Genomic DNA, 472,198 nt, shown 5'->3' with positions numbered 1-472,198 from the left:
GTAGGAGTACATTCTCTTAGACTTCAAAAAAAGAGAGAAAAGACAGATTAGCTTGTACACAGCAAATCAGTGTGGCTCTGGCACCTAGGAAAGAAGCCTTATCATCGAAGGAGTAGTAGAATTGATTAGAATTGATGTCCCAGAAAGGGAGGCGTTTATCTCTATCTTCAAAGGGGACTTTTTTTACTTCTGGACAGTGCAGCCTTTCTTCAGTAATTAAAGCAGATGTACAAAGCATGTTTGATGGAGTGCAAGACCTGCTGTTCTAGTTGGCATAAGTGAAGCTAGTAGTGAAAGTGTTAATCGCTCAGTTGGCATGCCCGTACCTCAGTATGTGAAAAGTTCTTCCATCAATAGTTGACTTTTACTGAGTGGTTATTGTGTCCTGCTGTTCTTGTTCAGTCACCCAGTCATGTCTAACTCTGAGACCCCATGAACTGCAGCACGCCAGGCCTCCCTGTCCCTCATCATCTCCTGCAGTTTGTCCAAGTTCATGTTCATTGCATTAGTGATGCCATCTAGCCATCTCATTCTCTAACGCCCTCTTCTTCTTCTGCCCTCAATCTTTCCCAGCATCAGGGACTTTTCCAGTGAGTTATCTGTTCACATCAGATGACCAAAATACTGGAGCATCAGCTTCAGCATCAGTAAAAATTCCAGTGAATATTCAATGAACAGTGCTTTTTAATAGAAGAAAGCAACAAAAGGGGAAAGACTAGAGATCTCTTCAGGAAAATTGGAAACATTAAGGGAGCATTCTGCCCAAGATGTGCAGAATAAAGGATAAAAATGGTAGAGACCTAATAGATGCTAAAGAGATCAAGAAGAGATGGAAAGAATACGTGGAAGAACTGTATAAAGAGGATCTTAATGAACTGGATTACTATGATGTGATTAGTCACCCAGAACCAGACATTCTGGAGAGCAAAGTCAAGTAGGCCTTAAGAAACACTGCTCTTAATAAAGCTAGTGGATTCAATGACATTCCAGCAGAAATATTCAAATCCCTAAAGGATGATGCCATCAAAGTTTTGCATTCATTATTTCACCAAATCCAGAAGACCCAGCAGTGGCCACAAGACTGGAAAAGGTCAATCTTCATCCTAACTCCCAAGAAGGGTACCAAAGAATGTGCTGAATATGTGACAGTTGCACTCATTTCCCAGGCTAGTAAGGTCATACTTAAAATCTTGCATGCTAGGCTTCAGCATTATGCAAACTAAGAACTTCCAGATGTCCAAGCTAGATTTAGAAAAGGAAGAGGAACTAGAGATCAAATTGCCAACATTTGTGGATTCTAGAGAAAGCAAGGGAATTTCATTGATTACGCTAAAGCCTTTGACTGTGTGGATCATTGAAAAACTGTGGAAAGCTCTTAGATGGAAATACCAGACCATCTTACCTGTCTCCTGAGAAACCTGTATGCAGGTCAAGAAGCAAGAGTTAAAACCTTGTATGGAACAACTGATCGGTTCAAGATCAAGAAGGGAGTATGACAGGGCTGTCTGCTGTCACCCTGTTTGTTTAACGTGTATGCTGAGCACATCATGAGAAATGCCAGGCTGGGTGATTACAAGCTGGAATCAAGATAGGTGGGAGAAACATCAACAACCTCAGATATGCAGATGATACCACTCTAATGGCAGAAAGTGAAGAGGAACTAAAGAGCCTCGTGATGAGGATGAAGGAGGAGAGTGAAAGAGCCAGCTTAAAACTAAATATTAAAAAAAAACTAAGATCATGGCATCGAGCCCCATAACTGCATGGCAGATAGAAGGGGGAAAGGTGGAAGCAGTGACAGATTTCCTCCTCTTGGTCTCCAAAATCACTGCGGACAGTGACTGCAGTCATGAAATCAGAAGACCATGGCTTCTTAGCAGGAAAGCGATGACAAATTTAGTGTTTTGAAAAGCAGAGACATTACTCTACCGACAAAGGTCCATATAATCAAGGCTATGGTCTTCCCAGTGGTCACATACAGTTATGAGAACTGGACTATAAAGAAAGCAGAATGCCAAAGAATCGATGCTTCCAGACCGTGGTGCTGGAGAAGACTCTTTGAGACCCCATGGACTGTAGCCTTCCAGGCTCCTCTGACAATGGAATTCTCCAGGCGAGAATACTGGAGTGGGTTGCCATTTCCTTATCCAGGAGACCTTCCCAACTCAGGAATTGAACCCAGGTTTCTTGCACTGCGGGCAGATTCTTTACCATGTGAGCGACCAGGAACGCCCCTATTATGTCCTAAGTGCTGTTAAAAAATAAAACAAAAACAGAATATTCATCTAGTTCTCAAAACATTCTAATAGTCACCATCAGAGTGGTACAAAGAAAGTGTTATAAAGAATGGCTATTCCCCATGTAGGGTTAGGCTTTAGATGGGTAGACAGAGAAAGGGTAGACAGGATGAGAGAAGAGAAAAGGCAGAAAGGTGAGAAAACCTGGATCAGGATTCAACAAACATTCCTTGAGTAGCCCAGTTGTGCCACTGTTAGTCCCTGCCTTCAGAGTACTCACAATCCAGTCATGGGATGGCTGATGAGCAACACCTTGCCATTAGAAAAGGGATAATAGTAACTTATTGAATCCCTTCCTATTTAAGGGACTTAGCCCTTAGTGCTTAAGGTCAGTACAGTTATTTCCAGTGTAAACAAGTCAGCACACAGTGGTTAAGTTACTTGCCCAAGGCTGCACAGCTAATAAATAGAAAAGGGAAAAGTCAAAGTTCTAAGTTATTTTAGTCAGAAATTAGTCTGCATATGGAATAATAATGGGAGCCCTGATAGCTCAGTGGTAAAGAATATGCCTGCAATGCAGGAGACTCAGGTTCAGTCCCTGGGATTGGAGATCCCCTGGAGAGCCCCTGGAGAAGGAAATGGCAACCCACTCCAGTATTCTTGCCTGACAAATCCCACGGACAGAGGAGCCTGGCAGGCTATGGTCCGGGGTGGGGGGGGGAGTCACAAAAAAGTCAGACGTGGCTTAGCAACTAAAACAACAACATATGGGGTAATAATAGACAATGAAAAGTAGATTGAAGGGAAGGTACATGGAACTTTATATACTTCTCTTTGTAGAATTTTTGTTAGAAATGGGAATTGAGTATTATCAATCTTTTTTTTCCCAACAACTCTGGAGATGTTTTCCCCTTTAATTTTTTAAATAAATGATTAATAAACTTCTATGTCAATGAACTATATAAACAATGATATTAATAATTTAATAGGAACTTAATGACTTATATTAACAATACTAATAAATTAATATAAATTTTAATGTGTTATGTTAATAGATTTCTTAAGGTTGAATTATACTTCTGTTCCTGGAATAAACCCATTCTGGCCCTGGTCATGCTTTTTTGTTTGTTTTTTATTTCTAGGTTCAGCTTGCTAATATTTTCTTCAGTATCTTTACAGCCTTATTTAAAGATGACTGACAGTTTTCCTTTCTGTTGTATCCTTTTCAATTTTGTGTCAGGGTAATAGGAGCCTTGTAGAATATATTTAGAAGTTTCCTTCTTTTTCTACATTCTGCAACAGTGTAACAGGGGACTAGAGCAAGCACAAATCTCTTACATGACTGGTGGGAATGTAAATTTCCCAGACTCTACCACTTTGGGGAAATGTTTGGCACTATTTACTAAAGGTGAACATACGCGATTCTGCTTCTATCCAGCAAGAATGTATACGTGCATTCACTGAAAGATGTGTACTAGAACATTCATGGCAGTGCTATTCTTAATCCCTCCAAACTGGAAATTCTCAAATGTCCACCAACAGTAATAAGAATAAACTGTAGTGTGTTTACACAATAGAGTACTATTCAGCAGCAAGAATTAATTAAAGTCAGACACAACACATGAATGAATCTCATAGACATAGTGTAGAATCCAGGAAACCTAGCAACAAAAAGCTCATTCTGTATGTTTCCATTTATCTAAAACTCAAAGTTAGGCAAAATGAATCTTTGATGTTAGAAGTCAGGATAGTGAGTAGTCTTGAAGTTAGTAATTTGAAGGATACACAAAGGGGGCTTCTGGGTGCTGGTGATGTTCTTCTTGAGCGGAATGCTGATGACACAGTGTGTTGACTTTATGAAAATTCACTTAACATTTACGTACTTCTCTGTAAAAGCACTGACATCATATAATGACATCATGTAATGACATCATATCTGAATGAAAAATTCTAAAAAGGAAAAGCCTCTGACACTCAGCAGCTGGTCTAGTATTCACGGTTAAGCCATATTATTCTCCTATTACAATTACAATTACAATATGTAATTCTCCTATTACGTATTAGTCTCCTATCAACCTCAGACAAGGTCCCTCTGAAACCATGATAAAATAAAACAAAGCAAAGCACCTCAGTGGATTTCCCAGTGGCTCAGCAGTAAAGAATCTGCCTGCAATGAAGGAGCCGCAGGTTCAGTCCCTGGGTCAGGAGGATCCCCTGGAGGAGGGCATGGCAACCCACTCCAGTATTCTTGCCTGGAGAATTCCAAGGACAGAGGAGTCTGGCGCGCTACAGTACATAGGATCGCAAAGAGTAGGATATGGCTGAATCAACTTAGCATGCACACAGGCACGAAGCATTTCAGAAGTTTGTCTAAGCACAGACAAACACAGGATCACTCTGCCAGCCACACTCTTGGCCACAGTGAGTGATTATTACTTATTTACAAACTATAGCTTTATTCTTATGGCTAGTCTTAGATAAAATAGATATATAGATTGATTGAGATGTCCAGTCACAGAATTGCCCAGGCTGCCTGACAACATCCAATTGAGAGTAAATCCCTAGTTCCTTAGATTCTCCTTCAAGTCACCAACCAAAGCCCAAATCCTAAAATAGATTCTTTCTTAACAACTTCTTACTGAGACAGCCCTTAGTTCTCCACTTATGTGTTCTTCATTGTAATAAATACAGCTTGGTTAACTACAGGTGCCTGAAGAGCATTAACACCTGAGAATCTTTGATTTCTTGAAGATTCTGATGAGTTTGAGGAAATAGAGCTTTTACTATCACTATTTCCAGTCAAGCGTTCCTTGGGAACTGTAGGGAACCATATATGCTTTTCTGAATCTCAAGAAAAATCAGCTGAGAAATCAGGAAGACAGGAGACATGATTAGAATAAAAGCTTAAACAAAACATTCAGAATTAAAGCTTCACAATCAATATAGAGACGACATTGATTGAAAGGGATCCATTGATAAGTCAAAAGCAACAGCAGGAAATGCTAACACCTGGAGTCCAAAGTGAAACAGGGAAAACAGGAGAGAATCTAATCAAGATCTAATCAGTCTTGTAAAGTTGCCATTTCACACCAGTGTTCATAGCCCCACCTGCTGATAACAGTGAAAATAAGATAAATATTAATGAGGCTATATGCATAGGATACTTCATACAAACTCTGAGTGATGTTCTGAGAAATAAACTCTACAAGCAAAGTAAGTCCTTAAACTGGTAATTTCCTTAACTGATTCTGCGTAATGCTGTTACCTTGCTAAGAGATCTGAATGTTATATTATTCATCAGTGTTTGCCAGCATTTTCCATGTTTGTATCATCAAAAGCTATAGTTCTTTGTACATACTTTCACAGAAAAAGTGCAAAAAGATTTGGGTGTATTTGTGACATACTCCAATACAACATCTGAATGGACCTGAAATCTGAATTAACAGAAGTCACATCTGTTTCAATGGCAAAACCAAAGTCTGGGCAAGCAGAAAAAAATATTTTTGCTAAAAAAAAAAGAAATAGCTGGACTGAATGTAGTACATTTAGTTTTTGTGAAATATTGGCGTTTTTTACTTTGTCATCAAAATAATTATTGATATGTTAATTCCTAACGTGTGTCAGACATAGCACTAGGCCCTAGCGGCGCTGGGATGAATGTGGTTCTTCTCCGCTCTCCCACTCTAGCCAGCTGCCTGGGCCTTCTCGTGGCTTTTCCGCACGTCAGGCATAACCCAGCGTGCCCCCACTGTAGTTGCTTTTCACCTGCTAACCCCTCTTTCTGGAATAGTTTATCCCCAGATATCTACATATACAATTTGCCCTCACCTCATCAGGTCTTTGCTCAAATGTCACATTAGCCAAATCTCTTTGATCACCCTGTTAAAAATCACAACCCCATCCTCACTCTCTATCCCACTTCTTTAGCATTTATTACCATGTAAGCTACAATACATTTTACTCATTTACTACATTATTTCTACATAAGTTCCATGAAGGCAGGGACTTCTGTTTTTGTCACTGCTCTATTCCCCAGACCCGGCACATAGCTAAGTCTTAACTGAATAAGTAAATGAGTATATGTATAAAATACACAGTCATTGTTCTGTATGGGCTGAATAGCAAATGAATAAGGATGTTAAAACATTACAAATGATGTGGGAAAGGGTATTTCCAGCAGTGGGAGTAGCCTGGGCAAAGATACAATGGTCTAAAAACAGCAAGCAATGATGCTATAAGTGAATAGCAAAAATGTAGTTATTTTTCTCTCTTACCCACAATAAGCTAAAAAATTGTAATGTAAATTGACCTACTCCTAAAAGGAAAAACCTTGCTTAACAAAAGCCATGTTATTTTGCAAATATTTAAAAGAATAGCGTTCTTACAGATCAGCAGCTTGCTATTACAACAGTAAATTAAATTGTCCGTATTTATCGAGGAATAATCTTCTAGAAACCCCTGGCCTTTAATCCAACTCTTTAAGTGTATTACTGGAACTCAAGCATATAGACAGATAAGCAGGTAGAGAGAGATATTAGGCTGTATTATCTAATTTGCATAATCTTGAAGTTCATTTGACTGAATTCAATTAGAATAACTACAAGAATTATACTAAATCAGGAATAATGACAGGAAAATCAGAGCCCTGACTTTGGAGTTTTTGTGAAATCTGAATGAGCAAAGTTTAATGAAAAAAATTACACCCTAAAATTCTCAGGAATAGATATTTCTTACTAAAAATTAAGGGGAGAAAGTGACTAATTTTGAGAGGCTGGTGATAATGGAAGCTTAACTCAGCACAAGTAAAAGAAACTCCTGGAGATGGGTTTGTGGGTTCAGTTCAGTTCAGTCACAAACGTGTTGGACTCTTTGCGACCCCATGGACTGCAGCATGCCAGGCTTCCCTTGTCCATCACCAACTCCCATAAGCTCAAACTTATGTCCATTGAGTCACTGATGCCATCCAACCATCTCATCCTCTGCCGTCCCCTTCTCCTCCTGCCTTAATCTTTCCCAGCATCAGGGTCTTTTCCAATTGTGGGTTAGAAACTGACTTTATGATAGAATCTTGTGCAATGCAATCTATCATTATATGGATACTATTATAAGGGCAAATCACATGCCACAAAGCAAATCGGGACGAAATAATAAAAGCTTAGTGTAATACTGTTACATATCAGTCCTAAAAAGTTCCATTGTGTTTGATAAGTCTGGATCACAGAGCAACACAGAAAATCAGTGTACTCAATTGAGTGTGTAGAACTGGCTGACTTCTTCCCCAAATTTGAAACATTCTGGTTGTTGATATAATCAGCACATTAATGATGCTTAGTCAGTATTATTTATTAGTAAATGTAAGTGCTTTTTAAAAATTTCAAATTGTTCTTTGACTAAAAGCAACTCAGGAAATATGAGAAATACGATTATGATACGGCCCAGGACAATATTAAGTTAAGTTAAATGTTGTTGTTCAGTCACTCAGTTCTGTCTGACTCTTTGCAAGCCCATGGACCGCAGCACGCCAGGCTTCCCTGTCCTTACCATCTTCCGCAGCTTACTGAAACTCATGTCCATCGAGTCAGTGACGCCATCCAACCATCTTGACCTCTGTCGTCTCCTTCTCCTTCTGCCTTCAGTCTTTTCCAGCATCAGTCTTTTCTAAGTTAAATAAAATTTAAAAATTAAATTATGGAAAAACCAATGCATTGGGACTTGGGGTAAAAGAGGAAATAAAACAATTTAGTGGGGTTATTATTTACTTTACTTGTAATAATAGAAATATCAGTGTGACAGCTATTTGGGATGGGATGATAATCACGAAAGGAATGGAAAAGCCAAGTACAAATTCAAACTTACTGGGATGGAGTGAGGGAAATGAAGAAAACATTGTGCAAGTCAGCATACATATGAAATAGGGAAGAAAGAAAGATATATGATGAGGTCAAATGGAAGAAATAAAACCAATAATGTCGGTTGTCGCAATAGACATATACAGGCTGAATTTCATTATCAAAAGGCAGAGACTGTCAGATTTTATTTAAAAAAAATCTACCTGCAAACTTGCAACTAATAGGAAAGTAAATCCTGGAGATCTAATGCATGGCAGAGTGAATGTAGAGTGAATGTTGACAGCAATATTATTTTATAATCATTAAACTTGCTAAGAGGTTAGATCTTAGTTGTTCCCACTGCACACACACACATACACACACAAATATCAATAATGTGACATGATAAGTGTGCTAACTGTAGCTACAATGGCAATTATATTACAATATATAAATGTATCAAATCAACATGTTATGTACCTTAAATTAATGCAATGTTATATGTCAAGTATGTTTTATTAAAGAAAAGGAACTTTTTTTAAATTCAACTTTCTTTTTTTTACTTATTTTTATTAGTTGGAGGCTAATTACAATATTGTAGTGGTTTTTGCCATACATTGACATGAATCAGCCATGGATTTACATGTGTTCCCCATCCCGATCCCTCCTCCGACCTCCCTCCCCATCCCATCCCTCTGGGTCTTTCCTAGTGCACCAGCCCTGAGCACTTGTCTCATGCATCCAACCTGGGCTGGTGATCTGTTTCACCCTTGATAGTATACTTGTTTCAATGCTATTCTCTCAGAATATCCCACCCTCGCCTTCTCCCACAGAGTCCAAAAGTCTGTTCTGTACATCTGTGTCTCTTTTTCTGTTTTGCATATAGGGTTATCGTTACCATCTTTTTAAATTCCATATATATGCGTTAGTATACTGTATTGGTCTTTATCTTTCTGGCTTACTTCACTCTGTATAATGGGCTCCAGTTTCATCCATCTCATTAGAGCAGATTCAAATGAATTCTTTTTAATGGCTGAGTAATATTCCATGGTGTATATGTACCACAGCTTCCTCATCCATTCGTCTGCTGATGGGCATCTAGGTTGCTTCCATGTCCTGGCTATTATAAACAGTGCTGCGATGAACATTGGGGTGCACGTGTCTCTTTCAGATCTGGTTTAAAGAAAAGGAACTTTTTTAAAGATAAAAAATTTTAAAATGCATCTTAAGTTACTTGTAAATATATAAATATTAAAAGAATCAAGATATTTAAAATGAAGAGGTGAAAAGAGATACACTGGAGAGATTCAAACAAGGAGGAGAAAGTTTGGAGTACTAGTGTTAAATAAAGCAAAATTCAAGGTCCCAAACCTTATCTCAGGAGGGGTTGGGAGACCAAAAATTGGAGTAAGGGCTGTCAAAGTGGTCAGGATTTCAGGGGTTAAGATTCTGGAGTAAGGGCAGAAAAAAAAAAAAGTAAAGTAATAGTGTGAGCCTCCTTTCCCTTCAAGGTGTTTACCAACTTGTTATATTGAGAGGTTAAGTAAAGGCATGTACACATCAAGCAAAATATATAACAAGGACCTACTGATAGTACAGGGAACTCTACTCAATAATGACCTATATGGGAAAAATTCTTAAAAAGAGTGGCCCCCCTGTTGGCTCAGACGGTAAAGAATCCCTCTGCAATGCAGGAGACCTAAGAGACACAGATTCAAATCCCCGGGTAGGAAGATCCCCCAGAGGAGGGCATGACAACCCACTCCAGTATTCTTGCCTGGAGAATTCTGTGGACAGAGGAGCCCGGCGGGCTACAGTCCACTGGGTCCCAAAGAGTCAGACACGAATAAGCGACTATGGCTTTCACTTCTCATGTATGTATAATTTACTTTACTATACAGCAGAAACTAACACAACTTGTAAATCAATTATACACCAAAAAAAAAAAAGTTAGCAACACCCTTATGGTGCTGAGGAGACAAAAACTGGAGTTGAGAGCTCTTCAAATCAGAGAACACCTCAGTACTTCATCTGAGGTCATGAAGGAGTATACACTAGGTCTAAGGGCAGACTGAAAACACACCAGCGCTTAAAAAAAAATAAGTGCTGACATTAATCTTCCAGATAATATGATAAAGTAAAAAGTATACAAGCTGAAGGGTCTGATATCATCCTTGCCATCAAGTAACTTACATTTTAGTTGGAGAAACAAGATTACAGCTCATGAAACAATTAGAAAATCAAATAAGACAGTAACATCATGTTAAATCTCCTGGCGCAAACTGAAGCGAAATGATAATAGGATTTTTTTTTAGCTGGGTACTCTCCCCATGGAAACCCTCTATAGAGCCCCATTATTTTTCTAGAAGAGGTTCTTTAAACATTAAGTGATTTGTATTAGGTTCTACATTACATGGGTGATGACTGCATCTAACACTCAGGTCTCTGTAAGTAGGCTGAGCCTTTTACAACTACTAAAAGAACACACTGTGTTCAAAATTCGTTAAATGGAAAGGGAGCTATTATTCAATTGTCAGAAGCTAATGTGAATTTTCTGCAGGTGCATCAGAAGTAAAGGTATTTAAGGAGATTTTCCTGGTGGTCTAGGAGTTGGGACTTCACCTTCCAGTGCAGAGGGTGTGGGTTCCAGCCCCAGTCAGGGAGCTACGATCCCATATGCCTTAGGGCTAAAAACCAACAAGCAAAAAACATTAAAAAAAAAAAAAAAAAGCAGAAGCACTATTGTAACAAATTCAATAAAGACTTTAAAAAAATTTTTAAGGAAAGAATTTCTGAACTTGAAACTAAGAAACTGAATATTTTCTTATCTCTGTAAACTTTTTTGTGAATACAATTACTGGTTTGAAGAATAAAGGATCTAGAAAATGAAAACATAACTAAAACATTGTTCCTTCATAAAATATAATTTCTTTGTACAAAAAAAATGAGTTCTATGAATTTAAGTCTCCTCTCAGTGATTAAAGAAAACATCCTTTTCCAAGTGTTATCAGCGGAATGGAAGCATAACATACATATCGACCACATGAGGGCGACAAAGAGCCGTTTGTTTGCCGCCAATGCGGCCGCCCTGCAGGGTTATCTTTGTCCTTTGGTTTTCGTGCTTAGAAAAGACAGACCTTACATGTCCTATGGCACAGTGAATGGAACAATCGTTTATGTAATTATATCTTTATTTTAAACAGCAGTAAAGCCCTAATTCTGTTTCTTCTTTAGACTCAGAACCCAAGAATTAAAAGTGAAGAAGAAAACAGGTTATGTTAAGATGTGCTTGGTTAAAAAAATATTCTGACAAATCCACTTACTATTCTGACTGTTACAGTAAGAAATAGAAGTCATACAGTTTAGAGAGAAATAAATTAGCTCTGAATTTAGTCATTACCTTCTTTTGATTCTTTTTGGTTGTTTTGCTTTTGTTTGGATTTTCTTTTATTGACTATTTGTAAATTAACACTCACACTCCCACATCCTTGGGCCACATCCTCTTCTCCCAAATATTTTGGGAAGTTTAAAATTGACATCTTAAAATACACAGCCAAAGATAAAATGTTTAGCGTGTGTATCATGACTTGTTTATTAAAGTTTAAAAGACTTGGCAAATGAAAATGTACACAAATTTGAATTCCTCATATGCCAAATGTTCTTTAAGTTTTCGTTCATCAAAATATTCCTTCTTTGTTGATATCAATAGTCACCACTGAACATTATCCTGAAGGAAACCATGATGACTTTGATGAATTTTGTGATATTTATGCTTGGAAGTGTTGATCAGACATTAATCATCAAAAACCAGGAATGGTTTTTATCAGCAAGAAAATCTAGTCGGGCAGACACAATCACATATAAACAGTTTTATTTATATTACCTTAAAAGTAGAGGATAACATTCAAGTAGTTTCAAAATTTTTCTAAAAATTTGTACTTTTTCTAAAAATAGGTTATATAGTCTGATTATAATTTTTAATTCACTTTTAGTTGGAGGATAATTACTTTACAATGTTGTGTTGGTCTCTGCTGTACAATAAAGTGAATCAGTCATAAGTATTCATATACCCTTCCCTCTTGGGCCTCCCTCTCACCCCTCATTCTATCCCACCTCTCTAGGCTGTCACGGGGTTCTGGGTTGAGCTCCCTGTGTTACACACCAACTTCCCACTAGCTATCTATTTTACATATGGTAATGTATATGTTTCAATGCTACTCTCTCAATTCATCCCAGCCTCTCCTTTCCCAGGCTGTGTCTACAAGTCTGTTCTCTGTGTCTGCATCTCTATTCCTACCCTGCATATAGGGTCAAGGTCCGATTATAATTTTTAACTTTCATCTCTTGAAATATCAAATGACCATGTATGTTAGGCCATTATTTGGCTGTAGAATTAAACCTCTCCTCCATGAAGCCCTAAATGTGTCAAGAAAATAGTAGCATTTCTTTGTTAGAGTGCATCACATATTGCTCTGAAATCACAGCACTATAAAGCTCACCAATGGACTGCATGCTAATTGCCATTTCTTATTCTCTGGGTATATGGGTACATAGAAACATCACTCACTCATGCATATACATACACATCACTGACTGTTTTAATTGGTCTGAATACTGATGTTCCTGCTTCTGATTTTTTTTTTCATGAAAAGTTTTTTAAAAATCAATTGCTTATAAATGCTGGAGGGGGTGTGGAGAAAAGGGAACCCTCTTACACTGTTGGTGGGAATGCAAACTAGTACAGTCACTATGGAAAACAGTGTGGAGATTTCTTAAAAAGCTGGAAATAGAACTGCCATATGACCCAGAAATCCCACTTCTGGGCATACACACCAAGGAAACCAGATCTGAAAGAGACACGTGCACCCCAATGTTCATCGCAGCTCTGTTTATAATAGCCAGGACATGGAAGCAACCCAGATGCCCATCAGCAGACGAATGGATGAGGAAGCTGTGGTACACATACACCATGGAATATTACTCAGCCATTAAAAAGAATTCATTTGAATCAGTTCTAATGAGATGGATGAAACTGGAGCCCATTATACAGAGCGAAGTAAGCCAGAAAGATAAAGACCATTACAGTATACTAACACATATATATGGACTTTAGAAAGATGGTAATGATAACCCTATATGCAAAACAGAAAAAGAGACTCAGATATATAGAACAGACTTGTGGACTCTGGGAGAAGGCAAAGGTGGGATGTTTCAAGAGAACAGCATTGAAACATGTATATTATCTAGGGTGAAACAGATCACCAGCCCAGATTGGGTGCATGAGACAGGTGCTCGGGCCTGGTGCACTGGGAAGACCCAGAGGGATCGGGTGGAGAGGGAGGTGGGAGGGGGGACTGGGATGGGGAATACATGTAAATCCATGGCTGATTCATTTCAATGTATGACAAAAACTACTGTAATGATGTAAAGTAATTAGCCTATAAAAAAATCGACAAAAAAATAAAAAAATAAAAAAACAAAAAAAAAATAAAGAAAAAAAATAAAATAAAATACTAGGACTTAACTATGGAAAAAAAAATAAATAAAAATCAATTGCTTGGTATTAACATTTGAAAATGCACAGAAAAGTTGAGAGAGTATGAATCACTAAGCTCTAGAATTCAAGAAGTGTTAGTTTCTGGCAGGTCCAACTCTTTGTGGCCCTGTGGACTGTAGCTTATCAGGCTTCTCTGTCTGTGGAATTCTCCAGGCAAGAATACCGGAGTGGGTAGCCATTCCCTTCTCCAAGGTATCTTCCTGAGCCAGGAATCAAACCTGGGTCTCCTTTATTGCAAGCAGACTGTTTATCTGAACCATCAGGGAAGGATTCAATAGTTGCTAATATTTTGCCATATTTGCTTTATCTATTTACCTTGATTTTTTTTTTTTTGATGAACCACTTAAAAATAAGTTACAGACATCATAATACTTTAAAACCTAAAGTATCTGTAGTATTTATCTTTGAAAAATAAATTCTAGTATAAAACTATCATGCCATTATCATACAGACAAATACCATCTAGTATGCAGTCTTCTGTATTTAAATTTCCCCAGTTTTTCCAAAAAGGCTTTTAAATACACACATTCAAATTACATGGTTATAGACATAGAACATAAGTGAAACTTAGCAGAAGAAAGCCAGAGCTCATAAGAAAGCCAGAACTCAGCAAGACTTGGTCAAAAAAATCAGAGTGCTTCATAGAGAAGATGAACAGTTAGCAAGAATTTATTGACAATTGACCACATGTTAATTACCATTTCTGATTCTGTGAATGTATCTGGGTACAGGGGTGCATCAAAGGCATTGAACCTATGTTCATGCTTAGCACAACACAGCACTAGAAAGTTCCCAAAACTTTTTATGTGGCATGTTCTTAAAACGATTCAAAGAGCCATATTTTCACTTAAATACCACAAAGACAAAAATGAAGTTTTTTGTGATATTTTATGCTAAATACGTAGTTTGTCCTTTACTAGCTTTTTTAAAGCTTTCTTAACAGTCTTTCTTAACGTCTTTATTGAATTTGTTACCATGTATTTTGGTTTTTGGGCCATGAGGCATGTGGGATCTTATCCCCTTGACCAGGGATCGAACCTGTACTCAGTGCATTGGAAGGCAAAGTCTTAGCCACTGGACTGTCAGGGAAGCACCCTGTCCTTTTCTAGCTTCTAAACAGTGAAATAACTCTCATGTCATAGTCATCTTACACAGATCACAGTTTCTTGAGAGGGTATGTTATTGATCATGTGTTCTGTGCGTGTGTGCTCAGTCGTGTCTGACTCTGGGACCCCAAGGACTGCAGCCCACCAGTCTGAGTAGAAGCAGGGAGTGGAAAGGAAAGCTGCGGGTGAAATGAGGAAGAATTAGTAGACCAAACCTCGAATGTCCCCAGGATAAAGGAAGAGCCTGTACTTCCCCTCGTACCCTCTTTGTGGCCCCAGAAGTGGTAGCTACAGCAGTCGTGGTCAGAGCCTCAGAGTAGAATTTGGAGATGAAAATAGGTGATGAGATTGGTTTAGTAAAGGGAGCTGAGAATAGGAAAGAGATGGATAAATCTGACGTTAACTTGATGGCTACAATCCACTTACTAAAGTGGCATGTGATTGTCTTGTTTTTCCTTCTTTTTTTTTCTTTTATCCTTTTGTCCATAATATTCTAGGGTCTTCATTGTTGAGTACTGACTAGAATAAAATTCTATTTACCTTATATCATACTGAAGTTTCTCACGGTTATCCAAAGCATCTATTCCAACTGAAAAGTTAAAAAAAAAAGGGAGGGGGGTATTCTAGCAGCTTCTCTGAAAGCCTTCACAATCTGTTTGGAGCCCAACCTTGGCCGCCCTGACTGACCTGCCCTGCTAGGTGCCCAGGTGGCGGTAGCGGTAAAGAACCCACCCTGCAAGGTAGGAGACTAAGAGAAAAGGGCTCGATCCCTGGGTTGGGAAGATCCCCTGGAGAAGGGCATGGCAAGCCACTCCAGAAGTCTCGCCTGGACAGTCCCATGGACAGAGGAGCCTGGCGGGCTGCAGTCCACAGGTCCACAGGGTCGCAGGGGCAGACACAACTGAGTGACTTAGCACGGACACAGGTGCACATCCAAGAGGATGCCCTCTAGCGGCATCGGTCACCCATCAGCGAATTCTGCCCCATTAATACTGAAGGTGTTGATCAGTTGACTGAGAAAAAGAGAAGAATGTACTGCTGATATCAATCAGAACAGGAGAAGTTATGTGGCAGTGACAAAAATTCCAAAACGTCAATGGCTTAACCCCACAGATCTTTGATTCCACTCATACTGTTCCTAAGCTCATCAGACTCATCAGGGACCCATGTTGACAGCACCCATCTCAACACCTGCTTCCACAGAGGCAGCAATAAGGAATAATGTAGCAAATTGTGCGCTGGCTCTTATTTTGGGGTGGGGGGGCTGCATCAGGTCTTAGCTGCAGCATGTGGGACTTTTCGTTGTGATGTACAGGTTCTCTAGTTGTGATGTGTGGGTTCAGCAGTTGTGGCGCATAGGCTTAGTTGCTCTAAGGCATGTGGGATTTTAGTTCCCCGATCTGGGATCGAACCTGTGTCCCCTGCGCTGCAAGGCGAATTTCTATCCACTGGACCACCAGAGAAGTCCCTGTGTGCTGATTCTTAAAGCTTACACTCAAGTGTAACATTAGTCACTTCTGCACACATTTCATCAGCCAAAGTCAGCCACGTGGTCATGCCTAACTTCAAAGAGAGCAGAGAAATACAATCCTGCAGCGGACCTAGAAAGAGAGGCAAGCTGAACTATTCATGAACATCTGTAATAGCATTCATTATCTTACTCTTTTTCTCCTTCCTTCTTCCCGACTGTTTGTGAAAACACATTATATTACTTAATGGAAAACTCCCCGCCAGGGCAAGGTCTCTTGCTGAATGATGAGATGAACTGCCTCACATACATTATTCCTTTGAAAGGTAATTCTGTGCAGTATTTGATAGGACCAGAGTATGATTTCTGCAAATATCGCCCAGTTCAGAGACCGTCTGTAGTTTATGGAAAATATTAACTATAGTGAACATAATTGCACTGAGTCACATGTCAGCCACATCTTCCTCTTTTCCATGGAAACCAGGAGACATTTTACAATTTATCAACAAGTGTGCTGCCAGATCAGAGCTGAAGGCTTGCTTCCAACTCACTGTGCTTGCCCGGGCATGGCCCAATTATCCCTAATGTATGGAAGAAATAGCTGTGTATTTCCTGCTGTGCCTCTCGAACTGACTGAGCACTAGGCATCATGCTGTAGTGTCACCATCCCGCAGGGGCAGTTGAGGATTTTCTGTTTTTATTATTGGAATGATGAGCATGCCTTAGCAGTTTGGAGGAGTCAGTTATCTGATACCTTATGGTATGTCAAGGACATTGGCCTTGACATAGAAAGCGCTTTGCACAGGCTTGCCACCCATCTGGGATTAGTTCACTTGTCTTCTGCTGTTAAAATGACTCCCTGTTTTGTTTTGTATTTTTGCCCCCTGTTTGTTTTTAATTTCTCTAGTTTGGAATTCCTTCCAAACATTGTTACTTGTTGATGAAGAAGGTCATGGCCGAGGACTAGCAAGATCACACTTTGAGTTGTTTTTTCCAGAAGGTCAGAAAAAAGGGCAGAAACAAGCCTGCCTGTTTGCCACTGAGTTTTCATTGCCAAGGATGATTCCTGGAACATGGCACCCAATGAATATCATCAGATTAATAAATGAAGGCCCAGCAGATAGAGCAGACTGACTTACATGGTAGTTCTCTATCTTTCTTTTGACCAGTGGCAAAAAATTGTAAGCTGCTGGCTGGAATGAGAGATGAAAAGAACTATTACACATTTAAACTAAGCTAACAGGACTTTCCTAGTGGTCCAGGGGCTAAGACTCCACGCTCCCAAAGCAGGGAGCCTGGGTTCGATCCCTGATCAGGGAACCAGATCCCACATGCCACAACTGAAGGTCCTGCATGCCACAATAAAGATGGAAGATCCCACACACCATAACTAAGACCTGGCTCAGCCAAACAAATAAAATTTTAAAATAAATAAGTAAACTAAGTGAACAACTCTATAACTTTGCTCTCCAATTAGCTTAGTTGCTACATTATTTTCATATTCCACTACTCTCTAGTCATAACCAAATTTCCAGCCAAACAGAACTACCAGCTGCTCTCAGGATGGTCATGTTCCTTGTTGTGAGCTGAATTGTGTCCCCCTCCAAGAAAAAAGATATGTTGAAGTCCTAAGCCCCACTTCGGGGCTTATTTAGACCTTATTTAGACCTAGGGTCGTTGCAGATGTAATTGGTTAAGATGGAGTCATACTGGGGTAGGGCCCCTGATCTAGTGTGACTGGTATCCTCATAAGATGAGCAGGGAACACAGAGAGACTCGGAGAACACCATGTGACTACAAAGGCAGACACTGGGGATGCAGAGGCAAGCCAAGGATGCCAAATGCTGTTAGCAAACCAGAAGCTGGAAGAGGCAGGAAGGCTGCCCCCTGAAGATTTCAGAGGGGATGTGGCCCTACTCACATCTTTGTACTTAATTTTAATATTTTTGACTGCCCTGGGTCATCATTGTGGCACACAGAACTTCTCTAGTTCTGGTATGAAGGTGTAGTTGCCCCATGGCATGTGGGATCTGAGTTCCCTGACCCAGGGATTGAGCCCATTTCCCCTGCATTGGCAGGTGGATTCTTAACCACTGGACCACCAGCAAAGTCCAGGCTCTACTAACATCTTGATTTTGAACCAACAGCCTTCAGAATTAAGACAATAAATTTCTGCTGTTTTAAGTCACCTACGTTGTGATGCTTTGTTACAGCACCCTTAGGAAACTAATGCATTCCTCATGCCCGTATACTTTGCTCTCTTTATCTGGTCTTCACCCCACTGTCCATCTTGGGAACATCTTTCATATCTCTTTTAGGGTAAAATCTTTAAATGATTTCCAAAATATTAGACTGGCTTGACTTCCCTCACCTCCCATAACACCCGTGTCTCCTACGGCACCACTGTGGAGTGGAGGTAATGAATGGACAGGAGATCTGAAGTGGCTGCTCTAAAGGTGGCAAGGCTGGTTAGAAATAAAATGAGTAAAATTAGGAGGAAAGTGTATTGGTCATTGAGACCTGGGTGGAAAACAAGGGGGTAGGCCAAGAATACAAAAAAAGCTTGTACAAAAAATATCTTTAAAAGGCATGGTTAAAACTCCAGGAAGGACTGCACTGCCTAGGGGCACAGACACAATTCCTGGTTCCCCAGAAAATAGACTTCCTCCCCTTTCTCAGGATACTATCATAAGACAACTATTCACAATCAAAATAACTAAAATTAAAGGCAGAGCCATAAATAGCACAATAGTTCCACTTGATTCAAGGAAGTTCTGAGAAGTTCAGGGAGAGTTATGCCACAAAGAAGGAGGTTATGAGATAGACATTTTGAGTTATATATAAAAAGTAAACCCATGTTTGGATGCACTTTGATTAAAAGAAGAAGAAAAATAGAGAAAGAGAAGCAGAGGTAGGGGTGGTTGGGGGGGGTTAGTCTTCTGGGTCTGCCTGTCATTTCTCTCATGGCCTTTTGGTCAAGTCAATTAGATAATAAATTATGCATAACCAACTCTACTGGCATTAAAACGCTAGGCGTGAGAAATGATGGATGTTTCAGTGACCCCTATAAATTTGCTTAGGGTCAAAACAATTGTCCCAGCCTGTTGCCTGGTTTGCTCCCCTCCTCCCCATTATCCCAGCCTGGCCAGAGGAGGGAGGGGCTGTTCAGTAGAGTGTCAACATTACCTCTCGTGTAGATAAGCAAGCCACTTGGAATTTAGTCATCTTTCTGAAATAGCAATGAATAGCAATCAATGCAGTGGGAGTGAGTCAAAGAGATAAAATAGGTTTACACAGTATCTGGCGTGGATGGGGAGGGAAGAGGAGAGATGACTTTACCGGAAGAAGTAGCTGGAAATGAGGCTTGGGGTGAGCCTACCCACTATGCTAGCCACATCACCCCTCATTCTTCCCTGAACAGGCAAGGCTGGGCAAGGCAGCACAGCTGCGCATCCGTCCTTACCCCGCTTTAGGGTTTAGTAGAGCGTGAGGGTCAGGGTGCGGAGGGAGTCGGATGGGTGTACTGGGCAGGGACTTCAAAGTGATACCTGCCTGCCTCCCCAGTAGGCAAATTGAGTGCAGGCTTTGAACACCAGCAAATCAGGCCTCCAAATACTCAGGCAGCAGGAGCATTTGACAGTTAAAAAAAAAAAGGCAATTAAATGGTTAGCATTTAATTTGTTGGAGTTCATAAAATAAACATTTTTTTGGTTTATAATTTGTAAATGATAGTTTATGTATATGTTTCACTGCTTGGAGTTTTAATGGTTTCAGCACAGCCACAGGCATTTGAGGTCGAGGAAACTCCAGCATTCTGTCCGGAGGAATGTAGAGGTTGTAGCCGGGCAATCAGCTTCAAAGTGAAGAACAGGAGCTGAGGTGGGGAATGGAAACTGGGGAGGAGGATGAAGCAGGTAGGAAGGGAGAGGTCTCTGATGGGAAAGTGAAAGTCACTCAGGCGCGTCTGACTGTTTGCCAGCCCATGGACCTGCCAGGCTGCTCTTTTCTTGGGATTCTCCAGGCAAGAGGACTGGAGTGGGTAGCTGTTCCCTTCTCCAGGGGATCTTCCCAACCCAGGGATCGAACCCAGGTCTCCGGCATTGCAGGCAGACTCTTTAGCATCTGAGCCACCAGGGAAGGGAAAGCTAAGAATAAATGACGAGTGGCCAAGTGAGCAATGGTGGATGGTCGGAAGAAATTCCCGAGACTTAGGAGAGATGCTTGCAAAGGGCTTTGGAGTCACTTGGGTGGGTGAGTGGCGCTTATTTAAAGAGAGAGGAAATGATGGACAGCAGCAGTTTGGCTCTTCCCCTTGGCAAAGCTGCTCCCCGTCGGGAAGACATGGGCAGAGTGGAGAGACACGATGGCACCACGTGAGGAAGGAAGAGCCTGAGAATAGCAGGCGCCCTGTTCCTGCCTGGGTGTGACGAAGGGCCCTGCTCCAGTCCTTGAGCAAAGGGGCAAAGGAAGTGAGTGTAAAGGCGCTGCCCTTGAGGCCAGCCGGTGGTGAGGGGGTGTCCTCAGTGGCGTGTGCATTATCCCAGGGGTCCACGAATCATTTCGTTGGTGGCGTGGACACAACACAGCAGACAGCAGTTGCGATCCAGGTTGTTTTTGTGCGACTGTTAATCCGCATCTTGTCCATACCTGAGATGGTGGCCTGGGGAAGCCGCGGGTCACACAGAGGAGAACGAGGACTTGTGCGGTCACAGCTGACACTCAGAGATGCTGGCTGAGTAAACATAGCGGCTCAGTCTAAGGAGAATGTGCTAGAGCGACTCCGCATGAGTCAGCCTGACCTAACTTAATCAGCGCCTGATAAACGGCCACCGTGGACACAGCAGGAAAGGGTGGGATGAACTGAGAGAGGAACACTGACATATACACTGCCGTGTGTCAGATAGATAGCTGGTGGGTGGCTGCGGCATCACACAGGGAGCTCAGCTTATTGCTCTGTGAAGACCTAGAGGAGCGGGTTGGGGGGTGTGGGGGGCGGGTCCGGAGGGAGGGAATGTGCTGTGCTGCGATTAGTCGCTCAGTCGTGTCTGACTGTTGGCGACCCCACGGACTGTAGCCCGCCAGGCTCCTCTGTTCATGGGATTCTCCAGGCAAGAATACTGGAGTGGGTTGCCATGCCCTCCTCCAGGAAGATCAAGGGATCTTCCCAAGCCAGGGATGGAACCCAGGTCTCCCATATTGTAGGCAGATCTTTACCATCTGAGCCACCGGGAAGCCCAAGGGAGGGGATGTGTGTATACTTACAGCCGATTCACATGGTTGTGCAGCATAAACTAACACAATATTGTAAAGCAATTACCCTCCAATGAAAAAGAAAAAAAGCTGCCATTGGACACAGGGCCCAAGAAAACTTTCAAATCAGTTCTGGGCTCTGGGTTGATCAGTTCAAGAACGAGATATTTCCCAGTTTCTTCCACCTGCGACAGTTGCACGTCTGTTAGTCGAACCTGGATGTTACCAAATCTATTTCCCTTCTGAGACCAGTCTTGCCTTTGATATTCACTATGGAAACAGTAACGCCCTCCTTAATACAGCCACCACCCTGGCTCTGAGATCCTGCCTCCTGATCAGTCCTTGCTGTTCCGCTCTCAACCATCCCGGTGAACGGAGCCTAAGCGCAGACACAGCCTGTCTCCTTTCTGTTGTGAAACATCACTAACACAAAGCAGTTGCACTTAACAGACGTTTCTGAAGATGTTGTGGCTAATGAGAGCAGACAGAGCTATTATAGCTTGGGGCAGGAAATAATTTCAAATGCAACGTCAGATATCATTGTTCCTAGAAGTACATCAGACATTCCCAGCCAGCTCCAACCCCCCCCCACACACACACCAGAGGAAGTTCTCTCTGACTGTGTCCCTCCTTGCCACCCTCAGGAAGACCCAAAGCCAGAATTGCCCCCAAAGAGATCAAGAAATAGCCCATTGTTCTGTTCCATCGGGATGGAACTACCATTTATCAAGCACCAGGGACTTCACTTGCTGCTCACATTATCTCATGAAATCCTCTCAACAACACTGTGGGAAACACACGTGTTTTACAGATAAGGGAACAGAGATTCAAAGATAGTAGCTTGGCTAAAGACACACAGCTGAAATGTGAACTCTATTCCATGTCCTCTAAGCTCAAGCTCGTCACTATGACCTTTGCTGCCTTTCAGCAAAACCTGCTTCTTCACGTACTCCTTAGGTCATCAGAATTCAGATCTATTACTCACCCCTTAACTCAGCAAAGCTTTCTGTACAGTCAGGTGAAAATTTCCCTAACATTTTCTTCCGTGCAGTGGAGTCCTTTCCCCAAGAGCTCTCCCTCAAAGATCGCCCTCTCCTGAGATAATTTTCATATCGGCTCTGATCCCCTTTCGGCTGACTTGTTTCTCCTCTCTTGCTTGTCTGGCTAGCTTGCGGCGCTCTCCTTCCCTCCCCCTTCCTCGTTTCTCTGCTTTGTCAGCTCTTCTATGGAAAGAGCTTCATTTCATACTAGGAACTTGGATCCATTTGCTCCACTTCCTTCTCGAAGCAGGTCACTCAAGTCCCCCAGAAACGGGAACAAAGGCTGTCTGACTCCCGCACTGAGTCCCTCAGAGGAGTTCTCCAGTGGCCGCGGGAGAGAAGGCAGGGCCCTCCTGGTGCTGTGTTTTCTTCCTCTTCTTTCCTTGGCCTTCTTAGAGCTGAGCTTGGCACTCCGCTAAGCCAGAACACTCAGCCCCCTTGAATCTCATACTTCTTAATTATGTCCTTGCCACTGGTTGGCATAACAGCCACAGATGAGAGAGAGCACACATTCAAATAGAGTTATAAAATAAACACTGCGGTTCTCCTCCCCAACCTTGCTCTGAGAGGCTGGAACCACATGAATCCACAGTGCAACAGAACCTTTAAGCCAGGGAATGGTGAGAAATGACAGCTCAGCTTCCCAAAGGCCCTGTGTCCATGTACCAAGAGACTAGGATTTATGAATCAATTGAGAGATTGTTTCGAGTACCAATCCATGGAACGATGCTGGGCAGCACTCAACCCCGGTGCATGTGGATGGACCTGGGATGCTCAGGGGAAGTCCACCCATACCAAGGCGGGAAGCAGGGTGTGGGATGAGTTGGGAGATTGGGATTGGCATGTGTACACTACCATGTATAAAACTGGGCTTCCTAGGTGGTGCAGTAATAAAGAACCCATCTGCCAATGCAGGAAATGTGGGTTCGATCCCTGGGTCCAGAAGATCCCCTGGAGGAGGAAATGGCAACCTGCATTGGTGTTCTTGCCTGGAGAATTCCATGAACATAGGAGCTTTGCGGGCTACAATCCTAGATACAACCGAGCACGCCCTCCTGCACTGCTTCTTCCGTGGTCTGAGGACTGCTAGCAGGGAAATTTGTTTTTGTGACAGAAGAAAGGGAAGAAAGAAAGATTTGCCTGCACTAGGGGAACTTAGAGTCTGTTTGCAGAGATGGGATATAAAAGATAATTATCCCTTCCATAGAGGCTATGCTAAGTTGTCATTGTGTTAGATGACAGCGGAGGCTTCAAGAGTTCAGAGGAGGGAGACAGCACTGACCTGGGAAAGGAAGAAAGACTTCAGGCCCAGGATGGGGCTCCCAGGCACTTAGCCTTCGGGGCAGGCTGAGTGGGGGAGGGGACCAAGTGCACTGTCAGAAGGACTAAGCAAAGGGCAGAGGTGTGGGGGCAGGGATGTGATGAAGCATTCAAGAGCCAATGAGTCATCTCCCAGGGCTTTCTTTACTCTACAGCTTCCACATAATAATGGTCACATAACACGTTATTATTTTTCTTCTTTTTAAAAAAACCGCAAAATGAAAGCGAGACCCAAATTCTCAATATAGAAAATAACCCTGTGATGTCAGTGTCCAGTGACATCGCAGAGGTGAGAATTCCTGAGCCCGGTATGAACTTGAACCCTGTCAAAATTCTCACCCTTGTTTGCTGGAACCTCCATTTATTTAATTCTGTTGTGCAGGAGCCTATTCTTTGGAAAACTTGAAAGCAACCTGGCCAGACCTTCCCTCAATCACTAAGCACAACGTCAGCAATTGTTTGGGCTTTGTCATAATAGATCACAAACTTCTCTGCTGTTTTAAAATACTTGGAAGCTATTTGGAGCCAGGAAATGTCTCTAGGAGGAAACTAATCCTGGTAACATTACCTCCGCAAATCACTATGTCTTAACGATATCACATCAGCAGTTGTTGTGGGGGAGGTGAGGGAGCCTTCAGGTGCATTTCCTGAGGATTAGAGCACTGTTTCTGATGCGTACCATCCTGTGTTTCTGAATTTCCCAGTAGGTTTTAGTGGTGGTGAGCTGTCATGTTGGGCTCCCAGATGGAACTAAGGCACTTCCATCACCAAGATATAAGCAGGAAGATTTTTTGCTTCTCTGATATTTTCTATTGAAGATGTTTTATTGTTCCCGTATTTTCTATTGATGAACATTAGCTGCCTGTAACTCCAAATTTATGAGATGTTCTCCTTTATTTGTCATTTTTTAAAAATCGTTTTTTAACCTACCTCCTTTCCCCCCACTGGTTACTATGCATTGCTAGGGTATTTAGAAAGGAGATGAATTTCTCACTTTATGACTTTAGCAAAGCAAACATTACCCGAGTGTGGAAGGAGCCAGTCAGGGAGACACTGTGTTCTCTTAGTCATAGACACATACTAGGAAAAATTCAACTAAGCCTCACTTGTGTGTATTAAAATAACCCTTTTCCCAGCTCAGAATCACATTTCAAAGGGTGCCTGGTACAAAGTGAAGCCAAATATAACCTAGCCACACAATAGTGCCAAGGGTAATACATGGTTTTCCATCTTGTTTCAAACAGAAGGTTACTCAGAGCTGTGAATATGCAGAGAACTAGCAGTGAGCAAAGCTGAGCAGAGTGACCTTGAACAAGTCACCTCACTTGTCTGGACATCTTCATTTAGAAAATGAGGGGGAAAATGCCCTGGTACTATAGCACATGATGACCAAATGAGAAAATAAGTGCAAAACCACTTTGTAAACTACAGGTTTTTTTCTACAGCACTAAAGGGAATTGGAGAGGTGGCTATTAGGGGAAAATGAGATATGTGCAAAGCTTTTTTAAAATTAATTTTAATATCTACCTTTTTATGTGATTTAACTTTAGCAATTAGAGGTTCATTAATTATTACCCTAAGAAAATACTGTTACACAATTACTATGTCTTCTAAATGAACCATTTCTCTTTTTTACTGTCATTTAGAATTTTCTCTGTGGAAGAAAAGTATTTAGAAGACAAATTACCTGGAAGATAATGGGGTGAGATTTTTTTGAAGTATCTTCTGTCCAGAGACAAAAGGCTTTTTCTGCTGTACTCAGTATACCGGCTGAACACAGTGATTTATTTGATCATAGAATACATTTTCCCCCAAACAACGTAAGGAAAGAGAGGATGTTCCAGCAAGTCATACAGCGGGAGATGTTGAGGGGAGGGTATAGGAGAAGGAGGAGGAAAAATATCAAGGAAAGCCCACCAGAAGTATCAAACCATATTGGCTGTCTTCAGAATTGAAAGTGGATAAATAAGGGCTTCCCAGGTGACACTAGTGGTAAAGAACCCACCTGCCTATTCAGGAGACATAAAACATGTGGGTTCAATCCCAGGGTTGGAAAGATCCCCTGGACAAGGACATGGAAACCCACTCCAATACTCTCCCCTGGAGAATCCCATGGACAGAGGAGCCTGGAAGGCTAAAACTCATAGAGTGTCAAAGTGTTGAACACGACTGGAGTGACTTAGCTCAAACAAGGCTACTCCCGCATGAACGGACCACTTAGGCTAGTCCCCACCTGCCTCTGAAGGTGTCTCGGTTTTGACTGGCCCCACCTCCCTTACCCACCACCCTACTCTGCTCTGAAAGCTGATCAATAAGAATGCGGAGGAGCACTTTTCTACCAGGGCCACAGCCTGTCATTTGGGAGAGAGAGTCCTTCCAGGCAAAGCTATGTACCAATTTTCCTGCTTTACTGCCTGAAGCACCGAAGGGCACTCAACCCCCAATAGCTCACTGTCCTGTCTTGGAAGTTATCCTCCAAGAGCTTGATTTCTAACTCATTTTCATTTGAGGCAAAATCGTTAAGAGAATTGATCCTACGTCGCTAGCAACTGTGACCCCAGTTTTAGTAAATGAAGTATCATTTCTCAGCTACTTTGTGATATGACTTAAAGTTGCCTTTGCCCATTTGCAGGAAACTCAGTGGAAACCAACCCTGACCGCCCCCTACAATAGCTGTTAATGCCTCCTGAGACCATGATGGGATGCCATGTTCTGCACTCCTAACAGATCTAGAGGCAAAGCAATCCCAGAAATCCCCTTTTTATATTGTGAAGGAAATGCCACGTAACAATGGAGGGCGGTGTCTTACCCAAGTACCAATTTCTTTGCCCGCTGCCTTCTCTCTTTAACTGCTGGAATCTTGTATCCACAAGTCTGAAGTCCTGATTCTTTTTCACCATTAGATGAATAAGGACCACAGTGACTGATTTTTTTTTTTTAATTGTTAAAAAATTTTTCTCTACTTGTTAAAAAAGTAGAGAAAAATTTTATTTTAGTGGGATTTTGTCTAACAATGGTATATGGATGAGATGATGACATACATGTTCCTGTATCTTGCTGGTGTCAGTGGGTTCCTCTACTTCATGAGCAAGCTTGAGGAGCAAGGAGAGAGAGTTAACTGATGATGTTAATTGAAATCCTGAAAGGTTGCTTCCTACAGATATACCCTGAGCACTGCCGACTGCCTCTTCTAAAATTAGTCTCTTAAACAAACTAATTAATTCCTCTGCTTCCCAGGTCAGCCAACCAAGACCACAGTGGAAATAACAAGAAAATATCTCTGAGAATAAAGCTTTCATGGTCAAATAAAACAAAAATATTAATTCACAGATGTATTTATTTGTCACACAGTTGTCAACAGTCATGAAGTATAGGTATCTCTGTCCCCTAGGAATTTGCAATTTAATTGGGAGGAAAAACACACAATTGTAATTTACATATGTTCGTTGCAAAAAATAAAAAGGGAAAATAAAAAATAGCATAAAAAAGAAAATTATTAACTTTTTCATTGGGTTTTATAAGTATTTTTCTTCATTTTTATGTGCTTTTAAAAATAAAATGACTACCATACTACATATATATAGTTCTGCTTTTTCCACTTAACTTTACTTACCAGGAGAAGCGGAAAAGGAAGTCTTTAACCTCCCTTCCAACTCTACAACATACATGGTAGATAAAGGATTCATATCACACAGACAAGGGTTCTTACAAATTGAGAGAAAAAAAAAGTGGAACATCTCAGAGAAGTGGGCAAAGAACACATGACAAGAGAGCCACCATAAAAGAAATACATGTGGCCAAAAAACATTTAAAATATTCAAATTCACTAGAAATTCAAGAAGTGAAAATAATGGATGAGATCTCATTCTCACCTATCAAGTTGGCAAACATTTTTATAATATTCATTTCTGTAGTGGGAAATCTAGTACATGAATAAAAGCCTTAAAATATTCATGCTTTTCTCTACTGGAGTTTTTATCCTTAAGGAAAAAGCCTTATAATTTACAATAGTTTAGAAAAAAAACTGAAAGCAATCTAAATATTTAACAGTCTAGCATTGATTAAATTATTGCATATTCATCAATAAAATGTGGGCTGAAATTAAACATCAAATATCACAATGTTCACAACATATTTTGAATGAGACAAAAATGATTATAAAACTGTATATAGTATGAATTCAGTTTTGTTTAAAAATATACACATATATACTTACATATTTAAGTATTGTTGCATATAAAATAATTGACAATGGTTATTTCTGTGCCTTAGCAAAATATCCAAATTTTGTTTTGGTCATGTATGCTATTGTGATTAGTAAGAAAAGTAACTAATTCCATTTTTAAAAAGGGAGCAATGAAGGTCAAACATTCTGAAATACTTTTTGATTTACACCTTTATATAGGTGAGGTTTTTGATGTCCCAGTCTCCCTCAACTTGACTAGTCATCATATCATCTCTGAACTATCAAGGATGAAATCTATTATTATTATAATAGCTACCATTTATTGAGTGCCTACTCTGTGTAGTGGCTTCTCTGATGGCTCAGCGGAATACACCTGCAATGCAGGAGATATAAAGAGACACAGGTTTGATCCCTGGGTTGGGAAGATCCCCTGTAAGAGGAAATGGCAACCCACTCCAGTATTCTTGCCCAAAAAATCCCAAGGACAGAGGAGTTGGCGTGCTACAGTCCATAGTGTCACAAAGAATCAGACACAACGAAATGACTGAGCACACAGTCTGTGCTAGGCAACGTGTTAAACGTTCATGAATCATAGTATTTAATCCTCCCAACTAACTTCTGAGATAGAAATTATTATTATTCCCTGTTTTCAGATGAAGAAACTGAGGCTTAAAGAGACAAAAAGAGGCCACCTAGCAAGTAGGTGGTGGGGCTGGCATTTGAACCCTACACTCTTTACCTCTATTTGTAGGTTCTTACTTTCACCTTAGCAAGGAGAACTAGGAAGACCCATTCAACTCGTAAATTTAGTAAAATTGGATTTGTTGGGTAGAGAATCGGGTATTTGTCTTGCTAACTTGTGGAATTTGATATGGATTATCTGGAATTTTGCTCTCAGGGCTACTGAAGACACCCCTATCTGACTGCCCAAGCACGCGCAGCTAGAGACAGAGCTGGGAGTCAAGTTCAAGAGCTCGCCCCAGAGTTGGCTGCCTTTGCCTGCTCCTGCAGGATGCTTCTTGGGGTGTCTGCCTGTCTCCATTTCTTGAAAGCATGAGGAGGGAAGAGGAGACGTTTCCCACTGTGATCCAGTCAGGTCCCCTGATATCTCCATCACCCAACTGTTAAGTACTTTCTCAGGGACCAGGCCCAAAGTCCCAGTGAATTCCACTGCATTTCTAAATATTCAGGATGCCTACTCATCCCAATTTTCCACTTCCCCACCTCCTTCTGACTCCAATTTTCCTCCCATCAGATACGTCACTTTACTGTTATAAATCCAAGCCACATTTCAGAAGTTGATTGCATTGTCTACTGAGGCGTGGGAAATCTGTTCTGGAGGGTAAAAGTCACTGTAAGAAAATATTCATGTTTAAAATCAGAAGCTCGAGAATCACATGTATTTCCAAAGGAGGAGGTCCTAATGGTTTTCTGAATGTGAAATGACAGCTTGTGAGAAGCTTTTAAAGAGCTTTCCTGCTAACTCTAAAGGCCCAAGATTTAGTTTTTCTGAGGTTTCTTAATGGAATCTAAACACCTCATTGTGTTCACCAGAGCAGCGAACTGAATATAAAGTGGCAGGCCTTAAAAGGGCAGCCAGTGAGCTGGAGAAAATTTGCATGAAATACATTAGCTCTTTGTTTTTCTTTATGGTATTTAGATGCTCTTATGAGGGATGAGCATGACTTCTTAGTTGGTTTCCTTTTTTCACTCCAGATCCAGTTAGAGGGGTCATCTTCCACCACCATCCAGGCTTCATGCCCAAGTTGCCACTTGGGGGCAGTCTAATGCCTCCTTCTCTTCCCATTGCCATCTTCCCTCCCACCTTCTCTACCCAGGATTCCCAGGTGGTTGACCTGGTTTCTGGTCCCTCTTACAAAATAATGGTCATAACCAATCCCAGCAGTTTCTTAAAAAGAAGGCAAGGGCCACATCCTTAATATACTGAAAAATAATATTGATACATTATACAGTTTTTCAAGGAGCATTCAAGAGGACTCTTACAAAGAACCTCCTGAGGCAGGCAGGGCAGACACCTTGCCTTGGGAAGGTAAAGTCAATGGTCTGAACCTTCAGTGGTTCTGATGCAGCAGGTCTGCTGGTTCTTAGGCCAGGGCTCTTTCCTGCAATCATTCTGAAATAAGAGTCAGACTTTATTTTGAAGGAAGATCATCTTTTATTGAACAATAAACAGCAGTAAGAATAATACAATAGAAGAAGAAAATCACATAATCACATTTCTTAGCCAGTATCTACTCATAAAATATTTTCAATCTCAAAGAAGGAAAAAAACTGCCATCCCTTTCCAAAGTATATAATAAATTCACTTAAACCTGGAGTAGACAGCTTGCCCAGATTCTTTCCTTACCCAGATCCTTTCCCTGCCCTTCCGTCCACACAAGGCAATTTAATTAATGGCAAACAGCCCGATGGTAGATTTTTCTAATAGAGTGGCTTGAACGAATAAGCCCCAACCTTGCACAGAGCTCATTGGCACACTACTCTGGCTGCATTACAGAAACAGAACAGTCATATGGTTCCTGGAAAGAAAGGGTTTGGCAGGGCTCTAGCCTCGGGTGAATCCATAAAGAAAAAGTGCTCCGTGGTGCCAGGGCTAGAGTAGATGGCAAGAGGGTGTGCATGAATGTGTGTGTGTGACGGTACGAGATCCTGAGGGGCTGGGCAGAGGACACAGTAAAGGGAATACTCAGAGACCCCTTACGAACAAGGCTACAGATTATTTCTGCTTCCTCTGCTCCTATAATCCACTCACTTAGCCAACAAATGCACACTCAGTATCTACTGCAAGCTCAGCACTGAGCAGAGTTTTGCATAGGTGAGCACAAGAGATGAACTTTCAAGGGATTGGAAAAGAGCTCCCAGTTCAAATGAGGAAGTCATTTTTCAAGAAATGGTTTATCACACCTTTGTTGAGCTTCTATTCAGTGTAGGAGGGATGTCTGACAAGCCTCAAGGCTTCAGGTTGAAATACTGATATGTTATAGTTTAGTGAAGTAGCTTTTAGAGCCTATTTTATTGAGACGGTCAATGTTATACAGAAGTGGAGACGAAAATGGCTTTTAAAACTATCCCAAGATTGTGGTTAAAGTTTGAACCAACTGGAGAATAGGTCAAAGGATTTGCTGGAAACATTTCCAGGATTTTTTTTTTTTTCTTCTAAGGAGCAGGCAGAAGGGCAAACTCCCATCTTGGACTTTAGGCCCATTAGGCATTTGCTTTGTTGCCACCCTAAGACTTGTCTGAAAGAGGCACATCCACTGCCTTCATTTCAATGTCTCTACAAATACGAGCCTCCAGCATATTCAGTGTCGTGACTTGCTTAACAGAAATATTCTCAGCACTGTGGCTGTGGATTCAGTGTTCCTGTTCATTCCCAGCAAAAGGCTGAAGCAAGCCTTCTGGGGACATTTGAAAGGGTCTTAGGATCTCCCTTTTATGTGAAAACATCTTTTGGAAACCAAAGACTTGTGCCTGTGATCTCACAGCCTGCACAAACCAAGACTCTGACCGCAGGTGGGCATGGTCAGCTCTCAGCCATTGTTAAGCTGGACCCTGCCGCCTCCTGGTTCTCTGAGCTGGGATCTTTAGGCGCTGCACAAGTTCCCGCCTTGGCTACTTCTAGCCATCGTTTCTCCACACATGAATTTTATCTGGGTCTGCTCACCATCATGCACTGCATATGACAGCAGGCTACCATTAGGAGGAAAGGGCCAGGCCGTGAAGGGTGCTTCAGCTGCCACCTGACAACCCGAGTGTGCCCATCAGCCTTACGTACAAAGTAGAAACCATGTCCATCCAGTTTGTCACGAAAGCCTTCAGAGAAGCATTTTGTAGAAGCAAGGTCTGCACACAGAGCAAAACACATCTTGGATTTACTTCTGCCCCTAGGTTTCATTTTAAGCAGCTCATTTATCCTCTTTGGACTTAAGTTTTCCTATTTGTGAAACCAAAGTATAAAACACATGACTTCTAGGCCTGTTTTAGCTTTTATTTTCTAGGTATGTAAAAGCCAAAGGAAAGCACACATCAGACAGCAGCCATTAGGAGTCATGCCCTGGGGACTTCTCTGGTGGCCCAGTGGTTAAGACTCCACATTACCAGTGCAGGGGGCAGAGGTTCGATCCCTGTTTGGGGAACTAAGATCCCACACGTCTTGCGGTGTGGCCAAAGAAATAATTTTTTAAAAATGAAATAAAAGCTAAAAAAAAGATTCATGCCCTGTAGCTAAACCAAGAGGACTAGCATTAAATAATTTAATTAATTTAATTTAATTATTTAAAGCTGGTATAAAATGTATTTTTAAAACTAACAATTTAATTAATAATTAGCACAGGGCAGCATAACAGTTACTGGTTGTCATGCACAGAAGAGCCTTGGACGCTGAGTCAAACAAATCTGTGTTATACAGAAACAGAAAAATCATGATTTTGGAGCTGAATTCAAATCCTGACTCCATTACTTGCTAGCTGTGTGACTGTGTGCAAGATATTTAATCTTTTGGAGTTTGTTCTGCATCAGAAAATAATAATAAACAACACATTACAGGAATGTAGTTAAAGACTTAGAGACATAGAGCTTAAGATTTATTAAGCTCTTGGCCCACTGTAGGAACTCAGTAAAATTAGTGTATGTAATTAGCTTTCCTAAGACCTCTTAGAGAAGGGAAACATATTTTGAAACTTCCATGATTTCATTTAATCCTGATGAGGTGGCTTCTGTTATCTGAATTTTAACCTAAATTAAGCTAAATTCACTTTCCCCAGATGTCAAATGAACACACTTATACTTTTATACTTAACCTAAAGAATTCTTATGACAATTAAAAGAATTTAATATGAAAGAACTTTGTAAATTGTTGGCTTTTATTTACTTGTGAATATAACAGCTATTGTTTTATTAAACATTTTTTATAATAATGTTCAATCACCCAACATGCATTTATCAAATCCTATAACTTGGCCATTTGTTCAGAACCCGGTCTCTGTTTTCTGAGGCTTTATAACCAGGATTCACCAAAATAACACCCAGGAAACTAATGAGAATAGTTAGAAACAGCGGAGTTGCCACTGTACTAGAAAGTAGAAAATAGATCTGACTAAAAAGATAAGTAGATTTAAGGTGAAGAGATAGAGAGAAAGAAGACATGTTATACAAACGAAGTAGCAGAAACAGATGCCAAAAAAAGTCTCTTTTGAAGCTTGTGCAGAGATTAGAATTCTTACCCTTGGAATTTACAGGAATATTAGGTATTCAGTCAGTTGTGCAGCAAATATTCACTGAGCCTCTATCATGTGCCAGGCGCTTTCCTAAGCACTGGGCACACAGCTGTGAACAAATTAAAAGGTGACTACCCGAGGAGCTGGTATTAATAAATTACACAGAGTGTTAGAAGGTGATGAGTGCCACAGAACAAGAGTAGACCAGGGTAAGGTGACGGATCATGAGTGACCAGGGTGAGGTAGTAGGCGGTGATATAAAATAGAGTGATCAAGGACTACCCTGGTGGTCCAGTGGCTAAGAACCTGCCTTCCATTGTAGGGGACACAGGTTCGATCCCTGGTCTGGGAAGATCCCACGTGCGGCGGAGGAACTCTGCCCATGCCACAACTACAGAGCATAAGCACAGCAACGAAGACCTAACGAAGCCAAAAGATAAATCTATAAAAAACAGGGTGGTCAGAGTAGGTTTCACGGAAAAGGTAACATGGGAGCAAAGGCTTATAAAAGACGAATGAGTAAATCAAGGACATACACAGGGAAAGAGCTTCTGGCAGAAGCTAGAACAGTGGTCCTCAAAGTCTGGTCTGCACTCAGACCAACTGCATTAACATCTGGGAACTTATTAGGAAGGCAAATTTTCAGGCCCCATCAGAAACTCTGGTGGGCCCAGCAATCCTCCTCCAGAAGAGTCCAATGTTCCCTAAAATGTGAGAGCCCCTGAAGTCGAATCAAGGTCCAGATGGTTTGTGCCAAGCGGTGCCAGCTGGTCCAAGGCCAGCATGGAAGGAGCGGAGTGAGCGGAAGGAGAAGAACAAGCAGAGGCGGTCTGGGGAGATGATGGCGGGAGGAGGAGGGCTGGGGACGGGAGAGATCCTAGGAGGTCTTCGTGAGCTTTGGTTTTCACTCGCAGTGAAATATGGAGATGTTGCAGGGTTGTGACTAGCAGTGGCACAACCTGCTTTGAAAGTATTGCTGACGGCTATTAAGAACAGAAAGTAGAGGGGCGGGAGTGGAAGGGTTTGTGGACACAGGGCAGGAAGGGGCGGGCGGGATGTGTGGGGAGATTATGATTGACATAAATACCGTGTATGAAATAGATAGCTGTGGGAATCTGCTGCATAGCACAGGAAGCTCAGCTTGGTGCTCTGTGATGACCAAGAGGGGTAGGGCAGAAGGGGGTGGGAGGGCGGTCCACGAGGGAGGGTATATATGTGTACATATAGCTGATTCACTTCACTGTACAGCAGAAACTAACACACCATGGTAAATCAATTACATTCCTTTTTAAAAAGGTAAGAATGGAAGGATTTTTTTTCCTCTTTTTTTTTTTTTTTGTAACTCAGGTAAGATATAGTACTGGCTTGGATCCAGACGATAGTAGTAAATGTGAAGAGAAGAAGTGGAATCTGAATATGTTTTGAAGAGAGAGTTCAAGAGCATTTCCCACACAGAGTGGTTGTAGGAAATGAAAGGCATCAAAGATGTTTCTGGGGAAAAAAAAAAGGTTTCTGGTTTGAGGCATGGAAATGTTGAGTTGCTAAAGGTTGAGTTGGGAAAGGTGCAGTGGAAGCTGGTTTGTGGAGAGAGGCAGGGAGGTGGGGTGGCACAGAGATTGGAAGTTCAGTTTGGGATGTGTTTGCAATGTCCCTTCAGCCTCCAAATGAAGATGCTGAGTCCGCAGTTAGGTATATGAGCCTGTACTGAACTGAATCAACTCGTCACCCTTCTGAGTTAGACGGAGAACCAGTTTCCACCAAGAGCAGTAAGAATTGGTTCTATCCATTTCAAATCAGGGGTGATATTAGAGTCCTCAGTTCTACTGCTGTTTCTTTACAATCCACATATCCAAAAGGGAGATTTCTTTTCTCGACCAGTCAAAAGTTCTCTGGCACCAGTCCAGGAGACTTCCACCACAGAAAGCAGCTCCTGTCTTTGGAGAAATGAGGGTAGTGTGGCCCCTAGTTCTCCAGACTTTGGGGGAAAATCAATTGAATGCTTTTATGCTAGACCTTGCCCTTGTATCTGAAGCCCTACCTATGCGGTAATTTAAGGAGATTCTTCTCTTCATGGAAAAAAAAATATGGTAGCATTAGCTAGCCCTGCTCAGGGTACATGACAAGAAGCTCCAATCATAGACTAGAAGAAAGTGTATGTTACAGAGGAGCCAAACACCTCACTATAATTAACTGTTTTATCAGCTGCTTTGAAAACATATCATTGAGAATTTCCAAAAGAAAAAGACTTGGGCTTTCCAGCTGAGACTGTTTGGAACCTGGTCTCTGGGGTTTCCATAAACTAAACTATCATTAAACATTTCTACCACTGAAGGGGGTCATTAGGTGTGCAAGCCCATTTGATTTAAATTCCTATTTATTTTGGTTGTGGAGCTCTATATAGATTTGTTTCCCTAAGGTAGAAAATAAGATAATGACATTTATGGATCTTAAACATTTATTCTCTCAAAGGTTCAAATGGATAGAGTAACTAAGGCTGCAATTAGTGGTAGAAATTTATACCAAATTATTTTGCCTGAACAATGATTTTGTTTTATTTTTCTGTTAATAAAGATGACCAGGGACTGCCCAAGAGAAGCAATTCTTATATTACCTGCCTGCCACACAGCCATGCTCAACTCTGTGTGGATACTTATAACAAGAGGAGGTGGGTTGGGAAAGGTCCAAGACAGACTGCCCAGAAGGGTATCCCTGTGGGGAAAATGGGCTTCCCAGATGGCACTAGTGGTAAAGAACTGCCTGCCAATACAGGAGACATAAGAGATGCAGGTTCAATCCCTGGGTTGGGAAGATCTCCTGGAGGAAAGCATGGCAACCCACTCCAGTATTTGTGCCTGGAGAATTTCGTGGACCAAAGAGCCTGGTGGGCTACAGTCCAAAGAGTCTCAAAGAGTCGGACACAACTGAAGCAACCTAGCATGGTACAGGGGGAAGGCATCAGGTCCAGAGAGCAATGCCATCAAGGCAGATGAAAGCCTGCTGCCATGCCAGGTCCTCTAGCCTTCCACAAAGACCAGATGGAAGATAATTTAACTCAGAGGAACTCTTCTATGCTGATTGGTGTCACCCTGCATTATGTCTCATCTTAACATCTTCTGCCAGCTTAGCTCTGGGATTATAAACCTGGGATTCTGAAGTAAGCCTGATCTTGGACCACCTCCACTCTACTTTGGTTTCATGGAACTAGATGCTAGTGTCCAGCCCCAGCTTTCTCTAGCAGCAAGCTAAGTCTGCTCCTGACCTCACCTTCAGGGTCTCAATTGTCAGTCCCCTATGAACCCCTGACTCTGACTCAGCTCAAGCCCAGAGCTATCCCCATGCTAAGGTCCATCTCCCACAGGGCTTCTGTTGGAGTCTTCATCAGCAACTTCAGTTGCACTGATCCCCAGTTTTCAAAGGGTCAGACTCCGAAGCACCTGAAGGGTAGAAACCAGTGTTTAATACCACATTGGCTGAGTTTTGCCATATGGCCTGTGGTCTCAATTTCAGGGATAAGAAACCAAAATTATTATAGTTGATAAATACTAATCCCACTTACTCACAGGAGCATTGAGAAAGTCTCCCCAGGCTAAGCAATTCCAGCTAGGCTTCTGCTACCACCACTCGGGATGAATCACTGAGTTACCGCCAGAGGTGTGGTGTCTGGGGCCAAGCACATATGACTTACACAGGGTGGGGATGGGGGAGAGAGCCCTGTCTGGGACAAAGGACTAAAGTACTATATTCCCCTTTTGAGACTTCCTGAAAATACTATGTAGCAGTGAAAACATTTCCTTTTGATGTTGTTGTTGCTAAGTCGTGTCTGACTCTTTTGCAACCCTGTCGATTGTAGCCCAGCAGGCTCCTCTGTCCATGGGATTTCCCAGGCAAAAATACTGCAATGGGTTGCCATTTTCTTCTCCAGGGGATCTTTCCAACCCAGGGGTCAAACCCAAGTCTCCTGCATTGCAGGTGAATTCTTTACCACTGAGTGATAAGACATCACTTTACAGTTGGGAATAGAGAAGAAAATTCAGCTAGTGTTCAGAGAATTTTACATCCACCTATGGTCATTCCAATCCCTAAGAAAGGCAGTCCCAAAGAATGCTCAAACTACCACACAATTGCATTCATCTCACACACTAGTAAAGTAATGCTCAAAATTCTCCAAGCCAGGCTTCAGCAATACGTGAACCGTGAACTTCCAGATGTTCAAGCTGGTTTTAGAAAAGGCAGAGGAACCAGAGATCAAATTGCCAACATCCACTGGATCATCGAAAAAGCGAGAGAGGTCCAGAAAAACATCTATTTCTGCTTTATTGACTATGCCAAAGCCTTTGACTGTGTAGATCACAACAACTGTGGAAAATTCTGAAAGAGATGGGAATACCAGACCACTTGACCTGCCTCTTGAGAAACCTGTATGCAGGTCAGGAAGCAACAGTTAGAACTGGACATGGAACAATAGACTGGTTCCAAATAGGAAAAGGAGTACATCAAGGCTGTATATTGTCACCCTGCTTATTTAACTTATATGCAGAGTACATCATGAGAAATACTGGGCTGCAGGAAGGACAAGCTGGAATCAAGATTGCCAGGAGATATATCAATAACCTCAGATAGGCAGATGACATCACACTTATGGCAGAAAGTGAAGAGGAACTAAAAAGCCTCTTGATGAAAGTGAAAGAGGAGAGTGAAAAAGTTGGCTTAAAACTCAACATTCAGAAAATAAAGATCATGGCATCCGGTCCCATCACTTCATGGCAAATAGATGGGGAAACAGTGGAAACAGTGTCAGACTTTTTTTGGGCTCCAAAATCACTGCAGATGGTGATTGCAGCCATGAAATTAAAAGACACTTACTTCTTGGAAGGAGTTATGACCAAGCTAGACAGCATATTAAAAAGCAGAGACATTACTTTGCCAACAGAAGTCGGTCTAGTCAAGGCTATGGTTTTTCCAGTGGTCACGTATGGATGTGAGAGTTGGACTGTGAAGAAAGCTGGGCGCTGAAAAATTGATGCTTCTGAACTATGGTGTTGGAGAAGACTCTTGAGAGTCCCTTGGACTGCAAGGAGATCCAACCAGTCCATCCTAAAGGAGATTAGTCCTGGGTGTTCATTGGAAGGACTGACGCTGAAGCTGAAACTCCAATACTTTGGCCACTGATGTGAAGAGTTGACTCATTGGAAAAGACCCTGATGCTGGGAGGGATTGGGGGCAGGAGGAGAAGGGGACGACAGAAGATGAGATGGCTGGATGGCATCACTGACTTGATGGATTTGAGTAAACTGGGGGAGTTGGTGATGGACAGGGAGGCCTGGCGTGCTGCGATTCATGGGGTCGCAAAGAGCTGGACACGACTGAGCGACTGAACTGAACTGAGCTGATGGTCCCTCACCTGCAACACTCATAAGCTCAGTGACCCATTTAGATAACCTTCCTTCAACCCCAAAAGGCAGCAATTTCTTCCTGTTTCACCTGCACCCTGAAATCCTCTAATGTAGTTATCTTTTAAAAATGAGGTAATTACATGTGAAGCATTTAGAGCAATGGCTGGCATATAGTTAGCCTTCAACACATGCTAGTTATTATTATTATTTTTGCTTTTGGCTTGCATATGAATCAAGTGCCATTTCTCTCCTCAGATGCCAATATCTTAATGTCTCCCCCAACTCCACCACACACACACACCATCAGGTCTCTTATTAATGAAAGAACAGAACAAACCAAAGCAGTAACAGCAAAGAAACTCTAAGCATTGTAATCAGACAAGTCAAGGTGTGCCATTTAGATAGATTTTTAAAATTTAACTAATTTTTTTTGGCCATATGGCACAGCATGTGGAACTTCCCTGACCAGGCGTCAAACCCATGCCTTCTGCAGTGGAGGTACAGAATCTTAACTACTGGACCAACAGGGAAGCTCTAAAGTTAGTTTTTTAAAAGTGCTCAAGGATGGGAAAATAATTTTAAAGACTTAAATGATAACCAAATGTAATATGGGGACCTTGTTTGGGTCCTGATTCAAATAAACCAACTATAAATAAACACGTTAGAGACAATAAGGGAAACTTAATTATGGACTGGGTATTTGTGATACCAAAGTACTGTTGGTAATTTTGGTTGGTGTGATAATGATATTGTGGTTACTGTATTTTAAGTTGATATTTTGAGAGATTCAGAAGTAAAATAATATGATATCCAGAGTTGCTTTAAAGAACTTCAGCAAATAAAAAGAATAAATAACAAAAAAGAGGGGAATAGATCAAGTAAATGTGGAAAAAACTTGATTGAATATGAGTGATAGAAATATGGTAGATTATTATATTATTTTCTCTATTTGACTGGCTTAATCCTTATGCCAAACAAACGAACAAAAAAAGGCAATGCTGGGGGTGGGTTGCAGACCAATAGTCTTTAGGTTTGTTTTCAGCAGTGGAAAGGCTATGGAAAGCAGTGGGAGGCTATGACCAATTGGTTAAACAGCTGATACTAATGGATGCCATGAGAGATGGTTGAAACCTGACCCAGAGGGGAAAGTACTGGGGCCAGGGGGAAGTGCTGGGGTCAGGGGTGGTGAGAGTTTATTTTTGTTGTGTTTTCTATTTTTCTGGCTGCTCCCTACCATGGAAGCACAGTGTCTTAATCACTGGACCACCAGGGAAGTCCCAAGTTGGGGTGAATTTGACTCCTCCATCCCTAGAGTCTGAAGAAGAGAGAAGCATGGTACAACTGAGACCAGTGCCGTGAGAAGGATTGCAGAAAGAGCTCCAACGGTGAGAGTGACTGCTGGTGGGGTGGCAGCCAGACTACTACTTACCCCCATCCAACCTCTTTTTCCAACAGAGCTAGACTAGGCTTTGTTGTTTAGTCGCTAAGCTGTGTCTGACTCTTGCGGCCCCATGGCTAATCCCTGGCTATTTTTTTCTCTAGGGACAGAGAAAACTTGTAGAGTTAAAAAAAAAAAAAAAAGGAATTACTGCTTTCCTTATAGTCCACATGGCATTAAATGATATTATTCTTTTAACACTACTTTTAGAAATAGGCATAGTGTGATTTTGGGAGGTTTGGGAAGGGCTGTCTCTGCTCCTCTTTACCTAACATTCTATTTAAAGGGGGTGAAGTCTTTCACTTAATCTTCAGAGTTGAATTTACAGGGTTAACATGCTTAGATAATGAAAGAACCTGATATGAAAGAACCAAGATCACATTCTCTCCTCCCTTGCTGGTGAAAATCAGCAGACCACAGAGGGCCCTGGGCACCAAGAGGATGAAGATAAACTTAATTTGCCTGCTTTACTGTTTTCCTGAGTGCTGTTTACCTCAATCTACTGTACAAACAGAAGTGAATGGAGAATGCACAGCCTTGCCCACCCTTAGAAAATGCTCTGATGAAATCTAAAGGAGGCGTGCAAGAAGATGTACATTTCATCAGAACTCAAGGCCTCAGTGATGTCTCTTCTCTTCCAGGCCTGATTAGAAAAAATGTTAGCTGCTGAACACATCCATGGTAATCAAGGACACTCCTAGAGTAACACCTTGGCCCAACCACTGTCCTTTACCAAGTCTGTTTTTGAATTTCTGAAATGAACTGAGAGAGAGAAAGAAATATCATGCTTCTATATTTGCCTCTTCCCACTCTGGGGTTTTATAAGAATTAATAATGTGGTGACTACACCTGGTGGCCTGGGGGCGAAAAAACACATTTATGCGTACTGGGAATGATGCCATTTTCTTTACCCATTTTCATCAGATGCCTTTTCTATTAATCGCCTGATTTTGAGAAGTATAAAGGAATTTAGTTTCTATTATATTACTTTCTGACTCAACTCTATTTTTGAAGGGAAGCTAGTTGTGTTCCTACCAGCAGTTTAATAGAGTAATGTTCCAAGTGTGTTGTAGCAAAATGATGTTAATCTTTTGCACAGAGCAAGGGGAAGTGTATCATCTCTTTGTCAGTTTTCCACTTTTGCATGAAGTGGGAATCTTGTAAAAACACTAGACTTGTGTAGGCGGTGAGAGAGCATTGAAAGAATAGGTTTTCACCCAGAAAGCACCATTCCCCTTTTGCTTTGATAATACATGCCTTCATCTCTTTGGAGACTTGCAGCTCCCCACCAACTCAGGCCCCTGTTAGGCTATCAGTCACGGCATCCCATCCCTCTCCTAGCTAGCTTCACTGGGGAATATGCTGACCCAAGTCAACTGATCCAGGTAGTCCATCATTCTAACCACTGCCCTTGACTCAAAGGTAGGCAAATGGCCCAAGGAGGCCAATCAAAGCTGTCAAAAGCTAGTAATGTACAATCCAACAGAGAGGGTCTATTTTGCAGGGGTGTCCTTGCTAGTTTAGATCCATGGTGCAATGGACTCCTGGCTCCGAGGTAAACTTAATCAGGGCGAGGCCTGGGTGTCTACATCCTCAGGGCCTTCCTGCCTGGGCTGTGTACTAACCAGAGCAGAGTTAAGGTCCCAGAAGCTTAAGGTTCCAATGGAAGCCTCTGTGGTTTGTCAAAGCCAGGCCTCAGATAACACTTTTGGACCTGCTGAGGTAAGGATGAACCAATCCACCTGAGGATGGATACCCCCAAAGGGAAACTCACCAGGAGGGTGGGGACTGGGTGACCTGGGCTCTGTGCCAAGACCTATCGGTCCTTAAGGTAAAGTAGCAAGTTGATAGGCATTGGTAGATCACAGAAAGACCCATTTTACCCTTCTTCCTAGGGTAACAGATGCCTGCACACAACTCTACCTGGCTAACCAGGACAGAGACCTTGCAAGGGCCACATAAGACAGAAAAAAGATGCCTCTAGGTGACCTAGGTTATCTTTAAGTAGGGTAGGCTGCCATTGTTTTTTTTAATACCACATTCGAATTTTATTTTATTTTTTAAATTATTTTTATTGGATTGATTTACAATGTTGTCTTAGTTTCAGCTGTATAGTAAAGTGAACCAGTTTTCCATATACACATATCCACTCTTTCTTAGATTCTTTTTTCCATAACTTGTAAGTAACTTCCTTAAGCCCCATCATATTAACTTCTACCACTTACACCTGAATACTCTGGAGAACACTAGTTTCTCCTAAGACAACCTAGAATCCAGAGGTGGAGGCAGGGTATTCTGTCAGTTCAGTTCAGTCGCTCAGTCGTGTCTGACTCTTTGTGACCCCGTGAACTGCAGCACGCCAGGCCTCCCTGTCCATTACCAACACCTGGAGCCTACCCAAACTCATGTCCATTGAGTCAGTGATGTCATCCAACCATCTCATCCTCTGTCGAGCCCTTCTTCTCCTGCCCTCAATCTTTCCCAGCATCAGAGTCTTTTCCAATGAGTCAGTTCTTTGCATCAGGTGGCCAAAGTATTAGAGTTTCAGTTTCAACATCAGTCCTTCCAATGAACACCCAGGACTGATCTCCTTTAGGATGGACTGGTTGGATCTCCTTGCAGTCCAAGGGACTCTCAAGAGTCTTCTCCAACACCATAGTTCAGAAGCATCAATTCTTTAGCACTCAGCTTTCTTCACAGTCCAACTCTCACATCCATACGTGACTACTGGAAAAACCATAGCCTTGACTAGACGGACCTTTGTTAACAAAGTAATGCTTCTGCTTTTTAATATACTGTCTAGTTTGGTCATAACTTTCCTTCCAAGGAGTAAGCATCTTTTAATTTCATGGCTGCAGTCACCATCTGCAGTGATTTTGGAGCCCAAAAAAAGTCTGACACTGTTTCCACTGTTTCCCCATCTATTTGCCATGAAGTGATGGGACTGGATGCCATGATCTTTGTTTTCTGAATGTTGAGTTTTAAGCCAACTTTTTCACTCTCCTCTTTCACTTTCATCAAGAGGCTTTTTAGTTCCTCTTCACTTTCTGCCATAAGTGTGGTGTCATCTGCCTATCTGAGGTTATTGATGTATCTCCTGGCAATCTTGATTCCAGCTTGTCCTTCCTCCAGCCCAGTATTTCTCATGATGTACTCTGCATATAAGTTAAATAAGCAGGGTGACAATATACAGCCTTGATGTACTCCTTTTCCTATTTGGAACCAGTCTATTGTTCCATGTCCAGTTCTAACTGTTGCTTCCTGACCTGCATACAGGTTTCTCAAGAGGCAGGTCAGGTGGTCTGGTATTCCCATCTCTTTCAGAATTTTTCACAGTTTATTGTGATCCACACAGTCAAAGGCTTTGGCATAGTCAATAAAGCAGAAATAGATGTTTTTTTGGAACTCTCTCACTTTTTCAATGATCCAGCGGATGTTGACAATTTGATCTCTGGTTCCTCTGCCTTTTCTAAAACCAGCTTGAACATCTGGAAATTCACGGTTCACATATTGCTGAAGCCTGGCTTGGAGAATTTTGAGCACTACTTTACTAGCGTGTGAAAGAAAGTGAAGTCACTCAGTCGTGTCCGACTCTTTGTGACCCCGTGGACTGTAGCCCACCAGGCTCCTCCCTCCATGGGGTTCTCCAGGCAAAGATACTGGAGTGGGTTGCCATTTCCTTCTCCAGGGGATCTTCCCAACCCAGGGATCGAACCCGGGTCTCCCACATTGGGGGCAGATGCTTTAACCTCTGAGCCACCAGGGAAGCGTGCAATTATGCAGCAGTTTGAGCATTCTTCGGCATTTCCTTTCTTTGGGATTGAAATGAAAACTGACCCTTTCCAGTTCCATGACCACTGCTGAGTTTTCCAAATTTGCTGACATATTGAGTGCAGCACGTGCACAGCATCATCTTTTAGGTATTCTCTGGAGCAACATAAACTTGGCATGAGAAATACATCAGACCTTTCTATAGGGCAGATCAAGAAATACAGGGATCCTAGGTGGGCTAAGACTTTCATGCCTTTCAAAATGACTTCATGCTGGTGGGAGCTGACACTCAAGAATATGGTCGACTTCACTGGAGTAAGGTCATTTTGATATTTTAACCAGTTACATGTGGAGTCTTGGGTTAAACTTACCTGGCACCATATTTCTACTTCATTCTTAAAAGTACTCTTTAGAAATTGTCACCTAAGATAGCTGTCTCTCTGACCTGACCCTCAATCCCGTTCTGTGTCTATCTGATTTCTTCTCTTTGTACCCTCAATGCTTCCCCATCCTTCTTTAAAGAGGTCATACTATCTCCCACCAAGGAGCAATGGAATGTAACAGGAGCAGAACTCTGCAGATAACGGCCAATCTATGTTGCCGCTGTAACCTGCAAGTATTTGGGGCTCACTTTGCCACTGACCTGTCTCCTGAGGCCTTACATCAATAGGTCCTGTCAGTGGTTATATTGCCTTACATAGACCTTTCTGGATTTTTAATCTTGTAATGCTAATGAAAGCTTTATCCAATTTATGACATCCTATGAATAAAAATGTTGGCAGGCGTGGACCTTTCTTATCCTCTTGGCTGGTGATAAAATAGTCTGTGGTGTTAGTTGGGACCAATTTTGACTCAAGGGTTTCTTTGCCAGAGGTAAATTGTTTCTTTATATCTATCCTGGTGGCTATCTGAATTTTATAAGTTTAAATGTTCTTCTGTCAAAGGAAATAGACCAGATATAAAGTGTGACATTTGGGTCTGGGGAGACAGAGAATGGTGTCTGAGTTGGATTACTTATTGGAAAAATAAATCATATTCTCACTTGTGTTTTGCTTTAAGCCACATTTTGGACACCATAATACCAAAAACATTTCCGAGGTCAGCAGTAGGCCTGACTTTCCTAAATGGAGCAACACTGGACAATCACCTAGTAAATACTGTTTTAAGGGATTCTAACATGAGAAGGCAACAAAAATTCAGTTTCAAACTCTATCTTCTAAAACACGGTGAGATGAAACAGATTAGGATAAGCAAAATTAGAGCCACAACCATTTAAGAAATGCAGATAGAAATGGTCAGGAATTAGCAACAACACAGGCAGCATCGTTCAGTGTGTAGAGTGACCAAATGTCTTGGTTTGGCCGAGATTGTCCCAGTTTTAGCACTGAAAATCCCACATCCCAGGAAACCCCTTCATCCCAGGCAAACTGGAACATTTGGCCAACCTAAAGCAGAGCCAAGTCACAGACCACAGGCCACGGCCAACATAAACAGTCCAGCTATTTTTATGGTTGATGCATATATTTGTCTCAATATCTTTGCCTCTAAGTAAGAGAAGGGTTAAAATTCTCAACCTCCCACTCAGAATTGTTAGGAGAAATTGCCTCAATTCATCATATGCAATTTGCAAATGTAAGATGCTATAAAATTACAAACAATAGCTTGGCAGTGATTTTCATGCAGCTAGTAGATCTTACCTGGCTGATGCCAAGGTCTTGCTGTGTAACTATTAGAGCTTTCCCTATGGGGAAAATCTAGCCCATTGTGAGTAATTTCTTTCATTCCCACTAATGCTAGGCCACCTCTCAGGACAATACAGAGCCACCTTGGCTCCGATTTTGTTTAACCCAGCTGGATATGGCCAAATTATGGGCTTCTTTTTGGGTGGAGCATATTTTTGTGGGCTGTGGGAGACCTGTAATTCATCTTTTTTTTCTTTAATGCAAAACCATTTATAGCTTTGGGTGATGTAAAATCCACAGGGTGCCTACAACAGTGTCACGTAACCAAAGGGCTTCCCACATGATCCCTCTGGGGGGACACAGTGGAGCCAGGGCCTCACCCAGGTCTCTGTCCACCCACTCTCCACATCTCCTGTGCCGGCCCATCCCCAGGCAGGGCAGCAGCCTGCAGAGCCTTCTGCTTCTTTCTCCGCTTGTGGTTCAGAGGTTTCAATTATCAGCCAGGTTCTCTTTTCATGGAGAGAGCTATTGTTTGATGCGGTGCATTCATCCATCCATAAGCACCTCAACTCAGACTTGCTAGTTTCAGAACCATGGCAACAGCATAGTTTTGTGCGAAAGAACTAGATAAAAAAGCAAAACCTCATTTTTTAGGCTCCGCTCTGTCTCAGGTATCACAGGCCAATTGCCCGACCTCACAGGACTTCTATTTCCTCATCTGTTAAATGAGAGGGTTGGATTAAATTAGCTGTAAAGCCCTTTTAGCCTCTAAAATTCTATAATTCAATACCAGAGTGCTAACTGGTGGGGAATGGAAGAGAGAGAAGAGGCGACTTCGCTGCTTGTTCAGTGGTTGAGACTTCGCCTTCCTGTGCAGGGGGGGCAGGTTTGATCCCTGGTCAGCGAGCTGAGATCCCATATTCCTCACAGCCACAGCACCAGAACATAAACAACAGAGGCAGTCCTGTAACAGATTCAATGAAAACTTTAAAATGGTCCACACCAAACAAAAAAGTCTTAAAACAAAAAAAGAGAAGGAAGAGATAAAGAGGTATATACAAGGACAGTCTATTCAATAGGAAGGCAGGGCCCCAAAGAGGAGAGGGCAAATCTCCCCAGGGCGAGGACCTCCATCAGAGGGCCATCCAACGACCGCTAGATCACGAAGAGCCGCTGTTCCATCCTCAGGAGTTTGCTGGACTCTGTCATAATTTGACTTCTCTCCCACCATCACCTTAAACCTCTGGTTAAAGTGCTACCCAACTGCCTTCCACTGGGAGTGATGTGGAGGAACGGATTACTGTGAAGTCAGAAAATATAACGTTAAAAAGCTGGTTCTAAGGAAGCAAGAGCAGAAACCTATTAAATTGAAATCCATTTACAAATAGCTCATTTTCTCATCAAAATAACTGCACTTCTATAGATCTCAGTGGGAAACCCTGAATTTAGCAAACAGCTCTTCAAAAGCAAGTTCTTGGGGATTGCCACACAGGGCAGAGCTGAATGGAGAGGAAGCAAGGAAATGGAAATTAGCACTGTTGCCTGCACTGGGCTTCACTCTGAGCTCTTTAGCTCTTCTTTGTTTTAGAGATTGAAGAATTCTACTTTACTGGCATCTGATAACTCCTGTGATTGTGAAAGATAATGTTAATAGAATCAGTCTCCAGAGGATGATCATTTACTATCAGAACCCTTTAGTTCCTTGTATTATTGGTGAGTCTCAATTATTGCTACTCCCTTTACCCAAATTAACTTCTAGGGTATAGTGCACAAAGGAAAATAGCAATACATCATCTAGTCTAGATTCTCTCATCCAGGGGTCCCCAGAATCCCAAGGGATATGCAGTGATAATTAATATCTGACAGCTTTTTTCATGATGTTAAAAGCTGTATTGACAATTATGGATTTCCCTGAGTCTGCTCCAACCCTGAACCTTTGAATGCAGCTACCTTCACACTCATTGTACTTTAGCAGATGTATTAAATGATGATTGTCCAGGAATTTATTCAGGTCCAGTCTCTGTTCACTGTTTCTTCCCAATCTTAACCACCTTTATAGTCCTGATCCTCTAATCCCTCCAGATACAGATAAGTGATATATTCTATTTGGTCTCTGTAATTTTTTAAACTTTTTATGATAGAATGTTTTGACTATGTGTATAGATATTGATGTGTATAGATATAGATATATGGAGAGAGAGAGAGAGAGAGGTGCTCAGCTGGTAAAGAATCTGCAATGCAGGAGAACCAGGTTCAATTCCTGGGTCAGAAAGATCCCCTGGAGAAGGGATAGGCTACCCACTTCTGTATTCTTGGGCTCCCCTGCTGGCTCAGACAGTAAAGAATCTGCCTGCAATGCGGGAGACCTGGGTTCAATCCCTGGGTTGAGAGGATCCTTTGGAGGAGGGCAGGGCAACCCACTCCTGTATTCTTGCCTGGAGAATCCCCATGGACGGAGGAGCCTGGTGGGCTACAGTCGATGGGGTTGCAAAGAGTTGGACACAACAGAGTGACTAAGTGCAGCACAGCACATAGAGACAGAGACGGGCAAAGAAAGACAGAGGAAACCAGAAGCAGAGAGAGGAAGTAGCATGATAAACCCCCACGTATCCATCACTGAGCCTCCATGTTAGCGACTGATGTCCAACTAATATATTTAATGCCAAGATGAGACCATTTTAGACACTCCCCTCCTTCATACAGCGAACAATTTTTGGTAATACTTGTAATGGCCAGAGTAGAATTGCAGACAGTGGAAATGTTCTTTTACTGAACTACATATAAATAATCATTTCAGTTAAAAAGATAAAAATAAAATAAATAGTACAGTACTAAAAAAGAAAAAGGCATAATATTTATTCAATAGTGTATGTATTAACTTAGCAGTTTGAACTTTGATCCTTTGGTTATAGTCTGAGATATTAATGTTTTATGTACATAATTATCCAATAACTAATAGGTAAATATTGATAAAACTGAAATGTTTACAAAAGGTTGAATTTAGGCAACTGATAAATCATAACATGAATGCAATATTTTATTTTCTTGATTCAATCTTTTTTGCTTGTTGGACATTACTTGGACTTTATTTTATGCAAAAAACACCACAAAAACACAGACATACCAAAACTCTCCGGGCTAAGTTTATCACTGCATATCATTTTGTGTGTAAACTTTTAGCCCCCTTTCAAAATATTATCATATATTTTACTTACCTTAATGAAAAGTATAGAGTATTTGAAGAGAGTCATGAGTTTTTGCTTTCTATTTTGCACGAGTGATTTGTTATCTTGGAATCATTCTTCAAATAACAAGAAAGTAAAATAAATTTTAATGTTGAACATAATATTCAAAATGCAGTAAAATGCAGGAGCTGTGGGTTCGAGCCCTGCTATGGGAAGATCCCACATCCCTTGGGGCAACTAAGCCAGTGTGCCACAACTATTGAGCTTGTGCTCTGGAGCCCAAGAACCGCAGCACTGAGCCCTTGAGTCACAACTGAAATCCATGTGCCTCAGAACCCTCGCACTGCAATGAGAACCCCACGCACAACCACAGAGTAGCTCCCACGTGCCGCAACTAGAGAAAAGCCCTCATAGCAACGAAGACCCAGAGCAGTCAAAAAAAAAATCAGTAAAATATTTCATGTATGAACCGAAATGTCTTCTTCCCAATAATAACATACCTTCCAGTTCAGTCTCTGTTTAATTATTTTCAATTTTAAGTACAAATCAACACTCAAAAAACCACATGTATGAATGTATTGCAGTAACTCAGGTTCTCTTTCTTTGACTTTTACAGTCATTATACTATCCTCAGTTCAGTTCAGTTCAGTCACTCAGTTGTATCCGACTCTTTGCGACCCCATGAATCGCAGCACGCCAGGCCTCCCTGTCCATCACCAACTCCCCCAGTTTACTCAAACTCATGTCCATTGAGTCGGTAATGCCATCCATTACCAGAGGATGCCATCTCATCCTCTGTCATCCCCTTCTCCTCCTGCCCCCAGTCCCTCCCAGCATCAGGGTCTTTTCCAATGAGTCAACTCTTCGCATGAGGTGGCCAAAGTATTGGAGTTTCAGCTTCAGTGTCAGTCCTTCCAATACACCCAGGACTGATCTCCTTTAGGATGGACTGGTTGGATCTCTATCCTAGTTCATTTCAAATAAGGAACATGCAGTTCTCTAGTGTTAAAGATGTGATCTTCAGCAGAAGTGAAGGTTCCAAATAATACAGACTTAAATGTTTTAAAATTCTCTACTAAAAATGCATCCCTTTATTGTCTGCACCTGGGCTGAACTGCTCCCACCACTCTTGACCTTGCACACCACTGCTCCACTGGTTTTAACATAGTCTGGGCACTGTGTTATATATTAATAATTGTCCATGCCCACCTATTAATAGCAGTGGCTTGGGGGCACCCTGTTCTTCTTATTACTCTCCTCTATTCAGGCCTCAATCTAAAGGTTTCTCTGTGTCTCTCATCCCTGACCTGTCCACATTAACTTCCAATTGGCCCAGAAAGTCCAGCTTTAACAGTTCTGCAAGGTGCATGATACTTTGGCCTTATAGGTAGGCCCTCTCTTGAATAAAGCTGTCTATTTTTTTTCCTTTATGCTTTCAGATGGGCCAGCTAAAATAGAATTGTGTTTCTATTTTCTCAGTTTTATTAAGGTATAATTAATATACAGCACTGTGTAAGTTTAAGGTGTGCAGCATAATGCCTTCACACATACACACACACACACACACACACAGTGAAATGATGACCTCAAAAAGTTCAGCTAATGTCCATCACCTCATATAGTTACCAGAAAAATTTGTTATTCCTTGTGATGAGAACTTTTAGGATCTACTCTCAATAATTTTAAAATATGCCACACAGCAGTGTTAAATGGAGTCAGCATGCTGTACATTACATCCCCAGTACTTATATGTCTTATTACTGAAAGTTTGTACATTTTGACTGCCGGCATTTAATTCCCCTTCTCATCACCTCCTACCTCTGGTAACCACAAATCTCATCTCTTTTTTTATGAGTTGGGTTTTTCATTTGTTTGTTTAGATTCTTCATATAAATGAGACCATACAATATTTGTCTTTCTCTATCTAACTTATTTCACTTAGCATAATACATAATACCTTAGCATAATCCATATAGTCAAAGCTATGGTTTTTCTAGTAATCATGTAGGATATGAGTGTCAGACCATAAAGAAGGCTGAGTGCCAAAGAATTGATGCTTTTGAACTGTGGTACTGGAGAAGACTCTTAAGATCCCTTGGACTTCAAGGAGATCAAACCAGTCAATACTAAAGGAAATCAACCCTGAATACACATTGGAAGGATTGATGCTGAAGCTGAAGTTCCAATACCTTGGCTACCTGATTCAAAGAGTCGACTCATTGGAAAAAAACCCTGATGCTGGGAAACATTGAAGGCAGGAGGAGAAGAGGACAACAAAAGATGAAATGGTTGGATAGCATCACCAGCTCAATGAACACGAGTTTGAGCAAACTCCAGGAGATAGTGAGGGACAGGGAAGGCCGGTGTGTTGTGGTTCATGGGGTCACAAAGAGGCAGACATGACTTAGCAACTGAATAACAATGATATCCTTGAGGTCCATCCATGTTGTCACAAGTGGCAGGATTTCCTTCTTTTTTTTTTTTTTTTAATTTTTATTCATTTATTTGGCGGCACCAGGTCTTAGTTGCAGCATGTGTGCTCTAGTTCCCTGACCAGGGATCGAACCTGGGCCCCCTGCATTGGGAGCTCAGAGTCTTAACCACTGGGCCAGCAGGGAAGTCCCCAGGATTGCCTTCTTTTTATGACTAAATATAACAGTATTCCATTGTATAGATTAGAAAATTTGTTTCTTTTGAGATATTATCGAAATCTTCAAGATTTAGCCACCAAATTCAAAATCCCATCTGAAGTCTTTTTACAGAATGCTCTAAATCTCTAGCCTCAGCAGAGGTTTTACTACTTCTAAAAGGTTTGCCATCTTCCCTGTGGAGAAAGAAGGGGCCCTTGAAAACTCAACTTAGTCATTCCACCTATTAAGATCTGCTATTTAAATCCTCCATGAGCATTTATCAGGACACCAAATGGAAAAGAAATTAACTCAAAGGGGTTTTGATAATAGCTGAGACATGGAGAAAACCAGTTAAGGACCAAGATATGGACAAAGACAGGCAGGACAGACCAAAATAGGTGGCACCTCAGGAAGGCTAAAAATTCAGTCCCTCTTCAGGTCAATACTCTTTAGATATTTGTTTAGTATTTGTTTATGGGACAAGAATATCTTAAATTTTTCATTTGAGATACTCTCTCATTTGAAGAGGGATGACCAAATTGTGTATTTACCAGTAATATAAAAATTCTCTTGTGGAGGTCTACATTAACTTACACCATATGGCCAATGTATTCTACTGATTTTTAAAAATCATTAATTTATTTGGTTGAATTGGGTCTTAGTTGCAGCATGTGGGCTCCTCTCTCATGGCTCATGGACTCTCTAGTTACAGCTTGCAGACTTAGTTGCCCCATGGCATGTGGAATCCTAGTTCCCCCACCAGGGATTAAACACATGTTCCCTGCATTGCAAGGCAGACTCTTACCACCGAACTACCAGGTAAGTCCCTCGATTGATGTTTTATGTGCGTGCTCAGTCACTCAGTCCGGCTGCCTCTTTTGTGACCCTCCATGGACTATAACCCGCCTGGCTCCTCTGTCCATGGCATTTCCTAGGCAAGAATACTGGAGCAGGTTGCCATATCATACTTCAGGGAATCTTCCCCACCCAGGGATCACGCCTGCACCTCTTGCATCTTCTGCATTGGCAGGCGGATTCTTTACCACTGCGCCACCTGGGAAGCCCCCACTGTTATTTTACTGGTTATTTATTAAGTAAGTACCCCGCTGGCATACTCCTTAATTCATAGTTTGATCAGGATAAAGGAATAAGTAATTAGGAGCGCAGAGTGGGAGAGTATAGATCATGGTTGTAGACTATGGTTGCCTTGCTTTTTGTTTCTGTTGTTTTCCATGGCCTTTCATTGTTGTTTTAGCTATTTTTTTTTCTGACTATATTCTTTAAGTTTCAAAGGAGCTAATTACAAAGACCACTGGAAAATTCTGCAAACTAATGGTTCAGTTCAGTTCAGTCGCTCAGTCATGTCTGACCAAGAATCGTAGCATGCCAGGCCTCCCTGTCCATCACCAACTCCCGAAGTTTACCCAAACTCATGTCCATTGATTCCTTTTAGATTTTTATCTAAAGGGGGCTTTTAGATATATGCAACAGTAATTTAGCATTTGGTTCCTCCAGAATCAACTGATATGCTCTTTCAATTCACCTATCTAAACCAATTCATAGACCCACAGCCCCTTGTGTGAAAGGGAGATTGGATCATTTTGAAGAAGAACACTCCAATACTGCAACAGAAATATACTGTGGATCTCTCCACAAGCCTTCCACAAAGAGTCTATATTCATCTACTAGGCTTGCTGGATACAGAGAAAAGGCAAAAATCCCATATTTTTTGGAATTACTGGACACTAGCTGAACATGAATGATCCCCTGGAACCTCAGAATGTGATCTTATTTGGAAATAGCATCTTTGCAGATAAAATTATAAGGATAATACTGAACCAGGATAGGACTTAAATCAAATTAAAATTCCCTCATGAGAGACAGGAGAAAGGGAAAAAAGGCCATGTGAAGATGGAGGCAGATATTGGAGTTATGCAGCCCCAAGCCAATAAGGCTTCCTAGGCGGTGCTAGTGGTAAAGAACCCACCTGTGAATGCAGGAGACTTAGACTCAGGTCTAATCTGTGGGTGGGGAAGATTCCCTGGAGAAGGAAATGGCACCCCACTCCAGTATTCTTTCCTGGAGAATCCAATGGACAGAGGAGCCTGGTGGGCTGCAGTCCATGGGGTCACAAAGAGTCGGACAGGACTGAAGCAACTTAGCATGCAGCACACAAGCCAACAGGAGCCTCCAGAAGCTGGACAGAAAGGATCTTCATTTGGAGCTTTTAGAAGAAAGTTGCCCTGTCGACCCCTTAATTTCAGACTTCTGGTTTCCAGAGCTATGAGGGAATACGTTTCTGTTCTTTAAAGCCACTAAGTTTGTGGTAATTTATTACAGTAACTCTAGGAAATCAACATAGCCTTCTAAATTGTTACTAATCCCCAAGGACCCATAAAACCCACTATAATCTACCAGTCTACCAAGGACTTATGTAGGTCAGTAAATATGACATTCTGGCCTAAGTCTACACCACAATGAGCCCAATAGGTTCATGGGCCCATTGTATGGTTATTTCCAGAATGTATAATTGGAAGAGGCATGCTAGGCTACTGATAGAATTGCCACATTGGCTTCCTGACCCATGCAGTGATGGCTATTATAGTAAGAAGAGCTAAGAAGAGCAACTGGAGCATCCTCTGCTAATGAGAGTAGTAAACAAAAACCATTACTGCATCCTTGAGGGAACTGTCAAGTTTAGCAACACCAGTGGTTACTGTCACATCCTCCATTTTATTCACCTATTTGGACTGTGCAGAAGGTAGTTAAATTTTGGAGAATGACTGTAGATTATCATAAATCAATTAGGTGTTTTTCTGCAATTGATTTTCCAATTTGGTACACATTCTGAAGCAAATCATCTCAGACCCTGACTCCTAACATATAGCTGTCAATCTGGTAAATGCCTTTTTCTCTCCATCAATTTACAAGTCAGCAGCAGTTTGCTTTCAAGTGGCAAGGGTTTGCCTCAGGGTTACATCAAATTTCTTGCTTTCTGCAATAATCTAGGCCAGAGATATCTCAGTCATCTTAACATTCCACATAAATTATGATGCTCCATTAATTGATGGCATTCTAATTAGACCTGAGAAGCAAAAAGTAGCAAGCACCTTAGATGTCTTACATACACACATGCATGTCATGGAGTAGGAGACAAACATCATGGAAATACAGGAGCTTTGGGGGCTTTAGAGGCAATATGCACCTAATTTTGGTGTGTTACTGCAACCCATTTACAGAATAACCCAAAGGCTGCCAGTTCTGAATTGTGCCCAAAGCCAAAAAAAAAAAAAAGGCTCTACAGCAATTTTAGTCTAATGACCCAACAGATCCAGCCACACTCGAAGTATCAGTGGCAAATAGTGATGCTTGCTTTTGGCAATTCTAAGAGGAGAATCATAGTGCAGACTCCTGGAGTTTAGGTTGTGGGATAAAACTACACTTGCTCCTTCAGACAACAATTCTCTTTTCAAGAAATAATTCCTAGCTTGTTGCTGGCTGTGGTAGAGACATTTGGTACAAGTGACAACACAAAGTAACAATACAAACCGAGCTCCCCATTGTGAACTGGATGATATTTGGTCCAGCACTTTGTAAGTTTAGAGTATGCTCAGGAGCAATCCATCATCAAGTGGAGACAAGGTGTAAGAGACAGGAAGATCATGAAGATTTTCACAGGTCAGGTACATGAGCAGTGCCTTAGACTCCCACAGTCCCTGGTCCTGGGGTATTGCCTCCTCTTCCTCAAGTCACACCTGGTGCTGATGACATCATCATCACGGGAAGTTCATTGTGATCACCTGACCAAGCGAGGAAAACTCAGGTCTGCTTTACAAATGGTTCTACACCACAATATGCCTACATTAACCAGAAGTGGACTGCGGCAACAGTATTGCCCCAATCGGGTGTACGTTAGCAGGAAAGGAGCATCCGTCTAGTGGGAAAAAATGGAAGATGTATATTTGGTTATCTACTCTGTTGGGACTGAAAGTAGGCACTGATTCGCAGACCTTGGATGGATGATCAGAGAATAGGAAAGAACAGGAAAGGAAGACTGGTGACAGGAGGATTGGAAAATGTATGAGGATAGGCATCTTGAAATGGGCACAGAAGGAGGACGCCTGTTTCCCTTGTGTGTGTTCAATGCAGAGAAGGCTATCAAAAAGTCACGAGGATAAACTGACCCATTCTTGGATCTCAGTCAGACACTCCAGTGCTTAATGAATTCACGTCTAAAATAGTCATGGCAACTAGGATAGAAGCTACTCATAGGCTTGACATTACAAACTTCCTCCCACCAAGGCTGATACGGCTACTGCCACTGCTGAGAGCCTAATTTGGCCTCAGTGAAGACCAGTGCAGAGTTCCTAGGGAAGCTCACCAGCCACTTGGTAGCAGACTCATTGCTCTGGACTTTTCCTATTATGAAATAGGCAGAAAAAGAATAGTGAAAAATCATGTCAATATAAAGCAAAAACCACCACAATATTGTAATTAACCTCCAATTAAAATAAATAAATTAATTTTTAAAAAAAGAATAGTGAAAAATTGGTGAAATAGACAAATTGTTGTATCTTGTATCCCCTGCCAAAAAAAGAAGGAAGCACAGCTTCTGGTTCTGCCCCTTTGGATTTTGACCTACATTCCACACCTGGAAATGCTACTCCAGCCAACAGCTCCAGGTGACACCGACAGCTTCCAGCTTTTGAATAGAGCCCAGAGCAGGAAAGGGCTCTGCGGCAAGTCCAGGCCTACTGCAGTCAACACTGCCACCTTTGTTGTTGTTGCTGTCACTCAGCCATGTCCAGCTCTTTGTGACCCCAAGAACTGCAGCACACCAGGCTTTCCTGTCCTTCACCATCTCCTGGAGCTTGCTCAAACTCATGTCTGTTGAGTTGGTGATGCCATCCAACCATCTCATCCTCTGTTGTCCCCTTCTCCTCCTGTCCTCAATCTTTCTCAGCATCAGGGTCTTTTCTAATGAGTCAGCTCACTTTAGCCACATGATTCACCAGATCTTATGTTGTCAGAGATGTCACTGGTAGCTTTCCCTTGATGCAGTGAGGAGTTGTGACAAGCTCCAGAAATAGTCACAGTGCAGATCTCTGAGATTCTGGAGTAACTTGTGCCATCCACATCAGAGAATTGGGTGTCCTTTGAGAAACAGTTCTGGGTATATAATAAGGTCCTGGCAGCAGTGGAACCCTTGACCCTGAGACATCAGGTGACCATGATTCTGGAACTGCTAATGTGCTAGATTCTGTCACATTCACCAGGTCATAAAGTCAGTCTGACCCAGCAAAGTCTACATACATTGACAATGGTACATCTGGGATTGAGCCCAAGCAAGATCTGATGGCATGAGACAGCTTTATGCCTAGGTAGATCCCCATGTCACCCCCTAGTAATTGCATTGGATTGCTCCTATGAGAGATCCCTCGTGACCAGCTGAAAGGCTTGCCTGAGACTGGTTTATGAATGGGTCAGTTTGGACTGTGGATATTTGAAGCAATAGCCTTGAAAGACAGTGGAAAGGGAAAAATCTTCCCAATGGGTCATGCAGTGAGCGGTATACCTGGTCATCCTGTTTGTGTGGAAGAGGAAGTGGCACAAGATGGGAATATATGTGACTTCCCAGGCACTGCTGTCTGTCCAACAGCCTAGAAAGGAAAAAAGTTACACGATCAAAAACAAGGAAAGTGAACGTGTTTGTCTCTCAGTCATATTTGACTCTGCGATCCCATGGATTGTAACCCACCAGGCTCCTTTGTCTATGAAATTCTCTAGGCAAGAATATTGAAGTAGGTAGCCATTCTCTTCTCCAGGGGGTCTTCCAACAAGGGGATCAAACCTGGGTCTCCCCCATTGCAGGCAGATTCTTTACCATCTGAGCTACCAGGGAAGGAGAGACAAGGAGGTCCACAGTAAAGACGCATATATGGATGCAACATATGAAGATTTTAACATCACACATTTGTGCCCATACTGGCACAAACTCAAGAGTGCATGCCTTCTTAAATTTGCACTCATAGACACCTCTTTTGGCTTACCCTATCCCCCACCTGGCTCAAAACTCACCATATTCTGTTGTTGAAGATTCAAGTAAAAAGGATATATTAAATAGATACAACCTCTCAATTGGGTGGAATGTAACAGAATGTACAGTGATACTTTTTAAAATTAAGGTATAGTTGATTAATAATATTGTGTTAGTTTCAAGCATTAGGCAAAACGATTCAAGTTAAACACTTTTCACATTCTTTTCCACTATAGGTTATTATAAGATATTGAATATATTTCCCTGTGCTATACAATGGCTTCTTATAAGTTATCTATTTTATATATAGAAGTGTATATATGTCAATCCCAATCTCCCAATTTATTCCTCCCCCTCCTCCTTTCCTCCTTGGTATCCATAAGTTTGTTTTCTATGTCTGTGAGTCTATTTCTGTTTTGTAATAAATTTATTTGTATTGTTTTTTAGATTCCACATATAAGTGATGTCATGTAATATTTGCCTTTGTCTGATTTACTTCACTTATGATAATAATCTCTAGGTTCATGCATGTTGCTGCTAACGGCAATAGTTCCTCCTTTTATATGGCTGAATACTATTCCATTGCACATACATATACCACTTTTCATTACCCATTTGCCTGTTAGCGCACATTTAGGCTGTTTCCATGGCTTAGCTATTGTGAATAGTGCTATACAGCCAAGTTTTAAAACTGCCACATGAACCCTGCACTTAACACAAGTGCTTTGATGGTCAATGGCAATGTTTTTTTGGAAATAACATGTATAGAGGTTTTCTGCTGCTGCTGCTGTTTAGTTGCTAAGTCACATCTGACTCTGTGACCCCATGGACTGTAGCCCGCCAAGCTCCTCTGTCCATGGGATTTCCCAGGCAAGAATACTGGAGTTGATTGCTATTTCCTTTCCCAGGGGGTCTTCTCGGCCCAGGGACCAAACCCATGTCTCCTGCTTGGCAGGCGGGTTCTTTACTACTGGGCCACCTGGGAAGCAAAGAGGCTTTCATTCTACCCCGAAGTGAGCAAATGGACCCTGAATTAAACCATGCTATTTTCCAAAGAGAAAAATTTGTGAGGGCCCAAACCCAAGGCATAACAAGTTTCCCCCCAAACGCACATAGGACTATGGAATGCATACTGGGTTTTTTATCCAATTCCACTGGTTATTTTTCAGATTTAAATTTCATAAGTGGAATCAACAACCAGCTAAAATCACAGCTGCCTATCAAAGTGTCTTGATGCACCCATTTTGAGAATTTCTTAGATGGTATTCTTGGAAAGATCAAGATTAGATCATCTTCAGTTTGACATTTATGATAAAAGATTCTGAAAATGTGCTTCTTGATTTAACAAAACTTGGCATTTGTGATAATGAGGGGATATTGTAAGACTTGTCTCTGCTGCTTGCTTCCACATGTAGATGAGAACTTCTAGGACATATTCTGATTGTCCCTGTTGCTGTATAGAATCGTGTGTCTGGCCTCACCCACAGAGATAAGATTGGGTATAAAAGTGCATGGAAGATGGGAAGAGAAAGATTAAGTTGCTAGGCTGCCCTGGAAAGGATTCTATCAGAGCAATCCATGAATGTGTCCAGTCAAACAAGAGACTTGAAGAATGGCTCAGCCTTTGGCCATATCACAAAAGCTAGATAGTAGTTACAATGGCTGACATTTATTGAGTTCTTACTATGTTCTGGGCACTTTACTAAGCACTTTCTATGATCTGTCTCCTTTAGCCTTTTTAATAACCATATAAGAAGGTACATTATTATTATTAATGAGAAAAGTAAAGCTCAGAGAGGTTGAACAAGTTGCCAACAATTGGTAAGTGGCAGACTGGAAATCACATGCTATTTTGCCTCCCCAAGAGGAGAGCTGAAGGAGCAAAAACAAAATAGTATTAATATAAGAGCAACCAGGCTAGAAGTGAAAGAGATTGAAAGAAGGGGGTGAGATAGAGGGAAGAAGCAGGTGAGTCAGGTGGCTCAGGAAATTAAACTCACAAACACTGGACTTGTAAGAGCCATGGGTCTCTTCCTAGGGTAGGAGCAGTCCCTGGATGGCCTGGTGGTAGGTGGAATCCAAAGTAATTCAAGATCAAAAAACCAGTGTCACTGAAGATCCAGACTGCACAGGGACCACTATGGCATTACCATAGTGCTTATTAGAGATGCTCCTCCCAGGATGTCTCAGTAACAAAAGAAACACTAGAAGTCACAGCTAGATATAAGTACTTGTCATTTAAATTTTTGGCTGCACATCAAAGTCCCTAAGAAATAAACATTTCTTCTCTGGCCCAGCAACTAATGAGCTCCTTTTATTTTATAGTTCTATATGGTTGATATACGTCAGAAATGACTTTGGATTACCCATGACTTTGCAAGCAAAGTAAACATAGAGAATGTTCATGGACGTCCTGGTAGTCCAGTGGTTAAGACTTCTTCCAATGCAGGGGGTGTGGGTTCAATCCCTGGTCAGGAAGTTAAGATCACACATGCCTTGTGGCCAAAAATCCAAAACATAAAACAGAAACCATATTGTAATAAATTCAATGAAGACTTTAAGAAAATAGTCTACATCAAAAAAAATCTTTAAAAAATATAGAGAATGTTCAGCTCACTAGTGTTCAGTAGCATTTACTTATTTTTATAAGATGTTTAACTTTGCCCTCCAACAAGTTTGGTTAGTATTTAGCTCTATACAGTAGTCAAATTCTTCTTTACGTGTGTAAGTTAAAATTTTTGGTAAATTAAATTATGCTCAATCCAACTTATTTGTTCTTTAGAAATATTGAAGAACACTAAACTTACATTTTTTTAAAGGTTTCCTATTTTAAGTTATCTGAGGATAGGAAAAAATCTGTATTGGCCTTTCTATTTTCAGTTCCACTGTGGGGGTTTGAGTCACCATGTTCCAGCCCCAGTGAATTAGCGATAAGAGAAAAGGGCGCAGAAAGGTTATCAGGAAGCAGGGTTATCGGGTATAATTGCTCTGCTCTCCCCTGGCACCTCTCAGGGCTTGCTGTTGCTGAAAACCCTCCTCGCTTCCATCTGTCTTTTTTTTTTTGGCATGATGTTGGAATGAAAGCTCAGAAGGCCTTTGGCTGAAGGTAATTTGGAAAGGCGAAATCAAAAGAATGGTGGTGCCCAGGTGCTCTGTGGTAGCCCAGCTACAGATACGGCAAGAAGTGGGGCCACATAGGAGAGTCTCTGTGCCCACACAGGCTCGGATGGGCACAAAGGACCAGGCATTCACTGTCAGGACTATCCAGCCAGGGTGGCAGGTGGTATATTAGGAGGTGGGCGGGGTACGCAGCAGGGACTTTGGGAACTGGAGTTCCATGGAGATCCAGACATGAAACAGCTCTCAGCATTGGGCTGTCTGGCAACGTGGAGCAGGGACTTTGCATGGGCCAGACCATATGGAATTAGCTGGGACTCAGCCTGGCTGGGGCTTATCTGGGAGGACCTCCCCTGCCATTGTTCATCCTGGCCTGTGAGAAGTTGTAGGCACCCCAGTGGCTCAGTGGGAGGATGAAAAAATTGGTCCAACAAGTCAAAGAACAGCAAGTGGGTCTAGTCATACAAGTAAAGTGAAAGTGTTAGTTGCTCAGTTGTGTCCGACTCTGCGACCCCATGGGCTAACCCACTAGGCTCCTCTGTCCGTGGACTTCTCCAGACAAGCATCCTAGAGTGGGTTGCCATTTCCTACTCCAGGGGATCTTCCCGACCCAGGGATTGAACCCGGGTCTCCTGCATTTTAGGAAGATTCTTTACCATCTGAGCAAAATGATCATTAAAAATAGGGTTTTTTCTTTTCTTTTGGCCTTCCGGGGCCATCCAGATGTCAGCAGGGAAACCAGCCTTTCACATTAGCTTCCCCTGGTGGGGAGTCTGTGGGTCCAGAGGTCAGCAGGTGTGGAGATCACCTGCAAGCACTCATCAGGGTTGTTATTTCTTTCCAGGAAGCAGCTATAAGGGAGCTGATGTGTGGACCGGGAAAGCAAGCCAAGCGTTCTTGGCAATGTTTGTGGAGAGGTAGACCAAGTGGAGAAAAGCCTGAACTGACTGCCATTCAGGGTGAGAAGAGATGTGACCAAACACGGTACCTCCAGGCTGTTGAGCCTGGAGTGAGGCACCCCCAAGCTGGTGAGCTGGAACACCAGAGTTATGCGGTTGTGCTAGGAGCGCTGTCACTGAGATGGAATTTTGCTCCCCGTGAGGTAACAGGTAGGGAACAGGTTATCCAGGGTCTCAGGTATAATGTCCTGAGGGATCCCAGGTGACCATAGATAGTAGAGAATGTGTACCTAGGCATCCTATAGCTCCAAGAACGCTGTAGCTCACTTGTAAAGCCCTAAGTCAAGCAAATGGACAAATGGGGGCAGGGGCAAGTCTGGTGATCAAAGCAAGGAAGCCAACCTGAGGCTAATAGCAGGAACTGCGAATAAAGCTGCGGCGCTCTGGGAATACGTGCTGTTCTGTAATGGATGGGGGGCACACACAAGGAGGCCGCCTGATAAATATCTGAATCAAGGCCACGGCCCAGGGCTGATTCTTTGGAGCTGCCTTAGTTGTGATGTATGATCAGGCCACTAGAGTTAGAGGGACACAGACAAGGGGACAGAATGAAACAAAAAGCAGTTAGTGTAGTGCTGAGTGCTCTCATCTGGTTAAAGACTAATTTCCTAGTTCCAAAGCTGGAATTGAGAACATGTTCTTTTTCCTCTAGACAAATGGTTCATTACGGGCAGATAAAGACACCAGTTAAAGGTGAAAATAGAAGCAACTTGGGAATTCCCTGGCCATCCAGTGGTTGGGACTCTGCGCTTTCACTGCCGAGGGCCCATGTTTGATCTCTGGTCAGGGAACTAAGATCCTGCAAGCTGTGAGGTGCACCCAAAAATTAAGAATAATAAAATACATTTAAAAATAAATAAAAAAATAAAAGCAGCTTTATGGCTACTTGCCTTAGTCTTCAGACCTGGTGGGCAAGTGAGAGAGGTTTCCCCAGCCCAGGGAAGAGCCAGGTTTGCAGCTCTTACCACTCCTGGCATGGTGCAGGGCATGCTGGTGGCAGTGAGGGAATTTGCCATCTCACCTCCTACAGGCCTCCACATAGTCTGGGTCTTCCTCCTCTACCAGCCATAGAAGAGTATCAGTGAAACAGAAAGGCACAATACGATTTAAAAATAGCTAGTCCAGGCTTCCAGAAAGAAAACCATCTCCTTTATGGGAGAGAGATCATCTCCTTTATGGGACTAATCAAGGAAAATCCTCATTTTCCTGAGTACAGACAGGTATTCTCAGTCTGGGTCACCATGCATAGAATGACCACATAATTCATCATTCAATCTTGACACTTCTTGAGAGTGAAAGGAGGCCTATTACTTACGTTGGCAAAGCAGGTTGTAAACGTGGGCATATCTGGCAGTTTGACACTTGCAATAGCCCAACTCATATACAGCAACCCAATCTTTTCAATTTTACTATAAAAAGTTAGTCATGCTCTTAAATTCAAATATAACATGTGAGTCTGAAGTAGATTTGCCAGATAAAATACAAGACGCCCTGTTAAATTTGCATTTCAGATAAATAATTTTTTAGGATAAATATGTTCTAAATATTGCATGGTGCCTACTTCTACTAAAAAGATTATTCATTGTTTATTTGAAATTAACTCTGGATTCAGTCTCCTGTATTTTAATTTGCGACTGGCAGCTTTAGTCTGAAGTTAAACCAATGTTTCATATGTTAATTCCATCACAATGCTTACGATGCAAAGCTTCAGTTGATTTAGGACATGGTCTGGCTGTCCAAAGGAGAACATGGAGGGGACTGCCCCAATTAACCCACTCACCTGATCTATGGAAATCAGCTTCCTTCAGTTTCTCTGAACTAGGACTAGGCTGGGACAAGGTCACAGTGCCTGGGACGAGCTGGACCAGCAGGCAGGTGAGGGCTGTGGGACAAGAAATTATATGGATAAGCACATTCTTCCTGCTTTTTGTTCAGTTTTGCTTTGTCTGGTGTACATTAGAATAACCTGGGGAGCTTTTAAAACCCACTGAGACTTGAGCCCCACTTCCAACCAAGTAAATCAGGATCTGTGGGGGTGTGCTCAGTGGGATTCTCAAGTGGCACTAGTGGTAAAGAACCCAAGGCAGGAGACATAAGAGATGTGGGTTTGATCCCTGGGTCAAGAAGATCCCCTGGAGGAGGGCATGGCAACCCACTCCAATATTCTTGCCTAAAGCATCCCATGGACAGAGGAGTCTGGCGGGCTACAGTCTATGGGGCCCCAAAGAGTCAGACATGACTGAAGTGACTTAGCATGCAGGGGTGTGATTGACATCCCTGGACTGCAAAAGCTCTCCAGACGATTTTAATGTTCTACTGAGTATCACTGTCCTATGCCCTCATGCTGATCCCAGTGGCCACGTTCTGCTTCCTTGACTTCTCTTCTTTGACTATCCTCCCTGAGTACTGGCAATTTTATAGTCCAGGAAGTACAACTGGAAGACAAGCTTCCTCCTCCATGCAGGACCTGGCCTCTAGCCTGCTCTGACCTCTCTTCAGTTTTGGCATCCTCTGCTCCCAGTGTATCAATTCCCAGTTTGTGGTTGATCCCTTCTCAAGTCCATCCAATGGCTGACCCCTTTGGCATGAATCGAGGACCCCCTCCAGAGAATTGCTGCTGCAGGCCATGCTGATGGCTGCTTTTCAGGGCTCACCTCACCCCCTACCCCACACCCCTGGCTTCTGCCCCAAGGGTGCTAAGCCCAAGATTTTAGCCCAAGAACAAATCCAGATTTTGCATTTCCAGAAAAGGGATTGGTAGACCCTTTGAGGGTGGTATGTCAAAGTGCTAATTTCCTTCCAAAAGACTGGCAGGGTAACCAGTAGTTTGGTTTCCAAATAGTAGCAAGAAGGGCCTGGCAATGGCATACTGCCAATGCATCATTGAAAACTGACTCTCTTGTTTTCTTTGGAATTTGACCCAATGAACTCAGATGAGTTTTGGGTAATGACCAGCTCAGAGTCCAAGCAGGATAGAGCCAAGAGCTTTTGGATTATTCATTCACTGAGTACCTACCAGGTGCCAGATACAATGCTATGTCCTGAGAGGACATGGGTGAGTAAAGCAGGTAGGGTTTCTGGAAACTATGAATCTTACCGCCCTTCTAGTCACAAATAGTTGAGAATAAGAGGAATACAGAGGAAAGCTGGGATGGAAATACTGGTACAGGAGGAGAGTGGAAACCTAAGTGCCTGAACACACAATACTTCCTAAATGCAGCATTTTACCCAGCAAACAATTGGCCACCCTGACCTTCTCAGCTGCACAAGGCCACACACTGAAATTCCTTCATCAAACAAGAGGCTGGTGCAAATGGGGCCATTTCATAAACCCAGCTGTTTACACGGCAGCTACAAATCTGCTCAGAAAGAATCCCCGACATTCACAGCAGATGCTCAAGAGCATTTGTCTCTCACGCCAGGGTTCAGTCAAGGAGGAAGCAGGTTTGAATGTCTGCAGCTCCTGAACTTCACACACTGCTCCATCTTCGTCTGTGCCCAGAGGCTGCTTCTCCTCTCCCCAGCTCCCCTCTTGGAACAATAATGATTTTTAGAGGCATAATAAGGAGGGTTTGCTTTGAATTATTAAACAATGGGCGTCTTCTTTGACCTCCTTACCGCTTGCTTTTACCAGTCAGCGTTCTCTTGCACGGAGGCAAAAATTTCTAAAATATTAAAGCAAATTGTGTTTTCCTTCTTATAGTAATTTTTGCAAACTTATTTAAAATCCCTGCATTAAACAAACAAACAAACATTTTCCCACTTGATGAACTTTAAAACATCGCACGCCCTCCTTTCATTTTCTGAAATTCAGCGTAAGTATCAGGGGAGAAAAAAAAGCACTAGAACAAAGCATTGCTTTGTTTTCAAACCAGATCTACAACTCGGCCCCCCTGAGATGCGAGTGGGCTGGCACGTGGGAGTTTGAGCTCCCATCCCCCCTCCCACATCCAGTTCCTGAGACTCATTGTTCTAAATGGTAAAATTAACATTTACCATCAGCGTCTGTGGGTAACATCCCATTAGCATCCCTTTCGATTGTAAACGTTTTCTTTGTGACAGAAAAACGCGAGCTGTGACAATAAAATAATGGCACAGATTTTAAACAAATAAACTAGAATGTATACAATCAGATGAGCATTGTGCCTTTGAAATGAGCACTTCGGGGATCACCACATGTTTCTAGGGCTAAAATGCCAATTCTCAAAAAAAAGTGGAGTGCTCCTTTAGGTGTATGTGCTTGCATGCCAAGTCGCTTCAGTTGTGTCTGACTATTCTGCAATGTGATGTGCCTGCCAGGCTCCCCTGTCCTTGGGATTCTCCAGGCAAGAATACTGGAGTGGGTTGCCATGTCCTCCTCCAGGGGATCTTCCCGGCCCAGGAATCAAACCTGCATTGGCAGGAGGGTTCTAGTAGCACAGGGCAAAAAGCTTGAGCTTTGTTTAAAAACAGGTGACCTGGGTGCAAATCCAGTTCTGTCATTTTTTAACTATGTAACCTTGACCCAGTTGCTTAATCTCCCCTTGAGCCTCAGTTTCCTCATTGGCAAAATGAGGAAAAAAAGATCAGGTAAAATGTATGTTAAGTATCTGCATATCCCAGGTATCCCAATAAGTAGTTCTTAATATCACACTTATCACTAATGACATGATCTTTTGAATTGTATTAAAAGGTTTTTGAGAGTGATCTCTGAAGAAAATTCCAAGTCTTTTAAAGTCAAATGAGAAGAACGAAAGAGGGTAATAAATGGCTGGAAATTCTAGTTTGGGTGGGAAAAAAATAATCGTTGCTATAGACACAAGCCTAAAATTTTATATGGCTCATTAAATGACTCTGAAGTCAATTCCAGAAGATGATTCCAAAATGTTCTGAAAGATTACAGTCTCCGTAATGTTGCGCATGGGCTCCCTGGGTGGCCACTTTGAAGTGGGAACAACTCCTTTGAATGTTTGAGTAAATTGTGTAGTGTTAAAGAGATTCTGCTGGCTTTATAGTCACACCACAGATCTAGACCTTGTTAAAAAAAAAAAAGAATTATTGCAAAATCTGTCATGTCATTTCCTCTATGTCCTGATGTACATCTTCCTTCTTCTAAAACTGTGGTGTGTCGTCACCAGAGTTTTTTTCCCCCTTTTGAATATCCTCCCTTTAATTTCTGAATATTTCTAACTGAAGGGGAAAATGAAACCCAGTTCCTGCTACCAGAAGTTACTGTCATCATTCCACAATTTCAGGAGGATTTCAGGTTTCCATTTTCCTTGTATCACCCCAGATGCCTGGCATACGCCATAGCAACAAAAACAAAATCTGTTGCATTTTTGGAATGTTATTAATGTTTAAGCAGCCCAGGGACTGAGACAGCTAAGATAGCCACACACATACGCACGTGCACACACGCGTATGCACACACTCACACACTTTTGGCTTGGTTTTGTTTTTTTAATGCGGAGACCAAAGAGACCAAAAATGTACCTGAAGAATTTTGCCTGGAAGAGTCACCCAAATTGGTTCTTATCCACTAATTTCCCTCTGCTTGCATCCCACCACCACCCAGTCTCTGCTTCCCGGTAGGAAAACCACTTTATGTTTTAGACAATGATATTACACAATAGAATTATAACTCCAGTGTTTGTCTAGAATTTAAATGGCACTGCTGAACTCCGCCCTTCCTCCCATTAACAACATCAGAAAGGGAGTTAGTGAGGGGCAAAATCATCTGTTAGTGTGCCTGAGTGGATTTGAAAATTGCTCCCCCCGGGGTCTTCTAGGGTTTTAAAATACAAAGGTGTTCATCCAGCTGAAAACATTTTATGTCTATAAGCAATTTAAGATTCACTGTGTCTGGTAATTCACATTTTTTAAAGGATGTGAAAAATGCAACATTAATGTGAATATGCATGCTGCGTATGGGATCTTCTGAACCCTTCACTGTCATCTTGAAACCTTTAGGATGGAGCTACTTCAGGATGTTGGATTATAAAAATCATTCATTTCTGGGGCTTGAGGACATCTCTCTGCACATAACAAATGTAAGATCACAAATGAAGGTGTTTTGATCTTTCTTAGGGAGGATGGGATTCATCCTCTATAACCAGTGTGCCTGGCAGCAACGCGTTTATGTGGGTTTTGCTGGCATGGTCAGGAGATTGGTTAGAGGGGAACAGATCAAATAATAGGCATATTGAGGATAATGGGAGCCAGGCCTCTCAATGCTGGACAAATCTACAGTCAAGCTCCAAATAGGAAGATGACTGGAATAAACTCTGTATTAGTGGATTGGAATTGAAGGTTTGTGTGTGAGCTCCTGGCTTTCATATGAATAAATTAGATTTATGTGTATTTATGTGTGTGTGTATAGATACATACTCAGATAGGTAGACATATACTGCATAGTTAGGTCACTTAAGATGGTCTCTTGCTCTCTGTCTCACCCTGTACCCTGCACATGACTAACTTTCCTACTACTTGCCCCAGGACCAGCTGGTGATTGTTTTTTCATCAAAGGGGCGGTGAGGGGCATACCCCTCTACTGGTTTCCCTGGTAAATAATGAGCCACCTGATGTCAATTCCCTATAACCCATAATCTCCCCTTTCCTTTGGGAGTGAAGACTGCCACCACGTCCTGCCCACTGTCTGCCACAAACAGTGGGGTGTCGCTGTAGGACCTTGCTTCAGACGTGTAAGCTCCCCCATCCACTAAACCACTGATGCTTCTGTTATGGATTCCAGTCTCTTTCTTCGGGCTTGAAGCCGGGCTTGTAGGCCTGTGGGTGCAGTCCTACATGTGTACAGACATACACAATATCTATCTACCTGCCTGTCTATCTGTAATTTCCTAGTTCTATCTGCATAGAATGTCTGGAAATAAAGGCATCCCAGTAGCAAGAGCATATCGCGCATTCACATCTTGGCTTCTAAATATCTTTCTCCATTACAAAGAACCAGCACTCCTTTGAGAAACGACTGACTCCAAGATGTGGTGGGCTAAAACTAACCCACCAAATGATATCCACATCCTGATCCCTAGAACCTGTAAATGTTACTTTATTTGAAATAAGGGTCTTTGCAGATACGATTAAGTTTCTCTCAAGATGAGATTATTCTGTACTATGTGGGTGGACCCTACATTCCAAGAATTCTTATAAGAGAGAAACAGAAAAAGAAATTATAGACGGAAGAGCGGGAGATCATGCTCAGAGGCAGACACTAGAGGGATATGGCCACAAGCCAAGGAATGCTGGGAAGCAGCAGCAGCTAGAAGAGGCAAAGGAGGGCTTCTTCCCGAGAGTCTCCAAGGGGGAGCATGGTCCTGCTGACATTTAGAGTTCAGCCCAGTGATACACATTTCAAGCTTCTGGCCTCCAGAAGTTTGTGAGAGAATAAATCTCTGTTGTTTGAAGCCACAAGGTCTGTGGTGTTTGCTATAGCAGCTCTATATAACATACAGAGCTAGGACAGTGGGTGTACAAGGTTAACTTGGAACATCTTGTTCCAGTGTATGTGTGTTAGTCGCTCAGTCATGTCCCACTCTTTGTGACCCCATGGACTGTAGCCTGCCAGGTGCCTCTGTCCATAGAATTCTTCAGGCAAACTGGAGTGGGTTGCTATTCCCTTCTCCAGGGAATCTCCCTGGCCTAGGGATCAAACCCAGGTCTGCTGCACTGCAAGCAGATCCTTTACCATCTGAGTTACTAGGGAAGCCCATCTTTTCCCGGAAAGTGAGGTAAAGCTCAGGAATAATGAGGTCATATCAAGAGGACTCAGCTTGAAGAGTCTCCTATTGGCCAAATTGAGAGCAATTCAGAATCAAAATAGATAGCAAGACTAATATGTTACAACCTGTCATAAAAAAAAATAGGAACCATGAATCTAAAATGATACACATAAATAAATAAGAAAGCTCTACCTCACAGTGTAACACCAATTAACAAATATGGAAAGAATGATGGAATTAGAAAATCAGGGGTTATGAGCTTTCCTGGTGGTCTAGTGGTTAAGAATCCACCTGCCAGTGCAGAGGACACAGATTCGATCCCTGATCTGGGAAGATCCCACACACCGAAGAACAACTAAGCCCGTACACCACAACTACTGAGTCTGTGTTCTAGACCCCAGGAACCACAGCCACTGCAGCCCGAGTACCCTAGAGCCCGTGCTCCGCAATAAGAGAAGCCACAGCAATGAGAAGCCCATGTACCACAGCAAAGAGTAGCCCCTGCTCATCACAACTAGAGAAAGCGTGTGTGCAGCGATGAAGACCCAGTGCAGCCATAAATAAACAAATCTTAAAAAAAAAATCATGGGTTAGCCACTACCATAACAATATTTAATTTAGGCAAGAATCACCAGTGGATGGTAAAACCAGCGGGTGAAAATTTGATGAGGAACAGAATATTCACATCATCTCACAGTAGCTCCCAATAAAATACTTATGAGTACAAAATGCTTATTAATTAACTTTACTATGAAGAACCAGCTTAACTAAGTGGCCAGATCTGATGGCACAACTAGGAGAACAACTTGACATCACGTACCCATGATGTGGTACACTGCGAAGATCAAAGCCCTACTCTGCGGTAGCCCTGACAAAAAATGCATGACCTAAAGCTAATCATGAGGAAATATCAGACAAAGGCAAACCGAAGCACATTCTGCAGAATAACTGGCTGTACTCTTAGCAAATGTCAAAGACATAACAGCACAAAAAAAGGCTAAGAAACTATTCCAAACTAAAGGAGACCAAAGAGATAAAACAATTCAACACAACCCATAATCCTGGATTGACGTCTAGACCCATAAAAAATATTACTGGGACAGATGGCAAAATTTGAAGTTGTTTGTGGATTAGACAGTAACATTGTCTCAATGTTTGTACTGTAGTTATATCAGAGAATGTCCTTGTTTTTAGAAATTGCATACTAAAGTATTATGGGAAAATGAGACATTGTGTCTACAACTTCTAAAATCATTGGGGGGAAGTATATAAATATGCAGAGAGAATCGAGACAAATGTGTTAAAATGTTAACAATTGGGGAATCTGGGTGAAGGGCATATGGGAGTTTATAGTATTCTTGCAACATGTTTGTAATTTAGAAATTATTTCTCAAGAAAATAAAGGTCATTATTCTTCCATGGTGCCTTAATCACTTCCATTCAGAGTCCTCATGGAATGCCTATAATGTTATTTAAAAAATTGAAAGGGCATCGAAGGGAATGCCAGGAGACCTGGTTCTGTCACTTCTGTGTCACCTTGGGCAGGTATCTGAATCTCTCTGAACCTCATTGTCCTCAGGCTTGTGATTCTCTGCTCTCTATGCCTAAGGCTTTGGTTTTACTAGTTGGTTTACTTCAGCTCCAACAATGGCTAAATTAAAAATTACTGCGGTGGATATATGTGGAATCTAGAAAAACAGTACAGGTGAACCTATTTGCAGGGCAGGAACAGAGATGCAGATGTAGATAATGGACATGTGCGGGGCGGGGTAGAAGGAGGGGTGGGGGTGGGATGAACTGGGAGACCGGGGTTGACATAGATACACCACCACTTGTAAACAGATAGCTCGTGGGAAGATGCTGTATGGAGCTTGGAGCTCAGCTCCGCGAGGAGGGGAGAGATGGGGGTAGGGGGGTGGGAGGGAGGTCTGGGAAGGAGGAGATGTATGTATACATACAGCTGACTCACTTCATTGTACAGCAGAAACACTCTCAACACTGTAAAGCAACTACACCCCAATACATAAAAAAAAATTTCAAGTTATTGCTGTGGAATGGGGAACAGATGCAAATGGGCATCCAATCCCATTTCTTTTGCAGGCTAAAAATGTCCTGAAATTCAATTGTGGTGATGGTTGACTAACCCTGTGAAAACAGTGAAAAATATTGAGCTGTGCACTTTCATGCTGAATTATATGATACATGAATTATGTCTCAATAGAGCTGTTAAAATCATCGCTGCTGCTTTCCTCGCCCCCGACACAACTGTGAATCTTTATGGTTGGAGTAGGATGTCTGTGATGGAAGGGCAATGGTTGAGTAGAGAAGGCTTATTCTCACCCAGGAGGCAGGGTGAGAAGGAAAAGGACAAATAGCAAAGGAACCTTTCAGCGGTGATGGAGGGAAGAACGCGAGGGGAGCCTTGAAGACTCTTCAAGGCTCTGTTATCCTCTGCACCTCTCCCTGCACACAGCCCCTGGGTGACTGGGTCCATATCTGTGGTTTCAGCTCTCTCCCATAGGTTGGTGACTCCCTGTGTGACTTAATATTGGTGATTTCAAAGTTTAAACAAAAGAGTAGTTTTGGATTTTTTTTCTTTCTCATATTAAAGTCTGAGTACATAGTCCAGAACTATTATGAAGAAGCTCCATAGCATCAAGAGCCCAGGTTCTGGGTCTCCACTTTAGCCTCCCAGGCTGTGCACGGTAAGCCTGGCACCCAAGGTTCTTCCTGATCTGGCCGCTGCCTGCCTCTCTCACCCTCTCTGCTCTCTGTTCCCCCACCCCCCGCCCCCCTTTGCTCCAGTCATGCTGGACCATCAGTACGTGTAGTTCCCTAAACAGTCAGTCGTTTCATGCCACTCTGCCTTCGTACATGTTGACCGCGCTCTCTGGAATGACCTCCTCATTTTCGTCTATGTAATTTATACTTCTTCAAAACTCAGTTTAAGCATTGCCTCTCCCAGGAAGTGTTCCTATGCTCCACAAACTGATTTAGACGTTCTTCTTCTTGTTCCCATAGTGCTCCATCCATACTTCTCTCAGTACTCAAAATACACAAATCTTTCCCTCTAGACTAAGCTCTTCAAGGGATAAAGTCTTATCTTTTTGGTATATCTATCAGTGTGTTGAGTTCTTTAAACAGTCAGTGGTTTCATGCCACCTTGCCTTTGCACATGATGACCATGCCATTTTTGTCTATGTAACTGACATTTCTTCAAAACTCAGCTTAAGCACACAGTACCTGGCACATACATATTTGTTGAATGACCAAATATGTCAGGTTCAGTCTAACACATGTTTATATATAGTGTTTAATTCTCATAAGGCCCCTGTGGGTTATATCCATTTTACAAGCAAGGCAACTGAGGCTCAAGAGAATTGCAAGGCATGTCAGACGCCACTGAGCTCATGAGAAATACAAGCGGAAATTACATCCAATGTTCTTGCCAACTAGTCTGTCCTATTTAGACAATAATGCTTGTAGCTGTCATGAATTGAATATGAAAGTACCTATTTTGAAGCTGATTAACCTCTATTCATTTAAAATTTTAAATTAATTAATTAGTTTTATTATTAATTTATATTTTGGCCGCGCTGGGGCTTTGTTGCTGTTTCTTTAGTTGCAGCGAGTGGGGGCTACTCTTCGTTGCAGCGTGTGGGCTTCTCACTGTAGTGGCTTCTCTTGTTGTGGAGCCCAGTCTCTAGGCCCCCAGGTTTGTCAGTTGCAGCGTGCAGGCTCAACAGTTGTGCATGGGTTTGCCGCTCCTCTTGTGGCGGGCATGTGGAATCTTTCTGGACCAGAGATCGAACCTGTGCCCCTGTATTAGCAGACAGATTTGTATCCACTGTGCCACCAGGGAAGCCAACCTCCATCCTTAATCCACCATCAGAAATGTGCATTTCTTCTCTTTCTCCAAATTCCTGAGTCCTTGAATACAATTCTATGGACTGTGTTTCTTTGCCTCCTCCTGGGGAAATGTCTTTATTAAGCTTTGCTCTCTAACAGCAGAGTCTCTTTCTTTACTCATCCACTCCTTCAATGAATATTTATTAAATGCCAGCCCTGTTAGTGTTAGCCTCATTCACAGGGAAGCATGCAGAAACAAAGATGTTTCAGCCATTATCAGAATCTTTCAGTCTTTTTGTTGGGGTTCTGAGAGTCTGCCTTGTCTAAGGATAGAGTCACAAATGAAGAACAAGCGGCAGAGCCAGTACTGTGTGTTCACAGTTACTTGTTATTATTGCTCCTCTTTAAGCAAGGCGTGTACAATCCTTATGATGGAAACAGGTTTCAGGCACAATAACCCACGTGCTCACTTATCCCAGATGCACTAAAGCAGTTCAGCGAGTTGTTTACCACCCAGGTATTCCTGATTCAGCAGTTTTCATACAATGATTTAATTTCCCTATGCTCTACCCTCCCAAAAGGTACTAAGAAATCGAAACTGTGTGCTGCTTAAATGAATTCATTGGTGTGGAGAACAAAGTCATTTTAATATACTCCTGCAATGTCCATTTGACTAGAAGCCAGAACATTTTACACAAGCAGCAAAATCCATCCTCTGAAATTGATTCAGGTTTTGTCCAGTGGGGGCTGGGCTTGCAGAGAAAGAAAAGCGTGTGCTTACCATGGCAGTTGGAAGCAGTCCCAATCACAAGAGCAGTTCTTAAAGCTGTTCTTTTGGTTTCACCTTTAATTATCTTAATGGAGCAATAAAGTTTAGAAGGAATAAAGAAAAGCAAGGAAAAGAAAGCTGGGAGTTTTTATTTATCCACTTAACAAATATTGAGCACCCACCACATTAGGGACATGTGGAAACATGAAAATTAGTCACACAAGGCTTCTGCCATCAAGAAAGTATGATAGAGCAGGCAAGTTAACAGGCCCACATGGACATGCGCATTCATGCACACAAGGACACAACTGGGTCATCCTATTCAAACTCTTAATCCGAACTTTTACTACCCAAACTCAGGAACTGAATAGATTCAGATTTTTATTTTTTTTTTTAAAGAAAATCAATCTCTATCTAAACTTTTACTACTCATTTTTCAAAACTCAAAAACCTCAGAAAATCAGCACCTCCACTTGCTATTCAGACTGTCAGTCTCCAAACGCAGGAACCTGGTTGATGTGGCTAACAGAATAATTAGCACCATGTAAACCTGACAATTTTACTATGTTGGGGGCTATAAGAGTGGCCTCCTGTGCCATGAAGCTTGGAGGGGTGTGAGATACCTTCCAGTGTGGGTACAGTTTCTTGGAGAACGTATTTTATCTGAGCCTTACGGGATGGATAGAATTTTTTACCTCCAACCTCAGAACCACTGGTAATCCTTTTATTTGTCCCTATGTGCACCCCCACCAAACCTGGTTCTCTATCTCTATTCCCCCTCCCACCCTACTCATTCATTCTCAGGAAATGCTCTTACTTCTTACTTCATAGAGTGAAAGAAGGGCTTGGAGTGAGAGAGAGATATATATTTCCGGTCCCTTCTTATAAGGGCACTAAACCCATCATGAGGACTCCACCCGCATGACTTCCTCTGAAATTAATTCCTCCCCAATGCCTCACCTCCAAATACTATCAAAATGGGGGTTAGAGCTTTAACATATGACTTTGGAGAACACAAACATTCAGGTTATAACAATAGTCTGGTTCTGCATTTCCTAGCATCTTTTGTCTCTTCTTAGCCTTATTCTCAGGCAGGCTCAAAAGAGGGGCTCACAGCTGTGAATGACATCATTTTCCTGACCACATTCCTCTCTCCCCAATAAAAACAACCCACCTTTTCTATATTTCATTCATCCTTACCTCATTCCCATCTGTCTCAAAGAAAGGAATCCCTTTAGCGAAGCAATTTTTTTCACTTGTCCTTTCAATTCTATCCCCTTCCAAGTTTATGGACCTATGATCAACATCTGCCGTGTTTTCATCTCTCTGATCTGTGTTTTTTACATTCCTAATCACCCCTTCCCTTTCCCGTGTGCTTTGGGCAGTTAGAGATGAGATTCTGCTTTCCCGAGCACAAGGTGGGCCCACAACCCAAATAAGGCCACTTAAAATCTGTTTCAAGATTGGACATGAGTACTGCAGGATGGAGTATTTTTGGTTTTGTTTTCTGAGACTGTCAGTTATAAAACCAATGTAAGCCTGGTTGTCTTACTTTAAAAAAAAAAAATTTATTGGGTGGGTCATGTGCTGGTTGCAGCACACAGGATCCAAGGACTCGGTAGTTACAGCGTGGGGCCCCATGGCATGTGGGATTGAACATGCCACATCCCTCCAGGATTGAACCCACATCTGCTGCTTTGAAAGGCAGATTCTTAACTACTGGATAAGGGACGTCCCAAGTCTGGTCATCTTCTTTGAAGTGAGCCTGCCTAAGAACAAGGCTGAGTGAGGGAAAGGCAAAAGATGCCGGGAAATAGAGCTAGAGTTCTGCTATGGACCGAATATGTGTATCTCCCTGAAAATCATATGCTAGAGCCTTAACTCCCAATGTGATGGTATTTGGAGATTGGAGGGGGCGGGTATCTTTGGGAGGTAATTAAGTTTAGATGAGAGTCTTCACCATGGGATAAGTGCCTTTATAAAAAGAGAACAGAGAGTTTCCTGTTTCTCTCTCTCACCATCAGCCATCTGCAAGCCAGAAAGAGGGCTCTCAGCAGAGTCTGACCATGTTGGCACCCTGATCTCAGACTTCCCAGTCTAGAGAACAGTGAGAAACAGCTGTCTTTTGTTTAAGCCACCCAGACTGTGGTATTTTGTTACAGCAGCCTGAGCTAAGACAAGTACTGACAGCATTGTTTTTAAATTTTGGATTTTTCAATTATGTGAGCTCCGAACTTTGCTTTTGGCTTAAGGTAGTTTGAATTGAGTTTATGTTGTTTGACATCCAGAATTCTGATTACAGTAGTCTTTCACTTCATCAGTCAGCCTCCCCCCATCTCCAGTGGCTTTGGTCTCTCTGCTCAAAAACTACCTTCTTCCCTTCGGTCTATACACATGCTCCAATCTCCATCCATCCAGAAAAAGTCTTTTGTGATCCTGTAGCCACTGACTGTTCTCCCTGCTTCCCTTCATACCCACAGGTCAGCATTGGTAGGTGATGAAGTTTTCACTAGTCTGTGGAAAAACCCACAAAAGGTAAGGATAATGCAGTTAAGTTTGGTTTGATGTGTGTTGAATCATAGCAACTGTTGTGTTACCATCACCATAATCAAGACCTAGCATATTTTCATCACACCCCCCAATTCCCTCTTGACTGTTTAAAATAAACCTCTCTCCTAGGCCCTGGCAAACACTGATCTAACTTTTCTCCTGATAGTTTTCTTTTCCCAGAAGTGGAATCATACAGTACAAAGCCTTTGTGTCTGGCTTCCTTTGCTTCATTTAATTGAGATTGATTCACGTTATTGTGTGTATCTTTAATTCATTCTTTTAACTGCTGAGTAGTATTCCATTGTTGGAGAAGGCAATGGCACCCCACTGCCGTCCTCTTGCCTGGAAAATCCCATGGACGGAGGAGCCTGGTAGGCTGGAGTCCATGGGGTCGAGAAGATTTGGACACGACTGAACGACTCACTTTCACTTTTCACTTTCATGCATTAGAGGAGGAAATGGCAACCCACTCCAGTGTTCTTGCCTGGAGAATCCCAGGGACGGGGGAGCCTGGCTGCCGTCTATGGGGTCGCACAGAATCGGACACAACTGAAGCGACTTAGCAGCAGTGGCAGCAGCAGTATTCCATTGTATGGTGGTACAATAATTTATTTATCCATTCAGCTGATGGACATTTAGATTATTTTCTGTTTGGGGGAATTATGAATAAACTGCTATAAACATCTGTATACAGGTCTTTGTGTAAACGTGTTTTATTTCAATAGAGTAAATATCTAGGTGCAGGATAGACGGGTCATACGGTAAATATTTAAAATTATTAAAAAAAAAAATCAAACTGTTTTCCTAAACAGATAACCCATTTTGCACTCCTACCAGCAATGTAGTAAGAGTTCAACTTACTCTGCATCCTTGTCTGCCCTTGGTATTATCAGGGTTTGCTTTTTGGTGTCTCTGTCTTTGCGGATCTGACGGGTGTATAGTGATACTTTGTTGTGGTTTTAATTTGCATTTCCCTAATAGCTAACGATGTTGAACATCTTTTTATGGGCTTATTTGTCATCTGTATCTCTTTTTTGATTAAGAGGTCATTTCACTAAAAAAAACTGAGTTGTTTGTATTTTTATTGCTTTGTGAGAGTACTTTACATGCTCTGGAAAGAAATTCTTTGTCACAAATGTTTTTGGCAAATATTTTTTTCCTAATCTGTGACATTCAAAGAACAGAATTTTAAATTGGTTCAGGCTTATGGTTTGTGTGACATTCAAAGTGCAGAGCTTTAAATTGGTTCAGGCTTATGGTTTCTGTCCTATATAAGAAATCTTTGTTTAACCAGTGGTTTTGTTTTTAATTAAACATTTGATTCAAAGCATTTTTTAATTTATTCTGAGTTGTGCTTCTTTCTTTGTTGGAATGAAAGTATTTTCAAAAAACAACAAAGTGACAATAAGAATAGATAGAAGTGTGTGTGTGTTTGCCTAGAAAAATACAGTTAATTGATGACCCTATGTTACTGTCATAGGTCAGGTTCCCCAGGAAACAGACAGAAATTTACACGTGACAAAGACTCTCCTTGACCGACTGCTGGTTATAGTCTCCTTTAAGGCCTCTTCTTCACTAGGCTTTGACCTTGGGTTTCAGTGTCTGTCCTTGTCAAGCCTGCATCACCCAGTTTTAGCAAGAATCCTATTAAGTCAACTTAGAATCCCCCACCCTTGATATCTGCTCACCTTCAATACCTGATCAAATTCTTCATCCCCTAGCATCCTCCAGGTAATGATATTTGATCTCCCTTGTCTGCCCTCAGCAAAAATCTTGTCAAGTTGATTTAGTCAGAATTCCCCTTAGTTTCCTTTTAGTATTTCCCACCCACTGACCCTACTCTGCTCTTGGCTATAAATTGCCAACTATCCTTCTTATATTTGACATTGAGCCCAATTCTATACAGAGATCTCTTTTCTCCTATTGGAATAAATGTTTCTCCTATTCCTGAATAAAATGTTTTTTACCACTTTGACTGCTGTCCAGCTGCAGTTTTCCTTTGACACATGCAAGGAATTTTACTAGGGAATACTATCAAAACCAACACCTCTAAGAGTGGGAGTGAGACAGGATTGGCAAAGGGAATGGTTGAATTATGATGTTGTTGCCTCAGAGGCCTCAGCTGATCCCAGGGGGAGTTCTGGAGCTGGGGAAGCCCTTCAGAATTGCCCTCAATAGAGGGAAGGGTCTGGACCTTTGCATTCCTCAATTCTTCCTCCCCATCAGATGAGATAATGTGTAAAACTAATATAAAATGTGGTATAGGAGTTAGAGAGATTAAAATTTGAACTATAGTAAGTCCTGGTGAGCCCGAGGCAATCTTTTTATAAAGAGAAATAAATTAAAACTAATTAGTCATTTGTGAAACCCTTTCCATGGTTCTGTGACCTTTGCTCCCCAGCAGCCATGTATCCTGGCAACAGTTTCTGGGCTTTGTGCCTGGTTTGCATCATTCCTCTTGGCTTCCCAGAGTAAAGACATCACTTTACCTGTTCCATTGTTTCTTGCCTTCATGTGAAAAGGAATAACTGGTTTGCCTGAATGAGATGGCTGCTCTTTGCAGCTGGCAGATCTGGAGAGTAAAGAAATTGCAGAAGGAAAGAATTCTATGCCCAGAAGTGAATCCTAAGGGATACGGACAAAGCTTTATATGAAGACTTTCATAAAGGATAAGTCTTGAGGGTGTGTGGGAAATGCTGTTTTGCTGGTTTTGATTTACATGCTTGGGCATCACCCAGGCATCTAGGAACCCCCTGCCCTAGTTCTTGCTCTGCTGGTAACCTAAGCCAGAAAGGCAGACAGAGACTCAAAGTCACCCTCCACCCAGCCCTGCACAAATCAGTCTGAGGTTCCACTAGAGAAAGAGGGCTTTTCCTTCCTCAAGGTGGTCCTTCTGTGTCCTTCTAGTCCTCTCAGCAGAAGTGCTCCTGGGAGTTGGAGCTGCCAAGAGAGATGAGATCAGTCTGCTATCGTATTTTAAATCTGACTTTCCCAAAATGAGAAAGCTAGCCTAGGATCATTCGATCAGCTTGTGACAGAACCAGAGTCAGGTCTCCTGTCTCTCGAGCTTTCCAGGTAGCTCTAGTGGTAAAGAACCTGTCTGCCAATGTAGGAGATGTAAGAGACTGGGGTTCAATCCCTGAATTAGGAAGATCCTCTGATGGAGGGCATGGCCACCCATTCCAGCATTCTTGCCTGGACAATCCCATAGACAGAGGAGCCTGGAGAGCTATACAGTCCATAGGGTCAGACACGACTGAAGCGACTTAGCACATACACACACACTCCTGTCTCTCAAGTCAGTCAAGTCAGAAACTCCGGGCTATCCTTGATTCTCCTGTCTTCGCCACTGCTCACATCCACTTGAAGTTATGTCATTTTGACTTAAAATTATCTTACAGATTTATCCCTTTTCCCCCAATTATTATTGTCACTTCTTTGGCTTAGGTTCTACCTAACCTTTTGGGCAGTTACAGTAGAAATCATAACTGATTTCTCTATCTCGGTTTCTTCCATTTTTAGCCTGTCCTGCTCACAGCACTCAGTCATGGCTTTAAAGCACAAATCTTACAGCTCATTCCCCTGTCTAAACTTCTCCATAGCTCCCATTCCTTTCCATGATAAGGACCAAAACTCCTTAGTCATACATCTAAAATGTCACCCCTAACACAGCAGCAGTTTTGAAAAATTTGACTGCAAGCACAATTAATTCTGGCTTTAACCAGAATATCACGACCGCTTTCTAAGCTAAAAGTGCTAAGGCAGGCAGTCTTACAATTGTTTTGGTGACTCTGATATTGTCGAAGACTCCACAGTTTTCTGTCCTTTCTCTTCCATCCTCGGTATGTGGCTGTCATCCTCAGGCTTCCTATTATGGTCACAAGACAGCTATTGCAACTCAAGATATCACATCCCCCTGTGACAACTTTCAAATCACAAAAGAAGAGAAGGGGGAAACAGGAACTCCTCGTACAGCCTTCTTCTTTTCTTTTTTTAATCAGAGGTGAAACTCTTTGTTCTGTGCCCTCTGCTGCTGCTTCTGCTTAGTCTCTTCAGTCATGTCTGACTCTGTGGGCCCCCATGGACTGTAGCCTGTCAGGCTCCTCTATCTATCGGATTCTCCAGGCAAGAATACTGGAGTGGGTTGCCATGCCCTGCTCCAGGGGATCTTTCCAACCAGGGATCCAACCCAGGCCTCCTGCACTGCAGGCGGATTCCTTACCCCTGAGCCACCGGGGAGCCCGCTGTGCCCTCCCAGTGCAGTTCAGTCCAGTCTCTCAGTTGTGTCCGACTCTGTGCGACCCCATGGACTGCAGCATGCCAGGCCTCCCTGCCCATCACCAACTCCCAGAGTTTACCCAAACTCATGTCCACTGATTCAGTGATGCCATCCAACCATCTCATCCTCTGTCGTCCCCTTCTCCTCCCTCCTTCAATCTTTCCCAGTTCAGGGTCTTTTCCAATGAGTCAGTTCTTCACATCAGGAGGCCAAACTATTGGAGTTTCAGCTTCAGCATCAGTCCTTCCAATGAATATTTTGGACTCATTTCATTTAGGATGGATTGGTTGGATCTCCTTGCAGTCCAAGGGACTCTCAAGAGTCTTCTCCAACACTGCAGTTCAAAAGCATCAATTCTTTGGTGCTCAGCTTTCTTTATAGTTCAACTCTCATATCCATACATGACTACTGGAAAAACCATACCTTTGACTAGACGGACCTTTGTTGGCAAAGGAGTATCTCTGCTTTTTAATATGCTGTCTAGGTTGGTCATAACTTTTCTCCCAAGGAGCAAACATCTTTTAATTTCATGGCTGCAGTCACCATCTGCAGTGATTTTGGAGCTCCAAAAAGTAAAGTCTGTCATGGTTTCCATTGTTTCCCCATCTGTTTGCCATGAAGTGATGGGACCAGATGCCATGATCTTAGTTTCCTGAATGTTAAGTTTTAAGCAAACTTTTTCACTCTCCTCTTTCACTTTCATCAAGAGGCTCTTTAATTCTTCTTTGCTTTCTACCATAAGGGTGGTGTCATCTGCATATCTGTTATTGATATTTCTCCCGGCTTGATTCTAAGCTTGTGCTTCATCCAGCCCAGCGTTTCTCATGATGTACTCTGCATATAAGCTAAATAAGCAGGGTGACAATATACAGCCTTGATGTACTCCTTTCCTGATTTGGAACCAGTCTGTTGCTCATGTCTGGTTCTCACTGTTGCTTCTTGACCTGCATACAGATTTCTCAGAAGGCAGGTCAGGTGGTCTGGTATCCCCATCTCTTTAAGAATTTTCCACAGTTCGTTGTGATCCACACTACCAGACATCTATTTCTCTGGCCAGAACTAAATGTCATACAGTGACTGAACTCAACTCAACTCAATCCTAAACCAAGCATTAACATCAAGATAAAGGGAATTGCTACGAGTGGCTTGACCTAGTGTGATTTATGTCCTGGCCCTGGACCCCTTACCATCTGAACAAATCATAGTCCCATTGGCAAGGACAAGAACTGATTCATGGAATGACCACCGACAGTGTGTGCCCCCAGCTTGTGATAAGGCCGTTGTGAAGTAGCCTCTACCTACCGCTTAAACTTCATCTCCTTCCACTCTCCTTCATAATAACCTTCATAACACCAGCCATGTGGAACCACTCACACTTTCCAAAGTGGTTCTCCATGACTTTGCACATGGTGCTCCCCCTGCCTGGATTATTCTCTCCTTGGTAATTTTATGGATTCTCATTCTTCTTGAAAAGCTCAACTGAAGTGTTAGCATCTTTAAAACATTTTCTGATACTTGAAAGTAGCATCAGTCACACTCGGCCTTTCCTAGATCTTGACTGTGCCTAGTACATTGTAAGTGCTCAATAAATACTTGTTAAGAATTTTTGCATCATTCAAATAATTCAAATCAGGTCATTGCCACTGCTTAGATTTCAACTAAAACCATTATTTTCATCACATGAGCCATCTGATGGTTCATTTTATGTGCTAACTTGATCAGGACATGGGGTGTCCAGATATTTGGTTAAACATTATTTCTGGGGAGTCTGTGATGTTGTTTCTAGATAAGATTAATATTTGAATCAGTAGGCTGAGTAAAACAGATGGCCCTCCCCAATGTAGGTGGGCCTCTTCCACTCCATTGAGCGCCTAAATACAACAAAAACACAGAGGAAAGAAGAATTTACTTGGTCTGACTTCTAAACTGGCACATCGGTCTTCTACACTTTGAACTTAACATCACCGGAACTTACATCACTAACTCTTCTCGTTCACAGGGGTTTAGACTTGAACCAACCATCAGATTTCTATGGGACTTCCCAGCCTCCATAATCACATGAGTCAGTTCCTTATAATAATCTCCCCCACTCTGTGTGTGTATACACACACACAAACACACACAAATAGTTTATCTAAATAATTCTAACCCATACAAGCCAGCTAATGGATTTCTTAGTATATAAGAATGTTTCTAAATTGTGAGATCAAATTGCTGATGTGAAATATGGTTCTGAGGAAGCCAAAATGCACTAATTTGGTGTTTAGCCCCCTAATATTTTATCCAATGGTTAACCACAACAAATAATTTTCTTTCACTCCTGCTTATCTGGCATTTCTTTGGTTTTTTTTTGCTGCCCAGTTATCTAATGCATGTTATGTAGAGATAGGGACACAGAAATGCTCATCTGTATTACGGCTAATACTAGCTGAGGTGTGTGTACAGAAAAATTATTCAAATGCATCAGTGAGACTAAGGGCAGAAGAATGAGTGAATATGAAGTAGAAAATGATAAAATGTCAGAGTGCAATTTATCCTAGAATGTGGGAAGCAAATTCAGAATAATTTCAGGTGCACAAGTACTTTGCCTTAAGTAACATTAATGTATAAGAGCTTATTCTCTTTTTAATTAGTTCTCTCTCATTTCTAGTGAATGGCCTATTTCCATAAGTCACCAGGCTCAGGAAGCCATATTTCACCTTATCTAGAGTCCTGTGTTCTGTCCTGGCTGACAGTGGCTTAGAGCCGATCCAGCAAAGCAGGTGTTGCAAATCTTCAGCATTGTCCTGCCTGCCAGGTATTAGTTTGTGAATAAACAGAAGCCTGAAATGTCAATGCAGCCACAGAATGGGACTCTGAGGAGGGACACTACTCAAATAACAGAATGAGACTTTTGTGGAGTTTATGCATTTAAAAGGAAGGAAACAAGGGCTTTAAGTTAAAGAACGAAAGAAACAAGGAAGGAAAGAGGAAAGGAAGGGAGGAAGGAAGGAGAGAGAGTGAGAGAGGGAGAAAAGGAGGGAGAAAGAAACTGAAGTTTTGAGGGTCAAGCAGGACATCTGAAATTGCTTAGACTGCTGCTTACAAGGACTTCCCTGGTTAAGAGTCGAGTGGTTAAGACTCCGCGTTCCCAATGCAGGGGGCACAGGTTCAGTCCTTGGTCAGGGAACCAAGGTCCTGCATACTGGAAGGCATGGCCAGAAATAAGTAAATGAATACATAGACTGTTTGCTTCCAGGTGTTTCTGCCTAAATTCTTTGAAATATGATGCAGGTTCACATCAGGGTCTTGTCTGGCCTTGTGTTCTCACAGAACTTCATGTGATCTGCACTCAGTCCAGGGGGATCTGCATTTTTTACATTCAGCCACCTCGTCTGCAGGCAAGAGCACAGGTGACTGCTCACACACGCCTGATGGGAGCAAGTTCGGGTTCTCTCGTCACTGTGGCCGTTCCGCAGCCCCACTGCCCTGGGCTGCTTCCGCTGCCTCTTGGCGGCCACTGTTCTTGTGTCCTTGGTCCCGTTGGAACGTCTGCAGCTGACTAGGCTCCGGTGGCTGCGGGGCAGAGAGGAGGACTGGGTTACGTGCAGTGCTTGCTGGTTAATAAAGGTTTGACTGGTCATTTTAGCAGATTATCTTAAGTTCAGAAAAAGTCCATCCCTTGTAAAATGGACTTCTTGGTTAGAGCTTCTTGAGGGGGCCTAGCAAGGAGAGCCCACGCAAAACTTGCAGGTAGACAGTTGGACTCTCATTGCTGCAGTCTCCTTTGGGCATGGCTCCTTCAGGACACCCAGTGGCCTCCGCTGTCTCTATGGGCCACTATCAAAATCTGCCCTCAGGAATGCAGCTACTGGACTGCATTTCCACTGCGTCCAGGCTCAGCCGTGCCCGACTCTTCCTGACTCCATGGACAGCAGCCCGCCAGGCTCCTCTGTCCATGGAATTTTCCAGGCAAGAATATTGGAGTGGGTTGTCATTCCCTCCTCTAGGGTATCTTCCAGACCCAGAGATTGAACCCGGGTCCCCTGAGGCTCCTGCATTGACAAGCGAATTCTTTACCACTGAGCCACCTGGGAAGCCCCCATTCCCACAGCTGCTATGGCTAAATGAGACACTTCTCTCAAAAGGTCTTTTCTTTTTAAAAGTTTATTTATTTATTTGGTTACACTGAGACTTGGTTGCAGCATGCAGGGTCTTTCAGTTCTGCCTTGTGAGCTGTTAGCTGCGGCATATGGGGTCTAGTTCCCTGATCAGGGACCACACTCGGGCTCTCTGCACTGGGAGCACAGAGTCTTAGATACTGGACCACCAGGAAAGTCCATCAAAAGGTCTTAAAACAAAGATATTCATGGCTATTTTTTATATCTATCAGTACCAAGGAATGAGAGATGTTTTGGAGGATAGGCGAGCCTTTTTGGCATATCTGCTGTCACACCTCATGGGATTCAGCCTCTCAATAAGACTGGCTCTTTACCATGCCTGGCAAAATGTGCTCAGGACTCAAAATAAGTTTAAAGTCTCCTCTTTTCTAGTCTAAACTCCAAAAGAAGCACAATCAAGCTAACCATTATCAAGTGCATTCTGTGTACCAGATATTTTGCTAAGCACTTTACAAGACATTGTATTCTCCTCAAATTTAGGGAGAATATCACTGAGGACCCTCTTGACTTATCTGAATTGACCAGCTAGAAATGCAAAGGGCATTGATTAGCTTGTGAGACTCAGAAGTCCAGGAACAGGACTGGGCTCAGACATGACTGGACTCCAACAGTGTTATCGGAACCTTGTCTCTTCTCTCCACTTCTTGGACTGGTTCCATCTGCCTTTATGTATTGGCTTTATTCTCATTTTCCATGTGGGGGCAGGTGATGGAGCTGCTCCAGCCAGACAGTCTTCCAGTGTCTCTCTTTTTGGCAGAAAGTAGACTGCTTCCTCCTGAGAGGCCATGTGTCTGACTCTTTGCAATCCCATGGACTGTAGCCCACTAGGCTCCTCTGTTCATGGGATTCTTCAGGCAAGAATACTGGAGTGGGTAGCCATTCCCTTCTCGAGGGGATCTTCCCAACCCAGGGATCAAACCCAGGCCTCTTGCATTGCAGGCAGATATCTTACCACTTGAGCCACCTGGGAAGCAATGTACTCCAATTATGTGGGATCACGTGTTCATCCTGAACTGGTCTCATGGCCAGGAACCTCAGAGTCTCTTCTGGGTCGGGTCACAGTCTGCATTCCTGGAGTGAGATGGTTGAACCCCCAACCAGGCGGAAGGTTTAGAGGGTAGGGGAGAAGGATCTCCAAATGGAAACTGAGGGAATAAACACTCAGTAGGCACCAAGGAATTTTCAAACCGCCTATCTTAGTATTCCAGTTTAATAGATGAGGAAACGGAGGCTCAGAGCATTTCAATAACTTGCCCAAGGTCACTGCTAGTAATTGGCAGAGCAGAGATGTGAATGTTGTGCTCACTCAGTTGTGTCTGACTCTTTGCAACCCTCTGGGATATAGCCCGCATGGCTCCTCTGTCCATGGGATTTTTCAGGCAAGAATATTGGCGGGGGTTACCATTTCCTCCTTCAGGGGGTCTTCCCGACCCAGGGATCAAACCTGCATCTCCTGTGTCTTCTGCATTGCAGACAGATTCTTTACCCACTGAGCCATCGGGGAAGCCCAGAGTTTGAATGCTGTCTGCTATATTTAGCAAGTTATATTTGTTGTTCCATTTACTCAGAGGAAATGTGTTTGCTCTTTAAATAAATAAACCCAAGAATGCATAACTAGAGTACATGAGCTAATGTCAAATTTTCCATAATGAAAATCATCCTTAACTTGTCCTGCAAATTTATCCCAGGGGACAGGCTAGAAGCCCTCTAAGAGAACATAGCTCTCTTTCCAACATGCCATTGGCCAAGTTCTGCTGTTGAGGGAAAGGGAGTATGGCTATCTATTAAAGATAGGAGACATGCTTCTAATTTCATCGCCAGAATGATTTGAACCAAAGACTGTGCTATCTTCAAGAAAACCAACATGCTAAGTGAATTCCTACTATAATCTTTACTTTTATAGACACTTCAGATGGGTTTCGCTGCCTCTAGGAAGGAATTTGAAACAGTCACCCAGGAGGTTTGGTCACTGTTGATTTTGTTCTGAACTCTCAACCACAAGAGGCTATAATGCCTGTTATTAAAGGCCTTATCACATTGACCCAGGGCTGTGTACTAACCAAGATAGAGAAAACCATGGTGTGCACTACAGGATGGAACACTCAATTTAGAGTTAGCAGAGTCCTGGATCTTGTACTAATGAACTTGTAACCTCAGACAAATCACCTAATTTTTCTGGTTCTCACTTTCTTTATTTATAATATCTTTAAAATGATGTAACTCTTCTTTTATAGATTTTTTGTGTGTGAAATTCAGATGATACAATGTATTTTAAAATTTCAGAACATCTGTAAGCCTTCAAACATTTCATAAAGATGAAGTATTATAAACCTTCCAATGTTAAGGATCTGGGATCCCTCATGCTAATCATGGGTGTCCTATGAATGAGTCACCTCTTTTCCAATGGCCCACCCATTGGAAAGGGCAGCTCCCTGCCAAGGAGTCCTCTCTCTTCATTCTTCTGCAAGGCAGTCTTCTCCAGCCAGCCTTTCACCTTTAGGCTACTTCTGGTGAAAGTCGGTCACCAGTCCCTGTATCCCTTGAATTCCCAGACACAGGTCAAGACCTCCAAATGGTTCTTGTGAAATGCTCTCACTTTGTTTAAGCTGAGAGAGTGTTTCCCAAGGCAGAGTGGGGATGGAACGTGTTGTGGAACACAGCAACAGTACCACTCTCTGTAATGGAGCTCTTGCTCTGGCCTCTTAAATCTCCCCAAAGATGGTTCTAGCTTCTCTTCCATAGCCTGTAGGTGGATACTGACATATACTGGCTTTGCCACTTCACAATGTGTTTATATGTCCTGCATAGCTAGGCAGTTTAGCACTTTGTTTCAGAATGTGCCAAATTAGGACCTACCATCCTATTCTTAGCCTTTGCAGGCTTGAGATAATAGGGGAAGTAATTTTCTGTACAAAATAAAAATCACCTGTAATTCCACTACTTTTTTCTTTTCCTTTGGAAGAGAATTAAGAGTGAAAGTCTTTTTCCTTCCCTTCATCTTTACCAGTTTGGTGTGTACCTTTTAACCCTGTTTCTGCGCTTATTCAACTCTAAAAATAGGCAGACTGGGTGCTTCCCTAGTGGTCCAGTGGTTAAGACTTTGCCTTCCAGTGCAGGAGGTGTGGGTTTGATCCCTGGTTGGGAACTAAGATCCCTCATGCCTCATGGCCAAAAAACTAAAACATAAAACAGAAACAATATTGTAACAAATTCAATAAAGACTTAAAAAAAATCTTTAAAAAATGCAATAAAAAATAGATATCTGATAGATGATAGTTAATAGATACATAGACAGATGATCTTAAAACATAGCTGCAAAATTTTTGATATCATTCCCATCGAGAGGTGGACTTTAGGTTCTCTTCCATTGAAAAGAGGCAGGCTTGTGACTGACCTGAACATTCTGTTTTTTTTAAGACTTTTTTTTTTTTCTATGTGGACCGTTTTTTAAAAGTCTTTATTGAATTCGTTACAATATTGCTTCTGTTTTATATTTTTTGATTTTTGGCCTTGAGGCATGTGGGATCTTAGTTCCCTGACCAGGGATCAAAACTGCATTCCCTGCATTGGAAGGCAAAGTCTTTTTTAAAAAAATTATCTATTTTTATTTTGGCTGTGCCTGATCTTTGTTACCCTGCAGGCTTTTCTCTAGTTGTAGCAAATGGGGGCTACTCGCTAGTGGTGGCCTGCAGGTTTCTCACTGAGATGGCTTCTATTGTTGCCCAGCAGGGATTGTAGGGCAATGGGGCTCAGTAGTTGCGGCTCGCAGACTCTAGAGCACAATTCAGTAACTGAGGCGCATGAACTCAGTTGCTTCATGGAATGTGGGATCTTCCCGGACCAGGGATGGAACCCTTGTCTCCTGCATTGGCAGGCAGATTCTCTACCACTAAGCCTCCAGGGAAGCCTGCAAGTCAAAGTCTTAACTACTGGACTGCCAGACAAGTCCCCAGGTATATGGCTTTCGCAGTAATCCACATGAGAGATAAGGGCTAAACTAAGGAAGTGGTGGAAGTAGGGAGAAGAAGCAGGACCCAACTGGGAAATACTCAGCCTCCACAGTGCAGCCCCACTGGCCAGGATCGAGAGTAATGAAGCATCAAGAGTAAGAAGCGTTAAGAGACAGGAAAAGAAGGTGTAGGGCAGGTCCGCTTGTATGGACTGTGAAGGTATGTCTCCTGGGATATGTTTTGGCTTTTTTCTCTGTGTGCAGAATCAAGCTTTCTTACCGCAGGCAGTGATTACATGATTTAGTTCTGCAAATGGGGGACCCTGAATGTTAGCCTACAGATTACATTAATCAATCTATTTTGTTTCATCTTCCATACTACTTAAAAGCCTCTTAGAAAGAAAATATATGCAAAGTAATGTACAAATTAGCAGAGCCTTGTCATCCTTTTCAGCTGAGCCCTGGTTCTCTGTCAGTGAACAAAGAGGCCCTGGGTGGGCAGGGTCAGTCTATGGCAATCAGTCTCTGTGGGCTCAAGCTCCCTGCAACAGGGCAGTGAGGTGAGCCTACAGAACTACAGAAAGACAGAGAAAAATTGCTCCCTAACACATTTCAGGATATACAAGGTCCAGACTGTAGAACAGTATGTGAGTAGGAATAGTTTACATTCTAAAAAGGATATGCACATGTGTGAATAAGGACACAGACAAAGTCTGGAAGCATAATGCCTAAATGGTAAAGGTTTGTATCTCTGGAGGTGAATTCCTTCTGTTTTTGTTGGTTTATTTGTCTCTGGAGTCATTTGTGCTTTTTTTTTTTTTTAATGTTTTCCAAGTTTTCTGCATACAAATTACTTCAGAAAATTTTAAAAAAAGGAAAAAGTTTTATGTTAAAAGTCAGTAGGCCCTCAGAATTTCATCCATCTTGCCCATCCTTATTAGTCCTTGTGTTTCCTGAAGGTTCCACTTTAGATCAGCCTACTGTTCTTCACCTTATAAACTAGGAGATCACAGATACAAAAACAAACTACAGTACATGCAAAGTTTAGGGATCTTTTGATTCTCCCTTTTCTAAACCTTCCTCTAACACTCACCCCTTTCTCCAAGTGCTCAGGCCTGCCCTTGGGTCCCCCTATCCTCTCTCCAGTGCCAAGTCTGTCGTCTTCAGTCACCATGTCTGTGCCCCAAAATCACTCCTCTCTCTGGCGTCTTCCCTATGCTCCTATTCCCTACTCTCCATCCAAATGCCTACCTCCCAGGTAACTCTCAGGCAGATGCTGGAAACTGTCAACAAATATCAAACTGATTCATAACATTTGAATAGCTAATAGCTTCAGACTCACGGGTTTTAAAAGAGGTTGCCCAGTTAATGTTACCATGTCTCTAATTGGTGATACTAAAGCTTTAATCAGATGTGGATTTTCAAGCTCCCATTAAAGCCATGTGCACGTGGGTCACAACCTCTTTTAGCCAAGCAGGGAAGCTTTCCTGTAGCCAGGCGCTATCACCATTACTATCAGATACAGCAGCAACTAATTCAGTCAGGTTGATGGACGCCGAGACGGTGGCCAGACTCATCTATAGAGCTAGAGTGCGAGAAACTAATTTCCTCCTGGCCTGAAGTTCTCCAGGTCACCCCTGGTTACAGGGAAAATGACATGAGTCACGGTGTCTCCTGAGCCAGCTCATCGGGGTGCTGCGCACAGCTAAGCACAGCTAAGCCACCAATAACAATAGGTGTATGCAGGATGCGTGTCGTTACACCCCATTAGTTCCAAAGCTCTAACTCTAGTTTCCCAGAAGAAAGGTTAGGGAAACTGCAAGATGTGGCAGTTACAAAAGCACTTCAATCCAATACCCAAAGGGGAAAAGTGCCGACTGACTTCTGGAGTCTAGCCAGTGAGCCAGTTCAGAGCAAGGCTGGATCTGCCCAAGAGAATCCCTTCCCTGGGGAAACTTGAAATCGTTGGGAGGGTTTTCTGTGGAGGTAGAGGTGAGGATTTTTTTGTTGTTGTTGTCTTGTTTTTATGCAAAAACAAAACAACAACAACAAAAAACCCACAAGGATAAGTACCTACTAGGTGCCAAGTGTTCTGCCAGGCACCTTTGCTTCCAATCTGAATATGGATCAGTCCTTGCTCGGAAGAAAGCTACAATCCAGTTATGGGCTGGCAGTGGGGACTGATGCTAATGATGAAACCAACAGAAATAAAATAAATTAGCCCCTATAAGAGAGTATAGAACAGAGATGAGAGTAGAGACCAGTAAGCCTTCAGGCCAGGAAAGAAGCAGGTGGGTAATGGGGATCCAGTGAATGGGAGAGAGGCAAGTCAGGGGAGGGGAGTGAGGAGAAACAGGTGAGAGGGGAAGGGGGGAGGGTTGGGGGTGGTGGCAAGGTCCTTCAAGGACCACAGTGGTGGGGCAACCAGCGTGTTGCACTGCACTCCCACTGCAGGGAGCTAGCTGAGTCGAGTTGAGCCACCCTGGCTCAATGGGGTTGGACCCCAGGCCCCAGGCTTGGCTTTGGGGTCAGGGTGGGGTCAGGGGGGGTGGGGTCACAGCTGGTGGGCCTCCTTCAGTTCAGTTCAGTTCAGTTCAGTCATGTCTGACTCTTTGAGACCCAAAGGACTGCAGCACACCAGGCCTCCTTGTCCATTACCAACTCCCGGGGTTTACTCAAAATCATGTCCATTGAGTCGGTGATACCACCCAACCATCTCATCCTCTGCCATCCCCTTCTCCCCCTGCCTTCAATCTTTCCCAGCATCAGGATATTTTCAAATGAGTCAGTTCTTCACATCAGATGGCCAAAGTACTGGAGTTTCAGCTTCAACATCAGTCCTTCCAATGAATATTTATGACTGATTTCCTTTAGGATGGACTGGTTGGATCTCCTTGCAGTCCAAGGGACTCTCAAGAGTCTTCTGCAACACCCAGTTCAAAAGCAAAAATTCTTTGGTGCTCAGCTTTCTTTATAGTCCAACTCTCATATCCATACATGAATACTGGAAAAACCATAGCCTTGACTAGATGGACGTTTGTTGGCAAAGGAATGTCTCTGCTTTTAATATGCTATCTAGGTTGGTCGTAACTTTCCTTCCAAGAAGCAAGCGTCTTTTAATTTCATGACTGCAGTCACCATCCGCAATGATTTTGGAGCCCAAAAAAGTAAAGTCAGCCACTGTTTCCACTGTTTCCCCATCTATTTGCCATGAATTGATGGGCCCAGATGCTATGATCTTAAGTTTTCTGAATGTTGAGTTTCAAGCCAACTTTTTCACTTTCCTCTTTCGCTTCCGTCAAGAGGCTCTTTAGTTCTTCTTCACTTTCTGCCATAAGGGTGGTGTCATCTGCATATCTGAGGTTATTGATATTTCTCCCAGGCAATCTTGATTCCAGCTGTGTTTCATCCAGCCTGGCATTTCTCATGATATACTTTGCATATAAGTTAATTAAGCAGGGTGACAGTATACAGCCTTGACATACTCCTTTTCCTATTTGGAACCAGTCTGTTGTTCCATGTCCAGTTCTAACTGTTGCTTCCTGACCTGTATACGGATTTCTCAAGAGGCAGATCCATGAAATTAAAAGATGCTTGGACTGCAAGTTCTAACTGTTGCTTCCTGACTTGCATACAGATTTCTCCAGAGACAGGTCAGGTGGTCTGGTATTCCCATCTCTTTCAGAATTATTCCAATTTATTGTGAAAAGCTTTGGCATAGTCAATAAAGAAAAAATAGATGTTTTCCTAGAACTCTCTTGCTTTTTTGATGATCCAGAGGATGTTGGTTATTTGATTTCTAGTTCCTTTGCCTTTTCTAAAACCAGCTTGTTCATCTGGAACTTCACAGTTCACGTACTGTTGAAGCCTGGCTTGGAGAATTTTGAACATTACTTCACTAGCACATGAGATGAGTGCAATTGTGTGATAGTTTGAGCATTCTTTGGCATTGCCTTTCTTTGGGATTGGAATGAAACTGATTTTTTCCAGTCCTGTGCCACTGCTGAGTTTTCCAAATTTGCTGGCATATTGAGTGCAGCACTTTCACAGCATCATCTTTCAGGATTTGAAATAGCTCAACTGGAATTCCATCACCTCCACTAGCTTTGTTTGTAGTGATGCTGCCTAAGGCCCACTTGACTTCACATTCCAGGATGTCTGGCTCTAGGTGAGTGATCACACCATCGTGATTATCTGGGTCATGAAAATCTTTTTTGTACAGTTCTTCTGTGTATTCTTGCCACCTCTTCTTAATATCTTCTGCTTCTGTTAGGTGCATACCATTTCTGTCCTTTATTGAGCCCATCTGTGCATGAAATGTTCCCTTGGTATCTCTAATTTTCTTGAAGAGATCTCTAGTCTTTCCCATTCTATTGTTTTCCTCTATTTCTTTGCACTGATCACTGAGGAAGGCTTTCTCATCTCTCCTTGCTATTCTTTGGAACTCTGCATTCAAATGGGTATATCTTTCCTTTTCTCCTTTGCTTTTTGCTTCTCTTCTTTAGGAGGGGCCTACTTTATTTCCTCAGAGAACACCTTCTTCAGGGCCCAGTAGGCCTTGTTCAGGTTGTCATTGCCTCTGCCCATGTCCGTGTCTCTGTGTTCAGCTGCTCCAGGCGGTCCAAGGAGGGCAGCTGCAGGAAGGTACAAGTGGGTCACAGGTCAGTCTCCCTGATGTTGTGCTCAGCCTGCAGGACCACTTCCAACAAGGAGATGCAGTTCACAGCTTGCACCGCCCGGCACAGTGGTCCCATACAGATTTCCTGAGATTTCCATGCTCCATGAAATTCCAATGAAAGACACAGTTCCAGCACTAGATTTTTATATCAGCTTATTTGTCTTTACTTTCATGTTTAACTCTAAAATTAAAACTAATTTTATAACCCTTGAAAATTGAAGTGGTACAATGTGGTCTGTTGGTTTCCCATGGTTGGGCTCCTTCAGATCCTCCTTTCTCTGCTGTGAGCCTCTTTGATTCACACTTGTCTTTAGAAGACACATCAGAGAAATGATGAGAAAAAAGTGCATCTTTAAGTAATGAGGATATGCTTCCTAATCTACTTCCAAAGAGATTCAGAGGAACCAACTAATGTATCATTTAACTGATCCAGTTTAAATGATTATGAAAAAGTTGGAGAGGAAAAGCTACATTTCAACTTTATTTCCTCAATTAGCCTGATAATTGGGAGATAAGTATAGAATATGCCACATCCACTCCAAAGTATATTTATAGGAAAAATGCCAGAGGTCTTGTTCTCTACTCTTTTTCTCTGAGTTTCCAGATGCTCTCTTATTAGATGCACCTAAAATATACAGTTTTATATGGTAAACTATGCTTGTAGTCCTTTTAAATTTATTTTTAAAATTATAAGCAATAAATGCCTGTGAGTTAAAATAAAAGTACAGAAGGGAATAACAGTTACTTCCCACAAGTAATCACAGTCAATAGCTTTGAAAATCTCTTTCCAAAATACATATTAGAACAAGAGGATTATATTGCAGGTTATGGCATCTCCAGCATTTCTGTATTGGAAAGGCTGTTGTGTATGTTGAGGGGACTCTTTGTGACCCCATGGACTGTAGCACGCCAGGCTCTTCTGTTCATAGGGATTCTCCAAGCAAGAATACTGGAGTGGGTAGCCTTCCCACGGGATCTTCCTAATCGAGGGATTGAACCAGATTCTCCCTCACTGCAGGCAGATTCTTTACTAGCTGAGCTACTGGGGAAGCCCGAGAAAACTACGGGATCTGGTTAAGTGGGAATGCTAGAAGAGAAGCTTCATTTGCATAGCAAGGAAGTCATAAGTACTCTGAGATTGGTTTGGCCTGGTTTGGGGATGGGGAATGGAAATTGGAGGAGATATGAAAGAACCTAAAGGTTACTTAGAGTGAGCCATGGCAAGCACTGCCATATATATGTGTGTGTGTATATATATATATATATATATATTTTTTTTTTTTACAACTTGCTTTTTTAATTTAAAAATAAGTCTTGAATATGTCATCATATCATCAATACATTATATATCTACCATCTTCTTTTATAATAATTACATAGGATTCCATTGTATTTAACTTGACGTCTGATGAGCATTTAGATCTTTTCCAGTTTTCACTAAGCATTTTTGTGTCTCTGTATGTGTAAGCATGACTTGTATACAAACACATACGTATATATAGTCTGCTCATAACTTTAGAATTTGTATAAAATAGATTCAAAGAAGAGAAATTTCTAGGATAAAGGAGATGTACACTTTAAATTTTGAAAGAAAACTACTGTTGTGTAATATACAGTTAATATACTGTTCGAAGTATAGTTGTTCTGTGACCCCTCCTCCCATTGTGATAGCAGAATAGTGTCTAATATGATTAAAAGTGATCATGTAATTTAGTGTCCAGATCACTTTTAAAAGAGAAAGTGGATGCTATTAGTTATATGCTTGCACCACAGGCATAAACCAGGTTATTGTGGGCAACCTGGAACATTTAGCTACCCTAATAATTATTAACATGAACATTATTAATGAGCATCAGATTGCTGAAAACTTAAGAAATTTCCATTATCCTCCTTTTATCCCTCCCAAACTTACTTTCTTACTCCCACAGTATTACACAGAAAAGATGGGCCCCCCACCCAGGGTAACCCTGTGGACCAATACTCCAAAATGAGAATAGCAGGTCAACTGAGAGAGGAGACTGGACCCTGCCCAGGTAGAAGACAAGAGACCATATATTACTCATTTGCAAAGTCAAGAGACTTCCCTGACTACACAGGGGCAGAAAGACTCCTTGGAGGTCAAAAGGGGAGTGAGACTGATTGAAGTACACTACCCATAGGCTTCTTCACTAGCATCCATCTTGGTTAAGAGATGAGTGTGCACGCATAGGAAGACCCTCAGATATACCAAATACGGACTCTGAACCAGGCAAATCAAATGATTGCCCAAAGGAAACACAGAAGAAATGCCGCATAAAAATAATTCGAACTACCATGAGGGCTTGACTCAGCGACTCTTTCTCTGAGTTCACCCGTGTGTCTATCTGCACAAACTGTACTCTCTTTTTTTTTCCTCCTCTGGATAAATACTTTGTTTCACTACTTTTCATCTTTGTGGGAATTATTTTTCTGCAAAGCCGAAGGGCCAGGGCCTTGTCATTGAGCACTGGCCTAGCGGCTAGGATTTGATGCTCTCACTTCCAAGAACTGACCTCAGTCTCTGGCTGGGGAACTGAAGCCTTGCTTCAGAAAGGCACCGCAGGCCAAGGTCGTCTAAGACCGAGAGAGTATATGGAACTTGCAGCAACCTGCTCATGAGATCTTGTCCTAATGACAGCAAACCAAAGTTTTAGGGGAAAGGAGAAAGAATTAGCTTCTAAATATTTTGCCCTATTAAACTTTTCATTTGAAAAAACGAAGATTCCCAAACCAGGACTCGGAGTTGGAAAACAAAATATCTCACAGAATAAAGAAATAATACGGAGGGGGGGAAAAAGTTGTTTTGAAAAGTAGTAATAAAACTTTACCACAAAACATTTGCTTCCTATAAATCCAGCCTCAGGATTCCCTGATGAGCCCCAAAGCTATGGAAAAACATGAAAAAGAACATAGTGTATTCAGTTTTCTGAGGCTTATGACTTGGCTACATTTTAGATAATCCCCGGACTAATGTTGATTTTTATGGCTCAGCCTCAGAACATGTCTTCTCTTTGCTGTCTTATAAAATGCTGGCGAATCTTAAGCTACTTCTTTGGTTCTTTATGGACAGTCCAAGACCTGGAATATTAGACATATGGCCTTCTGTGAGTATGGTCTATCACTTATGTCAGTTTCCATTTCCAAGACAGCTGGGGAAAAAAACGTATCTCATTCCCAGGCAAGATCAATCTACGGCAAAACTCTGCGTATGTTCAAGAGATGACAGGCAGGTTGTTCCAGATGGAAAAACCGAGCCCATCACATGCCTTGTACGTGTGTGTTCCCATTCCTCCAGCAGTGACTTTTGTTATTCACTAAGGATTATATTCCTTTTTCTGCCCATTATCCCAGGCTCAGGAAGAAAGTCCTTGACGGGTTAATGAATTGCCCAGCATACTGAATGATTTATCTTGTGTTTCTCACTAAATGAGAGGTTTCAACAGATCGGCGCTGAGGTGTTGGGAGTGTTTCTAGCTAAGGGCAAGCTGCTGAAATGCCTCAGAGCCTTACAATCCACTGCCTGAAGGTGACCCCATGAGAGGGTATTTTCCAAAACGTTCCTTATGTCACCTCTTGTCCATTGACTGCTAATTCAAAATGTGGATGTAACGGTCTAAATTTTTTTTAAGGCTGAATGTTACAACAACACACGGTGTAGTAGGTATAACTATTAAGTGATGCTGATTTTTTTGCAGCATCCAACACTAGCCCCGCTTTCTCACTCAGGCTTTGTTTTGATTAAGGCAGGCACTGGCAAAACATTTGAAATTCATTCTGTTTCTGTGAAATGGATGTTTTCCTTTGTCAAATGCTATCTGAAAGCTGAGATCAATCTATAGATACTGACAAAGGAAGATAGCTAAGATGTTGTTTGTCAAAAACAAACAATGATTGCCAAACAGTATGTAAGGCAGATCCCATTTATGTAAAAATATGTATAAATATAGTATGTGTTGGTATATGAATGGAGGAAATTTGAAAGACTATGTACCACATTATTAATAACTGCTATGTCTGGGGGCGGGATTGCCAGGGCTTTTTACTTCCTGAGACATCTGTATGATTTGCCTTTTATACAATAAGCATCTGTTACTTTTCCAATCCAAAAGAGAAAAAGGATGCCAAAATAAAGTTACTCATGAGGACTGAACTGATTTCTTAGCCCTACAGTCAAATGCACCAAGTTAACCAAAAGCAAACATAAGCAGGAATGACCAGTTCATCATGTGGAAGACATTATTATCATATATTAATAAATGTTATATATATGCTTCTGAGGATGGAAGAAAAGGACAAATGCCAGAGAGAATTTTTTATTATTTGTTAAAAATAAATTTGTTTTTAAAATAAGTAAATTTATTTCTTAACCTGCTTAGAAAACTTTTTCAAACTCTTAGAATTATTTCCAAGAGTACTCATCTTGGTTGTATAATCTGAACTTTCAGTTTAGGAAAATGTTCAGCTAGAATATGTCAGATGTTAGCTCTTAGTGCCTGATGGGAATGTACTGATAGATAGTTCGATTACATCAGCAGATCTAACGCACCATTTTGTGAGTCATCCCAGTATGAAGGAGTGGAAAGTACATAGTTTTTGGAGATTCAATCTGGATTCAAGTCTCCCCTACCCCATTATATTTGTAATTTGATCTTGAACAAGTTACTTAACTGCCAAGAGCCTCAGTTTTCAGAATTAATATGCTTTGTAACAATAATTACTGAGGTAGGGTGGTTATAAGGCTTGAACAAAATAATCTGTAAAGTGCATTTTAAAAACTGCAAAAAAAGATGCTCTAGCTATAGCAAGACTATTGAATAAATGGGAAAATATTTTTCTAGAGTTTGCTAACTGTCCCTACCAAAACGAGAGAAAGAGATTCTTTCTAATTCCTTCAAATGTGGAGTTTTTTTCAGAACAAAAGTGACTCTTGTGGTTTAGAGAATGGAAAAAGTAAATAATAGTTAAATGAAGGCTCTAGATTTAGAATAATGCCGGAAAACTCTGAAATTGTCATATACACATACACACACACATACACATTTACACCTAGCACCTATCATCTTTTTCAGGCTATCTCAAATGTCACAGCCTTTGTGAGGTCTTTGCTGATTCCTCAGGCTAAAGCAGGAACTCCCTCCCAAGGAAGGCCTGGGGTGGAAAGATTAGCTATGCCAATGAGATTCCCTTTCAGAGGAATTAAAGCTAATAGAATCAAAAGGAGTTGGACAGAGAAGCCCACTTTCAGCAAGAGTTTCATTAATGATAGTGCCCCAGAGTGACAGTTCTATGACTCAGGCCTACTCTTGGTCCCCCAGTTAGCAAAAAGGTAAAGTCAGGATATTTTAATTCAGTTATTCTATATGGAAATTTTTGGAGTGTATATGCACCTCAGAGAGAAGTTTAAAATCCCTGTTCTTTTAGAAATATCTTGACCTGACAGCTTGTTAGTAGCCACTCATCATGTTTTCTTTCCCTATCCTGCAGCATTTTCTGCTTCTCCATTTGCCACATGATGCTTCTGACCAGCAATGTGGACACAAGCAATATTTGGGAAATCTCAGAGCGAAATAGTTCAGATGTGAGTCTGGTGACCAGAAGAGAACTAAGGACCAAATGTCTAGATTTGGAAAATAACAGAAAACTGTTATTTAAAATCTACAAGAGTAGAAGAAATGTTTAATGATCATGAGTGTGGCTAGAAGAACCTAAAACAAACTTGATACTGGGTAAGCCGAGGAACAAGAGGAGGAAAATCTCATGAGGGAGCACTCGGAGAAGAGACCAACACAGAGACCATTGGTGATCGCTTCCCAAGAGGTTTTGATGGGAAGGTAAAGATAGAACTCAGATTGTAGTGGCTTTTTATTAGTTTGTTCTGGCTGTGTTGGGTCTTCATTGTTGCACACAGGATTTCTCTAGTTGTGGCAAGTGGGGACTACTCTCTAGTTGCAGTGTGTGGGCTTCTCATTGCAGTGGCTTCTTTTGTTGAGAAGCATGGGTGTGCGGGCTTAGTAGCCGCAGCTCATGGACTTAGTTGCTCTGCAACATGTGGGATCCTCCCGGACTAGGGATTGAACCCGTGTCCCCGGCATTGGCAGATAGATTCCTAACCACTGGCACACCAGGAGAAGTTCCTGCAGTGAGCTTTAAAGTGATGTTGGACTAAAGAAGTAGAGTAATGCTCACTGATAAACCTGCTAAGGAGACTGGCAGAGGAAGAAAATTGTCCAAACAGGCTTGACATCCTTAATTGTTCCCTCTCCACCCAAGGGCAAGAACACAGTTTCCCTATGAATGGAGGCTGGACTAGGTATCTGCACCTTAAGAAACCGTACTGGCTCCCTTCCAATTTCTTGAAACTTTGGGCTCTATCTTCCTATTCCTAATCACGAATCCTTTAACCCCCATTCATTTTTACCCCGTCTCCACCCAGTATATTTTGGATCGATACAGTGTTTGACCATTTCTTTCTTCTCATCCTGTTTCACCCGATGCTGCCCTCTGCTCTGTGTCCTGGGGCTCGACTCTAGCCCCTCCTTGCCTGGGTACCCAGACCCTGACACCTGGCCTCCCTGAGCTGCTCAGTTTGCCTAGTTTGGAGCAACACTGGTTCAGAAGGAGAAAGAAAGGCATGAAATTGAAGAGGATAGAGTCAAGGAAAACAGTATCAGTTGGTTTCACTCTCGGAGAGACTGGGGAAGAAGAAAAAGAGCCCGAAGCAGAGGGCAAAGGTAGGAAAGAGGAGAAAGGTGAGGAGGAGAGGTGACAAGTCACCTGAGTGAGTGGGAGGGGGTTAAGGACTTGGGTGGAGGCCTTGACAGGGGACGGGAGACTTCAGCCAGCCTCAGAGATAAGGTGGAAAAGCTGACTCTAAGGATGGGTGTGGCTACAATTCCTAGGCAGTGAGGATTCTGCTCAGAGGGGTATGGCGGTTGGGCAGCAGGTTTGAACTTGCGAGTCTGGATGCTCACTCAGGGAAAGTGAACTAACCGAGGAGGGGGATTTTAGGTAACTGGGAGACCAGTCGACGCTGGAGACCCAGCACTGGGAGCCGAGCCTGCTGCTCTATTGTGTGAGTTTCTCCAGAAGCCTTTTAGCCAGTGAAGACCGTCTCTTGTGAGCCAGGCTGACCATCAGTTCTGGTGATTAAGGCCAGCATTCCCAGGACCTGACATAGTTCCAGTCCCAGGGTCAGATACATTGGCTTTGGGATGAAAGAAACTGAACGTCCTTGCAACTGACCTCTTGCCTCTAGAAAGGAAGTGAGTGCCCTACAGGCAACATACACAAATTTTAAAAGAAATGGTAGACTCTACAGCGAAATCAGTATTTTGCAGGGTCAAGGCCAGTGCCCCACTTGCTGTACACTGGCCCTTCCCTGACTGAGCCTTGATGGAGCCCCAGCCAGCCTTCCGAGTTTCCTGGAAATTCTCATGACCCTCACTGCCCATTTTCCTGTAGAGACTGAGCACATGGCTTTCCTGGTCTCTTTGCCACAAAGAATAAGGGAGTATCCTGGGTTAAAAATGAGAAAATCTGAAGCTAGCATATTTCATGTATGAAGTCTGATCAAAGGAAGGGTATCTGCTGGGCCACTCACAGGCTCCAGCAGGAGTACCATCTTGTCAGCACATTGTAGCAGGGCTCTGGAGCCTGACCCATGACCTGCCTGGAACAGGACTCCTCTGGATGTCCTTTCCAACAGCCTGGCTAGCCCCACCATGATGAACTGTCTAAGAATGCTTGAGGGCTAAAGACACAGCTGTAGTTCTCTGGAATGAAGAACCACTCTGCACAAGGGTGCTCTGCCAGGAGAACTCCACCTCCATCACTGGGAAATCTTACATGTTCCCTCAGCTGGGAAGGAAGCCAGCCAAGACTGAAGGGATCTCCTCTCCTTTCCTTGCTGGTTCACCTACCTTCCCACAAATGTTCTGACACCCTAGTGGTTTGTTGTTGCTGCTGTTTTTGTTGCTAAGTCATATCTGTCTCTTTTGTGACCCCATGGACTGACTTCTGTCCTTGGGGTTTTCCAGGCAAGAATACCAAAGCAGGCTGCCATTTCCTTCTCCAGTGGATTGAACCTGCATCTCCTGCCATTGCAAACAGATTCTTTACCACTGAGCTACCTGGGAAGCCCCACCCTTGTGGTTACAAGGAGCCAAAGTTCCCTTGCAGCCCAGGCCCTTATAGTCCCAGTGTCAAGATTTCAAATGCAAAGGACAAAATATTAAGTGCCGAGGATCCACACATTCCCAAACCAAGTGCTAAAGCCCCTATACAGAAGCTGCTGGCTTTCCCATCACCCGTCTCTATAAAAGAGGGAAGGGGGAGAAGATGGTGGAGGATTGGTTTAGAGACGGTGGTGTGACCTCTCATCCATGAGGAATGGGAAGTTAAGGTTTCCTCCTCTCCTCAGGCCAAGGGGAGGGGACTCAAGGGAACACAGTGTTTGATACATCCTCAGAGATGGCTAACTAATTTGTGGGTCCCACACAGTGCAAAATAAAGGGGAGACCCTTCTTCAAAAAGTAGGGTACAATGACATTAAAAGTACTAAATTTAAAAAATAAAAGGGTGGATTATATCTTTGCTCTCAGAAACCATCCTATTGAAGCAGTTCTCGAGGTCTGCTTTGGACAAAACTTAAGACCTGAGTTCTTTAAGAATGAAGAGATGAAAAACAATTAATGTTCATTAATTTACCTATTGTGTGCCAGTCACCATGGTAGGCCTTTTACACCTGTTATCTTGCAGAACCTTCATGACAATCCTGTGGTTTTCACGGTTGTCCCAGATTACACAGACAGTCCGTGGCAGAGACAGGATGTGGGTCCAGGTCTTACAGGCTCCAAAGTCTGCAAGTCTGGGTTCTTTCTATTCTCCTTCAATGTCTCCCATGGAAGATGGGAAACGGGAGAATGCTGGTAATTGGAGGGCATCTACTTGAGCCGGCACTGTGCTTGATGAAGTTGGTTCAGCTTTTTGAGTATAAGCTTCTGCTTCTGGAGGGTCCTCTTCCAGGCCCTTCAGATAGGCACATCATCCCCACCATTTGCTGCAGCAGTTTAGCCACCAGGCAGAGGAGCTGAAACACTGATAGAGAAGGAAACAAATTTCTCGTAGGCACCCATTTGTTCACTCATGTATAATGCTTCATTGAGCCATCCTCTTTTGTACCCCTGAATTCTCAGGGCCCTTATGCCTCTCTCTCTTCCTTTTGACCTCCTTTTTTCTATCTAGGACCAACAAAAGTTAATGAAAAGACAACTGAGAGGTTATGTACATGATGAAAGGAAAATAACTTATTTCAGAGTTGCCTGCTTTCTGAAATGAGATTTCCATGTATTACACAACAACAAAAAAATGACCTGTCTGGCAAATTATCTTGTTTGTCCAAGAACTATTCTATTACTTGACTCAGCCATAAGTCCATGAAATTAACTGCTATCAGATCAAATAAAAAAGGTCATAATTAAGCAGAAGCTGGGCAATGGATTTGATTATCCTTTTCATGGAAGGTTATGATCTTGGAATATGTGTCAGTTCATGACTGTATTTCATGCCTTGTCTAAAACATGGTCTGAAAGACTGGAGCTGTGAGTAACCTTGGCAACGGAGCAAGAAGGGAGGATGGCCTATTGTGGGATCCAGATTCTAGAGCTGAAAGTTCCACGGTGGTCATCTAGTCCAGCTGTCTGTTTGAGAAACGAGGAAACTGAGACTCAGAAATGCTAGATAAACTTTTTAATGACCCGAAAGTCATTAAGGCAGAGTTGAATCAGGAATCCAGGCTTTCTGGCTACCAGTCCTGGGCTTTACCATTGTATCCTATTATTTTGTCTATGGTTTATTTCTGGAGATTATTTTTATTTACCAGCTTAGGGCTTCTCTGGTGGCTCAGTGGTAAAGAAACCACCTGCCAATTCAGGAGACGCAGGTTTGATAACTGGTTTTGGGAAGATCTCCTGGAGAAGGAAATGGCAACCCACTCCAGTATTCTTGCCTGGAAATCCCATGGACAGAGGAGCCTGGCGGGCTATAGTCCATGGGGTCACAAAGAGTCAGATATGACTTAGTGACTATGTCAGAAAAACTAATGTTTAAAAGCTTTTATTTTAATTTTATTTTAAAAATTATAAAACTAATATATGATTATTGTAAAGAAATTCAAAACATAAGTATATTCAGTGAAAAGTACATACAGTAAAAAGTTTTCTGGCAGACCAGAAAGTATCTGCCTTTCACTTCTCTCTCCCAATTGTGTTTTCACTCCAGAGGAAGGCTCTGTTAACAGACTAGTCTGTATTCTTGTCGACTTTTTCCTATGCATTTACAAACACATATGTTTCCTTTTCCGTAAATGGAAACACGCTATTCATATTGTTTTGAGGTTTGCTGTTTTCTATTTAACATCTTTCTGCACAAAGATACTTATTCTCTTTTTGAAATTGAGATATAATTCACATAATATAAAAATCCCATAATTTTAAAGTATGTAACTCAGTGGTGTTTATTATATTCACTATGCTGTGCAACCTTTTACCACTATTTAATTCCAGAATGTTTCCATCACCCCAAAAAGGATCCCTGTATCTATTAGCCATTAGTTTCAGTCTCCCTGTCCCCTCATTTCCCTGGAAACCATAATCTATTTTCTGTCTTTAGATTTGCTTATTCTGGACATTTCATATAAATAAAGTCATGAAAAATATGGCCATTTGTATCTTTTATTATTTAGCATGTTTTCAAGCCTCATCCATGTTGCAAATGTGTCAGAGCTTCATTCTCTTTCAGGGCTGAATAATCTTCCATCTTATGCATAGACCACGTTTTGTTTATCTATCCATCAGTTGGTGATGAATGGCCATTTCGGTTATTCCTGCTTTTTGATTATCATGGATAATGTTACTATAAATATTCTACATCTTTTACGTGACTAAATGTTTTTAATTTTCTTGGATTCGTTCTTCTGAATTACTGCATAATATTCTATCATTTGAATTTGCCATGTAACCATCCCTCCTATCATTGAATATTCACCTTTTATTCAGCTCCAGAAAATTACAAGTAATGGTGCAATATACATCTATATGCATATTTCTTTGAGAGAGATAGCATAGTAGTATCTGCAGTGTCACACAGAAGTGAGCACTGTGTCTGGATCCCTGCACTGCCACTTCTTAATTGTTAATTTTTTCTGTTTCCTCACCTGTAAAATGGGGTAAAAATAGAACTTCCTCTCAGATTCTAAGTGACTAATATGAATAAAACAGCTATACAGGGCTTGGAACATAATTTATATTAAGTAAACGTTGTTAATATAATATGCAAATATTTCTGAGTTTACGTCCCTAGAAATGGAATTTTGGTGTCAAAATAATGTTATAATTTTGAAATATATCACTAATTGCCCTCCAATAATATTATACCAGCAGGAATGAGATTGCCTATTTCCCCACACTTGCCAGTTCTGGAAATGATTAAACTTTTCAGTTCAGTTCAGTTCCATTGCTCAGTCTGTCCAGCTCTTTGCGACCCCACGGACTGCAGCATACCAGGCCTCCCTTGTCTATCACCAACTCCTGGAGTTTACTCAAACTCATCTCCATTGAGTTGGTGATGTCATCCAACCATCTCATCCTCTGTCATCCCCTTCTCCTCCTGCCTTCAATCTTTCCCAGCATCAGGGTCTTTTCAAATGAGTCAGCTCTTCGCATCAGGTGGCCAAAGTATTGGAGCTTCAGCTTCAACATCAGTCCTTCCAATGAACACTCAGGAGTGATTTCCTTTAAAGATGGACTGGTTGGATCTCCTTGTGGTCCAAGGGACTCTCAAGAGTCTTCTCCAACACCACAGTTCAAAACTATCAGTTCTTTGGTGCTCAGCTTTCTCTATAGTCCTACTCTCATATCCATACATGAATACTGGAAAAAACCATAGCCTTGACTAGATGGACTTTTGTTGGGAAAGTAGTGTCTCTGCTTTTTAATATGCTGTCTAGGTTGGTCATAACTTTCCTTCCAAGGAGTAAGCGTCTTTTAATTTCATGGCTGCAGTCACCATCTGCAGTGATTTTGGAGTCCCCAAAAATAAAGTCAGCCACTGTTTCCACTGTTTCCACTGTTTCCCCATCTATTTGCCATGAAGTGATGGGACCAGATGCCATGATCTTAGTTTTCTGAATGTTGAGCTTTAAGCCAACTTTTTCACTCTCCCTGTTAAATTTTTGGAATTTTTAATTTGAATTTCATCTATTATTGTGATAATTTGTATTTCCTTAATTCCAACTGAGATTAAATATCTTCTAGTATATGTATTGGCTACTCATATCTCTCCTACTGTGAAATGCCTGTTTATATCTGCCTGTGTATTTTGATTCATAGACTCTCTCTGTATATGGTTACTTGCCTTTTGTTATATATTTCGAAAATATTTTCTCAGTTTGTCTCTTCGTTAATGATATCTTTTGTCATATTGAAGTTCTTAATTTTTATGAGGTCTATTATATCAGTATTTTCCTGTGGAAGCACTCCCATAAATAATTAAAAGCTCAACCTGGAAATAATGCAAATTATTTCTACTCATTGATCAGAACTGGTCACACAGCCCCACCTAAACCACAGAGGGACCAAGCCCAAGCTTAGAAGATGAAGACCTGGAAATATTCGATGAGCAGCATAAATAACTACCACAGTGTTCTAAGTCAGAAAGAGACTGATAGAAAGGAGGGAAGGACAGTGGAGAAGTGAGGAACGTGTTAATATGCCTCTAAGCCCTAGGAGAGAAGACTGTGATCAAGTAATGCACAGAATTAATTCCAGTTGCATTAGGAAGATGTGACTTCAGGAAGCTGTTTCATATGAAGCCTGGAATAGGATTCGAAGAGAGCCACATTTTCTGAAAAAGCTGAGTTCTTAGCATTCAAAGAGTGAGCAGAGGAATACTGTTTTTGCTCATCAGTCATTGATTTAATCCTGATGTGAGGAGTTTATTTAGATCATCCAAATATTAAGTCACCAAGCCAGAGGGTATTTGGAATGCATTTGGGGAATGGCAGAGCTGTCTGTTCTTCAATAAATGCCTGCCCAACCCCCATCCTCTGTAAGCGCTCTTAGTATGTGTGTGTGCACTTCCGTGAGCAGAAAATCAATACCTTCTTGGATAGATGGAAATTGAGCTATGTCAAGGCACACATGCGTGGTCTGATAGCATCTTTCTGCCAGGAATCTAATATATTGATCAAATTTCCCCAGCCAAGCATCTGTGCAATATAGGAGAGCAAGACAGGCTAATGGTAGAAACGTTGACTATACATTTTTCTGAAATGTCGCCTTTAACTGAAAAATCAAAGCTGGAGATTTTCATGCAGGGCACTGCCTCTCCTGATGAGTGTCCTAATCTTTGAATTTTCTGGCAGGGGTCACGAACAACACGCTCCCTTGTTTCTGTGACTCATGGGCTCCTCACTGAGGGTGAGAAATTATTTTCTCGGTTGGAGCCCTTCTGTCAAAGACAGGGTTGTGTCTGCCTCCTACTCAGATTCGCCACCCCCTCTCTCTCTCCTTTCTTTGAGCCAAACCAGCAGTCATTCCCCCCTCCCTGACCCAGGAACAGCAGCAAGCGTGTGGGTGGCTATTTGGTTATTAGCTACAGAAGTTGTACCTTTGCATTGTGCACATGTTGTTTTGATTGTTGTTAATAACTTTCGTTATTACCATTGTTGCTTACAGGTCACAGTGGTGATAGGAAAAAGGAGGACGGGCTCTCTGCCTGGCTTTTTCAGACGTGCTCCTTCCTAGCTTGCCGTGATGACACACAGCACAAGGGGTATCGGCTGCTGACTCTTCATCGTGGATGCACCTGCCTTCAGCCGCTAAAGAGGAAGGGACACGCGGAGGCAGAGACGAGGATGTGCCTGCATTTTTAAACAAACTGCCTTGTGATGCAGAAGGCCTATGAAACATTTCAGATATCGAACCCGAGGTACATGGAAAATTACTCACATGGTTTTCTTTTTTTCCCCCCTGATGACTCTAGTAATCCGAGGGGAAATTATTCTGGTTGAATGACTCATCTAAAACACGTTTTTTTGACTGTATCTTGGCCAAGGAAGAATCTATTCAGAGATAACAATTTATTATTTAACATTTCGACAGGTCCACAGAAGTACAAGTCAATTGAATCCAAATAAAGAAATGTGCTATTTTTAACAAATTCTAGATGTTCTTGGCAGAAGGTAGGTTAGATTTTGTTAGAGGGAAGAAACAGGTTTATGATCTTTTTCCTTCAGGTCTTCAATTAAAACTTGATAATCAAAATAATACTTTAAAAGAGAAGCCAAGAAATAGCCTTAGAAATGTTTATGAAGATATGACAAAAGGTAAACAAGGGTGAAAGAAAGAAAGAGAAAGAGAGAAAAGAAGGAAGGAAAAAGGGAAGGAAGAAGAAGCAAACTGTGCCCTGGAACTAGAAATAGATGTGCTTGAAATAGAGAAATTGGAATATTTCCATTACTTCATTCTTATTATTACATAGATTATGAGAGGAGATCTCATACATTATAATGTGCTTTTATTTCCCTATAATAAAGGTATTTCATCTCCTATAGATGAAAAATACCGTCCTGTTGGAACTCATCCCAATGGTAACAAACCTAAAATGGGATTTCTATATTTTCATAATGTTTTCAAACATTTCATACACTTCATTTAAGCCACCACTTCCCTGGTGGATCGGATGGTAAAGAATCTTCCTGCCAATGCAGGAGATGAGAATTTGATCCCTGGGTCGGGAAGATCCCCTGGAGAAGGGAATGGCAACCCACTCCAGTTTTCTTGCCTGGAGAACTCCAGGGACAGAGGAGCCTGGTAGGCTACAGTCCATGGAGCCGCAAAGAGTGGGACACGACTGATTGACTTTCACTCCACTTCATTTAAGAAGCATGCATTCTCAGGGTAGGACATGCATTATTATTCCTGATTTACTGATGAGGCAATGACAACCAAGGTCATATAGAAACCTAATAAAGTTGGAATACACCTCCTCCATAACAAATCCATTACAACACACTGCCTCTTTAGACCAAAACTTACCTTATTTTGGGCTGTACACTTTCTGTTCTTTTCTTTCTTTCTCCTGAGCAGAGTCCTTGAAAAGTTCTGTTTGATACATAAAATTTTTTATCTTTCTTCTGAGGGGGTGACAAATGACGGTTTTGTTCCCTTTGTAGTGAAAATGGATATTATGTTGCACTTTGAAGGCTCAAAGGAGAATTGGCCAAATTTTACCTTTTAACTTCACCTGTAGTAACTTATACTCTGGTTAATTGCAGCAACATTGGAGAAATTAACATAGGTATGTCATGATAATTGGATATAGATATTCATAAATTAAAAATAAGAGTGATTAATCATACCATTATATAACAATCTGATTCCTATCTCTTTTTCTTTTCTTGTATTTCGTAGTTTAGCTCTTTATTATCATGTGTTTCATGTTTAGGCCTTGGTTTACCAACACATAAATAAATTGAACATAGGACTTCTCATTTCTCTTGTAACCCTAGAGCTGAAGTCTTTAATCTTTTGATCCTCTTGAAACTTTCTTCATTTAAAAATATTCCATGCTCCATTTTTGCTGAATAATATGTATTTATTGCCTGTTTCCATGCTGAATTTATTATACTCCCTAAATATCCTTGACAATTCATTCCTTCATTAAATCCTTCATTTATACATCAGGTACAGCTAACATGTATTGTCCTCCCACAATATTTACCACGTTATGTTGTGCTTACCTGTTTCTCCTTCTAGATTTGAACTGCCTGAAGGCAACGACTGTGTTTGTTATCGTTTCATTTTGGGAGTTACTTGGTACATAATAGGTATACAATGAATTTATTTAGATGAATAGCATCTGGTAAAATGCCACACGCAGTAGTGATTAAATGCTATCATGGTAAAGACAACACTGATTTCTTTTACTTTGCTTTTATCATTTTTCTTATACATGGAAAGTTTGAAATACTTGAAAAAATAAGACTCTATCTTTTGAATGGAGTTTAAAATTTCACTACCATGCAAAATCCTATAAACAAATAAATAACCTATTTTGGGGGGTGGCTGGATATTGAATGCCCCTGAAACTATTAAGCATTTTATCAATATGCATAATTTTTTCAGTAGGTTGATATATGTATTTTATAATGGCTAGAAACCTGAGGTGGGATGAATAGATACCATATTTTAAATCCTGGTAGAATAAATAGGAAATAATGAAAAACATGGATATTTACTTCTTTGTTCATTTGAAATTCTGCCTTGGGCTAAACCAACCAGCCTCTTCAAAATCATTGGAACTGTAATAACATGCCACTAAATGCTTTTGCTTGTTCAATTTTTCATTTGCAAAGGTAATCCATGCTTTAAAACCTGGAAAGCTTTGAAAAATGCATCAGGCAGGAGGCCGTTGTGGAGATTGCCGTGAGGTCAGGGCTTTCAGTTCCTTGGTTGCTGAGTCTGAGGTTTCTGCCCAAGGCCACGAAATATCCCTTCATTAACTGGTTCTTGGCGGCAAATATAATTAAGAGCTTGCCATAGACCCAAATGTTGTAAAGCGAAAGGTGTCTCCTGTGGTGTGAAAACAGGGCCAAAGATGCTGATCCCATGACGAGAGTCCTGTCGTCGCTACCCTGCAGTTGGTGGGGATCTGAATTAACAAAATGATTTGGAATAAAGCAGCCCTGTAATGCAGGTGGTTTCTGACAGCACAGCCTTCCATGGGCCTGGCATGTGCAGAGTGCAGGGGCTTGATTTCACATGTTGGCAATGCCTCTGGTTTACCAAAGCCCTTCCCCAAGGACTCTCATGTCAGGCCAGTTAGGTGCAAGTTTGTACAGGTGGTGGGTCAGCTGTTTTCCCTGGAAGTCATCCCCTTCTTGTTCCAGTTCTCCCGTTGAGGGTCACTCAAGGGTGACAAGAAGTCTACTGCTCCTTGAAGGCTGATCCTGCTGTGGCTGCCAAAACATAGCCTCAAAGAGACGATGATTTGAACCTGGCTGGCTGACTGCTTGTCTCTAGACTCCCTGGCACCACTCAGTTTGGGGAAGAAAAAAAATATATACCTGGTAGCATTCACGTCTACAATTGTAATGAAGTTAGGGTGTCCAGATGTATCCCTTTAAAGGGATTAACCCAGTGTTCCAGGAAGCCTTTTGAGGTTAATAAATTATTTACTTTTTCCAAAGGAGATAGGAATAGGAAATCTTCAATTGTGCTCACAGAGATTAGAATGTGAGATAGACCTTTTTCCAGTAGGGAGGAGGTAGCTGTTTGTGTTACCCAGAACACATGCACAGTGGATCTTTGTTTTTACCAGGGTCATTACTGCACCCTTCTGATCCTGCCCAGGTCCCCTGAGCACACCAATACACTTTGCTGAAGTCTGCTATAAGGAGTCTGGGTGATGTGGTTAAAAGGAAAGTCTAAAGCCATCTTGGGCTGGGAAGGAGGGATTTTGAAATGTGAATATTTGCCTGTGCTGGATTACATGCTGCTGATAACCCCTTCCATCTCCTCCTTTGGCTCCCTAAACAGACTTGAACCATTTGCCAAAACCTCTCTTCACACCCCTGACACTAGTCAAACCAGACTCCTTATGATTTCCTGAACACAATAGCAAATATTTATCAAGTCCATGCTATGTGCCAGGCATTGTGTTACATTTTCCATATACATAGAAGTTCTTCACGGTGACTAGTAACTGTTTATTCTTTTATTCAGTCAAGAAATACTTAATGAGTCCCTGCTACACGTCAGGCAGGTGTTAAGTGGTAAGGGGTTGGCTGTGAACAAAGCAGACGTGTTCCCTGTTGTTGTAGAGCTTATAGTCCAGTAGATGAGAGAGGTATTAAATAATAACGAGAAGGAAAGGCCTGGAAAACGTGAAGGCAGAGCAAGGAGGTCTGACCCTCAGGAAGGGATGTTTGCCATGAGAAATGAAGACGGGCTGTGCTACACTGCATGTGAGATTTTAGTGTACCTACCAGGGATCGAATCCATGCTCCCTGCAGTAGAAGCTCAGAGTCTTAACCACTAGACCACCAAAGAAGTCCCAAGGTACCTCTTAACATCCAAATAACAGGGCAAGTCCAGAATAGCTGTGGATACATGTGGGTTTATAGGTTTGGTGGTGAGAACTGAGGAAAAATGGAGGGTAGTAGAGGTCTGAGGATGTGTGATTTGAAATCCGGGTTGCAGAGAATGAGAGGGAGCCTTAACTAGGAAAACCAAGGCCAGGTAAGGGGCTCTGGTGAGTCTGGTGATGTTTGCTTTTCAGAGGTGCCCGATTGCTTAGGTGTGAGGCTTTCTCGGCAGTTTTTGGCAACTCTCAGATGCAGAGGAGACACGAGCAGTTGAAAGTTCTAGGATCAGGATAATCAGATGATGATAATAATCCTATCTAACATTTATGAAGGTTTACAACGTGCCAGGTGCTGTTTTAAGAGCTTTACATACATTATTTCATTTAATTAGGTGCAGGCATGTCTTAGAGTTGCATGAACTGTACTAAATTGTAGCACATTAACTGACTAAATTCAAGTCAGCAAATAAAAGCTTAGCTTTTTGGCATGCTATTTATATAATTGTCATGTATAAACTGTGTTTCTCTGGCCTCACAAAACTATGGGGAAAATTAGGGTCAAAATGAGAACAATAAAACAATGTCTCTTTGGCTCATTCAGTCTGAGAAACTCCTTTCCTCAAATTCTGTGTTAATTTCCTCCGGCTGCTGTAACAAAGTACCACTCCTGAGCGATTTAAAACAACAGAAATTTTTTTGTCTCATTGTTCTGGAGGTTAGAAGTTCAAAATCAAGGTGTTGGCAGGGCCAGGCTCCCTCTGAAACCTATAGGGGAGAATCCTTCCTTGGCTCTTCCTAGCTTCTGATGGCAGCGTCACTACCTGGCATCCTTTGGTTTGCGTTGCCTCCCTCCAGTTTCTGTTCTATCGTCCCCTGGTGTTCTCCTGGCATGTCTGTGTCTTCGCGTAGCATTTTCCTTTACTTACAGGGACCCCAGTCACATTGGATTACAGCCCCTCCAAAGGTCCATAGCTTGAGAACACCTGCAGTGACCCTATTTCCAATAAGCTCACATTCTGAGGTACTAGGGGGCAGGACTTTATAATATGGTTTTCTAGGGGACACAATCCAACCCATAATAAATTCTTTCAAGTAGCTCTGAAAGTGCCCAGGGGCACCCCTGGGTGATCATGACTTTGTACTCTTTGTTTCCATACATTTTCCTCCTCTCCTGTTTTAGTTTGATTCAGTGGTGTCTCTCATGCTGCCACCAAGGTCAACATGCTTCTGCAAAATACTTCCAAACCTGCAAAGAAGCACCAGAGGGACAGTGCCCACTGAAGGTGCCAGCGTCTCCTTGATGCCATTGCAGCCTGGTGTTCTGGCCTGTGCCCTCTCTGATCCAGCCATAGGTTGGTCTGCTGTGTCCAGTCCAAGTCCTCACGTGTCCCACATTTGTGACCTGACCTATAGTACCTTACACTTTGCTGTGTCCCATTTCTTCAGTCCTACTCCCTAAGCTCAGCTGGGCTGGAGGACAATCACAGTGACAGCTGCTATTTGGGATTAAAACATCCCTCTCATTGACACTGACCTTGAACTAGAATCCTTGAACCAAACTTGTGAGCCTCACCTCTCTTCCACTGGTCTGATGGCTGTTATGACGCCCTTTGGCAAAATAAAACCTCTTCTAACTCACACATGCCTGGAAATATCAACAGGAATCTTGAGTGAATTCAGCTTAGCTTCTCAAGACAAGACTGTGGCTACCTCTGCTATATGTTTAAACTAATTTTATACTAAAATTTATGCACAGCATGATGCTTGTCACCGATACCTATGAGTTTGGGCTGTCTACTGGGTCTGCTACTCAAGATCTGAAATACATCTTCTGCCCTATGAGAGAGGGTTTTCTCCATGCACTCCACATTTAGTTTGTACTCTTCTTTTCAAGCCTACTGAATCCAGTGAGATGGATTTGATTTCAGTCCTCAGCCCCTTGTAACCAATCATAGGCTCTCCCTACAGATAACACAACCAAGCCAGTAATATTCAGCTATAGTACATCTTGATTTCTTTTTTTTTTTGGAGACCCTATCATTAAAGTAATTATAAATGTTTGTACCTAATCTTCACTATAACAGTTTTCACTTTCACCACAGTAAGAAAAGGGTTGACTGTTATTATATTTTGGTGTCTTTGATCTTAACCCATCTCCATATGTGATACCTTTCTTCCCTAGCAAAACATCAGTCTAAAATTAATCAATCAACAAATATTAGTTAGGTTTTTCCTATGTGTCTTCTGTTAGTAGAAAACAGACACAAGGAAATTAGCTTTTTTGTAATTAATATTTTAAACTCTTCAAATCCAAATGATGTAGAATCATTCATTCCAGAAGTTCTGAGCATCTACTACGTGTCAGGTACTGTGCCAGGCACTCCGCGATACAGCAGAAGCAAAACTCACATAATCTCCATCTTCTTAGAATCCACCATCTGTCGGGGGACTGGATTTTAACAGTCTTACAACTATATATTCATATATATATACATACATATGTATATATATAGATATATTCACAAATCTTAATAAGAACTGTAAAGAAAATGTATGGGGTGCTATGTATAGAGGAATAGCCCCAATTAGATTGGGCATGGATGGTTGATGAAATTGAAGCTCATTTCAGTCTTTTAGCTAAAGTTCAAAGGATGAGTGAGAAGGGAAGACAATATCTCCTGCCAAAGAGCACATAGAAAGGCTCTGAGGTAGAAAAGAGCTTGGTGCCTCAGAGAAACTGGAAAAAAAAGACTAGTCAAGCTGCAGCACAGTGAATTAGAAGGAAAGTGAACCCAGCTGAAGGAGAGGAAGGGCAAGACAGATCCTGCATGGCAATGATAAGGATTCTGAATTTTATCATACATGCCATGGGATGGGAAACACTGAAGGGTGTTAAGCAAGTAAAGGAACGGGGACGGCAGAGAATGGGATGGTTAGATAGCATCATCGACTCAATGGACATGAATTTGAGCCAACTTTGGGAGACAGTGGAGACAGAGGAACCTGGCGTGCTCTAGTCCATAGGGTCGCAAAGAGTTGGTCACGATCTAGTGATTAAACAACAACAGGCAAGAAAAAGGCATGATGGGATTATGTTTTAAAAGATTGCTCTGTTGTGTGTACAATGGACTGATGCAAAGAGCTGACTCATTGGAAAAGACCCTGATGCTGGGAAAGATTGAGGGCGGGAGGAAAAGGGGACGACAGAGGATGAGATGGCTGGATGGCATCACCAACTCGATGGACATGAGTTTGAGTAAACTTCGGGAGTTGGTGATGGACGGGGAGGTCTGGCGTGCTGCAATCCATGGGGTTGCAAGGAGTTGGACACGACTGAGTGACTAAACTGAACTGACTGTGGACAATGGAGTAGGGCCGGAAGGGGAGATCACCTAGGGAGGTATTATTACAGATAAGGTGAGAGAAGACAGTCTAGTGCTATGGAGATAGAAAGAAGTGAACTGATTCAGAAGATATTTTGGAGATAGAACTAACAAGTCTCTTTTTAGGGGAGTATGATAAAGCCACATTAATCAATATAGATCAGGAAATTACATTTAGGTGCTAATCCAAACAATCAGAAACTTAATCACCTGCTCAGCACTGGAGTTACCACTGAGAATCTGTCCCAGTGTGTCTCAGGGAATATATCACTTGAACAAGACTCAAACCTCCAATTCACAAGGAGATAAAAAATTGACTTTCATTTTAGTGCATGCTTTGCCTGGGGCTGTATGGTTCATTTCAGGATTTCAGGAAGTGAACAAATGAAAGTGTTTTCTTTTTCTTTTTTTTTAAGCTGTCGTCAGAAACCAGCTTTCAAAGACACACAGGGAGCAGAAGTAGGAAGTGGTGAATGTTTTCCTTAATGCAGTAGGCGGTCTCCTGCTTGGCGTCTCCACCCTCATTTTGCTTTTAGCTTGACTAGCCAGAGCCCATGGACGTTATCTTCAAAATACACCTGTCTGACAGACCTCCAAATCTGTAGTCCTTGCCCACTCCCAACCATATTGACACATAGCTTTCTAGAGATACATCCTGTCTCCTCACATCTAACTGATGCTTCTCATGGCCATCCTTGCCTTCTTACCACCCAGATCTTGGCTCTCAGAAGACAACTGGAAAAACATGAAATGGAATGTACTGTCGACTGGTGGGAAGAACATGCCGGGCTTCCCTAACTGGTTTTTCTTAGTATCAATCTGTCATGCAGAGTAACTCCTTCCATCAGAGTCAAAACAAAACATCTCCTTATTTTAATGGCCAAGTCAGAGACTTTGCGTAGCTAGTGGAGGTGTTTTGGTGAAGTGGGGGATCATGCCTCAAGGATGGGAACCCTGATATTAGGAGCATCAAAGGATTACAAGAGAGATATGTTTCTGCTCTCTAAGCTTCAAGTGTGCTAACTTCAAAAGAAAAAAAGTAGTATAAATGTTGAAAAGTAATGTAAATAGTAGTTTCTCCTGCATGATGAAGTTGGAGGGGGGTGTGTGTGTCTTTTTTTTCTGTTTCTTAATACCTTCCTGTGCTTTCTAAATTCTCTACGATTAGTGTGTATTAATTTGGTAATTAAGAAAAAAACTTACAATTAAAATCAAATTTCCTTGAAGTTGGAAAATTTTTGATTGCAGGTACTGGCGACTGAACAGAATAGCAAAAGATTCTTACGTACTCCAGTAGCTCTTTTGGTATATATGATAACAAGACCCCCCAATCTTGGAATGCTTCAGGCTTCTCACTTTTTTGAGTATATCACCCCTTGCTTACAAATCTCTTACTCTAAGCTTAAGTTTTCAGTCATCCCAAGTGTTGGAGAAAGAGCCTAGATTCTAAGGACATGTTTTTATAACAAGAATGTCTCTGCATGGATCCCCAAATTTTCATGCTTATCACTCCTGGCTGGGAGGGAGGAAGGATATATTAAAGAATCAATTTATATTAATATGTGGAGTCTACTGCATTAAGTGCTGTTACAAGTGAATAGGATAGGAGTGGTTCCTGTCCCTTAGGAACTAGCTGCACTTTGGAAAAGGTTATTTCTCCGACTTTAAAGATGTTAAGTGTTGGCAGAAAACAGCAATTCTTCCTCTTTGATCAAGACATCTGTGAGACTCATAAAAAGACAAAGCCATCTCAAAGTGAGCTACATTGTGGCCTAAAGCAATTTTTATAGCCTGCATAGAAAGGAAAAAGCTCTGTTAAGTAACCAAAACAAATAATCTAAAGCACTATTCCATAATCATTTTGATTCAATAAGAAAATAAACATTGCTTATTTATCTATTTTTTTTCATTCTTTGCAGTGTTGTCTTGCTTGTCTTGCTTTTCAGTTAGGGCTTAAGTACAGATAACAGAAAACCACTGGTGCTGTTTTAGTCAGGATGGACTGAGAACAAGGAACTAGTGTCATTGAAAGGCCTGGAGGAGGGGGCTACTGTCTGAGAAAACGAGAAGGTCCTGGAAGAACTCCTGGCTCCAAGGGGATGTTCATTCCTCTTCTAGTTTGATCACAATACCACTCTCATATCCTCTAACCCACTTATAAAGTTCACCACCTCTAACACAGCCACATGAAATACTAGAGAATAAGAAAAGAGTAAGCAAAGGAAATTGGTTACTGTATGCATTAAAAAGCCAGGAAAAAAACAGGGAGCTAGAACAGACCTTATTTCTCCATCTGGCCCCAAGCCTGTAGCTGGTGTTTATGTTTCTTCCACTCCCTTTCATGTTCTTCATTTTTAAAAATCTTCAGCCAATGCCTCAGCTAGTCATGCTACTTTATCTGATGGGGTCACTTAAATTTTCATTCTGCACAATCTGAACCATATGTAGTTTTGCCAGTAATGGGCTGGTACATCTTCAATTAATTTTTATCACTGGACAGAGCAGCACAAGGGTTTACCCTGAAGGTTACCCTTGGTTTTAGGCCCACTCTTACCCATCCACTTGACTTCACTTGTGGTGGAAACTCTTGTTTCTCCTTAAAAATCATTCCAGCGATAGAAGAAGCCCTGATCTTTTAACATCATGAAGAGCCCACATGGGTCAAATGGCTACCCTAGCTTTCCCTTTAATGGAATTATTGTTGAGTCTTTGGGTGGAAGCAATTTTTCTCAGGGCTTTAAGCCTTCTAAACAAGAAGAAAGCCAAAGGGTTAGTTGCTCAGTCATGTCTGACTCTGTGCAACCCCATGGACTGTACCCCGCCAGGCTTTTCTGTCCATGGGATTCTCTAGGCAAGAATACTGGAGTGGGTTGCCATTTCCTTCTTTAGGGGATCTCACCGACCCAAGGACAAACCTGGGTCTCCTGCATTGCAGGCCAATTATTTACCATCTCAGCCACCAGGGAAGCTCAAAAGAAAGCCAAACATTATGTAAAACTGATATAAAAACTTTGTGATTAGGTCCTTAAATGTAATAAAGAGAAGTGATACTACCATTCCATTTCTTGGAGTCTGGACTCATGTCTGCCTGACAGAAGCAACAACATATATTGGCTACTGGTTAGAGCATTACCTCATTCGACAGCACAGGACTCCAACTACTCAGAGTGGTGTCTTTTAGTTGGTACCATAACTAAGTCTTTAATAGATTATAATATAATTCTGTAAGGGTATGTGCTTATAGGTGATAGGGTACATGGAGAGACCAGTGAAATCTATAGATATCTTTCCTTTCTCTCACTTCTTTCATAGAAGCAATATTAAATGGGACACTGTGATGGTAAATAAAGATGTTCACAGATGATATTGCTAGGAAAAACAAGCTGGCAGAGAAGACAAATCCATATCTAGAGTAATTACTTACTGTGGTGTGGATATATTACTTCCTCTCTCCCCAAGTCCCATGATGGAAAGAGGTCAATGCAGTCAATCTTGAACCAGGTATTTGAGTGGTCTATCCCACCCCAAATATGGGACTTATCCCAAATTATATTAGGGACTCAGCATTGGTCCCTCTAAGCAGTTGATAGATCAGTCTTGGTGAGGGAAAGGCAATATGTTTGAACTCTTGCATATTCTCCATCCCTGCTACTATGACCATTTGATCCATGAGCCCATTAGCCAAGCCCTGTCCATAAAAATCATGTGTATCTGATTATTGAGTACCTCCTCGGCAATAGCTATAGGCAAAGTTCTTAATCCCTATGACTCATCTAGGGTGCTCGGTTATAAACAGGAAAATCTGACTCCATTTAACTTAAACAGAAATAGATTTTATTGGATGGCATTGGGTTGCGCACAGTATCACTGTGAAGTCTTGTAAACAAGTCTTAGAAAAAGGCAGAAGCCAAGAAAAGCTTATAGCCAAGGACAGAACAGAGGTCATGCCAGTGAAACAATCAGGACCTTGCCTTTGACAGTACAGCTCTGGACAATTTGCTGCCATTTTCACTGCTGCAGTTTGAAATCTGCTTTAGCTTCTGAAAATATGCTCTATCATTTCATCTTTTGGTATTTCCACATGAGACAAAATTCCTGGCAGGAGCATCTGACTGGCCAAATCTGGGCCACATACCCCACAGAGCTGGGGTATGAGCTGGGGTATCTGCTCACTTTATACCTAGTGGGCAATGGGGTCTTGCCTCTTATCAAGACCTAAGGGATGGGGGATCCCATCATCTAGGAAGGTCGCTCCCAAACCTCACAAGTGTCTGCCATACCTTCCAAACCACAGTTTTCTCATCTGTACAATGAAAAATATCCTTTTAAATTTGTTATCCTTTGCTATATTTTAACACTTTGCTTTATTTTATACTTTTAATCTTTGTCCTCCCAACCTTTAAGCATTGGAGTACTCCAGGGATCTGTCTTTAGATCTCTTCTCTTTCCTATCTATACTTATTTCCTGGGCAGTTTCACGAATCGCTTTACATATTTTTATATTCTGTTGACTCAAAAACTTATATCTTGACCCAGGGCCTCTCAGATGACGTCCAAACCTTAAATTTCCCATTGCACATTTCCATCTGCATGTCTGACAGGCATAACACACTCCAAACTGAATTCTTGAGTTTCACTTTCCGCCCCAAACCTGCTCCTTCTGCAATGTCCCCCAATCTCATTCTAATTACTCAGGCAAAAGGCTGTGGAGTCATCCTTGATGCTTATTTTTTCTGCTCACAACCTAATCCACCAGTAAATCCTGTTGACTCTATCTTCAAAATACATTCAATTTTCAACCACTTCTCATTACCTCCACTGCTATCCTCCTGATACAAACCACCATCATACCTGCCTTGGGGTATTACAATACCATCTTTACCAGTGTTCCTATGCTGTGGGTTGACTCATCTTTACTGCCAGGACATCCTAGCTTATTCAGGTTCAGTGGAAAGTGTTGTATGAGATTTGATCTCTCTGCAGACCAGTTCTTCACCTTTGAGCATGATCACCAGTCTCATTTGCTCAAGCAACAGTTTGACTTTATATTTATCACACATAATTCTAAGTTTTAGAAGAGTTACTTTGTGGTAAGTATAACTGTTCCCAAACTTAGAATTATGTGTGATAAATATAAAGTGTTCAGACTCAGCACTTATGAATTTCTAGATGAACTGCTGAGTATGCTAGTAAATTCTCACCCCTGATCCTACACCATGCACACAGAATAAAGACAATTTAGGAATGCTGTTCACTGCTCGGCCTCCTGCAGCCCTTCAGGCTATGGAAGTCACTTTCTCTGAGGTCACTAGTGAGTCTTCAATTGCTAAACACAACAGCCTAGAAGTTATCTTCCTTAACCCCTCCGTAACATCTGACAGTGTTGGTCACTGCTTCCTTTATGAAACTTTCATTGTTTTATAGCTTCCTGGACACTGCTCTCTCCTTATTGTCTTGTTACCCACTCTGGCCACACCCCAGCCTCTTTCTTTGTCCCATGTTCTTTATCAGGCTCACACCAGGATAATCCCTTGGGCCCCTTTCCATTTTGGTGTATGCTTTCTCCCTGGGCAGACTTACCAGGACTTAATCATCACCTAAATGTGAATGGCTCCCCAGTCTTCAGCCCAATCTTCTTTTTCCAGAGCTCTAGATCTGTGTTTTCAATTGGAATACTATGTGTCTTATAGATTCTAGCCATTTAACACATCCAACAATGCCTCAAATCTGCTTTTCACTTCATTTCTCAGTTCACGGCAGCAGGGTCTAGCCAGTCACTTGCCCTACCTCCTTCTGTCCATCACTATGACTGGCTTGGGTTGTTGCATCAATAATCAGCATAATATGATGGTCAAGAGTAAGACTCTGGAGCTGGATTGCCAAGGTTCAAATCCAGCTGTGCCACTTACTAGGTGGATAACCTTGAGCAAAGTCCTTAACTGTTCTGTCTCAGCTTACTCATCTCTAAAATGAGGATGATGATAGTAGTTATGTCATGGGGTCCTTGTGAAGATTGTATAAGTTTGTATTTGCTAAGCAGTTAGAACACTGTCTGGCACAGAGTAAATGGTACATGCATGTGTGCTAAGTTGCTTCAGTCATGTTCGACTCTGCAACCGCATGGACTGTAGCCTGCCAGGCTCCTCTATCCATGGAATTTTCCAGGCAAGAACACTGTAGTGAGGTTGCCATTCTCTTCTTCAGGGAATCTTCCCAACCCAGGGGTTGAACCCATGTCTCTTATGCCTCCTGCATTGGCAGGCAGGTTCTTTATGACTAGTACCACCTGGGAACCCTTTAAATGCTACATAGGGGCTTGTTAGTGAATTGGTCACTGGTTTGTTAGTTCATCCTTCATGTCTTTAACAGGTTTTTAAGAGACTGCCAGTTACTGAGTTGTCAACCAGAGGTCAGTTATGCCAAGCGCTTTATATGCAGAATCTCAACCTTCACAACAACCTGTTAGGAAGTGTTATTATTCCCATTTGAGAGATGAGGAAACTGAGGCATTAAGCACTAATGTACTTGGCCCAAAGTCACAAAGACTACAAATGTCAGAGTTGGAGTTTTAATTCAGATCTATTCATTTCTAGAGCCAGAGTTCAAAACCAGGAAGGCATGTTATACTGATTTCCCAAGCCAGAGTTGGTCACTGCACAGACTTTCCCAAAGATTCTGCACTGCCTATGCTGTCATGATCTATTCCTTGACAATTTTCTTCCAACTTAACTTGATTTCCTGCAACTTCCCTCCATATGATTGCCCTTTCCTTCCTCCCTTCCTCTCTCCTGCCCTTCTTTCCTTTCTTCTTTCTTTCCTTTGTTACATCAATATTTTATTGACTGCTTCAATGCCAGGCACCATGATAAACTAGAGAAAATGAGAGAAAAGTGTGTTTTGTCTTCAAGGAGTTCATAGTCTGACACTGTTGATGATACAGTGAGGGGACTGCACCGGGGGATGTAGGAGCCAGAATGGGTAAGGGAGGTAAGGGAATGGGGAAGCGTTTCTTTGAGGCAGGGACATTAAGCTGCCTTAAAGGATATTTGGGTCAGACAACTTCGTGCTATTCTCTGTTGTTGTTGTTTAGTCAATAAGTTGTGACCCATGGACTACTGTGATCTCATGGATCCCACCAATCTCCTCTGGCAATGGGATTTCCCACGTAAGAACACTGGAGTGCATAGCCATTTCCTTCTCCAAGGGATCTTCTTGACCCAGGGATCAAACCCGCCTCTCCTGCATTGGCAGATGGATTCTTTACCGCTATGCCACCAGGGAAGCCTGCCATTCTCTAAGTCCTGAATTCTTTTTGCTTTTTGCCTTTGGAATCTTTGGGGGTGTCTTTCTCCCTGTCAGATTGTTGTTTAAGACTGTATTTGAGTCACATTCTTTGGGATGCCAACATTTCCTTCTTAGTTAGCTGAATGTCTCTTGTAGATACCTCAATTACAGTGCATATCACATGGTAGTCTAGCTATTGGCCTATTTCTCTTCCTAACTGGATTTTGATGTCCTTCGAGGAAAAGACAGAGTCATGTTTATTTTTGAACTGTTCTTCATTCTCAAAGTGGCATGGCTGACATATCATCAGTTCGGTTCAATTCAGTTCAGTTGCACAGTCGTGTCCGACTCTTTGCGACCCCCTGAATTGCAGCACACCAGGCCTCCCTGTCCACCACCAACTCCTGGAGTTTACTCAAACTCATATCCATCGAGTCAGTGATGCCATCCAGCCATCTCATCCTCTGTCGTCCCCTTATCCTCCTGCCCCCAATCTCTCCCAGCATCAGGGTCTTTTCCAATGAGTCAATTCTTCGCATGAGGTGGCCAAAGTATTGGAGTTTCAGACTCAGCATCAGTCCTTCCAATGAACACCCAGGACTGATCTCCTTTAGGATGGACTGGTTGGATCTCCTTGCATCCATAGTACTTAGTAAAATGTTGATAAATGAAGAGTTATCTATTTCCGAAAGAAAATGTAATTAATACTTCTGATTCAGACTAAAACTATTCAGATTATCATTCTTAGTATCTTAGCACAGTGCTCTGTAGAAAGTAGGTGTTCAATAAATGCTAAGTATTTGATGGTTCTGTCAGTGAACTATCTGAAGTAATGTTAGGAATAGGACACTTATCATTAAATCTACTTCTGTAGACAAATTAAGATTTCCATGTCTAACTGAGTGTCAGGGCTCTGAGTGTTGGGGCTCATGTCCAACTGAATGTCATGAAAAAAAATTAAAAATTGTTGGTTATAGAGCTAGTATTGAGGATTTTCTTTCTTCCCTCGGTTGGGTCATGCTTCCAGAATTTTGTGCACAGTTGAGGCACCAAGGTATGGCTGTTGGGAGCAGGCTATAGGAGTTACTGCTATAGGAGTTACTGTCACAAGCTATACAAGTTACTGCCAGCAGTCTACAGTCTTCCATCAACAAAATGTCTACAAACAATAAATGCTAGAGAGGGCTTGGAGAAAAGGGAACCCTCTTACACTGTCGATGGGATTGTAGATTGGTACAGTCACTATGAAGACCAATATGCAGGTTCCTTAAAAAACTAAAAATAGAGCTACCATATGATCCAGCAATCCCACTCCTGGGCATATCTCCAAAGAAAACTTCAACTGAAAAGATGCATCCCAATGTTCAATAGCAGCACTATTTACAATAGCCAAGACATGGAAGCAGCCTAAATGTCCATCAAAAGATGAAGAGGTAAAGATGATGTAAAGAATATTACTCAACCATAAAATGAATGAAATAATACCAGTTGCAGCAACATGAATGGACCTAGAGATGATCATACTAAGTGAAGTAAATCAAACAGAGACCGACAAATATTATATGATATCACTTACATGAGGAATCTAAAAAAATGATTCAAAGAAACTTATTTACAAAACAGAAAGAGACTCACAGACATTGACAGTAAACTTATATTACCAAAGGAGAAAGGGGGGAAGGGATAAATTAGGGATTTGGGGTTAAAAGATACACACTGCTCTACATAAAATAGATAAACAAGGATCTACTGTATTACACAGGGAACTATATTTAATATTGACGTGAGAGTTGGACTATAAAGAAAGATGAACACTGAAGTATTGATGCTTTTGAACTGTGATATTGGAGACGACGCTTGAGAGTCCCTTGGACTGCAAGGAGATCCAACCAGTCCATCCTAAAGGAGATCAGTCCTGAGTGTTCATTGGAAGGACTGATGTTGAAGCTGAAACTCCAATACTTTGGCCACCTGATGTGAAGAGCTGACTCATTTGAAAAGACCCTGTTGCTGGGAAAGATTGAAGGTGGGAGGAGAAGGGGATGACAGAGGATGAGATGGTTGGATGGCATCACCGACTCAATGGACATGAGTTTGGGTAAACTCCGGGAGTTGGTGATGGACAGGGGGGCCTGGCGTGCTGAGGTCCATGGGGTCTCAAAAAGTCAGACACGACTGAGCAACTGAACTGAACTGAACTATATAACCTCTAAAGTAAAAGAATCTGAAAAAAAAAAGAATATATATATATATATCTGAATCACTTAGATACATACCTGAAACATTGTAAATAAACTATACTTCAATTAAACAAAGAGTCAGCCATTCTAGTCCATATCTGGTAAAGACTCAGCATTTCTTTTGCAGCTGCTTCTGGTTTTGTCCTTCTAGGCACACCATGCAATCATTTCTTCTCTGTGGTTGTTCCTCCTTCCTGGCAGCATGGACCTCTCTTGTCTGTCTTTTTCTCCTGGCAACATTTACCTCCATTAGAGGGGAACTGTTATGGGGAGCAGAGGGGTATGGTGCTAAGCTGAGAGGAGTCCTCACTCCTCCTATTCTTCTTTTTTTGACCCCGATTACCCTTTCACCAGAAGTACCTTGGTTATAGTTCAAAATCAAGTCCTCCAGGTCAATCACTCCCACGCTCAAAGTAGTGCCAAGCTGTGTGAGTGATCTAACCTTCACCAGAGGTTGAGGCTTTCTGTACGATGAAAGTCAGAAAGACTCATAGCCCATGACTGTTTCCCATCATGCATCATCCCTGTCCTGAGGAAATAACTGCAGAATCCACACTGGCATGAATTAAGAGGAAGGGGAAAGGGGAAAAATACATGGAGAAAAAAAAAATGCCAATAGTAGATGCTGATATCTTAGAATACTGTCTAACCATTATAGTCCCTTAGTCTTTGGGTCTCATAAAAATTATGAGAATTACAGCACAAAGTACTGCATATGTAAGGTGTTTAGAATAGTATTTGTTACGTAGACAGTGAGCACCTAACAAATGTTAGTTATTATTAATATTATCCAGGGCTCCTCCAGTCGTGGAAGGACCTTGGTTACTGTCCAAAATCAGGTCCTCCAGATTAGTTACTCCCACACTCAAAGTGGTGCCAAGCTGTGTGAGTGATCTGTTCTGCATGCTCCCTGAGGACAGTCAGCCTGCATACTGTATTCATGTCTGGTCACCCTGAGGGTGGAGTTCCAACCTTATCTCTAGAGGATTCTCTTTCTTTCCAACATGGGCTTCCCTCTCAACACCATTTCTAATTTCCAGGAAGCTTAGTCACAAGCCCAGGTGGTAATGCCAGTTCTAGTTTGGGTCCATGTATTGTTGTTGGCCTTTCTGGTATCCTCTGGACTAGATAATTACATTGAAATTCAGAAGCAGCATGTAATTTTTGGCACTGACGTCTTTAATTAAATTCAATAAGCATTTATTGAGCACCTAGAGCGTGTAAAATAGGGTTCCTTGAAATACATTTGGCCCTTAAGTATTTAGTCTGTTTTAGTTACTCAATTTGTATTAATGTTGATCCATCCTTCAGGGTCTTATGAAGAATAAATATTAAAATGGAAAAACATTTGCACAAATCTTTGCAAATATGAACGTATTGTGTGGATTATTGCTGCTACAGTATTAATATTAATTGCAATAACAACACTGTTGCTTCCCAGGCAGGCGGTAGCGAGCAGCTGTAAGGCCAACAGGAGCCAGACGGAAGAGGTCAGGGGAGGTGCCTTCAGCACGTCCGGCCCAGAAGGGGCGGAGCCTTAAGGAATATACCCAAATCCGGCCCCTTACTCCGCCCTTTTCGTCTGGGCGCGTAGGCGGTTACCATGGCGATGACGTATAGAGGGCGGGGCGGGGCGGGGCTATGGAGAGGAGGAGGAAGATGGCGGGAGGGCGGCTCTGAGGAGACCTCGGCGGCGGCGGAGGAGGAGAGAAGCGCAGCGCCGCGCAGCGCCGGGGCCCATGTGGGGAGGAGTCGGAGTCGCTGTTGCCGCCGCCGCCGCCGCCTGTAACTGCTGGACCCGAGAAGGAGTGAAGGGGAGACGGCAGGATGAAGTTCGCCGAGCACCTCTCCGCGCACATCACTCCCGAGTGGAGGAAGCAATATATCCAGTATGAGGTACCGGCGGCGGCCGAGGAGTGGGAGGATTTGGAGGGGCCACCATCTCGCAAGTCCCGACCTCCACCGCCGCCTTCCGCTCTTGCTGCTTCCCCCGTGCCCGGGCGGACTTTGACCCGGTGCGACGGGGAACCACTGCGGCATCCCAGCCGCGGCCGGCCCCCTCCGGGCCCCACTGACCTTCCCCTCCCCCGCAGCCCCGTTGCCGCCGGGGTAACGGATATGCTGGCTGCGGGCCGGGAGGGACTGCACAGCCTGCCGGGGCTGAGGAATGGTGGTGGGAGGGCAAGCCGCAAGTAGCGGAGTTGGGGGTGTGAGGGTAGCCCGGGGTACAGCGGTTCTGTGCTAATTCCCTCCTCCTCCCGCTCACCCTGACCTCTGGTCCCCACCCTGGGCGAGCGCCCCCTCTCCAAGGTTAGGTCTTGTTTCTTTCGGCTCACCTCTCCCCGAGGAATCCTCTTCCTAGATTAGCCCCTCCGGTGATTTCCTTCAATTCACAGAGCCCTTCAGCTTTCCCCCACTTGCCCACTGTTGACAAAGGCTTTGTAACAGGGTCGAAACTTGATTTAAATATGTATCACACGTGCGGTGGTTACAGTAGGCAAACGTATCGTAATCAACTGTTTTGTTTTGATAATAAGACGGTGACTCGTGTTTTCACTGATTTCATGAAGTATATAAAGTAATCATATCTTTGGTTTTGGCTCTTCGGTTTTGGAATGGAGTGAAGGGGAAGAGGAAGAAAGAAAGAGAAGGGAATTATTAACATTTTCAGGTTTTCTTTCCTAAAATTTTTGTTAGCTAGGGAGAAAAGTACTATGTTGTAAACAATGTACTTTTAAAACATTCCTGTGTATACAGAAATCATGGCCCTCCTCACCCTTAATTTCTGTGATAACAGCTCCTGGACGGTATTTAATAGATAGTGATAAGGAAGCTTACGTTAATGAAAGGAAAAGTAAAGATAATGAGCTCATTTATGTATTCAGAAGCCAAGATACCTGGAGGGTTTTAAGCTTTGCAGTACGTTATTCTCAGTGGCTGGCAGTTCAGCTCCTGGATAGAGAGACTTAATCTGTAACCCCCGGTAATTCACATCTGTGTTGTGTGCAGGAACAAAGAGTATAAAATCAATATGAACACAAATATGCTAGCTAGATTTTATGAATTAAGATATTTTGGTTCTCTTTTTCATTTCTATTTTAAGTTCATTGAAAGGATGTTTAGGCAATCCCAGAAGTTTATTTATTCATGTAACAGTTGTAAGAATTGAAGAAGGCAAGGAAAGAGACATAAGTAGGTTAAACAGAACCTTGAAGATTGTAAAATAAATTCACCTGGCAACATACAGTATTTCATTATTGCCAGAAATGAAAGGCCTAGAGTTGTTAATGCTTTCTTTCACTTAATTTTCTTATAGTGTTTTGTGACTACGTTTTGTAAGAATGAAATAAGAGACAAGCTTTTCAGCCTGTAGAGCTCTTGATTTATTGTTGCTAATAACATTTGGTCAGTTTTAAAACCTTGGCTAGAGTCCAGATGATGGTTTTTATTGAAAGGAGGGTATTGGTCTTTCATCTTTCTAGTAGTAATTTTCAGCACCACTGCCAGTTCTTCATAGAACAAGGCATCCTGAAGCAACATCCTATATAGTATGGAATGCTTCATTTGGGGAGAAGTAATAGTGACTGGTTGTATGCTGTGATTCACTTTAAGTATTACAATACTTAACCGTTTCATAAAATTGTATTAATTTTAGAATACAATTTTTAGGGCTGGAAGGAGAAGCATAAGACTTAAAGATGCAATTACCTCTTGATTTATAACATCAGCTTTGTGGCTGGAGTCATTCTGGTACTCAATTCACATACTGCATTTGGACACTAACTAGTCCTAGATGGTTTACTTTAAGTTGGTCAGAGAGGAACACATTTCATATGTATGACTGTGTTATTTTTTCCTAGGCCAATTAAACATTATTTTTTAAAAAATTCGTTAATTGTAGATTATTGACTTTTATTCTACGGAGAGTCCTTATTTTGTGACTTGGATCTTTCATAAGCTTGTTATTTGGTAGGCAAAATTAATAAGGAGCACTTTTCTTTTTGAATTGGAGCCATTTTTTATAGGGTTGCGATCTGTGTGTTGTATATTGTTTCTCAAGAGCTAGTACTGTTCCTTTAAAAATAAAGAGGCATAAATAAGAATCTTTAGAGGAATTTGGCAGCTTAGAAACTTTGGGGGAAAAAAGAGTATCGTGAAAGATGTCAGCATTTGCTCGAGAGAAGAACCTTTTCATATGGCAGTAAAATGTAGTTTCTCACATGTGAAGATGATGCTGTTGAAACACTGTTAGTAGAACAGACACTTGGATTTGTTTTTCAAGTACTGGTGATGAAATTTTGGTATATTACCATGATTTCTGGTGTAGGCTGCTTTCTAGTGCTGTGAACTGTTGTGAACTGTTCAGCTTTTTTGGTTTTCATGTCATTTTGCTGCATTAAATTTTACTTGAAACATCAGAGCATTAGACAGAAGCTGAAAATGTTGTTTTACCTCTATGGTTATATGTATTATTGTGTGCACACAGTCATACAGTAAGTGCTGATTCTTGTATATGTTTGTCATAAAGCCATGGGGACAGGCTTTTTGCCTTTCCAGGCTTCTGTCCTCTTTCATAAAGTAAGAATATAGGGTTAGAGCTTTTTAAGGTCCGTTATAGTTCATAGGTTTTTGATTTAACTTTTAATGGCTTCCATTTTTTGGACTATAAAATTAGTATTAGTGATCCATCAATATCCTGAAAATGATCAGTTTCTAATTTAAAAATGAATTGTAGAGTTCATAGACTCAGTCTTCATAGGCGGAATAATGAAGCATAAAAGAATAGAGCAACATGGAGAGATAATACAAAGAAAATCGGTTTGATTCATTTGTGAATAGTTTTTACAAAGAATAAACACAAACGGAAAGAGGCTATCCCTGTTTCCAATAATCTATTTGAGTATAAATCTTGGCATGTGATGCAGAACATCAATAAATCTTTTCAAGAGCACTTTTTAAAATTTAGAATCAGTGATTGCATACTTTAGAGCTCTGTAATTGATTAATCAAAATTAATTTAGACCAGTTTCTGCCAGACTAGTATGACCATGTTAATATTTTACAGAATATTAGCAAAAGAAGCAAATACATTTGGTGCCTTTGGCTGCTGACTTGTGTTTTCTTCCCTAGGGTCTTGTGCTGCTTTGGTTTCTCAGGAACCAGGAATGGGTTTGTCCGTGTACACTGTAGTTTTGTAAGGTACTAAAATAATGAGATATCTAAATTTCAGGATTTTAGATTAAAAGGGAATTGATGGATTACCTGTCTCCTTGGTTTTTTCAGACAAAGAAATTAAAGTCCAGAAAGGTTAAATTACATGTCCAGTATCGTATATAGTCTTTTGAGCACAGAGGTGTAAGCATTGAGAGTCAGGTCACACTGACTGTGTGACCCTGATGAAATCACTTCCTCTTCTGGGCTTTAGGTTCTTCATCTGTAAAGTGAGAGAACTGGACTTGATTTCTATGCTCACAACCCTCTATTTTCTAAGGACCCATATAGCTCCAAATTTCTGTACATTTTTATGATTTCATTATGCTTGATATATGAAGATAGTAGAACTTAAAGTATAACAATTAAAAGCATTCTTTTAAATTAATAATCTCTTTTCAAAAAAATCTGATATCTTAATCTGTGAATGGAAAACTGACCCAATGAAGCTTTTATTGAACTCAAATAAAAAGTGATGGTAATAGTTTTAATTTTTTTTGTTGCAAGGTTTGGAAAGGATTCTGCATAAACTGCGTACCCCTTTTTTTCAAGTGTAGGGAAATACCATAACATTATTGTGATTTTCATTTATAGAACTCTCCCGTGAGAACACTTGTGTTGCATGCTTCAATTTCCCAAATGTATTATGTTGATTAGTTAGGGTTAACTTGCCTTGCTGGAACTTGTTTGAAATTTCCAGTTTGGCCACCCGATGGGGCACAAGCCACACTTTTCCTTTCAGGCACTTCTGCAAATGAAAGTACAATATAGTGTATGTAAAATAACGTTTGTAAATGAGTATAGCAATAAGATGCCTGGTATTTACAAATGTTTCTTAACTGAGTGAATTGTTGTATAAGATAGGAAGCTATTACTGTTATTTTCATTGTTTAATAAAGTATGTCAGGGTGAGTGTCCTGGAAAGATTATACTTGTCTACCCATCCCTGAATGTTGGGTTTGGATCAGTTTTTGGGTGAAGGCCCATATCAGAAGAACATAGAATCTTACTTGACCTGGGGTGACCATGGAAAACCATTCCTGGCTTCAAATTCAGTCCTAACCTGAAAAGCATTTGAGAGACTGATAAAGTTGTGCTGGCTAGGGGTTTCAAGTATATTTGCATCATAGCCCCTAAGTAGAATACCCAACATTCCCAAGAAGGAAGAGAAGATAGTTTTGTAAGTGTTACTTATGTTCATTTTTATGTGTAAGACAGGAAGAAATGAAATTTTACTAACATTGAATAAATACATTGATGAGATGACCTCATTTTAGGAGGTAGTCTGAAGGAGAGTCAAGAATTGCTAATAGTTTTCTCACTTGTTTGTTCACTTTCAGCAAATAGTTCAGTTTATGGTTGCATATAGTTAGATAAATTTATGGATATTACCTAATTTTGACTAAACTAACCCATATAAAATGGATGTGAATTAAAAAGACTCCTGTAAAGAAACCAATAATGCGAGTACATGTGAACAACAAGAAAATGGCAGAGCTGACAGTTCTAGTACTAGCTTTTTGTCAGCCAAATTACAGAAAAAACAGTGCTACTTTAATAGACCTAACAAGAAGCTTGCCAAAAAGTTTCAAAATAATTAAAATAATTTTTCAAAATAAGATTTTAACGTCCATTGTCATCCATAGTGAACTTCACCCTAAATATATGTTATGTATTAGAGTATTCTGCATTTGTAAGGTCAGTTTTCCAGCTTATAGCCATTATCATCAAGTTTCAAAATTAACTGAATCTTGAAGTTTGAATTAGGCCTTTGAAATACTAAAAACTAGGATTTTAAAAAGCAATGAAACTTTTCTGTTAGATTGTTCTTTAAAAGTATTGTTATTGGTAATTTCTTAAGAGAGATTAAAAATATTTTTGTATTCACAAGTGAAAGTTTAGATTAGTTTATTATTGTCTCATCTTTTAAAACTTCCATTTAAAAATTCTGTGTTTATAATGTACACACTTGTAGAAGGAGATATAAATGTACATATATTGGAGGTGCATGGTAAACTTTTTAAAAATAGTAATGTAACAAAAAAAGTTCGGAAGATTTTGCTCAAGTTGTACAGCTTAACTGGAGGTAGTTTGTGGGTTGCTTGGTATTTATTTAATTGGCCTTTGGGAGATTGTCAAAATTCACTCGGGGTCTTGCCTGGTTGTATTTTTGTTTTCAGGTCTTCCTCTTACCTAGTAAATGGTAAAAGAAGTCAAACAGGCAATGCTAATGAACAAATGCCTAAAAAAATTATTTATTCATTCAACACATATTTATAAGGGCTCTATATGTGCTATAGGCTGATAGATTCGTCATTAAATTCTATCTCTTTTAAAAACAGAAAAAGCCAAAAAACAATTTGTGTGTGTGTGTGTGTGTGTGTGTGTGTTTGGGTTTATATTTCAGTCATATTTCAAGCACATATTTCAACATAGTGCTTTCAAAATTTAAAATTGTGTAGAAAGGGAACATTGTAGATTGAGGACTTGGAACATGGTTGTAAATTTGGATCACTGTGTAAATAATATGGAAGAATTCTCCCTGGCTTTTCAAACTTTTTATATGTTATACACCTTTAAATTGTTTATAGAAGGAAATTTGCTTACCTGTTTCTTCCTATCACTAGGCAGGTGTGGTATCTGGTATCAGAAAATCCTTAAAAAGTTATTTATTATAGATCACGGGAAAGTTTAATTAACTTGCTGTAAGCATAACCTGCAATTTTCTTATTATGTGTAATGAGAGGGACAGTGTGATGATTAAGAAAACAGTCATCTCTTATTGACAATGACCTGCAGAATTTAGAAAGACTGTAGACCATAAATAAGGAGATGTAAGTCCTTAGAACCAGTTCTGTCACTGAATATTCACAGATAATTAGTGAATCAGTCATTTTTTTGAAGATTGAAGGCCTGAAATATAATCATACGGGAAAATGAGAAGCTTTTAGATTATTGTGTGAATTACTTATTTAGACTAAATTGGTAAAATTGTAATTCACAGAGTAATGCATGTGCTTTGTGAGCTTTTTCTGTACCTTAGAGAAGTAATTCTTTAACTTTTTGGTCTTGGTACTATTTGAAACTCTTAAAAATTGTTAAAACGATCCCAATATCTACTGATAATACTCTATATTTGAAATTGAAACTGAGAGATGTGTGAAGCCCAGAGTATACAAGCACACCTACTATCCTTCAGGGACATGACATCACATTTCATGTGGCCTTTGGGAACTTCCACTGTGTATTTGTGAAAGAATGAGTGAAAAAAGCACATGAAGTTGTAGTATTGTAACGGATAATGGGGTCCTGCTCACTGCTCAAAAACCAATAAAGAGGCCAAGTTGGTGGAAAGAAAAGTTTGCTTTATTTTGGATGTCAGCAACAGCGGTGGGGGTGGGGGATGGGAGGAGTGGGGAGATGGTACACTTATCCAAAGACCAGTACCTGCCCCACTTCTTCTATAATCAGTGGACAAGAGTTTTTGTAGGCTTAGGGAGGGAGCTACATGCAGAAACAGCACAGTCAGCTCTGACAGTCATCTTGAAATGATTATCGGTGGTCTGACCAGCGTCATTTCATTTATTTTAAGTACAGATAATCTGTAGTCCCATGGTTGGTTGGTTCCCATTTCCTTGAGGCCAGTTCTCAGAATTTTGACAGCTTATGTTATGGCTACAGTCTGGTCATCATGTAGTTAACTTTTCCTACGTGGTTGCGGTTTTAGTATCTGTAAGACAGCTCACAGGATATGGCTCAGATTATTCCATAGCCCTTGAGAAGAAGCTAAAGGTCTTTGACTATACTTTATAATGACTGGTGGTGATGATTTAGTCGCTCAGTCATGTCCAACTCTTGTGACCCCATAGACTGTAGCCTGCCAGGGTCCTCTGTCCATGGGATTCTCCAGGCGCGAATACTGGAGTGGGTTGCTGTTTCCTTATCTAAAATAAAGCTGCGTGCTAAATTGCTTCAGTCATGTGCACCTCTTTGCAACTCTGTGGACTGTAGCCTACCAGGCTCCAATGTCCATAGGAATTCTCCAGGCAAGTATACTGGAATGGGTTGCCGTGCCCTCCTCCAAGGGATCGTCCCGACACAGGGATCAAACGTGTGTCTCTTATGCCTGCTACATTGACAGGTGGGTTCTTTACCACTAGCTCCACTTGGGAAACCTCAAAATTTAACATGGATTCAATGAAAGTGAAAGTGGCTCAGTAGCATCCTACTCTTTGTGACCCCATGGACTATATAGTCCATGGAATTGTCCAGGCCAGAATACTGGAGTGGGTAGTCATTCCCTGTCCAGGGAATATTCCCAACCCAGTGATTGAACCCAGGTCTCCCATGTTGCAGGCGGATTCTTTCCTGGCATTTTCTCACTTCTCTGATCAAACTTAATCTTTGACTAAAGTTTTTCCACAGATAAAAGGCAGGCTGAGGACAGGGATGGGTGGGTCCTGCTCCATTTCAGTATTATTATGAAAATAGTTTTGATCTTCTGGGTTCCCTGAAAGAGTTTCTAAGAGTTGCTGCCTTTGAACACACAACTCCTTTCAGAACATTTGGAGATGGCCTGAGAAAAAGCTCTCAAGTCTTAGGAAGCACATAAGAGGATAAAGAGAATCCCATGAGTGAGAATTCTCTGGTATATCCCCCTGCACAGAATGATAGAGAAAAGAAAGTTGTTTTCCCTGGGATTCCCACTTCTAATCTCTAGGCCTTGAATTGAATTAGTGGAAATGTGCTCTTTTTGTCATTAAGGAGAAAGGAATTAGTATTTATTGACCAGTTAGGAACCAGGTGTCAGCAGCTTTGTTACCTCATCTAACCTTCACAACAGTTTTGTGAGATAGATGATTTTTTTCTTTTTAACTTATTTTTTTATTGAAGGATAATTGCTTTACAGAATTTTGTTGTTTTCTGTCAGACCTCAACATGAATCAGCTATAGTTACACATATATCCCCTCCTTTTTGAACCTCTCTCCCATCTCCCTCCCCATCTCACCCCTCTAGGTTGATGCAGAGCCCCTGTTTGAGTTTCCTGAGCCATACAGCAAATTCCTGTTGGCTAAGATAAGATATTTTTGGGGGCTCCAGAATCACTGCAGATGGTGACTGCAGCCATGAAATTAAAAGACGCTTACTCCTTGGAAGGAAAGTTATGACCAACCTAGACAGCATATTAAAAAGCAGAGACATTACTTTGCCAACAAAGGTCCGTCTAGTCAGGGCTGTGGTTTTTCCAGTAGTCAGGTGTGGATGTGAGAGTTGGACTGTGAAGAAAGCGGAGCACCAAAGAAATGATGCTTTTGAATTGTGTTGGAGAAGATTCTTGAGAGTCCCTTGGACTGCAAGGAGATCCAACCAGTCCATCCTAAAGGAGATCAGTCCTGGGTGTTCACTGGAAGGACTGATGCTGAAGCTGAAACTCCAATACTTCGGCCACCTGATGCAAAGAACTGACTCATTTGAAAAGACCCTGTTGCTGGGAAAGATTGAAGGCAGGAGGAGAAGGGGATGACAGAGGATGAGATGGTTAGATGGCATCACTGACTCAGTGGAGATGTGTTTGAGTAAACTCCGGGAGTTGGTGGTGGACAGGGAGGCCTGGCGTGCTGCGGTTCATGGGTTCACAAAGAGTCGGACACGACTGAGCGACTGAACTGAACTGAAGATAGATGATTTATTATCTTCATTTTACTGATGAGGAAACTCAGGCTTAGAGAGATTAACCAACTTGTTCATGGTCATATACCTAGTAAGTAGTAGAGCTAGAATTTGAAATAAAACCTGTCATACTTGGGAGCTCTTGCCTTTATATGGGAATTGTAAATAGCAGTGATGCTAACAGGGGCAGTAACAACAGCTGTTATTTTTTGAGTGCTTACTTTGTCAGTCACTATGGCATTGGTAGGTTTTTATGTTTGCTCTATTTGTAGACCGGGAACCTGAGTCTTAGAGCCATTTAGTAACTGATTATGTTGAAACTGCTAATTGTGGTTAGCAGATATGAGATTGAAAGAGCCCCTGCTCTTAATTCCTACATCCTGCTGGCTTATGAAAAATAAATAAATCCATCCATTTGTGCATACATATGTTTAGGCATAGTCTCCAGCACCTGCTGAAGTAATGGCTGGTCTATTTTTAGTCCTAGGTCTTAGTTCTGCATGGTTTGGAGGTAGTAGAGTGTGGTCTGGAGGTTAGAGTTCACCTCTATTAATTAATTTTTTTCTCAAGATTATTAGTGTAATTCTTATGAGATAGGCAGCTGTTAAACAGAGGAACTTATAAAGATGCGCTATAGGAAAGATAATGAGATATAGTGATAAGTGTAAAAGGAGGAAGATAAAGAAGAGTGAGCATAGCTGCTGCTATGCCACAGTTGTGGCTTTTTGCTTTTAAAGCATTCCATAGATCATGGAATGTTAGACCTGTAAGGAATTTCAGAGATCATTTAGTCCAATTCCCTTTTTTACTTGAGTGGGAAATGAAGTCCAAAGAGGTTGTGATTCAAGGACAGGTAACTTGGTTAGTGGTAGAGTCAACCCAATCACTGGGATTCATTTTATTGTTTAACCATTTGCATCATGTACCTGTGTGTCAGTGACGCACGGAGAGAACAAACTGAAGCCAGACTGACTCGGTTCGTATTCCAGCTGCACAATTGCCTAGCTGAGTGAGCTCAGGCAAGTCATTCTATTAATTCCTCTTTGTTCTTCAGTTTCCTCATTTGTAAAATGGGGACAGTAATAGTAGTTACAAGACTTCTGTGAGGATTATATGAGTTAAAATATGAAAAGTGCTAAAATAATGCCTATATTTGCTATTAAAATTATTTCTACTACAGAGTTCAGCGGTATTAGTTAAGGCTAGATTAGCAGTATCTTTGTAAGGAAAACTGAGCCTCAAATTTTGTCCCTCTGGGCTTGTTCAGTTCATGTTTTTGGAAAATGTCTCTATTGATTTTAGATATTATTCTTTTTATCTGTGATATTTATATTAATAAATTGTCCTTTTTATATACAGTAAGAAATTCAGGTGGGAGCAATCATATGGTTTTGAAATAGTTTAGTTCTCCTTGGCTACTTGTAACTTGTATTCATTTCAGTTATAGACTGTGCCTGCATATTCTTTTTTTTTCAGTTGGGGTGACATTTACATGTTTGTTCCTAAGTATGTCTGAATAGCTTAAGTGAATCCTTTGAATTTTTAGTGGCTATCTAATTTTAGTTTGTTTCAGTTTTCTAATGAAAATTTAATTTTTTAATACTAGAATTGGTTTTAGAGCTGAAAAAGACCTTCTCAGGTCCTCTGTTTCACAGATGAATAAATTGAGGGCAGAAAGGCCAAGATATATGTATGGTCAGCCTCACAACTAGCTGATAGCAGAGCCTGGAATTAAAATACTGACCTCTTGCTCACTGATATACCTTACTGAGGCTTATCACTGCTATATAAACATTTCTTTACTTTTAATTTTAAAAATTCATTTTCTTTGTAAGAGACCATATGAATTTAAATGTTCTTGTTAATTATTACTTACTCAGCATTAATACATTTATCTGAATCTAATCCTTTAGTTCACAGTAACAACCTCAAATTGTTCTTGTGTGTCAGTTAAAAGACTAGATAAATAAGAAGCTCAGATTTAAAAATATTGTTTACTCAGTTACAACCATTGCCCTATTTAGGTAGAAACTTATTTTAGGTGAGGAGATAGGACTGAGGAATTTTGGTTAAGGCTTGAGGAGTTAGGTAGAGATGAAAGGAGGATTCAGGAAAGTTGAAAAATCATTTGGGCATTTCTCTGTAGCATACCTGAATGTTAACACAGGTTACATTGTTACCTCTACATGAAGAGCACCTCCCTCTCTACCCCCTATCTCTTATAACATACTGCCAAGCTGAAGTCAGGGCATATCTGACTAGAGAAGATTAGAATATATAATATTAATCTATTCATTAACTATTCATGATGTCCCCTTCCTTTTTTGAAAAAATAATAAAGTGACAACGATGATAATAACAACAGCTAATGTTCGTTGAGTGTTTCTGTTGTGTCAGGTGTTTTACATTTAATCCGTACCCTCTAAGGTAGATTTTGTTATCCTGTTCTAAGAAGTCACTGAATCTTAGATTGAGTTGATTGCCCAAGGTCACATAGCTGGTGAATGGTAAAACCAGAGTTCAAGCACAGGTTTGTCTTATTTTACAGCCTGGATTCTTAACATGATGATACATGGTCAGGATCTCTCAAGGGGCTGGTGATGTAAAAATAGGTACACGCCTGTCCTAAAGGAGCTTGTAACTTGGTTGGTCTTCTAATCATAGTGTATTGTGATTATGTTACAGAGGAATGGCTGATTGATTTGCTCTGGAAAATCAAAGGTATTTATCTTGAAAGCTTTCACAGAAGTACTAGAGATTCAGTAGGGTTTGTTGACACGGTGAAGAGGGGACAGGACACTGAGGGCATTCTAGGCAGATAGAGTAATTTTGAATAAAGGCATAGATAGGTGGAAGTATGCAAGCATATTAGTGAAATCTGGTTTAGTAGGTATGTTGGAGGACTGATAGTGTGATTTGTACGGAGCCTTGAATACCATGCTGAGGACCTTAAATGTTTCCTGGTTGTGAACCAGTAAGGATTTTAAAGAGACTTGGGGAGAGGGATCAATGCAAAGTGAGAATGTAGTTTAGATCCTGGAGATGCAGTGGGGAGACCAAGACCAAAGATAGGAAAACCAAATAATATAGCCAAAAATAGTGAGAGCTTGAATTTACTACCTCTTTCAATCAGTTTTCCCACACTTTGACATCTAAAATCAAGATATATCTCATAAGTAATTGTCATAGATTAGTTGGCAGACTTTTTTTCATTCCTTAGAAGCACATAAAGTACAAGTATATATTACTACTAATGGGATCTTAGATTTGATGAAATAATGATAGTAATAATATTTACTGAAAGCCTGCTGTGTGTCAGGCAGAGTCATAGATACATGTTAGCATCCAACATCTGGTAGTGTCTGGCATATTTAGAAACTTAAAAACAACAATAAAACAGAGTGTAACTGAAAGACTATGGAATCTGCGTGAGATATCATTAAGGGATGGGAAAGAGAGATTTACGAGAGCATCGTTGAAGGCAGTCAGTGGAGAAAATAGGAAAAGCTCATGTTTATCCCCTATAGAGCGTGGCTAGAGCTCTGGAAATGAGTTACTTTGGTATCAGTTAGGAGAAGTGGGTCTTATTTTAGTTTTGTTTATTCAGTGAAGTGTGATCATTGATGACAAAATTGAGATGATAGTCTTTTTCCTGTTTTTCAAATATTTGTATAATAGCAGGTAACAAAAGTGTTGATAAGCCGGTGAGTCACCACCTCTAATCACGTAGTTCAAACATCTTTTGATTAAATCTTTCTTTTTGAGTAGAATAAGCTTATTTGAAATATTAGTATTTCAAATTATACTGCCATTAGTTATTTGCTAAAGAAGATTGCAAATTTTTTTTTCTAGGATTTGTTTGCTTAGTATCATGGACTTTCAAAAGTTCAGTTCTTAATAGATTCAGAAATTAGAAAGTGAATTGATACAGAGACCACCGAAATTGAAATTGTAACAACCCTGTTACTGTAATTGTAATTTAATTGTAATTGTAATAACCTTGTTGGGCAAGTCATGTAGCCTTTCTGTGCCACAATTCTCTTATCCTTAAACTGGAAATGATAATACTTTTTGCTTTTGGAGGATCATGTGAAATGAAATGAATCAATAATTGGAAAACAGGACAGGAGGTTTAATAGTTACTACACATAGTAAGTATTAGCCATTATTACATATCTATCCTTAGTGGTTTGAGTCTAACAGTTGAGCAGCATCTTGATTCATTTACTGTTTACACAGTTGGGGGAAGGGATCAGTGAAACTGTAACTAAGAAAAGACAACTTAGACTGTTTATTCAGTTGAACAAATGGAAATTGAAAGAATTTTACCTTTTTAGAAAAGGTTATGGGATTATCAGACCACCTGACCTGCCTCCTGAGAAAGCTGTGTGCAGGTTAGGAAGCAACAGTTAGAACTGGACATGGAACAACAGACTGGTTCCAAATAGGAAAAGGAGTACATCAAGGCTGTATATTGTCACCCTGCTTATTTATATGCAGAGTACATCATGAGAAGTGCTGGGCTGGATGAAGCACAAGCTGGAATCAAGATTGCCGGGAGAAATATCAATAACCTCAGATATGCAGATGACAACACCCTTATGGCAGAAAGTGAAAAAGAACTAAAGAGCCTCTTGATGAAAGTGAGATGATAACACCCTTATGGCAGAAAGTGAAAAAGAACTAAAGAGCCTCTTGATGAAAGTGAAAGAGGAGAGTGAAAAAGTTGGCTTAAAGCTCAACATTCAGAAAACTAAGATCATGGCATCTTGTCCCATCACTTCATGGCAAATAGATGGGGAAACAGTGGAAACAGTGGCTGACTTTATTTTGGGGGGTTCCAAAATCACTGCAGATGGTGGTTGCAGCCATGAAATTAAAAGATGCTTACTCCTTGGAAGGAAGGTTATGACCAACCTAGGCAGCATATTAAAAAGCAGAGACATTACTTTGTCAACAAAGGTCCGTCTAGTCAAGGCTATGGTTTTTCCAGTAGGAGAGTTGAACTGTAAAGAAAGCTGAGCACCAAAGAATTGATGCTATTGAACTGTGGTGTTGGAGAAGGCTCTTGAGAGTCCCTTGGACAGCAAGGAGGTCCAGCCAGTCCATCCTAAAGGAAATCAGTCCTGAACATTCATTGGAAGGACTGTTGCTGAAGCTGAAACTCCAATACTTTGGTTACCTGATGCAAAGATCTGAATCATTTGAAAAGATGCTGATGCTGGGAAAGATTGAAGGCAGGAAGAGAAGGGGACGACAGAGGATGAGATGGTTAGATGGCATCACCGACTTAATGGACATGAGTTTGGGTAGACTCTGGGAGTTGGTGATGGACAGGGAGGCCTGGCGTGCTGTGGTTCATGGGGTCGCAAAGAGTCGGACATGACTGAGCAACTGAACTGAGTATTTCATAGAACATAAAGTTTGTTGCTACTTGCTGATGGTTATTGATAAAAGAAAAAAGATTTTACATTTTGAAAGATTCTTTGGTTTTTGGTAGAACTGAAAAACTGGGAAGAAAATTGGTCACTTTTTCCTTTTTCTTTTGCACTTTTGTTGTAAGCCATATTAAAATTTCTGAATTGATTTGTAAGCATAATGTATTAGAGAAGAAAATGTTTTAGGGAAGGAAATTACTATCAAGTGCAGAATTTTGGCATTCCTTCTTGACCTTTCTTCCATTTTAGAGACAGTGTTATTTAATATGATAGGTTTTATGTTAGGAAAATTTATGAGACGATATTTAACCAACTTTATGTTTAAAAAATTTAAACAACATGATATCAATAATCAACAATAATAATTGTGTATTTTGTGAACTTGCCCTGTTAAGCACAGATTATCCTACTAAAGTATCATCCCCCTTCCAAGTTGCTTAATTGCAAACATACACAATATTTTAGTAGTTAGATCTTTTTTCTCTTTAATATTTGAAATTAAATAAAAATATTATTGGTAAAGATAAAGTAATACTATTAAACTTTTGTTTTGGCCGTGCCATGTGGCATGCAGGACCTTAGTTCCCCATTCAGGGATCAAACCCATGCCGCCTGCATTGGGAATACAGAGTCTTAACCACTGGACTGCTAGGGAAGTTCCTATTAGACATTTTTAAGCGTATCACTTTTCTTTTGCTTAGCACAGTGATTTATGTAGGTTGTTTAACATTTATGCTTTACATAACAGAAGTTGGATGGCTAGCCAGATATAGAGGTTGAAGGAGGGGAGAATTTAATGTAATGGTTTAAATGTAAGGAAAGTGGTAGAGACTAGCTACTTTAGGGGGTGGTAAATTCATGCTGATTTCTTTTGTGAAATATCTATACGTAGAGATAACTAGTAGCTGGAATTTAAAAGATTATATCAAAAGATAAGACATTTTAATTGAGATAGTAGTTAAAGAATTAAGTCACTGGGGAAAAGTATGTAACACAGAAAAATAGAGACAGAGGAAATCTTGGAAAATAAGTTGTCATAGGAGTTAAGGGTCTGAAGGGTAAATGGACTATCAGCAGTGACATGCTTTGTAGACAAGTTAATGAGAATGAGGATTAAGGTCAGCCTTTGGATATGACAAAATTCTGAACACAGTTTTCTTCTGCTAACTTTACTCCAAGTTTGAAGAGGTTAAAAGTCATTTAGACAACATATATGTACTTTTCTTTTTTTTTTAATTTAATTTTTTTTTCATATCTGTACTTTTCATTTGAGAAATTTGTCTGTTAAGAGTGATGAAAATGGAAAAAAAAAGAGTGATGAAAATGGGATGGAACCTTTAGAAATGAGTATGATAAAGTAAAATATTCTTTGAAGGATGTGTGGGATCCATTCATCTTGAAGGCATTAGAGAAGATAGCTTTAATTTTATCTAAATTTTTTTTGCTTTAATTGCATTTCCCTCATTTATTGGCTGTGGACTTTTAAACAGTTATTTCTCTGAACCTCAGTTTTCTTGGTGAAAAATGAGGATAATATTTACCTTTCAAGATTATTATGAGAATTAAATGTAATAATAGATGAAAGGGCTTCCCAGGTGGCATAGTGGTAAAGAATCTGCCTGCCAAGCAGGAGACATGGGTTCGATCCTTGGGTCGGGAGGATCCCCTGGAGAAGAAAATGGCAAACCACTGAGGTATCCTTGGCAGGACGATCCCATAGACAGAAGAGCCTGGTAGGCTACAGTCCATGGGATGGCAGAGTCGGACTCAACTTAGTGACTAAACAGCAACAGTATATGAAAGTGCCAGCAGGGGCCTGATCTATAGAAGGTACTTTTCAATAAAGTATAGCTGTTAATTTCTATCATCATTAAAAATAAGCCATAGGAGTAACTTTTTATTCATTTATTCAGCAGTTATTTATTTTAGGGTGTTGGTACTCAATCTTTTAGTATACCAAGACCCTCTTTCAATGTCATGAAATTTCTTGGAAACTAAATGATGATAGCTGGTAGTATTGAAATTGGAGTTGTGAACTGATCTGAGACTCATGGATTAGAAACCATTTTTACAAAGTGTATCGATGTATTGCAGAACCTTTGTGTTCCTTTTTTGTTTTCTTTCAGATAAACTAACAAACTGTTACTAAGAACAGTGGGAATTTTATGTTGCCATACTATTATATTTGGACAAAATTCAATATGCTTTATCAACCTGTCTAAACCTTATATATTAAAGAGGGCTGAAGTCAAACACACTAGGAACTTTTCTTGTGGCTAGTAAATGAAAGAGGTTTGAATTTTGTGTTGAAATTAACAAAAATAATGAAAATTGGGACAAAAGAAATGACTTTACATTTTGGTATTTCATGAAACTAGAAATGCTATAAAATAATTAAGTAAAAATAACATAGTTATTATATAACACTTTAAAAGTTATATAACACTTTAAAAGATTAACTGATGTACTGATTTTGGATATTTAGGCTTTATGTTACAAAGTCTGTGCAGTTTACAAGCATATTTTGACTTTTACTGTGCTAGATGCTGTGGCCCATAAGAACCAAGTGAGATTACTCTCTGCCCTTAGAGAATTTACAACTGTTACCACAGTAAATGTAAGAATGAGCCATATAGATTTAATTAGTTATAAAAGGACATTTGTTATCAACTGCATGTTATTGTCAGAACAGGATCCTTAGGTAAGGAAGATGATGATTTAATCTGTCAGATTTATTCTGTCCCGGCCCAAAAATGCAGCTGTATGATTTCTCAAGGGCATTCAGTGTAAGTTAAATTACAGTATTGGTGGCTGTGACTTACGGGAATGCAGTTTTGCTTGTTATTGCTAAATAAATCACTTCTTGAAATTGTCATAGTCTTCCTTTCCATAGTTTTTGTATCTTTATGGAAATAAACATTTTAGGTACTTTGCTCAAGACAAGCCAAAGATGTTGGTTATGATCTAATAACGTTACATTCTGTGATATAAAAATATTTTTCAGATCTAGCCTCGTGTATTAATTATCTATTGCTCTGTAACAAACTACCTAAAACTACTGAAACAATGAGAAACATTTATTATCTTTCTGTGTGTAAAGCATTTGGAGGCAGCTTAACTGGGTGATTCTGGCTCAGGATATTTTGTGAGGTTGTGGTCAAGATGTCAGTCGGGGCTGGAGTCATCTCGAGGCTTGCCGGGGACTGGATCCAATACTAGAGTAGCTCACTCAAATGGTTCACAAATTTGTGCTGACTTTTTTTTAGGAGGCCTCACTTCCTTACCACTTGTATCTCTCCATAGGGGTGCTTCAGTTTTTTCATGACTGGCTTTTTCTAGAGTGGGGAATCGAAGAAAGAGCAAGATGAATACCACAGTGCCTATTATGACTTAACCTTAGAAGTAGTATTCTGTCATTTATGCAGTATTCTGTTGGCTGTATGTGCGTGCATGCATGCTCAGTCGTGTCAGTCGTGTCCAACTCTTTGCAACCCCATGGACTGTAGCCCGCCAGGCTCCTCTCTCCATGGGGATTTTCCAGGCAAGAAGACTGGAGTCGGTAGCCGTTCCCTTTTCCAGGGGATCTTTCTGACCCAGGGATCAAGTCTGCAGCCCCCATGGCTCCTGCATTGCAGGCAGGTTCTTTACCGCTGAGCCAGTGGGGAAGCCCCGTCAGCTATACAGGTCAGTCCTATTTAGTATGGAAGGGGATTGCACAAGAGTGTTACTACGAGGAGTTAGGACTCATTGGAGGCTATTTCAGAGGCTGATAACTGCATCTGACATAAAAATCTAATGATTTAGAAAAGTGTTGTAAATAAAAAGGAGAGTATCAGAAAATTGAGAGGCCAAAATTAGAGGTAAATTTTGGAGAATAACATTTCACTCCAAATAATGGGTAATATGTCTTTTTCTCAAAGAAACATGAATTAAAGAATGAGCAGTAAGAGTCCATTGAATAGTTTAGGTGAGAGGATGGGAGAGAATGAAATAAAAGAGGTTGGGGTGGTGGCATTGACTGAATCAGATCACTAAACTTAGGAGTGCAAAGGAGGAGAAAGTTAACCCCCTAGGACAAGGAGTTTTCCTTCCTCATGGTATATCCCAGGTGCCTAAAACAGGCCTGACACGTAGCAGATTCACAAGTATTTATTGAAGGAGTGAGACAGTGACTAAGGTTGTTGATCTGTGTGATGTGGTTTCTGGCAGTGACATTAACAGAAATAAAGACATGAAAAATGTAGGCTTTGGGAAGAAAATGAATTTTAGACATTTTGTATATGTGTTAGCAGACATGTGGCTGAGGATTTAGATTAGGGAGATACCCACAAAGAAATAGTAAAAACCATGTCAGTGGATATTGCAGTATGTTATGGAGGAAATGTATAAATACAGATATAACAGGACATACTCCAAGTTGGTTCTTCCTATTATAAATTACATATATTTTGTACATTTAACAAATTCATTAATAATTTAATGTTGTGAAAACTTTTGTATATTGAATTGCCCTTTACTGATGGTGCTCAGTTGTTAAGTCATGTCTAACTCTTTGCAACCCCATAGATGGGATTTCCTAGGCAAGAATACTGGAGTGGTTGCCATTTTCTTCTCCAGTTTGCTGATGGGATACATTTAAATTCCATGAAAATTGAGTCATGCATAATGCTTCTAATATACTAATATACTATAGGATTGTTAAGCATATATGAGAATACATTAATTTTAAATTTTATTACATTAGATTATAAAAATTTGTCTTTTTTTTTTTACTTTACAGATTATTTCTATCATCAAAAGCAGAGCTAGGTTAGTTTATTTCTATTTGGGGATAGAAATAAAGGTAAATTAGATGGTCGTTCTTTGTACAGGACTCTTGAGAATGCCCAGTGCCCTCTTTTGAGGTTTATAATTTGATTTATAGAACTGTTCTTGGTACTTGAGTATCAGGAAAATATGACTGATTTCTGGATAGTGAGACAAAGAAGCCAGGTCAGATGTAAGTGACTTGCACATTATTCACAGACTACTCAGTATTTCTGGTGAAAAAATAAGGGGAATATAAGGGATTTCCTGGTAGTTGAGTGGTTAAGAATCCACCTTCCAATGCAGGGGACGTGTGTTCAATCCCTGGTTGGGGAACTAAAATCCCATATGCCATGGGGCAACTAAGCCCACATGCTGCAATGAAGAGCTCCTGCGGACATAAATAAGTGATAAAAAGAAAGGGAATACCAAAAGAAGATAAGAGATAATTGGAGAGTGTTTCTGGGGTGTGTAGATCAGGCATAGTGTACATATTTTTAAGTATATATCAAAATTTTAATCAGTGCCATTTGAAAAAGTCTGATGTAAATTTTATTGAATTATTAAGCTCTGTTAACAGGGATAATGCTTCCTTTAAAGGTTTATAACAAATATTCCTTGCCCTTTCTCTTCAAATGCCTGTGTTTATTTTATTGTTTATTAATCCAGTAATTGGATTGCAGTGTGCTTGCTTTGGATGCTTTGAAGCATATGAGAAAAACATAAATTAGATATTTTGTTAATGAAGATGATAATATTTATGGTATGTCATATGTGAGGCTAATAGCGAGTTGACACAGTGTAGGACTCTTTCTACCCTGAATACTCATTGAAAGGACTGATGCTGAAGCTGATGCTCCAGTACTTTGGCCACCTGATGCGAAGAGCCAACTCATTAGAAAAGACCCCTATGCTGGGCAAGATTGAAGGCAGGAGGAGAAGGGGACGACAGAGGATGATATGGTTGGATGGCATCACCGATTCAGTGGACCTGAACTTGGGCGAACTCCAGGAGATGGTGAGGGACAGGGAAACCTGGCGTGCTGCAGTCCATGGTGTTGCAAAGAGTCAGACACGATTGGAGACTTAACAGCAACAACAAGGAATCTTTCTAGCTTCTGATTCTTGTTCTATGAAACGGTCTGTGAAACCCATATGTTTGGAAAGGAGATCAGAGATGATCTTTGTTGTTGTTTAGTTGCTAAGTCATGTCCAACTCTTTTGCGACCCCATGGACTGTAGCCCACCAAGATCCTCTTTCCATGGGATTTCCCAGATAAGAATGCTGGAGTGGGTTGCGATTTCCTTCTCCAAGGGATATTCCCAACTCAGGGATCGAACCCATGTCTCCTGTATTGGCAAGTGGATTCTTTACCACTAAGCCACCAGGGAAACCCAGTGATGATCTACTGTGGGTTATTAAAAATTAACAACATAAGAAACTTGTATTGGCAGTATTATTGAACTATACCCTATTTTGTACAAAAGATATGTTGTGGAAAGTTTAAGTAATAAAATGAGGAGTCCTTGTTGTTTAAAGTGTACACATGTCAATCCTAATCTCCCAATTTGTCCCGCCCTCCCCTCCTCCTCCCCACGCCCCCGACCCTGTGTCTCCGTGTCTGTTCTCATATATACTACCGTGTGTAAAATGGGTAGCTAGTGGGAACCTGCTGTATGGCACAGGAAACTCAGCCTGGTGTTGTGTGATGATGTCAATGGCTGGGATGGGATGGTGGGGTGGGAGGGAGGTCTTGAGGGAGGGGCTATATACGTACATATGGCTGATTCACTTCATTGTACAGCAGAAACTAACACAACATTGTAAAACAATTATACTCCAGTAAAGCAAAATAAAATATGTGCAGGAAAAAATACAGTGTATGTAGGTTGAGACTGCATATGTTTTCTTAGGAATCTGTAAGTTTCTTATAAGAATTAAAAACTCTGTGTGCTCATGTCAGCGATCATCAGAAAATATAATAGCGTATTCTAAATCATCTAGTTGACCATCTTATAACCTAGATGCCAGGAGATTGCAGTGTCTCTGTTTATGCTTGTTTGGCCATGTTGGCTCCAAGTAGTGTTGTACTACTTTGTGAAGTAGTAAGAACTGAGAATTAAGAATTGAGGCATTTCTAATGCATAAATGATGCAGTCATGTCTAGCAGATGGATGGACAAATGATGCGATAGCCCATTGTGTGACATAAGTTTTGTGGTAGTTCACATTCTGTTAGCTAATATTCTTTGAGCATCTTCTGTGTTCTAGGCACTGATCAAAGTACTCCTCATATATAATAATATATATGATATTATTCAGTAATAATAATGAATCATAATTAATGTAAGGATTTGTGTTTTAAGTTTTTAATTTGTACAGTAGACCTGGGAGGTATGTGTAGTTACTAGTTCTGTTTTACAGATGAGGGTACTGAAGTATAGAGAAGTTAATTTTTTATGATTACATAGCTCATAAGTGGTAGAGTTGGTTTTCATACGTATTACCTGACTCCATAGCCTCTAGCCACTGACTATACTGCCTCATAGTAGATCCCATCTGACATAGATGACTATGTCATCTATATCTATAGATATAGATCTATATCTATCTATGTCTTGGCATTCCAAACTCAGAATAGGCAAAATGGCATTGTATTCGTGTTACCAATTCAGATTTTAACTCAGCAAACATCTTGTTTCCTGTCATGTTAATTTTATTGATTAAATAATACTGGTTTTGTGATTGTGTTTGGATTTAATTTGTAAGATTTTACTGTCATATGCATTGTTATAAACACTAAGAGTTTTGTCCTAGTTCGTGTATATTTCAATAACATTATAACAAAAATAATAACATTATAACATTATAACAAACATTTCAGTAACATTATAAGATAAAAAAGGCTGAACACTGCAGAATTGATGCTTTTGAGCTGTGGTGTTGGAGAAGACTCTTGAGAGTCCCTTGGACTGCAAGGAGATCAAACCAGTCAATCCTAAAGGAAATCAATCCCGAATATTCATTAGAAAGACTGATGCTGAAGCTGAAGCTCCAATACTTTAGCCACCTGATGCCAAGAACCGACTCATTTGAAAAGACCCTGATGCTGGGAAGGATTGAAGGCAGGGGGAGAAGGGGACGGTAGAGGATGAGATGGTTGGATGGCATCACTAACTCAGTGGACATGAATTGAGCAAGCTCTGGGAGATGGTGAAGAACAGGGAAAGCCTGGTGTGCTGCAGTCCTTGGAGTCGCAAAGAGTCAGACACGACTGAATGGCTGAACAACATAACAAAAAGAACTTCATACTCAGAGATTATAGTAGAGATGCTTATGTAAGGATTCCTTTGAATCTTTTTTTTTGGCTGCACCACATAGCTTGTGGGATCTTAGTTCCCCGACCAGGAGTCATACCTGTGCCCTTCTCAGTGATCAGAGAAATCTTTTGTAATGCAAATAAATACATATTGATTTTACTTATTATACAGATACAGAATTTTATATAATATATTGTATTTCCTTAAACTAAAACAGCATGAATGAGGAAACTCAATTTTGTTGTTTTGTGTATTTGGATGCACTTCTCCTAACTCAGCTGAGTCATGTAATAGACAGTCATAAGTGCTAATATAGACAATACTCTGTAGGATTTTCCCCTGGTGGTTTCCAATTGGGGTCTATTCTCTAGTCACAGTCAGGGGATGGTATCCTATTTATAGAGTCCTCTAAAGTCTATTACTGTAAAAAACATAGAGGGTCTCTTATTCAGAAGAAAACTGAAGTAGTAAGAAGCAAAAAGAATTGTCCTTGATTTTACTGAGAGTTGTCTTGATTTAAATGAAATTATGATTTAGTTTATAATCAAAATGAAGACTATCATAATCTTTCTCTTTATAAAATTTAATCTTTTTAAACCTTAATTTGGTTAACTTTCCTTTTGCAAATTTAATTCATTTGCATTACATGTCAGAGATTTTACTTACTGTGCTTTTTCAGTGTGCTAAAATTTGAATTAAGTTCCTGCTGCATACAAGCTTTTCTGCTAGTTATTGGTGGTTTATTTACTTACTGATAACATCATCTGATTTAGGTACATATGCCTATCACACTTAAGAAGTAGAAAAACTTCAGTCAGGTATTAGAGTCTCTGATACTACCTGGTTCCATGGTAGTACATGAGTTTAAGCAAGCTCCGGGAGTTGGTGATGGACAGGGAAGCCTGGTGTGCTGCAGTCCATGGGGTCGCAGAGTTGGACACGACTGAGCAACTGAACAGAATTGGTGGTAGTTTTACTTTCTTAAGTTTCTTTGGCTGGATTTTTTTTTTTTTTGTTTCTTTCTTCTTGTATTTTTCTACTTCTGGAAATCTATTCTACTCTAAGCAATGTACTCATTTACACTCTTAAAATATTCCATGGAAGAATATAGCATAACTACCACTGTAAAGTTGTATAGGACTTTTAATATATAATTCCAGTCTGTGAGCTGAAATACTTTCTGATGTTTGATAAAATCTTCTGAGCTAATTTTTTTTTAGACTGGAAATTAGTAGTTCCTGGGACATCTGAAATTATTTAAAAATAAAAGTGATTGTATATACATTTTTCTTAAAGGAAGTTCTAGATCTTTGTTATATTCACTTAGGGCTTTTGTGTATTGTCAGACTTTGTTAGGGGTTAGTCATGGAACTGACAAGATTGGTCACTAACTTAAAATAATGGTAAATCCATTTGAGAAGAATGTGATTTAACTGGAGTAGACCACCTTGGAGGTTTATTTCTTCTTTTTTTGGTTTTTATATGCTTGAATGCTGTAGGCCAATGATTCTAGGGAGGGGTGATTTTTGTCCTCTGGGGCGTTTGGTAGCATCTGGAGACATTTTTGGTCAGTTGTTGCTGGTATCTAGTGAATCGCTATAGATAAAAAAGAAAAAAAAAAACCTAGATGCAAAAAACAAGTAAAGAATTATCTAGCCCTAAATGTCAGTTTTACTGAGGTTGAGGAATGCTGGAGGCCAATTTGTGACTGACTAGTGGTGATTTTTTTTTTTTGGTCTAGAGTGTTTATGATTTTTCATTCTTTTCCAAATCCCCCTTAATTTTTAAAGTATGTATATATTAGCCCTCATCTTAAAGATGAGACAGTACTGGATATGAAAGAATAGTATTTGGGTTTCAGCTTATTAAAGTTAATCAAATTATTTCACTAAATTCTCGATTTGGGGAACCCTGTGTAGTCGTCTGGATATTGAAAAAGAAGTAACTGTTCAGCTGAAAATGCTTTCACTGTGAAGATTACTCATGATTTCATGTATTTCTTTTCTTACTTTCTAATAGGCTTTTAAGGATATGCTGTATTCAGCTCAGGACCAGGCACCTTCTGTGGAAGGTAAGATGCATTAATCCCTACATTTAACCACATAAAACTTCTTTTTAAGAAGAGTTATTTTAAACTGAACAGTATAAAACTAATATAACTTACCCTACTATACAGATGTTTTTTAGCTTTTATAATATATTATGATTACTTTATGTTACCGTGAAATTTTTATTGTTTAGCTCACATTTATTTACCTTATGATGGACCTCTTATGTCCTTACATCACCTTAGCATTGTGAATCACAGATACTGGTTTAAAGTTCTTAAGTGCCATGCTCCCTTCCCCCAGCAATGTGTTCTTATATCTGTTTCCCTTATCTATTCATCCATCCATCCATCATTCAGTGAATCCTTAGTTCATAACTAGTCTGGGCAACAAAGCTTTTTGTTTCTATTTATGTCATGTCTTTAGACTGAGACTCGTGAAACAAGACATAACTACTCTGTGTATGTGTGTGTACATGGATATAAGCATTTAAATGTATGCATGTGCACAGTTTGGCAGTCGTAAAGTGACTGACCTAAGCATAGTGGTTATCTTTCTGATTATCTTTATTGATCCTTCCTTTTCTGTTACCTCAGCGTCTGCTCACCAGTTCACTGTTTATGGGTTTAACCATTGATAGGTTTGAGGAGTTGTAAGTTAAAGTCGTAGTTCTTATGTCAGTAAATAACGAGGAGCTAATTCAACAACTGTTTGAGGGAGTGTTCCTTCTGAGGCTGGATATTCTTTTAAAATTTTGTATCATATTTCCATGAGAGATGAATGTGAGGTTGTCTTTTAAAACTATAGATCTGTAATTATAAATCTCATTGTCTTTAATGACATAGACATGTATATCTTTCTAACCATTCTGAATTCAAAATGTGCTTCCTTCAGCATCTCAAAATCTTTACCAGGATATTGGCACCTGGGTATTAGTTTTATAATATGTCACTAAATTTTGGATTATATTTAATACATTTAATATAATTAACGTGTTCTCTAATATTTAACTGAAAACAAATACTTAGTTCTTTATTGGGTTGTTATCTCTTATGTGTCTTGAAGAGTACCACCTCAAAAGATTTTAAGAATATGAGAAACATGAAATTACGTGGAAGTTAAGCTGATTTCCTCACCCTGTGTAACTAGCTTTAATAGTGGTTCTTTTAACTTTATTCTAATTGGGCTGCTTCTCCTTAATTTTTTTTTTTTTTTAAGTTTTACCATCTGGTTTGTAACAAAGATATTCTGAAGTGTGTTGAAAGTTATGATGTTCTTTATTCATCCCTCCATGCTAGGTCATGTTGCTAGTAAATCTCATATACTGTCAGCTGTTTTTGGAGGAAAAACTAAATTCTGTCAAAATATACTAAAATGACAAACATTTATAGTTAATAGCTTTTTATCTCATTGCCCAGAGACATGAACTTTATTGGACCCTGTTATAAAGGGAGTATTGTAGGCTGATTATGCACATGTATGTACTGTCTTCATAAGGGAAATATTCTGAACTTATTCATTCTTTCAGCTCTCAGACTAAAGTCATGTAGTTTTTATTTTCTTAACAGGAATTTTTCTCTTTAGACACACTGAAGAATTGAAGGTATTGGAAAGTAGTTTAAGGAAACATTATATAGTATTGAGATTAGAAAATGTTATTAAAGGGACTCAATTTTGTCTCTCATTTGCATTGTGATAATGTATTAATTTATTCTGTTTTATATGGTGCTAAATTTAAATGATCATTTCTGTTATTCCTTTATTCTTGCTACTGAGATCATATTTCTAGATTTTTATTTAGCAGTTATCTGTAAAATAATGCATCATCAACAGATTTATCACAGAGTCCAAGATAGGGCTTTCAACTTTTAACATTTTTCTCAGGGCAAATAAAAGAGGATATGGGGAGTGGAATTCAGGCACTGATAGTTTTACTGTCTCTCTAGGTAATTCTAATATATAGCCAAAGTCAAGAACCCTTGCCATAAGTAATCTTAAAAGAATTTTAGATCAGTATTGTTAGTGCTAAGTTTTTTTAGGTAATAACTAGCCAGTAGGTTAATTGACTTCTTAAGTTCATTGATAGTTTGATTATTCTATTAGCATCTATAGGATGTTTATTTTTTAAATGTTTATTGCATTGAGTTAAGTATAAGTAATAGCTGTACTGATTATTTACATATATTAAGTAGTTATAACTTAATATTGTTATTAGAATTAAAAAATCATTTTTGTTTATTAAGATGAGTCACAGTGCAATAGTAGTGTATTCATATTTTCACAGTACTTTTGTTTAAGATGGGATGGGTTTCTAATTGTAGTGAAAGAAAAATAACTTGAAATGGATTCTTAAAGAGTGAAGTGGTTTATTTGATAGAAGTATATTAGATAAAAGGCACAGTATATGAAAGCTTAAGAATTTGATCACTTATTTTTTATACTAGTGGATCATTTTCTTCTAATTTTAAGATAGTGCCTTTATTCCAATATCACAGGTAAGGTGGCTTTTTTTCCCCATTTAAAAGTAAACCAACCAAACAAAATAATTTCAGTGTATTAAGAAATCAAAGCATGTTTACTTAAAGTTGCTTTGATTATTCAAATAAACATTCAGATTGTTGGTTATTTTTCTTGGTTATTTTGCTTTATTCCTCCTTTGAGAGTTAATTTCATGAATCATTATATGTTTATTTGTGAAAATAAAGTGTCTCTACTTTTATTTAAAACAAATGTGTTACAGAAAAACAACAAATAAATGTTTTGCGATTGTAACTAGGAGAGTCTCATATTATGAAGGAAAATATTTAAAATGCTAAAAGACTTATTCTCATGTATTCCTTATCAATTCATAGCTAATCTCTTTTGATATGTATTAATATCATTGCCTACTCTTCTGTGTAATTTGTTAGTTTTGGTAGGCATTCACATTTGGAAATATGGGACTGAGAAGATGGCTTAAAATTCTTTGTTAAAACTTACACAGTGTAATGATTTTAAAATAAGGACATAATTAAGAATTTTACTGTTTATTTTATCTTTTTTCTGCAGGAAGAATTGTAGAACATATGTAACAATAGAATGAGGATTTATTTTTTTTATGTGGAGGGACAGACATGCACTTAGGACCTTTAAATTCAACCTTTAATGAAGTAATGTTTTGAAGAACTTTCAGAAATAGATGCTAAAACCCTATAAACTATATTGTGCTTTTTATAATTCCTACTGTCAATGAGGTATTTGGGACAGATTAAATTAAGCTGCAAATGGAAAGTCCCAACATCAGTGAATCAGTCGTATCTTAATAATCAGGATTGTTTTGAGGCAAGACAGTTTATTATGGATATGACAACAGAACTTCTAATTGTGGTACCCATTTGACACAATCAAATTTTGTCAAATATTTTGGGTTGGCCAAATTCTTGGGTAAATAGTCATACCTGTTTTGGGTAAATTTCCTCCTTCAGGATAATTTTGATACACATGACTTACACACTTCATATAATCCTCACACTAAATTTGTTTTGGTTTATACTGAGTTATTTTCAAGTAAAGCTTCAAACTTTATTTTGCCATCATCTTTTAGAAATATAGTATCTTTTGTTTAGAAGCATTAATGTTTTCCATTCTTGTGATGGAAAAATATGAGAATCTGACAGTCTGCCTATGTCACAGAATTAGAAATTGACATTTCTAATTGAAAGAGACTTTAAAAGATCATTTTGCTTCATCATCATCTTAGATTTATGCGATCTGAGACCGTGTTAAGTTTGCATGACTCAGGAAGAACAATCAGGATTACTGATGCTATAGGTGATGACCAAAGGAGAATTCAAGAGATTAAACTAGTATTGAAACATAAAAATACTTTTTTATATTGACTTTATATTTTTATCCAAATAGTATCTTTGAATAACATTTTTAATCAGGCATTTCCTTGAGTCTCTGTATTTTTAAAAGATTAATGAAGGATTATCTACTTGGAATAATACTGAACTACTTGACTTATTGGGCAGAAACTAATTGTCTTTGCAGAAATCTGTACTAAGTTTTTTTATTACTCCAAATAATTCCTAGAAGTATTGGGAAAGGTGTATAAAATTAGATAAAATAATTAGATAGCAGTAGTTATAAAGGTTAGAATAAGGGGGAAATAAAGATAGAATTGTGAGATACAGTTCCAGTAAATTTTTATTTATTTATTTATGGCTGAGCTGGGTCTTCGTTGCTGCATGCAGGCTTTCTCTAGTTGCAGCAAGTGGAGGCTGCTCTCTAATTTCGGAAAACGTGCTTCTCATCATGGTGGCTTCTCTTGTTGTAGAGCACAGACTCTAGAGCCAAGGGCTTCAGTAGTTGGGGTTTATGGTCTCTAGAGCCCTGGCTCAGTAGTTGTTCACAGGCTTAGTTGCCCTGCGGCATGTGGAAGTTTCGTGGACCAGGGATTTAACCCCTGTCCCCTGCATTGGCAGGTAGTTTCTCAACCACCTGTATCTCCCTGAACCACCAGGGAGGTCCTCTAGTAAATTTAATGTATACAATAGATACCATAAAGATCCTGGAAGGAAAAGAACGTCAGGTAAAATTAAGGAAATCTGAGTAAATTATGAACTTCAGTTAATAATGTATCATTATTGGCTCATTAATTCTGACAAATGTACCATACTCATCATGTAAGATGTTATTAACAGGGGAAACTGTAGAGGGGGGGTAGTAAATGGAACCCTCTATACAACTTTTGTAACTTTTTTGTAAATATGAAACTATTCTAAAATGAAGAGTTTATTTAAAAAAATAAAAAGATGCCATAAGATTTATATAGTTGCCAGAAGCTAATTGTAAGTTCAACCCTGACTTTGCTGAAGTTCAGAAGGTAGAGGTGAGCATGATTAATTTCAGAATTAATTCATAAGGTAAATTTATACCAGTTCCTCGGAAAAAAGATCAGTTTTTACTCAACATGAGTTTAGAGAAAAGTTCTTCCTTTGGACCTTCATGAAGAATATTTTCTTTGGTGTGCTAGATTATATCCCCAACAACTCTTTTACAAAAAGCATGACAGTAAGTTTCATGAGGCTGCCTCTTACAATCCAAGGGTATGATGTAAAAATTTATTACTCTGACCTACAAGGCCCTAAATAATCTGATCCTGTGTCTGTGACCTCACCTTCTGCCATTTTCCCCTTTCTTTACTAGGCTCCAGTCCCATTGCCTTTTCTATACCTAAATCAGCCCTAGCTTGCTCTTACAATAGGGCCTTAGCTCTTGCTCTATGTTGAGAATCACTCTTGCTCTATGTTGAGAATCACTAGATCATTTCATAGCTGTGTCCTTCAAGAGATCTTCTGAATAGTCAATCTTATGTAGCCCCTCAGTCACTTTTTTATATCACCCTATTTTATTTATTTTTGCATACAATTCTTTGATATCTTGTGTTTTTTTCATTGATTTATTCGTTTTCTTGAGACAGTATATTAAAAGACACTTGCTCCTTGGAAGAAAAGCTATGACCAGCCTAGACCATATTAAAAAGCAGAGACATTATTTTGTTAACAAAGGTTTGTCTAGGCAAAGCTATGGTTTTCCAGTAGTCATGTATGGATGTGAGAGTTGGACTATAAAGAAAGCTGAGCGCAAAAGAATTGACGCTTTTGAACTGTGGTGTTGAAGAAGACTCTTGAGAGTCCCTTGGACTGCAAGGAGATCCAACCAGTCCATCCTAAAGATCAGTCCTGGTTGTTCATTGGAAGGACTGATGCTGAAGCTGAAACTCCAATACTTTGGCCACCTGATGCGAAGAACTGACTGACATTGGAAAAGACCCTGATGCTGGGTAAAGATTGAAGGCAGGAGGAGAAAGGGATGACAGAGGATGAGATGGTTAGATGGCATCACTGACTTGATGGACATGAGTTTGAGTAAGCTCTGGGAATTGGTGATGGACAGGGAAGCCTGGTATGCTGCAGTCCATGGGGTTGCAAAGAGTTGGACACGACTCAGTGACTGAACTGAACTGAGACAATATAAGTCCCTTGAGACCAGAGATTCTACCTTTTTTTTTTTTTTTTTATGTTTTATATCTAGTATCTAAAATAGGCACATACCTTAAATATTTACTGAGCACATTAATGAGTAGGAATAAATATGAATCCTTTCCCTCAATATTCCTTAAAGCCAAAGTACCATTTATTTAAAAATTCACCTAGCTTGCTTCTTTGTTTTTAGTTTTGTTTTTTAATTTTTAACTTCTTTTGATGTTTAGATGCAGAATTTTGCCTTCTGGTTAGAAGGCTAAGCGTAGTTTGTTACTGTTTTATAATGCTGATTATCATTTCACAAACTGTAGGCTGAGGTGACACACATAGCCTTTCTTTAAAACTGGAAGAGAAGCAGAGGATGTGACATCTTAGTTTATAAAGATTTTTTGGCATTGTGTTGTCTTGATACCAAGCACAGTTTCCTTTGATTGCTGAGATTTTTATAAGCCATTGGGTGGTTGTATATTTTTTGTAAGGCACTAAACCACTTTTTTTTATATGCTTCCTTTCAAAGATATATGAAATAGGCATAAATTTGAAAAACCATGTATGAATTGTTGAAGAATATTTTCCATGTGTGTCTACTTTAATGGAATATGTATTTTAGATAATTTGAATTGAAATGGAAAGACCTCAAAGTGCTTTGATTGTTTTCCTTTCACATTTTGCCTCTTCTGTTATAAAGTATTCCTTTTGATGGAGAGTATATGGCTGATGTTAGCTTAATATAACTCTATGATTCAGTTAGCCTAATACAACTATCTGACTTTCTAAAATGGAATGAATAGATATAGTTAAGGATGTAAGTCACTGACCGCTGCTATACTAGCCTCTGCTTTTCTGCCATTTCTTTTTAGTTGCCCACCCCCTTTCCCAATCTTATGAACAGATTTTGTTGGATCATTTTTTGCTTAGGTCTCCTCTGCTTATTCAGCTTGATTAGCAGATGTGTTACAGTCTCCCTAAGCTCCTTAGAATTCAGCTGTTAGTGGCATTGAAGATAAAAGTATGCTTGTAAATAATTCATTCTGATTATACGCTTGAATGGACAGAGTCCACTTCAGGCATTTTCTTCTACCTTACCTCTTTCCCCAGGTCTTTGTTGTTTTAACAGATGTGAGGTTGCTTTTTAAGTTCAAGAGGATGGAAGGCTGGATTGCATTTCTAAAATTCATGAAGTAGTTTTTGCATATATAGGATTGCTGTCAAATCTGTGCATTCATAATACATTACTTACGTTGTTTATAATCTTGTGTCTCCCTTCCCCCAGTTTTTCATTTTGTTTTCCTATATCACTGTCTGTTTAAAAATTTTTTTTCTGACCTAGAAATAAAGCCATCTGATATTTATGATAGGGAGAACTGTAGCTAATTTGTTACATTTTCGGCTTGGTAGTAGCATGAGAGTATCTCTTGTAAGTTCCACCTTGCTGCTAGTGTTGTTTTGTTCAGTCACTTATTGTCGATGTTTAGAAGTCCTTCTGCTAGTAGTGGGTTCATATTGTATGAGAAGACTATATACCAGGAATGAGTAGAGAGTTTAATCCCCAAAATTAAATTCTAGATTTGTTTGTGACCACTGCAACCTTGTTTTGAGATAAATACAGATTGCTAAGAGTGGAAGTTGAGATGTGAGGCAAGCCACAAAGATAACTGTCATCTCTTTAAGAATAATGTATTTTCTATTTCCCATGAACTTCTTTTAGAAAGGATCAAAAGACCTAATTGATATTCAGAGACATGTAATGGAGTTTTTTCTTCTGAAGGATATGCCTAGTTCATGTTTACATTGGAAGAGGATTACATATTCCCTTATATGATGGAAATGATAACTTCTAGATAAAAAATATTATTACCCTCAAAAATATGCTTGTGTATTCTTTAAAGATGCCGCTGATCATGAACTAGTTCACTAATAGGAAAGATGTGCTTATGAATAATAAACATTGCTATTTGAGTTGACAAAATATTTCTCTTTCACAGAGAATTAAACATAATTTAAAGCTCATTGTTAAGCCACAAGATGATGATATAAATAGGTAGTAAAATTATGCGATGAAAATATGTATCAACTTTGAATAGCATACAAGTTGGAAGCTAGAAGAAATGAAAAAATGCTTTTAATCCTTTCTTTGTGATACTACAGAATATTTCAAATATTTTCAGTATTTAAAGTTTTCCTTTGCATATAAAGGTCAATAACACACAAGGGTACTGTGTCATTTGTCACACAAAATTATTATTTATTTATTGGTAAGTTTGAGGGAAGGTCGTAAAGTAGAGAAGGAATAATTACAAAACAGTAAGTCACGAAACAAAAATTCTGGAAATTATTGGTATCCACTCTACATAGTATACAAAAGAATACTGTAACACATAAATGAATATGATGATTTCAGATAGAACTTTCTAAACTAGTATTAGAAAACTGGAACAATTGTTAAAGTTTGAAGTTGTCAGAACTTTCAGTTAAGGGAAGTTTTTTTTTTATGCTCTTTTTTCTTTAGGTAGGACCACCTTACGTCTTTAGTGAAAGAATGCCAATGAGAAAGGTAGAAAGAATAGAAAGTTTTGATCAGAGAGTAGTTTTCAGCACTGGGTTATATCATTGAATAAAAGAAACTAAAATCCCTGACCTCAAGGTAGAAAAGATGCTCTGAAAATCATTTAGATTTGCAATAATGTATAATTATTGCAGTAATAAGAAGGAATAAGGCATTCAGTGGTTGAAAGAGTAGATAATCCTCTGTTAGTTTTCTGTGTCTGCTGTAACAGTTTATCACAAACTTGGTGGCTTAAAGTAAGAGACATTTGTTCTCTCTCAGTACTGGAGGCAACAGTGGGAAGTCAAGATGTTGGCAGGGCGTTACTCCTGGAATTTTGGGGGTATAATCTATGTCTTCCAACCTCTGGTAGTTGCTGACTTCTTTGCCTTGTGGCCACTTCACCTCAATCTGTGCCTCTTCACTTTGACTTCTTCTCCATCTGTTCTCTGTGTATCTAAGGACAGTTTTCATTGGATTTAAGGGTAATGCAGGATGAGTTCATCTCATGATCCTTAATTTCATCACAGATTCCAGTGATTTGACATAGATATATCTTTTGCCCATGAGTGAGAATGGTTGTGGTCAGTTTGGCCTACCATATTCCTAAATCTTAATTGAAAAGACATGCATTGTAGTTCATGTTGTATCTTCAAACTTTGTGCTAGAACTAGAGGTATAACTGAGGCATCTGTTTTCACAGTCTAATCTACCCACGTTGAAGGGAACAGTCAAATGATGTTAAAAAAAAATTTAAGTATGATACGCAGAAAGTAAAAAGCTGTCCAGTATATAGGCTTGACTGTATAAAATACAATATAGGATAGTTTACCTGCTTCTAACCAAACTATCCCTCTTTAGGATTTCTTTTATATTTCTGGTATCCTTCCTGAGGGAAACAAAAAGGCAGACCTTGTCCTAGCATTCAGGGTAAATGTCCTCTCTTCCCTCCAAAATTTTTATTATGAAAAATTTGAAAGATATACAGAAGTAGAGAAAATGTGTTCAGAATCCCATGGATCCATCACCCAGCTTCAGTTCTTATCAATTCAGTGCCTAATCTTGTTTTGTCCTCCTGATTATTTTGAAGCAGATTCCAGAAATTATATCATTTTTCCGTAAATATTTCTTTTGTTTTAAGCGTACGTTTAGAAAAGTATAGTTGATTTACCGTGTTGTGTTAGTTTCAGGTGTACAGCAAAGTGATTAAGTTATAGTAAGTCCTGTGTTCTACAGTAGGTCCCTCTCAGTTACCTGTTTTTTATATAGTACTGTGTAAATGTTAATCCCAAACTCCTAATTTTCACTGTTGGTAATCATATGTTTGTTTTGCACATCTGTAGGTCTATTTCTATTTTGTATATATGTTCAGTTGTATCATTTTTTAGATTCCACATGTAAGTAATATCATGTTTGTCTTCCTCTAATTAATTTCACTTAGTATGTGGAGTCTTGGTTTATTCATGTTGCTTCAGATGGCATTGTTTTCATTCTTTTTTATGGCTCAGAAATATTCCATTGTATGTGTATACACACACACACACACACACACACACACACACACACACTACATCTTTATCTGTTTATCTGTTAATGGACATTTAGGTTGCTTCCATGTCTTGGCTATTATAAATAATGCTGCTGTGAGCTTTGGGGTACATATATCTTCTTGAATTGTGGTTTTCTCTGGTGTAAATATTTCTGAAAGATAGTTCCTGTCCTAATTACCAAAATACAGTTATCACACATAAAAATATTATTAGTAGTTTAATATTATTAAGAATATCAGATATTTGATACTATTAAGAACTTACTATTAATATATTTTAAAAGATATTTTAGTCTGACCAGAGACACAAATAAGATCTATCATATGATTTATTGTGTTTGATTAATAAGCATGTTAATTCTCCATCCATCAACAGTGGCACCATTCAAAACAGTAGCCACTAGCCACAAGTAGCTAGTAAAATTTAAATTAGTTACAGTTAAAATGAAATACTCTGATCTTCAGTCACACTACTTACATATCAAATGCTCAAGAGCCTCGTGAGGTTAGGGGCTCCCATATTGGACACCACAGAACATTTCACTCATTGGAGAACGCTTTATTGGTTCGAACTGGTATGTAGGTTTCTGATTCTCTTATTTTTCTTGCATTTTTCTTTTTAAAATGTTAATTATCATTATTATTTGGTGGAGCAAACTGATTTGTTTGTTTTTTTGGTCTCCCAGAGTCTCGATTTTACTGATTGTACTCCTGTGGTGTACCTTAACATGTTGTTTGTTCTCTGTATTTCTTGTAAATTTGTAGTTAAGTCTAGAGAGTTGATCTAATTCAAATTAAGTATTATGTGTATATGCTTTCTCCTAAGAACAGTATATACATGCTTGTGTGTACCTCTTTTAGGAGGGATATATAATTACAGATTGTTTCTCTTTGTTATGTTACTATCTATTGATGATCATTGCCTAGCCTTAGATCCATGAATTTGTTAACGTGTACAAAATGGTTATATTTTAATTCTCTTGTGTTTATTAGTCAGCATTCTCTAAAGAGAAACTTCCCTTTTCTAACTGGTTGCCTTTAGCTACAGATTGTATAGGAAAGGTAGGATGATTGCCTAATTATTTTATTTTATAGTTTTCAAAGCAATATTGGTGCATTAACATTTTACAAAGATGATTAATGAAATGTTTCTTCTAAGTGTTTTAGTGAATTAATACGGCAGGAGGAGAAGGGGATGACAGAGGATGAGATGGTTGGATGGCATCACCGAGTCAATGGACATGGGTTTGGGTGGACTGTGGGAGTTGGTGATGGACGGAGAGGCCTGGCGTGCTGTGGTTCATGGGGTCACAGAGTCGAACACCACTGAGAGACTGAACTGACTGACTGATGTTTGAATCTGTCTACTTAGTTATGTTTTGTTCCAGTGTAGTTTTTCTCTCTTGATGATTAGATTTTTAGCTTTGACCCAGTAGGAGCCTTTTCACATGATTTTCTTATTCCTTTTAATATGACCCTTATAGTCTTTGATTGCTTCCTTTCTATCTGGTATGGCAAAACTTTCCAGATTCATCTGACATATTTCCAGTCTGGGACCTGGAATCAGCCATTTTGCCAAGGAGTCTTGATTCTTTCTGTGATAACCAGAGAGTCTTAATTCCTTTAGAAGCTACATAACAGCATTTCTGTCAGAGTATCATTGCTACTGAGTTATTCATTGTTTTATACTTTCTTTTTCAGTGGGAAGAATGGATACATACACACCCATATATGCATAAGTACATATATATATGTATATAATTATAAGAGAAAGTACCTCATTCATTAAAGCTTAGATTCTTAGTATGCTTTAGACTTGAAAGTGTCTGCTCCAGCTTTGAAAAGGTGAACTCTGATGACTTTTAGGATTGAATAATAAATACTGTTGCCTGCTAACTGTAAGTACAGCTCTTTGGGGTTATAGTGTTGTGGGGTAGGGAATCCGCCTATACTGATTAAATTTTCATTTTTATTGAAGGTTGAGAGGAGACACATAGTTTAGCCCTACTAGATTGAGTGCCAGTTTGTAGCTTCTTGATAAGAAATTGATCAGCTATGCTCTTGTTACAAAAGATGCAATCAATTGAGATTGGAAAAGGAAATTGAATTTGTATTGGTGTGTTATCACATGCAGTTAATTTTGCATATACTCCTGAGGCACATGATTAGTGTGATTAATGTATTTAAGAGCTTCTATTGTTTCACAATTGCTGTGCAGTTCTAAAATATGTTCTTATTAGGCTATTCAAAATGGAATCTTTTGGTCATTGAAATGAGAACATGAAATAGCTAATTTGGGCATTCCTCTTATAAAGGATGGAGCAGAATAAGGTAACTTATATTGTAAGATTTATTGTTTTTATACTCTTATTTTTTTCTATCTGGGACCTCTGTTATCTTAGTGTATAACGAGTTTGTTATTTTTCTGGAAGATTATGACTTGTCTCTCTACTTAAGGAAAAATATGGTATGATGGTTCACTCATGACATGGTAAATGAGTTGGGGTATTTACAGCAGAGAGGAAATTTTAACAGTATAAGAATAGTGCAATATATTAGGTACATACCCTCAGGAACAGTTTATCTACAATGTCCACAAAAGAATTTTCATAAGTGAAGTAGTAAGAGAATGATTAATAAAGGAGTTGAGATTTGAATTAGGTCTTGAAGCATAGTTATACTACAGTATAACTACAGTATAACTAGGAGAAGGCTTTCTAGGCACAAAGAAACAGCAGGACAAAACCAAAGGGTGTGTAAATACATAAGACACTGGGGGGCGATTCAGTGAAATACTTTAAATGAAGCAGAGGGGTATTACAGGAGAATAGTGAACTCTAGGGAGAAGGAAATGGCAACCCACTCCAGTACTCTTGCCTGGAAAATCCCATGGGTGGAGGAGCCTGGTAGGCTGCAGTCCATTGGATCACGAAGAGTCGGACACGACTGAGCGACTTCACTTTCACTTTTCACTTTCATGCTTTGGAGAAGGAAATGGCAACCCGCTCCAGTGTTTTTGCCTGGAGAATCCCAGGGACGAGGGAGCCTGGTGGGCTGCCGTCTATGGGATCGCACAGAGTCGGACACGACTGAAGTGACTTAGCAGCAGCAGCAGCAGCAGCAATGAACTGTTAAGGATGAGGCCAAATTTCCAAGGGTCTTAAATTTTTTTAAAAAGGTGGATTTTATTTGGGAAACCAATATACGTTAACATTTGAGGCTGTTGGTCTAACGCAGATGAAAATTTAAAGATCATTGTGAATTCTTTGTACTAGTTCAACAGTATCCAAAAATAGATAGTTAGAAGTCCAGAAGACCATCTAGTCTTCAGCTCTGCTGTTTTTATGATTCCTATAGTTGTGTCTTCGTCCATGTTGGGAGTCTTCCACCTGTCTGCCATGAGCAATTAGGGTCAAATGCTCCCTTCAAGATACTGGAAAAAGCAGATTCATAATTTTTGAAAACTTATTATTGAAATATGGTGTTGGTTATTGTTGTTTTTGTTGGTTATTGTTAGTTTCAAGTGTGCAGCATAGTGTTTCAGTATTTTTGCAGATTATGTTGTGTTGTAGATTATTACAAGATATTGGGTATACTTCCCCATGCTATATAGTATATCCTTGTTGCTTGTATACTTTGTTTATAATAGTTTGTATCTTTAATTTCATATCTAATTTTTCCTTTCCCACCTTTCCTTTCCCATTTTGTAACCAGAGGTTTGTTTTCTATAGCAGATTTGTAATTTTTAATTAGCCACATGACCCAGAATATTCACAGTATACTTTCTTTTCTTTTTTCTTTTTCAGATAAATTGATGTAAGATAAAATTAATCATTTTAAAGTGTACTAGCATTCAGTGGCATTTACTACATTTACAGTGTTGTTCAACTGTCACCTTTATCAAAACAGAGCACTTTAACTGAAAACAAGGTTTATGATAAAGTAATTTTTGGTGATGTTTTTGCTTGCTAGTTTTTCAGTCAGTGTTACTTGTAGAAATATATTCCTTCTAAATTCTTCCTTGCATTCATATTTATAAGAATATTTATATATTTTATAAAAGCAGGAATTTCATTCATGAGGGCTCGACTGTGAAGACCTGAGCACCTCCCAAAGTGGTGCTTTATTATATTGGGCATTAGGGTTCATATGAATTTGAGGGGGACCACAAATATTCAGTCTGTAGTACCCCACTTTGTCACTGCATACTTTTTTAATATACTGCTGAGTTAAAAGTCACTAAAATTTCATTAGAATTTTTACATCTGTATTCATATAGGGTATATGTCTATAGATATCATTTCTGGTTAATGTCTTTGTCTTGTTTTGGCATCAGGGTAATGTTGGCATCATGGAATGAGTTGGGAAGAATTCTTTTCCTCTTTAGTTTTCTGGAAGAGTTTGTATTGAATTGGAACTATTCTTCCTTAAATGTTTGATAAAATTCAACAATAAAGTCATTTGGGCCTGCAGTTTTCTCTGTTGGGAAGGTTTAAATAAGGTATTCAGATTATCCATTTTTTCTCGAGTAAACTTTGGTAGTTGATGGCTTTTAAGGAATTATTAATAATATATTTAAATTGTTGAACTTACTGGTATAAAGTTGCTCATTACATTCCCTTATTATTTTACTAGCTGTAGAATCTGTAGCTCCATTACCTTGTTCATTCCTGATATTGGCAATTTGTGTCTTCTTTTTTGTTTACTTACAGTCTGGCTGGAGGTTTATCAATTTTATTCATCTTTTCAAAGAATCAGTCTTCATTTTCATTGATTTTTCTCTTTTTTTTCTTCTGTTTTCTATTTCATTGCTTTCCTCATTATCATTATTCTTTTTTTTTTTTTTTTGCTTGCTTTGAGTTTAATTTGCTCTTCTTTTTCTAGACTTTTCAGGTAGAAGCTCTATTTCCAGTGTTACCCTTTTCTGTTGATCAGCTCTTATAATCAGCATTTTAATCATTGTCTTGGTTGAGATTGCTAATAATAGTATTTCAACCATTTCATGAGATGGAAAGAACAGCTAATATTCTGAATCATGCATTTGAATCCAAAAGGCTTAAGATGATGGCCTAAACAAATCAAGATGCAGACTAATTAAGAAAAATCTCAGATCTTACATTCAGTCCCAGAAAATCAATTTGCAAAGTATGGGATAAGGGAGATCAACTTTAGTGCAGTATTGGTTAAAAGTAGTCAGTAGGATCCACAGTGCTGGATAACCAGGTACGATTATCTGAATGTAATGTGGCTATGCAAAATCTAATTTGATCGAAGTCTTTATTAATATAAATATAGTGTTTAGAAAAAGGAATATAATTAACCCACTCTTCTTTACTGAATAAATTGTTTCTGGAATCTCGTGTTTAATTCTGAACACTACACTAAAGGATTTAGACGTGTTAGAATTCTTGGCCAGAGTAAGCAGATTTGTAGGTAGACAGATCATGCTGTAGAGACTTGGAATCATAAGATGTTAGAATGCTTATAAATCTTAGAGATTGCTTTATTTTTCAGTTTAAGAAATCAAAGCTAGGAGCTGTTGGTTAACTCAGTGTTACACAAATAATCAGTGACAAGTGTTGAAGATTGGAGTTTCAGTTTTCAGACATCATTTTAGCATTCTTTCCACTGACTCATCTTGTTATCAAAATATGGTCAAAAGAGGTGTGTGAGAGTTCTTGAGATTACAGAAAAGTGCTGTAATAAAATTGTTTTAATCTTAACAAAAAAATATTAAGTTATCTGTGTGGTTCCCAGCTCCTGTAGGTAGTCAGTGGAAGTCTGGACTGGTCAGTCCCCCATATGAAATACTGTAGATGGACTCATATATCAGATAAACTGTGGGTCATATCATCTGTAGAATTCTTTCTGAGTCCATTTCTTCTTTTGGTAGCTGCCATAGTTACTTTATGCATTCTCATACTGCTGCTGTTTCCCCCAATTCTAATGTAGTACTGCCACCAGCTTGGCATTCCCAGGGGTGACTTGTGAAAGACAGGTTTACCTCTTCCTGTCTATCTTAGGGACATTTTCTTTTCCTTTTCTGTGGTTGTCAAGCATAATCTTTGGGAAGTTTTATTTACTTATGCTTTATAAGAAGAAACAGGTTTTTCTCTCTGCTTTCTTTAGAAGACGATTTCTTTTTCTAGAGTGTTTGTGCTTCTAATGCTAATTAACCCTGTTTCCCAAGTTGAAGTCTCAATTTCATTGCTTTTTATATGTATTTGAGTGCTAAAAGCAGTACTTTGTAATGGTGACACTTAGTGGCACAGTGTGATAAAGGCTATAAGTGTAAGTAATAAAAAGATTTTAGAAATTATTCAGGCCATGTTTTGTGAAGAGTGTTCTCTGATCTGTTGGATTATTTGTGATTTATGAGCACAAAGTGTTTTGTGGCCAAATAAGATTGTAAAACATTTAATAAAAACAAAAAGAATTTTTCTTGTTGTTTATTAATATTATTGTTACTATTTTTGATTCTAGGGCATTTTAGGACTTTTCTTACTTACTATTTAGTTTACTAAATAGCTACTTCCCTGGTGGCTCAACTGGTAAAGAATCCGTCTGCAATGTAGGAGATCTGGGTTCGATCCCTGAGTCGGGAAGATGCCCTGGAGAAGGAAACAGCTACCCACTCCAGTATTCTGGCCTGGAGAATTCCATGGACTGTATAGGCCGTGGGGTCCCTAAGAGTTGGACACGACTGAGCGACTTTCACTTCACTATTTAGTTTACATTGTGACCATCAAAGAGGAAGAAATACAGTATTTAATGTTTCCAGAATTTATCTGACCATGAAACCCATTTTTCTTTTTAAGGACTAAAAATTCTGTGAGGCACTTTGGGAAAAATTGACGTTGTCTGTTCCTCTTAATTTAGAAGATGAGGTTACTAGGACCTAGAGAGGTGAAACAAATTTCAAATTTCCAGGGTCACTAGTTAGTGATTAAGAAATCACAGTTCTTCTGGTCAACTTCAGGACTCTTGCAACCAAAATATAATGTACCTTCTTTTTATATTTGATACATTTATCATTGTTATTCTGTCCTTCTACCTCTTACTCATTCTTTTTCCTTTGTCCTTACTCTTTTACTCTCTCTTCAGTCCTCTTCTCATTCTTGTACATGGTTAATGAATTTGAAATTGTTGTTTTATATGACTTCTCAAATCATTTTTTTCTTTTAGACTTAGGCCTTCATTTTATTGGTTGAAACCTAAATATATTGTTTTTCAAAAACAGCCTCCATTGTGCAATTTCTAAAAAGTGTCCACCAAATTGTAGAAATCTTCAAATGTATATGAATAATTTTAATCATTTTTAACTTCTAACTGTGTACAGTGTGACTCTAAGCTTATTTTCGTTCTGGCATTTAATGTAGGGGCTAAATATGGAAGTTTTGGGTGGTCACTAAGGTAAGTAGATATATGAAGTAATTTGGAAGCATGAGTTTCTTTGATGAGTTTCAGTCTGAGTGAAGGGGGGATCTTACTGACATTTAAAGATAGTTAACTTGGGAAGCTATCCTTTCTCCTTGCCATTTACAATGAGAAAAATAAAATGTACTTTATTTTGCTAAAATAATACTGAAAGTGAAAGTCGCTCAGTTGTGTCTGACTCTCTCTGACCCCATGGCCTATATTGTCCATTAAATTCTCTAGGCCAGAATACTGCAGTAGGTAGCCTTTCTTTCTCCAGGGGATCTTCCCAACCCAGGAATTGAACCCAGGTCTCCCGCCTTGCAGGTGAATTCTTTACCAGCTGAGCCACAAGGGAAGCCTAAGAATACTGGAGTGGGTAGCCTGTCCCTTCTCCAGCAGTTCTTCCTGACCCAGGAGTTGAACTGGGGTCTCCTGCACTGCAAGCGGATTCTTTACCAACTGAACTATCAGGGAAGCCCCCAGTAATATGGATATATGTAAAAATATTTTCAATATGAATAGTTGAAAACATTTTTATTGTCTGGGTTTTATAATTACACTTATTTAGTTTGGAATACAAGTATCTATACCTCCTTGAGACAATTCCAACTTTATAACTGTGGAACACTGAGTAGGCTCAAGTGTTTATTGTGGTTACTTTTTAATTAACTGAAGTCTTTGACAAGTAATTAAAATTTGGAGTGCATTGGGTGTTGCTTGCTAAAAGTTGTTTCTTGGTACCTATGGCCTATAGATACTGTCTGACTTGTAAGTTACTGTAAACGTAAGTTAGGTGGTGGAGTTAGTGGATGGTGACAAATTCATAGGATATTGGTGAATAGTGAGCCAGTGTTTGGAAGCAAATGAGCTGAGATTAAATTCAGAGGCACAATTATTAGTGCCATTAATGGATTAACAACCATTAAAGAGTAATGGTTGTTACTCTTTAATAACAATCATTAAAGAATAAAGTGTTTTATTTATTTTATTAGTGCTTATTATATAAATAAAAGCTTTCTATTGATTAATGAAGTGAATTTTTAACTTTTTGCAGAACTTGTTAAACTTATTTTGTTACCTTACAAATTACCTTTGTCAGTTGTTCTTTTTTATACCTTGTTAAAGCATGTTTGTGTTCATTTAAAAAATAACACGGAAGCAACCTAGATGTCCATCGACAAATGAATGGGTAAAGAAGTTGTGGTACATACACACAGTGGAATATTACTCACCCATAAAAGGGAACACATTTGAGTCAGTTCTAATGAGGTAGATGAATGTACAACCTATTATACAGAGTGAAGTAAGTCAGAAAGAAAGATAAATACCATATTCTAATGCATATATACAGAATCTAGAAAAATGTTACTGAAGAATTATTTACAGGGCAGTAATGGAGAAACTAAAAAGCCTCTTGATGAAGGTGAAAGAGGAGAGTGAAAAAGTTGGCTTAAAGCTTAACATTCAGAAAACTAAGATCATGGCATCTGGTCCCATCACCTCATGGGAAATAGATGGGGAGACAGTGGAAACAGTATCAGATTTTATTTTTCTGGGCTCCAAAATCACTGCAGATGGTGACTGCAGCCATGAAATTAAAAGACGCATACTCCTTGGAAGGAAAGTTATGCAACCTAGATAGCATATTAAAAAGCAGACACATTACTTTGCCAACAAAGGTCCGTCTAGTCAAGGCTGTGGTTTTTCCAGTGGTCGTGTATGGATGTGAGAGCTGGACTGTGAAGAAAGCTGAGCGCTGATATATTGATGCTTTTGAACTGTGGTGTTGGAGAAGACTCGAGAGTCTCTTGGACTGCAAGGAGATCCATCCAGTCCATCCTGAAGGAGATAAGTCCTGGGTGTTCATTGGAAGGACTGACGCTGAAGCTGAAACTCCAGCACTTTGGCCACCTCATGCGAAGAGTTGACTCATTGGAAAAGACCCTGATGCTGGGAGGGATTGGGGGCAGGAGGGGAAGGGGATGACAGAGGATGAGATGGCTGGATGGCATCACCGACTCAATGGAGATGAGTTTGAGTAAACTCCAGGAGTTTGTGATGGACAGGGAGGCCTGGGGTGCTGCGATTCATGGGGTCGCAGAGTCGGACACGACTGAGCAACTGAACTGAACTAATGGAGAAACAGACATAGAGAACAGACTTATAGACATGGGGAGAGGGGAGGAGAGGGTGAGATGTATGGAAAGAGTAACATGGAAACTTACATTACCATATGTAAAATACATAACCAATGGGAATTTGCTGTATGACTCAGGGAACTCAAAGAGGGGCTCTGTATCAACCTAGAGGAATGGGATGGAGAGGGAATGGGAGGGAGGTTCAAGAGGGAGAGGGGATATATGTATACCTATGGCTGATTCATAGGTTTGACAGAAAACGACAAAATTCTGTAATTATCCTTCAATTAAAAGCTAAATAAATTTTTTAAAAATATTGTGCTTTTAGCATAGTTACTCCAATGCTTGACTTCTGCTGTCATACAGACTGTGAATGTAGTCAGCACCTTAGAGATTATAGAGTAGGAATACAGATTGTTTACTTATATACATAAATGTTTTATTGTGGTTGTAAGAATTGGGTAAATATTCTATATAGCACAAATTTTCTGTTACGAGTGACTTTTTAAAAATAGTTTTTCAGATTAAACCTCATTTTGTTATTTAGTGTTGGTTTTATGACAGATTTTAGTATCTAAGACTTTTTATGATTTTGCCTTCTCAGATTTATTATCTTTGCTGTTGATTACTATTGTTTGTTTTCTAAACAGCCACTCCCTTTGTTCCACCTCTCTTGTCACCCGCTAATTGAATTCTAGTTTTCTTTAGGTTTTGTGCTACTTTATTCAATTCAGGAGAGGTTGAGCTCTTCTCAATCTCAGGGGTTCAATCTTATTTGGTCTAAGTGAGAGGTTCTTAAAATACGGACCATAGAGGGTCTTTGAGATTTTTTTCAGGGAGTATGTGAAGTATAAACTATTTTCCTGATATGTGCTAAGATGTTACTTAATTTAAAAAAAAATCTTATTCTGTCATGAGTACATAGTAGAGTTTCCCAGAGGCTACATGATGTGTGGTACTCAACAGACAGGAAAACCCAGATATGAGATAGATTAAAAAAAAAAAAATTATTTATGTTAACTTTTTTTTTTAATTTTGGAAAATAGTTACTTTTCACCAATATGTTATTTTTTGTTATTTTAAGTAAATGATGTACTACTTATCACTAATACTTCTCAAACTATTTCTGTTATGGTAAATAGTTATAGATGTTACTTATAGAAACTGAGCTTTTGTGAATCTTTAATAATTTTTAAGGGTGTATGAGAAGTCATGAGACTAAAACAATTTTTAAAGTATTGGTCTAAGCCACTGTTTGATTTAGGAATGAGCTTGTGATCATTTTGCCAAATAAAACCTGAGATGAGGATTTCTACAATATGGATTTCAGCAAGGATTTAAGTTCTCTTATAAAAAGTGATAGAGAAGAAATAAATTCTTTCCCCTAGGTTTTTGTTGTGTTGTATTATGCCTGAAACTGCTGCACCCATCTTCTGACTATGAGGGGAACAGCTAACATGCTGAGGGTGGCTGAACAGAGATGGAAAGAATCTGAATCCTTGATGATGTGAAGATGTTGACCTGAAACTAATCCTGGAATTACCCTACTTCCAGACGTCTTATGTGAGATAATACATTTCTTTCTTGTTTAAGCCATTTTTTCTTTAAGTCTTATGTTCTTGGCAGCTGAAAGCATTTTATCTGAAACAACTTCATCCTGACCCAACAAATTCACTAGTATTTCTATTTATAGTGTTGTTTTTACCTGAGACATGGTTCTGTGTCAGAAACTTTATTTTCAGAGACAGGAGTAGGGATGCTGATATCCAGACAAACCAGCTCAGTTCAGTTCAGTCGCTCAGTTGTGTCCGACTCTGCAACCCCATGAATCGCAGCACGCCAGGCCTTCTGTCCATCACCAACTCGCGGAGTTTACTCAGACTCATCCCCATTGAGTCAGTGATGTCATCCAACCATCTCTTCCTCTGTCATCCCCTTCTCCTCCTGCCTTCAATCTTTCCCAGCATCAGGGTCTTTTCCAATGAGTCAGCTCTTCATATGAGGTGGCCAAAGTACTGGAGCTTCAGCGTCAACATCAGTCCTTCCAATGAACAACCAGGACTGATCTCCTTTAGGATGGACTGGGTGGATCTCCTTGCAGTCCAAGGGACTCTCAAGAGTTCTCTAACATCACAGTTCAAAAGCATCAATTCTTCAGCGCTCAGCTTTCTTTATAGTCCAACTCTCACATCCATACATGACTACTGGAAAAACCATAGCCTTGACAAGACGGACTTTTGTTGACAAGGGATTGTCTCTGCTTTTTAATATGCTGTCTAGGTTGGTCATAACTTTCCTTCCAAGGAGTAAGCATCTTTTAATTTCATGGCTGCAGTCACCATCTGCAGTGATTTTGGAGCCCAACAAAATAAAGTCTGTCACTGTTTTCCCATCTATTTACCATGAAGTGATGGGACTGGATGCCATGATCTTAGTTTTTTGAATGTTGAGTTTTAAGCCAACTTTTTTACTCTCCTCTTTCACTTTCATCAAGAGGCTCTTTAGTTCCTCTTCACTTTCTGCCATAAGGGTGGTGTCGTCTGCATATCTGAGGTTATTGATATTTCTCCCAGCAGTCTTGATTCCAGCTTGTGCTTCATCCAGCCCAGCGTTTCTCATGATGTACTCTGCATGTAAGTTAAATAAGCAGGGTGACAGTATACAGCCTTGATGTACTCCTTTTCCTATTTGGAACCAGTCTGTTGTTCCATGTCCAGTTCTAACTGTGACAAACCATTTACTTTTGCCTTTTTGATTTTGTGCATCCTGGTACTGTGATTTGTGAAATGTAACCAAAAACTTCCTATTCCCAGCCAAATGATATGTCTTTTTCTGATCTTTTCTTCATTTGTCTTATGAAAGTTTTATGCATAATTTTCTTACAGTAATGACAATATTATAATTATTTTTGTGCTTGAAGTTTTCTTCTAATAATTCAAGAATTTGTTAAAGGTAGGGCTTTATTTTATTCAGCTTCATCTTGCTTTGTAACATGGTTTCTGATACATAGTAGCTAGGCCATTATAAAAATGTATTAGTAAAATTGTGGGGTACTGTTAGGCAGCTGACTTGGCCACATCTCAGTGATCCAGTTATATTAATCCTTAAATACAGTGACAAAGGCCAGAGAGTTTGAGACTTTTGCTTGAAGTTTTGTATTGGATTGTCTCAGAAAAATACTCATGTGTATGTCCTTAAACACATAGAAGAAGATGTGAGTGGTGAGCCAAAGGGAGACAAACATTATAGAGGAAGATGTAGAGAGATTTGAGCAGATGTAAGTATACATAATTTATAAACATAGCATTATGCAAAAGTGTAAAATAGTAGTATAGAGAAAATTTGTAGACTGGTAGATGGGAGAGTTAATTAAAAGATGCTTACTCCTTGGAAGGCAAGTTATGACCAACCTAGACAGCACATTTAAAAGCAGAGACATTACTTTGCCAACACAGGTCCATCTAGTCAAGGCTATGGTTTTCCAGTGGTCATGTATGGATGTGAGAGCTGGACTGTGAAAAAAGATGAGTGGTGAAGAATTGATGCTTTTGGACTGTTATGTTGGAGAAGGCTCTTGAGAGTCTCTTAGACTGCAAGGAGATCCACCCAGTTCATCCTAAAGGAGATCAGTCCTGGGTGTTCATTGGAAGGACTGATGCTGAAGCTGAAACTCTAATACTTTGGCCACCTCATGCGAAGAGTTGACTCATTGGAAAAGACCCTGATGCTGGGAGGGATTGGGGGCAGGAGGGGAAGGGGATGACAGAGGATGAGATGGCTGGATGGCATCACCAACTCAATGGAGATGAGTTTGAGTAAACTCCAGGAGTTGGTGATGGACAGGGAGGCCTGGTGAGCTGCCATTCATCGGGTTACAAAGAGTCGGACACGATTGAGTGAATGAACTGAACTAAGATGAGAGAGTTAGTAGGTGGAATCTTGTGATATAAGCAGCATGGTATAAGCAGTTTGTCTAAGAAATAGGACTAAAGAGAGTGAGCCAGTTTTGAGATCAGTCAAATAGTGTATTTGGCTTTGTGTAGCATGTGTATAACTTGTTAGGATGAACTTTTGATAGTTGTTTATTTGTTAAAGTTTAAAACCTCAATTTTATGTAAATATTTATTTGTCTCTCCAAATAGACTGCTAGCTTATTGAGACTGGCAGCAGTGCAACTTAAACTTCGTTATGTCTCCTTTGCTTTGCTTTGAGGATTCAGTGAATGCCAACTGATTCATTTTGTTGGTCAGCAAAGCACATGATAAATTTACAAGACCTTTCGCTCAGAGGCTAATAAGTAACCTTGGCTTTGCAAACATTTTGTTAAGAGTGAAATTAGACTCAGCTTAGTTTTAGAATGTCAGAATGTTTTTAAAATGAAATGTGAGTCAGTACAGAGGAAAAGAAGAAGTTTATCATGAGGCTTACCTGTTATTAAACCCTTATAATGAGCTTGTTCCACAAATAGGTAATGATACAGTTTGCAAAGTAAAACAGTGTAATTCTAATTTATTGTTATAAATGCAAATGAAAAATGGCTGTCTGAGGAGGCCTTACAAATAGCTGTGGAAAGAAGAGAAGCGAAAAACAAAGGAGAAAACAAAAGATATACCCATTTGAATGCAGAGTTCCAAAGAATAGCAAGGAGAGATAAGAAAGCCTTCCTTAGTGATCAGGGCAAAGAAATAGAAGAAAACAGTAGAATGGAAAGACTAGAGATCTCGTCAAGAAAACTAGAGATACCAAGGGAACATTTCATGCAAAGATGGGCTCAATAAAGGACAGAAATGGTATGGCCCTAACAGAAGCAGAAGATATTAAGAAGAGGTGACAAGAATACACAGAAGAACTGTCCAAAAAGATCTTCATAACCCAGATAACCACGATGGTATGATCATTCACTTAGAGCCAGACATCCTGGAATGCAAAGTCAACTGGGCATTAGGAAGCATCACTTACAAACAAAGCTAGTGGGGGTGATGGAATTCCAGTTGAGCTATTTCAAATCCTAAGAGATGATGCTGTGAAAGTGCTTCTCAATATGCCGGCAAGTTTGGAAAACTCAGCAGTGGCCACAGGATTGGAAGAGGTCAGTTTTCATTCTAAGCCCTGAGAAAGGCAATGCCAAAGAATGCTCAAACTACCACATAATTGCACTCATCTCACACACTAGTAAAGCTTGAAATTCTCCAAGTCAGACTTCAGCAGTACATGAACTGTGAACTTCCAGATGTTCAAGCTGGTTTTAGAAAAGGCAGAGAAACCAGAGATCAAATTGCAGTCATCCGTTGGATTATTGAAAAAACAAGAGAGTTCCAGAAAAACATCTATTTTTGCTTAATTGACTATGCCAAACCCATTGTTATAGTTACTACTGTTGCATCCATTTTTTAGGTCTCTCATATACCTCCTAAATATCACTCTGAAGAAGTAATTCTTTCATTTTCAGTAAATCTTAGAAGTATGGAGACAGTGGTGGAATGGGTTGATGTAGGTATTTGTTGATGTTCTAGTGTATTGAGAAAGTTGCCTTCTGTTCCTAATTTACTGAGTGATTTTTATCAGCAATGAATGTTGGAGTTTGTCAAATTTTTTTTTCCTGCACCAGTTGACTTAATTGTACTTTTTTCTTCTTTATTTTGTTAATATGGGTGAATCACACTGATTTATTTTTAAATGTTAAACCCAACCTTGCATTCCTGGGATGAATCCTACTTGGTGTTGGCATTATTTTTTAATATATTGATGAATTAAATTTGCTAAAATTGAGTGAAAGATTTTCATGTCTTTGTTCATGAGGTATATTGGTCTGTAGTTTCTTTTTTATATTATCTTTGGTTTGAGGATCAAACCAAATCAAACCAAATTGATTCTCATAGAATCAATTGAGACTTGTCCCTAAAAGGGGGAGGGGCTGGTTTCCCTGGTGGCTCACATGGTAAAGAATTTGCCTGCAAGTGAGCCTGGTAGTCCATGGGGTCGCAAAGAATTGGACGTGACTGAACGACTCACACCCTCCTCCCTCTTTTATGTTGCAGAAGAGTTCGTATAGTAGTATTTTTTTGTATTTATTTTGTATTTTGTAGCTCAGTCGATAAGGAATCTGCCTGCGGTGCAGGAGACCCTGGTTCGATCCCTGGGTTGGAAAGATCCCCTGGAGAAGGAAATGGCAACCCACTCCAGTATCCTTGCCTGGAAAATCTCATGGGCAGAAGAGCCTGGTGGGCTGCAGTCCATGGGGTCGCAAAAGAGTCAGGCACGACTGAGCGACTAGCACACTTGTATTTTTTTTCTCAAATATTTTGTAATAGTTACCAATGAAATTATCTAGCCATATAGTTTTCTGTATGTGAAAATTTTTGTCTCTTTGTTATAAGTTCAGTTTTTTGCATAGATAGTACAGATATATTTCTTCTTGAGTGAGCTTTGGTAGTTTTTATCTTTCAAGGAATTTGATCCTTGCCTCTAAGTTGTCAGATTTATTTACAAAATGTGTTCATAATATTATCTTAGTAACTTTTTAGTGTTTCCAAGATCTCTAGTTAGAGCCTCTTTAATTTTGGTATTGAACATTTATATATTCTTTTTTCCTGGTCAGTATCAATAAGGGTTTATCAGTTTTATTGATCTCTTCAAACTACCACATTTTGGTTTCATTGATTGTCTTTATTGTTTGCCTGGTTGTATTTTATTGATTTGTGCTCTTTTCTTTATTTCTTCTTTCTTCCCTGTTGGGGTTTAATTTGATTTTCTTTGTTTCTTGAAGTGTAACCTTTTGTTTGCTAAAAACTTTGTTGCTTTGTCTGGCTCCCAGAAGTAGTCCTCTGCATGTATGAGGTCTGAGTTCTTGGCTTCATGCAGGAGCATCAAATAGCAAATGTACAAGGCTTAGTGGCTACAGAAGGGAAGCTTATCTCTAAGGTTCTTTCCTCTCTGAAATTATGTCCTTTTCCTTTAGTTTTTGCTCTTTCAGCAGCTGTTCGCTTCTGTAATAGTGATTATTACATCTATTACTCAGTTTAGTAGCTTAATATGGGGGTGCTGGTTGGCCTCCAGCTACTCTTCCTACCCAGAAGTGGACCTTCCTTAGTGGATTATTTCTGCATGTTCAGTAATTTTCTCATCTTCTAGGAGTGCATATTGGTTCATAAAAGCAAGTAATTGCAAACTCACCTAATTTTCTTTTGGAGTTAGTTCTCATAATTGAATAGGAGAGTGCCATAGGCATACAATCTCAGGAAGACAGTTTTTAAACCTGTTATGCTATGCCTGTGGACAGGAAGGAAAAATATAAGATGAATGATAATATATTTAGTGGGATTTGTAGCTGATTGAAATACATTTAATAAAGTATTGACAAGTTTGTCCAGCTGTAAGGGAAAGTTTTAGATTAATGTTTTCAGTAATTATTTTAATGAAAACAAGTCATGATTTAAAACTTTTGTTTCATGAAGCAATTAAAAAAATTGTTTTTCTTGCTGGAAGACACCTAAATAAATCTTGATGAATTCAAAAGATCTTGATGGATTTTACCTGCCTATGTGATTCTGACTCAGAACCACCTGGAGATTGTTCAAAATATGAAAAAACCTGGATTCTAGTCTGTATATATACTGCATCAAATCTTCAGGATGAGCTAGGTTGGGAAAATTTTTTTCAAAACAGGATTCTGAAGATTGTGATGGAAACTTCCAGTTAAGAATTATGAGTTACATTTAGTGGTGTGCCAAAATTGTCTCACACAGGCTTGTGATGATTTTCTGCATCTCCTCCCAATCTTCTGTTCAGTGTTGGTAGCTTGAAATTGGCCATGATGGGAGTATTTACATTACAGAAACTTGCAAATACTGATTAGTCCCACCACGCTGGAGAACATTTACCAGTATACTATGTTAAATGCAATAGGATAGACTAGATGTGAAATTTAAAAAATCTGTAGGGAGGAAGAATGGGAACATAATTACAGTTAATATAAAAATATCTAGGGATTGTCTCTCTCTTTGATTTGAGCCAGTAGTAAGATAGAACTTTCTAAAACTGTTAACGTTCTATATTAAATTGTATAGAACAAAAAAAGTGATACTACTCCTGTGCAGAGCCCTAATCAGACCATCTTTTTCCTGGAGTATTATGAATGGTTATAGATGCAGTTTTTTAAAAAGTATGTTGAACTTTTCTAGAAATGAACCACTAGTGTATGGGAATGAGTTTGAAAATTGTTGTCAGGGTAAATGAATGAAGAACAGTTTGGCATAGAATACTTAGAGTAGCTCTGATGATGAATAAGAATAAGAATTATTTTATATGACTGGATAAGGTAGAACTTGGATTGGTGGTTATGGAGTGGCATATTTTGCTTGTTAAAACTTTTGAATAATTAAATATTGCCCTAAAGTTAAACTGATTGATATATAGTGAGTTTGCAAGTTGGTTATCAGGTGGTTACCTCACACAGATATTTGAGAAAATTTTTGTAAATGGTGGGGATCTGGACTAGGTTAGTGATTTTTAACCATGGTTGCACATTAGAATCACCTGGGGAACATTAAAAACAGAAAACTCCCTCAGTATACGGGCTGTAACCCAAGTTGACTAAATCAAAATCTTGGGACTTGGGCATCTGTATATTTTAAAACTCTTCAGCTCATTATAATGTGAAGCCAAGTGTGAGAATCACTGGATTAGACAAACTATCATGTATTTTCCAACTTAATTTTTCAGTGTAATTTTTTGCTATTGGATAGTAACACTTTGTTTTCCTGGAATAGATTTTGAATAATCTGCATTTATAAAATACTTAGAATACCTGGGGTATATAGGTACCCAGGAAATCGGTAGACATAGACTTATTGAATCTAAGAACAGAGGTTCTAATTCTGGAAAAACTAAATATATGATAATTTCATAATGATTAGCAGTAAAATAATTTAAGTCCAGTATATTTAAGTCAAAGTGCATTTAAAAATTATGGAACAATAAAGATAAAAGTTATACATATGTTGAATTTTATTTCTTATTTCACATTTTTAAATATAATGATGATATTAATGTTGTTGTTAGTCTCTAAGTTGTGTGCAACTCTTTTGAGACTCCATGGATGTTAGCCCACCAGGCATCTGTGTCCATGGGATTTCCCAGGCAAGAATACTGGAGGGTTGCCATTTCCTTCTCCAGGGGATATTTCTGACCCAGGGATCGAACCCAGGTTTCCCGCATGGCAGACAGATTCTTTTAACACTGTGCCACCAGCCGATATTGGCACGGTGTTAATCATTGTTGAAACTGGGCATTGGGCACATTGGGGCTTATATTATTCTCTATTTTCTGCTTTATTAATTTTAAATTTTCAATAAATAGTTTAAAAATTCAAACTAATGCTAATTTTATAATACATTGTGAGAGTATGCATAACTGGTTTGTCCTGAAAACATAACATTAGAATTTAGTCTTTTAAAATTGCTTTCTGTATAATTTTATAGTGGTAGAGTCTTTCTAGGAAAAGCAAATTATTGGTGCATTAGATTGGTTGCTTGGGGCAGAGACCCTTGGAAACTCACAAAACTATGAAATTATGTCAATGAGAATATTAATATCTGAAGTAAGAGTGTGGATTGTATTTGCTAATAATATGCAGAGAGAATGTTTCCCTTGTGGCCAGAGAAAACCCTGGAGTGCAGTGCTCTGCATTATGAATGGTTATGCTAATTCCTGGTTCTATTTTATGCACTGGTAGACTGTAGGGATCATGCTTTAAGAATTGAATGAACTAATGAATAAAATCCCTGTTCCCCTGGGTGGACATGGTATGAAGGGAAGCCTTGTTTCTTCTTCTCCTTCTACGCTCCCTGGGAGAAGGCAATGGCAACCCACTCCAGTACTCTTGCCTGGAAAATCCCATGGATGGAGGAGCCTGGTAGGCTGCAGTCCATGGGGTCGCTAAGAGTCGGACACGACCGAGCGACTTCACTTTCACTTTTCACTTTCATGCATTGGAGAAGGAAATGGCAACCCACTCCAGTGTTCTTACCTGCAGAATCCCAGGGACGGCGGAGCCTGGTGGGCTGCTGTCTATGGGGTCGCACAGAGTCGGACACGACTGAAGCGACTTAGCAGCAGCAGCAGCAGCTACCCTCCCTGATTTCCTTTCTTCCTGTATGCTTTCCTTTCTCTTCTCCTTGTGTGCTCACTGCCTCTCTATGTCTCTTTCTTCGTCCTTTTCCCTTTCATCTACCCCTTTGTCCTAGGTCCATCCTTGCCTGTCTTTCTCATTCTTCCTGATAGTTTCTCCTTGTCTCCCTGACTCACCTTTACCCCTTTCTCTCTCCCTGTCTTTCTAAATGCTATCTCGACCTTTCTGATCTTCTTTTCTGTGTTTACCCCATCTATCTTTTACTGCTTTCTTTGTCTGCCTTTCTGTCTTTTCTGTCATCTCTTCTGTCTTCTCTCTCCCCCATCAGTATCTCCCTGTCCTTGACTGTCTGTTTGTCCCTCTGTTTGCTTTTGTCTCTTCATCTGACAGTTTATGTCTTATTCATCATTTTGTCTTTCCTTATCTGTTTTTCTTTCTTTGTGCATCTGTCTCCCTCTCACCATCTCACCGTCCATCTCCGTCTCTTCTTGTCTTTGTGGTGGTGGTGGTGGTGGTGTTCTTTCTGCTGTGTTCTGTTCTAAGGTCTCCTTGTTGCTCACTCTTGGTCTCACAAACCTCCTGTCTGTCCCTCACTCTTTTTCTCACCTTTGCTGATTATCTATTACTTGTTCAATCTCTGTTAATCTCTTTTACTTATTGTTTTATAGGATAGTCACTGTTAATATCTTATGTATCTGAGATGCCCAAACTGTGCACAGAGGTATTTTACATTTCTGAAGGAAATACAGCATTACTTGACATCTGTTGGAAACTGTTCAAACTACTAGTGCTAAGTAGTTCACAATTACAGTTTTAGGTCTCACTACCTTCCTTTTGATGTTATACATTTGTGAAGATGAATTTTCAATGGTTTTGAGAAGAAATGCAGTACTGTATGAAAACCACTGAGCAAAGGGAATGAAGATGGTGTTGTCCAATGTGGTTTCAGTGTCTAAGAAGTTCGGTAGTGCCCAATATGACACAGATAATTATTAACTTATTTTAACCTAACTATTTAGTAAATAGAAGATACTAAGTACTTTCCCAGGTCTGAGGTCACCATGAAAAATTTACTGGGACAGATTGTGGTATGATTCAGGTAGATTCCAAAGCTGTGTTTCAAAACTGGATTCAAACTGAAATATATTATGTGATCCGTAGTTATAATGGAGGGATTTGATAAAAGCACAAATTCCTAGTATGGGAGACATTTCAGCTTAGAGGTGAGTGTAATTCCTGAATACAGTTCCTGAGTAGGAAAAATCCATTTCTTCTGTGTTTCTCTCCCTTACTACTCACCCAGAATACTTCATTTCTGACACTTCTGATCACCAAATGTATAGGCTTTCCATACCCTGCCCCCAAGTAATTCTCTGTGATACCAGCTAAAATGTCCTAAAATTCCACTCAGTTCTGGCACTGCTTATTTGGAGTTAGGTCAGATACTGCAAGTTAAGGATTTATTCCCCCCACTTTGGAATTCAATCCCCAGTTATCATCTGTGCTTTTGACTGAATGGCTCTAAATCAGAGTTCCCATGATAACCCCCTCCTTGGGTTTTGTTAACTTGCTGGAGTAGCTCAGAGAACTCAGGGAAACACTTAATGTTTACTGCTTTATTATAGAAGGATATGATACATAGAAGAACATCTGGATGGAAGAGATACATAAGGCAAAGGTATATGAGAAGTAGAGCATCCATGCCCTCTCCAGGCACATCACTCTCCTAGTAACCTGGAAGCTTTCTGAACCTTGTACCTTTGGGATTTTTGTAGAAACTTCATATCCTGTAGGCATGATTGATCATTGACTGCATGATAGGTAGTCAATGTAGATACATTGTAGATATCATCAACTCAATTTCCAGCTCCTCTCTATTCCCTGAAAGGGAGGGGATGGGGCTGAAAATTCCAAACTTCTAGTCACAGCTTGGTCTTTCTGTGATTAGCTGCCATCCAGGAGCCCACCAAACATTGCTTCATTGGAAGAAAAGATATTCCCATCACCCAGGAAATCCCAAAGGATTCAGGAGCTCTGTGTTAGGAACTAGGGTCAAAGACCAAACAAGATGCTTGAAGCAAAGAAGATGCTCCTAATGCTCTTATCACTTAGTTGATTGCAAGAGTTTTAGGAGCTCCGTACTAGAACTAGAGACAGAGATGTGTGTGTGTCTGTGTGTGTGTGTGCACGCACACACACACACACGCGCACATATATACTTATATATGTGTGGGGGTTTTTTTTTGTTATTTCAGTTTAGTTCAGTTCAGTCGCTTAGTCGTGTCCGACTCTTTGCGACCCCATGAATCGCAGCACCCCAGGCCTCCCTGTCCATTACCAACTCCCCCAGTTTACTCAAACTCATGTCCATCGAGTTGGTGATGCCATCCAGCCATCTCATCCTCTGTCGTCCCCTTTTCCTCCTGCCCCCAATCCCTCCCAGCATCAGGGTCTTTTCCAATGAGTCAACTCTTCGCATGAGGTGGCCAAAGTGCTGGAGTTTCAGCTTCAGCGTCAGTCCTTCCAGTGAACATCCAGGACTGATCTCCTTTAGGATGGACTGATTGGATCTCCTCGCAGTCCAAGGGACTCTCAAGAGTCTTCTCCAGCACCACAGTTTAAAAGTATCAATTTTTCTGCTCTCAGCTTTCTTCACAGTCCAGCTCTCACATCCATACATGACCACTGGAAAAACCATAGCCTTGACTAGACGGACCTTTGTTGGCAAAGTAATGTCTCTGCTTTTTAATATGCTGTCTAGGTTGGTCATAACTTTCCTTCCAAGGAGTAAGCATCTTTTAATTTCATGGCTACAGTCACCATCTGCAGTGATTTTGGAGCTTCAAAAAATGAAGTCTGACACTGTTTCCCAATCTATTTGCCATGAAGTGATGGGACCGGATGCCATGATCTTAGGTTTCTGAATGTTAAGCTTTAAGCCAACTTTTCCACTCTCCTCTTTCACTTTCATCAAGAGGCTTTTTAGTTCCTCTCCATTTTCTGCTATAAGGGTGGTGTCATCTGCATATCTGAGGTTATTGATATTTCGCCCGGAAATCTTGATTCCAGCTTGTGTTTTTTCCAGCCCAGTGTTTCTCATGATGTACTCTGCATATAAGTTAAATAAGCAGGGTGACAATATACAGCCTTGCCGTACTCCTTTTCCTATTTGGAACCAGCCTGTTCCATGTCCAGTTTTAACTGTTGCTTCCTGACCTGCATATAGGTTTCTCAAGAGGCAGGTCAGGTGGTCTGGTATTCCCATCTCTTTCAGAATTTTCCACAGTTTATTGTGATCTACGCAGTCAAAGGCTTTGGCATAGTCAATAAAGCAGAAATAGATGTTATTTTGTTATTTCACAGTTCCCCAGATGAATACATCTCATTTTTGCTTGTGTGTGTGATTTACTAACCCGTATGCTTACAGCTTCCCTGATAGCTCAGTTGGTAAAAAGTCCGCCTGCAATGCAGGAGATCCTGGTTCAGTTCCTGGGTTGGGAAGATCGCCTGAATAAGGGAAAGTCTACCCGCTCCAGTATTCTGGCCTGGAGAATTCCATGGATTATATAGTCCATGGGGTTGCAAGGAGTCAGATACGACTGAATGACTTTCTCTTTCATGCTTATAGCAACCTTTCTCCGATAATTGTTTTAGTATACTAGCCATTAACTGTAGATCTCCCTAGATCATCTCTCATCAGAAACCAAATTTAGGGATGTCCCAGAGCCTATGTGACTGTGGAATAAATGTGTCTTACCACCATCCTTTCCTCTTGATTGTAGTGTTAGACTGTCTTTGTTCAGGTGAGCCTGCCAATTTGTGTTCTTTCTTTTTATGGCCAAGTACATCTGTGTTGTGTTCATAGCAGCTTCTTTAGTTTTATATTTGAAGTCTTTCAGGATAAAAGATTTCCTGGACTTTTACTTCATCAAATTTTGTTAATTTTTGCAAGTTCACATCAACAGTCATTTGTTTGGCTTTGAGATTATGCTTTATGTATTCTGGATTCAGTCTTTCCTGATGGAAAATCACCTGCTTTTGTTGCTTTTTTTGAAGGTAATTGCCTCTTTTCCTATTGATACCTTTAAAGTTTTTTCCCCTAAGTCTTCGATTTCCATTAGTTTTTCTATAATGAGCCTAGGTATGGTTTTCTTTGTATTTATTCAGCTTGGAGTTTGCTGAACTTACTGCACCTGTGGCTTGTTTTTGTTTATTAGTTTGGGAGAGTTTCTCAGCTATTATCTGTTCAGATATTGCTTCATCCCATTCTGTTCATCTCCTTCTGAGACTTGTTACCTTATATATGTTCTTCATCCCTCACACACTTTAACATTCTTTTCCATTTTATGTTCTTAACATGCTTTCTGTAGAAACATGTTTTCTATAGAAAACACGCAGTAGTCTTTCAGAATACCAGTCCTAGACTTTTTCATGTCCAGTCTGCTAGTAAATTCATTCCTTGAACTCTTAACTTCATATATTGGATTCTTAAGCTGTGTAATATCTATTTCATTTCTTATAGTATATTTTGGGTTTTTTTAAATTTTTTTATTCTTTTAGCTATTATCCCCACTTCTACCCAGTATTTTCTTGAAATATTAATCATAGCTGTTTTAAAGGTCTTGATTTATTTCAGGATATAGAAAACTTATTAGTTTACAATCATTTCCCAAAATAATAATTGTATGGAGCACAAGCACAGTACAAAAAAGCAATAGCTTTGTACAAAAGTTAGTAATAGTCCCCTCAACCAGTAAGTTTATGATGTGTTAAAATAAATAAAATGATATTTTCTTCTAAACAACAAACATCACTGTAATCCATATAAGTTTTTAATAGTACTCTGAAATGACACATTGCCTTGATATTCTTACAAAGGTGTTTAAAAGTCAAAATAATCTTTTTGAATACCTATTGTTTAATTTTAAATTCAGAAATGAATTGTTTAAAACAGATTATTTATAAAGTCCTTGATTTATAAATCCATTAACTGAATGATCTGTGAGTGTGTTCTATTGTTTGGCTTTTTTCTCATGGCTATCATGTTTTCTTGCCTATTTTCATTATATGCTGAATATTGTTTGTAAAAAAGAAGCTTAAAGATTTCAGATGATGTCATCCTTGACTGGAGAGGATTCTCCCTTTTCTCCATTAGGCAGATAGGTTAAAGTGGCTGAGTACCTTAGTCTGGTCAGGAAGTGAGCCGAATTTGGGCTTGGGTGGCTTCCCTGGTAGCTCAGGTAAATCATCTGCTTGCAATGCAGGAGACCTGGGTTCGATCCCTGGGCCAGGAAAATCCCCTGGAGAAGGAAATGGTAACCCACTCCAGTATTCTTGCCAGGGAAATTCCGTGGACAGAGGAGCCTGCCGGGCTATAGTCCATGGGGCACAAAGAGTCAGACACACTGAATGACTGACACTTGTAACTTTCATATTTCACTTGGGCTTGGGCACACTTTCAGTTGTTTCACCAAAGCTGTAGTTGCTCTTGTTCCTAAGTCCTGGTGATTTTGATTGAGAACCTGGCTGATCTGTCTCCTTAGCACTGAAATGCTGTTGGAAATCAGCTCTGCTTTTCAGAGGTTCTCAGGCCACTCTGTAGCTCCTGCCACCCATGTACCTTTAAAACTTGGCAGATGTCTTGAGGAGCAAGTGGACTGATCAGTTACATACTTGAGGCAAGGTCCCTCTCTCTGTCAGGCTTTCATGTCCCTGTTTTAAACTACAATTTTCTCAAGTTTATGATCTTGGTGAGTTTCTTTTTCCCCCATCAGAGATTCCCTGCCTGGGCCAATCCCAACCCATAGCCCATACTCTAGGTCAGAAGTTGGTGAGCTTGGAAACAAAATGGCAATTGGAGATCATCAGCTCTGCTCTGAACTGTTCTCCTTGCTTTGTAAGTCTTTATGGTTCCCATAGCTCTCTGATACTTCTGCAAATAAGATTTTAAAACTTATCCAGGACTTGCCTTGCAGTCCAGTGGTTAAGTCTCCATGCTTCCAATGCAGGGGTCATGGGTTTGATCCCTGGTCAGGGAACTAAGATCTCACATGCCCCACAACACAGCCAAAAACTAAAAACTAAAAAACAAAAAAACTTAGCCAGTCTTTTCTGGTTGTTGCCTTGTGTTTGCTTTGACTTACTGTATTCTTATCGAAAGTAGGAATCTGTTTAAGTATTTTTTAAATTAAAAGGATGCTGTGATAAGTCTTTTCTTTTTTTAAAAAAATGCTTATTTCCCACATATAATATGATTTTGATGAATCATTTATCTGTCCTCACATAAATTTTTGACCATTACTCTGGTAAAATCAGTCATTTTTATTCCTCAAGATATAGAATATATTAATTATGGCAGAGGTAACTTTGGTAGGGAGATGTAGCAGCAGAAGTAACATAAATTTTGCAAAGAAGGTATGTCCATCCTATTTGTTGGACAGATATGGTGAGAAAAAGCAAGTAAGAGGGAATTAAAGAATATGGTCATGGTAAGTAAACATTTTTAAAAAAAATTTTTTAAGTCAGAATATTCTAAGAATCAGAAGTTCCAGTAAGACATAGTTTCTGTCCTGCAGGTTCTTTATTCTAATTGGGAGATTTGAATTTAGGACTGAGTATATTTTAAGTTCCATTTGAGAAAACAAATGTTTTCATGCAACGGGTAAGTTTATAGATGAAAAGATGGCAAGGAGAAACAGTATATATAATTGACCTGGCTGAAAGGTCAAAAAATATTTTCTTATTCTAATTATAAATAGTTAAATCATTTTATTAGTCTTTTATTCTTTTAGCAGTATTTATTGAGTACTTGTTCAGTGTAAGGAGATAAAATTATAAGCAAGAAAGATATAGTCGCTGTAATCAGAATTTATAGTCTAGTAGAGAAGCATCAGAGCAGGTACTCAACTTTGCTTGCTTGAATCTGAAAAAGCAGAGTTCTTTGTGTGAATGGTTGGGAATTTGATAAATTAAGGGTGGATAATTTGAGAAGGTTTCTTTGAGGAGGTGACCTTTGAATTCAGGGATGCATAGGAATTAACTGGCAAGGGGTATAGTTAAGGAGTTTTTATATATTGTAGGATGGACTTCAGAGAATACCTGGAAATGTGAGAATACCTAGAAATGCCATCTAGACATCTTTTACAAAAGTGTCTGCTATAAAATTTTATCAAGTAATTAATTTTCATTATTCTTGCATTCTACAAAAATGTGTACATTTCTTGAGTATGTCACATGATTATCATTGCAGCAGGCAATCTTGTGGGATATACAAATTACTTTTTTAGGAGCTCAACAAATTTCTTAGTAACTGGCAAAACAAGGTGAAAATTTGACTTTAGAAATTCTTTATTTATCAAATACATAATGCATATTATAAATTTGATACCAATACATAATGCATATTATAAATTTGATACCATCTATGGCAAAAGTTTGCAGAAGGAAATGGCAACCTACTCGAGTATTCTTGCCTGGAGAATCCCATGGACAGAGGAGCCTGGCAGCCTACAGTCCATGGGCTCTCAAGAGTTGGATGACTTGCGACTAAACCACCACCACCATGGCAAAAGTTAAAATGTATTAGAATCTACAAAGATAGACCTTAATTTTAGCCATCAGTTAATTAGTCATCAAAATCAGCATAGATTCCATTGGAGTTTTGGAAATTTTTTTGGTTTTAGCTGTACCTTGTAGAAACTTTTCCTAATATGTTTAGACTGTTAAATTTATTTGTTTTGTTTTATTTGTTGTTCTCTCTGTATCCTTTGTAAAGAGACTCAATCTACCATTTATTTTGAGAGGCTAGGGAAGTATGGATCACTAATACTAGGCTGATGTTGATCTTCTCTTAGGATTCCACAGTGTTGGAAATGCTGAGGGCCTCCCAGAGTGGCCTAGTTTTCTTCCTTTTCCTGAACTCCAGTGCTCTTCAACAGTTGCATATCCAGCCCATGATGGAGAAGACCATGCCAGTGATCTCTGCAAGGATCAAGTCCTCAATTACATTCAGTTGCCCATGGGTGACAGTAGTCATATGTTTTAGAAAGGTCAAATTACTTGAAATTAGTAGTGGAGCAGAAGAAGGAAGCCTGCCTTCAGGTTAATCCTGTTGCCAGAATCAAATTGACTAAAGTCTTGACTGTTGAAATCATTACTGTCAGCTTCCCCATTCCCCACCTCACAAGGAGAAAATGATGTAAAGTGACCATAATACAAGTTTGGAAAGTTGAAAATAACCTTTCTTGGAAAGTATTTTATGTTTTCTATAAAAGGTGTGGCCTTGAATTGCCCAGCTTATAAATACTTCTTTGATGTTCTTCCACCTTACTTAAAGTATACTGATAGTTGCCAGATTTTCTCAGTGATAGGCCTACATATAAATAGTTTTGTGTATTTTTTTACTCAAGAGCTGACAGGCAGACTATGGCCTGTGTGTTAAATGTATAATGTCTATAAAATATGGTGGATATCCACTGTACTTCAGTAGACATGTTCTCAAAAATGAACAGAGTATCACTTAAGCAACTAACAATATTAATTTCCAATAAAAAATTATGGGCTTTTAAGTGAAAATTAGAATTTGGAAAAACTTTTATCTGCCACTGTAAGCTTGTCAGCTTCCCACTATTTAACAGTTTTCTTTTGAGACCAGAGGTAATACTAACTTGTGTCACTTTAAAATGAAATGTGTCAACTTTTGGAAGATCTTTTCCAAATGACCAGTGCATGTTATTAGACAATTATGATTGGATACAAGATCCGTTCAAAGTATAGACTAGACAAATGGATTTTAATGTTAACAGTATAAAAAAAGATTCTTACACATTGCAACTAACCTTTAGAACAAGTTACTAGTAGGTTGAGCTTTGGTGTGGTGTCAAAACAGAATGTACAGAATTATCTGAAAAGGATATTAAGATACTTTTCCAACTACATATATGAGAGACTTAGTTTTCTTTAATCATGACATATTGCAACAGACTGCATGCAGAAGCAGGTAGAAAGCAGGTAGCTGTCTCAGGTTAAGCCAGGCATTGCTTTTTTAAATTGTTTTCTTAACCTCTTAAATCATGAGTTTAACATTATCTGTCTTAGCTTTGAGCTTTGTCCTGTTACATAGCCTCACTTGTATTTTAGAGCAGTGTTTCCTGAAATGCTGTCGATACACGACAGCTGGGATCATTTTAAGTAGTACACTTCATAAACATTTTCTGTTATAGTACATATATGTGACCTTAACATGCAACAGAAAAAATAAAACCAGCACATTGTGAATTCATCCAGAGTTGTGTATTTTTTTATAAACATGTTCCAGAAATTGTTAGTAGTTTTAATCTGGCTTGTCCTTTTTTCTTTTTTTTCTTGCATAATGAGGCTAAAGAAATTATGGCAAAGAAATAAGTATTTTATGACTAACATTTCTTTGCATATCAGACACTTTAAAAAGCATAATGCATTATGAAATAATACAAACAAGAAAGAAATATTCCCCTTTGTTTTCAAATCCTTGCTTATTATTATCATCATCATCATGATTATCTCTCTCTCATAGAGCAGGGAGATTGGAGGGGAAAAATGGCATACTTCTCACAGAGTTTTACTCTGTCTTATCTGTATCAAGTCCATCTATAAAACTCATTGCAGCTTTTACCACTAAATAATCAAATAGAACAGAAATACTTTTTTTTTTTTTAGCTCAATGACTGCAACACTCTCTTTATGCTGTGTAATGCGTTCAGTAACATACCAGAAGTTGTTTTTTTGGTTTCTTTTAACTCTTTATTAATGTGATTTAATTATTACTTTTTGCTCCATGATTTACACAGTGTTCATATATGGACTGCAGGGAACAGGTTAAACTTGTATCAGAAATAAGTGTATTAGCTCCATTTTGTAACTTGATGCATTCTCATGTTCATCCTCTGGTCTTGATAGGTGAGCTGGAGTTTTACTATCACCTCCTAAATGTCATAGAAACTTAAGTATTTGTCAACCATTACTCTCACTAGCTTTTCTTGTTGGAGATGCTGTCATTCTTTTATTTTGTAATAAATTTGGGCTTAGTTAGGTTTAGCTAGTTTGAAGTCTTAAATCAAGAATTACATGATAGTCAAAAAGAACTCTTAGTTTAATTTCAGCTTTGTATTGAACTAGCTGTCCAACAATTATCTGTGGGCCTCAGTTGCTTCATCTGTAAAATAAGAGTAATGGATTCGATGATTGATACGGTCCATTCCAGATACAAAATCTTGTGTTTTGACTGTTCCACCAGAAGAGTTGTGAGGGTTGTGGATGTGTAGTTATAGATACTCTCAATCCATAATAATTATAATGAGAACCTTATTAAGACTGATCAAGCCATCTGCTAGTAAGTACACTGGCAAATACACATGTGGGCATGACTGACTTGGTAACACTGCCTAATGACCTGTATAAATTAACCATAATTTAAAGAAAATGATAAGATGATAATAGTAATAACCCTAGATTATATATTTAGTCATTCCATCTCACTTTATTATAAATATTTTCCCTTGATAAGATAAAATAGAAGATTTATAAAAGCCTGACAGGTTAAAGCTACTGCTTTTTATCCCCCCCCCCATAGTTCTTTTTCCTAAATTTATTTTTAAAATAGTTTTCTCTTAGTCCTTAGATGACTTACAGCCTTAAATCAATCATCCAAAACTAACAGAACTGCAGTATCACAAACTTTTGCTCTAACTCCTTTTCTTAAGTTTTAGTTAGTTAGTGGATGGTAGTAGCACTTAACAAGTTTCCTGAATACATTCTGGGTTTTTTCACCAACTTTAATGTAATGGTTTTCATTAAGATCTTAACCATTAAGAAAATTAACCATAATTTTCTATTAGTATTAACTGACAGTTATGTAATAGACTGGGGGGGTAAAAGTCTGGAGAAGGTAACACTCATTCTGAGACATGTTCTATCTGTTTAATAGAGCTTCAGAGTTTTCTTTGCAGTAGGAAGTGACCTGTTTTTAATTTCTTTACGTCCAGAAAGTCACATTTTGTTTGGAACATTTTAACATTTATAAGGCCAGGAAACTGATAAAACTGAGGGCTGTAACAAAAAAAAGAAAAACATAAAATCAGGAAAAAAAATTTAGTTAAAAAATTGATAAACTGACTAAGCAGAAAGCAGTAAAAATTTAGTCTTTACGTAAGATGCTATGTTTGGATATCTTCCTGGTGTCCTTGCTGATACTTATACATCTTAAATAGTGTTCTAATTTTTTTTTACATCAGATGATTTGTATGTTTGAAATTATTTTGCTTTTGAGGGAAGTTTTCTTTTTAAACCAAGAGATTAAATAATTTTGATGGTTTGAATCAGAATTCAGTTAGAATTGTTCCTAGTTTCTTTTTTGTGTTATCTGTAACAAGTGTTGTGTGTATATATAATATAATTTTTAAGACAGTGGTACTCAGGTGACTATTAAAATACTTTGACATTGTATTTTAGATCAGGTTGGTATGATAGAATACTGTGATGTAGGTAAATGTGGCTTAAAAGTTAAGACTTGTCCTTTGCTAAATGGAATCAACCTATTCTGGTCACAGTGTTAGTTGTTTTAATTACTTTTATTATTGAAAAATTTACTTTGTCTTCATAGGTCTTAAAGTAAAGCCCTTGTGAGGGGTTCAGGTATAGTTCTATTTCTAACATGAATGAAATTTTATAAATGCTTTAATAATAAATACTGTATAAGAAATTATTTTCAAATAAATTTTTTTTAAATTTTCAAGTAAATTTTAAATGTCACAGTATATCATCTACTTTGTTATACTGTACATACTCTACTGTGATATTGAACATAGTGAAGGAACATTGATGAGTGAATAAAGGCTATTAATACTTTCAGGTTACTTAGGACAATGTACAGTTAAACTTCTGGAAAATTGTAAAAACAAATTTTTTTAATTTAGTAAACATTATTGGCCATATTAATATCAGTAGTGCTAGTCTTGTATCAGATCAGTCCAGATTTCAGTGGCTTAACATAATGGAGGTTAATTCTCATTCACACAAAATCTAATGTGGTTATGCCTGATCAGGACATTTTATAGACAAGTTTTTTCCAAAAATTGATTTAAAGATCCAGGCCTTTTCATATGTATTTCTACCATTTTCAGCCTATGACTTCAAAAGTAACCACAGAAACAAAGAGTGTGTAGAATATGTGGGAGATTTTAATTGCCCTGGCCTAGAGGTAGAATATATCGCTCTCACCTGCATTCTGTTGTACAGTGTAGCTGTGTTATGTGGGCATACCTAATTGTAGAGGAACTCAAAACTATTGTCTATTTGTGTGCCAGACAGAAGAGAAGATGCAGTTTATTGGAAAGCATTAGTAACATTCTCTTCCCCATTTCTATTTAGTAAACTTACTTATTTGTCAGAGTTGTGGTAATTAGTAAGCGTTTATTGGATGCCATCTTATATGGACTATAGTTTTCTTTAAGGAATCAGAAGAAATCAAAGAACTTCAGTTTTTTTGTAAACAAGAAAATACATACTGAATAAACTGGAAAAAGCAATTTTTTGAAAAGTACAAAGTATTATAGTTCAAACACAATGTGTTTGCAGATCAAAAATGATTATAGTGAATTGAATGCAGTCAGGGAAAAATGAATTAATACCCAGTTCAAACTGCTTTTAAAGGTGATATTAATTGAAAGAGGAGAACATAGAGCTTTATAGTTGAGAAGGATGAAATCTGGTGGAAAGTTAGCAGATAGACTTGTAAAAACAGGGATTGTGTAAGAAAATCTGAAAGATAAATTGGAGAGGTTTGTTAGAGTCTTGTCTAGTGGATCACAATGTTTGATTTTGATATTTAATAAATATTGATATGTTTTAGCATCCTTCTAACAATTTTATTTTGTAGAAATCAGTAGCACCAACTATTTATGAAATGGTTTATGAAATGATAAGTGATTCTGACATGGAGGAAAGAGTGCTAGGATATAGGAGAAGAGCTGTTTTTTATATTGTAATAAAGTTTTTTAGATTATCTTTTAAGAAATATTAAAAGGTAAACAAATTTAGTTATCTAACCCAAGCCAAAGCATAGTGTCTTGTCTTAGAGAGTAAACCTGATTAATGAGGAATGGCGAATGTAATTATGTAGTGACATAGGGTAGAATTTATGAAGGCTTTCAAGTTCCATTGTCTTAAAGCGGTAGGTAGTGTGACAGCCCTTTAACCTTTTGGGAAGCTTTCCTTTTTTTGGTAGATGTAAAACATAAAAAAGACTCGAGGAAATAGGTCACCTAATAAAAGAAATTTGAAAATTGTTGGCATAAAGTAAAATTTTAAAAATTAATGAAATTAGAGCAATTTGAGGTATGATTTTGTGTGTAGGATATGACAATGCATATTATAATATTATTAGGTCAGTGATTTTCAAAGTGTGGTCCCTGGACAAATGACATCAGAATCACCTAAGCACGTGTTAGAAATGTATATTCTTGGACCTCACCTTAGACATACTGAATCACGAGATGGGGCCTGCTCATCTGTGTTTTAATGAGCTCTTCATGGGATTTAAAGACAAACATAGAATGTTATTGTCGTTTCTTGTACTACAGTCAGTGAGATTCGGTATTTTTTTTCTGTTCAAGACTTGTTCCCTTATAGAGTGCCTTAATTCATTACACTATCCATTTCAGAATATTTAAAAAATGGAATTGATCAGAGAGTAAAATCAACATGTGGTGGTTAGATGTTATTAGAATTTAGAAGGAAATTGCTCCATTAGGTACTGACATGGGAGAAATCTAGGTTGTAAGATTTCTTTGTTTTGATTTTTCTTTTTGGTACTGTTTGTTCACATTTCAGTTCAGTTCAGTTAGTCGCTCAGTTGTGTCCGACTCTTTGTGATCCCAAGGAATGCAGCACGTGAGGCCTCCCTGTCCATCACTAGCTCCTGTAGTTTACTCAAACTCAAGTCCATTGAGTTGGTGATGCCACCCAACCATCTCATCCTCTGTCGTCCCCTTCTCCTCCTGCCTTCATTCTTCCCTAGCATCAGGGTCTTTTCCAATGAGTCAGTTCTTTGCATCAGGTGGCCAAAGTATTGGAGCTTCAGCATCAGTCCTTCCAATGAATATTCAGGACTAATTTCCTTTAGGATTGACTGATTGGATCTCCTTGCAGTCCAACACTCTCAAGAGTCTTCTTCAATCAAAAGCATCAGTTCTTTGGCAGTCAGCTTTCCTTATGGGCCAACTCTCACATCCATACATGACTACTGGAAAAACCACAGCTTTGACTAGATGGACCTGTTTTGGCAAAGTAATGTCTCTGCTTCTTAATATGTTGTCTAGGTTGGTCATAGCTTTTCTTCCAAGGAACAAGCATCTTTTTTCATGGCTACAGTCACCATCTGCAGTGATTTTGGAGCCCAAGAAAATAAAGTCTGCCACTGTTTCCACTGTTTCCCCATCTATTTGCCATGAAGTGATGGGACCGGATGCCATGATCTTAGTTTTCTGCATGTTGAGTTTTAAGCCAGCTTTTTCACTCTTCTCTTTCACTTTCATCAAGAAACTCTTTAGTTCTTCTTCACTTTCTGCCGTATTTCTCCCGGCAATCTTGATTCCAATTTGTCTTCATCCAGCCCGCATTTTGCATGTTGTACTCTGCATATAAAAGAGGGTCTTTTTTTGAGAGAGGTGAGGAAAGAAATTGTGCCTGTCTTGGGTATGAGCAGAGATTGGAACAGTCATTTTGCCATTAGTTATGGTGTCATATGGGCTTCCCAGGTGGCGCTAGTGGTAAGGAACACGACTGCCAATGTAGGAGACATAAGAGATTCGGGTTGGATCCCTAGTTCAGGACGATTCCCTGGAGGAGGGCATGACAATCCACTCCAGTGTTCTTGCCTGGAGAAACCCATGGACAGAGGAGTTTGGCAGGCTACAGTCCATAGGGTGACAAAGAGTCAGGCATGATTGAGCAACTTAATACACATGGTGTCATAGGTTGAATAGGTATAGTAAAATATGTCCTTTCTAGGATACGTTATTAGAGCTTAGATTTTTTTTTTTTAATGTATAATGGACATTTGAATAGAAACATTTAGAGGAGAGATTTAAAACCTTAAACTAGAAACATTTAAAATGTTACTTTATACATTCAGTTTTATGTTTTAAATTATTTTAGAACTCTCATTTTAAGAAGGGACTAAATGAAATTGTACAAATTAGTTGAGAAATTGGCCTATGGTGAATATGATCTGATATATAATGTAACTTAATTGAACAAAAATGTAATTTTATTGCTTTAAAGTGATAAATAAATTTATGTTTATTAATCTGTGATTAGATTTTTTTTTAATCCTGCCTAAGAAAGCAAAATGTTTGACCATCAGAACACTGGTCCCACAATAGAGTTCAGACTGTTTTTCAACTTGACACAGTTGTGTCTCTTGTTTTGCTTTCCTCCTCCTGAAATGATGTTTCCATTTTGGGGATGGGAAGAGCTAAGATTATTTATAGATTGATGTGTTATGGACAGGTGGTGTGTTTACACAGATCAGTGGAATTATCAAATGCCCCCCAGGGCCTTTAATGTGAATATATGTCATTTTATCAAACCTTTGTATTTTTAAGAACACAGTAATTATTTTGGGTAGATGGAGAATATTTTCTTAATTTTATATACATATATATTTCAAAGAATTCAGTTTCAACATAGCAGTTGTCCTCTGTATACTAGCAGCTTTTCAGATTTGGAATGATAAAGTTTCTGATAAACCATAAAGCTCTGTCATTGAAAAAATTTAAAGGCTGTTTTGTATTTTCTTGAAGAACATACAATTTAAAACATCTCTCCTTCTTTCCCAATTTATGCCTTTTCACAGGAGTGTTTTTAGGGAATCAAACTGTGTAGGAACCTAAAGCATTAATAAATTATTGAAGCTTTCCATGTCATATAGTTCCAAATTTATAATAAAGTCATAAAGTGACAGTTGGCAATACTACATAACAAAAATATTACATCTTAAAGAACTCCTGAAGTTTAGCATGTGTACATATTTTTCAGCTCTAAATTCATTGTTCCATCAGTTCAGTTTAGTTCAGTCACTCAGTCATATCTGACTCTTTGCAACCCATGCACAGCAGCACATCAGGCTTCCCTGTCCATCACCAACTCCTGGAGCTTGCTCAGATTCATGTCCATTGAGTCGGTGATGCCATCCAACTGTCTGATCCTCTGTCACCCACGTCTCTTCCTGCCTTCAATCTTTGCCAGTATACGGGTATTTTCCAATGAGTCAGTTCTCTGCATCAGGTGGCCAAAATATTGGAGCTTCAGCTTCAGCATCAGTCCTTCCAATGAATATTTAGGACTGATTTTATTTAGGATGGACTAGTTGGATCTCCTTGCAGTCCAAGGGACTCTCAAGAGTCTTCTCTAACACCACAGTTCAAAAGCATCAATTCTTTGGTGGTTAGCTTTCCTTATGGTCCGACTCTAACTTCCATACATGACTAATGGAAAAACCATAGCTTTGATTAGATGGACATTTATTGACAAAGTATTATCTCTGCTTTTTAATATGCTGTCTATGTTGGTCATAGCTTTTCTTCCAAGGAGCAAGCGTCTTTTAATTTCATGGCTGCAATCACCATCTGCAGTTGATTTTGGAGCCCAAGAAAAGAAAGGCTGTCATATTTCCGTTGTTTCCCCATCTATTTGCCATGCAATGATGAGACTAGATGCCATGATCTTGGTTTTCTGAATGTTGTTTTAAGCCAGTTTTTCTCCTCTTTCACTTTCATCAAGAGGCTCTTTAGTTCCTCTTTGCTTTCTGCCGTAAGAGTGCCATAAGACCGCATATCTGAGGTCATTGATATTTCTCCCAGCAATCTTGATTCCAGCTTGTGCTTCATCCAGCCGGACATTTCACATGATGTACTCTGCATATAAATTAAATAAGCAGGGTGACAGTATACAGCCTTGACATACTCCTTTCCAAATTGGGAATCAGTCCATTGTTCCATGTCTGGTTCTAACTATTGCATCTTGACCTGCATACAGATTTCTCAGGAGGCAGGTAAGGTGGTCTGGTATTCCCATCTCTTTAAGAATTTTCCACAGTTTGTTGTGATCCACACAGTCAAAGGCTTTGGCATAGTCAATAAAGCAGAAGTAGATGTTTTTCTGAACTCTCTTGCTTTTTCTGTGATCCTGTCGATGTTGGCAATTTGATATCTGATTCCTCTGTCTTTTCTAAATCCAGCTTGAACATCTGGAAGTTCTCAGTTCACATACTGTTGAAGGTTTGCTTGGACAGTTTTGAACATTACTTTGCTACCACGTGGGATGTACAATTGTGTGGAAGTTTGAATATTCTTTGGCATTGCTTTTCCTTGGGATTGGAATGAAAACTGACCTTTTCCAGTCCTGTGGCCACTGTTGAATTTTCCAAATTTGCTGGCATATTGAGTGCAGCACTTTAACAGCATCATCTTTTAGGACTTGAAATAGCTCAGCTGGAATTCCATCATCTCCAGTGACTTTGTTCATAATGATGCTTCCTAAGGCCCGCTTGACTTCACACTCCAGGATGTCTGGTTCTAGGTGAGTGATCATACTGTTTCTGGTTGTCTAGATGACTAAGATCTAATTTGTATAGTTTTTCTGTGTATTCTTTCCCATTCTGTTAATTTTCCTCTATTTCTTTGCACTGATCACTGAGGAATGCTTTCTTATCTCTCCTTGATGTTCTTTGGAACTCTGCATTCAGACTGATATATCTTTCCTTTTCTTCTTTGTCTTTAGCTTCTCTTCTTTTCTCTACTATTTGTAAGGCCTCCTCAGACAACCATTTTGCCTTTTTGCATTTCTTTTTCTTGGGGAAGTTCTTGATCACTGTCTCTTGTACAATGTCACGAACCTCTTTCAATAGTTCTTAAGGCACTCTGTCAGTTGGATCTAATCCCTTGAATCTACTTGTCGCTTCCAGTGTATGATGTAAGGGATTTGATTTAGGTCAAACCTGAATGGTCTAGTGGTTTTTCCTACTTTCTTCAATTTAAGTCTGATTTTGGCGATAAGGAGCTCATTATCTGAGCCACAGTCAGCTCCTGGTCTTGTTTTTGCTCACTGTATAGAACTTCTCCATCTTCAGCTGCAAAGAATAGAATCAGTCTGATTTCTGTGTTGACCATCTGGAGATGTCCATGTGTACAGTCGTCTCTTGTGTTGTTGGAAGAGGGTGTTTGCTATGACCAGTGCGTTCCTCTGGCAAAACTCTGTTAGCCTTTGTCCTGCTTCATTTTGTACTCCAAGGCCAAATTAGCTTGTTACTCCAGGTATCTCTTGACTTCCTGCTTTTTCATTCCAGTCACCTATGATGAGAAGAACATCTTTTTTTGGTGTTAGTTGTACAAGGTCTTACAGGTCATCATAGAACCATTCAGCTTCAGCTTCTTTGGCATTAGTGGTTGGAGCATAGACTTGGATTACTGTGATGTTGAATGGTTTACCTTGGAAACGAACAGAGATCATTCTGTCATTTTTGAGATTGCACCCAAATACTGCATTTTGGACTCTTTTGTTGACTATGAGAATTATTCCATTTCTTCTAAGGGCTTCTTTCCCACAGTAGTAGATATATTGGTCATCTGAGTTAAATTCACCCATTAAATTCACCCATTCCAGTCCATTTTAGTTCACTGATTCCTAAAATGTCAATGTTCACTCTTGCCATCTCCTGTTTGACCACTTCCATTTTATCTTGATTAATGGACCTAACATTCCAGGTTCCTAGGCAGTATTGTTCTTCACAGCATCAGACTTTACTTCCATCACCAGTCATATCCACAGCTGAACGTTATATCAGTTATATAAAGAACTTTAGAGTCATTATTCCAGTTATTGTTCAAGGGCCATTTTGCCACAAAAGGCTCCAAAGATAGTTCTTTCAGTCATTATATTTTGTTGGCCAAAAAGGTTGTGCAGGGTCTTCTGGAACAGCTTACAGAAAAACCAGGACAAACTTTTTTTGGCCAAGCTAAAATGTGTGCTAGCTGTTTTCCCTGGAAGAGTACATGTAAGGAACTGCTTTCTCGTCCTCCTTGTAGATGGCAGGGACTGTGTGTGTGTGTGTGTGTGTGTGTGTGTGTGTGTGTGTGTACTCAGTCTTGTCCAATTCTCTGTAGTGTGTGTGTGTGTGTGCGCACTCAGTCTTGTCCAATTCTCTGTAACTCCGTGGACTGTAGCCTGCCAGGCTCCTCTGTCCATAGACTCTTCCAGGCAAGGATACTGGAGTGGGGTTCCATTTCCTACTGCAGGGGGTCTTCCTGATCCAGGGATTGAACTGGCGTCTCCAGCATTGGCAGACAGATTCTTTATTATTGCACCTCTTGGGAAACCTATTTTCATTTTATTCCTTTTTGAAAGCCTCTGCCTCTTGAGAACTTACTCTGTCTGCTTAGGGACTAGATAATATGATATAGTCCCATTCAGAAAAACACTGATTGTAAAATAGTCTCCTCCTCTTTTCTTCCCCTTGCCTGTCTTCAATTCCTTTCTGGAATCTCTTTGTTCTATATCCTTTAAGCCCTGGTCATTCAAAACCATCTTCAGTTTTCTGTGTTTCTCATTACGCTGAATTAACAACATTCAGATACTCTGACTTGAAGTGTTTGGCACGCCTCCTGAGACATTGGTGCTTTCCTGGTGGCTCAGTGGTGAAGAATCTGCCTGCGGTGCAGGAGACCCAGGTTCAGTACCTGTGTTGGGAAGGGCCCCCAGCAAAGGAAATGGCAACCCATTCGGTATTCTTGCCAGGGAAATCCCATGGATAGAGGAGCTCAGCAGACTGCAGTCCATGGGGCCACAATTGAACTAAGCAACAACAAACAATTTCAGACATTTGGCTCTTTCATGAGTTGCATTACATGCTTTAAGAACCTCTTTCTATCTGGATATTGTGTGTAACCAAGTGCTTAACAGTCTTTTTTGTTCTTTCAGTTCCTTTTTACTCTTCTTTCTACAAACAGAAATGGAGAGAAAAGTGGATTCTATCCTGAGTATATTAATACTTAGTTTAATAAAAAGCCAGAATTGTCTGCCAAATTTGGTGGTGAGGAGTGGTGGTGGGAAAAAAAAAAAAAGAGTAAGCCATGGTAGGTGAGATGATTCTTTAGTGTCTAATTTAATAAGATAAATATTATAAGGAAAAAGAGAACCAAGTGCTGTGAGAGTAAGAAGGTGACATTCTACCTTGAACCAAGTTTGGAGGAGATCAAAGAATATCTTGAAGAGGTGACATTGAAGCAGGGCTTTGAAACAGGGCTGATTTATCCATTAGGCACTCTAAGTACAGGGTCTAGGGCCCACAGTTTTCGTAGGAGCCCATAGAAATATTACTATTTTCATTTACACTAAAATCAGAGGAGAAGGGAGTATATGAATAATGAATGTGTAATAATAAATCCCGCCTGGATTATATTCTTTTTTTATACTAATGTAATTATAAAATATAACTTTTAAGTATTTTTAAAAGTAGAGGTAGTGCCTTATCAAGGCAGAAGTGCCTGGGTGGGACTTAGAAAAATTAAAACGTGGCCTGCCTTGAAAGGTAAGTAATGGCTTGTGGGTGCTAGAGGCTGAGATTAGCAAAATCCCGAGTAAGAAGTTGATAATTAAATGACAGATTCACTTTAAGGAACTTTAATAAATATGATTTCTCTTTCACATGCTGCTACTAGTTGAAGTGCAGTGAGGAATAGAGAAATAAACTAGTACTTAACTAGAATAAACACCACTGGATATGCTAAACTGAAAATAAAGATGCCAGTAATTAGTCAGTGAAGTAATCATTATATTGAAAAGCAGTATCTGCTTTAATATTTCCTAGTTATCATCAATTTAATACCAGTTTTTCAGAAAAAATACTTTAAGATGTACACATCATTGATTAACAGAAACATGGTTAAAATGTGGTATGGAAAATACATCTCTGATTGTAAGAAGCACTATAGTTTTCTGGTTTCACAAGCTCATTGTCATGAAACTTGGATCTCAATATAGCGTGAACCTCCATGATGAAACAGGAATTGATCAGTTCACACCTTGATTCTATTCGGAGTCATAAACTGTAACCTGTAAGTGGGGAATAATTGTAATTATTATTTCTGTTTTATAGATGAGAGAAACAAAGAAAGATCAGAGTAACTTTTTCAGGGTCAGAAATTTAATAAGAGGCAGGGCCAGTATTTCAACCCAGGTAGTCTTCATTCCAAAGCCTTTGCCTCCTAACCCTTATACTGCCCAGTTACTAAATTCAGTTTTGGACATGTTGAGTTCAAGGTGTTTGTGGGAGAGCCAGTGACAGATGTTCATTATGGTGTGCAGGTTTGGGGCTCAGTAAGTAGTGAAATTTTTGTTGAACCCAAGTTCATGTGCACAACCCATGGGGAGGCCAAACTGAAACCTGGAGTTGGGAGCAGAGAAGGGCCCATAGCAAGGGCCATACAAGGAGAACAGGGCCGCTCATGCTCAAAAGACCTGAACTCCTTGAAGGGCCTCAGGGAAAGTTTTAAGGGGAAAGTGAGGGAGGGGAATCACCGGGAATATGATCTACCAGTGCACAGTTCTCTGATTGATTGATGGTGAGGTAACATGGCAGTGTCACAGGGGTTAACATTATTAATCCTCAGGCTCCAGTAGATCTGTGTGCTGATGATCATCAAGTAGTTAATATCTTCCATTTGATGGAGGTTTTAGCATCTGTAAAACAACAGTTCTCCTGTCCCAACTGCTACTTTTTTTTTGTCACTATATGTTCATGTCATTTCAATCATGAATTCTTGAGCCGGGCTTTTGTGACTCAGGAGTGGCCTGAGAGGCTACAGCGTTTCTACAAACAAGAACCAGAGATAAACATTTTGGTGTCTTAATCACATAGATAGTGGACTTTTAGTAGGAAGAACTAACCGTGAAGATTAGTGTCTTGGAAATCAAGATGGAGAGATAGGGTGTCAAAAACTGTAAATGATCAGAATTATGAAATACAGTGAAAGAGTCTCAGAAGGTAAGGACTGCAAAAGGTCTATTGCCTTAGCAGCAACAAAGATACTGGTGTCTGTGGAAAAAGTTAACAGTTTTATTTCATCAACACTACCTCTTTCATGTTAGAGAGGAAGTTGAAGTACAAAAAGATTAACTTCAGAATGTGGCCTTGTTTGAAACTAGGGTCTTTCCAGATGTAATTAGTTAAGAATCTCGAGAATCCTGTCTGTAGTAAGCCAGTGAGGAATGACAGAGATTCAGCTTAGTTCCCTTGACTACTCATAAGGGAGAGTTGATCTTTAATGTGTTTTTGTTGTGTCTTCATTGAATAATGCCTGTTGAAGTACAGAAACACACTTAGATTTGAAAATACATATTGTCAGACAGAATGTGTCTGTTCTGTTTTTAATAGTCCAAGTCTATTTGAAAACTGATCAAATAGTGTCTTTCTAAATGCTTTTAAACAGATTTGGGTTTGACATTTCATCTCTTTCTAGACACTTAACTTGTTGAAACTTAAGAAAAATTGATTTCCAATTAACACCAGATTTTATAAGAAAGAAAATATTAGCTACATAATTAATTCCATGAAATTGCATGTATTCCAAACAAAAACAGGCAACATCTGTTAATTCAGTTGGGAGCACAAGATTGAGTTTGGTCCTTAAGGACATTTTAGTGACTAATAACTGTGTCACACCAGAATTTGAATAGTATAGGTTATTCTCAGAATAGTTTTATTGTATGTTCAATTGTGTTCTGATTATTTGAAATTTTGTGATTCACATTATAATGAAATATTTCAGGGGATTTTGAAGGTCCTCTAGTTTTAACTTCCAACCTTTGTCTGAATCCCTTTTACATTATTACTGAGGGTGTCCTGTAACATTCTTTCTACACCTCCAGGGACAGGGGACTGTTACCTCTGAGAGGCATATAGCAACCACTTATGTTTGTCTACCATATACTACACACCAGAGATATGATATAGCAGTGACAAAAGAGACACTTGCCCTGTCTTCATGGAGTCTGTAACCTAGCAGTGATTTTGAATAAGTAATTAGAAGTATGTAAGCACTGCAAAGAAGAAATATAGAGTGCTATCAAAGAATATGACAAACCTTAAGGTATTACTGTTTTAACTGACAATTGTAGGATGAATTAGCTAGGAAAAATGTGGGAAAGTTTTTCAAGTTGAAATAGCAGCAAGATCTTGAGTTGAGAGCTTGGCACAGTCAAGGAACCTGAAATGATTACAAGAGGGCATTCTCCTCATCTCTGCAAGAACCTAGTATGTCTCTCTCTCTCTCTTTTTTCCCCATTTATTTTTATTAGTTGGAGGCTAATTACTTTACAATATTGTAGTGGTTTTTGCCATACATTGACATGAATCAGCCATGGATTTACATGTATTCCCCATCCCCTTCCCCCCTCCCACCTTCCTCTCCACCCAATCCCTCTGGGTCTTCCTGGTGCACCAGCCCCGAGCACTTGTCTCATGCATCCAACCTGGGCTGGTGATCTGTTTCACCCTTGATAATATACATGTTTCGATGATGTTCTCTCGAAACGTCCCACTAACCTAGCATGTCTCTTATGTATTGAGGACTAAAGGAATTCTTTAAGGATTTGCAACTTTGGAAGGTCAGTAGGAACAATAGTGAAGCACTTCCATGAAATGAAGAGTCAGACACCAACAAAATAAGGACAGGATGTGGAGACCATAAGAACACCTGTGAGACATCTGTGGCCTCCCATAAATAACTGGGGTTGGGGATTGGGTGGAGAGTGGAGGCCAAAAGGAACTATGAGACATTATGCAAGTAAGGACAGAAAGCAATAAACAACTTACCACTGATATACTTCAGGCTGGTAAGGCTGGAGAAAACTCAGGTTCTATAACCTGAGTAACATATGTTACCTAATATAGCATTTTCTAAAACAAATGGTTTGACTTAAACTATTTTCTTCTTTGTTTCATTTCCCTCTTTAATGGGAAATGGGCTCTGGTGATAGTGATAATATAAATTGATATTGTTATTTGACTACTTAACGTTTTATTTTTCTAGTTAACATACATAAGATTGACTCTTTGGGGATGTACAGCTCTATGAATTTTAACATATGTATAAATACATGTAAAGTACCACTACAATCAGGGTACAGAATAGTTTTATCATCCCCAGAACTCCTTAAGCTATCCCTTTGTAGTCACTCTCTCCTCCTACACATAACCCTCATCAACCATTGATCTGTTTCCATCACTATGATTTTGTCTTTTTGAGAATATAATATAAATAGAATAATACAGCATGTAATTTTTGATACTGGCTCCTTTCATACAGCATAATTCCTTTGAGATTCATGTTTCATTCATTATTGCTTGTATCAATAGTTCCTTCCTTTTTTTTGCTGAATAGTCTTCCACTGTAATGGATATATGACAGTTTCCTTTCATCTGCTGAGGGAAATTAGGGTTATTTTCAGCAACACATGAGTTCGAATTGCTCTGCGTCGTCACCAACACTTGATATTGTTAGTAATTTTTATTTTTACACATTCTAATACATGTGTTAGACAAGACTGTGGTCCATGTGATCAGACCGGCTAGTTTTCTGTGATTATGGTTTAAGTGTGTCTGCCCTTTGATGCCCTCTCGCAGCACTTACCATCTTACTTCGGTTTTTCTTACCTTGGACGTGGGGTATCTCTTTACGGCTGCTCCAGCAGAAGTGCACTGACTGCGACGGACCACGCACCAGATTGCAGCCAGTAAATTAAAAGACGCTTACTCCTTGGAAAGAAAGTTATGACCAACCTAGACAGCATATTAAAAAGCAGAGACATTACTTTGCCAACAAAGGTCTGTCTAGTCAAGGCTATGGTTTTTCCAGTGGTCATATATGGATGTGAGAGCTGGACTGTGAAGAAAGCTGAGAGCCGAAAAATTGATACTTTTAAACTGTGGTGCTGGAGAAGACTCTTGAGAGTCCCTTGGACTGCGAGGAGATCCAATCAGTCCATCCTAAAGGAGATCAGTCCTGGATGTTCACTGGAAGGACTGACGCTGAAGCTGAAACTCCAATACTTTGGCCACCTCATGCGAAGAGTTGACTCATTGGAAAAGACCCTGATGCTGGGAGGGATTGGGGGCAGGAGGAAAAGGGGACGACAGAGGATGAGATGGCTGGATGGCATCACCAACTCGATAGACATGAGTTTGAGTAAACTCCGGAAGTTGGTGATGGACAGGGAGGCCTGGGGTGCTGCGATTCATGGGGTCGCAAAGAGTTGGACACGACTGAGCGACTGAACTGAACTGAACTGAATACATGTGTAAATGAAATCTTACTGTAGTTTTACTTTTTAGTGTCTTTGTTATAATTTTTGTAACATAAAAGTTACTTATGTAAACTGTATAATTTATTGGTTTTTAGTATACTCAGAGTTGTACAACCATTACCATAATATTAACTTTAGAACATTTTCATCCCTGTGGTTTTATTTTGCATTTCTCTAATGGCTAATAGTGTTGAACATCTTTCTTGTGTTGCTTGCCATCTTTTTCCTAGTCTTTTGCTCACTTTTTATTTGAATTGTTTATATTCTTACTATTGAGTTCTGAGAGTTCCTTATATGTGTATTCTGGATATAAGTCCTTTGTTGATTCTGTGACTTGCAAATATTTTCTTCTAGTCTGTAGCTTCTATCTTTATAAAATTCTCTTAATAGTGTCCTTCACACAGCATAAGTTTTAAACTTCAATGAAGTTTATTTCTTTTCATTTTTGGAATCTTGCCTAATTTGCCAAACCTCTGGTCACAAAGATTTTCTCCTTTGTTTTCTTCTGAAAGATTCATAGTTTTGTATTTAGTTTTATAACCTCTTGAATTTACTGTTGTAGAAAATGTAAGGTTTAGGCCAGTTCATTTTATGTATGGATGTCCAATTGTTCTGATAAGATTTGTTGGACTCTCCTTTCTCTTTTGAATTAACTTTGCACCTTTGCCAAGAAATGAGTTTGCCATATTTGTTTAGATCTGTTTCTGAACTTTCTGTTGTTTCCTCGTTCTATGTATCTATCATTATGCCAGTACCACACTGTCAGTATTTTATTGATTATGTATTAAAATTAGGTAATGTCATTCCTCTGACTTTATTATTCTTTTTCAAAAATTGAATGCTTGCTGTAGTTCTTTGGCTATCCCATGTACATTTTAGACTCAATTTATCTATATCTATCTGCCAAAAAATTCTCCTGGCATATTGATTAGAAGTGTGTTAAATCTATGGATCAATTTAGAGAGAGTAGACATCTTTCAATCCATGATCAATGGTAAGTCTCTCCATTAGGTCGTCTTTTACATACTTCATCAGTGGTTTATAGTTTTTTAGGATATAGATCCTATACATAGTTTGCTATATTTATGTCTAATTATTTCCCCTTGTTAAAGCTGTTTTAAGTGGTATTGAGTTTTAAATTTAATTTTCCAGTTGTTCATTGTTTGTGTATAAAAATATGCTTGATTTTTTAAAAAATGTGTTGTCTTTGTAATCTTGAAAACTCATTCTAGGAGTTTTTATTAAATGTTTTCTAGACTTCACCATTGAAACCATTTGGGTCTAGAGATTTCTTTTTTGAAATGTTTTTAGTGACTATTCATTTTCTTTAAAAGTTAACAAAACTCAGTTCAGTTCAGTTCATTCGCTCAGTCATGTCTGACTCTTCATGATCCCATGGACTGCAGCATGCCAGGCTTCCCTGTTCATCACCAACACCCAGAGTTTGCTCAAACTCATGTCCGTTGAATCGGTGATGCCATCCAACCATCTCATCCTCTGTTGTCCCCTTGTCCTCCTGCCTTCAATCTTTCCCAGCATCAGGGTCTTTTCTGATGAGTCAGTTCTTCACATCAGGTGGCCAAAGTATTGGAGCTTCAGCTTCAGCATCAGTCCTTCTAATGAGTATTCAGGACTAATTTCCTTTAGGATTGACTGGTTTGATCTCCTTGCTGTCCATGGGACTTGTGAGAGCCTTCTCCAACACCACACTTGAAAAGCATCAGTTCTTCGGCGCTCAGCTTTCCTTATGGTCCAGCTCTCATATCCATACATGACTACTGGAAGAACCATAGCTTTGACTAGACAGACATTTGTCGGCAAAATTAATGTCTCTGCTTTTTAATATGCTGTCTAGGTTTGTGAAGGAGCAAATGTCTTTTAATTTCATGGCTGCAGTCACAATCTGCAGTGATTTTGGAGCCCAAGAAAATAAAGTCTGTCACTGTTTCCTGTTTCCCCATCTGTTTGCCATGAAGTGATGAGACTGGATGCCATGATCTTAGTTTTTTGAATGTTGAGTTTTAAGCCAGCTTTTTCACTTTCCTCTTTCACTTTCATCAGGAGGCTCTTTAGTTCCTCTTCACTTTCTGCCATAAGAGTGGTGTCATCTCTATATCTGAGGTTATTGATATTTATCCTGACAGTCTTGATTCCAGCTTGTGCTTCATCCAGCCCGACATTTCACATGATGTACTCTGCATGTAAGTTAAATAAGCAGGGTGACAATATATAGCCTTGACGTACTTCTTTCCTAATTTGAAACCAGTCTGTTGTTCCATGTTCAGTTCTAACTGAACATCTTGACCTGCATACAGGTTTCTCAGGAGGCAGGTAAGGTGGTCTAGTATTCCCATCTCTTTAAGAATTTTCCACAGTTTGTTGTGTTCCACACAATCAAAGGCTTTGGCGTAGTCAATAAAGCAGAAGTAGATGTTTTTCTGAACTCTCTTGCTTTTTCAATGATCCAGCGGATGTTGGCAATTTGATCTCTGGTTCCTCTGCCTTTTCTAAATCCAGCTTGAACATCTGGAAATTCTTGATTCACGTACTGTTGAAACCTAGCTTGGAGAATTTTGAGCATTGCTTTGCTAGCTAGTGAGGTGAGTGCAATTGTGCGGTAGTTTGAATATTCTTTTGGCATTGCCTTTCTTTGGGTTTGGAATGAAAACTTATCTTTTCTCCTATTGCATTTTAAATGTTGGTAATTTGTGTTCGTTTTTTTTTTTTCCCACTAGTCTTATTTGAGGGTTGTTGTTTTTTTTTAAAATCAATTTTATTACTCTTTACAAAGTGCTAGCTTTTGGTTTCACTCATTTCTGTCAAGTTTTTTGTTTTCAATTTCAGTGATTTTTTAAAAAATTCTTTCTGATGGCTTTGGGTTTATTTTGTTCATTTTGAGAGTTACTTTATGTAGGAGTTAAGATGATTGTTTTGAGACCTTTCTTCTTTTCTCATATAAACATTATATATACCATAGATTTTCCTCTAAGCACTATATATCTCTGAAATTTGGATATGTTGTATTTTCATTCACTTCAAAATATTTTCTAATTTCCTTTGATATTCCTTTTAGACTTCTGGGTTATCTAGAAATATATTTAATTTCTGAGTGTGTGGAGATTTTACTGTTATCTTTAAAAATTATTGAATTCTTCTTATAGTAAAGGAACATGCTTCATATAATTTCACTTTTTTAAAATTTGCTAAGGCTTATTTTATAAGCTAGGATGTGATTGGTAAATGTTTCATGTGGATTTGAAAAAAAAATGTATATTTTGATGTTGATGAGTGGAGTGTTCTTTAAATTTCAAAGACCCAGTTGCTTGATGCTGTTGTTCAGTTCTTCCATATTCTTGCTGATTTTCTATCTATTCGTTTTATTGATTACTAAAAGAGATGTGTTGAAGTCTCCAACTGTAATTGTGGATTTGTCAGTTTCTCTTTTCAGTTCTGTAAGTTTTTGCTTCATATATTTTAAAGCTCTCTTGTGCTTACACTTTTAGGAATTGGTGTATTCTTGATAAATTGACTCACTTTCTTTATATGGTGTCTCTTTTATTATCCATGGTAATAATTTTCTTTGCTCAGTAGATATTCAGTGTATAAGACAAAAACAATGAACAGATGTATTCAGAAAAATAGAGACCATAATAGCCGTGAGAGATAAGAAGATTGGCCAATCCCTCAGTTGCCATGACTTTCCAATTCCCATGAGGCATATCTCTATCAAGATTTTTATGGGTAGGTCCCTGCCTTATCAACCCAAGCCCATGCAGCAAACCTTCCCTTACTGAAAGTGATGACACTGTCTGTTATTCCAAGTCAAAAGAACGTACCCAAATCAGGTTTCCACTTGGACATTTGCAAAGAAAACATCCTTGTATGAATTTTTATATTAAAGTTGGATATAAAGTGTATCTTTGATAACCTGGTAGAATAGAGCGCAGATTTGAGTCAGTCATACCGAAGCTTGGGGCACAGTATTACCATTTATGAACTGAGCGATCTCGAATGAACCCCTGCTGGATAGTTCCCTTGTCTGTGAAACATTTATATGGTATCCAGCCAGTACTCTACTAGAGCGTGCTTATACTAGCTTGCAAGAGGTGATTCAGTTTCTAGAAGTCTTATGAACTGATTGTTAAATACAGTCATCATTAAAAAATTAAATTATGTAAACTTATGATTAAATTATGTTAAAAGTAATGGCATATAAATGCTCAAAGCTCTTTCACTTTCTAATTATTTTGCTATACTGTACTAATGTATGTATGTTACATCCGTATGGTGAAATATACAATGATGTGCTATTGTATATCTTTTCCCAATTCTTGGGGAAAGTGTTGGTAGCATGACAGAAATCTGTCATGGTAGTGTTTACACCATGGAAACTGGTAAATACTGTAAACCAGAGCTTGATTTATTGTGTTGTTGATTGTCTGGATTTAAGAAAATGACAGAGAAAACTCCAGTAAAGCAGATTAAACAGTCTGATGTCTGTTGTTGTGTCTGAACTAGTATCTAATTCAGCAAAGAAGTTGCTCATTTTATTGATGTACAAGTGTGAGGATATGACATACATCTTTGTCATTTTACTTTTCTCTTTTTCTTTCACATAAATGAAATTATCAAACAACGTTAAGGTTGGAACTACATTCATTCATCAGTTGCAACCCTAGGTTGGTTTCTCATCACTTTTTGCAAAACCAGCCCAGAGCATTTTATCAGAATTATTTTGCTCCATGGAATTTACAGTAAACATTATTGTATATTTTATTATAATTATTAATTGTGTCTTGTGTATCCTTTGTTATTAAAATTTGTAATAAACGTATATACATTTCATAAACACACATGCACACATTGAGAACTGATTATTTACTAGCATAATATTGTGTCTGGCACAGAGCGGCATTTATTAAATACTACTTTCCCCTTTCCTTTTCTCCCCTTTGGCCTTTTCAAACAGAGTCAAAATATCTGCCATAATTAGAGTAATCAGAGTTGGTGAAAGAAAATCTTAACACTGGCTTTAATTTCAAGATTAGTATATCATCCAGTATTATCACTTTCACCATTATTAAAAACATACCTTAGTTTAAAGGACAAATTGAAGGAATCAGGGAGTATGGTTTTCTTTTGTATTTCTATGCTAAGAGCTTTCAGGTCTGAAAATACCAATACTTCATTTTATTTCAAAAAGGGATATTAGAAACTTAAAAAATATAATGTTTACTGAATATTGAAAAACAACTATGAGTCATAGCACTTATGAACATTTTCTTGAAAATGTTTTCCCAAGAAATGGGAGTGATTTAAATTTTGAAACTTTTCATCCTTTTTTATCCTTTGTCCTGCTTCCAGTATTAATAAGGAAATGATTTTATAAAAAGCATTTCAGCTTTAGGTACAACACAGGCTGATTCTCTTTTTTCAGTCACTCCAAAGAGATATATATGTATGTATAATGGATTCTTTGGTAGTATTACATTTTCCATCATTTTGATGGCTTTTCTTCCCATTTTTAATCTGGAATAAAGCATTTTTTAAGGCTCCTGTTTGACAGAGTTTTTTGTTTTTTTAAATGCATTCAGAATGTATCCTGAAGGGTCATATAGTCAGTGTTCTCTCTTCCCTCACTTCATCTAGTTTAAATAAGAGAAAAGCAGCTGTATTTCTGCAGTACATAGCTCATTGCATTCCATTTCCCAAAGGAGAGGAACTAATTGCTGAACATAGAGAAGAGAAAACATTGAGATACTTTTCTGTGTGGATTTAATATGTTACTAATCAGGGAAAAGTAAGCCTTTGCACGTTTTAATTTTGTTATTTCCAAACAAATAACATGGAGTAATAGTGTTTCCTCCTCACGTACGTTTGAAAATATGTATAGGAAGGGTTGAATTATATTGATGTCTTTGTGGGAAACCAATTAACTATACATATGTGGGTGTATTTCTGGGCTTTCTATTGTATTCCATAGGGTTTATCCTTAGGCCAGTGTAACACTTGTCTTCATTACTGTAGCTTCATAGTTAAGTCCTAAAATTGGACAATATAAATGTTCCAGCTTTTTCTTCATCTTTAGAATTGTTTGGCTACTCTAGGTTTTTTGACATTCCCAAATAAAGTCTAAAATCTATACTTGTCAGATTTTGCAAAAAAGCCTGCTGGGATTTAGTCTGGAATTGCATTGAATCTGTAAATCATTTTGGTGAGAATTCACATATTAACAATTTTTAATATTATAATCAACGAACATGATATATTTCTCCATGTACTTAGGTCTTCTTTGTCTTTGCAGTGTTTTTAGTTTTCTTGTAGTTTTAGTTTTCCACATTTTTGTGTATAGATCTTGCCTATATTTTGCTAAATTTATTCCTAAGTATTAAGTATTTTTGATGCTATCATAGATAGTCATATTTAAAATTTTTACTTTCTAATCATTTGTTGCTAGCTCAAGCACTTCAGTCATGTCCGACTCTTTGCGTCTCCATGGACTGTAGCCCACCAGGCTCCTCTGTCCATCAGGATTCTCCAGGCAAGAATTTTGGAGTAGATTGCCATGACTTCCTCCAGGGGGTCTTCCCAACCCAGGGATCGAACCCAGGTCTCTTACGTCTCCTGCACTGGCAGGCAGGTTCTTTACCACTGGCACCAGCCGGGAAGCCACATTAGTATATAGAGATATAGTTAAATTTTGTGTGTTGTCCTTGCAGTCTGAAATGTAGTTAAGTTCACTTATTAGTTCTAGTAGTGCTTCTGTAGATTTCTTAGAAAGTGGTACATACATTTTGTATTGTCTGTGAATAAGAACAGTTTTCATTTTTTTTATTCCTCATCCATATGCTTTATTTTATTTTTTTGATTGTTGTTAACCCAATTAAAGTCTCTTGTACTCCTTGGTATGCTGCTGCTACTGCTAAGTCACTTCAGTCGTGTCCGACTCTGTGCGACCCCATAGACGGCAGCCCACCAGGCTCACCTGTCCCTGGGATCCTCCAAGCAAGAATACTGGAGTGGGTTGCCGTTTCCTTCTCCAATGCATGAAAGTGAAAAGTGAAAGAAGTCGCTCAGTCGTGTCCAACTCTTAGCATGGACTGCAGCCTACCAGGCTCCTCAATCCATGGGATTTTCCAGGCAAGAGTACTGGAGTGGGGTGCCATTGCCTTCTTTGACTCCTTGGTATAGGTTTTCTAATAAGGCCAGTCATTCAAAGCATACCTTTTAGATCAGTACCTAATAAATAATACTTGGAATGAATTTACTAGAAAATGGAAGTTTCTGATCTTTACAGTAAATCGAGATTCTTTAAAGCTATCTCTCTTACCTGCTACTGTTCAAAAATTTAGAGAAATTTTATATTAGATTTACTTTGTGAGCATTAACATTAGTTTTATTTATAAAATGGCAGTAAAAGGGAAGCCAAATTTGCTGATAGCGTTTAAAAATTTTGTGTGTTCTATTATAGTTGTCACAACGCATAATTGTTTTATCCATTTCCTGGAAAATTAAATATAGGTCACTTTCAGAGGTAGAATAATTTAAATGAGCCAATAGTTCAGTTTGCAGTGGCAGACCCTCTTTCCTGTGGAGTAGAAAGAACAGATAGCAATAATCATTGAATTAAATCTCACCACTGTGTCTATAATTTTAACTGTGTAAGACATGGTGAGCTCATCTTTCACATAGACTGTTGAAAATTGTTTCCATCAAGAGGAAGGAGAAAGGAAGAGTTAATGTCTAAAGGGAATAAATATGTCGCCCATTAGTCTGGGGATATGAACTTGGACCCTTATAAATACAGAAAGCAATATAATGATAGCATCATCTGTGACACTTAGTAATGGAAAAAGAGGAAGAAGATAGTATGAGTAGGATGAAAATAAGATTGAAATTCAAGTAAAAGTTGAATGTTTATGGCATTAATTAACATGTGCTTGCAGACTCACGTACTAACCATGGATAACAGAAGATAAAATGGACTGGAAAATGAAGTTGGCTTATAAATAAGACAAAAATTGTAACAGAGTAAAGGGTAGTAGTTAGCTTAGATGACTAAATTTTTAAAAGGATTATTCTTTTCTCTTTTTGGAGTTATATGGCTAAATTTGCTTTTCTCTTTGGTGTACTTTCATTACTGATGCTAAAGTTATTTGAATATTGAAATGTTACTGTAAAACATTGGATGATACTGGTATTTCCCCTATTCCTATTTTAATCTTTTTGGAGGGTTTTAGAAGTAGCAACTTTCATCAAAATCTTGTATGCTTGATTTTTGGCATTTGAAACTTGCCTTATTTTCATCTTCTGTATGTAAGTATTACTGTCATTTTTCTTTGAAGACTTGGGAATTTCTACATTGCTCAGCCATACACCTTGGTTAAGCAGCTTGATTGTGGTGAAGAGTTTTGATTGACTGTACATTAAGAATGCTCTTCCATATACTGCCTCTGAAATGTCTGATTGTGTAGGAAAATTGAACATTCAGTCTTTTTTTTTAGAAATAAAATAATTTTCGAGATGACAGATCTTCCGGCTTGTCATTGAATCACCATAGACAATATCAGTGTGCTTTTAAAGAGTACTAGAATGTATAAAGTTACTGCTCATGATCTTAAATAGTCATAGTGAATCATAGAACTAAAAAATAATTCTCCAATTTGATACTGCAATACTGTTTCAGAATTTGATAGGAATACCACATGATAAAAAGTAACCAGTATCTAAAAGTTGCTTTTAATGGTTTAAAAAACAAAAGTAGAATAGTTTAGCTATATATTGTGTAGAAACAATACTGTGTCAGCAGCAGAATCTGAATTTGAATCCCAATGAACTCTGCTTTTGGCAGATCTCTTTGAGCTTAACTTTGCCCTGTCCAAAATAGTAATTGGAGTTCTGACGATTGAAGATGGCTCTGTGCACAGGACCTAGCAAATTGTAGACACTCAACAAATCATAGTTGAATCTCTTCTGAAAAAAAGTAAAACAACTAGAAAGTATTACATGTCAGAGTAATTGTCTTTAAAGAGGCAGTACTGAAAATGTTAGAACTGTCACTTCAGGTGTACTACTAATAAATAAGCTGAGAGGAAAACGGATTTTCTTTTTAGTTTTGTGATGATATGATATTCATTTCATCACTGTTATATTTTATCTTGTGTTATTATCAATTTGATACATGTCTATAAAATCAGCATCCTGAGAGGCTGAGAGAAGGAGATATCTTCTACTTCTAGTGTAGTTCTAGCTAGCACAGTCCTAAGCATATATTCATAAGTTCTTCAAGAAATGGGAATACCAGGCCACCTTACCTGCTCCTCAGAAACCTGTATGCAGGTCAAGAAGAAACAGTTGGAACTGGACAAGGAACAACATACTGGTTCCAAATCGGGAAAGGAGTACGTCAAGGCTGTATATTGTCACCCTGCTTATTTAACTTATGTGCAGAGTACATCATGAGAAATGCCAGACTGGAGGAAGCACAGGCTGGAATCAAGATTGCCGGAAGAAATATCAATAACCTCAGATATGCAGATGACACCACCTTTATGGCAGAAAGCAAAGAAGAGCTAAAGAGTTCAGTTGCTCAGTCATGTCCGACTCTGCGATCCCATGGAACTGCAGCACACCAGGCCTCCCTGTCCATCACCAACTCCCGGAGTTTACCCAGCTTCTTGTCCATTGAGCCTATGATGCCATCCAACCATCTCATTCTCTGTCGGTCCCTTCTCCTCCCACCTTCAATCTTCCCCAGCATTAGGGTCTTTTCAAATGAGTCCGCTCTTCACAATAGGTGGCCAAAGTACTGGAGTTTCTGCTTCAGCATCAGTCCTTCCAGTGAACACCCAGGGCTGATTTCCTTTAGGATGGACTGGTTGGATCTCCTTGCAGTCCAAGGAACTCTCAAGAGCCTTTTCCAACACCACAGTTCAAAAGCAATTCTTCGGTGCTCAGCTTTCTTTATAGTCCAACTCTCACATCCATACAAGACTACTGGAAAAACCATGGCCTTGACTAGGTGGACCTTTGTTGGCAAAGGAATGTCTCTGCTTTTTAATACGCTGTCTAGATTGGTCATAACTTTCTGTCCAAGGAGTAAGCGTCTTTTAATTTCATGGCTGCAGTCACCATCTGCAGTGATTTTGGAGCCCAACAAAATAAAGTCTGCCACTGTTTCCTCATCTATTTGCCATGAAGTGATGGGACCAGATGCCATAATCTTAAATTTCTGAATGTTGAGCTTTAAGCCAACTTTTTCACTCTCCTCTTTCACTTTCGTCAAGAGACTCTTTAGTTCTTCTTCACTTTCTGCCATAAGGGTGTTGTCATCTGCATATATGAAGTTATTGATATTTCTCCCAGCAATCTTGATTCCATCTTGTGCTTCCTCCAGTCTGGTATTTCTCATTATGTACTGTGCATATAAGTTAAATAAGCAGGGTGACAATATACAGCCTTGACATACTCCTTTTCCTATTTGGAACCAGTCTGTTGTTCCATGGTCAGGTCTAACTCTTGCTTCCTGACCTGCATACAGGTTTCTCAAGAGGCAGGTCAGGTGGTCTGGTATTCCCATCTCCTTCAGAATTTTCCAGAGTTTATTGTGATCCACATAGTAAAGGCTTTGACATGGTCAAGAAAGTCAATAAATCCCCCTAATAATTTACTCCAAAAGCCCAGTGCATGGTACTGGAGCCTGAAGGGGATGAGGAGGACACCTGCATGGGCAGGAGTAGATCTCTGTTGCCATGGGATACTGGTTACACACAGGGGATTGATCAAATAAGTAAATATGTTGAAAGTAGTAGGAGCCAGGTTTCCAACTTTTAAGGAAGGAAATTTCAGATATGGAGAGGAATAAAACTAGAATGAACTTTACAGTTGGGGTTCAGTTCAGTTTACTCACTCAGTCATGTCTGAGTCTTTGCGACCCCATGAATCACAGCATGCCAGGCCTCCCTGTCCATCACCAACTCCTGGAGTTTACTCAAACTCATGCCCATCGAGTGGGTGATGCCATCCAGCCATCTCATCCTCTGTCATCCCTTTCTCCTCCTGCCCCCAATCCCTTTAGCATTGGAGATACTCTGATGAATTGATGTTTTTCAGCGTATATAGGTAGACATGTTGTATGGATGTGTATACATAAATGCCTTAATTCTGTCTACTGAGAGGGCCTGGAAATCAACACCCCATGAAAAATGAGCTCACTGAGCATCCAAATGTTAGTTTCTAAGTATAGTTAGTTCTATTGTAACACTTATTTTGAAAACATGAGTTTGTTCCAGTGCAATTAATATATTAGGAAACAGGTGGAAAGCAAAGTGATTTGGTGTTTATTTATGTATAATTTTGCCCTCAATGAACTCAGACTACTATGCACAGCTGAATTAAACTGTAAAAATACAAACAGTGCACACATGTGCATATCAAAATTTACCAGCTATCTTAATTTACCACTAGTGTTATCTACTACATCCATTCACATCCATTACAAACTTTTTCTTATTTCATATAACTCACCCTCTTTACCACTTCACAATAATTTAAAAATTACAGCCCTTCAGATTGTCACTTTTCAGAAGCAAATTTGAGGTCTTTTTGTTTTTGAGGTAAAATGCTACATTTAGTGTGGCATTTATGTATTCTGTAGCCATTTAACATATACATATACATATATATATATATATATATATATATATATATAACTGTGATACTATTTTTATTAGGCTCCTGTTTTTTAAATGTGCCCTAATGAAGATTTTGAGTTTTGTGTTCCTAATCCCACTTTATCCATAAGCCATGCAGTTGTTACTGAACAACTTTGCATAGTACAGTGATTTTGGGGAACTTGTATATCATCCTGTAGAAGTGACTGAACCTTTCCTCACTAAAACAAACCAGAATTTCTTAGAGAAGTGGTTGATTCTAGGGCTGGGGGAGGACGTGTACAAGGTTTACCTAGAATGCCTTGTGCCAGAAAACAAGGAATTACTTGAAGAATGATGGGGACATGTCAAAGTGATAGAGAAACCTACTCAAAGAGGCCTCTGCTGGCCAAATTAGGACATTTTGGGTATTAAGGTGAATAATGATAGTGATAAATAGAGATCCATAAGTGCATACTGATAGAAATTTAAAAATAAGTACATTTAATTCTGATGAAGATTAGGATATTTACATTGTCTCAAACTACCACTCCTTAAAATCCTTATTGATTACAGAGAGGGAAAAGGGCAATAAATTAGTAAATTTAAATTTTGATTAGGAACAGGCTACTAGCACATGCTTCACAAAATGCTTATTAATTGCAAAGAGGAAAAAGAATTCATTTACATTGGAGACGCCTACCACTTAAGGCAGCACCTTAGTCAAGTAATTAGTAGCATCACCCGTAATTGGACAGATCTAAGTCATGTGCCATCTGATCAAATGCAATAAGAAAAACAGCATCACTTCTGTGAGGTTTCTGCCAAAGATGTATAACTTGAGTGTAATCTTGAGAAATTACCAGATAAACCCAAATTGTGGGACATTTTATAAAATGACTACCTGCATACAGTCTTCTAAAGTGTAAAGGTCATTAAGGTCCAGAAAAGATTTAAGAATTTTTTCAGATCAAAGGAATCTTAAGAGACACGGCAACTAAATGTAATTCTGGACTGGATCTTTGGAGAAACTTGAATAGGATCTGAGGGTTAAATGATAGTGGGTATCTGAAACCCATTGGTGTCATTTCAGTGGGGCTCTGAAGAGCTCCAGTGCCATAGTCTTTTATGTCTTGGTGCAGAGAAGAATTCATTCAGCAGCTGTGGAAGGTAAGTGACTTATTAGAATAGGATGTTTGTGATGCTTACAAGCGGGTGCTCGAGAAATGCCATGCTCTGAGAACTTACTGGGCTGCAGTTTTATAATCAAAAGAAAAGTGGAAAGGGGGAGAAGACCTTTGTCTTTCTTGAATAGACGTCGTGTTTTCTTCATTAGTTCCTCCTCCAGGTTGAGCTGGGAAGTTTTCTTGTCCCTGAATGGTCAAGCCAGATCCACAATTTAATTGTTTATGTGTATTGAGATCATGTGCTAGGGAGCATTAACTTATTGAGCTCACTGGGCAGGATGTGGGTCTCATTGCACCATTGTTTTACTGTTTTGGGGCATGTTCTGTGGTTCTGTTGCATGGTTTTGTGGTTAAGCAAACCTGCTTTCTCCAGTAATCATTGACTTACAGGGGTCTCCCGTATTTTTCTGCTTAGAATCCCCTGGTGGGCTTAACTGTTTAATCACCTGTTTTGTCCCTTCATTCTGTCCCCATCATTCCACCCTCCAGGTGTTTACCCTTTTATGCTTGAAAAAGGGTAAGAGGAGAAGTTCGTTCAATCATTAGCTCTTTTGAGCTGAGGTAGGGCATAGGCTTGCCTGGGGAAGGAGTGAACACATGACTTACTGTCCCTTCTGTATTGGGACAGCTGTAAGTTAGTGTCATTCTGGTTAGCATCATCTCTTTAGCTCAGATGTGAAGCCTTGAAGGGTGAGTCTACAGAAAGATATAAATTAAAGGAAAAACAACAATAAGCATTAAAAAAGTCATTAAAAGGTTATAACCATGATTTTGAAGATCCAAACCATTTTTTTCCCAGTTTCCAAATCTGTAGTAATGTCATTTAAGACCTCAATCTGTTCGTTCTTAGGCCCAGAATCTCAGTGTTTTATATTTTAGGGAAGAACTAATGAAAACATAACATCTACTTAAAAAAGACAAAGTCTTCTCTCCCTCCCCACTTTTCCTTTGATGATAAAACTGTAGCCCAGTAAGTTCTCAGGGCGTGACATTTCTCACTTGCCCATTTGTAAGCTTCACGTGCATCCTATGCTAATATAATAAATCACTTCTTATGTTCCACTTTGTTCTTGCTGAATTCTTCTCTGCACTGAGAAGTTATCTCAGTTATCAATTTAATCTATTCCTTTTTTTTCTGTTACTAATATCATTTGGTGATGAGAGTGGCTCTCTTGCCCCGAGAGAGAGTGGCCCCTAATTTAGTTAGTAAATCCCTTACCTTAAAGAAATAGGATAATCAGACACAAATAGAAAGCAATGTAGAAAAAAACCGACTATTGATGTTACAAAAAAGTGGTCTCAGTAAAGTGTGGCCCTGTCTCCTGACACTCCCATTACATATTTTCTACAGTTGTTAAGGGCTTCCCTGGTGGCTCAGAGGTTAAAGCATATGCATGCAATGCAGGAGACCTGGGTTCAATCCCTGGATCAGGAAGATCCCCTGGACAAGGAAATGGCAACCCACTCCAGTATTCTTGCCTGGAGAATCCCATGGATGGAGGTCCCTGGTGGGCTACAGTCCATGGGGTCGCAAAGAGTCGGACACGACTGAGTGACTTCACTTTCACTTTCAATTCTTTGGGTTAAAACCAAGAAGGTTGCACCACTGTATGTGAGAAATTCTATCAGGTGCCCTGCCATTTCAGTGACCACCGAAGTCTTGGTATTAGTTATCAAGATCTCATCTCTAGGCAGAGCCACCTTTGGCCTTGGGCCCTGTTAGTCTTCTGATTATGAGACCTTCAATGGCCAAGGGGCCCCTGTTACTCACTGGCATCTGTGGCATTCCCTCTTCCAGTGCCCTGGTTGTTTGCAAAGGGCACATAGATCACAATCTTTCTTCTGGTGTCCCATCTGTCCACACAGGGCAGGCACACTGATTTTGTCTGGGTACCCGTGGGACTTGTGGTCGTCCGTGGCCTGATTGTCCCAGAAAGCTTGGCCTCTTCTTTGGTTGTCCTGAGTGGACAAAGCCATGTAATCATTTGAGCCTTTTGTTTATCTTTCTGGGTGCATTTCAGTCTTTTTGGCCATACCCCTATTATTGAAAACTTGAATAAGCTATTTGGAGCAACTCGTTCGTAGAGATGTGAGAGCTAGCAGTTTTTTAAATGTTGTGCCTGATATATTGGGCAGACTTGCCTATGCAGTGCATAGCTTGAAGGGCTTGTCCCTCGAGGGAGGAGGGATCCGTATATGTATACTTTCTAAAAGCTTTCATTAACCTCCCTTGAAAAACTGCAGGATTTTCATCTTGCCTCTGTTGGACTTCTTTTATTTTTTCATAATTAACAGGCTTCACTGTAAACTTTTTTATTCCCTCTATTTAACAATCATATAGTCCCATCTGTCTCTGTCAATAAAATTTATCTGGTGACTCCATTGTGGATCTGCCTCAGGGACAGTGTTGTTCCCCACCTAGTGTACTATATGGCTTTCTTGGGCTTGGGCTGCCATCTGGTCTGTGTGGGCTCTGGCTGTAATAACCTTGACTGGCGCTTTGGCTGCCGCCTATGAGATAGCCCTGTTGGAACAGTCATCTCCCTGGATATAGTAGCTTTCACTGGGGCAGTGGTTAGCTATCCAAGAGTTTCCTTCCCGTGTTAAAATCCACCATGTAATTTAATTAAGATTTGTGCTTACAACTTTAGATGTTATCGCTTCTGAAGTAGTCTCCCAACCAGGTGTTAATGTCCAAGAAACTGCTGCAAAGGAATAGTATAGAAGGAGTCCCTAGCACTGTTGAGTGAGTAAGAATTGGTCTGGCTGTAAATTGGAAATAAAGAATCAACACTTTTAGGAGTTGGAGAGAGGGAAAGACTGACATCAAGGCTCAGGAAGTCCGCCGTGGGGCACATTTATTACTTAAGGGAAAAGTAGTAAAGTAATGGTCAAAATTCTCCAAGCCAGGCTTCAACATTACGTGAACCGTGAACTTCCATATGTTCAAGCTGGATTTAGAAAAGGCAGAGGAACCAGAGATTGAATTGCCAACATCTGCTGGATCATCAAAAAAGCAAAAGAGTTCCAGAAAAACATCTACTTCTGCTTTATTGACTATACCAAAACCTTTGACTGTGTGGATCACAACAAACTGTGGAAAATTCTGAAGGAGATGGGAATAGCAGACAACCTGACCTGCCTCTTGAGAAACCTGTATGCAGGTCAGGAAGCAAGAGTTAGAACCGAACATGGAACAACAGACTGGTTCCAAATCGGGAAAGGAGTACGTCAAGGCTGTATATTGTCACCCTGCTTATTTAACTTATATGCAGAGTACATCATGAGAAACGCTGGGCTGGAGGAAGCACAAGCTGCAATCAAGATTTCCGGGAGAAACATCAATAACCTCAGATATGCAGGTGACACCACCCTTATAGCAAAAAGTGAAGAAGAACTAAAAAGCCTCTTAATGAAAGTGAAAGAGGAGAGTGAAAAAGTTGGCTTAAAGCTCAACATTCAGAAATTTAAGATTATGGCATCTGGTCCCATCACTTCATGGCAAATAGATGGGGAAACAGTGGCTGACTTTATTTTTGGGGGCTCCAAAATCACTGCAGATGGTGATTGCAGCCATGAAATTAAAAGATGCTTACTCCTTGGACAGAAAGTTATGACCAATCTAGACAGCGTATTAAAAAGCAGAGACATTCCTTTGCCAACAAAGGTCCATCTAGTCAAGGCCATGGTTTTTCCAGTAGTCTTGTATGGATGTGAGAGTTGAACTATAAAGAAAGCTGAGTGCTAAAGAATTGATGGCTTTTGAACTGTGGTGTTGGAGAAGACTCTTGAGAGTTCCTTGGACTGCAAGGAGATCCAACCAGTCCATCCTAAAGGAGATCAATCCTGAGTGTTCATTGGAAGGACTGATGTTGAAACTGAAACTCGAATACTTCAGCTACCTGATAGGAAGAACTGTCTCATTTTAAAAGATCCTGATGCTGGGAAAGATTGAAGGCAGGAGGAAAAGGAGACAACAGAGAATGAGATGGTTGGATGGCATCACTGACTCAGTGGACATGAGTTTGGATAAACTTCAGGAGTTGGTGGTGGACAGGGAGGCCTGGTGTGCTACAGTCCATGGGTTTGAGAAGAGTAGGACAGGACTGAGCGACTGAACTGATCTTAAGTCTTGGAAGTTGATTCCCTTTGGTTTTTCAGGGGTGGGGGGTGGGGTGGCGTGGTGAACTTAAGAATGCCTGATAAGAGGTCTTTTATCTAGGTGGGACACAGTTCTTTTAAGCCAATTTTTTTTTTAAACCATATATCCCCTGATTATAAGCATTTGGTCTTTATCCAAAGATAGAAACAAGCTTAGAATACCTTCTTAATAACTTAATTTTTACAATAATATAACATAGGTCCAAAGAGCTATTTGGGAAGTAAATTTTAAGCAGTAGATATGGACCTCAAGTAGCAAAACTAAAATTTAATATTTATTAAAATATAATTTTTCCCAAAAATTACCCTTACTTTTACCAAATATAGCCAAATTAAATTGACTTATTTGTAAAATAAGTCTGGCTAATTGATCACATGGGCTTGTACATTTGTCCAATAAAGGAAAAGTATGCCCCAAGTGAAAAACACATTTTTAACCATTTTGTATGTGTGTGAGAGAGAGCTTAGCTTCTTAGTTAAGAAAAGCTTTAACCCATTAAATAAAAATAGGGTTGTCAAGGAGCCAGAAAGAACCAGGTGGCTGTCTTGGATTTCCCATAGTCCTGACTGTTTAATTTACAGCTTTTTTTTTTTTTTTTAAGTTTACTGAACCCATGTAACCCAGATTAGGATGTAAACCCAGGTAGCTGGGATTCTAACCAGTCAAAACCCAGGCTGGGACTTGAACCCAGGGTTGTTTAATTGAGATTACACACCTGATTTTAAGACTTGATGAAGTTTTTGATGTCTCATCACAGAAAGAATTCAGCAAGAGACAAAACGATGGGTATTTACTTAGAAACATTTCACAGTCAGAATGTGGGCCATCTCAAAAGGCAGGAGGCCTTATGAGAAACACATAGTCTTCAGTTTTAATCAGGGATAGAAGAAAAGTCTCGGAATTAAGCTGGTTTCTTGCCAGATAGAACTGAGAGAGAAGAATGCCTTGGTCTCGTGAGTGTAGTAAAAAGTCTTCTGCAGTCCAAAAGGAAAGAAACGGAACAAAAACAGATGTAGAGCAGAGAAGGAAAACCTCAGAGTGAAAGACAAGAGTATAGATTGCTAAATCCTGTGACATCATATAGTGGCTGACTTTATCCCAGGCTTGCTGTTGAATGTGCACAAGCATAGACATTCTGTTGTCTTTTTATGTTTCTATGCAGTCAGGACTGGAATCTAACCAAGGCAACCCAGACAGTAAAATCCTTCCTTTTCATATACCATTTCCCTTGTCTTCTGTAGCGGTAATAAGATCCCTTCCACATCTCCATACCATTCCACAGCAGCCTGCACTGGTTGCCATCCTTCTTTCAGTTCCCTGTCTTTAAACGTTCGTATCATCATTTCCCTGGCCTATACTTAGGGACCTGATCAGAACCCCAAAGCGTTCAGAGTTGATCAGCCCACCTGAAATGGGCTGTCATCGATGGAGCATCCTCCCCAGAACTGCTAGCCTGTGGCACCCCACGGCCTTGCTAGGACCCCACCCTAGACCTGATCTTACCACAGTCCTGCCGCATGAAACAAAGTGAAGCCACTCAGTCATGTCCGACTCTTTGCAACCACATGGACTGTAGCCACCAGCCTTCTCCGTCCATGGGATTTTCCAGGCAGAATATTGGAGTGGATTGGCATTTTCTTCTCCAGGAGATCTTCTCGACCGAGGGATTGAACCCGGGTCTCCCGCATTGTAGGCAGACGCTTTACCGTCTGAGCCACCAGGGAAGTCCTGCTGCAGTCGCCATCTAACACTGATTGGTGTCATTTCAGGGGTGCTCCAAAGACCTCCAGTACCACAGTCTTTTATATCTCACTGCAGGGAAGAATTCAGCAAGAGCAAAGTGATAGATAAGAAGTGGTTTATAAGAATAGGATGCTTGTGAGGCTTACAAGAAGATGGGCAAGAAATGCCATGCCCTGAGAACTTACTGGGCTGCAGTTTTGTAATCAAAGGAAAAGTGGGAAGGGGGAGAAGACCTTCTTGAATGGATGTCATATTTTCATCATTAGCTCCTCCTCCAGGTTAAGCAGGGGAGTTTTATTGTCTTTGCTGGTCAAGCTAAGTCTACAGATTATTGTTTTTTTGTATGTGCAGAGAGCATGTCCTAGGGATCATTAACTTAGTGAGCTCACTGAGTAGGATATGAGTCTCTTGCCACCATTGTTTTATTGTTTTGGGGCATGTTCTGTGCTTCTGTTGCATGGTTTTGCTGCTAGGCAAGCCTGCTTGGTTAAGCAAGCCTACTTTTTTGAGTAATCATTAACTTACAGGGGTCTCCTGTATATTTTTACTTACAGTCCCCTGGTGAGATTAACTATTTAGTCACTTGTTTGTCCCTTCATTCTGTCCCTATCATATCAATATTAAATTTCTGATTTTGTTGTTTATATTATTGTTATGCAGGAAATGGTATGGTTTGTAGAAATATATTCTAAATTATTTGAGAGTGATGTCATCATTTTGAAACACTCTCAGATGGTTCAGGGAAACGAATCATTATTCTATTTGTATGGTTGGTTTTTTTTTTTTTTGATGTGCCCTTTTCCCACACCAACACCCAGTTGTCAGACTCCCAACTGGGTATCTGGCAATTCAGTTCATTTCTAACATTATCTCCCTGGGATTTAGTGTCAGACCCCATAAGTTTAAGGGTAGTCCGACAGGGCAGTGCGTATGCCAGCTGCAAGTGGAGTCCTGAGGACCCATACTTCTGCTTGCTCAGCTACAGTGTTGGGAGCTACATGACCCACCCCTGCCTCACATTCGGTAATTTGCTGAAATGACTCACAGAACTCAGGAAAGTGCTCTACTTATGCAACAGACAAATGGAAGGAGATGCACAGGGCAAGGTATTGAGGGTGGGGTGATTATCTCAGAGTTCCCATGCCCTCTGTAGGCATGCACATTGATATATTAACCAACTTGGAAGCTCTCTGAACCCAGCTGTTCACAGGGTGGGCTCAGACAGTTAAGAATCTACCTGCAATGCAGGAGACCTGGGTTTGATCCTGGGTGGGGAAGATCCCCTGGAGAAGGGAATAGCAACCCACTCCAGTATTCTTGCTTGGAGAATCCTCATGGACAGAGAAGCCTGGCGGGCTAAGGTCCAGGGGGTTGAAAAGAGTCAGAGATGACTAAGTGACTAACACACACACACACACACACACACACACACACACACACACACACACGTATAATTGATTAAATCTTTGGTCACTTGAACTTAATTTCTAGCCCCCCCCCCACACACACACACACATAATTGATTAAATCTTTGGTCACTTGAACTTAATCTCTAGCCCCTCTCCCCTCACTGGAGGTCAGGGAGTGAGGCTTAAAGGTCTAACACCCAATCACAGTCTTGGTCTTTCTGGTGACGAGCCTTCATCTTGAAGCAATCTGCAGGGGATGAAGGGACCAGCAAAAGGCACCTCATTAGCATAAGCTCGTTTTGAACAACAAAGACATTGCTGTCACTCATGAAATTGCAGAGTTTTATGAGCTCTTTCCAGGAAACACGATCAAAGACCACTTGCATACATATGTTGTTATTTATACCACTTTATGATACTGTACCTACAACTTTTCTGTAAGTTTGGGATTGTTTCCAAATAAAAAGGTTTTTTTTCCCTAAATGTATTTTTTCTGTTCCCCTAAATTTAAAAATTAAATCAGCAAATTCTGGACAAAGGGAGAATTCCAGATTTCCTATTCATAAAGGAGTGAAATTAGCAATATACTTTAAAATAATTTATATTCATTAACAGTGCTGTCAGATGACAAAAATAATGCAGTTTAGTAAATGAGTTTGATACCCTTTATTCAGGGGTAGACAGATCATGGATTGGGAAGTACAGTGCCTCACAAACAGTGGTACTCTCTTTCTGAAGGATTTTGGGCAGGCAGGATCGAGTTGTATAGTTATAAGCTGACTTACAGAGAAGGCAGTGGCACCCCACTCCAGTACTCTTGCCTGGAAAATCCCATGGACGGAGGAGCCTGGTAGGCTGCAGTCTGTGGGGTCGCTAAGAGTCGGGCACACCGAGTGATTTCACTTTCACTTTTCCCTTTCCTGCATTGGAAAAGGAAATGGCAACCCACTCCAGTATTCTTGCCTGGAGAATCCCAGGGACAGAGGAGCCTAGTGGGCTGCCGTCTATGGGGTCACACAGTAGGACTGAAGCGACTTAGCAGCAGCAGCAGGCTGACTTAAGTTTAGATTTGTGATGTAGTCTGGGTCACTGGGGCAGCCTCCATTTTGTAGGTCCTGATATATGAATTTCCTTTATCAGCACAAAACCGTTTTTAGGAAGTCAGAGCTGTGTGGTGGAATATGCTTATTTTTTCAATTGAGACTTAATTCACAGATCATGAAATTCATCCGTTTAAAGCGTATAGTTTAGTGAGTTTTAGTATATTCACAAAGGTATACAGCCGTACCATAGTCGCTTTTGAAACCTTTTCATCACTCCCCCAAATCCCTGTACCATTAGCAGTCACTCTTCCTTGCTTTTCATCTCCCACAATCCTAGGTAACACCAGTCTGCTTTCTGTCTTTGGATTTGCCTATTCTGAACATTTAATATAAATGCAGTCAGACATTATGTGGTCTTTTGTGACTAGCTTCTTTCATTTAACAGAATGTTTTCCTAGATCATCCATGTTGTAGCGTGTATCAGTACTTCATTTCCTTTAATTGCAAACAATATTCTATCTTGTGGATAAGGTCGCATTTTATTCAGCTGTTAGTCCATCAGTTGATGGATGTTGGGGTTGCTTCCACCTTTTGGCCATTATAAAAAATGCTGCTATGAATATTTGCATACAGATTTTTTTATGCCTTTAAGTTTTCAGTTCTCTTGCATATATACTTAGATGTGGAATTTCTAGGTCATAAAGTAACTGTTTAAGCAGCTGAACCGTTTTATATTTCCATCAGCAGTGTATGAGGGTTCTAGTTTCTCTTACCCTTGCCGCTTGTAGTTTTCCCAATTTTTGGTTATCACCATCCTAGGGATGTGAGATAGTATGCCATTGTGAGTTTTGGCTTTTTGTTTGTTTTGGTAGTGCTGCATATGGCTGGTAGGATCTTAGTTCCCGGACTAAGGATTGAACCCATGCCCTCTGCTGTTAAAGCACAGAGTCCTAACCACTGCACTGCCAGGAAATTCCCATAACATTGTGGCTTTGATTTGCATTTCCCAACTGGCTAATGATACTCCACAGTTTTTCATGTGCTTATTAGCAGTTGTATATTTTTTTCAGGGTAATGTGTGTTCAGATCCTTTGCCTATTTTTTAAGTTGATTCTCTTTTTATTGTTGAGTTATTAGAGTTCTTTATCTATTTTGAATACAAATTCCTTATTGGTTATAAAGTTTTGTAATCAGGAAGTATGAATTTGCCAACCTTGGAATTATTTCCCAAGATTGATTTGGCTATGCTGGGTTCATTGTATTTCCATAAGAATTTTAGAATCAGCTTGTCTATGTTAGCAAAGAAACCAGTAGACTTTTGTTAAAAATTGTGTTGAATCTATGGATCAGTTTGGGAAGTATTTCTATACTGACAGTTAAATCTTTGGATCCATGAACTTGGGATGTCTCCCCTTTTTTTTATATCATCTTTAATTTCTTTCAACAGTGTTTTACAATTTTCAGAGTAAAACTTTAACACTTATGTCAAATTTATTCTTAAACTTTTTATTCTTTTGTACACTTTTCTAAATGGAATTGATTTCTTAATTTCTTTTGAAATATGATTGGTTTTTAATATAGATATTGAAAGTTCTTTTCATAAGTTGTATTTGTTTTGATACTTTGCTTTCCTGGCCATCATCTTCTCTTACAAAGAAGAGTAGATGGAAGAAGTTTGTAGTTACAAACTAACTCAAATTATTTATTTTTAAATTTCACTCACTAATTCCAAAAATTTTCTTTATGTTTGCCTATTAAATTTTTATCTTTTTTAGTATCCTCTGATTGCTGTTACAAACCTATAGGATTAGTTTCATCTTTAGTTTTTCCAGATGAATCACAGCCAATTTGTATTCCTCATTTGGGAGATTCTTTTTTTAATTGTTTCCAAATTTTTTAGTATGCAGGCATTTGTGTGTATTTTTTGGCAATAGCAATTTAAAAGTCCCATTTCTAAATACCCTTTTCAAAAAGCTGTCTCCATTAGGACAGATCACTTTTGAAAAGCACATGCATTCTTACTTATTGTTGAAATGTTACCTTTTCTTTGAAAGGACAGATTGAATGTTTTTGTTTGTTTTTTTTAATTTTAATATCTGCTACATAGCACACTACTGAAAGCTACTTACTCCGGAAAAGTTCAGCAAATACAAAACATTTATTTTCTGATTTTAGGCTTAACAGCTTTTTAAATTACTTTGACATGAGATGAATGGCACACTTTTGTGTTCAATGAAAGATTTTTACTATTACTATAGCTTACTATAAACTACTTTAAGAATTTCATTACATTTTTTCTTACTACATTTTAAAGTTTTTTTTTTACTAAAATAATTAATGACCTTGATGAGTTTGTGTAGCAGTTTGGGCACTGCTAGCCTCAATTTATTACAGTAGTTTGCTCATGAGTAATACAGTGAAGTACTTTCACAAGTTCTGTTCTTCCTCTTTTGCTCAGCTTAATCCTATAGTTCTTTTTAATTCCAAAGTACCTCCTTCATGTACATGTAATTTTTTTCTCACAAAACATTGGTTTTATTAAATAAGTTATTTGCTGTTAAGAATATATCTTTTCCAGTACATCTTTTTTTAATATATCACAAAAAAATTGTTCTTTTGTTTCAAAATTAAGATAAAATATGGCAATTTCATAAGCTGAGATATACTAAAAAATCTTTTTTTATCCTATCAAATAGCCAGTGTTGTATAGTTTATTCTTTTTATTTCTTCAAGCCTTCAACAGTATTTTTTGGTTGTTTTTTAGTAGTATATGCTAAAAAATAAATGTGTTTCTATGCATTTTTTTAGCATTACATTTTAGTAAAGCTTAATTTTTTAAATAAATTATGTAAATAAATATTCTAATGTTCTTGCCCTCCCCCAAGTGATTACCGTGCACAATTTGAATCACACCTCTTTGGAGACGACTGATCTAGGCTATGACTATTGTAAGTTCCAGAGAGGGATGTTTAGCTTAAATATTTCTTTCTGAATGATTGAGTGCTTAGTATTAAGTTGTAAGGAGAATCAGATGGCATCAACATGACAGTGGCCACATTCTTGTTCCTTTTAGGTTTTTAACATATTCATCTCTGAAATAAGTTTCATATCTGGTAATGTCTCAGGTATTTTGAACTCTAAATAAAATTATTTCAGTGGTATCAGGAAGTTTGTAAAGAATGTCTTCAAGGATGGCTATGGCTAGGTTTTAACTAGCCAAAGAACATGCAGTCTGGTGAGAGATTATGTGTGTTTGTCTAGAAGCCACAGCATATGCAGGATAATAGATACATAGATCCATTGCATTGGAGTAGTACTTTCTCTTCTACTACTCTTATATTACTACTGTCTAGGAAGAGTGGAAATGATTAGACCACATATAAGCATTCAGCTAGTAAGTGACAGAGCTAGGGTTTGAACCTAGGCAGTCCAGAGCCAGTTTTCACAGCCATCTGTTGTGTCCGACTCTTTTCGACCCCACCAGGCTCCTCTGTCCATGGAATTCTCTGGTCAAGAATACTAGAGTGAGTCATAGAGGATCCTGCTGTGATTTATGTCGGAGAGTGTTTTGCCTATGTTCTTCTCTAGGAGTTTTATAGTTTCTGGTCTTACATTTAGATCTTTAATCCATTTTGAGTTTATTTTTGTGTATGGTGTTAGAAAGTGTTCTAGTTTCATTCTTTTACAAGTGGTTGACCAGTTTTCCCAGCACCATTTGTTAAAGGTTGTCTTTTTTCTATTGTATATTCTTGCCTCCTTTGTCGAAGATAAGGTGTCCATAGGTTCATGGATTTATCTCTGGGCTTTCTATTCTGTTGCACTGATCTATATTTCTGTCTTTGTGCCAGTACCATACTGTCTTGATAACTGTGGCTTTGTAGTATAGTCAAGTCAGGCAGGTTGATTCCTCCAGTTCCATTCTTCTTTCTCAAGATTACTTTGGCTATTTGAGGTCTTTTTTATTTCCATACAAATTGTGAAATTATTTGTTCTAGTTCCGTGAAAAATACCATTGGTAGCGTAATAGGGATTGCATTGAATCTATAGATTGCTTTGGGTAGTATAGCCATTTTGACAATATTGATTCTTCCAATCCATGAACACGGTATATTTCTCTATCTGTGTCCTCTTTGATTTCTTTCATCAGTGTTTTATAGTTTTCTATATATAGGTCTTTTGTTTCTTTAGGTAGATATGCTCCTAAGTATTTTATTCTTTTTGTTGCAATAGTGAAAGGTATTGTTTCCTTAATTTCTCTTTCTGTTTTCTCATTGTTAGTGTATAGGAATGCAAGGGATTGTGTGTTAATTTTATATCCTGCAACTTTACTATATATTGGAAATAAAAGCAAAAATAAACAAATGGGACCTAATGAAACTTAAAAGCTTTTGTACAAAGGAAACTATAAGCAAGGTGAAAAGACAGCCCTCAGATTGGGAGAAAATAACAGCAAGCGAAGCAACTGACAAAGGATTAATCTCAAAAATATACAAGCAACTCCTGCATCTCAATTCCAGAAAAATAAATGACCCAATCAAAAAATGGGCCAAAAAAAAGGGGGGGGGGCCAAAGAACTAAACAGACATTTCTCCAAAGAAGACATACAGATGGCTAACAAACACATGAAAAGATGCTCAACATCACTCATTATCAGAGAAATGCAAATCAAAACCACAATGAGGTACCATTACACGCCAGTCAGGATGGCTGCTATCCAAAAGTCTACAAGCAATAAATGCTGGAGAGGATGTGGAGAAAAGGGAACCCTCTTACACTGTTGGTGGGAATGGAAACTAGTACAGCCACTATGGAGAACGGTGTGGAGATTTCTTAAAAAACTGGAAATAGAACTGCCATATGACCCAGCAGTCCCACTTCTCGGCATACACACTGAGGAAACCAGATCTGAAAGAGACACGTGCACCCCAATGTTCATCGCAGCACTGTTTATAATAGCCAGGACATGGAAGAAACTTAGATGCCCATCAGCAGACGAATGGATAAGGAAGCTGTGGTACATATACACCATGGAATATTACTCAGCCATTAAAAAGAATTCATTTGAATCAGTTCTAATGAGATAGATGAAACTGGAGCCCATTATACAGAGTGAAGTAAGCCAGAAAGATAAAGACCTTTACAGTATACTAACACATATATATGGAATTTAGAAAGATGGTAATGAAAACCCTATATGCAAAGCAGAAAAAGAGACACAGATGTACTGAACAGACTTTTGGACTCTGTGGGAGAAGGCGAGGGTGGGATGTTTCGAGAGAACAGCATCGAAACATGTATGTTATTTAGGATGAAACAGATCACCAGCCCAGGTTGGATGCATGAGACAAGTGCTCGGGCCTGGTACACTGGGAAGACCCAGAGGGATCCGGTAGAGAGGGAGGTGAGAGGGGCGATCGGGATGGGGAATACATGTAAATCCATGGCTGATTCATATCAATGTATGGCAAAAACCACTACAATATTGTAAAGTAATTAGCCTCCAACTAATAAAAATAAATGAAAAAAAAAAAGAAAAAAATACTTACAAAACATGAAAAAAAAAGAATACTAGAGTGAGTTGCCTTTCCCCTTTCCAGGGGATCTTACTGACCCAGGGATGAAACACAGGTCTCCTGCATTGCAGGTGGATTCTGTACCGCCTGAGCCACCAGGAGAGCCCACAGTATAATCCATAAAGTTCTAAATTACCTTTATATTTGCATTTGTTCCAGCCAATTTAATTTCTTTACATATACTGTGCTTCTTACAGTATTCTGTTTCAGGTCCTTTCGCCCACTGTTTCCCTTATTTGTCTATATCTCTTCTATTCTCAGTGACTTCTAAGTCCTTCCTACACTCAGATATTCAGATCAAGTCCCATCTGATACTGCTTTCAAACGTATTCCTGCTTTTAATGTATTGATAGTATTGTCGGTTTTACCATTTCATCATTCTCGTTTTCTTTATAGTGTTAATTTATAATCTTCAAGGAGGTAATAAACTCTTGAGATTTAAAAGAGAGTTAGAAGAAAAAAGAAAAATAAGAGACCCCTAGGAGAGAGTTTAACTTACTGTGGTTGTATAACTTTATTATTAATGAAATTGAGAATGGAACTTAGATTTTCTGTCTCCTAGTTCACTGTCCTTTTTTGTCATACCCTTCTGCCTCCCAGTTCAGTAGGTTGCAGTTTTTGTTATTTATTTTTTGGGAAGATTGCATTTGTTAGTACTGTAGGCATACTCTAAGCTATAAAATCAGTAAGGCAAAAAATTATTTGAATTTCCAGAAAAATGCAATAAGGTTCATAGCAGATATTTTCTGTACAGGTTGGTGCTAGTGGGAAGGATTGAAATTAAAATTAGCACAAATAAGATAGTTTTGGCCATCATATTACTTTTTTGATATATACAGTGTATTAAGGAAAGGACCACTGAAGCTGGTGTGTAGTAAACAGGCACTAGACGTTTGTTGGTTGTGTTTAGTTGTCAAATGTAATTCTAATTAGGAGATAAACTTGTGCTTCTGGCCCACATTTGGGGTGTAAACTTAAAAGAAATGGAATATGCTTTCCAAAAACTTCTTTCTTTTTTTTAAAGAAATTACACTCAGAAGTGAATTGTTATGAAAGTATTTCCAGCAGTTAAAAAAGTCTTTTGGTGAAATTGTAATTTGAAAATAAGTTGTGGTAAATAGATTTACAGTGCTGGTGGCTTTAAACTAAGAACATAGTTTTTTTCTGGAGAGGAAGTGATTTCAGGGGGAAAATGTAAACAAAAATCATCAATAAGCATTTATTTTATATCCCCAAATTAACATGTTTATATCTTGTGCCTTTTATGTCTTATTTTGGGGTGAAAAAATGAAGAAATGAGCAGTAATCTGCAAATTTATTGGCTACTTTTATTTCCTAAAGCCTTTAACTAGATCCTCTGCTTCATTCATAGAAGATTCATAGATCTAATTCTGGACTCTGTGTGCCAAAAATAACTCCTCAGAATTGATGTTTCTTTATGAAACTCTCAAACCCTGTAATTCTGTTATAACCTTCTTTTGGGGAATGCCATCTGAGTTTAGATTGGAAACATGACTAAGATTATATTTATGCAATTCTTTGTGACTCTGAGGACAAAAGATGAAAAGGATATTGTAGAATAAAGTCATAATCAGGAATCTCTGTAGGATTTATGCACATTGCCTTTAATAGAATTAAACAAAATATTAAATGTAAGTCTGAAGAGCACATAAAGTTAGCTGTAAGAATTAAAGACTTCTTATTCCACTGAATATATTCCAGCCTATTAGACATTTCAGATTCCTTCCTTTAGTAATCAGAGATTTTTCTAGGGTCCTTAAGGCTCTGAGATGTTATTTTTCATAATGATTCTCAGAATCTTGCCCAATAAAAGAACTTTATTTCCCTCTATGTGAATAAAAATTCTGTGACTAAAGATTTCAGTAAGTTCAGAAAAAAGCAGTGCTTTTCACTGAGTACTCTTCAGTGAGTTCAGTCAGCTGCAGTCTACTTAACTAATTTGTTGCATGCATCCTAGAACAAGGAAGAATTGGTACTGTATTCTCTTTACTTCAGAGATTTTAGCATTCTGAAGCAGTACATCTTAACTTTCTTTAAGGTAAATAAATCACTTTACATATTTTAATAAAAATATAGATGTCTCCTGGGATCACTAACACTTTACTCCTAGTTTTAGAAGGAATTCTTTATAGTTTATCTGTGAGCTTCTGGTTAAGAATGCAGGTTTTAGGAATGTCTTTGATTTTTCTTTGTGTCTTTATTTTTATGTCCTGGTAACTCATTTTGAATAGTGCTTGTCCTTTTTCTAAAGGAGAATTCCCACCCTGTTGCTTCTTAGAAATATTGTATCAGTTATTTATGTTTTAATACCAATTTTCATTAATTTGATGTTTTCCAAATGTCCAACACAAGGTCCCATTTTCTTATGAGTCAGTGAAGTGCTAATGCATGTTCAGAGCTAAACATGGAGGTTATAGAGTGTAGCAACACTGTATACACAAAGCATGTCCTCCTGTTTTGGAAAGGAGCAGACACTGCTTTGAGATTAACAAAGCAAAGGTAGGGTTAATACCTCTTACTCTCAAAGTAAGTGTAATCTTTGTTGGAAAAATTATGATCTCTTTTAGTACTTACTGTGTAACAGGATGTGCTAACATCAGGCCCCTGTGAGAAATATGGCAGCAAAGACACAAAAGTGGCCTAGGCATAAGACACTAGAAAGTTAAAAGATGTTCAGATGTTTAAAAGATGTTTAGATGTATAGAGTTTATAATATCCAAGTCACCTGAAGACAATTACCAAAGAGTTCACTCGTTTGTTTTAAGATCTCAATTGTATAATAAAGTTGCCTAAACTTTAATAGTAGTAGTAGTAGAAGTTAAGCTTGTACTGTCTTGACTCCTCTCACAGTGTGCTGGGATTCAGTTGGTAACAGTTATCCTAAATGTAGGTAGAAATTATTCATTTCCATGGATGTATGATATGTTCTACTTTAAGTGTAGAAATGATTATCAGTTGAGTTCTTTCACTGCAAGCAGTTAAAAGTTGAAGAGTGAATAAAATGGAGATTTGTTGAAGGCAATTATGGTAGCATATAGGATTGAAAATGACACCCCACTGCAGTACTCTTGCCTGGAAAATCCCATGGACAGAGGAGCCTGGTAGGCTGCAGTGCATGGGGTCTCTGAGTCGGACATGACTGAGCAACTTCACTTTCACTTTTCACTTTGATGCACTGGAAAAGGAAATGGCAGCCCACTCTAGTGTTCTTGCTTGGAGAATCCAAGCTCTAGTGTTCTTGCTTGGAGAATCCCAGGGATGGGGGAGCCTGGTGGGCTCCCATCTATGGGGTCGCGCAGAGTCGGACACAACTGAAGCGACTCAGCAGCAGCATAGGATTGAAAGAACAGAATAGCTGAATTAACTGAAAAAACAGATCAATTTTGGTGCTTCTGGCACTAGACTGTGGACTTTGAGAGCTTGTTTATTAAATTATCTGTGGTGAAAGACATCTGTATCTGCTGGTTTTTAATTCACTATTTTTTCTTTTAAATAGCTGTTTTGGTTTTGAGCATATTACTGTTTATATGTAAGTACTATTTAATTTAGACAGTGTATTATTTCCTTAACCAGCCTATCTCTGTGGATGTCCTTGGGATAGCTTTTTGCTTCAGTGTTCAGTTCCTTCATGGATTTGTGTTTTCTCATAGGTTTTTGACCTCTGAAGGTGTCTCTTACTTTCTTTCAACTCTGCATATATAGAGATGGTCTTTAAATTTTATTCAGCATTTTTAGGTGTTCTGTACTGTGAAAGGTTCTCAGCATGTCTAATCTGCTTTGTTTCTAGAAATGTCTCAGTCTCTTCACCTGCACCTTCTTGTTAAAAATGCATCAGACCATACTATTCCCCTGCCTGGTATCTTTTATAAGTCTTACCTAGCCCTTCTCTTATCTACTCCTTGCTCTGTGTTCAGGTTTATTTTAGATTACTTTCACTTGGTGTGGTCCAGCAGTACAGAATATTCTTCTCAAGTCAGCCATACTCTCAACTCCTGCATATATAGTTACCTCTTCCTGCCCTACATCCTGTAAGTTTCTTCTTTATATCGCATCTGAAGTGTCATTTCCTCAGAAAGACTTGCTTGATCACTTGCACTGCCTTGGTGCTCATTGTCAGGTTCCCCCTAGCATCCTGTGCTTTCCTTTTTACTACATATTTTGCTCTTCTAATTACTTAATTAGTGTCTGTTTTCTCTCAAAGGATAGAGACTGTGTTAGCCTTTTTGATCACGATATTCCTAGCCAGTAGCACAGTGCCTGGCACATAGTAGATATGCTTAAAATATTTGCTATTTAGCATTGATATTTATGATTTATTGTTGGACCGTCTTATTAATTAAATAGTGTGGGGAATGGTATTACAATTAAATCATTCTCTTGACTAGGTTTAGTTGTTTTTTTATTTTTTAATTGGTTTGCCTTCAAGCCATAGATATTCTGAATTTTTTTTATTTTGAAATAAACTTATAGAAACATTGCAGGAAGAGTACAGAGAGTCCATGTATACTCTTCATCTAGCTGTCCTATAATGTTGACATCTTACGTGATCATAGTGAAATTATCGAAACCAGGAAATTCATGTGTTGGTACAATACTACTGAATAAACTATAGACTTTATTAGAATTCTACCAGATTTTTTCCTTTTGTTCTTTTCTGTGCAAGAATCCAGTTCAGGATCCCACATTACACTGAGTTGTTTATCCCTTTAGTTTCCTTCGATCTGTAACATTTCTTTAGTCATGACTTTGACACTTTGATACTATATATATACTATATACTTGGATGAGTTTTTTTTTTAACAGTATCTAGGTTTACTTTTGTCAGATGTTTTTTCATTAATAGATTCAGATTATGCCTTTTTGTCAGAAATACCAAAGAAGTGATAGGTCCTTCAGGGGTTGATGTCCCATTTTACTACTGATATTAACTATGATTACTTGCTTAAAGTATCACCTAGTTTCTGCACTGTAAAGCTCCTATTTTTCCCTTTGTATTGATAAATATCTTCTTGCTCCTCAGACTTTTGCTCTTTGCTTTTAGCATCTGTGGGTGGATCTTGCCTGCAACAGTTTAATATTGTGGTATTTGCCTAATGGTGAGTTTGTGGTGTTCACATTTCTTCTATCTTTATTAATTAGAATTCTTCTATAATGGAGAGTTGTCTTTTCTCCCACATTTATTATTCAGTTATTTATATTAATATGGACCTGTGGATATTCGTTTTATTCTATGAATTATAATTTATTCTATCATTTATTTTTCTGGCCATTGGGAGCTTCTTCACGCTGGCTTCTGTGTCAGTTTTGACATCTCCCAGTCCTTTTGTGAGAATTTCTTATTTTCTGATATCACAAGATATTCCAGGGGCATCTTGTATTTTCCCTGCTTTAGCACTACAATCATTTCCTAAGAGCCCTGACTTCTGTTAATTGGGGAGTGGTATTTAGAAGTCAAGACCTTCTAAAGGTATTTAGAAATCAAGGGAATGCTGGGTTTCCTCATTGTCGTTAAGAGAATCAGAGAATCATTTTCCTATACTCTGAGAGCAGATGGAGCAGGAAAAATGTATGTGCGAGTGTGTGTGAGAGTATGTGTGTGTGTTAACCGTTGCATATATACATATCTGTATTGTTTTGTCTATTTATGTATATATTAACAACCATGAATTCACAGTGGTATCTCTGATTTACCCTAACACATAAGGTTCACTGTAGCTTTTTTCTTTTTCTGGCCCCCTAAGACTTAGTTCCCTAATACCCTTTCTTCTATTCTGTGCCTGAAATTACCTGATACTCCTTGTCCCAAGAGATGTAGACTATTCACAGCCAATATTTTCTTTTATTCCATGGGAATTTCGATGTAATATATGTCATCCAGTCTCAAAGCAAATAGAAAAGTTGCTTATATTGGGTTTACCAAAAAGTTCATTTGGGTTTTTCCATAACATCTTACAGTAAAACCCTAATGAACTTTTTGGCCAATCCAGTAGTTTTGTGTTCCTTACTAGAATTATTTTTTTTTAATTGGGGTCTAGTTGCTTTATAATGTTGTGTTAACTTCTGCTGTACAATGACATGAATCAGCTATATGTATACATACAGCCCCTTCCTCTTGGATCTTCTCCCACCCCCATTCCATCCATCTCGACTACCACAAAGCACCAAGCTGAGCCCCCTGTGCTATGCAGTAGGCTCCCACTAGCTCTCTGTTTTACACATGGCAGTGCACACACGTCAATCCCAATCTCCCAATTAATCTCACCATCACCATCCCCCTGCCCGTGTCCACATGTCTGTTCCCTGTGTCTGCATCTCTGTTCCTGCCCTGTAAATAGGTTCATCTATACCATTTTCCTAGATTCCACATACATGTGTTAATAGACAATATTTGTTTTTATGACCTTCTTCACTCTGTATGACATACTCTAGGTCCATCCATGTCTCTGCAGATAATCCAGTTTTATTCCTTTTTATGGCTGAGTGATGCTCCATTATATATATGTACCACATCTTCTTTATCCACTCATCTGTCAATTACAGTCAATAATTAAATGTGTTAAATATGTTCAGGGTTATTCTGGTCAGTAATATTTCCAGAAGGGCTTTTGAGTAGGGTGTCAGGGAACAAGGGAAATAATGTGAATATGAAAGTTGAGGCTGGGGAAGAGACAGTTTTGGGGTGCATAGGAAGAAAATGTTCAGGCAGAAGTACAGCTTATGTTGCCGTCCAAAGGTAAGAAAAGTATGACTGATTCAGGGAACTGAATATAGTTCAGAATAACTATAGAGGTTGAGACTTAAAGGTTCTAATTTCATACTAGAATTAGTTTCATAGTAGTTAGGAAATATGCTTGCTATGATTTCAACCTTCTTAAATTTATTAAGATTTATTTTACTGCCTACCATATGATCTATCCCAGAGAATATTCCATGTATACTTGGGAAGAATATGTACGCACATACCTCAGAGATATTGTAGGTTTGCTTCCAGGCCACCACAATAAAGTGAATATTGCAACAAAGCATGTCAAAGTTTTTGGTCTCCTAGCTCACATGAAAATTATGTTTACACTGTATTGTAGTCTGTTGTATGTACTAGCATTATGTCTAAAAAATGTACATATCTCAATTTTAAAAATGCTTTATTGCTAAATACATGCTAATCATCATCTATGCCTTCAACAAGTTGTAATCTTTTTGCTAGTGGAGGATCTTGCCTGGATGTTGAAAGCTTCTGACTGACTGGGGTGGTGGTTGCTAAAAGTTGTGGTTGTGGCAATATCTTAAAGTAAGACGACAATGAAGTTTGCCTCCTCTGTTGACTCTTCCTTTCTCCAATGATTTTTCTGTAACATGCATTGCTGTTTTACCCTCAGAACTTCTTTCATAATTGGAGTCAGCCTTCTCAAATCATGCCACTGCTTTATCAACTAAGTAATATTCTAAATCCATTGTTGTCACTTTACCAGTCTTCACAGCATCTTCACCAGGACTCGACTCCATCTCAACAAACTGTTTTCTTTGCTTATCCATTAAAAAGCAACATCTAATTTGTTTAAATTTTATCGTGAGATTGCAGTAATTCAGTCACATCTTTTAGACTCTGCTTTTTTTTGGAGCAGGGGGAGGGAATCTACTGTTTTATCTAACTCTTACAGTGTGATCTATGAGTTATATTCAGATCTGCAAGTTACCCACTTCCTTACTGGCACAGTCTTAAGTCTTTTTTTCTTCCCTTTTAAAAAAAAATTTATTGGAATATAGTTGCTTTACAATGTGGTGTTAGTTTCTACTGTACAGTGAAGTGAATCAGCCATATGTATACATATATTCCCACTTTTTTAGATTTCGTTAGGCTTCACTTTTCATTCTAATTATCTTGCTCTTTCCTTGAAAGTTTTTAGTTATATCCTCCATGGAAATCTTGATCCCTTCAAGTTATGGAATCAGCTTCTTCCGAAGTCATGTTAATGTTGATATTTTAACCTCTTTCCATTAATCATGAATGTTCTTAATGGCATCAAGAATAGTGACTCCTTTCCAGAAGATTTCCTATTTATATTGCCTATATCCATCAAATGAATCATTATCTGTAACAACTATAGCCTTACGAAATATATTTCTTAAATAATAAGACCTGAAAGCTGAAATTTCTCTTGGTCTGTAGACTGCAGAATGAATGTTGTGTTAGCAGTCATGAAAAACAGCACTGATCTCATTGCATATCTCCATCAGAACTCTTGGGTGCCCAGGTGCATTGTCAGCACTAACATTTTGAAAGAAATAGTTTTTACTAAGCAGTAAGTCTCAACGGTGGGCTTAAAATATTTAGTAAACTATGTTACAAACAGATGTCCTGTCATGCAGGAGTTGTTGTTCCATTTACAAAGCAGAGGCAGAGTAGATTGAGCATAATTCTTAAAGGCTCTAGGATGTTTGAAATGATTAATAGTCATTGCTTCAACTTCAGGTACCCTGCTGCATTTGCCCCTAATGAAAGAGTCCCCCCATTCTTAAGCTTTTAAGCCAAGCATTGATTTCTCTCTAGCTGTGAAAGTCCTGGATAACATTCTTTTCCAATAGAAGGTTGTTTTTATTTACATGGAAAATCTGTTGTTTAGTGTAGCTACTTTCATTCAATATCTTAGCTGGATCTCCTGGATAGCTTGCTGCAACTTCTACATCACCACTTGCAGCTTCACTTTGTACTTTAATGTTATGGAGATGACTTCTGTCCTTAAATCTCATGAACAACCATCCACTAGCTTCAAACTTCTGTAGTTCCCTCACCCCTCAGCCTTCATAGAATTGAGGAGATTTAGGGCCTTCTCTGGAGTAGGCTTTGGCTTAAGGAAAGGCTGTGGCTGGTTTAATTTTCTATTCAAACTGCTAAACTTTCTCTATCAGCAGTAAGGCTGTTTTATCGTTTATGTGTTAACTGAAGTAACACTTCTCATTTCCTTTAAGAACTTTTCCCTTGTATTTACAGTTTGGCAGACTGGCATAAGAGGCCTAGCTTTTGGCCTGTCTTGGCTTTGATGTGCCTTCTTCACTAAGCTTAAATATTTCTAGCTTTTGGTTTCAAATGAGATGTGTGACTCTTTCACCTGAACGCTTAGAGGCCATTGTAGGGTTATTAATTGGCCTAATATCAACGTTATTGTGTCTTGGGGAATCAGGAGAAGGAAAGAGACTGGTGAATGGCCAGTTGGTTGAGCAGTCAGAACACATTCAATGTTTATGGTAAAATTTGCCATCTTATACAGGTGTGGTTCATGGTGCCCCAAAACAATTACAGTAGTAACATCAGACATCCCAGATCATCATAAAAAAGTATAATAATAATGAGAAAGTGTGGAATATTGTGAGAATTACCAAGATGTAACAGAGACATGCAGTGAACAGATGTTTTTGGGAGTGGCGCAAATAGACTTGCTTGATTCAGAGTTGCCACAAACTTTCAATTTGTAAAAATAAAATATCTGTAAAGTGCAATAAAGCTAAAATGAGGTATACCTGTTTTCTGCTGCTATTGGATGGTATGTTCTGTAAGTCTGGTTTAACTTGTTCAAATCCAGTGTTTCCTTATTGATGTTCTGTCTGGATGATCTGTGCATTGTTTGAAGTGATTTATTGAAGAACCCTACCACTATTTTATTGCTTTCTATTTCTCCCTTAGATGTGGGGTCCAGTCCTTTTTACCCTCTTGGTGAAGCTGGGAGTTCCCTCCCGATTGTCTGGTGATTTGCCAGGGATGGGGTTTATGGCCAGAATGTGTCTCATCGTTTCCTAGTGATTTCAAATAGATGTGTAGGCATTTTCTCCTTCACCTGATATGTAGGAGTCACTCACCTTGTTTCTGGATTACTTTCTGAGTAGTTCTAGATTCAGTGCTGGAGAAGGCAATGGCAGCCCACTCCAGTACTCTTGCCTGGAAAATCCCATGGACGGAGGAGGCTGGTAGGCTGCAGTCTGTGGGGTCGCGAAGAGTTGGACACGACTGAGTGATTTCACTTTGCTGCATTGGGGAAGGAAATGGCAACCCACTCCAGTGTTCTTGCCTGGAGAATCCCAGGGACGGGGCAGCCTGGTGGACTGCCGTCTATGGGGTCGCACAGAGTCGGACACGACTGAAGCGACTTAGAAGCAGCAGCAGCACATTCAGTGTGTCTGAGGGAAGAGATGAATTCAAGAGTTGTCTGTGTTGCCATCTTGAACTAGAACACTCAATCCATGTTTTAAGAGAGATGCAGCTATAAAGTATGCTTTAGTTGTTCATTTGTCTGTATGTAATTAACAGCCCAAACTGATTTTTAGATTAGGAATTAGTTAAGGTTTTTTAATTGAATTGAGTATGTTCATTTTTCCTCAAGGAAATAGAAACCTGACCACTTTCTATTACCATATCTTCTATTTAAACATAAAATAACTAAGATTTTTTTAAAAACTGGTTTTAGTAGCCAATTTGTTTCATTATTGCTTTATCTGTTTTTCCTTTGTTGTCTCATCTTAATGTGATTCAGGGGTGCATTTTTAAAGTTGTCTGTCAGTCATTGGAAGAGTCTCTTTATCAATGACTATTTTTCTGTTCTAATTTGAAGACTACTAAAAAAAATAATAATAATTTGAAGACTACTGAACAGTCTTAGAATATAGAGGAGGAGGGAAGTGTATAACGTTCTGGCTTTGAGGCAATTGGAGCTGAGAACTTAATTTTTTTTTTTTAGTTGACATGTTGCTATGAAGTCAGAATAAAATTGGAAATATTGGGGAAGTTTTTCAACAAAGATGTAATTTATGGATCTTAAAGAAGTAACAGAGTACAGCATGCTTGATTTTTCAATACTTTTTTGTTAGAAAGCTGTTTCCTAACTTTTCATATCTGACTGGAATATTGATGTTATGTCTTATAAAAGCATTCTATCTTTAGCTACCTGCCTGCTGCTTCAGAGAGAAATTACTGTCGTTCTTTGAAATAACTGTCATTCTTTGAAAGCTTTATTCTTGGAATAAGTAACCAGAGTGGTTATAATTCTTATGGTTCATTCTTGTAACCAGAGTGGTTATAATTCTTATGGTTCATTCTTGTTTTCATCTTTGCAAAAAAAAAAAAAAAAACCCTGAAAATTCAGTTAAACTAATACCTCTCAAGTAATCATCAGATATTTTGTATTTGTCTGTGGCCATGCCACCCTGAACATGCCTGATCTCTGAAGCTAAGTGGGGTTGGGCCTGGTTAGTACTTGTATGGGATTTTTGGTTTGTTTTTAGTAAATACAATCTTAATGTATATAACCTGTTGCTTTATAGAAGTGAAAAACCTATGATTACTGGATAGCTTTAAACTCCATAGATTTGATTAACAAAGTAGCTTTAAATAATGGCATATACTTTTTAGTTAATGTAAAATAATTAGACTAACAGAATTAACAAATGAAAGTCCTTCAGTGAAGAATAGATAATTCATTTAACAATATCATCTGTATATAAATCAGTGTTTTGTCCTGTTGGTGAAATGGAGAAACAGTGCTGGAAAGAGTTCTTACTGTCCTTTAGGGGAATCCAGCTCTGTCTTCCATATGTACTAATTCCTGAAACCGATTTGCCTCAGTCATTGCCAAGCAGTTGTCCAAGAGTCTCCTTTCAGATGGCCTTTCTCTGATTTTATAAAAGAAAGGCTTGTTTCTTATTAAATCTGAATTGATTCTCTGGCTCCCAAACAAAGGAATACTCTGAAATACTCAAATATTTGATGTCGGTGTTGAGAAAGTGAGTGATTAACAGGGAAACAAATCTTTCTGAAGTCAAATTGTTTTCAGTGAAATTGAAGAATGACTTTTTTGTCACCCTATACATTATTAAAACTGTGTGTGTGTGTGCTCACTCAGTTGTATGCAAATCTTTGCAGCCCCATGGACTGTATGTAGCCTGCCAGGCTCCTCTGTCCAGTAATTTTCTAAGGAAGAATACTGGAGTGGGTTGTCATTCCCTACTCCAGGGGATCTTCCCCACTCAGGGATCCTGCATCTCCCTCATCTCTTGCATTGGCAGGCAGATTCTTTACCACTAGCACCACCTGGGAAACCCCAGCAACAGATCTATATACAGGTTTTGGAGAACACTTGGAAGGAGTTCAAAGAATTGATGTTGCTACAACATACTTTCATTCCAGTCTACTTATTTATCTTTCTAGGAATAAAGTAACATTTATCAATGGATATATGAACTAATTGGGAGAAAAAGTATCATCCATTTAAAGATGAGATTTATTTTCAAATTACCAATAACATTTTACTTTTTATATCTGATGTTTATCAAAGCTTATTACATACTTGTACTGATGTAGTATGATGTAGTATGTTCTAATAATAGTAATGATAGCTCAATCCAGAAGAAATTCTAATATTTGAGTTTTATGGTTTGAAAAGTTGTATTTAAATTTTCATTTATCTACATTTAATATCTAGGAAGTACAATATTGATAATCATAAATGACTTCCAGATCCAAAACTATATTAGAATAAATTTTGTAATGTAAGTAGAGTGGAAATGTAAGTTAAAGAAAAAAAATGAAATTATATAAAATTTCCAAATATTAAGAGCTCATTTATATATTTGATAATGAATGGATGATCATATTGCTATGGCATTTAAATTCCATTAGTTACATTTAAACCAATGTCATATTAATTTAAAATGCAAATAATTATGATGCATCAGAAATTTCATTGCTTATAACTATTTAAATGTACTCAAAATGTTTTGTCATAATTTTATTCAAGATAGTTTTTCAAAAAAATTTTTAGAGGTTTTGAAAGCAAAAAATACTTGAAAACACTTGTATACATGATTTGTTTTGCTATTGAATTATCCCCTCTTTGGAATTATTTATTGCTATTTCATTTATTTTGGTCATCTGATGACCAAACTCATTGGAAAAGGCCCTGATGCTAGGAAAGATCAAGGGCAGAACAAGAGGGTGTCAGAGGATGAGATGGCTGGATGGTATCAATGATAACAATGAACATGAACTTGGTCAGACTCTGGGAGATGGTGAGGGACAGGGAGGCCTGGCGTGCTGCAGTCCATGGGGTCGCAGAGAGTTGGACATGACTGGACAACTGAGCAACAACAATAATTTCATCTGTTGGTGGTTTTTGACTAGCAGACATTAGATCAGCATTCATTGGGGTGATAAATTATTCCAATTATGTCAAAGCTAGTGCCAATGAGATAATTTCATCTCAGTTATATGTCACTAGAGGAACCAGAGATCAAATTGCCAACATCTTGAATCATAGAGAAAGCAAAGGAATTCCAGAAAAACATCTACTTCTGCTTCATTGAGTACACTAAAGCCTTTGATTGTGTGGATCACAACAAACTGTGGGAAATTCTTAAAAGAGATGGGAATACCTATCTCAGGAGACCTTAGTGTCTAATGAGAAATCTGTATGCAAGTCAAGAAGCAGCAGTTAGAACTGAACCTGGAACAACAAGCCGGTTCAAAATTGGGAAAGGAGTTTATCAAGGCTGTATATTGTCACCCTGATTGTTTAATTTATATGCAGAGTACATCATGCGAAATGCTGGGCTAGATGAAGCACAAGCTGGAATCAAGATTGCCGGGAGAAATATCAATAACCTCAGATATAGAATGACACCACCCTATGGCAGAAAGTGAAGAAGAACTAAAGAGCCTCTTGATGAAAGTGAAAGAGAAGAGGGAAAAAATTGGTGTAAAACTCAACATTCAGAAAACTAAGATCATGGCATCAGGTCCCATCACTTCATGGCAAATAGATGGGGAACAATGGAAACAGTGACAGACTTTTATTTTTTGGGGCTCCAAAATGACTGCAGATGTTGACTGTAGCCATGAAATTAAAAGAGGCTTGCTCCTTAGAAAGAAAGCTATGACAGAACTAGACAGCATATTAAAAAGCAGAGACATTACTTTGTCAACAAAGGTCCGTCTAGTTAAAGCTATGGCTTTTCCAGTAGTCATGTATGAATATGAGAATTGGACTGTAAAGAAAGCTGAGCGCCAGAGAATTGATGCTTTTGATGGTGGAGAAGACTCTTGAGAGTCCCTTGGACTGTAGGAAGATCGAACCAGTCAATCCTAAAGGAAGTCAGTCCTGAATATTCATTGGAAGGACTGATGCTGAAGCTGAAACTCCAATACTTTGGTCACTTGATGCGAAGAACTGACTCATTGGAAAAGACCCTGATGCTGGGAAAGATTGAGAGCAAGAGGAGAATGGGATGACAGAGGATGAGATTGTTGGATGGCATCACTGACTCAAGGGATGTGAGTTTGAACAAGCTCCGGGAGCTGGTGCTGGACAGAGAAGCCTTGCAGCACGTGTATTCACAAAGAGTTGGACACGACTGAGCAACTGAACTGAACTGATACTAAATCTGATTAGTCTCCCCACATCTCCTCATTTACAAAACATATCTGATCACACAAGGATGTCTCATTGGTCATAGGAAAAGGCTAGACCTTTGTGCTACAGGGCCTGACTAATCTGGCCCCTGCTTGCTTGTCCAGCCTTAACTGCCACCAGTGTCCTCCTTGCTCCCTGGATTGCTGTTACACCATCCTCTTCAGTTTCTCAAATGTCTCCTGCTCGTTTCATTTTACAATATCATGTTATATGCTGTTCCTGCTGCTTGGAGTGCTTCTGCTGCTCTAGCGAATGCTTACTTACCTGTCAGATTTCATCTCAGATGACACTTTCAGAGACTCCCTCACTGCCCCTCTCCCAATTCTTGCAGACTAGATTGGGTCCACTAATTTTTTTTTAATTTTACCTTTACTTTTTTCTTCAGACCCATATTACAGTTCGTATATTTGTGTGAGTATTTGATTAAAGTCTGCTTCCTTGTGTAAGGTATAATCTCTGAGGGCAGAGTTTATATGTATCTTGCTTATCATTATATTCCTAGCACCTGGCTCATTGCCTGATTCATGGGAGGGACTTACTGCTTGTTGAATGAATGACACTGAATTAGTCCTATTTCTACTACACCAGTGATTTTAGAGTAACATTTTAATGTTTGAAATCCTTCTTTGCCATATGCTTTATATAATCACCCATCTGTTGATGAAGTAGCATTTGGGAAAAAATAGAATTTTAAGTTATTTATTCCTTATTTGTAAATCACACTTTTAAAAAAATCTCAGAACACTTCTTTTTTTCCTAAAAGCATGGAACCAGTAGTGCTAAATATTCTTCCTATATTTGATGGAACCTAGTCACATGTTAATTTTTATTTATCAGCCATCTTCATTTATGAATAGTTTTTGAGATGCTAAGAAGCCATAGAAGCTATTGCATATGGAATATAATAAAAATGCAAAGAGATGATGGTAATATTAAAGTTTATGCCTCTCAAACTATTTTTCCACAGAATCATATTCTTGAAAATTTTAGTAAATGTTCTTCACCCCCTTCCCTAGCCTCCCTCTACCCCCAAGAAGGATTGTGTTCTTATAAATAACTTTCAGAAACAGTATACTACTTCTCCTCCTTATAAAATAATAACAATGTATGTTTGCATAGTAAAGCTTCTTTTTCCTTGAAGCAAAGTTTCTCAACTTGGTGGTGGTAACATTTCGGATTCTCTGTTGAGGAAGAGGAAAGAGAGAAGATAATGTCCTGAGCCTTATAGGGTGTTTAGCAGCATCCTTGGCCTCTATCCCCTAAACTCCAGTGACACCCTGTTAGTTTTAAGAAACAGAAATGCCTCTAGACATTTCCAAATGACCCCCAGGAGACAAAATCATCCCTCATTGAGAATTACTACATTAGAGAGATCAGCTTATACTTGTATTTCCCAGACTTACTTGAATTCCTTGAAATTCTTCTCCTCCTCCTTTCCTGTCATCTCTATACATAATGTCCTGGGAAATGGTATTTTAGATTATCTTTTTAGTAAAACTAAACTAATTCTACTTTTTTCTTCTACTGTTTAGACCCCTCCTTAAAACCTTTCAAAACTTTCCATTGCACTTTGAATGAAATTTAAACTCAGCATGATCTTCCTACATGTAAAGGCCTTTGCTTACTTCCCTGACCTTACCTCCTGTCACATCATACTGTCAGTCCCATTGTGATCTGCTTTCAGGTCCCCTCAGGCACCTGAATTTCTTTCCTAATGCACTGTTCCTTCTGTTGGTAATCATTTGCCCTTTCTTTTCCTTATGTTTTAGGTTCAGGTTTCAGATAAAAAGTTATCCCCTATGGAGAGGTCTTTTCTGATGATCTCTTAGCCTGCCAAAAAGGATAGTCATCCATTCTGGTTCTTCAGTCTATCTCAATACCCTGTTTGTTGTTTTCATTGTACTTTCTAGTTTGTAACTCTGTTTATTTGTGTGGGTTTTTTCCCTTTCTGCTTCTGTGGTGAGAATATAGACTTCATGAGGGCAGAAACCACATCTGTCTTGTTCTATCTCCAGCGTTTAGCACACAGACCCCGTCATCTATAGGACAATAATTATTTGTTGAATAAATAAATAGGCTTTAATGTTTCAGTGTGTTTCTGTTATAGGGTTAAACTTGGAGTTAAAATATTTTTTATTGAGTTATAATTCAGATACCGTAAAATTTCACCCTTTGAAAATATAAAATTTAGTGGTTTCTAATATATTCGCAAGACTGCACAACCATCACTACTGTCTTAATTCCAAGACATTTTTATCACTCCCAATCTCCCTCCCCACACCCCCTGCCAACCACTAGTCTACTTTCTGTCTTTATGAATTTAGCTGTTCTGGACATATCATATAAAATGGGATTTTATAATATGTTATATTTAATGTTTAGCTTCTTTTCCATAATACTCTCAAGGTCTGTTCTGTAGCATGTATATTACTACTATATGCTGTATGTGTTGTAGCATGTATAATACTACTACTGCGTCTTATGGCTGAATAATATTTTATTACATGGATATGCCATGTTTTGTTTATCCTACGTCAGTTTAGAGACTCTTCTATTATTTCCACTTTTTGGCTATTATGAATAATGCTGCTCTGGGCATTCGTGCACAATTTTTTTTTTCACTTCTCTTGGGTATATACCTAGAAGTGGAATTGCCGGATCATATGATAGCTCTGTAATATTTTGAGGAACTTAAACATTTTTCCCAAGTGCCTGCATCATTTCATATCCTCACCAGCAGTTTACAAGAATTTCAGTTTGTCTCCACCGTTGCCAACACTTGTTGTTTTTTTTCTTTTTTTTTTTTGAGGTATGTCTGTTCAGATCCTTGCCCATTTTTAAAATTGGGTTTAATTGGGCTATTTGTCTTTTAGTTGTTGAGTTCTAGGAGTTCTGGGTATTAGATTCTTATCTGACATATGGTTTGCACATATTTTCTTCCATTCTCTGGTTGTCTTTTCACTTTCTTGATAGTGCCCTTTTAAACACCTAAGTTTTTAATTTTGATGAATTCCACTTTATCAGTATTTTCTTTTATTACTTATACTTTTGGAAAGTTATCTTAGGAAACATTGCCTCATCTAAGATCATGAAGATTTATACCTGTTTTTCTTTATGAGTTTTATACTTTTCAAATTTATATTTGGGTCAGCATCATTCCTTTGTACACAAATATTTAATTGTTGGAGTTTAGTCTTTTTAAACTTTAATAGAGAGTTACAGTTTTCTCAAAATTATTATGAAACAAATATGTTTCATATTTACAATTTAAAAAATAAAATATGGAGTTCATACTGTGTACCAGACATTATGCTGGACATAGGATCTGTAAAGATAAAAAAATATATAATTCTTACCTTCAATCTCTCAAAGCTCTGGAAATCAAGCAAACTGAAAACTGAAAGTTATCGTAAAAATTTGAGGTTACTAATTGTTTTAAAGAATTGGTTTTTGAGAGATTTTATGTGAAAGTAAGATGACACTTATGGTAAAATATATATATATATAGTCCTGAAAATTGCTATAAAAAGCACTTGATGGTGGTTGCTATACAGTAAGAATATTTTACCTTGATTAGTACTCTTAGAGTTATTTGCTATTAACTTAGTAATTTTGGGAGTGGTAGATGAGAAAGAAATGGTCTGCCATCCACAAATGGAAAGTAGAGGTAAAACTGTAACAGAAATGACAGATCTCTCATTAATCTCTTGCTCTCCTTCTCTCTCTCTCTCTCTTTAGTATAACTGACGTATTAATATTTATTTAACTAAGAGCAAAGGGTCTTTACAGCTGTACTCTCTGAGTCATTCTTTGCCAGTTCTGGATTTTTTTTCCCCACCCTTTCATCTTTCTTCCTTTTTTTCCTCTTGATGTTAATCTTATGTTTGTTGATAGATCTTTCTAATATATTTACACAAGATTTCTTTGAACTAAATTTAGTCTTTTGTGACTAATTGAATTGATAGTTTTGTAACTGATTGACATTAGGACATGTTGGGGTTTTTTCCCTAATAATACAATAGAGGATAAAATTAAAATTTTTAAAAAGTGGGTAGATAAGTAGAGTAAGACATTGCTCTTATTCTAAATAAACTATAGCCAGATATATTATAAAAGCAGCATCTGGAAAATTCCCAGGCTGTCTGGTTGTTAGGACTCAGCGCTTTCACTATGGGGGCCTGAGTTCAGTCCCAGATATGGGAACTAAGATCCTGAAAGCCATTTAGAGAGGCCAGAAGAAAAAACAGAGTAGCATATGTTACCATGGAGCATCTTTTAACTCAAGGTCAGTTTTTCAAAAAGCTTTGACCTGCTTTATTGTTTGGAAAAATAATTCTCGCTGGCCTTGGGCAGTTACAGCCTTTATTGTACCTCAGCTGCTAAGCTTACATGAGGAACTTAAAGTAGCCATCCTTTGTTTGCTGCAAAATTAGTAGAATCCTGCATAAATTGTTCAGTTCTAAAGCATGAGAATAGAGAAATAGTAGTGCTATTTTTTTTTTTACATTTTTGTTTTCAAATTAAATGAATAGATTCAACATGCTTTTTAAAGCTTCATTTTAAGCTTTTGTTTTCTTTAAAATATCTCTGGAATTAGTGTGTGTGTGTGTGTGTGTTACATACTAGTTCAGTTCAGTCGCTCAGTCATGTCCGACTCTTTGCAACCCCATGAATCGCAGCACGCCAGGCCTCCCTGTCCATCACCAACTCCCGGAGTTTACTCAGACTCATGCCCATAGAGTCGGTGATGCCATCCAGCCATCTCATCTTCTGTCATCCCCTTCTCCTCCTGCCTTCAATCTTTCCCAGCATCAGGATCTTTTCCAGTGAGTCAACTCTTCACATCAGGTGGCCAAAGTATTGGAGTTTCAGCTTCAACATCAGTCCTTCCAATGAATACCCAGGACTGATCTCCTTTAGGATGGACTGGTTAGATCTCCTTGCAGTCCAAGGGACTCTCAAGAGCCTTCTCCAACACCATAGTTCAAAAGCATCATTTTTTCGGCGCTCAGCTTTCTTCACAGTCCAACTCTCACATCCATACATGACCACTGGAAAAACCATAACCTTGACCAGGCGGACCTTTGTTGGCAAAGTAATGTCTCTGCTTTTTAATATGCTATCTAGTTTGGTCATAACTTTCCTTCCAAGGAGCAAGTGTCTTTTAATTTCATGGCTGCAATCACCATCTGTAGTGATTATGGAGCCCCCAAAAAAAACCAAAGTCTGATGCTGTTTCCACTGTTTCTCCATCTATTTTCCATGAAGTGATGGGACCAGATGCCATGATCTTAGTTTTCTGGATGTTGAGCTTAAGAAATACTATTTCTCTTATTTCTGGAGGGGTGAATTATTTAAGGATTTCCGGGATTCTCCTAAGATTTGAAGCATCTGAGGAATGTAAAAGAACCTATACTTTCTCTGGGCATTTCAAGCTTAGAGTGCTCTAGAGATCCAGAAATAAGATAGTTCTAAATTACAGTTAGCATCTGGAGTCTAATCAGAGCTCACTTGGGCAAGAAACATATACCCTTTTTAGCCTTGGGGTTCCTGAAGATATATATATCTGTACTACAAGATTGAGTAAATCAATATGCTAGATGACAACTCACAAAGTGGATCCTGCCTGCAAAGACATACATTGATTGGCCCACACAGTGTTTTTAAAATATCTAGATTTTTGACTTCTCCCTGAAAAATTGGAAGATCTGACAACCTAGGCAGCAACTAGCTAGATGGACTTGTGCTCTGCTGTTAACTAGAATCCATACCACTACTTATCCTGAATGTGTCAGTTGCCATTTATCACCACTCTTGCACAGTTACCCACATACGTAACTCATTTATGTTCCTATCCAGCAACTGAACATTTGGAATATCTAATTTATAACCATCAGTCTACATCTCTTTCTCTATGTCTGGTGCAGCTAAGGTAAAAATGAGTAGGTAGGTAGAACAGTCAACTCATTTTTTTCCAGAAACCATTACATATTCATGTCTTCATTTTCTTCTGCATTTTTAAATGCAGTATTAGTCTACTCTCTGCTGAATCTTATTCACTTCACCTTCCAGTACCTTGAGTCTACTTTGATCACCTCTGTCTGCAGTAGTGTCTTCTGAAGTCTTACGAACACTTATTTTCTCCACCACTATAAATTTATTATAGTAGAGATTTAGAAAACCTCATTCAATTTAAAAAATTGTGTGCCTATGAAGAAGCCTTTGATTAACCTTTCCTTAGTATGGTTCACAAGTTCATTTTTTCAAAGAAATGCATATATTTTGTCATTTTGAAGACTAAGAAAGTATTAGTAACTTACATTTTTGTTTCCCTAGTTGGTCTTTCGACATTAAATTTAAATATTGTTTTCTTTGCTTTCAGTTACAGATGAGGACACAGTAAAGAGGTATTTTGCCAAGTTTGAAGAAAAGTTTTTCCAAACCTGTGAAAAAGAACTTGCCAAAATCAACACATTTTATTCAGGTAAGCAGTTTTTTGGTACAACATACAGGAGACAATTTCTGCTGCTAAGGAAGGAGAAACTCTACCATGTCATTGTTGAAACTTCTGACCATTTTTAGATTGGGGCTTTTCCTACTATACTGCAGTTAAGCGATATATTCTTTAGCTGAGGTAGGAATACATATGGTACTTCACTCTTTGAGCTTTGTATGGTCACTGCCCAATTCTCTTGCAGTTGTAAGGATTTCAGGAACTCATTATGAATCAATACTTTGATAAAGCTTCACCATGGCCCATTCCCGAGTATTAAAGAATCAGAAACGTGGTTTTAACATTTCTTTCAGAGCTTAATGACATGGCTGCAGATTATTAACTATGTCACTTTTAATGCCTTTCCATTGCATGAAACACTCATATGTCACTGTCTAGGATATGGCCTCCAGAATGGCATCTACTGGATGCGATTGGAGTTGAGATGAAAATATTAGAACTTATCTCTTTATGTCTGACCCTTTAACATTTTGTTTTTATGTATGTATTTACCCCCTACTCCTTTAACATCTGTCTACTTTTCCATCTCACATAACTCTAAATCCTTGACTCCTTCATCCTGTTCCAGTTGACCAGGGTCCTCCCCAAATTACTTTCATTTCTATCAGTCCTTGTGCTTTTAATCCCTTCACCCTCACTGCCTTATATTGATTGCTTCTGCCTGGCAAAACTCCAGAGTTCTGTAGAGTTTTACCAGCCTTTTACTGTCTTCATTCCTACCCCACGGCTGCTTAGGACAGTTGGGGGGGTGGGGGGGTGGGAACATATAGCAAAACAAACGTGAACCACTGTAAATTCATTATTGCATTCTTAACTATGTTCTCAAAGCTGCCTGTGAGTCCTACTCTGCCCTTTTCCATACTCCAGAGTGCTTTTCTAAACCCCATACCATTTTTTTGAATTATCTGACCCAACCATCCTTCCTATCATGTTCATTATACATCCTTCTTCACAAATAAAAATAAAGACTTTTAGTTCCTATTGGTGTGTAATACTTATGCAGATCTATGCCACTCCCCTCCCCTCAAATACCTATAGACATTCTTACCCTTATTTATTTTCCTCCAATATTTGTAGAAAAGATATATCTCCTCAGTCCATGGCAAATTCTATAACTAATGACTGAGTTTCAGCTCCTGGAGACCTTGTTCCAGAAATTATTTCCTCTAAGACTTATTGAATAAATGGTCTCCTTAGCAGGTCACTCCTTTAAACAGAAAATAAATATAAAAAGGAAGCAAATATCTAAACTCTGTGTTTTCCTTCTCATTTTTCACTTATGGCTGGATTTCTTCTGAGGCAGAGGGAGCAGTTTATGCAAAGGCACAGAGCTGTGAAAGGGCATAGCATATATACATGTCCTTTTCACTTTGTTACAAGTATGTAGAAGGCAGAGACAAAACAGAAATATTATTTGACACCATGCAAATGCATAGCTTTTCAACAAGGGTTAAAAATGTACAGCAGAAATTACAGTGTTCAAAGAAATTAGACTTCCTAATTAGGAAGTCAGAGGATAAAGAGGAATCAGGATATAGACAGATGAGAGGGCAGCCATATAATGTAGAGTGAGGAAAATGGAGACTAAAGAGGAAGGCATTTACAAAGGAAAGAGTGTTTAGACTAAGAAAAGTCCATTGGATATGATCTAAGGTTGTAAATGAGAAAAATACAAAGTCAAGTTCATTAGCATTTTTCTTTTACTATAATTTTTCTAGGAAGGCTATCTGAACCCAACTCTAATTAAGTATAAATTAGATTACAAAAAATGGGTAATGTTTTTTGATTTCCAAAGAAAATTAAATATCTGCTCTTAGCAATAGATACTTAATATATTTTGAGTTGCAATAAAAAATGCATGCAAGGCTTCCCTGGTTGCTCACTAGTAAAGAATCCACCTGCCAATGCAGGAGACATGAGTTTGATCCTTGATCTGGGAAGATCCCACATGTCACAGAGCAGCTAAGCCCATGTACCCCAACTATTGAGCCTGTGCTCTAGAGTCTGGGAGCCACAATTACTGACCCCATGTGCCCTAGAGCCCATGCTTGACAACAAGAGAAGCCACTGCAGTGAGAAGCCCGCACACCACAACTAGAGAGTAGCCCCCGTGTGCCACAACTAGAGAAAAGCTTGCACAGCAGCAAAGACCCAGCACAGCCAAAAAGAAATTAATACGTAGTTATTTTTTTTGAATACATATAAATTATGACTTCATCATACAGACAGATGTGTGTGTTTTATGTATGTTTGCAAAATATTTGGGGCTATGTTCAATATATTTGATTAAAAATATTCTCATGAAACAATACTTATTCTTACTACTTATATTATTTATTCTCTATTTGATTTTTTAAATGCTAATTTATATACACTAAATTGCTTTCTTGATTGTGTATTGGGTTACAACCCTCAGTTTGAAAAATGATATCTTAGACTTGGTTACTTTTCAAAGATAATTTTAGGCTTTCTACTATTAAACATTTGGGAGCTGTGAGTTAATAACTTCCTATCTGTGTGTGTGGTGGCAGAGCCATTGGAGCATGTCTCTTGATGTCATTAAACAGGAGGTACAGATTGACAGTCTTCAGACTTTTTGCCAGGTCAGGAAGTAATGGGTAATATGAAGACATGACTGACAGAAATAGAATTTGGCACTTATCCTAGATGGTATCATTTTCCTCCTTATTTAGCTGCCTTCTCTGTGGCAGATTGTCTTGTAGACTGCAAACCTCAGATATTAGGGCACATGAAAAACTGTTAATCATATAGGGATGAGTTCATCTTTTAAACCCTACCTCTACCCAGCACGTCTCACAAATTATTTAATGGTCAGTTAAAAATGGTTATTTTTAAAGTGAGATCTAGCATTGATTGAGGGCTTCCCAGGTGACTCAATGGTAAAGAAATCTGCCTGCCAAGGCAGGAACCGCAGGAGATGCGGGTTTGATCCCTGGGTCAGGAGTAATCCCTGGAGGAGGAAATGGCAACCCATTCCAGTATTCTTGCCAGGGCAATCCCATGGGCAGAGGAGCCTGGTGGGGTCACATGGGGTCACAAAGAGTTGGACACCACTGAGCAACTGAGCACAGCCTTGGCTGAAACCTTGAAGCACCCCCAGAAATGCTGTAGAAGCCAAACCAGTGAAACTGTGAGTACTACTAAAATACAGATGCTGATTTTCATACCAAGTCTATCACTTATCAATTGTTTTTTGGATTTTGAACTTTATTAATTTTTTTTAAGATGTATGTAACTTTCCTACGCATCTACGTATATACCTGTAAAATGAGCAAAGTGATTCTCAGCCCTCTAGGGTTTCACATGTAAACAATCAAACTGTTCTCAGTATTTCAGAAAACCTAATGTAAGTTTTTTATTTCTTATTGCATATTTTTAGCTAATAAGGTAGAAGTGTTTTTTAGAGTTACAGATTAAATCTTCATGGATTTATCCATGGAAGACCATGGATAGAGAGGGAAATTTTTTAAAGGTGTCCTTTTGATGATAACATTTTTGCTAATCCCTGACCTAGAAGTCTTCTAGCTGTTTTCTGTTACTGAAAGTGGTATCAGTCAATACAAACTGAAGGTTGTAGTGCTAGAAACTTTTTTTTTTATGATGGCCAATACTGTTCTTTTCCATTGGGAGTACAAGTTACTTCATGTCACAAATTTCTCTTTTCTTGAACCAGTTTGCTTTCTCCCTCCATTTAAAATACTTGGCTTCTAAGGAGTATTTTTGTGTGTCTACATTAAAAAGAATCTTAGGCTGTATCTGTTGCTTTCAGTATTCCACAATTAAAACAGGGAAGTCCTTTTAATTGGTTGGAATAATTTATTTTATTTTTTTAAGTGTTCACAGCAGCTTTATTTAACATAGGTCAAACTAGAAACAACCAAATATTAATCAGCAGGTAAATGGTTGAACATATAGTTTATCCTTACAGTGAAATACGTCTCAGCAGCAAAAAGCAACACGTTACTAGAACATACAGCATATGGAGGCTCTTAAAAATGTTCACAGAGTTAGAGAATGCTCTGTTTAAAATCAATAACTAACAAGGACCTTCTGTATAGCACAGGAAACTGCTCAAGGCTGTGTGACAGTCTGGATGGGAGGGGAACTTGGGGGAGAATGGATAATGTTACATGTATGACTGAGTCCCTTCCCCATTCACTTGCAACTATCACAACATTGTTTGCTAAAGGACTGTACCCCAATACAAAACAAAAAGCCCCAAAATAAATGTCCTGCAGAGCAAAAGAAGCCAAACACCAAAGACTTTACATTATATCATTTCATTTACATTAAGTTCTAGAAAAGACAGTGCTAACCTTTAGGCATATAATGGCAGAAAATAAGGAGTTTTCTAGTTGGGATGGGGGTGGGGGTAATTGAAACCAAATGGATATAAGGGAACTTTCTGGCATGAAGTATTCTATTTCTTGATTATAGTGGTGATGAGTCAAAACTCATCAAGCCATATGCTTAATACATATGCATTTAATTCTATTAAAGTTAGACATCAAAAGAGTTTATTAAATTTTTTAATTTAAGTGATAGTCAATTAGTATTAAGTGTCCAATTATTTCTGATTCCATATGCCCGGAAATCAGCAGTCAAGGGCAGGAATTACTCTGCTGTGGAAGTAATTGACTTACATTATCAAAAGGATATAGGGCTTCTTCTTATGCATGTGAGGACAGAGTTACAACCCAAACTAACCTTTTCTTTCTTTTTTCTTCTTTCTTTCCTCTTCCTTCCCTACTTGCTTTTCTTTTTGTTTCTTTCTAAGACTGAAAGCATGGGGAATGCCCAGTCATGGGTAAAATAGTTTCAGGATTGAATCTTCACAAAAAAAGGCAGACTATCATCTAAATTAGTGTTCTTTTAAACAACTGTAGCTTGCAAGCCAATAACTGGTGACTGCTGTCGGGTCATCACAAGCATTTTTTAAAAATATGGAAAGGTTTATAGATTGAGGGCAAGAAGAGAAGGGGCGGCAGAGGATGAGATGGCTGGATAACATCACTAACTCAGTGCACATGAGTTTACGCAAACTCTGGGAAATAGTGAAGAACAGGGAGGCCTGGCATGCTGCAGTTGATGGGGTTGCAAAGAGTTGGACATGACTTAGTGAGTGAACAACAGTAAGAGAATATAGTAGAATGGAAAATATCAGAGTACATCTAATATATTTCTTTACTAATTTTATCTTTTAAAACTTTATGATGTTTGTTAATGTAGAGTTTTGCAAAGTACTATGGAAACAAACATGAAGATGCATAAATGGAAACATTTAAATTTGGTCTTTGAAAATGGGTGGGCATTTGCCAGATCCTTTTGGCGGAGTGCGTTTGGGAATGGCTTTGTGAGAAGAATTGGAGTACAGTGTTCCAAGAAAAGGGAAAAACCTATCCAGATGCATAATGCATTAAAGTCTGTAACATATTTGGGGGTAAGGAGGATAACAGGTAGTCAGCTGAGGCTGGAGTTGTAAGAAAATTAGTGCTATTGATTAGAGAGAAAAGAATAGAAGAATAGGATATTATTTTCACACATAGAGGTTTTAGCCTTAAGCATATGAAATTGTAAGAATTTCAGGTCATAAGAATTCCACATAAAAGCAATATAAAAATTGCATGTAATATAACAAGATTACCTGAATCATCTGTAATGGGTCAACATTCTCATAAACTTACTTTGTATCTCAGGTAACAGTGAAGTCCATAAATTGAATCTGCAAGATGATAATATTTAAAGACAAACAAGCAATAAAAGTGTTCTAAGACATTTACTTTATTTAATCAAGAATTATTCTTCATTTGCATGACAACATAATAGCTTTGCTATTTTGAAGATGCCTTGTATTTCTAAAACAACTTTTCTAAAAGTAAAAAATATGTATACAAATCTCATTAAAACTAAAATAGATCTTGATAACCTTTTTTTAGCTCTTTGAGGGGATTCAAGTGATTTAAAAGTTCTTGAATGGTTATTGGAAATTTTTATCAAATATCTTATTATAGGAGAGGTTATGGAATAAGCAGATATTATAATAGTAATCTGTTCTTATTCAGAGTGTGACTTGGTTCACTGGCATGAATAGAAATTGGAATTTATTGCCAAAAATAGACAATTTTCATCAGTATTTATAAAATTGCTTAGGAATATTCATTTTTATTTTTTATAACTATTGATAGACAAAATATATTTTATGTACATATTTAATACTTTTTTCTAGATTCTCTGCTATTCCATTCATTTAAGCTTTTGGGGTAGCTCAGCTGGTAAAGAATCTGCCTACAATTCAGGAGACCCCGGTTCAATTCCTGGGTTGGGAAGATCTCCTGGAGAAGGGATAGGCTACCTACTCTAGTGTTCTTGGGCTTCCCTGGTGGCTCAGATGGTAAAGAATCCACTTGTAATGCACCTGGGTTTGATCTCTGGGTTGGGAAGATCCCCTGGAGAAGGGAACAGCTACCCACTCTGGAATTCTGGCCTAGAGAATTCCATGGACAGAGGAGCCTGGCAGGCTTACAGTCCATTGGGTAGCAAAGAGTTGGCCATGACTGAGCGACTTTCACACTTTGAAGCTTTTTGGAAGTCTGACTCTAGAAAACAGTGATATCAATACAAAATAGACATGGACACTTGGTGTCAAAAAGGCAGTCTTTCTCATCCTTTTAAAACCTATGCCCCTTTGGATAAGTTTAGAACTCTCATAACTGTAGTAATATTAATTTTTTTAAAAAAATTCCATATGCTTTATCCTCTGCACTCCCACCTAGGGATTCTTCCTCACATGCTCTTCTAGATAGTCTTGTCCTTGAGAAGGAGAATCACTAGTTTAAAGAAAGTAACAAAATAACCCTTGAAGTTTTTTTTTTCCTACATAGTCATTCATTCATGCAACAAACATGGATTGAGCCCATGTTTGCAAAGATGAAGATGATAGTCCACACAAAACTTGTATGTGAATCTTAACAGCAGCATAATTTATATAGTGAAAAGACTTAAAAGAAAAGTGAAGTCACTCAGTCGTGTCTGACTCTTCGTGACACCATGGACTGTAGCCTACCAGGCTCCTCCTTCCTTGGGATTTTCCAGGCAAGAATACTGGAGTGGGTTGCCATTTCCTTCTCCGGGAAATCTTCCTGACCCAGGGATTGAACCCTGGTCTCCTGCATTGTAGGCAGATGCTTTATCATCTGTGCCACCAGGGAAGGCCTAAAAAAACTTAAAAACAATCCAAATGTCCATGAACTGATGAACATTTAAACAAAATGTGGTATATCCATATGGTAAAATACAGTTTAGCAATGAAAGGATATGTAGAATTTGAAAATTTTCAGATGTAAAATAAAGCATATACTTATTATGACTATAGACATAAAAGAGTGAATCAAAACCATGAGGCAGAGTAGAAACTATCAAAATTGACTTTTAAAAATAATCAATTAGAAATTTTAAAATGATAATAAAATTGTTTACACTATGAATTGGGTAGACTTTAACAGAGAATTTATAAAATGGAAGGTGGAGCTGAAGTACTCAGAATGCAGCACAAAGAGATAGAGAGGACTATACAAGACATGTAAAAAACAGAACAAGAAGGTCAAGAAGTGGTAGTTGATATCAATGATTTTCTTTTTCTACTGCCCATTCCATATTTCCTTTGCCCTCAGCCAGTATCTTAGCTGGTGAGGATTCTTTACCAGGTGGGATAACCCAGACTTTAATTCTTAAAGGGGCTGAATCCTTATTCTGTCTTTTTTGGATTGTTTTGGTTTTCAGTAACTTTTATCATTGATCATTAAAGTCCTAGGATGTGTTCCAGAGTCTCCTGGGTTGCAGACACAATCCTCCTTGCTACTGTTGTGTTACTTATTCCCCTTGGTAATCAGAAACACTTTAACCAGTAAACACCTTTGCCTTCTGGTTTGGTGGTATCATGAGTCCAAAATGGCCAGATGGGAGTCTCATCTTCCAATTCAGTAGAACCATTGCTGTGTTCCTGTGAAAGAAGCATTTCCCTTTGAGAACTAACCAATAGGCAGAACTCAAGTTGCAGGTTGGGAGGCAAAAATTCAGTTCAGTTCAGTTCAGTCACTCATCAAGAGGCTCTTTAGTTCTTTTTTGCTTTCTTCCGTAAGGGTGGTATCATCTGTGTATCTGAGGTTATTGATATTTCATATAATAGAGAAAGGAGCCACTCCTGCTCCCCCCTCCTGATTCCTAGATTATGTTTTAGCTGCCTTTCTGTCTGACTTACTTCACTTGCTGTAATAATTTCTCAGTTCATTCATGTTGCTGCAAATGGCAATAATTCATTCTTTATGGCTGAACAATACTCCACGGTATTTATATACCATATTTTTCTTACCATTCACCAGTTAGAGGATATTTGGGTTGTTTCCACTTTTTGATTATTATGAATACCAGTTTGTGTATATGTACAAGTTTTTGTGTGCATGTTTATTTTCAATTTTCCTGGGTATATACTAGGAGTGAAATTGCTGGATCTTAAGATAACTCTATGTTTTAACTTTTTGAGAATCTCTAAACTGTTTTCCAGATTACAAAGCAGCTTGTACCATTTTGTAGTCTCACTTTTAGCAGCTCTTAAATCTTTGTCACCATTCTTCATCTGTAAAAAGAAAGAGTACACTTGAGGTTTTGCAGGGGGTGAAGTGTGGGCTAGAATGAAAGGAGACTATTACCCTAAAACATGTTTTTCCTATCTCTTTCTAAATATTACAGTGCAGTGTTTTTTTCCCTAGACATTTTAGGGAAACTAATTAGTAAAAATTCAGAAGTCAGTGAGAACTTTTGCGAGTTTTTTTATCTTGATGATCTGACAGTTCTGTTTTATTCCTTATAGAAAAGCTCGCAGAGGCTCAGCGCAGGTTTGCTACCCTTCAGAATGAGCTTCAATCATCACTGGATGCACAGAAAGAAAGCACTGGTGTTACCACGCTGCGACAACGCAGAAAGCCAGTCTTCCACCTGTCCCATGAGGAACGTGTTCAACATAGGAACATTAAAGACCTTAAACTGGCCTTCAGCGAGTTCTACCTCAGTCTTATCCTGCTGCAGAACTATCAGGTACTTCAGTTCTTATCATGGAGGATAGAACCTTTAAATGATAGAGAAATTACATTAGAATTACCTTGAGCTATACTAATGTGTCAGTCCAAAAAGGGAAATTCTTAGCGTGTTATTCTTTCAATTCTTATTGGAATTTCATTTATTCTTAAAATCAGATATCAGAGATGATAAAATAATGTTAACAAGGCTTAGGTTTTGAAGATAATTTTCCCCATACCTTTTTATACAGTATTCAGGAGTAACCCTTGACTCAAAGAGTAATAGTCTGCTACCTATTTTTAGAAGCATCTCTAAATAGTGAGTAGAAGTAAGAAATAATATATATCTACCCAATCACTGCTAGCTATGTAAGAACATTTATACCCCCACCTATAGCAAAATTTCCACAAAAGCAACTGAACTGTTAACTTTCCTGCAACACAAATAATGTAAAAGATACTGACTTTTCAACTTGCCACTAAGAGCCCTTTCAGTTTTATTATCTGCAATATGACTATGACTATTAAAAAAAAAGACCTGCAAAAGAAAATTTTAAAACCCAGTCTGAAAAGTTGAGCTACTATGTATACTAACTTATAGAAATGCATGGCATTTATTCATTTTCATGCACTCAAAATTGTAAATTTGTTCATATAGTTAAATCTGTAAAGAACATATTGAAAAATAGATTATTTGTTCAATAATAAATAAATAGGCAAAAACATCTCCCAGATCTTTAAAGAAACCTTATGTGCTGTTGTATTTCCATTTTATTCTTGTCACTATTAACTTCTAATCTAGTTAAGATCATCACTATATAAAAACTAGAGATTATATAATAAAAATATTACCATGGATGAATATTGGAATTTTAAAATAAAATGTAATTAAAGTGTCATGTCTGCAGTAATGTTAAGTCCTTAATGCATGTATTTATTTCCATCTTTCCCTTTCATAATTCTACTTTCTTTAACATTTCATATTTTATTAATTACACTTACTGTTACAGGGAAGTACTCTTATTAAATTTTATTTTATTAATTTTGCCATAAGTTTTTGTTTTGGGGTCATTATTAAAAAAAGCTTCTGGAAAAATAATTGTTCATAAAAGTTCTTATCTATCTTTTATCCTTTGAGACTATCTATACTGTAAGAATACATTTATTTTGCAAATGAGGAGAAAGGAAAATGTATTGTAACCAGTCTTCAAATCATGAGGTATCCTCCCCAAGGGGAGTTTAAAATGATCTATTAAATTATCAAAAAAAAGTATGAACAAACCAGCAAGCATGCAAAACCTAATTTAGAATAACTGCTCTTTTTTTTTTTTTAAACTGATGGGGATATATGATGAGGAAATTTGGGAGATCTGTTTTAAAGAAACTTGCAAATCCATGGTTTTGTATTTTTTCTCTGTTGATCAAAGAACAATAGAATTTGAGAATATAGAAAAGTATAGTATTTTTATATTGCTGAAATGGAGGAAAAGTACAAGTTCCTACTCATTATCAGCAAAGCTCTATAAATATGATCACTTCTTTTCCACTGGCTCTTTGCACACATCCCCAAACAGAATATATGAAAACAAAATGAAAGTTAAGAGAAATAGATGATAGTCCGTTTTCCATGCTTGTTTGTACATGTTTGCAGAGTAGGGGGGAGATGAATAGCTATACCAGTCCTTTAAAAAGCAAAGAACTAATAAATGTATTCAGTTCATGATATATCCAGAATATTTTCTGGATATATTTTTTTGATCAAAGAAGCAAAATAATATAAATTAGCTATTTTGAAAAGATTTGTACATAGGAAAATGGAAATGAAAATGTTTTGCATTTAGGACTTCCATTAATTTACATGAAACTAAAATAATAGGATTCATAATCTAGAGTTTCTTTGTATTATTAATAGCATACTACCTTGAAATGAATAAATGAAATAAGAAAAAAGAGTCTTGTCTTTTTATAATAAATGCTTTTATAAAAGCATTGCCATTTCCCTTGGTGCTCAATCTTCATTCATCTCAGTCAGTGCAAAGTGCTTATTGGTTTTCATTTTCTCTTACAGTGGTGGAAATTACAGTAGTGTTTCTTATTTCTTTCTGTAGAATCTGAATTTTACAGGGTTCCGAAAAATCCTTAAAAAGCATGACAAGATCCTGGAAACATCTCGTGGAGCAGATTGGCGAGTGGCTCATGTAGAAGTAGCCCCATTTTATACATGCAAGAAAATCAACCAGCTCATCTCTGAAACTGAGGTACAGTCATCTCACTTACATACCACATATTTTTTGATAACATTAAAGTCTTATTTTAAATGAGGTAATTCCTCATTTTTTTCTCCTTTTGTTGTTAGTTGCTTTAAATACATATATTCTTACTCATGATTTTTCCTTTTGCTTTATTCAGTATATATTCACCAAGAGTATATCAGAATACCATATATATTAATATAAATGGTTCAGAATTGTTTATGCATTACTCAAGTTTAGTATAACCTGCATAAATATTTAACAATGTGTCTTTTAGGCTGTAGTGACCAATGAACTTGAAGATGGTGACAGACAAAAAGCTATGAAGCGTTTACGTGTTCCCCCTTTGGGAGCTGCTCAGGTTAGTATTTGCAGTTGTTCATTTGGTTCATGTGACCTATTTAATAATCAACACAGTCTTTTAGGGGGCTTCCCAGGTGGCGCTAGTGGTAAAGAATCCACTTAACAATGCAGGAGAAGCAAGAAATCAGGGTTCACTCCTTGGGTCAGGAAGATCCCCTGGAGTAGGAAATAGCAACCCACTCCAGTATTCTTGCCTGGAAAATTCCATGGACAGAGGAGCCTGGCGGGCTATGGTCCATGGGGCTCCAGAGAGTTGGACCTGACTGAGCATGTGTGTATGTACTCGTGCGTGCGCACGCGCGCACACACACACACACACACACACAGAGTCTGTTAGGTGATAAAATATACTGGTTTCATTACTTTAAAAAATGTTTCACCCAAAGTTGGTGAGTACTTATTACTACTGTTATTCTCATTTAAAAAAATCAGATGCCAGATCTTACTTCATAATAAATTTTAGTGTCTTCTGACCTTTATCTTCTTACCCTGTACTACTGCTCTTGTTTATTCTGACATGCTAACTTCATGTGAGCAAATAATTAAGATGAGATATTTATTTGATGGTATGAAAGTGGGGGGGGTTCAGATATTCTGGGCTACTACATACTTTCATCCAAAATGCAATAGTTATGCATAAAAAGCATCTGTCAAATGATATCTAAATAGTAGTTATACCAAAAAACAGTTTAAGTGATATCTTTTGTGTCATAAACTAATTCCTAATAAATTTAAAAGGATTTAAATCATAGAAAGTATGTTTTCTGACCAGAATGGAATGGAAATAAAAGAGCTTCTTCATCCCTATTTAAGGTGTTTATGAAAAACCTAAAACTGATATCATACTTAATGGTAAAACATTGAATGCTTTCTCCCTAACTGAGAACAAAAAAGTATATTCATTCTTACCAGTTCTATTTAGCATTGTTCTGGAGGTTAGGGCCAGTGCCGTATGGTAAGCAAAAGAAATTAAAGACAATTAGATGAGAAAGAGAGAAGTAAAACTGGTGGATTGTTTTGGTTTTGTTTTTTGCCGATGTCATGAGGACCTAATAGAAAATCCAGTGGATCTATAGAACAGCTATATGCACTAATTAGTGAGTTTATTAGCAAGGTTGATGATTACAAGATCAATATATAGATACTTAGGGATAAGTCTGACAGAAGATGTGCAAGACTTTTATGTTGAAAACTTTAAAACATGATGGAGAAAAATTGAAGAAGATAGATGTGAGAGAAATTAGAAAACCAAGTATTTTTAAAACAATGCATCTTCCTAAGTTGTTTCATAGATGCATCACAAACAGACTCAAAATCTCAACAGACCTTCTTAAAAATAACTAGTAAGCAAATTTAAAAATTTATGTGAAATTACAGAGGACCAAGAAGAGCCAAAACCACTTTGGAACAACTTAAGTTGAAGGATTAACACTATGTGGTATCAACACTAAAGCTACAGTAATCAGGACAGTGTGTTGTTAGTGTCAGGATAGGCAAATAGATTAATGGAATAGAATAAAGAGTCCAAAAATAGACCAATAAATATATGAACAATTAATTGTCAATGAAGATGCAAAAAGGCACTTCACTGGAGAGAGGATCGTCTTTTCAACAAATGGTGCGAGAGCAATTGGCTTTTTATGCCAAAAAATGGGACTTCCCTGGTGGCTCAGATGGTAAAGCGTCTGCTTACAATGCGGGAGACAGGTTTCAATCCCTGGGTTGGGAGGATCTCCTGGAGAAGGAAATGGCAACCCATTCCGGTATTCTTGCCGGGAAAATCCCATGGACAGTGGAACCTGGTAGGCTACAGTCTGTGAGGTCACAAAGAGTCTGACACAACTGAGCAACTTCACTTTCACTTATGAAATGATATTCTGAAATGCCTTTCACTTGAGAATCTCTAGTATATATTTACAAATTAACTTGAAGTTACTCTGGTTTAATACTGTAAGTACTCAGAAATGTATTCTTATTTTTACCACTGTCTCTAATTATATAGTACCAAATATGTGAACTCTAATTGAGTAATACTGACTTCCTAAATTTAAAGATGTACACATTGTAAAAATGAAATTGCACTTAAATCTTTTTTATAAGAAAACTCAGTGTTTATATAATTTGATGTTTTAGATCTTAATTTTCTTTATTTAGTGACACAGATTTCTAAAAAATAATTAAACAGGTAACTCAATTCTAATATTACTGGATAATGATGATTCTCCAGCTCAGATTTATGAAAATTCCCATCATAAAATATTTGTTTTCTCTGTAGGACTTTGAGGCCTGTAGTACTAATTTTGTTATACTGTATGCTTAATGTATTCAGTATTTTGCCCTGTACTCAAAATGCCATTTCCCTCTCTCTATAGCCTGCACCAGCATGGACTACTTTTAGAGTTGGCCTATTTTGTGGAATATTCATTGTATTGAATATTACTCTTGTGCTTGCCGGTGAGTAGTTTAAATTTTGAATTAAATTATTCTTGCTGATCTGCTTATGTCATATTCTGTCCTAACAAAGCTACCACTCAACTGCCAAAGCTACTGAAAGAGAAATCTGTCAGGGCTAAGTCTTTTGTTTGTATAACTGATGGGAGAGTGGGTGTTGGTTGGTTATTTTGGCTCTCTTTTTCCTTTTGGATATAGTTACTCCTTTAAACATTGCTAGTTTATGACTCTCTTCTCCATCATTTTCAGGGTTCAGTTATCAGGAACCTCAGCTCCCTTCATCATAGATGAGAGTAAATAAATATTACAAAATTTACACGCTAAACAAGCTCATTTAGTTTGCTTTTTGGAGACTCTCTTTCATCATTTCTAGAACCTATTTTACAATTACTTTGCATATGATTTTAAGAAACTTGGTTATATAATATTCTGTTCTATAGAATTTAAAAATTATAAAGAGGTAGGAAACAAGTGCATTCCCAATGTCAAGAAATGATATAACAAGGAAGGCATAATCTTACTAAACCACCCAGCAGGATTTGACTTACCTCTCAGCAGCATTTGACATTGTGGATCACTCCTTGAAACCTTTTCTGCTGGTTTTCTTATTAAACTTTGCTGGCAGTTTTTTCCCAGTCTCTTTTGCTAGTTATTCTTTACTTTTGGCATCTAAATATTGGGGAGTACCTCTGAGTTTAATGTTCAGATCTTTCTCTTTCTACATGCATTTTCTAGCTAGGTGATCTTATTCAAGCCTATGGCTAAAACTATCATCTGTATGCTAATAACTCCCAAGCTTATATACTTTATCCTCTGAAATGATATCTCATTGGCTACTTAGAGCCTAATAAGCATCTTAAACTTAGATAGACAAAGTTTTTAAATCACTAAATACGCTTTCTCTTCCATATAGCATCACCTCTCACCAGTTTCTTAAGCCAAAAACCTTTAACCTTTTCCCTCATATTCACCTCCAATCCATCACCAAATCCTGTTGCCCTGTCCTCAATAAAGTTCTGAATCTGTCCACCCCGACCAATACCATCCTTGTCTAAACAACCATTTGCTTAGTATACTGCAGCAACCTTCTGAACTTGTCTCTATGCAACCACTCTTGCCTCCTTATAGTTACCAGTGTCTTTTTGTGGCTTTTTTTTTTTTCAGTGCCTTTTTTTTTTTCTAGTTCTGTATCTTTAGGGGTGAATGCAGTTTACTTACATAGAATGCATGGAAATACTACAATAAAAAAGAACTTAGTCCTAGATTGATTATCAAGCTAACTGTTATGGGAAAAACATGGACTTATTTTCAAAAGGCCTTGCCTGGATTGCAGTCCCAGCTCAACTATTTGTTAATTATTAATTTGCTAATTGACTTTAAGGACATCACGTAAGTTCTCCAAAACAATTTCCTCACTTGTTAAATGAGTTTAATACCTTAAATTTACAGCATTGTATGAGAATTCATTCAACAAGTAAATTTTATATATCTATGATTAGGCTCGCTACCTTAAGATAAATAAGAGAATTACTTTCCTCATGAAGCTTATTGTTACATAAGGGAGATTGAGACATATTAAAACAATAATAATACACTACAGAATAGAAAGTATTTTCTAAACGGTCAAGGGAACCAAGTGATTACTTTCAAACGAGAGCTTCAGGGAAGACTTTATGAAAGAAATGGTATTTATCCTGGGCATTGATGAAATAAAAGGCATTCCAAGAGAAAGAGACAGATGAGCAGAGATTTAGTTGGCCTTTCTAGAGGGTGAAGCATAAGAGGAGGGAATAAGTTTTGAAGGAGAGAAGTGGTAAGTTCACCTAAGGTGAAGAAGAGTATTAGATGATACAAATGAAAAGATACCTTGAAACCAGTTCATAGAGATCAGCTAAGAGGTATAAGTAAAGCATTTATAGGTGTGAAATACTATGTCAATTTGAAGTATATGTCATATGAGATGAAAGTTGTTCTTTCTATAGGAAAAACCTTACTCATCTGTGTGTGAAATTTTTTCTTTCCTTTCCAAGATGAGCATGGTGTTATCATTATTACCATCATTAAATAAGACAAAAGAATAGATAAATAAGCTTCATTCTTTTTATGTGAATGAATTGAAACGTTGTTTTCTTAAATTCAGGGACATGTTGGGGGTTTGTTTTCTTTCATATATTTAGCCTGTGTTCTTGTGAGACAGTCTGATTTGTTTTCTAATGTGTGCTTTATGCATTTAGCATTATACATTTATGTTCTCTCCCCTCAGAACCCTTCTTTGTTTAATCTTTGTGTGTCTGTGAAATAAATACTGTTAAAGCCAGCTGTCTATCCTTAGTTATCTCCCAGCGGTTGCTTAAAAGGTAACAGAGTTGAGAATTGAGAGAGAAACTCAGCAGTAGTAATGCATGTACAAGCATGATTCTTTTTTCAAACACTGACATAAAAAAATAGTTTTCATAATTGCTGTAATTCCTCAAGGGGACATGACCTAATATTTAATAATTTGTCTGAAACTCACATATTCCAGATATTTAGTGTTATGAAGATGAAAAGTTACCTGCTCAAATTTTTAAAAAAACTTTCTCTTGTAGTTTCCTGGTAACCTATATTTAATTGATATAATAATAATATGTCACATTTCACTTTTTGGTTGAACAGAGTTAAGAGTTGATCATTAAAAGTGCATGAGGGAAACCTTCTACACTGTTGGTGAGAATGTAAATTGGTACAGCCACTATGGAGAACAATATGGTGGTTGCTTAAAAACTATAAACAGAGCTACCATATGATCTAGCAGTCCCACTCCTGGACATAAACCTGGAGAAAACCATAATTCAAAAAGATACATGTACCCCAGTGTTTGCTGCAGCACTATTTACAATAGCCAAGACATGGAAGCAACCTAAATGTTCATTGACAGAGGAATGGATAAAGAAGATGTGGTGCATATGCATGATGGAATATTACTCAGCCATAAAAAAGAATGAAATAATGCCATTTGCAGCAACGTGGATGGGCCTAGAGATTGTCATACTGAGTGAAGTAAGTCAGACAAAGAAAGACAAATATCGTATGATACCACTTATATGTGGAATCTAAAAAAAAAAAGGTATAAACAAAGTTATACATGTAAAAAACAATCTTATGGTTACCGGGGGAGATGGGAGAGAAGGATAAATTGGGAAGTTCATATACACACTACTATTTATGAAAAAGATAACTAATAAAGACCCGCTGTGTTGCACAAGGAACTCTGTTCAGTACTCCTGAGTAACCTATGTGAGAAAAGAGTCTAAAAAAGAATGGATGTACGTATGACTGATTTACTTTGCTGTATAGCAGAAAGTAACACAACATTTTATGTCGACTGTGCTCCAATAAAAAAAGTTGTTTTAAGTGCATATGAGTGTGAAATAGCAAGTACTTGCATACTAGTGGTAAGAGTTATTAATTGTTGTAGTCTCTTTAGAAAGCTGGCAATATATATAAAAATTTATAATACAATCCATTTGATTAAACATTCTTAAAAGTTTATCTTATAAACATACTTGTACCTGAGTGCAAAGACATGTATGAAAGGAGGGTATTCATTGCCATTTTGTTTATAATAGCAAAATTCTAAGAATGTCTCAAATGTCTATCAGGAACTGTTTTAAAAAAAATATGTGATCTGAAGTTTAAATGAAACTGCGTTAATGCACTTTAGAGAGGAGGCAAGCGCAAAATATTTTTTTAAAAAAAGATGCTGGATCAAAACATGTATATTATCTAGAGTAAAACAGATCACCAGCCCAGGTTGGATGCATGAGACAAGTGCTCAGGGCTGGTGTACTGGGAAGACCCAGAGGGATCGGGTGGAGAGGGAGGTGGGAGGGGGGATCGGGATGGGGAATACATGTAAATCCATGGCTAATTCATGTCAATGTATGACAAAAACCACTACAATATTGTAAAGTAATTAGCCTCCAACTAATAAAAATAAATGAAAAAAATAAAATAAACATACAAAAAAAAAGATGCTGGAAAAAGTTGAAAGCATCCAATGAAATGATGTAGTTAGAAAGGCACGAAGATGGTGCATGAAATGCAGAAGAATAACATCAGCTTAAGTAAAATGAAAACTAAAAAACTAGGAAAAATAAGCCTTCCTTATACCTAAAACCTCAAATTGAAATCTTGTACCTATTCACTGTTCTGAAAGAGTTTGTTTTAGAAAACATATTCAAAGTAAATATTTAATTTATTTCAAAAAGAATAACAAACAATTTCAGGAACATCTGTAGGCTGTATTTTAAATAATTGACTTGATCATATTTCATATGAAGCAGTTTGAAAATGATTCACCTAGTGACAAGGAAATTGAGTATTTGTGCTTCTTGTGAAACAGTCATCAGTATCTTCAAATATCAGTTTTTCAAGCAATTTCATCCCATGTATCTCAGAACAAAAGAAAATTCTGTCATGGGGGAATACTGGTCAAAACTCCAAAAGAAATTACTGTGAAAGATTTCCAGTTCTATCTCACTTTGCATTTCATAATTATGCAAAAGGAACGCAATGCTTGATTTTTTTTGAGTAAGAAAATAAATGAATATCAGAAACCGAAATAAATAAAATAAATATGACATTATTCCTATACAATGGAATACCATAAAGATATTAAAGTGAATGAAAGGAAATGGTTATAGTACTTTGGAGATCTACTTGGCAGTATCTACCAAAACTGAATATATGCTATACTGAGTTGTTTCTCCCTTTTGGCTAATGTGAATTTTGTTGCTTTGAACACATGTATACATGGATTTGTTTGAGTACCAGGTTTCAATTTTTTGAGTATATATCTAGGAGTGGAATTGCTTAATTATATGATAATGCTTTTTAACCTTCTGAGGTGCCACCAAATTATTTTCTACAGAGGCTCCACCTTTTTCTGTTTCCACCAGCAATTTACAAGGATTCTATTTTCTCCACATTCTCATCAATACTTGGGAATTTCCTTTTTTTTTTTTTTTTTAAATTATAGCCATCCTAGTGGGTTTGAAGTAGTATACTTATATGATTTTGATTTGCATTTTTCTAATGACTAATGATATTAAGCATCATTTCATGTGTTTATGTATTTTCTTTAGAGAAATGTCTGTCCAAGTAATTTTGGTGGCTCAGAAAATAAAGAGTCTGACTGCAATGCAGGAGACCCAGGTTTGATTCCCTGAGTCAGAAAGAGCCCCTGGAGAAGGAAATGGCTACCCACTCCAGTGTTCTTGCCTGGAGGATTCCATGGACAGAGGAGCCTGGTAGGCTTACAGTCCATGGGGTCATAAAGAGTCAGACCCAACTGAGCAACTAACTCTTTCTTTCACTTTCAATGACTAATGATATTGAACATCTTTTCATGTGCTTATTGGCTGTTTGTATATTTTCTTTGGAAAAATATCTGTCCAAGTCCTTTGTCCATTTTTTAATTGAGTTGTCTTCTTATTGATAATTTGCTAGAGTTCTTTATATATTCTGGATACTAGACCCTTATCAGATACATAATTTGCAAGTATTCTCTCCCATTTTTTAGATTATCTTTTTCTTTTCTTGATAATGTCCTTTGATATACAAATTTTTTAATTTTGATGAAGCCCAATTTATCTGTTTTTGATGTTTTTGGTGTCATATCTTAGAAGCCATTGCCGAATCCAACCAAAGTTCTGCAGGTTTACCCATATATTTTCTTCTAAGAGTTCTATAGTTTTAGCTCTTATATTTAGCTCATTCATCCATTTTGAACTAATTTTTGTACATGCTGTGAAGAATGGGGTCAACTTCATTCTTTTGCATGTGAATAACCAGTTGGTGAATAACCAATTGTCTCTGCATTATTTGTTGAAGAGAGTATTCTTTTTCATTGAATAGTCTTGGCTGTCTTGTTGAAAATCTATCAACCATAGATGTATAAATTTTTTTTTCTCAGCTCTCACTGTATTTCATTTGTATGTCTATGTTTACACCAGTACTATTTGGGAGTAAAATTTGAAATCGTGAATTGTGAGTCCTCCACTTTTTTTATTCAGTATTGTTTTGGCTGTTATCTGGGGACCTCTTATAATTCCATATGAATTTGAGTATCAATTTTTCATTTCTGCCAAAAGAAAAAAAGAGTCATTAGAATTTTGATACAGATTGTATTGAATCTGTAAAGTACTTTGAGTAACATTGCCATTTGAACAGTATCGTATCTTCCAATCCATGAATATGGGATTTCTTTCAGCAGTGTTTTGTAGTTTTTAGTGTACAAGTCTTTCACCTCCTTGGTTAGATTTATTCCTTGATGTTTTATTCTTTTGTTTGCTCTTGTAATTGAAATTATTTTCTTAATTTCATTTGATTGTTCATTGCTGGTGTATGTAAGGACAACTGAATTTTGTGTGTTGATCTCGTAGACTGCAATTTTGCTGCATTTATTAGTTCTAGTAGCTTAACTGCGTATTCTTTGGAATTTGCACTTATTTTTGTTTCCTGACTGTTGTAATGTATATGTGTTCTTTGCTTGGGAATCAGTATATAAAATGATATACACATTTAAAAAAAATTTTAACCACCTAACTAATCTTCTTGTTAACATACTTATTCCTTTCTGTTCTTAACATGACAGATAGAGTAGCCCTTTAAAATTATTAGTCTGGTTGTATCAGTTATATGCAAAACCTTTCATTTGCTTCATACATCTGAGTAAAAGCTTACATCTTGACAAAGTACTACACATCCTACCTCACATGCCTTTAGATCACTTTTTGCCACTTTACCTCTCATTCATTCCAGTCACAGTGGACCTGGTCTTCTTCCTGTTCCTGGACTACATGAGGCTTGTACATATCTTAGGGTTCTTTGTACTTTCCCTCTACTTGGAGCATCCCTTCCTCGAGATACTCATACAAGTTAGTCTTTATTTCCTTCACATGAGTCAGTCTCTATTTCCTTCACACAAGCCAGTCTCTATTTCCTTAAGATTCCTACAAATACCATCTTCCAACCACCCTACCTAAAATACACCTAACAGTCTTTACCCCTTTACTTTTTTCTTCAAAATTCTTACCTGACATTATATAGAATAGAACTTTCCTGAAGACAGTTATTTTGTCTGTTGCTCATTATTGAATATCCAGGTTTTAGAATTATGTCATACATAATGAGCACCCCATAAACATTTGTCAAATTAATGAAAACATTGATTTTCATCAAGTAAAAGGAAAAAGAAACTGATACATACTGAATATTCATAATGGGCCAAACAGTGTTTTAGCCATTTATGTTGTTCAGATTTAATCTTCTTAACAAACTTATGAGAATAGATATTCTCCCCCATTGACCAACAAGGAAACTTGAGAGTTAGAAAAATTAAATATGCCCTAGTAAATATAAGACTTGAAATCTGGTCTATAGTATTTGACTCCAACTATAAAATTTCAAGTGAGTACTAACAGTAAATTTTATAGTTACTTGGAAAATTGAGAAATTGGTTGCCAAACTGAAATTTTTGGCACATAGGCTCAAAATGAAACATATTGATTCAGTCAATTTATGAACAGATGAGAATATGACTTAAATAATGTAGAAATAGAATTGGTCAAAAGAAGGAACAAGGCCGTTTCAAGTACAGGGAACAACTTAAGTAGATATGAAAAGTGAATTTGTTCAAACAATAATAAAATTTATCAGGCAGTAAAAATTAATTTAGGGGCACTATGGGATAAGTTTGGGGAAAGTGAGTTGGAGATCAGATTGTGAGGAACTTGAATCGTGAGGCTCACATGTTTGAACATTATATTTATTGGAGAGCTATAGGATAGTAGTGATACTGAACATTTGTATGGGCATATGGACAGTTGAATGTAGTAATTTAAGAGTTTGGGCTTTGGAGCAAAACTGAGTTAAAATCCTGGCACTGCCCTATACTAGCTTGGTAACCCTGAGCAAATTATTTAACTTCTCTGTGCTGTAGTTTCCTTGTCAATCAAATGGAGATAATGGTTTTTAACTCACAGAGCCATTGTGAAGATTAGATAAATTGTTATATGGAAAGATACAATCCTTAGCACATAGTAAATAAACATTCTATAAATACTGTTGTCATCTATATTGACATTTCAGCTTTCACATTGCTTTCATGTATACTGTTTCTTATAATTTTCATAGTAACTCTGAGGTAGACATTACTATATCCAGCTCAATGATGGCCAAACCAAAGCCAAAGAAGTTTTGTCATGCCAGAAATTCTCAGCTGAGCTGATGATTCTAAGCTATTTCACCATGGATAAGTAGGCTGAAAGTCAAATTTTCCAGAAAAATTATTCTGGTAGAATTTTGCAGAGTGAAATGAAGAGAAGAACCTTGAAGCAAGTTTATCAGGCTCTTGAAATAACCTAGGATTGCATTTTGAATATTAAAAATTCCTCTGCCAGGGATATATTATTGAGAAGAGAAAAGACAGTTAAAGGACATGTTGCAGATTTCCTGACTAACCAGTTAATTGATGTTCTTTCAGCTATATTTAAACTTGAAACAGATAGAAATATATGGCCCTTGATAAGAATCTATCGGGGTGGCTTTCTTCTGATTGAATTCCTTTTTCTACTGGGCATCAACACGTATGGTTGGAGACAGGCTGGAGTAAATCATGTGCTCATCTTTGAACTTAATCCAAGAAGCAATTTGTCTCATCAGCATCTCTTTGAGGTAATCAAACCATATATAATATCCTATGAATACAGTTTTCATTAGCTATGTGGCTGGTTTAGTGGGTACTAAACTCTGTTCTATTTGAAGGGGATTGTTGATGTAATAATTAAACCACTTTTCTTATCTTTGTTTTATTAAAGATTTTCTATGTAATGGTAAAAATAAAAATAATTTTCTTTGTTTTTGTCTTTCCCATCCTTTATCAGATTGCTGGATTCCTTGGGATATTGTGGTGCCTGAGCCTTCTGGCATGCTTCTTTGCTCCAATTAGTGTCATCCCCACATATGTGTACCCACTTGCCCTTTATGGATTTATGGTTTTCTTTCTCATCAACCCCACCAAAACTTTCTATTATAAATCCCGGTTTTGGCTGCTTAAACTGCTGGTAAGTCCAGAAGTTTTGTTTCGTTTGTAGAGTGATATATTGATCATTGGCTTTCTCCAGAATGAAAACAAAACTCCTGTATTACCCAACTTCAGAAGTCATGTTCACATTGTAGTTTAAATGAGTGGTACCCCAGCTCCAGAAGCAAAGAACACAGTGTAACTGGTACACCTGATGTTGTGCAGTACAGTGGCCCCAAGGAAAGCACTCATGTATTTTTTTTTCCTCCATAATGGAGTAGAGTGTCGAGATATTACAGTGATTTTAGAAAGTGATAATAATTCATAATTATTTTGCTATACAGATTACTTAATCAACTGTGATAACATGTAGAACTTTGTTTCCTTTTTTTTTTTAATTTTTTTTTCCATTTATTTTTATTAGTTGGAGGCTAATTACAACATTGCAGTGGTTTTTGTCATACATTGAAATGAATTAACCATGGATTTTTTTTTCCATTTATTTTTATTAGTTGGAGGCTATGTTTCCTTTTTTTCAAGTGGTTAAACTATTATATACCTGTTAAATTACCATAAGTCGTCAAATATTTTTATTTTGTGAAGTATTGGGTCTCTAAAAGCAGTAGGATTATCCTGTTAGATCTCCAAGTTTAGTTTGAAAAATTAACTTTTAAAATTCCATTTTACCTATTTCTTAATCTCAAAATCAAGCAGTCTTAACATTAGGATATGAAATTTCCTGCGAAAATGGTAGCTATATTATACATTTTGGGATATTGTAAAGATTGCCCTGGGAAGGAACTCCTGCTTACTCTCAAATTTAACCAGCTCTGTTTTGAAAATCAGTTGAGAATGTTTTAATATAATTATTTCATAGATTATAAAATACAACTAACAGTAGAGTGAAAATTAGTTATTGGCCAGTTTCCACAAACTTTCAAAATTCCCATAATTACTGTCTCACTGTTTTTTTTTAACCTTGTAAAATAATACTGCCTTGAAAACTATAATTTTTATTTCTTTTTCTTTTTGTATGCCCCTTAGGGTTAGCAGAATTTTTGTTGTTGTACTTAGCAGTATACTCTTTACATATAGCATTAACTACATTTTTTATATCTAAAAATATAAAATATGACCTTTCTCTTAAAAAAACATAGTAAGCACTAAACAAATTAAAAGCAACCTATGTTCCAATATAAGTATTTATAGCAATATGGAAAAGAAAATGGCCCAGATCTTGATTTCCCTTCTCCCCAAGTTGATTGTTCATTTATTTGTATTTATTTGTATATCACAAATTAAGAGTCTCCGTCTTTTCCACAAACTTTATTGAATATAAATAAATGGCAAATCATTCCCTTTAAGTATAGCACCACTGGGTCTAATTTTAAGTTTGTATTCTGAGTGTGGAACTTAGCTATTGAGGTGTGTAATAAGTCATATCATCACCTTTAATGTGTTTTGTCATCATCTAGAAAAACATGCTTTTTAGAGGAATTTTTTTGGTAAGACAAAAATTTGGGTCATTTTTTTTCTCATTGGAAATTTATACTAAAACTAAATCATTTCCAGTTTCTACAACAATATTAGATTACCTTTGTTATTTTGAGGTTGTCATTTTATTTCTGGATTTTGTGTTATTTTCATAAAAATGTAATATTCTTCTGGTTACAAGGAAGTAACTTCAAAATTATAAACACCTATTTTTCCTTCCTAAATTATTGTGAAATCTCTGTAAAGTTATTTCAGATGAGATTTGGAAGACTTAGAAAATTCAGGTGTTAATATGATTGCATCATTACAATAACAAAATAGTACAGTTGTGTACATTATGTGCTAAGTGAGCATTTCCCCAGTGCATCCTTCTTTGTTTAAATAGGAAGCTGCTATGATTCATGCATGACCAGTTATTCTTATTAGTAGAATGATTCCCCATTGAGCAGATATTTACCTGTGCATCTGTTGTGTGTTAATAAATGAGAACTTGTTGATGGCATAGATTGGCAGCAATATTAGAAGAAGAAATAAGAGAATAGTAAAATATACTGTCAGAAGCAGTGACATACAGAAAGAAGCATTGTGGTTTGTTGTATTTGTAATAATTGTAAATAGTAAAAGCATTTATAGATTATTTAATATTAATTGACCTATTGACCTATTTTTAACTCAAATCTCACTGAGAAAATTTACTCTTAGATTTATTTCTAGTGAATTAACAAGAATGTTTCCACAGTAGTTATGTTTCCCTGATACAGCTGTTTTGAAAGCTTCATCCTAAAGTAAACTACATTTCCCTTTCCTGTTTTTTTCTTTAATTTTTCGTGGTAAAAGAACATGTCACCTGGCCATAGTGGTAGGCACTGGGCACCATTTATATTCATATTTTAATTTGAATTGATATGTTATTCCTCTCCCCAATTTTTAAGAAATTGATTTGTTTTGATATTAGTATTATATGTCAAACTAATAACAGTTTCTTTACATTCATTAGTTCATATATCCTCTATCCAGATCTGTATTTGTCCTCATTGTAATCCAATTAGGAAGCATAAAAAAATGCTTCAGATTTTCTAAACAAAGATATCAACTTATTCTTATAGAAGGCTGCATGAAGTTTTTAAATTAGAGTATTTTCCTATATTCTTTTGGAATTGGTTTTTCTAATATTTTCCTTAGTTGTATAACAAAATTTTTACATATATCTCTGGTATAAGTACAGAAATGTTCTCATTTAATAATGCATTTTCTGGGTATTTTTATGTGTATCAGTTATTTTGTGTGTGTTAGTCGCTCAGTTGTGTCCGACTCTTTGCGACCCCATGGACTGTAGCCTGTCAGGTTCCTCTGTCCATGGAATTCTCCAGGCAGGAATACTGGAGTGGGTTGCCATGCCCTCCTCATCAATTATTTTATTCCTTTTAATAAACCATGAGATTGGAACTACTATTAATCCACATTTTATAATGAGGAAACCTAAGTTCAAAGAACTTAAGTAGGGTCCTACAGCCAGGATGTAATGGAGATGGGATGTAAGCGCAAGCATTCTGGCTCCATAACCTGTGGTTTTAAACACTATCATTTAACAGACCTGGTAGTCATTTTATGTAAGATGTTTAACTTTGATTAGTGGATCAACTAATGGAATCTTAAAATCAGATTTGAAAGAATGTGATTATAAGTAGAAATTAAGATTTCATCTCCTTAACTGTTTGTCCATATTAATTTGAAGATGATGTTAACATATACTCTTTTTAGTAACTTATTAGTCGCCTTTTTGTGTATGTGGGTAAAGCATCAGATATCCAGATTGTTTCTAGCTTTCTTAATACTGTTTCTCCGTTATTTTAATTAAAATCAAAGCAAAGTAGAAGTTGAAAGACCTTAGCCATAATAAGAAAGGAAGGAGAATTCTCATTTAAAAGGGGGACTCCAGATAAATCTAAGATGAATTTGACTATGTGTTAGGGCCTGACTTATCATGGAATTAAGTATGTTCTGTTTATTTTCATCTTCATCTCTGCTCACTACACCTCTGACCAGACTACTTGCTCACTTCTTTTTAAATATTTCCAGGGTATTTCGTTTGCCTATCTGTAATTGCTGTTACTACATGGTGCTGTCAGTATTTCTTTTGGTGTTTATTTGCCCAAAGGGATTGTGGGTGGTACAGGCCATGTTTTATTTATTCAGTACCTTCACAATGCTTGACATATAATAAATACTTAATGAATCTTTGTTAAATGCATGAATATGATTAAGTTTATTGGTTCTCTTATACAAACATTAACTACTCCCTCCTTTCTTTATTTTTTCATCTTCTCTCTTCTGTAATCTATCCCTTCCTCCCAGTTTCTATTTTATGCTACTCCTTCCCTTTCCTAGTCCATCCCTCTGTTTCTTTCTTATTTAATACACTCTCCTACCCTTCTGCTCTTACAGAGGTTTTCTCTAATAGCCAGGTTATAAGGGTAGGTTTGGCAGGTCGTGACAGTTAATGGTAGTCTGTCTCATGTCAGTGAGAAATGAGAAATTTGCTCTAGGCTACCAGTTTCACAAAAGTCCACAACGTTTCACAGAAGTCCACGATGTTTCACAAAAGTTCACGACTAGAGACTGAGTTAGACTTCCTGATCCTTTGCTGTTACATCATAACTTGTTCTCTTGTTTCTGTCTCTTGGAGTCCTTTAAATCCATTCTATACCTAGAGTTTCTTAAAATATTATACAAACTGGTGCCAGAACCTCTTTGTGCATAAATGATTAACATCTCAATCCCTAACACCTCCTATCCTACCCTACCCTGCAAAAAAAAAAAGTTTGCTGTATCTGGAGCTTATGGTTGCAGATGATAGTATCTTTTCTGGCTTACTGAAAGAGTAAGCAAGTGATCAAAAGGTTGAACCATGGACTCAAAATACGTCAGCTCCGGAAAGTAATGTTTTATTTTATTTTATTTTATTTTATTTTTCGGAAAGTAATGTTTTAAAGCCTATATTGTATCCTGCGGACCCCTGCTCTAATTTTTAAAGCTCCAGGATAGCTGTTGCCCAGGATTGATTTGTAACAAAACCGTTTATTGTCTCCCTGAAATAATCAAAGAAATTATTTAGAGAAAGGATAGAAAGAACCAACCAAGTCTGAGAGAAGAGGGCTGTTGTCTCCCAGGCTGGATATGTCTAGTAAATACCTCGATGGCAGGGGAGCTGTAGACTCATTTTTTCAAAACAGTAGCTTAAGAATTCCGTGTTTTAGGAGTTCATTTTCACCTGTGTGAGATAGAAAGGGCCTAACAGGGTAAGAAGGAAAGCTGCCTTCAGCCCATCTTCACTTCACTCAAGGCCTTTCAAGACACGTTGGTACAGTTTGAACCTCTTTCTGGTGTTAAGTGTCTAACTCCTCCCTCTGCGATGCCAGGATTTTCCTTTGCAGTGGTAAACAGGCTTCCACAAAACAGGGTTAGAAGGCATTACCTTCTGTAAAATGGGGATATAGATAACACCTAGCACATAGAATTTGTTATAGTTAATGGATTATAAGAAATGCATCATGAGAAAAATACACAGCATGGATTAGTGTTCAAGACGTATAACCTGAATTTATTTATCGTTTTCGTAATAGTGGGGTGTGGGCTGATTTTTGTGACGTAATTTCAAGACAGATATGATCATATTGCCATGGCATTAGCGAAATGAAAGTGACTTTGGTGAGAGAATAAGACATACTTTAGCCAAGGTACTATCTTTCCCTTCCTACCTTTGGTAGGCAAAGAAGAGCTTTGTATTCAGTTAGCTAAGATGAGAGAATATTCCAGAAATAATCATAGCACATGGGTCTCCAGCAAATTTATCTTAGACGTTAATGGTAAACGTCCTCTCAGTGCGTTTCTGCCATTCTCTCTGCTTTCAACTTCAGCTCTTCCCACCTCTCTGCTTTCTGTTTTTTGACTCTTGCTCTTCCTGCCTTCCCCCCGCCCCACCCTTTAAATTTCTTTCTTAGTGATCTATTCAACTCATTCTTTTCACTACTAATTTTAAACCTAACTATTGTTGCCAGGTACCCTGTGTTTGTGATTGGTTCATTGGTTTCCATTTTATCAACTAAATCATGCTTCAGAGTCAGACACAAATTAGATAAATTTAATATGAATTTTCTTGTTTCTTTGTTTTCTTTTTTTTTTTTTTTCTTTCTCCTAGTTCCGAGTGTTTACAGCCCCCTTCCATAAGGTAGGCTTTGCTGATTTCTGGCTGGCCGACCAGCTGAACAGCCTGTCCGTGATACTAATGGACCTGGAGTACATGATCTGCTTCTACAGCTTTGAGCTCAAATGGGACGAAAGTGAGGGCCTGTTGCCAAATGAGTCAGAAGGTAGGGTATGAATGTGCATCCACACTACTGAACTGCCAGTGTAAACCAAGAAATATTGGGAATGATAACTGAGAAATTTAAGCTCATCCAATAATATTACAAACTTAATTAAATGTACTTGGCACTGTTTAAGCAGTATCTTTATCTGATATAATTTGGCTCTTAAATTATATATTATAATTTTAGCCACTCATTTGCCAGGAAATTTACAACTTACATTTAAAGAATTCTAAAGCTAAAAAACTTCTAGTACATCGGTAATTATATCACAGATGCTCTAGTGTCAACAACTGGCATCACAGTATTGCTTTATGATGATCAAAAATACTGATTATTTGGAAATTAGATCAAGTGCTTTGAGCAAGTCATTAGAGATTGTTTTTTAGTTCTTATTGGAGACCTCCTTGTTTTCATTTTGGCTCTTTTTGTCACTCTTACTATCATTTATGCCAGGTATTCTAGTTAGGGAATTTTGCCTTAATGATGAAGATCAAATTTAGACAGATTATGTAACATCTGACTAATGAAAGTTAATGATGCCAGCGCCAACACAGATTTTCATTAACTTCCAGCAAACCACAACTCTGTTATATGTGGAGCCACTATGATATATTTCCAGAATTTGAAGAAAATTGATTTACCAACTCTGTTCTTCTCATTTTAAAAATGTAAACTCTGCCCTTTGGTTTTTTTTGTTGTTGTTGCTGTTGTTTGTTTCATTTGTTTTAAAGAACAAGAGTGTGAGCAACCTACAATGGATATGTTGTAGTGGTTTGAAGTTCATAAAATTGACTGTCATCAACAGTGACATCTGTAGGTTTTCCAGATGTTTCAGGTTACAGAGCTCACTAATTTTTTTCCTCTTTGATTAGTGTACTCAACTTCTAATTGTCGTATAGTTTTACTAGACTCCTCTAGAGGAGTGTAGCTGATTACACTACGAAGGTTTACATTACGTTACAAAGCTGATTACAGAGGGGCCTTCCCAGGTGGCTCCAATGGTAAAGAAGCCGCCTGTCAATGCAGGAGACCTGGGTTCAGTCCCTGGGCTGAGAAGATCCTCTGGAGAAGGGAATGGCAACCCACTCCACTATTCTTGCCTAGAGAATCCCATGGACAGAGGAGCCTGGCGGGCTACAGTCTGTGTGGTCACAAAAGTCGGACACAACTGAGCATGCACACAAAGGCATGGATTACAAAACTGTAAATCTGAGTGGGCAGATTTTAATAAGCTCCCACTGTGTATTTTACCTTCTCTCCTTGGCTTACCGATCACTAAAAAGTTTAATAGTTGCAAAGAAAAAAAATGATTCTGAAAAGCAGGTTCTTTGCTCTTAAAGACTTCCTAATGGTTACAGTATATGCAGTATATGACTAAATGATGTGAACAAGTTGGTTTTTTTTTTTTAATTGTAATCTTTTCTTCTTTGAAATCTTCACAGAACCAGAAATTTGCCACAAATATTCATATGGTGTGAGGGCTGTTGTTCAGTGCATTCCTGCTTGGCTTCGTTTTATCCAGTGCCTGCGCCGATACCGAGACACAAAAAGAGCCTTTCCTCATTTAGTTAATGCTGGGAAATACTCCACGACTTTCTTCACGGTGACGTTTGCAGCCCTTTACAGCACTCACAAAGGTATTCAATGGTTGTGAAAAGATTTTTCAAAATGCAGATTTTCACCACTTGAATCTGTTTCTTAATATGGTTACCTTTCCATTTGTCATGCTTTTTTTCCCCATTGAATTTCCAGTCCCCTCAGTTAGTTTGTCCTTGAACACAATTTTAGCCTCATTTCAGTATTTACTAACAAGTACCATTGAAAGGAATCAAAGTCATACAGAATAGGAAGGATTTGTGATGATGTTTGAAATCCTGAATTATGTTTATTTAATGGGTTCAATCCAAGACACTTTGGATTTTCATTTGGTTTTTTAGACTTCTTGTTCATTAATGAGATTGGTAAAGGCTAGGTGAAAAAGACTCCCTCTGGCAGTCATGTATATTTTTAATCGTTTCCTTCACCAAGTAGTAGCGTTTGTTTCCAGCCTATTTAACTGCAAATTGAGTTCTCTGATCTCTCTAGTTTCTTATCTCCATGGCAACTAGTTATTACTTGAGACTGTTCTTCTGTTGGGAGGAGAAAAAGGCTTTTAGGTTCTGAGCCACATGCAGTCGCTCCTTTTGAATTTTTAACCTTCTTCTAAGAACTGTCAATCAAAGATCTCACTTGCTTTTACTAAAATGCCTTCCTTCTTTGTTTAAATCAGTGTCAGCCTACACCTTAGAAGCTGCACTCTCATCTAAAGAAATGTTACCAGTTGAAATTACTATAGTTATTTTTAGATAGCTTGATAAAATTTTTTCTGGTGATGTTTAATTGAGATGCTGTATGTAGGAGCCCTGCCTAGTGCTCTAGAAGTGCTGCTGTGTGTCTGATGGTCTTGAGAGATTAGGGTGATTTTTTTTTTTTAAAGCTTGAGATTTGGTCCAATAGAACACCTAATTGATACTTCCACTTTTTGCAGTAGATTCCATGATTGCAGTAATATTGATAATGTAGCCAATAATTTTACCACTGAGGAGGTACTCTTGTTAAATGATATAATTTAACTAAGTACCTCAGTGAAAGAGTCACATCCTAAAGGTCCCTTACTTTTTTCTTTTATAACTCCTCTCGTATGTGTACTTACTGTTTGGCTAGCTCCTCAGACTCTCCGTTGTCCATGCTTACTTGTTGGCCTCGGATACTTAACATTGTGTACTCAGTTGTGTATTTTAGCCTTTCTGCAGGTCTCTTCCTTCAAGGATTACTCCTCTAAATTTCCAGCCATTCCATCAACCCTGACTCTGTCCTGTAGGCAGTAAGACTGATATTTCTGTTACTGGAGTAGAAGGGGTATTGGGAACACCTTCTAGGCAAAAAACCACAAACTCAGAATTTTTACTCTTTATTGCCAGTGTCTTTCCAAAGTAAGCTCAGGCTTTTTGCCTGCTTTTGGTTCCCAGTATGTTTTAATAGTTATTCTTTTTTTTTTACTTAACAATATTACATTAGTTTCAGGTGTATATTGTAGTGGTTCAGTATTTTTATACAAAGTGGTCAAAATAAGTCTAGTTACTGTCTATCACCATATCAAGTTATTACAGTATTATTGACTATATTCCCTATGCTGTGCATTAGATCCTTGTGACTTACTTATTTTATAACTGGAAGTTTATACCTCTTAGTCTCCCACACCTATTTCATTCATCCCGTCCCCTACCTCCCCTTTGGCAACCACCAGTTTGTTCTCTGTATATATGTCTACTTCTGTTTTGTTATATTTGTTCTTTTTTTTTGGTTTGTTTTTTTAGGTTCTACTTATAAGTGAAATCATACAATATTTACCTTTCTCTATCTGCTTATTTCACTTAGCATAATACCCTCTATCACCCCACTCCAGTACTCTTGCCTAGAAAATCCCATAGACAGAGGAGCCTGGTGGGCTGCAGTCCATGGGGTCGCAAAGAGTCAGACATGACTAAGCAACTTCACTTTCACTTTTATGTATTGGAGAAGGAAATGGCAACCCACTCCAGTGTTCTTGCCTAGAGAATCCCAGGGACGGGGTCGCACAGAGTCGGACACGACTGAAGTGACTTAGCAGCAGCAGCAGCAATACCCTCTGTGACCATTCATGTTATGAGAAGTAGCAAGATTTCATTCTTTTTATGACTGAATAATGTTCCATTCTGTGCATATACCACATCTTTATCCATTCTTCTATTGATGGATGCTTAGACTGCTTTCATACCTTGGCTGTTACTATTGAGGCATTGAACACAGTGGTGCATATATCTTTTCAAATTAGTGCTTTTGTTTTCCTCAGAAAAATTCCCAGAAGTGAACTTGCTGGGTTGTGTGGTATTCCTATTTTTATCTTTTTAAGGAATCTCCATACTGTTTTCCATAGTGGCTGTACCAATTTAAATTTCCACCTACAGTGCACAAGGATTCCCTTTTCTCCACATCCTCTCCAACAGTTGGTATTTGTTGTCTTTTTGGTAATAGTCATTCTGACAAATGTAAGGTGATAAATCATTGTGGTTTTGAATTGCATTTCCACGATGATTAGTGATGCTGAACATCTTTTCTTGTGCCTGACAGCCATCTGGATATTTTCTTTGGAAAAATATCCGTTCAGGACCTCTGCCCATTTTTAAAATAGGTGTGTTTTTCTGGATGGTGAGGTGTATTAGTAATTTGTATATTTTGTATGTTAACCCCTTTTCTCACATGCTTAGTCTGTCAGTCGTGTCTGACTCTTTGCGACCCCATAGACTATAACCCACCAGGCTCCTCTGTTAATGAGGATTTACTAATTCTTACCTGTGCTGTGCTGTGCTTAGTCACTCAGTTGTTTCAGTCACTTTGCAACCCGCCAGACTCCTCTGTCCGTGGGGATTCTCCAGGCAAGAATACTGGAGTGGGTTGCCATGGCCTTCTCCAGGGGATCTTCCCAGCCCAGGTATCACACCCAGGTCTCCTGCATTTCAGGCAGATTCTTTACCAGCTGAGCTATCAGGGAAGCCCTAATTCAGAATTAAAACTAAAAAGTGAGGTATTTACACAGGGGTATACATAAGTATGTTAACTTCAGTCAAAACTTTTTGTTGTTGTGCATCAACTTATTGTGCTTTGCAGGTATGTTTTATTGGGGCTTCCCTGGTGGCTGAGATGGTAAAGAATCTGCCTGTAATGCAGGAGACCTGGGTTTGATCCCTGGGTCAGGAAGATCCCCTGGAAAAGGGAATGGCTACCCACTCCAGTATTCTTGCCTAGAGAATTCCATGGACAGAGGAGCCTGGCAGGCTGCAGTTCATGGGGTTGCAACTGAGCAACTAACACTTTTACTTTCACTGCCTAGAGCTGGTTTATATGTGTCTTCCTTTATGGAAATCTTTTAAAAGGGACACTTATGATCACTTTGCATGTGTATGGTGGGGGTATTGTACCAGGTATCAATTATGAATGTGTTTGGTCTTTTGTTCAAGTAGTAGCTGTTTACTGACTGAATTTGATTCATGTGCCCACAGACAAATTTTTAAACACACAAGCATTTTTTAGAGAGAGCATTGGTTGTATAGCCCAACCATATCCCTTAAATTAAAAAAAAAAGTGCAGAACACTTTATATACTTGCTATTAAAAGAACATTATAGTTGCTACATATTAAATATTTCTATCACTAATTTTTCTTTTTACCAAAAAGACAATTCAAAGTAACCTTTGACAGAAAATTTGACATTAAGTGGTGATCAGAAGTAGAATCTGATTTCTCTTGTTTGCTTGGACAGTATTCCAAGCAAAAAGACATCAGAAACCAGAGACTTTAGAAATGATCATTGAGCTAAAACAGCAGATTCTGTATGGTTAATGATGTAGATTTTTTTCTATTGAACGTGTATGTCTTATTGCAAAGGACACATTTTCTGAGGGGGGGAAGTGTAGAAAATGGTGAGGTAACCTTGTTCAGACTCAGGAATCTGAGTCCTTTCAGAGAACTAGCCTATAAGAGTTACCATAGTAACAGCATTATTGGGGGCATTTTCAAGATTGTTCCAAAGGTTATGTCCTATGTTGCATGGTTTGTAAAAATGGATGCACAAGATTAACTCTATACTTAAAACCATTTTTTTCAAGTGAGGGAAGTAAGTATGATAATACTGCAGCTAGCCCTCCCTTGTAGTAAGAAGGAAACACACTTTAAATATTTCAGTATATTTTATTTTCCATCACTGATTTTAGAAATGCTCAAAGCCAATCTTATTTTAAGAATCCACTCTTCATTACAAGCCTAAATTAGAAGCCATTCCTACAAGTTTTTTTGTTGGAATTGGGAGTAGAGGAGACAGGAAAGTGTGTAAATGGTTTCTGTGTGTTCTTGGGGTTTCTTGGCCTTGGCTAGGAAAAGCCAGTGGGAGGTACAATAATAGAAAAACCCATTATGTTGTTATTTCTAATCCATTGATGCAGTGAGAGTACTTCATTAGATTTTCTGTTTTTCATTTACAGTTTCTAACATTCTAAAATATTTATAAATTCTTAGTAGATGTTGCTCTTTGCTGTTCTCTGAATACATAGAAGGATAAAAAAGTTCTTTTAAAAATATTTCATATTTTACTTTAGACATTTTTGTCAGCATTTGTTAGCATTTACTATAAGACATTTTAAAATACTTGGGAAAGAGATATTCTCTACTCACTTAAAAGCTGAGTTCATTTGTATTTCTTTGCTCCGTGGTTTTCCAGTGCCCAGATCTCTCCTATCTTCTGGGTCCTGTCGTCTTTAGCATTCTGTAAGGCACGCTGTGGCCCCTCATGAGGATTCCTCAGCAGTAATTCAGCGCCTTCAGTGCAGAGTCATTTCATTGTTCTGGGTGAGCACACATAGTCCTGAAGTGCTTCCTCTCTCCGGGTATGGCCCGTTGGTTACCCTGTTTCTACCCTGAATAATAGACTTCTATGCCAGAATTTCCAAATTTTAGTTTTGTTACATTATAATAGAAACACAGTTTAGTGTTGTTTTTTTTTTTAATCTCTGGGGAAACTTTTGTTTCATTAACTTTTTAAAGACATAAACAAACTTTTAAAAAACCACTCATTTGAATAAATGCTTTCATTTTGGACTTAATGTTGAAAGTAGCTCAAATCTTTAACCCTTTTGAAATTGGATACATTTTGCTGTAATTTTTCTAGCCTGTCTAATAAGGCAAACAAGAGACAGATTATTTTAGAATTCACCATTTGTGATCATTGGCTTAAATCTTGCTGGATGCTATAAAATCACATATGAGATATTGTTTGTTTCTGATTATTAAATTGACTTTAACAGTATTTCTTGAGTAACTTTCATCTACTCGGCATTGTGCTGATTTTAAATGGTTTTATAAATATTACACTAACAATCTCTTTTTACTTAAATTGTTTTTAAAATATTAATTATGGATTTGAATAGATTATATTTTTGTATCATCTTTGTCATTTAAAAGAAAAAGCTTTTTAGAAAAACACTTATACCTTGATGCCATTTTTGTTGTCTTTTCTCTAATTACTTTTTGTTTTCTTAGTTGCTATTTTAACTGATAGATGTAATTTGTTAGCACTTCTGTGTAAATTGTGTTGCTTTTGAAATACTCATGCATAAAAATTTAAAGTTTAAAAACAATCTCTGTTATTTAGATACTAGTAGAGGATCTGTGATGTTTAAAAGAGAGGTCAAAATTATGAATTCAGTTTATGGAGCAATATGTCTAATTAAAAGGAATTTAAAGACAATTACTTGCAAATAAAATTTTTAATTTTAATTTATAGGTTATTTATCTTATATATAATTTTATATGAGACCGTTGTTAGTGAAAAGTATAAACATCGAGAAAAGTTACTGTTCTTAGGTATTTTCAGCAGGAAAAAAAGGAAAAAGTGAGGAGCCAAATGAGTTACAAGTCTTTAAGTTCCTGCTCGGTATATGTTACTCTGGGGAATATAAGTAGTAGATTATATATGATCTCTTTCTTTCAGAGTTTCATAGTATAATACTGTAAGTGTACTAATCAGATATTGCTGTGTGTTAAACCACCCCAAACTTCAGCAACTTAAAACAGCAGTAATTTATTCTTTATCTCTGCGTAGATATTTATTCTCCTTTTTATCTGTGGGTCAGCTGGGAATTGTTGGAACATCTATAGATTAGACTCAGCTAGATTGCACGGCTTTCACACCACCATTTTCATTGGGTTTTTGGTGCTTCCCTGAAAGTTGGGTTTGAGTTGGCTATGTTTGTTCATTTTGGGGCCCCAGCCAAGGGGACAGCAATTATCCAAGGAAAAGCCTTTCAAGTGGTGCTAACAGAAACAGTTCTGTTGCAGAAAGACATTTTAAGTCTTTGCTTTCCTCACATCTGCTAGCTTCCCATTGGCCAAAGCAAGTCATATAGCTGAGGTTAAAGGAGTCTGCCCATCCTGAACAGCCAAAGCAAATTATTAAATGCAACATCAATGAGTAAGAGTCACAGAAGAAGGGAGTGGAAATTTTTAATCTGTAATCTAATCACAACAGAAACAGAAATCAGTTTTAACTGACTTTTTTTAATTGGAAAGGATATAAACATAATTTTTCAGAATAAATAAACATGACTAATAAACATATGAAAAATGTTCTACTTCACTAAAAGCAGAAGAAATGCTAATTGAAATCATATTTAATCATGATGATGCCCTTTGCTGGCAGGTATGTAGAGAAATGGACACTCATTCTGTTGATTGAATTGGTAAGCAATTTGGTAATTCTGTCAAGAGTATTAAAATCATTCATACCTTTTCACCTAGTAAGTCCCTTTCCATAACTTTTTCCTAAGGAAGTGATTAGAGAAATGGGTGAATATGAATGTATGTTCACAGCATTGTATAGTAAAAAATGAAAGTAGTCTAATAAATGTCCAGCAGTGGAGAATAATTCAATTATAGTGAGTTTATATGGTGACTTGTAAAAAATGACCCACAGCACTTGAAAATGAAGAATAACGATATTATTTAAAGATAATAATTATTGAAAACTTCTATGCACTAACATCCTTTTAAGCAGTTTTAAGCATTTAACATGTGTTGACTTATTTAATCTTCGTAACAACATTTTGAGGTGTTAGAATCAGAGCTGAACGGTAATGTGGCAAAAGTAAATTTTATTCAGGAACTGTTACAGTAGAGGAAAAGAGCTCTCAGTACAGAACTGGGCTCAATTCTGAATATAGAATGGACAAGTGGGGATTTATAGCCAAGGAGCAGGATAGTGGTCACTGAGTGGAAATTGCTTAAAAGGAAACACCAACGGTAAGGGAGGATTCTGGCTAAACTGACTTCACAGGATTTTTGCTGAAATTAGACCAGGGTGATCAGATGCCAGGGGTAGAGGATGAGGAATTTGATGAGATATTGAGGGTAAAAGAGTCTCTATAAACTGACTTAGCAAAATTCTTGCCACAACTGGGAGATGCATGCTTGACAAGGATGGACACCAAATTTTAGGTCTAGAGAACTTAGAGGAGCCTGATTAGAGTTATATCAAGGAGAGTCTTTGTCCACCCATCACTTAGGCTATGTGCTACTGACCAACCCTGGAGTAGTGTGGGAGGGAATTACCTGCAGATGTGAATACCTGGGGGCAAGGAACTTTGGATGCCATTTTAGAGAATGGCTGCCACACTGTGGGCCTCACCATTATTATTCTCTATTATTCATTTGCTGTGGAAATACACATGTACTAAGTGGCACTTTCAGAAAAGAGAGAGAAACTTGAGTCCTCAGTCTTCAAGATAGATTTCTAAAACTCTGGGAGTTTTGCCTTCCAATAACCCTCTATACCCAAGATTCATATGACACCCAACAGAAATCCTCTGGTTATTTTAAGAAAGAAAGAGAAGTCTCTCAGTCGTGTCTGACTCTTTGTGACCCAATGCACTGTGGTCTACCAGGCTTCTCCATCCATGGAATTTTCCAGGAAAGAGTACTGGAGTGGATTGCCATTTCCTTCTCCAGGGGATCATCCTGACCCAGGGATCGAACCCAGGTCTCCCACATTGCAGACAGATGCTTTACCGTCTGAACCACCAGGGAAGCCAGTTATTTTAAGAAGGAAGGTTTATTTCAAGCATGTTAGGTAGCTTACAGAATCCCCAACAGTGAAGACATCACAGCTTATATGTGCAACATTACTGATCCTGGCTGGACACCTGTGTTACCTCTAGAACTGCAACTTCAAGTATCTCTAACATGAGAATGTGGCTGCTTCTCTTTGCCTGAGTAAATTCTGTGTGTACCAAAGAAAAAAACAGGAGAGTCTTTGATAGAAGTAATCACTTGATCATCATTTTTAGATGAAGAAGTTGAAAACAGGTTAAGGACTTGCCAAAGTCCTACAGTTATGAAAGAATCTAGGTTATGAATCTGAATATAAACAATATAGCTCCAAAGTCAAGTAGCAAGTAGGTGACAAAGTTAGAATTCACACCCAAGTCTTGGGATTGTTTATACTCTACTCTAAACTCCCTTCTAATGTTATAGAATGACCTGAGCTCATCTCACAAGTGAAATGTTAAATTCGTGGTAAACATAGGAAGATCAGATAGGGTAGTGTGCTGTCCCTATGCCAGTGCCAAATAAATTTGTGTTTGGGAAATCACAGAGGTACATTGGGGGAGAGTAATTTAAACTGTACTTTTACATGGATAGGCCACATCAAAAGGCCTCTTTGTGATCCTTTTGTACTAGTGGCCACATTCGTGGAAAACCAGAGACATTGCCAGGAACTGGCTATATCACATTAACAGTCATACGCTTTTATTAGTAAGAGCATTGTGGAGTCAGCCCAACTATATGAATAATTTCTCTCTGCCAGAAAATTGAAAGTCATTCTTGAATTGAAGAACTAACTAACATATTAATGTTCTTTCAAGTGATGGGAGAATGGTTTGACATGAACAGTTTGCTTAGAGTTTTATTTTTTGTTAGGGTCCGGAAATTTACTTTAAAAAAATACCAGAGATAATTAAGTATTTGTTAAAGCTGCCTGGCTACATCCTTAATACATATTGTTAATAAACATTCCAGGATGCTTCCTAGGATGTAGTAAGCAAAATATGGAAAGAAAGACCAGTGACTAATACTCAGTTTCATTGGTAGTTTTTTTTTGTTTGTTTCTTTGCTTGTTTTAATTTTTTGGCCATGTTATGCAGTATGTGGGATCTTAATTCCCTGACCAGGGATTGAACCTGCTTAGCAAGTGAGGCTCCTAACCACTAGACCACCAGGGGGATCCCTCTTTGGTAGTATTTTGAATGAGGTATAATTTGGTTTTAATTGAAATGTTTAGAGTGAAAGAATTTTTTCTTATGTTAAAAGTAGCATTTTCTTCACATATTAAAATAGTGCTTCTGCTTAATAGGAGGGAAAATAAAGCATCTTCCTACTGCTTAAATATCACATTGATGTGTTGCGTTTCTTTGTTCCTCATGTGGGATTCTCAGGGCTCTCTGTAAATACTTTTGTTTGCCTCTGAATAATAAATACCCTGGAGCATCTCTGTTTTTTTAATTGATTTTTTTTAAGAGCGTATTTCTTTTAAAAGCAGAATTGTACTACTTGCAGCTGTTTTAATCTCACCAGGAAGTCTACTCAAAAGAAATGAACATCTACCAAAGTGAATTATTAAGGCTTCTATAACATTTCATAGCTGGTGTAGAAAAGACCAGGGCACTGAAGAAGGACAAACTGAAAGTCTAGGATCTGTTGTATAACCTTCTTCCTCCTCCTCAGTTGTGAATATATGACCAACTGTATTTCCTTCCTCGACTGAAACAGATTTGATATTTGAAACCAGTGTTTAAAATTTACCTTTCATTTAACCTTCTGTTGCAAAAAGTGTAATGTCCTCACCTTAGAAAGCCAAATCCCTCTCTCTGCTCAATTTAATCAAATCCTCTGCCAGGAAGAATTTTAAATGCATCATCTTAATGAAAAGCACTATTTTATGTTGAGAAAGAACATGGGCTTTGGAGTAACCATGACTAAGATAATTTAGGAATATTTTACTGAAGACTGAGGAAGAAAAGCCATGAGATTTATCATCTAGATAGATGCCAGAGACATTCACTAATTAAAAATATACATAAGGATCCGTCTTAAATATAGCATGCGCCTACACACACACACACACACACACACACACACACACACACACACACACACACACACACACACACACACACACAATCTTTCGATCAACATCCCAGACCAACAGTTAGAATCATGACTTAAAGGTGAAATATTCAAGACATTCTCATTAAAATCTCGACTAACATGAGGATATCTGCAGTCATCATTATTATTTAACTTTCTTCTGATTATAATTATTATATAAGAAAATAAAAAGAAAGTAAGAATATTAAAACTTTTAACTGATGAATAAATTAACGTTTATGGGTAATATGGTTGTCCAGTGCTCTCACATTGTCCTTTCATGAATTTTTTATTGTCAGTGTATGATTCTTTAATAAACAGGAAAGTAGTTATTTTCATTAAAAATATTAAGAGAGTTGTCCTAGACTAGACTTACCTTTCTAAGACAGGATCCTTCAGCTCTTTATATTCTATTATTCTCATAGAGCTATTTGCCATTATGTTGGCATAGATTATTTTATTTTGAACCTGATATTAACCCTGAGAGAAAGTAGTAGTTGTTATTATTTTAACATATCAGCAGGATTAAATGGCCTGCCCAGGGTCACATGGCAGTAAGTAGCAAAACCATAATTCTCAGCCTCTGAATCCATTCCCTTTTCTACTCTGAAAAAGTTATTTCCAACAAGGTAGCATGATGTGATGCTGGGATTCTAAAACTCTGGTATATGTGTGACTCACCATGGATTATTACTTAAAAATGCATAATATTGGGCCCACCTATAATCTAATTCACTAAGATTAGGGTGATGATCCAGAAATTTGCATTTTTTTAAATTTAATTTTATTTTTTTTTCTTAACCTAGATGCCCATCAGCAGACGAAAATTTACATTTTTAACCTGTACCTCATGGTACTTCTATTAAAGGTGATTCATTGATCACACTTAAGTAAACATTAGTAGACTTTAAAGAAAGTAGTAAGCAAATATGAAAACAAGTTGGTTTGCATACTGCTTCCTCTCACTGTACTGTTTGTAAAGTCTTAGACAGTCAAGCAGTGAATAGTAGAGAAGCAGGAGAATATACTAAATTAGAGTATAGGCTTTGGATCAAATGCACCTTGGGCATGTTACCTGATAACAGAGTTCCCACTTCATAAGAAAGCTTTAAGAGAGTATGTGTCAATAAGTTCCTTAGTGAAGAATGAGAGAGCAAGGGCAGAGACGGACTAGAGGTGTTAACGCTAATGGAAGCCTCAGCAAAAATACAAAAAAAAAAAAAAAAACCAACGAAGTACCAAGGGTTCTTTACTGACCAAAAGATTTTGTTTCCCCATCAACTTTCTTTTTTTTTTTTTTTTGGCTTAAAGTCATTAGAGATTACTTAAACTTTTTATTTTTAATTAAATCTCAAAGTGAATTGTGTCCTCCCTGGTGGCTCAGTCAGTAAAGAGTCTGCCTGCAATGCCACAGATCCAGGTTCAATCCCTGGGTCGGGAGGATCCCCTGGAGAAGGAAATGGCAACCCACTCCAGTATTCTTGCCTGGAGAATTCTATGGACAGAAGAGCCTGGTGGGCTACAGTCCATGGGGTCATAAAGAGTCGGAGATGAGTGAGTGACTAACACTTTCACTTTTCACTTTCAAAGTGAATTGATACTGTAATTGATGAGATGATTCTGGATTAAATATTTGAATAGATGTTTCAGAAGTACTGGTAAAGTTTGGGATAGTACACGTTTTACTCTTATTTCTAACACCCAATATGAAAGAAAGGGCATCAAATGAAGGTTTTTATAAAAAGGCATCACAGTCTTGGACTCTGAGATTGAGTTATTTCAGATGGCTCTTTTACATCTGATATGTTATACAAGTTTAGAGTATTGATTGACAGGTTGTGTGGAAAATGGTGGGAGAGATTTTAGCATTCCATCTTTCTCTGTGCATACCTCCTATTATATATACTCTCTCCTCCTTCTTAGATCTGTTAATCATAATGTATAATACTGTCATTTTTCTAACATATCTATATTTTATTTTTATATTTTTACTCAACTCTTATTACTGTGTCCTACTGATATTCAGTTCAGTTCAGTTGCTCAGTAGTGTCCGAATCGCAGCACGCCAGGCCTCCCTGTCCATCACCAACTCTCGGAGTTTACTCAAACCCATGTCCATTGAGTTGGTGATGCCATCCAGCCATCTCATCCTCTGTTGTCCCCTTCCCCTCCTGCCCAACCCCTCCCAGAATTAGGGTCTTTTCCAGTAAGTCAACTCTTCGCATGAGGTGGCCATAGTATTGGAGTTTCAGCTTCAACATCATTCCTTCCAGTGAACACCCAGGACTGATCTTTAGGATGGATCTTTAGGATCTTCTTGCAGTCCAAGGGACTCTCAAGAGTCTTCTCCAACACCAGAGTTCAGTTATGACTACTTAAGTCTTAATCTTGTTTCCAGTTTTAGTTGTCTATAATTTTAACTTGTGTTTGTTGCTTAATTTTTTTCAGCTTAACTAAGAAAAAAGTTCCTACCCATATGAATGTAGTACCTGAAGGCTTTTTACAGCTTTATAAAGTAAGCACTTGAGAGATGTCAAAAACTTTTGGGATCCTTATATTGTAGAGTAATTATGGTCAGCAGCATTCCATTTAGTTCAAGAAATGAAACTGTTTCTCTCTTCAGGAGAGATGATGAAAACATAATTTTATACATTCTAGAATTACTATTATTTTGTTATATTACTAAAGGAGTGAGAAAAGGTAGAAGTCAATCTTTAATAAAATCACTGAAGAGATCATTTTGTTATGGAAGAGCCAGTAAATAAGGATCTATACAGATGATAAATTGCATTAAGTACAATTTAATGACTGAATTTATTTTTTCATTACATCTGTCACATCTGTTTTATTCAGCAAACATTTATAAAACACCTATTGTATGTCAGGCAGTGCTGGATGCCTGGCATGCATAGATGAACAAAACATATCTTTTTTTACTAATTTTTTAAAATTGAAGTATAGTTGATGTACAGTGTTCCAAGTATACAGCATTGGATAATCCCAGTGTACATTCCTTGGGATTATCCACATAGGCAATAATGTCAGCTGCGACAAGGGACAGTTTTCTTTCTTTCTTTCCAATCTCTATGCTTTTTGCTTCTTTTCATTTTTTCCCCCGCTTATTGCACAGACTTGAACTTCCAATACTGTTGAGTAAGATTGGTAAGAGCAGATATCCTTGCCATGTTTCTAATCTTAGGCAAAAGCATTTCATTTGTTACCATTAAGTATAATAAGGAAACTTTCCTCAGCTAATGCTATAGGGTTTTTGTTGAGGAATCAAGGTGATGAAGTTCTTCTCTTTTCCTCTTTTTCTGCGAGATTTTTTTTATCATGAATAGGTGTTGGATTTTTTTCAAATGCTTTGCTTAGATCTTTTGATATGATCCTGTCATTTTTCTTCTAAGTTTTAACCAATTAAAATGGTGAATTATATTATTAATTTTTGAATACTGAAACAGTGTAGCATCTCTGGAATAAACCCTACTTGGTCATGGTATATAATTTTTCTTACATTTTGCTAAATTCTGTTTGCTAATATCTTGTTAAGGGTTTTTGTATTTGTGTTCACAAGGGATATTAGTCTCTATTTTTCTTTTTGTGTGCTGTCTTTGATTTGGGCATAGGTGTAAAACTAATTTCATAAAATAAATTGAGAGGTTTTGTTTCTTCTTTTAATTTGTAGAATGTTTCTTCAGTAGTTTGGTAGAATTCTCCAGTGAAACCATCTGGACCTGGAGTTGTATTTTGGGGCAGTTTTTAAATTAGAAATTCAGTTTCTTTGTTTTTTTAAAGAATTTGGTCCATATCATCTAAGTTGTTGAAATTTATGGGGGTAGAGTTAAATATAATATTTCCTTATCCTTCTGATGTCTTCAGTGTTGGTAATGATAATCCTGTTTTCTTTCTGATGTTGGTAATTTGTGTCTACTCTGTCAGCTATTAATTGATCTTTTCAAGGAATCAGCTTTTCATTGATTATTTTCTATTTTCCTTGTCAGTGTCACTGATTTCTGTGTTATTTCCTTCCTTCTACTTGCTTTGGATTTATTTTGTTTTTCTAGGTTCTTGAGGTGGGTTCTTAGATTATTGATTTGTTACTTTTTCTGTTTTCTAATGTATGCAGTAGTATGTATAATATGTATGATGCTATGCATTTTCCCCTCAGCACTGCTTTAGCCACATCCCCCAAATTTTGATATATTTTCATTTAGTTCAGTGTATTCTTTAAATATCCCTTGAGATTTTCTCTTTGATCCATGAATTATTTAGTATGTGTTGTTTAGTTTCCAAGTATTTAAATTTTTTTTTTAACTATTGACTTTTGTGGCAGATCTTGCTATATGTTCATTGGGCACTTGAAAAGAATCTCTGTTGTGATCTTGTAGGGTGGAATGTTTATTAAATCCTATTAACAAATGATGTTGTTGAGTTCTGTATCCTTGCTTATTTTCTATCTACTTGTTCCATTAGTTGTTGACGAAGAGAGTTAAAATCTCTTAACTGTAATTGTGGATTTGTCTTTTTTCCCATTCAATTCTGTCCATTTTTGCTTCACACATTTTGCTGTTTTGGTTGTTTGGTGTAGACACAATCAATGAGGCTTGCTACATCTTCTTGGTGGATTTATTCTGTTATGCTTATATAATGGCCCTGTCTGTTCCCACTAATTTTCTTTGCTCTGAAATCTGCTTTATTTGATAGCCTTCTTGTGGTCATCATTTCTTTGTTTTTAGTTTTGAGAAATTTAATTATAATGTACCTTGGCTTTAGGTTTATTTTATTTGAGGTTTGCTCAACTTCTTGAATCTGTAGCTTTAAGTCTCTTACCAAAAGTTTGAGGAGTTATCAGCCATTATTTCTTTAAGTATTTTTTCAGCCCGTCTCTATTCTTTCCTCCTGGGCTCTGATGACACATTTTTTATGATTCCATGGGTCCTGAACCTCTTCTCTTTTCTTCTTTTTTTAAATCTATTTTCTTTCCAGTGTTTAAGATTTGTAGTTTCTATTCTTCTGTTTTCCAGTTTGCAGACTTTCTTCTCTCTTCTCTACTCTGCTATTATGTCTTCTGTTTCTTTGCTGAGACTAGGTATTTCCTTAGTGATGCTTTTAATTTTTTCATTGTTTCAAGTATTTACTTATTTAATTGTTCATTAAAGCATTTTCATCAAATAATTCCAGCATCTCTCATCTCATTTTTGGCATCTACTGATTGATTTTTTTCCTTCAATTTGTTATCTTCCTTGTTCTTGGTATGACTAGTGATTTTCAATTGAAAACTGGGTATTTTGTATATTTTTATTAAAATGAATAGAAATTATATATTATAGTATACTTCATTATTAGAAAGGAAATGTCTCATTTAATATAACTAAAGCAAAGATGGAGATCATTAGGCATGCTGTTAGCAGCAAGTTTTAAGTGTCAGTGCTAACATGTTGGTTTTGAAGAGATTATCTGTGTTCTGTTATAAAGAGTAAAAATGAAAAATGTCTGTAAGATGCTGGGAATGATGTCATTAAATATTATGTCTAAAAGACAAGATACAATAAAGGGTTTTATTTTTTAATTTTTAGTTCTTAGGGAACTAAATCCTCATACAAGATGTACATCTGTTACTTGACTTTTTCATATTCAGCATATACAAGTTTTTAGAGACACATTGTATGTGTAGGCTGCCAGGAACCATTTGCCTTCCCCAAATATTTGTTGGAATGTAAGGCATTGTGCAGAAAGTTTAAAAATGAGTAAAACACAGTGCTTGCCCTCAATTCAACTTGGCAAATGTTGCGTTCCTGCTGTGTGAATAGGCCCTGAAAAAATGCTGACATGAGATATTTCCCTAAAAGACATTACAATTTAATGGAATAATACAAATACATATACAATTCACTCCATTTTAAAGTTAGATTCTTTTAAAAATAGTAGATAGGGTATAGTCTTGTAGGAAAGAGAGAAAAACTATGTTTGCATGCTAAATCACTTCAGTTATATCCAACTCTTTGAGACCCTATGGACTGTAGCCTGCCAGGCGCCTCTGTCCATGGGATTCTCCAGGCAAGACTGGAGTGGGTTGCCAGGCCCTCCTCCAAGAGATCTTCCCGACCCAGGGATCAAACCGCTGTCTCCTGTGGCTCCTGCACTGCAGCTAGATTCTTCACTGCTGAGCCACCGGGGAAGCCCCAAAAGTATGTTTATATAATAATAAAAGAAAATATAAGCACAGAGTATTTAGCTCATTCCTTTTCTCAAGACCTCCGACCCAGTCTTCCCCTGGTTACTTTCACAGACTATCTTTGTCTCCTACTACCCTGAAAAAATTGAACTTATCAGGTTATTTTCCTTCAACTGCCTTCTACCTATATACGTACTTTTTTAATCCAAACCTATTCTCATCATATTTTTCCCAGACTTGGGAACAAGTTTTCCCACCTTAGTGCTCTGACCTTATTCCCTTATATCTCTTTCAGGATCTTGCTCCAGCAGTTACTGGTTTTCTTTCCTGAGTCTTCAATCTTTTCATCATCACTGGCTCTTTTCCTTCAGCCTATATATATGCTCAACAGTCTCTCACCCTAAAAAGACTTTCCTTATCTCAGTAAGCCATCTGGTCTAGCCTGTTTCCTTTTCTCATTCCTACCTCTGAAAACAGTACTCTGCCTTTCCTTATTGTCTCTATTCTGATAGTCATAATGACTTTATATAATAACTTAAACATATTTATGAACCTTGAGATGTTTACAAATACAGAATTAAAATTTATTTTGAAAGAGTTAAGAGAAGGTCTGTAACATTTGAAAGAGCTCTCATCTCTTCAGATCTTTGGTATAAAGAAACACAGGGAGAATAACTCAACCAAGTTTAGTCAAATGCAATACAGATAGAAGACTTCTATTTCTGATTATGTCATTGCCCTTTTCACAGAAGAGGCTTGTATTATTTTGATGCTTCCAAAATGGTTTCAATCACTGGCTACATGTATATGACTCCCCAGTCTGTATCTCAAGATTGTTTATTTTTACTTCCAGTTGTTTTCTGGCCATCTTCCACCTTGATGTCTCATAGGTATCTCAAAGTCAGTATTCCGAAACTAAGCATTTTTATTCCCTAAGGTTTCTTTAGCACCACACTCACCAGTGTTTTCTACCTCAGTTCTTGGCACTGTCTCACCCAGTCAGCCAGGTTAAAAACTAGGAGTCCTCCTTTGGGGCTTCCCTGTGGTCCAGTGGTTAAGACACTGCTCTTCCACTTCAGGGGCCACAGATTTGATCCCTGATTGGGGAACCAAGATCCCATATGCCTTGCAGCGTGGCCAAAACAAGAGGGAAAACAATAGCAACAATAGATAGGAGTCATCCTTGACTCTACCCTTCTTCTCATCTTCACACTTCACCAAATTCTGACAATTTTAGTTCCTAAATATTTCTCAGATTTTGCCTGACCTCTCTATACCTTATATTTGCTCTCAATTCTAGTCCTTATCTTTTCTCACTGAGCTACCACAAGAGCCTTTTCATTAATACACCACTTCCAATCTTCACTCCTCATAGTCATCTCATTTATAGTATCTAGCACTGCATTATTCAGTAATGTAGCTACTAGCTACATGGAGCTATTGAACACTTGAGACATGCCTATGCCTAGTCAAAGTTGGTATAAGTTTTACATGTGAAATACAACCTGAATTTTGTAGACTTGGTATGGAAGAGTGTAAAAGGTCTCCCTAAGAATTGTATCTATTATATTATTATTGGTCATACATTAAAATAATATTTTAGGTATATTAAATATATTATTAAAATTATTTTTACCTGTTTCTTCTTAGCTTTTAAAATATGGTTACTAGGAGATTAATATTATGTATGTAACTCTTCCTCTAGCTTTTCATGTAGCTGGCTCCTTTTTACTACCCAGATATCAACTTAGAGATCTTCTCTGCCTGTACACTATCTAAAGGAATTCCATCAGAATCGCTCATGTCACCATGTTCTGTTCATGGCACTTTTCACTATCTGAAATCATCTTGTTTATTTGTGTCTACCCCAAGTAAGTAGTAAACTTCATTAGGGTAGGAAATTTGTCCACTGGTGAATTAGATTCATAACTGTGTACATGGTGTCTAGAATAATACCTGGCATTTAGTAAGTAGGTGTTCATTTGTTGATCGAATGATCTCTAATCTTTGATATGGCTCTCTCTGCCTCACAAACCTGATTAACTCAAGACTTAACTTTCCAGACTCAACTCAAGTAGCACTTCCTCCAGGAAGCCTTTCCTGGCTGTTTCCCCTCCTGAAAGTCTTAACCTGTTGATTCCCTCTCTATACACAGTTCTGTAGTTACATTTACACACTGTGCTTTTGTTCATTTTACATCTCTCCTCTTTCACACTTAACCCTTAATAATTCTTCAGTATATTTCTATTCTCTAAAATATACCTGGTTACCCAGTAGACAACAGATTTTTCTTTGCAGCTGAACTAATATATGTATATAAAACCCAGCTTATAGTAGTAGACACTCAGTAAACATTCTTTGAATGAATAAATGAATTCCTGTGTCCTTTTTTATAAAAACAATATAACATTAAACACTCCTTTAAATAATTTATAAAATATCATCACCCTATTAGTAACTGTTTTCTTTAGTCCACTTTCTTCCAATTATACAAGTAAAACATGGATATGTATATATCACTTTAAAAAAACAAAATTTAAATAATACATAAATAAAGTTAAAAATGAATCCCCTTAATAATCATATTTTCTTCATCAGAGATAGCTACCTCTGTCTTTTTCTGTTAACATCATGTTATATACAGTATGAAATAGTAATATGTGTATAGTTTTTAAGTTCTGCTTTCCAGATACCTTGGAAATATTTTTAATATTGCTTAATAGTTTATGGAGCTATTTTTTTGAGTTGAGATGGTCTTAGAGAAATGGTGCTGTCTAGTAAAAAAAAAACTTCCTTTGATTAGGATTTCTTTTACTAGCTTCCTTATTTATCCTTTGGCCTAGTGATTTCCATTTTTGTCTGTCATTTTAAGATTATGAATTTTCTATAATCACAGAGTTGAAAAGAGGTAGAGTCTGGATTCAAACCCAGATCTTCTAACTTCAAACCCACCTATCTTTCCACTTATTGACTGTCTCGCTGAACTTTAGCTTTCTTAACTTTAAAATGGGAATATAATGTCTGTCTTGCCTGTTCTGGGATAAATTAATAATAACCACCTAAGGAGGTGTATAGCACATATGACCTCAGATATTAACTGAAATGTGTTTAAAGATCACAGAAGTTTCTAGATCCATTAATTTTCAGAGAACCATGTTAGTCTCATAATTCAGTGCTTTGAGTTTTTAGGTTATAGGAGTAGAACTAGGAATTTGCTAGATGCCAAATTCATTCATAACTCAGCTTACCTATATAGGTTTGGGCTTTGAAAACAGTGTCCCCAGTCTGTTTTGTTTCCTTGTTTAATTTAAGGTTAAAAACTAGTAAGCTATTACCAGAGTAGAAAGGTTTTGGTTGAAAGAACACTGTTCACTTTACATACAGTGCCACTTTTTTCATATTTAACCTGCTGGCTGACTCTTTAGACCCCATGGACTGTAGCCCGCCAGGCTCCTCTGTCCATGGAATTCTCCAGGCAAGAATGCTGGAATGGGTATCCATTCCCTTCTCCAGGGGATCTTCCCAACCCAGGGCTTGAACCCAGGTCTTATTGAAGGTCTTTACCGTCTGAGCCTTGAGGGAAGCCCATATTTAATATATCCTTCATGAAATATTGCTCAGGATGATGTCCATATGTGATCTTTTTCTGTTTTTTTCCTTAGCAGTTTCCCTAACATACTCTTTTGCTTTTTTCTTCCTATGAAGCCTAATAGGTACAAAACTCTAAGAAGCTTATTTGTTTTAGATTCAGTAGATACCATTACCATCCACATGTCTGGTATTAATTATGCTTCTAATATGGCAGGTGTGTAATAGAAGCTTAGGGTAGAATACCAATAACTTGATTTTCTGTGATTCTGAACATTACTAAAGTGGGCTACCAGAGTTAGCCAACAGAGAATTAGATGTAATTGCTTGCCTAAAGTGATAATATCTTCCTGACACAATCCCTGAATACCAATGAAGGCAGATAATTTCAGGGAGACGCACTCCTCATTTAGGAGATGGGAAAGATCAAGTAAGGGTGATAATTAAAAAGAGACCAAAAATATAGCATTTGTAGACCGGGTGCATGTTAACCGTTGTTTGAAGAAGTTCGTAAGATAAAAATTACTTATTCTAAAATACTATATTAAAATATTTTTTAAGTCAGTAAGTTCTTGTGTATGTTTCATAGAAACTTCATAGAAATAATATGGGCTTAAAGGAAGGCAATTTAGCCCATTGTCCCATTTTAAGAATTATATTCTGAAGATGGATAAGTGAAAAGTGAAAGTGTTAGTCACTTAGTCATGTCTGACTCTCTGCGAGCCCATGGACTGTAGCCTGCTAGGTTCCTCTGTCCATTTTAATTTCGAGGCAGAAATTCTGGAGTGGGTAGCCATTTCCTTCTCCAGGGGTTCTTCCCTACTCAGGGATCAAACCCAGATCTCAAACCCAGGTCTCCCATGTTACAGGAAGGTTGTTTACTGTCTGAGCCACCAGTGAAGCCCATATTCTAAAGATAGAACTTGCATTTAAAAGCTAGAAGAAGTGCTCGCTTCGGCAGCACATATACTAAAATTGGAACGATACAGAGAAGATTAGCATGGCCCCTGCACAAGGATGACACGCAAATTCGTGAAGCGTTCCATATTTTTGAATGTAATGCTCTTTTGTAAGAAATGTTTTATGATTTTTAAAATAAATTTAGTGAACCTAAAAAAAAAAAAGCTAGAAGAAATAACAGAAAATTAGCACATTATTTTTAGCTTCATTATTAATTCATTTTTCTCTTTTTCTCTGTTGATCTTATTTTGAAAGTATGATGAATGAATTGTATTACATTGCTAAATTTGCTTTATTCTTTACAAACTTTAGTAGATGAGTTACAGATTTTTTTTGTGTGCAACCATGATGCTAATTATTGAAAATATCACTCAGCTAGATTCTATGTCTGTATATAGAAGGAAATGAACAGGTCATAACATATCTGACTAAACCTATGTAGTAAGTAAATATTATGTTAAAATTTTTAAATTGATATTTTGTATAGCACCGTGTTATAGTACAAATATTAACCCAGTTTGCTTTTGATGGAGGAAAGTTTTGTGGAAATAGTTTAAACCTTAAAATGTATTTATATCCAAGCTTGACTGTTAATTAGAATCAGCTATGGGCCATTTAAAAAACTTGTATTTCTGTTCCTTGCCACTGACTTTCCAGGAGAAGAATGTGAACAGTGGTGTCCTGGCATGTTTAAAATAGTAGTTCTCTTCCAGGAATGGGAATGGGGCTGGGGCACTGATTTGCAGTGTTTGCTGATTTCCATGGTGTAAATACAGACTGCCACCGTAGCCAATTTCAAGCTAGCTACCAAGATGATTCACGTGGAATGTTGGGAGATGATAAACAGTATTTCCATTATATAGATACAATAAACATATATAACCTAAAAGAACAAATAATATCATTTTAGTAAAATAATTAGGAAGTGATGAATCTGAGTTTTCATTGCCTTTGTTTTTAATATAGCAGATTATAAGTTTATGTGCTTTAACTTAAAATGACTGTGTTTAACAACCAGTTTGCAAAGTTTTTGAAAATTTATTAATCAGCTCATAAAGCTGGTACAAACTGTCGCTAACAACACACTGGAGCTCAGAGACTTGTGTATCTTTTTTTATCCAACTAAGTAGTTCTGATGAAAGCAACCTGCCAATCAGGTATTTTTCTGAAGTATGGATCTAATCCTAAGGCACAAGAAAGCATTCCACATTCAGACCAAGAATGTCTTCCAGCCTCATTTCAAAGCATACCCACTCCCCCACATCTTCTGTTTCACCCACACTAGACTTAGATTACTTGAAGCTTCTCAAAAAATGCCTTGCACTTTCCCACCCTCATGCCCTTTCATTAGTTTCTTTTAGCCTTGAATAGCCTTGCCTCATCTGCCTGACTTTTGCAACACTGTTTGTTTATTCTTCTAGAAATAACTCAAATGCTGCTTCCTCTTATTTCGGACTTTTGGAAACAGTCCCATTCTCCTTGATGTTCTCATAGTACTTTGCTTATTTTATTTTGAGCTCCAGTTTATCATCAATAACAAATGGCCATTTCAACTAAATAGATTATAGATGTTTAAAGGGTACCTTTGAATAATACTGTACTTAACACCTTAATATATAAAATGATTAATAAGAACTTTTTGTTTGTTTGCTTGCTTGGCCGTACTGTGAGTCTTGTGGGATCTTAGTTCTCTGACCAGAGACTGAACCCAGGCCCTGGCAGTGAAAGCACCAAGTGCTAATCGCTAGACCACCAGGGAATTTCTGGCACTTGTTTATTTTAATAGGAAGGATTATGGATAATGCATGATACAGCCTTTACTTTCTAATCCTTTGAGAAACTAACGGAAATTTAAACTTTTTTTTGAATTAGGTTACACCTTTTTTTTTTCCTGATGATTGAGGACCATTTAGTAGTAATTATATACCTATGCCGTATAGCCAGAAAACAGAAATAACATCATAATAACTTTCAGACTTATCAAAGAAGAGTTTCATTGGAAAATATACAAAGCACTTAAGAGTGAAAAAGATAAAGTTGTGTATTATTCTGATTTAGTGCACTTTACAGTGTTGTCATCTTAAAACCCTCATAGCTCAGTTGGTAAAGAATCCACCTGCAATGCAGGAGACACCAGTTCAATTCCTGGGCTTGGAAGATTCCCCTGGAGAAGGGATAGGTTACCCATTTCCGTATTCTTGGGCTTCCCTGGTGGCTCAGCTGGTAAAGAATCCGCCTGCAATGCAGGAGATCTGGGTTCGATCCCTGGGTTGGGAAGATCCCCTGGAAAAGGAAAGGGCTACCCACTCCAGTATTCTGGCCTGGAGAATTCCGTGGAACTGTATAGTCTGTGGGGTTGTGACAAATCAGACATGACTGAATGACTTCATCATTAAATAAAATCCAAAAGGAGCAAAAATATCATGCTTTGCTTTGTGGTTTGAGAGAAATTTGCTTTCATATATGTTCTTAAGGATACATTCCTTATCAATCTGTTGCTTTCTAGCATTTTATCTAAAATTAAAATTACCTGTTTTCACAATAAGTATTGATAAGATCTAAGTATAGGAAGGAAATGTTGTTCTAAAGTAAAAACAATCCAAGAATTTCTCAAAGTAAATGCAGCACATCCCTTGTTTTAATGGTGTTTCATACTTTTTTTTTTAAATATTTGACCCAAAGCTGCCACCTGATGGCAAAAATTAAAATGACAACTTTTGTAATCTAAACATCACAGTATGTTTTCAGCATTGAGCCTCTAAATTCTAAATGCACTTTTGTATAAATCTTGTATATTAGTTGAATGTTTGATAACTATTTTGAATTTCAGATAAATCAGATTTATTACTTAACTTTTTTTTAGATGGGGATCCTACTAAGGAGATTTACTTAAAATCTATTTATGGAGCTGGAGGAAGAATCTGTTTTTTAATTAGTTTTACTTAATGAAGAATTTTACTCAAATATAGTAATTTTCTCTTTCCCTTTTCTTTCTTCAGAACGAGGTCACTCAGACACCACGGTGTTCTTTTATCTGTGGATCGTCTTTTGTTTCATCAGTTCCTGTTATACCCTCATCTGGGATCTGAAGATGGACTGGGGTCTTTTTGATAAGAATGCAGGAGAAAACACCTTCCTCCGGGAAGAGATTGTATATCCCCAAAAAGTATGTACAAAGAGTGCTTGTATTTATTTAAAAAAAAAAAAAACAAACACAAAAACAGAACACTCAGGTGTATTACAGTATATACCCAACACCAGCCTACTTAAAGAAAATAATTACAAAAAAATGCTAATCCATTCAGTCAGTGAAAATGTGCCAGATGTTAACTAAATTCTGGGTACTGTAGGAAATAAAAACAGTAAAATTCTGGTTCTCAAGGAGGCTATAATCTATGTTCTAAATAGATAAGTAAACAGATTGCAATACAATGTAATAAAGACTAGAATAGAGGAATACATAACTATAATTTATGATTTATTTTTTAACATGCAATTCCCTATGTCTCATGAGTCTTAGGGAGAAGCCTGGTGGGCTGCAGTCCATGGAGTTGGCTACAGTTCATGGGGTTGTGAAAGAGTCAGGCACGACTTAGCAACCATACCATACCCTATGTCTTAAATGCCCTCTTTCCCCTTAGTTTACCTTGCAAATTCTTGTTCCTTCTTTTTATTTTTAATTTACTTCTCTTTTTTTAGCATTCTACATCAAGATGCTTATTTATTTTTAAATTTTATTTATTTATTTTTGGTCACACGACATAGCTTGTGGGATCTTAGTTCTCTGTCCAGAGATCAAACCCATGTCCCCTGTAGTGGAAGCTCAAAGTCTTAACCATTGGACTGCCCTGGAAATTCCTTGTTCCTTCTTTTTAAAAGTCAGTTTGTTCCTTTCTCTAAGAAGCCTTTCTTATTTCTCCAAGCATAATTAGCCAATCATCCTAGTCCCATTTTATACTATACAGACTTCCATTATGGCAGTTATCACATTGCATTTTAATTACCTGTTTAGGTATCTATATCCCTTACTATCCAGCATAGTCCCGGGCATACAGTAGACCATGTTTGTGGAATGCATGAATGAATAAATAAATACTTGACTGAATGAACAGTGCTATGAAAGCACAAAGGAAAGAGGGGTGCCTTACTTTTCTTGGGTACATCAAGAAGGCTTTTCTTTTCATTTATTTTAGTCAGTTTTCTTAAAGTTTTGATTTTATCCAAAAATACATGGATAATTACTTGAGAATCATTTGAGTACCTTATCTAAATTATGAATGAAAGGATGAGAAGGACTGTATTAAAAAGTCAAAAGACCAAAAGTATCTTTACTCAGATATTGAAAGAAATTAAACAATGAATTGGGAATCCTTAGAAGTGAATTCTAACCCCAACTCTCTCACTAATGAGCTGTATAACTTTAGACAACCAAACTGCAGTGTATTCTATAAGGTAGGGTGTTATACTAGATTATCTCTTGATCCTTTCCCAATCCTAAAATTCTGTGATGCAGAGGGGAGTATAAATTGGGTCACTAATGTTTTATACTATGTCAAAATGTCACCAATACTTCAGAATTGCACTTTGAAACGTATGTGACTGTGTAATATGTAATTGCTGCTTAGGGAAGGCTGTTTTCAAGTGTGAGGATTGAAAATAAATGATAGACTGAATATGATGAAATGATATGTTAGGGTAACTTCATATAAACAAATGAAGGCAGAAAAGGAGATGTTCATTGACAGTGATTTTTAAGTCTCATTTGAAAAGAAAATTTTAAAAAGTAATATTAAGTACAAGTCAGACAGCAGACATGTGTTCAAGAAAAGATGGCCTTTTGTTCACCAAATGCATGTGCCTTTGCTCCTTGTACTGTTCTTGCCTTACTGAGAGATATAATACATTTCTATCTTCTTACGATGGTTGCTTTGATGAGCTGTTTGTATCTTCACATAAATGTTAATCTGTTCGTCCTTTAAGTACTAACTTTTTTATTTCTATGTAATAAAATTAGTTAATAGAATCTTCCAGTTTCTTTGTTATTATGTATTTTTATGACCCATTTTAGGGTCATAATATGCTTTTGTACATTAGACTTTACAAATACATAAGAAAAACGTCCTAGAGGATCACCATACCCCTCTCAGCTTTAAAGGGGCAAATATTGGAGTTAAATTTATTGTGCTAAAAAAGGGAAGAAGCTATTTGTGAAGTTCAGTGGGTCTTCATTTAAAAGTTAAGAACACAGCTATATGAACCTTAAAATAAGTTCCTTGGCATTAACAGTGCAGTCTGTTGAGCACCATACCCAGGTCCAGGAAGCATTTATGTTATCTCCATATTAAAACTTTTCTGTATCTCTTGACCTCAAGTTAAGTGTATTCCTCCCAAAAGACTTTTAATTTTTGGTAACATCAACTCCCACATCAGTCAGCTGTGGATCTGCTTGATTGGCTCTTAAAGACATATGAAATTGCAGCTTTTCATCGAGACATCTAATAATGATTTCACTGCATGTGGATTTATCCAAAAATTACATTATCGCTGTATTGAATGGCTGGGGGAAGGAACAAAGAGATATGTTAATGTGTTTAAAAATCTTCATAAAATTAATCATAGTAAGCAGTGAATAATGTCTAAAATTGATTAGTCAAGATATAGCAATATACACACATTATTTAGAAATGTGAAAGATAAATGTTCAAAATTTGAAGATGTTTGTCTCTAGAGAATAGGACAAGAAGAGGACTGCTGTTTCTTTTGTTTAATAGCCTTCTACCATGACTGACTGATATTCCTTTGCTGACATTCTTTTAATAAAATAAAATGCTATGACTTAATACTTAGCAGTTCTAGTTCCCATAAGATGTTGTGGCCTTTAAATACATATTTTTAAAGAGCTGGATATCTTGAAATGAATAGAAAATCCATGAATTATAGTTCCGGTCAGTTGGCAGTCTGTGTCCTTAAGACTTTTGTGTGGCTAAAACTGAAAGAATTAGTTGAGTGCTTGTCTTCCCCATGTGGAAATGGAACATTCCTTAAATTTAATTGTCTGTGAAAGCTAAGCTTTGTGTTATTTTCTGACATCAAAAAAGAAGGAAAAATTTTTTTCAAATGAAGGGTAAGGCAATTTGAAAGTAAAAGCGCAAATAATGGTTAATAAATCTCATATTTTCTAATTTGAACTATTGAGCTATTAGTGTATCACCTACATTTTAGAATGTCTTCTCAGTCAGCTCGAGGATCGCATCTGGTTTGTATTTCTGGGGTCTAGAAGAGAGCCTAGTACACAGTATGGGAATGAAGTATTAATATATTTGTTAAAGGATCACTGAAATTCAATAAAACTTCATTTTGAATATTGTCCTATCTATGAAAAAAACTAAATTGGTGAAGTCTTTTAAAATATAGAACTCTTTACTTATTTTACTCACACTTGTCAGTATGATATATGACTCTTGTTTACTGTACTAGGTGTGCTTAGTAAGAAACATGATGGTCCGATTACTCAATTTGCTTATTATCCCTCAGGCCTACTATTACAGTGCCATCATAGAGGACGTGATCCTGCGCTTTGCTTGGACTATCCAGATCTCAATTACCTCCATGACTTTGTTGCCTCATTCTGGGGACATCATTGCTACTGTCTTTGCTCCCCTTGAGGTTTTCCGGTAAGCAGACTACTGTAAAGTTTATCAGAGATTTTTTTTTTTTTTTACCTAAAATGTTACTCAATACTTACAAATTAGATTTCATTAAAAACTTAATACCTGAAAAGCTTAAAATTTCCAGCTTTTCTCAGACTTCTCAACTGCCTCAGTGTTGGAAAATTCTGACTGTAGGACTAAGACATTAATTCTTACAAAGTTATGCTGATGATAACTTTTTTAGAAGCTTTTTTTTTTTTTAGAATTGGACTCCCATTTGAATATCTAAATGACTAATGAACATATGGAAATGTTCTTTACATGATTAGTCACCAGAGAAATGCAAGTTAAACCTACTTTTGAGATACAGCTACTCACCTATAAATGCTAAAATGAAAACTACAGACACACCAAGTATTGAAAAGACTATAGAACAATTGGAATTTACAAACACTGCAAGTAGGAGGAAACTAACTAGTACAATAGCCACTTTGGGAAACTCTTTGTCAGTATCCACCAAAGCTGTGCATGAACTCCTTGGTATATAGCAAACAGAAATGCTGACCTAAGGCCACCAAGATCTACATAAAAGAATGTTCACAATAATATTATTTGCAGCAGACCAAAGTGGAGACTACCCAAGGGCCTAGTAATATTAGAGCAGATAGATAAATTGTGATATTTACACACATGCAAATCTATTCAGTAATGAGAACAAAAGACTAAATACAAAAACATGAATGAATCTCACAAAGCAACGTATTGAGCCAAAGAAGTTAGCCACAAAAGAGTATGTCCCTGTATGAGTCCAAATTTATGAAGTTCAAAAGCAGGCTAAATTTATCTATGGTATTAGAAGTCAAAATAGTATTTGCCCTTGTGGGACAGTGAGTGGAAGTGGCACCAGGAGAACCTCCTGAGTAGGGAGTAAGGTGCAGTAATGTTCTGTTTCTTGAAATGTGTGCTAATTACACAATGGGTTCAATTTGTTAATAATTATTATGCTGTGCCCATCATATTTGTTCACTTCTCTGAATGTATGTTACACTTAATAAGTTTTTAAATTAAAAAAAATAATTGAGCTCCATTAGAAGGGTTGTGAGTAGAAACAAGGAGGTAAAAAGTCTTAGAACAGAAATTAGAATTAAAATCTTTTGAGGATCATACTTCGCAATTTAGCAACCTGGGTTATTTAGCCCACCTTCTCAGTGGAAACAATAAAAGTGCCAGATAAATGTTTTTTTAATATTCCTAAAAACATCAGTGATCTGACACGATAACCCAAGCTCTTAAGTGAAGGCAGGTACCCCATGATAAGCAGAACACTAAAGCTGATTTTGCACTAAAGAAATTTGCCAAACCAAAAGACTTTGAGATTCATCTGTGATAGCCAATTCAAATTTGTATGCACCTAATACATAGCTTGAAAATAGTAAAATGAAAATTGACATTGCTAGAAAGTAAAAGTAGATAAATTTATAATTTTAGAGGAAAATGTTAGCATACTTTTCTCAGTATAAACCAGTAATCAGGGCTTCCCTGGTGCCTCAGTTGGTACAGACTCCACCTGCCAATGCAGGAGACATGAGTTCGATCCCTGATCCAGGAAGATCCTATATGCCATGAAGCAACTAAATCTGTGCACTACAACTATTGAGCCTGTGCTCTAGAGCCTGCTAACCACAACTACTGAGCCCACGTGCCACAATTACTGAAGCCTCTGAACCTTAAAGCCCGTGCTCTGCAACAGGAAAAGCCACACAACAAGAAGCCTGCACACCGCAACTACAGAGTAGCTCCTGCTTGCCACAACTAGAGAAAAACCCACACAGAAATGAAGACCCAGCACAGGCAAAAATAAATAAATAAAATTTTAAGAAAACAAGTAATCAATTAACCAACTTGACTTAATTGACATATGTAGAGCATTGTGTACAACCCAGCTACTAAATACAAATGCTTTTAAATACACATGGAACATTTAGCAAAATTAACCGTGTGTTGGGCTGTATAAAGGAAGTCTTAACAAATGTTGGAAGAGTAAAATCACAAAAAGATACCTGAAAATTCACAAACATTTAGAAATTTAGCAGCATATATATAAATAATCCATGGGTTGAAGTTGAAATTGCAATGGAAATTTTAAAGTAATTCTGAATAGAAATGTCATTGAAATTCTCCATCACCACCACCTCCCCCCATTCACTTCTTTATCTTTCATGTATGCTGCTTTAATTTTTTTTCTAGTAAAAAAAAAAAGAGCTCAATTACTTTTTTATTCTTGATTTTTTCTTTTTAAAAAATTATTTGGTTAATAGCATCAGATGTTATATCACCCATTTAAAGCAGAAGCAAAAAAGATCCTTTGAATCTTTTTTCTTCCTGCAACTACTGCCCATTTTTGTGCTCTCTTTTACAGCAAAACTCTTTAAGAGATAACTTTACTTGCTATCTCTGCTCTCTGACTCGTTCCCCATTCTCCCTTTAATTCATCTCGTCCTCTTCCTCAGTACTCAAACTAAATGGCTTTTGTTAATAATTAATAACAGCAGCAAACACTAATGCGTTGTCTTCTATGTACCTGGCACTGTTCCAAGCACTTTACATGTACTAACTTAGTGAATCCTTACAACAATCTTGTCAGATAAGTAGTTACTGTCTCATTTACTGATGAAGCATAAATTAAGTAAATCATCCAAGGCTGTTACACCTAGTAAGTAGCAGATCCCTGATCTGAATCTAGACAGTCTCCCAGAATCTGTGCTCTTAGATCATATTGCCTCTTTATCCTCTATCTATATCCAGTGGTGGTTCTTTTATCTGACTTTACCTCTCAGCAAAGCTTTTCATTTGATTTCTCAGGAACTACTCTCTTCTCACGGTCTGTTCCATCTCGATTTGTTTACTGGTTCTTTTTCCTCTTCCCAAATTGTAAATGTTGGCATGCTCTAAGGTCTGATCCTCTTTTACTCCTCCCCTCCACTTATTCCTAAGCCCGTGACTTGAAATTCTGTTCTTATGCTGTCTGTAGTCCTAGTCTCTCCCTTGAACTGCAAACTTATATCCATCTAGCTACTGAATTTTCCTCTTGGGTATCTAATGGCAATAGAAACAACTCAGATCTCTAGTAAATGGTGTCACCATTCACTGAAAACAGAAACCTGAGACCACCCACATCCCATGTCCAGTAAGCCTCATCTTCATAAATAAATCCTGTCTGTCTGCTTCTCATCACCTCTGTTATCCCCACCTGTATCTAAGTCTCTGTCATCTCTTTCCTGGACTACTACAACATCTTCTAATTGATCTCCCTTCAGCTGTCTTTGATCTCTTCACAGTGCAGCAGATAGATTGATCTTAAATCACATTATTCTCCAGCTCAGAACTCCTTGTTTTCTGTCACACTGTAAGTCTAAACTCTATACTGTGGCTTTTAAGGCTGTCTGTGGATCAGGCTCTTTTCTACCTCTCCATCTTCATCTCCTGCCATTTTAACCTTCTTGTTCCATTCCAGCCCCACTGACATTGCTGTTGTTTTAACACACCAAAGTCCTCTCCAGTGTGGGACTTTTTGTATTTGCTGTTTCTTCTGCCCCTTTTGTACTTGCTGTTTCCTCTGCCTCAGACTCTTTTCTTTAGAATTTTACCTGACTTGCTTCCTTACATCATTCAGATTTCTGCTAAATGTCATCTCTTCAAAGAAGCATGTTCTGTACCCCTGCCCTGCTTTATTTTCTTCAGAGCACATACTGTTAACTAATTGTTTATTTGTTTAATACCTGTCTCTGTTATTAGGAATTACACTTATACAGGCATAGGCTTTGTCTCTGTCATACTGTGGCTTTTCCTGTCATACTGTAGGTATTCAATAAATATTTGTTCAATAAAGTGAAAGAATGAGTACTCTGAACCTGTGTTCTGTGAGTCCCTTTCCTTTGCCTATTCTGTTTTTGTCCCCTTCCCCCCAACACACACACCACCTTTTTCTATTTTAATATTCTAGTCTTTAATTCCTTTGTATGTGTGTGTGTATTTCCATGAGTGGAAAGTTGATGTACTTGGAGGTCTACAGGTAATAGTAGTAGTATATTCAAATTTTATAAGTAATTCACCTACTCCTATCCCATTTTGCTAAGGCGATTTGTGTGGAACTTCTTCCGCCTGGAGAATGAACATCTGAATAACTGTGGTGAATTCCGTGCTGTGCGGGACATCTCTGTGGCCCCTCTGAATGCCGATGATCAGACGCTGCTAGAGCAGATGATGGACCAGGAAGATGGGGTTCGGAACCGCCAGAAGAATCGGCCGTGGAAGTACAGTCAGAGCATATCCCTGCGCCGGCCTCGCCTCGCCTCTCAGTACGTATGGCTGCCGCTTCTGTGAGATGCATTCCCTTCAGGTTTTAGTACTGGGTAGCATTTAAGTTTGGAGAAGGAAATAGCAACCCACTCCAGTATTCTTGCCTTGAGAAATCTGACAGACAGAGGAGCCTGGCAAGCTACCTGACAAGTCCATGGGGTTGCAAAAGAGTTTGGACATGACTTAGTGACTAAACAACAACATTTAAGTTAAGAAGCAGTCATGTTGAACCTGATGAAATTGCTGGTATTCAACCATTTTTCACAACCTATGTATAGAATGTCTTAATGGACACATAGTGTAAAATATCATTAGTATGTTAATTAATGCATTAATTAATACCCACTGATTTGGCTTAAAAGCACACTGGGGAAAACTTGTTGGAGAATAATTTATTTGACTGTTAAGTTTATCTTGTATAAAAATCATTTTCAAGTTATAAATTTTAGGAACCCTGGTTCTGCCACTTGACATCTGTGTCATCTTGGCCAAATCACTTAATTTCTCTATATTATTGCTCATCTGGAAATAGGGATTAGTATGGTCCCTGTTCAGAGGGTGGTTAGGTAGATTATTTGTTATGACTTGGAATGTACACCAGTTTCCTCACAGAAAGAGCACAATAAGTATAAGCTATTATTTTTTTACTTTCTTAGTAAATAACCTACAGCAATATTTTTATCGGTCATTGACTTTGTATATTCCTAAAAGTTGTTTGGAGGATAGCTGTACCCTCTAAGTATAGGGTATATGTGGCCGCATTTGAAATTTAGAGACAGTAGATATCACAAAGGATTGGAATAAAAGAGGAGACAGGGCAGTTTTCTGAAGGATAAGGGAGTGTTTGGATAGGCTAGAGGCACAGTAAAGACATAATGGTGGAAATGAGGGATGGAAAGAAAAGCCATGTGACTAGAGCTTGTAACAAATAGTAACAAAATTTAGCGGATTGAAGTATGATTGTAAAAGACCGAAAGCTTTATCTTGTAGGCAGGAAGAAGTCAGAATTTTTTCATAGAATGTTATGAACGTAATATATTCATAACTTTCAGTGGCACTGTGCAACATATATTGGGAAAGGGAAAACTGAAGGCCGGATCAATTAAAAGACCATTGCATTATTCTAAGTATGGAACATTAAAGACTTGGATTAGGGTGCTTAGAGTAGGACAAAAAAGAAAACAAGGAAACATTTTAAAGGAAGTTTAAAAAAAAAATTAGAGCTGGTGGTAACCCGCAGGGAGCAGAGGAGAAACTGCCTGAGCGCTCGATAGAATTTGTAAGCTCTCTGAAGAAGAGAAGGTAGAGGAAAGCAGAGCAGGGAAGTGTCTTGGGGATCAAGCACAGGCAAGAGAAGAAAAAGAACAAACGAAAGGGGTCGGAAAGGAATGGTCAGGGAGGTCGGTAGGAGGAATGTCAGAACAAAGCATGATACCATTACATACAGCAGGAAGCAGAGTTTGAAGAAGCAAGAGGAGGGCATGTGGAGACTGGTAGAGGTAGTAAGGGAAGGTCCACAAAGGGCTGGAAGACAGTGCAGTAGATGGTTGTCCCACTGAGCTCCTAAATTTGAAAGTCAAGTCCTCACTAGTCACCAGCAGAGGGCAATCCAGACATACCCTCTTTCTGCTTCAGAAACAAGGAAGCAGTAGATCTTTACGTTCAGTTTCAAATGTTCAGTGGAAAAACACCAGCATATTAGATTGCCTCCAGAGGAAGACATTTAGAACAATGGAGCAGGTTATGTGCAAAGGAGACAGTAGCAAATCTAAAATAAGATCTGAGACTGAATGCTAACTTTGAGACTCATGCAACCATTTAACACATCCTTAACATTTGGAATGTCCATTTCTACCTCTGTCAAGTAATAATAATACCTACTTTACCTCATAGAGCTCATGAGTTGCAGAATATTTTGACTTTATCTAATACTCCATTTTTCATCCTGTACAAGAATCTCTTTTATGGAATCCTGAATAGTTGATTATCTTATTCTGATTAACAGTCATCAGTGATAGTGAAGTTTATAACTATACAAGGCACCTGATTTTATTGTTGGATAGTTACTGTGGTAGATAGCTTATGTTGAAATATGCTTCAGTATAACTTCAACAAGTTGATCCTGGTTGGGCTTTCTAACATGATTTAGTATTCTCTCTTCTGTGTGCTGTGTGTGGTCACTCAGTCGTGTCCGACTCTTTGTGACCCCATAGGCTGTAGCCCACCAGGCTCCTCTGCCCATGGAGATTCTCCAAGCAAGAATACTGGAGAGAGTTGCCCTGCCCTCCTCCAGGGGATCTTCCCAAGCCAGGGGTTGAACCCAGGTCTCCCGCATTGCAGGCAGATTCTTTACCATCTGAGCCACCAGGGAAGCCCCTCTTCTGTGTATACTTCATCAACTGTCATGTCTCTCCTTTAGTCTTAATCTACTGGCCAGCTCTCCTGGTTTTTCATGTGTTCCTCAAATGATTTTTCTGTTACCGTCGTTGTAATTCTTTCTTTTTGTTTAATGCTTTACTGATGCTTTTTATATCCATTCTCTCACTTGATATTCATACTGTCTCCATGAAGTGAAAGCAGTATTATGTAAAAAGGTATCATTATTCCTGCTTTACAGAGATGAAAATTGGCATCTCGGAGAGCTTAAAAAAATACATCATAAAATCTAAACCCCTCCATTGCACATTACACATGACCTGCCATTGTTGTTTCCTTCCTCTGGTTGCAATATAGTTTCTTAGTGTTTTTACAGTAATATCTGAAATTTAATACAAAGCTCTAGGAGCAGTCTATCTGGTGTAGTATATAGTGTCCATGACTGGTTATGATGTATTTTTAATGGTAGTAAGATTGAAAATGTACCTAATACTTTGGATGTGTTTGTATTTTAGTAATGGACTAAGTATTTTTTTTTCCTCTCATTATCACTAGATCCAAGGCTCGTGACACTAAGGTATTGATAGAAGACACAGATGATGAAGCTAACACTTGAATCCTCTGAAGTCTAGATTAACATCCTTGGTTTTCCTACTCTACAATTCTTTCCTCGACCAACGCAACCTCTAGTACCTTTCCAGCCGAAAACAGGAGAAGACATATAACACATTTTCCGAGCTCTTCCAGATCGGATCCTATGGACTCCAAACAAGCTCACTGTGTTTCTTTTCTTTTCTTCTTGTTTAATTTTCATTTTCTATTTTTAAAACAAATACTTACTTCATTTTGCCAATCAGAGGACATTTTAAGGAACAAAAACATAGTATCTTCTGGATTGTTTACAATCACAAGGATACAGATACCTATCAGGATGAAGAACAGGCATTGCAAGGACCCTCTGATGGGACGGTACCGAGATACCTCGGCTTCCGCTTGGCCCGGTTTTGACTGGTTGAAACCGGACATTGATTTTTAAATTTTTTGTCAGTTTATGTGGAGAATTTTTTCCTTTCCTTCATACCCAGCGCAAAAGCACTGGCCGCACTTGCAGGGAAAGTGCAACTTAGAGCAGTACCTTCATTCACGAAGCTACTTTTTAATTTGATGTAACTTTTCTTATTTTGGGGAGGGTTGCTGGGTGGGTGGGAAAGATGATGTATTTGTTACATATGGTTTTCTCATTATTTATGAAACTTAACCATAAAAGAATGATATAACTTCCTGTACAATGAAGGTGATAACAGTGAACACAGGGGAAACTAATGTTGGACAGCATTTGAGGGTTTAGTCCACAATACCTCTTTCATGAGACGACTTGTACCTGTTTGACTTTTCCTTCCTTTCTTTTTAATTTTAAGCCAAAGTTTTATTACTGATGTTTTAAGTTGCTGCTGCTTCTAAATCCTGAGCGTGTCTCCTACAACAAAGCCTTCACACACGTCCACGCGACCAGTTGAAATTTATTGAAGAGGTCTGATACATTTTTTTAAGGAACAGATGTGGAATACATTTGCCCATATTCCAACAGTAACTGAAGTTACGCCTTATTAAGCTTCAACATGTAGGGTAATTGAAGTACAGCCTTTACCAACTTGGGATTAGAAGGCACAGCTATTTCATAGACTCTCTACACCCTCATTGGATAGTTTTTCTTCTGGGCCCACTTACTTTAGCCAGAAGTTGATCAATTAAAAGTCTGTCTTGGGGAAACCGTGCTTTTGAGAGCATAGAACAAGTTATCCTTCCTCTCTCACTTGACAGCGATGAAACAGAGATTGGCAGCCGTTTCTCCCAGCAGTTTTAGAGGATGAACATTAGATTTCACGCCCTCCTGTGACGGAAAAACTGCTTTTACAATTTGGGGGGCCTAAACTTGGTTATACAGAAAAAGCATATTTCTTAGAAATTTCAGACTATAATGGTCTGTACACAGTGCTCATTTTCACTTTTGTCTAATTTCTTTCCTATTTCCTAAGTCATCAGATAAGCCCAAAAACCCTAAAGGATTTTTCTCCCTTGAATGTGATTGGCATTAAATTTAGCATTATCATTTACTTAGTATTAAAAGCATATAATTACTGCCCCTTAGTATGCCCTTTTGTCATTAGCTCTTATGCCATGCATCACAAGTCTTCACTCATCCGTGTCATGATTCCAGGAGATTAATTAAAATTCCTGTTACTACCAAAATTTTGCCAATTAACTGACATTTTCTTTTTAAAGGAATTTTTTTCATCTTTATTCTGTCAAGCTTCCAAAATTTGGTCCCTTCCTGAATTGAGACATTTTTTTCCTGAAAAATCACAAATCTCTGTTGTCTTTACTGCTTTGTCTTGCCAAGCATATTCCTTGGCCCACAACTGAAGAAGAGAAATTTAATTATTTTTTTTTTAGTTTGAATAAAATGGATCATTTCTAATAATCAGTGGTAACAATTTAGTGACCCTTAATAGATTAAAGGTTGCATTATTTATACTTGGGATTTTTTTTCCTAACTATTCTGGGTTTGTACATTAAAACTGTGGGGGAAATATCACTGGTCTGTCCAGAAGGAGCAGTAATTATTACTGAGTTATATAGAAAAGTCCAGTGGACCAGTCATTTCTTGTACAAATAAAATTGGTGGTACTAATGTGTATCCAGAGCAATTTGACTTATCAACTTCATTCTTTGTTGGTAAACCTATATAATGACACACGTAAAATCTTACAGTTGACTTCTGGCATCTTAATTCCCCAGTGTTTTTACTTTCGTGTATCCTATGGCCAGTTTGGTCTTTTTTCAACTATAATGATTCTCAACCCTGATCAGTGTTATTTTTTCATAGATAATGCATTGTTCGAATATATTCTTTTTCTGCTGTTGGTCCTATCAGAATAGTTTATTCGGGAATGATAAGGCTTAGGTAACATTCAGCTTATTTTGACAGATGCTTAAACATGTTTTTAAATACAACAGCTTTATGTTCCTCCTGAAGCTGTAAAGAGAAAAGAAGGCTTTTCCTCATCAAGAGGAAGCAGTTTGGAAGATAGAATATATAATTTTTTCCTCCAGAAACGGCAATGCGCATTTTTGTCACCTTAACTTTTGTATGCTGTAGTTGTGAATGCTGTGTCCTACCTAAAATTTTACTGAAGCATCTTGTACACTGAAACTCCCAATAGAACTCCTAGGAAATGAACATCACAGAGTTATTTTAAAGGAGCAGCAATCTAACCAAAGGAAAAACTTCACCTGATTTTAAGTTTAGGAAGTCTAGTTTTATTTTATTTGAGAATCACTCAATTGATGGTATCAGTTAAAATACCCCCAAATGAATGAAAAAGAAGTATTTTTAAAACAGGATAAAATTTCTTTTTCATTTTGTGATAATATGGAAAGCATTGATGTGTGCAGAGAAAGGAAAAGACAAAAGTGGCTTATTTTCTATGCACAGATATGCTCCTCTAATTAAGGCTGCCTGTACCATTAAAATGGAGTAATTGAGGACTTCATACCATACAGAGAGACAGTAAAATGATCACACATTGTCATCATTAATTAGGTTATAATAGTTACTTTTAAGATTGGAAAGAGGTTGGAAACCTATATGCAACTTTCTTTTTCCGCATCAGCCCTTTTTCTCCTTAAAAAAGCTGCTTCATTTCAGATACAGAAGCAGTGTTGTGGGAGGAGAATGCCAGTCACCCCAGCAGTAGCATGTGTGAACCCTTAGAGAAGGAAAATGGAGCCCAGCCCCTCGGATTTGTGACATCCCAGTATTCCAACATGTAGTTTGAAGATTTTAACTGAGATTTTGTTAGAAGTAACTTGTTGGTATATGGTATCCTTCTACCATGGTTGACCAAAGTATATTCATGATAACTTTCATGCTTTCTTAACTAAGGCAAGTTAAGAATAGGAGAAAATAGCCTATTATTGAGTGTACAGGCATTAATAGACATTTAGTTGAAGAGAAATAAGGTAATTGTGGAGGTAGCAGAGAAGAGCAAGAGGAAGTTGGACCTTGGCAGCAGAACCGGGCAGTGAGGAAAGTGGATGAGCTTGATCACATGGAGGTGATGCTGCCCTTTGCAGTCTTTCCTTTGGATGGTTATACTGCTGGTAGACACCTGGCTGTTTTGCTACCCTCTTTCTCCACTACTTTCCTTTACTTAGGAAATAGTTCTTTATGCCCAAATGCAATTTTCTTAGCAATGACTAGAAAAAATTTTTAGTCTAAGGAAGGTAATTTAGAAAATAACTATCCATGGTGTTATTTTATTCAAATATTTAGGATTCTCTGATGTGATTGCACTTTATTTGGTAAATGAATTTTAGATTATTTTCTGTAATAGTTTGCATGAAATTTTTTAGCTCTTAAGAAACAAGAGCTGTACAGCATATTGAAATTTTAAAAATTAAAGTGGCTTCTCAGATTGAAAAAAGTTACATTGAATCTAAGGCTTTCTCAACTACAAAATCACTGAACTTTTAACACATCTAATTTTTAAAGCCAGTAATAGATATGATCTATGTCACTAAGTTAAGACAATAAAAGTTCTAGTAGAACTTCAGGAAAAGTTAAGTAAATCAAAATTTTGAGCTTAATTCATTCCTTTTTATGATGCATCTGGCTTATTTCTTGCTTTTGATGTTTAGCTGAAGCAAGGAAGCATTAAAGAGATATTACAAATTGCTTAAACACATAAATTTCTGCATTTCAGGTGTCTTGATAGCAAATCTTAAAAGCTAACTTTCTGCATTATATTTTCAGTCTATACAATGTCAGCACAGTGGTAATGTGGGCTAGAGTTTATCATATCAGATCGTAAGAAATTTGTGCTGATTAATGCTACAAACCAGTAATTTACCCAGCGTTAATCCACACCACTCACCAAATATGAAGACGTCAAAAAAGTTTGGGGCTTAATTTAAATGATATGAGAAATTTGCCTGGGAATTGAGAGGAGACTGCTGATGCGAATGGTTCATCATGCCTTTCTAATATGAATTGGCAAAACTGTGATATTGAGTTGCCCCTTAAAAACAACCTTCCGGAATGTATTTGCTTGCTTACTATGGAGTATGGTGGTTATCACATTGGCCTAACACTTTCAACACACTTACTACAGAAGAGGAAGTCAGAGGGACAAGATGAGTTTCCCTGAAGAGAAACAAATTATATTGCTTTTCATCTAAAGTATGTTTCCTTATAGCAGACCGTTAGCTTATTTTATTATTAAAGCTACCTTCAGGTTTTTTGTTTTGTTTTATGCCATCAACCTAAGGAGGACAATCAAATAACCAACTGTTTGCCTTGGATCCAGTGTGTCTGCTAATTACACCATCTCATCTTATATACCTTCAGACCAGTTACTTGAGTAAACATCCACCATATTACCTTAGTTCTTCCTATGCCCTTTCCTCTGAACCACCACAAAACAGGGAAGATTTAACTATCAGAAAGATGTGAACTTCTAAGAAAGAGCAAGGATTTCATCTCACTCTCCTTTTATTATTATCTCTGAAGTCCCTCCCTACAATTCCCTGATGGTCCATGCTGCAACACCAGCATGGTGGAAGTAAGGAGAAAGATTGTGGGGAATCCTGAAAGAGTAGCTGATTGTGACATTGTTATTCTTTTGAACAATACAATTGTGAGCCAGTCACACTTGCAGAAAGAGCAGAACTCTTAAGCTTTATCACATTGTGAAGATTAATATCTTACTGTTTTCCAGATTAGCACAGAAGCTTGTATCAGTGAAGAGTATTTAGGAGGGCAATAGGGTGTAAAATGTACCTGTCTTTTTGAACCTTCTCCCTCTTACTCATGTTTCCTTCACCCCACCCCACCCCGCCACATTGTGTTGGTCAGGTGATACTATTCTATGAAACTGAGCTATAGTTGTCAAAAGTAATCATGGAATGTGATTAGTACTCTGTGGGTGCTTCTTTCCCTCCTTTTCTCCCTTGGTTTCTTTCTTACTCCCTCCACTCTGGTAAATGGAAAAGGTGATGTCAAAGAATTGATGCTTGCTTGGACTCATGTTGTATCTGTGACTATGCTATTAACTGTCTCCTTTTTCCTTCTTACATGGGTAGAATTCTTATGAAGTGTGGCGTTCCCTTCTTGAAAGTAGGTTTAATGCACAATGTGGTACTGTTTTATAGTTTCTAGATGGTTGTATAAAGCAAAAAGTTAATGTGGTTATGTGTTTTTAAAAGAAAATAAGTGATTGGTTAAAAAAAAACTGTTCTTTTTTCATTATTACAAGCTTTCTCTGTTTTCCAACAGTTATACTGACTCCTTTGTCACTGGTGAATGGTTTGTGTGACTGTGTGTGTTTTCTCTCTGGGTTTCTTGGATCCTGAACATGATTCCTCTTAGGACTACTAACTACTAACTTGTTAAGGGTTTAGGGCAAACAGACTTCACAGGTGAACATTTTTTAACTCTTACTAAATTGAAAAATAATCTAAAATAGCATTTTTTTCTTTAGGTAATATGTGAAGTGTGACCCTAAAGCAATGGGATTGATGCAGCCGATCTTTTTTTTAGTTACATCCTGAACAGCTGACACCATACTCAGACACTGTGGGAACGTAGAATTTTCTGTGGAGTTCCTGGATTACTGCTCCTGTCTATCTAGAAAAAGTCATCAAATTAACTGACCCCAGGTTAAATATACTCAAAATGAAAAGAGAAAAATATTTTATTGACTAATCCAGAATATGATAACATGCAGTTACCAGCTTAAAGTCAGGATAAGCTGTGGATATATATGACTCATTGGATCCTCAGCACCTCTTTCTATAATCTAATGATGATAATACATGCTCAACATTTGTATGCCTATAGGTGCATACATACAATTTAGTGTTTTACATTTTTAATTTTAGTCAATCAAGTCTTCTGTAGCCCTTCGATAATGAAATATCAAAGATAGTTTAGAAACTTGTTTGTCAAAGATTGTTCCTGTCAACTATTGAATTCAGATATTTTTTTGCCTGCAGTTCCATAGATTCTTCAGAAATCTTTAAGCCCATCCCTGGCAGCCTTTGTCAAAAAACTTGCTGGGTAGGGTGTGTGTCCTGCTGCCAGCTATTGTCAGTGACCATGAGGATATACGCTGATTTCCTTCCATGCAATGCCCCAATCTTAGTCTAGTCTGGAGTTCTAGCAGTAATACAAATCAGGGGAGGGGAGACATCCTTTTTTCAAAGGTGTTTTGTCACTGGGAAGTCACACAAAATCGTATTTACTGAAATGTATCAAGTACCTAGATGATAGTAGAAGCCTAATGAATATTTGTTAAAGTGAAAGGTAACTTCTAGAGATTATTAGTAGATAAGCTATTGAGCAAATTTAGGAGGTAATTGACTTTTTTTTTTTTTTCCCCATCAATTGCTACAGAGGTTGTTCCTCTTAGGAACACTTGCTTACTGACAAACTGGTCAGTGATCCTGTGTTGAATCAAATTGTGTAAAAACGTCATCCTGGTGCTCCCTCCCTGATAATTAGCAGCTGCTTCTTCATCCCATGAACTTCCTGTTCTACTCCACAGAGAACAGATTAGGTCCCCCAAGGGCAGAGTAGTCACTGCTGACCCTCACTGCCCAGCACAGGCAAAGACCATATCACATCAGTGACATGTTGTAGTGTTAGCACCGTTTATAGAGGAGAAAGTGCTCAGTGCTTGGCTGTGGATACTGCAGTAACTGCTGACCCTGGAATTAAGATGCAGATCCAACTGACTAAATAGCCCACATTCGCCCTATTCCTTAGAAGAAAAAAAACATACACATATATTTCTCGCTTAGCAGGAACTAGGAAGCGGCTTATTTCCAAAGCTATGCCTGATTAGAACGTAACCATTTTAAAGAAAATCAAAGAACACTTTCTTTCCACAAAACACACACACACACACACACACACACACACACACACACACACACACAAACTATAGGTTCCTTAGCAAGCTGGGTTCTCTGATTGTTGGTGAGAATTTATCCTCTGCCCCTCCAGGGATGACAGTTCTTGGGACTCTTTTAAATAGTAACAAATAAGCTCCTTAATCAACTACTTTTCACAGGAGTCTTCTCCCTTGAGCCAGTTACATTCCTTCCCTGTCTTCCCTGCAATTTTTAAAAGTTTCATCCATGGTGAATCAGGATGGTATACTGGAGAAGGGATGAACTTGTGATGGATCAGGCATTGAAGATGTGAAGAGGAGAAAAGAGCTATAGAGAAATGAGATTGGATGGCTATTGCTAAGTACCATTGATATCTACAGAAGGAGCAAGAATGGCTGAGGACAAGTTCCAGGCAATTGAAAGCCAGATGTAGAATCAGGGCCTCTCCGTTGCTATACAAAGAAGCTCTCATCTCCTACTGTGGGAGGGAAGAGGAAGGACCTTTAAAGGACTTACCAGAATAATAGACCTTCAAAGACAGTTAAACAACCAACCAAGGAAGGTTGTGCTAGGTCAGGACCCCCTATGGGAAAACCTGACACATCAGATGCAACATCTGGTTGGATCCCTTGCATAGGTTTTGACTCCTCAAACCCCTGAGAACACTCTGAGCCTGTAGACATAACTCCCCATAATCTTCTCTAGCCCTCCCACCCCTGTTTCATATTTTGTAGGAGCTGGAGGATATCCTGAGGGTTCTTGAAGGGGCCAGAATATAAGATTGAATAGAGAAGTATGTTTGACTTGGAAGTGGTCCACAAGATACAGAATTTAACTCCCTAGCAAGGATTCCAGAAGTTGGTTAAAAACTGGCTACTATGATAGCTGCTAGAAACATTGAAAAAGCGATCCTCCGTATTCAGCAAAGTTAAAATTCCAGAATTGCTACAGCAGACAGTGAAGGCAGGGGCCACAAAGCTAGGGAAGTGGGCTTGCTGGATACACTATGGCTGGAAGGCCAAGAGGACTTACCATGAACAAAGGTCAGGGAGAAGGTACTGGTCAGAGGTACACCAGCATCACTAAAAGTTCAGAGGTGACTCTCTTCTATGAAGACACCCTTCCAGAACTGTGAAAGTGGTGGGACTCTGTAAAAACAAAAGCCAGGTGGCAGCACAAATCCACCCAAAGTTGGTCAAGATGACTTGTTATTCTTCAGTCACTAAGTCATGTGCAACTCTTTGTGACCACCATGGACTACTGCAGGACGTCAGGCTTCCCTGTCTTTCACTGTCTCCCGGAGTCTGCTCAAACCCATGTCCTTTGAGTCAGGGATGCCATCCACCCATCTCATTCTCTGTCGTCCCCTTCTGCCCTCAGTTTTCCCAGCATCAAGGTCTTTTCCAGTGAGTTGACTCCTTGCATCAAGTGGAAAAATTACTAAGGCTTCAGTTTCAGCATCAGTCCTTACAGTGAATATTCAGGGTTGATTTCCTTTAGGATTGACTGGTTTGATCTCCTTGCTATCCAAGGGACTCTCAAGAGTCTTCTCCAGCACCACAGTTTGAAAGCATCAATTTTTCAACTCTCAGCCTTCATGGTCCAACTCACACATCTGTACCAGACTACTGTAAAAAAAAAAAAAAACCATAGCTTTCACTAGACAGACCTTTGTCAGCAAAGTGGTATCTCTGCTTTTTAATATGTTGTCTAGGTTGGTCACAGCTTTTCTTCCAAGGAGCAAGCGTCTTTTAATTTCATGGCTGCAGTCACCATCTGCAGTGATTTTAGAGCCCAAGAAAATTAAGTCTGTCACTATTTCCACTTATTCCCCATCTATTTGCGTTGAAGTTAAGAGATTGGATGTCATGATCTTAGTTTTTTGAATGTTGAGTTTTAAACTAGCTTTTTCACTCTCCTTTTTTACTTTCATCAAGAGGCTCTTTAGTTCTTCTTTGCTTTCTGCCAAAAGGGTGGTGTCATCTCTATATCTGAGGTTATTGATATTTCTCCTAGCAATCTTGATTCCAACTTGTACTTCATCCAGCCCAGCACTTCTCATGATGTACTCTGCATATAAATTAAATAAATAGGGTGACAATATACAGCCTTGATGTACTCCTTTCCCAATTTTGAACCAGTCCATTTCTCCATGTCTGGTTCTACCTTTTGCTTCTTGAGACAGGTAAAGTGGTCTGGTTTTTCCATCTCTTTAACAATTTTCCACAGTTTGTTGTGATCAGCACAGTCAAAAGCTTTAGGATAGCTGATGAAGCAGAAGTAAATGGGTTTTCTACTTGCTTTTCTACTTGCTTTTTCTCTTGCTTTTTCTATGATCCAACAGATGTTGACAATTTGATCCCTGTTTCCTCTGCCTTTTCTAAATCCACCTGGTACATCTGCAAGTTCTTGGTTCGTGTACTGTTGAAGCCTAGGTTGAAGGATTTTGAGCATGACCTTACTAGCACGTAAAATGAGTGCAATTGTGTGGTAGTCTGAGCATTCTTTGGCATTGTCCTTCTTTGGGACTGGAATGAAAACTGACCTTTTTCAGTCCTGTGGCCAGTGCTGAGTTTCCCAAATTTGCTGGCATATTGAGTGCAGCACTTTAACAGCATCATCTTTTAGGATTTGAAATAGCTAAGCTGTAATTCTATCACCTTCACTAGCTTTGTTCATAGTAATGCTTCCTAAGGCCCACTTGACTTCACACTCCAGGATGTCAGGCTCTAGGTGAGTGATCACAACATCACGTTTATCCAGGTCATAAAGATCTTTTTTGTATAGTTCTTCTGTGTATTCTTACCACCTCTTCTTAATCTCTTCTATTTCTGTTAGGTCCTTGCTGTTTCTGTCCTTTATTGAGCCCATCTTTGCATGAAATGTTCCCTTGGTATCTCTGATTTTCTTGAAAAGATCTCTAGGCTTTTTTGTTCTATTGTTTTCTTCTATTTATTTGCATTGAACACTGAGGAAGACTTTCTTATCTCGCCTTGCTATTCTTTGGAACTCTGCACTCAGTTGAGTATATCTTTCCTTTTCTCCTTTGCCTTTTGCTTCTTTTCTTTTCTCCGCTATTTGTAAGGCCTCCTCAAACAACCATTTTGCCTTCTTACATGTCTTTTACTTTGGGATGGTTTTGGTAACCACCTCCTGTACAATGTTACAAACCTCTGTCCATAGTTCTTCAGGCACTCTATCAGATCTAATTCCTTGAATCTATTTGTCACTTCTGTATAATCATAAGGGATTTGATTTAGATCGTATCTGAATGGCCTAATGACTTTCCCTACTTTCTTCATTTTAAGTCTGAATTTTGCAACAAAGAGTTCATGATCTGAGCTCCAGGTCTTGTTTTTGCTGACTGTTTAGAGCTTCTCCATCTTTGGCTGCAAAGAATATAATTGGTCTGATTTTGGTGTTGACCACCTGGTGATGTTCATGTGTAGAGTCGTCTCTTGTGTTGTTGGAAGAGGATGTTTGCTATGACCAGAGCAATCTTTTGGCAAAACTCTGTTAGCCTTTGCCCTACTTCATTTTGTACTCCAAGGCCAAACTTGCCTGTTATTCCAGGTATCTCTTGACTTCTTACTTTTGCATTCCAATCCCCTATGATGAAAAAGACTTTTTTTTTTTTGGTGTTAGTTCTAAAAAATCTTGTAGGTCTTCTTAGAATCATTCAACTTTAGCTTTCTTGACATTAGTAGTTAGGGTATAGACTTGGATTACTGTGATGTTGAATGGTTTGCCTTAGAAACGAACAGAGATCATTCTGTAGTTTTTTGAGATTGCACCCGGGTACTGCATTTCAGACTCTTTTGTTGACTATGAGGGCTACTCCATTTCTTCTAAGGGATTTTTGCCTCATCCATCAGAGGGCAGATAGAAGCAAGAACTACAATCTCTTGGCCTCCAGAGCAAAAACCACAATCACAGAAAAGTAACCAAAATGATCATATGGATCACAGCCTTGTATAACTCAGTGAAACTATGTGCCATGCAGGGCCAACCACGATGGACAGATCATGGTGGAGAGTTCTGACAAAATGTGGTCCACTGGAGAAGGAAATGGCCAACCACTTCAGTATTCTTGCCTTGAGAACCCCATTAACAGTATGAAAAGGCAAAAAGATATGAGACTGAAAGATGAACTCCCCAGGTCAGGAGGTGCCTGATATGTTACTAGAGAAGAGTGGAGAAATAGCTCCGGGAGGAATGAAGAGGCTGAGCCAGCGTGGAAATGATACCCAGTTCTGAATGTGTCTGGTGGTGAAATAAAGTCCAATGCTGTAAAGAACAGCATTGCATAAGAATCTGGAATGTTAGGCCCATGAATCAAGGTAAATCGGAAGTGATCAAAAAGGAGATGGCAAGAATGAACATCAACATTTTAGGAATTGGTGAAATGATAAATTGGTGAAATTGGTAAAATGGATGGGAATGGGCAAATTTAATTCAAATAACCAGTATATCTACTACTATAGGCAAGAATCCTTTAGAAGAAATGGAGTAGCCCTCATAGTCAACAAAAGAGTCCAAAATGCAATACTTGGATGCAATCTCAAAAACAACAGAATGAGTTCAGTTTGTTTCCAAGGCGAATCCCTGGCTGGGGTCCCTTCTCTATTGCTCAGTGCATTAGGCACTTGAAGGGCTACCCTCCCTGGGGTCTTTCTCTCTTGGTCAACTATCAGCACTGTCTATCAGCGGTCTATCAACTGTCTATCAACTATCAGAGGTCTGCAGAGAGAGAAGCTACAGTGATGGCTCCATCCCCTGCGCATGACTCAGCATCATCACCTTGCCTCCCTGGCTCCTCTGCTTTCCTCCAAAGGCATTTCCTACCACGATCTCCTCACTCATGTGCCCTCTGGCCATTTCCCCACAATCAATAGCAGACCTCATCCTGGGGTTGCTCTCCAATCCCTGCACTCCAGTTCCCAGCCACCAAGGGATCTAGAGGCTTTGCATCCCTGTTCAGGGTACGTAAGGCTGTGGCAAGGATTGTCTGTGTGGTTTTCTTTCTATTCAGACTGTTATATAGATCAGCCACTGCACTTTGCAACAGCCTCAAATTCGTCTCCGCTGTCCCAGACCCTTGTCCCATGTGGGGATTTGACCCCTGCTTCAGTTCCTCCTGATGGCTGGGATGGTAAAGAGTGTCCTGCAGTGCTGGAGACCCAGGTTCGATCCTTGGGTTGGGAAGATCCCCTGGAGAAGGGAATGGCTACCCATTCTAGTATTGCTGCCTGGAAAATTACGTGGACAGAGGATCCTGGTGGGCTACAGTCCATAGAGTTGCAAAGAGCCAGATCCAACTGAGCAACTGACACTTTCAGTTCCCCCATCCCTGGACGCAGGTCCAGCTGCTGCTCATTCTCCTTTTTTCCCTCCTTCCTTGGTCCTACCCAGTTTTGTGTGGATATATATTCCTTTCCAGTGGTCAGGGACCCCTGCCCCCTCTCAGCTAGTGTTCTGCAAGATCTTCTGTGTCTGAAGGTGTATTCCTGATGCATCCATGGAGAGAGATGTACTCCATGTCCACCTACTTCCTCTCCCATCTTGAGGAGTCCCTTCATTCATCTTTATATCTGCTTGTCATGTTTTGTCCTTTTTGTGGAAAGAAAGTTATTTTTTTTTTTAATATAGGTGATCTGAGTACCCTGATACTTCTTTGCTCAGTTGTGGTGTAAATGGAGAGATACCGAAACCTCAGTCCAAGGACACGGTGACCAGGGCCCAGGCTCCTTGGGGGTAAGGTCAGGGTCACATCACCAGACAAGCCTCTGAGGCTGGGAGAGCTGAAAACTGATGATGAGGGGCATCTAGAAGGAAAGAGCACCAGCTGTGGTCCAGAGACCAGCTGCATCAAGTGAGGGGCTGTCTCATCCTTTTAACCTCCTTCAGGAGGAAAAGCTCACCACAGTCCTGGAAGAACGCGTGTGGAAAAGTGAGCTGAATGGCGTACAGGGTGGACTATGGCGGACCCAGAGTGCACCAGCCAGGTCTTTGTCTAAGGAAAGGTCTGCATCACAGGTCTGGGCCCCAGGTGTGGGGGTGCTGTGAGCAGTGTCTCTGGTTGACAGCTCCTCCGGGGTATGCCTCAGTGGCAGCTGGTTGCCTCACCCCAAACCATGCCCCTTATGGGGCAATCCATGTCTAGAGACTAGACAGATCCACATAGAGTGATTGTACTTTATTTTGGGCATATATAGGCTCGGCTCTCTTGTCCCCCAGTGGCTCAGCGCCTGCAATGCAGGATACGTGGGTTCGATCCCTGGGTCGAGAAGATCTCCTGGAGAAGGAAATGGCAACCCATTCCTGTATTCTTGCCTGGGAAATCCCATGGACAGGAGTCTGGTGGGCTACAGTCCTTGGAGTTTCAAAGAGTCAGACACAACTGAGCACAGACGCATCCACCACTACAAATTTTTCCATTCTAGACTGTTCTTGAGGGCAAGGATGCCATCTGTTTTTCTGTCCTCATTGTCCAACCATAATGCCTGGCTTACACTAAGAAATATTCGTTGAAAACATAAATTGAATTAATTTGACCAAGGATAACTTTTGTATGGGCTTCCCAGGTGGTGCGAGTGGTAAAGAACCCATCTGCCAATGCAGGAGACATAAGAGATGCCAGTCCTTTTCCTGGGTTGGGAAGAGGGCACAGCAACCCAATCCAGCATTCTTGCCTGGAGAGTCCCATGGACACAGGAGCCTGGCGGGCTGCAGTCCACAGGGTCACACAGAGTGGAATACAGCTGAAGCGACTTAGCACACAAGCACAAGTTTTGTATATAAATGTTAAGAGCAGCTTTATTTATTCATAATTGCAAAAAAAAAACCCCCAAACTGGAAACAACCAAACATCCATCAACAAGAGAATGGATAAACAAATTGGGTAAACTGTCTTGGTCTGCTAGGGCTCCCATAACAAAATACCACACAATGGGGAGCGTAAATAACAAAAATGTATTTCTCATTGTTCTAGAAGCTGGTAGTACAGATCAGGATGTCAGCAGATTTGGTTTCCCTGGAAGCCCGTCTGCTTGGCTTGCAGATGGCGGCTTTGTCACTGTATCCTCACATGGCCCTTTCTCTGTGGACACGTCAAAAGATAGTTTTTAAGAGGGATAGTCATGTTTTTCATAGAGTTATAAAATGCAAACATGTCAGCGATTTTGTCATTAATCAGAAAATCAGTATAATGCTATAAGCTGTTCAAAGAAGAATCTAAATATATAGACTCTTATATACATAAATATATATAGATATTTAGATAAATATATTTTAGATAGATAAATAGATAAATATATTTAAATATATTTATCTATCTAAAAATATATTTTTAGATATATTTTTATCTAAAAATTTTAAAAAATAAATATATATTTAAATATATATTTAGATATATAAATATATAGACATCTGGAATGTGAGAAAAATTTACAAACAAATGCAGAATCAGCAAAATTGGTCAACATTCATGAGTCAGTTCTACAAATACAATCGTCATTTCTCAGGACAAAAATCATTTGTATTACTATCCATTTTACTACAATTCATAGAATTATAAAATAGCTCAGATAATCTGAAAGGATGCATAGACAGTACATCCAATGATGTTTGGGGATCATTTCAAAGTTTTTCACATTTTCCCCTATACTTTAATGACTAACTTCTCCATTCCAAACTATGCATTTATTTATCAGGTCTTTTGACATAATTACACACACACACACACATACACACTCCAAAATGCTTTGTTCTCAACACCCTAGAAAAAATTCCTTTTCAGCTTGGCCAATTAGCTAAAGCCAGTAGCCAGGTTCAGGTCCTAGAGCAAGTGGAATCCACCTCAGTTCTCCTTGTTTCCTCTGAATCTTCACAGAAATGGCCAAAACTCTTAGTAAGAGATATTATTAGCAATATCAATATTAGCAAGAGAAAGTTTTTGTCTTAGATGCTCCATACTGAAGAAGTTTTAAAAGCTAAACAGCTTTTTCATAACATACAGGGACTTACCAACCATGATTTTCACCACTGCTTTCCTGGGGGCAGAGACAAGTCCTGGGGCCCAGTTCCCCAAGCCCGCTGCAGAAATGGAGCCGGACTTTGTGGGAGAGACGTTGGTTGAGAGGCCTGAGGGGGAGAAAGGGAAGCAGGAGAGTAGAGGGGTGATTCTGGGTGAGGGCATCTACGGGATGGAAGGAAACAGCCATGAAACAAGCAGAGAACCTTTCCAGATGTGGCTGCTTACGAAAGGGTGGTGGGAGGCCCAATGGGATAGGACTTTACACACACAAAATCCGAGCTTTCAAGGGCCTGCAAACCCTCAGACACTGGCACTGACGAAGGCCTTCTAAGAATGTGTAGAGAATCCACTTTGACCTGATCCCTGAGCCCACTGGCCACGTCGTGGGCACCCTTCTCTCAGCTCAGTAAACGTAGCACCGCACACCCTGACTCAGCCCACTGAGACTCTTCCCCAGCAAGCTCTGAAAGGGGCCACTGTGGCACAGCCCCCCATACACACACACACACACACACACGAAACACACCTCTGCACACAAACTCCAGATGTCCCCCAGGGCTCCCTGGGGGTGACATCTTCCCTGTGAACACCCTCAGTTCAATTCAGTTCAGTCGCTCAGTAGAGTCCGACTCTGCGACCCCATGGACTGCAGCACGACAGGCCTCTGTCCATCACCAACTCCCCGAGCTTGCTCAAACTCATGTCCATTGAGTCGGTGATGTCATCCAACCATCTCAGCCTATGTTGTCACCTTCTCCTCCTGCCTTCAATATTTCCCAGCATCAGGGTCTTTTCAAATAAGTCAGTTCTTCACATCAGGTGGCCAAAGTATTGGAGATTCAGCATCAGTTCTTCCAATGAATATTCAGGACTGATTTCCTTTAGGACTGATTGGTTTGATCTCCTTGCAGTCTAAGGGACTCTCAAGAGTCTTCTCCAACACCACAGTTCAAAAGCATCAATTCTTCGGTGTTCAGCTTTCCTTATAGTCCAACTCTCATATCCATACATGACTACTGGAAAAGCCATAACTTTGACTAGACAGACCTTTGTCAGCAAAGTAATATCTCTGCTTTTGAATATGTTGTCTAGGTTGGTCATAGCTTTTCTTCCAAGGAGCAAGCTTTAATTTCATGGCTGCAGTCACCTCTGCAGTGATTTTGTAGCCCAAGAAAATAAAATCTGTCACTGTTTCCATTGTTTCCCCATCTATTTGCCATGAAGTGATAGGACCAGATTCCATGATCTTAGTTTTTTGAATGTTGAGGAAAGTTTTTTCATTATCCTCTTTCACTTTCATCAAGAGGCTCTTTGGTTCCTCTTCGCTTTCTACCATAAGGGTGGTGTCATCTGTGTATCTGAAGTTATTGATAGTTCTCCTGGCAATCTTAATTCCAGCTTGTGCTTCATCCAACCTGACATTTCACATGATGTACTCTGCATATAAGTTAAATAAGCAGGGTGACACTATACAGCCTTGACATACTCCTTTCCCGATTTGGAACCAGTCTGTTGTTCCATGTCCAGTTCTAACTGTTGCTTCCTGACCTGCATATTGATTTCTTAGGAGGCAGGTAAGGTGGTCTGGTATTTCCATCTCTTTAAGAATTTTCCACAGTTTGTTATAATCCACACAGTCAAAGGCTTTGGCGTAGTCAATAAAGCAGAAGTAGATGTTTTTCTGAACTCTCTTGCTTTTTCTGTGATCCTATGGATGTTGGCAATTTGATCTCTGGTTCCTCTGCCTTTTCTAAATCCAACTTGAACATCTGGAAGTTCTCAGTTCACGTACTGTTGAAGCCTGGCTTGGAGAATTTTGAGCATTACTTTGCTAGCATGTAAGATGAGTGCAATTGTGCAGTAGTCTGAACATTCTTTGGCACTGTTTTTCTTTGGGATTGGAATGGAAACTGACCTTTTCCAGTCCTGTGACCACTGCTGAGTTTTCCAAATTTGCTGGCATATTGAGTGCAGCACTTTCACAGCATCATCTTTTAGAATTTGAAACAGCTCAACTGGAATTCCATCACCTCCACTAGCTTTGTTCATAGTGATGCTTCCGAAGGCCCACTTGACTTCACATTCCAAGATGTCTGGCTCTGGGTGACTGATCACACCATTGTGGTTATCCAGGTCATGAAGATCTTTTGTGTATAGTTCTTCTTTACAAAATAACATCCTAACCTCCTGCAGATCCTGTATGCTCCTTCACTCTCCACCACAGCTCTTAAAACTGGTTTTGGACCCAACCTCTTGAGTCAGTAACTTGTAAGCCTTTGCTTACCAACTGATCCTTTTATTACTTCTATGATCCTTAAGAAGTAATAAAAGTTTTGTCCAACAAACCAACCATATTTATTGCATAATAATCCTTGTCCCCTTGGCAACTCACACTGTCATATTCAGTTGATATAATACCAGTCAAAAGCAAAGACACTTCTCATGGTAAATGTATGATTTCCATTAGACTTCTTTAAATATGGGTGATAACTTATGCTCCCCTCCCCATTAGGTGTCTGGGGACTCCAGGTTCCCTCATAGCTCAATTGGTAAAGAATCTGTCTGCAATGTGGGAGACCGGGTTCGCTTCCTGAGTCAGGAAGATCCCCTGGAGAAGGAAATGGTAACCCACTCCAGTATTCTTGCCTGGAGAATCCCATGAACAGAGGAGCCTGGCAGACTACAGTCCATGTGCTCACAAGAGTCAGACATGACTTAGTGACTAAAGAGAGAGAAAAGAGAGAGAGAGAGAGAAATATGGGTGATAACCCCCATTAGGGGTCTGGGGACCCCAGGTTGGGAAATCCTGTTCTGAGGATTAATGTTGAGTGAGTTCAGCCAAGTCTCCTTTGCTCTCCCTTTGCTCAGATGGGCAAACTGAGGCTGTTAGTTTTAAGGTAAATTGACTTAACCAAACTGACAAAGAATTGGAAAGGAAATTGAGATTTTTTTTTTTTTAAGAAAGTCTCCCCTTTTTTGGTCTCTAACTCCTTTTAGCATTAGGTTTTCTTAAAAAATAGGGTAAAATTAAGCTGGGATGGGCTGTCACTTGACCCCTGAAGGAGCCTTTTCTGCTTGTAGCCTGGCCCTCTCTACAGGATCCTGGAATTTGCTGCATAGCAGCTGCCTGCTGCTCCTCTCAAAGTCAAGAGGCCTAGACCATCCCAACAAGAAGGAATCTGAGAGGTTGTCTGGTCCATGTTGTCCCAGAGTGTGTTCCCCAGGATGTTAATTGCTACGTGGGGGTGGGGGGAAAACAGCTTCCCTGGTCAGTTACTTTTGAGAAAGGCAGTGTTAAGCCAAGGTAAACTGGTTTGATCTTGTTTTGTTTTCACTTCAGGACATGGCTGAGCCTGGAAATGCCTTTAGGCCTAACGAACTGCCAGGAAGGTGAGATGGCATGCATTATCGCCCAGATTTACTGGACTTGAAATCTCTTTTTCTTGGGAGACCTGTTCATGTCTCACAGGGCCCTGGGGTTCTGAGAAGCTTAGTTGGGGACCTGTTAGTTCAGCCTGACACTTCCAGGTAAGGAAACTGAACTCAGAGTGACCCAATGCTTGGACCCACAAGGAGATATACTCCAGCCAGAGCTGAACCCAGGTCGCCAGAGTCTAATCATGGACTTGGCAAATTTGGGTCTTTTCCTCTGTACCTCACCCACTACATACCTTCACTTAACACAGGGGGAAAAACTTGCCGAGGGACCCGGGAAGCGGAGGGTGTTTGCTTAGACAGAGGCTCTCTGGAGGCTCATTTGTGTCTCCAGCAAAACCTCCCAAGCTGGTGGGGGCAGGAGGGGACGGGAGACAGGAACCCCGACAGGATGAGGGACTGCAGAGCCTGGGGGGCTAGAAAGGGCTCCATCTGCCGCAGAAAAGCCGTGGGGCTTTCGGAGTTTCTCATATGTCTTAATCGAATTATCACATAGAACTGAATACTGTCTTTTCTCAAGATCAAAAGCTGTCACAGACATGACTCCTGTGCTCAGTCAACCTCCAGTATCTTTCCCCTGCATTTGCTCTCGTTTCATTAACAAGAAAAATCAATGTGGCCAAGACGACCATGGCTATTGGCAGACAGGAGAGAGCTAGGGGTCCTCTCCTCTTATTGATGGCGGCCTCCCACTGAGCAGGCATGGGGGAGTCGGAGGGAGAGTATTAAAACATTTGCCTAAGCCCAGTCATTTCCCGGTGATTAGGATTAGGAAATGAAAAGCTACAGTGCGCACTCGCACGGGAGCAGATGCCTGGCAGACTCAGGGTGGGCACAGGGCGAGTGGGCCTCCAGGGCCTCACTGTCTCCAGGGCAGGCCCGTCGCAGCCCGGCAGCTCCCCCTCTGCCTGCCCCGGGGAGCGGTGCGGGCTGACCAGGTAGGAAGCACGCCTTTGTTCTTCTTGGGTCTGAGTCAGCTCAGGCAAGCATGGTAAAGGAGAACATGGCATACATGTGTTCCACGTGTGTGTGTACGTGTGTTAGTGTGTGCAGAGCGGCATGACTAGAAACCTAGGTGGTTGCTCTCGGGAGGTGCCCAGTTGTCAAGTTGCCTGACTGTCTTCTCTCCACCTAGCTTCACCTGCTTCTTTCGCGTTCTTTTCTCCTCTCCCCTTCCCCATCTATTTCTTCTTCTGAGGGCTATTTTATCTGCAAGTTTCCAGACTCACTCAGAATTGAAGTGTAAGGGCCACACCAATGTCTGGGATCAGTGGCCATCTGGGGGAAAAGCGAGGAGGGCCAGAGTGTCACGTGTAATTGGGAGTCACGAAGGCTGGAGGCCGGTCCTCGCCCTGCCGGTGGCCGACTATCTCGCAGGCCCTGGGGCAGGACGGGCCACACTGAGGGAATGAACCACATCCTTTGGAAATGACCTTGATCCCCTGAGCAGGAGCGGCCCCGTCTTCTGCTCTTAGGCATCCTTACCTGACAGGGATTTTTTGTCTTTCATTTTAACTACGTGGCCTCTAGTCAGTGGCTTTTATGTGCTGGAGTGTGTTGGGGCCAGGAACGAGGCTGAGGAACAGGAAGCGCTGTGAGGTGTCGGAGGCCGACCACTCAGAGTGATAAGTGCTCGGGCAGAAGTGGGTCCGGGGTGCACGAACCCAGGTGAGGAGGACAGCACAGGATGTTGTGGAAGGCGTCTCTGCAGAGGCGCGCTTGAGCTGAGTGTGGACGGTCCAGGAGGAGACAGCCAAGTTGGGGTGGGATGTGTGTATGTGTGTGTGGCGTGAAGCAGCGTGTGTGTGGCTGAAGGAAAGACTGGGCAAAGGCAAGGAGACATGAGCCAGTATGACCAGTCAGGGGAACTAGTAGCAATGCAATATGGTGGGTGGGCTGGACAAGCTCTCGGGCTGGTGAGAACTGGGCTAGAGGGACCGCTGTACCATACAAAGGAGTCTGAGTTTTAAGCTGAGGGTTTCTGCTTCTTCACACTGACTGGCCTCAAAATCACCTGGGAAGCTTGTTAGGGAACACATTCCTGGGCCTAACTCCAACTAAGGAATCAGAATCCCCATGGGCGAGACCTCAGAATCAGCCTTTTCAGCAGCGTCCCGGGAGGGTCTACACAAGCTCTGGGTAGACTGGACCCTGGGAAACAGCAGGAGGATTCCTATCAAGGGAGAGGCGGGTGCATGGGAAACCAGTCCTGACACTCTCTCGGGCTTCTGCTGGAAGGAAAGGAGGGTCTGTCTGAGGGGGAGGCCCTGGGACTGTAAACAGTATCACCAGGGGGGCCGCCAGGATCAGATGCCCTAGTGCTCCTGGACCATGTGCCCCCTGATGAGGACAGGAAATGCATATCTCCAGCTGGACATGCTCCTGCAGGCAGTAAGGGGAAGGATGACAGAGGTGTCCCTCCCTCCACTCCACCTGCTCTAAGGGAGGGACGTTGAAGGACTAGCTCACCCTTTCCCTCCATCCTAAGGGAAATCCCTACTTCCACAACTCACAAGCCTCCTTATTCAAACTGACTGTTCAGAGCCCATTGTGGGAGGGTGGAGAGGAGGAGTGAAGCTTGTGTTTTCATCCAGGCTAAGGGGAGGGAGACTCCCCTAGGTGATCCAAAAGAAGGGGGGCTCTGTTTCTGCTATTTACTCTACATTTGGGTTCCTCCCAGATTCCTCTCCAAAGGATGGTAATGAAAGAGTCTGATACTCGAGGAGGTAAGGCAGTTCCCCAGCCCAGAAAGGTGCTCAAGGCTAAGGCCCAGATTAGACCACCTTCCAGGGACTCTCACTTCAAAGGACAGGGTCCAAGCACCTCACCGGGGACCTAGAGCCCTCAACCAGGCCCCACCACCCTAGTTCTGTAGCCTCACCCCTACCCCCAGACTTTCCCAGATTAACCTTTATATTTAACACTTAAACCAGGCAGTTTCACACCTCAAGGCCTGTGTTTATGCTAATCCCTCCCCCTCTGACTTGCCTATCCCACCCCTCCCCCTCTGTCTGGCTAATTCCTGCTCATTCTGCAAGACCCAGCTCGCCTAGATACCTTCCAACCACCCAGCAGGCATCTCAATCTAGCTATTCCTGTGAACGACCCAGACCTCCACCCTATGCTCACCTTGATGGGACCACTTATACAGAGCTTAGGCACCATCTCTTCCCTACTCTGAGTTGACCAGAAATTCCTCAAGGGCAGCATTTGTGGTACTACATTTTGTCTCCCCAGTGCCTGGCACATGGTAGGAGCTCAAGAGATATTTGCTGAACCAAACAGAATCCAGATGAATGGGATGTGCCCTGAGGCATGCGAATGCCACATTTAAGAGCATTCTAAGGATTGGCTTATGGTGTTTTTAGGACCCTGTGTGCTGGGTGCTCAGACACTCAGTCATGTCAACCTCTTTGCTACCCATGTACTGTAGCCCACCAGGCTCCTCTGTCCATGGGATTCTCCCAGCAAGAATACTGGAGTAGGGTGTCATTTCCTCCTCCAGGGGATCTTCCCGACCCAGGGATCAAACTCGTGTCTCTTACATCTCCTACAGGTGCCTGTTAAAGCCTCTGTATAGCTGTGACACTTCATCCCCCTGTTAAGTGCAAAATAACAAATTTAATGAGTATACTGAAGGTGAATATTTGCATGTTAAAAAGGCCGAGGGCAGGTTTCCTTTAAATACTAGGCCTTTGCTAGAACTTTCAGAAACTTACCTTACAGATCATTAACTTTTGGGGGGGGCGGGGAGCAGAAGTCCTGGAGCTGAAATCTCTAATTAAGAGCCTGAGCTCCAAAGCAGTGACTCTGAAAGGAAGAAACAAAGCAGAGAGTGTTGGACCTGGACAGAACCAGGTTCAGACTCTGACTATACTAGCTGTGTAGCCTTGGGCAAGCCCCACACTTCTGTCTACCCCAATTTCTGTACTCCTAAAGTGGGGATACACTGTACCTACTTTGCAGAGTTGTTCTAATGATCTAAAACATCCAACATAGAGTGCTTTGCCTCATAACAGGTCCCCAATAATAGTAATACTGTTGCTGGTAGGGTTGACATTGCGCACGGAGGAGAGGAAGGAGTCTTTCGAGGTTTACAGGATTTTGTCTGGGCTGGCAGAAGAAGAAGGCAGAGAGGATCCAGAAAGGAAGGGCCAGACCATAGCAGCAACATAATCTGACTATCACAGTACTTCACAATTTTTTTTTTTTTGATGTTTTTAAACAAAATCTTTCCATGTTGAATATGAGGAATGCTGGCAACAGCGTTGTTCTGGGTGGTTAATGGAGGGTCTTGGACTTGTCAGCTCTGCGACCTTGGACAGATCATCTAACTACAGTTTCCTCATCTGTACAAAGAAGACAGGAAACAGTACCCATCTCTTAAGACTGCAGCAATGCCAGGTGACAGGACGCCCTCCATAAATGGTACCATTTACTGTATTATGAAGTGATCAGTACTAACCAGCACAGAATGGTAGGAGGATCTGCTTGCTGTGGGAATATGGGGGTGGAGGGTGGGGTGCAAGAGCACTGCCCAGGACTGTGGAGACCACCTCGGTGACCTTGGGCCTGTTCTGTGACACTGAGGGTGTGTCCTAGATAATCTCCCAGGTGCCTAAATTAGCAAAGGTTAGTCCACCCACAGACAGCTCCCCGAATGGCCTCTCTCAGGCCTGGATGCCTTGTCCTGCTCAGATGCCCTCTTCCCCCCTTTGTGCAGAATAACTCTCACTCAAGGGCAGGCCTCCTTCCCATCCATCCCTGACACCCCATCCCTTCTGCGCAGCAGTCCGCAGGCTTCGGTCCATACCTTAGGCAGCTAGGTCTGTCGTCTAGATGGTGACTCTACTGCCTCAGGGCAAACAGAGAGCAACGGGGCGCTGGAGAGTGAAGCTTGTGGGCAGAAGGAAAGATGATCAGCACTTTCCCTTTGGAGAGATTTCCGGAATCTCCTGGGTCCTAATTCTCTTACAGTTGTGGAAAAACAGGCTTGGAAATAGTTGGGGCTCCGTTCCCGCTCCCTGGGTGGAAAGAGAAAGCGTGCTCCCTTGGTTGGGGCCACCGCTGCAGGGCAAGTCCTCTGCAGCTATTAATACTTTGCCGCCAGGTCTGGGAAAAGTGACAAGGGGCCTTCCGGAGTCCCCAGAGTCCCCCCAGAACCGGTCCCTATCCAAGGCGTCTGGCCACGCAGGCACCTGGCTCTCCCCTTAGCTGGACAAGAAGAGGGGACTCGCGTCCACCACGTGTGTCCCTTGCGCTGCTAGAAAGCGGAAACAAATGACCTTGACCTCCAAGGAGACAGCCCCTCGGAGAGGGCGCCTCCTCCGGAAAAGTTGTCCAGACAAAGGGCAATCCTCGGCTTCCACCCCGACAGTCGCCAGCCGCCGGCCGAGCCTCCCCCCACCGCGCCCCGGGTGTAGGGTTACACGCCTCGCCGCGAAGCTCCGGGGAGAGCGCGGTGTTTCCGCAGCTTCGGCTCACGTGGAGCCGCGTCTCACCGCCGCGCTCTCCCCGAAGCCTGGGCTGCGAGCGCCCTCCCGGCGGACGGGGCGACCCGGGCCGGGAGGGGTGATGTCCGGCGGCCCGGAAGGCAGCCCCCGCCCCGTCCGAGGCTCCGATCTCGCGGCCGGGCTGGCGGCTTAGACGTCTGGGCGGCCCCGTGAGGAGCGGCCCCGCAGGGCGCTGGGTCCCGGGCCCGGGCCCCGGGGAGCGCGCGGGGCGGCTGGGCGGGGTGCGAGCGAGGGCCGCTCCTCCAGCCCCTTCCGCCGCGCCTCCTTTCTGCTCTCCCGCTCCCTCTTCCCGTCCCGGCCGGGGGAGGCGCCGGGCTTGGCCTCTCACCCCCTCCGTGGCCGAGCCAGGAGCTAGCCGCCCATGCCGTTTCCTGCCCTCCCGCGCCCTCCCCGTCCGACCCCGCGTCCCCTCCCCGGACCTGGAGGGAGGCCGCGGTCCGCGGGGCGGCTGCCGGGTTCCGACCCCACCCGGACCCCGGGGCGGCCCGCGGAGCCCGGAGCCGAGCCGGGCGCGCCCCGAGAGCCGAGGCCTGCGGGCCGCACTCCCCGAGCCCCGCCGCGGGCCCGGGAGGGAGAGGGGGCGAGAGGAGGGCCTGGTCTCCCCGGGGATGGAGGGGATGGAGGCGGCGCCCAGACCTGCTGGCGGCAGCCTTCTGTGAGTACGGAGGAGGCGAGGCCCCTGGCGGGCCGGGGATGGCGGGACCGGGGGAGCGAGAAGGAAGGGTCGCGGTGGGGAGGCCTGCCCGTCACGACCATCTTCATTTCAGCGTCTCGGGGTTGGGGTTAGACGAGCACAGTGCTCGGCCCTAGACTTCAGCGGCTCCGAGCCGCACAAGTCTGTACCCACTGTACCCCCGAGGAAAGTCTCATCCATCCTAACAGGTCTCTAGAGAAGGGTGTTCTCTGGAATGCTGTTCCAGACTTTACCTGAAAGCTCTTGTAATGTGACGGAAATTGCTCCCATACCCTTCAAATCCCCTGCTTCCTGGATTGAACCTTAGAAGAGAGGACTCAGTGGCTGGGCTGTGACGACAAAGTTGATCAATTTTAGATGAACTGGTAGAGACAATGATCTCGTCCTCCCGAAGACAGGCCTTAAACGTCGCAGGCTTAAAACGGACATAACATACCGGCGCGTGTGTGTTGTGCATTTGTTGTGCATTCATGAAATGTATTAAAAACTGAGTTGTAATAAATGACTGTAGAGGGGCTTGGCATTTAAGAGAATTCTGTAGTGAATCTTTAGTCAGCATTAGGTGAATAATTAACCCCTAGTTTGTGATTTATGTAAATGTGGATTTTTATGCATGCAGTGGGACATATCTAGATGTATGGTGTAGAAGGGGCATGGTCTTGGAGAGCAGGATAAATATTAAGACATTGTGGCTTGTATGTGTGCACAGAACTGCTTGGCGAGTAAAATCTCGTGCTCACTTGTATTCCCTGTGAAGACATTGACACATCAAGCGTGCCACCAAGGAGCGGTCGTCTGGGCAGGTTACCTGTCTAGACCAATATTCCTATAGGACTAAGGGCAGTTGGGACCAGGACCCAGTCCTGGTCACTGGGTGCTTCGGAAGGGCCCTGACCTTGGGAGGAGAAGCTTTGCGTTCCTAGCCAGGCCTAATGGCTCTGGGCCTCCGTCTCTCTGTAAAAATGAGGGTCATAACCCTGTTCCGGAAGAATGGCGTAAGAATTTGAGAGAGAGTGTTTGAAAGTACCTTTAGGCCTACCCAGCACCGAGCAGATGCTGAAAGGCCTTGGTGCCTGATCCTAGCCGCCCTGTGGGCACAGATCCGCTCACGCCGGAGGTTTGAGGACAGGGAAGGGGGACACCTTCCACCCGCAGGTCAGATCCTGGGTGGTATCTTCCTGAAGTCCATCCTCTGCCTTGGTTCCCTTTGGAAAGGGAAGAGCTTGTGGGCATGAGCAGAAATTGCCATCCTCCCCTGAAGCCTGACACCTGTCAGCAAAACACAAGCCAGGGACTGGGAATCCAGTCCCCATTTTCCTTCTGGTCCAGACTGGGCAGAAGATTAACTGTTGCTTGACCCTTCACTGTCCCCACCTGTAAAATGGGGATAGAAAAATAAGAATACTACTCCGACTTGGAAGAAAAAACTCAGTAATGACTTATTTGTACCATCCAAAGGCTCGTGCTCCCCAGGTGCTTTCACATTGTCCAGGGGTACCCCTTGATCTGACCCCAAGTTGTCTTCCTCCAGACAGGGCTCTATACCAAGGCACTGTGGAGACCCAGGAGGTCGTGGGAGCTGGCCAGGTAGTGGGTCTAAGGCGCTCTGTCTGTTTTCTCCTCCAGAGAATCCCAAAGAGGGAGCAGAATGGCCAGCTCCATGGAGGTGACCTCAGCTGTGGAGAGAAGCAGCCCTGAGCCACAGCCGGAGAATGGACACCTCCCAAGACCCTGGCCCTGCCCTGGAGAAGATGGAACACCCAGCCCAATGGCCCCCCGGCCTCCCGGGGCACGGGGGATACAGCTCCAGGGCCCCTCCGTGCTGGAGTGCAAGGTGAGGGCCTTAAAGGAGAAGATGACAGCAGGCAAACAGGGGGCAGGCCCCGGCCTCCCTTCCCAGGAGCGGCCGGCCCTCAAGAAACCCAAGAGCAGACGAGTCAAGGTGGGTGGGACCAAGCCTCCGTCAGAGGGGCCTTCCCCACCCGAGGCTGTGGTGGGCCATCACACGCAGAACCCGAACGACAGGAGGCTGGACCGCAGCGTCACTGAGAAGGAGCCAGCCAGGAATGGGGCCGCGGGGCCGCCCAGGTCTCCTGCCCCCGGACTCGAGTGCCGGAACAGAAGGAGCCCGTGGCCTCCAGAGTGTGTTCAAACACGGCCTGAGCACGACAGAGCTCTGCCGCCTGGGCCCAGCTCTCTGCAAGAGGGCCCCATCCACAGGGTCACTCCAGGCCGGCCGAGGGGCTCTGGTCCTTGTAACAAAACCACCCACGAGCTCACCCTGCGGAAAGGAAGGTCACACCCCCGACAGGATGGCCTCATCGCCCGGGGAGACCCGGACGGCTTGTCTCCGACCTCCGAGGAGGACTTTGTCCCCAGGCCAGCCCTGCTGGGGGATCTCTGGAAAACTGGGAACCTGGGGGCCCTGGGCACTGGGGGCAGCACCTTGTCCCTGTCTGACCGCGTGGAGAGGAACCGCCTTCTGCTGCAGGAGATGCTAAGTGTTGCAGGGCAGGGCCCCTCCAAGGTGGGAGTCCCAGGCTGGACTTCATGCTGGGATAGAGCTGTGCCAGGTAAGGCCCACTGTCTGGGTCTGGGGGGTGGGGGCAGTGGGGGGAGTCCAGGAGAAGGAAAGGGAGATGGGGGTTACCTCGGAGGAGAGGGGTGGGGAAGTGGGAGACCACAGCTGTTTATCACCAGATTCCTCGGTTGTCCTCTTAGTCTGGGCTTTGACACAGATTCTTTATCACCTCACAGCCAGCCCCATCTGCTAAAGGCTGCCCCCAGACCCCCCAGACCACCAGTCCCTGACTTTTAGCACCAGGGACTGGTTGCATGGAAGACAATTTTTCCATAGACTGGTAGGGATGGTTTCAGGATGATTCAAGCGCATGATGTTTATTGAGCACTTTATTTCTATTATTACCATATCAGCTCCACCTCTGATCATCAGGCATTAGATCCCAGAGTTCGGAGACCCCTGTCCCAGACCACTGGGAAAGCCTCCACAGTTTCTTCCCTGTGGTTCTTTCGACAGTGGCTTTTTGACCATGCACGTCCTCAGCCCGCGGTGGACTTCATTGTCCTCGGGTAGGAGCCCCTCCCCACAGAGAGACCCAGCCTCCAGGCCGGCGGGCTGAGCTCAGGCGGCTGCACTGTTGCAGCTGTTCAGGCCTCAGCCACGGCTCTTGCCCTTCCTTCCTCCCACACCCAACGCTTGAGAAGACCCCCGTGGGCCCTCAGCTCACGACAGTGCCCACCAGCAGTCACTGCGACAGGCTGAGCCTCCACCTGGGGGGTCGGAATTATCCGGGGGAGTAAATGGCTGCTGGAGAAAACTTTCTCCTCCATGCTTATGCTCATCAAGCGGCAGCTGAGAGCCCAGCTCCTGGCTCTGCCCTAATCTCTGCTTCTGCTCTGGGTCCTAGAGCGGCTAGCCGGGGACGTGGACTGGGACTCCGGCATCTCCCTTCAGGACTCGGACCAGAGCAGGTAAGCGCTCAGGGCACACATCTTCTCTGCGTCTCTCCTGGCCATTGTCCCTGTCCCTTCATTTGCTCTGCGGCAGGAGAGTAGGAGACCCGGAGAGGGGGAGGGGACGAAGCAGCTTCACCCCGCAGGCAGCCGTGGCTCCTCCCGGAGACCTCCTCGGAGGCACCCATCACCCCCTGATGCCCGGGTGGTGGCCCTGCTCTCTGTGCAAAACTGCGGGGTGCAGAGCACGATGCAAGGAGCACTGCAAACCACCTGCTCTGCGACTTGGGGCTCATTTCCCTGCCCCGGCCTCTGTTGCTTTATCCTTCAAGTGGGCCGAGTAATACTTGTGTCATGTACTTTTCGGACTGTTGTGGGACTGAACACAAGATCAGTTCAGTTCAGTCGCTCAGTCGTGTCTGACTCTTTGCGACTCCATGGACTGCAGCACGCCAGGCCTCCCTGTCCATCACCAGCTCCCAGAGTTTACTCAATGGATGTGAAAATCCTTGGGGAAAGCATGCAAATGCAAGACTTTTACTCTGACAGTTCCTTTCCCAGTCAAGGGGTGTGCTGGCTGATGTAAAGGTCTTCATCTCCCCCAACCTCCCCGACTTTGCTCCAGCCCCTCCATTGATGTCCGAGGAAAGCTGGGCACCTGGGGTTGGGGTGGGTGGCCATGGGGCTGTGTCGTGACCAGGCAGGTGAGAGGAGTATCTTCCGGAGGGCAGGGGGGCCGTCTGTGGATCCATCGGTGGCTGCCCAGGGCTTAGCCTCATCCTCTGTCTTCACTGCACACCGGGCACATGAAGCTGAGCGAGGTCTCAGGACTGCGGAGCAGCCGCATTTCCCCTTTCTGTGCAGTGACGTCACCCTCCTGCGGGTCTTGTGGTTTCTGCAGAGTGCAGAGGGCAGCAGTGTCTCTTCTGCAAATTCCCTGCCTGCTAAATTCCACTTGGCTTGACCTCCCCTCCAGAGTATGTGGACCTCCAGTTCTGTTTTCACACAGGGAGGGCTGCCCAGGTTCAGGAGAGTCCATCTCTGCTCGGCCACTGGCCTTCTCACTGACTTTGGCTCTGGCTGAGAGCCTGGTGGAGAGGGGGCTGTCTGGCTCCTTCTTCCCTCATTATTTGTGATTTGGAATCGTAGCTGCCCACCCCCCCTTCTTCCAGGGGTCTCTTCCCGCCTCCCTGGCCACTGTGTTCAGCCTCTCCTCACATCGGCATCTAGCCCAGCCACAGTGTGGAGGCTTGTGACCGTGGTCCTCGGTGACATCCTGTCCCCTGCCATGTCCCTTTGTCCTTCCTGGGGAGCCATAAAGGAGACACCTAGCCCGGGCAGACATAACTTGTGCCTAGAGGAGCTGGGGCCTCCTCTTCTGCAGCGCACATCCCCCCGCCCTGACTCTGTCTTCCCTGGGTGGGAGGAAGGCTCAACTGCAAGATGTCCCTGGGGGGTTCTCCAGAGGTCACTGTTGAAAGAAGCTGAAGCTCCTGACTTGCATGTTGGATACTAGGTAATTAAAACACCATCTTAAAGGACAAGAACCTCAACCATGGGGGTTTGGGAAGGGCTTTCCCCTCGTCCTGCAAGGAGATGGCATCTGTGTAGAATGCTCAGGGTAGGAATTTCTGGACTATTATTTCACCAGACCATTTGCAGTGGGTTAGGGTCTGCAGTTTACAGTGGCTCAGCGGTAAAGAATCCGCCTGCAATGCAGAAGATGTGCGTTTGATCCTCGGGTTGGGAAGATCCCCAGGAGAAGGAAATGGCAACCCATTCCTGTATTCTTGCCTGGAGGATCCCATGGACAGAGGAGCCTGGTGAGCTACAGTCTAGGGGATAGCAAAGTGTCAGACACAACTTAGCGACTAAACACACACACAACGGATGGGTGTAGAGGTGTAGACTGTGTAGATGTGTGTGTATGTATATTGTATGATGATCTCATATGTGTTTATATGTGGAATGAGGTGGATGCCCAGCATATATCCAGGCACAGAGTTGGCCTGTCTCTGAGTTTTCAAGGGAAAACTCTCCCCTTGACTTGTTTAGAAGGTCATTCACAGTGCCCCATGGACCTTTATTGGTGATCTGCACCCTGCTGAGTAGACACCCAGGCTGAAGAGCCAGAAAGCACGCCTGCTTCATGGATGGGAGGAAGTTCAGCCATGTCCAGAGGCCCCTGGGGACAGGGTTCCTCATTTGGTTCTGTTCCCGAGACTTCCGGGCAGATACTATAGCAGTCCCTGAGACCTTGCAGGTTCCATCTCTCCCCTAAGCAGGATGGTTTTATTGCTGCTCCTTCTCTGTATCTGAGCTTCCTGAACGACCTTTGAAATAAGGCACACTTCCCTCAGCCCTGTACCCCTGGCCACATGGTCTGCACGGAGGGGCTGAGGACCCTGGACAGCGTAGACTCTGGGACCATGGCGGCCGTCATGATGGCCATCCTGAAAGGATCAGGACATCAGTGAGGACGTGTTCTGGCAGTGAGCCCCTTACATCTTCTCAGTGTTTGAGGCATAAAAGGTCTGGTTTCACACTCAGTCAAGTTTAGCATTAGTGCAGTTCAGTGTTACGACCAAATAATCACCAGGTTGACGATTGATCCTTAATCTGGTCAGTAACGACCAGGTTAACCCAGCATGTATTTATGTCCTCAGTTGTTACTGCTCTGTATGGTGGTAAGACAAGAAACCCAAAATGACGGTGAAACAGCAGAGCCCAAGACACCAGACCTTGTCTGACTGGCGGGGTTAGCCCAACTCATTGCAGGTGGTCACAGGGAAAGTCAGCTGTGGAGGCGAGACCCCCGAGATGCCGAGGGAACACCAGAAATGTCCCAGGACCAAATGGTTGTCCTGTCTACTGAGGGAGGAAAGGAGACTCCATCCCAGAGGACAAGCCACCTTGTGGTCCTTCCTTCCAGAAGACCATGCTGACGCTCGGTTCCAGCCCTTGTGCTGTACCACATCCTGACATTATCCTAATAACCATGTGTTAAATGTTCCCATTTCACTGACAGAGACGCCTCTGGGCAGAGGCTAAGCCTGGTGATAAAGCTATTAAGCGTTGGAGTTTCAGGGTTCACAGTCAAAACTGCTTGGCACCAGGGGCTGTTCTCTAACCATTATGCTGCACTGCTACAAGCTGTCCCCACAGGTCACGCCTTGGGTTAGGGATCTGGGGGTCCTTGGCCCCCTCCCCCAGCCTGGAATTCTCAAGTATAGACCAAGCTTGTTTCTCTCCTAAGTCGCCGTTGACATGATTTGGGAAATGGGGCTTTGATTTGCGGGGAGAAGACAAGGTGAGGGGTAAGCACTTCAGGATGACAGAGGACGAGATGGTTGGATGGCATCACTGACTAAGTGGACATGAATTTGATCTAATTCCGGGAGTTGATGCAGGACAGAGACGTCTGGCATGCTTCAGCCCATGGGGTCGCAGAGAGTCGGACACGACTGAGTAACAACACAACTAAAGCACTTCAGGGAGGCCCAGTGGGGGTCAGTGCTGTCAGCGATGACCTCGCTCACAGCTGTGTGTAAGCACTGGACTCATCAGAGATGGGAGGGGGAGGGCACTCTGCTCGGGGGCTCCGCCCTCATCCATTCTTAGACGCCTGTGGTGTCCCATCCCTGCTGTTTGTCAAACGGCCAGGACCGCTTGGTCTGTCCACCGTCTTGAGGCTCTGGGAGGGCAGAGCAGGATTATACGTTGCCTTAGGACCCCAGATGAACCCTGCCTGGGCGAAAAGTACATGAAACCAAAGGAGCAGCTGCCATCAGCGCCATCCTCACCCCAGGCCCTGCACGGGAAGGGAGTTGACTCTACAAAAAAGCACTCAGGCCTGGGCTGCTGCCGGCCCCAGGGAGGGCCCCCTGAGGCCCGGGGCCTGCCTGGGCAAGCTGGTTGGGGAGGCAGTGCTGTGGGACCCAGGCTTGCTCTGCTTCTAATCAAGGCCTTCCATGTCTGTCATCTTTGGGGGGCGGAGGGGCAGACCCTGAAGTGTGTCTGCAGGGGCTTTAACCCCTGCTCAGCTGTGGGGTCAGTGGAGGGGACAGGGTCTCTGGGATTGTTTCATTTGTGCTGTGATGATGAAGGAAGCACAGAGGACTTCCTGGGTTGTTGATTGCCCCCATCCCTGTGGCAGAGTTGTGCCCATTTCTAGATACAGAAACGGAGGCTCAGAGGAGGGAGCCCGGTCTCAGTGTGTATACCTCATCACGAGAAAAGAAGGAACAGACATTGGGTTCCAATTTTCAGGCCTCCATGGAGACGGCTAGCAGTCAAAACTCCCTGCCCCGAAGCTGTCTGCAGGCTCCAGTTTACAGGAGGGGCAGACAGGGAACCCTCAAGAATTTCAGAGGCCTGGGCTGTGGCTCAAGTGGTCAGGCCCACAACTGTGAGAAAACCCTGGGCTTTTAAAACTTAATTTATTACCTAGCATTACACCGTGTATAATTTCAGAAGGAATTCCCACTTTGCCCTCATTGCCCACTCTGCCTCCACCAACTTTGGCTGTTGCTGGTGGATCTTCCCCTGGAGCTCCTTGTGGGGCAAGGACCGTGCTGTTCTCTCTGGGACCCAGGACCTGCCAAGCATCAGCACGGTACAGGCATTCAGAATATGTTTGCCAGAAGCACACGTGTATGTGTGTAACTGAGGGCTCACCCGGGGGTGGATGCCCTTGTGGGCTTGATCAGATCTGATTGGAGCCAGGAGATGACATTCCAGATGGGTAAGACCTGCAGATATGGAGAGGTACGTGGTGGATCGGATGGAAGATACCATCAGGACACAGGGTGGGAGTGTGGGCTGAGGCCATTTTTGGAGAGCCTGGGAATTTAGATTTTAAGTAAGGTAGGAGGAAATGGAGGGACATTTTCTGTCTCTCTCCTCTTGACAAGGTTGGGAGTGGCAAGGGGTTTCCTCTCGTTTTCCCTTGTGTCTGTGTATCAGAACCAGTGGGCTTTGCTGGTGGCTCAGATGGTAAAGAATCCGCCTGCAATGCAGGAGACCTGGGCTCAACTCCTGGAGCAGGAAGTTTCCCTGGAGAAGGGAATGGCTACCCATTCCAGCATTCTTGCCTGGAGAATCCCATGGACAGAGGAGTCCATGGGTCACAAGAAGTCAGACATGACCGACTGACTAACACACACACACACACACACACACACACACACACACCTGAGTCGGTGGGCAGGATAGGGAATGGCCAGGTATACGCAGGATGGGCAGGAGCTCAGCTAGTCTTCATTACACCCTTTCCTAGGTTTGTCCTCAGGTATCCCTGCAGCCCTGTGACTCCTGGGGGGGTCTCATGCTCACCTCCAGGACTCCTCATGACCCCTGAGTCTAGGGAACCAGAAAGTCCAGAACCTGGCTGGGGAGCCAGAATGACCTGCAAACCCCCTTACCAGGTTACCTGGGTACCAGGCCACAGTGCACGGCAGTGTCCCAGCACTGCCAGGAGACGGGGTCCTCCTACCAGGGCGGGTATGGTGTGGCAGGAGGGAGTCCTGGGCGTGAGCGTGAGAGAAGCAACTCTCCTGCTCCCAGGAATCACATGGCTGCAGGTGCACCTGAGGGCTCCCCCCGGTTCAAGGTGTAACGAAGACCAGCTGAGCCCCTGCCCATCCTGCATACCGCCCCCCGCCCTTCTCTATCCTTCCCCCAACTCAGATATACAGACACGGAAGGAGAACTAGAGGAAACCCCTTGCCACTCTCAAACCTGCAAAGACTAAAACTAAAAAGAAGAAAATTACATTTAGCCACTCACCAGTGTTTTCAACTACAAACACACCCCCGAAGAATCTAGGGTTCTGAGTCCCCATGGAGAAGGAAGGATGCTAACCCTTCAAGCCCTCCCTCACAGCGAGTGTCGCCTGCAACTTTCCTCCATGTCACTGTCACAGTCATACACCCCACACGTGAAAATCTCATTGGGGTCCCAATCTTTATGAATAGAGGGGCCCAGGAAAGTTAATTTGCTCAGATCATTCATCTGTGAGGAGCTGGGCTGAAATTCGAGAGGAAGCCTTCCTCCCTGGCCTTCAAAGTGGAATAGGCCACTGTCCCCCTACCTGGGGGTGTTGTGGTCACCTGCCTCCACACATGCAGTGCTGACCAAGGGGACGACCCACAGGGATTTGTTCTCCTTTTCCTTCTTCAAGAAGGCAGGGACAGAACCAGTTTGCTTTCCCAGTAAGCAGTCGACGACCTAGGGAAGCCCTGCACGCCTCCACACACGTCTTTTCAAAGGTGTTCAATAAGGTGTATCCCACAGCAGCCATCCTTTTTTATTTATTTGTTCTATTTTATTGAAGTATAGTTGATTTACGATGTTGTGTTGGTTTCTTGTGTACAGCAGAGTGATTGTTATACATATATTCTTTTTCATTTTTTCTTTCATTATAGTTTATCATAGGATATTGAATGTAGTTCCCTTTGCTACACAGTAGGACCTTGTTGTTTATCCTTTCTGTATACAATTGTTTGCATCTGCTAATCCCAAACTCCCAATCCTTCCCTACCCCCACCCCACCTCCTCTTTTACGACCACATGTCTGTTCTCTGTGTCTGTAACTCTGTTTCTGTTTTGTAGACAGGTTCATTTGTATTTTAGACTTCACATGTAAATTATATCATACGGTATTTGTTTTTTTCTTTCTGACTTACCTCACTTAGTATGATAATCTTTAGGTCCATCCATGTTGCTGCAAATGGCATGATTTGATTCTTTTTTTATTCCATTATATATATGTACTCCATCTTCTTTTTCTATTCCTCTGTCGATGGATGTTTAGGTTTCTTCCATGTCTTGGCTATTGTAAATAGTGTTGCAATGAACATAGGGGTGCACATATCTTTTCAGATTATAGTTTTCTCTGGATATGTGCCATTCTTAAGGATGCCGCTCTTCCTCCTATTTTGAGAGAAGTGCCCATTTATTTTCTGGGTAGCAGCTTCCCTCTGCTACCAAATAGCCTCCTCCAGCTCCCTGTTCAATGGAAATTGCCTTTTCTGTTGAGCCCTGTGCAGGGCTCCAAAGGTCTTGAACAAAACCCACCAAGCCCTCTCTAGCTTCAAGATAGTCTGTCACTTCTGAACATGCCTTTGTGTGACATCCCCAAGATGACAGGGGATCTCTTTGGCAGGTGATTTTGGTTCAAGTTCAGGGATTCCATCTTTCGCTCAGCAAGGGGGTAAGAGGAACTTAACAAAATAATCGTGCAAATAATAAAAGCAGTGATGATAATAAATGCTGACATTGATTGTATCTCATCAAGTGCCCGGCTCTGTGCTCAGTTCTTCTGAGGGGATCAGTTTCACTTAACAACTGAGCTCTTTTTTTAGGAGAGGAGGAAGCCGAACCTTAACATCTAAGTCACCTGCCGGGATGACACAGCTAAGTGGCAGCCTAGGATGAGAAGCCGGGCAGGCTGTTCCAGTGGACATGAACTTGGGCAGCCTCTGGGATACAGTGCGGGACAGGGAAGCCTGGCGTGTTGCAGTCCATGGGGTTGCAAAGAGTTAGACAGGACTTGGTGACTGAACAACAGGCTGTCCCAGAAACACACTTCTGACCTTCGCTCTAGGGTCTATTCTGTCCATGTCCTGCAGCCCTGGGAAGAAGGCGTCTATAACAGTGAGCCCACAGGCCCCTGGCCACATGGAACATGTGGTCCAGAATAGGTTCCGAGCCCACTGCTCCCCTCACCCGGGGAGCTGCACACAGTGTGACAGAAGGAGCGCTCTAGTCTTGGTCATGTGAAAGCTTTCTAATGTACAAAAATGGCACAGTGGCTGGGCAGAAAGGTGAATGTGTGTTTGTTCACTATAGATGTTCCTTCTCCTTGCTGCATCCTAGACTCTGGGAAATGTCAGATCCCTTTCCATCCCAAATTGTTTCCCTAACTCATGTTCCTGGGATGAAAGGGTTAAAGCCAGACTGGCTGGAGCTTATTATTTTAATCCAGGATTATGGTTGTTGCAGAAGGAGGCTGCTGTGTCTCCCTGACCTCCCTGACTGGGAGGAAACGGTGGTGGTCCTGACTGGCGATCTTGATCTGGCTGTGCCTGGCTGGGAGGGGAGCTGCAGGCTGGGCTCAGCTGGTCTCTCCGCCAGGACATGGGGCTTAGAAGGAGAGATCAGAGTGGGCGGGGCTTTCCTGCTGCTCTTTGTCCTGGGGGCAGCTTAGGACGCTATGGTTGGAAGGGCAGCTGGAAGGGCCAGGAGACTCACGTGGATCTCCCGTTTTCCCCCACAATTAGCTGTTTGAGGCATTGCTGCTTCTTGAGGGCCAAGCATCTGCGGGGTGAGCCCCCTAGGAAAGGACCTCAAGATTCCCCACCCGGCCTTGTGGTACTGCAGACTACCTGGCCAAAGACGTAGGTTCATGGGGTAGCAACGTGGATTCTCTCTCTGTACAAATCCAGCTGTTTACAGACAGGGAAACTGAGGCCCAGGGGAAGCATTCAGCCTCTTTAACCCGGTACCCCACCCGCTGAGCTCACAAGCCCTGGGTGTGCGAGCTGTCACGGCAGTGACATCAGCTCTGTCTGCTCAGATGGAAAGTCTTTGCCGAGCCACGCAGGGACCGCCCCAGCCCTGCCAGGCAATCTGCAGAGGGACCGTGGGAGCGGGGACCTTGGGCTGTAGTCAAGATGGGGAGGGGTTGGCTCCAGGGCTGTGGGCACGTGCGAGTGGAGGGTCTCCCTCAGATAGCGGAGTGTGAACCTGTCTGCCTGGCGGGGCCGGCGGCCCTTGAGTGGACCAGAACAATGCAGCGAAGTGGGGGTGGGGGGAGACTAGGGCAGTTCCTGGAGCTGCACCTGCTTGCCCCCTGCCGCTGAGGAGAAAGACCCCTTTCCAGCCACAGGGCTGTCAGGGCCACCTACTCCAGAGCACACCATGACCGAGAGCCAGCTGCCCTCCTGACCTTGGCCGCTGTCTGGGAAGGTGGCTGCCTCTCTCCTCCCTGCTCAGTTTGTTCCTGCGTGGATGCCTCCAGGCGCCTCCAAAAAACCCTGCTTTTCTAATCAGTGGAGAAACCGGCTTTGTCTGCCAGAAACCAAAGCAGGGCAGCTGATGAAAAGGAAAAAAAAAAAAAAAGCACCAAGTAGAGGGAGCAGAAAGAAAAAACAGCAAAGCTGGAAAATGGCTTCGAAACCTGGGGCGAGGCCGTTCCTGACAGCATCTGGCCAGCTGCCTGGAGCCCCCCTGCCTGCCCACCAGGTCTTGTGACAAATGCCCTCCGACAGCCGGGCGGCCACAGCTGTCACCGGAAGGCTCTGAGCGTGCGGGCTGGCAGCCAGAGGCCCGTGGCTGCAGAAGCGTCTCTCCGGGCTGGTAACCTCATTATCTCTGCTGGCGGAGCCGGAGCCCCGGGGAGCACAGCTGCTCTCAGCGCTGCGTTGGAGGCCCTGCCTGCTCGGGAAGCTGCACAGAGGGCTCCTCGCCTCCCAGGGCAGCGGGCCTTGGGAGCTCACTCCTCATTCTCTCCTGGAAGCCCTCCTGGTTCCAGAACCATGCCTGGGCCCTGCCAGGGTCCATAGGCACAGATGGTGCCTTTATTCTGGCAGTTCTTAGTTTTTATCTTGGCCCCAAAGCAGGATTAGGTGCAAATAATGGGAAAATAAAAAGAAAGAAAGAAATCATAGACTGCCCAGCGCTCATCCAAGGTTGTCCCAAGGAGGCCTCAGGGTTGGACCATTTTCCACTCACATCTCTATCATCCGTCACCTAGGAAACGACTTGGTACCATCCCCCCCCTGTCAAGATGAGTCCCCTTTCTCCAGGTGACATATGGGCTGGGGAAGGCATGGGATTTGGCGGGCTGCAGACTGAGATGCAGGCTGGCCTGAGCCTCTAGCCTCCCAAGTCCTCCTTCTGCGGACCCTCCCTGGTGAAGACAGCCCAGCGTATGTGACAGCGAAGAAGGGCAAGGGCAGCCGCGGGGGGTGCAGACATCGCATCAGAGTGTGTCTGGCTTCAGCCACAGCAGGCTCGGCCGGCTCTGGGACCCCGGGCGGGGAGGAGCTGGAGGATGCGGCAAGGATGCTGGAGGCAGTGGGGCTGGCTGTCGTCTGCTCCGCTTCACTTGATGTTCAACCTTGATCGACACACCACATGTTCCTCTCTGCTCAGGAACACCCTCATCTGTCAGGCAGAGAGCGCAGCTGCCCCTGGGTCAGCCTGCCTGCGGAGAGGGCCCTCCGGTCAGTGGGAGGCTGTGGGGCGGCTATTATCCCTGCGACTTGCTGCTCTGTCACCGGGAGATAGCTTTGAAAAAAGGCTGCTGTCATTTTCAGCAGCTCTGGACTGGCTGGGGAGACAGCGCAGCTGGGAGGTGGTGAGGGCTGCTGGCGGCAGACCCTCGTTATGATGAGGAGGGAGCCGTTTGCTGATGTGGTGTGTGTCCAGCTTAGTTCCTCTCGGACCTGACCTGATGTCTGTTGGGTTAGGATTGGAACTGAGGCAGGAAGTCACCGGGACTTATAAAAATGTCATTCTCTCAGAGGAGCAGAGCGGTGATGGGCAGGGTCCTGATGCCTTGTGTCTGCGGTGAGCGCTCAGGACGGTGCGCTGTGAGCTTGAGTGGGTGTGTGTGGGTGCCGAGAGACAGAAGGAGAGAGGGAGGTGACGCGTGTGGAGACCATCTGGCTGGGCACAGGCCCAGCCCAGCAGCCCTGGGCCCTTTCCTTCCCCTCCTCCCAGATAACTCCTGCTGTCTGCCCAGGGAAGGAACAATGGAGTAATATGGATTCTCCCCTACCCTTTTCTAGATCCTCCTGGGGTCTCTGCCTCCAGTCTCTGAGCAGCTGTCCAGGGTGGGCCAGTCCCTTCCAGAGTCGCCAGGCCCCAGGCTGGTGCCCTCCGTGTGGGAGCTGGCCAAGGAAGGCTTCCATGCGGGGCTGTTTCTGGCACAGCCCTGCTCAACACTGTTAAAGCCCTCCTAATCCCTGTTATTTTCTTCTAATCCCTCCCCCCACCCGCTCTGGCCCGCGTGCCACGCTGCAGGACCTTCGGTCCCAAGCCGGAGCCCGTGCTGAGCCCCAGGCATGAAGAAGCCAAGCATCTGCTGCAGAGAGCCCGCATGAAGGCCAGGACCCGGCCCGTCCGTGCCAGCCACGACATCGTGCCCACCCTTGCCCTGTGCAGCCGGTGAGTGGGGCCTGGGCCAGGCCGGCCGGTATGGGCTACGGCAGGAGAAGGGATGGGATCCAGCCAAAATGCCGCGGCTCACTCCTCCCCCTTGTGGGAGCTCTTCCCATGTCAGGCATCACTTTCATTCTTTTAGTCAGTTAGTACATCTTCACTGAGAGCCTACGGATGACATGTTAGGGAACATAACCTGAACCTCCCTGGGGCAACGGAGGTGTCACAGTCTCCAGGGAGAAGGACCAGCAGATGGGTCAGTACAGTTCTGTGGACTGTGGTGTAGGAGAGGAAAGACGTGTGTGTAGGGCTGGAAGTCTACTGTAACTCCACCTGGAAAGGAAGGGGAAGCTTGGAGGAGGTGGCTTCTAAGTTGGAGATTAAAGGAAACATAGATGTTTACTGGGCAGATGAGGGAGGCAGGGGTGAGCATCCCCAGGTAGAAAATGAGCAGAAGAAGTATTCTCAGGGGTTGGGCCAGAAGGCCAAGTGGAGGCCAGTCACGGAGGCCTCTAGGACTGATGGACAGTTTGGAAGCCTCCTGTAATAGCTAGGAGCCACTAAAGGATTTCAAGCAGCTGGGTAGCACCATCACCTTTGTATTCCAGTAAAGCTGCTCTGGCTGCAGGGACGGTTGGATCTGGGGAACTAGGGGCACAGTGTGCAGTGATGGGGGGAGAGAATGGAGATGCAAGTTTGCCCAGAGCCAGAGCAACAGGCTTAATGAGGCACCAGAGAAGTGGTTAAGACTGGAAACAGACCGCTGAGTTCTGGCTCTGCCACTTCCTAGCTGTGTGCTCTTGCAAAAGCCCCTGTGCCTCGGTTTGCCTCTCTGCACAATGGGAATTATACCAGACCCTGTCTTTCAGGGTTATTGTGAGGGTTCTGTGAGTTCATATGAAGTGTTTAGAACAGCCCCAGGCATGTAGTGAGTACCCTACAAATGTTACCTCTGACTGAATCATGCAATCACCTGGATGAGGGGAGAGTGAGAAGGGGGTGCATCCAGGATGGAGCCCAGGGTTCTGACTTGGTATCTGGAGGTTCGGGAACCCTCAGTGCAGGATTAGGCTTGGGAGGGGTGCCCTCAGAACCCCCACTGGAGATGCTTATCAGGCAGTTGGATACAGGAGCTGAGGAGGAGGACGGAGGTCAGACTGTAGATGTAGGCATCATCCCGATCTCACAGTGCTGGGGCCGTGAGGGAGGGTGAGCTCATCAGAGACGAAGAGATGAGCAAAGAGCAAGTGGAAGGATGTTCAGCACTCCACATGGGTAGCTACCCCTTGCGTGACATCCCATCCCCATCTCTGTGTCTGTTCCGTGTATGATGCGCCCCAAGGAATCACTTACAGGTGGAGTTGGTGGGTGCACCTGACCTGCAGTGAGGCTGCCAGCCCAGGTCCAACTGCCCCAGGCCCCAGCGGGACCATCTGTGGCTGACCAGGCCTGTGGCTTCTTGGGCACAGTGGGTACTAGAGGGAGCAAGGATTCTCAGTGGAACTGGACTCCATGCTCTTTGACGGGGATGCTGAGCTGGCTTATTAAAGGCTGAGGACCTTCCTGGCACCTTTGAGATAACTTCAGCAAGAGCAGAGGGCTGCAGATCGCCTCTGGGTTCAGTGTCACTGTGACTCTAGGAGAGGGGCTCAGGAGATTCTAAATCCTGGCAAGAGGTACCCAACCAGCTCCCCTTTTATCTCTGCATTTTGTGTCTTGTTTCTTTCTGGCTGGAGGACACTAGTTAGGAATGGGAGTGCCTCCTTTGAAGCATCCTGACTGTTCTTCTCTGCATGTATATGTGGCCCAGAGCCTTAGACTTCCATGGAGCCCTCCTGTTCCACTTTCTTTAGGTACTGAGGTTGAGTTGGGTAGCTGCAAAACAGGCAAGATCCTTGAGAGTTCCTTAGACTGCAAGGAGATCAAACCAGTCAATCCTAAAGGAAATCAAGCCTGAATATTCATTGGAAGGACTGATGCTGAAGCTAAAGCTCCAATAATTTGGCCGCCTGATGCGAAGAGCAGATTCATTAGAAAAGACCCTGATGCTGGGAAAGATTGAAGGCAGGAGGAGAAGGGGGCAACAGAGGATGAGATGGTTGGATGGCATCACTGACTCAATGAATATAAGTTTGAGTAAGCTCCGGGAGACAGTGAAGGACAAGGAGGCCTGGAGTGCTGCAGTCCACGGGGTCACAAAGAGTCAGACATGACTGAGCGACTGAACAATAACAGCAAAAATCTGCAAAGCAGACCTGATGATGTAAATGTACCTTGGGACACTTCCTCTTCCCCACATTGCATCAGCAGCTCACGACAACCCCAGCCACTAACCTTAAAGTAGGTTCCCTCTCACCAGGCTGTTCTCTGGCAGTAGAAATGCAATTGAAATGCAAGGTGACCCACTTTAGCAGCTGCTGTGTCCAGAAAAGAATTACTTTGACTTGGCAGCACTGGTGAATCCTCAGAGGGTATAGCTGAAAAATCAACACCAGATGGCTTGCTGCAGATGCTTCTAAAGGTTACGCTTGTCAGATCACCCTGGAGAGCCGTGCTGAGCTAACGTGGCGATGCCACATAGGCCCGGGGCCTCATTAGACGCAGGAGCCCCTCCTCCACCCCCCTGAGCCCAGAGACATCACTCGTTCCAAAGAGCAGCCTGATGAAAGCTGACGGAAGAGTGGGACAGACAGGCACAGCAGCCCCCAGAAGGTCTTCTTTATCTCAGGTCTAGCTGGAGGTGGCTGGGGCCATCCTGAACAGACAGGCTTTTCCAGGAGGTGAGGAGGGGGCCAGCCGCAGCCACATTTTCTGGAAGCGAATCAGTGCAGAAATGGAGAGCTCTTGGAAGCGCAAGCTCTTGCGGCTGGGGGGACAGGCACAGCTGGGTTGGTGTTCCTGGTGCCAGGAGGGCAGAACACACCCATGAAAGGCAGGACCTGGGGGGAGACACCTCAAGTGCTGGCGTCCTGTGTCGGTGGCCGGGTCGGGCTGCCTGTGTGGCTCTGACAGCACTGTGGTGGAAAGGGGCCTTTCCGCAGAGGCTGTTTGGCACCAGTGTCCGAGCAGACAGGATCCTCTCGGAGAGGGATGGTCGTGGAGGTGTTGGCAGTGCCTCATGTTGACAATGTGTGGTGTCTGCTTGCTGCTGGAGTGCCTTATTTGCTCCACAGTTGTCTCCAAGATCCTTACCGTACCTTTATGCACGGGTCCCAGCACTGCTGGTGGGGACCTCGGTGATTCAGTAATTGAGCTGAAGGTGCCTTATGTGATTGGGGCTTCCCAGGTGGTGCTAGCGGTAAAGAATCTGCCTGCCAGTGCAGGAGATGCAAGAGATGTGGGTTTGCTCCTTGGGTTGGGAAGATTCCCTGGAGAAGGAAATGGCACCCCACTCCAGTATTCTGACCTGGAGAATTCCATGGACAGAGGAGCCTGGTGGGCTACAATCCATGGGGTCGCAAAGAGTCAGACATGACTGAGCACGCACACAGCAGCATACCTTATGGGATTAAGCTGTTCTGCATCTCTTCATTTCTTCTTCTTCTTAATGAAGGCAGTATTTGAGAATTGTATTTGATTTGTTTTGGGCATGCTGCTATATAGCATGTGGGATTTTAGTTCCCTGACCAGGATCAGAACACACGCCGCCCACCCCCACCCACCCCACCCGAATTGGAAGCACAGTCTTCATCACTGGACCACCAGGGAAGACCCTCCATTACTTCTTTTAGAACAAAAATGTTATTTCTACCTTTGGCATGAATTCCAGGATGACTGAGTTCACCAGCTTGACTGTAAAGTTTAAGGTCGTTTATGTAGCTGAGAGGACCTGGACTTCCTTTTTAGATGAGGAATAGACCACCTCTAAAGCTGAGTGTCCTTCCTCCTAGAAAGTACAGCCCATATGCTGTCAGCAGAGCAGGGCCTTGCCCCCGGGGCCCAGTGTGAGGTGCTGTGTCTAAGCTGGTGTCCTGAGAGTCCAGGGAACCTCTCCTGCACCGGGCGGGCCTGGCTGACCGGGGCACCCTGCCCGTCCAGCAGGGGCAGAGCTTCTGCTCAGAGCGGCTCCTGTTGTTTCCAGAGGGTGAGATGGTGCTGTTTCTCTGGCTAGAGCCTTCCTTTCTGGGCAGGAATGCTCTGAACACCTGACCCAGGAGCCCCACACTGTCAGTGAGCCCGCCAGAGGGATTGTCTCGCCACCCCTTCTCAGGTCCTGACAGGCTCAAGAGATGCAGTTGCAGATGGGGTCCTTATCCTGGGTGCCAAGGACCGCAGCACCTCACAGTCACTTCAAGAGAACGGTCACCAGGTGTGGGGGGTCAGAGGGACTTCCTGGCCATGCTGAGATGAACAGAGAGAGACACTGCACCTCCGCACCAGGGGTGATTCTACCCAGGAGCTTTCCATCTCAGCCAGACAGCCCTCTCCAAAGGCATGCCCACAGTGTGACTTTTGGGGGCCCTGGGCACTCTGGCCTTCATGACTGCTTCCTCCATACTATGTGGGTGCGTGTTCAGTCATGTCTGATGCTTTGCAATCCAGTGGACTGTAGCCTGCCAGGCTCCTCTGTTCATGCTCAGGCAAGAATACTGGAGTAGACTGCCATTTCTTTTTTGAGGAGATCTTCCTGACCCAGGAATCAAACCCATGTCTCTTGCGTCTCCTGCATTGGCAGGCAGATTCTTTACCACTGAGCCACCTGTGAAGCCCTTTCCCCCATAAGTGAAGTTAAATTTTATGACCATGCTGGGTAAAAGGTGACTATATTAATATTATATCTGAGAATGTTTTCTTTGACTGTAAAGTGTATTTGTTTATTCTCTTTTGACTTTAAAAGAAACTGAAACATTTTCATTGGACCCAGGAGAGTTGTGGTTCCCAGGTACCGTGGCTATTGTGCCTGATGGATAAGATGGCCCTTTCTGCATATGGGTTCCAGGAAACAGGATGACTGACAGTGTATCAGTATTCCTCAAAGCAGCCCAGGATCTGCTCAGATCTCAAAGCAGGCAGATACACTTACTTAGAAGTAGTTCTTTAAAAAAAAAAAAAAAAAAAACACTCCTGGAACAGCACCAATTGGGGAAAGCGCTGAGTCGGGGTTGGTGGCAAGTGTGCAGGCTGCACCCAGGGCAGTGTAAACACCCAGGGAACACCCAGCATCAGGCTTCAGGAAGGCCCCCACAACTTGCACTTTGCAGCTTCCTTGATTTAGGAAGTACTCACCCACTCCTTGGTGTCAACTGGGGACTAGGGTACAATGCAGTATGACACAGCAGGACCTTGGCTCTAGCTTTATTTTGCCAGCTCAGCATTCATGGCTGGGTGAGCGCCAGCCCCTCTCTTGCTGTGACCAGAGGCCCCAGGTCCACGATTTGAGGTTGTGGTGAGCTGACATGGCACAAGTGAGGGAGTAAGCTCTCAGCTGTAGCTGCTTCCCATGGAGCTTTGCAGGGAATCAGTCTTGGACAATTTAACTCTGACATCTCAGGCAACCCGAGGATCCCCAAGGGTAGCCTCTGTTTGCCATACTCCATGCCATCTGTGATCCGGATCACTCTAACCCATCAGGGTCTTGAGATCAGTCAGCGGCCTGGCTGTCGACACACCCAGGAAGGGGATGAATTGGGATGGTCACGGATGCCCTCAGGCCCCGGTGAGCACATGTCCACCTGAGTCAGGCAGGCAAGGCCACTTGCCCACACAGAAAGCACAGCCTGGAAGCATGCACTGTCCAGGCTAGTCAATGCCATGTATAGTTAAGGAAGTCAACCAGTTCAGTGGCCACCCTCCCCACTGGTTGGCATGTTTTAACAGTAATTGTTAAGCATGGATGGTTTCTTCCTGCTATTTTCTGACCCCCTTTTAAAAAAAATTTCTTTTTATTGGATTATAATTGCTTTATAGTGTTGTGTTAACAAAGTGAATCAGCTATATGTATACTGTATCTCCTCCCACCATGCCCCCACCCCACCCCTCTAGGTCATCACAGAGCACCAAGTTGAACCCCCTGTGCGACACAGCAGCTTCCCACTAGCCACCTGTTTCAAACGTGGTAGTGGATGTATGCCAGTGCTACCCTCCGATTTCATCCCACCCTCCTCTTACCCACCCTGTGTCCACATTGAACTCCTTTCCTTTTAATTGCATACCACACCTGCCTTTCTGTTGGGTAGCTGTAAATTTGGTGAAGAAGGAACTCATGCGAAGGCAGCCTTTTTGAGAGCACTGCCATCTTTCCTCCAGAATAGCTGAAGCATCCAATTAGAGGAAGGATAAATAAATCAACCAATCACTCACATACATTTCATTTATAATAAGTTGTGGGAGTGTCAAGACAAGTTTGAACGAGTTCTGCTAGGAGGAGAGTATAGTTAGGGAAGCCTTTGTAGGTGCATTTGAGGACTAAAAGCAGTAACAACACATGAAGTATGCTGGCACAGATAACTGCATGGGTACTCTTCTCGGTAATTCGAAAGAAGTAGTTCAGTTCAGTTCAGTCACTCAGTTGTGTCCAACTCTTTACGACCCCATGGACTGCACCTCGCCAGGCTTCTCTGTCTATCACCAACTCCAAGAGCTTGCTCAAACTCATGTCCATTGAGTCAGTGATGCCATCCAACCATCTCATCCTCTGTCGTCCCCTTCTCCTGCCTTCAATCTTTCCCAGCATCAGGGTCTTTTCAAATGAGTCACCTCTTCACGCCAAAGTATTGGAGTTTCAGCTTCAGCATCAGTCCTTCCAATGAATATTCAGGACTGATTTCCTTTAGGATGGATTGGTTTGATCTCCTTGCAGTCCAAGGGACTCTCAAGAGTCTTCTCCAACACCACAGTTCAAAAGCGTCAATTCTTCAGTGCTCAGCTTTCTTTATAGTCCAACTCTCACATCCATACATGACTGCTGGAAAAAACATAGCTTTGACTAGACAGACCTTTGTTGGCAAAGTAATGTCTCTGCTTTTTAATATGCTGTCTAGGTTTGTTATAGCTTTTGTTCCAAGAAGCAAGCGTCTTTAAATTTCATGGCTTCAGTCGCCATCTGCAGTGATTTTGTAGCCCAAGAAAATAAAATCTCTCAATGTTTTCATTGTTTGCCCATCTATTTGCCATGAAGTGATGGGACAAGATGCCATGATCTTAGTTTTTTGAATGTTGAGTTTTAAGCCAGCTTTTTCACTCTCCTCATTCACTTTCATCAAGAGGCTCTTTAGTTCCTTTTGCTTTCTGTCATAAGGGTGGTGTCATCTGCATATCTGAGGTTATTGATATTTCTCCTTGCAATCTTGATTCCAGCTTATGCTTCATCCAGTCTAGCATTTTGCATGATGTACTCTGCATATAAGTTAAATAAGCAAGGTGACAATATATAGCCTTAACGTACTCCTTTCCCAATTTGGAACCGGTCCATTGTTTCATGTCTGGTTCTAACTGTTGCTTCTTGACCTGCATACAGGTTTCACAGGAGGCAGGAAAGGTGGTCTGGTATTCCCATCTCTTTAAGAATTTTCCAGTTTGTTGTGATCCACACTGTCAAAGGCTTTAGCGTAGTCAGTGAAACAGAAGTTAGATGTTTTTCTGGAATTCTTTTGCTTTTTCGATGATCCAACAGATATTGGCAATTTGATCTCTGGTTCCTCTGCCTTTTCTAAATCCAACTTAAACATCTGGAATTTCTCGATTCACATACTGTTGAAGACTAGCTTGGAGAATTTTGAGCATTACTTTGCCAGCATGTGCGATGACATAGCAGGAAAGAAGTAACAGGTCTCTAAAATCTAAGCCCCTGTCTCCAGTCAGAACCTGACCATGAGCATGGTCAAAGACTAGTTCTACATTCATGGCTCCTTCTAAAAGAGAAAAACTCCCTGCAGCTTGCCTTTCCCAGCTGTTCAGGTGCCGGTCAGTCCAGAAACTGGTCTTGTGTGTCCTCTCCTTTGTGGAAACAAGTAGGGGTCGTGCTAGTCCCTTCCAACTCTGACATCTCCTGAGTCTTTGATGACAAATGAGTGGCATGAATAGTCAGAGGAGGAGATAGCATCAAGCTGTATCAGTCAGGGTTCTCCAGGGAATGAACCAACACAGTGTGTGCTTACAGAGTGAGAAAATTTTATTCTAAGAAATTGACTCATGGTACCTTGGAAACTTGGTAAGCCCAAAGTCTGCAGAGTAGGTTGGCTGGCTTGTGACCCAGGCAAGAGTTGCTACTCAAATCCAAAGGCAGTCAGCTGGCAGAATTCCTTCTTGCTCAGGGAAGAGCAGTCTTTGTTCTATTCAGACCTTCAACTGACTGGATGAGGTCCACCATACCATGATCAACTTTATTTGAAGTCCACCAGTTTAAATCAGTTTCCCTGGTAGCTCAGCTGGTAAAGAATCCGCCAGTAATGCAGGAGACTTCGGTTTGATTCCTGGGTCAGGAAGATCCCTGGGTGAAGGGATAGGCTACCCACTCCAGTATTCTTGGGTTTCTGTTGTGGCTCAGACAGTAAAGAATCCACCTGCAATGCAGGAGACCTGGATTTGATTCCTAGGTTGAGAAGATCCCCTGGAGAAGGAAATGCTAACCCACTCCAGTATTCATGCCTGGAGAATTCCATGGACAGAAGAGCCTGGCAGCTGCAGTCCATGGAGTCACAAAGAGTTAGACATAACTGATGACTAAGCACAGCACAGTTTAAATGTTAATCTTATCCTCCCCTCCCCCCAAAAAAACCTTCAGAAAAACATCAAGAACCTGGGCACCATGGCCCAGCCAAGCTGACACATAAAATTAAACATTACACATGGCATCTATACACAGGTATGATTTAATGACTGATAATCAGAGGCAGACAGGTTAAGAAGAAAGATTCTAGGAAACAGTGGCAGGAGGGTTGCATAAGATAAATGGGGTGAGAAGCCTGGAGGCCTTGCAAGTGGGCCATAGCTGGAAAGGAAGGCAGAGAGGATTGTGGAAGGCCTGCATCTTTACCCCAAAGACTGTGAACTTGATCCTGTGCCCCCTTGAGAGATGATGTGATGAAGCTGAGATCCAGGAGGACCAGTGAATAGGAGGCCACTTCAGGGGTCCAGGGTGAGTGACAAAAGCAGGAAATGATGTGAATCCCAGCTACTCATCAGTAGATTCGTGGCGAGGTGCTGCGGGGAAAGGTAGGGAGAAATATGGTCCTTATTTAGGTGGCCTCTGGTAGACAAGGGGCCGGTAGGGTCCATTTACACAGGGATCTGAAACTCGGGTTACCTGGCTCCAGGGGGCCTGGTGTGAGATTTGTGCAGGTGTTTTCTTGAGCTGAGCAGGACTTGACCACCAGCCACAGTGTCTCCCAGAGCAAAGGCTGGAGACAGAATGTGAGGACTCTTCCTAGCATAGTAACTGTTGTCACAGCGTTTTGGGACAGAGTGTGTGAGAGGGTCTGGGGACAGGCAGATTCAGGAGGCAGCGTTGGAACAGACTAGATGGAGAGACCAAGGAGAAATACCAGTGTCTGTCTAAATTTTGCCCCAGCAAGATGGTTAGGAACCCTGAGTAAACACTTTGGAGAGCAGGAATGCTTAGAAACTCTGACTGCAGGTCCCACACGGTCTCCATGGAAACTTATGCTCTTCCCATTAAACCTTTATAACAGATGCAGTACTGCCACAATTCATCACAGTTCACCAGATGCCCATGATGGCCAAACTCACTTCTAAACACACACCAGGACTTCGGTACCATCCTTTCTACAGTCCTGCGTTTAATAGTGTTTCATCTTAACTCAGGCGGAGACAGGCAACAGAGGCAAAGCCAAAAGTAGAGAAGGTCATATTCATTTGTTCAGCACTATGTTGAGGATGGGGATGGGCCTGTAGGCTTCTCTGCTGCCCGACTCCCGAGGAACCCGATTTGGGCAACTTTGGGTTGTAGTTTTCCCTGAGCGCTGCTGTGGGAGACCGTGCCCCAGGGTGAACGGGTAGGGCTGGTGTTCCTCACCTCTTCCTGCTCATGACTTGTCTCCTCCTGCCTGCCCATCAGAGATGGGCGGAAAAGCCCAGCCCTGGACCCGAGGACGACCTTCGCCTGCCGAGACAACCTCCAGAACGGGAACACGAGCGACTCCTCCAGCGGGGAGTCCAGCAGCGGGCAGTGGCCGAAGCGGGGCTCCTCCCCGTCCCACGTCCGCTTTGAGGATGAGTCCGCCCGGGACGCCGAGTCCCGCTACCTGGAGCGGCTGCAGCAACGTCAGCGCCAGGTGCTGAGCACGGCGGACCAGGGCCCCCTGCGCTCCAAGCCCGACCTCGCCGACTACATCCAGCGGGGCTGCCGGCGCCGGGACGCGGGCGCGGGCGCTCTGCACTCGTTGCTGGGTGGGCTGCAGCCCCGGGGCCTCTCTGCGCCGCCGCCCGCTCGGGGCAGCGAGAAGAGGTGCCGAGCCTGTGGCCACTGCATCACACCCGACCAGAGGATCCTCCAGGAGCGCGAACCCGCCTGTGGGAGGGAGGGGGCGTCGGCGCAGCCCCTCAGCTCTGCGGGCCTGAGCGCCCCGTTCGGGCTCCTCTCCGCCGCCAAGCCCCGGCTCCACACCGAGTGGATCCGGGAGACGCACATCGGGGACCAGGCGCTTCCCGAGGAGGCGGACTCAGCCCTGGACAGCACCGACACCTCCGACAGCTGCCGGACCGACAGTGAGGAGGCCGGGACCTCTCAGCCCAGCAGGGCCCGCCTGCGCGCCCCCAGGCCTCGGGGAGGCCACAGGTGGTTGCGCAAGGCAGAGATGGAGCCGCCCCGGAGCTCTCAGGCTTCGCACCATCTGCCGGGGCTGGAGCTCCTGGAGGTGTCAGATGAGGTGACAGAAGGCGCGGGCCAGACGATGGAAGGGACTCTGCTCCCCAGAGAAGATGCTTTCTCTAAGCCTCCTGTCCAGGACTTGAAGAGGGCTTTCCCCGGGTCCCCGTGGCAACCTGGACCAGGCCTGGAAAATCACGGGGCTCACCCCGGGGCTTTTCAGACAGCCTACGCCATCGCCTCTCCCATGAAGCTGGGGTCCTCGGGGCCAGGCAAACAAGGCCCAGTTATAGAAAGCCACGAGTCTCTGGGAACCGACTGCCCTCAACAGAGCCAGGCAGAGCCCTCTGCCCCCCACCAGGCCCTACAGCCGACTGCTTCCCTCTGCCCTGACGGCTGGGTGCCGACCCCTCCCTCTTCAGAGAAAACCGCCTCACCCGTGTCTCACAGGAAGGCAGCCCTGGCTGGGCTTCGCAGGCTGGGCAACCAGGGAGAGCCGGTGGACAGCCCCCTGCCTGCTTCCAGAAGCACAGCTCCCAGGACCCGCGAGCTCACCCCGCCACAGCCCCAGCCCCACAGCCCCCACGGCAGGCACCCCCTGCGGGCCCTGTCCACCAACAACTGCCACAGCAGCGTGCCCCAGGGGCTGCAGGAGCCCTGGGGAGGAGCCATCCCTGTGGGGGAGATGGGTGCCCGAAGCCAGGAGCCCGCAGCACCGCTGGAGGACCACAGAGATGGTGAGGGATGGCCCTGGGGCTAGGGTGGTGCTAGACCGGAGATCACGGGCTGGGTTTGTGGCCCATCAGGCACTTAACTGTTCATCTTAATAGATGACAGAGCCGTGCATTGCTCCTAGCAGCCCCCAGAGCCTGGCAGATGTTGGGGAACTTGGCAGGGTCTGTGAGCGGGTTCAGGATTCAACATCAGCCTGGAGGCAGATTAGCCAACTCCCCCCCGGGGAGGTGGTGGTAGGGCTGCTAAAGGAGCTCCAAGCTCTGTGGCTGTGGGAGGCCTGGGCTTTGAGGGAATTTTACTACCAACAGAGCAGAAAGAGGCAGCAGCTCCAGGATTTACTACTTGCTTAGAGCAGCAAATGCCAGATAATCCCACGGCTAAGGTCCCTCCCCTTCAACATGGTCACTTCATACACTCATTCATTCAGTACAGTGTGAGCACCCATTACAGGCCAGGCACCATCCCAGGCCCTTCAGGGGAAGCATAAGTGAATTAATTCAGCGGGAGTCTACCCCGAGACCCTCAGCGGCCAAGCAGGTGCTGTCCGGATGACACCGTGACCAGTAAGCAGAGCTCCTACGAGGAGTGCTGGGGTTGTTCTCTGGTGCCCAAGCTCTCCTAGCACCACAAGCCTACTGGGCACGCTGGTGTTTCAGCAGGCAAGGCTGCTGAAGGCCAGAGGTATCCCCTCTACCCTTGGAAGGGGTCCTCGTATCGTGGGCAAATCCTGAGCTTCCCTGGTGCTGTGATCTGAGCTGAGGAACTCGGCCACTCACTCCCATGGCTCCGGCAGCCCTGGCGCTGTGATGGCTTGGGAGGAATCCAGGGCTTGGGAACAGTGAGCGGGGAGAGGCCAGAGAGGTGACGGGCCGTGCTGACCTTACTGAGGATGCAGGTGCCCAGCGCCCACCCCACCTCCGGGGTGCCGCCACCCCTCCACCGCACATGGGGAGCCAACGCCGCCCTATCCCTCCCGTACTCACAGGAACCTTGAGGAAGCAGGCCCCACCCTGAGTTCCCACCTGCCCTGTGCTCAAGCGTGGTTTTCCTCCATTCGGTGGGTGCTAGGCTGGCTACCCCTACCCACTTCCTGTGGGCTCCTATTTTGAGAGTTGCTGAACTTTCTGGGCAGCCCGGCCTTCACCTGCTGGAGCAGAGGGCCAGGTGAGGCTCATTCACCACGAGGTCCTGGGCTCCTCACATCACTCCTCTGTCTCCAGTTCTCCTTCTTTCTAACCTGAAAATATCATTAGAACCCATCTCCTAGGAGCTTAGGCAATAATCCCTGAAGAGGGTTTAACTCTTGCCTAGCATATCACAGATGCTCCAGAAATGGTGGCTATCGTTTAGCTGTTAGACATCACAGCCAACTGGATTGTGGTTCTTGTCCCAGGAACACAAATCTCCCCCTGCCCCCCACCGCCCACCACCATATATGTATCTCTTTTTTATTTCATTAGAAGAAAATCGACTTACAGTGTTGTGTTGGTTTCTTCCATTTTTGTTGTTGTTGGTTTAGTCACTAAGTTGTGTCTGATTCTTTTGCAACCTCATGGACTGTAGCCCGCAAGGCTCCTCTGTCCATGGGATTCTCCAGGCAAGAATGCTGGAGTGGGTTGCCCTGCCCTCCTCCAGGGGATCTTCCTGTCCTGAGGATCGAACCCGTGTCTCCTGCATTGCCAGTGGATTCTTTATCGCTGAGCTACCAGGGAAGCCCTTGGTTTCTGCCACACTGCAATGCAAGTCAACCAAAATTATACATATATCCCCTCCCTCTTGAGCTTCCTCCAAGCCCCCAATCCCACCCCTCTAGGGCATCTCAGAGTGCCAGGCTGGGCTCCCTGTGTTATATAGCAACTTCGCACCAGCTATCTGTTTTACACATAAAACAGGTAGTGTATATATGTTGATGCTACTTCCTCCATTCATCCCACTCGTTGCTTCCCCCACTGTGTCCACAAGTCCTTTCATATACCTCTTGATACAGGAGGGACATGACTTATTATAAACAGCCCTTCATTTTTAAAAAATTCTTTATTTATTTATTTTTATTTTTGGTTGTGCTGGGTCTTTGTTGCTGCGTGTGGGCTTTCTCTTGCTGCAGCAAGTGGGGCCTACTCTTGGTTGCTGGGCACGGGCTTCTCACAGCGGTGGCTTTTCTTGTCGCCAAGCACTGGCTCTAGCACGTGGGTTTCAGAAGTTGCAGCATGCGGGCTCGGTAGTTGCAGCGTATGGGCTTTAGCTGCTCTGCGGCATGTGGAATCCTCCCAGACCCGGGATTGAACCTGTGTCCCCCGCGTTGGCGGGCGGACTCCTAACCGCTGTACCACCAGGGAAGTCCAGCCCTTCATTTCACAGATCTTTATTCTCCTCTGCTGCGTGCCAGGTGCTATGCTGGGGGTGATGGACTTCAGCCCAGGGAAACAGGAGCCCCCCCGGCTGTGTGTGGGTCTCACCACCGCCTCGATGGCTCTCGGGGGCTCCCGCTTTCCTGCATCTTCCTCTGGCTCTCCTGCCCCTGTTGCTGGGACTGCCCCCCTCGCCCCCATGACCCGTGGGGGCGGATCAGTGCCACAGGAGGATTGCTGTGCTTGTTGCAGGAGGACCCCAGGGCTGTCTTGCCTCAGCAGCTGTTGGCACCATCAGCTCCGTGGGCATCACTTTCTCCCCTGCCTCAGAGGAGCCCGAGTCCAGCCAGGAAGCAGAGGGAGGCCTGCGGAGGGCAGAGCCGAGTTCTGTAGGGCACGTGTCATCCCGGTGAGTGACAGGAGCGAGAGCCCTGACTCGGGAGGTGGGGGGGTGGGGTGCTGGGTGGGGAGGAGCCCCCCAGAGCGGCAGCAGGATAAGTTAACTACTCCCAGATCCTCAGAGGGCTTCTAGATTAGGTGTAAGCATGGCACCCCAGCAGTCCGTTCCCTGCCCTGTTCAGTCTAGTGTGCGTGCTTATTCATTGCGCAGGCTTTCCCCGAACGGCCTCTAGCTGCAGGCGCTGTTCTGGACACAGCTGTGCATACAGTCCCAGCCCTCCAGGTGCTCCCAGGATGGGCTCTCTGTCAGAGGACTTGCTTCTGACCCTGGGGTGGGAAACAGCCCGGCACTCACGGTTCCACGCTCTCCTTCAGCCCCGAGGTTCCGAGTCCTTGCCCTGGGGCTGCTGAGCTTTGGTGAGCTGGTCTTCTGGCCGGGCCCTCCTTTCTCCACAACACATCATCCCTGGTGCCATGTGGCCCAGGGCTTCACATGCTACTGCAGCCAGATCTCCATCTCCTGCCCCACATGCTCCCCGGAACTCTGGATTTGTGCATCCAGTTCCCCTGACATCCCCACTAGGGTGCCCGAAAGACCTAGTGGAACTCTTGATCACTTCTGATGAAAGCTGCTTCCCGGAGTCCTCCCCCCGGCCAACACACAGCACCCCGCGATCCCCACGGTGCTCGCACTCCGCCGTCTCGGCTGCCCGCTCCCCGTTCCCTCCCAGCCTCATCCACTGGCACATCCTCTTTGGCCCCTGCAGCTACCTGCATGGCATTTCTCCTGGTCTCAGAGTGTTCCTTCTTTCTGTGCAAACCTAACGGTCTCTATCTGCTCTCTGCCTTCCTCCTGCCCCTCAGTTCCTTCTCCACGCAATAGTCTGAGGTGTCTTTTGAAAACCTTAATTAAGTGATGTCATTTCTGTCCTTTTACTTACCTCACCCTGACACAAACCCCTTACCCTGACATAGCACTCAATGAAATACAGCTTCGCTCACCTGTCAGATCCCTGCTGATCCCTCTTTCCTCATTACATCAAAGTCCTACAGGCTCGGCCCCGTCATGTTCTCAAACCCACCACACAGCGAGCCTCTTCCTGCCTAGATCTGTGGTTTCAGCTGCTCCTTCGCCCTGGAATTCTCACCTCCAGGCTCGGCAGGGTTGACTCCTTCCTGCCATTCAGCCCTCGGTTTAAATGTTGTCTTGTGAGAGAGGCCTTCCCCAGCCACCCTGTCACCCTCTGCTTCACCCTGCTCATCGGTCACTCAGAGGGCTTCTCCCTGTTTACTAGCCTGTTGTTCGTAAGCCCCCAAGTGGAAGGGCCTTGTCTGGTTTATCCCATACCCTCGTGATCTGCCACGTGCTGGCAGGAAGCCTGGCAGAGGTTCCGAGGAGTCACTGGTGAACCCATAGTGGGCTGTGACTCTGAGCGTCTTCCCTGCTGCCCAAGCGAGGCTCCTGCAGAAGCCCACTCGGCTTTTCTGTCTGCAGCCTGGCTGTCACCTCCTCGAGGCTGGGGTGCTGGCCCAGCTGGGCCCACGGGACCCTAAGGTTCTTGCCTCCCACAGCCCTCTCCCATGCACCTCACATCCACCTTTGCATTTCAGTGCCTCGTCGGGGGTCAGTGCGGGCCCCAGCCCGCCCTCCGCCGCCGCTTCTGACAAGAGCAAGGAAAGCAGCGGAGGCATTGCCTCTGCCCTGGGGCTGAAGAAGTTCTTCTCAGCGCTGAGTCAGGGCACGCGGCCCAAGATGGCCAAGTCCCGCAGCTACAGCGTGGAGCAGCTGCAGCCCCCGGCACCCGGCCTGGCTTTACACACTGGCACCCCCAAAGTGAAGAGAGCCCCGTCCTTACAATCCCTGCATCTGGTGAGTGCCATGGGCCCAGCCGAGGGGTGTGTGAGGGCAGGGGGGTGGTAGCCACTACTGAGATGAAAGGTGAAGGAGAAGGGAAGTGCCAGGCGTGCTCCTGAGGAGCCCGGGGTGGGGAAAGGGACGCTCCTGGCATCCCCACAGTGCATCCGAGAGACGTGAACTCCCTGGACACGGTGCGATGAGCGAGTTCTGTCCTTCCACCCCACTGCCTCAGCCTGGGCTCAGCCTAGACCCCTCCCCCTCCCTCACTCCACCACCTCTGCCAAGGCCTGCCATCGGCTGCCTGATTATTCTGGAAGCTTCCCCATGGCCACAGCCACTCTGTTAGTCTAGCACAGATCACTGCATACCTGGATTGCCTCCACAGCCTCCTCACTGGCGTCCCTGCCCTGTCTTTCCCCATGTGGCTTCCAGAACGGTCCTTCCTGCATGCAAATTTGGTCCTGCTGCCCGCCTTGTGGAACATCCACCATTGGTCCCTTACCACCCCCAGGAAAACACTTGGAGGTCACTCGACATTGCCAAAGGGTTTCTATAATCTGACCGCTTCAGTAATCTAACTGATCATTCCCCTAATACTCAACCCCAGTTATCCTTGACCTTGCAGTTCTGAAATCAGGCCACACAGTTTGAACCTTCACCTGAAATAGTCTTCCCATCTTCTCTGCCTGCTAATTCCTGTTCATTTAAGGCATGACTTCCTCCAGGAAACCTCTAGTCCTTCCTTGGGCTGAGCTGGGCACCTCTGCTCCATCTTTCCTTCTCATCCTGTGCTTTCCTCCTTCATGGAACTTGTCATGTAGTATTTTGATTTTTGTCTGTCTCTCCTCAGTGGAATGTGAGTCTCTGAGGGAACACTACTTGATCTTTAGATTCCAAATAGTTAGTATAATAATTAGCATAGTAGACATACACAGCACACAGTGAATGAACGAGAGAGTGAATGAACACAAGGCAGCCTGCTGAAGTTCCCTTCTCATGCGCTAAAGGATAAACCGACAGCAAACCAACAGCAGTGCTTAAGTCTCAGCTAGGTGTCTGAAAGTCTATTCTAGTCCAGGTTTTCCAGGTATCATCTCTGTTCTCTTCCCTGCCTTCTCTCCTGGGCAGAACAAAGTAGGCGATTGCAGTTTAGGGCATTGGAGCCTTTCATTTTTCAGCCTGAAGAAGGGAAGAGAATGCAGGCTGAACGAACATTCCATTGGTCGTCTTGCATCATGTATAGTATAAATATTTGCTGGTTGGATGAATTGGAATGTAAAGAAACATAAGCAAAATGATCTCAAGCTGGGGACAAAAGCCTAGAGTGACATGGTGCTCCAGGAATTTGCTGCTTTTCTCCTGAAGTTAGATTTGTCCTCGGTGTGTCTGAGCCATGGTGCTCAGATGTATGGCCATCAGAGCTTCAGTCTGTGTACCCAAGGGAGATGACAGCCCATTATCTGCCATGTAATCCGAGTGGGCCAAGTTAGGAAGTAAGCTGGCCAAGAAAGGGTGAGAGCAAGTGTGGGAGGACTGAGCAGCAGAAATAATTGTTCAAGAACTAAAAAAAGAACATAAAATAAGACTCCGCCTCACCCTGGTATATTCATGACCTATCTCAGGGTGTGCGTGGTGAGGGTGCAGATGGGCTTGGTTTTTACTCTGCCCTTCTAAATAGGCAGTGAGCACCCTCACACAGGCGGCTCCCATGTCCTCTCGTGACTGTGGCTCATTCGTTCCTCCCTTCCCCCTCCTCCCTGCCTTTCCACTCTTGAGTTGAACATGACTTCTTCCAGGAAGCCCTCCAGAACTTCAAGGCAAGCTCAGGGCCCCCTCTTAAGCTTCTAGATAATACAGCTTCCCGAGAGCATGGATTCCCAATGTGATAAATAAGGTGTGCAGTAATTGTTTAGAAGTCTGCCTCTCCCTGCCTCCCAGCCGCACCCTCAGAATAGCCTCCTCACTGGGTCAGTTTCTAGAACACAGATCGGACCTTGTAATTATTCTGATTAGTATCATTCAGTGGCTCCTCTGCAGGTCATACGAGGTCTCTCCAGATCTGGCCCTTGGCTCCAGCCCATCGCCCATCACCTCTGCAGCCCAGCCACGAGAATGTTCCAGAACACCCATGCTTTCTTCCATCTCTGTCCGTCTGCCTCTACTACTTCTTATGCCTGGAACTCCCCACTCCTGTCTTCACCTGGAGAGTTCTTGCTTCAGGTGTTGCGCAGGCAGCGGCTCCTCCAGAGCCCCAAGGCCTCCTGAGCTGAGTTGCTCTGCTTCCCTACACAGCGTCATCCATGCTTCTAGCCTCACACTTACAACATACATTTACAGCTTCTGACCTGTCCATGCTGACCCCACCCCACTGTGCTGTGAACTCCTTGAGGGACTTCAGTCTTATCCATCATGCACAGTGTTTTTAGGTGCATACTTGATAAAATTTTTGATGTCGGCGATCATAAAAGGGATACTAAAGAATCACAAACTAAGACTTTAACTCTAAAATTGTGTACATGATTCTGTAATTATTTGGTCTTACCTTTTTTTAAAATGTATTTATTTATGACTGTGCTGAGTCTTCACTGCTTTCTCTAGTTGTGGTGAGTGGGGTTACTCTAGTTGCGGTGGTTATCGCTGCAGTGGCTTCTCCTGTTTCAGAGTGCAGGCTCTAGGTATGCAGGCTTCAGTAGTTGTGGTGCACAGGTCTATTTGTCCTGTGATGTGTGGAATCATCCTGGACCAGATCTCGAACCCGTCTCCTGCATTGGCAAGTGGTTTCTTAACCACTGGACCGCCAAGGAAGTCCTACCTTTTTTTGTTTATCAAGGAGAAAGTTAGATTTTCTTAATCAGTGACATAATTAGCATTATCCTACTCAGTTGTTATTTCAGCCAACACATTTTTTTCATTATTTGAAGCTTCAGAGTGCCTGAGAAGCCCATCTCTTTAAGTAAGTTATGGTTATTGTGTTAAGCACTTTTAGCAGGCCCTCAGGTTCATGGTTGGGGTTCCCTTTCTGTCAGCCCCTTGGTGGTGGCTTAGTCACTAAGTTGAGTCCGACTCTTATAACCCCATGGACTGTAGCCTGCCATAGTCCTCTGTCCATGGGATTCTCCAGGCAAGAGTACTGGAGTTCCTTCTCCAGGGGATCTTCCCGACCCAGGGATTGAACTCGGTCTCCTGTATTGCAGGCAGATTCTTTACAGACTGAACTACCAGGGAATCCCTGTCAACCCCCTTACAGATGGCTTTTCTTACCTGCAATATTGGGTCTTCCCCACCAGGTGTCACCCTCTCGCCAACATCGGAAAGCCACCTCCTTTCAGAACCTCCATTCTCTGCTGAGTGGCAAGGTGGACCGCTCCAACCTCTACCTGGTAGGGGAAACAGGGGGTCACAGTGCTGCTGACAGGTGAGAGTGGGCAAGTGTTTGGAGGGGAGACCCAGCGCATGGACAGTGGAGCTGTACACTTAACTCCTTCCCGCCTTAGCAGCATGGCCCGGGGGGTCCCTTTAAAAGAGAAACCGAGGCCGGATACCTGTGCCTCAGGTACCTCAGGGGTCTTAGAGCCCACACTTCAGTGCCCTTGTCCTGAGCAACTGGACAGGGCTTGGGGCTTCTGTAGAGTTGGAAGTTTTGATTCCTCCATCCCTTTACTATCTAATGACATCTTGAAATCTGAATGTTCAGAGAGCTTCCTTAGTCCAGCTGAAGATTTGATTAAAGATCCAGAGACAGGGTCCCCAAAGAGGTCCTTGACCCCTGACCAGGCCTGCCCAGAGAAACCGCCCTCTCTGATGAGACCCGCTAGGCTATACCGGGGGCTCCACAGAGGGGCTTCAGGGGGTCTATTAATTCCTGGAATTTTTGTGTAAAATTAAAAACCTTGTCACATTCTTAGAGCGATCTCTAATTAAAGTGATTAAAAACCACTGGGGGAGGGGGCTCTGTGGAACCTCACACAGCTGTGGGCACCGCCAGGCCCAGCCCTGTCCGGAGGCCTCCTCTAGGCCTAGAGGCTCCAGTGCCCGCCCCCTCTGCCCTGCCTCGCCTCTCGCCCCTTACAGGCCGGGCAAGGCGCCAGCCCGGCGCGCCCTCAGCGTGGAGGACGTGAGTGCCCCCGGCCTGGCGCGCCCCGTGGGCCGCCTGCTGGAGGTGTTCCCCGACGGCACGAGCCAGCTGCAGCTACAGCGCCCCCCGGAGGGCACTTTCGGCTTCAACGTGGCCTCTGGGAATGGACGCAGGGACTCAGGTAGGCCCCCGGCCTCTGTTCTGGCTCCACGGCCCCCGGGGCATCAGCAGACCGCAGCAGTGCCTTCTGGCCGTGGCCGTTTCTGTTTCCGGTTTTCACCGAGCAAGAGCTCTAGACTCAGAGAGCCTCTCAATGAAGGGACTGGAATTCTCCCCTCCAGGCGGTGGAGATGGCAGGCTTGCCCCACTGTCCCTCCGTCCATCTTGAAATCAGACTCCCGACTCCCATCTTTTCAGGGGAGAGTCAGAGGGAGGTTGTTTGTGTTGGCTGGTTCTCCGGATCTCTTTGATGTGGTTGGTGTGGTTCCCTTCCTCTAGCTGCGGAGTGTGTCCCGGCACCTGGACCTTGCCTGCCTGGCTGTGCACCCAGGCCCCTCCCTCAGGACGGGCTCCTGCTGGGGATGTTCACATGGATCCTGGCTCCAGGCCCCTGGCCGGGGGGCCTGCTAGGTCCCGATTCCTCACTGGCAGGATCAGGGCGGGCCTCTGGACCTCCTTCTGCACCCTGGCCAGTTCTCAGCCCTGCTGATGAATGTTTCAGGGAAAAAACCACTTGCCCAGGCCTTTACCCAAGGTCTGTGGGCTAGGATCCATCACAAGGTGAAAGTGAAGTGAAAGTGAAAATCGCTCAGTTGTTTCCGACTCTTTGCAACCTCATGGACTATACAGTCTCTGGAATTCTCCAGGCCAGAATACTGGAATGGGTTGCCATTTCCTTTTCCAGGGGATCTTCCCAACCTAGGGATCGAACCCAGGTCTCCGGCATTGCAGGCAGATTCTTTACCAGCTGAGCCACTCGGGATCCATCACAGGGTGGGGGACCTTGAAAGGTATTTCTCAGCTGAGATGAGTAGGGAAGGAAAACAGACATGCAGGAGTGGGAAGGAGAGGAGAAAGAGGAGGAAAAACGGAGAGGCAGACACAGAAAGACACACGCAAAGCTGCCCTGGGTGGATTGTGCCGCGGTGGGTTCAGTCCTGTGCTTTGATCTCCTGAGTCAAAGCTATTTAGGTAGCAGAACACTGTCTGCTGCTGGAGTTGCAGACTGAAGTGAGTTCTTGCATATGTTCCATCATTTATTTTTCAACAGTATACGTTGAGCATCCACTAGGTGTTGTAGATACTGGGGACAGAGCAGTAAGTGGAACAGATGAAATCCTTGTCCTCAGGAGTATACATTCTCATGAGGGAGTTAGACTATCTATCTATCTATATATATATAGCAGGATAAGGCCCAAGGGCAGTGAGTTGGGAGTCCTGATGGGGCAGCTTTTCTGAGAACAGACCCCTGAGCAGACAGACACTGGCATGAAGTGAGGGTGGCCCCATGTGATGTCTGGGCAGTGAGTTCCAAGCAGAGAGAACAGTCCATGCAGGGCCCTGAGGGCTGGAAATGAGCTTGGCCTGTGGGAGGAACTGCAAGGAGGTCAAGCTGGACAGAGGGGGGCAAGGGGGAGAGACTAAGCTGAGGGTAGGAAGGTTGGGGGATGGCTGAGCCTCCAAATGTGGGAGAGAGACAGTTGAGCTCAGAAGGGGCCGTCTTCTTTGAGATGAGACAGGAGTTACCAGGGACTTGGAGCCGGGACCGACATGCTCTGATTTAACGCTTTTACCAGGATCCCTGGCTGCCGTGTTGAGAATAGACCCTAGTGGATTGCAAGTGAAGCCAAGGAGCCCAGTTTTAAGGTTATTTCAATTGTCTGGGATAGACATGGTGGCGGCGGCTTAGACTAGCATGGCCGTGGAGGTGGTAAGAAGTGGCCGGGTTCTATCTGACTTGAAGGTAGTTTTGACTATTTGCTGGTGGATTTTACATGAGTGTGAGAGGAAAGGAGGACAAGGGTCTCCCCACTCTGGGCCTCAGGAGGGTAGCCGTCTGTCCTTGCAGGGAGATGGTGGATGTGAGCATGTGCTGACCATCATAAAGCATTCCACAGGCTGTTAGCCACTCTGCCCTTTCCTCCAGCTTCCTCTGCCCTTTGGTGAGGGGGTCAGGCCCTGCCAGAGAGGCAGCATGCAGGCGTAGTTAGACGACAGAGCGTGGTTTGTACTCCAGCGCCACTGCTGTCTGTGTGACCTTGAGCAGGTTACTTACCCTCTCTGAGCCTCTAGTCTCTAATTTGCAAAATGCGGGACTTCCCTGCTGGTCTAACTGTTAAGACTCTCTGCTTCCCCTATAGGGGGTACAGGTTCAATCCCTGGTCGGGGAACTAAGATCCCACATGCCAGGCAATGCGATCCAATAAATAAGTAAATGCTGCTGCTAAGTTGATTTAGTCTTGTCTGACTCTTTGTGACCCCATGGACTGCAGCCCACAGGGCTTCTCTGTCCATGGGATTCTCCAGGCAAGAATAGTGGAGTGAGTTGCTGTTTCCCCCTCCAGGGGATCTTCCCAACCCAGGGATCGAACCCATGTCTCTTATGTCTCCTGTGTCAGCAAGCAGGTTCTTTACCACTAGTGCCACCTGGGAAGCCCATAAATAAATAAACAGCACCTAACTTGTAAAATGAAGCTAATGAAACCCTACCTGGAAATTTCAGTGGGGTATATAGGAAAGTACTTGGCACATGTTGTTCCTTCCCTCTTCAGAAAAAGAATGTGTATTTGGGGAGTAGAAATCCAGACAGAGGGCGGGGGGGAGGGGGCGAAGACATGATCTGCACCAGCTGCCAGTGTGAGCTCACGCCCAACTGGGCATTCTCCTGTGCCCCCCATCCTTCCCACAAGTCCCTTTAGGCCTTTTTGCTCCCCCATCACCCATCATGGACTGCTGATGAGCAGGGGTCTCCAGTGACCAGGAGCTTCTTGGGCTCTGCCTTGGCCTGATCTGCAGGCACCCCTTGCCTGGGTGGGTGCCAGGTCTTCCCTGTCCTGCCCAGGTGGCACCCTCCTCTGGCCACTGCGGTTGGCTGTCGGATGTCCTGCAGAGATGCCCTCACCCTTGGAATGCAGCTGGTACTGGTGCATCCTTGCCTCAGGCCGTGCTCCAGCCCCCCGGGATCACTTCTCCTGGGCCTCAGAGGGGCTGTGAATTGGGGCTGGTTTGCATTCCTCACTAAAACATCATGATGTAGGCGTTCCTTGCTGGCTATCACATCTAAGTCTGTACAAGCACGTGAGAACGGCAGGCTTCGCCTTCTGCTTCTCACTGAAAACAACACAGAGATCATACATCCTTAACAAAGGCCATTTCCAGCAGACAATAAATGTCTACAATGGCCTCTCTGTCATACTTGTGTCATGACTTCCAACTGTGAAACGTACCCCGGAGTCTTTCCCCTACATGGCAGGCGTGACCGCAGTGTCTGGTCCTCCGACTGCATTCTTTTGGATTTTCTCATCCCTCCCCACTGGCATGCTCTGCTGGACAGCTGCCATTTCTGCAGGTTCCTCCCCTGCCTCCTTACCTGCCTTTCCGCCACTACTGCCAGCACACAGACAAGGCAGGCAAGCTGCTAAAGAACACAGAAAGAAGAGGGGAAGGCTAGGGCAAGGGCTGCGAGAAAAGCCTTGTGCAGCCAAGGTGACAGACAGGCCTTGCCAGGAGGGAGCCAGCCTTGCAGGAAAGGCTCAGTTGAGCCAAGAAGCACCGAGAGCAAGTTCCACAGCTCAGACCGGGGAGCCGGAACATGTCAACAGATTGGCTTTGCTAAACCCAAGAGCTGCAGACCTTCGGGTGCCTTAGAGGAGATTTCCGTGCACATTCAAACCCCAGTGTTGGAGGGTGGGCTTTGAAAAGCTTGACTTCTCTTGGGACCAGAACGAGGCTGGGCGGACTGGGGAGATGACTTCCCACTCATCCAAGACGTCTTAAAAGGCTTCCAGCCAGAGAGGAGATGCTCTTTCAGGTCCCTTCTAAGAACACTGACTTTAAGAGGAAGTAGAGAGCCCGATGTGGACAGCTGCTAAGTGTTTCTAATCAGCCAGCCCAGCCCAGGCTGGGGAGCAGCGAGGGTGCTTAAAGCCACGCCAGCGTGTCCCAGGGCACAGGCTCCCCCGCCTGCAGCCTTCCTGCTCTGCACACTTGTGCTCACTTGGTGCGACTCGGTGGGTGGGGGGCACTCATGGATAAGGGACACCCCGTCTTCCCTGGAAGAGCCTGTGCTCCCTTGCTCCCTCAGGCAGAGACAGCTGAAGGGGAGGGTTTGAAAGGTTTTCCGCAGAAGTAGGCACTTGGTCAGCTGGACTGTCCTACACTGTGTGGCCAGGGAGCCCAGCCCAGCCAACCCGAGGCCCCCAGAGCCTGCTCGGCTGACATGAGTTCCTCTAATTGAACTGGGGAAAGAAGGAGAAGCAGCTCCTTCCCAGGTTCACCCTACCTCAGACACCCAGGAAATGGTCCCAGCCGGGTGGGGCCCCTCGGGGACCCTGGAGGGGAGAGTGTATGCAGACAGGAAAAGTGAGCCTGGAAACCTGACTGGAAACAGGCGGCTTGAATTTCTATGGGGGCTTCCCTCGTAGCTCAGTTGGTAAAGAATCCGCCTACACTGCAGGAGACCTGGGTTTGATCCCTGGTCGGGAAGATCCCCTGGAGAAGGAAATGGCAACCCACTCCAGTATTCTTGCCTGGAGAATCCCATGGACAGAGGAGCCTGGTGGGTTACAGTCTATGGGTTCGCAAGAGTTGGACACAACTTAGCAACTAAACCAACTAACCAACCAGAATTTCTGTGTTTCCTGGGCTTTTGCCCAGATGCCTCTGAATTCTAAGGATCCATATCCAAGGAAGACTGAAGCCAGGGCTGGTCCTAGACAATCTGGGGAAGCAAATGAGGTTTGGGTTTGACCTCAGCCTGTTCGCTATTCCCTGGGCTTCCCAGGTGGCGCTAGTGGTTAAGAACCTGCTTGCCAAGGCTGGAGACATGAGTTCGATCCCTGGGTCAGGGAGATCCCCTGGAGAAGGGAATGGCAACCCTGGACAGAGGAGCCTGGCGGGCCACAGTTCACGGAGTCGAAAGAGCTGGACACGGCTGAGTGACTGACACTTTCACTTGTTTGTGGCTCCAATGATACCACCCACCCCCAGCTACTTGAGAGCAGCAACTGGGTCTTATTTGTGAATGCCACCTAGAGCAGGGCCGGGCATGTCATAGGTCTTAACATTTTCCTCTTTATTTTATAATCAAAGCTTCTCCCAGAAAAAGATAAGGTTAGCTCATTCACACTGAGTTATACATGAATAACAACAGCTTAAGGCATTATTTGTATTAGGGGCATTTTAAAAGAGAAAAAAGGAAAAATGAAGTGGAGGCGGGCCTGCTCTATCATAAATCGAGTTGTGGTTGTGAAGTGGAATAATGAGGGAATGTGCGTGCATGCGTGCGTGAAGCACCTTGGATAAGCACCTGCCTCCCCTCCACCCCCACCCCCCCACACCACCCAGCTGGTCGGCATTCCACAGAGCTGCGTGTCTTTGATTTGGATTTCCTGCGTTAATTCTTCTGTTTTCCTTTGCAGGGTTCTACGTGCAGGAGATGGCTAACAAGAGCACAGCCAAGCTCTACTCGGGGCTGCTGGGGGTGGGGGATGAGATCCTTGAGGTGAACGGGGCCAAGGTTGCAGGGCTGGGCTTGGCTCACGTGAGGGAGCTCCTGGCCCATGCGGAGAGCTTGTCAATCCGGGTGCTGAGGCAGAGGCCTGTCCCACAGTGATGCAGAGGTGCCTTGGCCCTCACTGTCACCCCCCGACCCCGCTGGAAACCCCGAACTGCCCCGGGGGTGGCTGGGAATGTGCTTCACAAAGCTGCTTTGTCTACTGAAAATGAACGCGGTGGCGTGCAGCCCCTCGGGCTTCTGTGACTGACCATACTTGCAGAGGGAAGGAGCCTGCTTGTGTGTTTTGTTTAAGGATGTTAATTTATGCAGAAGCAGGGAAGGGAATGGGTCTCCGGCCCTGACCAGGCCTGAGGTGGGGTCACCGTCTTCTGGCACCTTTGTTGGCAGCAGGAGGAGAGAGATTCGGTGGGTCCCTCGGTTGGTCCCTAAGCATCATCGCCTTACCCCCAGGCCCCGTCCCACACTGTCGGGGGCTCCCCCAGCTCCTCTCACTCCAGAGCCAAAGAAAGTACTTGGCCATATTGGCCTTGAGCCTGCCTTTTTCAGTCTCATTTCTCCCAGCTCCCATCTGACACCTTTGCTCTTTTTCCAAAAATCGACCAAGTGTCCAGGAGTCACAGCCTTAGTGGACCATATATCCCAAACCAAAAATCGGCAACATGTGTCTGGTGTGAGAATATCTGAGAGATGTTATCTGGTAGTCAGAATATTAAGGGTTTCTGGGAAATCTTTTTGATATATGAGGTTGAAGGAACAAAACGAAACCGAGACCAACTTTAGGGAAGTGCAGCTGTGGCCATTGGGACTGGCCAGACCAACCCTGCCCCACACCGCCCTGACCTCTGCTCCCGCCCAGAGTGAGGCTGGTGCCAGGCTGTCCTCAGCCACAAGCTCTCAGCCCAGACTCCCTGGGGGCAGCTGTGGGTGGGTCGCTGGCAGGGAGACGGCAGGGCACTCGGGCAGGGGGAGGGGCCATCCCGCCTGGCACTTCCACTGCCCAAAGTGTTGGGACTCTCTGGAAGTAGTCTTAAATTATTAAAAAGCAAAGCCAAAACGTCTCCCACTCTTGAGTCGCTAAATTTTGGGCTGAATGTTCACTTGACCTTCACTAGCCTGACAGGGGCCTGGGGGGAAGGGGGAGGGAGGACACAGGCATGGCAGTGGGCTGTGTTGGCATGCCAGAGGGGGAGCTGGGGAGGCCTCTGGGGTTGGGGTGATGCCAGGGTTGAGGCGGAAGCCTCCAGAGGTTGTTCTTTGGCTGGAAGAGGAGCGCTGGGCAAGGTGCCTTTAGGAGCATGAGACCAGAGCTAAGGGTCCTCAGATGGGATCAGTGGGGGTGGGCAACCCGGGGCTGCTGGGGGCAGGCTGTGGTGAAAACACTGCAGAATCAGGTTACCGTGTGTGTGGCTGCAGCTCTTAGCAGGCACGGTTGCTGAAGGAGACTTGTGGCCTGAGAGAAAGATGACAGGCAGTGGGAAGGGGGAGGTCAGGCAGTCGTGTGTGTGTGTGTGTGTGTGTGTGTGGTGAGTGTTCTCTCCCAGGAGACATGTGGCCTGAGAGAAAGATGACAGGCAGTGGTGGGGGGTGGGGAGAGGTCAGGCAGTCGTGTGTGTGTGTGTGTGTGTGTGTGTGTGTGTGTGTGTGTGTGTGTGTGTGTGTGTGTGTGTGTGTGTGTGTGTGGAGTGAGCTCTCCCAGGAGACATGTGGTCTGAGAGAAAGATGACGGGCAGTTGTGGGGGAGGTCAGGCATGTGTGTGTGTGTGGGAGTGAGTGTTCTCCTGTCCCAGGGCCTTAGCAGCAGCAGCCGGTTAAAACCCCTCTTTACTCCCCTGGAGGCTATCGGGGAAGGACAGCTCCCAGAGCCCCCAGCACGGCAGGCTGGGGAGGCTGCGCTGGCCTGGGGTCAGGGTGACGGGATTGAGCAGCGGGATCAGTGGAACAACTACTTGGGTCTTCCAGGTGTGAACAGGGCGCTGGGATAACTCAGACACCAGCCCAGTCCCCCCACAGCATAGAAATGGCCCCAAAACAGGAACTACAAGAGTGGGGAAACCCTGGCATCTCCTGCACTTGTGGCCTTGTGTTCATAAGACTCTGAGGAAATTTCATGTTGAAAAATGCTTCTAGAGGCAAAAAGGCCTGCTCTTTTCTCTGTCTGGTGAGGATAACCAGGATAACATGCCTCTTCAGCCCCAGCTGGGAAGTGGGGTGCTTGGGCTGGGACTGGGTAGGGGAAGGTTTCTAAGGAACCCTGAGCAGCTGCATCTGTTAGATCCCAGGTGCGGGATCAGGCTTCTAACACATCTTATTTCATCCTTAAACTAGTCCTGCCAAGGATGTCCCATTTATTGTCTTCTTTTACACAGATGGAGAACCAAGTTCAGCAGTGATGACAGGCCGTTCAGACCTAGTACTCTGACTGGGGGCCCACTCTTCCTACCGAAGCCCCCCCCCGCCTGGCCCCCATGCCAAAAAAAAGGCTGGATGGAAGGAGGGAGGGAGGTGCTACGGGTTGTGTGTGAAGGAGACCTGCTTTACTAATTCCACGGAGGCCGAGGGTGCTCCCTCCTGGAGTAAAGCGATGCTGGGCCCCGACTTGTGTGGGTAGGAGGGGGCTTTGGATTCCCCAGCTTCCTGTGTGACCTTCCCCGACTGTTCTGCCTGGGGAACTGCTGACCTGGACAGCTAGGTCCAGCCCTGCGGCATCCACGCCTCCCACAGGGCCATCAGAACCTTCTCACTGAGAAAGTGTTAGTCGCTCAGACGTGTCTGACTCTGTGACCCTATGGACTGTAGCCCACCAGGCTCCTCTGTGCATGGAATTCTCCAGGCAAGAATACTGGAGTGGGTAGCCATTCCTTTCTGCAGGGGATCCTCCCAAACCAGGGATTGAACTCCGGTCTCCTAAATTGCAGGCAGATTCTTTACCAGCTGGACCACTAGGGAAGCCCTTGTGTTAACTAGGAGCCAGGCCGTGGGAGATGCAGGAGCTCAGATGAGAAAGATAGGCTCCACCTTACCTGGCCAGAGGCTCGGGGAAGACTCAAGCATCACCACCTGGCCGGATAGTGCAGAGAGGAGGCACCTGGGGAAGAGAGGCTGACAGTGATCTGAGATTAGCTGGGGGAGGCCTGCTTAAGAAGGGGGAGGAAAGGCTCTTAGGCAGGGTTTTGTAAAAAAGAGGAGGAACTCCCAGGAAGGTAAGGGAAAGGATGTTCAGACACAGAAAATAAGCAGCATGTTCAAAAGTATGGCTTTCTCCTGAATCTGCCCTCTAATCCCTCCGGTGGCCATGTAAGCTGTGTGTCCAGACATCTCTTCGTAGAGGTAGGCACCTGACTCTGCAACCGCACGGAACAAAAAATGGCCCCGACTTTGGCTTCAGGCCTGTCAATATCCTTAGGACAGCCAGGAGCCTGTTCCGGTGGGATGGCAATCTCGGAGCCCCCAGCCAAAGCCGCGGATGTTGAGCTGGTCTGGCAGGTTTGTGGAGGAAGGACGCCTATTTGGGCTTTTTATTTTAGGGTCGCCTTTTCTCAGTACTGGAGGGGCACCTGGGAAGTGACAGTGCGTCTCCTCGGGAGAGCGCCGCTGGGTGTCTCCGGCTTGGGGTCCGCGAGGCTACTTTGTTCCAGATGGTGGTGCTGGTTTAGTCGCTAAGTCATGTCCGAGTCTTGCGACCCCATGGACTGTAGCCCTCCAGGCTCCTCTGTCCACGGGATTCTCCAGGCAAGAATACTGGAGTGGGTTGCCAGTTCCTTCTCCAGACGACCGTCCCGACCCAGGAATCGAACCGGCGTCTCCTGCATTGCAGGCAGATTCTTTACCGACTGGGCTATTCAGGCGCCGCCGGCAAGTCCGGTCGGCCCGCCCCGCCCCTCGGCGGCCCAGGAGGCCCCGGTCGCGCCGGCAGGAGGATGGGGCCGGCTGCTCTCCGGGCCGCCTGCGTCGGTCAGCGCGTCTCGGCGCCGCCGGGTCCTCGCCTCCGTGGGGCCGGGGAGGTCCAGCAGGTCGGGGCGCGCTTAGACCGCGGGAGAGCTGGAGCCTGGAGTCTGACGGGGCTGGGGTCTTGGGGATTTTACACGCCCCGCAGCCCGCACAGCCGGGACGCTCGGCTTGGCGCCCATTTTATCCTCGAGGAGCGCACCTTTGGGGGCGGGAGAAGGAGGAAGAGGGCAGCCTGCGGAGCTGCGCGGAGACCGCTCCCGGCCTTGGCGGCGCTGCAGGGGGACGAGCTGGAGCCGGGGCGGGGGTGAGGGGGAGCGAGGTGACGCCGGGCGGCACGCGTGTCGGGGCGCGGGCATGGGGACCCGGTGCGCGCAGTGCCCCGAGCATTCTCAGGTGGAGGAACCGCAGGCCCCAGTCGAATTTTGGAAACCAGGGTGGACCTGAGAATCCAGGGATGTGCATTCACTGTGCCGTCCCCCACCCTGCTCAGCCTGCTCCTCAAATACCCCAGAGCTCTCCTGGGGACAGGAAGGTCACAATCCTGGAGGGACTACTCATCTCCGAGTTGCAAATTAGGAGTCCGAGACTCGTGCTCAGCACATATACTAAAATAGGAGTACCAGACTCAGGTTAAATTACTTATCCAAGGTCACACAGCAAGTAATTAACAGAGGTAGGATTTGAACCCGGCCCTCTGCAACTCCCAGCCTGCGTCTGCCTTCCAGCGATCGTATGGGGATCGCTCCCACCCCGCCAGCCCCCCACCCCCAACCCCTGAAGCCTGTGATCAGCTCTCCAGGCCCAGCTCTGCAATGAACTTCACTATAGCAGGCCTGGGGGGCTTGGCTTCGGTTCTCCTTCAGGGACATGGAGCTGGTGCTCCCACCTCCTGGCTGGGGGAACAGAGGTGGGCAAATCATTTTACAGAGCAGTGTTTCTGAACTGCAGGCACAACTACCAGTGGGTCACAAAATATTTTAAAGAAAGACCGGCATTAAAAAATAAAAAACAGTGCTTCACACAAGGCAAGATTAGGTTTTGTATGGAAAATGCTCCTTTAAGACGTGTGTGTCCCAGAGTTGTAATCTGAAGCATGTTCTGCTCTGAGGGCGGCATAGAACCGTCTTTGGAGCTGAGGCTGGGAGGCTGGCCCCTCCATTCTGCCCTCAGGACCCAGCGCTGCCCAACTTAGGAGCTGCTGAATCCTGGCCTGAGGGCTGGTGTGAACGCTGGGCTCCTGGTGGCAAGAGGCATCCTTGCTCCTGCATCCCTGTCACCTTGAAGAGGCCTGCACCCGGGGTGGGGCACTGTGACGGGACAGGGCTTCCTGGTCCTGCAAGCTGGCCACTGGCAGTGGGATTCCCACAAGGGCAGTTTTTGGCTTGAGCTTCAAACTTCAGTTGCTGGTTTCTTGGTTCCACTGCATCCCAACTCCACACACTCACTCATCCACCCACTTATCTTATCCGTGTGTTTTTGTTGGGGCAGTCTCCCCCATGTCCACCCGTGGACCCCAGACAACCTTCAAATATGTTAGACATGTCCACCCACAGAAGCATTCCATGACACTGATGCCGAAAATTTGTGCACCAGAGCCAAATCTGGAGACAGAATTTTGGGTGACGTAGAAAAGAATGCTGCGGTCCAGGGGGTCACAAAGAGTCAGACACAACTGAGCAACTGAACTGAGAAAAGAATAGCTTTATTGCTTTACCAAGCAATGGGAGACACAGCAGGCTCTTCCTTTGAAAACTGTGTGTGCCACCCTGGAAGGATCTGGTGCGGAGTTTTATAGTACTGGTTCAAGGATGGGATTACTGATAAGACTAGGATGTGTCCAGGGCCTGCACTCCTTTAATCTGGTCCCAGGTAATCTCAGGATGAGCTTCTCTGGTTCCTTCAGTCCGGCCTCAGGTGGTCTTCTCTGGAATGAAGAATGCTAACATCTTTCATTTGTTGGGAGTTTTAGTCAAAGATGGGCTTCCCTGGTCACTCAGTCAGTAAAGGATCCACCTGCAGTGCAGGAGACCCAGGTTCGATCCCTGGGTCAAGAAGATCCCCCAGAGAAGAGAATGGCTACCCACTCCAGTATTCTTGCCTGGAGAGTTGGAAGGACAAAGGAGCCTGGCAAGCAACAGTCCATGGGATCACAGAGTTGGACATGACTGAGCGACTAACACACTTAGTCAAAGATACTGTTATGTGTTGTATCCCTTGAGAAGGAACCAGGACCCTGCTGCAAGGCTGTACAACTGTTTCTTGACTGTTCCTCCTTGTGTGTCTCTTCCATTTCTTCCCTGATTAGCAGCTATTCGAGTCCCTTTGGAACTCAGGGAAGAGCATGGAGGCTGGAGTCTGTCCCCTACGAACAAGAAAAGGGGGACAGAAAGGCTTCCATGTCCAGGAGCCCCACTGGGTCCTGCTCAGTTTCAACTCCTGCATGCTGACTATGGCCCCCTCTGCTGAACTCCTGTACAATCTCATCTCAAGGGCTCTTCCTTGCAGTTCTTTCCCCATAGAACTGCTTATTTATCTTCCACCAAAGTTACCTGGCAACAACTAGACTTCCCTGACTCATCTGCCCATTTCCCACCCCAGGCTGTCACCTGATCCCTTTCCTTCCCTCCCTCTCCATCATCCTCTCTGAAGTTTCCCTTTCTCCTAGACAGCCAGAGCACCTGCTTGAAAATGGCAACAGCCTTCCTTGGCAGGCAGGTCTGCCCAGCTCTCTCAGGCTGGGGTTTGGCCAGGTCACTGTGCTGGGCGCCAAGGAAGGGGCTGCGGCAATTGGCTCTGACACTCTGCCCACAGAGCCAGGCCTTAACAGCTGTCCTGCCAGGCCTGGAGGGTATCCGGGCTCTCCGGTGGATGCCCAGCTGCCTGCTGGGCTTGCCTTTGTTTTGTCCTTCTGCAGTCTGGACTCGGGCCCCGACTCACAGTGTGAAGCTGCTCTTAGGGTTCTGGCCTGATGCCGGGCCCTGGGGAGAGGCCTGCCCTGTCCTTGGGATGCCCGTATCCCCAGGGTGAAAGCAGTTACAGCTGTGTGGAGAGACAAACCAGTGTGCAAGGGCCACAGTGGTAGCCCCGGGCAGGCGGCCCCTCTGCACCTGCTGAGCAGAAAGCTTTCCCAGGAGAGGCAGTCCCAGCTTCCCTCCCAGCTCAGTGTTGTCTCAGGAACAAGGAACGCTGGCAGCCACAGGGGCTTACAGTGACCTTTGGACGCCACAGCTTTCTCATCCTGTGCTCCTCAGACTGTCTCCAGCCTTTTCTGAGTTTATATAATGAGCTTGGCTCACTTATTGTTTTACACATTTCCAGCCAAAGGAACAAAAGCTCCAGAACGTTTTATCAGCAAGGCTGACCTGCCCGAGGTCCCTGACCAGATTTCTTGAACTCTATAGTAGGCTTATAGGGATTGAGTTATGGTCAAGTTCAAAGTGGCTGGCGTCCATCATGACCATCTTTGGCACTTCTAGTTCAATGCTTTCACCTGCTGCTTACTTGTACTGCAGGTTATCTGAGCCTTCCTCTCCTCAGTTTGACCTGCTGTTTCTCTGGTTAGAACAATGGCTTGGTGAGAGAAACATCTGCTCGCCACCCCTGAAACCTAAATAGTGACTACTCAGAAAGGCTGCATCATCCGTCAGAACTTGGTTCCCATTCTATCATGCACTGGTTGTCATCTTGGGGAAGATTCTTAATTGCTCCATGCCACGGTTTTCAGACATTAAAATGGGCCTCAACAGTATTTCCCTCATGGGGTTGTGAGAATAAACAGACCCAGTCCCTAAGGCCTTGGTCAAAGACCTGCTGGCATACCAGATTATCATCAAATGTTGGCCAAAAGTATTAGCTTTATTAGCTGCTAATGAGATAAAAAACTTTGGAAATTTGCTGTCCTGGAAGAGTTGATGACCCTTCCCGAAGGCTGCCCACTCTTGTGAGCTTTTGTGAATAGAGACGGGGCCATTTAATGGTGCACATCAGGGTGAACAGAGACTGGGAGGGAGGCAGCAGCCCTGCAGAAGTCAGAGATGCTGTCTTTGGGAGTCCACGTCCAGGGCGACTTCGGGAGCCCATCACTCCCTCCCTGAGGGGGGCTGGTGGGGACGTTTGTGCTCGGGCTCTGCCTGTGCCAAACAGGAACCACTGCTGAGTTCTGGCTGGCAGCACCTTGTGTGGGGGGTGGAGGGGAATCCTATGCCCAGACGATTGACACCCTGGACATTCCAAGGATGGAGGCACACATTTGAAATTTGTCCTCTTCAACAGTGAAAACAGCCTGGTGGCACAGATGGGTCTTGCCTTCCTGTGGGTTCCATTTTGGCTTCTAGCGTTCCCTTTTAACATTCCCAGTATGAGTTCTGTGTAAGACTGGCAGCCAGTGGGACCTTTGGAACAACAGCAGAGCTGGGAGCAGGGTCAAGGTGCTGGGGGAAGAGGACCTCTCAGCCGTGGGGACGTGCATCTCCCCTTGGTCCACGCCATGGGGTCCATGTTGTCCCTGTGGGGAGGTGATCGGCTTTTATCAGGAGATACGTAGAACCATTTCCTCCTCCTGAAATAGTTACTGTAACTCTCAATAAGCACTCACTCCTCTAGTGAGGCTGTGAGTATGGTGACTCACCTCTGCCCCTTCTAATTATCAGGTCAGGGGGTCATCAGGCTGACTCGGGAAGCACTGCTGGGCCAACTTCCAAGCGAGGTGTGGGGGACACAGTACACAGCTCTGCCCCTCACCAGCTGTGGATGGACCTTGAGAGACTACTCGTGTCTCGGTTTCCTTATGTGCGGATTTGCGGTAAGACTAAACGAGGAAACTTCTCCAGTTCACATAGGCATTTCCAGTACTAGATGGGTTAACAGAACTTACTAGAACAGTGCCTGGCACATACACAGAACGCGCTCAGTCTGAGCAAGGACGACGACGGCAGAAGTGAAGACCCCTGTTAAGGAGCTCACAGAACCTGACCTTGGCCCAGAGAGCTCAAGGCAAGCTCGTCTGACTACCGACAGGCGTGGGCAGTACTGGTGCCGACACTTCAGTGAAGAGCAAGTCAGGGAGTTGGTTCCTTTGTGTTCTAGTCTCTCTGACCCCCAGGTGCTTCATCCCAACTGACACCGTGCTGTATGATATTGTGAATGCATAGTATGACTGTCTGGGGGTTTAAGAATTCATATATTTAAAAAAAAAAGAATTCATATATAACTTACTCAGCCAGAGAAAACAATTTAGAACTCACATCTCACACCAGCCACACACTTTTCCTACCCCAGACATGCACATGTCCATGTTTATTAGTGCGAGCAGGAGGAGGGGAGGCAGCTGTTTCAGTCTGAAAAGAACTAAAAATAAAAACCAACCAAATAAAAAACTAGGACAAAGTTCATGGTCTCTCCATTTCTCTTTAATACTGAACAGTATTCTTTGTACAGTTGTAACATGATTTCAAAGTAGAAGTAAGAAACATCACTGATAAACTTCTGGGTGTAAAAATATCACTTTTAAGGATGGCTAGTGGAGGCTTTTTTAAACATAAGTATTTTTCAAAAGTTTTCAAGTTTATTGTGTCATCAAATTTTAATGTCAGGATTACAATCAAGGCCATGAAGCTGTTTTATTTTACAACAGGGGTGGTTTACTGTAGCCTAAATTCCACAATGCAGGAGCAGTGGTTCTCAAACTTGGGTGGGCATCAGAATCCCCTGGAGGGCTTGTTAAACAGCCCACTGGCCCCATCCCAGTCTTTGAGTTGGCAGGTCTGGGGTGGGGCCCTAGAACCTGCATTTTGAGCAAGTCCCCAGGGGGTGCGGCCGCCACTGGTCCCACTCCACACTTGCCAGCCACTGTGTGGAGGAAGCGAGACCTACCTACAGCAAGGCTGGAACTGCTGGCCCCAGGGCTCTGACACTGTTCTGGGGTGCCAGAGCTGGGGCGGAAGCATCATCTGGAAATCACCATGGCCTTTGCATTTCTAATCACTGATCTCACTTCTTTCACTTTGTACCTTCTAGCTAATTAAAAATAAAATGCTCTAAGGTTATTTATCCTTGAAAGAAAAAAAAAACAATGGTTTAGTCCTGCTGAGCATTGCCACGTATTACACAACTTTTAATTACACTAATTTCTGATTACAAGTGAGCCAGTGAAAGCATATTTCCACTTAAAAACCCGAATCCATCATCATTTACAGCTTGCTTGCTTTGGCCCTCTCCTGGTTTCCAGGCCGCCCCCCACCCTGGGCGTTCTCCCAGCCCGGGTCAGTCAGGACGTCATCACATGGTGCTCACAAGCAGTTTCAATGCCTTATTAGTGGGACACCTGCCTGGCCTCCCCTCACCCCGCACAGACAACAGGGTACATTCACACTGTTTTCCTGAGGATTAGGACGGCTGCCTGTCCCGGAACCGACTAGCTGTGGGGTCACAATTCCCATTCAGTAGCCCAGTCTCAGCCAAAACCTACTTTCTGCAGAGCAGGAAAAGAATCTCCCTGAACTTGGCCCCACCCCCAGGGCTGCCAGAAAGCTGGGCTGGAGCAGGGCGCTGGGCTGCCGCCAGGGAACAAGCCCACGAGCTCCGGTCTGCGGACAACGAAGCTGGGTGGTCTTGTTTCTAATACCCCCCTGGAAAATCAAGTGGCTTCCAGGTTGGATAACTCATAACTTTTAAGAGAAAAAAGGCTAAATACACTTTCTCACAAAGGGTCAGGACCGTGAAATGTTCATGTGAAGCCCAAGCAGCAGGGCAGGCGCCTGAATGCCAAGCACAGCTCCCCTCTGCACGGCCTCGGGGAAGGGCATTTCTGGACACGGGTCACACGCAAAGGAAAACAGCACCAACACGTTAGCGTGTCAGAGGGAAGCCAAGTTCTCGTCCTTTCTTTCTCACCTCCCCAAGTGTCTGTCCTAGTAAAGAGACGGTCATATCACCTAACAAAGCACTTCCAACCCACAGACATCGCAGCGACACGACCAGAGCGCCACTGTAACATTCAGAGCCTCGTGCTCATCCAAAAGCAAAAGATGTCACGTGGCTGAGCTCAGCAGGGAGCACAGGTCACTACGAGCCTCCGTCCTGTCGCTGAGCTCGGCTTGTCCCCGAGAGCGGGTGGGCTCCCTGGTGCCAAGCCTGGACTGCAGCCCACCCAGTTACTCCCGTCTGCCCAGGGAGCTGAAAGGGTGTCAGCTCTGAAAACAAGAGGACTGAGCTAAGTGACCCTAAGTCCTTCGAGTCTGCTGTTAAGGGCGCTAACACCCCAGAAGTCAGCGAGCTTGGAGCTCTGGCCTCCAGGTTCACAGCAGGGCTGTTCTGGTGTCTGAGGACTGTTCTCTCGACTCAGAACTCTCCTGGGTTTCTGGACCCGACAGCAGACAGCGGTCAGCAGTCTCCCTGTGAGTGTCACCAGGCAGACCAAAGGAGCTCCTTGGTTTCAGCACAGACTGGGAGCTGGGTACGGGTAACCAAACGGGGCAGGAAGGCTAATTCCCCCCACCAGGGAGCTCCCCCCTGCCCCACAGACAGAGGCTGGGAGCGGGAGGCCGCAGGGTCCTACCCTGGGCCCCGTTCTTGTGCCCTGGGCTCGGGCACGGGGCTGCCGGACTGTGGGGCTGCGGGCCCTTTGGCTTCACCTTCTCTCTGCACTTGATAGACAAAGAACAGTCTTTAAAAAATCTTTTTTTCTTAAAAAACCTGGAAGGGGCAGAAATGCCAGTGAGAGGAAGACAGAGAGGGCGCACTGGCAGTACTGTGTCCCATATTTTAGAACTTGAGCTTTCTAGACGGTCCGAATTTTGTTTACAGATTTGTCCTGTGTACCAGGTAACACCTCATGGTACAAATTCCAGAGTGGAAAAGCAACTCGTATCTATCAGTTGGTTTTAGATCTTCAGATGCTATGAATTCTCGAGAAAGGTGGTAATGGTCTCACTTGACAGCCAGGGAAATAACCAAAAGAAAAATCTTGGCTCCGCCACCTTCACTTACAGAAGGTAAAACACTTCACAGAGACAGATTTCTGCTGGAGTTAAGATTGCATTTCTCTTCGCAGCCCTTAATCTCACGAGGTGAGAAGGACTGGAAGTTGCCAAGTTGTTGGCTACCAGACCCATCAGTCTGTCTAACTCTGGCTAAAAGCAGAGAATAATGGGCAAGTTACCAAGCTTCTCCCCCGGCTCTGGCGTGAAGAGCCTCATGTAACACACATGCTGTGACATCCAATTGCCACACGGTAGAGGCACACAGAGTGTGTTTGTGATTTTTCACAGTTCACACAGACAAGATCAAAAACCAGGACTAAAAACTAAAGGTGTTTTGGGTTTCCCAGCTGGATTCCTGCTCTGGCAAATTCTTTCAGTGGTTCATTCCCCCATTCTACCCACCCTGCCCAACCAATTGATCAGTAAAATGTTCTCCCAATAAACAGAAGTTGAGCTCTTTCTGTTATCCATCGTATCCTGCCAGCTTTTTTAGCAATGACGAATATGGATGAAGTACATGCTGAGGAGGGGAAAGGCCCCATGGCTACACGAAGTGCCTTTAAGCCTCATGGAGGTATCGTGGGCATCTGTCCCACCCCGCATTCCACCACTGAGGGTCAGTGGATCATAGCAGGGAACTCACAGCATTAGGTCACTGATGAGGAAACATTTATCCTTAGAAATGAAACTAAGCCCCTGGCAAGCTCTGTCTGCAAGTCTGGAATTTCACTGGGGAGCCTTCAAATGAACATTGGTCTGCAGTGACTGCCCAGTCCTGATATACAACAGCCAGGGTCAGACCCAGGATCAGGTCACCTGGGGCTGTGTGGCTCCGACAAACACATTAAAAGGTGGCCTATCAGAGAACAGCTCCTCCACGGTCAGAGACAGGGAAAACGCATTGCCTGGCTTTTAAGTAAACTTTCTAAATAGCTTCCTTTTCAGTCTGGTTTGCAATAGCCACAGTTTAGCAAACACCTTAAATGAGCAAGTCTGCCAACTCTCAATATCCCCAAACAGTTAGTAGTTAAGTTTTGGCATCACAAAATTTGGTCCCTGAAGCCTGGGGAGAAGCTTACTAATGACCAGCGTGTTCCCAACAGGCCACGCAGACACAATGTCAGTTTTGAAGGACACCATCAATCTGGTAACACCCGGAGAACAGCATGGCGTTTAAACAGGGCAATCAACAAGCCGGCTACTTTGTGTAACGTGGAAGGTGGGGATCACAGGACTGAGACAGGGTCCACATGGATGTTAACAAAGACATTTTAAGGACCAGCTGTTGTCTTCGGCTTGTAGGAGACTACTTTAACAAGCTCAAAACTTGGAGAAGTAATCTAGTACCCCACATCTGAAGCCATTTGTAAAGATCACTTTTTCCCCTAATTTGAAAAGAAATAACTTACATATCAAGTAGAGTGGAGTGTAAACGTGGATGTCAACCACCCTTTTAATTTTATAAACCCTGCTTTCAGCTTTTCATCCACAGGCAGATTTCCTGACCTACCATGATCCTAAACACGAGAAAATACCCTTCTTTAAAAAAATTGTTATGAGAATTTATTCCAAAGTGCAATTCAAGGGTTAGCTAGGCAAGTACATCACTGCAAATCACACACACAAAAAAAGGGAAAACAGAAGCTCGACACAAAAAAGATACAAAGAAAGAAAGGAGGAAAAAAGTGTGCTGAGGAATGGACCCCGAAAGATGAAGAGACAGGAGTCGAAGCCAGAATTCTTCCCAGATGTTGCTTCATAAGTGCAGAGGGAGATGGTGAGGAGGGACCGGCAGCTGCCACCGCCACACGCTGGCTCCAGGCTCAGCTGCTACTTCAATCCTAGGTTTTCATCAGGGAAGTTATAAAAATATCCTATATACACATGTACACTGGAGGCATTTTAAAAGTCACCAGAAGCTTGGAGTGTATAGTGTCTCAGCAGGGTCAGCAACTAAAACCCAATGAAAGCATCTGTCATTTAAATCCGGAAGAGCTCAGTTATTTGAATGGATGATAAACCACACTGTCTTAGAGAAAAAGGAACCACGTTTACCTACCCATCCTTACAATTACAGGGTAAGAAAAATCTGGTCCAGAACTAGCCTTTTTTGACATTATGGTTTCTGATAAATGCCATTAACATACTGACCACTGCCAGCCCTCAAGGCGGAGTGCTGCCGGAATAAAATAACTGCTGGGGATGCCACCCTGGGACCTCAGGCCACTCACGTGAGCCTCTGAGCCGCTCATTTCAGGGTCCCCCTAGGAATGCAAGTTGCCCCTCTGGGGAGGTGGCTGTAGGACAGTGGAATGAATCCAGCAAGGGCCTGACCCCGGCGACCTCACCCGCCCTCCACGGCTGTGCCCTGCTGCCTCGTGCTCCCTTTGATTCAAGTCACAAGTTGCCAGCAGCCCCAAAGCCCAGTGCTTTTCATTCTTTTCCACTGGTTATTCCTACCACAAAAAACAGCGCCTACAGAAGCACTTTCACCCTAGCACTCACCCCTGAAAAACCAATCACTGCATCTTCTATCACAAAGCACTTCGGAGCTCTCTGCCCCACTAACCACCAGCTCTCAGGAGTGTGACAGCGCCACCTCGACAGGATGCGAGACCTGTCCAGGCACTCACACCTGCTGTGATGTTTCTGCAACAGCCAGCGCGAGCCGTCTGATGAGTGACGGGTCTGAACGGGAGAAAAGAGCTGCCAAAGACGGATGGAATGAGCGTCAGCCAACGGGAGCCGAGTCCGCGAAGCTTCCTGGATTCCTCGAAGGCCCTCTGGGGGAAGCGAGGTCCGGGGCGGGAGCAAAGCAGGGCCAGCTGTCCTCGGAATGGGAGCCGGGGAGCCAGGAGCACACAGTCGTCGACTTCCTCTGCCCACCGGCCCTCCCCACGCTGGGCTGGAGGCGCTGTCTCCGCGGTGGGGTCACAGAGAGAAAAGTCAGCTCAGGCTGTGCTTCCAGGAGAGGGCCGCGAGGAGCCTGCCGCGCGCTGCTTCTCCGTCTGCCCCAGGGCGTGTGTGCAGCAGGAAGCAAGCCGGGGCCCCGCCGTCACAGCACTAAGAAGAGGATCAGCACCACGAGCAGGACCACGAAGAGGACCACGATGGCACACCACTGGCGCCGATCTGGAAGACAGGACATGGGGGTCAGCTCTCCCAGGGCCCTACACTCCCCAGGACACAGTTACAGGACAGGTAAGGCAACACCTGGGTACAGAATGGGCAAATGGTGGGAAAGAGATGCCCCAATCTGCCCGGGCCTGGCACTCAGCTGCTGCTGTTCCTGGCCTGCCGGTACCCCAAAAGCCAGCCTCAAAGAAGTACTGGCTTTGTGTCTCAGTTTCTTAAGATTGATGGGCTGCAGCTTTCTGCAGGTGGTTATCACATCCCTGGAAAAGGTGTTGGCATTGGTGTTATGGGTCAAAGCTCATCCGCTTTAATCTCCCACCAAAGTCACATCATTTAACTAAACAATAATCATGGTCTTTTCTCAAGGAGCACAACGGAAGGACAGAAAGGAGATGAAAGCTGCTGGTGGTCACTTTAGGAAACAAAAAGCTGAAAAAGCAAGCTGCAGTGATCATGCGTGTGTGATAGGCTTCACATCATCCTGGGCGAGAAAGATCACTTAACCACATTAAAGTAACTGACAAGAACATCTCTGTAAATCAAAGTGGAATGTCTTTTCTGAACCTTTCTGCCCTACTCACAATTTAGAACAGGCGCAGGAAACAAAGTGGTCAGAGCCCATTTAATGACCCCAGAGCAAGGAGGCCCCGGGGGATGGACTAGAGAAGGGCCCCCACAGGCTCTGGTCCACAGTCCTTGCTGAGTGCCCCTAACTCACAGGGCTGCCGTGAGGACCAGGCACACTCTGTGGGCCCACACTTGGCACAGGATGCTGTCGTCCTCAGGACGCACCCTTTGCTTGGGCAGATGTAGGAAGAGCGAGCCGGCTCCCCACAGAGGACCCCTGCCACTCTGCACAAAAGGTCAAGCTGAGATTAAAGCCTGTAACACTGGGGCTCAGCTGCTACAAGCAAGAGTTCTGTTTAAGTAAAAAAGGTGCATCTACCAATTCAAAAGTTTATTTGAAAGATTTTAGCACAACACTGCTATTGAGAATCACATTGTAAAAAGGTCTGAATCTAGGAAAATAGACCATGGAACTTTCCACAAAGCAATGCCAGGTCCATAAAACACATAAGTAAAATAAAATGTTGCAGACAGCAAAGTCTTAGAACCAGTCAACAGAACTGCTACCAACCAACAGTAAGTAAAGCAAGAATCTTTCCAGTGGCTCACTGTGCTCTCCATCACACATGCTAGAAACTCACTTAGCAAGTGGGATAAGGGTCAAGACCTCAGGTCCACCTGTTCCTTTCTGAGACAGGGCTAGTCCAATGGGCGTGGGGAGGTAGAATCTGCCTATTCCAGATAACAGTATTCACCTGTTTAGCTATCACTTCAGTGGTCCAGAAAACTCAAGTATCTAGCCTTCTTTCATCTCCTTAAAAATGTTTACAATAATTTAAAAATCCTCTCATTAAAATAACTAATCTATATTCTTCTAGGATGATACAGTCAAGGTAAATACCTCCTAGCTGCCTTGCCCAAGGCATCCTGCCATCTTAGACCTGAACTTCCAACACTGAACCAGCTTCCTTCTCATCAGCCTCTACCCAGCCCTCCTCCCACCTCCAATCACTTTCTCTTCTGCAACTGCACTAAACAGGGGTTTCATCAAAGAGAACACAGCCAGCACAATCCAGGAATGTGCTTTTAAATCCACTTTGCTTTGAAGTGGTAAGTTGCTTCTATGAAGCGTGAACTGGGTGACCCCAGGGAGCTGTCACCCTAGCGGACTTCTCCCCAGAAGGGGTGGGTACTAACCACAAGGGTTTTTGTGACCCCAAGTGAATGGTCCTAACCAGCGTTTTTGCAAGCTCAGACCTGTCTCAGAAAGTCAGGTGGAGGCGGGCGGGGGGTGGTGGTGTGTAGAACCCTAGAGGGGACTCTACAGGATTTTCCTGCTCTCAACAGTCTCCTCCCCTAAAGAGAAAAGATGAACAACAGAATTTTGGAAAGTGAGGGGGAGAAAACCTGGGTATCCACTCAAAAGAACATACTTCTTTTGGGTAGGAGAATGATAAGACCAGTGTCTCTCTTGCGTCATTCAAAAAAGTAAGCATGGCACCCTGGCAGATTTCTGCCCAGGAAAGCAGCCAGTCACAGGGAGGGCAGGGGTCTCGCCTCTGCAGGCCTGTGAATGTGGGCATTCACTAACTGCCTAATCAAACTCCAGTGTGTCCTGCTACTCTTTCTTTATATGTAGGCTTGACTGAAAAGCAGCGAACTTTCCCAAAAGTTACAAAGAACAGAGACAAACACCAAACTGCCCTGTCATCAAATTGAAGCCAGCACAGCCAAGTAGGAGGCCCCAAGCTCACTCTCTTTGGGGAGCAGAGATTACAATGAACACCACAGGCAAGCTGTCCTAACCCAGGGGCCTTTCAGGGTAAATGCTCTGTTTCTTGGCTCTCTTTCTTGAGGTATGACAGGACATACCTTAAGTTCTTACTTGCTCCCAAACTTTTTTGCGGGGGAAAGAAAAGTAGAAGACTGCATGAGTAGACTTCAGTGCTATTTATACACACGGAGGGCTTATCACAATGCAAGTACTTTTCTAAATTATTCATTCCCAGAATGCTGGAGACAAGGACACAGTGCATCTTTGTTACACTGTTCTTCTCCAGACAAAACCGGTGCTGAAGTAGCTACTTGACTTTGTGACTAACATATACACTAGTGAAAGATCTGGTTGAAACTGGTTATATAATACTTCAGTAAAAAGATTTTTTTTTTTTTTTAAAGGAGAAAAAAAGAGGAGGGGAGGAGTGGAAGAAGAGAGAACAGAGGTAAGTGGGACGAGGACTTCACAAAACTCCTCCTAGATGTGTGGAAGAGGAAGTGAGCTGGGGCCTGCCGCAGGCAATGAAGAGCCTGCTAGAAGCATGAAGATATTTGCCCCTAGAGAGAAGGAAACCAGCTGGGCTAGGAGCTTCCCTTCGTCTTAAATGTAATAGGTCCTCGGTCCCCCAGGGCCATCTTCTGCCTGTCTTACCCCTTCTTTTTTTTCAAACACTTACTGTGTACTAATACATGAGAGACACTGTTAAACATTTATATACTAATTATTATTTCATTTCATTCTTACGATGACCTTGAGAGGTAGGCATCATCCTATTTTTTTAATATATAAAAGAAACAGAGCCCAAGAGAAGTCTTATGTAACTTGACTATGAGTTAAACAGCTGAAAAGCAAATATACACTTGTATTTAAATTTTGCCTCAAAAGCCAACAGTGGACTGTTAAGACTGTCATATAGATGTAATAAGAGGAAATCAACTGAAGAAAGGTGTCAAGACACAGGGGATGTTCTGATGGGGGAGGGGGTGCTCTGGTTCAAGAACACTTAGATGACCTTGAAGGATGTCTCAGTTCCTCCCTTCACCCAGAGACTCCCACCGAATAGAGAAAAAAAAAGATACTCTATTTTCTCTGATTTAAAAAATGTTATTTCTCTTAGAGAAGATAAGTTATAGTAACAAAAAATAGTCACTGGAACACATCTTCCTACACAGTAACTAATTTGAAAAAAGTTAACTTCTTCATCCCCTGCCTGGTACAAATTTGCTGGAATAGTTTACTACAGATTCAAATAAAAACAGTTTAAATGAGATCTGCAAGGCCATCTTCTGAAATGTAGAGGTTTTTCTTGCAATGAAAAGTCAGTCCAGGAGAAACAGTAATTAGTAACTTAATTAAAATCAATTCCCTCTTTTGGCAAGGAAATAAGAAAAAAGGAAAATGAAGGATTTTGTAAGTGCAAAGAAAGTTACTCCACCAGAAGAAACGTCAGCGCCAGCCTCGCCATGGCGGGGACCACAAAGCCTCTTCCCAGGCGAAGCCCGCAAGCCAGAGACCAGGCCTGCGTGTGCTAGCCTTCCATCTCCTGACCCCGAAGTCTGACAAAAATGTGCCAGAGGAAAGGGATCTGAACAAGCGTACCCGTGAGACACCCCCTAGACTGTGTCTCTAGAATTAAATAAGAATTCTGGAGCTTAAAAGCACATACATACCACTGGTCATATGCGATACTTTTGCAAGTTTCTTCATCACATTGTCCAGCCGAGACTGAGTGCTCTCCAACTCGTGAGAGAAATCATCCAGCATACTAGAAGACAAGCACACAGGAGGAGGGTGCTCGGCACAGCTCCAGACACAGCGGCCATGGAGTTAAATCACCGGGATCCGGGCCTCCGTCTTAGCAATCACTAAACAGACAACACTGGGATTCAAACCCCCCAATCTTTAATTCTTCAGACAAGACCTGTTTTTGGTTTCGGAATTTTGGAAATCTGAAAAAGTAGTTAAGTTACATACACTGTGTATTAGCCAATATCCCCAGCAGAGTCTGGGGCTGTCATCAAACACCCAACTTAATATTTTTGCACAGAAAACTATGAGGAGTCATGGCTGCAGTCAGTTCAGGTCAGGTTCCTCTGTAACATGAGCTTGCTGTGAAATTTTTGAGAGCTTTCTAGATTGCAGAACTGCAGCCAAGGTCAATGGGGACCTGAACACAACACAATAATACAAACTCAGCGGCAGTGCAGTGTGGCAGAAAGAAGGCTGTGTCAATCAGACAATCAGGCTTTGCCACTTGCTACTCTGGACAAGGGACCCTGTTTCCTTATCTGTAAAAGCAGGCGATCCTATCAACAGGGTTCCCATAAAAGTGAAAGTGTTTGTTGCTCAGGCCGGTCTGACTATTTGGGACCCCGTGGACTGTAGCTCCCCAGGCTCCCCTGTCCATGGAGTTCTCCAGGCAAGAATACTGGAGTGGGTGGCCATTCCCTTCTCCAGGGGACCTTCAAACTCAGGGACCAAACCCTGGTCTCCTGCACTGCAGGCAGATTCTTTACTGCCTGAGCCACCAGGGAAGCCCCACACAAAGCACTTTACTTTGTGTGAGTTAAGAAATGCATTTTGATCAAATCATCTTCTGCGTTAAGTCATCCTGTGCTTTACCACAAAGCTGGGCAGCCTCAGGACTGAGTTCCGTGCGCCTCGTCTGCACACAGAGAGAACCAGCTTCCTGAGGCTCACAATGCTTGTTGCCCAAGGTGTGGCTAGGAAAGAAAACACCACAATACTCATACCAACAGTGTTTATTTCATAAATTACTAAGCATTCCAGACTATTCAACTTTGGATTAATATATGATTATCCTGAGGCTAGAATATGACATACTAATTAGTAACCAGAGGGCTTATTAACAAGGCTTTATTCATTCCTCTGGCAGCACCAAGGGCAGCGAGCACTCCTGGTTTTGGTCTGGGCCCACGAGGCACCTGAGAGCCCTGCAGGATTCAGGCAACCAACTCCTCATTAAGTCAATCATTAAATAACCTCCATGCTGGCAACTAAACAAACAAGCCTTTGTCCCTTACCTGAATTTTCAAATTAAAACATTTTTTAGCTCATTGTAGATTCTGGTAGCATCTTGGCACTGCAGCTGGCAGACATATCCACACAGGGCAAATGCTGATAAACAAGAGCTACCTCTGTGTGCTGTGTAAGACCTTTGTTACTCAAGACAAAAACTGGTAAGTCAGCCAACCTCCAGTCCAAGGACACTCATTAACCACCCACTAACCAAGTTTCTTAGGTGGCTCAGTGGTAAAGAACCTGCCTACCAATGTAGGAGATGCAGGTTCGATCCCTGATCCAGGAAGATCCCCCTGCGGAAGGAATGGCAATCCTCTCCAGGATTCTTGCCTGGGAAATGCCATGGACAGAGGAGCCTGGTGGGCTATAGCTCCCGGGGTCAAAAGAGAGTTAGAGATGACTTAGTGACTAAAGGACAACAAAATTAAAAAACCAGGTTTCGAGCCTACCTCTGTGCTATCCAAGAGAAATACAGTGTGAGTCACATGTGCCACTTAATATTTTTCAGTAGCCGCATTTAAAAAAAGGGAGTGGAAATTAATTTTAATAACCTGTTTTATTTAGCCCAATATACCTAAAAAAAACGATCATTTCAACATGCAATTTTACTTTTTTTTCACACTAAGGCCTTCAGAACTTGGTGTGCATTTCTTAGTTTAGACTGGCCACATTTCATGTACTCAATGGCCATGTGGGGGCTGGTGGCTATTGTACTGAACAGCACAGGTCTAAGTGCAAGACCTACTTTTTCCTTTTCATTTATCTTTTATTAGTTATACACATACACAGTTTGTAGAGCTAAATAGTCCTTTTATAAAAAACCACAGTTGTCCCCCATTCCCGAGGGCCACCGCTTTCAGCCCCTCCACTATTCTCTGGGTGCATTCTCCAGTTTTCTAAGCTACACACTGGCAGCTCAGTGTCCAGATCCCACTGACTCTGCACAGTGATAGCCTAGGGCTTAGCCCCCTCCCACTCCATTCCCCACCTCTGCATCTTTTCCACTTCTCTTCCCCTTCTTTCCTTCCAACAGAACTGTGTCCTGGTTGGATACGGTCGACATCCAGAGTTCCCACTGTCACGAGTGACAGCTCTTCCCAGCTGGGGGTCCGGGGCCTGCATCACACCGCTCTGGGCTCTCCCTTCTGCTCACTGAGAACCCCGTTTTCTCAGATCTGTTGAGGCAGGCACCATTCATCTTTCTGCTTTCCAAGAGCTAAAATGTTAAGGTCACTGTTTCTTATTCCAAGCTCTATGTCCCCACAGATTTTAAGCCATTAAATTAAAAAAACAAAAAAAAACCCTTTGTTACTGTTCTAGTGGACTTCAAGTAGGAACGTTGATAAAGAGGTTGTGTTCAGTTCACCATCTTTATCTGTAAGTCTGCCAGGCTCTATCATCTACCCAACCAATGTAACTGCTCAAATAACTAGTTCTTTCCCATCCGCATAGTGAATTTTAGGGTAAGAATGCACTTTAGACGAATTAAACTGCATGCCTAGGTTCCTGTTCTGCCACCTTCCCACGTGGTCTCCCTGCTTCCAGTCTTTTCCACTGTGGTTCACCATCGAAACCACAGATAGACGGGCCTCCCCAAACATAAACCTGATCATAGCATTACTAACACAACCCTCCCTGGGGTTTGGGGTTGTGCTTCCCACTGCCCTTTGAATGACTGGTCCTAACTCCTTACCGTGGCTTCTGGGGCCTTCCCTGATCTGTTCTCTGCCTCCCTGACTTGACTTCTGTAACCTCCCTCTCAACCTCATGCTCGAGACACACTAAACCTCTCTGCTGTGCACGAATCACCTCTAAATCGTTGCAAGGACTCTTCCTTCCAGTAGATCCTCCCCTCACCCCTTCCTCCCACCCCACCTAGTACTTTCTACTGGTTCTTCAGTCCCAGTTAAACTTCTCTTCTCTTCTCAGGGATTTTAGACTGAGTCAGGTCTCCAGTTCAGGCTGTTAGGGCCCTCAAGGCACCACGCACTCCCCCCACCGGCAGCCCTCCACTTCTGTTACCACTTCACGACTTGCATCATTTCTATAATATCTGTTCCACCCAGTGAACAGTAAACTCTTGATGGCAGAGACCCCGTCTATTCTCCTGGCTGCTCTGTGGATACCCTGGGGCCCCCCAGGAGAACAAGATGCCCATTTTGAATTTGTAATAAATGAATCCATAAGGTTGAACACAAATCAAAGTAGGAGAGTTTCTGAAATATCCTACTAGATTTTTTTTCCCCCAGAAAAAATAGTTTGTGAAATGGTAAAGGTAGCATTTTAAGAATTCTGTTTTTGGTGTCATACTTCAGGAGTGTAAACGGAGACTGTTCTTAAGGAAAAACAAATCCAGATATGTTTTCTTGTGCTTTTTTCTAGGAGAAGACTTTTTCATTGTAGAGAAGATTTTTTTATTAGTTGGAATTAAACTTGTACTTTTCCCCCCATAAAATCAAAATTTAAGACACAGAGCAAAAAGTTCCAATTAATACAGCAGGAAAGGCATGCAATGATGAAGTTAAGTTAGCCCATGTCCTATCCTCTTTGGGGCAAAAATCTCCATGGAGCTTACACAGCCCTACAAGTTTAACATTCCTATTCATAACAACACTTGAAGTCAGCTGTTTAGAGGAATCCGTACCTCTTTTGCAGATATTTAAAAATATTAATAACTTTGCCTAAACCTTTTTGAAAATTCTATCTGACAGATTTGCCTTTTTTGGAGAGGCTAGTCTGTAAACAGAGTAAAGATGCAGCTAGAAACAAAACAGCTTTTGGCTGTAATGGCCATGTAACCGGCAGGCTCTTTAGGGGTCTCCTAAGACAGCTCTTTCCTTCACCTCTCTGCGGCGAGAGGGGCATCCCAGTACTCACACGGCCTGCTCCTCCAGCTCTCCTCCGATGCGCTGGGACATGTTCTTCAGCACTCCGATGCTGCCAGAGACCAGCTCCAACTGCTCATCCTGCTGTTCCACGATCAGCTGGTGCCAGAGAAATGGGAAATAAGCAATTAAAATCCATCTTACCTGGTTCCAAGCCCAGCACTCGAGCAGCTGCTAGCTTCTTTGCCAACTCGGGACAATTCACATTCAGAAGCAAAGCCCAGAAATCAAAGGACCAGACCGTCCGCCTCAGAGAACACGCTGCTCAAAAGGCTGGGCTGTCAAGCTACTGATATCCCCTGCTGATCCAACTTGTGAAACAGTCAGCGGGGCTTGAAACCACCCAGAGAGATTTACCCTGGTCGGCTGAAGTCCAGCAAGGGACAGACAATGGCCAAAAGCACCTGTGCAGTGACCACGGACATGTCGGGATGCTTGGGAAGAGGAAGCCCGCTGCCAGGGTCAGGGTCTCAATTGGCAACAGCCAACCACAACTTAACTGTAAGAGAAGTCTGGCAGGTCTCTGGACACGGGAAAACGACACACATAGAGCCCTTTGCTCCCTCCTCAAGGACACACGCGAGGGGGTTCTGTGGCAGTAAGCTACCTTGCAGGCAACTTCTGAGCACCAGTTACTTTTAATTGTGCTGTAGTAGCCTCACTTTTTATTGGGAAAAAAAAAAAGTTTGCTTGGGTTAATAGCAATTTAAGTACACAAATGGTTAAGCTGACATGCTAATGGAAAAAGATCAACATGTATACATAAAACACAGTATTTAAGAACCAATAGTTATATGGGGTGATAATGCTCAAATGCCCAGACACTTTACTATTAGCTTCCTTTAATTAATACAAATCAAAAGCAACCACACAAATGTAATCAACCTCACTTTCCTTCTACCCCTTAATCTCCACCAAAGCAATGATTTTTACATCTAATGGAACCAACAACAATTTGCAATAAAAAACAAGGACTCAATTTTTCTCAAAGTGCCTTTGTTGAAATGAACAAAAAGCTGAGCACTGAAGTGGAGGCTGGGGAAGAGGCTGCTGTGTTTTTAAATCAATGGCCTCCTCTGTCAGTTGCGGGTGTCTGGTCTGCTTATCCTAAGAGGTCTAATCAAGCTTGGTTCTCTTGAAACTGTCATGCTCTGAAGGGCGTCTTAAAAACCCCCTGTATGCAACCATCACACAGGTAGACTCCGGCAGCTGTGGGGCTAGCTCTGGTCCACCCTGCCTGCCATTAGCAACAGCGCCCTGGCTGGCAGGGGGGCGGGGGTGGTGCGTGGCCTCCCACCTCCCTGTCCTCCACTCAGGTACCTGCTGCTGTGCCTGCTGCTCCTCGATGAAATGGGAGTTGGCCAACTGAAGCTCCCGGTCGAGGCGCCCGTATTTATCCGTCGTTCCAGTGCCCCAGTTCTGTCCGCCACTGTCTCCTAGCAGGGCCTGAGAGAGCGGGGCCGGGGGCAGCAAGGCAGGAGGGACAAACCGTTATTCTCACTAAACAAGGGCCCCATCACCATGATATGAAGAGTTCTCCCACTGCTCATAAGCTGTCTTTCCAGGGGTCAGCTTTTTACGGATTGGGGCAGGTTGGTGCCTGCGGGGTACAAATGAAAGAATGCCATGAAGGGCACTTTCTATGGACTCACAAACGAGCTCTGTCCCATTAAAAATGCAAGTGAGAGTCAACTTTAAAGCAATCTTAAAGCCCCTCTGTGTACTGCTTTGTGGACTGTAAAGCACTTGTTCTCATAGGACCAGCTCTTCCTAGCACCCTTGGAATTTTACTGGAGACCTGTTGAAGGTTAATCTAACTCTGCAATGAAAAAACAAGGACTCAATTTTTCTTCAAGTGCCTTTGTTGAAATGAACAAAAAGCTGAGCACAGAAGTGGAGGCTAGAGTCCTTTCTATTTAAGTATGACCAAGGAAATTTTTGGTATTCGGAGGAGGGAGGAGATAGTTCCCTAAGTGACAAAAAAACTAAGCCATAGGCCCTCATACACTGCAGGCACAAGAACCACCACCGTCTGCTCAGTGTGACCCACAGATAAATCCCAATGCCCTTCAGCAGAACTAAAAGGCTAGAGGTTTCCCAGATGGAATAGGGGTTGCTTCAGCAGGCAGCATGGCCACAGTGGGGGCCTGACCCTAATAACCCAAACAAGGGTTGGCCCTGATGTCAGTTCTCCACCTGGGCCCCCAGATGCTAGGGTCAGGTTTCCTAGTATGAACTTGAGGAATTCTGTAGTCAGAAAAGGATAAGTTTGGGAATGTCCTCCTTCATTGAAGAGGCCAACCAGGAATGTGAGCTGACCCCACCTGGGATCCCCACAAGCCTTTTTAACCAAAGAACTGGACCAAGCTAGTGACTGGGATTCTTCTATCTTGTAGAGCTGCTAAAACTTCTTACCAGGTACTCTTTAGCTCTGGAACTGTTAAAAGTCTAACTGATTCCTTGGTTCTCTGTCTGCGAAGCCCCTCAACACCCACACTATCCTTGCCTGACTTTCAGACATGAATTCAGGCAAATGACCACAATTCAGACACTACATTCAGGGAAGTTCAGGATGTATGTTGAGTTCTGAGGCAGATATGAGAAGAGGATCAGGATACCTGAGAACTTCCACAGCCCAGAGCCTTAGTCAAGAGTCTGGATGGTGACTGTCTCTGGTGTGGAGCAGACATAAGGTGTTGGGGTGATGCTTCTGCCCCCATCTGGTCGTGGGGCTGTTAAGATTGAAACGATCCTGCTCGTTTTGATACAAAGACTAATGACTCTATGGTGGACACTGGGACCTAGTGATAACTTTTTCAAAGGCAGAAAAAGGCTACAGTTCATCATTAGGCTATGGATAGAGAACTAGAGTTCCTGGGGCCACAGTCTCAGCTATTTTTTCCCTAGCTTATCCATGGTCTACACTTGGGTAGACATATGTCATGCTGTTAAGAGTCACCCGTGAAGCTGTTTAGATTCCCTTGGTCTGACCTCCAGGAGTTGGTTAGTGAGAAAAAAGATGGAGAGAGGGCCCAGAGCACCGGGGACCAGCCTGAGTGCAGGTGCCAGAGCAGGAGGCCCTGGCTTTGCGAGGATCAACCCAGCACCTGGTGCTGGAAGCAGCAGTGAGGCGGACTCTGCCCACGTGGGTGCCTACAGAACTCTGCCCACCTCCTATTCCTTGAATGCCTGTGATTCGAAGACATTTTGTTGTACTTTAGTTGTTAAGTTGTGTCCAACTCTTGCGACCCCATGAACTAGCTCGCTAGGCTCCTCTGTCCATGGAATTTCCCAGGCAAGAATCCTGGAGTGGGTTACCATTTCCGATTCTAGGGGATCTTCCCGTCCCAGGGATTGAACCCGAGTCTCCTGCACTGGCAGGTGAGTTCTTTACCACTGAGCCACCTGGGAAGCCCAAAGACATTTTACTCATTGCCTAAAACAAAATTCCCAGCCACCGTCAGAGAAGCCGTGCATAAATGCACATCTTATTTATGTTAGTTCACTAGCTTTTCCAAGAGTCAGTGGCAGATGGGACGGCTAGCTAATGTCTCTTCCTGTTTGCACTGTTACAAGCAAGGAGGGTGGATGGGGGAGAAAAAACAACAACAGTGACTTGGAAAATGGCATGTGGAGAAAGAGAACAGGAAGATTAAGTTAGGAGATATTTAGAGAGTCCTCTTCCCTTTTCAAGCTTTCAGAATACTTGTTTTCAAAATTAAGTGGGTCAAGAAACACCTACAGGTGTAAAGTGAAGAGTATATCATAAACTACTGATTCCTAGTTAATTAAAAATGGTGAACTGTTCTTACAATTATCAGCCTACTAAATGCAAAGACTGGGTCTCTTGTAGCTTTTATTTTTGATACATCAGTATCTGGGCTTTGGCTTCTAAAATTTATTAGGTTTCATAATTTATTTGTTATAAATTAAAAACACTGGACCTCACATCAAAAAAAGAATACATAAAACAGTGAAAGATTTAACTTAACACATATTTAAGTTTCTGCAAACACTTTACGTAAAGTTTCAATCATTAAATGTCTTGAGTGTTCTACGTGTGGGCAGCTAGAAATCTAAAAAAAAGAAGAGAAAAACCATGACACAATCCCTCCCCACTCACAAAGAAGCTTGAGGTCCAGCAGAGAAAATGACAAGCAAGCAAGCAATTACAGCTCTTAACAGAACACCTGGCACACAGAATGTGCTCAACAGGTGCAGAATAAATGGCTTGTGGCAAGGGCTATGAGGTACACAGAGGGTGCAGTGGGAGCCCAGGGGAGAGGACCAGAGGGTGTGGCAGGGGAGGGGGGAAGCTGCTGCCAATATCACTACGGGCTCAGCACACAAGGTCTTCTGCTTGCATACATGATACACAGATGTCAGAATTTTTCAAGTCCAAGTATCTGTGTACTTTCTGTGATACTGTATATTCCAACGTTTACTCACCTGTCTATTTTTCCTTTCAGCTAACGCCTGCACAGATGAAGTTGACATCTGATCCTTCATGTCCTAATGAGGTAAGCAGACGACCAGAAAACAAATGAACATCCTTAAACAAAATTGTGGTTAATATTCTGCACACTAGCAAAATATACATAATCCATTATTAACTTTTTAAACAAAAAGGCAGTAATTTTTGCCTGCTATTTTCAGTCTCAAGAATAAAGGAAATAAAGAGAAGGATATCCCCTTAAAAAGAGGAAACCGGGATACTAAATTCAAATATGAGGAAAGAGAAAGTATTTCCTGGGTACCTATCATAGGCCCAAACACTGTTAAAGATGTACACATCTGTCCACAATGACCCTATGAAGCTGGTATTACCTTCGTTTTACAGTTGACAAGACTTAAGATCTAAAAAGATTACGATACTTCCTCAAGGTCACACAGCCAGTAAGTGGCAATCCTAGGTATACAGACAAAAGCTTGTGCTCAACGCTTGTATCTTCAAGTATGTGCTGTGCTTGGTTCCTCAGTCATGTTAAGACTTTTTGCGACCCCATGCACTGTAGCCCACCAGGCTCCTCTGTCCATGGGTTGCCATGCCCTCCATGAGGGGATCTTCCCAACCCAGGGATCGAACCCAGGTTTCCCGCACTGCAGGCAGAATCTTTACCATTTGAGCTACCAGGGAAGCCCAAGAATACTGGAGTGGATAGCCTATCTCCTCTCCAGGGGAACTTCCCAACCCAGGAATTGAACTGGGGTCTCCTGCACAGCAGGCGGATTCTTTACCAGCTGAGCTACACGGGAAGCCCATCTTCAAGTATAATACATGTGGGGGGAAAAAAACACATCCTTTAAAGTATAAAAGTGAAAGTGAAGTCGCTCAGTCGTGTCCGACTCTTTGCGACCACATGGACTGTAGCCTACCAGGCTCCTCTGTCCATGGGGTTTTCCAGGCAAGAGTACTGGAGTGGGTTGCCATTGCCTTCTCCAGGAGATCTTTCTCCCAATGATTGAATGTTTGATTCTCTAAACATCAGAGAATACTTTCAAATAGTGGTGAACAGGTCACTTTATTTATGAATTGGATTCATGGGACATATAGACTATTTCTAACACCCAGTATTTGCCAGAGTGGTATCAAAAAAATTTTTTATGGAAAGAAAAATGATTGTACCCATTACTTAATCTAATGCAAAACACTTTATTAAATATGAGCCATTAGCTGCCTATTTAACTACAACCCAATATACCTTAAAATGATTTCAGCTAAGTACATGATTAGTATAATTTTTCTTTAAAAAAAAAATGATGCCAAAATATTCTTTTCTGTTGACTCATAGGCTATTTTAGAGGTGCAAATGTTGATGTATTAGGCTTTTACAGACTTCTTGCAGGATGCATGATAAGGGGATGGTAGGTGAGTATGCCACAGCTTTCCCAATTCCTACTATGGGAAGTCTGAATGATAACCACCTCACTACAACCTTCAGTCTGCCTGGTCCCTCCCTCAGCAGATACTGACTGATGTGTGTCCACACACAGCAGTGATGATATGGACAGGGCCTCTGCCTGACAGAGCTCACATCACGGTGGACAAGAAGAAGCAAACAGCAATCACACACACACTTCAACAAGGTGACGACCATTCTGGGAAGGACGGGAGTCAATGGGGCTGAAATCCAGCGGGTGAGAGCCACTCTGGAAGACAGGGATGATACCTGATTGAGACCCGAGGGCCTAGAATGAGCCCACCACAGAACAAGTCCAAGGCCAGAGAATTCCAGGCAAAGGAAACAGCAAGCTCAAAAGCCTGCAGGCAAAAAGGCTCAATGGTTTAGCTTTTGAGAAGGAAGACCCATTGCTGAAGGAGCCACTGCATGCTGGGAGTTGGACGGAGGTTGTAAGACAAGGCTGACCAAAACAGGCAAGAGCCATCAAGCTGCTTACAATTTATACAAAGGCAGTGCCCGGCACACTAGCCCTGTAAAGAAGTACATATTAAATATTCAGCCTTTGTCATGTTTTGTTTTTTTTTTTAAACCACCCTCTAAAAAAAAAAAAAAAGTTAGATCTCATGGGCCACAGAGTACAGGCCCCTGTTATAAGGCAACGGGAAGCCCTAAAGTATTTTGAGAAGGGCTGTGGAGTATTCTGGGTCATGTTTTAAAAGATCACTCTGGTTATTCAGTGGAAAAAATGTTGGTAATTAAGCAGAGCAGAAGTAAAGAGTTCATCTTATTCTCACACATTAAAGTGCTGCCCAGGATGGGAAAGAAGTGCCCTGACAGTGGAAGCCTTCAACAAGAGGGCATGGGAGCTCTTGGATGTGATACTGGGCAAGTAGGTAGGGCGTCTGAGGGTGCTCCACCTGGAGTCCAGTTAACCCATAAATTCTAGGATTCTTTACCTAGTTCATCTGTTCACAAACCTCAAAAGAAAAAAAAAAAAGAATGCCACCCATAGAAACTGAGAAAAATTTACTTAGTAAAAAAAGTATTTACCATAAAGATCCAGATACTGGTATACTTAAAACAAGGGAAACAGGGAGATAAGCCATATTTTTTGAATATTTGAGATCTACCTGAGTCAGTCATCTGAGGTATTGTTAAAAATGCAGGTCCCTGGCTCCCACTCAGACCTACTTACTAAATGAGACTTTAAGGAACAATTTAACAAGTCTCCCAGATGAGAAGCTGTTTGACAAACTCTGATCCACACAAATTCTAGAAGCCTTCAAAGGAGACTATTATGCTATTACCTCCTGGACTGCAGGATTCCTTTTCTAATTATCAATTAAGAGTTTAAGATGACATTCTGATTTTCGATCAAACAATATGAATAGCATAATAATCTCACTTATTTAGTATATGTCAATAGTGACACAAAGCAAATATCTGAATTGTTCACTGGCTGGGATGATATATGCTTTTGAAAAATGCATTTACAGGGCCTTCCATGGTGGTCCAGTGGTTAAGAATCCATCCTGCAATGCTGGGGATGTGGGTTCAATCTCTGGACTGGGAACTGGGATCCCATAAACCCTGGAGCTACTGAGCCTGCACAGTGCAACTAGTGTCCATGTGCCCCAGCGAAAGATCCTGCGTGACGAAACTCAAACCCAGCGCAATGTATAAATAAAAATAATTTTAAAAAACACATTCAATATACTTTATAAGATCCTTTTAAAAATACTGAACACTGTGCGTGTGTTAGTCACTCAGTCATGTCCGACTCTTTGTGACCCCGTGGACTATGGCCTGCCAGGCTCCTCTGTCTAGGCAAGAAGACTGTGGGTTGCCGTGCCCTCCTCCAGGGGATGCATTGCAGGCAGATTCTTTACCATCTGAGCCACCACGGAAGCCCCCTATTGAATACTGCTGCTGCTGCTGCTAAGTCACTTCAGTCGCGTCCGACTCTGCGCGACCCCACAGACGGCAGCCCACCAGGCTCCCCCGTCCCTGGGATTCTCCAGGCAAGAACACTGGAGTGGGTTGCCATTTCCTTCTCCAATGCATGAAAGTGCAAGTGAAGTCACTCTGTCGTGTCCAACTCTTTGCGACCCCATGGACTGTAGCCCACCAGGCTCCTCTGTCCATAGGAGTTTCCAGGCAAGAGTACTGGAATGGGCTGCCATTTCCTTCTCCACCTATTGAGTACTACTTGCATAATAAAAATAGCAGCACACCTGTATGGGAAAAGTGACTTTGAAGTTCTAGTTGAAGTCTGAACATTATCTATAGAATGTATTTTTGCTGTTAGAAGGTAAGACAGTGAGGGGGGAGTAATGACTGTAAAGGTACATAAGAGGGTTTCTGGGGTTTGCTGGGACTGTTCTGGAATGCTTCCAGGTGTTGATTCCATGGTGGTGATCAGTTTATAAATTCTTCAAGCTGTATACTTGGGGTGTATATGCTTTTCTATACAGGTGTATATGCTTTTCTATACTGTTATATAATTTAATAAAAATGTTAAAAACAACAACAACAAAAAAAAAAAAACTCCTGCTCCTGAACAATGGCTGGAGGGTAAACCAACCCTCTGAAAATAAATTTGGAATTTTGTATTAACAGCTTTGATATTTGTAACAAATATCCACTGTCTTGACCTAGTAATTCTAATAGGATTTACTTTAAGGAAATAATATAAAATATATACCAAAACAGATATACAAAGATGTATACTGCAGTTTTATTCATAATATGAAAGAATAAATAAGCACCATATCCAAGCAAGAGAACAGTAACTGATAGTAAATCCATACAATGTAATATCTTGTATCAGATATTACACTTAGAGAGTTCAGTGAACAATTCACAGAAAAATACAAATGATCAAAGATTAAAAGATGCACTAATGCATTCATAAGCAAAGGAGTACAAGCTAAGAAATATTTTTCCCGGTTAGAGTGGGGAAGATGAAAAAGATGAACACTGCCTAGAGTTGTCTAAGGTATTAGGAAATACAGAATATGTACTCTGCTACTAAGAAATATCACTAATAAGGTCTTGATATTTTGAAAATATTTATCTGTGTTTAAAATGGGCATTTTCATTGAACTTTTTAGTACTTAAATATCCAGGATATGCTCACAAAGATAGTTCCTGAAGTATGGTTTGTAATTGCCAAAAATTAACCACATAAATACATACCAACAGGGTCAATGATCAAACAAATCATAATAGAAGCAGGTTACAGAAGGGAGCATAGTCTCTCATGTCAAAGACCTGGGTTCTTAGTTATGATTTTTAAAAATTATGCAAGTTTCAATTTTTCAAAGTGTTTATTTCTTCTATATAAGATAGAATTTTATAGGGTCATTGTGGGGGATTAATAAAGAAGGCAACTATGAAAAAGAATACTCTAAATCTACTCTGTCCAATAACTGTCAGCCAATTACGGTTATGTTCTGAGCACGTCAAATGGAGTTAGTGTAATGGAGGAATTAAACTTTTTGACTTTACTTAATTTTAATTAATTTAGATTTAAATTTAGTTACTGGAAAACTTTCACATATGTCTGGAAAATCTGGGTATTTTCCAGTAAATCAACCTTTTCAACTGTAAGTTTTATATACTCTAAATACAGATGAAGTATCTCCAATGAAAAGTTCATTTCTGAATTGAGATATGCTTAAATATAAAATATATGCCACATCTGTAAGTTTTAGAAAAAATTTTTAAAGACTTTATAGAAATCTCAATTATTTTTATATTGATTACATGTTTAAGTAACAGTCTTTTGGGTATACTAAGTTAAATAAAATACATTGTTTGTTGTTGTTCATTCGATAAGTTGTGTCTGATGCTTTGAGATCCCGTGGACTGCAGCACACCAAGCTTCCCTGTCCTTCACTGTCTCCTCGAGTTGCTCAAGCTCATGTCCATTGACCTGGTGATGCCATCCAACCATCTCATCCTCTGTCGCCCCCTTCTCCTTACCTGTTTCTTTCTATTTTTTAAATATGACTACTAGAAAATTAAAGATAGCTTGTACTTTAGTATTTCTATCAGACAGCATGTATCTGTATTGATATAAAACTATGTCCACAATATTTTTTCATATAAAAAAATTACAGATTAATATGTCGTTTCTTTTAAAAATATATTTCAATTTCATTTTATGGAAATGGCTAGAAAAAATATATAAAACTATTTTTATAGAGTGGAATTATAGAACGGACGCACATTTTCACCTTTCTTATTCATCAAAATTATTTGCATTTTTTTAAAAGTACAGATTTTTAATTTTAAAACTTAAAAATGCTTATGATTACATAATAGTATAAATCACAACTATGTACAAATAAAACAAAGTTCTGTTTTTGTGTTGTATTTTGAGTTTAGGTTTCTTTTTCTATTTTTTCTTTTTGCAAAATTTTTCTAATTCTCTTTAAAGGCATATGTGTGTGTGTGCTCAGTCACCTCAGTTGGGTCTGACTCTTGGCGATCCCACAGACTGTAGCCCACCAGGCTTCTCTGTTCATGGGATTTTCCAGGCAGGAATACTGGAGTGGGTTGCTATGCCCTCCTCCAGGGGAATCTTCCCAGTTCACGGATCAAACCCATGTCTCCTGCATTAGCAGGCAGGTTCTTTACCACTAGCAACACCTGGGAAGCCCTTAAAATGGGCACGCATTACTTTAATGAAATACACATTTAAAAGTTCAAAATATGTGTGTATGTGTGGGTGTATGTTAGCTCCGATAGTCAGTGACCTCAATAGTTGTATGGTACGCATCCTGTGTGTGGCATGGCAGAAGGCAAAGAGCTGTGGCTTTCACTTTCAGGATGGTCCTTTCTTTATGCAAGGTAAAAACTGCCAGATACCATGCCACAGATCACCTTCTTATCAGGATTTGAGATTTTAAGTTACATCACTAAACAGTTTTGAGTATTTTGTAATACCTGTCATGCCAAAAACATAATTAAAACTCATCTTCTTTCTAATACAAGAATTTTAGAATAAACAGTCAAGAAGCAATTAGTACTGATAAAATATGGGTCACTTGTCAAAAAAACAACAAATAAATGAAACAACTTCCTGTTTATGCTGCTTCCATTCTGCGTCATCTTCCAAGCTGAGGGAATAACACTCTGTAAATCCCAGCGCTTCCCGCTCAGAGGACTCACATCCCAGCGTCATTTGTAGCGACACAGTATGCCTCACCCTTTTTGATTAACCAAAGCCATTTCTATCATGACTTACAACTGACTATAAACAATTCTTAGATTTGAAGAGACTGGATTTTTGGGAGAGGGTGCTATAGTTTTGATTGCCTTTGAAAGTTCAAAAAGTTGCAGACTGTTAGTGAGGGTCATTTACTTGTTAAAGAAAACTGAGATCTAGAGCGGTTAAATGGCTTGCCATGCTTAAAGTTTACTGAGGTCTCAGGGGAGCCTAGAGCTCATGTCTTCTCACGTCTTACTCACGATTTTGCCACTGACTGCAAACACCTTTCACTATTAAATTAACCCAACGTCACTGCTGCAATAGATCTCCACAACACAAATATATCACATGTGAAATCTCTGATTATAGGCAACTCCACAAATGTAAAAATGATTACCTCAAAAATACCAAGGCTATATACACAAGAACACAAATGTTTGCTTTCTTTGGGCTTTCCTGGTGGCTCAGAGGGTAAAGAGTCTGCCTGCAGTGTGGGGACTGGGTTTGATCCCTGGGTCGGGAAGACCCCTTGGAGAAGGAAATGGCAACCCACTCCAGTATTCTCGCCTGGAGAATCCCCAGGGACAGAGGAGCATGAGGGGCAACAGTCCATAGGGTCGCAAAGAGTTGGACACGACTGAGCGAATTCACTTCACTTTGCTTTCTAAGTGAAAGCTGGTAAGACTTAATAAAAACTGCACAAACTAAAAAGACACTTGGAAAAACATACACAAGACTCTTTAAATAAAAATGACTTATTAAAAAGCAGAAATAGTGGACATTAATTGAGAAGAAGCCCAGAGAAAGGTTTAGTTCTTCAGACAGAACAGCTACAAAAAATGTGTACAGCATATCACTGCCTACCCAAAGAAGAAAGCACAACTGGCACAAATGCATCAAAATGCATTCCTCTAAGCAACTGAATGAAATCTAAGTGATAATGGTACAAAGGAGCTCGCATAAACTGTGGTGTACAAAGTCCTAATCTGAGCCTGGTCTTGTGTTTCATTTTCCCAAAATGCTAAGTCTCTGAACCCATGCTATCAGTGTCCTTGAAGTGGAACTCAGAAAGCTCTGGATACAAATATTGTCTAGTTGAATGTAATAATACTGAATCAACACAATGCTTTAAAAAAAAAATCAAGTTAGTGTCAATTACCACTTCCTTTTCTTCCACAAAACCTCAACTAGAATTTATTAAAATCAGAGAAGCAAAAGATCAGTTAGGTACTATTAACCCACAACTGGCAAATAGTAACAGCTTCCAAATTAGAAGAAGGATCAAAAACTCTAACATTAAGTTGGATCACACAATTGAGTCTAGTTTAGCTCTCAACTCTAAAAGGACTCTGCAACATTGTGAAGTATAGATGATTTAGAATACTTATTTCAAAGAACATACTTTAAAAAGCTTTTCAAATACTAGAAAATGAACTTTGGATTATACTTTCAATTATACCAACTCACTTAACTTTTACTATATTGACCTCTGAATTTCAATGTGCAGAATTTATAAGTACTACCTTGCAGAAAGAGTAAATATAATGATTAAAGTCAAGAATATATGCGTCACTGCAAGGCATCATTTAAATATCAACATCTACAGAAGTCATCTTCAGAAAAACCTATCACAAAAAATTTAAAAAGCACACACTGTATTTATCAAGTAAGTAGCTGGGAAATTGTTTACCTTACCAAAAATATACCACCTAACAACAGGGCTTCCTTATCAGAATATCCTCTGAACTGGTTAGAGACTGGGAATGTCTAACCCAAGCTCAGTTACTCAGAAGTATCTCTGCCACCCCACACGGACTGTAGTCCCCAGACTGCTCTGTCCATGGGATTTTCTAGGCAAGAATACCTGAGTGGGTTGCCATTTCCTCCTCCAGAGGATCTTCCCAACCCAGGGATCAAACCCACATTTCCTGAGCCTCCTGCATTGGTAGGCAGATTCTTTATAACTGAGCCACCAGGGAAACCAATAGATGGGCTCCTAGATCTAAAAAGGTTACTGTTTCATTAAAACATGGGTTTATTTCTAAACTATTTTTAGGTATATGGATACAGAAAGGCAACTAATGAGTAAAGCAAGGAACAAGAATCTTTTAAAGCTCAGTGATAACCTACCATTTGAAATAATTTCAAAAGGAAATCACATGACATGGAGTCTTTGGCAAACACATAGCAAGGTTCCTGCCTAAGATGACTCTTAAAAAGCCATATGTTAGCACTGGTATGATCCCAAGTCTTTTTATTCAAGGAAGCTGCTTTCTAGTACATATGTTAAAGACAGCTGGTTCTCTTACATCTAGTTATGCTAATCAACTGGCTTAGCCATATAGTTTCAAAATACAAAGATATCTTAATGATATTTCACTTACATGCTATTTTCTCTCAGGTCTTTTTAACAATAGGTTAATATCTAAATAATCTGAGACTAAAGATTTTTTTCCCTTGGATTGGTTTCTTATAAGCTGATGATTGCTTGCTTGCTCTGGATAACTCCCGAAAGGCTGTCAAGCAGTTGTATATGGAAATGTCAGTAACTGGGTTGCAAGAGTTCCAGAAGCAATTCAGATGGTAGAAGAGGCCGCCATCCAAACCAAGAGCACTCTTCACAATGCAAAGTGATTACCAATCAATCAGGAAACCAAATGGTTTTTACCATAGCAGTTCTTTTTGTCTAGGAACACAGCAAACTAAGAAATAAAGAGGAAAAAAGACAACTGGTCTGGAGGAGTGAGACGGACGGACAAGAAAGACACAATAACCTTCCCAAAGCCAGCAGTCTCCTCGCTCATTTTTGCTCTGAGAAATAAGCCTGATGATACTAACAACAGATTTCTTTTCCATCAGAGAAATTATATGTGGAAACTGTCATTTAACTCATTTAAAAAGGAGTTTCAGAGTTGACCTAGTAGTTTACAATAAGGGAAAGAGTTTGAAGCAGTCTGGCTTTTTCTTGCACAAGTAACATAATCAGATTTCATTCCTTACCCTGACAACCTGCCGAGTACTTGTGATGAAGGCTTTTCTTATACTCAATTCGGTTGCATCGAGGTTGAATTTCCTAGGATTTGCTTCAACTATGCGTGGGTCAAAAAGTCAAGGTAAAGCAATTTCATCAGCAAAAACCTAACCAACATCAGTGTTAAACCACAGATCTCTCACAGGCAAGCAATAAAATCTGGCCCAATTTCTCAACACACAGTCAGCTTACACTGATCATCCTCAAACTTTCTCTGCCCATAGCTATACGAGGATCCTTGTGCCCCCAAGGCAGAAGTGACCTGCCTGGGTTCACTACACACCCATGGGTGTCCGGCCACAGCTAAGCTAGGCTCTTCCACATGCCTGCCATTGTTTTGACTCCAGATCATCTTTCCCAGGACAGCATTTGCAAGCCGTTTTCATTTGCCATTCCCAACCATCTCGCTTCTGTCAAGATGCTAACTCTGCTTCTTAATCGAGAAATCGAGGCTTCTTCTCTGAGGTTTCCCTGCTCTTCTCACCCTGACCCTGGGTCACTCCATGACTCTCTGTACTCATCTCTTATCATCTGCAAGGATGCACTTGTGATATTATTTGACTAATGTCTGTTCTCCCTCCTCCAAGCCCCCTTCTACCCCCACCATAAGTTCTACAAGCGTTGGTACACTTTTGCTTATCAATCCAATCTCAGTAACTAGCAAGATGTCTAGCACATAGCACTCAATGACTATTTGCTGAATGAAGAATATCTATTAAAACTTTTGTTCTCTTTATCTCACAATTTTTCTGTCTCCCCCAATCTTCTTCTCTTCCCTCCTATCGCAAGGCAGGACATATCTCCCTGTAAGGGTGCTTTTGCTCCCACTCCCTCACATATTTCTCTTCCACTAGTTTTAGAGGACACGTTTGTCTTTTAATAATTTAAAAGGCACCCTAGGGTCATTTTGATGAAAAGAAATTATCCACTCCACACATCAACTCTATATGAACCTGTGTGCTGACTACAGACTGGTCCTAACAAAATCTGGTTTCCTTAATGTGTTGTTACACTCAAAAAACAAAACAGGCCTCAGAACATGCAAATGGCATATCTTCAATCTAAAGTTCTGATTTAATATTTCCAGTTGAAAAAATGGCCATGTAATCCAACATTTACAGTTCCCTGGTTCACCCATCATATCAGTGAACTTACTTAACATCAATAGCGTGACTTGGCATAATAGATCTGCTTTAGTAAGTGCAGTTTCATGGGACAAGATGCCTCTCTAATGCTCAATGGCACTGAATGGGAAAAAGTCTGGGGAGGGATTTTCTTTTGATCTCTAATTACCAATGTACGATACTGGTCTGTATACACCTCCTCAAAATAATGACAGCTAATACTCACAGAAGCTCTCTATGGGGAATTCATGCAAGTCCAGTGGTTAGGACTTTGAACTTCCAACGCAGGCATTCAGGGGGCACAGTCTGATCCCTAGTTGGGGAACTAAGATTCCACAGGCTGCGTGACTCAACAACAACAGAAAAGAAAGTTCACTGTGTCAGGCACCATCCTAAACTCTTTATCTGATAAACCTTCAACAACCGTGTGAGCTAGGTACAGCTGTTACCTACCGTTCTACTGAGAAGCAAAGTATAACTGGCAGAGGCAGCACCTGAACACCCGGTCTGACCACAGGGCCAAGCTCAAAGCCGCTGCACTGTGTGGCCTCTATGCTGCAGGACCTTCCTGCACTGAAGCAGCACTGATCACTCTACCTGAGCCTCCCGGGCAACGACTGTAAGTATGCCAAGGTACAGATAGGAGGAGCATCAATCGATGATCAAAGAAAGTATCTCATCTATGTATCTGAGACATCTGAATGAAAACCTGTCCATTCGTCTGTGTGCCTCACGAGGCACAGATGCCTCAGAAAAGGATATTGATGGTTTCGTCGAGGTCCTCTAGGTCCCACTCTATGCTCCGGAGGTTGTTCCTCAGCTCGTTGGTGGTCCAGTCGACTTCTTCCCTCGTGGCCGTGGATGGGTCCTGGAGGAGCTCCGTCCATCTCTGAAACAAGCCCTGTGCAGTGTTGACTGCTTTCTGAACCTCTCTGTAACCAGGTGAAGGGAAAGGACAGAAATGAGACAACACTTACTATCAACAAGTTAATACAAGACTTGTGTTAACCATTACAATCAGACCCCACCCTCAGCAATGAACCACTATTCCCCAAAGTGTTTCTAAGTTGTTACAGAAGGCATGAACAAATATAAAAATTCAAAATTTTAAAATAATAGTCTGAGAATTATGCTCTCAGCTGATTTCAAAATAAAATAGCCACCACCTAAGCACCGATAATATCAAGTTTGTTCATAAAGTGAAAGTGCTAGCCGCTCAGTCATTTCATTCTTTGCAACCCCAGGCTGCTCTGTCGGTGGGATTTTCCAGGCAAAAATACTGGAGCAGGTTGCCATTTCTTTCTCCAGGGGATCTTCCCAACTCAGGGATCGAACCTACATTGCCTGTGCCTCCTGCATTGGCAGGTGGATTCCTTACCGTCTGAGCCACCAGGGTGTCCTTTAAATTTTGTAAAGGACAAAATTTAATTTTTCTAACAGACCATACTTAAAAGTAGTCTAGGAGGCTATAATGCAAATTAACTAAAGGACCATTAACATTCATACATGCTGCTAGTTGGTGCAAAGTAATTTGCATTCAGATGAAGATTCTAAAACAACTTTCTTTTCCTTGGGAAGACTGCTGTGAAAGAGGGGTAAAAAAGGGTAGACAGAAGAGTTACTGTTACACAGCTTGTCTTTTAGGAGGTAAGTATTTTAACCTGAGACATTTTAAAATTCAAAATCTCATTAGAAGATTCCCCAACAGTATTAGCTTTAAATATCTCTATTGTACTTTCTATTCTGCACAGAAGATTAGTGTGCTTCAAGTTCAGGGGGTGAGACTAGGCTATTAAGTATTGTGGTCTATTTTCTTTTAGATTATAGATACAGCCACAAGGTCTTAAAAACCTTTCTCCCCCCTATTGGGCCAATATCTACCATTAAATGTTATAATCTAACACAACCATGTATAAAAGCCAAAAAGGAGTCGTTTTATAATCATGGTCTCTTGTGTACAAAGATTATAACCTTCATGCTCCTAAACTAAGATATCTGTTATGATCCTTCCATGATTTCTTAACCAACTCTTCTGGGTGTTCAATCAGTGCGCTTGTTGCCCATGGCTTTAACACAGGGAACTACATGCATCCTATTCCCTCTGACATTTCAAGTGTCAGAGGAGACAGCACAAACAAAATGAAAAAAGTACCTTGTAAAATCTTGGACTGTGAATACTGATGAGAGCTAAAAAGCTGAATGTTAAATACAGAATATAGACACTGGAGCCGGCTGAATAAATCACTGAGCTATGCGGCCAACAATGAATCTACCAAGAACACTCTACAATGTTCACACCCAGCTCATGGGTTAAGCAAGTCCCCTCATTGTCCCTCTCACATCAGCCCTACGCTTTCAGTGCTAAAGAGAAACTCTATCTGAGACAAAAAGAGGAAAGACTAAGTAACCCAGATGCAAATCTACTATTTTTACACTTTATTGAGGTTTCTGGCTGACTTGGTAAAGAAAAGGGCATACATTTCCCATAATATGAAGTACTTGGTGAAGGGAAGTTTGTGTTGAATTGTGCTGAATATCTTCTCTGATAATAGAAGGCAGAATTTAAAAGTTATCTAAGATGATACATCTCATTCTAAAGGACATAAAAATTACCAGTTCTGTAAAGGAAATCTGAATTCTGAATTGCTTTTTGAAAACCAGAAGTCTCAGGCTGGAGCATACCACATTCTCCACCACCAACAGACAACTAGATGCTGGAATTAAACTCTTAAGCAGTGATCCATAAACTTTTTCAGTCTCAGGGCTCTTCTGCACTTTTCAAAATTACTGAAGACCCCAAAGAACTTATTTTGATGCAAGCTCTTTATCTGTTGCCACTTACCGTATTAGAAATTCAAACAGATATTTTAAAATACTTACCACTTAATAAAACATTACAATGAAATTACTGTATGTTAACATTTTGCAAAAAATTTCTAAAACAAAAATATTTAGTGAGAAGACTGGCACTGATTCACATTTTTGCAAATCTCTTTAATATCTGGTTTAACAGTAGGACACGTATATTCTTACAACTGCTTTTACACTGACTGTTTACATACGTTTTGGTTGAAGCATATGACAGAAATCCAGCCTCAAACAGATATATAGTTGGAAAAGGGAGGAGTACTTTAACAGTCTTTTCAGATAATTGTGAATATTCTTTCTTGACGCTCTAAGAAAACTCAACAAGTGGCAGTTTCTTAAAGCTTAGCGGCAGTATGGAGGCTGAAACTGCACCAAAGACCTTGTGAACCCTCATACATTACAACTCACTGCGCCATCTTCTACAGTGACTGAATCTTTTACCCATCACGTACTGGTCATTTACAAAGTATTATTTTACCAAGCATCAAAGATCGTCCAAATGCTGACTCATTTCATTACACAACATTCAAAATCATACAGTAATATCACCACCAATCCCACCAGAAAAACCTAACTACCTGGAATCTGTAACATGATACAAGTTGTATCAAGCTTCCCAAAATTCTTTTTTTAAAAAAGGCTCTAATTTCATCATCTGTGAAAGTATTGTCAGTTGTTTTCCAGGAAGTAACAGGTTCACCTCATTCATTTTTGAGAACATCTCAAGGTTTTCAATGGATAATTTTGATCCTTGTGAGCATATGCAAGTCTCAATAACCAGTCTGCAAATCATTCTTTGAAGAAAAAAATGAGATTCTGTGGAGGAAAAAGCGACCTATTTCAGCTTGTAACTGCATCAAAGAAGTTCCTTCCCTTGGAGTCAGTCATCTTATAATACAGCAAAAGTGCCCCATGCACTCTCTCATGTTGTCACAAAGAATATTAAAATGTGTACTGAGGTGGGAGAAACAAGTGTAACTGTGAGTTACACTTCTGATTAAATAACTTGTATCTACAATATACATATATATATATTAAACTCTCAAAACTTAAACCCAATTTAAAAAATGGGCACAATGAAGACCCAGCACATTCCAAAATAAACAAATAAATCTTTAAAAAAGAAAACTGAGCTGATTTCTTAAAAAAATGGGGGAGGGCAAAAGATCTGCAGAGTCACTTCACTAGAGATAACATACAAGTGACAAGTAAGCACATGAAATGATGCCCAATACCATTAGTCATTAGAAAAATGCAAAGTAAATCCATAACAAGATACCACTACAAACTTAGAATGGCCTCACACAACCAACTGACAATGCCAAGTGTTGACCAGGTAGTGGAGTAACTGGAACGCTCAAGGATTGCTGGTGGGAACACAAAATTGTACAACCATTTGGAAAACAGTGTAGTTGTTTCTTAAACATACAAAACATGCATTTACCATATGACCCAACAATGCCACTTCAAGATGACACAAAAAAACACACACTCACACAACAATCTGCAAATTCTTACAGTGGTTTTAGTCATAATAGCCAAAAACTGAAAACAAGCCAAATGTCTTTCAACCAAGGAATGGACAACTCTGGTACACCTTCACAATGTACTACTACTCAGCAACAAAAAGGAACAAACCATGCCTACGTGCAACAATAAGAACAAATCCCAAACGTACTATGCAAAGTGTAAGAAGTTAGATGGCCACACAATATATGATTCCATTTCTGTAACATTATGGAGGAGGCAGAACTATAGGGAGAGAAAACAGATCAGTAGTTGCCAGGTGCTGGACATGGGGGGAAGGGGACAGAGAGAAACTTCTAGGGCTGATGGATCTGTCCTGCAAGTCACTTGTGGAGGTGGTGGTTACTAACTACACATATTTGTCAAACTTCACAGAAGTACACACTAAAAAGGGTCAGTTTTATTGTTGGCAAATTACAACTTTTAAAAAGTGAGGAAAAGTTGGGACTTCCTAGGCGGTCCAGTGGTTAGGACTCTGCACTTCCATTGGGGGCCCAGGTTTGATTCCTGGTTAGGGAACTAAGATCCCACAGGATGCACAGTACAGCCAAAAAAAAAAAGAGAGAGAGAGAGAGACCAACTATGCTTTTTTTTTAAAAAAGGAAAAGTGTTAATGGGAATCAAGATAAGATAAAATTATTATTTCTTTTACTGTTTCACGAAGAACAATCTGAAGGGAATGTGATTCTCTTTTTTTTTTTTATTTTTCACCATGAGGGAGGAATAGTTTTGGTGCCACTGCCTTGATTTAGGCAAAGGCACCAGCAGTTTTACTTGCCACCGCTTTTGCACCATCAGTTTAAATGTAACATGATGAAAAAAAGTAAGTAACATCTGAGTAGCATCATAAAAAGCATTTGAAGCTGAGGGGCTCTTGTATGAAAGGATCTTGAAGTGGCCCCCACACTGGGATCCAGGGCTGTACTTTCATCACCACAACCTTAAAGACGTTGACAACTCAGACTTGAGGAGAAGGAGGAGCAGGTGGGTGGATTCAATTCTAGCAACACAGAGTGAAATCAAAGTGTCCTAAAGCATGCAAGAACTTGAGCATGTCCTAAAAAAGAAATGAAAGAAATGGCAGGAATTAGAAAAATGCTCAAAGCGATCCCAGGATAACATTCAAAACCCCACATGCCCAGCCAGTGACCTGGCTCGTATAACTCTCAATCTCTTACTTTTAAAAGAGGTTTCATTTTTAGTTTTCAAGTAGTAGCACAGACATAAGAAAGTCAAAGTAGTCTTATTTTACTTTTCTAAGATGTGTTTTAAGGGATCACAAAAGTGGGAACGGTCAGCAGTGGTTCTGATCTGAAAAGCCAGAGAACCTGTAGTATGTCAAGGAATCCTATCTTAATAGCATCTCACAGGGGCCCTCAAAGTTTATAACACCTCCCAATTTTTCTTTTAACATCATTTCAGCTTAGTATTAGCCTGAAAAAGAAAGTGAATGGAGAGAAAATATGTGTCACAGACAAAACTTGTTTTTAAGCCAAATATTAATGGTACCCAGAATATCCAAAAGAACTTGGATTTCTGAACAGTTTCAAGTACAAGATGCTAACTAGTGACACAACCCACTCAACTCACAACTATTTGTAAATACCTGGAACTAAATATTTAGAATCACCTGTCATTCCAAGTAAACTGATGAACAGGACACAGGAGTATATAACCAGGCCAGCTGTTTGGTATTTGGGAGGATTTCAACAGAGAAGAGCTGGTGGAGCTTTCTTCACCTACTTTTTCAGGAAAGGTACAGGGGTTTTTTCTACATGAATTGGTGTGCATTCCCACACGTGTATGTGCACCATCCTCTGCTCGTGGTGAGCGCCCACCACACACTGAGCCCTGTGAGCATGCTGCCCCTGTGAGGAGCTCTGCGGCTGCTGAGTCCTTAGTCAGCAGTGATCCACTTTCATCTGTGGCCTCTGGAAAGGTCGGAACCACAAGATATTGCCTCTTTTTCCTGTAGAGTCTGCTTTAGCTATTTTCAGGTTTTTCTTCCAAGTGCATAATGGGAATGATTAAAGTCTGATGCTCAAAACTTTCTATGAGGGGTCATGTATACCTTGAATTTCTGGAGTTCTTCGGCTTAGCTTCTTGGTACAGAGGCTTCCCTGGCGGTTCAGACAGTAAAGCATCTGCCCACAATGCAGGAGACCCAGGTTCGATCTGTGGGTCAGGAAGATCCCTTGGAAAAGGCAATGGCAACCCACTCCAGTACTCTTGCCTGGAAAATCCCATGGACGGAGGAGTCTGGTAAGCTACAGTCTACGGGGCTGCACACGACTGAGCGACTTCACTCACTTCACTTCAGCTTAGCAATCTTCTTGGTAAGTAGTAATCTGCTCACGGACAGCTTTGGGTATCGTGTCTGACACCATTTCAACAAAAGTCTTGCTAATCGCTTCCCTAGGCATGACAGGTTTAGCTCCTGACCGGGAGAAATCTTTCAGGCCCTTGAAGGAGAGAGATGGCTAACTCCCACAGCGGTCAAGCAGATGTCACTCCCACATCTGCTGCACATGCTTCAGAGTCAGTCTCATCTCACACGTTTCATGGATAACAAGAGTCACAGCGTGGAAATACCAGGGAAGAGGCTTTTCCCCTTGCTGTCTACCAAATGGCCCATCAACATGATGAGCCCCGTCATATCCTCATGGATAACAACTTCTATGACCACGAGAATGAAGGCTCTTCACTGAGAGTCATACCAGGGCCCGTGGGACCACTTGTAACACAGAGCTTCTTTCCAGTAAGCAAATGTCAAAAACGAAAACACAGCCCACATCTTTGAAGAATGTTATCTTTCAAGTAAAACTAAAGTAATCCAAGCTTTCAGGACTGGATTCTTCCATTCCTTAAAAAGAGTTGACATTGGCAGGACTAAACCAACCCAGTTTTTCTGTTTTTTTTTTTTTTTTTCTTTTTGGCCACACCATGAGGCATGTGATATCTTAGCTCCCTGACCAGGGATTGAACCCTTGTTCCCTGTATTGGAAGTGAGCAGTCTTAACCACTGTACCACCAGGGAAGTCCCCCTGTTTGTTTGAAGCTAACCCAGCACTAACCCCTAGTCACTGCTGGTTAAGCCCCTACCATACATCATTCTGCCAAAGAATTGATGCTTTTAAATTGTGGCGTTGGAGGAAACTCTTTGAGTCCCTTGGACTGCAAGGAGATCAAACCAGTCCATCCTAAAAGAAACCAATCCTGAATATTCATTGGAAGGACTGATGATGAAGCTGAAGCCCCAATACTTTGGCCACTTCCTGCAAAAAACTGATTCATTAGAAAATACCCTGATGCTGGAAAAGATTGAAGGCAGGAGAAGGGGACGACAGAGGATGAGACAGTTGGATGGCATCACTGACTCAATGGACATGAGTTTGAGCAAGCTCTGGGAGATGGTGAAAGACAGAGAAGCCTGGTGTGCTGCAATCCACGGGGTCACAAAGAGTCAGACATAACTGAACGACTGAATGATGATACAACATCCCAGTCTGTCCCACCATGAAGAAAAGTTCACCATCCCAGCCAACCCATTGTTTGGGTTTCAGGCAATACATCCAGATAACCATAAAATCATTTCTTAGCTGAATCTCACCAAATTTGTTGGTTAAGATGGGAGGAAGAAGTGTTTCAGCCATTAGGGAGCTTCAGTTTCCCTGAACCTGTCATTCAGCTGGGCCAACAAACAGCATGATAATCAGAGGTGCAGCCTCCCCCGGCCTTTTGATTTCTCCTTTCTTCTCTGACCATGCTGATAGGCTCTGAATTGGCATCTGTTCCAGTCACTCTGGTTGCATAACAATGACCCCCAAAATCAGGGGCATCAAACGAGCATTTCTTACGTGCATGGATTCTGTGGGCAGGAATTCGTGCCGAACACAGAAGGGGTGGCCTGTCCCTGCTCCACACTGTCTGGAGCCTCAGCTGAAAGACCCCCTGGGCAGGGGGCTGCGAGAGGAGGCTCCCCTCAGTAGCATCTCTGGGCTGCGTAGTCTCTCCACATGAGTGCTCGAGCAGAGGGGCTGCAGTAGAGCTGGACTTGTGTCCCAAGTCACAAAGATGTGACTGGAAGCTGAACTGGGTGTCTTTTGTGACTTAATCCTCAGGAGTCAAGCAGTGTCATTTCTGCCTCATTCTGTCAGTCAAGGCAGTTACAAAGGTCTGCCTGGGTTCAGAGAAAAGCAACAAGGATCCCAGCTTGATACAAGAAAACCAGCTTCACAATTTAAGAAAAGCAAATGGGACAGGAGAGATTTTGGGCAGCCAAGTTTGGAAAAACACCATAGGCTGCAACACCTGTGTCTGGGGCAGCACCCATCCTGTATGTCATCCTGTATGTATGAAACAGGGGTCCCTGTTTCACCAACGCACTGAGAGGCTAGTGGAAGGCAGATGGTTTCCACTCTACTGAAGAAACCTGAAAAACCTCTGATGTGCAAGCTTTTGCACCCCTATCGTTCTCCCACCCTGTACCCCATCAGCCTGTCCCACCACCAACCCCTCAGGCTAGGTGAGGAGGAGCTCTTTTTACTGCCTGACTTACACATTCAAACCATTTCTAAGGGGAAACACACACACTTGACCTTACTGCCATTTCCAACTTCACTGTGATAATATCTTTTGCAATAATTCTCCTAGACGCGAAAAAAAAAAAAAAAAGCCTTTAGTTACCTACAGTTCTTGACAACTTTGACCTCAACCTGCTGCTGCTTCCACAACTCCCCTGGGATAGTACTACTGCCACCAATGACACTGCAGGTCCAAGTCACGGGTGACTTGAACTCGTCCCCATTTTCAGTGTACTGAAACCTTTCTATTTTCTTGAAACTCCCACTTCCTTGTTTTTGTGATATTGTGCTATTTTAGCTTCTACTGATTTTCTCTTTCCTCTTCTTCCACCCGGTCCCAGTATTTCTCAGCACTACTTTTATAGCTTCTAGGTACTCATCAACACTAGTAGGTTCACACGATCCCTTGAAGTTGATGACTCCCCAACTGCAGTCCCAACCCTAACCAGCCACCCAGGACTAATTCCTATATTTTAGCTGTCTCCTGGATCATTCTGTTTGCCTAAAACCAAACTAATCATACTCTCCCTACAAAAAAGCAAGTATTCAAACAACAAAATAAAACATAAAAAAAACCCAAACCTGCTTCCTTCTCTAACTTCCTCATTCTCGTTATTAGTGACACTATTTTCCACGATTTGAAACTTGTCTAGACAAGCATCATCTCTGACTCTTCCTCTTGCTTCTCACCTTGCACAACCTCTACTTAAGCTGCGTCACTGGATTTTAGATCTAGAGGGAACTTTCACAATAACCAGTCTGCACTCATTAAACAAATAAGAGCACAGGGGCTCAGACTTCTTGGTTTCTGGCCTCAAGTTCTTCTGACCCAGAGCACGAGGCACCTTCTAGTAACAAGACTTTTCAACCCCATCTTTGCAAAGCCTCCTGACAAATCTATTTTCTTAGTGAATCAGAAGACCTGGGTTTGAGCCCTCAGAAGTTGTTTGACCACAGGCAAGTGGCATGGTAACAACTGTTAAAACTGCCTCCTCATTAAGAATTTACAAAAGCAAACAGATTAAATTTAAACTCCTCAACTGGGTATTCCATGCCGCCTCCTCCCCACAAAGGGGCCAACTTTCATTTCCAACCTGGTTTCTCACTGAAACAAAATCTGTTTCAGTTGGCAGCTCTTCTTCTCATCCTCCCTTTCCTCATTTCTGGCTCTGGACTTTCGCTCACCGCTTCCCCATCTGGAAGAGTCCTTACACCTCTGCAAATGAAAAGCAGACACTTCCTTCCTCCACGGCTCAGATTAAGGCCCTACTTGCTTCACGAAAGTGTCTCTGACCAACTTTCCCCGGGGAGTCTTTTCAGTCTCCACAGTATCTCAGCTCTACTCCAAAATCTTACATGCAATCCATATCGTCTACCACCTAAATTGTTTCACACAGTTGCATGGTGTTCTCCAAACCAGATTATAATTCAGGAGCCAAACAGAGTATTAGGAATTCAACAAACGTATAACAAATGTCTGTAAAGTGATTTTTACAGTGAAACATCTGATTGGGGAGTTGCCTAGGACTCCACACATTCACTGCCAAGGGTGTGGGTTCCAGCCCTAGTTGGGGAACTAAAATCCCACAAACTATGCAGCAAGGCAAAGAAAAAAAAAAAAAAAGAAGAAGAAGAAACATCTGAAACACCTGATGGATTTTCAGAAAGTAGAAAATGAGACTTGACTTTTATTCAATTTTACTGGATAACAGTACTCTGTAAATAAGGATAACTTTTCTCAACATTGTGAATAAAGTGCACAATGTTTGCCTTCAAGGAGCTCATAAAAGGTTCTACACAGAGACGAGAGATAATTAGAGAATAATACAATGTAACACATATTGTTTTGCTCATTTGCTTACTTACACCATTATTTCAACAAGATCCATAGCCAAGAACATGGAAATAAAACTATCCTTCTTTAGGCACACAAAGCCTCCAAACCAGCAAAATATTACAGGAACACAATATTTATGCCTTTTTCCTATAGGAGAGGCTCACTTGGTACAAAATATTCTCATATTCCACCATTCAATTTCTTAATGGCTTACTTTGATTAGAAGCTGCAAACAAAAGAGGGGTAAAAACTACAGATCCCAAAACTCAAAACGGGATCATTCATCCAACAAACACTATGTAAGACCTTACTGAACACAATGATGGAAAAAACACGATTCAAACATGGTATGTTTCACCTAGCAAATTTGTCAAGGTTTCTTCAAATGAGAATCTCAGTACTGCCAAGCGATCAAGGGAAAAAGGTCCATCAAACTTTGGGCAGTTGAGTGGAGAGGAGTGTATCTTGGAAGGCAATTTGGTAACATCTATCAGACGCCTTGAAAATGTGCTTGCTCACTGAATTAGCAATTCTGCTAGAGGAATAAAGGCTATGGAAATAATCAAGAACAGCAGTGAAGACCTGTGACAAGCAGGGCTTATCATTACAATAATAAAGAGAAATTTAGAAACATCATAAATGTCATCCCAGGTGATACATTATATTACATTTATACAACAAAATACAAAGGCAGTCATTAAAAAGCCTCCCCACCAAAGGCATGTTAAGGATATAAAGATATACAGATGAAAAGATTGTAAGACAGTATGATCCCAATTTCTTCATGATTAATAATAACAACAATACCAATTTATACAAATCCTAGCCTTTCCAATTACAAGCTTATGAACTTGGAAGTTTTTTTAAACTAATTTTGTTCATTTGTAAAATGATAATAATAATAGTACTAGTACAGAGTTCATAAGGATTAAAGTCAACCCCTGTCAGCTTCTCAGCACAGTGACTGATATATGATGAGACCAAAACCTGATGGGTAGTATTACATAAAACTATTAATAGAAACAGATTTAAAAAAAGACACTGAAATTTTAACTATTTCTGGATGATGGCATTTCAATTAATTAAAAAAAAAAAATCTATGTATGTGGCTGTACTGGGTCTTAGTTGTGGCACGCAGGCTCTTTAGTTCCAGCATTCAAACTCTTAGTTGCAGCATGTGGGATCTAGTTCCCTGACCAGGGATTGAACCCGGGTCCCCTGCATTGGGAGCTTCAGAGTCTTAGACACTGGACCACCAGGGAAGTCCCTTCAATGAATTTTTAATCCTTTTAAAAATACTTTTATTTCCTAAGTTTTCTAAAATGAGCATATGTTACTTTAAATGTTACTCCAAAATAAAAACAAAACAAAAAACCAGTAAGACATGGTCCTTCCTCTTAGAAAGGGCAGACTGTTTGGAAGGAGACACATAAACAGACATTTAAAAGAGAATGTTTACTGAGCACTTGATGGATGCCCCAAACTGTGCCAAGACAACATACATGCCTTAACTCATTTATTCCTCATAACCGATAAAGCAGGCATTGTTAAGCCAATTTTGTACCTAGAGAAACAAGTTCAGAAAGGATAATTAACATGCAAAAAGTTACATCAAATAATGGATAGAGGTGAGATTTTCCAACTTTAGATCAGTCTGATTTACAAAGTTCAGTTCCTTCACCAAATCTCAGTGCCTCTGGAAGTCACATAAAAAGAAAAATAACACCCAGAGCATGCATTTCCTTCCCCTTTGCACCTAGCTTTGTCTTTCTTACAGAATCTACCACCACCTGATATGCCGTATATGTGTTCACTTGTTTACCACCTGTCCCTGGAATATAAGCTTCGTAAGGACAGGAATGTCATTTTTCACTGCTGGACCTTTTGCCCCTGGCAAGCGAACAGAGAACAGACACTCGGTGTGTTTTAGAATGAAGGATTTTGGATAGAGCTGTGAGCTGATCAAGTCTCCAAAGTCACATCTGGCTGCAGTGCAAATGAAGCTTGCTGAAGAAGCCACTTACAAGAGTCCAGGTGGGAGAGGACAAGGACATGAATGAGGATGGAGGAACCAAAACCAGAGAGGAAGAGAATTCCAGAGATACCCGGGGGATGCGCTAATAGGACCTGATGACCAAGGGGACATAGGACTGATGCAGAGTGTGGAGTCAGGAGTGAATAGGGCTAAGAGAAGGAAGGCATTTTTAGGTAGGGGGAAGGAAATGAAAAAGAATTGGGGGTAAGATACCCATCCCATAGCATGGGGGATGTCAAACAATTAGTAAAATACACAGAAGAACTCTTGGGAGAGAGTTGGGTCAGAGTGACTAGGGTGCAGGATGTACGCAGAACCACCTGATGCAATGGAAATAATCAAGCTCACTTGGTGAGAACACACATGAAGAGGGTCAACTAGTCAAACTACAAGTGAAGGGCTGGTCTGAGTTTATTCACTAGGGCTAAGAGTTCTGGGAGCAAAAATACCACTGTCAGTGTATGGGCCGGGTATAGCTACACCTGCCCAAAGAGCCCAGCTGCCCGACTGTGGTGGTTTTCTCCCATGTTCTGGTGTTCCGCTCTGAACAAGACATCGACACTATAAAAATCTCACAAAGTGAACCTCAAACACTCAGACACCAATCACTGAATATTTAAATTAAAACAGCTTTCTAACTGAACTCCTTTTTAATCTTTCTTCACACTGATGCACCCAACACTATTACCAAATCAATATTCTCAGGACCCTAATTTCATGTCATTTCCCTGCTTTTCACACTGTTTATGGGGTTCTCAAGGCAAGAATACTGAGGTGGTTTGCCACTCCCTTTTCCAGTGGACAACATTTTGTCAGAACTCGCCACCATGACCCGCCTGTCTTGGGTAACCCTACACACATGGCTCATAGTTTCACAAAAGCTGAGTGCCAAAGAATTGATGCTTTTGAACTGTGGTGTTGGAGAAGACTCTTGAGAGTCCCTTGGACGGCAAGATCAAATCAGTCCATCCTAAAGGATATCAGTCCTGAATATTCATTGGAAGGACTGATGCTGAAGCTGAAACTCCAATACTTTGGGCACCTGATGCGAAGAACTGACTCATTGGAAAAGACCCTGATGCTGGGAAAGATTGTAGGCAGGAGAAGAGGATGACAGATGATAAGAAGGTTGGATGGCATTACCGACTTGATGGATATGAGTTTGAGCAAGCTCCGGGATGGACAGGGATGTCTGGCGTGCTGCAGTCCATAGGGCCTCAAAGGGTCAGACACAAATGAGCGACTGAACTGAACTCCCTGCTTTGAAAACTTCCAATGGCCCTCAAGATGAGCTCTTCTTGATTTTATTCTACCTGTTCTGTGAAGTGTTAACAGTATGAGGAGAACTAGGCAGCTGAATGTTGAATCCTGGGTCTACCACCTATTAGCTTTGTGACCCTGGGGAAGTAACTCAACCCCTCTGTAGTAGCTCAATTTCTCATCTGTTAAATGGGGCTAATACCCACACCACAGAACTCTTCTTACAAAGTGGTAATTCTTATAAAGTGCTTACTGAGCTTGCAACACCTGGCATAGGTGTTGCATCCTTTAAATGTCAGCTATTAATATTATTACTTCTCCAAATAAACTTCCTACTCCACCTGGGACATCCTCCTTGATTTCTAAACACACCATGCCCATCTGAGGGCCTTTGCTGGTAGTGTTCTCATCCACGAACCACCATTCCTTACCAACCACAATCACAACCACCAAAGAAAACTTTTCCAACAAAAGAACATATTCAACATTTATGCTATATATTCAAGGTGGCGGGCTGGAAATACAGGAAAAACAAACAGTTCCAACCCTCAGAGCTCATAGTAATAATGACAGAGAGTCAGAGGAAGAGGTCCGATAATGTGTTACAGGTGTCAAGGAAGCACTTTCGGGAGGCAGTGGAAATGCTGACTCTGAATCCTGAAGGCTGAGTGCGTGCATCTGGCAGAATGGATGCATGTGGGGTCAGAGCACCCGCTCCCACAGTCACAGTCACTGTACTGAGTCTGGAGATTCTGAAGCTCTCAGCAGGTACAGTGAGCAAAGGGTAGAGGAAGGCTGCATCACAAGGCCAGGAAGTCTTGAGACTTTCCTCCAGGCAACAGGCAGCCACTAAATGATGTTAAGTAGGGAACTCCTGCTTGGGTTCTAAAAGAGCTACACCTGTCCTGCCCAACATGGACGCCACATGTGACTGCTGAACTATGCTAGTGTGATCTTGGGACTAAGTTTTAAATTTTAATTAATTTAAATTTAAAAACTGATACTCAATTCACTTACCAAAAATTTTAAAAATATACTTGGAACAATTTGGGTATGTGAATCTACTTTTCAACTGTAAGTTTAATGAATTCTAAAAACAGATCAAGTGTCTCTGATGAAAATTCAGCATCCAAATTGAGATGTGCTGTAAGTGTAAAACACACACCAGATTGGAAGACAGTACAAAAAGGGTGAGAGTCGTCGTTAATAGTCTTTATAACTATCACATGTTGAAATATTTTGACTATACCAGGTTATCGATGACATTAAAATTAACTTTACATGTTTTTCACTTTCACTGTGTCTACTAGGAAATGTAAAATGACATGTGTGGCTCATACTGTATTCTGGAGAACACTCGTCCAACAAAACCAAGGCAGACGCAAGAGGAAAGAGACTGGAAGCAGGAAGACCAATTAGAGAGTCTTCTTGATGAGTCCAGAAAAGACACACAGGACTGAACCATCTAAGTGATAACCATCTTCAAAACCCAATTCAAGACGTGCTACTATGTCCAAAGCTTTTCCAATCGTAACCTTTCCTAATGGGATGCCTTTCTCCGAACTACTAGGGGACTTAATCATCTGTAGGATTCACTTCAGCACTTAATCATTTTCACCAGTCATTTATACTTAATTATTGGGTGACTTGTTTCTCAGATAAGACTATCAGCTCCTACACTAAGGGTTACAATTTAGGCTTCTTTCATTTTTCCACATCATGCAGTGAATATATTTTCAAAACTTTTCATATACATAGGTACATGGCTCCCATATATTTCACCACATTATCTGGAGACACTCATGTAGCTAATTTTACTTTTCCATAGCAAAAGGTTTTGATATCTTAAGGACATGAGCTAAAACAATGTAAAAAGTCAAACAAGACTCCTGGCCAATGTTCCAATAAAGCAGTGATATCTAATTAGTGAGCAAGCCCTGGCAAAGTACTATCAGGAAAAAAAAGTCAAGATGGCAGAGCAATTTAGCATTTTCACAAATTCCATTTAAAAATGAAACAAAAAACTCTATCTACAGCCCTCACTGCCAGACATGACCTTCGAAACCTAAGAATTAAGACCATTTAAAGGAAAAACATACAACTTTCACATTTAAAAATTAACCCCTAAAAAAAAATCAATTCTTCTAATAACATTTTCCAGGTAGAGATCCATGTATTATTAATCATCTAAACTCAGATTTTCCCATCTAAAGTCAGGTGAAGGCAAAACTTTTTAGGGAAATGTTAAAATATATATAAATGTATCTTACTGTATCATGGATAATAAAGTATTTCACCTAGAGTATCACTTAAATTTTCTTAGAAGAATCTTAAAAAAAAAAAAAAATCACACACACCCTCAAGCAACTGGTCAGCTCTTACCCCTAAAGAAACAGAAATAGGGAGCTAGGAACCAGTTGAAAGCAAAGTGGTACTGCAGGGTGATTAGCACTGATCTCTCAGGAACTTTGCAGTTCTCAGATTTTTAACGTTTGTTTGACATTTAAAACAAAAGCTGACAAGCTGTAACAACAACAGGATCCATCTTCCCTGAATTTGTTTAATGGCTACAAAGCCTATGTAACAGTGCCATTAAAGTTTCTGGGTATCTGCAAACAACTGAGCAATCAAAGATGGAGTCAGGACAGCTCACAGGGGAAAAATAAGTTTAAGGCTGTTCTAGTCTGAAAGGCAGAGGAAGAAATGGGGGAAACCTGTCAAACAGCCTGGATGAAATCAGGGAGTTAAAAAGCAAGCGCTCATTTCCTTTAGCACTGTGGGAAAAACCCGGTGCTAACAGAAAGCTAAGGAAAGTTTGGTTTGGCTGATTTCATTTTGTTTTCCTTCCAACATCATCACTGAGTTTGACCGGCCGCTTTCCTCCCCTCCCATTACTCAGTAAAAACTCCCCCACTGAATTGAGTCGTCTTCCGGAGCCAGGCGCCCCCGCCTCTAAGCCTGCTAACGTGCTCAGACGCCTCTGGGCATGTTGTGGTCTCACCAGTCTGCGGGGCCAGCGCTCCGAACTCAATGGACAATAGGAGCTCACCCCCGTCCACGCCAACTACAAAGCTCAGGAGGGCCATTTCCCTTTTCCTGCCCAGATGCTGTTTTTCCCCCTTCGAAGCAGGGCCCCGTGCTCCTCTAGAGCCCCTGTTTGGCCTGGGACGCCTAACCTCCCTGCCCACCTGCAGAACTGTTGAACCCCTCCTCCCGTCCAAATAAGTTGTACAGCGGCGCACAGGCCAAAGGGGACCCCCTTCCCAGGGGCTTGATTGGGGGCATGGGTTTCAAAGTCCAGGTGGGACGGGAAAGGGATGTCTCTGGACACTTGATCACGGCCCTCCAGGCTAAGCCGTCCCCCGTCTCCACGCCAGCCTCTACTTGCCTCCCATCCCCCCTACAGCGAGGAGAGGTGGGGAGGTGCGGGCAGGCAGCACGGCCACCGCCTCCTCCAGTGGAGCCCTCGGCAACACTCACCCTTTCACCACAAAGAAGGGGTCCTCCATGGACATGGCGTCCCGGCCCCCGGCCGCCTCACGTCTGCTCCGCGCACAGGGCGCCCGCGCCCTCCAAATCTCCCTCTGCCCACCCTACCAGCCTCGCGTAGCGGCCCGGGGGTCCCGAAGCCTCTGCGCGCTCAGGGCGGGGTGCACGGGCCAGCCGCTGGTCCAGCACTCGATGGGCAATGCAGACCAAATCCAGACTCTGGAGCCGGCCCCGCGGCTGTCCCCTCCCCCGACTCCTCCCGGCGCGTCCGGCCGCCTGGCTCCGCCCCCGGGTTCCTCGGCCTCGGCCAATCACGAACGCCATCCGCCGCACCACTTCCGCACCCATGCACACGTGACCACAGCCGGCCCCGCCCCTCGTTGGCGGGTCCTGGGCACCTTGTCACACGACCCTGGAGGCGGGGCTCTGGGGGCGGTGAAGGAGGGCGGCTCTTCTCTCCACTTGCCCCTCAGGATTCAGGGGCCGGAGCTGCTTATTCCTTCGCAGGAAAGACATTCAGGTGTCCTAGGTATGCATTAGTATCTCCTTTGCACAATCCTTTCACCTTTTCTCTACTTTTGATACTTGATTTTGATAACATGTTGATTTAGAAATCCATCTCATCCGTCCTCCACTTACAATAAAGCCTGCTCGTATAGATTGTCTGACTATATTGCACAACTTTATATAGGTCTTACTATATCCAACAATGCGCTGAAGGCTGTATGTACATTATCTCAATATTCTTTGGGGGAAGGTATTATTATTATTACCATTTAGTAGATGAGAAAAGTTCAGAGGCATCAAGATTTCCTACGCTCATACAGCCTGGACAGGGCAATCAGAGAATCTGTGCGCTTTCCACCAGACGGGTGTGTTTTCTTTTGCTGTGTGCCTTTCTCGAAGTGACCAGTAAGATAATTTTTTCATACAGCATGTGATACTTCCCAGGAGAAAGAACTTTTGAGGGACAAAGGAGGGGCCAAACATGGTAACTTCTTCTGAGCTAAATGGTTCAAAAGCACTTCCAGAAAGCATTTTGGTCAGAACAGTTATCAAGTTCATATGCTAGATATGCTATGGGGTTTGTGAACATTAATTGCTGATTATCTTTGAGCACTTCCTGTATGTCAGGCACTGTGCTAAGTGTTATCTCAGTTGCTCTCAGGAGGTAATTACTGTTGTTATCCCCATTTTACAAATGAGAAATCTGAGACTCTTGCAGGTTAAGTGACTTGCTTAAAGTACCAGTCTTTTTGGAAATGGAAGAGTCCTTTGAACCAGACAAATCCTGTTTGAACCTGAGTTCTGTTATCAGTCCCTCATCTGTAAAGTGTGTATAATAATATTTAGCTTGTGGATTGTTGTGAGGGTTAAATAAAAATGCATGGAAACCCCAAGGCCCCAAGGAAGTAAGGCAGTGAAGTCAGGGAAACTAGTCTGGAAGCTGCTGTGTTTGTCCAGCCTGAAGGGCTGAGGACCAGAATAGGACAGCAGCAATCTTAAAATGGAGAAGAAGGAGACAATCTGATACATGTTTTCAAGGAAAAACAAAACACCTAGACCTGATGAGAGGCTGAATGGGGTTAACGGGGAGAAAGGTGAAAGTCAGACTCCAGGCTTCTCTGAGACCCTGGAGGGGCAGCTGAGGGAGGTCAGATGTAGGGGAAGAGAAGCTGTTGGAAGAGAACTGTTTTGGTTCTGAACATATTGAGATGGGGAACTGAAAAGGGATCAGTCATTTTTCATTCATTCAACAAACACATGGAAATTGAAGAGAAGATGAGGATAATGATTAAGAGCCATACTTGCAGCCAGGCTATGCTCAGTCACTCATTCGTGTCTGACTCTTTGCAGCCCCATGGACTGTAGCCCACCAGGCTTCTCTGCCCGTGGAATTTTCCAGGTAAAATCTGGAGTGGGATGCCGTTTCCTACTCCTGGGGATCTGCCTGACTTAGGGATTGAACCCATGTTTCCTGTGTCTCCTGCACTGGCAGGCAGATTCTCTAGCCCTGTTGCCAACCGGGCAGCTGGATTACCTGAGTTCAAATCCTAATTCTGCTATTTCCTGACTATTGTGTCTTGGGGAAGCTGCTTAGTCTCTCACTGTCCTCAACTAAGAAACGAAAACCATAGTAGCACCTTGCTCATAGAGTGTCATCAGGATTAAATGAATCAATGTCTGAGAAGTGCTTAGAATAGTACTAGCATGTGTTGTTGTCTCACTATGTGCTAGGCACTGAGGATACAGAAATGAACGGTCTGGGTCCTTGACTTCAAGGAATTCTCAGACTAGTAGGAGAACAAGGCCAGTTACATAATGAAAGAAAGGCATATGTTGCCAGAGAAACGTGGAGACAAGCCACCAGTCTATTTGTGTGTGGGGGAGGGTGGGGAGGACTTCGAAACAATGGCTAGAGGCAGCCAGGAGACAGCAGGGCAGCCTTTGGAGGAGCCATGGCAGGGGCGCATTGCTGGAACGGAAAGAATAGGATTGTGGCAGCAGGAGCTAAGGCTGGAAATGGGCAGGGCCAGTTTCTCGGGGCCCTTGATTGTGATGTTAAGAACTGTGAACACTCAGCTGAGAGCATTGACAGGATAATTCTGGCATTTAACATAGATGCAGCAGTGGCTGAAAGGGCAGCTGGGAAGTCATGGTGCAGAGAAGGGGTGAGGGTGTCCTGAGATAGGCTCACTACAACTAGGATGGAGAGGGGGGATATGTTTGAGAAATACTTTAGCGGCAACATCCGGGGGCTTGGGGGCTTGGTGAATGAATGAATGGTTCAGCATTTAGTGTTTTTGGATGAAAGAAGGAGTGTTCTGGAGTTGGAAGTGGGTTGTTGTTAGTTCCAATCACTGAGAAAAAGAACATAGTAGGTCTAGATTTAGGGTGAAAATAAATTAACTGCTAGCGGGTTGATTTTCCAGGGCTTCCTGGATGGTACACTGGTAAAGAATCCGCCTGCCAATGCAGGAGACACAAGAGACATGGGTTTGATCCCTGGGCCGGGAAGACCCCCTGGAGTAGGAAATGGCAACCCACTCCAGTATTGTTCCATGGACAGAGGAACCTGATGGGCTACAGTCCATGGGGCAGCAAAGACTCGGACACAACTGCGGGATAGAGCACGTATGTCAGTTTCCCCCACTAAACGGTAAACTAGTGGAGGCAGGGAGACTTAAAGTGTTACTACCACCTCAATGCCTGGCATAGCCTCTTATTATCTATTCCATGAAAGGGGTGTCTCTTTCTTTAATATGTCACCCACTCAAACCAACCCAGACCTTTGCCTCTGCTACCCCAGGGAAAGGGAAGTATAGCTAAAATGGAAGGAAAAATAAAGGAAGCTCTTTCTTTTCCCTCTTCTCTTCTTTTTTTCTTTTCTTTTTCTCTTCTATTCTTTTACATTTAACAGGACTCAGGTCCTGGCATAAACAAAAACATAATAACTCAGGAAGAATACTTAGCAAAAAGTCATCTCCTCTACCCACTCCCTACCCCCCACTACCTCCCAAAAAAGAAGAGTTAAAAATTCTCATGGAGCAAAAAAATCAAAACAGTAATTGCCTTTGGGTGGGGAGTATGATTAGGAAAGAAAACTTTCTGGGGGCTAGTGATTTTCTGTATTTTGACAGGACTGTAGGTTACACAGGTATGTGAATTTGTCGGGACTTGTCAAGCTGTAGTACTTAGACTCTGTCCGTTTTGCAGGAAAAGGCTAATATTCCAACTCTGAGATTTTGAGTGGTCAGCCATGAAAACCTTGGGTTTCTCAGCAAGTCTCCAAAGTTAGGAGAGTGAGTGGTGGAGGATACTACTGGAATCCTGCAAGGCATCTTGTGCTGAAATTGGAAATGCCAATGCAGAAAGAGGGCACGGGCCACCAGGTCACGGGCTCATGAGGATGAGCATCAGAAAGGATCAAATCACACCCTGTTGCTGGGAATGCCAGGATAAACCCAGGCTACTTCCAACCCCTTAAAAGCTATGAGAGTTCCATATCACTCCTACAAGGGGATCTCTTCCATTCTCAGCTGGGAATGGTGTCTAAACTACTCCCTCACTAGGTCATTTTAAGGATCAACTGGGATATTAAATGTGACTACATTTTGCAAAGTGTTTAAAATACTCTATGTCCCCCTAGGTCCTTTTAAAAATTAGTTTTGAAAATTTTAATTGTGGTAAAATACACATACAATTTTCCATCTTAACCATTTTTAAGTACACTGTTCAGAAGTGTTTACAGTCACATTTTCAACCAACCTCCAGAACATTTATTTGCAAAACTGAAATTCTGTACCCGTTAAACATGTCCTTAGTCTCTCCTCCCCTATGCCTGACAACCACCATTCTACTTCCTACCTCTATAAATTTAACTTCTCTAGATACCACATATAAGTGTTTGTCATGCCCTCAAACAATATTTGTAATACATGTATCTCATACAGTATTTGTCTCTTTGTGATTGACTTTTTTCACTCAGCATAAGGTATTCGAGGTTCATTCTTGTTGCAGCATGTGTCAGAATTTCCTTCCTTTTTGAGGCAGACATTCCATTGTATGTATACATCACTTTTTGTTTATTCATTCATGTATTGATGGACACTTGGGTTACTTCCACCTTTTGACAATTGTGAATAATGCTGCTATGAACGTGAATGTACCAGTATGTAGTTGAGATTCTGTTTTAAATTGCTTTGGGAGTATACCCAGAATTGGAATTGCTGGATCATAATCTTTTAAAGAACTTCTAGACTGTTTCCCATAGTGGCTGCACCATTTTACATTCCCACTAAGAGTGCACAAGAGTTTCAATTTATTCACATCCTTGCCAACACTTGTTATTTTGTTTATGTGTGGTTTTGTTTCTATAGTAGCCATCTTAATGGATTTGAAATATATCTCATTGTGGTTTTGATTTGCATTTCCCTAATAATTAGTGCTATTGCACATCCTTTCATGTAAACATTTCATTGTATAAAATTCCCAAACTTGATTTTTATTTTTTAAAATTTTCTAAAATTTTATTTTATATTGGAGTGTAGTTGACTTACAATGCTGTGTTAGTTTCAGGTGTACAGCCAAGTGAATCAGTTATACATATATCTATTTTTTTTCAGATTGTTTTCCCATTTATGTTATTACAGAATACTGAGCAGCATCCCTTTGCCAAACTTGAAATACATGTTTTTCTATATAAGTAAACAAATGGCTTATTGGCCATTTGTATATCTTCTTTTGGAAAAGGGAATGGCAACCCACTCCAGTATTCTTGCCTAGAAAATTCCATGGACAGAGCATCCTGGAGGGCTACAGTCTATGGGGTCCTAAACAGTTGGACTCAAGAAAGAAATGGCAACCCACTCCAGTATTCTTGCCTGGAGAATCCCACGGACAGAGGAGTCTGGCAGGCTACAGTCTGTGGGGTCGCAAGAGTCAGACATGGCTGAGCGACTAGGCACAGCGCATATCTTCTTTAGAGACGTGTCTATTCAAGTCCTTTGCTCATTTAAAAATTGTGTTTGTCTTTTTGTTGTTACATTCATCTTTTTGAAACAAGATTGAGTACGGGACAAAAGTGCTATGTAGACGTTAGGTATTATATTCTTCATCTTTATCCCAATCTTTTAAAAACCTTGAGATACATGTGCTTGTTCTGGAGCATTCCAGAAGACACTGACTCTTGTTGGCATCCATTGACCTGGCTATGTCTACATTTCCCAGCACCAACCATAGGGAATTTCCACATGCAAGTTGTGTTTTCTTTCCTTATATATCTAACACAAGAAAGTGATTAACGACTTATGAAACATCCCTTTGATGGTCCACCAAAAATGTTTAAAATTGTGTAATATATATGGAAAACAGCAAGACAATATTATGTTTATAATATGATTTCAATTCTGCTCATTTTTATATAAAGAAACACTTTTACACATAGAAAAAAGAAAATGTACTTAAAGTTTGACCATTTTCTATAATGGAGTATATACTTGGATAATCAGAAATATAAAAAGTAAAAAATAGAAACAAAAACTGAAGAAAGAAAAGTGAGAAAGTCAAGAGACCACATATGCAAAAGTATAACAAAGGTTAGCAGTTTTAAATCCCTTTTAGAATAAGACAGGTTAAGAGTGTATGAATAAATGGATATTAGTGAGTTCGCAAAGTTAATTTATACTATTGAAATTCAATGAACTTTTAAAATTTATTTATTTATTTGTGACTCTGCTGGGTCCTTGGTGCTGCGTGGGCTTTTCTTTAGTTGCAGCGAGTGAGAGCTACTTTCTAGTTGTGGCGCGTGGGCTTCTCATTGTGATGGCTTCGCGTGTGGAGTACAGGCTCTAGAGCTTGTGGGCTCAGTAGTTGTGGTTCCCCAGGCTCTAGAGCATAGACTCAATAGTTGTGGTGCACCGGCTTAGCTGCTCCGAGGCACATAGAATCTTCCTGGGCCAGGGATCAAACCTGCACCTCCTACATTGGCAGGCGGATTCTTTACCACTGAGTCACCAGGGGAACCCTCAACTTCTTGATAAAATAGTGAACTCAAACCATTGTTGAAAGGCAATTATGACATTTGCCCTCTTCTATGAATTTGTTAGTGCACAGGGAAGGAAAAACTACAATCTCACTTGGTAAACTAGTGAGTAACAGCAATAGTTATAACGATTGCTAACATTTACTTACTATGGACCGGACATTGTGCTAAGTAATATACATGCATACTCTTCAGAAATGGCTCCAAAATTTCTACATGGGGCAGGTTTACAACGTAACTTCTTTGGACAACAGGGCTAGGAGACTTGAACTGACATTAGATGGCAGACCCAGTGTATTTTTTGAAATTATGGGTTATTTGGGATGGTAATTATGTGTGTGTGGTAATGATGCTCTAAAGTCCCAAGAGGGGCTTGCCAGGTGGCACTAGTGGTGAAGAACCTGTCTGCCAATGCAGGAGATGCAAGACAGGTGTGTTCAATCCCTGGGTCAGGAGATCCCCTGGAGGAGGAAATGGCAACCCACTCCAGTATTCTGGGCTGGAGAATCCCATGGAGAGAGCAGCCTGGTGGGCTACAGTCCGTAGCATCACAAAGAATTGTACACAACTGGAGTGACTCAGCACACATGCACCAAGCAGGAGATACAGGTTCGATCCCTGGGTCAGGAAGATCCCCTGGAGAAGGGAATAGCAACCACTCCAGTATTCTTGCCTGGAAAATTCCATGGGCAGAGAAGCCTTCTGGGCTATGTCCATGGGGTCACAAAAGAGTTGGACACAGCTTACCAACTAAACAACAATAACAGAAGTACCAAGAAGTGACAAATCACCTCTTGGTTCCATCAGTGCTGATTGCACTAAATCCACACAACTCTGTAAGGCAGATATTGTTATGACCTCCATATTCCACAAGAGAAACCTGAGGCTTGGAGAGGTTGATGATTTGTCTAAGGTCTCATAGGTAGGAAGTGGCAGAGCCCCACTTGGAGATAAGTTTGTCTGACTCCTAAACCCATGTTCTTTGCTATAGTACTTTACTGATCATTTGTACAAGGGCTAGCCTTGTCCCAAAATTGGTGAATGGATTTTACCTAACCACTGAAAATGGCTCAAATCAGATTTCACAGACATAATGCAGGCACATGCAGACACACACACACACACACCCCCCTGTTGAACTTCTTATAACACCCCAGAGGAAACTAATTGAATGGGATAAAATACACTACAGTACATTGAAAACAATCAGTTCAGTTCATTAGCTCAGTTGTATCTTACTGTTCATGACCCCATGGACTGCAGCACTCCAGGCCTCCCTGTCACAATATATTTAATGAATTAGACTTTTTTGTTAACTTAATAATTTGTCTTTTGGCTTTTGAGGATGACTTGTCCCATTGCAAATGGGTCAGATTCTTCAGAAGGGCCTCAAGATAAATATAATAAAACAGTGTTTGAAAACCAAAGACATAGATCCATAGTAAATAAGATAAACACAAACTACTCTGACAAATACAGCTTGAGGTTCAAGGATTAGACAATTGCTCAAAGGTAGAGCTAGTTCCCAAGGGGAATGAATAGGACACTTCTCACTCCAATGCTTCCCAGCTTAGTCGGGCAGTCTTCACTTGTCCTTTAAGATACTGACACTTATTAAATCCATTTACTTAAAAATTTTAAGACTATTAAGGCTATGCCATAAAAATGCATGTTGGTACTGGGAAATTGTTAAGTGAAAAATAAATTACAAAATAATACTAGGATGTGAAACTCTCTTTTGGTAAAATGAATCCCCCAAAGTGTGTTTGTATACATACATATATAGTCACAGCAAAGCACTGAAAAGACATATATTAAAATGTTAACATTGGCTTTCTCTGAAGAGTGATTTTGTTCTTACTCTGATTTTTTATGTGCTTTCAAGTTTTCTGGATTGTATTTGTTAATTTGCACTTAGGATAAAATGAGTTAAAAATGAAAGGCACGGTCACCACACCTACTTTCTAATGTAAATGCTGCAGACTGCAGTACAGTATGCAGTTTTGTAACAAGATATGAACAGAAATTCAAAGGAAGAAATAAATTCACTGCTCTGGGACATCAGTGCTAGTGCGAGATCCCCGGGACTGTTGGGGGCTCTGAGAGTGAGTGGCACAGGGGTGCCCTACATTTGTTAAGTGAAAAATTAAGGGAAGGAAAAAGAAGGGAAGGAGAAAGGAAAGGAAGAAACACAAAGGTCCGAGAAGAGAAGGTGCTAGGAGATGCTGAGAGTTGCTAAAGATCATTATTATTTCATTATTTGGCTTCTTTTTTTCTTTTGGGAGATGGAGGACATGTAGTTTTCTGCTGCTCCTAGAACAAATCACTACAAACTAAGTGCCCTAAAACAACACAGATTTATTCTCTTACAGTTCTGGAGGTCAAGTGTCCAAAAGTGGCTCTCAGGGGCTAAAATGAAAGTGATGGCAGGGTTGTGTTCCTTTTGTAGGCTCTAGGAGAGAATCTCTTCTTTCTCTTTCCAGCTCTACAGACTGTCTCAATGTTATAAAACCCTTGAGATTGGACCCACCAGATAATCCTGGATAATCTCTCCATCTCAATATTTTAAAGTTAATCTTATCTGCTAAGTCCCTTTTGCCATGCTAGGTAATATATTCACATATTTTAGAAATTAGAATATGGGTATCTTTGAGGTGAGGAAGGGGATGTTATTCCGCCTACTGCAGAAGGAAACTGGTATGTTCTACTATCCATCGTGTATGCTGTAAACATAACCTCATCTAAATCTTCAACAAGCCTTGTGAAATATATGCCAGGATTTGGTTTTAAAGTTGAGAAGACTGATGCCGATAGGGAAGGATGAGGGGAAGGGATAGTTAGGGAGTTTGGGATGGACATGTATACACTGCTGTATTTAAAATGGATGACCAACAAGGATGTACTGTATAGCACAGGGCACTCTGCTAAATGTTATGTGGCAGTCTGGGGTGGGAGGGGAGTTTGGGGGAGAATGGATACATGAATATGCATGGCTGAGTCCCTTCATTGTTTACCTGAAACTATCACAACATAGCTTGTTAATCAACTATACCCTAATACAAAAGAAAAAGTTTTAAAAGCAAAATAGATAAATTGAGGAAACTGAGCCTCAACACAATTTGGGATTCTGCACAAGGTCAAGTAGCTAGGATGCAAACATCCAGGTGCCTGAGCAGGAGCCCAAGCCAGCCTGCCTGGTGGCCTTGCTTCCACTCATCTCCTGCTCATCTCTGCAGCCTCTCTCCTGTCTGGGCCTGTCCTCCAGCTCCCTGAACACGCTTACGCCTCTGTTTCCCGCATCATTGTGTTCTCCCGATGACCATGTATACAGCTGTGGCTTTGTGCTGAGGTTTGCTAATCGAGGAATCCAAGCCGGCTGCTCCTCAGAATCTTAAGGCCAGGTCTCCTTTATTCAGTGAACATTTTTGAGCTCTTGGGCTGGGGGTGCTAGAGCAGCATGGAAGATAGATGTAAGCTAAAAATGACAGGATAGTCTAGAGGATACATATTATATCAGACATGTGGACTGCAGCATTACAGGAAGCCACAACAAGTCCTGGGAACTTTGTGTGACTCTTTCTCATGGACCTTGGGTGAAATCTAAGATCCAGGGAATAAACAAAGCCTTCTTTTTCTTTTGAGCTCCCTGGGGGACCAGAACTGATTCATCTTTGTGCTCCCTGTGTCTTTCTTATAGCTGTGCTCCATAAATATTTAGAAGTTGGTAACAGGACCAAGATAGGAACAGCAAAAGGAGCAATCAGGGCCTCAGACCAACAAAGGGTTAAAGGTCACTGGGGAAGGCGGTGCTTTAGGGCTCTCATGCTCTCTATTCTACCTAGCAACTGATGACACAAACATTTCCACTGTTTTGACTGGGAGAGAGCCCTTGAATGTCTCAGTTGCTGAATCACCAAAAACTGAGAGAGCTGATACAGTACAGGTTCTTGAAAGATCAACAGGGACCTATCAGTGTTTTAGTTAAAAGAATCAGAAGAAAAGGATTTTAGAGGGGCTGATGATGCTCCTATTGCCTCTCATCATTGTATTAATGGTGAAGCTCAGCGATGCTCGTGAGTACCCCAAGTTCTCTTTGCTTCAAACTCCCCAGCTGAGGGAGCCTCTGGGAAACAGCTTGTCTTCCTAAAACTCCTGGTGAAATGAAGAAACCAGGGGCAGAAAAGTGTGTTTATTCAACCCAGGACTTGTCGGAGCGATGAACTGGAAAGCTGTACAGGTTTCCAGTTCGTGTGTGTAGGATCTTGATGTTACCCACCTTCTCTGAGGGCTTGGAAGCCATTCTGGAAAGACCCTCTGGGTAACTTCCTCACTTCCTACTTCCCTTCTGAATGTTGTTCACTTTCTTTTCTGCTCCTGTCTTTTCTTTTACTTTTGTTTTTCCTCCCTACTAGCTTGGTGAGTCTCATGAGGGCGTGGTCAGGGTTTCGGGGCCACTGAATAGTAGAGCAGATCCATTGTTCACATTTATTTGTTTATCCTCCTCACCACAAGCCCTGCCTATAATATAAGATCCCAGAAAGATAAAACCATGGTTCTGAACTCTTGTACTGAGTGTAAGAGTTATGAACTTAGTAGAAAGAGTTTTTCACTTTATGGGGAACCTGTGTTACTAGGGAAGCAGTTGCTTTCGGTTGCCCCAAATACACAAGAAGACCGGTGGGCTGGAAGCAACAGGCTTCTCTGCTCTAAGCAACTGCTTTCTCAGCTAGAGTCCAGCATTCCCAGGGGGTTGCCTGACAATGTCTGGGCTACCACCATAGGCAACGATGTGTGAGCATGATGGGAAGGAGCTCTTTCAAAACATCTGTGTGTTTTTTGATGACCTACTATGTACTGGCACTTTTGGGGACATGATCGTGGACAGGATAGACATAGGTCCTAATTCCATAGAAACTTAATCCAGAAAAGTCCTACCATTCAAGTCAGAAATGGGAAAGATTGAGGGTGAAGGTAAGAGAGGATAAAAAGAGGGCAGGAGTGATATTTCTAGAAGGTAAAAGGCCTATATATTACCTGTATTTGATTCTCAAGGAACTCACCAATAATATGGCCACAATAACCCCTAAATATAATCTTTCATATGTTGGTCTAACTAACTCTTGTGGCTCAGACGATATCCGCATTTCCAGATGAGGAGATCCAGGCCTAGAGAGGTGGACTCAGCTCACATAATGAACAGAGTCTGAAGTACCAGCAGGTCTTCCCAGCCACAAGTCCCGGGGTTTCCCACAAAATCATAGTGTCTCTGGATGTGGATGCTCGGCGCTTTGATAACTGGCGGGATGAGAAATAGAACCAGTCATCTCTGAAGGGCAGGGAAGGTCACCTTGTGCTGGCTCTCCTTCTCTCGGCTCCTTCCGCTGCATCCTTCTCTGCCCTGTGTTGTGTCCTGGGAGGTTGACTGCTACAGACGACATCACCCGGGCTCTCTCGCAGGCTGATTTCTGTTTGGGTTCACCCAATAGGAGATGCTGGTGGGGAGCAATCAGAGAGCAAAGCGAGGTTGAGGTATTACCTTCTTTCCCTCTTTCTCTAGTGCCTCTGGTAGTATAATAGCTGTGTGCCTCTGCAATGTAGTTTTCCATGAATGGCCCCTTCTTCATGGTTCTAGCTACCATTGGGGTTCAGGAACACTATTTGCTCCTCTCATCGCTACAACCCTAGGGCTGGTAACAGCTTCCTATAACTGCTAGCTTCTGGGTTCCCCAACATCCCTCATTTGTTCCTGTAACCTTGCTCACAGCTCTGTGTAGAGTCCCTCCACTGAAGTTTCTTCATGTGACTCATCTAGAGTGAAGGCTGTTACCTGCCAGGACCCTGAGTGAGCATGCTGAGCATTGAGGAGTGCTAACAGGGAAGGGAGATGGGGTTATGAAAAAGGACTTGGTCTACTTGATATTTGGACCTAATGCTGGCCCTGAGTGGGAGCTTCTAGAGGTGGAAATGCAGGGAGGAGATACTAGAGTGTTTGAGATCACAGAGCAATGTTAAGATCACTCCAGCATCACTTCCAGTATGTTATTCTCATTGACTCCATAGCCTTCAGTAAACTGCTCTTGCATTTGTAGTCCCATAGCTCTTGCTCCCAGTTTTATAATTTTCTATCTACCAAAATCTTTCAGTCAAGGCTCTCCTTAAAGCGGGGAGAGAGATCTCATTTTTCTCATTTCCCTCGTACATTCTAGTGACCAATAGGCACTTAATAAATACCTCCTGGAATTTATGTTCCAAGGTGATGTTTCTAGCAAATTGAAGTGATCTGACCATATACCATAGAGCAGGGGTCCCCAACCCCTGGGGCCATGGACCAGTACTGGTCTGTGGCCTGTTAGGAAATGGGCCACAAAGGAAGAGGTAAGTGGCAGGCAGGTGAGCAAGCAAGCAAAGCTTCATCCATATTTATAGCTGCTCCCCATAGCTCGAATTACCACCTGAGCTCACCTCCTGTCAGATCAATGGCAGCATTAGATTCTCATAGGAATGCTCAAGAACCTGCCACAAACTATGCATGGAAGGGATCTAGGTTGCACGCTTTTTATGAGAATCATACCGAAACCGTCCCCCACCCCTTGTCATTACCCAGTCTGTGGAAAAGTTGTCTTCCAGGAAACCAATCTGTGGTGTTAAAAAGGTTGGGGACTGCTGCCATAGAGAACTTGGGCAGCAATAATGACTAAATTCACGACTGTGGTTTATTCTGGTTGCAGAATATTTATGAAAAAGAAAGAGGTTTCATGCTTTACAACTCCTCCTGTTCCAGCCTGTGGGAAATTGTGAGCTGGTGACGTGGTGGGTGTAATCAGGTGGGGGCAGGCATGGGATCTCTCTTTCAGAGCCATATGTGGTTTGTATGGTTGATCCTGAAAAACACCAAGGTCAGTCTCTTGATATTATTTATAACTCTATGGATATTTCAATATTCTATATCAATCTGCTTCATGAAGTCCTTCACAGACAAGGACTGATGATAGATAAGTCCCCTGAATTGTCAACTGGGCTAGTGTTAAGAGACAGGCTTGCAAATTATCTGCTAAGAAATGACCTTGAGTTCCAAGAGTTAACATGAGAAAATATGGGCACTTGCTATAGACCTTATTAGACTTCAGTCTGTTTCCATGGAGCTGTTGCCAAGGTACATGCAGTAGAAATTTCTCCAAGATACTGTTTTACTCCCCTAAGGCCGTCTTCTTCTTAGTTGACATTGAATCTATCTAAATCCGAGGAATTCAACTAATTTGTAGATTTTCTTCTGACTAGTGGGAATATTTGTCTATTCTTACTAAAACCCATTGACCTCGGTCATCCTCTCACCCTAGAGGATTGCCAAGGTCTCAAAGGAAGGGGCCTAAGTTAAAGATAAAACACATGACTTTTTAAATACTTGCTTTATGAAACCCAAGTTGAGACAGATGATAAAGGACATTCTTTCTGACAGCGAAGTTTATATTCATTATGGAAAACCTTTCAAGAATATGAGTACCAAATCACATTTTGTTACAACCCCAGTGAATCATTTTATAAGAATAGAATTCATAAAATTGTAATTCTTCTGGGAAATAGGAGACCTGTAGTCATCATTGTATATAGAGTACTGGGGGAAAAAATCGTCAGGGCTCGATCATTCATTCATTTTCTGAAGCTCTACATGGCCCACAGTGGTCTCCTTGCTATTCTTCAAACACATGGAATGGGCAGCTTTCTGGAGGACTTGGGCTTGTTGTTCTGTCTGGAAGGTTCTCCTATGACTGACTTCCTTTCTCCATTCACGTCTCTGCTCAAGTGCCACCTCCTGAGATGGCCTTTCCTGGTCCCTCTACCTATAAATCATCCCTCTTCACATTCTATTTTCCTTGTTTTCTTCTTTTTTAAAATTAGTTTTTCTCTTTTTAAATTTTCTTTTCTCCTTATCTATTTCTCCATTTAAAAAAATTTGTTTATTTTTATGTATATTTCCTTTCCCTGCTTTATTTCTCTTCAAAACCCTTATCAGCAGCTGATCTTGTGTTATATACTTACCTACTGCCAGTCTTTCTTCTAGAAAGGAATTCAGATAGCTGGGATGTTGATGTGTTCATTGCCGTATTCCTAGCAGTTAGGACTGTGCCTACTGGAAGTTCAGAAAAGAATAAAATTTAAAAGGGACAGTGGTAACTTCCAAAGGGTAGCTTCAAAAGAGTAGCTAAAAAGTCAAACTGCCACATTCGGCACTTCCTGGCCCTCGACAAGTATGTAGTGAGTTGTTAGGAGAGACTGGCAGTTCTTGAAGTGTATAGAGCCACCCACATCACTGCATAGTTGGCCAAGTGTCCAAAGGCCCTCTTAACTAAAAATATCACCCTCCACTTCTCCCTCTCATTCCCACGATGCCTGAAATTCCAGAGAGTAGTTCCCAGGAATCATAATCATTTTGACTGTGTTAAGGCATAGGGCCACTTGGGAGGCCCAACAAATAATTGGGGCTTTGTTGAACTGGTCATCAAATCAGGACCCACGGCCAGTTGTAGGAAGGTCTGGAGTCTGGTTCCCCCGGGACAGGAAAATCTGGGATTAGTGAGTCATCCTTGACACAAGGGGGCAGGAGAGAGCACTGGTGATCCTGGCGAGGAGCCTGAAACAGAGCCTGGGATGGGGAAGTGACTCTGCTTCTGAACAGCTGGGCAGTCTAAGGCAGAGAGGCTTCCTGCTTGAGAGGTCAGAGGGAAATTCTTGGGCCCTCTACTTTGGATTCTAAGGATGATCTTGGACAGTTTTCTTCATCTCTCTGAACCCGTTTCCTATCTGTGAAATGGGAATTTTAAGAAAATGAAACATGTTAGTCAGCTGTGTCCAACTCTTTGCAACCCCATGGACTGTAGCCTGCCAGGCTTCTCTGTCCATGGGATTCTCCAGGCAAGAATACTGGAGTGGATAGCCATTCCCTTCTCCAGGGGATCTTCCAACCCAGGGATCAAACCCAGATCTCCCGCATTGCAGGCAGATGCTTTACCCTCTGAGCCACCAGGGAAGCCCTGGGAATTTTAAGATTTACCTCAAAAGGCTGCAGGACTTCTCAGGTGGCTCAGCTGGTAAAGAATCCACCTGCAATGCAGGAGACCCTGTTTCGATCCATGGGTTGAGAAGATCCCCTGGAGAATGGACTGGCTACCCACTCCAGTATTCTTGCCTGGAGAATTCCATGGACAGAGGAGCCTGGTGGGCTACAGTCCATGGGGTCGCGAAGAGTCGGGCACAACTGAGTGAGCACACACACACACACAAAAGGTTGCACTGAGAAGTAAATATAATTCATGTTTATCAAAGGCTTAGCATGGTAGCTGTTACATGGTTTGTGCTCAAGAAATAAGTGTGGTTCTGAGGGTTATGATTCAGATTTCACTGTGCTCCATGGCTCATGGAAAGCCTACCTTCCTAGCAGGTTTTCCACCTCCTCCTCGTGGCATTTCTGGATCCCTTCATGGGAGAGCAGGATGTCTCTCCTAACTGCTGGAACATTCCATGGGTGCCTCTTTTGTGGCACTTAACTGCTTGCTGTCATATGTCCCTGTGTTATATTTATTTTTGTACTGTTCTTTGGCTCTCCAATGGGCTCCCCTGATGGCTCAGCTGGTAAAGAATTCATCTGCAATGTGGGAGACCTGGGTTCAATCCCTGGGTTGGGAAGATCCCCTGGAGAAGGAAAGGGCTACCCACTCCAGTATTCTGGCCTGGAGAATTCCATGGACTGTATAATCCGTGGGGTTGCAAAGAGCTGGACATGACTGAGAGACTTTCACTTTCGTTTTCACTTTGGCCCTCCAATAATACTGTAAATTCCTGGAGGAAGAGAACTGGTGTCTGATCTGTCTTTCCCTTCCTGACATTGCCTCATAATTCCTCTTACATGGTAGAAACTCAGATATCAATTGCCCTCATGGATGACTATCTGAAAATACTTTAGCTGTTATTGTCATTTCCACAGCCTTTTGTCAAAATGGTCCAGCTAGTTCATCTATAGGCTAAAAGGAACATAATTTAGGATGTAAAGTCACCACTGTATTTGGTCTGATTGCTGTTCAGTTGTGTTGTTCGGGCTTTTCAGCAATGTCTATCAGAGGCTGTTGGGACAGAGCAGCCTCTTTGAGAAGCAGCTTGACTGGCCTAGACAGAAGACCAAATTCAAAATTGTAGATTTCAGTCCACTAAGTGGATTGATGCCGATAATCTGTTCATGGAAAGAGAGAGAAAAATCCAATTCTGTAATTATTGCAAGAAGAAAGAATCAGAAGGTCAGAATGAATCATATGAAATTGCCATTTTGGTAGATCAAAAGTAGTACAATAGAGGTTTTGTCAAATGATTCAACCTTCATAGTTATATGGAAATCTAATCATCCAGGCAGCAAGTCCATGGGAATATAACTTATCACAAGGTCTAGCGTATCATGAGAGAAAGGGTACTGTGAATTTTCTCCTGTTTTTTCTGTTCTGAGTTACTGACTTAACATCTGTCAACCAACTTCGCATCACAGCTGATGTGACATTTTGGAAGCCCAAGTAAGGAGCAAGCGTGGCTCATACCTATGGATACACCAGATGGGTAATTGAGTGCATGGCAGAGGAAGGGGACAGGGCTGTGATGTCCTGGAGCAGAGCCACACCTTGGCTGCACGAGACTGGATGGGCAGGCAACTGGCAGATGGAGGCCAGCCTTTGGGGCAGAGCAACCTTTGAAGTCAGGGCTGGCTAGTGGAGAAAAATTGCTCCGAAAACAGGAACAAGACTCAGATGGAGGTTGGAGAAAAGGACATTCCACCGTCCTTGGACAGCTGGCAACAGACCATGTGTCTCTCTTATTGACTTCTTCTAAACTCTGGATTATGCAAATCTTTATGAAGTTACATTTTTGTAAGAAAGTGAAATTACATGGATTGTAGATATTATGTATGGAGATGATGTCAGTGATACTCATTTAGAATAAATAACCCCATTGAGCAGTAATACCCCAAGTTGGTAATACTATTTTTTTGTTTGTTGGCATCTACTAGGCATGCAGACCCCAGATGTCAGAGAAGGAAACCCAGTTTCCAAGGGAAGATCTATATGTCAATGACATAGTCTCTTTTTAAATTCCTTCTTCCTCCCTCCTCCCTCTCTCTCATTCTTTGTCTGGGATTTGATTTCTATGAGGCTTTTTGCTATCAGAAGTGTGGAAGCAATTCCTATCTATTTCTTTTCCCCTTATTCACTCAGCTCTAGCCCCAGGCCTCACTGCTCTTCCCGGAATGTGCCAGGGTTGACCTTTCCTTGGGGCCTTTGTACAAAATCCCCCTGCCTGGACCGCAGTCCCTAGACATCTGCCTGGCTCCCTTGTTCCCTGCGGGCACTTATTCAAAGTCTTCTCAGAGCAGCTTTCCCTAACTTCTGCTGTTTAGAATTACATTGCTTAGTCCTCTTTGCACCTTTATTTTTATTCATTGCACTTTTTAAATGACCAGTTATATGTATTTATTTTATATTGTCTGCCTTCCTTGTGTCCTCCCATTAGGATGTAGGCTCCAGAAGAGCAGATGTTTTTATCTGTTTTGTCTATGATGTGTTCAAAGTCCAGAACAGTGCCTGGCACAGAGAAGGTACTCACATGTTTGTTGAGTATTCAGATGGAGACTAAGAAAGTGTGAGAAAATGTTCATGACTTGCTCTTCCTTTTGCCTCCATCTTTGAGCAGTTGCATAATCTGTGGAGGAACCACAAAACCTTTCCAGATGTAGAGAAATAAAACCGTTTGCAAAATGGATTGCAGATTCCACCATATTTCACCTTTTACAGACTCCAGGCTGGATATAAATTAGATTTCAGCTCTGCTTCCCATTCACCAGCTTGCCCCTTATGAAAAGTACTTTTTAGAGTATAAGTTCCTGGGAATTCCCTGGGAATTATAATTTAATTTTATAAAATGAAAATTTAATTTAATTTTATTAAAATTTCTATTTTAAAGTTTAAGTCCAGTGGTTAGGACTTGGAGCTCTCACTCCTGGGGTCCTGGGTTGGATCCCTGGTCAGGGAACTAAGATACCTGTGTGGTGAGGCCAAAAATATTTTTTAAATAAAGCATAAGATCAAAGTTAAATTGATTCACATTCATTCCAGCATAATTAATTATTTCAAAGCAGAAAAATAGTGTTTTACAAACAGTTTACAAACACCTACAAATATTTAAGTTCTGACTATGGGCTAGGCTCCCTGTGCTAGGCCTTGTAGGAAATACAGAGGGAAGAAGCTAAATCCCAGTTCTTAAGTATCTTAGGACTGAGAAGTGGGTAGAAGGTGAACAAAGATAAGAGAATAGAAGGCAGAATATGGAATTATTGCTTTGGAGATAGAATTTGTGCCTCTGTTTTACCCTCAGTCTTGTTTTCATAAGAACCACACTTTTATGATGGTCTTATGTCTAGTCTCAGAGGTTTTTCACTGGGTTGCCTCCCCATTCCAGCCCCCACTGCCACAGGAAGGGAAAGGGGTGGGGAATAAAAGGTCAAAGCAGTTCAGAGGGACCATGGGGCCTTTATGCTCTGCCCAGGCCTGGGGGAGACCAGGCTCCATCTTGCTCAGCACCACAGCTGACATGTAGGATATGACCTCCAGGGAGGGGGCCCATGGGACAGTGGGTGCTGCCAAAAACTGCCCGCACCCCAGCTGGAGGAGCAGAGAGAAAGAAAACTGAGAAAGAAAATTGGAGGCGCCTGCAGGTTATAGAACTAGTACAATCAGTTGGAAGGCCTGGTTTGGCCTCAGGGAATCCTATTCCCCATCATAATTGAGGTGAGGGTTCCCTGGCCTTGGGGAGGCCTGTTTTAAAAGACAGTCTGCACAGTATGGATTGTTTCATAAACAGCTTTAGAAAAAGTTATAGCCAGACGTGCATGCACAAAAATGAACCCAGCTATTTTGTGAACTGGTTTTTTGTTTTGTTTTGTTTTGTTTTTTACTTTTTTCTTAAACATATATTTAAAATGAAGAGGAAGGAGTAAACTTCATTAAGTGGCATTCAACCTGGAGGTCAGCCTGACCCCCATCTGAGCTTCTCCACAGTGACCAAGGCCGTGCCTGACGATCTGAGTGTTCACAAAGGGGACAACAACGGGATGAGCTACCTGGAAAAAACTGGGGGAAATAGTGTCTAGGACAGCTCTTAGACACATACAAGAGAAGCCGTGGATGTGGCCCCACCTTTTAGAGGGCCCTGCTCCAACAACTCCCTTATCCACATCCTTCCCCACAGAGCAAGGCATCCATGAGGCCAAGCAGAGGTGCTTGCCTTGGGTCTGCACCCCACCACAGGTATCTGGAACCTGCAGCTCTCTGCCCAGATGACTCAGGGCTGCTTGAATTTACACGGGCCTCTTCCTTTGGTCCATCCTCCTAAGGATGGACCTGAGGCCTCTTAGCCTTAGGACCAAATGCTAAGTCCAAGAGGTGGCAAAGAGGCAGTGTTTATAGATGGAGTCTGAATGAGAGAGCAGGGTGTCTACATGTGGGCACCAGGTCCTAAGCAGGGCTGGGTGGAGTTGGGGTAGGTAGAGAAGGAGGTAGGTCTAGGCTAAGGCCCAGGGGCTGGAAGATAGAAGCTAGCTTTCTCTGCACCGCCACCAAGTCAGATTTGTGAATTTGAACTTGGGCTTTGAGGTCATATGAAGGGATATTTTGCAAGGTAGGGAGGGTAGAACTTACTGAACAGTTTGTTAGCTTGATTTATCCCTGTAAGATATTTGGGCCTCTGGCACGTGGGCCTCCTCTGATCACTTGACTCAGCCTTGCAAATGTCAGGGCTGGTCTTGGGGGCTGTCTTTAGAGATGCTGACTGGGGAGGATGTTGATGGGTCAGGATGGCAGGAGGTAACAAGATAAAAGGGCTAGAGATGGGCATTTCCAGACAACAGTGAGCAGAGCAGGGGAAGAAAGCCACCGTGCTGCGTGCTTTCTCCCCGCCAGCTCTTTGGCAGGACATGTAGGCCCTTGGTCTCTTCCGCCTCGGCTCTGCTTACCTCTTAGGCATCATTTCTCCTCTCCTCTGTGACGCTTACTAAGCTCCAGCATCCTAGGCCATTGGTTCCCAGAGTGAGCCCCACTCTCCTAGCTTCTGTACAAATTGTTTTCTGTTCTGCTCCTACTGTCCTCTCTCCTATGTCCCTGCTCAGCCTCATTGCTTGCTCACCTCCTCCCTGTCCCAGGATCTCCCCTAAGACATATCTTCTCTAGAAAGTCTTCCCTGAGGGCCCACGCCCTGCACTGACCCCATCATGACACCATCCCATTCCTTCCAGACTGCGCTGTCTGTCTCCACCAGATGCGGAGCTTCCTGGTTGACACGAGAGAAGTTCAGTGCAAAAGCAGCAGAGAAAGTCAAGCAGTTTTGCTTCATCTTATCTGGCTTTCGACCATCAGGGACTATGACAATTCTTGCAGTGAGGTTTGGCTGGAAGAAAAAAGTAGAGAAATAATAGGAAAATGGTTTTCAGAGTTGGTTTGATATAATAGACAAAGCATTCTGCTTTTTAAAATTTGAAAATTAAATTTTTTAAGGAAAAATTAAAAATTTTCCTTGGAAGGCCTGAGTCTTTATGTGGGCTCTCACTGTGGGTCTGTCAAGCAGACTAACCAACCTGGGGTGTGTGTGTGTGTGTGTGTGTGTGTACATGTGCATGCACAGCAGTGAGATAGGGGCCCTCATTTATCACCCTAGAGCCTCTGCTGGTGAAACCTGGGGGTTGGTTATCAGAGTTTTCAAACCCTCAGAATCCCTCAGGGATAGATCTCCCTGGAGGGGCCAGTGAGTGGTCCTGGGCCCCTCCCCAAAAGACCAGAACACTTTACTTCACCTACAAGTTGAGTTACCTGTAAAAAAGTTCAACCTGAGGTTTCCAACCTGAACAAAACAGGCTCCAAGTCTTGGCTAAAGCTCTGAAGTCCTTTCCAGGTCGAAGTTCCTGGTGTTCTGTGATTCCATAAGAGGAAGTAGCAGCTGCGTCCCCGAAAGAATGGGTGCAAGTGAACACGGAGGACTATCATGAGGTTTAGATGGAATCTAGCAGGTTATAGATCTGGATCAGCCGTGACTCTAAATACCTGCCTTCTCTGCCTCTCTCGCAGGGACTCACTCTCTGAGATATTTTCGCCTGGGTGTTTCAGAGCCTGGCTATGGGATCCCTGAATTTATTTCAGCTGGGTACGTGGATTCTCATCCTATCACCATGTACAACAGTGTCTCCCAGCTGAAGGAGCCTCGGGCCCCGTGGATGGCGGAGAACCTGGCGCCTGATCACTGGGAGAGGTACACACAGCTGCTGCGGGGCTGGCAGCAGGCGTTCAAGGTGGAACTGAAGCAGCTGCAACGTCACTACAATCACTCAGGTGGGGAAGGCAGCAGGGATGAGCGCGTTGCTCTCTAGCTTGCAACCCGGTAGAGGCCCCTGGGCAGACAGTGACTGTGAGCTGAGCTGCATTCCTTTGGCAAAGCTTGGGCAATCTTGATGGGGTTCAGTGCCTGCGATCCGTCCTGTGCCTCTTCCACAGTCTGTTTCTTCCCCAGGACCTGTGTGCCCCCATGTCCTTGCCCCATCCCCATTCAGGCTGCTGACCTGCATCTTCTCCTTTCTCCTAAATCTAGCCCTTGAGTGTTTCATTTCCTGGCTTAATGAGGTGCTTGCTTATGGGCAGTGACTTACTACATTAACTTTCCCCGGGGATATTTCTGGCTCCTGGATATCTCTCCCTCCTCCACTGCAGTAAAATGTTTATCAGTGAGTTGTTCCCAATATAGGATAACTCCACAAGGCAGGAATTATCATACTCCTTTGACCTGCAGTAGATACTCTGTAGATACCTGTGTATAGATGGGCTTATATCACAGGAACTTTCTAGAGACTCAGTGATGCCATTCCAAGCCTGTGCAGTGATGTATTCTGGGGTCGAAGATGCTTCCAGCCATGCCCTCAGTCAGATCACCTGGGTACCCACCTCTACATCCCCATGTCAACCTCTCCCTTCCTGCCATTCATGTATCTTCCAGGGGATCACACTTACCAGAGAATGATCGGCTGTGAGTTACTGGAGGATGGAAGCACCACGGGATTTCTCCAATATGCATATGATGGACAGGATTTCATTATCTTCAATAAAGATACCCTCTCCTGGATAGCCATGGATAATGTGGGCGACATCATCAGGCAGGCATGGGAGGCCAATCGGCATGAGTTACAATATCAGAAAAATTGGCTAGAAGAAGAATGTATTGCTTGGTTAAAGAGATTCCTAGAGTATGGGAAAGACCCCTTACAAAGGACAGGTAAACAGGAGGGAGAACTCCTTGTCCCCACATCCTCAGAACTAGTGGTTTCATATATAACATTCCTCTAATTTAGCTTTTAGCCATCCTTTTTTGAAATCTGTTTTGTTAGTTGGGTTACAGTGACCTGTAACCCCCCCATGAAAACTTTCCCTAGTTACCTTTTTATCAGCATTTTAACAACACTCAGCAATTCTACTTTGTTTTGAGTGGAGTATGTCCAGGGACACTTCCTTTCGGGGGATTCAGTAAGATAAATCCTCCCATCTCCTGTTAATAAGTTGGGTAATATTGGGTTGGCCAAAAGATTCATCTGGGTTTCCCTGAATGAACTTTTCGGCCACCCACCCCCCCACCCCCCATTGCAATACTCAGGGAGGTAATGCAATTCTTCAAGCTATGTAGCAACCAAGAGATCATACAACAGCAGCATGAGTGAAAATCTGAAATTAGAAAAAAGACAGAGGGTCTTTGCTTTCCTAAAGAGGTTAGGATAAGATTCCTTTCAGTAAAAAACTCTTATACATCAAAGATATGATTCAATTGGTCAACTTTTAGTTAACACAGAACTTTTCATGTATGATCTCATTATTCAAAATGAATTACAACTGTATCATGCTGTGGGAAACTCCCAGACACAATGTGCCTTTTCCCACAGGAGTGATGTTTAATGGTGGGGCTTTCCAGAGCTATGGCAGCCCCTTGGGGAGGCACCTGGACTACAGGTATGAATATGGACTCTCTGTTCAGGCGCATCAGTTTTGGAGGCAGATGACTGGAGTTTGTTTCAACTCTCCCACTCACTAGCTGAATACTCATTTTCATTTTAATGGTTTCAGGTAACAGAAATCTGCTCAAACTGGCTTTAGATCAAAGAATTTGTTATTGGTGAACCTGGGTTCTGGGTCATTCTTATTTTTAGATGTTTCCTGCAATGAAGAAAATTGGGAAATGCAGTTGCTGTTTTCTCATATTATGCACTCAGTACCTAAGATACTTCTATTTTAACTTGAACTTCTTTTTTCTAGAGCCCCCAAAAGTCAGAGTCAGTCGCAAAGAAACTTTCCCAGGGATTACAACTCTTCACTGCAGAGCTCATGGCTTTTACCCCCCAGAAATTTCCATGAAATGGATGAAAAACGGGGAAGAAATAATCCAAGACACCGAGTATGGAGGCATTCTTCCCAGCGGGGATGGGACCTATCAGACTTGGGTGTCTGTTGAGCTGGATTCTCAGAACAATGACATTTACTCCTGTCACGTGGAGCATGGCGGAGTCCACATGGTTCTTCAGGGTTCCCAGGGTAAGGCTGGGGATGTGATTGGGGAGTGAGCCTGAGGAAAGAGGGTGAACGGGAACCATGGATCACTGCGTACTTAAGAATGGGTCTGTTAAATCAGAGGTTCTCTCAACTTTTTGGTCCCAGGGCTCCTTTATACTCAAAAAATTCTTGAGGACCCCAAAGAGCTTTTGTTTATGTAAGTTATATCTATTTCTATTTACTGTATTGCAAATTAAAATTTTTTTAAGAAAAGTAAACACTAGAAAACATAACATTCTATTTGCTGTCAGAGTGGTGATGTCATCTCATATCGTGTGGCCTCTACAAAATTCCACTGTGCCCATGTGAGAGATGGAGATTAAAAAAGGAGGGTTGGGGAATGATGACTTAGATCTCATTGACTCTGACTGGGTCTTGAGGACACCTCAGGCATTCAGACCATACTCTGGGAACAGCTGTTCCTATTTCAGATTATTCTCCACAGAGCTGTGAAGTAAGAAGTCACAGCAAGAAAAGTAGTATTGGGCTTCTTGATGATCACAGGAAAAAAGTCCCCCAAAATAACATACATTAGCAGGAGGACATGTGGATTTTTTTCCTCCCTTATTTGCTTACTTTCAGAATCTGAAACTATGCTTCTGGTGATGAAAGCTGTTGGGTTCATTGTCCTCGCCATTGCCCTGGCTGGAGTTGGCATCCTAGCCTGGCGAAGGAGGCCCCGAGGTAAGAGGCACGTGGAAGGATCCTGGGGATGACAGACTGTCTTTCCACAGCTCCAGAGTTTTATTTTCTGCACCTGCCTCTCCAAGCTCCATTTAGAACTGGGTTTGGCCTCATTTTGTTCCATAGGACCTGAAACACCTCTCTCAGCGTATAGGGAACACACACCATGGATGATGCTTGAAAGGAGAGTGGTCTGTTTCCTAAGTGGTGCCTGATGTCTACAAAGTAACACAGTTCCTGTTCAGCTGGACTGTCCTTTTTGCACTTGATTCAGAGAAGATATGGTGACATGGATTTGTCTTTTTCCAAATGATCTCATTATTGTTAATTACTACAGACCTTTTAAAAATTAATTTATTTGAATTGGAGGCTAACTACAATATTGTGGCAGTTTTTGCCATACATCGACATGAATCAGCCGTGGGTGCACGTGTCTCCCCCATCCTGAACCCCCTCCCACCTCCCTCCCCACCCCATCCCTCTGGGTCGTCACAGAGCACCGGCTTTGAGTGCCCTGCTTCATGCATCTAACTTATACTAGTCATCTATTTTACATATGATAATATACATGTTTCAATGCTCATCTCTCAAATCATCCCACACCACTCACTTTTGAGAGGATTTTGTCTTTTGTTACAAGACTTCAGTAGGTTTTCCCATTTTGAGAAACATTCTGTTCAGTTCAGTTCAGTCACTCAGTCGTATCCGACTCTTTGCGACCCCATGAATCACAGCACGCCAGGCCTCCCTGTCCATCACAAACTCCTGGAGTTGACTCAAACTCATGTCCATCGAGTTGGTGATGCCATCCAGCCATCTCATCCCCTGTCATCCCCTTCTCCTCCTGCCCTCAGTCTATCCCAGCATCAGGGTCTTTTCAAATTAGTCAACTCTTCCCATGAGGTGGCCAAAGTACTGGAGTTTCAGCTTCAGCATCAGTCCTTCCAATGAACACCCAGGACTGATCTCCTTTAGGATGGACTGGTTGGATCTCCTTGCAGTCCAAGGAACTCTCAAGAGTCTTCTCCAACACCACAGTTCAAAAGCATCAATTTTCAGCACTCAGCTTTCTTCACAGTCCAACTCTCACATCCATACATGACCACTGGAAAAACCATAGCCTTGACCAGATGGACCTTTGTTGGCAAAGTACTGTCTCTGCTTTTTAATATACTATCTATGTTGGTCATAACTTTCCTTCCAAGGAGCAAGCGTCTTTTAATTTCATGGCTGCAGTCACCATCTGCAGTGATTTTGGAGCCCAAAAAAAATAAAGTCTGACACTGTTTCCACTGTCTCCCCATCTGTTTCCCATGAAGTGATGGGACCAGATGCCATGATCTTAGTTTTCTGAGTGTTAAACTTTAAGCCAACTTTTTCACTCTCCTCTTTCACTTTCATCAAGAGGCTTTTTAGTTCATCTTCACTTTCTGCCATAAGGGTGGTGTCATCTGCACATCTCAGTTATTGATATTTCTCCCAGCAATCTTGATTCCAGCTTGTGCTTCTTCCAGGCCAGTGTTTCTCATGATGTACTCTGCATATAAGTTAAATAAGCAGGGTGATAATATACAGCCTTGACATACTCCTTTCCCAATTTGGAACCAGTGTGTTCTTCCATGTCCAGTTCTAACTGTTGCTTCTTGATCTGCATACAGATATCTTAGGAGGCAAGTCAGGTGGTCTGGTAGTCCCATCTCTTTAAGAATTTTCCACAGTTTGTTGTGATCCACGAAGTCAAAGGCTTTGGTGTAGTCAATAAAGCAGAAGTAAATGTTTTTCTGGAACTCTCTTGCTTTTTTGATGATCCAGTGGATGTTGGCAATTTGATCTCTGATTACTCTGCCTTTTCTAAATCCAGCTTGAACATCTGGAAGTTCACGGTTCACATATTGCTGAAACCTAGCTTGGAGAATTTTTCTTTTTTTTGGCTTGGAGAATTTTGAGCATCACTTTGCTAGTGTGTGAAATGAGTACAATTGTGCGGTAGTTTGAGCATTCCTTGGCATTGCCTTCCTTTGGGACTAGAATGAAAACTGACCTTTTCCAGTCCTGTGGCCACTGCTGAGTTTTCCAAATTTGCTGGCATATTGAGTGTAGCACTTTCACAGCATCATCTTTTAGGATTTGGAATAGCTCAACTGGAATTCCATCACATCCGCTAGCTTTGTTCATAGTGATGCTTCCTAAGGCCCCCTTGACTTCATATTCCAGGATGTCTGGCTCTAGTTGAGTGATCACACCATCATGATTATCTGGGTCGTGAAGATCTTTTTTGCATAGTTCTTCTGTGTATTCCTGCCACCTCTTCTTGATATCTTCTGCTTCTGTTAGTTCCATACCATTTCTGTCCTTACTTGTGCCCACCTTTGCATGAAATGTTCCCTTGGTATCTCTGATTTTCTTAAAGAGATCGCTAGTCTTTCCCATTCTGTTGTTTTCCTCTATTTCTTTGCATTGATCACTAAGGTAGGCTTTCTTATCTCTCCTTGCTATTCTTTGGAACTCTGCATTCAAACGGGTATATCTTTCCTTTTCTCCTTTGCTTTTTGCTTCTCTTCTTTTCACAGCTATTTGTAAGGCCTCCTCAGACAACCATTTTGCCTTTTTGCATTTCTTTTTCTTGGGGATGGTCTTGATCACTGCCTCCTCTACAATGTCACGAAACTCCATCCATAGTTCTTCAGGCACTCTATCAGATTTAATCCTTTGAATCTCAGAGTTTATTGAGCACTGTATAATTTATTCTTGAGCTATAAGGAAAAATGCACACATATCTGACTACAAACTCTTTTTCTTTCAGGGAAAAACAAAGTCATCTACCTTTCTACACCAGATCACTGATGGAAGATGGCTGTTTTCCAACTGTCTCTTCTCTAGGAACCATGGCCTCCTCTGTCCCATATGGACTCAAGTCTACCACTCAAAGCTCTTGACCACAGCCACAACAGACACAGATGTTACAGGATTACACGTTTGTAATTTATGTGCATTTCTACACATGACAGAAAAATAGGAGCTACAAAATGTTATTCATTCTTTGGCTCTAAAAAGACTGTCGGGTATCAGGCTCTTTTGATGGAATCTTTTAGAATGTGCATGCTAAGTTGCTTTAGTCGTGTCTGACTCTTTGCTATCCTATGGACTGTAGTCTGCCAGGCTCCTCTGTGCATGGGATTCTCCAGGCAAGAATACTGGAATGGGTTGCCCTGCCCTCCTCTAGGAGATCTTCCCCACCCAGGGATTGAACCCATCTCTCTTACATCTCCTGCATTGGCAGGCGGGTTCTTTACCACTAGTATCCTTTATCACATTTCCTCTAAATATGGCTGCTCTTCTGATGCTACATTTCCTTACATCCCATTTGTCAACAGTGGTTTGCTGGTAGATTAGAGAACCTCAGGGCTGGGAGAAACCTTCAATCCAAGGCCAAAAATGTTTTCTCCAGTGCCTTTGCCTTGAGCATCTAGCCTCCACTTGAATTCCACCAATGATGGGCACCTCACTATATCATAAAAGGCTTTTCTCTTCTTTCAGGAAAATTTTTACTATGCAAAAGCTGTGGGTGCCATGACTGTGACCCTACAGACAGGTGGGATCTTTCCATGAGGGCAGTCAGCGAGTTTCTACAACAGCCTGTGAATGGTGGGATCATTTTACACCTTTCCTGGCCTAAGAGGAAGCAAAAGTGCCCTGTTCTTATGGCAGCTCTGCCTGGTAGCTGGGCATCTTGGAAATATACCTTGTCAGATCTGTCCTTCTGTCTTATATGGGAAAGTAAGAAAAATAATAATCAGACATTATCACCATCAGTGGAAATACAAAAACATGAACCCAACTGCCATCTTTTAATGTAAAAATGATAGTATGTCTCAGAAGAGGGTTCAGTTCTAATTTCTACCCTTCCTCTACAGGTTTATTGTAGATGGACTCAACTCACCTTTATATGTATGCTTTTTCTCCATACATCTGCTCTGGAAATAAACAGAAGTCCCACTGTGAGAATTAAGATTCCCTTGATCCTCCTTACTCTTTTCAGCCTCTTAACATCCTCACAATCACTTACCTCTCATCCCGCCCCTGTGTAGCCACGGGTCCTCTGCTTGACCGTCAATTCTGTATTCATCTGTCCCACTTCACTGACCCTGTCTGACCACACACCTCAGCCCTGATACTTCGGCGGACCCGACTTTGACAGCTGACTTTAAACGTGTACATCAGACTTCACCTTTGCTCTTTCTTGACCGTGACATTTGCCCTCCAGCTTTAATCATCACAGTCACAGGTACAGACATTCTCAGTGTGCAAGGGCTATTTCTTGCTCTACTGTCCCCACCTCCTTCCATGGATGAAGCTCCCACCCCGCATCTCTTTCCTGGCGCCAGCTGAGTTGCATAAGAGTACATTTGTGTTTGTTTATTTTGCTTTTAGGGTTGCCATGGGTGATTTCCATACCATCTTTTAAGCAGTGTTGCACTGTGAAGAGAGCAGCTTTATTTCTAGCATGGTTTCTTCTTACAATTAGAATAGTTAGGGACTTAGTATATTTTTGAATGGACACTTACAGTGATTCAGGTGCTATATCTATATAAATGTCTTGTCTCTCCAACTGCACAGTACTCTCATCAAAGACGTTAATAGTCAAAGCCTTTTTGTGCTGCCAGGGCCTTGCCCTACACTTGTAATAAAAATGTCTGTATGGATGAAGCAGAGAAGGCAGAGGCAAGGGCAAGGATGTGGTGATGAGACATCCAGTAACGTACTCGCAGCATCTGTTTCTCCCTTGGGGATTTTATAACGTAAAGAGAGTTATCATATAAATATAATATAAAGGGATGATTTTGTTTTACAAGTGGCTCAAGATTACATTATTTCTTGATAATTTTGGACTTCTTGCTTCGTTAGCTCCTGTTTGTTGATTACAGATGCTCAGCTATTGGTCTATGAAATATTTGATAACCTAATTAAACATTAGAGACAACTGTGCTATCACCACAATCATCTTTTGACTTTGGATTGTCTTTACTTGGGCGTCCTCTGTAACTCAGCTGGTAAAGAATCCACCTGCAATGCAGGAGACCCCGGTTCAATTCCTGGGTTAGGAAATTCCCCTGGGGAAAAAATAGACTATCTATTCCAGAATTCTTGGGCTTCCCTGGTAGCACAGACAGTAAAGAATCTGCCTGCAATGTGGAAAACCTGGGTTTGAACCCTGGGTTGAGAAGATCCCCTGGATAAGGGCATGGCAACCCACTTCAGTATTCTGGCCTGGAGAATCCCCATGGACAGAGGAGCCTGGCAGACTACTATTTGGGTTAAGAATACTGGATGAGAAATATGTTCAGCTCTCTTCTTATTCATCTTGTTTTTTAAACTCTATTTATTATATATTTTCTCGTTAAGCACATACAGACCAAGATATAGCATACTTAAATGACAGTGTATGAGGGAAGGGAGGAAAGCAGTTTGAAGAGCAGAATGAAAGTCAGGCAAGGCTTTCCTGGCCCAGGCTTCTCTGTCGTTTGCATGAGCTGTCCCACCAGAGAGCTGGCCTCCTCTGCTTCTCCCACTATTTTCAAGTTCTTCTGGCTCATTCCTTATTTCCAAGGAACTACATACTTGGTTTTTCCTCTTCTATTTTTAACCTAAGAAGAGATTTTTTTGCAGTGTGGCCCTGAGGAATAGTCGTCCTCTAGGGAGGCCAGTTGATCATTTTTGGGCAGGATCCCTCTGAGTGGTCACACCTTGTTTTCATCACCTGTGTCTGGGGTCTTTGCCCTAACAGGTGTAGGTCAAGCATCCCTGTGGGTGCATAAACTGGAGTGTCATTGGATTCATTTACTGTGATTGCCAAGTGGTCAGATACTTGTCTCGGCTGGTCAGTGCATCTTCCAGCAGCAGAGTCTACATGAGAACAACCCATCAGTCAGAGGGTGCCTGGAGGCCCCAGAGTTGATGCACGGGTGTGTGTGGGGGTGCAATTCTTGCTCTTTAGCTCCACATTTCCAGGGTGAGCTGTTC

General features: G+C 41.3%; 4 protein-coding genes, 2 long non-coding RNA genes and 1 other non-coding gene across 16 annotated transcripts; 4 read left to right on the top strand and 3 right to left on the bottom strand.

Moving 5' to 3' along the window:
• The first annotated feature begins 126,106 nt into the window (after positions 1-126,106).
• Positions 126,107-325,225, top strand: XPR1 (xenotropic and polytropic retrovirus receptor 1). The gene is made up of 15 exons (XM_020868871.2): positions 126,107-126,355; positions 150,925-150,976; positions 253,785-253,886; positions 262,804-263,027; positions 265,117-265,266; positions 265,538-265,621; positions 267,996-268,077; positions 276,602-276,792; positions 277,002-277,181; positions 282,834-283,005; positions 284,448-284,642; positions 308,500-308,666; positions 312,035-312,174; positions 316,287-316,508; positions 319,441-325,225. Exons 1-15 carry the CDS (start codon positions 126,287-126,289, stop codon positions 319,499-319,501), a joined length of 2,091 nt encoding a protein of 696 aa, XP_020724530.1. The 5' UTR covers positions 126,107-126,286; the 3' UTR covers positions 319,502-325,225.
• LOC139037450 (uncharacterized) lies at positions 259,697-289,546 on the bottom strand. The gene is made up of 2 exons (XR_011490284.1): positions 289,252-289,546; positions 259,697-262,569 (listed from the first exon to the last, which is right to left on the bottom strand). It is a non-coding gene; the product is annotated as an uncharacterized lncRNA (long non-coding RNA).
• Positions 305,486-305,592, top strand: LOC139037613 (U6 spliceosomal RNA). The gene has a single exon (XR_011490488.1). It is a non-coding gene; the product is annotated as a U6 spliceosomal RNA (small nuclear RNA).
• Positions 325,226-333,630: 8,405 nt separating the features above from the next.
• On the bottom strand, positions 333,631-344,327 carry LOC110121609 (uncharacterized). Of its 4 annotated transcripts, none has more exons than XR_011490281.1 (5): positions 344,244-344,327; positions 343,125-343,335; positions 342,031-342,121; positions 334,867-334,983; positions 333,631-333,940 (listed from the first exon to the last, which is right to left on the bottom strand). It is a non-coding gene; the product is annotated as an uncharacterized lncRNA (long non-coding RNA). The 4 variants fall into 4 exon arrangements; XR_002309011.2 differs by lacking the exon at positions 344,244-344,327 and adding an exon at positions 343,597-343,904; XR_011490282.1 differs by lacking the exon at positions 344,244-344,327 and adding an exon at positions 343,603-343,904.
• A 46-nt stretch (positions 344,328-344,373) lies between these two features.
• KIAA1614 (KIAA1614 ortholog) lies at positions 344,374-386,136 on the top strand. Its single transcript, XM_020868851.2, has 10 exons — positions 344,374-344,479; positions 346,145-347,091; positions 347,947-348,010; positions 359,024-359,167; positions 369,177-370,663; positions 373,262-373,418; positions 375,020-375,278; positions 378,554-378,681; positions 379,338-379,522; positions 384,981-386,136. The coding sequence occupies exons 1-10, from the start codon at positions 344,433-344,435 to the stop codon at positions 385,172-385,174; spliced, it is 3,612 nt and encodes a 1,203-aa protein (XP_020724510.2). The 5' UTR covers positions 344,374-344,432; the 3' UTR covers positions 385,175-386,136.
• Positions 386,137-394,412: 8,276 nt separating this feature from the next.
• STX6 (syntaxin 6) lies at positions 394,413-441,556 on the bottom strand. Of its 3 annotated transcripts, none has more exons than XM_020868819.2 (8): positions 441,278-441,554; positions 424,450-424,619; positions 422,533-422,627; positions 412,861-412,923; positions 409,732-409,857; positions 408,404-408,510; positions 404,155-404,249; positions 394,413-400,137 (listed from the first exon to the last, which is right to left on the bottom strand). In XM_020868819.2, exons 1-8 carry the CDS (start codon positions 441,310-441,312, stop codon positions 400,061-400,063), a joined length of 768 nt encoding a protein of 255 aa, XP_020724478.1. In that variant the 5' UTR covers positions 441,313-441,554; the 3' UTR covers positions 394,413-400,060. The 3 variants fall into 3 exon arrangements, with proteins under 3 accessions (XP_020724478.1, XP_070330081.1, XP_020724479.2); XM_070473980.1 differs by lacking the exon at positions 394,413-400,137 and adding an exon at positions 406,581-406,701 and having other exon boundaries at positions 404,183-404,433; positions 441,278-441,556; XM_020868820.2 differs by lacking the exons at positions 394,413-400,137; positions 404,155-404,249 and adding an exon at positions 406,291-406,701 and having other exon boundaries at positions 441,278-441,556.
• Positions 441,557-441,711: 155 nt separating this feature from the next.
• Positions 441,712-471,175, top strand: LOC110121610 (major histocompatibility complex class I-related gene protein). 5 transcript variants are annotated; one of them, XM_070473979.1, is made up of 7 exons: positions 441,712-441,815; positions 462,977-463,237; positions 463,896-464,171; positions 465,200-465,475; positions 466,076-466,177; positions 466,304-466,402; positions 468,981-471,175. In XM_070473979.1, exons 2-6 carry the CDS (start codon positions 463,078-463,080, stop codon positions 466,390-466,392), a joined length of 903 nt encoding a protein of 300 aa, XP_070330080.1. In that variant the 5' UTR covers positions 441,712-441,815; positions 462,977-463,077; the 3' UTR covers positions 466,393-466,402; positions 468,981-471,175. The 5 variants fall into 5 exon arrangements, with proteins under 5 accessions (XP_070330080.1, XP_070330078.1, XP_070330079.1 ...); XM_070473977.1 differs by lacking the exon at positions 441,712-441,815 and adding an exon at positions 451,734-451,903; XM_070473978.1 differs by lacking the exons at positions 441,712-441,815; positions 463,896-464,171 and adding an exon at positions 451,734-451,903.
• The last annotated feature ends 1,023 nt before the right edge of the window (positions 471,176-472,198 follow it).

Source organism: Odocoileus virginianus, chromosome 11 (genome assembly GCF_023699985.2).
Source record: "Odocoileus virginianus isolate 20LAN1187 ecotype Illinois chromosome 11, Ovbor_1.2, whole genome shotgun sequence".
NCBI classification, from domain to species: domain Eukaryota; kingdom Metazoa; phylum Chordata; class Mammalia; order Artiodactyla; family Cervidae; genus Odocoileus; species Odocoileus virginianus.
This window is presented reverse-complemented; position numbering and strand designations above follow the sequence as displayed.

Excerpts from the sequence above, each read along its gene's own strand:
- XPR1 (XM_020868871.2), top strand. The coding sequence starts at position 126,287 with ATGAAGTTCGCCGAGCACCTCTCCGCGCACATCACTCCCGAGTGGAGG. Across the intron at positions 126,356-150,924 it reads AGCAATATATCCAGTATGAG|GCTTTTAAGGATATGCTGTA; the intron begins GTACCGGCGGCG and ends ACTTTCTAATAG. Across the intron at positions 316,509-319,440 it reads CGGCCTCGCCTCGCCTCTCA|ATCCAAGGCTCGTGACACTA; the intron begins GTACGTATGGCT and ends CATTATCACTAG.
- KIAA1614 (XM_020868851.2), top strand. The coding sequence starts at position 344,433 with ATGGAGGGGATGGAGGCGGCGCCCAGACCTGCTGGCGGCAGCCTTCT. Across the intron at positions 373,419-375,019 it reads GTAGGGCACGTGTCATCCCG|TGCCTCGTCGGGGGTCAGTG; the intron begins GTGAGTGACAGG and ends TTTGCATTTCAG. Across the intron at positions 378,682-379,337 it reads GGTCACAGTGCTGCTGACAG|GCCGGGCAAGGCGCCAGCCC; the intron begins GTGAGAGTGGGC and ends CGCCCCTTACAG.
- STX6 (XM_020868819.2), bottom strand. The coding sequence starts at position 441,312 with ATGTCCATGGAGGACCCCTTCTTTGTGGTGAAAGG. Across the intron at positions 422,628-424,449 it reads GGACCTCGACGAAACCATCA|GCATAGTTGAAGCAAATCCT; the intron begins ATATCCTTTTCT and ends TTTTTGACCCAC. Across the intron at positions 412,924-422,532 it reads GTACTCGGCAGGTTGTCAGG|GACATGAAGGATCAGATGTC; the intron begins GTAAGGAATGAA and ends TTACCTCATTAG.
- LOC110121610 (XM_070473977.1), top strand. The coding sequence starts at position 451,849 with ATGATGCTCCTATTGCCTCTCATCATTGTATTAATGGTGAAGCTCAGC. Across the intron at positions 464,172-465,199 it reads AGACCCCTTACAAAGGACAG|AGCCCCCAAAAGTCAGAGTC; the intron begins GTAAACAGGAGG and ends TCTTTTTTCTAG. Across the intron at positions 465,476-466,075 it reads GGTTCTTCAGGGTTCCCAGG|AATCTGAAACTATGCTTCTG; the intron begins GTAAGGCTGGGG and ends GCTTACTTTCAG.